Here is a 576,716-nt window from a genome sequence, read left to right as displayed (position 1 = left end):
AAAAAACTCCTTATAAATTTTAGTATTGTTTGGGATCTTTGGAAACGTTTTCTTTTAGCCATTCCATTTCAAAGTTTCTTTCCTGATGTTAAGATTTTGAAGGGAAAACAGATGCTCCCAGCTCCTTCAATAACCTGCCTATCGTTAGTACCTTTCACAGCGTGAAAGTGCATACTCATTTCTAGCCAGAACTTTTCTGGCCACAACTTTTGCCCCTTATCTCTGGTCTGATCCAGAAGACAGTGAAACCGTCAGCAGATTTCCTGTACGTAGTAATTCTCCCTGTTCATCAATAATCTCATCCTTCTTTTAATTGTTTCAGATCAAATAGTTATAAACCTCCCCTAACCTTCCCCTGTAATATGGTTTTTTCCAGCACTGGAGGTGTCAGTGCTATGATCTGTATACAGTCAATCCTCATTACTCCTGGGTTCTGTATTTGTGAATTCCCCTACTCACTAACATTTCTTTGTAACCCCAAATCTGTCTCCAAGGTGCTTCTGTGGTCATCTGCAGACATGTGTAGGGCAGTGAAAATTTTGAGTCGCCCTCCACGCACATTCCCAGATGAAATCAAGGGGACAGTCGGCCTTCTCAGCTTAGCTCTCACACTGTAAACAGGCGTCCTTTTCATAGTCTACACAGTGCCACGTTTTTCACATTTTTGCACTTCTTGTTGGTGATTTCTCTGTTTAAAATGTAAAGTGCTTTCTCATGTTCCTAATGCAAGAAGGCTGGGGTGTGCCTCAGGGAGAAAATATATGTGTTAGATAAGCTTCATTAATGCTTGAGTTGGTTGTGAGGGCAATGTTAATGACTCAATAAAATATATTAAATAAGGTGTCTTTAAACAGAAACACACTTAAGAGTGTGTATTGATCAGTTGATTAAAATGTGACTAGAGGTCACAGGAATCTAATTCTGTATTTCCTCCAGGAGCAATGGTTCAATATTCACTAATTCAGCATTCACAGGCACCTCATAGAACATAACTACCATAAATAACGAGAATTGACTGTAATTCCTATGTTCTCCGCATTCTTAAATACCACAGCTTGGAACAATACCCTAATAAGGGTATGATTAGTAGTAAACATTGCAACATGTTTTTATTTTTTAATGTTTATTTATTTTTGAAAGACAGACAGACTGCGAGAAGGGGGGGGGGGGGGCAGAGAGGGAAGGATATAGAATCTGAAGCAGCTCCAGGCTCTGAGCTATCAGCACATGGGGCTGAAACTCACAAACCACGAGATCCTGACTGGAGCCAAAGTCAGAGGCTTAACCGACTGAGCCACCCAGGCACCCTACATTGCAACATGTTTTAATCCATTACAGTCATGACTTTCTTGATGCTCAAATTGTCCCATCTTTGACCAGTGGGAACCCCCTATAAATTGCCTATATTATTTGACATGACCCCATTAATCTTAAACAGATTTCTTGTTTTCTGGCCACAATAGAATGTCCCAGGCTCATCTTGTACATTTCTTGCCCCAGACGTAGAACAATTTATTTTTTCAAGCAGCCTGGCTCCTTTCAGTCTGAAATGAAGTTGAAAGAAGTTGTAAAATGTGGAGGAGAGCTGACCACCGACTCTTGAGGACCCAGAGCTTGGCCACTGCTTCAGTGCTCAGAAGATGAAAGCTTTCTGACAATGTGTGGTGACACCCGAGGTCTCTCGCTCTGATGGCCCCTTCCATGTGCCCCATCGCTTGTGTAACTAACAATCTCCATGTGTATGTTCCCAGCCCGGGGGGTCACCTGGCCTGCACTACTCAACTCTGAGAAGAAGAAACCCTAGGTTGGCAAAAAATAAAATTACTCCCTTCCAATGTGGAATGAGAGGGAAGAAACAGAACTACAGGAAAACCCAGGCTGTGTGCAGTGAGCCCTCTGTTCCAGGGCTGAGGGCTCAGTCACTGGCTATGCAGCTTCTCCTCTCAGGGATATTACTTATCTTTCCCATAAACCCGGCTCAGGAGGTCTTCTTGTAATCTGATTTAGATGTGTCATCTTCTGTCAGACAGTTTCGAGAGAAGTGGGATCACTGGGCTAGACACAAAGAGGAAGACCTGAGGGCGTCATGCAGAGTAGTTAAGGAACCTAAATTTAGGGGTGCCTGGGTGGCTCAGTCGGTTGAGCATCCGACTTCAGCTCAGGTCATGATCTCATGGTTCATGAGTTCGAGCCTCACATCTGGCTCTCTGCTGTCAGTGTGGAGCCCGCTTCAGATCCTCTGTCCTTGTGTCTCTCTGCCCCTCCCTTGCTCATGCGCGCATGCTCTCTCTTTCAAAAATATATAAACATTAAAAAAAAAAAAAACTAAACTTAGAACCAAATAAACCTGTGTCTGGACTCTGGTTCTGCCACTAGCAAGTCACATAAATAGAATGTTTAGAAGTTTAAATTAAGAAATACCCTTAAGAGAGGGAAAAGGCAATTCGTGAGTTGGGAAAAGATATTTATAGCACATCTAACCAATAAGCAATCAATAGCCAAAGAATGCCCACAATTCAAGTTGAAAAAGACAAACTCAATAGAAAAATGAGCAAAAGACAGGTATTTCATGAACAGAGAGTAACAAAAGATCAAGAAATACATGAACATATGAAAGATGTTCTGCTTATAAAGGACATAGTGATGTTCTCATCACGTGGCTATTCTGAACTAGCAGCCTTAAAGTCCTGGTAGGTGCTCAAGGTAAGGTAGCAATTACTATGAGTGGAGGCAGCAAAGGACAGGAGCATAACACAGTGATGGGGAAAGCACATGCTTTCAAATCAGACAAACTTGATTCAAATCCCAGCTCCACCTCTTAGCGAGGTGACCTCCAGCAGGTTACTGACCATTTTTGGGTCTCAGTTTCCTCATCTGTGAAAAGAATATGAAAATTCTTACTTTCACAGAGTTTTAAGGATTAAATGAGATATTGTAAATGACATGCATTAGCATGATGAGTCAACAAATAATGATGATGGTAATTCAAAGGTAAAATGAGGTACCCAGCTGGGAGCCAGCCCTCTCTTTACTCGGCAGAGAATCACGATGGCACCATGCTGGAGTGGGGGTGGGGGAGCATGAATTCTGGGGAAAGTGACAATTCAATAAATAATTAGGACTGGCTCCTCTTATATTCCACAAGACAACAGCTCCTCCTGAGGGCCATGATGAAGACAAAGCTCTGGACATCATAGTGAAGAAGCTAAAATAGCTTAGCAATAAAATACTGAAAATGGGGGTAGAGGGGCAGAAATAGCCAAGAAATGTATGAAAAGATGCATTTCCCTGATTATGAATGAGGCAGAGCATCTTTTCACACATTCGTGTATTTCTTGATCATTTGTTATCTTGATGTCTGTGAAATACCTTGCCTTTGCTAATTTTTCAATTGAGTTGTCTTTTTCAACTTGAACTGTAGGCATTCTTTGGATACTGATTGTTTATTGGTTAGATATGCTATATATATCTTCTCCCATTTTGTAACTTGCCTTTTCACTCTCTTAAGGTGTTTTTTTAATTTAAATTCTTTAAATTCTTTTTTTTTTAATTTTTTAATGTTTATTTATTTTTGAGAAAGAGAGACAGAGTGGGAGCAGGGGAGGGGCAGAAGGAGAGGGGGACACAGAATCCGAAGCAGGCTCCATCCAGGCTCTGAGCTATCAGCACAGAGCCCTACATGGGACTCGAACTCAGGAACTCAAGGTCATGACCTGCACCAAGATCAGAAGCTTAACCCACTGAGCCACTCAGGCACCCCTATTTTTAAAATTCTGAATTAAAAGTTCTAAATTAATTTTTAATTATTATTTTTCCTTTATGGTTAGCGCTTTTCATGTTCTGTTAAAGAAGTTTTTCCTAAACCAAAGTCATTCTTCTTTATTATCATTTTTTTAAATGTTTATTTATTTTATTTAAGAAAGAGAGTGTTTGTGAATGTGAGAGTGGGGGGGGAGCAGAGAGAAAGAGAATCTCAAGCAGGCTCTGCTGCTGTTAGCACAGGGGTAGGGTTCAATCTCATGAATCATGAGATCATGACCTGAGACAAAATCAGGAGTTGGATGCTTAACTAACTGAGCCATCCAGGGCGCCCCTTTATTATCATTTAGAAACTTAATTTTTCTGCCTTTATATTTAGGTCTATAATCCATCCAGAGAAGATTTTTCTTATATAAGATAGGGATCAGATTTTGTTGTTTTTCCATATGGATAGTCAAAGCTCCCGGCAGAATTCATTGTTTTTAAAAATCCTTTCTCTGTTGTTATGTAATATCACTTTTTAAACAGATCAAATGTTTACCAATATGTGGTTCTGTCTCTGCACTCTCTACCATGTTTCACTTGTGTTTATTGGTCTATCTTTGTGCCAACTCCACACCTTGTGCCAATAAATCTTGACATTCAGTAGAGCCAGTCCTTCTAACTTTTCTTCTTCAATATTGTTTTAACTGTATCTGGCTCCTTGCCTTTCCATTTAAATTTTAGAATCAGGATGTTGAGTTCCACAGAAAATCCTGTTGGGATTTTTTTGAGATTGCATTGAATCAACCTGGAATAATGCACGTCTTGACAATACTGAGTCATCCTATCCATGGAGAAGGGATGTCTCTCCATTTAGATGGGTCTCCTTTAGTATCTTTCCATCAAGTTCTTTTATAATTTTCTCCATAAAGGTTTGAACATCCTTTGCTAGACTTCTTCCTAGGCATCTTTTGCTTTTGCTATTATTTTTATAAAGGGCATCTTTCTTAAAATTGTACTCAATTTCTCAGGCATAAACATGCATTTGACTTTCATATTATATACAATATATTTCCTAAACTCTTAGTAATTCTAACAATTTGAAAACCCCAAGTTATTTATCTACAAATTCCATTTCCATACAGATAGTTAGGTCATTTGTAAATAATGACAGGGCTGCCCACTAAATTATGCACAACTGTATTGAGCAAAAATTCCTGTTTTATTGCAGTGGCTAAACCTTCCAGCAAAAAGGAGGTAACAGAATCTGTCTGGCTCCCAATTTTATTTTTTTTTTAATTTTTTTTTTTCTACGTTTTATTTTATTTTTGGGACAGAGAGAGACAGAGCATGAACGGGGGAGGGGCAGAGAGAGAGGGAGACACAGAATCAGAAACAGGCTCCAGGCTCTGAGCCATCAGCCCAGAGCCTGACGCGGGGCTCGAACTCACGAACCGCGAGATCGTGACCTGGCTGAAGTCGGACGCTTAACCGACTGCGCCACCCAGGCGCCCCCAATTTTATTTTTTAATTTTATTATTTTTTTTGAGAGAGGATGAGCAGGGAAGAGGTACAGAGAGAGGGAGTGAGAGAATCCCAAGCTGGCTCCACGCTGTTAGGGCAGAGCCTAACGACTCATGGCTCAAACTCGCAAATTGTAAGATCATGACGTGAGCCGAAATCAAGAGTTGGACATAACTGATTGAGCCACCCAGGTGTCCCTGGGTCTTAATTTTAGAGGGAACTTAATCTTAGCTGCTTCACTGTTGAATAGACTTGCTATAGTTTTCTATGTTCTGATGTCTTGGGTGTGTTTCTTATAAACTGCTTAGAAGGCTGCTGTTGTTTTTTTAATGCAATCTGAAAACCTTTGTCTTTTAACTGAAGGTTTTAGTCCATTTACACTGATTATGAACATCGATCTCTATTGGATTTATTACTGTCATCTTAACCATAACCTTTCTGTTGGTATTACTTTTTAAATGTTGCTTTTTTCCTCTTTACACCCTTTTAAAAACGTATTAAAAGTGTTTTCTCTTTTTTTCTTTCTATTAGTTCAGATGTTATTGACTATTTCTGGTTTTTTTTCCTGTGGTTACCCTAAATACTTAATATATGTTTCATCCTGACAAAGCCTGAAGTTGATCAATAGCTTTAGTTTCCTCAAAAACAATATGAATACCATAAGGCACTTTGACTCTAAATATTCTTCTCCCAACTAATCTGTCACTGTTGCTCAGAATTGTACCTCTATATTGATTTTTCAACCTTAAAAAGTAGAAACTATACTTTTCTAAAACAGTCAATATTTTACACACGTTTACCAATTTCTTTGTTTACTGTTCTTTCTTGAGTCTTAGACTTTTCCTTCTGGAATAATTCTGCTTTTTCCTAAAGTATCTTGTTTAACAACTTCTTTGGTGAGAATCTATTTGTAGTAAGCATTCTCAACTTTTATTTGTATAAAATTAACTCTCATTCATGAAATCGTCTTCCTGGGTAATCAGTCCTAGGCTGATTCTCCTTACTATCTTCTGGCTTACATTCTTGCTGAAATCCGCAATCATTCTAATTGGTATCCCTTAATAGGCCATCTGCCTTTTCTCTTTGTGTTTAAGATCACGCTGTCTCTGGTATTCTGCCATATTGCTATGTTGTGTTTGTTTCAACATGTATTTCTGCATCTTTCCTGCTTAGTATTCCTTGGGATTCCTGAATCTGAGGATTGGAGTCACTGATTAACTGTAAAAACTTTCTTAGAATATTAATTCTTTCCATATTTTCTATTATCTTCTTCTGGAAATCCAATTAGATATATGCTGAACTTACTTTGCTCTAGCCCCCATATAGCTTAACCTTTTTTTCTTTCTTTTTTAAAAATTTCCCATCTCTTTGCTTCTCTGTGTGATATTCTAGGAGATTTCTTCTGACCTCCCTTCCAGTTCACTAATGCTCACTTCAACCTTAATTGGATTCTGGCTTTTTTTTTTTTTTTTTTTAAAGCAGCTATAAAGGACATTTGGGAAACTGAAGAAATTAGCATGTGGAGGAGCATCTGGGTGGCTCAGTTGGTTCAGTGTCTGACTTCGGCTCAGGTCATGATCTTGCGGTTCATGGGGTTGAGCCCTGCATCGGGCTCTGTGCTGGAGCCTACTTCGGATTCTGTGTCTCCCTCTCTCTCTGCCTCTCTCTCTCTCTCAAAAAATAAATAAACATTAAAAATTAAAAAAAAGAAATTAGCATATGGATTTAGATTTTAGATAATATTAGAGAATAATAGTTAATTTTCTTAGCGATAATGGCATTCAAGTCAGTAGGAAAGTGCTCTTGTACTTAGGAGATGCCTGCTGTAGCTTAAGTATACCTTGAAGTATTTAGGTGTGGAGTGTCATGACACTGTCAACATGTTTTCAAATGGTTCATCAAAAAAAATAGGATCCATATATACGTATATAGATCAGTAAAACAAAGACGGCAAAATGTTAACAATTGTTGAATCTAGACGTAAGCTATATGGGTGTCCATTCTTTAAACTTTTCTGTAAGTTTGAAGTTTTTCATAATATAAAGTAGAAAACTATGAGAGTGGAAATTTACATATTTTAATAGCAGGGCTAAAATATAAAATCAAGGAAATCTAGGATGTAGAACACAAAAATAGGAAAATACAATAAAATTAGAGGAGGTTTAACATCGGATTTTTAGAAGTTTCACGAAAAGGAAGGAAGGAGGTAGGGGGAAAGGAAGGGAGTAAGGAGGGAAGGAAGGAAGAAAGGAAGGAAGGAAATAATTGAAAGGGAGAGAAATGTCAAAGAAATAATGTAAGAATATTCCAAAACTGAGGACAAAAGTCTCTATATGGAAAGGAGTCACTGAGTGCTCAGCACGAAGAATTAAAAACAAAAACAAAAACAAAAACAAAAAACAAAAAAACCCCACCTCATACCAAGGCACATAAATTTGGCTTTTGGAATTGGGAGTGGGAGGAGTAGGAAGGGAGGGTAGAAAACCCTAAAATCTTTTAGAGGGAAAAGACAGGTCACATACAAAGGAATATTCATCAGAATTGTACCATACTTCTCACAACTCCAGATGCTAGAAGCAATGAAACCATGCATTAAAAATTCTGAAAGGAAAATGCTCTTCAATCTAAAATACCTAGCCAAATTTTCAATCATGAGACAGGTAGAAAACGTAGTTAGATGGGCAAGGACTGAGGCCACTTACCTCCTGTGCACCCTTACCTAGGAAGCTGCAAGTTGTCGGCCAATCCAATCAAGGAGTAAACCAAAGAAGCGTTAAGATCCGGGAAGTGAATGGCACCAGAAGGGCCCAGTCCATCCCAGGCCACTGCTCCAGACCTGGAGGGCGGCCAGTCCAGTCTGTATGGGAGAACGAGGCTGCAGAGGAAGGCCCTGGTGGGAGAGCAATGGAACCACTAGGTTACCTGACGAGTTTAAGTATTTGGAAAACTACTGCTGAAGAAAAGCATTGATCAATACATAGAAAATCAGAAAATTATAAAGAATAAGAGGAAAAAAATTCATACAGAAAGGAAACGTAAAACAGCATAGCACTTAGCTAAGAAGCGAACAATAGTTACCTCATCATACTCAAGTAAATACTGAATTTTAATCTTTATCAAAATTTATGACATTACTATTTTGGGAAGGTGGTGGGCAGAGCTTCATGTGAGAAGGTTAAATCTCATTGGCCAAAATAGGAACTCTGCTGATACCTTCTAAAAACAATAAATTAAAAAGTAATAATATACGATGTTTTTTAGAAATATAGAGGTAAATACCAAAAGAAATTGCTACAAGAATTGAAAGTGGCTGTCTCTGAGGAGAGGGATTTGCAGGGCAAGAGACTCCTATTCCTCTATGTATCTTTTGTACTGACTTTATTAAACTTTGTTCATGTATAAACAGAATAAAATATAATTATTTCACAAAAGACCCGACCTCAGAAATTATTTTGAGTGCCCTGTAATGCTAATGTCATGGTTTCAAACCCCGGGAGACGTAAGAATCTCCTGGGTGCTTCTTTAGAGTGAAGAGTCCCAGACCCCTACCAAGAATATTTATATCCTTAAGTCTAAGGTGAATCCTGGGAATCTGCATTTTAAACCGGCATCCCAGGGGCGCCTGTGTGGCACAGTCGGTTAAGCGTCCGACTTCAGCCGGGTCACGATCTCGCGGTCCGTGGGTTCGAGCCCCGCGTCAGGCTCTGGGCTGATGGCTCGGAGCCTGGAGCCTGTTTCCGATTCTGTGTCTCCCTCTCTCTCTGCCCCTCCCCCGTTCATGCTCTGTCTCTCTCTGTCCCAAAAATAAATAAACGTTGAAAAAAAAATAATAAAAAACAATAAAAAAAAAAATAAACCGGCATCCCAGGCAATTCTGATGCAGGTAGTCCAAAGCCCACACTTGGAAAAGCCCACAGTAGATGCAGGCTGGCAGGAGCCAGTGACTGGGTGGGGACAGCACCCTGCTAGTGGGCAGCCTGCCAGGCCCGAGTGTCCACCTGCCATCAGCTCCCAGCTCTCACATTGAGTTGCCCAGTGAAGCATGGGGAGGCTTTGAAAAAGCGGGGCTTCCTTGTGAATATAATTCTGACAAACACATTTCTCCTTCCTTCCCCACCCACATTCTCTGCCTCAAAGATTCTGAAGTTGTAACCGTGGATGTCTGTTTGTTACCATGGGGCCTACTCTACCAGGGCCAAGTTACCTACCCTTCCTAAATGGCCCTAAATGGCCAGTCAAGGTCTTTGGGGGGGATGGGGCAGGGACATCAGGAGAATGAAGGCTTCATTAACCTCAGACAATGGCTTGGAGCAGATTCCTTCTATGCATTCAGCAGCCTGTATAGGATTAGTGTATACAGCATGTTTCGAAGGCCCCATGCTATATCCCATTGGCCGCCAGTGTCAAAGGCATGAATGCCTTTTGCTGAGGCAGGGTAAGCCTCTCGGTAACTATATTTTTTCCCTTTAAAGAAGGAATCCCAGCAAGGCTGATGGAAGTACCCTAAAGGTCTACAAGCCATTGAGGCCTGTCCTGGGCTGTTCTGGCTCTCTCGCTCCCCTTGCTGGCTCCCAGACTGGCATGGTGTTGCCCCTTGACCGTGGGCTCAGGGGCCTCCAGCCAAAGCTGCTGACTCTGACCACGGCCTTTCTCTGGACTGTGTTCATTTGCATCGCGCTGCTGAGGGTGGAGGAGCTATATAGGCTCCGGCCCATTCATGGGAGGATTAGGCCTGGACTGAGGGCGCAGTGGGAGAGAGGCCGCAGTGAAGGTCCAGTTCCACTCCCTGAGCGGTCACCATGCCCTACCTGCTGCCAGGATTTTTCTGTGACCGCGTGATCCGGGAGAGGGACAGGAGAAATGGAGAGGGCACCGTCTCACAGCCCCTCAAGTATGAGGGGCAGGATTTTGTTGTTCTCAGACGACGGTGCCTTGCTCAGAAGTGCCTCTTTGAAGACCGTGTGTTCCCAGCAGGTGTTCAGGCCCTGGGCTCCCATGAGCTGAGCCAGAAAACCAAGATGAAGGCCATCACATGGAAAAGGCCAAAGGTAGGGATGGGAGTGACAGGGCTTCAGGAGACAGCCTTGGGGACAGGAGGTCAAGTGGTCCAGGGCCAGAGGCCATGGATCCACAATCTGAGCAAGTGGCTTATCAAGGTTCTCTTCCCCATGTGCCCCCAGAACACCTTTCTGGTTCCTCTTGAAATGGTAGGTGTTATTTTCTATTCCTGAACTAGAGATTGTTATAACCCTTTAGAGGTCCTGAGCCTGTAAATATTTTTAAGAGAGCTAATGCGCTGGCTTTATTCAGAGTTAAACAGTAAGGCATAATTGATTATCAAGGCTTCTTGAGAGCAGGTGTTCTGGGGATGGGAAAGTGGAGTGGCTGAGAGCACTGAGGCTCACAGTTTCAAGGAGAGTTCCATGAAAAGTGGTGAACAGTTAAGAAACAGGAGGCTGGTGGGAAGCTGGAGATGCCTTCTGAACCTTTCGCCTAAGGCTGGCTCATCAGGGACATGCCGCTTCTGTTTAAACAGAAAGGTCTGTGCTGACCAGCCAGACTTCTTACAATGCAATGTGGTGCGTCCACATTTAGGACTATGTATTTTCTCAGAGAACGGACTCCTTCCTTTATCACTGTGTGATACAACTCTTTATGTCTGATATTCTTTGTTACGAAGTCTGCTTTGTCTGAAATTAACACAATGACTCCACCTTGCTTTTGATTAACATTAGCATGGTGCATCCTTCTCTAGTTTCTTGTAGACAACATATAGTTGGGTCTCTTTTTTTATCCATGCTCACAATCTCTATCTTTTAATTGGTGTATTTAGACCATTCTCATTTAAGTGATTATGAAATAGCTGGATTCCTATCCACCATGTTTGTAACTGTTTTCTATCTGTGAGAACTGTTCTTTGTTTCTCCCCCTCCCCTTTTCTGCCTTTTCCAGTAATTTAATATTCTGTATGAGACAATTTTATGTTCTGTCTTAAGTGTATCAATTGTATTTTTTAATGTTAATGGTTATGCTACAGTTTCCAATATACACTTCCAACTAATCTAATTCTACCTTCAAATAACACTATGCTATTATATATGTAGTCTAACACCTTATAATAGAAAATGTCCAATTCCCCCCTTCCTTCCTTCATTCATTTCATCTATCCACATGCTATAATTACTCAACACATTGTAATTATTAGTACTTTAAACAAAGTTATCTTTCAATTAAGAATAAGAAAAATAAAAGTTTTATTCTACCTTCATTTATTCCTTCTCTGATGCTCTTCCTTTCTTTACGTAGGTCAAGGTTTCTGACCTATATCAGTTTCCTTCTCCCTGAAGCACTTCTTTTAACACTTCTTGCAGGGCAAGTCTATTGGCAATAAATTCTCTCTGGTTTTTTTTTTTCTGAGGAAGTCTTTATTTCTCCCTCGGTTTTGAAAGATAATTTCTTGCATATAGAATTCTAGCTTGATGGGATTTTCTTTAATCAATTTAAATATTTCTATCCAGTCTTTCTTGCTTGCATGGCTTCTGAAGTCTGCTATAATTATCTTCATTTCTCTATAGGAAATGGATTTGTCCCCTGTTGACTTCTTTCAAGATTTTTTTTTTTTTTTTTGTCTTTGGTTATCTGCAGTTTGACTATGACATGCTTAAGAGTAGTAGTTTTGTGTTGTTGTATTTTGCTAGTATTTATGCCATTTCATGTTCTTTGAGCTTCCTGGATCTGTGATTTGGTATCTGTCATTAATTTGAGAAAGTTCTTGGCCATTATTACTTCAAATGTTTCTTCTGCTCTGTTCTCTCTTTTCCTCTGATATTCCAATTATCCATAGGTATAACACATGTATAAGTTTTCCCATGGTTTTTGGATGTTTTGCTCTGGGTTTTTGTGGGTTTTTTGGTTTGGGGTTTTTTTTTTTTCATTGTTTGCTCTCTTTGCATTTCACTTTGGGAAGTTCCTATTGTCTTACCTCCGACCTCACTGATTTTTCCCTTGTCTATGTCCAGCTTGTGGATGAGCCCATCTGATACATGTTATTGTGTTTTTTCATTTACATCATTTCTTTTTTATTCTTTCTCAGACTTTCCATCTCCTTGCTTATATGACCCATCTTTTCTTGCTCATTATCTACTTTTTCTGTCATACTTCTTTACCTACTCATCATAGTTATTACTAATGATTCCTGCCTGGTAATTTCAATATCCGTGTCATATCAGAATCTAGTTCTGATGCTTGCTTTCTCTGTTCAGACTATTTTTGCTTGCCTTTTGGCACCCTTTATAATTTTTTGCTGAAAGCCAGACATGTTGTTTTGGGCAATAAGAACTGAGATAAATACGTTTTGGTGATAAGATTTATGTTAAGCTGACTAGGAGTTGTGCTGTGATTAATGCTTCCTATAGCTGCAGATGTCAGAGACTTCAAATTCCTCTAGTATTTTTGTTTTACCCCCATATTGCCCTCCTCTTGCCTTCAGGTTTCCTAAGCACTCCCCCTCAGTGTTTGCACCTTGAAGATCTTTAGCTGTAAGTCGCTGTTATTATACTGAAGCCCTGTTGATGCACTGTTAAGGTGGGGAAGGGAAACGTTCATTACTGTAATGACTACATCTCCATCTTTTAATGGGCCTAGGTCTCTGGGCTCTGGCCTTCATACACATTTCCCCATTGGCATAGCATTTTTCCCTTCTTAGGTGAGAAAGGAAGGGGGGTTTCCCAGAGGGGGCTGTATGGGGAGCAATGCCCTTCCCCCAACTTAGGTAAAACTACAGAAAAGCCTCTGTAGATCTTTCTTAGATCTTCACCATGAGAACTTGGTGGGTTTTTCAGAGGTAAAAACCATGAAAGTATATAGGAAGGGGGGAAGATTGTCCCAAGACTGTGACCTCCAGAAATTTCTCACACTCATGCTAGTCCACACTCAGCTTCTGGAAATTCATCAAAATTACCAGTTGCTTGTTCCCACCACTTTCTTTATGGCTCCAGCAGTTTCCGCTCCGGGCAAGCAGATCTTGGCTATAACTTTCTCATTTCACTTGTGCCCATATTTGAGGGTAGTGGTGAGCTGCCCTGCGACTTCAGTTCTCTGATGGGTCCCAGCAAAGTCAGTGATTTTCAGTTTGCTCAGCTTTTTCTTGTGGTAAGGACAAGAGTGAGGACTTCCAGGATCTTTACATGTTGGAACTGAACCAGAAATCCTCCATATGGATCTATTTTAGCACCACCTTTTAAGTGTATGTTTTGGTGTATTTTGTAATACACAGTATAGGTGAGGACAATCGATATACACATAGGTAATCTACAACCAATAAGATTACTTACATAGGGTTGCACATTCGAAATATTTTACTGATGGAGGTATACAATAAAAGTTTCAAATTGCTGTGTGAACCACGGTACCCAAAAACTGAGGAAATGGTCATGTGTTGCTCATTGCTGGGACTCCATCATTGACAGATCCAGTCCCCAAGCTAAATTATAGCCAAAGGAATAGCTAGCAATCTTAGGTCCCCAAGCTAAAGTGACAGAGCTGGGACCATTTACCCTTTGTACATATCAACCAACATAAACAGGTCTCAGACCCTCTAAGGGCTATTGACACAGTGTTTATAAGTAAGGAAAGAAGAAGTAGCTGGTAGAGAGGGGGTATCTAGGCAAATCAGAGCTTCTTTTATGAATCAGCCTTCAATAAGCTTGGTAACTGATCCTCACCAAAGAGATATCTCTTATGAAGACAAGTAATTAAGTGTCTCTAGGCTGTGCTTTTTGTGGAAGGCAGGCAGGGATGATTTCTCATTTTTATTGTACCCTCAATTCCCCCAGTTCTGTACGTACTTGGGGGTTCAATTAATGTTTGGTGAATTTAGCTGAGGTGGTGTTGAAGGTGGATGTGGTGTATTGGGGAATCTACTATTGCAAAAAATGTAACTCCACCCAAATACCTAGGCCTCCTAATAGATGTAAGAGAGACCAGGGTAGTCACTGCTGCCTTTCCAAGTAGTCAGCTCTGGAATTGGTGGGCAGTGGGAGGATGAATTTATAGTCCCAAGGAGAAGAAGCTACACCTGTAACAGCTAAAAAACGTAGCTAAACGTTGAGTATTTGAGTCACTATATAATACATTCAGTCTAACAGGGGCAGAAAATATAGTAGTCAAAGGTCTCAGCCGGCAAGTAACAGAGGCCCAACTCAAACTAGCTTAAACCAAAAAAAAGCTCGTATAATTCAAGTGTTCAAGAGTGATGTTGGATTTAGACACACCTGAATCCAGGCTCAGACCATGCCATCAAGACGCAGTCCCTAATGGTATCTATCTATAGATGTATCTATTTTCTGCTTATCTGTCGTCATCTCCCTCCTCTGCCCCCCATCTGCATCTGTTTCCTCTGAGTCGGCTTTAGTCTCAAGCAGACTAACTTTGCAATGGGGCAAAGATGCCCCAGACAACTTCAGGCTAACATTCTACCAGCTTTAGCAGCTCTAGCAGAAGAATGTACAGTTGACCCTTGAACAACACCAGTTTCAACTGCACAGATCCACCTACACATGGATTTTTTTTTTTATTTTGGTAAATCTAGTACAGCACTGTAAATGTATTTCTTTTCCCTTGTGATTTTCTTTTTATATATATATAATTTTTAAGTTTATTTATTTATTATTGAGAGAGAGAGAGAGAGAGAGTGCACAAGCTGGGGAGGGTCAGAGAGGGAGACACAGACTCTGAAGCAGGCTCTAGGCTCTCAGCTGTCAGCACAGAGCCCAATGCAGGGCTTGAACCCACAGACCATGAGCTCATGACCTGAGCCAAAGTCAGACACTTAACTGACTGAGCCACCCAGGCGCCCCTTCCTTATGATTTTCTTAATATTTTCTTCTTTCTGGGGTGCCTGGATGGTTCAGTTGGTTGAGTGTCTGAGTTTTGATTTTAGCTCAGGTCATGATCCCAGGGTTATGGAATCAAGCCCTGTGTCAGGCTCCACACTCAGTGAGTGTGGAGCCTGCTTAAAGATTCTCTCTTTCTCCCTCTGCTCCTCTCCCCACGGCGCACACTCTCTCTCTAAAAAAAGAACAATATTTTCTTCTTTCTAGCTTACCTTATTGTAAGAATACAATGTATAATACATATAACATACAAAATATGTGTTAATCAATAATGGGGAAACCAAAAAACATGTCCACTATGCCTTACTTCGTTTCATTTTAAGAAGGTATATTGCTATTGCTTCTAGTTTGGGAGAGTTGTTTTGGGGAGAGGGGACTGTTTGTTTTTAGTGCAGAGAGATGGGGAATACTTTCTTAGACAAAAAACATATCCTGAGTTACGTTTACATACCCAGTTCAACTCTAACATTGCACGGCTGTTACTTAAGTGGTTCAACTTTATAACTTTACATATTTTCTTTTATGCTAAAAAAAATCTTGGTTCCTAAGGACATTAATAGAAGTTCTTATTTATCATACAACATATATGACAAAGTTTTGAAATATTATTATTTCTTATGGCTCATATTTCTTTATGGTTTGGGTTTTTGACCTTAGGATATATCCCAAAAGGGATAAAGAGTCAAAATGTTATATTTTAAGTCACTTGAAAGAATTCTTTTTACGTGTGAGGTCATGCCACCGACTTGATTTGCAGTTCGGTTCCTTTGCTTCCATTTGCTTTCAGCTTTTACAGACTGTTTTCTTTGGATATAATGTTTGTCTTATTTTTGAGAAAGAGAGCACACACACATGCATGTGAGCAGGAGAGGGGCAGAGAGAGAGAGAATCCCACGCAGGTTCCACGTCCAGCATGTAGCCTGACACGGGGCTCCATTTCATGACTATGAGATCATGACCTGGGCTGAAATCAAGAGTTAGATGCTTAGCTTAACCGAATGAGCCACCCAGGCGCCCCTACAGACTGCTTTTTACAATTGTCTTTCCTTTAATTTTGGCTTTTAATTATGTAAAAATTTACTTGGTTCCTAAGTCAGAACTATTTTCAGTTATATTCAGAGTTTTACTTCCATCCTTATTCCCACCATCTTATTCTCTTATAGGTAACCTTTGTAAGAATTACGGTTTGGGGTTTATCTTTCCATTGCATTAAGAGTTTCAGACGGGAGGTGCATGTGGTGTGGTCTAAGCAAGACATTCCATCTAGTAGGAGGGAGAGATTCCCCATGTACAGGGAGCTTCAACTCACTTTGGTGTATGGAGTTGTCGTGATGGGGGCAAGAATGGGGAGAGACATGCATGCACACACACAGGAAGAGACGGGGGGGGAGTGGGGTTTTGTCACAGGGATAGCAAGACTTCTTAAGCCTCTGAAGAATGGTGTTAAAACCCAAAAACAAAGACTCTACAATTATTTCAAAATGTTCGAAGTTAAAAAACAAAGCACAAGACATGGGAAGAAAAAACAAGAGTGCCCTCTGTTGGCCTCTGTTGGGCTGCACATCATCTGTAGTACCTGAATTTGAAAACTAATGGGGCCCGGGATGCCTTATGGGGTTAGCTTGAGTAAAGCAATGAACCGTCAGCTGACCAGGACACCTACAAGGCCCACACTAAATTTACTTTCTGCTCTCCCCAGCCCTCATGTCCTTAGGACCCTGGGATATATGGTGACTAAATATCGCTGTTACCACATCTTGGGAATAAATATTTTCCCTCCTGCACCTATTTTCCTGGCATAGGAAAAAAAAAAAAAGGATCCACGCTTTCCGTTGTCCCTTGCCAAAGCTGTGACAGTAATGATACTGTCCTAACTCCTAAGGTACATCTTTACTCACGCAGTATGTCAGTGTGTGGGACCAATGTAGAACAATGGGAAAAGGAGGCATGCTTCTGGCTTCCACCACTTACTAGCTGTGTGTCCTTGGGCAAGTTTCTTAACCTCTCTGAGCCCTGGTTTCCTTATCTGAAAAATAAGAATGATACTATCCAACTCACAGGCTGTTTGGAGAGGTTTAAATGAGTGGCGTATATAATGCCCCCGATATAGGATGTTAGTACTACATAATGGGCCACTACAAACAATTGCTACTACCACTGTTATTATTTCCTTTTTTTTTTTTTTCAACAGGAAATTTGTGAGAATCCTCGATTTATCATTGGTGGAGCCAACAGAACTGACATCTGTCAAGGAGATCTAGGTAGGAAAGTACCCTCGGGTCATACCCAGCCAAACAATCAAGGGGTGATTAAAAGGTGATTAACATCTGGTTTTGCTTTTAAAGAATTTTGGGGAGGAGGTTTTTATAACACTACTTTGTGCCCATTTATCTATGTGCTGGTGATGGTTTCATTTAATTTCTGTCCCCCCCCCCCCCACGATCTCATGAGTTCACAGGGGATATGCCTCAGTCCACGGCATCCTCCTGACAGTCTGAAGGACATTTGCACACCCCACTCAGGAGGATAAAAGCCCTGCTTTTAACTGCACCTGTTTCCTTAAAAGAGAGCCCTGAAACTGTCTGAATACCAAGCATGTCCCTTGAATATATATTGAATCCATATGCACACAAAAAGTGCACTTGTAACTCAAACTCTTGTTTAAAATGCCCCAGCCAGAGTAGCTCCATATTAATGGAGTCTTTCAACAAGGATGACATTTGCCATATTGACGAGCACCCAGCGTTCTGTCCGGGTGGTCACCTTGGCTCTTCTACCAGACCTTCCTCCCTCAGGAAGTACTATCTTTGGCGTGGACTGCAGGAAAGCTCTACACTTGATCTTAGCCAAAAGGTCAAGAAGCGACTGGACTGCAGGAAACTCTATGAAGCAAAGGTGGAAAGAACATCAACAGACGTAATTTAAAATTTGAGGGAAATGTGCACTCGAGACCAAATGAAAGGAATTTGGCCCCAGAAAGAGAGGCTGAGGAGGTTTTCAATATCGGGGTTCCTGCACCCGGGAGAAAGATGTCTGCAGAGCCCTGGGAGAGCTAAAAACCTGGACTTCCTAACACTGTTTCAAAGGAGAGGCTTGCTTCTTCAGGGGTGGGGGTGGGGAGGACGGCTGCTGGGAGCTCTCAGTCTCCCCTCTACAGTCTCAAAGATGCCGTCACATCCACACAGGAAATCAAAGGCCTTGCACAACTCAACCCATCTGCTTAGAAGGAAATTCAATGACTGTCAGTGTGCCAGGCATGCCCCTTGGGCATTCTCTCTATTTCTCTCTCTCTCTCTCTCTCTCTCTCTCTCTCTCTCTCTCACACACACACACACACACACACACAGCAAAATCACTAAATATAGCATTCTGCCAGAAAGGAAGTTCAGAGAATAAGAAAATATCCCCATCTCATTCCATGGCCAGCAATGTCTCAGCGCCCTCAAAAAGTGGCTGCAGAGAAGCTGCTTTACTGGCTTTCCTTCCAGTACAAGAGGGCTTGGCCGATGGCTCTCAGATGCTCAGTCTCCACTGAGGTATGCACTCACATTGCAAAAGTCCAGGAAGCACAGATTTCATCCAGGTGTTAGGAAGAATGACACATTTGACCTACTGCTCTGCGTTCATTGAGGTCCAAAAAGGAAGTGAGCTTATATTACGGAAGGAGCCATTGCCTATACCCTTCTGGAAAACCAGTCAGAAGAGAGTAAGTCACCCTGATCGAATTGTCGAGGGACTGCCATCAAACTCCTCTGGGTCGACCTCTCTGAGGTCAGATCTGGAAGTAGGACAGTGAACACTAAGTGAACTTGTTCTTCAGAGAAGCAGAAGAATCAGCTGGGTTTGGGCCTTTTTCTTCCCCGGAGGTAACCTATGCCATGTACTTCCCCCGCAGGGGACTGCTGGTTTCTCGCAGCCATTGCTTGCCTGACCCTGAACGAGCGCCTGCTTTTCCGAGTCATACCCCATGATCAGAGTTTCACTGAAAACTATGCGGGCATCTTCCACTTCCAGGTGAGGTCATTGGAGGGTGGTTAAGAGGGCCAGCTGCTTTTCGGAAACCCACCTTTTCAGGAACACTTACCTCAAACACCACAAGCGTGTGGAGGTTTTCCCATCACCACAATGTGTTTGGAATGTACCACTTACATATGTTATTATTTGTTTTCTATAATATCAAAATTGATTTTTGAGAATTCTTATAGATCATCCATATGATTAAACTTTTATTAAATGTTTTCACAATCGTGTTTAAAAAAGAAAAAACAGTAAAGGAAGAGGGCCAGCTGCTGTCCACCCACCGCTGGTCTTCTGGCCTTGACTTTCCAGCGGCTTCAGGAAAGATTCCACCCACCCTCCCAGTCTTGGCTGTGGGCAGTGACCCCCCCTAAGGCCTCAGGCCTGTGAGGACGCAGTTGTTTATCTCTGCCCCCTCAGCAGCCCCCCTCCCAAAACCCCATCTTCCGCCATGCTCCAGAAAGGCAGGAAGACATCCTGTTTGCTGGCCTGTGGATCTATTTTTGCCTTTCCAGCTGGCTGCTGTGTTACCTGCAGCCTTTCTCAAGTAGGTTCCTAAGATATTAGCATTGGTGGTTCATAGGGCCCTTTAGTTTGCAAAGGAAACCCCCTGAATGACTATGGCTCCTTTCCCTGTTTTGCTTTAAAGGCAGGTCTATACCAAGTCTATCACTCACCTTTTCCAGGCCTTGGAAGGACAATCTGGTCAATCTGGGGACCAGGCTTCTGGCTCAGCCCAGAAAGGAGTCTTTTGGTTCCAGAATCAACTAAACCATTGGAAATTTTCTAGATCCAAAATCTAGACGCAAAATCAGAGAGCCAGATCCTGGTGCTGGCCCAAAACTGAAGTGAGCTCCACACGTGGGGATCTAGCAGATGCTGGGATTCTGAGGCATCCATCTGTTTCCAGCCCTGAAAGCCCCCCCCCACACACACACACATGTCCTGGGACTGACCGAAATCATCAGCTGACGTACCTGCTGATTTTGTACCTCAGGACTGAAGGCTTGAGAGAAGGTCTTCTTTTCAGGTTCAGGTTCAGGTCCTGCTGCCCTCTGAACACGGGTAAGGCAGCCAGGCCCTCATTTTCGTTTCTTCCCTGTGCCATCAAGCTGCTAGTTTCCCTCTGATATTTAAAGGGTCTTTTACCTAAATAGGGCCACAAATATAAAGACCACATAGATTTTTTTCCCCTCTTTTCAATAAGGGAAAACAATGTCATTAGAGGGGAAATTAAACCACATTTGGCAGTCTTCAGTTAAAATTGGTTTGTTCAAAAAAGAACATTCAGAATTGAAATTATTCAACAATGTTCCTGTTATAGCCAGAGTATATTCTGGGACACTCTCCTTTTCCCTATCAGTCTTCTTCAGCAGCCATTTCTACCTTGTTTGTCATAAAGAGATCTATAAATTAATACGTCACCTTCACCTAGGCCAGCAGTTCTCAACGCTGCTGTATATTAGAATCAGCTAAAATACCTAAAATATGATGCATAGGCCCCACTCCAGACTTACTGAGCAGGAGAATGACAATCTCAAGCCCTCAGATATTCATGGGGGACCTACCATCACTGAGGCTGGCCGGACTGTGTGCAAGAGAGAAAGCAAGATGTAGCCCACGTTCCTGCCCCCAAGGAACTCACGGTCCAGTTAGAGAAAGATACACACGCTCCAAACCCAAAAGAGTATGAACAAGGACCAAGTGCAGAGCTGAGGCAATGGGACCGCTTTGGGATCAAAGAGAGTCTGAGGAATGTGGAGGAGAGGCAGGTGGTAACCTGACGATGTGACTCTGTCCTTGGTGCCTCTGTGCAGTTCTGGCGCTACGGAGACTGGGTGGATGTGGTCATTGATGACTGCCTGCCGACTTACAACAATCAACTGGTTTTCACCAAGTCCAACCACCGCAATGAATTCTGGAGTGCTCTGCTGGAGAAGGCTTATGCTAAGTAAGGCAACACTTGAGGATGTGAGGCAGGGCTAAAGGTGGTGGGCTGCAAAATCCAGCTGAAATCTTGTCACAAGAGGCAGCGTGCGTGCACATGTGCGCATGCGTAACAGTTCAACTGGATCCCTAAGTCTGAGGGGGTCGGGTCCAGGCAGCAACGGCTATAACTAAAAAACTGTATTTAAGGGAAGGATGAAGACATGTGTAGGAAATCTTTAGCTTTAGCCTCCCATAGTGAGCACTTTAATTCTGCCTTCGTGGTGATGTTGCAAGTCTTATATTTGAGCATTAGATCTTTGAAGCTCACATTCCCAGGGTCTTGCTTGGCTCAACCTCATGATCACGTGGGATATTAATAAAGCCATGTTATCTCTCAACTTGGAAGCTCCACCCCAGCTATTTCTAAGGGCTCTATGGAGCCCTTCCTTGGGGTTCAGAGTATGGTGGAAAGAGAAGAGTCAGGAAGTGAGAATGGCTGGGTTCCCATCCCAGTGTTTCTGGTTCTCTGTGGCCTTGGGTAAGCCACTTAGCCTATAAGACTCAGTTGCTCGAATGTGAAGAAAGAGAATCATAGTAGCTACTCCATTAGCTTACAGAGTTGTTGGAGAATTAGATAAGAGAACATCACAGGACCCGAGAGTAAAATTCTGGTGGCCCAGGGCCTGGGTCATGTTTCCTGGAACCCTGTGACCTCAGATTGGTCTTCATTCTCTCTCCAAGGCTCCATGGTTCGTATGAGGCCCTGAAAGGTGGGAACACTACAGAGGCCATGGAGGACTTCACAGGAGGGGTGACAGAGTTTTTTGAGATCAAGGATGCTCCCAGAGACATGTACAAGATCATGAAGAAAGCCATCGAGAGAGGCTCCCTCATGGGCTGTTCCATTGATGTAAGCCTGGGGTGTGGTGTGCAGGGCAGGGAGCAGGCAACTATCGGGAAGCCATCCATGTGATGAAAAGCAATGTAGGGCTTTCCTCTGGGACAGGGTGGATGTTTTATTTAAGGAAGCAGGAACTGGCTCTCAACTTTGAAAATTTCTAAAGGAAGAAGAGTTCCTAGGGATTTTCACTAAAGAGACTGGGCAAAGACACTCCAAGGCCTAGACTTTAGGTAGAAATAGGTCCAGAGGTGTGTGTCAGCCCCGGCCTCTGTGGCCAGTGCTGCTCAACCCCAGCATGCCCCCAATTAAGCTGGCTGCATATCTGGTTCTGGACCTGAGCCAGCCAGTTCCCTGCGACAGCCTCTCAGTCACTGAGCTGTGATCCTGTCTCTCACTTAGGGCACGGGCCTTGTGTTGTGATCTGGGAGAAGGTCGGCCTGCAGGCGCACTCTCAGCACAACAGAGTAGTGTGATCTGACACTGGGGCTAAGGGTATGGAGACCCACAGAGTGGCCAGCCCTCCTGAGTTTCAGGAGACACACCTGCCCTGGGGGCTGCTCAGTGGATAATAGTCTTGGCTGGAGCTTTCCATCACTGAGAAAGGAGCTGAAGCTGAATTCCTGAATTTCCTTCCTCTCCTAATACTCCAAATGGGTCCAAAAGCTTGGGAAGATCAGCTAGCATTAAACACCCCTGGATGAACATTTTCTTTCTGCATCACTTTTCTCCATCTTGTCTCCATTCACACTGTTTCTCTCTCCTCTTTCCCTTTGTCCCCTCCCTTCTTTCTGTCTCCTTCCCTTTCTATCGCCCTCCTTTGTTTGATCTCTCCCTCCCTCTTCTGGACTGTCCCCGGCCTATCCCGTCGGGCCTCAGGATGGCACAAACATGACCTATGGAACCTCTCCTTCTGGGCTGAAAATGGGGGAGTTGATTGCACGGATGGTGAGGAATATGGATAACTCGCTGCTCAGGGACTCAGACCTCATCCCCAGTGACTCAGATGACAGACCAACCCGGGTGTGTACGCCTCCAATTGTCAGGAATGACCACCCCTCCCACCTGCATGACCCTGCATGAGGCCTGTCGGTGTTAGACTCCCCTCAGCAGCCAGTGCCTTACATGCAGACCTCCACATGGGCCTTCCAGGGGGCTGGGGTGGAATAACTTCCCTGCTCCAAGGCTCTTGGACAAGGTGGGGGAGACAGGATTTGGAGGAACTCTCTGTGGGAGTTCTTTCATACCCCGTGGTCCAGGCAGTTTCTCTGATAACAAATTAACAAGTAGAAATACAAGAGACTTTGTTCATTGTTAAATATTTCTTCTCTTCTAATTCAGGTATTCATTCAACGCAGATTTATTGAGCTCCTACCAGGTGCCAGACACTCTTGTAGTAAACAAACAAAAAAAATACATTTTGTTCACTAAAAGAGTCTCTCCCCTCATAGAGTTTATTTTCTAGTACTTTCAGAAGTAATGCATGCTCACTGAAAAATACTTATAGAAAAGCATGGAGGAAAACTTAACACATGTTTTCTCCCATCTAAAGGTTGCAACTCTGAGTATGTAGTATATGTCCTTCTAGGATATTTCTTTGCGTACAGTTAATCTACATTTTTATTTTTAAAATGTTGTCACACTGTATGTACCTCTTTGCATTGTGTCTTTTTTCAGTTAGCTTTATGTTCTTAATGTGCCAATATGAACTATATTGTTAATGTGTCTCCCAAAACATTCTTTAATGTTTATTTATTTTTGAGAGAGAGAGAGCACCCGAGCATGCGAGTGTGAGTGGGGGAGGGGCAGAGACACAGAGGGGAACAGAGAATCCAAAGCGGGCTCTGCACTGACAGCAATGAACCCAATGCGGGGCTCAAACTCATGAACCGTGAGATCATGACCTGGGCCGAAGTCAGTTGCTCATCCGACTGAGCCACCCAGGTGCCCCTCAAAACATTTTTTTAGTGGTTGCACAGTATGCCAACACACAGATAAGTTATAATTTATTTACCCAATACCCTGTCATTGGAAAATTAGATTGTTTTCTCTTTCTTGTGTTGGCTATTATTTTTAAATGCTATCTTGAACATCCTAATAGATATATCTCTGTGTGTGTCGTGATAATTTCTTTGGGACAGAATGCCAGGGGAGGAATTGCTAGCTGTGCAAAAGTAATGCCAATAGAGTCATTTCAAGTGGTTTCCCAGGTCTAGACTTGAAAGACGCATGGATCTGCTTCCACATCCTTTCTATTCAGCATGGTCTGGGTCACGTAAGGACTAAGATGTGGAAGAGGCCAAGATGCCAAAAGCCCTGGCTCCACCTGCATCCCTGAAGTTGAAAAGGCTCACAAATTGCACAGCATAGCATGGCTCCAGGAAGCTCTTCTTAAAGCTGTTATGTTACCAGGCAAAGGAGAGTCATAGAGATATGGTCTAGGGTTCAATGGGCATTGGAGATCCTATCCCTCTACTGAGCATCTTCTGGGGCTGAAACTTGGTAATTTCTACAAATCTAAGAGCTTCCCCTAGACCGGTAGGCCAAATCATGTCTGAATAGGACTCGACTCTGGCCTCCTCCAAATTCCTTCCCTGGGCACTGTGACTCTTGATTTCTTGAGTATTCTGTTCTTGATGGGTATGGAGGGGGGAATGGGATATACAGAGAGAAGGTTAGACCTATATGTTTCATCTAACCTCTTTTTTCAATTCCTTTCTCTTCCAGGAGTTGTCAAGTCTGGGTGGGCTCGAGGGAAGGGGCCTCCATTTGTCCCTGTTCCTCCTTTGAAAGACCCCAAGAGATCCAGAAAGGAGGGCCAGGGATCTGCTTACCTACATCGACATTGTCCCAGCCTCATACTGTTCTCCGATGGTCAGAACAGACCTTTTCAGGGCAACCAGCCTGAGGGAGACCATTTGTCTGGGCTATGTCTTCTTGACTCTCTAAAAGAGCCAGGGAGGGCCTTCTCATGGCCAGGATGTCCACATTCAGAGCACAAAGGAGTCTGTGTCCTCACAGAACCTGGAAAATGATCCAATGTGTGCAGGCCCTGATAGGCTGTCTGGTTTTTGCTCCACAGACAATTGTTCCGGTTCAGTATGAAACAAGAATGGCTTGCGGGCTAGTCAAGGGCCACGCCTACTCTGTCACTGGCTTGGAGGAGGTGAGGCTGATGGCGCGGGTGGCTGGGGAGCTATTTGGGTCAGCCTCCTGAAGTCAGGACTTAACTTACTGGGCCCCTTCACCTAGGCAGAGCTTGCCTCCTCTCAGGGGCACCACACGCGGTCTGGGCCCAGCACCTGCATGCAGTTAGAGGGGACCATTGGGACTGGTAGACGTGGATCTTGCCACAAGGTGGTGCTCAGTTCATCTTTGCTTTTAGCGCTAAAAATGGCAATTTTCCCAACAGTTCCAGGGAACAAATAGAAATCACTTTGGTTTTATGAAATTGATTTCATGGGCTCTCATGTCTCCTTTTCTTTGGGAGTTGAACAGATACAATACTTTGCTCCCCCTGACACGTTGGGTTGAAGACAGGAAATTTGTCAGGACTATTGTGCACAGCTGGGCAGGCAGGCTGTGCCCTGTTCACAGGGATGGGCAGAGACTGAAGGAAGGGGTGCCTTTTTCTTTTCTTTCTTTTTTTTTTTTTTTTTTTTTTTTTTTTGAGAGACAGAGACAGCACAAGCAGGGGAGGGCCAGAGAGAGAGGGAGACACAGAATCCAAAATAGGCTCCAGGCACTGAGCTGTCAGCACAGAGCCTGACTCAGGGCTCAAATTCACAGACTGCAAGACCACCTGAGCCAAAGTTGGACACTTGACTGACTGAGCCACCCAGGTGCCCCAAAGGGCACCTTTTTCTAATCAGTCCATCTATGGTGGCCATTTCTGTATAGTTACTCAGCCTGCAGGGTGTTTTTTCTAATTCAAACAAAGACACCTAATGTGTGAGAGTGGCCCTACAGTATATGCCCTCCCTCCTCCCCCAAAGCTCATAATGGCTGGGGAAACCACTTCTTAGAAAATGGTCAAGCCCTAACCTCTGCAGACTCAGTCCTAAGGTTCTGACCATTCACCTTGCCATTCTGCAAGAGTGCCTCTGATTAGTCTCCCCGACCAGGACCAGGCAGGACAGCCCCCTGTACAGGATTCTGTCCCCATTCCCACCCCAGCCCTCAGGGCAAGACAGAAAACCCCCTTTCCAGAAAGGCCCATAGCAAGAGTTTTTTCTCTTTGCCCAAGACCCTGTTCAAGGGTGAGAAAGTGAAGCTGGTACGGCTGCGGAATCCCTGGGGCCAGGTGGAGTGGAACGGCTCCTGGAGTGACAGGTAGGTGAGGGGGACGGTCCATGAGAAGGGGACAAAGAGCCTGGGGCAAGGCTGGGTTGCATATCAAGATATACGAGGATTACAAATGTGTGGTCTAAAATTACCCTTCAGACCCATGATCCACAGAGGGGAAGTGGGTATGTGGGCTCTAGGGAAAGGCCCACAGAGGAGCCAGGAGAGCTGGGGATCCAGAGACCTCACTGATGGCCATTGACTGGAAAGTTTCTAAAAAGCACGGGCTAGGTCCAGGTAGAAGCAAAGTGTGAATGCAGGGGTCTGGACTAGACAAGGGATTTCCCTTCTCAGAGTCTCTGTGTCCTTATCTGTAAAATGGGAACAATACTAACACTTACGTGGTGGGCTGGAGAGTGCCTAGCCAGTGCTAAGATTTCCTGTCCCTTGCTGTCCCCATGAAAAAGGTGCACAGTCCCCCTGAAAGATCTTACCATTTATCACTGAATGGAATGAACTGGGTGCAGCGAAAGTACAAACACGGGGGACATTTACAAAGAAACATTTACAAGGCTTCATAGGCTGATGGCCAATTGCCTCACTGAGTGGAGAGAAACCCCTTGAGTGCCTCTTTTATTCCCAAGAGGAGATAGCAGGACTCAGTAGCCATGTGTGCCTTCAGCCCCTGTGCTTACCTCCACCCAGGGCACCATCATTACTGGTTCATTCAGCTCTTCATTTGCTGAGTAAGTCTTATTGAGCACCTACTGAACAGCAGGCACAGGCCCAGGCACTGAGGATATTCTGTGAATAGGCAGCCTCCCTGGATGACTGAGGGGCCGACTCTAGTCCTCTTACTGCCTCTTGCAGCCATTCTCTGGTATTCCTTCACTCATCAGGGAGACAAATCCTTACTTCCTCTGTGCTGAGTGTGCGGCCAGCCCCATGCTACTAGCTGGGACCTAGAAACGAACAGACATAGGCCCTGCCCCTGCAGACTCCAGTGGGAAGGGCAAAAAAAACAAAACAAAACAAAAAAAAAAAACCACTGATGATTAAAATAAATGCTATCATAAAGGTCACAAAGAAGGAGCCCCTCACCTAGTTTGCATGGGACCGGAAGAATAGAAAAATGTGGCCTGGTGAGAGTGGCATTTGACCTGTGCTCTCTGCTCTGGGAAGGCCCTCAGTGCCCCAGCAGTTGTCCATTCTACTGGGCCAGGTCACCCACAGGGACCCTCACTGTGTCCTCCAGCCTCATTGTTTGGTGTCCACCCTTAACTCATGTCCTGGAATGCCTCGACCTCAGGGACTGCTGACAAGTGGGGCCCATCTCTGGGTCACTCAAGACCACCATCCCTGTATTGTGTCCTCCCCCCCTTTTTTTAATATTTATTTATTTTTGAGAGAGAAAGAGAGGGAGGGGCATAGAGAGTGGGAGACAGAGAATCACAAGCAGGCTCCGCACTGTCAGAGGAGAGCCCGATGTGGGGCTCGAACTCACAAACCCTGAGATCACGACCTGAGCCAAAATCAAGTCAGATGCTTAACCAGTTGAGCCAGTTGAGCCACCTGAGCCGCCTAGGGGCCCTCCCAACGCCCCCCCCCCAACTCCCCTCAACCCACGTCCCTCCTTCTGCCCTCTCAGTAATCTCCATTTCCCCTCTAGTATTCCCTGACCCCAAGCACTTCCTCAATCTTTTACCTTTCCAAGGACAACCCAGTTTAGTTTTACTCTCCTCAACAAGCCTGAAACACAGATGTGTTGTTTCCTCCCTCTTGAGGAGAGATGTGGAAAAATCATCCTGCCTTTAGAAACATGAAGCCAGGCTATTTCCTGGGGTGAGAGGAGAAAGGAAATGTTTACATACTTGGTGTTTTTCTCAGTAACTCAGTTACTTATTAGATGGCAGGCACTGGTCTAAAAGTTTTACATGTATTATTTCATTCATTGCTCATCACAGCCATGTAAGTAGATCATAATACTCATTCTTCTTTTGCAATTGAGAAAACAGAAGCTGAGAGGTTAAGTGCCATGCCCAAGGTTATGTAGCTAGGAATGGTATTATCAAATGGCATCCAGTTAATCTATTTCCAAAGGTCAACTCTTAACCTTTAAAGTGAGAAGGGATATGGGGCACCTGGGTGGGTCAGTCAGTTAAGCGGACGACTTCAGCTCAGGTCATGATCTCGAAGTCCCAGAGTTCAATCCCCGTGTTGGCCTCTTTGCCGACAGCTCACAGCCCGGAGCCTGCTTCAGATTCTGTGCTTCTGTCTCTCTGTCCCTCCCCTGTTCTCTCTCTCTCTCTCTCTCTCTCTCTCTCTCAAAAACAAACAAAAACAAAAAAACAGAAATGAAAAACATTTAAAAAAATTTAAAGTGTGAGGAGGAAACAAAAAATTGTCCAGAGAAAGGTTAAGCCCTTACAAACCCATTTAAGGCCTTACTTACTCCTGAGGATAGTAGAAGACCATTACTGGGTTTTACACTGAGGGAATCAGATCAGATTTCCATATCTGATGCTTCCTGCTTGCTGCAATTTGGAGATGGGCTACTCTTTCAACTTTTTCGTATTTCTCTTGGTACCTCCTGTCCCATCCCACGTCAGGCCTCTCCCGTTCTTCTTCCTTCCATAATTCCTCCATTTTCCCTCCAGTTGGAAGGACTGGAGCTTTGTGGACAAAGCTGAGAAGGCCCGTCTGCAGCACCAGGTCACTGAGGATGGAGAGTTCTGGTGAGTCCAGGACCCAAGAGGACCCTGAAGGGTAAGGGATCCAGTGGGGAGCTGAAATCTCAAACCTCAATCCCTGGAAAGAGGCCATGACATTGTAGCTCTCAGGAGATCTGGGCCCTGTTCTCTTCCTCCAGCCCAAAGCCCAACAGGATGGGGTTCTGAGAGGAGCCAGCCAGTCACAGAAACAACTAGAGCCTGGGACCAGGCCAGCACGAGGTGGCTCCTGCTTCGCCTATATCCCTCCGACGTGCACATGGCCCCAGCCACTTGCTCCCTGTCTCCTGGGCCAAAGCAGCTCTGCTTTGCTCACCCAATGCCACCCTCATCCTCACTCGGCTCATTTCTACTCAGCCCTTGAGTCTTAGCTTAAAGGAAACTTTTCCGGATCCCTGTGTTTTGCCCAGAACTGGGATTAATTAGTGAGACTCATCATCCTTGAAATTGCTTGCTTAGTTGTCTGTCCTTCCTCAAACTGTCTTTCTTTCCGGTGAGCCCAGCACAGCACCGGGGCCCAGGGCAGAGGCACATGGTGCCATTGGGAGAACTGAATTGCTACCGAGCTCTCCCAGCGAGCACACAGGAGTTTGAGCTATTACTGGAAGAGACAGTAGTTTGGGGTGGAGACATGAGAACTGACAGTGTTTACCCTAACGAGGAAGGGCAGGGGCGTCCCTGGGGCCATGCCCAAGTTCCTGTGAACTGTGTGATCGTGCTGCTCCGGTCCCCGAGTCTTACCTCTCCTAGCCTCCCATATGGGTCTCTCTCTTCCAACCTCTCAGGATGTCATATGACGATTTCATCTACCATTTCACAAAGCTGGAGATCTGCAACCTCACGGCGGATGCCCTGGAGTCCGACAAGATGCAGACGTGGACGGTCTCCGTGAACGAGGGCCGCTGGGTGAGGGGCTGTTCTGCCGGAGGCTGCCGCAACTTCCCAGGTGGGAGAGGCTCGGGATGGGGGAGGGTCCAAGGGCAACAAGTTCCAGGTGGAATAATACCATTCGCTGAGTCTGTATTAAGTTCCAGGTGTATCTTATCTTATTAAACCCTCCCTGTTTTACCAAGAAGGAAACCGCCTGCTGAGGAGTGTGCGGTGGGGAGCTGGTAACAACTTTTAAGCAGGACACTGTGTCGGAACAACACTACATTCATAATGCTGAGGATGGGACTGGAAAACGGAGTTAGCAGAGCCTGCCAGGGCACAAGCCAGAGATGATGAAAACCAAAGCAAGTCGGGGGCAGCAGAGATGGAGGGAAGAGGGCAGATTTAGGGAACAGAATATTGAAGAGTGACTTCAAGCTTCCCAGTTTGGGGGGCCCGAGTGGATGGTGTCAATGTCGCAATGTAAAACATACAGGAGGGGAAAATCAGCATGTTGTTTGGTTTTTTGGTGGAGTTGGTTGTGGGCTTGTGGGGAGAGGAGTTCGGTTTGGCACATGGGAAGTTGAGGCACCTGTAGAAATATCCAGGTGAAGACGTGTCCTAGAGAATTGGATACACAGATTAGAATGGTAGGTACTTGGTTGTATGATTAGAACTTGATATATATTTGTGGAATATATATAGTTCAGGCATCATGGTCATGCAGGGACAGTTAAAAAGTGGATAAAACAGGAGCGCCTGGGTGGCTCAGTCAGTTAAGTGTCCGACTTTCCATCTCAGCTCGGGTCACGATCTCAGGGGTTTGTGAGTTGGAGCCCCACATGAGGCTCACAGCTGTCAGTTCAGAGCCTGCTTTGGATTCTCTGTCTCCCTCTTTCTCTGCCCCTCCCTGCTCTCCCTCTCTCAAAAATAAACATTAAAAAAAGTTTTTTTAATGGATAAGACAGCCTAGGGAGGTAGAATAGTGGGGTGGGAGAGAGGCCTAAGGCCACATCCCAAGGACCAACAACATTCGAAGGGCAGGTGAGGAAAGGGAAACCATCAGCAGAGAATGAGAATCACAGCTCCGGGAGGAGGAAGAAGCCACACACAGCCAAGCAGTGAGGCTCCATCTCTATAAAGGTGGAGGCTACCCACAGTTCCCCCCACATAGTTTGGCAAATGCCTGCGTCATGCCTTCTGTATATATTGAGCGCCTAGATGCAGGGGATAAATAGGTTCCCTCTGTCTTATTTCCCTTCCTGACCTTTCTCTGAGAGGCAGATCTGAATGTACGTTTCCTTCCTTGGGGGCACAGACACTTTCTGGACCAACCCACAGTACCGTCTGAAGCTCCTGGAGGAGGACGATGACCCTGAAGACTCGGAGGTGATCTGCAGCTTCCTGGTGGCCCTGATGCAGAAGAACCGGAGGAAGGACCGGAAGCTGGGGGCCAACCTCTTCACCATTGGCTTTGCCATCTACGAGGTGTGCAGTTCCTGACTAGCTTTAGCCCAGGAAACACATTCCTTGGGGGTGGGGAGCCTCCCAAATACTCAGTGCCCCCCCCACCGGCCCCAAACTCCTAGAATCAGACCCTCATGTGTCAGAATCTCTTAGATATTTGTAATGAGTGGAAAAAACCAGGTTGGGGGAGATGGAGCAGGGCTGGGCTGGGGCTGGGGCTGGCCAGATAGATGAGGAGTAGATGAGGAGTCAGACATCTGCATTCACTCCACAGTTATGGGCATTCCCTTCCTGCAAGAGTTTCATCCCCATTCAGATCTGAAGTCCACAGAATCTGAGCATCTTCTTTTTCTGTTTCTCCTCAAGGTTCCCAAAGAGGTACAGAAGTGGCAGCGGCCAGCAGTTGTGTGCAGCATTACCTGGGGGTCCTGTGTCCATCAGTGGCACATGGGGAAGCTTCCTGGTGGGGTTTGAGGACAGGACTATGATAGGAGAGGGTCTCGCCTGGGTCACACAACTCCAGAGCGGGTGCCGCAGGGTACTGCATGACCCCCTGACTATCACCCTCATGAGAAGCCCTTTCTCCCTTCCCACCAGAGACTGTCACACATACGCTCTCACACATTCATACGCACTTCTCTCACACACATGCATACACTTGCTCACACTCATACACATTTGCACTCACAGTTACACACTCACGCACACAGTCACACAGACACATTCTGAGGGTGACTGCCCTCTTTGGGATGGAGGAATCGCCTCCCTCAGACCCCAGCCAAGGCCCCTCCTGCCTCCTTGGGGTCCTTCCCCAGCCTGGAGGTGATTTGGAGCTGACCAGCAGCAGTTCTGGTAAGTGGGGGGAATGATAGACTTGACCTTCACTTCTGAATCACAACAGAAAAAGAGGAAATGGGGTAGGGAGCTCCAGGGATGTTGAGCTATTTGAGGCCTTGGGAATCGGAAGTAGGTAGGTCACGACTGTGAACTGGGTAACCAGGGAGTTGGGGTAACCCCTGGACGGGGACTGTGAGCAGGACAGGACATCCTTCTGGAGGAGCTCAGGTCCCTCGGGCTCTTCTCCCCCTCAGATGCACGGGAACAAGCAGCACCTGCAGAAGGACTTCTTCCTGTACAATGCCTCCAAGGCCAGGAGCAAGACCTACATCAACATGCGGGAGGTGTCTGAGCGCTTCCGCCTACCTCCCAGCGAGTATGTCATCGTGCCCTCCACCTATGAGCCCCACCAGGAGGGAGAATTCATCCTCCGGGTGTTCTCTGAAAAAAGGAACCTCTCTGAGTGAGTCAGCCTGCTTTCCCCTCCCGTCCCTAAAAGCCCATGTGGCCCATTCCAGAGATTGGAGATGTGAGGTAGCTGGACCTGTCACCTCCAGGAATCCTGGGATATGTTAACCAGGCTGCCCTTCTTCCTCTGCTCTGAGTCACTGGCCACATCTCCTCCATTTGTTTAGTCAGTCTGTCATCCCACAGATCTCTATAGAGAACCTACTAAGTTCCAGGCACTCTTTTTCTAGGGACTAAGGATAGAACAGTGAATTAAACAGAAAGAAATCCCTGCCCTCATGGAGTTCAACATTCTAGCATGAGACAGCAATGCATAGGGGGAAAAATATGCATATATGTGTTTGAGGGAGATAAGTGATAAGGAGAAGGAAATACAGTAGGGAACAAGGATAGGAGGCATTAGGGGTGATGGAACTTTTAGGTGAGGTGACCAGGGAAGCCAGCAAGGCCACATCCTACATTTTTTGGTCACTGCAGATGATTTCATAAGCCCAACTACTCTGGACTCTGCCCTTGAAAGAAACACAAAGTCTAGGGGTAGGTGGCTGAGTCTGGGCACCTGGGCAAAGCCAACAAGAACCCATGTGTCTGCACTTGGCTGCTGGTGATGGTGCCTACATGGGGTTGGCTCCCGTGGTGGGGTATTAGTTCCTGTGGTTCCCTTGAAGTCAGCTCTGACTTGGCTCTGAGGACCTGTGTGCCCTGGGCGAATTCTCTCTATGCTTCCTGCTTGCTCCTGGGGACAGTGAGACCCCCGCTCATGTTTGTGTTTCTCCACAGGGAAGTTGAAAATACAATCTCCGTGGATCGGCCCGTGGTGAGTGCTTTAGTTCTTATGTGTGAGAAGGTCCAGAGGCTCACCCTCCCCCATCCAGGCAGGGGACATAGGGGCAGTGGAGGGGAGAGTGGGTATTGGCAGAGAAGATGGGAGTCTGGGGCCTGCAGGGCAATTCTTCCATGTTAGTGCAGTTTCTGTTTGTCCCAACTAGAGGTAACAGGCCTCACGGTACTGGGCCGTGTACTCAATCCAGGGTCTAGGAAGCACAGAAGAAGAGTCCTAGAAGGGAAAAGCAGTTTGAACAGCGAGAGGGAGGGGTCAAGGCCATAGTAAGGGACAACAAGAGCAACAGATTGGATTATGAGAGTCAGTCTCACATATGGAAAAGAATACACACCAGCTCTGGAGTCAGCATCAAAACCTGGGTCCTCCACCTAGAGCTGGGTGATTTGGACAATTTACGTAACCCCTCATTTTCCTACTCTGTAAAATGGGGACAATAATATGTGCCTTGCAAGGCTCTTATGAAGTTTGAATCAATGAGATCATGTATGTGAAGTGCCTGGCACAGCACAGATCCTTAAATGGTGGTTATAATTCATGTGCTTTATATCTCAAAAGGTACTTCCCACATGCATTACCTCACTTGATCCTTGCAAGGTTTCTGAGATGTGATAAGGTTATTATTATCCCTGGTGCTAAGGAAGTAGAGGCTCAGTGGGGTTAAATGGCTCCCGTGGTTCACAGGTCTCATTAAATGGCAGGGCTGAAACTGACATTCAGATTCTCGGAGCCCAGATTCTCCAGGTTCTCAGGCTGTTTCCCCAGTCGCCATGTGGAGACCAGTTCCCACGTGTTTGAGTCCCTGAGTTAGAAGCACAGAGTTGGTATATGTGGCTTCTCTTTGTTAAGGAGTCTTGTGACTGCCTTGGGCCTTTGGGCCTTGGTTTATAAACATCCCCTGTGCTCTGTGTGACTTGGGCCAATAAGAGGACAGCAAATGCCCCACTGAGCTATCTTCTGGGTGGTGACACTCAGGGCTCCAATCCTGACCCTATGCCAGTGCCAGATCTCCAAGTGCCTTCTGAATTATCACAGGACATTCATCTTAGGATTAAATGCATTTGGTTCTATTCTTATCTGTGAAACATTAGTAATCAGGGTAGTATATTGATCAGGAATCTCAAACTCAGGAGCTTATGGGAGCTGGCATGCCACTGAACTGGGTAGGGCAGGCACATGTGGGGCTTTTGATGTCCCTCCACAGACATGTTCGCCTGGAGTTCTCAACTGACACCTAGCTTCAGTGTTGGAGGGACAACCGGAGTGGTGGTGACTATGGCATCTGGAGGGTACAGGCAGCAGCTGCCCTCAGCTCCCCAGATCGTTGCCAGTGCAGCCTGCCAGACCTCCTAGTTTTATTTTGTTTTAAAGCCCCAAACTTAGATTCCCACATTAAGTCTCTCCCTATGTTATAAATATCTGCTAAAACAAAACGGGGGCTCCTGGCTGGCTCACTCTGTAGAGCACGCAACTCTTGATCTCGGGGTTGTGAGTTTGAGCCCCATGTTAGACATGAAGCCAACTTAAAAAGAGTTTTAAAAAATTAAAACAGGGGCGCCTGGGTGGCGCAGTCGGTTAAGCGTCCGACTTGACTTCAGCCAGGTCACGATCTCACGGTCTGTGAGTTCAAGCCCCGCGTCAGGCTCTGGGCTGATGGCTCGGAGCCTGGAGCCTGTTTCCGATTCTGTGTCTCCCTCTCTCTCTGCCCCTCCCCCGTTCATGCTCTGTCTCTCTCTGTCCCAAAAATAAATAAACGTTGAAAAAAAAAATTTTTTTTTTTAAATTAAAACAAAACAATCCCCCCAAGCTCTGGAAGTCAAGCAAAATTCATTTTCAGGCCAGTTTGGGTGACCCACTTTTTTTGGTGTTTTAGAAACTAACTTCACTTAAAAATATAAAACTTTAGCCCGAAGATTCCTTTCCTTGGCTGTGTCTAATAGGAGTGGACTATAAGAACGGCCACCAGAGTGGCCAGCAGTCTCTGAGCATGGAGAACTCTGACCTCCCTTCACCCTCCAGGCCTCTTTTGGCTCTGTGTGGCCAAATCTGTGTGGTCCAGATTTCTGGACCCCAGAGCCTCACTCCAAGCTGAGGCCCAAATCACAGGGAAGTCAAAAGCCACTGGGTTTTCTGGAAACTTGATTTTCACTTATTCTGCATTTGTTGTTTCCTTTCCTTATGCAGAAAAAGAAAAAAACCAAGGTGGGTGTAACAGGGTGAGTGGGTAGACAGCAGAGTGTGTTTGTGCATGTGTGTGTGTGACAGCATGTGTACCAGACTTGCCTCTTCCCTCACTGACGCCCACCTCGCCTTCCTGGGCCCAGGTCACAGCTAAGGGTGTGGACCAACGTTAGCTAACACTGGCCAGGTGAAGGCTACGGGCCAGGCACTCTTCCAGGTGCTTTCCATGGATATGCTCAATCTTCACAACAACCCCATGACATTGGTACTGTTATCCTCCCCACTTTCAGACAAAGAAAAGGTACAGATGGATCCCCTAAATTGTCCAAGTGTGGCAGAAGCAGCACTAAGAGCCCAGGCAGTCTGGCTCCAGAGTCTGCCCTGAACCACCATGCTCACCTTTCATATGAGGGAGGAAGAGGATGGCCAACCAGTGAAAATGGGCCTGATATGGGGGTTCTTACAAAAACCGGGAGCACCCCTTCTTTCTCAGAAGTGCTAAGCAGGGCTTGATTCTTTGGGGGGGGGGGAACAGCAACTGTTTGTGTTTCCCAGGGTACAGTGAGACAGGTGTGTGTGGGTTTCCATGGAGAGAGTCTTGAGATGCCAGGTGCTTGCTCTGGAGGCAGGACTGCTCCTTCTCCCTCCTTTCCGTTCCCTGCCTCCTCCCCACTCCTCCTGTTTCCTTAGCCTGCTCTGTAGGGGGTGACAGAGGATGCCCAGAGAGGCTAAGTCACGACCAGGGCTCTCATTCCAGGTGAAGCTTGTTCCACATCCCTTTCTAGGAAAGCAGCCTCTCCATAAGCCTGCTCCTCAAAGCCATGGAACCCAACAGACCTGTGTCCAGGTAGCAGTGGAGAAAGGGAAAGAGAACTTCACCCTCATAGCCCCAGAGTTGCTGATCAACTTGACTGGTTTAATGGGGAATGAGAGCTACTTGGACAGCTTCCCCTCTTGGGGTCTCGGGAGGTTGCTATGATCCATTGATTCACCAGGGCCTCAGTGTCCTGATTATAACCACTTTGTTATGAGGACACCATTGCTAAAGGTGACCATGTGTGGTAAGAGCATCTCAGGGACCTCAGAACAAAGCTTTCATCTGGGACCAGCGGCATTGTTTCCTTTGTGTGGTTTTGGAATTCAGAAGTACAGTTGTTTAGCACCTCAAATCCCCTCCTATATCCTAGCTCCATGTACCCCATAACCTTCCCCTTGTCCCCAGGGCCTATAGTGATGACTAACCCTTTCAGAATTTTGGTTTGACCGCTCAGAGTGCCATACAGAGATGACTGACCTTTGGGCATCCTCGGGCCCATGAGGTAGTTAGCCACAGGCCTTCGGATGAGGTTTGGCATTAGTGTTTTATGGTGGTGCCTGGAAGGATCTACCATAGAGGTCCTCTAAGCGTTGACGCTGGTGCAGACCAGAGCTGACACTGATCAAGCACCTACCATGCAGCAGGCACTGTGATAGGGGTAAAACATACATTGTTTTCAGTTACAACAGTATCTACAAGGCGAGCGCTATGACTATTCCCCTTTTATAGATACTTTACAAGTATTCAGAGAAGTGAAGAGACTTGCCAAAGAAACAACTAATGAATGGGGACACTGGAAGCCACATCGATCTGCCCCCAAACCCATGTTTCTTGCCCTCACTGATCTGGTGCAGGCCCCTTACACTCCAAGACCTGTGTTTTCCAGACCCACACTTGGGCCCAGAGATGTGTGCCTGGCAGGGGTGACTCATGGCCACACCATGGCCAAACCATGTCCAAACCATGTCCATAGGCACACATTTCCCCTCCAACTGTGACCCACAATTGCTCTAGGATCCTCACAGGCATCATTTGCTTGCACAAGACCCTTTGCTTGGAAGGTAGAGCAAGCCAGGGCTGTTGGGGCCTGCTGGGAGCCAAAGTTCTAGGAGCTGTTTCTGTAGGTCTGACCATTTGTGCAGTTCTAGATGAACCACATGGAAAGGCAGAAGGGGATTCAGAAACCGGTCCCATTGCTTTTTTGCTTAGAGAGATTCTGACTGCCGCATTGCTCTCTGCACTGCAGCCATGAGCCCCTATAACCTTGCCTTCCTCTGGCTTTCCCTGTGGGGTGATGGCACCAACGAAGGGTGGCACAGCATGGCAGCCGCTCTCTGCTCTTTTTGTGTCCTCTTCACTTGCTTGAGCATGTCTTGAAAATATCCCTTATATTTGGGTAGCATCTTCAGTGTTTTTGCAGTAGCTCTATATTCAGCCTCGCAGGCGATCCCCACCAGAGCCCCATGAGAAAGGCCGAGCAGGTTCTGTTATCCGCATTAATGGATGCGTTACGGGAGGCCAGAGAGGTTATTGCTCGTTTGTGAGGACAGGACTGGAATTTTAGCCCTGTGTTCTGACCTCTCACCCATTAATCGGAGTCCTTTTTTCAGTCTGTCCTCTGCGGTGTCGCAGAGGTTCCTTGGAGGTGCCTCCGTAGCTGCCACAGCTGATACAGGTGTGCTGAGGGAAAAGAGCTCTGCCCTCTTCATCAAGCGGAGAGGCTTGTTTTTAATGACGTGAGATACACTGGGCTTCTGGGGAAATTTAATTGGAACAGCGTTTCCATTTGAAAAAAAAAAAGCCTAAAAATAATAGAACATCATTGTAGTGGATCGCACTACTTTTAACATTCTTAGCGTTTTCACAGGTACTACCTACCTTGTCGAACCCTCCTAGCTCTACCATCAGGAGATAAGGACCTGAGGTCCAGAGAGACTTAGCATCTTACCCCAAGTCACACAGCTTGTTAGCGGCAGGGATGGAGCTTGAACTGAGGTTCAAGAGCTCCCAGCTCTGCTCTTTTCCTCTTCACTGGACGAAGCCGCTCCAGGAGGGAGGCTGCCTCCATGTGCCCGCTCAGCCTGTAATCCTTGCTTCCTTCCTGCCCCTTCCCCACTTCCCTCTTCTCTCCAGCCCATCATCTTCGTTTCGGACAGAGCAAACAGCAACAAGGAACTGGGTGTGGACCAGGAATCAGAGGAGGGCAGAGACAAAGCAAGCCCTGATAAGCCAGAGAAATCCCCACAGGTTTTTGAGCATGTGGCATGAATGGGGTGGCTAGCAAACAGTGGGGGCCTCTGGATTGGAGGGGCTGTATGGTGGGGTGTCCCTTTAATGTCTGCAGGTTTGGATTTATCCCAGTGACCTTTTCTCTCATCACGTTCTCCTAAAATTTGGGATGCTGCTTGGGCGAATGTCTTGAGGGGGTGGCAGCCACACCAAGCCAGTCCCAGGCCTGGGAAGGACAGGCTAAGCCTGCCCACTGGAGCCCCCCAGCCAGGACAGCGAAGGAAAAGGAAGGCAGAGCCTGGGACACAGCCAGCTTGAGAGAGCCCAAGACAGAACAACTCCTGTGCCCTGGTGTCCCCGAGCTCTTGACAACGAGGGGATAAAGAATAATAGCAGAAAAGGGATGGACATCCGCACTGGAGACCTGTGGAGCCCAGGGAAGGGTATTAGATTGATGTGGGGAGAGGAGGTCATATAAAGCTTTAGTGGAGATGAGGCTGAGGGACCAAAGTCCACAGATCAATCCGGGGCCACCTCCTCCATCGTGGAATGTCCATCGTGGAATGTCCTCCTCCATCGTGGCGTGTGGGCATCCTTTGAGGATTTGGCCTTGATGACAGAGGTGGCAGGAAGTACCAAAATGGTCTGGTCCCCTTTGTCCTTCTAGAGCTCATTTGGTTCGGATGGTCAAGCTCAAAACAGTGGTGGGGGTGGAGAGAGAAGACCAAGGGGGCTGTCTACATGTCGGCATGGCTTATCTAACTCCTCTGGCTGGGATGTCTGGAGTGAAGGGTCGCTGGGCCTAGAGGATTGTCACTCCGGCTCACTAGGTTCAACTGAGAAAAGCCATTTGTCCTGTACCCAGCTCCTGCTGCCACCTAGGGCTGGTTTAGGCACTCTGGCTCCCTCGACCCGAAGGAACTTTCCTCGTGGGTCTGTCTGTCTCCCTGATCACTGTGAACCACTTTTCCTTTGTGCTTCCACAGCCACGGCCTGGCAACACCGGCCAAGAGACTGAGGAGCAGCAGCAGTTCCGGAACATATTTAGGCAGATAGCAGGCGAGGTGAGTACCGCCAACCTGGACTCCTACAGAGGCTCCTCTCCTTGATTAGCTCCTCAGATGACCAGTTATTTCATTATTGTTCAGTAGGGGTCCTTCTGGCTTTTGGTGGAAACGGGGGATATGCATGTGTGCCACAGAAATCCACACACAAATCCTCAGGTCCTTGAGTTTAGACCAACATCCACTTGGGTGCCTCGGAGGCCTTTTTGCTCTGAGCTGCCCACTGTGGTCTGGACACTGAGGGTGCTGTGTCTTCCTTGGAAAAACCCCAGCCTCCCATGACAGAATAGCAATGACAGGGACTTTACCAACATGGAGAGCTGGGATTTGTTTTGCAAACCCTCTGTTCCATCAGCTACTGTCCCCTTGGACTGTCATTCTCTACTCCCTTCCTCCTCAGGATATGGAGGTCTGTGCAGATGAGCTCAAGAATATCCTTAACACGGTTGTGAACAAACGTGAGTGGCTCAGACTGTGTGTGGAGGACGGGCAGGCAATGAGTGTGTGTCCGGTTATCTGAAAGAAGCTCCTCACTCTTCTCCATACCTCCCAGATAAGGACCTGAAGACACAAGGGTTCACGCTGGAGTCCTGCCGTAGCATGATTGCTCTCATGGATGTATCCTTCCCGCCACCCTCCCCCCGCCCCATGCAGCCCCTGGGGGCCAAAGCAACAATGAGGGGTGCCCAGTGAGAAAGAGGGGCCGTTGGAGGAGGCACAGCTGGGCAAGACATTGGGTTGTAACCAGCCCCTAACCTCTGCCCTCACCTCAGGCCTGGGATTCTGCCTAAGGCCCTGCCCGAGCAAAAATGGTCCTTAGGAGACAGGCTCTTTGGGTTTTAGAGCAGACACTAACTTTGGCTGAGATGGTGTGGAGGGGAGGGTTAAACCCCAGGACAGGACAGTGGATAGGATATCTGGTGCAGAGCCTTCCTGTGAGGCGACCTTCCCTGTAGTCCCCTAGACCCCCCCCTTCCTTCCAACCCAGGGGGATTTCACTATGTGTGCCCTGTAGCCCTGACCTCCTTCCTCCAGACAGATGGCTCTGGGAGGCTGAACTTGCAAGAGTTCCATCACCTTTGGAAGAAGATTAAAGCCTGGCAGGTGAGAAGAGAACGAAGCAAGGGAGTGAAAGAGGGGGTTAATTCAGGGGGTTACTATGTGACCTCTGTCCTGAAATTTTCTATTGCCAGAAAATTTTCAAACACTATGATACAGACCAGTCTGGTACCATCAACAGCTATGAGATGCGAAATGCAGTCAATGATGCAGGTGCTGGGGAAGCAAGTGGGTGGTGGGGATGTGGACTCGGGCTGGTGGAAGCAGGAACTGGAGGGTGGGGGCAGAAGGCCGCTAGGGGCCTACTAGCCAAAGGAAGGAGAAAGTGCTTCTCATCCCCCAGGCCAGAGTGGCTGAGAGGCAGGGAAAATAGAATGCCAGGCTAATCCTCAGCCTCCTTCGTCCTCTCCCGTGCTGCCCCCTACAGGATTCCACCTCAACAGCCAGCTCTACGACATCATCACCATGCGGTATGCAGACAAGCACATGAACATCGACTTTGACAGCTTCATCTGCTGCTTCGTCAGGCTGGAGGGCATGTTCAGTAAGTGCGGGGGCTACCTTTCTGCACTCTTGTGCCCCTCCCCCCACAGTGACAGGAGCCGCAATAGGAATCTCAGCCTGATCATCTTCTAGTCTACTCCATCCAACAGGGTCTGAACAAAAGCACAGACTCTCTTTAAGCTCAGAATGGGCTGGCAAACGGAGGATGATGGTTGATACTCGGCCCAGCAGATTTTTGTGCTGAAGGACAACACTTAGTACACAGTCCTCTTAAGAAAAGTTATAATACTGGAAGGGAAGGGACCCTTTAACTGGCCTCTGGCCTGTGCATTCTTCCACACAGGAGCTTTCAATGCATTTGACAAGGATGGAGACGGTATCATCAAACTCAACGTTCTGGAGGTAAAGCCTAATAGAAGCAATACACTCACCACACGCCTTCAAATTCAGGGTGGAGGAATCAATGGAGGTGGAGGGATGGAACGGGAACGGAATGGAAAGGGAAGCTCAGCAGGGAATGTGGCTCGTAGGGAATGCGTACTGGGAGAAGGCTCCAACGGGGACTTGGATCCTAAAAGCTTTTATGCTGGAAAATATACCTCTCTAGTAGAGATCGGAGAAGCATGCCATAAACCACTGCTTCTTAGAAAAATCTTCCCAGTGTCTGGCATGCTGGGGATGTCCCTTTCCCCCTACCCTATCACACCCTTAAGGTTGGGCTCTCTTTTCTTGTTCACATTCTGATCCTGGGACTTCCTCTTTCAGTGGCTGCAGCTCACCATGTATGCCTGAACCAAGCTGGCCTCACCCAAGGCCATACAGATCACTCAGGATTTCCATTTCATCCAATATAGCTACAGCCACTTACCTCAAAGGACACAGTAGCTGCACCTACCCCCCCCACCCCCCCCCACCCCCCCCCCTCCACCCCCCGCAAGCCTCCAGGCGCCTCCTTGGTCTCCTCTACTTCACTCCCCACTCAGCCTCAGGGCATCTGTCCATCTGTCACGCCCACACTGACCCATCAGTTAAGGAACGAGGGAGAACAATTTTGTCCCTTTGCCAAATGGAGGCAAGTGTCTGTCTGCCTCAGGTAGTTGTAGCCCAGCTGAGAGGCTTGCTCAGAATCTGAGTGGCCTCAGTTCTGAAGGAAGTTCCTTAGCTTGCCCTAGGCTGTTCCCGGAAGCATTTACCAATGGCACTCAGCATTTGCTGTGCTAGAGTCCTCCATCACCTTCATGTTGTCCCACTCATGGGACAGTAACCAAACTAGTACTTGGTTCTGATTGTTTCAGGATGGGCCCGCTCCGGGATAAACTAGCTCAGTGGAAGAGGGCTGGATACTTTGGGCTGTATGACTCATAAGTTTGGCTGCATTCTGAAAAGAGTTGATCTAAATAAAGGCATGTGTATGGCTGGTTGGGTTGTGTTTTTGTTTTCTCACATTTAGATATCAGCCAGAGCAGGGTTGAGTAGCTTCAAATCTTACACCCCTCTATCATGGAGAGAGCCCTTGTTTCAGAATACAATGATGGAAGACACATACACAAACAAAACCTGGGCCCCGTGTTAACCATGCCTATTGGTATTTCTTGAACATGGGAATCACTCAGATACTTTCCAAGATCGATGAGGAAAGGAAGGGGAACAGCTGTTGGTGTACAGAATAGCAAGAATAAATGGGTCACCTTATAACTGGAGGGGCTGGTTACCTGAGTGTAACGAAACCATGATTTGGTGCAGTTTTTTGGGGAGTTATGAGTGTCAGGCATACGACACTAGAATTCGACATGCGTATACACTACAAAGTGATCACCCCAAAATCTGCTTACCATCCATTACCCTACAAGCAACCCTCTTTCATACCTATCCCCTAGTGCCCCACCCCCTAAACCCCTTCCCCTCTGGTAACCACAGGTCTGTTTCTGTATCTGAGTTTTTGTGATTCCACATATGAGCAAAATCATACAGTATTTGTCTTTCTCCTTCTGATTTATTTCACTTAGCTTAATACTCTCAAGGTCCACCTATGTTGTTGTTGTTGCCAAGAGCAAGATTTCATTTTGTTTTTTTTTTAAAGCTCAGTAGTATTCCATACATATACACCACATCTTCTTTATCCATGCATCCACTGATGGACATATAGGTTGTTTCCATATCTTGGCTATTGGAGAAAATGCTGCAGTGAACATAGGGGTGCATGTATCTTTTCCATAGTGGCTGCAACAACTTATAACCCACCGACTGTATGAGGGTTCCCTTTCCTCTACATCCTCACCAACACTTTTTGATATTATCTTTTTGATAATAGCACAGAGCTGACAGATGTGAGGTGATAACTCATGGTGGTTTTTACATTTCCCTAATAATGAATGATGTTGAGTATCTTTTCATGTGCCTGTTGACCATCTGAATGTCTTCTTTGGAGAAATGTCTATTCAGATCATCTGCCCACTTTTTAATTGGGTCTTTTGTTGTGGTTGAGTTACCTGAGCTCTTTACATATTTCAGATCTGAACCCCTTACCAGATGTATAATTTCCAATTATGTTCTCCCATTTAGTAAGTTGCTTTTTTGTTTTGATGATGTTTCCTTCACTGTGCAGAACCTTTTTAACTTGATATGGTTGCACTTATTTTTGCTTTTGTTTCTGTTGCCTTTCGAGTCTGACCACAATAACATTACTAAGAGGATGTCATGGAGCTTACCACCTATGTTTTTTTTCCAAGAATTTTATGGTTTCAGGTCTCAGATTCAAGCCTTTAATCCATTTTGAGTTAATATTTGCGTATGGTAGAAGACCATGGTCTAGTTTCATTCTTTTGCATGTGGCTGATCAGTTTTCCCACCACTATGTATTGAAGAGACTGTCATTTCTCACTGTATGTTTCCACTTCGTCAGAAATTAATTGCCCAAATAGGTGTGGGTTTATTTCTGGGCTCTCATTTCTGCTGCATCGATCTGTGTATCTGTTTTTGTGCTGGTACCATACTGTATGACTCCTATAGCTTTGTAGAATGGTTTGGAACCAGGAAGCAATGATACCTCCAGCTTGGGTCTTGTCAAGATTGCCTTGCATTTTGGGGTTCTTTTGTGGTTTCATACAAATTTGAAGATTGTTCTATTCCCTGAAATACGTCATTGGTGTTTTGGTAGGGATTCATTAAAATCTATGGATTGCTTTGGGTAACATAGGCATTGTAACCATATTAATTCCTCCAATCCAGAAGTATTGAGTATCTATTTGTGTCTCCAATTTCTTTTATTAATGTTTTGTAGTTACCAATGTGCAAGTGTTTTACCTCCTTAGTTCAATGCCTATTGCTAGGCATTTTATTCTTTTTGATGCAACTGTAAATAGGATTGTTTTCTGGATTTTTGATAGTTCATTATTACTGTTTAGCAATACAACATGTTTTTGTATATTGATTTTGTATCCTGCAACTGTACTGAATTTTTTATTCCAAGTTTTTTTGTGTCCAAGCACCCCAAGACATGATCCTTTTAATGTATTAATTCGATTTGCTAGTATTCTGTTGAGGATTTTTGAATATCTATTCATCAGGAATATTGGCTTGTAATTTTCTAGTGGCATCCTTGTCTAGTTTGGGCATTAGGGTAATAATGGCCTTGTAAAATGAGTTTGAGTGTGTTCCCTCCTCCTGTTTTTTGTTTGTTTTGAAGAATCTGAGAATTACTACCCATTCTTCTTAAAGAATGGGTATTAATTCTTCTTTGAATGTTTGGTAGAATTCACCACTGAAGCCATCTGGTCCTGGACTTTTGTTTGTTGGGAGGTTTTTGATTATTCATTTAGTTTCCTTACTAGTAACCAGTCTGTTCAGATTTTCTATCTCTTCTTGATTCAGCATCGGTAGGTGGTATGTTTCTAGGAATTGATCCATCTCTCCCAAGTCGTCAAATTTGTTGGTGTTCATAGTCTCTTAGATTTATACTTCTGTGGTATCAGTTGCAATGTCTCCTCCCTTTGTTTCTGATTGTGAGTCCTTTTTTTCTTGGTGAGTGTGGCTAAAGGTTTGTCAGTTTTATCTTGTCAATGCAGCAGCTCTTAGTCACTGACCTTTCTACTGCTTTGCAGTCTCTATTTCCTTTATTTCCACTCTGATATTTGTTTCCTCCCTCCTACTTACTTTGGGCTTTGTTTTTTCTTTTTATACGTTATTTTAACTAGAACATTAGATTGGGATTTTTATTTTTCTTGAGGTAGGCCTGCGATGCATCCCACAGAATTTGGTAGGTCTTACTTCTGTTCTCATTTGTCTCTAGGTTTATATATATATAAACCTAAGAGATATATATATCTTATATATATATATATGATATATATCACATATATATGATATATATATCATATATATGTGATATATATATGATATATATAGATATATATATCTTTGAACTCTTCAATGACCTACTGATTGTTCAGCGGCATATTGTTTAGTGTCCCTATTTTTGTGTTTTTCCAGTTTTCTAGTTTTTCCAGTTTTCTTGTATTTGATTTCTAGTTTCATACCATAGTAGTTGGAGAAGATGCCTGATAGGATTTCAATCCTGATTTCATTGAGACTTGTTTTGTTGCCTAGCTAATGATTGATCTTGGAGACTGTTCCATGTGCACTTGAGAAGGATGTGTATTCTGCTGCTTGAATGGAATGTTCTGTATGTATCTATTGAGTCCATCTGGTTGGGGCACAGCTGCTGCACAGGGAGGGTGGAACATGCCCAGCCCAGTTGCAGTGTACTCACCTGGCCCCTTTGTGGTGTGGCTGCTTGCATCGGTTCAGTGGCACACGGAGTATGCTCACCAGTGCTAGGAGGCTACAGGGTGAGCACCAAAAATGGTGCCCACCAGCTCTGTCACCAGCTGGTTAGAAGAGTGCAAAAATGGCACCAGCCAGTGCTTCCATCCCCAGAGAAAGTCACTGCAGGTTCTTGCCTGTTTGCCACTTTAGGATTAGCAAGTGGGTCTCTCCCTCTGTCAGAGTCTAGGCACTTTTCAAATTATTTTTGCACTGGATCTCAGGATGAGTGGGTGGGCATGTGAGCCCTTTAACAGTAGATTCTTTGTTCCCTACAGTTCTATAGTCTCCCTGGACATAATCCCTGTTGATTTTCAACATCAGGTGTTTTGAGAGTCTGTCTTTCTGGTGCCAGACACAAGGGTCTGGGTGCCTAAAGTGGGGCATACTCCCTTCACTCCTCAAGGGAAAGCTCTATTTTTCGGATCCCTTCCCAATAGTGGGTGGCTGTACCTCAGGTAGGATCCAGAGGGTGAATGAGTTTCTGCCTCTCCTACCTGTCTCAATGCATCTCTTGTATCTTTTCTTTTGGAGGTGCTGTTAATCTAGTCCTCAGGTCCTTTATAGAGGAAAATTATTCCCTCTATAGCTGTAAATTTGTTGTTATACTTGGGAGGAGGTGAACTCAGGGTCTTCTACACAGCCATCTCGAACCCCAGAGATGTAGTTTTAATCTTGCTCTTCCATTAACTAACTAACCTGTTTTACGACCTTGGACAAATCCATAAATGTAGCTGTTTGCCAAACTTATCTGGATCGTGGTCTGTGGCGTATCTATAACCATCTTGTGTTTCCCACCCAGTTTTCTTCTTACTGTCTATTCCAACATGGAAAAGAAAGGGTGGGCTATTAATATCCAGATAAGGTAGCAAAAGTAAACAATTAGTAAAAGTACTTTATTTTCCTCTTGTATTTGCTTTATATCTTGCTTTACAAAGTTATGAAGTTCACAGCTTTATACCAAAATGTAAGAAGGCTAAGCTATTTGCTTATAAACATTTTTGCAGTCAAATGTCATCTGATTTCATTCTTCTAATCCATATTCAATATATAAAAAAATTCAGAGACCAAGGGTACTGGAGCAGCTCTAGGGCATATATTTCTCTTAAGCAGGAGAAAGATCTTCAACAGCCTTTCCTCCTTAACTTCCTCCCCCACTGACTCAACTGGGCTATGGCCTTGAATTTAGGGCAAATCTAGGAGTCAGTTGTCATGTGACCCAGCAGGGCCACAGACTTGGGGGCTGGAGGTGAAGTTAGAGGTTACTGTCTGGTAAGCACTATGTTTGGTTTACACCAAGATTTCACATCCACTTGCATGTGGAACTCATACAACCCAAACCACCTCCATCATGGCTTCTATCATATCCATCAGACAGCTTCTCTGAAATCCTGAAAATCGTGATCATTTGGGGCAGGGATGAAATCACAATTTTACCCATGTGGCAGGCATGGCCTTTGTATGTAACAGTTTTAGGAGGTCTCCTTTTGATAGCGGAAACAAAATTTTTAAGTATGCGCATACAAATTATAGTGATTTGAGCAAACCAAGAGGATATGTGCTGTTTAAATCCCACTTCACAAGATACTTTGATCTCCCCTCCGATGAATTCTTTTCCATAAAATATACTGTACCATTCCACTAAGTGTTGTATACCTACTCCCACCGCATTGTCCACATACCTACTCACTAAAGTTGTCTACTGTACACAATATCCCAAAACAAAAACAAAAAAGCCCCCTCTGTTAGACAAACAATCACGTGAACAGCGATAATATTGCCTATAAATTACAGGAAGGTCAGGAGCTAAACACTCAACTGCTCACTTCTGAGGCAGAAAAATATTTTCCCCACAAAAGTAGGACTATAGTAGCAATGGCGTTTCCTCAGTTTCAAGTAACATCAGTTGGAGATAATTCTTTGCTCTTAGGTGCTTAACTGCTTTCTAACTGAGTAGAGGAGTGCCAAAATAAGTTTTGAACCTGATTAAAAACTCTGGGATAAAACTTGAAGTGACTGATAGCTTGTCATAACAAACTGCCATTAAAACGCTAGCATAAGCACACAAAAGGACTGATAACCACAGTTTTCTTGGCTTCTAGCCGTTAGAAGTAGGCACAGGCAATTAAAGATAACATTCTAAAAATGGCCTCCAACTCCTTACAAGAAATGAGTTGGGTTTTGTCAGGTCATGTTAACACCTTCCTTCATTAAGCACTAAATACCAAGTCAAGGCAAAATCCTGAGCCACCCCTCTTCTCTAACTGAAGACAGAGGGCTAGCACCAGTTAAGACACTGTAAAAGACAAAAAATAGTCAAAGTTCTGCATACCTTTCAAGACCCCTAAAAGTAATAACACCACCATAAGCAGCCAAGATGCTTATGGTGCCTTTATTTCTAAACAGAGGGCTCTAATAGTGCACTTAGGATAACACACTAACCTGCAATAAAAGAATTTCACACATTCTTGAAACAAAGACATTATTACCATGGCCTCAAATTGTGTGTGTGTGTGAAATGAGGAAAAGCATTACAGGCATAGGTGTCCACGCGCATACACACGTCCAAGGAACATTCACCCTGCACACACAAAGGCAGATAGACTATGCACAATTCTACCAAAATTAAACCCAAATCAGTTGTTACTGATTCTATCATACCTTCAAAGGTTCCCCACGATTGCCCAACACCTCACATATCGCCTTCCTGCTGTCCAAAGGCTCCACCACGCTCATCTTTTCAGACATGTCCTCAGGCAGGACAAAAGAGCACCTATGCGTACCAGAGTATGCAAGACTGTCTTAACACACTGACCAATCAACACAGAAATGCAGCTTCACGACAGCCCTGAATAAAATGCCAGGTGTAGTAATAATTTCTGACAGCTTTCCTGGGAAATCCCCCTTCCCAAACCCACATGACAGCCTGGCTTCCCTGCTCATCCGTACAGGAAATGAGGAGGAGAGGTAAGAAAGCTTCTTAATCGCATACAGAAACGGCACAAATACATTTTATGCAAGAGAATCTTCTCCTTTCTCTCTCAGGTATCATGCAAACATCAATAGTCTGGTCAAAAAGTCTTCCTATTCACAAGGATAGAAGTAAACAGCTTTTGGGGCCATTCGTTATTTAGTAGTAGCTCTTAGATTAGCTTTTTTTTTTTTTTTTTTTGGATCCAGTAAGAACCCCTGGAGCTCTTCCTGGAAAAAAAGAACACATACTTGCGTACGATTTCATACCCTCTTGAAACCTATCCATGAATGCTTCATGAAGTCCCCCAGCCCTAGAGCCTGAGTGAAGACATGTGAGTAGGTGTGTGTGTGCACTAAAAGGGGTGGAGATAAACCTGCACGCTACGCGATCCTAGAAAACAGCAGATGTCACATCCCGAAGCCTGGTATGTGGCACTGAGCTCTTCTCCCTTCTACCACTCTGAAGAATCTTTCAGAGTTTTGAGAATCCAGAAACAAAAGGCTAGAAAGCAACACTTCAATAGCTTCTCTCAAGAGTCCAGAGAAAATCCAGAAACAAAGCAGTCTCACTAGGCTTTGTTAATTTGTCTGCTCTCAGTGGACAAGTAGCGTCTTCACCCTCACCATGCTCCACTCTTCTTGGCCAGCTATAGGGAAGGTGAAGGCAAGACACCGGTTCAGAAATAAGTCTCTAAGAAGCCTGCTTGAGCCCCTCAAGACTGTATTCAGATGCTTTATCCTAACTCCCCCTTCTTGAGTGCTGCAGATGGGTGGAAAGCACCCCAGGGGCCCAGAGGAAGCATTTGATGGCTGCCAACAGTCTGGGCACAGCTAGATAGTGGAGGAGAAAGGGATTTGTAATGGAGCAAACTAAAAGGCTGCAAACCCACAGCAGGACTGGCGAGTCAAAAACTGGAAAAGGAGATCTACACCTCCAGTTCAAACAGCCTGACAATACCTGCAGCAGTGAGTGCCTGGGTCTAACAGCAAAATTCCAAGGTAGACGTTGGGTCTGTGCACTATCTTGAACTGAGTACTCTTATCACAACTTGAACAGAGGTTCGAAAGGAAGTGCTATCTGTGAGGACTTGTCATTATGTGATCTGCTGAGTTCCTAAAATTTCAGCAGAGCCGTTGCTCTAGCCATTAATAATCTACTGTGTGTCCCTTTGAGATTTAAAGCTAGCTCTGTCCATCTACAAAGCAAGAGGATATTGAAACACACTGCACATAATCGTTAAGAAAGGAAACCAGTTGCTTCTAATTTAAATACCCAGTTATTAGAACTAAAAAAATTAAAACTGATCCTAAAAATCTAGCATTTGAACAAACTTGTACTTAAAAAGCCGGACTATGGGTTTAAACCATCCTAAGAACGTAAACTAAAACTTGCAAACTGAAACCAAGAAACGACTACATATTAATCATATGGGTCAAACTGAGTAGCCAATTAAGATCTGTATTTTTAATAAACATCTGGAGAATACTAGTAGCATAGATGACTATATTCCATGCTGTCTCAGAGAAGTATGGTTCCCTAAAATCTGTTTAAATCGGACAAACCTCCAGTAAGAACGTAAAGTGTAACTATCATCCCATAGAGCTGCCCAGACTTATGTTAGTGGTAAGCCTGGCTGGTAACAACTTTCTCCTTCCCTGCTTCTCTGGGGAAGGGAAGATTGTGGCCTCTGTGAGGGGCCGATGTGAAATTAGTTCAATTAATAACTTCCCAACATGGGAGGCAAAAAGCTTCATGAATCAATTTTGCTGTCATCCTCAGCATGTCGTTCAATGTGTCCTGCAGCATCCTAGGAATAAAGGGAAAAGAGCCCATGAGAGAAAAGTTGATAGTAAGACAAGAGACAGTTAAAGCCAAGGAGAGCTTCATGGGCACATTCTAAGATCCACACATTAAAGGTACCTAGGATCCAGCACTTTGCTAATTTACATGAAAACATGCACTTCAAGATGAGTTCTTATCTTATACAAGAGCACTGTAACAAACCTCTAGGTTCAGTTATTGGATCTGAAACATTTGAAAACATTCTCTTTGGGCTCTTTCTCAAAAACTACCTAATTTGGGACGCCTGAGTGGCTCGGTCGGTTAAGTGTCCGACTTCGACTCAGGTCATGATCTCACAGTCCATGAGTTCGAGCCCCGTGTCGGGCTCTGTGCTGACAGCTCAGAGCCCGAAGCCTCTTTCAGATTCTGTGTCTCCCTCTCTCTATGCCCCTCCCCTGTTCATGCTCTGTCTCTGTCTCAAAATAAATAAACGTTAAAAAAAAAAATTTTTTTTTAACAAAAAAACAAAAAACTACCTAATTCATCATCTGAAACCTCATTAAGCTATTCCTCAAATCTCTGAATAATAATAATAAAAAGGAAAATCTCTCCCTATTTATTCCAATTTCAACATTCTAATAAGGCAAAAAAGGTTTGCCTGCTCTGAGCAGTCGAATAGACCTCAGGTCGGCCTCAAGTCCCATTCAGGTACCTGTTTAGACCCTTTCCTAGCGGTGAAAAAGGCATCACAGTTCTTCCAGCGACATTTCAGAGTTTGAAAGTTTGGATTCGTATGGTCAGTGAGCAAATGTTGTTTTAAATGATCCACAACGCCAAATATCAGAGAGCAACCATGCCACTGGAAAGAGAACAAAAAGGAAAGTTAAAAAGTGTACAGGAAGCATGCCACTGCGATTAGAAAGCCCCTCACTTGTATCCTATAAGTTTTGGGCGAAAAAAAAGCAATCCCCTTAGGCTTTATTCTTAGATAGAAAATGCAACAAAGCCAGAGGCACCCACATTAATTAACAATATCATGAGGAGCCTTGAAAAGCCTGGAAAGTCTTGACACTGTGTGATATTGAGAAGGCAAAGCACTAAGATAGCTGTAGCGTTAAGAGAGATAAGGAAAAGGTTAGCAAAAATTGACAGACAACTTATCATAAAATTCAGTTTACACCACACTTATTTTTTTACCTTGCCATCACAGAATGAGTTCCTTAGTCTACTTATTTAGAAAGACTAAGAGCTCTCTGTAGTACTGAAGGGGCTGTTTCTAACAATTCTAAGAACTGCTGATTTATCAACTTGAAAATAAAAATGTCTGATAAAACTACGTTGCTATGGAAGCCTGACTTTACTCAGAATCTTTATCACTTGAATCACAATCTTGTGTCTTTTTTTAAATTCTAATTTTACTATAAAATATGTGGCTCAGGGGTAAATGTGGCTCAGTCGATTAAGCATCTGACTTCGGCTCAGGTCATAATCTCTCCGTCTGTGGGTTTGAGCCCCCACTTCAGCCTCTGTGCTGACAGCTCAGAGCCTGGAGCCTGCTTCGGATTCTGTGTTTCCCTCTCTCTCTTCCCCCGCTCACAGTCTCTGTCTCTCAAAAAATGAATAAAAATGTTAAAAAAAATTTTTTTAATAATAAATAAATGTGGCTCAATTCTCAATTTCACTTGTTAGTCAGAAAGCATACAGACTCTGTCTTGGCATTTATCCTACAAGCCTGCTTATCATAAATCTTACAATTCTAATTCTAACACGTTCATTTTTTTGTTTGTTTGTTTTTATTTTTGAGAGAGACAGAGTGTGAGCAGGAGAGGGACAGAGTGAGGGAGACACAGAATATGAAGCAGGCTCCAGGCTCTGAGCTGTCAGTACAGAGCCCAATCTAAAAATGGAGGGTGTCAATTTCATTCCATCAATTCTACAAAGCATGTTAGGGTATTGGGAGGGGGGAATTTCAGCCATAAACGTTTCTTTGATCACTACTAATATTAGAACTGCTGAAACAAATTAAGGCCTATAAGGAACAATGTAAAAGTTTGGAGCTCCCATCCCAAAATAAAAACCAGGCAATTTAGCCTAGGCAATGGAAGTTTAAAACCTTCCAGAATACAAATTTTTATTGGCCTATTCCTCAAAAACCAATGTGGACACAAATCAAACTATTAATACAAGTAATCCCTGTATAAGCTAGTAAGCAGGTCACAAAAATAAACACTTGCACTTATTTCGTAAATAGTTGATCCTTAAACAACATAGGTTTGAACTGCGTGGATCCACTTATACATGAACTTTTATCAATAAATATAATATAGTACTGTAAATGTATTTTCCTTATGATTTTATCTTATTTACTTATTTAAGTAATCTCCACACCCAATGTGGGGCTCGAACTCACAACCCTGAGATCAGGAGTCACATGCCCTACCAACTGTGCCAGCCAGACACTCCTTCTTACATTTTAGTAACATTTTCTTTTTTTCTAGCTTACTATATTGTGAGAATACAGTCAGTAATACATATACTAAATATGTGTTAATTGACTGTTTATGTTGTCAGGAAGGATCAACAGTAGGCTGTAAGTACTTAAGCTTTGGGGGAGTCATAAGTTATATGCAAATTTTCAACTGTATGGGGTTTGGTGCCTCTATAACCATCTGCACTGTTCAAGGGTCAACTGTACTCTTGACATTTTTGTAAGCATGCACTGATTTTATAATAAACAAAAACCACCAAAGAAATAACCTGGGTGGATGATACATAAACAGACCTCATATCTAATCTTAAAATAGATTATTCATGAAAGAAGTATGGAAGTATTTTATGTACAGTTTTAACTTTTTTAAATCATTTTTTTCAAATGTTTCTTGAGGATGCCTGGATGGCTCAGTCAGTTAAGCATCTGACTTCGGCTCAGATCATGATCTCACAGTTTGTGAGTTCGAACCCAGCATCAAGCTCTGTGCTGACAGCTCAGAGCCTGGAGCCTGCTTTGAATTCTGTGTCTGTCTCTCTCTCTCAGTCTCTCTCTCTCTCTCTCTCTCTCTCTGCCCCTCCCCCGCTCACTCTGTCTCTCAAAAATAAACATTTAAAAAATTTAAAAAATAATAAAAATAAATGATAAAAATATTTTCTTTTTCTTTTTAATGTCTATTTTCGAGCACACACACACAGACACACACACACAGACACACAGACACACACAGACACACACACACACACACACACACACACACAGACACGAGTGGGGGAGGGGCAGAGAGTGAGGAAGACAGAGTATCTGAAGCAGTCTCTGTGCTGATAGCACAGAGCCCAATATAGAGCTCAAACTCATGAACTGTGAGATCATGACCTGAGCCAAAGTTGGACGCTTAACTGACTGAGCCACCCAGATGCCTCTATGTACAGGTTTTAAAAATAAGCTTCCTTGGCCTACAGCAGGAGGCATAAAGTAGATACTCAAATATAAAAATGCTTAATTGATGATGATGAAGATGTATAAATTAGCCTAGGGTTAAACAATTCCTAAGTCTGGTCATAAGAATAGTTTCACTCCTTACCCAACAGCGGTAATTCTGCATCAGATTCAGCCTCACAGCTTGAATACTGCCATCATAACAGCCAGTGTAAATCTGGGGGAAAGAAAGGTTTATCCTATCAGACCAAAACAACACACAAAAAACAACTACTCAATATTCCAAAAATACGTGTCAAAAGCTCCTTGTACCAGCTACAAGAAAATACAAACCTAAACCAAACCCAGCCCCAGAGTACAACAGTGGGGAAGTATCTTCTAGTATAGATACTTTGAAGCCTTGCTCCTTCCAGAACGCTGGCTGAGAGCATAAGTGGCAGGGCTCAGAGGCACCCACTTACATTGTAACTGGTCCACTCTGGCTACTGGGCATTGCATGCTACCTCGGGCATAATATATTAGCCGTCTGTGTTTCACTGGAACAAAGGGTTCTAAGGCTCAGAGTCTGAAAAACACCCATTCTGGTCCAACCACATAATTTAAAAATAAAATAAATCAAGGCTTAGCAGGGTTAAATGAGTTAGCTTCTACTTTTAGGTCTGCTTTCACTATGCCATACTGGCCTAATCTCCTGACTCTATTCCAATGTTCTGTTCGGATCATAATGTCTCTGGAAAAAGCACCACTCAATTTTTGGGGGAAACATTTTAAACTTATATTCTGTTTAATGGTGTTATCAGATTCTTATTGTAGTTATTTTAGCTATTAATAGAAAAGGGAATATTCAACAAAGTCACTGGGTTACTTCTCGATAATAGCACGCCAAAAGAAAGAAAGACATTCAATATCAGAATGCCTACCAGAAACGTGTCATTTTTGGAAGTGATAAATAGTAATATTGTTATCAGTTTGTAGTTTTTAGTAATAAGCATATTCAAAAGCAAATATGTAACATGGCTAATAACACTCACCATACTTTTATGGATGGTCATACACATAATCATGTCTTTGTGTCCTCCATAAACTTGCAATCGATCATGGGACTTAGGTGGAGGAAAAAAATAGAGAATTAAGGTTATTTATACCCTGTGGTTAATAAGCATAATCCCTGGAGGCCTCTGGCAGGTTTAGCACTAAGCTGAAGCACCAGTAGCATTTTCACAGAAACATAATCTAATGACAATCTTTCGAATAAGTCTTCAAGGGAGGAGCTGGTAACTGGAAATGAGAAAACTAACTTCTGTGCAATGTCAAAGTCTAAACCTGAAATTGCACACCAAGAGAACTAGACAGGTTTTAGAGACTAACTCTGCTCTCCAAAAACCATTTTAGTATTGACCTCTGTGAGCCAGACCATGTCTTTCAGAGCAGTGTTTCTGACAGTCCAAGGATCATCTGCTTCATAATTATCTAGAGGGCCTGTGAAAAATGCAGATTCCTGGGTCCCACCCCAGCCTTACTGTATTAAAAATAACAACAATAACAGTAACAATAATAATTCAACACCCAACCCAAACAGGCCTATTCCCCAAATCATTCAAGCAAAATACTGGATCTAAATTCTACCTGTAATTCATAGACACGAACAAATTTATCCAGGCAAGCAGTCACCATCACTTTCCCTAGGATATTCACCACAGTCACTGCATGATTGTGACCTTTATAGATCCGCACAAGCTCACCAGTCTGCATCAGAAAAGAGACAAGTCACTAGACTGACGTTCCAGATTCCTTCTGACTTTTGAGATTTATGATTCTATTATTCCAAGTCGTAATTCTGAGCCTACTTGTACACAACGTAGCTGTACTAATTTTAACAGCTCAGGTACCTGCATAAGCATTTATTACAATATACATATATAATATGCATGAAATATATCCTGATGGAGAGAACCTATTGTCACACAAAGAGAAGGGCTACAACTCTATCTGTATGTATTTTATAGGTTTTAAAGAATTTTCACTCTTATCATTTTGTTGTGTCTGGACAAGTCGCTGAGCTTGCAGTATCCCCAGGTTTATAGACCGGGCACTGAGCGTCAAAGAGCTGCCTCTATGACCTGAGCAGAATCTCTCAGCTGTTTTTATTTGTTCTATTTTAAACTACGTATCACATCCACTTTCTCAGAGCCTCAGATGCTCAATTTATCTCAGGTTTAAATGAGACAAACTAAACCTTACGTAAACTTTGAATCTGTCCCCCATTAAAAATTTTGAAGAGGCCAGAATTTCTCAAGTGCTCACTATCTTCCAAGAGCTTATGAAGGTAGGGATTATTATTAAGCTTTTCAATATAAATATTAAGCTTGCAATATAAAAGGCAAGAGGTCTGAGGAATCCTTCAAGGTTTAATCTTCATTCCATTAAAGATTTCTTTACACCAACACAACCTACATGAATGTTGTGCGCGTGGACTGACTGATCGCTGGAGCCACTGAACACAAGGTCATTCACCACCTTAAAGAAAAAAATTCATTGAGTTACATTTGGTAAGAGGTTCTGAGCCTTCTCTGTAATTTGTAATGCACACTGTTGAATTCTAATTTCCAACCCACTTTGAGATGAGCATCAACTAGATATAAAACACTAAGTTCCTCAAATTTTCTGAAATGAAACTTAGGGCCTACCACCAGGTACTCTGATGAAGTGACAATGTATTATTGGGTTTGTTACCTCGTCAGAACGATTGTGAAACTGCCTAGAAGGACTTTAAAGTGTATCTACATTCTATAATAAAATACACTGTTTCTCCATTAATATATTAATGTATTAAAATACAGTCCAACCCCAACCCCACAAAAAAAAAAAAAAAAAAAATACATCCCTTGGTCACCCAGGCCTAAAGAAAAGCACCGTAATCTCCTTGCTCTTTTCCAGATGATGTGCTGTAGATAAGGCATTAGATGACAAGACAAATGTCACTCAAATCCTTTTATTTGTGCCAACTGACTCCTGTTATCTTGCACTGTACTTGCCTTCATGCAAAGAATGGTTTTGCTGTGGCCCTCTAGGGTCCTGAGAAGGAGTCCATTCCGTGCATCACGGACACTAATGGTACAGTCATAAGATCCAACAACAAGCAGCTTTCGGGCACCTTCCTGAGCTGTGGCAAGACAGCTGACAGCCCGAGGACCATGGCATTCAAAGATTTCAAGTCGTTTATTGTTCTGAAAAATAAGCCACCATTATATGAAATAAAAGCAGCTTGGCTGGTAAATATCAAAATCAACTCACCCAAATCACTACCTTGATTCAAACTCTTAAATTCTACTACCTGTTAAGTTCTCATACCCCATGCGAATCTTTTAACTTCCCAATCTCTGCTATTCCCATTCCAACTCTCTTTGCGTCCATGACTCCCTCCTCCCCCATTCTAGTGCGGGCATGGCAAATTCTTACATTATAAACACATTTCTAACTTCAACCTATACTATCTGATCCTAGTTAGCACTTGACTCTCTTTTATGCCTTCTCTCAGTTCCCTTAGGTTAATAACGGATGATCGACTTTCTTTTTCATACGCTCATACATTTTCCTTGCCATAGACCCAGAAGCTCTTTCTCTGTATTTTGTCATCCAAACTTTATGCAAACAATTTGTCATATGTTTCCAAATTTCTCCACTGAGAATGACTTACTTACAAATAATTTCAGTACGAATCTCTCATTCTCCACCTGTTATTCCCAAGTCCTTCTGATTTCTGGTTCTATGTCATCTCTCATGACATCATTTAGTGAACTAGAGAAGCCTTTTATATCAGAGTGGCATGGTCACATCCTGAATTCCCAATCATTCCTTTACCTCAGATCTTAGACTTGCTTCCCTCAGTCCCACACCAACCTTGTCCATAAAGTCTCCCATTTCCCCAAAATCTCTAAAAAGGAACATCAGGCACATGCAAGGGGTGAAACTCACAGAAACTTCACAAAGGAGCAGCTGGTAGCCTCCAGGGCTAAGCAATGACTCCAGCCATCATAGGTGCTGGGGAGACAGCCTGATGGGAGTTTAGAGACCACTGGTGGACAGGCTCTAGTAAACAGCCCTGGCTTTCTGTTAAGACCTCAGAAGCACTGCATTCAGGTGTATGGGCAAACCAACAAGGGCTCAGTGCTCACGAGCCTTCAAAATTCCGATGTCTGCAGAGATTCTCAAATCTCTGTTTCCAAATCCACCTTCTCTGTGGCTTTTCAACCATTTACATTTCAATTTCTTGTCTTCATCCTGCCTCAAAAGTCCTGTTCCTGACTTTTGTCTACCTCTGATGACATTACTCTCACAAAAGAGAATTAGAGAATTATCAAGTTTTATCCTTTAAAATATTTTAAATTTATTCTTTCTTCTTCATTTCTTTTGCCCTAACCAAATCTAATGTAGGCTGTTAACACTTCACATCTGGAATGTAACAACCTTCACTAATTACCCTTCTGTGATCTCTTCATAACCTGGTACTTGATTACCTATGTGCTAGATTCTTCTAACTTGATTTTAAGCTTCTTTTAAAAAAAAATTTTTTTTTTAAACTTATTTATTTTTGAGAGACAAAGTGAGACAGAGCATAAGTGGGGGAGGGGCAGAGAGAGAAGGGAGACACAGAATCCAAAGCAGGCTCCAGGCTCTGAGCTGTCAGCACAGAGCCCGACACGGGGCTCTAACTCATGGACTGCGAGATCATGAATTGAGCCGAAGTCGGACACTTACCCGACTGAGCCACCCAGGCGCCCCTAAGCTTCTTAAAAGTAGAAGGCATGATGTATTTTATTGTATCCCTTAGAAGCAGTGGTTCCAGGGGCACCTAAGTGGCTCAGTCGGTTAAGCATCTGACTTCAGCTCAGGTCATGATCTCATGGTTCATGAGTTCGAGCCCCGCATCGAACTCTGGGCTGACAGCTCAGAGCCTGGAACCTGCTTCAGATTCTGTGTCTCCTTCTGTCTGCCCCTCTGCTGCTTACACTCTGTCCCTCACATTGTCTCAAAAATAAATAAACATTAAAAAAACAATTAAAAAAAGAAGTAGTGGTTCCAGCTCACATGTCGAAGGAGAGTTGGTAGGTATTCACTACACATATGAATAATATTATAATTGGGCATAACATAGCAAACATTCTAACATGCTGTTAAAAGATGACCAAATGACCTTGGGATATGGCACTGCAACTCATTAGCAACCAAACCCATCAACTCTACCTCTATTATCTTGTATCCATTCTCTTCTCTTCATCCTCAGTCTAACCTTTCATGTCACCTTCTACTACAAAGCCTCCTGAATGAGCTCCCTGTCTCTACTAGGACCAGTATTTTCCTATCTCATCAACTCCAGAGTGACTTTCTCTAAAATACAAATTCAATCATGCCTCTTATACTTTAAAGTCTACAAGACGGAAGTCCATCTATGTTAACAAAGCATATAGGGCCAGCAAGAACTGGTCTTTCCTCATTTCCTAGGCATCATCCTAAGGTCTAGAACATAACAACAGATGTTCAATATAGGTTCACTCAACAAATGAATTTCTCTTTGGGTTAGGAAAGAATGAAGCCACACGGGCTTACAGACAAACCTATGACTTAGTTCACATTACAGAACAGGCTATCCTCATGAAACTCTCAATAGGTTCCAAACCACATCAATGTCATACTCAAAAGAATTTAAGCTCGTTTTTCATGGTGTCATTCTTAAAATGAGATAGACTAGTTTAACCTATGACTCATTATTTGGCCCCAAATCATCAGGCTTGGTTTAATTTAGTAGAGTTACCTTTTGGGCCTGGCACATTTGAGCCTGAGCAGACAGAATGCAGGATCTTGTTTCACTTATACCAGAAAATAACAGTTTTTGAGCAGCAGCTAATTCTCTCATCTTCTCACACAAGACAATAGGAAAATGTCTGCCTTCTACTTCTTTCCACACATTCTCACACTACTTTCAAGTGGCATGGGAATTCAGCTTTCTCCCCTCAAACACTAACCTTTATGTTAAAGGTGACCACAGTGCCATTTGCCAGTCCTGCATAGAGGGTTCGCCATCTACTATGGAGGCAGAGGACCCGGTCTTCCAGCTGTAGCTGCTCCACACACTCTCGCGTCTAATAAAGCACACAACACCTAATCAGCAGGGGTTCACAGCAAATAAAGGGTGACAACAATCCTTTTCCAAGCAGTGTGTGACATGATTTTTATGAGGAAGGAAATGTAGCGTCCTCTGTTTTGTACAAGATTATCTTAGATTCTTTTTCCTTTGAAATATGTGGCCAAAGACCCTCAGGCTATAAACAAATCTAAATTCTAATGTTAGTCATGTTCCTAATTTGTAATGTAGAAATTCTTCAAAGGACACTAAGAAGTGGGCAAAAAGATTACAGCTTGATGAAAACTCAGATGATGGCTAGCATTTGTTTAGTAATAAAGTATTTTTATGGTTTTTTTTTTTCTTTTATTCTCTCTCTGTGGAGAAGTGAAAAAAAAAGTATTTTTAATTTAAGGTACATACTTTTTTTTTCTTTTTTAGATTTAACACCACTGCACACTTAGTAGGCTACAGTATAGCATCAACGTATCTTTCATATTCACTAGGAAATCAAACAATTCATTTGATCATTTTATTGTGATACTCTCCTTACTGCAGGGGTCTGGAACCCAGTCCGCAATCTCTGAGGCGTGCCTGTACTAAAAATGGTTTGGAAGCGTAAAACAGAGAGTGGGCAGAATGAAGCATCTGTTTCAGTGTCTCCACTCTACACAGTAAACGCAGTCAAAGCAGTTTAATATCATCACTTTTGATTTGTCTGGACCCACTTACCTTCACATTATAGCAGCGAATGGTGTGGTCACTGGAACCAGTGTAAAGGGCAGCATTCTTGCCAGAGGTTTGGGTAACCAGGAGGCAGTTCACTTTGGAGGCATGCCCCTCAAAGACCCCAATGCACTTCCGACTCTAAAGTCAAGCGCATATCAGATTATTACTTGTGGATACACAAGGATTAGGTAACACATTTCCTTAGCAATAACAAAAATGTTAAAACATATTAGTTCTCTGCTGCATCCTCAGTGCTTAGGTTAGTGCCTGTTGTTACACAAAAGGTGCTCAGTAAATATGTGTTTACTAAATGCCCAGCAGTCACACGGACTAAGTACCCACAACTCTGTTAGCTGAGCCCTACCCAAAATTCTTAAGGCAGTTTGCTGTAAGATAGATCAGAATTTTAATTAATGCCTGGAGCAAGGCTCTCCAACATAGGGGCCAAAGATCTGACAAATCCGAACTGTAGCTAATTTCCCAGATGAGTTCCTTCATTTCCTTGGTAACTTGTGAGAGAATGTTCCACAACATTCAGAGCAGGCCCCTAGTGGGGCCACCAGGGGTGGTTTCACACAGGAACATCCTAGATATTATCTTTGTGCACATATTCAGATCTACTTAAAATACACACACACACATACATTTATCTTGCAATTTAGAGTTAGAGTCAATCTCCCAAATCTTACACTCATACTTCCTGGTACCATTGCTTCCTTCCTTCAGACATCCTTCTTGCCCCTTCACATCACTAGGCTATTGGAACCTAGACACCTGTTGCCTAGGACACATTTTCATGGTCCATCATGAACCTTTGGACTTTCAAGGACTTCAGTAATTTCAAATACTTTCAGGTATTTATTCAGACAACATAGTGCTCTTAAAGTTTCTTAAAGATCATTGTTGATAAAATTAATCTGATGTATACCAAATTCAAAACTCAAGAGTTCAGGGGCGCCTGGGTGGCGCAGTCGGTTAAGCGTCCGACTTCAGCCAGGTCACGATCTCGCGGTCCGTGAGTTTGAGCCCCGCGTCAGGCTCTGGGCTGATGGCTCAGAGCCTGGAGCCTGTTTCCGATTCTGTGTCTCCCTCTCTCTCTGCCCCTCCCCCGTTCATGCTCTGTCTCTCTCTGTCCCAAAAATAAATAAACGTTGAAAAAAAAAAAATTAAAAAAAAAAAAAAAACCTCAAGAGTTCATTCTATGAAAACTGAGAGTAACGAGCATCAGATTATCAGTGATGGGTCCTAGAACACTGTTGCTCTCCTTAATCACTTGGGACAATTAATCAACTGTGAGGAAAAATGCCTCCCCAATATTTTCATTCTATCCTATTATGTCGCAGCGATCCGACTGACCTCATCACCACCTCCAGGACCAGGACCTGACTGGCCCAGCCTTCTGTTATCTCATCTCCCTTTGCCAAGTGGTTGTTCAGAGTAAAGCACAGGACCCTTTTGGTAATGGGAGAAAAAAGAAACCCCAGCGGCTTCTGACATCGGTCTATGAGCAGGAGGAGAACTAGCGTTAGGAAGAGGTGATACCAGAGAAAGCAGTGTGGACAGACAAAAAGAAGCTAAGTCTCCAGGGACCCTGCTGAGCCACTGCATCAACTTTATCTACAGTTAGTCTACACATCTCTGGACAACAAACAGATACTCCTATTGTTTAAGAGAGTGTGAATCAGAGTTCCTAAAACCTGCAAAAAACCAAAAAACATTCAAATTGATATATCAACTCACCACCAGATTATAAACTCGAACAGTTTTATCTGCTGAACAGGTGTATAGTAAGTTCCCAAATATCTGAATTGCATTCACTGCGGCTTGGTGCCCCTCAAAGCTCCCTTCTGTGGGCTCATCATCATCTCCTGGCTCTGAAGATATTTCTGGAAATCAAGAATGTGTTTCAGAGATGTATCAGCTTTTGTCTGAAAAGATACTCAAAAATTAAAACCATTACATAATATAGTGGTCCTTGGATTCTCCTTAAAACCTGTTTCCTCTAGCAAAACCCCACATTTTCCATTAATGATCTTCGTTATGAAGATTTCACAATAAGAGACTCTGGGAGAGAAAGCCTCTCACTGAGGAAAAAAGACAGATACTCATTTTTTGAGTGATACCTGGAAGTACCAAATCTCTCCCACATCCTCTCTTCTGCTGCCAGTTAATTTGTTGAACAAGGCATTATTCTTCAAGCAATTTCTTTTTCAAAGCAAAAGCCCCATGAGCCAATGAAAACTCATTAGTTGAACAGATAGGAGAGATGGGAATAAGAAAATAAAAAGGCAGGATTTACAGGACACCATAATTGCTGATCAAAAAAATATTCTTGGTGACAATCCCCCGACCCTATCCTAATCTATAGGCATACTTAATAAGATTTAAACCCTGGCTCTAATATTTATAAATATTTATTTTTAAATATTTATAAAGCTTTTTTTTCTGTGGCTAATTTAAATAAAACTGAATAACCAAATACCTGAAGAGTTCTTTGATCCTTTTATGGAGGAGATCACAGTCTGAGTTTCTGCCACACTACAAAAGAATAGCAAAAGTCTTTTTAGCGGATGTGAATAAGACAAGCAATAACTTAAATTTTCCTGACTCAAGGATTGTTCTAAACACTGGGCACACAGCAGTGACAAAAGAGATCAGTTTTTCCATTTGAAATTTCTATATGAAAGGAAATATAAGTATAGTGTATATTTACAACACAAATGAGAAAGCAGAAAATCTCCACTGCCAAGGTTTGATTTTTCTACACCCATAATCTCTACCGATTTTCTATACATTTGATTCATTTAAAAATTGATTCATAACCAAAAATTCTATTGTTTAAGAAAAGAATAATGGCGAAACTTGTTCTGACTGGACCAGCACAACATCCTTACCTTACAGGGATACCATCTTTATAACGAGTGCCAATCTCACTGGTAGAGCTAACTTCATCACAACCAGAACGAGAAGTTTCTAATGAATTTTGCTCTGTGGAGTTCCAAATATCCTTTTTAGATGGACTGTCTGGTTTCTCTTCTCCGGATTCAGAAGAATCAATGGCCACCACTTCCAACTGCGGATTAGGAATTTCTAGGACTTCCAGAGATGAGTCACTCTCTGGCTCATCTCTGACACTCTCTTGTTCTGGGCCAGTCCTGCTGTCTTCCCAGGTGGAGGTCGTTACTTTCCCCCCTTTGGTTGACTTTCCAGTCTTTACTTTCCTTACAGGTTTAGCAGTAAATACATCCTGTTCGGTGTCACTGTTCTCAGGAACATGAGCAGCCCGAAGAGTTTTCTTCTTCCTAAGTTTCTTCTTTTTCTTGTTTCCCCGAGTTTCAGCTGATGTCAGAGTAGACTCTGCCTGCTGCTCGGGCTGGTCAGCTGGAGAGTGGGGCTCTTTCTCTAAGGGGGTTTCGGAAGCAAAGGACAATCTTGGAAAAGAACTGGTACAGGCCTCAGACCCACTGTTGCCTTTGATTGGCTCATCTTCTTTATTCAGGCTTGGAAGACCAGTTGGTTGGGAAGAGGCAGTATTATCTCTGTTTCTGGTATTTCCTTGTTCCGTGGAAAACTTCAGTTCTTGGCTAGGCTCATGGAAACTTTCTGTTAGCTCTGATAAAGATAATGCTGCAGGGATGACTGGATAAACTGGATAACTGTCACTGTTCTCTCCTGAAATAAGAAGAAAAAAAATATTGCATCTTCTTCTGTATCTGCGATTTATCATCATAAACTGCCATTATTTACCACTGATCGAATCTCTCCTGAAAAACAACCTTTCGACATATGTTAACAAGACTATGGCTGTTAAAACTGTTTTCTCATCCCTTAGCTTCCCATAGCCTGCAGAAATTTCTCTTTGCCTTGAATTAAATCTCACAAATAACATGCATGTCTTATACCCTACAAAAGCTCCTTACGGGCAGGGACTCCTTCTAGCCATTTCTCTTCTTTCTTTCTTGTTTGAAATGTCCCCATGTTTTACATGATGTTTTATTCTTGATATACACTGAAATATCTACTTAGCTAAAGTGCTTTCACCTTTATGTCTTAGATGTTTTCACTATGCCACTTTACCTGCGACATCACCCAGTTTGTTTACGTAACAGTAGTTAAAAAGTCAGTTTGACTTAACAAAGTCTATTTTCTTTGACATAGTTATTTCATGTCAAGGAATTCAGATTGATGAAATAATCAAAGACATATACAATGTAGTGTTCTATGCAATATTAAAGAAAAAAGGATAAAAACTAAATACTCAAAGGAGATTGTATAAATTACTACCTGCCCAGATTTCACAATTTCTCAAGTATTATTCAAGTACTAAAATTAAAATATTTTACACAATTACTTTTATGACACAGGAAAATGATCATTATCTATTAAGTGGAAAAAAGCCAGGTTAGGGGTGCCTGGGTGGCGCAGTCGGTTAGGCGTCCGACTTCAGCCAGGTCACGATCTCGCGGTCCGTGAGTTCGAGCCCCGCGTCAGGCTCTGGGCTGATGGCTCAGAGCCTGGAGCCTGCTTCCGATTCTGTGTCTCCCTTTCTCTCTGCCCCTCCCCCATTCATGCTCTGTCTCTCTCTGTCCCAAAAATAAATAAATGTTGAAAAAAAAAATAAAAAAAAAAAAAAAAAAAGGAAAAAAGCCAGGTTATAACAGACTATGATTTTGCCTTTCTATAAACTCTATGTGCAAATACACGAACAATTATGATTGAAGAAAGACTGAAATAATATATAACAAAACAACGTATCTACATTTTAATTGCTTCCCAATTTTTTACTGTGAACATGAATTATTTTGCAGAGAAAAAAATCTAATAAAAATCAATTTTTAAAAATATTAACTTAAGGGGCACCTAGGTGGCTCAGTCGGTTGAGCATCTGACTTCGGCTCAGGTCATGGATCCCGTGGCTGGTCAGGCTTTGTGCTGACAGCTCAGAGCTTGGAGCCTGCTTCAGATTCTGTGTCTCCCTCTCTCTCTCTGCCCCTCCCCCGCTTGCTCTCTTCCTCTTTCTCAAAAATAAACATTAAAAAAAACCTTTTTTTAAATACTAGCTTAAGAAGTCACTATAATACTTCTTTACCAGTTTTTAAAAAAATACCAAATACTATTCATACAAAAGCAACAAAATTCAAGACAAAAGATAACATACATTTGAGCTAGATAGATATCTAGATTAGTACTGCAACAGGTAGCAAAATCTAGGGTAACTCTTCAGACTTTTTGTTTTTGCTCAGGTCACACGATGGCAGTTTATTTTTACTGAGTTTTCAGTGTAGCACCATCGTGGTTACACACACTTCAGATAAGGTTTAAAATAGCTTAGAAGTCCTTCTCCAATGGTAAATAAGTGAGTGTTATTTTATGCAAAGAGTAAAAACCTTGGCCATTTCTCAAAACCACTCAAGTTCCTAATGATGATCCTAAACCTGTGTCCACTGCCTTTTATCATGGCCACCTGCCTCTTAGGCTTATATTAATCCTACCTTGCACTTTAATGACAAAGAAAGGTAAGTGCTGAGAAATTCAGAGGACATATCTTATCTAGAAAATTGACTGGACAACTTCAACTCCATTTCTCTCACAAAAAAACAAACAGCATCAATCCTCATAATGGAACATTTTAGGTGCTAATACAAAGTCAATTTAGTAATCCTAGATCAGAGAAAACTGAGGACAAGTTACTGATATTTAAACAATCCTCCTAAATGGAGGAAACATTAAGAACAATTAATCGTAAAAACTTTAGTTTTAATGGGCAGGTATGACTTTACATCACTGACCTAAAACTGCCCTAGACCCTCTGCTGGGGTTGCCCTTAACCCAGAGAAAAGTTTACATACTATTAACTTGCGGTAATTCCTTGGACACATTGCCAGCAGAGCCTTGTGACACAGCGTTCACATTCTCGTCTTGCTCAGGAGACATGGGTTCTTGTTTAATCTGAACTGAGGAGTCTGGAGCAGGAACACTGCCATGGGCTTGGAAAGTAGGAGATGTGGTTACTTGGAGAGGGGCTCCGGTGGATGATGGAGACACATGGGAAGATGGAGGCTCCAGAAATACTGGGAAAAAGGGAGTAGGCAGCAGCGTGGCATCAGCAGATGTTTGAGATCTACTGTTCCTTTGTTCTCGTGAAAGGCTATAAGGAACCTGGTCAGGGCGCTCAGAAGGTTCATATGTTTCTAGAATGGGAAACATACGCACATACAAATGCAAAAATATTTTCTGAAAAGCCACTCATTTCTGAGCCAGTTTGTATTTCTAAAGATTACAGGAGAACTTTAAAGTCCCTCATTCTTTGAAATGTAGGAAATAAAATCCATACAACCAACAAGCACACGGGTAGAACAGGTGTTAGTATTCCAATTTTTCAAATTTTAAGTGATTTATCCCAAGTCACATAGTTACTAATGGAAGAGCCAAGATTTGAACCCAGGTCTTTTGATTCCTAACACAAGGCTCTTCCTGTAACATACTGCCTCTGTTGCTAAGCATTTTCAGGGAGCACAGCCTCACAGGCCTTTCTACAGAAGGATGAAAACAAGGACACAGGAGAGGAAAAATTATGACCTTTTCACGACTACTTTAATTCCCCTGCATAGATAACAAAGAAATAATAAGCTACAGAGGATCCAATCCATCAGATTCTCTCCGAATACCTTGTAATCCCTGCAGAATCTGTATTCTATGGGTCCGCAGTGCACTCATCTCCATAGTTATCTAAAAATAAAGTAATCTGTTAAGCACTGTGAAATCCAACTTTAGAGATAATCTATTCTCATTAAATGTTCCATCCGCTGTTACCTGCTGCTTGAGCATAAGTAGCCTCTGAACTTCAACATAAGCTGTCTGAAGAGCTGTACGGGCTTGCAGAAGGTTGTTATCCATGCACTGCAATGATTTGCTTAGTTCTTCCTCCCTTAAAGAAATACTCAGCAGCTGGTCAACCTGAGAACGTTCTGCCAAAAGAAACCATAAGGCTCAGTTTAATACTGCAGACTTCTGAATAATACAGCCCTCAGAAGGTGGAAATACTTCAGTTCTCTAGGATAAGCCTTTGTTTTTCCTCTCCAATAGGTCACTGCAGACTCATCAAATCTCACAAATCATGTGGTCAAGCCTGATATCAGAGCTAAACCAAAAGTGAGAATTGGTGAGATGGAGGTATGTCATAGGTTCAAGGATGCTTAGACTGGGTCCCAGATGTGAACTGCCTACACTCTCTTCCCAAAGCATATTTTTCTAGTCTCTTAGTTAACATAAAATAGTTCTCTTTATTAGAGAAATCTCCCTAAAGAAAAAACAGCTTTGAAGTGTACATTTAAGTGATTTTAAATAAAATGTCCTACCACGTGTGCGTATCTGTCATCTTTAGGTCTGTCTCTTTCCCATTCAGTTATGTCAAGACCTCTTCCTAAAACTCCAGACCCACACATCCAACTACCACCTTGATTTTACTTAGGTGTCTCTAAGATCCTTTAATTCAAGGCCCCCAAAAGGGAACTCATCATCTTCCTCTACCGTTAACCTGCTCCTCTCATGCAGTTTTCTACCTCTAATAAACGATTTCATCATCCCCAAAGATGCCTTAGCCAGAAATTGGGGTCATCCTTTACCCACTTATCCATAACATCCAACCATCCAAGGCTCATCCAATCACTTCCCATACTAGCCCTCTCATTGGAAAGGGTTCAGAATCAGTGGAAAGCAAGAATAAGAGAATCCTATCAGTGAGGGAGCCATTCCAATAACTTCTCTCAACTCAAGTAAGAGAAGCAACAAAGATGCCTCAAAAATGTAAACTGAGAAAAATGGCGATAAATAATCAAGAGACACAAAATTCTTATTAGCAAATGGCCTATATTCCTCTTCATCACTGAAAAGGCCCAAATGGGACTTTCTGACTTCATACTGAACTCAATTTGTCCAAGATATACATTAATGTTAGCTTATGGGTCTATGTGGCATCAAACGTTTCTTCTATAGCTGCAACTGGATATGGGAGAAAATCAACCTTTTCTACACCCTGAAGCAAGATAACAAAAATGTCAAAAAATAATACTAAGTGGGTGAACAGTATTTGATATCCCCAAGCTATACTTTGTCAAGTTGTGAAAAAGTTGAAATGCTATAAAAACAATTTGTTTCTGACAGAATAGTTTGCACTGTACCTTTCTTTCCTTTAATTTTCCTTCTTTTGTTTTTTCTCTCAAGACTTGGGAGTTCAGGAGAAGATCCATCCTGAGAAGATAAAGAAAACTGAGTAATATTAAATGTGGAAAAGCCATTCTCCGAAAAGGAAAAAAAGTGAATCAATTCTAAGACTGTTCTACATTATTACCATCTCTAACAAGATAGTAGGAATCTCATGCACACATTATGGACTCAAATATTAGTTGAATGTATTCGATTTAAAACAAAACAAAAACAAACAAAAAAACCCAGAACAGAATCTAAGGTCCAGTACTTTCCTAGCATCCTAGAGGTGGTGAATCCCTGGGGCTTAGGCAAAGCATTTCACTTTGGTAAAGCATGGCATAGAGGTATGGACAAAGCCAGTAATGCACATATATGATTTCACAGTGACATAGTTTCTACTTTACTAGAAAATCTTCACAACAAAATTTTTACAACAAAAAGCTAAACAGGGCTAACAGACAAGCCCCCAGATATTAGCTTTGTTATAGGACAAACTTTCATCCAAGAATATCCACTACAGTGTCGAACTCAAAGCGGCAAAGTTGGAATTTGAATTCAGGTCTACAAGCCAAGCACTTAAGTACTCTGCTATAGTGCCTCAGTATTAAAGCAAACAGTCCATTTTCTCAGAGTGCCACATTCCAGACTACATCACTGCCAGCAACTCTTTCTTTTCAGAAAGGGTTCCTGAAAGGGTTAAGCAGTGTTAGTGACATAGATGCCAGAAGAGAAGTGGTTTCAGTGGAAGATGGATTCTGAAAGGGCCAGGCTGGGTAACTGAGGTACAAAACACTGAGTAACAGAGACTAAAAATATTTGTAAGACCATGCTCACATAGATGCACTCTCATCGTATTAAAACTACCCTAGTGTTAAGCCCAATTGTCTCGGTCTAACAAGCATTCATGGCCTACAAATGCAACATTAGAATGCCTTTCTTCAGGGCCAGTACAGAATGCATCATGAAGACAGATATAGTTACAGATGAAGACGTGGCTTACTCCTCAGTCAGGTGATACAAAGAATCATTGCCTTGGAGACCAGTTTTAGAGATGACTTCATATTTTCCTAGTACTGTACATTCATATTCACTGACATCTAACTTAGTAGAATTACTCAGTGAAAGGAACCAGTAGGATAAGAATATGAAAGGAAGAGTAAAAGCCTCACAAATCTATTCCAGAGTAGGGAAAAACACAACCCAGATACCCAGAAAAAATTAAAGTTATATCTTTCTTAAAACAGTCGAGTCAGCACATGAAGGGTCCAACAATAAGCAGGGGCAATCATACTCACTCCAGTAGCTCTTCGTTTCTTTCTAACACTCTGGCCGTCGTTTTGTTCCGCACCAGAAGTACAGCTACTGTCTGTGGCTGCATCTGCCAAACTGGAGATTGCAAGGGCTGAGGATGCATTTGATGATAAAGAGTTTCCTTCTCCATTACTCTCCTGGGTATTCTGATTCTCTGAAGGTGGCGTAGAACTCTCCTGGCTGTTCAGGTCTTTTGCCAAATGCATCAAAGGTATCGAACGGTCAGAGGATAATTGCACACTATGTCGCCTTTGAGTAGCAACATTTTCAGCCCTTTCATCTGTTCTTAGGGAGAGAGCCAGAGGGGTCACTTCCTGCTTAAGGCCCATGGTTGTTGTCTGACTCTGTGCAGCCCTCAGTGCGTTACTAGGTGAAAACATCTGCTGGGGCTCATTTTCTTTGCCTGTACCTTCCTCACTGAAGAAGCTATACACAGAAGGAGCCCTGTCCATGATCACACTGCTCTCAGAAAGGCTTCGCTTCCTTGCCAACCCAGGAGAAAGGGAAACACCTTCCCAATGGAATCCTTCGAGACTAGACAGATCAGGCTCCTCATCCAAATCCAAGACCTCTTGTTCATTTTGAACTAGAGGCACCATTTCTATGCCAAACCTGAAGAAAAAAGAAAAAAAGAAAAAAAACCCATAAATCAGACATGATTAAGGAAGAGAGGGTATCACTTAAGTGCCAAACTCTGTTATGCACTGAGAGTACAAATATAAATAAGATGGTTTCTGCCCTCAAAAAGCTCACAGTCTAATAAGTGTCCCAGACATAAATAACCTTAGTGTAAGTATTGTAATATAACAAGTACTAAATTAGAGATTTGTACACAGTTATGAGAATACATTTGAAGAAGTAAAAATTGAGAGCTTTATTAGCATGGAGCTTTTCTAAAGCAACCATAATAATTTTTAACAGCACACAAACCAAACACACACAAAAATATTTACTGAGCATTCAACAAATGACAGGCACAGGGCTAAGGATAAGAACTTTATAATCTCAATACTCAAGTTATGGAAAAGAGTGCACAATAAATACGCTATTTCATCAAGGATAAAATTTAAAGCTTGAAGGGCTATATAACACAGCAGGTTGATTTTCAAGTAGCAAACCTACACTGAATGCTGCTTTACCATTCAGAAAAGTTTAGTATCTCAGCATAAGATGAACAGCCAAAACATGACACAAGTACTTAAGAGAAAGTATTCTATGATCACGAATATAGTGCCCGGAATAAATACAGAAGGGTAACTATTCGTAGATTCTGAGTAAAAGGTCGTAAGAACAATTACACTTAAAAACTGTACCAGTCATTAAGATCTAGAGATAGATACAAATCTACTGATATACTTTTTTATGCTGTTACTTTCTGGCCTCTATAACTAAAGTGATGGACTTCTGATCATTTTTTTCCACATCCCCATCTCATTTCATTTCTTAGAGGTTGATGTGCTTCCTTGCAACCTGAATTCCCTGTTAGGAAACACTTTATTGCGTTGTTAGAGAGTAGCAGTCACTCTTTAATATTTAAACCAGACATCTACAACATGTATTTTTTGCAAGCATTTAATTAAATACAACAAATAGAATTCTCTTGGCCAGGGGCAAAGGGTTAAGTTTAAAAAGAGAGAGAGAAATGGACACTAAAAAGAAGCACACACCTGGGCAAGCCTTTGCCTAGCTCTTGCTTTTTCTTGGTTACTTGCTGGATGACCTGTTCCCAGTTGACATTTCTCCGGGATGCATTTAGAATCTGCCGAAGGGTTGGCTTGAGCCCAGACTCCTTCTCCGTTTCACCCTTTCGATGACCACTGATATTGCGTATGCGGCGAGCACTATTGAGGTTTGGCTCAGGAAGGTGTACTCCAGTTTTGCTCTTTAAACTGATGTGCCTGGTTAGATCTCTCTGGAGAGAGGCAGGAAAGCCAAGCTTACTGAGGTCAGGCAGAAGAGGGCCTGAGGACGGACCGATATCGTTTTTTTGAAGCTCTGCATCCAAGCTAGCACTCTCGAAACCTTCTGTTGCGTAAGACACATGAGATTTAACAGGGTCATCAACCTGTGCATCTTCTAGAGAAGTTTTCAAGTCTAGCAGTAGGCCAGAGTGTGGACTGGCTGCAGACGTCATTTGTAGCTCAGGTTCTTTCTGATGAACTGTTGAATTACACGCGTTAGTGGATAGTTTTCTACGTGTTTTCAAGTTTTGCTCATCCCTGTCTTTCTCATCAGTGATGTGAGTGCTGCAGGATAAAATTTCTGTAGGTGCAGAACCCAGGGCTCCAATTTTTGTTCCATGCTTTTCTGTGTCAGATAGCTCCCCATCACTTTCATCTTCTAATGTGCGTACCTGGAACTCTATCTTCAAAGATCCTTTTTCAGACTCTTCTACATTCCTACTTGCTTTTGCATAGTTCCTGGTCCTTTTAGAAGTGCTAAGGAGTGGATTTTGCAGTGATTCATGACACTGTAGCACCTCTTTGGCTTTTTGTAATGTATCACTTACATTTTTATCAGGTTCCACCTGAGTGCCAAATGTACTTTTATTCCCTTTTAAAACACGAGGACATGAACTTTGCAATTTGGTCATGTAAGACCCATGACTGTCTGCCACAGTGGGTTTGTTCAAGGGATTTGAGTGTTCTCCAGGAAAAAAAGAATTTGTTTTGGTGTTTTTTGAGGGATTCTTTAAATCTGGGCTCTGGGGAACTGATTTAGTGACTGGAATTGGAAGGAGTGCAGATTTCAGTGATGGCATCTTACTTAAGTTAAGCTCTTGTTCGTGTTTCTCTGTGACGGGGCAATCTCTCACCGCCTCATAGGGAGCAGTGCAGTCAGAAGGGGCTTTGTGACTAAGCAATCCAGTATGTGTTTCTTTTTGTGTTTTCAGCGTCGGGGAGTTACTTTTTCCATCATTCTGGGGCTCTGCTGCTCCTGTGGTTGTCAAGCTAAAGCCAAAGAGAGGCTTATCTATCATTTCTGCCTTGTTTCCAGCGCCTTCTTTCATTGCGGATTGTAAATCCAGAGTCTTCTGGGAAGGGTAAGGAGTCCAGCGGCGGAGTTTTTCCCTTGCTACACTGCTGTTCTTCCCACCAGTTTTGGAAGCTATGGTATCTGTTTGTTTAGTAGTTTTGCTTTCTAGCTGCTCAAAATTGAAGTCAAGTAAGCCTTCTGAAGGAAACGTATCGCTTGTAAATCCTTCAGAAGGCCCTCTGTATGTGGCAGCCGCACCAACTTTGTCGCTTTCTTGCCGCTGCCAACTGTATCTATCCTGACTGTATTTGTTAGACTTAGATTTCTTATTCCACAGCATAGGTAAGTCTTCCATCTGACAGTTAGAGTTTCTGTTTCTGCCTGGCTGAAATTTGTCTCCGGGGCCACTGTAATTCCAACTATTTGTACTACGTACACTGGATTTCCAGTTTCCGTTACTGCTGTTCAGATGCCAACTGGAAAAGCCACCTGTTCCTTCAGAATGCCAACTGGAATTCCTTCCTGTACCACTATGATTCCAATCTACCGTTCCACTATTTGCATGCCAACCACCTCCAGAATTACTATGGTTGTGAAACCAAGTCGTGGAGCCTCCTGCAACACCCTTATGCCACCCAGAACATCCTCTTGGTCCACCATTATTCCTCAAAGAATGTGGAAAGTTGTTTTTCCTACTATTATTAAAGCCATCTTTCTCCCACTTCCAGTCTCGCTGAGGAGGTCCGCGATGATGCCATGTTGGCTGACTGTAGCTCTCTCTGTCTTGGTAAGGGATTCGGTCTTCTCGTCTCCATTGGGGTCGCCTGTCATCAGAGTTTATTTCTTGGCTGCTGTTGGAAGGTTCATCTTGTCTGGAAGAAAAACAGTTCTCCATTAGTGATTTAAAGTAATTATCATGCTTCCTTAAAAGCCCTAACCCATCAAACTTTCCTCTACCTATCTCCTCGGTTACTTAGAACATACAGTAGTCTATTTTTATTTCTAGTAGTGGCTGTTTCCCGTCTTTATTTTTTATTTTTTTTTTCAACGTTTATTTTATTTTTGGGACAGAGAGAGACAGAGCATGAACGGGGGAGGGGCAGAGAGAGAGGGAGACACAGAATGGGAAACAGGCTCCAGGCTCCGAGCCATCAGCCCAGAGCCTGACGCGGGGCTCGAGCTCACGGACCGCGAGATCGTGACCTGGCTGAAGTCGGACACTCAACCGACTGCGCCACCCAGGCGCCCCTGTTTCCCGTCTTTAAATGATATTGCTAAACTTATATTTCACAGTTTATGGATGCAGATATTAAACGATATGCCATTTCTACTATCACTCCAGAGATATTAAAAATCTGACACATTTATACTATCCTCCTTTTCCTGCTCCTGCTTTTCTTAGCATGTTCTGAGACTTTTGTCCCCATCATCCAATTATTATTTTCACATTATGTAGCTTTTTGAAAATAAGCATAATTGTATCTTGTAGCTTTGGCTAGTTATCATAGTTAATACAACCTAAGTTCCACTGCTCTTAATACTGTGGATTTTTCCAGCCATAGATTCTTTCTGAAAAACCCAGTTTCTTAACCTATTTTAAATGCTAAGATTTCACTTTGCATTATCACTTTCATCAATAAACACTTTATCCAGCACATATTCAATGACTGTTAGTTGTGGAAGAAAACTTTTAGGTATAGTTCCTGTTCCTGAAAGACTTACAACCTAGCTGAGAAAATAAGGTCACCAACAGGAGTAAAATAGCACATACCAAATAAGCAGTACCCACAATCAGTGCTATAAGGAGCTTCATGAGCTAGAGGTTTTTATAAAGCTACAGCTGTTTGAACTATTCGTGTTAGACAAGGAGCCCACAGATATGTGAACAGACTTAAGTAAACATCACAGGAATAGGTGTCAAACCACTTCCCTCTATAAACTGCCTGTGGTATGCCTGACATAGTGCTTAGCACATGTGGTAGGTGCTCAAAAAATCGAATAATTCTAGCTAAAACTTATCGAGTGCCTACTGTCAGGCATTTTAAGCACTTTATGTAGATTATCTCATTTAGTTTTCACAGCTCTGAAGCAACTATTCCTCTTATTCCTACTTTTTGGATGAAGAAACAGAGCATTAGAGAGGTAGAGTAACGTGCCTAGAGTTAGAAAGCCAGTACGTGGTACAGGAGAGATCTGTTTGGCAGACTGACTCTAGAGTCTACACTCTTAACTGCTAGCCCTTGATGAACTGAAAATCCCCAAACTAAGTTTCTGCTATTGGGCTCCCTTCTCTTAACTTGACTTAAACTCTGTAATGACTCTAACTGGTTCTAAAAACTTCTAATGTCTCTAAGATTTTGGGCACAAATTGGAATTTCTTCCTTTTTCACAAGATGGAATTCAAAGTTAATTTACTTGAAAGTTCGAACATCCACCTTCATTATGAATTACAACCATTTCTAAACAGGAGACCCTAAGTCGCCAAATGACAAGTGTTATTACATACACATGCAGGATTTTTTTTAACACCATTGACCAAATTGCTTTTATCTTTTGTTTCTAAGCACTATACACTTTTGACATCCAAGGAGATTATGGACTTGGCTACACTAATGGGATCCAGAACTGGGCAACAAATCTGTCACAGAATAGAATTCCTAGATCAGTGTGAATTGGCTAGATTGCGGGGACAATGGCATGCAGCTAAATCCATAGCCCAGAAAAAGCATTCTAAATTAAAAATCTCATGAAGGAAAAAAGAAAAAAATGTGAAGAAATAATAGATACTATAAATGCATCACCAAAGAAGCATATCAGAATATTCAAAGAATATTAACTACAATGTGAATGTCTAATTTACTGAGCTCTTTTACCTTCTGACTTCATGTTTAATCATTTACACAGATAAGCTAATAATGGCACAAGTGCGTAAGAAAAAAATAAAAGTTAGCCTCCTAGAGGCTTCAACACCCTAAAACAAGAATAAACTACAGCTATACTGAAAGTAGTAACAATGTCATTTGAAGGACTAAGCAGCAAAACGGGTTTAAGAACCAGGTGCTACTGACATTTTAAGACTAAGAAAGTCTCCTTCAAACACTTGTAGCATATACTACAAATAGTAAAGACTACTTCCTTTTTATACTAAACCACTAACTGAATACAGACTGCATACCTGGTATAACTAGTACTCAGAAAGAATCTTTAAAATTTCATATTAGAACGTATAACGTTTCTCATTATATTCTAGGACTTGAAAAATCACCCAACCTCTTAAATGGTTCTCTCTCTTACTCATATCTGAAAATTTCTGCTTGAACTCTTTAGGCCACAACTCAGTAATGTAAAAATACAAAAGCCTAATACCCGAATTATAGATGCAGGTATAAAATTATGTAGTACAGCTAGAAAACTTATATTGCTCAAATGATCCTGACATTGTCAAACTTAAGATACAAATGTATTCAGTAAATACTTACTGAAACACTAAATAATGAAGAATAAATCACATTTGGTAGAAGCACCATGTTAATTCACATGGGGCACAACATTTTTTTACTGACAGATAGAATAAGAAATACAATATATATGAAGGAAGCTTATACACTAATACCTTTCCACTAGACATTCTGGGTATCAAATAAAACCATTCACTGGTGTTCAAAAAAAACTGGAATAAAGCCAGTTTTTAACATGGTTATCAACACAGTAAAAATTTCAGATATGTAGCACCTATAGCTAACTTTTATGGAGGGATAATACTGAGTTTGTTTTTTCTGTAAGCAGATAGTACAGTAGTTCAAGAGAGGATTCCACTGACATTTCATGCATAAGACAGCAACCTCAAGCTAACCTTTGCAATTAAAATAAGTTTGAAAGTTACTAGATGAAAAGTACGGAAATGGAAAATGTATTCTCTACCACACTGTTTCAGACAGACTTTTTAAAAATCAAAATAATTACTCACCGACTTTGTTCTTTCCTTTGTTTTATTAACTGAACGAGTTCCTTGTCAAAATAATCTTCTTCCTCTTCTTCTCCCTTTCCATCATCTTCTCTCTCCTGGGCATCAACGTTATCTTTGTGCAACTGGCTAGAAATGTGCTTTGCATATGCAGAAAGACCCACTTCTGTGACCCCGCACACTCGGCACTCATGACTACTGTCCCTAGGGAAAGAGGGAGATGAGGGACGTTCAATTCTGCCCACTGGCATGGCACACTCACCAGATCTGGTATGGTTTCCTCTGAAAAACACCGCACACTTGGGCACAGTGAAAGATTAGTGCTAATCAATTTCAATGCTCCTTTCATCACTTTTAATAAGTTTGTTCATAAGTTATTTTTGAAATGAACTTAAGATTCTTTTCCAGCAATCAAGAGGCAATACACTTCAGAATAATGTAGTTTAGGAGGAGAAATCTTCTTGAATTGCTGTACTTAAAATCTTGCCAGAGGAAACATGGTGAAAGGGGAGGCAGGGCAGGGGGCTCAGAGCAAACAGAAGTTGCTCTAGAGCACACCCATGATGCCAGCTGCACTCAGAAGCCTGGTGACAGCGCTTCCATTTTATCTCAGGCTCAAGAGCTTTCTCCCAGTGAAAGTTTAGGGGTGGAGAAAAGAGCAGGCAGCCTAACCAATCCCAACGTGGTAACTAAATCGGACCTGGCTGGAGCTCTGCCTGGAATGTGCAGATTCCGGACCCCGGAGCAAATGATAGGAGGAGTCTCAGCAAACTTTTTTGGGCTGGATGATACATGTGACCTACATTCTGCTTCAGAAGGGCTTATTTAAAGGGAATGGAAAGCATTTCAGTTGTAGGAAGTTAACAGCTGTGCTAGGCAAATGGTTTTTCTCAAGTTTCAGAAAATGCAAAAGTTTACAGAGAAGCAAAACCAGTTCTTGTTCAGAAAGAAAATTGAGCAGGTTTTTTTTCCCCTTTTACTTTACACAGTTAATGGTAACTCTCATATTTGGCCAGTTTTAAGAAACCAAAATCTTGAATCGACAACCACAGCTGTAGTAGATGAGTGTTTTAACTGGTTTTTTAGCTTCCTGAAATCCCTTGATTGGTTCAGCTGTCTATGCAGTCATTGATGGGAAACATCTGAACACCACGGCCACAAGTGTAAGGAATGGACAGTAAAATCCATTCAATAATCCAGATGGGCTTACCTCTGTATCATTTGTCTTGGGTTTACACAAGTGATATTTTTGTACTTCCTATGCCAATCTCTATTACTTACTTACTTACTTATTTATTTTATAAGAAGTTTCTTAACATGTATATCCCATCTGTACATGAGAGGTACCCAGGGAAAAGTGTCCTAGGTAGGTAACCTAAGCCACCAACTGAAATACCACCTTCAGCTAAAAGCAAAAGAAAGAAAAGCAGGAAGGAGGAACAGTTATGGAGGTAATCATGAAAAGCATGGAAAACAATGGTAAGGGTAGTTATGTAGAATTAAGTTGGTGCTTTCTCCAGTGAATAAATTCTCTACCTTTGCCAATCTTAAAAAAAATAAATAGGGGCGCCTGGGTGGCGCAGTCGGTTAAGCGTCCGACTTCAGCCAGGTCACGATCTCGCGGTCCGTGAGTTCGAGCCCCGCGTCAGGCTCTGGGCTGATGGCTCAGAGCCTGGAGCCTGTTTCTGATTCTGTGTCTCCCTCTCTCTCTGCCCCTCCCCCGTTCATGCTCTGTCTCTCTCTGTCCCAAAAATAAATAAACGTTGAAAAAAAAAATTTTTTTTTTAAAATAAAAAATAAATAAATAAATAAATAAATAAAATTCAGGAGTGCCTGGGTGGCTCAGTCAGGTGAGCATTCAGCTTTGGCTCAGGTCATGATCTCACAGTTTGTGAGTTTATGAGGCCTGCACTGGGCTCGCTGCTGTCAGCATCCTCTGTCCCTCTCTCTCTCTACCTCTGCCCCTCCCCCTGCTCACAAAAATAGATAAACCTTTAAAAAACCAACACAAAAAGACATGCTGTCTTTGATAAGACAGACACACACCATGCACAACAATGCTCCATCCTCCCCTCAAGTATATCTATAAAGACATGGTGGAATTCACATCAATTAACCAGAAGAGAACCTCAAAACTGAGCACTTCATTTACCAAAAGATGGTTTCTGTTACAGACCACCTGAACATTTATTTAAAAACAAAAACAACAACAACAAGGGGCACCTGGGTGGCTCAGTCGGTTAAGCGTCCAACTTCAGCTCAGGTCACCATCTCACGGTTCGTAAGTTTGAGCCCCACATCGGGCTCTGTGCTGACAGCTCAGAGCCTGGAGCCTACTTCAGATTCTGTATCTCCCTCTCTCTCTGACCCTCCCGATCTAGTCCTCACATTCTCTCTCTCAAAAATAAATAAAAACATTCAAGAAAACAAAAGTGGATGTTAACTTGTAACAGAAATCAAGCCTTTTCTCATGGCAACACAGAAAGAAATTAAAAATATGTAAATATAAATCTACCTACCATCAGAAGAGTCTGAAAACCCCAACTAACCTAGAATATAGAATTTACACTATAATAAAAATTCGAGTCATACTTACAGAGGTCTTGCACCATTATGATGTACCCCTAAAACTAATGTAACATTGTGTGTCAACTATGCTTCTATTAAAAAAAAAATGTTTTATAATTTAAATCATGAAGTCAAAAAGAAAATTCGAACCAAGTGAATTTTCTGGTTAGAAAATCTTCTTGGCTCTAAACTCTCTAAAACTATGAAAAATGTTTTAGTCCACTTTTCTCCCTAAAAACTTACAGAATACTAAACCGTATACTGTAGTACCAGAGAGTTTTTAAAGTTTTGTTTTTTTTTAAGAGAGACAGAGACAGGGTGAGCAGGGGAGGGGCAGAGAGAGAGAGGGAGAGAGAGAATCCCAAGAGAAAAAATCCTCTGTGCACTGCCAGCACAGAGCCGGATGCAGGGCTCGAACCCACAAAACTGTGAGATCATGACTTAAGCTGAAACCAAGAGTCGGGTACTTAACTGACTGGGCCACCCAGGCACCCCCAAAAAGGTATTCTTAAATAAAATTTCTGATTATACCCTTACTTCTAAAATGGATAGAATTTTTCTCACATCCAAACCACCAAAATCCCTCTCTCTTCACAGATATTACTGGAAGACCATACTGTTTAAAATATTAAGGAATGCAGTATAGACAGTATTTAACTCTGTTAAAAATAAACATCCATAATCATAAACCCACACACTGCGATCCCCAAAGCACAGGCATATGCTGGATGTGAAACAAACACTCAAACACAGATTTTTTAAACACATGGGATTTCCTCATAAGAAAGGATAGTAACCATAGTACTAAAATTATATTTAATTTTTAAAAATTAATAAAGTCGTATTTAATAGAAAAACACCTGAAGAGATCCTGCCCAAAAGGGTACAGGCAATAAGTGCAATATAAATAAAGGTTAACACTAAAAGCAAACTATCCAAAACAAAAGTCCCTAACATTTTTCTTATAGATGAATTCTTGTTTAAAAAAGAGAGAATCTTTGCAAGAAACATCAAAATGAGAAAAAGGAGAATCCACATTTATCTTGGGAAAGAACAGGGGGTTAGGACAACCACATCTCTTAAAAATGCAAATGCGTCTGTGTCTGGAGGCAGGCATATTATCTGTTCTACATACAATATGCATTCATGCCTCCACATATGATGTTAGGGAAACCACGTATTTTAAAAAGCTCATGGCAAATTAAATAATATTTTAATGATGCTATTTCCCAATTCTCTATCAAATAACCAGTTAAAATACTTACTATTTTGTATAACTACGTAAGTAATTGTTGGGGAAAAAGTACTGCTTTACTTCTTGACTAATAAAAGCAAAAACGGTCCCAGGACATTTAAAGGAGGGCCCAAATTAACTTCATCCTGTTACCACACAATTTCCTCTCATGTGTGAAAGGCAAAGCCTTAAGATATTCTACCCATAAGCTTTTCTTTATTAAGCTTGCTCTAACTATACCACAACAGCTGGTTGATAAATAAAGTTGTGCCCTTGTAATAGCATTTATCTGTGGAAACAGGCCACGCATCTGAAAAAGCAGACTGGGGAAAAAATAGGGGAATGCTCCAGATGTCCACAATTGTGAACCAAATAAGAATGTCTTACTTCTCAATCAAGTTTGTATTCAAAACCTAAAAAGTATGCTCTTTACATTTCTTAACCAGATCACAACTAAAAATTAGAGTGATACACATATAAAGAGAAACAGATAGTCTGAACATCAGAAAGCCAGTAATCAAACATGAATTCCACAGAAAATAATCACAAACTGAGGAGAGTAAGGAAAAATAATGACTGGTAACTATTTGTCCCTATGGTGCAAATTAGGGATTAACAGTTCGTCTCTACAGTAAATGCTCCAAGTAAGTAAATGATTTTTGAAATTTTGTTTTTTATAGTTTCATCAGCTGTTTTTCCTTGTTATCTGCTTTGCCTTCTCCCTTATAGTTTATTACAGGCCAGGAAGCCATATAAAACTTGTTAGCACTGTGTCTAAAATATGAATAAATAAGTACTAAAGTATATCCCTCTAAATAAAATGAGTTTGGATGATAAGGGTGACATTTTTATTGTCAGCTTTGAGGCTTCTAAATGCTTTCTCCTTGATTATTTGACTATGCTCCAAATAATTGCAAATACACAAAATCCCCAAAGCACAGTTAAGATGATGGGCAGGAGTAGAGGAAAAAAGTTACTGAACAATAAATACATGGCATGTAGTTCAGTTACGTTAGTAAGACAAAACCATATATATCTACATATAAATATAAATCTATGCATAGATACAGAAAGAGATTTGGATAAGATATACACTAAACTGATGACTTTCTTGTAAAAAGGGAGTAGGATTGGGGCAGGGTGGGGAGTAATATATGGGTGAGAGGATTTCTACCTTTTTTACTTTTTACAATTCTGTATTGACTGAACATGAATCTTAAGTAATAAAAAAAAAAATTTTTTTTAATGTTTTAAATACCTGATTAGTGGATGTATGAACAAAACAAGGCATTAGCCTTGGGAAAAAAATGCCTTCTCTCTTAAGGACTAGATTTACTGACCTCATATGTTTTGTTTGATTTATAATATAGTCAGGTAGCAGGTAAACAGCCCAGAGAAAGGTGAATTCCAAAAGGAAGTCTGCTGGAAATGGGATGAGGTAACTAGGATAATCCACATTTAGAGAATCAAAGGTTGACTATATTTCATAGGTTTCCAATGATAATGACTTAAAGATTACATATATTCAAGGTATTATGATAAAAATGCTCCACATTAAATCTAAATGAAAGCCTCTTTTATACTGTTGTTTAGACCTAACCTTCACACAGTAGGGAACGGAGACCATGGAAAAACTCCACTAATAGGCTAAACATTAGCTGAAAGTTTACTACCATATTAATTTGCCCACACAATCTAAAACCATAGTATTTAAAACACAAGTAACTTCGAATGACTTACACGGGCATCATGATCAAAGCCTGTATCTATTATTCATGCAATAAGACACAAAGTAAAAAAAAAAAAAAAAAAAAGATAAAATTAATATTTCTCAGTTTCCCAATCTTTCTCTATTCCATACTGTTTCCAAATCTCAAATTCAAGAAAGTGAAAAACATCAAAAAAGAACCACAGATGTGGGGGGAGGGGGAGAGACATGGAATACACACATATGCTATATTTAATTTTTTAAAGGTGCTTATTAGATTTTCTTTCTTTAAACATCTCAACTTTTGCATCACAAAACAACATTTTTAAATATTCAAAGTTTGCACTCAGATTTTATTTACACTAATGAGAGACTTGCTGCCATTTAGCGTACTTTGGACTTCTCAGACTATCCCACTAACTCTAAAGGTTTATGGCAGGTAATAATTTGTAACACTGCTGAGACAATTAACATGAAATGTCTTAGTTTCAAGACTGGTGTGTCTGGATGAGAATATTTACTAATGAGGAACCAGCCCATCCCCACCCACCTTTGTTGCAACCTGCTTGTTAGAGCTGCTGTGAATTCTACACATTCTAGATACACAAAGACTTACCCTTTTTGAATGCCAAAAAAAACTACTATATTCGTCAATAATTCTAAAAGACAGTTCTATGTCATAGGACAATATTCACTTATGAAGGATTACTATGAAATAAGCTAACAGGCACCCTCAGCACTCAGCTCCCACGACATTCACAAGTTATGGAATACAGCCGTTCCCATACCTGCCCTTCAGGTTCTCAAGCTCCCTGTGATGCAACATGCTCCGCATGTGTTCGTCCATCTCCTTCAAAATTAAAGAAAGCAGATTAAACTAAGGGGGGGGGTTGTTTTGGGAAAAGAAATCCCTCTGTTTTTACTCAATCAACAACTAGGGTTCAAGTTCCTTGCCATGGTTACCCTTCTCAATTCCATAGTGAAACCAGTTCCTCATAATTCTTCAGCTATGTTTTGGGCATATTTCACTCTTACATAAAAGAACTGTTAAGAAAAAAAACCAATTAAATGGCTTTCCAAAAAGGTTAGAAAGTATACTGTCTTGGGGGGAGGGGGCAAAATATTTAAGATAAACTATGTGGGTTAAATTCTATCCCAAAAGAAAGAATTTAACTACAATTATCTAAAAAAGAAAAGAAAATCTCTGAAATCACTTAACTTCTCAGCTCTTTGGCTACTTTTCTCCAGACTTGCTTTCCCTACTCAACTGATAGTTTCTCAAGAGCAAATTCCAACTGTTACTCAAGTCTTGGCCAGGGCTTGGCATCTGGTTGTCGACATTTGCTGAATGAACAGATGGATATATCAATTCTAGGTAGAAGTTACAGATACAGAACTTCTCCATGGTTGATTATGAAGTCTTTAAAAACTGCTTTGAACACAGCAGCTCAATCATGCTTTCATTTTCACTGCCCAATCTCCCCCACTGATTTGTTTGATTCTGATGAAATGTTTGAAAATTTGCTAGGTTCTCTCCTCCCTCCATCCCATTCTTAGTGGGAAGAAAATAAAATCTGCAGGAAGAGCTTCCACTTAAAAACATATGCACACACACCTCCAAAAACTCAAAAAGCTGTAAATGTCTATCCCTTTGTCACGCGCAAGTATACATACGCAGCACGACATAATTAAAGAATGGCTGTTGACATGTATAATAAAAGGGCTACTATAATTGTTGACTATTACTATTAACTGTGCCCTGTGTTTAAGTGCCTCAAACATTTCTTCACATGAACTGCACAACACTGCTGAGGGAATATTATTAATTTCAAAAGAATACAAGGATACACAGGAGCGAACTCATTTATTCACCAAATACTTATTATCACTGCTTATTATATGCCAAGTACAGACTTAGACACTGAAGGGGTAAGTGTGAAAATATTCAGTCTTGCCCTCTCAGAGTCAGAGATAATCAAGTGGTCAAACTAGAACTCAGATCCTGACGTTTTTGACAGCAAAGCACTGTAACCATCTAGTGCATTCAGATTTCTCATTATATACAATTCATTTGTCAAAGAGTACAACTCAATAACCTATTCTTACTTTCAGTTATCTACTACAGTGTGACAAACAGGGATGTGATTCAAAATACATCCCTTAAATGACAATTTTATTGAAGATGACCATCATTTCCTTCCTATCTCTACAAATGCTTCACTTGGAGGATGGCTTTACATGTGACGTCCTTCTACCTACAACTGATTGGCCACTAATTACAATGTACACTTACATAGCTGAAAGCTGAGTCAAGTTAGTGACATAATAAACAATGAAAAAAATCCATGAACAATATACAACACCTACTCAAATCCCTATGCATCCCTTTGTTCAATTTTCCCTTATATGAGATTTACATGTGCCAAATTCCCTTTCCTTGAGCTAAATTTAAGTCCCTCTGTTTCTTGCAACCATTCTGACCAAAACACCATTCACTGAAATAGGTCATCCTCTCTGATATAAAAATTAATTCTATATTCTATTTCAGTTATAAAATGTTATCATTCAAAACTTGTTTTAACATGACTTGATTGTCTAAAACACTTCACAAATCTTTTCCTAAATTTACATCTGAAAGCCTCTCCCATCCTGCTCCAAGGAATGAATGCAAATAGTGTGACAACTGAGCTTTCAAAATAACTAGGAAAGATCCATGGGCACGGGATTAGAGTCATAGCCCCAAACGCATACTTGCTCAGTTATCAAGCTTCTATTTAGTTCTTCTATATTAACAATGTTATATTTTCTAAAGGAGAAGGAGGAAAGAAATTTTTTTTAAAAAGATTTGGCAGTTGAACAAATTTAGAAAACACTGAAAACAACAAATTTATTATTATTATTTTTTTTTTAGTATTTCTTAACTCCAGGGCTTCTCAGCCTTTCATAAATTAACGAGCATCACAATGCTCAGGGATGCAGTATACAGTTTTTCCCCATACTTAGGACATTTAGGTTCTTTTTCTTCTCCACAGTATATTTGGAGAAATTAGGGTTATGCTAGTTTGGGAGACTAGAGGAAAGCACTGCTTCAACATAAGTTATTCATAATCTATCTAAAACTATCAGAGTTATTCCTTTCAACTAACCCATTCTGCTAATTTCTTAGACCACATTAACTTTTTTTTTTTAATATTTATTTATTTTTGAGAAAGAGAGAGAGAGAAAACACATGTGAGGGGAGGGGCAGAAAGAGAGGGAGACAGAATCCTAAGCAGGTTCCGTACTGTCAGCACGGAACCCGAGGTGGGGCTTGAACCCATGAAGCTCGATATCATGACCTGAGCCTAAATCAAAAGTTGGAGGTTCAAATGACTGAGCCATCCAGGCACCACAATACCACAATAATCTTAACACTTAAATCACACATTCCCTCACTTAAAAACCTATGATTGACAGGGCACCTGGATGGCTCAGTCGGTTAGACATCCACCTTAGGCTCAGGTCAGGATCTCATAGTTCGTGAGTTCAAGCCCCACATCGGGCTCTCAACTGTCAGCTCAGAGCCCACTTCAGAAATTCTGACCTCCCTCCCCCCATCCCCTGCTCATGCTCGCTCACTCTCTCTCTCTCAAAAACAAATATTAAAAAAAAAAAGAAACCTATCATTGGCATTTCCTAAGGCAGGAGTAGGTAATCAATCACAGCTCTTAATTTAACTTCATTATGATCCATGGAAAAATATAAAGAGACAAAAACGTTTTAAACTAGAGTAGAAGAAACGTCCAAAGACTTAAAATGGCAAAATTATGAGATATCACAAGATAGGGCTCCTACACCACGAAAGTCTGAAACCATACCTGAGTGTCTGCCTATCCTTCTCACATCTTCTCTAGTTCCCATCTCCCTCCAATCTGAAAGGAGCCATAAGGAATTTCTATTTATTACAAATTAGCATAAACCTTGGTCAAAAAAATTTTAAACTAGAAGAATGGTTCTTCTACTTTTGTAAAAGATATCAGCCATATTATTAAACATGATTTCAGAATCCCAACTGGGTGCCTGGGTGACTCAGTTGGTTAAGTGTCAGACTCTTGATTTTGGCTCAGGTCACAATCTCGTGGGTTCATGAGTTCAAGCCCCATGTGGGGCTCCATGTGCTGGTGGCATGGAGCCTGCTTGGGATTCTCCCCCTCTGTCTCTGCCCCTCTCCCATTTGCATTTTCTCTAAGTAAATAAACTTTAAAAAAATATTAATGAACAAATAAATAAACTCCTAACCGATTTTTCCACCACTAACAGAAATCCCAAACAGGAAAAACAAACAAACAAAAAACATTTCTTTACCCGAGCCTACTGGATGGATCATAATCACACCCCTCAGCCTGGCATTCAACACGGTTTATAACTATCTGCATTTAAATTACAAATTACATTGCAGTCCCACTATTCCCAAAACAAAACTGTTTTAATCGGATAAGCCTTCTGATAGACTCCTAGAACTGTTATACTCCATTCTACCTCTTCACTTTTGTACATGTTGTTATTCCACCTAAAATATCTTTCTCTTTTATTTATTTAAACCATCTTTCTCCCAAACATCTTTCTAGGTTCACTCAAACTTCTCTGGCTAACTTAGCTCATGATAATCTTCCCAGTTCTCTGAATTTTCAGTGACAATCCAGGACATCTTAAAAGCTTAGAGGGGTGCCTGGGTGGCTCAGTTGGTTAAGTGTCCAACTTCACCTCCGGTCATAATCTCTCAGTTCTTGAGTTTGAGCCCTATGTCAGGCTCTGTGCTGACAGCTCAGAGCGTGAAGCTTGCTTTGGATTCTGTGTCTGCCTCTCTCTCTACCCCTCCCCTGCTCGTGCTCTGGCCTCTCTCTCTCAGAACTAAATAACATTAAAAAAATTAAAAAAAAAAAAAAAAGCTTAGAGAAAAATCTCTCAGCATTCTAGCTAGCAGCACTACTTAAAAACCAAACGAGGGGCACCTGGGTGGCTCAGTCAGTTAAGCGGCCGACTTCGGCTCAGGTCATGATCTCTCGGTCCGTGAGTTCAAGCCCCGCGTCGGGCTCTGTGCTGACAGCTCGGAGCCTGGAGCCTGTTTCAGATTCTGTGTCTCCCTTTCTCTGACCCTCCCCCATTCATGCTCAGTCTCTGTCTCAAAAATAAATAAACGTTAAAAAAATTAAAAAAAAAAAAAAACAACCAAACGACACAGTCAAGAAAAAGCAAAAAGTGAGACAAATTGCAGTCAATTTCCCTAAGGTACAAGTTCTTTTCAGTTCTGAAAGATGTGTTTTTTCTCTGAGCAACACTCCCACCTTATGGACATCTAGGGTATTGTTAACACCATTTTTGATGTGCTGCACTTTTCACAAGCATGGGCAGAAGCAGAATGCAGGTACAGACAACAAATGCTGTATCCTTAGCTCCTCAGATAATAGTATAACTTCAAATAAATTGAATTTTAAGGCATCTTCTCCGTAACTAGTTACTGACTAAATTAGTAACTATTTATTATTGATTTTTGAGTATCTTCAAATTCTGGGTAGAGATTTAATAATGCAGTTATTGGCTTCACGAGGCAGCAAAAAAGAAACCAGTGGAATGAGACTATGGTTTAGGAAACAAGACACCATTAAAAGCTTTCACCTATCTACAAATTCCACGTGATGTCTCTGGGGGAAAAAAAAATCAGTCACAAAAGGCTTGGATTCTCCCTCTTCTATTTATTACCTTTTTTGAGGTGTACACAATGTGGCACAATATGCATTTTCGTTCTCGTACCATAGTGACCAGATCTGAAGCACTCAACGTCACACCTGCAATGAGGAAGTAACAATTAGCAACCTTTTTCTCCCCAGATGTCCTCTTAGATTCACCTCAACGCAAGCTAAAAGTACAAGTCTTGCGTCTACCTCACCTCCACCCTGCTCTTCCCAGTCTTCCCACGCTGGTAAATGAAAATTCGAACTTTGGAAGTCATCCTCGATCCCTCTTTCTCACCCCATATCCACCCTCATCAGCAAATCCTGCCACTCCCATGCTGAAATGCATCCCAAACCCACCCCCGCCTCACTACTTAGCAGGTCTGTCATCTCACATGGCACTAGCCTACTGACCTGAGTCTCTAGCTCCACTCGTGTCCTCTCATAGTCTATTCTCAAAACAGGAGCCAAAGATTCTCACAACAGGATTCTTTTAAAATTTAAGTCAGATCACTTAACTACTCTGCGGAAAATCTTCCAACAGATTCCCATCTCACTCACAGGACATCCAGTCCCTTGCCATTGGCCACAATATCTGCTTCTCTCAATCTAACTCCATGCCCCACCACACTGCCCTTCTTGCTAGTCCTGGATCACACCAAGGATTCTCCTACCTTAGAGTTTCTATATGCCCTATTCTCTCTGCCTGGAATATGCTTCCTTAAGATGTCCTTATGGCTCTCATAGCTCATTCTCTCAAGTATCTAAAATGTTGCTTCATCAGGGAGGCGTTACCTGACCTATACAATCCTATATCTTTTGCTCCCCATTCCTTCTTCCTATTGATCTGCTTATTTTATTTTTTTGCTGCAAAAGCTTTATTGTTTTCATTTGGTCCATGGTTTGGGAGAGGGCTCCATGGCAGTTAAAAAGCTGCCTAGAGGCTGCAGGGAGAGGCTCAGGCAGAAGCCTGATACCAAGGGGATGCCAGAGGGCCCCTCAGAGGGCCCCAGAGGCTCTCAGTCATGCTTGAGGGTGAGCCTTTGGAAGAGATACCTGCCCAGCCCAGCTTGGGGACCAGCCAGCTTGCAGAGGTTTGTCAGGTGGTTGCCCATCTTCTTGATGGTTCCACCTGCTCATCAAGTACATGCCTCTCCAAGAAATCACAGAGATGAGGGTCTGCATGGGCAAAACCCAAGGCATGCAGATACAAAAAGGCCTGGTTCAGTTTCTTCTCCAAGACCATAGTGTCTCCCCTAGTGTCCAAGGTTTCACCCCACCCATCTTGGGACAGCTTCTGCATATTGTGTTAGAGGGTGCAGCCACCCACTAGTTTTTGCATCTTGAGGAGACAGTGGGCACCCCCACACTTCTCCTCAGTTAACTTGTAGAAGTGCCAGAGTCACAACATCATGGTTGATATATAAGCCCAGAGAGAAGTAGGTGTAGGAAACCTGCAGATACAGGTTGACCAGGAGGTTGACAGCAGCCACCACCTCAGGGGAATAATTCTGACAAATCCAGGAGCTCATGTTTGGCAATAAGGAACTAATCTTATAAACAAAACCGGGGCGCCTGGGTGGCGCAGTCGGTTAAGCGTCCGACTTCAGCCAGGTCACGATCTCGCAGTCCGTGAGTTCGAGCCCCGCGTCAGGCTCTGGGCTGATGGCTCGGAGCCTGGAGCCTGTTTCTGATTCTGTGTCTCCCTCTCTCTCTGCCCCTCCCCCGTTCATGCTCTGTCTCTCTCTGTCCCAAAAATAAATAAACGTTGAAAAAAAACAAAACAAAAACAAAAACAAAACCAAAAACCACAGTGTTAGCTGGTCTCAGAGGCAAGGGATAGCTTAGAAGATGGATCTGCAGGTTGTGACTGGAAAAGAGGTTGGAGAGTGGTAGAAGGCTGGAAGAAGGGGTATCCCTGGGTCTGATACATCCAAATACTGTTGAAGGAAGAGGCAGATCCATGGAACTACTGGGTATGCTACATGATTTTTATATTTTTAATAGCACTGTGGTAGGCTGTTTCGGTAGAGAGCCACAGCATTATCTCCCACCCTGTGTATTCTTTTGCAATTTAATCTTATCACCACCACCCATCGAAGGTGTGGTTCATTTTCCCTTCCCCAGCCACAGGCTGTGGGAAGCCCAAGCCACAAGGAGAGGACAAGGGGAAAAGAACTGAGGCCCAGCTGAGCACCCAATGACCAGCACCATCTGACAGCCATGTTGGGTGAATGAGCCATGTCAGGTAAGCTGCCAATGAGGGTCCCCAAGTAAGACGACTTAAAGAATCATGCAGACGAGCCTTTTCAACCCTCAGAATGTTAAGAGACAGTAAGATATTTCTTTTAAGCCAGGAAATTTTGGGCTAGCTTGTTAAACAGCAAAAGACATCTGAGGCAAGTATCTCTTACTACCCGAAATAGCATATATTTATTTTTAATTCTTAATTCTATTTCCAGGGACTTTGTATATTTTGTTCACTAGTATAGATCTAGCACTTAAAACCATGTTTGCCATAATGCGGGCATCCCATAAGCATTTGTAGAGCTGTTCCAAATGGAACTATCTTTGGTTACCAAATGTGAGATAGAGCTGAGTAAATACTGAGGTTTGGATTAAAACCAGAAGGTTTATTTTACAATCCTCTAGCGCTAGCATATTTTTCTCTTATGTCCCTTCAAAGATGCCTTACATGAGAATTTAATTTCACTTCCCAAGCATCACTGTTTTTCCTTCCACACATGAAACACCAGGCTCTAACAGACATATCTGCTTCCTTGCCTGGATTCACTCCTTAGGGACCTTAAAATTGTGAAGTAATGAAGTTATAAACTACCCTAATTTAATCTGTAACTCCTAGACAACATGGTGGAAGGACCAGTAAGGAAGAGACCTATAGTTTTCTACTTCTCCTGGTCACTCAGCAATTTCCTTGCTATTGCAACCCACTTTATACGATTCCTGAATGTCTGAAATAATTTCATTCAACAAGGGGCGCTTGGGTAGCTCAGTTGGTTGAGCATCTGACTCGTGATTTCAGCTTAGGCCATGATCCCAGGGTCATGGGATCGAGTCCCACACTGGGCTTCACATTGAGGGTGGAGCCTGTTTAAGATTCCTTCCCTATTCCCCCACCCCTGCCCTCTGCCCCTCTCCCCAGCTAGTGCACTCTCTCTAAACTAAAATAACTTTTTTTAAAAAAACACACCAAAACAAGATTATAAGGTAAAATTTTGGCCATTTGAGAAAGCTGAATGTCAACTACCTAATACAACAAAGAAAAAGACCTTTTTGAATAAGTACATATTATTCGTGCTTCTAATACTGCTACTACCTCTTAGATCTCAAAATTAACATAAATCACTCTGGTACTCAGTGTCAATGCATCATTATTCTTTTAATTCTCTTATATCTTAATGTTTACTTCAACTTTAATTACTATTTACATACAGTATTTTGTTTCATTCAACAAGCATTTATTGAGCACCAAGCACTGTTCTAAGAGTTGGGGAAACAATCATAAAGAAGATATGTCCAGAATTTTTTTTTAAGATTTTAAGTAATCTCGGGGTGCCTGGGTGAAGCGTCCGACTTCAGCTCAGGTCACGATCTCGCGGTCCGGGAGTTCGAGCCCCGCGTCGGGCTCTGGGCTGATGGCTCAGAGCCTGGAGCCTGTTTCAGATTCTGTGTCTCCCTCTCTCTGCCCCTCCCCCGTTCATGCTCTGTCTCTCTCTGTCTCAAAAATAAATAAAAACGTTAAAAAAAATTAAAAAAAAAAGATTTTAAGTAATCTCTACACCCAACGTGGGGCTTGAGCTCACAACTTTGACATCAAGAGTCATACGCTCAACTGAGCCAGCCCAGCTCTATCCTGTACAAAAATGTTTTTAATATTGCTTCAAGTTATTAATCATCAAAGCAAAACAGGAACAAAAAACTTAGAAGCAACAGAGTTGATGAAAAAGTTTGACTTTCTGGCACAAGCAACAACAGCTATTGTGGTGTTTTTATATATTTAGTCAAGTAAGAACTAAGCACTAACTAGCCAATTAACTCCTAGTAAATGGATACAGAAATAAAGTCATATAATAAAATATTCCTATACAACCACTCTGGAAAACAGTATGCAGGTTCCTCAAAAAATTAAAAACAGAACTACCCTATGGCCCACCAATTGCACTACTAGGTATTTCTCTAAAGGATACAAAAATGCTGATTCGAAGGGGCACATGCACCGCAATGTTTATAGCAGCATTATCAACAATGGCCAAATTATGGAAAGAGCCCAAATGTCCACTGACTGATGAATGGATAAAGAAGACGTGGTGTGTGTGTATGTGTGTGTGTGTGTGTGTGTGTGTATATGTATATATGTATATACATACGTATATATATACATACATACATATATATATAACAGAACACTACTTGGCAATGAAATGGAATGAAATCCTGGCCATTTGCAACAACGTGGATGGAGCTAGAGGGTATTACACTAAGCGAAATAAGTCAGTTGGAGAAAGATATGATATGATCTCACTCATACGTGGAATTCGAGAAAAACATGAACATAGGGGAAGGGAAGGAAAAAGAAGATAAAAACAGACAGGGAGGCAAACCATAAGAGACTCTTTACAGAGAACAAACTGAGGGTTGCTGGAGGGGAGGTGGGTGGGAGGATGGGCTAAATGGGTGATGGGCATTAAGGAGGGCACTTGTTGGGATGAGCACTGGGTGTCATATGTAAGAGATGAAGCATTAAATTCTACTCCTGAAACCAATACTACACTGTATGTTAACTAATTTGGATTTAAATAGATAAAGATAAAATATTCTCTATCAACCTGTTAACCAAAGACTCCCTCTTATGATTTATTTTTCCTTTCACAAGCTCCATGTTTCGACTCTGCATGAATTAAGTAAATTCATTTTAACGTCTGTAAAAAAATTAAAAAGTACAACTGCTAACAAAGCATTTAATCAATAAGGAAGACCTAGTATTTAAGTACTGAATTGACAGGATTCCAGCCAAAGACAAAGGAACTTTAATTTCCATATCTTTAATCTGGGTTAATATATGATTTCCATTAAGCTCTCTGAAATACTCAAATTAGCTCACAGCTTTCTAGATGGGAACCAGTGCTCTCTTTCAAGGTCTTAAGGATTAGAAGTCAAGGAAATAGAAACCGCCCAACTCTGCAATCTCAAAGTGCTTGAGAGGTTACATTACACAAGTCAAGTAAGTATATAAAAACAATTCAACTACTGCCATTCTCACTTTAACCCCCTTGAGTTTTCCTCCCATATCACTTAAAAATACCCACTATGAAATTTTTCCAATTTTCCCCAAACTGTGAGAAATATCTGTGATATTTCTTAGTCATAACAGCCTTAAAAGTCCCATAATAAATACCTTTTCTCAACATTCTAATTGCTATTCTGTCAATACAATTACCATGCCTGTGGACAAAAACCATATTACTGATTCTTTTCCTTCAGATTCCTGTATTTAGTCATACAGGAGTCCTAACAGATTTCTATTTTTCATTTTTGCTATCTATTCTTCAATGTGATGAACCCACAAGACCTTACAGGTCTATCTATCCTCCCTTCAACCAACTGCTCCACCCATTAAAGATTCCTGCCTTGGCTCCTGCCCCCCAGTATATAAAGAAGTTCTAAACCCAAGCAGTACAACAGAATCATCCACATCGCTTATTAATAAAAAGAAATACAGTTGTGTAGGCAGAGTAGAATTATTACACTGTAATTTCCAGAGACTCCATTTTGTGCCTCATTATGCTCATTATCCCCACCCTTATACAAGGGTAGTCACTCAAAAGTGATTTAAATAGGTCAGAAAGACACATTTCCCAGTAACCGCTATCTCACAACTCTGTAGTCCATCTCAAACATCAATGTTACAATATGTCTACAAATATTTATTATGTAACTCAAGGCTGAAAAACACTGTTTGGTGTCAAAGAACTTTATTTGCAACACTGTCACATTATCTCATTTTACTGTTTAAACAACCTGCAATGTAAGTAAGTACAGGCTGTTTGATGGTAGGTTATGTCTGGTCTCCCTCACCTTCCCATGAGGATGCGATCTGTTTATAAACCTCCTAAGATTCATTACAATAAACTCAGTAGTTCTTAAGATATTTGAACTCTGACCTAATTAAAGCCAACGCAGACTTCACAGGACAATAATACACTGTGAAACAGTGAAGAAAAAAAAAAGCTTAGGGGTGCCTGGCTGGCTTAGTCGAAGGAGCATGTGACTCTTGATCTTGGGGTTGTGAATTCGAGCCCCAGGTTGGGTGTACTTAAATAAATAAAAACTTAAAAAAGAAAGAAAAAGCTTGATTTTGGTTTGTTGAGGTGGGGAGAGTGGTACTCAGATTAGAATCCCTTTTCTGAATTCCAAAGGTAACTAACTGTGTGCCTCCATCTCAACCCTGAACAAAAAAGTAATGGATTTCTGATGAGCAAAACAGGGTAACAGACAGTGCTCAGTGACATAGCAAGTTTTTCCTACTACCCTTAGGTTGCCCAGAAGGTTACAGAGCAAAGATATGACGGGCACTTCTGAGAGGCACTCTGGGAGGGTCCTCACTTTGCTCAGTGGGCCTCCCTAGAAAGTTCCAAGGCTCCTACCTAAGGAAGAAGTGAGCTGGTAATAAAGGTCAGAAAGTATTTTTTATCACATCAACCTATAACCAGAACTTTCAAAGGCTTATTGTAGGTAGCTGTCATATTTGCTAGTTCTAAGTCTTGGCTGGCTCCTGATTCCCAAGGCAAGTGATTGGTGGCTTCCTGCATCCAGTATCTTTGAGCATAAGCTTATAAGCATTTTACTCGCTAGCATTCCTACTTTTTATATTATCTGCCCTACCACAACACTTAGCAAGAGTACATGTACTAACCACTCTTTATTAGTAAGCATAGGGCTAACACAAAGACCGGAAGTTAAGTCTGTGACTCAGAAAAAGGCATTAAAAGTTGTGCCCCTCTCAAGTGAAGCGTGCCCAGGCAAGGAAACAAGGAAAGGAACAAGAAACAACCAGGCAAGGAAAATGGAAAGGGTGGACAACAGATCCCTTAACTCAGAACTACCATCAGGTTCCAATTCTTTACTCAATTCTGGAACCTGGCAAGCATTATATCTTAGAATGAAAAGTAACTGAAAAAGAAACTGGGGTAACACCAACCTTAACGAGGTAATATAAAATACTAGCAAATGTTATCATCATATAACAGAGTAGATCATAAACCCAAGGATAGGTTATGTGACCACTGTTTTAAAACTATAACTGGGTAGCTTGTTGCATTTATTTAGCAATTAAAAAAATTTTTATTCCTGTATTCAATCCATCTTTTATAGATATTAAAATTTAAAATTCTGTGACATGAAATTTTAAATTCTGTGGCATGAATTACAATCCCTGCAAGCTAATGAGTGACTCTAGCTAACTGGCCCAACATTCTCCTCAAAAAGCTTCGTTGTTCTCCATGCATCTTCTTGCTAACAATATGTTCAATAATCTTCACCCACTTTATACAAGTATGATTATAATAACAATCATCTTCACTATTCTCTTTGTAAAAATTTTTAAGTTCATGGTTAACTATAGTCATGGTGTAATACAGTAAAACATTTACTTTAGCAGTTTAATTGACGTTAATAGCTTTCTAGGGGCACCTGGGTGGCTCAGTCGGTTAAGTGTCTGACTTCAGCTCATGTCATGATCTCACGGTTCATGGGTTCAAGCACAACGTCAAGCTCTGTGTGGACAGCAGGGAGCCTGGAGCCTGCTTCAGATGCCTGTCTCCCTCTCTCTCTGATCCTCCCCTGCTGGCACTCTTTCTCTCAAAAATAAATAAACATGAAAACAATTTTTTTAAAAAATAGCCTCCTAAATGCCTTCATCCTATATTTTAAAAATTGTTGAGTCTGCAAAGGTCACCATATATTTCATCAGATTTTAGGGAGGAATTTATGTGCTAAAGCAGTGGTGTCTGCAAATTTTTGAATTTGCAAAACTCCTCAACATCACTTTGTAAATGTCAAAAATCTGTTTACTAAAAGCTCACATGCATACAGTGATAGATCCAAATATCTCAGTAAGTAAGTAGTAAAAAAAAAATATGCTTAGACAAAATTTGGTACTGTTCAAAAGTTCAGCATTCCAACAGCATGGAAATTTTCCCAGAGCTCTAATTTACCTTGAAATTGTCACCTTAAAAAGAACAGCTGTATAATATCCTCCTAACAGGTCCCAGCACCCTCTCTCAAACCACTCTCAGGTATTCCTGTACTTTCCCAATTCCTTACACTGCAGCAGAAGTAATCTCTTTAAAATACAAATCTGTTCATAATATTCTCTTTTCTCCCTATACTGTGTTTTGGAAAATTTCAAACACAAAAATGCTGAAAGGTTCTCATAGTGAACATCCCACATCCAGGTTCCCATATATCCCTATATCTATTACCTAGATTCTGCCATATAACATTTTACTATATTTGCTGTATCAGAAAGATCACTCAATCGTAATGTATTATGATTTGTTAATATTTTGCTCAGAATCATACGGGGCTCTATGTACATAAGGCATGTTTCTGTAATTTTCTTTTAAATCTGTAACATCTTTATCTGGTTTTAGTTATTAGGTAATGATGCACTAGTGAAATGAGTTTGGAAGCGATTCCCTTCTGTCTATTTTCTGGAAGTTTAAGATTGATGTTATTTCTTCTTTAATTTTTTTTAATGTTTATTTTTGAGAGAGAGACAGAGTACGAGCAGAGGAGGGGCAGAGAGAGAGGGAGACACAGAATCTGAAGCAGGCTCCAGGCTCCCTGCTGTCAGCACAGAGACTGACACGGGGCTTGAACCCAAAAACTGTGAGATCATGACCTGAGCCGAAGTGGGACACTTAACCAACTGAGCCACCAAGATGCCCCTATTTCTTCTTTAAATACTTCACAGAATTCAGGGCGCCTGGATGGCTCAGTCAGTTGAGCATCACACTTGATCTCAGCTAGGATCTTGATCTCAGGATCATGAGTTCAAGCCCCGCATTGGGCTCTGCATGGTGGTGAAGCCTACTTAAAAAACAAAAACAAACAAACAAAAAGTACTTGATAGAATTCATCAGTGAAACCATTATGGCCCTGAGTTTTCTTTACGGAAGTTTTTTTTTTTTTTTTATCATTATCCCGTTTCTTTAATATGAGTTTATTCAGATTTTGTTTCAACTTGTGACAGCTTTAGTATGTTGATATTTTCAAGAAACTGCACAGTTACATTGTCAAATTTTTTGGCGTTAGGTTGTTTATAATATCCCCTTATTGTTCTACAGGATCTGTAGTGATAAATCCCTTGCATTCCTGATATTAGTAATTTGTGTTGTTTTTATTAGTGTATCTATGGGTTTATCAACATTATTAATCTTTTCAAAGAACTTCTGGCTTTGTAATTTCGCCTATTGTTTGTCTTTTTCTATTTCACTGATTGCTTCTGTTGTCGTTATCATTTCTCTCCTCCTGTCTACTTTGGATTTATCTTGCTCTTTGTTTGCTCCATAAGGTAGAACTTTAGGTCACTATCTTTAGACCTCCTTTTTCTAAAATAAGTGTTTAAAGTTATATACTTCCTTCTAAGCATGCCATTAACTGCATCCTACAAATTTTTAAAGCACTTTTTAATAAACTATGTATATCAGAATAGTTTTAGATTTACAGAGAAATTGCAAAAATAGTAAAGCACCCCTATATACCACTCCTAGTTTACTGTATTATTTATACCTTGCATTAGTATAATAGTTTGTCATAATTAATAAACCAATATTGATAATTAATTTAACTCCATATTTTATTTCCATATTTAAAAAAAAAAAAACGCTTATCTATTTATTTTTGAGAGAGAGTGCATGCAAGGGGGGTAGAAGCAGAGAGACAGAGAGAGAAAGAGAGAGGAAGAAGCCCAAGCGGGCTTCACACTGTCAGTGCAGAGCTCGATGTAGGGCTTGAACTCATGAACTATGAGATCATGACTCGAGCTGAAGTCAGACACTTAACCAACTCAGCCACCCAGGCACCCCAACGAGATTTTTTACCTAATATCCTTTTTCTCTTCCAGGATTTCAACCAGGATACCACATTACATTTGGTCATGATGCCTCCTCAGGCTCCTCTTGGCTATTACCATTATCCCACAAATTTTGATGCTGTATTTTCACCATCCAGTTCAAATCACTATCTCTCTTGTGATTTCTTCATTGATATAGGTTTAGAAGTTTAACTGAATTTTCAAATGTTTGTGGGATATTTTAGTCATCTTGATTTCTACTTTAATCCCATCATGGTCAAAGAATATATTCTGTATTATTTCAATCCTTTCAAATTTATCGAGACATGATTTACAACCTGGTATCTGGTTTATAAATACACTTGGGGAAAAGAAATGTATTCTGTAGTAGTTGGGTGCAGATCTATACTGATTTTTTTGTTTCTTTAGCCATCAGTTATTGAGAAGAATGTTAAAGTCTCTATGATTGTTACCCATTTTTTAAATTTTTTTTTAGTTTATTTTGAGGGAGAGTGAGCATGAGCAGGGGAGGGGCAGAGAGAGAGGTGAGAGAGAGAATCCCAAGCAAGCTCTGCACTGTCAGCACAAAGCCTGACATTGGGCTCAATCTTATGAACTGTGAGATCATGACCTGAGCCAAAACCAAGAGTTGGATACTTAATGAGCCACCCAGGCACCCCTTTTCTTTAATTGTATCAATTTTTGCTTGATGTATTATGAAGCTCTGGTGTTTGGCACATATGTGTTTATGATAATGTCATGAATTGACATTTTTATCATTATGAAAAGACCCCCTTAACTCTGGCAACACGCTTAATTTTTTTTTAAGCTCATTTATTTTGAAAGAGACAGCAAGCAGGGTAGAGGCAGAGAAAGATGTGGGAGAGAGAGGGAGAGAGAGGGAGAGGGAGAGAAACTCGAGCAGACTCCACACCCCCAAAACAGAACCTGATGTGGGGCCTGAACCCATGAACTGTGAGATCATAACTTGGGTCAAAATCAAGAGTCAGATGCTCACCCGAGTGAGCCACCCAGGGGTCCCAACACACTTTATCTTGAACTCTACTTTATCTGACATGAACATAGCCATTCTAGCCTTGTTATGCTTACTGACTAAAAGACACATTTTTCCATGCATTTACTTTTAGCCAATCTGTCTGTATGCACTGAATCAGAATATCTATTCCATCATACTAAATAAAATTCTTGATATGGGGCACCTGGGTGGCTATGTTAATTGAGCATCTGACTTCAGCTCAGGTCATGATCTCACAGTTCATAAGTTCGAGGGCCTGATTGGGTTCACTACTGTCAGCACAGAGCCGACTTCAGATCCTCTGTCTCCCTCTCTCTCTCTCAAAAATAAATAAACACAGGGGCTCCTTGGGTGGCTCAGTCAGTTGAGCGTCTGACTCCTGATTTCAGCCTGGGTCATGATCACATGGTTCATGGGATCACACCCTGTGTGGAGCTCTGCGCTGACAGCATGAAACCTGCTTAGGATTCTCTCTCCCTCTCTCTCTGCCCCTCCCCTGCCTCAAAATAAATTATTTAAAAATAAATATTTAAAAATTGATATGGTTGGATTAGGTCTACCGTTATTTCTGTTAGGCTGTACCTGTCTTCTTTTGGATTATTCACTTTAATTTTTCTACTAGCTTTTTAGCAGTGCTTCTTCACATTTTCTCTACCATTGAGTGCTCCAGGAACTACAAAATACACCCTATCATTTTACCCTGTACTCCGTGTTAATAATTTGCCACTTCAGGGGGCACCTGGGTGGCTCATTCAGTTAAGCGTCTGACTTCGACTCAGGTCATGATCTCACGGTTCATGAGTTCGAGGCCCACATCGGGCTCTGTGCTGGCAGCTCAGAGCCTGGGGCCTGCTTCAGATTCTGTGTCTCTCTCTCTCTCTCTGTTCATCCCTTGCTCACACTCTCTCCCTCTAAAAACAAATAAATATTTAAAAAAAATTTTTTTAGTGGGAATGCAAGTTGGTGCAGCCACTCTGGAAAACAGTATGGAGGTTCCTCAAAAAACTAAATAGAACTACCCTACGACCCAGCAATTGCACTACTAGGCATTTATCCATGGGATACAGGTGCTCTGTTTCAAAGGGACACATGCACCCCCATGTTGATAGCAGCACTATCAACAATAGCCAAAGTATGGGAAGAGCCCAAATGTCCATCGATGGATGAATGGATAAAGAAGATGTGGTATACATATACAATGGAGTATGACTTGGCAATCAAAAAGAATGAAATCTTGCCATTTGCAACTACATGGATGGAACTGGAGGGTATTATGCTAAGTGAAATTAGCCAGAGAAAGAAAAAAATCATGTGACTTCACTCATATGAGGACTTTAAGAGACAAAACAGATGAACATAAGGGAAGGGAAACAAAAATAATATAAAAACAGAGAGGGGGGCAAAACAGAAGAGATTCATAAATACGGAGAACAAACTGAGGGTTACGGGAGGGGTTGTGGGTGGGGGATGGGCTAGATGGGTAAGGGGCACTAAGGAATCTACTCCTGAAATCATTGTTGCACTATATGCTAATTTGGATGTAAATTTTAAAAAATAAAACTTAAAAAAAAAGGTTACATAAAAAAAATAATAATAATTTGCCACTTCAAGTACATTTTACAAACCTTGTAGCCATATAGGTCAATTTACCCCCAACTCCCATTCCATGCTTTATGGTATATGTTTTATATCTATATGATGTGATGATCTCCACAAGATGATGCATCTTTATTAAACAGTTGTATGTTGTTTTAAGAAATTAAAAGGACAAGATTTGTATTTATCCACTTATTTACTTTTTCTGATGTTCTTCACTCCCTGATGAAGAGTCAAGTTTCCACCTGGTATCATCTCCTTTTAGACCAAACTTTAGCATTTCTTGTAGTGCAAATCTGCTAGTAATGAATTCTCTTGGTTTTCTTTTAACTGACATTATTTTTATTTCACTTTCATTCTTGAATGCTATACTACTGAATCTATAATTCTGGATTGTCAAGTTTTTCTTTCAGCATTTTAAAGATTTTCTATTCTTTCTGGCCTTCATGATTACCCTCCTGTATATAACATGTTTTCTTTGGTTGCTTTCTGGATTTTTCCTTTTATTTTTGGCTTTCAACAGTTTGACTGTGAGGTACCTAGTCATGGTTTTCTTCATTGTTAAACTTATGGTTTGCATGGTTTTGTCTTTATCCTTCTCAGGGTGTGCTGAGCTTACAGAATCTGTCAATTTATGCCTTTCACTAACTTTGGGACGTTTTCAGCCCTTACATTTTCAAGTATTTTTTCTTCTTCCCCATTCTTTTACCTCTCCTTCTGGCACTCCAATGTAGTATGTTGGTTTTTTTATATTGCCCACAGGTCCTTGAGGATCTCTTCCTTTTTCTCTTTTATTCTTCTTCTGCTCTTCATACTGAGTAATTTCTATTGATCTTTAATTTCATGGATTCTCTCCTCAGGCGTCTCCATTCTGCTTTTAGCCCAACCAGTTTATTTCCAGTTTCCTATATTTCAACATTAGAATATCCATTTGATTATTTAATACTCATTTTTTAAAAATATTTATTTTTGGGACGCCTGGGTGGCGCAGTTGGTTAAGCGTCCGACTTCAGCCAGGTCACGATCTCGTGGTCCGTGAGTTCGAGCCCCGCGTCGGGCTCTGGGCTGATGGCTCAGAGCCTGGAGCCTGTTTCCGATTCTGTGTCTCCCTCTCTCTCTGCCCCTCCCCTGTTCATGCTCTGTCTCTCTCTGTCCCAAAAATAAATAAACGTTGAAAAAAAAAATTAAAAAAAAAATATTTATTTTTGAGAGAGAGCATGTACAAGTGGGGAAGGGCCAGAGAAAGGGGGAGACAGAGTATCTAAAGTGGGCTCTGTGCTGATAGCAGAGAGCCTGATGTGGGGCTCAAACTTAAACCGTGAGATCATGACCTGAGCTGAAGTCAGACACAACCCACTGAGCCACCCATATCCCCTAATACTCATTCTTTATGAGTATATTTTCCTGTGCATCATTTTCCTTTTCTTTACTAATACATATTTTTCAAAAGTTTCAAATCCTTTCCTGCTAATTCCAACATTTGAGTATTTTAAGATTAAGATAGTCTTTTAACTTGAGAATAGGTTACATTTCCCTGATTCTCTGTATATGAGTAATTTTGGAATATATGCTGGATGTTATAAATGTTATATTGTGGAGACTCTGAATTCCTTTATATTCCTCTGAAGAGTGCCAATTTTTTTTTTTGTTTTTTAATATTTATTTTTGAAAGTGTGTGTGTGCGCGCGCAGGAGGGGCAGAAAGAGAGGGAAACACAGAATCTGACGCAGGCTCTAGGCTCTGAGCTATCAGCACGAGCCTGACATGGGGCTCCAACTCACAAACCGTGAGTTCATGACCAGAGCCAAAATCTGATGCTTAACCGACTGAGCCACCCAGGTGCCCCAAAGAGTGATTTTTTTTTTAATTTATTTTTGTTTTAGTAGGTATGTAAATTGGTTGACTCAAACTGCAAACTCTGTTTCTTAGGTAGATGAAATCTCAATTCAGTTCTTTCACCCTTAGCTGAACTTCTTAGAGTCTGTTCTACACATGCATAGTTCCACACTCTGTCAAGATTTCAGTAGAGTTCATTCACAAGAGTTTGAGGCTTCTCTATTTTCCAGGATTCTCCTTTTACTTCCCAATAGGTGTGTTTGCATAGAGCCTTATCTTTTGGTTCTTCAGGCCAAAGACACTAGAAGTTTAACATCAGAAATTTAACCACCCTACCTGGCACAGACTGCAGCCATGAAAATGGGAAATCATGTGCATCAGTTCCTCAAGTGTTAATTCCCTTCCAGAATCTGTTTGCTCTGGGTAAATCTCCAGTGATTTTAGTTGTTTTATGTACTTCTGATTTAATAGCTGTTATCTGCAGGAAGGTCTGCCAGTAGGAGCTTACTAAGCCATGATCAGAACTAGACACATGCTTACACTTTTCAGAGCCTTCAACCTGACTGAATGGCTCCAGGCAATGTTCAAGCAGGTGAGGGAGATCAAAGAAGACATGCCCCTCAGTCTTGTGATGGAGTGGGAGGCCCTAGGTCTAGTGACAAATCTGCTAGGGTCTAGGATGATTCTTGAATGGCAGATGTCTTTCATGAAATGGCTCAGGATTCTAGTCTACTTCCATTTCGCCTCAACCTAAACATTCACTTCTATGATTCCTTCAACCATACAATGAAAAAGCCAAGACCATACACTCTAAGTTTATTTATTTACTTATTTTGAGAGAGAGAGAGAGAGAGAGAGAGAGAGAGCGAGCGCGAGCAGGGGAGGGGCAGAAAGAGAGGAAGAGAGAGAATTCCAAGCAGAGCCCCATGCAGGACTCAAACTCATGAACTGTGAGACCATGACCTGAGGCGAAGTTGAATGCTTAACCGACTGAGCCACCCAGGCGCCCCAAGACCATAAGCTCTTATGTTTTATGCCTCAGTTCCTTACTTTTAAAAGCCCCTTGGGGCGCCTGGGTGGCTCAGTTGGTTGAGCGTCCAACTTCAGCTCGTGTCATGATCTTGCGGTCCATGAGTTTAAGCCCCACGTCAGGCTCTGTGCTGACAGTTCGGAGCCTGGAGCCTGTTTCAGATTCTGTGTCTCCCTCTTTCTCTCTCCTCCCCCACTCATGCTCTGTCTCTCTCGTCTCAAAAATAAATAAACGTTAAAAAAAGTTTTTTTAATTAAAAATAAATACATAAATAAAAGCCCCTTGGCCTGGGTGGCTCAGTCAGTTAACTGTCTGTCTTTGGCCTAGGTCATGACCCTGCTCTTCCCAAGTTCGAACCCTGTGTTGGGCTCTGTGCTGACAACTTAGAGCCTGGAGCCTGTTTTGGATTCTGTGACTCCCTCTCTCTCTCTGCCCCTCCCCCACTCACATTCTCTCTCTCTCTCTCTCTCTCTCTCTCTCAAAAATAAACATTAAAAATAAATAAATAAAAAATAAAAAAGCCCTTCAGTGCATCCAAGTATTTAAGATCAAAAACCAAAATACTTAACAAAGTCCTCCAAAGAGCTGTTTCATATGCTGGTCCCTCTCCCTGGAATGTTTTTATTCCTTTCCATCTAGGTAACTATTCATCCTTCAAATCTCAGTCCAAATGTCATTTGCCTGGGGAAGCACTCCCTGATCTCTCAGATTAGGCCATACTCCCTCATATACACTTCTCTCCTAAAATCCTGTGCCTCCTTCATACCACTTATCACAACTGTGACTATTTCTGAGGCAGACAGTAGAGCAGCAGTTCTCAACCATATCAGACACAACACCCTCTTTTTTTTCCCTAAAATGTTACGGGAATTTTCATTCATCCATAAATATGAGACATGATTATAACAATCCCCAGTACAGGGCGCCTGGGTGGCTCAGTTGGTTAAGCGTCTAACTTCAGCTCAGGTCATGATCTTGCGGTTCGTGAGTTTGAGCCCCACATCGGGCTCTGTGCTGACAGCTCAGAGCCTGGAGCTGCTTCAGATTCTGTGTGTATTTCTCTCTCTGTCCCTCCTGTTCATGCTCTGCCTCTCTCTCTCAAAAATAAATAAGAAAACATAAAAAAAAAAAAAAGAGAAACAATCCCCAGTATGCTCTTCAAGCAGCTGTCTCAAAGGTCACCATGGAATTTTTCTTTCAAGGTATTTATACCTTTTTATTATAAATATTTTACAATAGCTCCTACCCTTAGTGAAATTCAGAGCGACTGTAACTTACTTACACATGTCAAATTTTAAGTATCAATATAAGGGCACCTGGGTGGCTCAGTTGATTAAGTGTCCAACTTCATCTCAGGTCATTTTCTCACAGTTCATGAGTTCCAGCTCTGGATCAGACTCTGTGCTGTCAACATGGAACCTATTTCAGATTCTCTCCCCTCCACCCCAGCCCGCCACCTCCCCTGCTGGTACGCTCTCTCTCTCAAAAATAAATAAAACATTTTTTAAAAAAAATTTAAAAAATAAAATAATATTTATTTCAACATGTAAATGCTTGGGCGTGACTATATTAGATGAAGACTATGAGTGTGAAAACTGCAAATACAGACTGATAAAAGCATGTTATATCGTTGATGAAAATACCAGGAACGTGATACGATTTTCCAAAATAGTGACCAACTCTTTGTAAACTCTGAAATAAAGAAAGTACAGGGGCGCCTGGGTGGCTAAGGCGGTTAAGCGGCCGACTTCGGCTCAGGTCATGATCTCGCGGTCCGTGAGTTCGAGCCCCGTGTCGGGCTCTGTGCTGATGGCTTAGAGACTGGAGCCTGTTTCTGATTCTGTGTCTCCCTCTCTCTGATCCTCCCCCGTTCATGCTCTGTCTCTCTCTGTCTCAAAAATAAATAAACGTTAAAAAAAAAAATTAAAAAAAAAAAAAGAAAGTACAATCTCTTGATTTACACAGTAACTGTGCTCTATGCAAAAACAAAACAGAACAAAAAATAATTCATGTGTAAAACAAATTAGATCTAAGTTCATGTGATTAGAAACAGATTTTTCACCTATATGAACATCCTCTGGGCCATTTGAAAGTGATGTAAAATGTACAACAGGTTTTTACTGTATAGGGTAGGGATGTTCTTTACATTGCAGGATGTCTAACATCTGGATCTTTATCCAGTAAAGTCAGTGTCATCCTCTCAATGATTTTGAAACTAAAAATACCCCCCAAATTTCCAAACCTCCCTAGGAGATGATCTCAAACTCATTGAAAACCACTACATCAGGGTAAAGGAAGATAGCAAGATCTCTATAACCAGACTGCTTGTGTTTGAAACCTAGCTCTATCACTTACTAGCTGTGTGTGATCTTGACCAAGTAGTTTAACCTTTTTGTGCTTCAGTTTCTACATTCATAAAACAAAAGTATTATCAGAATCAATGTCATAGAGCTGTTACGAGGAATAAATTAGAAAATCCATATTAAGTGTTTGGCACAAAGTTGGTACCAAATCTTTGCTATAGTCATTAGTATAATTATTTGCTTAATGACTGTCTCTCCCAATAGACAGTAAACTCCATTACAGCTAGCAGGAATGTCTGTTGTGTTCATTATTTTATTCCTATGACCTGGCACACCATCTGGTATAGAGTAAGTACTCAATATTGAATAAATGAATGAATAAAAGTTAGCAAAGGTGTTTGTATATAAACAATAAAAACTGGAGCATAACCTTCAACCTATTATTTTAGGTTATGTTACTAAGATACTTCTATACATAAATGTCAAAATTTACCCTAATGACATACATACATATGTAGAATTTACCTAGAGGTATACCCAAGAAACTAGTAATAGGTTTTGACTCTGGGAAAAAAACTGAGGGCATGGGGGTTGGAAATTCATTTTTCACTATAGATCCTTTTGTTCTTTTCAAAAAATTAAGCAATATACATGTATTATTAATTTTTTTTAATTTTCTTTTTACTCACATATTTTTTAATTTTTTTAATGTTTATTTATCTTTGACAGAGAGAGAGACAGAGAGACAGAGAATGAATGGAGGAGGGGCAGAGAGAGAGGGAGACACAAAATCTGAAGCAGGCTCCAGGCTCTGAGCTGTCAGCACAGAGCCTGACGCAAGGCCCAAATCCATGGACAGTGAGATCATGACCTGAGCCAAAGTCAGACGCTCAACCGACTGAGCCACCCGGGCACCCCTAACTCATATATTTTTTTAAACCTAGAAGACCTAAGGCACAAGAACTAAGACTACATAATGCTTCTTTGTACAAAACTTTTTTGAAACTCCAGAAATCTGGCACAAAAACAGACACATAGACCAATGGAATAGAATAGAAACCCCAGAACTAAACCCACAAACGTATGGCCAACTCACCTTTGACAGAGCAGGAAAGAACATCCAATGGAAAAAAGACAGTCTCTTTAACAAATGGTGCTGGGAGAACTGGACAGCGACATGCAGAAGGTTAAAACTAGACCACTTTCTCACACCATTCACAAAAATAAACTCAAAATGGATAAAGGACCTGAATGTGAGACAGGAAACCATCAAAACCCTAGAGGAGAAAGCACGAAAAGACCTCTCTGACCTCAGCCGTAGCAATCTCTTACTCGACACATCCCCAAAGGCAAGGGAATTAAAAGCAAAAGTGAATTACTGGGACCTTATGAAGATAAAAAGCTTCTGCACAGCAAAGGAAACAACCAACAAAACTAAAAGGCAACCAACGGAATGGGAAAAGATATTTGCAAATGACATATCGGACAAAGGGCTAGTATCCAAAATCTATAAAGAGCTCACCAAACTCCACACCCAAAAAACAAATAACCCAGTGAAGAAATGGGCAGAGGGGCACCTGGGTGGCGCAGTCGGTTAAGCGTCCGACTTCAGCCAGGTCACGATCTCGCGGTCCGGGAGTTCGAGCCCCGCGTCGGGCTCTGGGCTGATGGCTCAGAGCCTGGAGCCTGCTTCCGATTCTGTGTCTCCCTCTCTCTCTGCCCCTCCCCCGTTCATGCTCTGTCTCTCTCTGTCCCAAAAATAAATAAACGTTGAAAAAAAATTAAAAAAAAAAAAAAAAAGAAATGGGCAGAAAACATGAATAGACACTTCTCTAAAGAAGACATCCGGATGGCCAACAGGCACATGAAAGATGCTCAACGTCGCTCCTTATCAGGGAAATACAAATCAAAACCACACTCAGGTATCACCTCACGCCAGTCAGAGTGGCCAAAATGAACAAATCAGGAGACTATCGATGCTGGCGAGGATGTGGAGAAACGGGAACCCTCTTGCACTGTTGGTGGGAATGCAAATTGGTGCAGCTGCTCTGGAAAACGGTGTGGAGGTTCCTCAGAAAATTAAAAACAGACCTACCCTATGACCCAGCAACAGCACTGCTAGGAATTTACCCAAGGGATACAGGAGTACTGATGCATAGGGACACTTGTACCCCAATGTTTATAGCAGCACTCTCAACAATAGCCAAAATTATGGAAAGAGCCGAAATGTCCATCAACTGATGAATGGATAAAGAAATTGTGGTTTATATACACAATGGAGTACTATGTGGCAATGAGAAAGAATGAAATATGGCCCTTTGTAGCAACGTGGATGGAACTGGAGAGTGTGATGCTAAGTGAAATAAGCCATACAGAGAAAGACAGATACCATATGTTTTCACTCTTATGTGGATCCTGAGAAACTTAACAGAAACCCATGGGGGAGGGGAAGGGGAAAAAAAAAAAAGAGGTTAGAGTGGGAGAGAGCCAAAGCATAAGAGACTTAAAAACTGAGAACAAACTGAGGGTTGATGGGGGCTGGGAGGGAGGGGAGGGTGGGTGATGCGTATTGAGAAGGGCACCTTTTGGGATGAGCACTGGGTGTTGTATGGAAACCAATTTGACAATAAATTTCATATATTGAAAAAATAAAAAAAAATTAAAAAAAAAAGAAACTCCTGAAATCATTAAGAAGTTTGACTTGCACATATATTTTGAACTTTCAGAATGTTCATCACACTAAAGAGACCTATCACAGTTTACTGATACTCCAAAAAAGTCTGATATAATTAGAAACTGATTACCTATCCAAAAAGACATAAAGGGACAAGTAACATAACTACTAGGAGTAATGATAATTTTATATTTATATACCAGTTTATAGTTTACAAAATCTGGTGGAAAAGCATGACCTCTGAAGTAGACAAAAAATAGGTTTACTACCCCAAGTAAATTTTAATCTTTCTAAACTTCAAATTCCTTTTCTATAAAATGAGATACTACCACCTAGTAATCAGGGATTCAGTTTAAAAAAGAAGAAGCAATTTCTTGCTGTGAGCTTTTCTTTCTAAAGGTAATTATTTACATGTTCAATAGGTAACATGTTTCAAATTTTTAAAATAGAAATGGGCGTACAGCTGGTTTCAATGGAGAACTCCAATTTACCACCTGAACCCACTAATCAATCACTATCTATCACCCACTACTATCACTAATAGCGGAAAAACTAGAGTATAGAGCATAGCCTACGATATTGTACCCAAAGTGTTTAACCTGAAACCAATCAAGCATTTACCTTACCTTTGTTAGCAGTAAGAAGCTAAGTGATATCACTAGGAATCAATCAGTTAAATTCAGATCATTGACAGGGTCTCTTCAACAAGTTATGATGAAAAAGAAAAAAAAAAGTTAACTGTTCTAGATTTGAAAAGATTTCAAGAGACATAAAAGCCAAATGCAATGCATAAACTTTTATTGGAAATAGGATCAAAAACAGTAAAAAAGAAGAAATAAGTGGGGGGCAATTTGGGGAAATTTTTTAATTTAATTTTCTAAATCTTTTTTTTTTTTTTTTTTTTTTTTGGTAATCTCTACACCCAACGTGGGGGTCGAACTCACAGCCCTGAGATCAAGAGTTGCATGGTCTTCCCACTGAGCCAGCCAGGTGCCCCAAATTTGGGGAAATTTTAATAAAGATTAGGTTTTAGATAATATATAAGAATTAGTTGTTTCGTGTGATTATGCTATTGAGTTATGCAGGAAAATGTTCTTTTCATTAGAGACATATATTAAAGTGTGTAGGGGTGAAATGTCAGGAATAAAAGCAAATAGCAATGTAACAGCAGATTTGAAAAAGAATGATCAATTTACATGGGTTCAATATAGTATTTTCTCTACTTTTCTGGATGTTTAAAACTTTTCATAAGAAATTCTTAAAAACTTATACAGAAAATAATTCCCTTCCCACTCCTGTTTCTCAGCCACTTCAACTTCCAGTCACTGTTACCAGTTTCTTCTGAATTCTTCCAGAGATATTCTAGGTATATATATACCCAAATAACCACAGTTTAAACACACACACACACACACACACACACACACACACACACACACACGGTTGTGAAACCTCTTTTTCACTTTTTTTTTTTCACTTAATGTATCTTGGTTATTACTCAGTATTAGCACACAGAGGGCTGGCTCATTCTTACAAAGGCATACTTTACTTAACCAGTCCTCTACTGATGAACACTTAGGAACTCTAATTTCTTGATAGTCTCTTTCAGATTAGAAGAGGAAAAAAACCCAACTGACTATAAGGTTTCAATTGGAGATAGCACATTCAATGTGCTTGTCTGCCTACATGTTATTTACTGGATACACAAATTAACCCTAAACTTCCCACTATGATGTTTGAATTAGGAAATGGATAACATGTATATTTCTCACAGAGCCATTCCTGGCCCCAGAACCAATTCATCTAGCATCTACCATTATTCCTTCCTTTTCTTGTACAGAAGCCTCTTATACAGCAGACTACATGTGCTGTGCTCTAAGCTAGATAAATAATTACTATTTGCAGTTTTTCCTTTTTAGATTCTCTTTTTTATCAAAGCAACTGATTATGAACTAACTTGACCAGATTCCTTCACACCCTCTTACCACCTTCCAACCCATGCTGAAGTTCTCTTCAAAAACTACCTTGTACCTTTATTTTTCTTTAATTTTTTTAAATGTTTATTTATTTTTGAGAGAGAGAGAGAGAGAGAGAGTGTGAGCTGGGGAAGGGGCAGAGACAGGGAGACAGAATCCAAAGCCCTGGGGCTGAGCTGTCAGCACAGAGCCTGATGCGGGGTTCAAACTCAGGAGCTGAGACTATGACCTCAGTCGATGTCAGACTCTCAACCAACTGAGACACCCAGGTGCCCCCCTCTAGTACCTTTAAAAGCACATACCATTCTCTAGACTCAGGAGTTAACTCTAGAAACTGTAACTGTAATGTAGTTGCTTCCCAAAAGTGCTTAGAACATCTAACTTGGTGTAACAGGAAAAAGAGGAGACTTGGCATATGTGAATTTCACCACTTACCCTAGCTAGTTTAGCTTGAGCAAATCACGGTCAAACCCTTAGGTACCTCATCAGAAATATGCTTCAAAAATCCACTTGCCATTACAGTATCTCATCAATTTTTTGTGACACTCCGGAGTGTACAATGCAGCAGATGCTAAATAAGTCCTAACTGAATCTAAATATTTCATGGATTCATTCACAACCAAACTCGAGAACAGGGCTTAGAACACATTTTGGATTTCCCATGGCGTTTGGAATACTATTAGGCTTTTAGGAAGTGCTCACAAGTTATTTCGGCTTAGCTAAATTCGATATAAACCATTATGGTAGATAAAGCACCCATTTGCTAGGTAAGAGAAGAACTTCCCTTAACTCGGATGGTCCTAAGTTGCTAAGAGCCAAGGAAATCTCAAACTTCCCAATAAAATGGTTAGGCTGACTCTTAAAGATGATTAAATTGAGCAGACTCAAAGCATTTGAGTGCAAAGCATCTCCTCCCCATAATTATGCACCGAGATTCAGACTAAATACTAGCTTGACACGTAGTAAGCGCTCCATAAATCGTAGCTATTATTAAGACGCATCCCAAACGGAAAGAAGACGGAAGGAGGAAAAAGAACGGAGGCTGTCAGTCACAAGAGGTCGAAAGGTGTCCCTGGCCTGTGACCCGGAGGCCTTTAAGCACCTGGGTCTGCGGGATCCCTGCGGAACCGGGGACCGAAGGAGGTCAGCGGCCTCCCCTAAAGGTCAAGGTTCTTGCAGGCACGTTTCCTGCCGGGGCTGGAAGTAGAGTCGGAACGCCCCCGCGAGAATCTATATCCCGAAGCCAGAAGCACCGCCTGCCCGTAAACCGCGCGGGCTCCGGGAGAAGGGGGTTGCCCCTGTGCCGCAGCCTGCACGAGCAAAAACCCGGCCACGTCCTGCAGCCCCAAACCTTAGGCGCGGACCACCGGGACCCTCCCGTTCCGAAACGCCTCAACGCAGCCCGACCCTCGATACTCACACTCACAGCCGACCCCTCCTACTCCATCAGGCCGCCAAGATCCCGGCGAGGGGACTCCCTGAGGCCCCCCCACTCAGTTTTGGGTCCGGCGGCCCACTCCGGACCCCCTCCCCGCCGGGCACCGCCGCCGCCGCCGCCAGCGCGCAGGCGCACACCGCCACCGTCACGCTCCCCTTTTTTTTTTCCCCTTTGCTGTCCGCCTTTCTCAATAATCTAGCTTTATTTGAACACATGAGAGTGAACAACGGACACAGGGGAAAGAAGCTTTACGCAAAAAGAAAGATCAAAGGCCGGCAGGCAAGCTTGAGGAAGTTACTCTGCTGCACTGAACTCAGTTGTGACTAGCCTTCCTCGTTCCTTTTTTTTTCTCTTTGTTCTTCCCCGGCCTTCCTTTTGCTTCTACTCTCTTCCTAAATCCCCAGCATTCCCTTTATGCAGTGGCAATTGTTTAAGCTACATTTCCAACCATTCCTGCCTTGGAAAATTTACTGAAATTTAACGGATGTTGCAGGAGCTTGAGGACAGACAGATATCTGAGTTCAAATTTTGATCTAGCCGCTAGTAACTTATGACTTTGGGCAAATTACAAGTTTTGTTGGAACCTCAGTTTCTTCACAGTTAAAATTAGGATAATGCTATCTCTCAGGGTGTTGCTAGGATTAAAAGACATAATATAGGTCACATTCCTATCCATGAATGGGTGCCTGTCAAAGAGCGAACAATACATGAATACCAATGATTATATTTTTATTAATATTTAATATATTTATTTTCTTTATTAAACTTAGCCCATACACATTCCCTATTTTAGTGACTACAAATAATCAGATAAACCAAGTTACATTAGGATTAATAATGTTGTGAAGTGTTACTCCTCCCATATTATTGAGCTTCTGATAATGTCTATGTTTAACAAGACCTGCAATACCTAAAATCAAAGCAAGCACCTTCATCAATGTGTAAGTCCAGACTTGCTTAGAACCCCTTTTTTTTTATGTTTTTTTTTTGAGAAAGAGAGAGAGAGAGCACGCACACAAGCAGGGGGAGGGCAGAGAGATAGGGGGACAAAGGATCAGCCAGCTCTGCACTAACAGCAGAGAGCCTGATACGGGGCTTGACCTCACAAACTGTGAGATCATGACCTAAGCGACGTCAGACACTCAACTGACTGAGCCACCCAAGCGCCCCCAGATTTGCTTCTAAAGGATTGAGGAACTATTCTAATTGTGTGTTTGTGACATCACAATTCTTCTAAACACTCAAGGTCTGAGGTATGCTGCTCATTCTACTCTCCTTTAAAGGCATGCAATGGAAGGACTACTTTACCCATATAAGCTGAGGGCCATAGTCCAAAGAAAAGCTTGTAGAAGACCAAGGTCAGCCATTGGTGAACATCAAGGTAATCCTAGATCAGGGTTTCTTAACCTTGGCACTATTGATATTTTGGAGATGATTCTTGGGCTGTCCTGTGCATTGCAGGATACTTAGCATTCCGGGATACTAAATGCCTATAGTATCCCCTTTATATCCTCCACCCCAATCCCTGTCGTCTTGACAATCAAAAATGTCTCCAGACACTGCCAAATGTCCACTCAAGGGCAAAAATGTTCCTGATTGAGAACCATGGCATTACACCATGGATAAATACACCATAAATAAACTCAACCATACATTTTGTCCACTTCTGCCTATAAGAAGTGATTGGTGCTTAAGAAAGCCACACACCAAGATAGAAGAGGGAGAGTTCATTTTTACCAATCTTATACAGGCCCTTGACACTGACACCAGTCCTCCAGTCTTTCTCTGATCAACTTGTTCTGTCACTTTATACAACCATATTCGAAAACTTCTCCACTTTCCTTAAAACCCCCAACTCCTTTTCTATTAGCAAATGACCTCATCTCCTATTTCACAAAGAAAACAGAGGTCATCAGATGAGAACTTCTTTAACTTCCTGTTACTAAACATACACACTTACAGACACATACTTCCTCTTATTATAATTAAGGAGATATCTTTATTTCTCTTCCAACACCATTCCTCCCACCAGTACTTTGGATTGTCTCTACTCTTATTCTCTCAAGATCTTTACCTACTAACACTTCTGTTTATTCAACTATTTTTTCCCCTCAGTTGTATGTTGCCTATCATGCTCAAGTTTCTCCTGTCTTAATTCTAACAAAAATCCAAACAACAGAAACAAAAACTTTGACCCCTTGTCTGTCAAGGCCTAACTTTCCAAAAGCATTTTATAACCTCTCCCTACTTTTGCACCTCCCCTCTCTCGAAATTGCTGCAGTCTATCTTTCAACTTAATCATCCCACCACATAGCTTTCACTAAGATCACCAATGACTTCTGTGTTACAATATACAAAAGATATTTCTCAGGGTTCACTTTCCTGACCCTTAGAAGTAGATTCCTTCGAAGTGCTGTTATTATTTTTTTTAATTATTAATTTCCAGCACTGTGCTGTATTCTTAGAGGTACCCAGAAGAGTTCCTGGACCTGTTTAAAACCCTTCAATGGATTTCTGTAGCCATGGTATAAAGTCCAGGCTCACTTAAGCTTGCACACTAAAGTCCAGTATAAAGTGCAAGACCTACCAAGATCTAGCCCGTTGCCGACTATTTAAAGGTTATTCCCCACTTCACCTGGAGATACACGATGAGCTCTAAGCCTCTCAGCAGAATGAACTACAAGGAATTTACAGAAAGTGCTATGTTCCTAATGGCAAAGTCTGTTTCCGCAGGCTGGAAAACTATCACTCTCTATCCCAGACTTCTGGGAGAATTCCTACTTAGCCTTCCTGATTGAAAAGTCGCTTTCTCTGGGAACCCTTCCAGACATCCCTAAGGATAAGGCGCAGCTTTCATTATGCACCGACTTCGCCTCGGACTTCCTGATACCACTCACTAAATTCTACCCACTATTATTTGTTTACATATCGATCTCCAATCTAGATAGATCAAAAGATCCTGGAGGGCGAGGAAGGCATTCTTGTCTCCTTTTCTTCAGCAATCATCCAGCAGATGGCTTGCCCTCGACAAATGTTTGTTGCATGAATATATCCCACCTTCGGGAGGGATTCGAATTATCCGGTTAACGGGCGACTCCCCAGGCTCTCCGCCTGCGTGGCAGGGAGATTTAAACCCCTCAGACGGTGATTGGCTCCGGCTCCAGGGGTGTGTCCGCGCCCGCGCGGCCGGGGAAGTGCGCAGGCGCGCGGGCCCGGCGCGCGCAGGCGCTAGGAGGAGGCAGCTCCAAGTCCGGTCTGGGGGTGTCCGAGCCGCTGCGGCGCGAGAGGAGTGGCCGGAACTGGTTGGTGAGCTTCCAGGAGTGGGGTTGAGGGAGCTAGTCGGGTTGAAGATTGGGATCAGGTCCCAAGAAGAAGGAGTATTATTGTGTTTAAAAGTTCGTGGGATCGGGCTTAAGGGGAGGGGGGGAAGTGCTCTTGCCTCTACTGGGCAGGTCGGGCCCAGAGCAAGGACGCGAGGCGCCAGGAAACTACCGAGGGGCGGCGGAGGAAGGGTGGTGGGGTGGTGGTTCGTTGGTCCCCTCCTCAAAACCAAGCAGAGGTAAACTCCCACCCCCTCTCCTCTACAGTGTTGCTGTGGTCGTGATTAGAAGACTGTACGGTGACCACAAGTGATCAGATAACTCTGAACTAGTTATTTGAAGGTCTCTGAGGTTCGTGGCATTGGAGAGTCCAGGCTCTCTAGGAAAGTCCATTCTTACCTCGTGGCTGTACTGCAGACGCACGAAGGATCCGTAAAACGAATTTCACAGTTCCAGCCTGGAGTTGTTGTGGGTAGGGGGAGAGTACTGGAAAGTACTGTTTCATTTCAACCTTTTTTAAGTCATTAATCATTACAGTATTAGGAAAGGTACATAAGAGTAGAGAAAACCGAAAGACGTCAAAGTTGGGAAAGGAAGATGAGAAGGGAGTGTCGTTTTGCCTTTTGCTAGTCATCTTCAGGGAGTAGGTGGACGACTGGAGAGGGCTGTTTGGATACTGGTAGCTTCTGACAGCATTCCCTTGGCCATGTGAAAATAATATAGCTTCTTAGTAGCAGATAGTTCAAGAATTGAGAGGAATATTATTCCATGTGCCCTTAAGACTGGCTTTCAGATGTGCAGGTAAAATATGGTCAGGTAGAAATGGTTCTCCCACGTTCTTGCCTAGCCTGGAAAATACCACACTTTAAATGCATGGGACCTCATTAGCTAGAATACTTTGAAATCTAACCTTAAAATATTTCATAGTAAGATTTTTAAAAAATAATGTTTCTTCCATAATCACAGTTGATGCCTAAAGCATCTAATGGTTAATTGTCTTTTGTTCCTTTGGTAAGAGGTAATGATAAAGAATATATTCATATAGATATTAGAAGAAACACTTCTTCTCACAATTACCATGCTCCTTTGACAGATGATGTGAAAGTGAATGAAATGATCATGCAACAGCCTACAGCTCAAATATTTATCAGTGTTAGTAGGCTTTTTATTTTTGTTTTTGGGTTTTTGGGGGGCGGGGTGCTTGTGGTATATGGGTATACACTAGAAAATTGCTGTTATCCTAGTTCCAGCATAGCAGTGGATTATTGTGCCATTATTTTCTTAACACTCTTTCCTATAGACACTATTCTTAACAGTATAACACTCTTTCCTGTAAATAGTAGTGTTTGCTTAAACATAGTAGCAAGCTCACTTAACTAAAGGTCACACCTTTTCTAGTTATTCGGAACACAGCCTTGAACCTAGATGGAAGCAGATAAACAAAGAAACAGGCCCAAGTTGTTCATGGGACAACTGTCAGTATTTCACCCATCATGAACCATACCACCATTGTAAAATTTGCCTTTTTTTAAAAAAATTTTTTTTTCAACGTTTATTTATTTTTGGAACAGAGAGAGACAGAGAATGAACGGGGGAGGGGCAGAGAGAGAGGGAGATACAGAATCCGAAGCAGGCTCCAGGCTCTGAGCCATCAGCCCAGAGCCTGACGCGGGGCTCGAACTCACGGACTGCGAGATCGTGACCTGGCTGAAGTCGGAAGCTCAACCGACTGCGCCACCCAGGCGCCTCTGTAAAATTTGCCTTTTAGAAGATCATCTGCATTATTTCATGTTTTTAATAGATTTGTTTTCAACATTACACTTTTCCAAAGTGATAATCTGTGAAATCATGGTTTTTATGTATTTTATTCCCTTTTCTAGTATACGTTATAATATACATGTAACTTAAATACATAACTATTGCTGGGGGCATCTGGGTAGCTTAGTCGGTTATGCATCTGACTCGATTCTGGCTCAGGTCATGATCTCACAGTTCATGAGTTTGAGCCCCACATTGGGCTCTGCACCCCCTTCCCCATAAGTAAATAAACATTTAAAATAATGAAAAATAAAAACTATTTTTTTTTAATTTTTTTAAACGTTTATTTATTTTTGAGACAGAGAGAGACAGAGCATGAACGGGGGAGGGGCAGAGAGAGGGGGAGACACAGAATTGGAAGCAGGCTCCAGGCTCTGAGCCATCAGCCCAGAGCCCGACGCGGGGCTCGAACTCACGGACCGTGAGATCGTGACCTGAGCTGAAGTCGGACGCTTAACCGACTGAGCCACCCAGGTGCCCCGAAAAATAAAAACTATTTAAATACATAACTATTGCTTATATAACAGCTGAAATCATCTTGTGTTCTTACTCTGCACTCTGGAAAATACTGCTTTGGAACTAACCTACTCAGTCTATTTTTAAAATTTTTTTAGAGAGAAAGGGCACAAGTGATCAAGGAGGCAGAGAGAGAGAGAATCCCATGAAGGGCAGAGAAAGAGAGGAGAGAGACAGAAGCGGAGCTCATCTGAAGTGGGGCTCGAATTCACAAACCTTGATATCATGACCTGAACTGGTCAGATGCTTAACCCTGAGCCACCCAGGCACCCCATAACCTACCCACTTTAAAATTAAGTATTGGTTTAGGCCACTGGACCCAGTGATGGCATTCACTGTTTTGACACAATTCTAGCAAACTTAAACTTATCTGGTCTCACCAGATGAAAGTAGATTAGAATAGCAAAAGGGAAAAAAGAGGATGTTAGCTCTTTGACATTTTAGTGAAATCAGCTACTGTTTGGTTTTTTTCTTCTGAATTAAGGTGCTTTTTTTTCTTCCTTTCGTTCCTGTGTTTTAAACATTCTGGAAGAGTGTTTTTTAGTTGTGTTTATACTTAGCGTTATGTATATTTATAATATATGATGTTGCTTGCATCCAAGAGTGCTGAACTTTTTGATTCTAGTGCCATATTTTGTTTGTAGCTCTGTAGATCGAGAAAGGACTAGATGACAAGGACTGGTCTTTTCTTTGTTGTGGTGGGTAGAGACTTGACACAGATGGATCCAGTGCCTCCCAACAATTGGAGGAAGTGGATTGTAGAGCCAGGAAACAGCATGTACTGTTCTTTTTGTAAGACTGGGGGTGGAGGTGGGGTTCTATTTGCCCTCATTTAAATTCACTGACATTTTGGTTTTGATTTCAATTTAGGTTGTATTGCTACTAAAATATTTATATCACTGATGAGTGTATTTTTCTGGAATCCCCTCATCATATTGATTTTTGTGAGATCTGTAACTTGGATTTAAATTTATTTGAACAATGCTTTGATAACGGAGATTACATTTAGATGGCCTCTTAAAGCTTATAAAATAAAATTCCCAACTTCTTTGTATACAAAGCCCTTCACAACCTGTCTCCTGTGTCTCCCCACCCTACCCACTCTGTACGCACATACATACAATATATTACTGCATATGTAATATAAGGACTACTGAGTCCTTACATTGTGACACTTCTTTGATAGTGCAAAATCACAATTTTTTTAGGGTTGATCATGCTTGGATTTTGGTTCCCAAATCAAAATCACAAGAGATGTTTAACAACTATTATGAAAAATTACAGTAGCTTTGTTGAGCACTATAAACCATGCCAGCCAAGGTTTAAATGCTTTGCATGAATTAACTCAATCCTTATAATGCTCCAATAAACCTTATATTCTCATTTAATGAAAACTGAAGCACAAAGAAGTAAATTAAACAATAGGATTTAAAAACATTATGCCTCCAAGTATTGGGCATTTAACCACCACACTGTATTGCCTGTTGTATAAACAAGAATGTGTGTCACTCTTTTAACCTATTGTGAGGAGATATTTTCCAGGGACCTGAGTGCTACTGTTCTCTATCTCTGGCATATGATTCCTGTTGTCAGAATATTTGAGAAGCTAGCCAGAAAACTTCTAGGTGAACTTGGACTCAGAGCAAAAATACCTGGATGATTTGGGTAAATACTTTATTCAGGCAAGGTGAAGCTTTGTGCCTACCTCACACTTGCTGTCTCCTTAGCAGATAACATTCTTAAGTCTGCCAGATTATATGTCTTTCCAACCTGGAGAATGAATGCTGCATTCTTGAGCCTTTTTCCTAACTCCCATAGAGCATTCCTTTTCTTTCTCCATAGCCTTTCTTTTCAACAGTGTGATTCAGTTCAACAATGTGATTGTAATCACATATAGATCCCCCTCCCTAGAATTATGTTCTGGTCACTTAGAATAGAATTAGGGAAGTTCCAGGACTTGACAACTAGGTGTTGGACATCAGCAATTAAGTTATAAACTGTGCTTCTGTAAAGCTAAAGTGTAATTTTGATCTTTTGATTCCTGGCTTTCAGTGGTATTTTCTCACTCAGTATGGTTTCTATCTTGAATCATGTGCTTCAGTGCCCTTTGAAACCAAGATGTTTAATAGATATGATTTAGTGGTGTACTTCTTCTATTTACATAGTTTTTGAGCTTCATAAGAATGGTTAAAGTTGTTCCCATAGAAGGAAGTAGAAAAGAACTTTTAGAGAGGAAGTAAAAGGAGGAAACTAATCTTAACATAAGTAAAGCTCTCATCTAAATGCCTTCAGAAATAATTAAATTTCCTAATCAGAGCATGGACTCTTTTTGGTATAACCTAGAGTATTTTGAGTATTTTGAAATCCTGTACACCTGTACTTTTTGTGTGTGAGCATCCTTTCCTTCTTCCTTTTAAATGTCTCGTTAAAAATGGGGCACCTGGGTAGCTCAGTCTGTTATGCGTCCAACTTCAGTTCATGTCATAATCTCGCGGTTCGTGAGTACAAGCCCCGCATCTGGAGCCTGCTTCAGTTTCTGTATCTCTCTCCCTGCTCCTCCCCCGCTCACACTGTGTCTCTTTCTCTCTGTCTCTCAAAAATAAACAAATATTAAAAAAAAAATGTTCCCTTACTTGATAGCAAATACTTGAAAAATGTTTGTGGAATGAATGAAGAGGGATATATTCTGGGACTGGGATTTCTTTCTGCCAAGCCTCCAGACTAGGTAGGCTGCTGACTCTCCATCTACCAGCATAAGGGAATTCTCAGCTCTTCTGAGGCCGTCACCATAGCTAGATGTCACCACATTCTCTTCCAACAAACTTGGCCTTGTTTTCCTCTTCAGTTGGGCCCTGGTCTGGCATGCCCTCCTAAGACCACAGGTTTCTGCTAATAACTGCTTTCTCTTAGACTCTCCATCCACCAGTGTGAGGGAATTCTCAGCTCTTATGGGGGAGTCACCATAGCTAGATATCACCACATTCTCTTCTGACAACCTTGGCCTTGTTTTCCTCTTCAGTTGGGTCCTGGTTTGGCGTGCCCTTCTAAGACCACAGTTCTCTTCTGAGAACTATTACCTCTTCAGTTATCATCAGGTCTGTTCCAAGAAGGACCACCCCCCTCCCCTAGGAAGGATTACGTATTATGGAAAGAGCCAGAAGTATTGCATTTTATTCTCTTAGCATAAATAAGTTAGACTAGATGACCTCTGAGGTTTATTTTCAGAGACTATTCTCTGAGATAAGAATTGAACAGAAACTTTGTTCCCATATAACTGATAAATTAAGCAGAAATTTCAGTAGGTTAGTAGTTTCCAAGTCATGTTCCATGGAACCCTTGTTCCTTGGGATTAATAAAAATGTTCTTTGAAGGAAAAGTTTTGTTTTTAGGCTTTTTTTTTTCCCTTAAATATTTATTCATTTTTGAGAGGGAGAAAGGCGGGGGTGGGGGTGAGGGACAGAGGATCCGAAGCAGGCTCTGCGCTAACAGCAGCGAGCCCCATAGGGGGCTCAAACTCATGAACTGTGAGATCATGACCTGAGCTAAAGTTGGATGGTCAACCAACTGAGCCATCGAGGCACCCCTGAAGGAAAGATATTTAGGTCATTTACATTTGACTGAGATAGCCACAGTTAAACAGATTTCTTTGTTGCTTCAGGACTTCTGATTTCCAGCCAAGAATTTATTAGCCAGCCAGTTTTTAAGGGCAAATATAAAACTAGAAGATGGGGAGGTATAAGAGCTAAATATGTTCATTGTAGAAAGTTTGTGGGTGATATCCAGAATTGAAGCATATGAAGCATATGATTTAGGAATTTGGGATTAAACACTGGAACAACTAATACTGTTGAAAATTTTGCTGTTGGGGTCCTGGGAGCAGGAATTGGTTTGGGGTATGAGGGAGGGCAGAGGAATTGCTATTTATTACTGTTGTGGAACTATTTGACTTCTCAAACCATGTACATATATAGATTTGATTAAAATAAAATATAGAAGAACCCAAATCTTCAAAAATAATTTTAGATGGCTAAATAATATTCCATCATGTAGTTATACCATAATTATTCAGTCAAATCCCCTATCATTGGTTCCTTAGTGGCTTCCTTTTGTTTTGTTTTGTTTACATTATCAATAATACTGGAATTGGGATGCCTGAGTGGGTCAGTCTATTAAGCATCCGACTCTTGATTTTGGCTCAGGTCATGATCTCATGGTTCATGAGATCAGGCCCCAACCAGGGCTCTGTGTTGACAGCGCAGAGCCCACTTGGGATTCTTTCTCTCCCTCTGCCCTTCCCTTGCCCATTCTCTCCCTCCCCCCATCCCCCCGCCGAAAATAAATAAATAAATAAATAAATAAATAAATAAATAAATAAATAAATAAATAAAAAAAACTGGGGCTAATGTATCTTTGTATCTGTGATTTACTTCTACATTGTTAAGAACAGAACAAGGCCAAAGAGTAGGAAAAATTTTAAAGTTTCTTATATATATTGCATTATCTTTTGAGAGTTTTCGTTTTTAAAAATCATCATTTTATTCTAAACAGTGGTCAAGAAAACTTTAATTTTATAGATGCGGGAATTGAACTACCCACAGACATCCTGAATGCTAAAAAAAAAAAAAAAATACTATTTATATCACTGTTTCTTGTGTCATTTGGAACTTGCAACATTTTTTATCTTTTAGAGTTTTTCGCTATCAATGATTTATAGTTATTGCATAGACTTGCTGTTAATGTAGTTATAGAGTAATAGAGTATTGTGAAACCTATCTATAAAACCAGTATATGTTTACAACTTTTTGAGAAGGGGGTGAGGGATTGGGTTAAATAGGTAATGGGGATTAAGGAGTATACTTGTCGTGATGAGTACCAGGTGATGTATGGAATTATTGAATCACTATATTGTACACCTGAAACTAATATAACACTGTTAACTGGAATTAAAATAAAAACTTACAAGTAAAATAAATCCTTTTAAAGAAAATTTAGAAAAGTGGCACCTGGGTGGCTAATTGGTTAAGCGTCTGACTCTTGGTTTCAGCTCAGGTCATGATCTCAAGGTTTGTGCATTTGAGCCCCACATTGGGCTCTGCTCTGCCAGTGCGGAGCCTGCTTGGGATTCTCTCTACCCCTCCCCAACTTGCACTGTCTCTGTCTTTCTCAAAATAAATTAATTTTTAAAAAGATTCTTTAAAGAAAATTTAGAAAATGCATTATTGTGTAAGGCAAATAAAAATCATCTGTAAAATTTTTAAAATATTTTCATTCCATCTCATTTAAGCTGGGGTGGGCATTTCCATTTTTGGCCTTTATTTTATTTTATTTTATTTTTTTAATGTTTATTTATTTTTGAGAGACAGAGACAGAATGTGAGTGGGTTAGGGGCAGGGAGAGAGGGAGACACAGAATCTGAAGCAGGCTCCAGGCTCCAAGCTGTCAGCACAGAGCCTGACACAGGGCTTGAACTCACGAAGCATAAGATTGTGACCTGAGCTGAAGTTGGATGCTCAACCGACTGAGCCACCCAAGCGCCCCAATTTGGCCTTTAATATTTAAACTATACACATTTTTTAATGTGGCATTAAGATTTATTGGTAGAAAATAATGGTGCTTAACCTGTATAATGACCATTTTAAGTCTCAAAAAACAGTTCAGCGTTTTCAGATACACTAACATGTAAATAATGATTTTGATGTTGCCTTCTTTAAATTTCACTTTCTCTTGTACTAGTTATTAATAACAGCCAGAAGTGCCAATTAAAAAAAGTTTTTTTCTTGGGGCACCTGGGTGGCTCAGTTGGTTAGGTGTCTGACTTTGGCTCAGGTCATGATCTCGCGGTTTGTGAGTTCAAGCCCCATGTTCGGGTCAAAGCTGACAGCTCAGAGCCTGGAGCCTGCTTCAGATTCCGTGTCTCCCCCTCTCTCTGCCCCTCCCCTGCTCATGCTCTGTCTGTCAATAATAAATAAACGTTAAAAAAAATTTTTTTTTGAGTTTTTTTCTCTCCTTGACAGAAAAAAAACTTGGACTCTTTTTCCTTTTAAAGATGTGGAAAGGCATGTTTTCAGAATTCCAAGAAGCTGTTTTAAATTTTTTTTAAGTTTTTATTTATTTAACTAATCTCTGCACCTCATGTGGAGCTCAAACTCACAACCCCAAGATCAAGAATTGCATGCTCCTGGAGTGCCTGGGTGGCTCAGTCGGTTGAGCGTCCGACTTCGGCCCACGTTGTGATCTCGCTGTCTGTGGGTTGGAGCTCCGCATCGGGCTCTGTGCTGACAGCTCAGGGCCTGGAGCCTGCTTCCGATGCCACGTCTATCTCTCTCTCTGCCCCTCCCCTGCTCATGCGCGCACGGGCGCTCTCTCTGTCAAAAATAAACATTAAAAAAAATTTAAAAAAAAAAATTTGCATGCTCCTCCAACTGAGCCAGCCGGGCACCCCACCCAGAAGTTGCTTTAAACACAAAGATACTTATATCTGAATAAAGAAGTATGTTGGGTTTATTTCTTGATGTGGTTGTTCTATCCTCTTTTCCAGCCACCATTTTTCTTCCTGGAGAAGAAAGGAGGGGATCCATTGAACATAAAGTACAAGTTTTGTATTTCAATGGTGCCTACTCTATAGATAGCTACTATCAATTATTTTAAGTGAATCTCCATATTTTATGCTATGGCAGAAAATTGTTCAGCATAGGAAAAGCTACAAAATTAATGATTTCTTTCTTCCTTTTGATTCTCACTCATACTGTTTACTTTTACTTGACTGCTTCTTCCAAATATTCTTTCTCCATCCTGAAGTTTTTTTTTTTCAATTTTTTATAAATCGAGGTATAATTCACATAATGTTAAAGTTCACTATTTAAAGTATACAACTTAGGGGCACCTGGGTGGCTCAGATGGATAAGCGTTTGACTTCGGCCCAGGTCATGATCACGTGGTTCACGGCTCAGAGCCTGGATCCTGCTTCAGATTCTGTGTCTCCCTCTCTCTTTCTCTGCCCCTCTCCTGCTAGTACTGTCTCTCTCAAAAATAAACATTAAAAAAAGTTTTTAAAGTAATAAAGTACACAATTTAGTGGCTTTTAGTATATTAATAATGCTGTGCAGCTATCATCACTAATTCCAAAACATTTCTGTCACCTCCAAAACAAGCCCTGTACCTATCAGAAGTTAGTCCTTTCCCTTTTTCCCCCATCCTCTGGCAATCACTAATCTACTTCTTGTCTCTATGGATTTGCCTATTCTGGACATTTCACATAAGTGACATCATACTATACGGGTCTTTTGTATCTGGTTTTGTTAATTGAATGATGCTTCCAAGACTCATACATGTTGTAGCATGTAGCATTCCTTCTTATGGCTGAGTGATATTCCATTATGTGAACATTTGGGGTTTTTCTGCTTTTTGACTGTTAGCAATAATGCTGCTTTAAGCATTTAATGTACAAGTTTTCATGTGGATGTGCATTATCATTTCTCTCTAAAGTACCTAGGAATAGATTTGCTGGGTCATATGTAATTCAGTGCTTAACTTACTGAAGGCTAAGTTATTCTTGTCCTGCATTGTTAAATGATACTTTTTTTCCTCCCCTCCATTAGGTACCAGAATTATAACAGGGTAGGATATCATTGATAATACCTGACTCTACATTTTTAAAAATATCAACTTTGATCTAAAACACTGGTTTTCAGGGGCACCTGGATGGCTCAGTCAGTTAAGCATCTGACTCTTGACTCAGTTTCAGCTCAGGTCATGATCTCGCGGTTTTGTGAGTTTGAACCCCATGTTGGGTTCGGTGCTGATGGTGCAGAGCCTGCTTGGGATTCTCTCTCTTCGCCATCTCTCTCTAAATAAATAAATAAACTTAAAAAAATAATAAAAAATAGTGGTTTTCAGCCTTGACTGCACATTGGAGTCACCTGGGAAGGTTTAAAATCTACTGGCTCTCACCCCCCAGAGATTCTGATTCAAATAGTCTGGGGTGTAGCTTGGGCCTCTAGGTGATGAGTGTAGCCAAGACTGGGAACCACTGTTGTAACATGTGCGCTAATCCTGGAGTTAGACTTGCTACTTGAAAAGGGAAAAGCAGGGACTTCATATATATGCATTTCTTTGGGCAAAGCTGCTACACATTTGAATGAGTTGACAGTATATCTATTTTCCTCTTTTTAATATATGTAACAGCACATCCTCTGCATCGGTCCACCTAGATTTGAATCTGGCTCTTTGTGACCTTGCAAAAGTTGCTTAACCTCACTGTTCCTTAAGTTCCTACATCTGTAAAATGTGGAATTAAATAGTATTTGCTATGGACTAAATGTTTGTCTTCCTACCAAAATTCATAGGTTGAAATCCTAATTCCTGGTGTGATGGTATTTAAATGGGTCTTCTGGGAGGTGCTTAAGCCATGAAGGTGGATCCCTCATGAATGGGATTAGTGCCTTAGAAAAGAGGCTCTGGAGAGCTCCCTAGCCCCTTCCACCATGTAAGGCATTAGGTTTGCACCAGAAAGAGGGCACTCATGAAAATATGACCAGTGCTGGCATGTTGAGCTTAGTCAGACTTATAGCCTACAGAACTATAAGAAATAAATTTCTGTTGTTAATAAATCGAGTCTATATTGTTGTTGTTTTTTATAGCAGCCTAGATGGATTAAGAGAGTATTGTAAGGATTAAAGGAATGTGTGTGTGTATATCTATAATGCACATATGTATTTTATTTCTTAGTATAGTGTCTTGCATGTATAATGGTTTATAAGTATTAACTTGTAGTTGTTACTCTGAATCTTCTCAATCCTCTACTATCTAGATTTACAAAACGGTGAGTAAAGATTATTAAAAGTTAGCTGCCATTAAAAAAAAAAACTTCTGTATATGTTGGATACTTTCATAATAATTCATAATAAAAAGCTGATTAGCATAATGACCTTCATGTATTATTCACCCAGCTTCAACAGTCGTGGCCAATCTTGTTTCCTCTGTACTCCCAGCCATTTCCCCACCTTTGAATTATTTTAAAGCACATTCTACAGATTACCTATTAAATGGCTTCTAATTTTATACATTTTCTTTGAATCCCTGAGGATTCTCATTGTTGGTAGGAAGGTTAGAGAAGGAGAATACACTGGAGGTGAGGGGCCATGACAGGAGTTTGGCTGTATTCCAGGATGAAGTTGTAAATTCTCTGTTCCAGCTAAGTTCTCTGCCTCTTTGTGAACTCTGCGTTATCCACCTCTTAGTATTTTGCCGTGAAAGTGCTAAGAACTTATTCAGAGCTCATTAGAACCCATTTCTGCCACCTAATGTGAATGAAGTATGGTTCCCAGCCAAACTTTAGCAAGGGCCTTTCCTCTAAACATCTGTTAGCAGAATGTTTTGGACAATCGTTCTGTATCATTTCTATACCTTTGTGGTTTGGACAATCGGTCTGTATCGTTTCTATACCTCTGTATCGTTTCTATACCTTTATATCCTCTGTGAATGGATGGAAATGTTTCCACAAATACATTTACTGTGAATATGTACCAACAGAAGATTTCTCTCAAGAGAGGCTAAGAATTGATCATTATGCTTATGAAATGTGGTCTAAAATTAATTCCTTGTCTTTGTTTTCACCAGTCTTATAAGTCTGTTTTCTTGGTTGTCATAAGCTATCATATTTGTGATGAAAATAAATGAATGAAATTTAAAAGTAGTGTAACTACAATGCAGATCATTTGGTAAATTGGGAAAAAAAGAAAAATCACTCAATTTTACCACCACAGCTGTTAGTTATATTTTGATGATTTCCTGCTAGACTTTTTTATACCCATATTCTTTGTCTCAGTAGTTATAGCAAGTATTTGACTTTTTTAAGTCTTACTTTGTTCAGTTTATATAATAACCTTCAACATTTTGTGTAGTTTTGTGTTTGCTTGGCCTTAGCCAGAAAAAAAAAAAAAAAACCATTTCAGGGCAGTTTTTAATTTTTTAGACATGCAAACTATATATATATTTGTCTAGATAAGTACCTATCATCCGGAAGCTTGGTTTAATTTAAACCTGTTTAATATCTGTCTTGACATGTGCAGACTCATGACTGGCCTGAAAATAGTTCAGATACATAGCTCATACAGTATTATCAACTTCAATATTCAAATGTAGCCTCAAAGATGGAACAATTAATATTTAGTAGCTATTTTCAATTGCATTTACATTAATGTCACTTATATTTAACATTGTTTGGCTTTTCTTTTGCCTATGTCTTTCTGCTTCCCTAATAATATTAAAATAATGACACACTTGAATACCAGCCATGCATCAGGCACCAATAATAAGCACTTTGTATGGATCACCTTTTTTTAATCCTCACAAAAAGAGCCTGTTATCTCTATTTTACAAATGCAGATACCAAGTCTTAATGGATTTAGCTGACTTGCCCGAGGTTATATAACAAATACATTTTGGGGCCAGAATTTGAATTCTGGAGTTCCTATGCTAGCCTGCTATGAACAGAAATTTCCACTTGATATAAATACATTGATTATCAAACTATGCTAAAAAGAACCACAAATTTTATCATACAATAATAAACTATATGGGTGTAACTTGTAGAGCAACTTATATTGTGATTAAGAAGGAATAAGTCATGAAGCTAACTTGGTAGAATATTTTAATGCAAAATCTTTGCTTTCCAGTATAAAATGAATTATTATATAAAATCACTGGTATATTATTCTTAGCAGGACACTGAAATGGGTGGTGATTTAAAGTGTTGTGTGTGAGGTGCTTGGCTGGTTCAGTTTGAAGAGCATGCAACTCTGGATCTCAGCGTTGTGAGTTTGAGCCCCAGGTTCGGTACAGAGATTACTTAAAAATAAAATCTTTAAAAATAATAGTAATGATAAAGTGCTGTACTTCCATTACTTCCTGATTACTTCTTGATTATATTTATTATATATTATATATATATACTTCCTGATTATATTATTACTTCCTGATTTTTATTGGTGAAGACATCGAACTCCTGTTGATTCAGTTCTAAGACTTTTTTCTTTATATCCCTTATTCCCAATAGTATTATTTTCAAAGTTAATGTAATTTCATTAAAAAAATTTTTTTTAATGTTTATTTTTGAGAGAGACAGAGCACAAGTGGGGGAGGGGCAGAGAGAGTTGGAGATACAGAATCCAAAGCAGCCTCCAGGCTCTGAGCTGTCAGCACAGAGCCCCCCAACACAGGGCTCCAATTCCTGAACTGTGAGATCATGACCTGAGCTGAAGTTGCATTCTTAACCAACTGAGCCACTCAGGCGCCCCTAAATTAATATAATTTCAGATTCTTAATTATTTTAAAACAGCTGAAAACCATGATAACTTTTGTCTTTCTAGTTCTTTCTTTAATTTTGTTTTTAAGATTTTATTTTCAAGTAATCTCTACACCCAACGTGGAACTCACATTTACAACTTCAAGATCAAAATTTGCATGCTCTATTGACTGAGCCAGCCAGGCACCCCAGTTCTTCCTTTAGTTTAACTGTTTTTGAGTCTGTTGAAGAATTTTTATGGTTTTATTATATGTATATTATGTATATTATATATTTATATTAAATTTAAGAATGAGCCATCGGGTAGGGTAGTCTATTTTCTGATATTCAACAGTTCTCTTAACATCTGATGTTTGTTAAGGGAAGATGCATCCAACAGTAAGACTAGTTACCAGACCATGAACTATCTTTGGTTTCAGAGTATCCATACTTGAATAATAAGTCTGCTCAAAAAGAAAACAAAACAAGACAAAAAACAGGGCACCCAGGTGGCTCAGTGGGTTGAGCGTCTGACTCTTGATTCTGGCTCAGGTCATGACCCCCGGGTTGTGGGATTGAGCCCTGTGTTGGGCTCCTCGTTGAGTGTGGAGCCTACTTGAGATTCTCTCTCCCTCTGCCCCTTTCCCCCCTACTCCCCTCAGTCTTGCTCTCTCTCTCTCTCTCTCTCTCTCTCTCTTAAAAATAAAAATAATAAATCAGCTCTTTACTGATTCAGTCACCCTGGGCAAATTACTGGAATCTTATTTCGCCCATCTATAAGGTGGCATAATAAAGATAATGATGTATATAAGTACTTAGTAGGGTACATGATATATACTAAGGTACTCAGTGAACATTTCTTCTTCCCCACTCCAAAGTTTATAAAAAGAAATTAAGGTAAACTAGAGTCTTCTAGTAAGCCCAAATTAACCAAATTAAGGGAGATACAGTGTAAAAGTGCTAGGGAAACTCTTGCTTTTATCTTTCAAAGGGAGCATATACTACACTCACAATTAGCATAGTATATTAAGTTCCAGGAATATTGACAAAAATGACACATATTTAACCTGTTAGATTATATATAAGAAGACAAAGGTTTTTTTTTTAATAAAAAAATTTTTATGTTTTATTTTACATTTAAGAGAGAGACAGAGCACAAGCAGGGGAGAGGCAGAGAGAGAGGGAGACACAACCTGAGTAGGCTCCAGGTTCCGAGCTGTCAGCACAGAGACGTGGGGCTCACACTCACGGACCACAAGATCATGACGTAAGCCAAAGTCAGATGCTTAACTGACTGAGCCACCCAGGCACCCTGAAGACAAAGTTTAATGGGATATTTGTGTCAAGAGACATTTCATTTTCCTTCCCCTCCCCCAGCTTTAATTTAAAAAACTTTTTTGTGTGTTTTATTTTTGAGACAGAGACAGTGTGAATGGGGGAGGGGCAGAGAGAGAGAGGGAGACACAGAATCTGAAGCAGGCTTCAGGCTCTGAGTTGTCAGTACAGAGCCCAACGCAGGGCTTGAACTCAGGAACTGTGAGCTCATGACCTGAGTGGAAATTAGACGCTTAACTGACTGAGCCATTCAGTTGCCGCTCTAAGCCCCCCCCCTTTTTTTTTTAAGTTTATTTACTTATTTTGAGAGAGAGAGCAGGGAAGGGGCAGAGAGAGGGAGAGAGAATCCTAAGCAAGCTTTGCACTGTCAGCATGGACCCTGACATGGGGCTCAAATGCATGAACTGTGAGATCATGACTTGAGCTGAAAGCAAGAGTCAGTGGCTTAACTGACTGAGCCACTAGGCACTCCCTCTAATTCTCATTACTACAACATTCTGAGTAGTCTTTTCCTGACTCCATAAGGAAAAACTCCTGGAGATAATAATAAATATGAGTAAAGCTATATAACTAATTCTAGGTTGCACCCTGCCTGACGCTTCAGAGCAGTTTAGTAAAAGCTAATAAGAGCCTTGGAAGTATTGTTGCTTTGTCCTTCCCCTATAATTCTGCTTTGTCTCTCTTACTCCCTTTTACTGTATCCATGTGTTCAACACCCTCAAGAAGCCAGAGTAGAGGTCTTAGGCAGCTGTGTTCTGATATCAGCTTGTCAAACGTGGGTGAGAACTTTACATAAGTCTGTTTCTTGTCTTGTGCGCCATCTGCTCAGGGGAGGAAAAAAAGAAATACTAGGCAGAACTTTGAGTTCACCAAAGTTTGTGTCTCTCAAAATGAGTCCATTGCCATGCCAGGAGTGATTCTTCATTTCTGCCTCCCAGCTGTATCTGCCTTCGTGTGTGTGTGTGTGTGTGTGTGTGTATAATTAGAAGGAATCTTCTAGTTTGACAGAGGTCAGTTTTACATTCAAGCCTCTCCTTCAACCTACGTGTTTTGCCGATTTTCACTAGGATAGGAAGATAGCAAATAGGAGTAGAATTATGAAATTATACAGTTTGAGAGATCTGGGCATTATATGCCCAAAATACATTCCTACCCATGGGACACTGTATTGGGAAACTTGACTAAGGATGTCACTTCCAGGCACTGCTTGATTAGCATGTATTACTTTTCATATCACTTTTTTGTTCTATTGGGCATAGACAACTTTGGAGCATTCTGCCTGGTAAGAGCAGGCTTTGAAAGGTATCTTGTTGGGGCTCTGAAAGTAATGGAGAAACAAGTTACCTGGGAAGGCAGACGAGGTATTATAGAAATGAAAGGTGTACAAAAATCTGAAGGCGAGAGATTACAAAAACAACTTTTCTTTTCATAATTGCAACTATAAAAGATTGACAGAAGAGAAAACTGTAGCATGAACATATCTCTGATAAATCTAAAGGGTCAAAGTAATAAAGCATGTGGTCCTACCTATGCTTCTACCTATGAATGAACAATTCTTAATTCAAGAAAGACCTTGTATCTTGATTATATATCTTAGTACATGAACCTTTTGCCAGAACCAGAGTCCTACAGTGGCAAGCAAGATATGAAATTAAATCTGTAGCTTTTGCAGTAATACTTTTTATTACTAATAGTAATGAATAATCATTTTTTCATGAGCATTAAAGGCTTTAATAAAGGTTCAAAATCTTAATTAAACCTAAAACAGCCACGATAATAGGAGTTAATAAATAAACAGGACTCCAAATGCAGTGCCTTTCTGTACTGAGAATATAATATTGTTGTTTTTTGTTTTATGAGTGATGATTCTACTAAAAGTGATGGTTAGTTATGGATGTGACTAAAAAGATTTGTGTGTGACTAGCAAGCCATTTCAGATCATACACTTGTAATGGCAATTTTTGCTTTGTGTTTCTAGTGGATAATTGCAGGCTTAGTGCTACTGGTATATGTAGCTTTGTTTCTAAAATCTACATAAATATTTTGAGAATGCACCTTGTTTTTCTGCTTATGTGTTCATTCAGCACACATTTGCTGGAGTACCAACTGTCAGATCCAATATATTAGGTGTTAGAGATTTAAAACAAAAAAACAAAAAAACATACATATATATATATGTGTGTGTGTATATGTATGTATGTATATATATATATATATATATATATAACAAAATCACTGTCTTCCAAGGATTTAGTCTAGTATATTCCTGGTTAACTAGGTTCCCTACCGGTCATTGAATATACTCCTTGACAGGGTGCCTCTCAACTTCAGCACTTTGACATTTGGGACCAGTTAATCGTTTGTTGCAAAGGGCTGTCCCTAGGAGCATTATGGGATATTTAGCAGCATTCCTGGCCTCTACCTGTTAGATGCCAGTAACACTACCCACCCCCCTCAAACTCATGACAATCATTACCCTTGTTCCCTGAGGGTACATTCAGAACTTTATCTGTGTCACTGACACAGGGCTTTGGTAAAATTTGTTTTCAAAAATGTAATAACAGAAAAAAAATAACACAAAGCTAACAAATGTAATGAAAGGAAAGCAACCTAGAGGTGTAACACAGTAGTTACTACTCCATATGACTTTTCAAAGAGGGATACACAACAGTAGTACTGAATAACACCTAGTAACTGTTTTGTGTTTAGTTTGAATGTCTATGAATCTTCTTTTTCCGAGTTATGAGTTACTAAATTACTATGTATAGGAGAAAGAATTTTTGCATTTCTTAGGGGCTTCACTAAAACAAGAAACAATATAATTGGAAAGGGAGAATCCACTGTGAAAAATCTGTTCTGAGTTCTACATTAACATTACCCTTTTCTTGTTAAGAATGAAAATAATTCATTTTCTCTAATTAGTGGCCTGGACAACTGGCACATGTCTAGAATGTTTCCTGTGTTCTTCAGGCACATGACTTTGAATTTTGTTACTTTATTAATGGAATACTACCTAACTTAGACTCTTCACCTTATTGCTTTTTCGTATTCAAATAATGTATGAAGAACATTTTATAACCAAGAATTCATTTTAATAATCTTTTAAAGCTTGTCTCTAGTATGTGGTCCTCAAAGTAGAGAGACCACTTTCCTCTTTGAAATAGCATTTCACTAGAAGTCCTGAAACCTGAGTTTCAGCTTCTCCTCTGGTGCTAATTAGCATTTAACCAACTATTTATCCTTCCTTGGCCATAATTTCCTCACCTGTGATAGATAACTAGCTGGATAAAGATACAGATAGGTTATTCCATCCTGTTTTCCAGATAAGTATCCTGAATTCCATAAATCCATACTCTTTGCTCAAACTTTTTTATATCCTTATTATTACAGAATATCCACGTTTCAGTTTCTGTGCTTATCAAAAGTTTTAATTCATCATGGATAATCTGTCATCAGAAGAAATTCAGCTGAGAGCCCACCAGGTTACTGATGAGGTAAATATTTTACTTGGAATAAGTAATTTTCTTTTTTTTTTTTTTTTAATTTTTTAAAAATGTTTATTCATTTTTGAGAGACAGAGACAGAGCATGAGTTGGGGAAAGGAAGAGAGAGCGGGAGACACAGAATCCACAGCACAGAGCCCTATGCAGGGCTCGAACTCTAGAACCACGAGGTCATGACCTGAGCCAAAGTCGGATGCTTAACCGACTGAGCCACCTGGGCACCCCAGCAATTCTCTTTCAGTTGAGGGATGAAAGGACCTTCTTAGAAGTCCATTTTGACCTCCCCGTCACTTTATGTCCAAGAATGCATTTGCCTCAGAATGCCATTGCTGGCCCCTTAGTTTTTCAGCTCACTAAAAGCTAAATAAATGAAAGCAATTTGGGTTTTTTTGGTTTTTTTTTTTTTTTTTTTTAGATAGTCATTGTGTAACAATTACTTACAACAAAATACTCTAAATTAGAGGAATTGAAAACATTTAATTTAACAGAATTTCTGATGTCTGTGTTATATACCTTGATTTCTGCCTACATTAAACTTTTATAAATGCCTCCAAATTTTCTCTCATGGAGCACCTGGTAGGAAGAAAGTAACTAAAATTATAGTGCTCAACTTTATTTTTTTGTTTTGTTTGTTTATTTTAAAGGGAAGGTTGGGTGGGCTGGCAGTATCTAAAAATAGAATAGCATCATGAATATATGATCAGGTTTTTCTTTCTTTTTTTTGGCTACATATTTTAGAATACTAAAACCCTATATTTTTCCCTAGTCTCTGGAAAGCACAAGGAGAATGCTGGGTTTAGCCATTGAGGTAAGAAACAAACTTTAATCATTAAAGTTAAGTACAGAAATTGTATAAGAGGGATCTTGATAGCATAAGCTGGGATTTCTGTTAAGAGTCAGAAGGATATGGTATCAGTAAGCTTTATTATTTGAAACAGCAGTTGCTGAAATTGTCAAACCATACACTAATGGACCTTTTTTGTTTCTCCCATTGACAGTATTAGAATGTGATAAGGAAGATCAATTCACCATGAATTAGTGATTTAATTTTATTGGGACATGGTGAATGGTTAAAGTTGGTTTGGAATATTAGTTTTCTCTGTAGCTTTAATCCTCTGAGAACTTAGGTTTCTAAATGATTATCTCTTGCTATTAGGCCTTGTAGTCTTTGTTTCTGTTGCTTTTGTTTTTTAGTGCTATCAGCTTTTTTCCCTTCTTTTAGTCTCAGGATGCAGGAATCAAGACCATCACTATGCTGGATGAACAAGGGGGTGAGTTGCAGTCATTGGCAAAAACCCTTGATTTGACTTAGAATACCAGAAAGCCCTTTCAAATCAGCCATGTTGAAAATTAAGCCTTGGGGAGTGCCTTCTCTGTGTAAGATAAAAGTGATAGGTTTCCTTTTTTCTGAATTATGTCGTGTTAATTGCCTATTTGAGGTGGGGATGACCGTGCCCAATTGTATACCAAGTACTTGTCCAGTAGCAGGATTTATTGTGTGCATTTGTCATATGTACATTAGATACTATGATATTCTTGCATCCTTTTCAGAAATCAGGTTAAGACCTTAAACAGGTTTAGATTTGGGTGAGCTTGGAAATATTCTATTTGAGTTGCCCCTGAGCAATCTGGCCTAATTTTTTTTTTTTTTTTTCACTTTAGAGAGAGAGAAACAGGGTACAAGTGGGGAAGGGGCAGAGAGAGAGAGGGGGACACAGAATCTGAAGCAGGCTTCAGGCTCTGAGCTGTCAGCGCAGAACCTGACACAGGGCTTGAACTTGTGAACTGTGAGATCATGACCTGAGCTGAAGTCGGACACTTAACCGAATGAGCCACCCAGGTGCCCCTCTGGCCTAGTTTTTATTAGACTTACGATAGCCCTCAGGTTTTGAACTTATCCAGAGATAAAACACTAGGGACCTGGTCTGGTCAAAGTATACTTTATTTGGTTTCAGGGGTGATCTCTAAAACTCTCACATGCTCCTCTTACACAAATTTCTTTAGAACAAATCTTCCCACAGTAAGAGGCCACTGCCTCAAAATCAGTTTGTGAAAGATTGTTTTCATGTTGGACAATATGTAGTACTTTCTGGCACTGATACAGTCACTGGAATGATGGATTATTGGTGGATTCAAAATTGAGGTTTGCTATTCATAATAATAGTGTTTTCTGGTTGGTACTGGGACTGTAAAACAAAATGTAACTTCCCCACCTTATTCTTAGAACAACTAAACCGCATAGAAGAAGGCATGGACCAAATAAATAAAGACATGAGAGAGGCAGAGAAGACTTTAACAGAACTCAACAAGTGCTGTGGCCTTTGTGTCTGCCCATGTAATAGGTGAGTTGAGAAATCAAGATCTTTTTAAAATTAAAGTGAGAGCATCCCCACCCACCCCTCTGATAAGGTCAGAGGTGTGACTGGGCCTATATACGGAACTTTGTGAGATAAATTTAAGCCATTTTTCCTTCAGGCAGATCAACCTTTTCATGAAAATGGGCATGTTCACTAAAAACCATGGCCTAAATTTGGTCTTTTCTGGGATCAAGTCACAATTTCATTTTTTAATAATGTATGAAATATAATGGAGGAAATTTACATCTGGATAATGTATAGCAGGATGGAATTAGTGTCTTTTCCTCTCAAACAAAGAGTATTAACAAAATATATATTTTATGGTAGGCACATGAGGGATTGCCAAAGGAGGAAAGGATTTGGATCCTGTCTTCAAAAGACCTACCATGTGGTTAGATATATGAGGAAGAATAGCAGAGAAGTAAAAAATAAATAATACTGCTAGATCACATGTCAGCTAAAGCTAAGGGTACAGAACTGATAAAATTTGGTTTGGAGAAATCTTACAGGAGAGATCGGACTTGAGTTGGACTCTGAGTGTTAGAAGGATTTGGATGGACATGGAAGAACTAGGGGGCATTTCCTAATGTAAACAGAAATTATAGAGAAGCTTGACTTAGCTGCATGATTCATATAGAGTAGAAGTGAAAAATAAGACATAAGTAGGCAGACTGAGGGGTTGATGGATTGGAGTAGAATATATAACTGCACACTAGGGGACTAGTTAGGAACCTTTTATAATCTAGGCCTGTGAGGTGAGGCCTTGTTAATGAGATTAGAGAAAAAACTGTAAGTCAAAGGGAATTTATTTTAAAGCAATTGATTGTGTGTCAAACACAAGGAAAAATCAAAGAAGTCTGAAAATTTGAAGTCTCTAATAAACTAGGAGATGAAAAGTCTTCAAACTTTTTGTGTATGGTATATAAGATTATATTTGAAAGGGATCATTGTTTTTGGTCACTCCATTATGAATATTTAAATTCTCTACTTACTCTTTGGTAAACCAAACTCCATGGTGTTGACGAATATTCTATGTATTTCAACCAAGATGAGGTTTTACCTAAGGCATTCAACCATTATCTTCCCTTCTGTTTGTTAACGAAACAACTTTGAACTTTACCCTTAGTTGAAATGACAGCGCCTGGAAATTGAATGACCACCCTTGCTGCTGAGAGAATTCATTTTTGAAGAGTTTCATAAACATTAGTACTTCATCTAGTCTCAGCATTTTTACTTCTCAAAGGAGTTAGGAATGGGGGAACTTTTGTTATATTGTCATACTTATAGATAATTTTTCATGTGACAGCATTCTTAGCCATTTCTACCAAAGAATATAGAATCGTTTATTGGTCAACTTTAGTGTTTTGGTTGTAAGAAGTTAAGATTTGACAGTAGTTTTGTCCATTGGCTTTCTTTTTTTAAGACAAATCTGTTGACCTGTTTGGACCTTGTTTGACTCTCTGAAAGCGTTTATTTAAATAACTATGACTTGACAGTCAGGGTTTAGCAGATGGTTTAAGCAAACAAGTTAGAAATGCACTAAATGCATTAGAAATGCATTAATTTTTTTTAATGTTTATTTTCAAGAGAGAGAGACAGAGTGTAAGCTGGGGAGGGGCAGAGAGAGAGGGACACACAGATCCGAAGTAAGCTCCAGGCTTTGAGCTGTCAGCACAGAGCCCAATGTGGGGCTCGAACCCACAGACCATGAATGAGATCATGACCTGAGCCGAAGTCCGATGCTTAACCGACTAAGCCACCCAGGTGCCCCATTTTTATCTAAACTCTTAACTATGGATTGTAAACTTGTGCTTTTCTCCTGTGTTCTGTGTATCCTCTTGAAAGTCCAGAGGAGAGGGGCGCCTGGGTGGCTCAGTCGGTTGAGTGTCCGACTTGGGCTCACGTCATGATCTCACAGTTTGTGGGTTCGAGACCGTCATCAGGCTCTGTGCTGACCGCTTGCTCAGAGCCTGGAGCCTGCTTCAGATTCTGTGTCTCCTACTTTCTCTGCCCCTCCCCCGTTCACACTTTGTCTCACTCTGTTTCTCAAAAATAAATAAATGTTAAAAAAAAAAAAAAAAATTAAAAAAAAAAGTCCAGAGGAGAAAAGTCTAATGAATTTCCTTGAGATTACCTATTAGGAGAAGAGCAAGAAGAAGGAAGACCTCCCTAGAATGTAGGGCAAAATCAGCTCTGAGTCTAGGGTTGGTAAACAGAAAGAGCAGTGAATCCTAAGATGATCTGATATAATAAGAAGGGAATGGAGCTATAGAAGTATTAATTATTAGTAAGTACTATCTCACTTTGTATATTTGAACCAAGCATAGGCAGGATTTTCTGGGACACTGGTGAGAGAGAAGGTAGAGTATGGTCCTGAAGCTGTCTGCAGCCTCTCACCTCTGAGAACCCTTTCTCAGTAGGTCCAGAGAGGAAGGCACTTCTTGACAGATAAGAGTTAAGGTGCTCCTATAACAGAAGGATTTTTCCCTGAAGGGAAGAGAGTGATATTTTAGTTTAAAGATACCCGATTTTAACTGCCTTCCTTGCACCTCTCTCTTCTTATAACATTAATTCCGTGGCCTCTATGGTATCTCTTGTCCTCAGCTCTGTCTACTATTATTCCTGCCAGTGTCTTGATCTTTCTAATTTTATCTGCTAATCTGGGTTTTAGTTAGGCTTATCATATAAATAGCCATAACATGAGCTTCTCAAAGGCGGACACAGGATCGTATAAGGCTAGTGGTAATTCTGGTAGTAATAAAAACTCGATACACAATCTCTTAATCTGCCACTCAGAAATCTGAAAAACTCCGAGAACCAAGTTTTTGGTTTTTTTTTTTTTTCCTCATAATGTGGTGCCACAACCCATTAATTAGGCTATAAAATGTGATGTGAACTGAAACTGTTCGTGATCTTTATCACACTTCATGTAAGTGTTAATTTGCTTCACTACAGAAATATCCAGGTATTTACTGATTATGTGGTACTGCTCAAAATGTCTCACATCCAAGGGTTTGGATAAGATTTGTGGGCCTTTTTTATTAATTTAGGCGCTTATTATTCTGAACACTTTAAATTTAATCCTAACAGTAACCTTAATATGAGATAGATTCTCTTCTTAGCACCATTTTACATATAGGGAAACAGAGGCACAAAAAACTTACATTAGAAATGGAAGAGCTGAGTTTCAAAACCAGCTACAGCCACAGCTTTTAACTATATGCTACATTGCTTGACTTTGGCAAGAAAAGAATGAACTTGTTTGTTGTTGCCATTGTTAGATGTATTTCTATATAGAAAATGTATTGGGTAGATTTGTTCTTTGAGATTTCTTTTGTTCAGTAGTATTCACTGAAACCAGGTCAGTAAACAAAAGAGACCTGGAAATAGCTTTACTTAACAGAACCCTGTATTAGAAGGGAATTTTAATTTTAGCTAATTTAAAGGACTACCAGGATTAAACTTTAAAATCGTGAATAAGTGTCATTCTCTTAGCTTGCTACTATTTGAACTGTAGCACAGATAGCACAGATCTTTTAAAAGTTCTATTATCTTTGACAGTAACTTTGATAAGCTGTCATTCTTTTTTTTTTTTTTTTTTAAATTTATTTTTGTGGGGCGCCTGGGTGGCGCAGTCGGTTAAGCTTCCGACTTCAGCCAGGTCACGATCTCGCGGTCCGTGAGTTCGAGCCCCGCGTCAGGCTCTGGGCTGATGGCTCAGAGCCTGGAGCCTGTTTCCGATTCTGTGTCTCCCTCTCTCTCTGCCCCTCCCCCGTTCATGCTCTGTCTCTCTCTGTCCCAAAAATAAATAAACGTTGAAAAAAAAATTTTTTTTTAATAAATAAATAAATAAATCTATTTTTGAGACAGAGCCTGAGCAGGGGAGGGGCAGAGAGAGAGGGAGACACAGAATCCGAAGCAGACTCCAGGCTCTGAGCTGTCACCACAGAGCCTGATGTGGGGCTTGAACTCACAGAGTGTGAGATCATGACCTGAGCTGAAGTCAGATGCTTAACCGACTGAGCCACCCAGGCGCCCCGATAAGTTGTCATTCTAATTAATAAGAGTTTAGAAAGAAGCAGAATTGAAATGGGAAGTCTCATAATAGTAAACTCTCTCGTATCTCAGTTTAACTATTCTCAGACAAGGTACTCTTCTGTCTGAACTTGCCTCTTTTCAGTGTATGCTTATAATGTCAGACACATAGTTTGAAGATAAATTGGTAATTTTGGACCACTTATTAGAGAGCTTCAAAATTGGTACTAGAGATTTTCTACTGTTCAAGTCTTATGTCATATTGAGGTGTAAAAATTCAGCACTGATTGTTAAAATAAATGCTGACATATTTTAGTCAACTTTTGAGTGCCCCTTCCATCCTACTCACTGGTGATAAAAAGATGAGTAAGGCGTAGCTCTGGCACTGTTTTATTTGTCATTACTCTTGTTTTTTTGTGTGTGTCTGACCTGGTATCTTGGTAGGTGTTCAATAAATACTTGTTGGTTGAATGTCTTTAAGAAACTTGTTGGCTGATGGGAGAGTTAGACGTATAAAAAGATTTTTAAAAATTAAAATGCAAATAAATATATAATAGAAATAATGGGGAGAAATCTGTAATCACCAAGAAAAAAAGTTTTAGGACCTCTCCCGTTAGTTTTTGCCTTCTCTTCATACTAATTTTCATAATTTTAGGTAAGAATATCATCACCCACACATTCTTAGGAAAAATGAAGCATACTCTGGTTTAAATTATTTTCCTGTTTTTCTTTTTATCTAGATTCTCAGATGTTCATTGTTTCTATGAAACCAGGCAGGAATTTAAATGCATTATGTTTTTAGAACTCTAAACCTGTTTCTGTTCTGTTTGACTGGCACTCACTATTTTCTGCATTTCATCCTCTCAATCTCTTCCTTTCTAATCTGCTTACTAAAAATGAAGATTTAACATCAGGACCCGAGCTCAGTAACTGATCAAAGAGAACTTTAAGATGCAGTCTTGTGGCGCAGTTTGAGCTGTTAACCTGCTATCTAAAGGTGATGCTTCAAATGGCTTTTCTGTGCATGTGCATGGATTTTGTGAATTGTGGAGACTGTCTTTAAAACTGTGCTGTGATGTGTAATGTAAAGTGAGTTTGTTCTGGGTGCTGTATGCCAAAAGATGGACTTGACAAAATGATCTTAATTTATAATGCGACCCTTTGACTAATGACTCTGATAACTAAGCTTTTACTAAATAACATTTGAGATTAAAAATAAAAACACCCCTGAAGTTTCTTAAGAAGTTTTAAATAAGTTGATTTTTGTAGAGAATTGCTTCATCCTATGTTCTGATGAAAGGTAAGGGAATTCAGGCTAAATCCACCTTTCTCCATAGGGCTTCGATTTCAGCCTATCTTGTTATTTCCTTATGCCTTTCCGGTTCCAGAATCAAGATTTTTTCCTCCTAAAGAGTTGCTTCTAATGATTTGGATTCTCCATAACTTAGGCCACTACCAAATTGGAATTAATTGCCAATCTAGTCATCTTGAATACCATTTGGAACAAGATGGGATATAAACTTAAAATGTTACCATATTTGAATATTCTTTAAGTAAGGGGTTTCTCCCTTAATTTGCTCTATAGTTCCTATCATGTCATGTGTTAGCTTGCTCTGGTTTCATGTTGAATTAATACAGAGCTTAACTAATCTTAATTTTTTTTTTAATTTTTCTTAATGTTTATTTTTAAGAGACAGAGAGTAACAGAGCACAAGTGGGGGAGGGACAGAGAGAGAAGGAGACCCAGAATCTGAAGCAGGCTCCAGGCTCTGAGCTGTCAGCACAGAGCCTAATGAGGGGCTCAAACCCACAAATCGTGAAATCATGACCTGAGCTGAAGTCAAATGCTTAACCAACTGAGCCACCCAGGCGCCCCACTAATCTTAATTTTTTATGAAAGTTAACCCTGTAGTCTGCCTACTGTTTAGTATAATCTTTGACTTCTTAAGTATTGTTTTGTTTTGTTTGGCTATGGCGCTTAAGTGGGCTCCACGCCCAGCATGGGGCTTGAACTCACAACCCTGAGATCAAGAGTTGGGTGTTCTACTGACCGAGCCAGCCAGGCACCCCTGACTCCTTAATTTTGGTTCTTTATAGGAATTGTGAAGATGACGGTTAAGCATATGATTTCTGTCCATTGTTTCTTGCCTTTTTTTTCCTTCCTGTAGCCTGATCACCTAACACGCATACACACACACATACACGCAAACACACACACACACACACACACACACGCACACACTTGTACTCATTACATTTGGTATTTAGTTGGTCTCTTCTTGATATGAAAGAACTATAGCTAACATTGAGCTTTTTTTGTTGTTTTTATTCTGTTAATATTAATGTTAACAACCAAAACTGTATAAATTGTTAAAATTACTGTGATCATATCTTGAGACTTGTTTCCTGCTTTTACAACAGCTTCTTTAATTGGAAGGATATTAAGGATATCAAATCCTGTTTCCTGCTTTTACAACAGCTTCTTTAATTGGAAGGATATTAAGGATATCAAATCCTTATTTCAAACTTGCTATTTGGAAAAAAAGTGATAAAGACTATTTGACACCTCAAAACTGACAGGATAAATCTAACTTTCCAGATGGCATTATTTTTTTATTCATTAATGTATATTTATTTATTTTGAGAGAGAGCATACGCGCACATGAGCAGGGGAGGAGCAGAGAGAGAATGTCAAGCAGTCTCTTCACTGTCAGCGCAGAGCCCAACATGGGGCTTAATCCCACAAACCATGAGATCATGACATAAGCCAAAATCAAGATTACGATGCTTAACTGACTGAGCCACCCAGGCATCCCCCAGATGGCATTCTTAATTCTATCATAATTTAATTGCATTAAATTCCAATGCAATTTAATGATAAAAATGATTTTAAAAATTATAAATTTGCGTAAGCATTTTATTATGAAGTCTAATTGCTTCCCAGAAAGACCATAAATTTTAGTAAGCGAAAGAATCCGGTCACGCATCAGAATCTTTTCTTTCTTACTGTAGACCAAAACAACCTGGGCCTGATGTTTTTTTATGTAGCCATAATCTAACTATATTCAGCTACCTCAAAGCTAGGGAGTGTTAATGGGCCAGAAGAGTAAACATGCCAGTTGGTAATTGTGCCCTTAAAGGCATGGACTTTTAAGTAAGGATCAGGTTGAGGTTGAAGCCAAAGAATAAAAATATTTGACTAATGCTTTTCAAAGCAGTTTACATCCATTATCAACAGGATCTTTTCACAACCCCGTGAAGTATTAATATTAACTACAGTATGTTTATTTTATCTTAGTTTTACATATAAGAAAAAGGACACTTGCAATGGAAGTTTGCTTAAGGCTCTACAGCTCTGGAAAGACAGGTCTAGGATTGGGATTCAAGTCAGTATACCACAAATCTTATGGCTTTTTAAAAAAATAAAATCTTGGTGTATACTTTTGCTTCCTTCAGATTAATTCCTTACCGTCCCAATGTATAGAAATACTAAGGCAGACTACCAGAGTAACTAAAATACTCTTTCTATAACAGATTGGAAGTCCTTACACAGTCCCTTACCCCTGGCTGGGGAGCTAAATAAGCTTTTGAATTTCAATAAAACAATAATAACAAAAGATTTGCAGGCTCTACTCCATACATACTAAAGCAAAATTTTCAGTGTGTAACTTATGCATCTGTGTGTTCACAGGCATCCAGGTTGCACTGTGCCTAGTCAAGTTCGGGAAATAATTACCTTTAAAGCAGTTAAGATCCTTTGAAGGAAGACAAATAAGATTAAAATCATTCTTATTACTGTTGCTATTGTTGTTATTATTACATGGGCAGCTACTCAACAGTTCCTTAAAAACAGGTAACTTTCAAGGTATTCCAACTTAGTGGCACAAACTCCAGGGTAGTGGCAAGCGGCAGGATCGACTGGAAGATACTACGTAGAGTGGAGGTGCTGAAGAGACCTGGAGAGGTCAGGTAGATAAAAATACAAAATCAACATCATTTAAAAATCACCTCTTCGTAAACATTCAGGATAGTCCTAACTGCATGGAAAGAGTGCAGTTTTTTCCCCAACTCATTTGAAAGTAAACATGACAATCCCAATGCAAAGCTATAAAAAGAAAAATTCAAAGTCCACTTTTTGTACCTTTTCCCCTTGATATTTGACGAACATTTTCCAGGGTCCCATCCTCTTAAGGGGAGAAAGGTTTGATAACCAGTCTGATTTTTTGTTTATAACACAGATCATGCTTTAACTGAAACTTATTCACTATATCATGTTAAAACAGTTCATTTCCATCTTAAGCCCCTTATAGCTAATTATGGATGGAAGAATTCTCAAAGGTTAAAAGAATTTTCAAATCTTATCTTTTATGGTTGAGGAGGAGGTTAGAGCATATATATATATATATATATATATATATCCCTTGATAGACTAGGAGTCCCACAAATCCTTCCCCGGGCTATTCTTTATGTACTAAGACTAGCAAGAAATATAGTCTTTTATTCAGTGACTTGATTCCAGCCCTCACTCTTTTTAACTGTTCTACAATCTGACATCCTGATAAAAGCTGTACATATATTAATTCTATTAATATTTCTGGTTATTAACTTTCTAATAAATAATAACGCTGTCAATTTACTAGGAATTACTCTACTTTAGAATTTTGTCTGTGACTTATTAACAACACATAAATGTAAATGGGTTTCACCAAACCAACAGATAATTATATGTAAATATTCACTTTAAAAAGGTATATCCCACCTTGTTCCAAGATAGATTTAACATGGTTTAGTGATAAATTAATTAAAGAGCACAAGTTGGAAATTGATCATGAGAACTTAACGTGGAACCAAGAAAGGCACTTTGATTAGCTTTTTAGTTTTCATAGATAGATTTACCCTTTCATTATCCCTTACAAAAAAAGTAGTAGTACCTTTCTGTAGCATTAATGATAATGGTTGTAGATCTGATTCTAGGTTTGTCAAAAATGAATCCTAACGTCTATTAAGGAAGGAGCCACTGTTTCATAAAATCTCTCCTCTGCTTTTATAGTTTTGAAACTTCCTCATCAGCATATTATGTGGAATAAATCAGACACCAATATTATAGCTATATACTACTTTGTTTTTGTTTACAGAAAAGTAAAAATTAAAATTGTGTGAGTGAAGGGGCACCTGGGTGGCTCAGTTGGTTGAGTGTCGAACTCCTTACTTTGGCTCAGGAGTTCATGATCTCATGGTTTGTGGGATCAAGGCCTGCTGTCAGCCTAGAGCCTGCTTGGGATTCTCTCTCTCTCCCTTTTTCTCTGCCCTCCCCTGCTCATGCTGTCTCTCTCTCAAAATAAATAAATAGACTTAATTAAAAAAATAAAATTGTGTGAGTGACAAATATACCTAGCCAAACAATTAATAAAAAAGTTTTATTTGTGTTATTTATTTTTTTTTGTAATAGTCACTGAAAAGTCACTTTAAAGGGCTCTTTTTCTTGCCATTATTACCAATTTGAGTAGTAAATCCCATGGTAAAATTCTGGCTTTGGCGTATCAGTTACATCTAAAGTACATGCTTTTATTTAAGAGGCCTGGATATAGGAATTTTTAAAAAATGTTTATTTCCTTATTTTGAGAGAGAGAATGCATGTGAGTAAGCAGGGAAGGGTCAGAGAGTCCCAGCAGGCTCCATGCTGTCAGCACAGAGCCCAATGTAGGGCTTGATCTTACAAACTCTGAAACCAAGACCTGAGCTAAAATCAGGAGTCGGACTCTCAACCATGAGCCACCCTGGGCACTCCAGGCTTATTATTTTTTTTTAAGGAGAAAAAGGAAACTCTTAAATGGAAAAGCCCTGAATCAAAGGATTTGTAACTGCCACCAGTGTGGCCAAGATAGTTATTCATTGGCTGTACAATTTGGAAATCATTCATGCCTTTCTTCGTGATGTTTGTTTCTTTTTTAAAAGTTAATGCAAAATTCTAACTTCAAAAATCTGATCAGCTGGAACTATTCTGGTTCAAATAAAAGGGCACCAGGGTTTGAGTATTGCCCATTCAGTCTTCTTTCTCTTCCATCTCTCATCAACTTGTAAGATCCTTCCAAGGAGCCTCTTTATTATTATTATTTTAATGTTTATTTTTGGGAGAGAGAAACCACAAGCAGGGGAGGGGCAGAGAGAGCGGGGGACACAGGATCCAAAGTACGCTCCACGCTGACAGCACAGAGCCTGATGTGGGGCTCGAACTGACAAACCATGAGATTATGACCTGATCTGAAGTCAGATGCTAACTGACTGAGCCACTCAGGCGCCCCCCCAGGGAGCCTCTTAAGGCATCCGAGAACACCTGTTCTAAGGAATTTTTTTCCTCGTATCCACAATCTTCTTTTCTAAAGACTGGCAAAAGCTAGGGGAACCTGAAAAATCAAATAATTGAATTTTCCAACTTGCTAACTGCTTATGAAGATTTCATGGAAATAGTTGAACCTTCAAAAAAACTTTTTAATGTCAGCAGGCTTACACAATTCATCTTTTTTCTATGCCATATTGCAACTAAGCATAGTATAGCTAATCCAGGTCTAACTAGAGGTAGCTTTTATGCTAAGGATGCTAGGGTCATCCTCAAAGTAAAAAGCATTAATAATTCCAATTCTTCCCTTCCTGCTTTTCGGTATCTCTCTACACTCCTGACTTTTATATAGGACAAAGAACTTTGAGTCCGGTAAGGCCTACAAGGCAACATGGGGAGATGGTGGAGACAACTGTCCTAGCAATGTAGTATCTAAGCAGCCAGGTCGAGTGACAAATGGTCAGCCTCAACAAGCAACTACTGGCACAGCCAGCGGTGGATACATTAAACGGTATGCCAGCTCCTCCTGATTTTTTTACCCCTTTCCTAAATGAATGTCTTACTCCGGAGGATGGGTGTTGTTATATACAAACCCTAACTCATCAATTAGAAATAGTGTTTATGCTGTTTGAAAAATGCATTTGAAAATCTGTCTTCTGACAAAATATTGACTGGTTCACCTTCGTTGATGGATTCGTTTCTCTTTACATTTTTCGGTATTTTCAAATTACCTAAATAAGCATATTTTACTTCTATAAATAGGAAACTGTGTTTTAAATGTATCATCTAGAGCAGGGGTCAGCTAGATCCCTATAAGGATAACAGTAAAGGGTCAGATAGTAAATACTTCAGACTTTGCAGGCCAGTCTCCATTGCAACTACTCAACTCTGTTGTAGGGTGAAAGCAGCGATAAACAACATATAAGCAAATGAGCATGGTTGTATTTGAATAAATCCTTATTTAGAAAATGAGGTGGCATGCCAGTTTTGGCCTTTGGGCCAGAGTTTTGCAACCTCTGTTTTATAAATTAATTAATTATTTATTTTTAATGTTTATTTTTGAGAGCGACAGAGCACAAGTGGGGGAGGGGCAGAGAGGGAGGGAGACACAAAATCTGAAGCAGGCTCCAGGCCTGAACTGTCAGCACAGAGCCTGACATGGGCTTGAACTTAAGAACTGCAAGATCATGACCCCAGCCAAAGTTGGACACTTAACCAACTGAGCTACCTAGAACCCCTCGATTTTTTATTTTGAGAGAGAGAGAAAGAGCACGTGCGCACAAGTCGGGGAGGAGGGCAGAGGGAGAGAGAGAGAATCGTAAGCAGGCTCCACGCTCAGTGAGGAGCCCAATGAAGGGCTCAATCCCATGACCCTGGGATCATGACCTGAACTGAAATCAAGAGTCAGATGCTCAACCTACTTGAGCCATGCAGGCCCTGCAACCTCTGTTTTAGAGCAATGGTTCTTTATACTTAGTATACATCATAGTTACCTGGGAGGTTTATTAAAACACAGAATGATGGGATCCACTTCCAGTTTCTGATTCAGTAGATCTGTAGTAGAATGTGAGAATTAGTGTAAGTTCCCACGCGATGCTGTGATCATTCTTTGAGAACCATTGTTCTAGAGTTGTTACTTCTCTTACATGGGTTTTAAGACATTGTGCTTTCCTTGGGCAATGTTTTCCAAGAATGGCAACCTACATTCCCACAGGTCTAACATTTGCTGAGGTCATTTTTGGTTACTTATTTTTATGAAAATTAAATCCAATTAGTCCATTTATAATTCACCATAAAAGTACTGAATTAACTGTGTTTTTGTGATAGTATAACTAATGACGCCAGAGAAGATGAAATGGAAGAGAACCTGACCCAAGTGGGCAGTATCCTAGGAAACCTAAAAAACATGGCCCTGGACATGGGCAATGAGATTGAGGCTCAAAATCGACAAATAGACCGGATCACGGAAAAGGTAAACTCTCCTTTGTGCCTCAGAAATTTGAGATATCTGCAGTGTTTTAGTAATGGATGTCTATGCTCCATACTTTGGTAAAGAATAATAGGAGATCCTGTCCTCCTATCAAAGTCTTACAGTTTTGATGAGGTGGCAGTTCTTTTTTTTAATCGGTTTTGTTTATTTTGAGAGAGTGCACACACATGGCATGAGCACAGGAGAGGCAGAGAGAGAGTGAGAGAGAGAGGGACTCCCAAGCAGGCTCCGTGGCTATCTGTGCAGAGCCTGACACAGGGCTGGATCTCATGAACTGTGAGATCATGACCTGAGCTGAAATCAAGAGTCGGATGCTTAACTGAATGAGCCACCAGGTTGCCCCCTAAGGTGGCATTTCTAACACATTGAAAAACAATAGCCAAGTTCTCCAATCCCTTGCTCATGGCAGTTGGTTCATTTTGAAACCAAGATCTTGGAATGAAGTGGTTTTATTTAAAATTTCACATATGAAGCTTAGACTCTACTCTGACCTTTGGGAGGGCTATTTTTTTCCCCCCCTGAATGAATGAGTTAGCTTTCAGGAATTTTATTTTGTTACTAACAAATTAGTAGGTTCCTGAATCTTCATCTTATGAGTCAGTAGGTGAAAATCAGTCCTGCAGAATGGTTCTTGTGGAGTGGACACACAAAACAGTGTCCTATGAGTAAAGAAAAAGTAGAATTGCCTTTTTTTTTTTTTTTTTTTTTTAATTTCACATGATAGAAAAGATACTGGAAGTGAAATTGTGTTCAGTGTTTGGATGTGTCATGTCTAAAAGCCATTTCTTGTTACTGTTATTTTATTAAAAATCTCATTGTGCTTTAAAGATGGGGTGAATTTTTAAGCTTAGCTCTGTTGACTCAATGGTGGATTTCAGTGAAGCAAACAGTGGTTCATGAGATGCCTTCAAAGCTGTAGTGTGGGTTTAGGCTACATATCACCCATCTTTTTAATTCACATATTGATATGGATGGTAATATATCTGTTACAAAAATCTTGGGGAAAATTCTTTCAGTCTCTCTGGGTTAGAGCTAGAGTAGTCTCAGATAAGATTCTATGATTCATTGGGGCGCCTGGGTGGCTCAGTTGGTTAAGTGTTCAACTTCAGCTCAGGTAATGATCTCATAGTCCATGAGTTCATGCCATGAATCAGGCTCTGTGCTAACATCTCGGAGCCTGGGGCCTACTTCAGATTGTGTGTGTGTGTCTCTCTCTCTGCCCCTCCCCTGCTCATGCTGTGTTTCTGTCTCAAAAATAAACACTAAAAAAAGTTTTTTTAATTAAAAAAAAAAGTTTTTATGATTCAGTTCAGGGGATCCCACAAGGTCCAAATCTGTAGCAAAGAGTATTGTTAATTTCATTGCATCTAAAATGCCACATCTCAAATGCCACTGATTATAAGATGCATCCCAGTTTCAGACATATTAAACTATGAAAAAATGTTATGGAATTTATGAAATACTGGCCACTTCTTCTGTCATGTCTTTGTCATGTTTATACACCCAGTTTTCCCAAATGAATTTCATATTCTGTCTCTTTTTTAAAATTTTTTTTCATGTTTTTATTTATTTTTGAAGGAGAGAGAAAGAGCATGAGCAGGAGAGGGGCAGAGAGAGGGGGAGACACAGAATTCAAAGCAGGCTCCAGGCTCTGAGCTATTAGCACAGAGCCTGATGCGGGGCTCAAACTCACGAACTGTGAGATCATGACCTGAGCCGAAGTCAGATGCTTAACTGACTGAGCCACCCAGGCACCCCTCATATTGTCTCTTTTTGCCTACAGTGAGATTTGTAATGTGACTTCATCTGTTTCCTGAATTTTCTCAGTGTATGAGTTACTCCCAAGTATATGAAATTTAACTTTTTTAGAGCAACTTACCTTGTAACATAATGCTGTTATCTTTTTCTTTTTTTCAGGCTGACACCAACAAAGATCGTATTGACATTGCGAATGCCAGAGCAAAGAAACTCATTGACAGCTAAAGATGCTGCTGTACTTACCATTTATTCACTTCTCTAGCTCCTCCTTCAAAGTCATTACCTTTTCAAAGTTTGAAGTTTTGGTCCCATGCTCTTCTAATTACAAGATAATGTGCAAGAAGGGTTAGGAGTACAGACCCCTATTTTTTATGTTCTCTTTTCCCTTGAGGGTAGACTACTGCTCAGCCTGCCTTCTAGTATTTTTTTTCCCCTCGGTTTATAATCTTAGATTGGTTTTTGTACATCATATATAGTGTTATTTTTCATCCTTCCCATTTACTTTAGCAGGTTCTTCTGCTTTCAAGATTTGGAAGCATTGCCAAAGACAGCCATGAAAAAGGAAGCTGGAGGCAGGGAGAGGGGCAGCAAGAAGGAGAGGCAAGAGATAAGAGGTTGTTACCTCAGGAAAACCTGCAGGCCACAAAGCAAAAGTTGCAAAGCCACAGTAAAGATTTAGTTTGGTTTAGCTTTTAACTTAAGTTGCATTTATTGCCAATTTAGGCTAAGACTTGGTTTCAGAGCTTTTATGCACAAAATTTTTGTTATACACAACTTGGCAACCTCTACTCCAAAAAAACAGAATTAATTTTCTTGAAGTGAGCTTAGTTTCTGAACTTTTGGTGATTCATGTATGTACATAGATTCTGTGAACGCATTTTATATTGCACCATATAGGAACACTTTGTATAAAAGAATGGCTTTTTATTTTCACATTATTAGTACTATCATGGTCCCAGTACATGCCTATTAACCTCATAAAATTGTCATTAGTTTTTGAAGAAAAAATATGTAAATATGTATGTATAACAGGATTTCTCTCTAAAGCAGGGCTTAAATTTTTTGGAAAAGTTTGACAAAGTGTATCACGTGAATTCAGATTTACCTCAATGCCAAGAATTATGTTTAGATCGAAAAAAAAGAAACTTGTTTTGATCTCAGGTAGAAAAATAGTTGCATTGCTTTGAGTTTTTTGTAGCTTTAGACTTTACAAAAGCTAGAATTTATTCTGTTTAAAAGTGAGTTGGAAAATAATGCTTTTGGTTTAATTATTGATGATTGCACTATCACTCAACTAGCCTTGTGGATTGAATTATGTCCAGAATCACGTTTATTTAGATCCTGAACAGTGTTATAAGAATCTGATTGGTATTTGTCACCTTTATTTAAAAACTAGTGTCTGTACACTTCAGAGCTATTAATGTGGATTGGTTTGACCAATAACCACTGCTTGATCTTTACAATTAAATTTTATAACTAACTAATGGAATTGTTCTTTCAAATAGGTAATGTGTTTCTGTGACTGTTTGGTGGAGGGATGGGGAGAGGGGGATCAATAATTTCACCAGTTCTTAACAAACTGCATAAAGCAAAAGTCCATAAATTAAGAAGCACTCCAATGGAAAGCTGCCTTTAGCACCTTTCCCATCTTTTGTACTGACATGACTTTTCTTCCTAGGACTTGTCATGAGGTTCATTTTAATTTTTATTAGTCTCTCATTCGAGCTTAAATACACCAGTGATTGAAAGGATGTTTATGAGCTAGAACTATGACCACTTACTGAAGCTTATATTAACATGAGGACATTCATAGGCTAAAGAGGAAAATATGTAAAGTGATACTCAATCAGGCACCCTGCATGCCAGAGGAATAGTTTGGCTGGGAAGGTAGTAGTAAATGTGTAAAGTAAGAAGGTATAAAACACTGGGGATTGTGCTATACCTAAATGCCCTTACTTGGAACTTAAAAAAAAATTTTTTTTATTATGGCTAAAGGCAATAGTTCTGAGAACACCTAAATGCTGCCCACACAATATAATTAGTTAGAAGGCACTCAACTTTGTCTGAATTTACACTCTTGCTACTTGCTGAGACTGCAAGCCCATTTCTGTGCCTCAGTCTTCCTTGGCTATAAATGGGGATTAACAATTCTTACTCCATAGAGTTGTCACAGGAACTCATTGTGCTATTATGTAAAGTACTGAGAGCAGCACCCAGTGAACGTAAGAGCTTAATAAATTATAGTTGCTATTGTCTTTTGGGTGGAGCTCTTGGTGAATCCCTTTGTAATTTGATGAAAGACATCATAGTCTATCTCCCCAGAGAAATAGATAAACACAGATGTGAATCATGCATAAATAAGAATCTTGCATCCATGGGTCTTGAAAGCCCATCTATGGATCCCAGGTTACAAACTCTTCCAAAGCTTCTGCTGAGAAAGAAGAGGGATTGAGGCCATGGAAATTAGGTCCATAATGCATTAGAAATAGATGCTATTGACTTAAAAAGACTTCTCTGATTTTCTCATGTAACATTATCTGGAAACTTGTTTTCCAGTACTTTTGAAAGGCAGTAACTAAAAGTGGTTAACACAGCTCTAGAGTCTGACCACCTGCTTTGAAATTTCACTTTGGTCATTTACTTGTATGACCTTGAGCATAACACTAACCTACAACTAAGAAGTTCAAAAATAGTATTCTCCCCGAATATATATATTTTTTAACAGTAAGCTCCCTCTTCGAGTCTCCAATCTTAGAATAACAATTATGTTTATCCCCAATAGTTGTACCTATTTTTTCTTCGTTCACACTTCCTTCATCCTTGTTACTACACTTCAACTCTAGATCTTTTCATGTCATGCGTGAATTATGAATCTCCTAACCCAAACATTCTTAGTTTTAATTTTATTTATTTTTTTTTTAATTTTTTTTTTCAACGTTTATTTATTTTTGGAACAGAGAGAGACAGAGCATGAACGGGGGAGGGGCAGAGAGAGAGGGAGACACAGAATCAGAAACAGGCTCAGAGCCATCAGCCCAGAGCCTGACGCGGGGCTCGAACTCCCGGACCGCGAGATCGTGACCTGGCTGAAGTCGGACGCTTAACCGACTGCGCCACCCAGGTGCCCCTTAATTTTATTTTTGAGAGAGAGAGAGAGAGACAGAGCATGAGCAGGGGAGGGGCAGAGAGAGGGAGACACAGCATCTGCACAGAGCCTAACACGGGGCTCAAACCTACTAACTGTGAGATCATGACCTGAGATGAAGTCGGATGCTTAACCTCCTGAGCCACCCAGGTGCCCCAGGGGAGAAAGAGAATCTTAAACAGGCTCCACACCCAGCACAGACCCCAACGTGGGGCTTGACCTTGAGACCACAACCCCGAGCCTAAACCAGTAGTCATGCTTAGCTGAGTGAACTACCTAGGTGCCCCAAAATTCATCTCTTTACATGTTATTTTCTTTAGGTCACTCTTACTAAAATTCCAGGTTATCCAATTACATTCCTAATCAGATTTGTATTTTTCAGATTGGTATTCAAGTTCCTTATTCTCTAGTCATTTGTTTTTATCCTTTTAAATGTAGTTATTTGCTGCAAGCCTTCCATTTCTATATAACTTCACTTCTATTTTAATGCCTTACAGATGAAATAAATGGCAGCATTTATTGATTGCTTACTCTGTTGTGTGCACTCTGCTAAATGCCTTATGTATCTTTTTACCATATCCTCATACTTGAAACGTTAGGAGGTATTCCCCATATTACAGATGGGAATGAATTGCACAAATTCACAGAGGTAGTAAATGAAATACTGTGGATTCAAATCAGGATCTTTCTAACTCCAAGGCCCATGATCTTAATATACTACAATGACTTCCAACCAAGCTCTAAAAAAATGTGGGTGACTTAGGGCTGGTGGCCAAACTAGAATATGGGTCTCCAGACCACATACTAGTAAACCAACTTCATTATGTCAGCTCATAGTTAAGTCTAAATACTTGTGCACTATAAATCTGAGCATGTTACTTTACATAGCTCCTGCCCACAAGTAGCTCGTTCGAACAAGGGACAGATGAATATAGAATGTGAGAAGTGCTATCATAACAGATGGGGGATTAATTAATTTGGCTTAGACTTAAAATGGGTTTTAGAGAGGAGCATTTTAGAGAGGGCATTCCTGACTGAGCAAACAATGTAAAGGCAAATTACAGGAGAGACCCTGCACTGTGGGTTTAAGGAGAATAATCTGGTGTGACTGAGCAGGCACATGAGAGTGAAGAAGGGGTATCTGGAAATAAGGCTGGGTCCAAGTTATGAAAGCTAGCAGTCACTGATTCTCAGGAGGGACTTTTTTTTAATTCCAATTAATTAAATGGGGACATTTAAGTTATTTATAAGTTCTGATTTATTAGATGTTAAGTACTGATAAAAAAAAATTTAGAGAAACATTGTTTAGTAGATCAAAAAGGTTAAGCATTAAAGTTTATAAAAAGCCAAACTCAATTGGTAATGATAAACTGGCAGCCCATCCTTCCCCATGATGAGAAACAGAAAATAACATGGAAAATAGAGAATATCCATATCAGATTTAGGGTCAGAGAGACTTCTTCATATAGTTTAAACACTAAGCTGTTGTGATCTATTGGCTTAATGGTTAAACTAGGTTTATAAAAGAAGAACTGACAATACACGCTAAATTGCCCTGAGAAAGACAAAACCTCAGGAAATTACAGAGTGGTAGTTATCTAAATGTTCATGTCAGTAACAACATAAAATCATATACCTTTGTAAATTTTAGTTTCTCTTAATAAAAACATGGTTCCAGTACTGCAAAATGAAATGCTTATCGGTCACATGAAGGCATTTCAGTACTCCTGCGACCTTAACAAGAACATGAAATGTTTCCTAATCACTTTACTTTCAAACAAAGGACCACATACAGGTTAAATTTTCTCCTGTCTTCTTCCTTTGATGGAAGAAGGATTAACCCTTTTTCCAGTCAAAGTTCATTAAAAATTCTTTATTTAGTATATTCTCTCACCCAGAGAATAAGCTTTATAAACACAGTTATTTTAAAATATTATATAGTTTTTTGATTGGTAATTTGATTAGAATTATAAATACAAAAAGGGAAAAGGATTACCAGAAATAAGACATTATTTCTAACAAAGTTTCGGGAAAATCTTGATTATTAAAACCCTTTGTATCTTACAAGTTTTGCATATATGGTTTTAGCTCTTCAAAGCTCTCTACCAATAAGGCACCTGCAATAGTAAAAAATTTGCTACTGCAGCCTTGGGGACACATCTCTTAGTGTTGTATTGGTGCTTCTCTGACAGTACACTTTTAAACAAGACAGTCACATATTTATGTACATTCTAAATTCCAAGTATAAACACTGCAATTGAATTGATGGACTGAAATGAAATCATAAATCCTTAGATTAACCATAGTAGCCTCTCACAAATTATTTGAATTTCATAAAAATACAAAATGTTAACACAGGTGGAATGGCAGTCAACTTTATGAAAGCTTATACACTGAAACTAAACATGAAATTTCAAGCTGTGATATGGAGTGATTCTGTTACCGGGCAGCATCCCTTCACTGTATAAATAGCAACTAGCTACTGGTTTCTTAAAGGCAGACTAATGATGGTTTTGATGATCGACATTGTCTCTGCCCTATCCATGACTCAAAATGGAAGGCTCTTATTGTCTCTTGATTTCTTTTAGCTTATTTAAGACGAGTCCTGGAAAGGAAAAAGATCATTGAGCAAAATATAATCTGGAGTATCATCTCCTTACTGCAGATAATCCTTGACAACAACAGGAGCCTCTGATTCAGCCAGATTGCAACAGATTCCAAGTCAGTGTCCTATATGGTTCCCATGCTCCTGGAGAACATCATGCAAACTTCTTCTTAGTGGCCGTGAACCTCTCCATGTACTAAAAATCATGAAAGAAGAATATGTGGTATCTTGGCATAAGCGAAAATCAGCCTTTTTTTAATTAGGATTTTTAAAAATTTTTATTTATTTTGAGAAAGCGTGTGTGAGAGAGAAAGCAGGGGGAGTGGCAGAGAGAGACAGAGGGAGAGAGAATCCCAAGCAGGCTCCACACTTAGTGTGGAGCCCAATGTGGGGCTTGATCCTGTGACAGGGAGATCACAACCTGAGCTGAAATCAAGAGTCAGACTCAATCAAATGACCCACCCAGCCACCCTTAATTAGGATTTTATATGATGATTTTCACTTAGGTTTTTATTGGATATGTTCTTTTTCATTCCCTGCAAAATCAACCTATTGTAAATGCAAATAAAAACACATAGTTTGGGTTGTTTTTTTTCACATATATTTTAACAGGGACACTCATCAAAAAACAAAGATGCTTTACAATAAGCTGTCTGGAGGAAAAATGGTCTTGGCACAATACCATTTGCTTCTTAGAATCCACCTCCAAATTGGGGGACAAATCCTGTTGATGTAAACAGGATTATGCATATATCCTGTAGGTATACATTCATGGGGGTTACTTCACTGTCCTCATCTCTGGGACAGAGATGAAGTACACTAATACATACCTTATCATAGCCTTCCAGTTCTCGAAGTTTCTTTATTTCAAAAAGGTTGCCTTCCACAGCAAGCAGACAGATCTGGGAGTCACTGAGGATGCTCTGTGGAAGCATGCTGAGCTCAAGACAGTTCTCTTCCAGGCGAAGAACTTTAAGACGAGGACAGCAAGATATCTTTACTGAGATCTGAGATATCTATTGAACAACAACAAAAAAGAGTCATAGGAAAAAGCAAAAGCACTACTATGATGGTTATTTTTTTTTTTTACTAAATTAAAACAAAAACGTGACCATTTGTCCTAGTTCTTTCTTTTACCACCTCCATTTTCTCACTACCTACTCACTCCCGAAGCCTGTGTTATCCAGCTTCTGTTACTCCTCCTCCACTTTTTTGGAAAAAAGATGCTTTTTGAAGGTCACCAGTGGCTTTTTAGAAACAAAATGTTCTAATAAAAGCACTGTTCATTATAGGAAATTTGAGGATCACATAAATTTAAAGAAAAAAGTTATCCAATCTGCCATCATAAACATTTTGGTGCATTTACTGCCAAGGTTTTATTTGTACATAGATGCTGACCACTATACTACCAAAGCCAAGGTTTCACTGTACTCATTCCCCGTTGGATTTGCTACCACTTCTTTGAAACTCCCTCTTGTACCTAAGAACTAGGTTTTTCTTTTGAATTATTCCTGGTTTTTGGCTGCCCCCGCCTTGTTCCTATGGACATTTTTCAAGCAGTCGTCTCTAATATTTAATATTTGATCTTTTTCAAGTTCATCCTTAAGGATCTCTTCACATCCTTAAAGTTCATCACTTCTGTCAAGACCTGAAAGTCTGTATCTACGTTCATATCTGCTCACGTCTAGTCTACTCCTATGTGTCCAGTTTTTAAAATTTTTACGTTTTGGGGCGCCTGGGTGGCGCAGTCGGTTAAGCGTCCGACTTCAGCCAGGTCACGATCTCGCGGTCCGGGAGTTCGAGCCCCGCGTCAGGCTCTGGGCTGATGGCTCAGAGCCTGGAGCCTGTTTCCGATTCTGTGTCTCCCTCTCTCTCTGCCCCTTGCCCGTTCATGCTCTGTCTCTCTCTGTCCCAAAAATAAATAAACGTTGAAAAAAAAATTTTTTTTTTTTAAAAATAAAATTTTTACGTTTTTTAGGGGCGCCTGGGTGGCTCAGTCGGTTGAGCGTCCGACTTCGGCTCAGGTCACGATCTCACGATCTCGCGGTCCGTGGGTTCGAGCCCCACGTCAGGCTCTGGACTGATGGCTCAGAGCCTGGAGCCTGCTTCTGATTCTGTGTCTCCCTCTCTCTCTGCTCCTCCCCCGTTCATGCTCTGTCTCTCTCTCTCTCTGTCTCAAAAAATAAACGTTAAAAAAAAATTAAAAAAAAAATTTTACGTTTTTTACTTTTGAGAGAGAGACAGAGTGTGAGTGGGGGAGGGGCAGCGAGAGAGGGAGTCATAGAATCTGAAGCAGGCTCCAGGCTCTGAGCAATCAGCACAGAGCCCCATGTGGGGTTCAAACTCATGAATCATGAGATTCAGACTGAGCTGAAACCGGTCACTTAACTGACTGAGCCCCCAGGTGCCCATGTGTCCAATTTTTAGTAAAACATTTCTATTTGCATGAGTCACCATCGTAATCAACTCAGCATGTCCATTCTGCGTAGCTCTAATCTTCTTTTAGGCACTCAAGCAACTGTCTCTGATTCATTCACCTCTTTTGCCCTTTAAATGCTCCAAGTCACCAAATTATATTTACTCTGCCTGGTATCATTTCAGACCATCACATGGGAACTTGGTAGAAATGTAAACTCTAAGACCCAACCCCTGACCTACGGAATCAGAAACACTGAGGGTAGGGACCCAGTGATCTCTTCACAAGCTCTTCTGGTTAATCTGGTGCACACTAAAATCAGAACCAGTGATTACAGGGCATCAGCCTGGGTGAATGGAATGAGTGTGCAACCAGTACTTGTCGCTGAACCATGTTTTTCCAAAAGTTTTTTCAAATATAATTTTTCTCCAAAAATCTCAAGAACGTACAAGAGTAAAGGAAAAGGTGAGGCCAATCTCCACAGAGACAGACTGAATCTCATCATAATGTAAGATTACTACAATCTAGAACAGTTTTGTACAATAAGCTTCGCAATGATTGAAATGTTCTATATGCAGCCAATAAGGTAGCCACATACAGCTTTTGAGCACTTGAAATATGCTAGTGGCATCAGATGAAATTAATTTTAAAATCTAAATGAATTTTAATAGCAGCGTGTGACTGCTGGATTGGACTGTGCAAATCTAGAAGTGTAGGCACCAAAAAAAAAAAACAAAACACTAAAGGCCACCTAGTCTATGTTTAATGTTTCACTAAGACTTATGTCTAGACCAAAGATTATTTCTCCAGTCAGATGCATACTAACCAAAAAGCTTCCAAAGTAATGGAAATAAATTTCAAATACTACAATTAAAGCTGTACAATTAAACAAGGAAATGGGCTATTACCAGAAAGCCTGTTAGGGGTGATTTTTCAGTGAAAGCAGGACACACTTGACAAAGATGTCAAAAAAGAGACAAAGAATTATCTCTGTTGTCCAACTCCAAGAACTTATGAATTAAAGCCTTTTTTCTATTCTACCTGACATAGCTCCTTGCTAGATGATGAGAGGCATATTTGGAGAGGATCTGAAGAATTCAAGATTTATGAGACATTAGTTTAACTTTTGAAATTATCTCACCCCATTACCTGTCCCACTCTTTTAAAAAACACCTACACAACACACCCAGTGTCTCAACTAATTCCATGGCCCTTTGGCCTTTAAAATTAGTACAGACTATAGATGGTACCTCTCATCTAGCCTCATACCCAGCTCTACAATTACAGTTTAGAGAACAACAGATTATACAGGAGACTATAACCCACATGCTGTAGGAAAAAACTCTTAAGCTCTAGACCTGGTTCTGGTTGAGATTGAGTTCGATGACCTGCAGCTCCCCCACTGTGTCAGGTATGCTCCGAATCTGGTTCTTGGAAAGATCCACCACATCCAAGTGCCTTAGGCTACACAGTTGTGGTGGTAGGGCTCGCAGCTGGTTCCCAGAGAGGCTCAGGGTCTTGAGGGCTGACAGTTGCCCAAAGGTAGATGGTAGCTCTCTCAAGTGATTGTTGTTTAGGCTTAGCATCTCTAGTTTTTTCAGATTGCATAACTCATCAGGAAGAACAGCTGGCAATGAAAAGAAATTAAAAACCTGAATCTGATACAGCTGAAAAACACCTTTGATGAAATTTATAAAAACTATATGACCACCTGATATACCTCTTGTTAACACATATAGAACTCCTACATGTTGTGCCATTTTTAAGTATTGCATTTTTTCCAACGCAGTCTTCAGAAAGTGAGGGCGCCATCAAAATGCAGGAAAGCATTTATGCATATATTGGACTCATTGTAAAGGGACCTCTGCAAAATCCGACGGCAATTTTATGGGATTTGTAAGGCCCTCCCCTTCCCATTCCATCCCCCTTTCTAAATTAGCAGCAAAACTAACTCTGTTTACATTACATCCTAAAGATGATCTTCCCTTTGAAGTCCAAATTAAGCCAGTACCAATCGTTATACCACCAGAGGAGGCTTGTAGGTGTAATTACAAGAGATAGCTTTAAGGACTCTGACTTTCTCCTGCGTCTTGAGCTCTCAGAACGGTTTCATAACAACAACAAAAATCAGCTTGTAAGAGAAAACCACCCTTCTTAACAGCTGATCACTAGCAAAAGCTTCCCAGGCGCCAAAGCCATACTCAGTTTGTTGTTGTTCAAGGAGAGGCTCTTCAGCAGAGTGAACTTCCCTATAATCATAGGCGGTAGGCTCTCGATCTTGTTGTTGGACAAGTCGATGGTCCTTAGATTGCTGGTCAGCTTCTGCAACTCTGAGGGGAACTGGAGAAAGGGGTTCACAGCGCGGAGAATCCCTCACCGAGTAACTTCACCGCCCCCGCCGTCCCTCTCCCTTTAAATTCCCTGGTCGGTCCCCTCCCAGTCTCACCTCGGTCAGCCCACGGTCCTTAAGCTGAAAGACACCAGTTTTCTGCGCGGTTTCCACATGAGCGCGGAGGGCACTGTTTCCCATCCTAGGGCCGCGGCTCAGGTCCCTGCAGGAAGGAAGCGCAGCTGTCACCGCTCAGTTCAGACACCCAGCCACCCTATTCGCCTCTGGGCTGGGTCTCGTTCCCAAGCTGTCACCTCCTGCCGACTCCTAGATCTTGAGGGCCAACTAAAAGTGGCAAGGAAGAAAAGGGAGAACAGAGAACCCGACCACCAGGTCCAGCAGCTTTCACAGCTATTCCGAGGTTGGACGCCGCTGGAGCCTACGAATGATCGGAGAGCGCCGGACTCGCCTCCTACGCCGCAGCTCACAGTCGTCTCAGCAAAGGAAGACCCGCGGCCCGCGGTCTCCCGGGATGCGCTCCCCGGGCTTCCGCCCGGGAAGAAACGCCCTGTGACGTCATCGAGCTGCGCGGCGCGTTCGCAGTGCGTTCCACTCACTCTCCGCGCCAATCCGGGGGGTGGCTTGCAGCCATGGCTGCTGCGAACCCCTGGGACCGCGCGGGCGAGCGAAATGCTGCGGGGCTACTGCTGGACCGTTTCGTAGCTTCGGGGCTGGTCACTCAGGTGCGTGGGCGGCGATGGCGTCATTAAGGGGGTGCCGACGGTGGCAACAGAAGATGGCTGTGAGGTGGTGGTGGTGCTGGGCTGCCGAAGTGTGTGTGAGAGTGCTGGCTAGGGGCCGTACTGTAATAGATGCCGTTGGAACCCCTTCCAGGCAACAGTGGTGACAGTTCTGCAGTGGTGGTGCGAAAGCGGGGCTCCAAGAAGATGATATTTCAAGTGTCTGCGGGCGAGTTATCCTCGGTCAGTTCGTGAGACATAATAAAGACCAGTCTTCCCCGCTTTTTCTCACCATTGCTACCTCCTCTACATTGTAACGGGTGCCAGGCTTGGGGAATAGGGATAATTAGTTACACCACAAACGTTCCCAAACTACGCTTGTCGGTGTGAGGTATTGAAGCATATTTTCGCAGGGAGGCGCTGGGTACAGAAAAGCGTCAGGGGAAGCACGCATCTTTTTTTTTTTTTTTTTAATAAAGTTTTGGGGTCTTTTTCAGGTTTTTTTTTTTTTCAGTTAGCATATATTTCAATTAGTTAGCATATAGTGCAACGATGATTTCAGGAGTAGATTCCTTAGTGCCCCTGACCCATTTAGCACATCCCGCCTCCCACACCCCCTCGAGTAACCCTCTGTTTGTTCTCCATATTTATGTCTCTTATGTTTTGTCCCCCTCCCTGTTTTTATATTATTTTGGATGAAGCATGCATCTTTAAAGGCAGTACGTACACACATGCTTACATACATACATACATACATACGAAAAAGACCCGAAAAAACCTTGGAATGTGAATGGAGGAGAGGAGTAATTGTGAGAGAAGAGGCAGATTAGCCCAAGGGGTGGTAGTTTAGGTTCGGCAAGAACAGTTTATATGCCAAAGGGAAGGAGCCAATAGAGGGAGAAATTAATGATGTGAGGGAATAATGGAATACAAGTGGCAGAAGTTGACAAGGAAATGGGGAAAGTGAGATTGAGGGAAAGAAATTTTGAGATAACGAGCAAGTTGAGGATTTTGGCTAAAAAGGAAACGGAAAAGTAGAAAGGTAAAATCATCCGCAGAGATTAGCTATATGAACATAATGTAAGATTTATGGAAAATACACAACTTTGTATACTTAGAAGAATCATTAGAGAATTCTTTCATGCCCTATTTTTTTTTCAATTTTTTAAAAGTTTATTTGAGAACACACACCAGGTTTTATGCCAGTAGAAGAGAGGGGAGTCACACAGGGTGGGGGAGATTATGGGTCCAAGGCAGACAGTTTATTTATTTATTTTGAGAGAGACAAAGCGCTAGAACGGGAGGGACAGAGAGAGAATCCCAAGCAGGCTCCACGCTGACGGTGCATAGCACTTGTGGGGCTTGAACTTAGGAAACCCCGGGAATCATAACATGAGCCAACACCGAGAGTTGGATGCTCAACTGACTGAGGCATCCAGGCACCTCTACCATATACTATTTTTAAGATGAAGAAACTAAGGCCTGAGAAGACCAAGAAATTTATCCAAGGTCACTCACCTAGTGAAATAGATCACAGAGCTGCCTTTTCTGACACATTGTATCATCTCTAAGATGAACTGTGATAGATGATACTATGAAACTATCTTGAAAGAGTTTAAACTTCTGTTGAAGTCTAATAGATTACTTGAGGCTCTAGTAACCAGCCCTTATGAATTTGGGGGGAGGAAAGGCGTACAAATGAATGCATTGGAAAATAGGCAAAACCTAACTACAGCACTCCCCAGTTCTCACCTTCCTCTCTTCTCTCCTGGGTTTTCTTCCTACCGAATTGCCTAATAGTCTCACTTGTATTGTTTAGTTCTGTAACAAAGTAATTTGTTAAACTCATACTGTAAGACATTTGGGAATTATCCCTCTAGAGTGTATTGGTAGAAGAAATAAACATCTGAGAGAATTTTAGGCGTTGATAAGTAAGCTGTTTGTTGGGGTGGAAGTTGTTCTGGAGAGGATCTTCCTAGTGTCCTTCAAGTAGCACTAATTAGTTACCTGTTTTGCTTACAGGTAAGATTTGCCAACCATAGCTCTTTAAGACCATCTTACAATCATATGTGTTATAGGATCTCTTTAGTCTATCCCTTAAGTGCATATCATCCCATGTGCATTAAAAATGAAGAGTAATGTGGGGCGCCTGGGTGGCCCAGTTGGGTTAAGTGTCCAACTTTGGCTCAGGTCATGATCTCTCGGTTCCTGAGTTCGAGCCCTGCATCAGGCTCTGTGCTGACGCCTCAGAGCCTGGAGCCTTCTTCAGATTCTGTGTCTCCCTCTCTCTCTGCCCCTCCCCTGCTCACACTCTGTCTCTCTCTCTCTCTCAAAAATAAACACTAAAAAAAATTTTTTTAAGAGTAATGCTTAAAATTGCTATATGATACAACTCTTCCAGAAAACATAGTTTGTTTGCGCTTTGTTCTGTTTTGATCTATCCATTGGGGAATGATTTAGTGAAAGAAAGGTATGGTTAAGTGTAAGATAAATGGGGTATTTGCTCTGATATATGCCCTAGGATGGCTTCAGTGGCCTTATGTCCCACACGTTTTTCTGGCAAGCTTTAGTGAGTCATGGCAGCTCTATTGAATACATACACACACACACACACACACACACACACACACACACACACACACACAGAGGTATATAGATAGAACTGTATATCTGTTATTTTCTCAGTGTTACCCTCTGTAGCCCCTCCCCCATTATAAGGGCTCTGCTCTTAACTCTCTGCTATTCTGCCTCCCTTTTAATGTCCCTCAGCTAGAATTCAGTATCAAGTAGAAAGGACAGAAAAAAAAGAAGAAAGTATGCCCACAGACACAAGTTTATACATATATATATATATGTATATATATATATATATATATATATTATGTGCACAATGTTACTGGGATTCTTTTTCTTTTTTTCTTTCTTGTGGTGGGGGGGTGGGCAGGGAGAGAGAGAGAGAGAGAGAGAGAGGGAGGGAGAGGGAGGGAGGGAGGGAAAGGTAGAGGGAGAGAGGGAATGAATCTTAAGCAAGTTCCACGCTCAGCTCAGCTGGACACAGGGCTCAATCTCACAACCCTGGGATCATGACCTGAGCCAAAACCAAGAAGCAGACACTCAACCCACTGAGCCATCCAGGTGCCCCAGGATTTTTATATTGCACATAAAAGTCTTGGACTTCAGCTTCTTGTGCCTAGCAACAGAATGAACAGAAATACCCTAAACAGACTCCCGTTTTCAGGATCCTTTCATTTTCATTGTCCCTTTACCCTACTGGCATATAAAGTGTATAATATTTAATGGCAGTCATTAACAGTAAAGACTTTTCTGTATTCCCCAATCTTTGCCTTTTTTTCTTTTTTTAAAGATACAGGGTGGGGGCGCCTGGGTGGCTCAGTCGGTTAAGTGTCTGACTTCGGCTCAGGTCATGATCTCGTGGTTCACGAGTACGAGCCCCGCGTCAGGCTCAGTGCTGACAGCTCAGAGCCTGGAGCCTGCTTCCGATTCTGTGTCTCCCTCTCTCTCTGACCCTCCCCCCATTCATGCTTTGTCTCTCTCTGTCTCAAAATTAAATAAACGTTAAAAAAAAAAAATAAAGATATAGGGCTAAGTCAGAATCCTCAAATAGTTAGAATTTCTATTTGTAGAAATAGAAACAGAATTTCTATTTCTAGGAAATTTGGCTACTCTTTCTTTCCTCTCTCCTTTTGGCTCTCCCTCAAACATTTTTATTTTTCCACTGGTTTCTCTTGCATGTTTTTGGCTAAGCTCCATTACCCTGCTGTTGAACCCAACAGTTTACTAGATTGCCATGTGTGTGGTTAAGATTAGTGTATACACAGGGAGGGATGGAGAGATAAGAGAATGAGTAAGTTACAATGAGAAATGGGAGATGTTTTACTTTTATTTACCTTCCACTTACATAATGGAAATGCAGTGGATTAGATTTGTCCTCATTTCAGCCATGATATACATAGAATGAAGCTAAACTATACTGCTTTACTCCCTCAATCCTCAGTTTTGCCATCAGTAAAATATCTTGTGTTATCTTCCTCACCGAATGGCATATCTATCTGTCCAGTCACTGGAGCCAGGATCCTTGGAGTTAGCATTGACTTGACTTCATCCCTGGTACCCCATATCATCTAGGATTTATGAATTTCATCTCTCCAGGGACTCACATCTATACCTTCCTTTCCCATTTTTTTTTAAGTGTATTTATTTATTTTGAGAGAGAGCGTGAGCTTGAGTCGAGGAGGGGTAGAGAGAGGGGGAGAGAAAGAATCTCCGTGCTAACAACCGGGAGCCTAGTGTGGGACTCAAGCTTACAAACTGTGAGATCATGCATGACCAGAGCCGAAATCAAGAGTCGGCCGCTTATCCCACTGAGCCACCCAGGCACTCTCTTCCTTTCCTTTTTAACTGCTACTGACCTATTCCACATTCTCATCTTCTCACGTAGAATGCTGTAGTAGCCCCTTGTCTAAATATTTAACCTCCAGTCCCATCTCTTCCCTAGTTTTTGTTTGTTTTTACTTGTTTTATTTCGTTGGCTAGTTACCAGAATTAAGTGTTTTATTGTGGTAAAATACTCATAACATAAAATTTACCATTTTAACCATCTTAAAGTGTACACTTCAGTGGCATGATGCCATCACAGTGTTGTGAAACTTTTTTCAAAACTTTTTTTTTTATCATCCCCAATGGAAACTCCATACTCACTTAGGTAGTCATTCCCCATTCCTTCTTTCCCCCAGCCTCATCAGTTTTATATTCCATACTGTCAATATTTAAGTTTCTAAAATATGTATCATATATGATCATGTTACATCTTCACCAGAAAACCTTCAGTTGCTCTCATTTTCTGCATTTATCAAGATCTTCCATGATGACGCAGGAAACTACGTTTCTAGATTCATCTTCCCCTTCGTCTCACGTATGTGTTAGTACAAGAATACCTTTCCCTTTTCATCCATCATGAGCTTACTAAAGGACAGAGAGCTTATTTCATCCATACTTGAATCTTCCATGGCCTAACTCAATCGATGCTTATAAAATTGGTTATCATTGGTTAGCAAATTTTTGCTATTAAAGGCCAGAGGATAAGTATCTGAGGATTTTAGATCCATATGGTTGCAACTGGGCTGTGGTAGTGTGAAAGAAGCCAGAGGTAATAAGTAAATGAATGGGTACACTTGAGTTTATCCTGGATCCTGAAATTTGAATTTCATGTAGTTTTCATGTGTCACAAAATACTGTTTTTCTTTTGATTTTTCTTCCCCAACATTAAAAAATATAAAAACCGTTCTTAGCTTATGGGCTGCACAAAAACAGTCACTTTAGTTCATTTAGTTCATGGGCTTTCATTTCCCAATCCTTTGCCTGTAAGATCTCTAAAGTTTTTCCTGTGCTACCATTCTCAAAAAGGAGAAGAGGATACAGAAAATTATGGATGAAGCGAAAGGATGAACAATATTCTTATTCTGAAGTAACCTGCAATTTAAGGTGGCTATATATGCAAGCAATATTTTGCATAAAATGAAAGGATGAAGGGCGGGTAAGGTTTTTAGAAAAATAATTACACCTGAACAAAACATTCCTTTGCCTAAAAGAATGAGAATGTGAAAAGACACAGGATGAATGACTTCTAGCCGATAGAGAGGTCTTTTAATGCATCAGATAAGTGATTCCATGGTGGGGAAGCCTTTAATGTTAGACTCAGGAAGGTCAGAGACTGGGTCTTGGTGATTTGTATAGAGGTGATTCTCCAACAACCTCAGCCTCCACCTTCTTACTGTTAGCAGCCTTCTCTGGTAAGCTGTCACTAATACAAACATAATGTGCATGGTACTTTAGGAAGTAGTACAAAGTGATTAAGTCTTGTTTTTCTTATTTTTTAAATATTTGGGCAAAAGATTTGTGATAGAGATGTTAAAAACAGGAAATACACATTGCTACTGTTATACTTCAGTACTTCATTTTTCAGGGGCAATGTTGCACATGATAAATCCTCATGTTTTATTTATGTGTACATGCTGTTTCAAGGCACACAAACTTTTTGTATGACATACTGCTGCTTTCTTTGTTCATTTATCAATAGGAGATGTTAAATATATCTAAGAAATCAGCTTCTTGCTTTGTGAACTTCTCCAGACTACAGCAGATGACAAACATTCAAGCTGAAATCTACCAGGTAAATTTTGTTGGGCTTTTTGCTTTCTGCTTCTAGTACAGGAAAAAGAAAAAAATCATAATTGATTCCAGCAGTAGTTCTCTTGCGCTCAGAATAGTGTCTAGCACATAGCTGGATTCGTGTTTATTTCTGTAGTCGTAGCAGTAGCAGCAATAGGGCTTAAACACCAAAGTAAAAACCTGCAGTAAATCCCCTAGGCTCTCGTAACAAATTCTGCCTCCCATTCCCTGCAGTGTTCCTAGGTTAAAGACTATCCATTTTTGCCAAAATGTAAGCCTTCAGGCTGCATTCCACATGAGCTAAGTGTTATTTTTCTTCCTAATGTAGAAAAACCTGGAAATTGAACTTTTAAGACTAGAAAAAGATGCAGCAGATGTTATTCATCCTTCCTTTTTGGGTAAGTATTTGAGGAAATGGGCAATCATTGGAATTTCAACTTTTTCTTGGATTACCTTAAATAAACACCAGGCAGTAAAATTATGATATACCATAACTTTTCCAGGTATTGCCCCAAAGCTACTAAAGTCTTCTTTTCTGTGCTCAAATAGAAGTCCTATTGGCTTGACTAGTGCATATAGCATAATAAGTGACCAAGGTAGGAACTCCTCAAATTCAGGAAAGCTTAGAGCTGTATGGGTGGCTCGGTTGGTTAAGCATCGGACTCTTGATTTTGGCTCCAGTCATGATCTCATGGTTCCTGGGATGGAGCCCTGCATCAGGCTCCACACTGATGGTACAGAGCCTGCTTGGAATTTTCGCTTTCCCTCTCTCTGCCCCTCCCCTGTGTGTGCATGTGCTCTCTCTCTCTCAAAATAAATAAAAAAACTTAAAAGAAATTTTTCAGGAAATCTTGGAAGACAAAGGCCAAAGAACTTTCCAGATTAAAGGAAACTAGGGGTGCCTGGCTGGCTTAGTTAGTGGAGCTTGCGACTCTTGATCTAAGGATTGTAGGTTCAAGCCCCATGTTGGGCATAGAGCCAACTTAAAAATAAAAATTTTTTTTTAATCTTTAAAAAAAAATAAAGGAGACTTGGGGCGCCTGGGTGGTTCAGTTGGTTGAGCATCCGATTTCCACTCAAGTCATGATCTCACAGCTCTTGAGTTTGAGCCCCACGTCGGGCTCTGTGCTGACAGCTCGGAGCCTGGAGCCTGCTTTGGATTCTATGTCTCCCTCTCTCCCCCTAACCCACTCACATTCTGTCTCTGTCTCTCTCAAAAATAAATAAACATTTAAAAAAATTTTTTTTTAATAAAAAAAAAAATAAAGGAGAGTAAAGGAACATGATAGCCAAAGCACGGTGTGGTTATGGATTGAATACTTGGTTAGAAATTCTTTTGCTGGGGTGCCTGGGTGGCTCAGTTGGTTAAGTGTTTGACTCTTAATTTTGGCTCAGGTCATGATCTCACAATTCATGGGATCAAGCTCCACAACGGGCTCTGCACTGACAGTGTGGAGCCTGCTTGGGATTCTCTCTCTCCCTTTCTCTCTGCCCCTCCCCTGCTCATGTTCTCTCTCTCTCTCTCTCTCTCTCTCTCTCTCGAAATAGATAAACTTAAAAATTTTTTTTTGCTCTAAGGGACATTATTGAGTTACTTGGTGATGATGTGTCAATATAGACTATATTATATATTGGTGGTATTATAAAAATGTTAAATTTTCTGAATTTGACACTTGTGATTACATAAGAGAATGCTATTTGGGGAAATACATGCTCAAGTTTTAGGGGTAAAAGTTCATGATATCTACAATTTACTCTTTTTTTTTTTTTTTTTTAATCTTTATTCATTTTTGAGAGACAGAGAGTAAGTCTGGGAGGGGCAGAGAGAAAAGGAGACACAGAATCTGAGGTAGGCTCCAGGCTCCCAGCTGTCAGCACAGAGCCTGACACAGGGTTCAATCCCAGGAACTGTGAGATCATGACCTGAGCCAGTCAGGCACTTAACTGACTGAGCCACCCAGGCACCCCTATTCTTCTTTTTAAGTTTATTTATTTTGAGAAAGAGAGCAAGAGAGCAGGGGAGGGGCAGAGAGAGAGAGAGAGAGAGAGAGAGGGGGGGGGGGGGGAGATCCCCAAGCAGGTTCCATGTCTTCAGTGCAGAGCCCGACGTGGGACTCAAACTCACTAACCAAGAGATCATGACCTGAGATGAGATCAAGAGTCCAATGCTTGACTGACTGAGCCACCCAGGCATCCCTCTACAACTTACTCTTAAATGGATCAGCAAAAATACATGTATGGGTATATGGAGAAAGAAGAAATAAAAATGTAGCTAAATGTTAACAGTTGGTGAGTCTGGGTGAAATGTATGTGGGAGTTCAATGAAACTTTTCTGTAAGTTTAAAAATTTTTCAAAATAAAAATTTGAAAAAAGAGGCATTTGGCAGCCATTAACTGAATTCTGGGCAAAATACTGAAATAATCAGAAATAGCTTGTAAGAGAAATGTTTGTGTTTTAATATGAATGTACAATATCAGAGGCAGAGGGGTGCCTGGATGGCTCAGTCGGTTGAGCGTCTGACTCTTGATTTTGGTTCAGGTCATGATCCCAGGGTTGTGGAATCAAGCCCCATGGCAAGATCCAGGCTGTCAGTGCTTGGGGTTCTCTCTTAGCTTCTCTCTATGCCCCTTCCCTACTTTCACTCTCTCTCTCTCTCAAATAAATAAAATAAATAAATAAAACTTTAAAAAGATATATTAGAGGCCAAGATGAGAAAAGAGATTTTATGTGAAGAATACGGGGCAGGCTATAAAAACTAAACTAGGAGTAGAGTTAATGCAGACAAAGAATTTAGCACTGGATTTGGTTGTCAGCAAAGTAAGAGAAAATCGTTGAAAGTAAACTGGTTTGGGCATTACAGATAGCAAAGGGGAGATATTTAGGAGGGAAATGGGTTAATTTTCGACATTGGTAGAGTCAGATCAAAGCAAAGAATTAGTAGTGATTTTTAAAACTTACTTGTCATATTATATTGCTAACTATAATTAATGTTTCTGGTTTATGTAGCTCAGAAGTGTAATGCTCTGCAAAACATGAATAATCATTTGGAAGCGGTGCTAAAAGAAAAGAGGTCCCTGCGGCAAAGACTGTTGAAACCCATGTGCCAGGAAAACTTGCCTATTGAAGCTGTTTATCACAGGTTAAACTAAAAAGTAGAAATTAGGGGCACCTGGGTGACTGAGTTGGTTGAGCGTCAGACTCTGCTGACAGTGCGGTGCCTGCTTGGGATCCTCTCTCTCCCTCTCTCTCTGACCCTCCCCCACTTGCACTGTCTCTGTCTCTCTCAAAATAAATAAATAAACTCTTTTTTTAAAAAAGTAGAAATTAATAGTTACACATGTTTCCTGAGGGCATTTTATGTTGAGTAGTTGTTTCATAGATTAATTCATTAAACAATATATTAGTGATTGTATCTGTTAACATTAATTATTATTATTAACTTTAACCAGAAGAAAACCTTTTGCTTTTAAACAGTTAAGCTGTGGTGAAGAGAAAGGCATTCCTTTTGCTCACTGTGTTTTAGGAATGATGATAATGACTTTAAGAAAGAAATTAGAAAAGTCACTCTCTAATTTAAAAAAGTCTGATCTCATTTCTGCTGTTTGTAGGCTTCAAAGCCTTGTGCAAATGATTTGTTTAAGCCTCTATTTCCCAATCCATAGAATGGGCATGCTTTCTGTTGCTCTTCTCCCCATAAGAGTATTGCAAGTATAATCATAAATAACAGTAAAGAAGCAAACATATGGGGATCTGACTGATAACTTTCTCCACCTGTGCCTTATTGGATAAGCCCAAGCAAGTCAATAGTACCTCTCTTAAGTGTTAGATTTTTGGGGCACCTGGGTGGCTCAGTCGGTTAAGTGCCCGACTTCCGCCCAGGTCATGATCTCGCGGTTCATGAGTTCAAGCCCCGCGTCAGGCTCTGTGCTGATGGCTCAGAGCCTGGAGCCTGTTTCAGATTCTGTGTCTCCCTCTCTCTCTGACACTCCCCCGTTCATGCTCTGTCTCTCTCTGTCTCAAAAATAAATAAACGTTAAAAAAAAAAAAGTGTCAGATTTTTTTATCTTGTGGAAAAGAATAAATATAAAAATTCCATTCATGAGGGTATATTCAGTATCTATTCAGTACAGTAAAATACCATTAATGTGTACATTGTATATTATATCAGAAAAAGTAAGTAATGATTTTAAAGCATTTTGCAAATGCAAAGATTCAAAGTGGTTTTACGTGTAGCCTGTTTCAGTCAAGTACATTTATCCTTATTGTCTTCACCCTTCACTGAAAATGAGTAGATTGAAATGGAATGAGATTTAATCTAGGGAAATTTCTTTACTTATATGAGAAAATGATTAACATTAAGTTTTGTCTATTAGGTTGGGTACCAAATTGGATTAGTGTTGTCTCTGTTTTTCTGTTTGGATGACAAGTTAATTTCTCCTTAAAGTGAAAGAGAGTGACATTTTTATCACTGGTATTTCCATGAATGCAGAACAGTTATTATTGGCTCACTGGGTTGCTTGTAATTCTCTTTTATTAAAAATCCTAATTAAAGGGAAAGGGGGGACACAAAATAACTAAAAAGAAAATAGTTGACTTTTTTCTCCCTCTTTCAGATACATGGTACATATGCTGGAGTTGGCAGTGACTTTCATTGAAAGATTAGAAAACCATCTTGAAACAATTAGAAATATCCCTCATTTAGATGAAAATCTAAAGAAAATGGTGAGTATTAACAGTAGCATTTAAGTACCTCAACTACTTTATATTGCATTTGGCTCTTTAGTTCTTTTATAGTAGAAGCTCAAATGTGTGATCTTTGTTTAACTTTTTGATGGCTAATACTTTGAATGAATTGTTTTTTTTAATGCTTATTTATTTTTGAGATGGGGGGAGGGGCAGAGAGCAAAGGAGACACAGAATACAAAGCAGGCTCCAGGCTCTGAGCTGTCAGCACAGAGCCCGATGCAGAGCTCAAACCCACAAACCCCGAGATCATGATCTGAGCCAAAGTCGGATGTTTAACCGACTAAGCCACCCAGACACCCTTGAATGAATTATTTTTTTTAATTAAGATGCTTTCTCTCTCTCTTTTTTTTAAGCTTTTTTAGAAGTCATTTTACAGTGTTTTATTCCAAAATTCCAATATTTAATAAATATGTGTTCTTTTTATTGTGCTAGGGACTTTGCTATAGGTGTTAGGAGAGATAAACGGATATAACCAATCCCTGCTCCCAAATTCTCAAGATTTAGTGAGAAACCTGTAGGATATTTTCTACTTTAAAATACTACTTTTGTGCCATGAATACAGCAGAGAATTATAAAGAAGATGCTGTCTATTAAGCAAAGAAAAGGGAGGGATTGCTTGTACTTTAGGGAGATTGGGAGTAGAGTGGGGTAAGAATATTTTAATAAAGTTTTACATAGTAGTTAGTAGTGACCAGAAAAATCAGTGAATTTTGCATCAGAAAGAATAGTATGGGCCAAAGCAGCAGTGTGAAGAAAGATATGAAAATTAGCACTGGTAGTTTGGGGCAAGAGTGGTACTCCACTTTGGCTGATACATAAAGGTATTGAAAGGGAGATTAATTCAGGGTTAGTTTATGGAATGCTTTGAAAACCAGACTAAGAAGTTTAGACTTTACTATCTGAGTACTGGGGAACAGTCAACAGTTTAAATAGTTTTTTGTTTTGTTTTTTAGAGAAGGACACAGAGAAGTGACTTGATCAGAATTATACCTTAATAGAGAAAATATTGGATAGAATAGATGGAGTCTCACAAAGTATACGCAGACAGCATCAGCATCACCTAAAACCTTGTTAGAAATGCAGAATTGAAGGCTTCGTTCACCTTAGACCTTCAGAATCTGAATCCACGGTTTATAAGTTCCTCAGGTGTTTTCTGTGTACATTAAAGCTGTAGGTTAGAGGACTGTGCAGAGGAACCAATGACAGAGAAACTTGGAGAATAAATACAGGTATTCAGATAAAAGATTTAAAGCATAGATAAACAAAGGATTATGTAGATTTTGAGATTTGGGATGTCACATTCCTAGAATGTGTCTACTCTTTGGACAAGGGACACATCCAAGGCAATAAAGTATCTAGCCTTGGTGACTCCAGGGTGAATAGGAGCAAGAAATCAAAAAAGCTAATGAGTTTGTTTTCTGACATGCCTTGCACAGAGAGTAAACCTTTAATCATTGTTGAACTGCAGTTAAATTGCGTTCTTAAATGTACATTGAGGTGGAGATTTTCAATAAACTGAAATATAGGACTGAATTTTAGGAAGGAGATAAGTTTTACAATATAGATTGTGGGTCATCTGCTTTGAAGTGATAATTGAAGACAAAAGAGAAATGAACTCACAAAGAAAACACGTGTGCTGTAATAGATGAGGAGAGCACAATTTTAAGAAGCCTTTGTATTAAGGGGCTAGAAAATGTCCGGTGTAAACTTTTGTTATCATAACCATTTATGATATAATACTGATGTATTGATGACAGATGTAATTTCTCCTGTTTTCCCCTTCTTTCAAATGTTACAGAGCAAGGCTTTAGCACAAATGGATATTTTGGTGACTGAGACAGAAGAACTGGCAGAGAATATACTCAAGTGGCAAGAACAACAAAAGGAAGTTTCCTCTTGTATCCCCAAAATACTAGCTGAAGAAAATTATCTTCATAAACAAGATGCTATAATGCCATCTTTACCTTTTACTTCTAAAGTTCATATCCAAACTGTTAATGCCAAGTGATTGTCAATGGTTTATTTTTGCTTAATTACATGTAGTCATGCAAAGTCTGTTTCTAGCCAGTTGTATGTAATATGGGCATTCATAAGCTCTGCTGCTAGCAATACTGAAAGAGCCCTCTTTGTATTGAAAAGCACTAAGATTCCAACTTCATTAAGACCAAATTGAGTTTTCCTTTGTTTTTCATATATTTTCATTCTACTTTACAGTAAAACTCTTGAAGATCAAATACAACTATGACAATTTATTAACATGAGTGCCTTAGCTATATCTCACTCAGTGGACCCTTTTATGTCTTCTTTTTATTTTTTAAAGTTTATTTATTTATTTATTTATTAAAAAAAATTTTTTTTAAAATTTTTTTTTCAACGTTTATTTATTTTTGGGACAGAGAGAGAACATGAACGGGGGGGGGGGGGCAGAGAGAGAGGGAGACACAGAATCGGAAACAGGCTCCAGGCTCTGAGCCATCAGCCCAGAGCCTGACGCGGGGCTCGAACTCCCGGACCGCGAGATCGTGACCTGGCTGAAGTCGGACGCTTAACCGACTGCGCCACCTAGGCGCCCCTAAGTTTTTTTTTTTCAACGTTTTTATTTTTTTTATTTTTGGGACAGAGAGAGACAGAGCATGAACGGGCAAGGGGCAGAGAGAGAGGGAGACACAGAATCGGAAACAGGCTCCAGGCTCCGAGCCATCAGCCCAGAGCCTGACGCGGGGCTCGAACTCCCGGACCGCGAGATCGTGACTTGGCTGAAGTCGGACGCTTAACCAACTGCGCCACCCAGGCGCCCCTAAAGTTTATTTATTTTGAGAGAGAGCACAAGTAGAGGAGAGGCAGAGAGAGAGGGAGAGAGAGAATCCCAAGCAGACTCCGCACTGTCAGCGCAGAGCCCAACACGGATCATGACTCAAGCCAAAATCAAGAGTCGGACACGTGACTAAGCCACCCAGGTGTCCCTATTATATCTTTGTAAATGTTTGTTTCTGAATTAGAAGAGTCTTCTTGCACCTGAAAGTATGTTGATTTTTCCTGTGGGAAAGTTACTAAGTGCATACAAAAGAGCAAATGTAGCAGGCTTATGAAAGGCCTGCTTATAAAGCCTGCTTAGATGGCTTCTGGGAACTTAAGATTTCAGGAGGGTTCCTTCCATTCCCAATCTCACTAATAAGAGTTGCTCGCTATGACTGAAGTGTTTGTACAGTGTAGTTTTTGGTGGGGGTCTTATTATTTTTTTTAATGCTTTTTCTTTTGAGAGAGAGAAGGAGCACGAGGCGGGGAGGGGCAGAGAGAGAAGGAGACACAGAATCCAAGCAAGCTCCAGGCTCTGAGCTGTCAGCACAGAGTCTGAAGCAGTACTCAAACTCAAAAACTGTGAAATCATGACCTGAGCTAAAGTTAGATGCTTAACCGACTGAGCCACCCAGGTGCCCCTGTACAATGTGGTTTGTGCTGACCACCTTTCCTTCTGGGAGTCTAGAATTTTGGTACATGCTAAGCAGAAGGTACATATGGCCAGCACATGAAAATAACCCTGGGCATTGCATTTCTAATGAGCTTCCATGAAAGACAACATTTCACACATGTTCTGCCTTGGTTGCTGGGAGAATTAAGCACATCCTGTGTGACTCAACTAGCAGAGGACTCTGGAAGGTTGTACCTGATTTCCCCTGGACTTTACCCCATGCACCTTTTCCCTTTGCTGTTTTACTCTGTGTGCTTTTGTTGTAATAAATCATAGCCATGGATACAATGATATGCTGAATCCTACGAATCTTCCAAATGTATCAAACCTGAGGGGGGAGGTGTTCAAGACCCTGAGACATGAAGAAACTTCTGGTAGCCTTATGAATAGGCAAAGAAGGAAGATAGAACAAAGAATAGAAAAAGCCCTGTTATCTAAAACTTTTAGAAGTTTCCCTTACAAAATGCTCACATATTTTGCTTGAGATTATTGTACATATAAAAAGAGAGTGGTGGGGCGCCTGGGTGGCGCAGTCGGTTGAGCGTCCGACTTCAGCCAGGTCACGATCTCGCGGTCCGTGAGTTCGAGCCCCGCGTCGGGCTCTGGGCTGATGGCTCAGAGCCTGGAGCCTGTTTCTGATTCTGGGTCTCCTTCTCTCTCTGCCCCTCCCCCGTTCATGCTCTGTCTCTCTCTGTCCCCCAAAAAATAAATAAACGTTGAAAAAAATATTAAAAAAAAAATTAAAAAATAAATAAATAAAAAAGAGAGTGGCATAATAATACTTGCTAATACTAAGCCACAGGTGGTTTCTTTTGCTTTAAAAAAAGATGTAAGCATCAGTATTTTTATGCTGTTGCATTCTCTGTATCACCAGGGTTCACTGATCCTTATATTCATCATACTCCTTAACAAGAAGACCTCAACACAGTGACTGAGCAAAGTACTTGTTCATAAGGAAGCAGGATCCTTGCCAAAAAACTGCCAGAACAACCCAGGATCATGTTTTGAAGCCTACTTTGCTACTTTTGCAAATGGGATATAGAAGAGTGGTCGTAATATCTTGAACATTAACGTTTCCTAGACACTTAAACAAGGTTTTGTATTTCATCAGAAATTTGTTCAAGAGCAGCCTTGTTTTCAAAGATCTTACTATGTTTCTTCTTCATGTGATTTCCTGTGTGTGTGTGTGTGTAAACAAAAATTGATATGCCTGGTTGTTTTGTCTAGTGTGTCTTTTTCAAAATTAAAAAAAAAAATGAACCTGTAATTTCTAGCTAAAATTTTGTGGCCCTTGTCTGAATCTTGTGATAGGTTGTCTGTAGTGTCTACATTTAAAGTATAGGCATATAGGGTGCCTGGGTGGCTCAGTCGGTTAAGCATCTAACCTCAGCTCATGTCATGATCTCACAGTTCCTGAGTTCGAGTCTTGCTTTGGGTGAGCCCACTTCTCTCTCTCCCTCTCTGTCTCTGCCCCTTGTGGGATTCTCTCCTCTCTCTTTCTGCTCCTCACTCACTTGCACCCTGTCTCTCTCTCTCAAAAAAAAAAAAAAATACATAAAGTATAGGCCTATAGGTTATCTGATTCAAAAACTTGAGGTAAGAGTGAGGTCTACTTTATTTATTTACTAACGTTTATTTATTTTTGAGACAGAGACAGAGCATGAACAGGGGAGGGGCAGAGAGAGAGGGAGACACAGAATCGGAAGCAGGCTCCAGGCTCTGAGCCATCAGCCCAGAGCCCGACGAGGGGCTTGAACTCACCGACTGCGAAGCTCCTCACCCACTTCCCTATTCTTGGAATGTGGGTTCTACTTGTTTTCCCCACTCCCAGAAAGTGCCCCCAAGGACATAACCTTGAGATAATGTGGTGCTGAGAATATCTGTACGGTATACATGATTGAACCCAGTTAAGGCCTCTACATAGAACCTGAGATTTTGTGGAAGGATTTGGAGACCTACTCATCTTGTAACTTCTGAAGACAAGCCTGGTATGTAAGTTCCCTTGCTTATTAAATCTGCGACCTGCCAACCTGGAGGGGCCAGTGTCTCTTCAGTCCCATACTGCCCAACAAATACAGGGGCCAATTTTAGGCTGTACCTGGAAAACACCTGAGGAGCTTGTGAACCAGCACTAAGGTGTGTGAAATTTGTGAATTCATTTCCAGCATTATAATGATGCCATTCTGTGAAGACTATTCTGGAGAATTGAGATGCTGCTTGATTTTTCTAGCATTTCTCTTATTTACTCCTTCCTGTGATCTATGACTGTCAGACTGATAACCTGTTGTCTTCTCAAACCTTTAATAAAGTCAGGAATAAAAAAACCCAAAGGGTTCCTTGACATGCAAAATACAATGGAGTTGACATGTTAATAAAACTAATTAACGTAGCTATTCCTAAAATGTCTAAAACAAATGAATTTACATAACAAATTTATTCCACATTCAGGTAAAATCTAATATGATTGAATTTACCAAAAAAATGGTACAAGTCAAGATAAACAACACATTCTAGAAGTCTTCTAATTGTGCCTTTTTCCTTTTTCCCCCATTTCCAAGTTAAATTTTCCCTTCTCCTTTGGAAAAACAAGAAACAAAACAAAAAAAACCACAAGTGTTTGTAAGAAAAGATTTCCATTAGGATATGGTAAGAGCAGGAATCCCATGATCAGCTTATCAACTTTTCCTGGGAGGCTAATTTTTTAGACCTCTTAAGTTGCTATACCAGAATTTAAGATAATGAAATAGGACTCAAATATCTTACTCAAGACTTTGAACCACTTTATTTTCTTTTTTTAAGGTTTTTTATTTTTTATTATTTATTTATTTATTTATTTATTTATTTGAGAGTGAGCTGGAGAAGGGCAGAGAGAGGCAGGGAGAGAGAATCCCAAGCAGGCTCTGTGCTGTCAGCTCAGAGCCAAATGGGGGCTCAAACTCAAGAACTGTGAGATCATGACCTGAGCTGAAATCAAGTCTAACACTTAACCGACTGTTCCACCCAGGTGCCCAAAACCATCTTATTTTCTTAATGTGGAAGGCTAGAAAAAGTGAAAATCCATTCATTTTCTAAAAGTTGAAGTGAGATTACATTTTCAAAAAGCCCCTGCACTTAATCTGTCTGAATATGCTTTGTTTCTTCCTTTTTTTTTTTTTTTAGCTTTTTATTTAAGTAATCTTTACACCCAATGTGGGGCTTGAACTCACAAGTCTGAGATCAAGAGTCATAAGCTCCTCCAACTGAGCCAGCCAAGTACCCCCGAATACATTTTCTTAACCAGAAATTATTTTACCTAGAGATAGTAACATATACTTATTTTTTATCAGTAGTTGCTGATAAATTTTTCTGTAATGTGTATTTTCTTTTCTGAATCTTAGCTTTTGTGAGACATAAAAATTTACCTTGATCAATGAGAATGTACTTGAGGGCACCTGACTGTCTCAGTCGGAAGAGCTTGTGACTCTTAAACTCGGTGTTTTACGTTTGAGCCCCATATTGGGTGTAGAGCTTACTAAAGAAAATAAATAAACTTAAAAAAAAATTAAGGGGCATCTGGGTGGTTCAGCTGGTTAAGTGTCCAACACTTGATTTCTGCTCAGTCATGATCCCAGGGTCCTGGGATCCAGCCCCTCTTTGGGCTCCCTGCTGAGCATGGAACCCTCTTGGGATTCTATCTCTGTTTTCCTCTGCCACTCTCCCCCACACATGCTCTTTCTATTAAGATTAAATTAAATTAAATTAAATTAAATTAAATTAAATTAAGCTAAAATAATGAAATATAAAATAGGAGCACCTGGGTGGCTCAGTTAGTTGAGTGTTCTACTTTGGCTTAGGTCATGATCTCATGGTTCCTGAATTTGAGCCCCACATCAGGCTCACTACTGTCAGCATAGAGACCACTTCAGATCCTCTGTCCCCCTCTGACCCTCCCCTGCTTGCACTCTCTCAAAAATAAATAAACATTTAAAAATAAAATAAAGGGGCACTTGGGTAGCTCAGTCGGTTAAGCATCCAACTCTTGCTTTCAGCTCAAGTCATGATCTTGTAGTTCATGAGTTTGAGGCCTGCATCAGGCTCTCCACTAACAGTGTACAGCCCGTTTGGGATTCTCTCTTACTCCCTCTCTCTCTGCCCCTTCTCTGCTCTCTCTCTCTCTCTCAAAATAAATAAACTAAAAAAAATAAAAATAAAAAAATGTTTTTAAAACATTTAAAAATAATTTTAGAAAATGAGAATCTACTTGATAAACTTTGCTGTTTGGAAGGCTTTCTGTAAAATACCTGAACATAAGTGGGAATCATGGAATAGGATATCAGCAATCTGAATTGGCTTTTCTCCCCAAACTCTTATTAATCTTATATTCCTCTTTCCATCTCCACTCCCCAGTTAAGGAGACCTAGAGATGGGGCTTGTCTTTAGCTACTACATCATGGAGACTAATAGCAAAGGCTTTAGAATTAGACCTGGTTTTGAGTTGAGGTTGCACCACTAGCTGTATGTTCTTTACAACTTTTTTTTTTCAACGTTTTTTTTATTTATTTTTGGGACAGAGAGAGACAGAGCATGAACGGGGGAGGGGCAGAGAGAGAGGGAGACACAGACTCGGAAACAGGCTCCAGGCTCTGAGCCATCAGCCCAGAGCCTGACGCGGGGCTCGAACTCACGGACCGTGAGATCGTGACCTGGCTGAAGTCGGATGCTTAACCGACTGCGCCACCCAGGCGCCCCTCTTTACAACTTTTTAAAACAAGTCTCAATTTCCTTTTCTCAAAAATTGAGATAACAGTGCCTACTTCATGGATTATTGGGAAGATTAAGTAAGATGATACATGGAAAACAATCAGTTCCTAGTACATAATGATAAGTGAAAGTCCTTGGTGTTATTAGATTTAACCAAAAGTGCAGATGACTTTGGCAACTCTCATTTCCCCTTCCAGGCTATCTTTTTATTCCTTCAGACACTAAATTAAACAAACAAACAAATAAGAATTGGGTATGGAACTTACCTAAAAAGGCCCTTCTGGGTCCCCTGAAGTTTCATTCTTTTCATTCAGTTTCATTCTTTGCCATGTGGCTGTCCAGTTTTCCTACCATTTATTTAAGATATTGTCCTTTCCCCTATTGTATATTCATGGCTTCATGTAGTAAATTAATTGACTATACATGCATGCAGTTTTTTCTGGGCTCTCTGTACTGTTTCATTGATCCATGTGTCTCTTTATGCCACTACCATACTGTTCTGATTACTATAGCTTTGTAAGATAATTTTCTGGCTCCATATACATTTTAGAACTGTTTCTTCTATATCTGTGAAAAATGCCATTGGAATTTTGATAAGGATGGCATTGAATCTGCGGATTGTTTTGGGCAGTACGAACATTTTGACAATCTTCATTCTTCCAATCATGAACACTGAATATCTCTCCCTTTATTTGTCTTTTTCAATCTCTTTTATTGATGGCTTACAGTTTTCAATGTATAGGTCTTTCACCTCCTTGTTCATTTTATTCCCAGGCATTTTATTCTTTTTGATGAATTGTAAATGGAACTGCTTTCTTAATTTCTCTGTTAGTTCATTATTAGTGTATAGAAATGCAGCAGAGGGGCGCCTGGGTGGCTCAGTCGGTTAAGCGTCTGACTTCAGCTCAGGTCACCATCTCACAGTCCATGAGTTCAAGCCCCGTGTCAGGCTCTGGGCTGATGGCTCAGAGCCTGGAGCCTGTTTCCAATTCTGTGTCTCCCTCTCTCTCTGCCCCTCCCCCGTTCACGCTCTGTCTCTCTCTGTCTCAAAAATAAATAAACGTCAAAAAAAAAAAAAAAAAAGAAATGCAGCAGATTTTTATATATTGATTTTATATCCTGAAACTTTACTGAATTCTTTTATTGGTTCTAATGTTTTGTTGGTGGAATCTTTAGAGTTTTCTATGTATAATATATCGTCTGCAATTAGTGACAGTTTTACTTCTTCCTTTCCAATTTGGATGCCTTTTATTTCTTTTTCTTGCCAAGTTGCTATGGCTAGGACTTCCAATACTATGTTGAGTAAAAGTGGCGAGAGTGGACATCTTTGCCTTATTCCCTATCTTAGAGAAAAGCTTTCAGCTTTTTACTGTGGAGTATGATGTTACCTGTGGGCTTGTCATATATGTCCTTTATTATGTTGAGGTATGTTCCTTCTATATGCACTTTGTTGAGAGTTTTTATCATAAACAGATGTTGAATTTTGTCAAATGCTTTTCCTACATCTATTGAGATGATCATTTGACTTTTTTTGAGTTTATTTTGGGAGAGAGAGAGAGAGAGAGAGAATGAATGAGTGGGGGAGAGGCAGAGAAAGAGGGAAAGAGAATCCCAAGCAGACTCCACACTGTCAGTGCAGAGCTAGATGTGGGCTCAATTTCTCAAACTCTGAGATCATGACCTGAGCCAAAATCAAGAGTAGAACACTTAACCAACTGAGCCAGCTAGGTGCCCTTGATCATATGACTTTAATTTTTTAAGAAATGTTTATTTTTATTAGAGAGAGAGAATGAGTGAGTGAGTGGGGGGTGGGGGTAGAGAGAGAGAGGAGATAGAGGATCTGAAGCAAGCTCTGCACTAATAGCTCAGAGCTCAATGTGGGGCTCAAACTCACAAACTGAGAAATCATGACCTGAGCAGAAGTCAGACACTTAACCAACTGAGCCACCCAGGCGCCCCTGATTTTAACAATTTTTTTTTTAATGTTTATTTATTTTTTGAGAGATGGAGAGAGAGCACAAGCAGGGGAGGGGCAGAGAGAGAGGGAGACACAGAATCTGAAGCAGGCTCCAGGCTCTGACTTGTCAGAACAGAACCCGACACGGGGCTCAAACTCACAAACCGTGAGATCATGACTTGAGCCAAAATTGGCTGTTTGACCAAATGAGCCACCCAGGTGCCCCTAGGTGCCCCTGATTTTAATTTTCAGTTGATTTGCAGATGTTGAGCCATCCCTGAATCCCTGGAATAAATCCCATTTGATTATGGGGTGTAATCCTTTTAAGGTACTCTTGAGTTTGGTTTGCTAATATTTTGTTGAGGGTTTTTGAAAATATATTCATCAGGGATACTGGCTTGTAATTTTCTAATGGCATCCTCTAATGGTTTTGGTATTAGGGTAATGCTGACCTGGTAAAATGAGTTTGGGAGGGTTCCCTCTTCTATTTTTTGGAAGAATTTGGGAAGGATTGGTATTAATTCTTTGAATGTTTGGTAGAATTCACCAGTGAAGCTGCTGGGTCCTGAACTTTTGTTTGTTGGAAGGTTTCTTTGTTTCTTTGTTTTTAAGTTTTAATTTAGGTAATTTCTACACCCAATGCGGGGCTCAAACTCATGACCCAGAGATCAAGAGTCACATGTTCCTGCAACTGAGCCAGCCAAGTGCCCCTAAAAGGTTTTTTATTACAGATTCAATCTCCTTATTAGTAATCAGTCTGTTCAGATTTTCTATTTCTTCATGATTCATGAAGTAGTTTGTATGTTTCTAGGAATTTATTTTATTTCCTAGGTCATCAAATTTGTTAGCATAGAATTATTCATAGTAGTCTCTTATGATCCTTTGTTTTTCTCTGTTATCTGTTTTAATGTCTCTTCTTTCATTTCTGATTTTGTTTGATCTCTCTTTTTATCTTGGTGAATCTAGCGAAAAGTTTGTCAGTGTTGTTTGTCTTTTCAAAGAACCAAATCTTAGTTTCATTGATCTTTTCTTTTGTCTTTTTAGTCTCTATTTTGTTTATTTCTGCTCTGATATTTGTTACTGCCTTCCTTTTACTAACTTTGGACTTTGTCCTTTTTTTCCGGTTCATTGAGGTATAAAGCTACATTATTTATTTGATATTTTTCTTGTTTCTTGAGATAGGCATTTATTTCTATGAGTTTCCCTCTTAAAATTGCTTTGCTGCATCCCATAAATTTTAGTATGTTGTGTTTCCATTTTCATTTGTCTCATGGTATTTTTTTCCTCCTCTGATTTGTTTTTTTTTTTTTTTTTTTTTTTGAGAAAGAGAGAAGGCACAATTGAGTGAGGGGCAGAGAGAGAGAGAGAAGTGGGGTTCACCCATGGGACTCGAACTCACTCATGAACCATGAGATCATGACCTGAGTCAAAGTGAGATGCTTAACAACTGAACCACCCCGATTTTTTCTTTGACTCACTGTTTGTTCAGCAGTATGTTGCTTAATCTCCACATACTTGTGAGTTTTCTGGTTTTTATTCTTGTATTTGATTTCTAGTTTCTTTTTTTTTTTTAATTTTTATTTATTGTTTTTACAGAGAGAGAGAGAGACAGAGCACAAGCAGGGGAGGGGCAGAGAGAGAATGAGATCTGTACAGAATCCGAAGCAGGCTTCAGGCCCTGAGCTGTCAGCACAGAGCCCAATGCGGGGCTCAAACTCATGAACCTTGAGATCCTCACTGAGCTGAAGTCAGACGCTTAACCAACTGAGGCACACAAGTGCTGCTGATTTCTAGTTTCTTACTGTTATGGTTGAAAACATTGCTTGATATCCTCTTAAATGTATTACGACTTGTTTTGTGGCCTAAGATAAACTAATATAATGTTGTATGTCAATTTTACCTCAATTAAAAACTTTTTTAAATAAAAAATAAATAGGGGCACCTGGGTGGCTCAGCTGGTTAACCGTCCGACTTCAGCTCAGGTCAGGATCTCAAGGTCCCTGGTTTTGAGCCCCACATTAGGTTCTGTGCCGACAGCTTAGAGCCTGGAGCCTGCTTCAGATCCTGTGTCTCCCTTTCTCTATGCCCCTCCCCAACTCACACTCTATCTCTCTCTCTCAAAAATAAAATAAAAACATAAAAAAATAGAAATAAAAATAAAATGGTAAATAAATGAATAATAGAGGCATAAAGGAATCAGAAATTCTTAAAGAAATGGCTGACATCACATTCAGAGTGGGAAATGTTGGGGCATCTGGGTGACTCAGTCGGTTAAGCATCCAGCTTTGGCTCAGGTCATGATCTCACAGTTCGTGGGTTCAAGCCACATGTTGGGCTCTGTGCTGATAGCCCAGCACCTGGAGCCTGCTTTGGATTCTGTGTCTCCCTCTCTCTCTGCCCCTCCCCTGCTCTCACTCTGTTACTGTGTCTCTCAAAAATAAATAAACATTTAAAAAAAATTTTTTTTTAAATAGAGTGGGAAATGTTTAAAATAAACCTGGAACTTCTTGTCATATCAGAAATAAAGGAAGCGGGGCGCCTGGGTGGCGCAGTCGGTTAAGCGTCCGACTTCAGCCAGGTCACGATTTCGCGGTCCGTGAGTTCGAGCCCCGCTTCGGGCTCTGGGCTGATGGCTCAGAGCCTGGAGCCTGTTTCCGATTCTGTGTCTCCCTCTCTCTCTGCCCCTCCCCCGTTCATGCTCTGTCTCTCTCTGTCCCAAAAATAAGTAAACGTTGAAAAAAAAAAAAAAAGAAATAAAGGAAGCTATCAAAAACTACTCGAGCCGAGTCAGAAGTCAGTGAGGCTCCCACTGGCCAAAGTTGAGATGATTTGACTATCAATACTAGTAAGTACAATAGACTGAAGCAAATCAAATATGCTTAAATTCATGAATATATAAAAATAATAAAAACAAATCATTAACCACCTTGAGAAGTGCTAGGGAACCAACTTATTTTGAAAACTGGTAATTGAAACAATCAAGCATTTGTCCTGTCTTTGCTAAATAAACTGTACCTCAGGGTAACCAAATAGTTGATGAGGAAAAGTTGCTCTGTATAGAAGTATTTCAACTCATAAATGAAGAATGGTAAGGGTGCTTGGGTGGCTCAGTCAGTGAAGCATCTGACTCTTGATTTTGGCTCAGGTCATGATCCCAGGGTTGTGGGATCAAGCCCCATGTGGGTTTGTGTGCTGAGAGTGGCCCCTGCTTGGGATTCTCTCTCTGTCTCTCTCTCCCTTTGTCCCTCTCCCACACTCGTGCACTCTCTCTCTCTCTAAAAAAAAAAAAAAAGAAATGATGAAATTAGAGTATCATCACTTTGCAACCCTGTAATATTGTGACTTAACAATAAGAAATATGTATAATGGTCTTCATCCCATTTCTGTCACAGAGCTCCTAAAATCCTTGGAATTTTCTAAGTGATGTGACCTTTAAAGGTGTCACTTGTTTGGTAATGAGGTGATTTTTAAAATTAATTAATTAATTTTTTATTTTTGTAATAATTTAATGTTTATTTGTATTTGAGAGAGAGAGACAGAGTGCAAGCAGGAGATGGGCAGAGAGAGAGGGAGACAGAATCTGAAGCAGACTCCAGCTCTGACCTGTCAGCACAGAGCCCAATTCAGGGCTCGAACTCACAAACCACAAGCCAAAAACCACAAACCTGAGCCAAAGTTGGTCGCTTAACCAACTAAGCCACCCAGGCACCCCAAGTGTTTTTTTTTTTAAGTTTATTTATTTTGAGAGAGAGAGAGAGAGTGAGCATGAGTTGGGGAGGGCCAGAGAGAGAGGAAGAATCCCAAGCAGGCTCTGTTCTGTTAGTCCTGACCCGACTAACCCGAAATTTAGAGCTACTGACCTGAAATTTAGATGCTTAACTGTCTGAGTCAACCAAGTGCCCCAGGACAAATGACTTTTTTAAAAGTTTATTTATCTATTTTAAGAGAGAGACAGAGAGTTGGGGAAGACCAGAGAGAGAAGGAGAGGAAGAGAGAGAATCCCAAACAGGCTCTGCTTTATCAGCAAGGAGCCTGATGCAGGGCTCAAACTCATGAACTGTGAGATCATGACCTGAGCTGAAGTCTGATGCTTAACTGACTGAGCCATCCAGGCTCCCCTATAATGAGGTGACTTTTTGACCCCACTTAGAGATGAGGGCTGGTTGCCACGTGAACCAACCATGTGAATAGAGGGTTAGGACTTTCCTACCTCCCTCAACTCTAGGGAGGAAGGAGGGCTGGAACTAAATCAATTGCCAATAGTCAGTTATTTAATCAATCATGCCCTTGTAATGAATCTTTCATAAAACCCCAAAAGGATGGTGTTCCAAGACTTTCCAGATTGGAGAACCAGAACCCTTCCCACATGCCACCATGCTAGGTCTTGAACTCCATGAGGACAGAAGCTCCTTTGTTTGGGACCTCACCCTATGTATCCCTTCATCTGGTTGTTGACCTGTATCCTTTAATATTCTTTGTAATAAACTGATAATATAGTGAGTAAATGGGTTTCCTGAGTTTTGAGAGCTGCTCTAGCAGATTAGTTGAACCTAAGGAGGGGCTCATGTGAACTTCTGATTTATGCCCACTATGTCAGAAGTATAGGTAACAACCTGGAAGGCCAGTCTAGAAATTAATTGAATACAGGAAGGCATTGTGGGAACCTCCATTCTGTAGCCAGTGGGTCAGAAGCACATCTAGATAATAACCTGGGGCTGTGATTGGCATTGGAAGTGGAGGGCAGTCTTATGAGACTGAGCCCCTAACCCTTGGAATCTGATGCTATCTCTGGGGAGATAGTGTCAGAATTGAATTGAATTGTAAGACACCCAGCTGGTGTTGGAGAATTGCTTGGTGGGGGGAGGGAGGCACCCCCACTCCACCACACACATTGGAAATTAGGTCCAGAACATTTAAACCCCTAGTGAATTGATGACCTGAGAGCTCAAAGGATCATCATTAGCGATTACAAATACCACAAAAAGAAAAGGTGCTTGGGGCGCCTGGGTGGCTCAGTCGGTTAAGCGGCCGACTTCAGCTCAGGTCATGATTTTGTGGCCCATGAGTTCAAGCCCTGCGTCGGGCTCTGTGCTGACAGCTCAGAGCCTGGAGCCTGTTTCAGATTCTGTGTCTCCCTCTTTCTGACCCTCCCCCGTTTATGCTCTGTCTCTCTCTGTCTCAAAAATAAATAAACGTTAAAAAAAATTAAAAAAAAAAAAGACAGGTGCTGATTGATTTGACTAAGGTTCTGGATTGAACTACCAATTACAGAAATACAGAGAATGAAGACATTTGAATATCACCATAGGGATCAATTTGGAAAATCTAGTCTGTGGGAAATCTACAGAAAAATGGCCTTTTTTTTTTTTTTTTTAAACAAATTAATGCCAGGGGAGAAAGAGAACAACAAGGAAGTTACTGAATGAAAGATTAAAAGACCTATCAGCCCAGGGGTGTTTGGGTGGCTCTGTTGGTTGAGCGTCCGACTCTTGATTTTGGCTCAGGTCATGATCCCAGGGTTGTGGGATCAAGCTCTACATCAGGCTCTGTGCTGAGCATGGAGCCTGCTTGGGATTCTCTCTCTCCCTTTCTTTCTGCCCCACCCCCCTCACAACAAACAAGCAAACAAATAAATGACATATCAACCCACTGACTCAAAGATGTTTTGTTTTAATTTTTTTAATATTTATTTTTGAGAGAGAGAGAGAGAGAGGGTGAACATGAGAGGGGAGGGCCAGAGAGAGAGGGGGACAAAGGATCTAAAGTGGGTTCCATGCTGACAGCAGAGAGCCTGATGTGGGACTCAAATTCACAAATTGTGAGATCATGACCTGAGCCAAAGTTGGATGCTTAACCAATTGAGCCACCCTGGCACCTCCAGAGATTGTTTAAAAAGAATAACTTTAGGAGACAATAAGGGAAGTTTAAATTCTGAATATTTATGGTATTAAGGAACTAATGTCCCTGGTCATGATAATGATATTATGGTTATGTTAGAAAGAAGTTCTTGGGCGGCTGGGTGGCTCAGGAGGTTTGATATCTGACTCTTGATTTCAGCTCAGGTCATGATGTCATGGTTCGTGGGTTGGAGCCCCATTTTGGGCACCCATGCTGATGGCACAGAGCCTGCTTGGGATTCTCACTCTCTCTCTCTCTGCCCCCCTCCTGCTATCTATCTTTCTCTCTTAAAAATAAATAAACTTTAAAAAGTGTCCTTATCTTTTAAAAATCCAGATCGAAATATTTATGACTATACACAATTTTTTTTAATTGTTTTAATGTTTATTTTTGAGAGAGAGAGAAACATAGTGTGAGCGGGGGAGGGATAGAGAGAGAGGGAGACACAGAATCTGAAGCAGGCTCCAGGCTCTGAGCTGTCAGCACAGAGCCCGACGCGGGGCTCGAACTCACAAACCATGAGGTCATGACCTGAGCTGAAGTCAGCCACTTAACCAACTGAGCCACCCAGGCGCCCCGACTATACACAATTTTTAAAGTACAGAATATTATTAGGCCAACTTCTCCAATCTGAAAATAGAAATATATTAACAATACAATACTTTTTTCAGATTTATTGGGATACAATTCATATTTAACACTGTGTAAGTTTAAGGTGTACAACATATTTACATTGTGAAATGATTACCACAATAAGGTTGGTTAATATATCCATATATATTATCATATAATTACTATTTTTGTGTGTGGTGGTAAGAACACTTAAGATTTATTCTCAGGGTGCCTGGGTGGCTCAGTTGATTAAGCCTCTGACTCTTGGTTTCGTCTCAGGTCATGATCTCAGTTGTGAAATGGAGCCCTATGTTGGGCTCCATGCTGAGCGTGGAGCCTGCTTAAGATTCTCTCTCTTTCTCATCCTCTGCCCTTCTGCCCAACTTGTGCTCTTTCTTCCTCTCTCTCTAAAATTAAAGTAAAATAAAATTTTATTCTCTTAGCAACTTTCTTTTTTCTCTTTCTTTTCTTTCTTTCTTTCTTTCTTTCTTTCTTTCTTTCTTTCTTTCTTTCTTTCTTTCTCTTTCTTTCTTTCCTTCTTTCTAAGTAATCTCTACCCCCAACATGGGACTGGAACTCACAACCCTGAGATCAAGAGTCACATGACCCACCAACTGAGTCAGCTAGGTGCCTGTCCTAGCAACTTTCAAGTATACAATACAGTATTGTTAACTATAGTCACTATACTGTACATTAGATCCCTAGAACTTCTATCTGGAAGTTTGTACCCTTTGACCAACATATTCTCATTTTCCCACCCCCAGCCCTGGTACCACCAATCTGTTTCAATAAGTTTTGCTTTTTAAGATTCCACATGAAAGTGAGATCATACACGATTTATCTTTCTCTGAGTTATTCTGCCTAGAATAATGCCCATCCGTGTTGTCACAAATGGCAGCATTTCCTTTTTTTGTTTTGTTTTTTATTTTTTATTATTTTTTTAATAAACATTTTTATTTTACTTTTATTTTATTTTATTTCATTTTATGTTTATTCATTTTTGACAGACAGAGAGAGACAGAGCATGAGTGGGGAAGGGGCCGAGAGAGGGAGATAGGGAATCCGAAGCAGGCTCCAGGCTCTGAGCTGTCAGCACAGAGCCTGATGCGGGGCTCGAACTCACGGACTGAGAGATCATGACCTGAGTCAAAGTTGGACACTCAACCGACTGAGCCACCCAGGCACCCCAGGATTTCCTTTTTTTTAAATGGCTGATTAATTTTCCATCACACACACATACACACACACACACACATACACTGTATTTTCTTTATCCATCCATCTTTAAAAAACTTTTTTTTAATGTTTATTTATTTTTGAGAGAGACAGAGGCAGAGTGCAAGCTGGGGAGGGGCAGAGAGAGAGGGAGACACAGAATTCAAAGCAGGCTCCAGGCTGTCAGAACCAAGCCTGAAGCAGGACTTGAACTCATGAGCTGTGAGATCATGACCTGAGCTGAAGTCAGCCACTTACCCAACTGAGTCATCCAGGTGTCCCTGTCTTCTTCTTCTTCTTCTTCTTCTTCTTCTTCTTCTTCTTCTTCTTCTTCTTCTTCTTCTTCTTCTTCTTCTCTTAAAGAGAGAGAGAGAGCATGAGCAGGGGAGAGAGGCAGAGAGAGAGAGAGAGAGAGAGAGAGAATCTCTCTCAATCCCACAACTCTGGGATCATGACTGAGCCAAAACTAAGAGTCAGATGCTCAGCCTACTGAGCCATGCAGATACCCCTCTTTATCCATCTTTTCGTGCACATTTAAATTGTTTCCATGTCTTGGCTAATTGTGAATAATGCTGCAATGAACTTGCGGGTGCAGGTATATTTTCAAGATACTGATTTCATTTCATTTCCATTTTTACCCAGAAGTGGGATCTTTGGTATTTCTATTTTTAATTTTTTGAAGAACCTCAATACTGGTTTTCCTAACAGTGATTATTTTCACTGCAAAGCACAGTGAGTAGAGAACCCATTCAGAAGACTAGGGTTCTGGGTGAATATGAATTGTGTCCTAATACTCTAGGGAAGAATACTTTCAAACAGATGAGAAAGAGAAGACTGGAAAGGTAAACTGCTATTGCAAAATGCCTGACACCACCATGAAGTACTAAAAGAGCTTCCTAATTGGTCTCTGTTGGGCTTTCCTCATTCCCCATTCCTCAGCCTAGTCTCAAAACAACAGCCAGAGCAATCCTTTAAAGATATAAATCATATAATTTTGCTTTCTCCTTAAAACTTTCCAATTGTTTTCCAATTCACCCAGAATAAAATTCAAAGAGTTTATGGTGGTTTCATGTTACCTCTATGACTCTCCCTCTCTGTCACTTCATTCTATCCCCACTGAATTTCTTGTCATTCTTCTAATGTTCCAGGCTACATCCAAGTTCTGAGCCCTCACACTGGCCTGGTCCCTGTGTCTGGAATTGTCCTTCAAGATAACAGCGGGATTCTTTTCTTTCCTTCAGATTTTTCTCATGTCACTTTCTCAGCAAATACTTCCCTGGCCATATCTGAAATTTCAACACCTTCTCTACTTTCTTCTATCTCCTCTCCTGCTTTATATTTTGTCTTTATGCATATTATACATCTCTGATATACATTTTAAATTATTTTGCTTATTGGTAATTTCTCTCACCAAGCTCCATGAGGTCAGAGGTTTGCCTGTTTTCTTCACTGCTTATATCCTTCCTACTTAGAACAAAGCCCGTTATAATAGGTGCTTGCTTAGAAAATATTTATTAAATAAATGAATACTTGAATGGCCCCCTCCTTTTCTTCAAATCTAGTTAAGTGTCACCTTATCAGTGAGGCCTTTCCTTAAGATCCTGTATAATATAAGTACCTTTCCCTCTACATATCCCAAAACCATTTCCCTGCTTAAAAAAAAATTGCAGTCAGCACCATCTGACAAATTATATAATTTGTCTCTTTTCCTTTCCCTGTAGATTCTAAGTTCCACGAAAGCTGGGACTGTATCCGCAAGAACCGGAGCACCTGACTCTTGGTAGGTATTCAAGTTATTTCTTGGATGAACTAATGAACCATTTCGGACTGACAGCATTCTTTCCACGATCACAAACACTGTCAGAGTGGCCACGAAGTTCCATCACAATCTAGAGAAGCTTGCCAACTAGCACTGTAAACTTCACACTCCAGGTGCTTCTTCAAGTGCACTGTTCTTCGCTAGGAACTGCAAATGTCGCTGGGAACTGTTCGCCATTTCATTTCTGCCCCTAAAATTTAAGCACAGAATTGACAGCTCAGGGCAACGCAGCGATTACAAGTATTTAGCAAATTTCGTTGTAAACTGTCGGTGTTAACCGAAACTTAAACGTGTTTACTTGACTCTGTACAGCACTGTCCGAGAACAAAAGCTAATTCCTGGTAGGTGGGGCCTGGCCTGTATGGCTCAGGATTGGCTGAGACGCGGCAGGCCTCGCCCTCGTCGAACAGATTCGCCCTTGGGCGGGGCTGTGTTGGGCGGTGCGTGGGCGGGGCGAGGCGGGGCGGAGCCAGGCGGGCTTGGCAGGCCGGGCCGGGCGACCTCCCGCCCACCGGACTCACGATTGGCTGAGGCTCCGCAGGCTCTACCCTCGCGGGCTCACTGCGCGCGCATGGGCGGGGCCGTCCCGTGAGGCGCGTGGGGCGGGCGGGGCTGGACTTGGGGTTGGGCTGGGGATGCTGCGGCTGGGCGGACCTGCTAGGCTTGGGCTGAGGCCGAGGGATGGCGAACGTGCGGGTGGCCGTGAGGGTCCGACCTCTCAGCAAGAGGTGAGTCTGGAAGGGAGGGGGCTCCTGAGGCGTCATATGAGCTGAGAGGAGGGCGAGGTCCCCGCCTCTCGCTCAAGTGATTCTGGCGCGGAGAAGTCAGACACAAAGTGGCCCAAGGGGCCAGGGTCCGGAAACCCTAAAAGCCTGGCGGGACAAAGTTTCGGTTAGAACTTTCGGGTCTCGTCCTGGGGTATAGTGCTTACTGGATTGCGTCAGCGGTGGGCTGCGCTGTGTCCGTGTCCCTGGAGTCCTGTGAGCAGGAGTTTGGGGGACCACGGCTCAAGTCTTGATGCATGGGTTGGTTGGGCCTTTCTCACTGAGTTCGCTGAGAAGGGCTGGGAAAGTACCCGGGGAGAGGAATGGGCAGTGTCTTCTCTTCTTGGTGGCTCTGGAGTACCTGCGGGGGCTGAGGCAGAATTGTGTGTGCTCCTGAGCGCACATTGGTTTCTCTGCACAGATGAGGAGAGAGCCAGATTGTAAGGCGTGAGAGGGAAATTGAGGCCCAGGGAGAGCGCGGTTTCATCCCATGCGCGGTAGCAGAACTGGGTAGTAGAAGGAAGTTATTCTAACCCGTTTCTTCAGTGTCGTCAGTGCTTATTTCCTCATGGGCTAATCAGATCCATCATCTCTCAGCTCTTGAGGCATCCAATATCAGGCGACATAATTTCTTCCCTTTTTCATGGATTTTCCACGCCTAGGTTTGGAAAGCCAGGGAAGGGCTGGTATTTTAATTGTTTTTATTTGTTTGTTGTCGTTTTTTAATGTGGGGCTCGAGCTCACCCAGAGATCAGGAGAGCAAGAGTCTCATGCTTTACTGACTGAGCCAACCAGAAGCCCCTGAACTGAGTGTGTTTTAATTTTTTAATGTTTTATATTTTTGAGAGAGAGAGAGAGAGAGAGAGCAGGTGAGGGGCAGAGAGAGGGAGACACAGAATCTGAAGTAGGCTCCAGGCTCTGAGCTGTCAGCACAGATCCCAACATGGGGCTTGAACTCACGGACCATGAGATCATGACCTGAGCCGAGGTCAGATGCTTAGCCAACTGAGACACCCAGGGGCCCCACCCCTGTACCGTTTTTTAAAGAGCTATTAGAGTTTGCTGATAGGTATAGAAGGTGTAGAAAGAACACTGAGAGCAAAGGACTTCAGTTGTTAGAAAACCCCCTTTTGGGGAGAGGATGTGTAGAGGGAGGTGAGTGAGAGGAGACAAAGCTGGCAGAATGTAGTTTGGGACCATAAGACATATAATGGAATTATTTGGGAGGTTTAAAAATTTTCCAGGACATAAGGTGGCTTGCAAATTGGGCAGAAGGATAAACAAAAATGCATTGTCTCCCATAACAAAATTTGGTACTAGCAGGGATTATTTTTGTCCCTGGTATGGTGGTGATTGGTTTTGAAAAGTCATACAATTGACAGAATAATGAGGAGAGCAATGGGATGAGGGAAAGAAACAACAGAAAAGAAAGTAGGAAAAAGGCAAAAGAGATACAATGAAGAAAGAAGGAAAGCAGTACATGCCTGAACTGCTGTGTTTAGATTGGTAAGTGGTTTATGACATTGGGCTTCTGCATGATTGAATGTGGTGACTTATGGTTGAGGAGTTTTCATAGGTGCAGCTGCCACCTTGGAGGTAGCCTCCGGCTCATCTTCTTTTTGCAAAACTGTTCTTTTAGGGTTCTCAGGATAATTACCTTGAGCACCCCTAACAGTAGCCTCTCAACTCCTTGAGTGCTAGGAATTTATAATAGTGTGGATTAGATTAATAAAACGATGTTGTGGAGCACCTGGGTGGCTCAGTCGGTTAAGTGTTCAACTTCCACTCAGGTCATGATCTCCCGCGTTGGTGAGTTTGAGCCCCAGGTCGGGCTCTGTGCTGACAGCTCAGAGCCTGGAGCCTGCTTAGGATTCCAGGTCTCCCTCTCTCGCTGCCCCTTCCCCACTCCTGCTCTGTCTCTCGCTCTCTTCAAAAATAAACATAAAAAAACTAAGAAGATGCTTTTGAAATTGAGTTATTTGCAGCCATGGTAGAGAGTGATTTATCTCATCAAACAAAAGTGAAGGTGAAAGAAGGGCACAAAAGCTTACTTGCTTTTAGTTTAGGTTACGAGGCTTGAGCATCAAGAGGTAGAATGCCAATACTGCAGATATCCAGGTGTGAATAAATTATATGAGGCTGAAGATTCAGGAGCAAATATGGATAAACCCACTGTGACTCCCCAGCTAAGAAGTCGAGACCACTCCTGTCTTCTCAGAGAATCCTGCAGAGATGCAGCTATACCCAGGGTTTGTTAACTTCCACTATCTTTGCTGAGGTTCATCCAAATGTAGGGAATCTGCTAATTATGTGGTTTGTTCAAACTTCAAATAAGTCACTGGCACGGATTCAGCTAATAGTCATTGGATATGATGTACTTGTGAAGAAATCTTAGAGATCATCTGGTCTAAGCTTCCATTTTTTGTTTTTCCAGATAAGAAAATGGTCTTGTTTAAGGTCTAAAAGTAGCTAGAGTCAAGATTCCAGTCAGTAGACAAAGTTGTTTCTTCCTGAGACGACCGAAAAGTTGCGCTTCTTGATCAAATGCCTGTTTGCTTAATAGGACTGGGACTGACCATAAGTAAAATGATAATGTGGGAAATGGTTTTGATTCCCTCCCACTCCTCACAATTTCCCATAATTAGAAAATCTGTAGCTCATTATGTGATGCTCTTCCTTGCGTATCCAGAATCATTCATCATTGAAAGAACATGTTCTCTTCTGTCAATATTGTAGGCTCTGGAATACTCCCCACTGCCCCGTCAAAAGTTACTGTTCGTATACTATATTCCCTTTCTGTGGGTCGTAGGTTTTTTTTTTTTTAATCTGTAAAATAGGATAACTACTTCAATGTTTTTTTATGAAGATTAAATGAAAGAATACATTAAAAATACCTAGGGCTTGGCTCATTTTAAGGGTACAAAAAGGTGTTCGCTATATAATTTTTAACAATTATTTTTATTACTCCTTATACTTAGATGTCTGCTTTTTTTTTTTTAACTTTTACAAATGATTAGATAATAAGTGGTAATGGCTTGCTTATTTTCCCCTCTAGGACAGTCATTCTCAAATTACCGTTTGCATACAATCCACCTGGGGAGCTTGTTATAATGCAACTTGGTTGTTGTTCCCCGCCCCATAATGCAACTTGTTAACAGGGATTCAAATAAACCCACCAACTCCCTTAATTCTGATGAAGGTAGCCTGTGGACCACACTCTAAAAAACATTGTTGTAGGAGTAAATGTGTAACTGAGGATTTATCCCTGTGCAAAGGGAAATTCATTCTAAGAAATAAATGCCTCTTGGTAGAATTCGACCCCAAGGCAAGTGTTAGTAGCGCCATTCTGCAGCATAAGGCTCCATCTCTGCAGACTTTCGTTGAGCTCTGTGTGGCCAGCTTCCCAGTTGAGGTTGGTGCCCTTTCTTTCTGTCCAGTGTTTTTTTTCAAGTTTATTTATTTATTTTGAGAGAGAGAGAAAGCGTGAGTTGGGGAGGGGCATAGAGAATCCGAAGCAGGTTCCACACTATCAGTGTGTAGCCCGACACAGGGCTTGAACCTACGAACCATGAGTTAAATGCATAACCGCTTAACTGTTTGAGCCACCCAGGCGCCCCTGTTCTGCTCAGTTTTAATTCTCCCTCATTTTGTTTTAGAATAGCTTGGAATCCCTAGGTTACCAATGGCAGTGGTCCAGGCCTGGAAGAGTCAGCATCTTACCCTTATGATTTGTATCTTTCTTCCAAGAAGTAAAATTCAGGATGTTTCTTTTCAGGCTGCTTTATATGAGAGAGTCAAAGATGAATCCTCAAGAAAGGGTGTCCTTAGAAAAAATTAGGTAATAGATTTGGAAAAGTTATTGCATGATTTTTTTTCTTATTTTCTTTATTGTCCAAATTTACTACAATATGTGTATTGCTTTTATAGTGGGAGGAGAGATAATAAAATGTACCTTAGAATGAAGAAAGGAAAAAAAAATGTTATCATGTAAAATGTTAACAGTAAAGATGAAAGATTTTCTTTAGAATCATTGAGGGCTGATGAGTAGGGTGTGGTTTATGATCCTGGGGGACTAAGAGTATCTCAGGTGCCTTGAGTACTATCTGGTATAAAATGTGAAAGAAAGAGCATCAAGGCCTTGAGGAAATTTAGGTAACAGAAATGTTACTACGTAGGAGAGGGAAATTTCCCACCCAGGGCTTTATCCCAGACTCACTCACTGGTAAAAAAAATAATCTTAGGGGTGCTTGGGTGGCTCAGTCGGTTAAGCATCTGACTTCGGCTCAGGTCATGATCTTACAGTTTGTGAGTTTGAGCCCCACTTCGGGCTCTGTGCTGACAGCTCAGAGCCTGGAGCCTGCTTTGGATTCTGTGTCTCTCTCACTCTCTGCCCCTCCCCCACTCACGCTCTGTCTCTCTCTCTCTCAAAAGATGAATAAACGTTAAAAAATAAAATCTTAAATGTAAAGACCGTTGTCTCACTATGCCTCTCCTCCCCTCCCCAAACTCTCAAGGTCACATCCTCAGAACCATGAGGAAGGATAAAAATGAGACAGAACATATTTTCTTAACTTTCAGGTTCTAGGCTAGGAGTAATTTAGTTGATTACTTTCATTATAGTGGGGGAAATGCCAATGAATTTAATTCTCATCTGCCATTTTGGCTTTCACTTCAGCTAAAAGGATTTCATATCTAGAATGGAGTATATTCTGTTTATTTTGGGCTTCAGGTGTATGGATCACTTGAATTAAACCCCTTGAAGTAAATTTAGGGATTGGTTGGTTATGTAGTTTTACTACATAACTGCTACATGGGAAAATTCTTGGGAATCTTAGCTCTCATTCGGATTTAGGAAGACGAAAGGATTTGGAAAATGTGTTCTCAGCGTCTCAACAGAGAGGACTCCAAAACCCTTTTCATTATTATCTGTGCTCAAAATCCCAGAAAAATGAGGGGATGACTTGTGCTCTGAGCAAAGGGTACTCTGCAGAGTTTCAGGCCTGATTTCTAAGGTATGGTTAAGAGCCTAGGCTTTGTGGTCAGATAAATCTGGGTTTAAATCCCAGCTCTGCCACTACTTGATGTGTGAGCTTGGACAAGTTACATAATTTCTCTCAGCTTCAGTCTTCCATTTGAAAAAATGAAGATACGGTAGGAAGCCGTGTCAGGAGGGTGTGTTAGCAGTAAGATTGCATAAGATGAAGCATAATATGACTGTACCTAATACAGTGCCTATCACGTGGAGGGTGCTCACTAGTGGTAATTTTTAGCTCTTCTAGAGCCAATCTAATGATCTAGAGAAGCACGTCTGCCGGGGGACAGCTACTTAGGAGACAGCAGTAGGGAAACATTTTGTCCCAATAACGCTGGTCTCAACTTCCCTTTTCTTGATTTTTTTTTTTTTAAAGCAATGTTTCTTCTCATATGAGTTTGGGTCTTTTTTCTAGGGAGACCAAAGAAGGGGGAAGAATTATCATGGAAGTTGATGGCAAAGTGGCAAAAATCAGAAATTTAAAGGTAAGCCTGAAATTGTTTTCCTTTCTCTTTCCACTGAGGAGTTTGTATGATTACAGGGGCTTCTGGGATAAAGATGTGTTTAGGGTGGAGGATTGGGAGAGGGAAGAGTTATAACCTACTACAAAGCAAGTATAAAAATAAGGCAGGAAAGAAGTATAGGAATTGTGGCACGGCAGCCCAAGTTCTGTCAAATAGGGTGCAGATGTTGAGAAACTGGTTGGTAATTGTTTATGGGCACCATGGCCAGTTTAAGTCATGCTGGGTACAGCTGTGGATATACTTAATTCGCCTGACCACGAGTTAGATTTTGTCCCAAGTCCCTCATTTGATATCACTTAATTTAGAGGCATTACTATAGATTTTAATATGCATCAGATCTCAGAATGGAGTAGGTCACTATCCTGGGTCTTGTTACAGATTTTCTTTCACAGATCTAACTGACCTTTGAGTCACAATTGGACAAACGCTGGGAACTTCCTCCCCCTCCCCACACCCCCTCCCAGGGCTGATTTCCTCCATCCTATTTCTTCCTTTACCAGAACAGCGGAAGTGGAAGAGTTTCTTTCTTTCTGGGCCTTGGGGTGTGACGGAGGGAAGCTGGCCATGTGACTGCTGCTATAGACAGCTTGCAGGTAGTATTAAGCACTCCTGAGAGTGAGGAAGCTGACTTGCATGAGTGAGGGTTATCAAGAACCCAGGCCTTCCAGCCATGCCCACGCCTGTGATGTGATGTGATACGATGTTTCCCTTGACAGCAGCTCTGGGCTAAAAGAGAACAGGACCTGCCAAACTTGCAACAGGAGCTCCCCAGGGACAAAAGACCTTTTATTCTCTGCTGTCTCTTATTTATGTCTCTGTTGCTTAAACACTTCAGGGGCTTTGTTCTGAAAGGTGAGACTTTTGGTTTTTAAGAATAAATCCTGGCCAGGATCAAACTCTAATCTGCCCCCTGCACACCTCCTTAGCTGTCTACTTCCTTGAAGTCATTTATCCACTAAAAATTTCTTAGTCATTCTGACAGCCTCTTTCAACTGTAGTTTATGGTGACTAGTGCTGGGGGTTGTCTATCTCTGTTCAGAGTCTAAATATTAAATAGTAAGACATTTCTGGGAATAATAGCATTCTCCCCAGTACCTGGAAGTCAGTGTGGTTCCAAGCTCTGGCTCTACCCTCATCTACCATGAGCAGTTGGGTTGGTCCTCGCTCTTCTGTCCATTGTGCTTCCTAATTCGCTAGGGGTGGATACCAATGGACCTCTGTGAAAGCCCTCAGTTGGTAGACTGTCAGGCCCAGGCACCGAACTACACATGCACTCCTAGTATCCTTTACAGAAATGCCTGGAGAAAAAATGATAGTGATAAAAAGATGCTCCGAGAGGGAAAGACTTTCTCTCCTAAGCTGCTCTGTGCGTGGTTCATATATAGGCAGATAGGTGACAGTATGATAGGCATATTTAATTCTCCAGGGGTTTTAAATGAGGAAATGACAAAGGTTACTTTTTTTTCTTCAGGTAGATAACATAAAGATTTTCATGACCAGTTCAGGTCTCTCTAGCTATAGCAGGGAGGAATCAGGTGGCACTGGCTAGATTCTGATATTATGATAGAAAAGACTATCCTATGTTTGATTTTAGGTGGACAGTCGACCAGATGGCTTTGGTGACTCCCGGGAGAAGGTGGTGGCATTTGGCTTTGATTATTGCTACTGGTCTGTCAACCCAGAGGACCCCCAGTATGCATCTCAGGATGTGGTAATACCTAGTTCTGACTGGATAATTATTGGGAAATTAACATGGGGCCTGGCTGTTTCTTACTTTAATATTTTGGTCAGAAACTAATGATGTTCTGCTTTGAGAAATAGTAGTGAGAGGCTTTGGTTGCAGAAAGAACAAAGGAAATGGGAAAAGACTGCTTGCTCAGGTCATGAAAGTTGGCTAGTGTCCATTTAGGCTTGGGCCACAGCAAGATTCAGGTGGGTAGAAATTAGTTCAGGTAGTGTTCTACTCCTATGGCAGATAAATGGGCTCACCTAAAACTTGGCCTTTGGTATATACAGCAAAAGGACCCAGGAATCCTAGAGGCTAGTATCTTTGACACTCAGGCTTGGTCTTATGGTCCTAGGCTGAGTGTAAAAGGGCTAGATATCTAGTCTGGCAGCCTGCAAGGTATGTGAGAAGTGAATTCTATTGATCTGCTGAGGATTGAGAGGACCAGTCAAGGCCTTCCCAGCAAGACTGTCGGTCACCCTTCCTGCCTCTGGTAGTTCTACTTAGCTCTCTCACAAGCTTCTGAGGCAGCAGGTCTGGCCAGCTGAGTCTACAGGGCTTCTCTCTGTTTCTGTGAAGCAGCAGCATTGTCCTTGTTGGAGCACTGTTGAAGGTCATGCTTTCAGTCCCCGTGATGGCCTGCAAACCTTGCCCCATTGAGTTTTATGACCACAGACAATAGCCCTCACCTCAGCAGTTACCAAGATACTTTCTATGAAAGTCCATCCCTAATATTAGAAAAATCACTTATTTGGCCTTCTGTGGGTCAATATCATCATACCTACATATGAAAAAAACAGTATACGAATAAGTCCTTAGGAAATACCACTGGAAATGGGAATATTTTGGGGGGAAGTCTGGAAGAACATTGCCTATCAGTCTATATACTTTTCCTTAAATGTTTATTTATTTTTGAGAGAGTGAGTGCATGCGTGAGTGGGGGAGGGGCAGAGAGAGAGGGGGACAGAAGATCTAAAGCGGGCTCAGCACTGACAGCAGAGAGCCTGATGCAGGGCTCACAGTCACCAAACCATGAGATCATGACCTGAGCCAGAGTCGGATGCTTAACCAGCTTGGCCACCCAGGCACCCTGTCAGTCTGTATACTTTTGAATAAAAAGCTAAAGTATGGGGGCGCCTGGGTGGTGCAGTCGGTTAAGCGTCCGACTTCAGCCAGGTCACGATCTCGCGGTCCGTGAGTTCGAGCCCCGCGTCAGGCTCTGGGCTGATGGCTCGGAGCCTGGAGCCTGTTTACGATTCTGTGTCTCCCTCTCTCTCTGCCCCTCCCCCGTTCATGCTCTGTCTCTCTCTGTCCCAAAAAATAAATAAACGTTGAAAAAAAAAAAAAAAAAGCTAAAGTATGTTTTCTGCTAAGTGTTTTAGTTTTTTGTGAACCTTTTCCTGATTATGCCAAAGAAGCAATGTTATCAAGTTTGAGTGACTTAAAACATGAAAAAAAATATGGGGGGCGCCTGAGTGGCTCAGTCAGTTGAGTGTCTGACTTCAACTCAGGTCATGATCTCACGGTTTGTGAGTTCAGGCCCTGCATCGTGCTCTGCTGTCAGTGCAGAGCTGGCTATGGCTCCTCTGTCTCTCTGTCTCTCTGTCTCTGTCTCTCTCTCTCTCTCTCTCTCTCAAAAATAAACATTAAAAAAAAGAAGTTTGAGTGATTTACAGTACTGATTTTTTGCCACTGCAGACTTCTGAGATGATTGAGTAATTTTAAAACATGGGAGTGTAATTCCCCCATTCTTCTCTTCTGAGGGAAACATGTGGAAACAAGACCCTAGACTACTGTGGGATTTGTTGTCTCTGTGGGCCCCTTCTGTTGTAATATGAGCACCCTATATTTGTAGTCACAAGGCGTTTGCTGTAAAAGCTTAGCAGAAAACGTCAGTGTGGATAGTATCTGGTCCCTACCATATTTTCTGTCCTTTGGAATATGAAGGCGCTGGCATGTCCAGGCTTTTCTTTTGGACCTTGATTTTTATCCTAGCACTCAAGCATGTATGAAGTATCTGATTCCTGGTGTTTGTAACTGTTCTACTGACATCCTTCATGCAGAGGCAAGAAAGGAGCTGACTTTCAAATAAGAGGATGGGACTCCTTCAGCCTTTCACAGTTGTGGCTGCATATGTGTCATAGAAGACAGTGGTCTTTATTAGCAGAAAGTATGAGCATTCTAATGGCTGTTTCAGTCCTGCCTGGCTATAGCATACCTAGATATGGATATAAGAAAAGTTAACCATTTTGTGTAACATTTGATAGAGTAATAATCTGGGTCAGTGATGTATGTAAACAAAACAAAACTACGTATCTGTATCTATATATGTCTCAACAAACTTGGGTATAATTTAAGTGTGCATTTATATAACGTAAGTATAAGAATAATCTGGTGGGAAGCCCAGAAGTCCATAGTGGAGGGGGTCATAAATATGATTCTTCTTCTCTTGCTTGGTTTGAAGTTCAATGGAAAGATCAAATGGGATTTGGACAGGAAGCCTGTGCAGAGAGATAAAACCAGTGTCCCTTGAGGTTTATTCTGACTTGTTTATTAATGTCTAAGGCCCTCATCAGTCCCGAGGGGAGTTAAGATAGGAGATAGCAGGGAAGGAGCCTCTGTCACAAGCTAAAGTAGGGCCAAATGTCCCTGAATAATGGCAGAACTCATATGCATATAAGTTGGTCGGAGAGACTCATTGCTTTAACACAGAAATTGGAGCCCAGACTTAACCCTGAGGTCACCAGGATAGAGTGGCAGACTGTCATAAAATTATAGGACATGGGGTGGAAAGAATTTTAATGTCATCCAGTTCATCCTCTCCCAAAGTACAACATAGCATTTGTGATCATATTTTGGGGGTGGAGGTGAGAGGGGGCAATTTTATTTTTATTTAAAAAATTTTTTTAATGTTTATTTATTTTTGAAAGAGAGACAGAATGCAAGCAGGGTAGGGGCAGAGAGAGAGGGGGAAACACAGAATCCAGAGCAGGCTCCAAGCTGTCACCACAGAGTCCGACATGGGGCTCGAACTCATGAACCGTGAGATCAGGACCCGAGCTGAAGTCGGACTACTTAACCAACTGAGCCACTTAGGCGCCCGGGCAGTTTTACTGAAGTATAATTTAGATACAGTAAAATTCACCTTTTCAGTGTACAGTGTGCAGTTCTCTAAGTTTTGACAAACACGATTGTGTAGCTTATACTATATTCAGTATACAAAACAGTGCATCATTCCCCAAATCTCTTTATGTCCCTTTGCAGTCAAACTGTTCTTACCTCTAGGCCCTGGCATCTGCTAATCTGTTTTCTGTCACTACAGTTTTGTCTGTTCCCAAATATCATGTAAATGTAATCAAATAGTATGTAGCCTTTTGAGTCTGGCTTCTTTTAATTAGCATGATGTATTTGAGATTCACCTCTGCTGTTAGGTGTGTTATCTTATTCTGACCTTGAATCAGAGTTACTTAAATCATCTTGGCCAGAAGGAATCTTGTGGCTTTGGAAACACTGATTCTAACTCCAAAGAGCAAGGGACCAAGTCCCTGTAGGACTGAGCCCTCTTCATCCTTGGCTCTCTTCCTGTTGTGAGGAAGCACTGTCCTTACCCACAAAAATACAGTACTGATTTCAGAATATTCACATATTCTGAAAACATTCCCCCACTGGCTGTAGGAGGATTTTGAGCAATATCATAGCCATTGCTTGATAGATGTTGGCAAGAATGTCATCTATTAAGTGTCGGTGCTGCCTCATCACAGTCTCTTAGAATGTTAGAGCTCGAAGGGAATTTAGCAATCATCTAGGCCAGGGCTTCTCAACCTCACTACGATTGATATTTTGACCAGATAATTGTTTGCTGTGGAAGTCTGTCCTGTGCACTGTAGGGTGTTTAGCAGCACCTCTGGCCTCTACCCTCTAAATGCCAGTGGCAGTCCCAGTCAGGAAAATAAAAAATGTTTCCAAACCCTTCATGTTCCAGATACAGCTGTGTGATTTATATGGCATTATATAGGCAGTTAAGGCCCAAGTGGGACTGGACCCATGCTTCTTATGGTGGTCTTTTCATTGCACTGTACTCTTCTACATCCCTGTTTTTATATTTATTTTATGATCTGAAAAGATAGGTTCAAGATTAGCATTTCTTAGTGTTTTAGCACTTCCTAATCTTTAGTGGTGACACGCTTGATAAATAGATCAGGCATCAACAAACAAGGGCCTCTAGAGAACAAGGCACTACTGCAAGTTCTAATGAGAGGCTGCTTTATTTGTTAAATATCTGTAGTTTCTAAATGTTTATCATTCCATTTGATCATCTCCCAAATCTGTTTAGTCTATTCTATATATTCCATCTTATAGATAAGGAAACTATAGTACATAAATTTTATGAGACTTGCCCAAATCACTTAACCAGTAAGTGGTGGAGCAGGGATTCAAATCCAAGACTGTCCAATTCTAAATTGTATGTTAGCAAGTCTCATTGACCCTCAATGTTAAAGTCCCATTTAGTCTACTAGAGACCTGGTCATCTCTTCACACATATTATCTGATTTAATCCCTTCAGCAGCCTAAAAGGTAGAAGATTTTATCCTTTGATAGTTGAGGAAATTTAGGTTTAGGTTACGTGATCTGCCCAAAGGTCACACAGTAAGAAATGAGTCTTAGATTTGAACACAGGGCTATCTGAATGCAGAGTTCATATGATTTGCTACAATACAGTATAAAAAGAAAAACAAAAGGGATATAGGAAAAGGAAGAGATGGTAAATTAGGAAAGAAAAGAGATGGTGAAGAGAGAGAGAAAAGACTGTAGTGAATGGGCAGCGGTAGGGGATCATACCACCTGTCTTGTCCATTACCCTGTGACCTTGGTGTCATTAGCTTCCCGTTCTAAAGACAGGTCAGCGTTGGTCTAAATTGTGTTTTTAGTGTTTGTTGATATTTGGACTTGTAGTCAAGGCTTTTCTTCAAAATGGGCCTACATTTTATCTGGCTTGAATCTGTATTAAAGTTAATCCGGTTTCTGAAGTTAGACTTGGGTTTGAATTCAGGCATAGCCGCTGATTAGCTGGCTGGCTTTGGACAAGTTACTTAAATTTTCTGAGTTCTAGTTTCTTGAGCTTGAGTTACTGTGAGGAGGAAATGAAATAATTAAGTTCCCAGACCAGGGCTTGGCAACTGCAATTTGATAAGGGGGTTCCTGAGTACTGTGGCTTGGTTCCCTATGGTGATTACCCTATCACAGTACAAAGGAAGTGAGGCTCAGGCTGCTAAGAGCTGAACTAGACTTGAAAATCTCTTCTTTGAATCTGGTTATGATCCCTTCTGGATCAGCTTGCTGCACTTGGAAAATTAACTTCCCTTCCCTTCCTCCTGGTCAGGAATATCTGTTGGAGTGGGAGTCCTCTGCTCAAGTGTATTGTGTTTGGATAATTTTGTGTTTGTAAAAATTTCCATGAAGAGCTTTAGCTCAGCTTTACCCACAAAGGACTGTAATTGGCTGTCAAAACAAGTGCAGACTGAGTCAACAGAAAGCACGTCCAGGAACAAAAAGCTACCCAGCCCTTTGTGGAAAGCAGTTGCTCCTATTCTCCTGGGAATCTTTATTTTAAAATGGTCAGTTATTTGGCTGAAGCACTTGTATCTTTTCCAGATAAAAAATCGTGTGAGTGTGCAGGAGAGTTCCTCCTCCTAACCACTGGATCCAAAACTGAAATTATAGCAGCAATGTGATTGTGCTTTTGTTTTTATATTATTTAATCTCCACAGTGCACTGAATACCAAACAACACACATAAGTACATCCATTGCCTACCCTCAAAGAGCCCCAGAGGGGGTGCAGGGAATGTGTGTGTGTGTGTGTGTGTGTGTGTGTGTGTATGTATTCCTCAGAATTTTCTTCATGCAGAATCATGTCATCTGTGAATAAAGACAATTTGGCTTCTCTTTTTTTAATTTTTAAGTTTATTTATTTTGAGAGAGAGAGAGAGAGAGAGAGAAAATCTCAAGCAGGCTCTGAGGGAGCAGCACAGAGCTCCATGTAGGGCTTGATGTCTCAAACTGTGAGATCATGATCTGAACTGAGATCAAGAGTCAAATGTTTAACCCACTAAGCTACCCAGGCACCCATTGCTTCTTCTGGACTTTAGCTTGAGGATGTTAGAAACTTGGAGTCTTCAGAGGAAAACCTCACATGCCCCTAAAAATGATGAAAGGACTGACTACAGGAACCAACAGGAAAGCCGCTATCAGTATAGTATACCTTGTATGCATTTGCATGTGATTATTTAATGAAGAAATGTCAGTTCAGAGATGGGACGACAGAGAGGTAATAATGTTTAAGTACAGAACATGATGATTTTAACAGTTTATGAAGCATTAAAACAGTTGGTCTTCATTTCCATTAGTACAAAATAGAGGATTTCAAATTAAATTGTAGCGGATTGTATGTAATTAGGGCATGAAGAATAACTTGTGCAGAGTTTTTGAATCCTTATATGTAGTTGCTAGATATTTATACTTTAGAATTCCAGAATGTTGAGGGGCACCTGGCTGGCTTATTCAGAAGAGCATGTGACCTTTTTTTTTTTAATTAAAAAAATTTTTTTTTAATGTTTATTTATCTTTGAGAGAGAGAGTGTGAGCAGGGGAGGGGCGGAGAGAGGGGAGATACAGAATCTGAAGCAGACTCTAGGCTCTGACCTGTCAGCACAGAGCCCAACATGGGGCTTAAACTCACGAACTGCAAGATCATGACGTGAGCCGAAGTCAGACACTTAACCGACTGAGCCACCCAGGCACCCCATTTTTAAATTTTTAAAAATGTTTATTTATTTATTTGAGACAGAGCAAGTGGAGGAGTAGCCGAGAGAAGGAGAGAGAATCCCAAGCAGGCTCTGCACTGTCAACCCAGAGCCCAGTGTGAGGCTCTCACTAACCATGAGATCCTGACCTGAGGCGAAATCAAGAATCAGTCACTTAACCGACTGAGCCCTGAGCATGAGACTCTTGATCTCTGGGTCATGAGTTCAAGCTCCACTTTGGTTTCAGAGATTACTTAAATAAAAACTTTAACAAAAATACAGAATACTGATATTAGAAGAATGCTAGAGACGATTCAAGATACTTATTTTAATGATGAAAGCCTAGAGAGACAAAAATCAGTTACGGGATTTTTTTTTTTTTTTCTTTTCGGCTAGTCCAGAAATGTCCTTAATGTTTCAGGGAAGTGCCTGTTGCTTATTCTAGTGATGAGGGTCATCAACTGCAGCACAGTGGTTCCTGCATGGCAGAAAATAGGCTGCTTAGCAGAATCCCAACGAAAGCTCTTGTTCTTTAGAATGTTTCTGTTCTTGGCTCTGTACTTATTCAAGTGAGGAAATGGCACTATTGCCATCTAGTAGCACGGGGAAGTATTGAGTGCCTCCTATGGATTCTCTGATGTAACTGGGCTGTGATTAGATACTGCTGGTACAGAAGCAGTGTTTCTCTCTGGGGACCCCAACTCATTATAAGATGAAGACAGATGATCTATTACTTCCTCAGAACACAAGTAGAGTGAGGTAGAGAAGTGGACTATGACCCTCACTTCTTTTATGCCTTACTTGTTTTGTATCTTCTGAGCTTGGAGTGTGAATGAAGGCTTTGGGGGCAGAGTAGAGAAGGTGGAAGAGTTACTGAAACTGAGGAGGGACCTTAGAGGAGCAAGAAGAGGGGAAAACATGAAGAAGAAACTACAGTTAAAAGGAATTTGAGAGTTTACAGAGGGGGAGATGCTGTTAGGATTGTACTGTTCCTTACAGTAGGTATTATTATCCCCATTTCAGAATAGAAACCGGCTCAGATAGTTTGGATACCTTGGTTTAAGGTCCTACAATCAAGTCATAGATCCAGGATTCAAACCCTTGACTGTGTGACTCCAGAGTCCAAGGTTTCGAATGCCACGCCACACAGAGCTGCACAGCTCTATTTCTGTATTTCCAGTGTCACACAGTTTATTTTTTTTAAATATTTGATTTACTTAATTTTTAAAGTTTATTCATTTATTTTGAGAGAGAGAGAGAGAGCAGGGGAAGGATAGAGAGGGAGAATCTGAAGCAGGCGCTGCATTACCAGTGCGGAGCTCAGTGTAGGCTCAAACCCACAAACTGTGAGATCATGACCTGAGCTGAAGTCAAGAGTTGGATGCTTAACCCACTGGCACCCCTTAAAGATTTTATTTATTTATTTATTTATTTATTTATTTATTTATTTAAGATTTTATTTTTTATTTTTTATTTTTTTTTAAATTTTTTTTTTTCCAACGTTTATTTATTTTTGGGACAGAGAGAGACAAAGCATGAACGGGGGAGGGGCAGAGAGAGAGGGAGACACAGAATCGGAAGCAGGCTCCAGGCTCTGAGCCGTCAGCCCAGAGCCCGACGCGGGGCTCGAACTCACGGACCGCGAGATCGTGACCCGGCTGAAGTCGGACGCTTAACCGACTGCGCCACCCAGGCGCCCCTAAGATTTTATTTTTAAGTAATCGCTACACCCATTGTAGGGCTTCAACTCACAACCCTGAGATCAAGAGTCACATGCTCCAGTGACTGAACCAGCCAGGTGCCCTCAGTGCTGCACATTTGAAATGACCCATCAATGGTTATTGGATTAATTATTCAATTTATGGTTCAGTGGGTGAAAGACAAATTAGGACTCTGCCTTCTTAATCTTGCTACCTGTTTTTTTTTTTTTAATTTTTATTTTTTTCAAACGTTTATTTATTTTTGGGACAGAGAGAGACAGAGCATGAACAGGCGAGGGGCAGAGAGAGAGGGAGACACAGAATCGGAAACAGGCTCCAGGCTCTGAGCCATCAGCCCAGAGCCCGACGCGGGGCTCGAACTCACGGACCGCGAGATCGTGACCTGGCTGAAGTCGGACGCTTAACCGACTGTGCCACCCAGGCGCCCCCTTTTTTTTTTTTTTTTCAAACGTTTATTTATTTTTGGGACAGAGAGAGACAGAGCATGAACGGGCGAGGGGCAGAGAGAGAGGGAGACACAGAATCGGAAACAGAATCTTGCTACCTGTTTTGAGAAGACTTGCGGTTTACTTAAGTTAGAGAACCAAGTACTCATTTTCTCTGGGCATCCCTTTTCCCTAAAGCATGTATGTGTTAGGGGAGCTGGGGAGCATGTGGGCGTCAAAGCATTTTCTCATGAATATTTGCAGAGCTGTGTACATTCCATCACTGGTGCTATTTCTTCCCAACCAAGATGGAGCCAGAAGTAGAAGGGAGAGAAGTTTATAAGAAAAAGCCTTTTTGTGCAATAACTGGATGAGGCTGTGCAGGCACAAGTGGGGGAAGGGAGATTATCATGAGTGTTTTATTTCAGTATGTTACCCCTGCCAGCAGCACAGCTGCTCAGCTACATAAGCATCGCCATCGGCTGGATTTTAAGGCAGTAAGGTCATTCTTTTGGCTTCATCTAAAACATTTTTTCCTCTCCAGAAACTTGATTATGAATCTTTAAAGAGTAGCTTTCAGACTTATAAAAATCTGAGGAACTGGGATCTTTGAAACTTAATGTTTGCTGCTGGTGCTGGGTGCTTGTACAAAAACTAGAGAAATCTTTTAAATTGCAAAAGCTCGATGGCATTTTTTTTTCCCTCCCCTGTGAGCCAAGGGTAACAGAAATTTCTGGTACTGTCTGGGTCCTTGAGTCTAGGCCCGGAGAGAGAAGTTATCTGTAAAGGAGGCATGCCCAAAGCTCAACAGTCACTTGCAGACATGGGGCAGCCTAAGTATAAATATAAATAGGGTTCCTGAGACAGTTGTCCTTGACATTACCCAGAAGTTCTCTTGCTCCTGTGTGCAATGCTGACAAGTTGCCCCATATGTGCACTCCCTTTACATTTGAATTTGTCCTGAGTTTTAAAGGATCGTCAATTAAATCCTTGAAGAAGAAAAGTGTGATGGTGATTGATTACTTTGAGAGTTTTTTTTTTTTTTTTGTACTTTGAAAGTTTTTGGAAAAACAGATTTACAAAATCGTCTAAAGGAGGGGATATACAATAAACAGCAGCCCTTTGAACAAAAGTCTACCACAGTAGACACTCATGTACAGGCGGACTGATAATGGTAAGCCTCTCCAGAGGAGGCCACCTGGTCTGCCTTGCCAGGTGCTAAATTCTCTTGCACATACATACTTACACAGTAAGTCTGTGTCCAAGCACCCTCTCAGCACCATGTCAATGGTCCTCTGTTTGGGGGAGCCAGTCCAGCTGACCAACAAAAGGCCCCTTCTAAGTACAGTGTTCTGAAAAGGGTTCATGAAGTGTGGAGAAAGAAATGGGATTGGTTTCTCCCTAGTTTTATACTCAGCAGAAAGCAGATGACTGCATAAAAGTGTTGACAAATTGATTAGTTTATTAAAATACTTTGCTATAAAGGCAATACAAGCTAATTATAAAATGTGCAAATAGTAAAGAAGAGTATAATGTGAAAAGTAAAGAAAACCTTCCCCTTCCAGGCCTCCCCTCCTCCCCAAGTCTTACTCTAGAGGTAACCGCTGTCTACAGTTTCTTTGGTATCCTTCCAGACATTCTGTAAACATAAATAAGTATGTATTATATAGCCTTTTAAAAAGGTGGAGTTTACACTATACATACTATTTTTCAATGTGCTTTATTCTACTCAGCTTAGGTTGGTCCTAATTTATTTGCGATACATATGGTTCTACCTTGTTGTTTTAGTGCTACATAGAATTTGATTGTATAAAGGTATTACAGTTTAACTAGTTCTCTAGTAATGGACAATTGGGATATTTCCAGGTCTCTTCTGTGATACACAATACTGGAATGAGCATCTTTGCATTTTTGCGAGTATAACTGTAAGATGCATTTCTAGAAGTGCTGTTGCATGTTCAGAGAGTTTGTGCATTTCATTTATTTTTAAGTGTTTATTTTTAGAGAGGGAGAAGGAGCTTGCATACGTGAGCTGGGGAAGGGCAGAGAGAGGGAGAGAGAGAATCCCAAGCAGACCCCTCGCTGTCAGCGCAGAGCCTGACATGGGGCTTGATCTCATGACCATGAGACCACGACCTGAGCTGAAACCAAGAGTTGGATGCTCAACCAACTGAGCCACCCAGGCATCCCAGAGAATTTGTGCATTTTAAATTTCAATAGATTTTTGTCTAATTGCCTTCTAAAAAGATTGTACCAGTTTATACCCTTAACAGAATACCCTACTGTATCCCTTGTCAATACTAGGTATTACCAAACTTTCTAATCTATGCCCATCTACTACTACTACTAAAAATAGTATCTTGTTGGCTTTGCTTTTCTTTCATTATAATTGAGATTGAGCATCTTTTCAAGTTTCTTGGCCATTTTCGTCATAATGTGTTCATATATTTTCCCCGTTTTTCTGTTGTCATGTTCATCTTTTTCTTATTTGTAAGAGTAGTTAGCATATTAAGGAAATTGATCCCTCTGTTTCAGATGCTGGAAATATTTCACATTTTTACTTTTGATTCTGTTCATGGTAGTTTTTTTTTTTTTGTCTTTGTGTATATGTCTTTTTTATTTTTCATTGCCTCTTTTTTAAAAAATATAATTTATGGCCAAGTTGGCTAATGTACAATGTGTAAAGTGTGCTCCCTTGAGCCACGAGATAATGACCTGAGCCCCACACACTCAGATTATGTTTACCCAGCACATAGCATATGCCTGACATACAGTAGATAAACATTTGTTGAGTGAATGAATGCTGTTGCTGCAACCTTGTAGCCCGGGATACTCAGCCTCCTTCCCTCTGGTTAAAAATCTTCATGGCCCCAAATTATCTAAAGTGAAAGTATCTATCCTCCCTTTTCTGTTTCTGGAATGGGAGTAATGACATGGCCTCTATCTGCTGGGTATCCAGGATGTTCTTGAGGCCACTGTGCCACTACACAAAAAACAGAACAAAACAAAAAAACCCCTGTGATTAGCCTCAATATCCCTTGGAGTTTGGAGCAGCTCAGAGGTGGAATGTGGGAGTCTGGCCTCCTGGAACACTTGGAAAGATGGACATTCTAACTTCCTCTTAACTTCACCCTGGACTGGCACCACCGAATCCACTCAAACACATCTTGTACGTTTTTATTCTTGCCTTACAATCTTTGCTTAAGCCTTTCCCTCTGACTAAAATGTTTATCTACTGTATGTCAGGCATATGCTAGGTGCTGGGTAAACATAATGTGAGTGTGCAGGGCTCTCAGGTCATTATCTCACGGCTCTTGTGTTCAAGTCCTGCATCAGGCTCTGTGCTGACGGCTCAGAGCCTGGAGCCTGCTTCAGATTCTGTGTCTCCCTCTGTCTCTGCCTCTCCCCTGCTCTTGTTCTGTTTCTCTCTCAAAAATAAAAACGTTAAAAAAAGTAAAAAACAAAAAACAAAAAACCCAAACATATTGTGAGTGTGTGTATTTATAAGAGACAGAGTTTTGCGCAGTTTTTTGTTGTTTCTGTTTTGTTTTGTTTGTTTTGTTTTGTTTACCTCTGTTGATATAGCTCCTTTTCTGCAGATCAGATTTTGAGCAAATCTAATGTCTCATTCAAATCTCCTTTTCTAGAGGTTCTAATAGGCTGTAGTGCCTATATCATCTTTCTGACTTCCTCACTGTTACTTGGACACGACTGCCTTTCTTTGTTTCCAGACCCTGAGCTTGGGACCATGGTATCTCCATTTCTACTGATGTCTCAGCAGCCTGTCCATGGGGCATCATACAGATGTATCTGTTCTTGTTCCAGAATAGTAGAAGTGTTCTGATTTTATTATTTAAGGTACTTTCTTGTAGAAAAATAGCCTCCCAGGAAAACATTGCTGGTTTTTCTTTCTGGATATGCCTGTTGAGGTTTACTAAATACTGTACATATCCAGATGCCTCTGTACCATGAGAGGTAGAGGACTTGCTTTCTACTCTGGGAATACAGATGTAGAGAGTCTAGGGCTGTTCTGCCTTGCCTCTCAAACTGTATTGCCTAGAGCTTGTTAGAAATACATTTTCAGGGGCGCCTGGGTGGCGCAGTCGGTTAAGCGTCCGACTTCAGCCAGGTCACGATCTCGCGGTCCGTGAGTTCGAGCCCCGCGTCAGGCTCTGGGCTGATGGCTCGGAGCCTGGAGCCTGCTTCCAATTCTGTGTCTCCCTCTCTCTCTGCCCCTCCCCCGTTCATGCTCTGTCTCTCTCTGTCCCAAAAATAAATAAACGTTGAAAAAAAAAATTAAAAAAAAAAAAAAGAAATACATTTTCAGACCCAACCCAAAGGTGCTGAATCGAAATCTGCGTTTTAAAATGTTTAGTTTTGAGAGAGACAGAGTGCGAGCAGGGGAGGGGCAGAAAGAGAGGGAGACACAGAATCTTTTCAGATTCAGGTCTGAGCTGTCAGCGCAGAGCTGGACACAGGGCTTGAACCCACCAACTGGTGAGATCTTGACCTGAGCCGAAGTCAGATGCCCAACCTACTGAGCCATCCAGGTGCCCCTCCAAATCTGCGTTTTAAAGAGATCACCAGGTGATACATATGTCCCTGAAAGTAATTAAAATTAGAGAAGCAGATTTAGAAGGAGGAGGTGTTGAGGTAGAGCTGAAGATGCTGCTGGCCTGAGGACTACACTTTTAGTAACAAGACTGTAGAGTATGTGATACATTCTGCTTTAATTTATACAAATCTGAATAGATGACTACTTTTCCCAAGGCCTAGTTAACTGTGCTTTTGTTTGGGCTATAAAATGTAGACTTCATTCTGACTGAAATTTCTCTTACTAGTCTGTCTGGTTGACTCAAGAAAGAAGCTGTGTTAGACTCTCCCATATCCACTTACATAACTGCCATTTCAGGCAAACCTTGATGACTTTTGGTTTAGTGGAACAGATTTTATATTATGTGATTTAAATATCCTTGATGAAGTTTTGGAGAGATGGATGGGGAATTCATAGAGTCTGGAGCCAACGGCCAAGAAAGAATTCTTGAAGACATCTTTGGTGCAAAAAGGTGATTTTATTAAGGCACGGGGCCAGAACCCCATAGGCAGGAAGAGCTGCACTGTGAGTGGGGGGGTGACCAGTTTATCGAGTTGGGGGATCTAGAGGGAGTTTCCAAATGCTAAAGACTTTACTGGAGGCCTAGCTGTTGTTAAGCTACAGTTGTTTTCCCTCTAGCAAGGCATTAACATTAAGACCTTAGGGAGTTCCTGGACTTTGCCCTATTGGTAGGATTGCCTTTTTCTGGTAGAGATTCTCATCAGTTTGACCATTTTTTTTTTTGTCCTTTCTTGTTTTTTTTTGGGTGGCCAGAAGTGTCATGTATCCTACATGTCCCACCTGGGCATTGGGGGTGTGCTAGCTTGTGTTTTGCCCCCTATCCTGCCTCACACTCCCTCATCAGCCTCAGTTTCTTTACCTTTCAAGAGGGAGCGGTAATTCCCCCACCTACCAACACTATAGGAATATTGTTAGAATAAAATGAAGTATTATGCTTGACACGACTTTGGAAAAGAGTAGAAACACTAAATAAATATCACTTGTTATTATTACTAATGCATTTCATTCTCTATTGTTTTTTTTTTTTAAATATTTATTTATTTTTGGGAGAGAGAGAGAAAGAAAGAGAGAGAGAGGGAGAGGGAGGGAGGGAGGGAGAAAGAGAATGAGTAGGGGAGGAGCAGAGAGAGAGGGAGACAGAGTCCAAAGCAGGTTCTGCACTGTCAGCACAGAACCCAGAGTGAGCCTCGAACTCATGAATGAACTGTGAGATCATGACCTGAGCTGAAGTTGGACCCTTAACCAACTGAGCCACCTGGTCGCCCCTCTTTCTCTGTTGTTTATATACCAAACAAGACAGTCTCTCTGCTGAGTTCTATATGTTGCCAATGAAAGTATCTTCTGCTCTTAATTCTTTAATAAGAATATTTTTCTTCTAAAAATACTGTATTTTTAAAAATAGGTAATATATGCATATGGCAGAAAAAAAAAAAACAGTACGAAGGACATATAGTGAAAATTAAATCTCTTTTCTATCTCTAGCCAAACTCTTTCCCCTATACTGAGGCAACATTGTTATCAATTTCTCATATATATATTCCCAGAGAATTCTATACAAGTATAAGCATATAATTGTATATTTCTTTTCTTTAAAAAATTGGAGCATACACATATTATTCTGTATCTTGCCTTGTTCAGTTAATATATCTTGGAGACATTTTCATATCCATATATAATTATGTCTTTTTTTTTTTTTGATGATCACATAGTAACCTTCTGTGTGAGTATACCCTGACATATTTGCTACTGTGAACTTTTAAGCTATTTATATCTTTATAGTTACAGTGAATTTTTTTGTAGGCAGCATATGTGTTTTCCTTATCAGACCATCTCTGCACTTTAATTGGGGCTATTTAGACCATTTTCATTTAGTGTAATTACCAGTACAGGTTTGACAATTATTTTGTTTGTTTTCTGTTTGTCCCATCTGTTCTTTTTTTGTTTGTTTTGTATTTTGTATTTTGTCTTTTGTATTCTACTTTTTTTTGGATTGGTATTTTTTATGATTCCATTTTATCTTGGTCAATTTATTAGCTATAACTCTGTTTTGTTAGTGGTTGCTTTAGGGTTTATAGTATACATTTCTAACTTACTGCAGTCTACCTTCAAGTGATAATATACTACTTCCCCCCCTCCCTTAAATCAGGTACATTAGAATAGTTCTTTTTCTCCACTCTCAGTCTTTACCCTATCAAGTCATACACTTTATGCCTACATATGTTATGAACTCTATTATATATTAACATTTTTGCTTAAGCAGTAAATTATCTTTTAAAGAATGTAAATAAGAAAAAAATCTTATATATTTACCCACGTAGTTACCAGTTCTGGTGGTCTTCATTTCTTTTTTGGATCCATATTTCCAACTGGTGTCCTCTTCCTTCTGTCTTTTAATATATTCTTTAACTTTATTTTAGCTATCATATTTTGCAGAGATGGAGACTATGTTTGATTTATATCCCACAAACTATATAGCATTATGACTCGTGTCAGCAGATGATTCACATTGTTTTGTGATTTGCTCTATGGACTCTAGCAGAACAAATTTTAACTTAGCATTTGTCTCCTAAACCACAGGCAGCCAGAGCCTTTGTCAGGCATAGTCGATAGTATGCTGTGGCTTCTAGAGTATGGGCAGAAGGCTTTTCCATATATTCTAAAACCAAAAAAAATCAGAAATTGATAATTTACTCTAACAGTTTAGAGCATTTCCAGATCTTGGCTGTCCAACATCCTTGTTGTTGCTTGCTGTTCTTTCTGAACTGCATTTTTGGGGATAGGAATTTAGTCTCCTATTTTCTTTTTCAGGATCTGAAGTTAGGGGTGGTCACTGTGGTATACTGGATCTAATCTGTGATTTACATACATCTACACAAGCTCAGCTTCCAACAAAAATAGTCTTTTTGGAGTTCTGAGCTAGTGTGAGGATGAAGAGGGAACAATATGTTTATATCTTTGTTCTGTCTACCTCTACTTGGTTGGCTCCCTTTTCTGTTACCTCTCCCTTAAACTAACATTCAATTTGATGTCTTTTATTTGTGAAAGTTCATTAAGTTCATATAATATGTGATTATTTTTAACTTATTCAATAATTCATTCAATGTTTATGTGCTGAAAAATATGCCAAGAATTGTATGAGGCACTGGAAATAACCAGTAAGAACTGGACACTGTAGTTACCCATTAAAAATTCATAACTCTTTTTTTCTTTTAAGTTTATTTTGAGAGAGAGAGAGAGAGAGAGAGAGAGAATCTCAATCAGGCTCCATACCACCAGTGCAGAGCCCAGCACAGGGCTCGATCCCACCAGCTGTGAGATGATGACCTGAGCCAAGATCAAGAGTAGGATGCTTAAACGACTGAGCCACCCAGACACCCTGAAAATTCATAGTTCTTGAGAGAGACAGATACATAAAGAGTTAATTCCTTCATGGTGTGGTAAATACTATAATACATATTTTAAAAAGTTTTTTTTAAGTTTATTTATTTATTTTGAGAGAGAGAGAGGTGACAAGTGGGGGAGGGACAGAGAGAAGGAGAGACAGAAACCCAAGCAGGTTCTGCACCATCAGTGCAGAGCCTGACTCAGGGATCAAACTCCCAAACTGTGAGATTATGACCTGAGCCAAGATCAAGAGTCGGACACTTAACTGACTGTGCCACTCAGGCGCCCCACTATAATAAATATTTTAATCAAACATTTGAAAAAACTTAAAGAGGGACGTAGGGTTTTTTTGTTGGAGAGGGAAAGGGAGGTTGTCAAAAAATCTAGTTCACAACAGGATTGATATATTCTGGATTGAATAGGATCTAAACCTAGTAGTTCTCTTCCAAAGGTAGGAAGAACTTTTCCTCTTATGACTTGAAAGTGGTGCTTCACATACATAGATTTAGCTACACAGCTTGGTGAGTTTCCAAAAAGACCAGAGACTTATTCAAGTATCATGAATCATTCACTAATTTTAATTGGAGCTCCCTTTGGATTTCATTCTAGATACCATTTAGTCCTGTAATAAAATAGGTATATGAATTATTAGATTGAAGCTGGCTATTTAGCATGCTAACCTGATGTATGATTAGTATGGAGGGAGCTGGATTCAGTGAAAACCTCTCTTCTTTCTGCAGGAAAGGCAGTTGATGGTTTCTCATTTTTCAAGTGTAAGTCATAGTGGCATGAGCTATTTATAGACTTACTTCCTCCCATAGACTGAACACAATAGAAGCCTGAAATCAAATGGTGACCAGATGTGCTCAGGCACCCCTCCGTTTGTATTTAGAAGTTGGAAAAGGCAGAGCTCCTGGGGAATTGGTCTCTGGGCAAAAGCAGATGGACTCACTCATAAAACCATCCTCCATATACAAACAGCCCCTTACATCTGGTCCCCAGGAGTGGAAGAGGTAAACAGAAGAGCGTGTTAAACTCTTTTTTTTTTCTTCTCTTCCTAGAAGCGGGGGATATTCCTTTGTTAGTCCTTTCATTGCTTAGCTTTTATCTCAGTAGTTACACAGTTAGACAAAATACAAATACTTTATGGGGATATGTGTTGAATTGATGTGGGAGGAAGAATTACTACAGCTTGCATACAGTCAGTATAGATAGTGGTTCTCAGCTCAGATAAGGAGATCTGAAAGGAATGGGAACCCTTAATTACTTTTTTCCCCTTTACTATTCCTCTACCATTAAACTAACCCCATCTTGTTTGTGGTGGTGGCGGTTTGGTTTAAAGCACAGACATGTAGTGGTTTCTGATTGGTGCTGCTTTTCCTTTTCTCCCACATCAGAGATTTTAAGAAAATAGAAGCAACTCTCTCTTCAGTAAGCATCTGGAAATATTCTTATGTAGTTTAGAGATTTGGTTTCAGGGTTTGGAAAAGTTTTATTTGATTTTGGAAAATGTTTTCATGACCAACTTGCTTAAGTGCGAAATGAGAAAAAAAACACCATTTCTTGAGAACCTATTCTGTTCCAGGTACTGAACTGAGTCCCTAACTTATGATCCCATTTGCTCTTCACAACAACCCTGCAAAGTGGGTTATTATCACCTCTACTGCAGAGACATGAAAACTGAAGCTCAGAGAGGTTAGGTAACTTGACAACAGCCACACTCTTAAGAGGTGGAGCCCTGGTTGAAACCCAGATCCGCTGCCTTCAAAGCCCTTGTTCTTTTCACTACACCCTGCTTTCTGCTATGTGAGCTAATTCCTCCTATGTGCTTCCATCTTAATATTTGAAATATGATATGAATTAGCTGACGGTTAGAAAATCTTGGGCTGTTCCTGGGTGGCTCAGTCAGTTGAGTGTCTGACTCCAGCTCAGGTCATGATCTCACAGTTAGTTTGAGCCCCACATTGGGCTCCCTGCTATCAGCAGTGTGAAGCCTGCTTTGGATCTTCTGTCTCCCTCTCTCTCTGCCTCTCCCTTGCTTGCTCTCTCTCTCTCTCTCTCTCTCTCTCTCAAAAATGAATAAAACATTAAAAAAAAAAAAAAAAGAAAAGTTTGGGCTGTTTAACTTTGCATTTACCGTAGGAAAGGACTCCAAAGTCATGAATAAGAAACGTTTGTTTGCAAACCTTCCTATTGATGCCTCTCTCTGAGATATGGAGAACCCCACCTATTTTTAATTTTGTATCTGAAGCAAGTGCTTGCCTGTAGGTGCAGTCAGGGTGTTTTATTCTGAATCCTGTGAATAGCCATAAGTGACCCAATTACTTTCTGAGACACAAGAAATAGTTCACACTTCATGGCAAAGAGGTGGTTCAATTCACCTTTTCTTCTTTTTTTAAAAAAAAATTTTTAACGTTTTATTTATTTTTGAGACAGGGAGAGACAGAGCATGAACAAGGGAGGGTCAGAGAGAGGGAGACACAGAATCTGAAACAGGCTCCAGGCTCTGAGCTGTCAGCACAGAGCCCGACACGGGGCTCGAACTCACGGACCTCGAGATCACGACCTGAGCCGAAGTCGGTCGCTTAACCGACTGAGCCACCCAGGTGCCCCTCAATTCACCTTTTCTAAGTGGGGCCAGGTTTTGAAGTGGACTTCTTTATTTTATTTTTTTGAAATGGACTTTAAGTGATGAAGTGTAACCAGAAGTGCCCATGAAGGAGTCTGGGATCTGTGCACTAACCCTGTCTGGCAGTGTGGTCCTTTTTCTTCCTGGCACAGCCCAGCATTTCCTGGTACCTGGTTTGTTTGTTTGTTTGTTTGTTTGTTTGAGTAGGTCTCTTATCTGTCAGGAAACCCTCAGGTGTCCACTGTCATACTGGGGAGGGAAAGAAAGAATGCAGGACCTCTAGATTGAATCCAGGAGAAAGAATCTTTTCATTTCATTGAAATGATTTTGTTATCTAGATTTATCTTAAATTCCACCAGCTTTAATTTCCAAGTATTTATTTTTCAGCAAAGATGAACCTCATCTTAGTATTTTTCGCTTAGAAGCATTTATACACCAGAGAGGATGAATCTCTTAGGTATTTGTCAGCTCATTAGGATTAAAAAAATTTTTTTTTCATGTTTTTATTTATTTATTCTGAGAGAGAGCACGTGAGCAGGGGAGGGGCAGAGAGATAGGAGGAGAGAGAATCCCAAGCATGCTTCATGCTGCCAGCACAGAGCCCACTGTGGGCCTTGAGCTCACCAACTGTGAGATTATGACTTGAGTTGAAACCAAGAGTTGAACACTTAACTGACTGAGCCACCCAGGAGCCCCAGTTCTGTTAGGAGGTTTGTTTTTTTTTTTTAATTTTTTTTTCAACGTTTTTTATTTATTTTTGGGACAGAGAGAGACAGAGCATGAATGGGGGAGGGGCAGAGAGAGAGGGAGACACAGAATCGGAAACAGGCTCCAGGCTCTGAGCCATCAGCCCAGAGCCCGACGCGGGGCTTGAACTCACGGACTGCGAGATCGTGACCTGGCTGAAGTCGGACACTTAACCGACTGCGCCACCCAGGCGCCCCTTTTTTTTTTTTTTTTTTTAATGTTTATTTATTTTTGAGAGAGAGACAGAATGTGAGTGGGTTAGGGGCAGAGAGAGAGGGAGACACAGAATCCAAAGCAGGCTCTCAGCTCTGAGCTGTCAGCACAGAGCTGATGCGGGGCTCGAACTCATGAGCTGTGAGATCATGACCTTAGCCGAAGTCAGACGCTCAACTGACTGAGCCACCCAGGTGCCCCTGTTAGAAGTTTTTAATTTATTAACTATGCTTCATTGAAAGTCAGTCCCAGGTTTCTGAGTGACTGGTCAGGTTTGTGTCAGTGCCTCTCCTTATTGTCACCAGCAGATAATTGCTGAACTGAGTGCTATGCCATCAAATCTGTCTTCCATCATCTTTTTTGTCTTCTGCCTACACTTTGGTAAGTGGCAGTGGCAGCCCTGAGATGGTCCCAGGGCTGTTAGCTGAGGTTGGAGTCATGCTTTGTTTCGTTGGTTGAGGTAATTTAATATGAGGGGCTGAGGCTCAGCAAGTGCCCCACTACCAGTGTAGTTGAAGATCTTGTGATTATAGGGTTGGAGGAGGGAAGTGTGGTTCAAGGGAGGAGGGCCCCTAACAGTGGTAAGCATGGGACAGAGGCTGTGCACATCAACACAAAACTAACTAGGCCTTGGATTCCTGGGAATGAGATGGGCTTCAGTTGGGCTGGCTGAACCAAACTATGAAACTGGAACTGACTTAGGGGCCCAGTTCATTTGCTTCCCCAATTAAGATTGGTCTCTGGAGACCTATTCAGACTAAACAATATTAAAAGCAGGAAATTCGTTTCTAGCAGCATGGTTGCAGGAAAACTTTTTCTACTTAGGAATGAGAGTTAAAAACAGAAACTGCATCCTCCGGGCTTATTTTCTTCTTAGATGAAAGCATTAACAACTCAAACAATGTGAAGCGGCTCCATCCTACTTGACTGCCTTCAGAGTACTGCCTGATGGGACCTATTACAAAAGGTGGTAAAGAGCCCTCATGAACACATTGAGAAATATGAAAACAGTGCTACGTGGAAGTTACTGACCTGGTGATGTTCATCTTGGTTAAAGATTAAATATGCAGAATCAATGCCAGTAAGGTTTAAAGAAGACCTAGAAAACATCCATCATTCAATTTTATTCAGCACACATTTATTGCACATATTTTAGATTCAGTCCATAGATAATGTACTCATTTGTTTAGTCAGTGTCAACCGAGTGTGTATTGTGTGTTGTTCACGGGTGCCATGTCCCAGCTGCAGCTGTAGATGTGTGATGTTCTCTTCCCTCTGTAGTGCCACAGGGCCTGCTCAGGTTTGCTTGTCACAGTCAGCCCTGGGCATCCCTGGATCTAGGGACCTGACTTTGGGGACTGCTGCTCTTGTGCATGATTCACTGCTGAGGTTAGTGGGGTTGGACAGGGGATCTTTAGGGAGAGAGTGGGGACAAAGAGACAGCTAAAAGCTAGGGAGGAAATGCTCTTTTCTTCCTCCCCTGCTGTGATGTCACTCTGCCTAAATCCATTGTTGAGGAAGGCTTCCAGAGCCCTCCGTGAACATGACCTGAGCCCATTCTGTCACCCCAAACTGTGTTTACAGTTCTTACTCTGGCTCAGTAGATGTGTCATGAACGAGCATTTGCAGAAGAGACTGTGTGGTCAAAAGATTCTTCAGCAGATGCATGTCACCCCTTTCTGCTGGTAAGGGAAACAGAGCTAGTTTAAAAACTTTTGATTGAAACATATGTCGAGAACGATGCACATATTATAAGTGTACAGTTCAAATTTTCTATCCACTTGAATTTTCACAAGATGAGCATACCCATGTAACCAGCATCCAGATCATGAAAGAGAACATTACCAGCTCCTCAGAAGTCCCACTTGTGCTCTGTTAAAATACACGGTAAAGCTCTTTCCTGGGGCTTTTTTCCATGGAGTGCTTTGACGACATGTTGAGAGATGAGCTGTTTGAGGATAGGTCTTTCATCTCAGTTCAAGTGTGACATTCATCATGCTGCTTCCTAATAGACCTGGCAGAGAGTCTTGTAAAAACTAGTGAGAATAGTCTCTGCCTTTCTTCAGTCCCTGTGAATGCTACAGTGTCACAATGAGAGTTTGGTTGCAGAGGTTATTCTTACATACAGTCTTAGCATTTGCCCAGTGAGGAGAGGATGAAACACCAACAATGGGGACCCTGTGTAGAAGAGACCCAAGGGAAATCAGGATCGCTTCCTAAAAAGTGTCTAAAGGTACAAGTGGATAGGAAGTTTGGAGATAGGTATAAGTCCTCCTTCTACCACCAGCTTGCTATCTGACTCTGAGCAAGTTATTTCCCTCTGGACGTCAGTAGTGTCACTACCTAACCTGCTAATCTCTGAATCTAAGAGAGATCAGACAGCCCTGCCTTCTCAACCTTCCCTTCTTTTTCTGACTTTCAGGACTGTATGTGGGCTCCTTGAACAACCTTTTTGCTGAGACCTAAGGCCAAACACAATACGTTTGTTCCTCTCTCTCTCTCTTTTTGTTGTATTTCTCTTTATATTGTGCTTTCTTTATGTGGAGTCTTTGTGGAGTTAGACTGAGAGCTGTCAGTATCCTACTAACCTTCTTACCTTCTAGAGTTGTCAGTTCCCTACTAACCTTCTAGCCCTCGGCTGGTTTCTAGCTATAGAGGTGGACTTTTGTACTTTGTTCTTACTTTGTGTTACATTTATAAAATATACTGAAAGTCAAAAAGTGCATTTCTTAAAACAATTTTTTGAACATTTATTTATTATTGAGAGACCAAGCAAGACAGAGCATGAGCATGGGAGGGGCAGACAGAGGAGGAGACACAGAATTTGAAGCAGGCTTCAGGCTCTGAGCTGTCAGCACAGAGCCTGACACGGGGCTCGAAACCACCAACTGCGAGATCATGACCCAAACCGAAGTCGGACGCCCAACTGACTGAGCCACCCAGGTGCCCCAAAAAGTGCATTTCTTTAACAAATGTCTATGTCATGTAGAATGTCTTTAAAATTGAGGTTTTAGTATATTGGCTGTTCATCATCCCTCTTCATTTTGGTACTGTTCAGGTTGAGTACATGTAATATTTAGTAGTTGTGTTATAGCCCAACATCGTGAGTTATTGAGCACATACTGGCAATGTAACTGGCAAGCTTCTTGGGAGCCATGCCTGTGCTTTGAGGTAGAGGTATGCTTGGTCATATGGCCACACAGGAATGGTAGGGGAGCCAACAAGAAGGAAGATCATAGAGTTAGAATTTTGTAAACAGTGCAGACTTTTAAAAGAGCATCCACCATGCAGTATTGTTTATGGTTAAGACTGTAGACTGTAGAGCCAAACTTCCTGGGTCTGATTTTCACCTCTGACATTTACTAGCTATATAACTCTGGGCCATTTTCTTGACCTCCAGTTGCCTCATCATAAAATGAAGATGACAATTGTATCTACTTCATGGGTTATTGTGAGGAGTAAATTATCAATGCATGTAAAGTGCTTTGAACATCACTGGGTACATTTCAGTACTGAATAAATTGTTCTTACTACCTTAACATTGATCATGACACTAGACTGACAACCATCTGAACCTCTTTTTTTACTGAATGCAAGTCTTTATGGGATTGAGATAGAACAGAGTTTCCTCTTCAGAAATATTCTTTTTTTTAGAGTTTATTTATTTTGAGAGAGAGAGAGAGAGGGAGAGAGGGAGAGAGAGAGAATGAAGAGGGTAGGGGCAGAGAGAGAGGAGGAGAGAGAATCCCAAGCAGGTTCCACACTGGCAGCTCAGAGTTTGCTGTGGGGGCTCGATACCACAAACTGTGAGATCATGACCTGAGCTGAAATCAAGGTGCCCCCAGAAGTATTCTCTGCAGGCAACTTTACTTGCACTCGTTTATTTTGTAAGATGAGGACATCTGTACCATGGGAAAGAAAATCTCACAAGTTTTTTTTAAAGCTGTATTTGTCTCCTAAAAATTTTCCCTCTAGTAAGTAGATCGATTGTAAATTTCTATCGGTTACACTTTGCAGAGAGTGGCTGAAGTTTTTCTTATAACAGTGGGTCTTAAAGTGAGGTCTTAAGATCAGCAGCATTAATGTCACCTGGGAACTTGTTAGACATGCAAATTCTTGGACCTTCCTCCATACCCACAGATCAAACATTTTGGGGGTGGGGCCCACCGAACTCTTTAACAGCCCTCCTGGTGATTATAATGTATGCTAAAATCTGAAAACTACTGCTCAACACATTTTCTATTTGTAGGCAAGTGGGAGTATAGTCATAATTATAGGTTGGGGGAGGGACTGAAAGTTGGGAAGCAGCTGTCTTAAATGAACTAACTTCTTGATAGCATAGGCCCTAGTTTACAAAGTGCTTTCACATGTGTTGTCATAGTCACATGTATTTGTCTCAAAATTGTTGTGGTAGGTACCATTACTTCTACATTTTGGAAGGGTTGATAGAGACTGCCATAATCTAATAATTGGTAGACCTGGAACTTTGTTATTTGGAGTCTTTGGAATCTAAATCCTGGCCTCTTTGAATAGCACGACACAGCCTTTTTATCCTCAGGCTGTGGGTGGGCAGTTTCTGGGCTGGCTTCCTCTCTAACAGACTCCGAGATGAAGAATTGTGTGAAGGTGACTTATTAGGAAGTATTGCCAGGAAAGAAATGGTAGGTGTGGTGGGGAAGTGACACCAGCAAAGGAAAAGAGGCCAAGCAACTCCACGGGGGTGCTTTAAAGACTGAGTGTAGAGTTTTCCTGATCAAGAATTTCCTGATCAGTTTTCTTACACCCATCAAATATTGGTTAAGGCTGACTCCTAGGGTATCTGGCTTTCAAAACGAGTTCTAGTAACTGGAGGGCAGTCCTCCAAAAATAGATAGAGACACCAGTTATTGATTTTTGGAAGTAAAAGCATACCAGCTGCCCAGTGTGCATGAAAATGGTGAAGGAATTCGAGTGTATATGGGTGGAACATTAACAGCACCTGCTGTGTCATCAAAGTTGATCTAGAAGATAACAGTAGAGAACTTAAGGAATTGTGAAACATTTGCTAGTTCCAAAGTGGAATATGGCAATATTCCTCTGTGAATCCTGTCCCCATTGCTTCCTGCAGACCCCTGCTCTTCATGTAGTTTCTGGTTATGTCTCATGGTCAGTGAAGAGTCTCCTATGTCCTCTGCAACTACCAATGTGGGCATTAAGAATTGATACGTGAGGGGTTCCTGGGAGGCTCAGTCAGTTAGGGGTCCAACTTTGGCTCGAGTCATGATCTCATGGTTCATGAGTTTGAGCCCTGCATCGGGTGAACTCGAGCCCCACTTTGGGCTCCACACTGACAGTGTGGAGCCTGCGTGAGATTCTCTCTCTCTCTCTCTCTCTCTCTCTCTCTCTCTCTCTGTCTCTCTCTCTCTGTCCCTCACTCACTTGTGCCCTCTCTCTCTTAAACAACAACAACAACAACAACAACAACAAAGAATTGATACCTATAATGATAACCTCAGCGTCCTGTGATTTCAGAATCCTTAGACACTAAGGAAAAATACACTAAACAATTTGAAATTTTAATTTAAATGAAGTTGACAGTGGTTTTTGCCTAACCAATTATCAGAAAGGTTTTTTGTTAAGAGTCTCATTTCGTGGGGTGCCTGGGTGGCTCAGTTGGTTGAGCATCCAACTTTAGTTCAGGTCATGATCTCACAGTCTGTGAGTTCAAGCCCCACATTGGGCTTTCCACTGTCAGCGCTGAGCCTGCTTCCATTCCTCTGTCTCCCTCTCTCTCTCTGCCCCTCCCCTGCATCTGTGCTTGCTCTCTCTCAGAAATATATAAACATTAAAAAAAAATTTTAAGAATCTCATTTGGTGATCAATTAGGTAAAAGTGACTTAACTATTGCTATGTGATAGTTCTTCATGTTGCTTACTGAATATTCATGGTTCTTTATTTTCTGTGTGATAGAATTTCACTTCCTGGTTATTGTGTGAGGTGGGGCCATATGATTAGTTTTGTACAGTGTGTTATGAGCAGAAATTATGTCTGAGCTTTCACTTGGTGGGATATGACCTTCTGAAGCCCTCTTTTCTTCTGGCACCATGAAGCAACATTGGAAGTAGGTTGTTTTGTCAATTGGGTCCTAGAGAAGCTACAACCCTAAGGGTCCTCTACTGACCCACATGTAGCAAGAGCCAGAAATAAGAAAATAAAAGTCGTTTTTTAAGCTACCACGCTTTGAGAGTTGGCTACAATAACCTAACTTAGCCTGTCATGACTGATAAACTATTCAGTGTTGAGCTTATTGAATGACTCTAACTTAGGTATGGTATCAGTCATTATAAGAAAAATGGATTAGGTGGGTGGTCTCTCTCTGCCCTTCCCTCAATCTCTCTCTCTCTCAAAAATAAAAATAAAAATAAAAAGTTTAAAATGCATGTTTAAAAAAAAGAAAATGGACAAGGTGATCTGTACATGTACTTTCATTTTCTTTATTCTTTTTTTTTTTTTACATTTATTTTTGAGAGACAGAGACAGAGCATGAGTGGGGGAGGGGCAGAGAGAGAAGGAGACACAGAATCCAAAGCAGGTTCCAGGCTCTAAGCTGTCAGTACAGAGCCTGACACAGGGCTCGAACTCAAAAACTGTGAGATCATGACCTGAGCCAAAGACCGACTCGAAGTCGCTTAACTGACTGAGACACCCGAGGTGCCTCTGTACTTTCATTTTCAATGATAATGATGTTAACATATTTCTAAGGGTTAGAAGACCTTTCACATATTCAGGATTCATTTTAGTCTTGCTTTGTTCCCTTTTTCTCTTGGAACCCACAGACCAACCTGTATTTTTTTAAGAGTTGACTCTAGAAAGGACTTTTGCTCTACAGCAGGGATTGGCGAACTATGCCCTGTGGGCCAAATCTGGCCATCTCCTGTTTTAGTAAAGTTTTATTGGAATATAGCCATGCCCATTTGTTTACGTAATGTCAGTAGATGCTTTTCTACTACAAAAGCAATTCACTAGTCACGGCAGAGACCATATGGCCCACTAAGCCTAAATAATATATTTGCTCTCTGGCCATTAATAGAAAAAAATTTCTGACCCCTGCCCTATAGGAATCTTAATTATTAGGAATGGAAAGATTCTAGATGATTTGCCTCAATTGTTGCAAACACCCTAGCTCTTGGAAGTTCACCCTAATGGAATGAAGGCCTTCCTCTGGATCTCCAGTCTCCCTTTATTTTGTATACTCTCCTTGAGTCAGTACCACAGCTTACCATTCTTGGATTCTGCTTATGACTAAGCAAAGACTCCCTCAGCCCTGATAATCGAACCATCTTGCATATTGCCACCCACATTGTCTTTGTCTAGACCAACTGCTAACAGGTCCATTGATGTGACTGCTGCTTGCTCAGTGTTTCTGCTTTGTGCTTGTAGCTGTTGACAGTTTAACTTGTCATTGTGATAGGGCTTTCTCAGGCTGCATGGAAGGAGGTAATCAGATTATCTCACAGGATGGGTATGAATGTAAGATTATGTGGGGAAATAAGGAAACTGGAAACTGTCATCAGTCACACAGCCAGGCCCCAAGACCTTGGAACATTATTCATTATGGCTCAGAATTCAGCAGTAACTATAAGAGGCCAATGGCAGCTCTGTCTCCCATTCAGATCTCCCCCAAAAGTTGATAATGCCAGTTAATCTTTATCCAATTTGGCATATCCTGTTAGCATTCTGATTTGGATCATCTAATGGCTGATAGTCTCTCTTAGGTCCATGCTGAATGTTCTTGCTTTTGCTTGGGGTCCAGTTAGTTGGGGCCTGGGAAGTAGGGTCAAATGATCTAAAACATGGCAAATTATGATCAAGGAACCACTTGTTGTCTTTTTAGAAGAGGCTGTGAGAATGGCAAAAACTTTGGACTCTTCCAGTAAAGCCATCTTTTCTCACAAGACCCTGTCTAATGAATCCATCTTTTTGCAAAGAAAAGGGAAGCATTAGAGCTAGATACTCATCTGTCTATTTTAGGAATTCCTCGCTTATGTCCAGAGGGTAGGACAGCTGCATATGGGATCTACCAGATCTCACATGCCATTCAGACAGTTGTCCATGTGAGCGTTGTTTAGCAAAACAGCATTGTTAGAAACAGCAGACTCTTGTGTAAACAAAGACATGTGTTTTGGTGATCTCAAATCTCAGTTTTCCTGGTTCCTTCAGGAACCAGGGGCTTAAACTGGGAATATAAATTTATGTTTCTTCATGCATGCATGTTTATATAAATGAGTATGTGTATATAGTAGTTCTCTATAGTAGTACTGCTGCTGTGTGGAATTTTCTTTACTTTTTAATTTTATTTATTTATTTTACTTTCCAGAATAAGAAGCCCTAGGTAAGTGGACTGAGGGACTGCCTAGAGACAGGAATTTCTGTTTTTATCTTTGGGTAAAGATGAGAAAAGAATTCAGTAGTGACGGTATATTTTAGGGTCTGATACCAGAGACCTTAGACTTTCCTCTTGTCAACCCATCTCTTTCCTAGATGAAAGGTGGTGAAGTATAGTAATTAAAAATGTGGTTTATTTCCCAGATTCACAAATTACTGGCTGTGATCCTGAGCTAGTCCCTTTATCGCTCAGTGCTTCTGTTATCTGTAAAATGGGGATAATAATGGTACCTACCTCAGAGCTATTGTGAGGACTAAATGAATAAAGAAATGTAAAGGACCTAGATCAGTGCTTAGCAGATAATAAATATCTGTTGTTGTTGTCACTGAGTTCTGTGATACCTGATCAAGATCTTATCCAGCATACAATAATTTCTTGAATCCTTTTTCCATTCAAAATAATATATCCCTCTGCCCTTCCTAGTAGCATGGGTATTTTATTTAATTTTATTATTAATTAATTTTTATGTTTTTGCCTGTATATTTTAATAGGGACACTGTGACGTTACAACGTGAATTACTCTAATGGAGAGCATTTCTAGTATTTTATAGGATTGTGGGGATAATTATTTGGGGCACATTGTGCCAAGAGGTTGAAGAATCCGAAAAATCACATGTTTACAGACTATTTAGAGACTTGAATGTTTCTCAGCTTCCCTCCGTTCCCAGCCCCCAATTTTTTTAAAGTTAAGAAGCTTCCTGTGATAGCCTAAGCCAGCTCTGTCGTTTTCTTCCTTTGTCTCATAACCGTGTCCACTAATCAGAGTGCCAGTTCGCCAGCTGCCTGCCTTAACAGACTCAAGAACAAGGGGACAGATAGTATAGAAATGAGGGGGTGCCAAATTGAGGTTAGTATGGAGGTGAGAGAAGCTAAGAAGGATGACCACATGCTGAAAGGAGCAATGTCAGCTCTTTTCCTGATGATGCTATTTCTCTACTGCAAGAAAACTGCAGCAAGCAGGGCACTATAGATTGGCCTGTTGATGACATTGTCACAGGCATAAATAGCAACAGATTTGGAAAGCCAGCTCCAAGCTACTGAGGCTGCTAGGAGATGGCTTTCTAGGGAACAATAACCCCCCACTGACAACCTAATCTGGGCTGGTTTGATTCCAAACTTTGTGTCCTTGGGCAGAACTGGTGGTGGTCTCATTCAGTCTGGCTCTGGTTTAGTGCTCACAAACACTGCTTCCAGGACATTGCAACAGAGCAAGGCTGTGGCAGATGGAGTGCTATCCCAGCATTCACTTCTCTGTTGGTATCTCTCATCACATCAGTACACAGCTGTATGGACTCTAGGAAACATTGCAGGTGATGGTTCAGTTTTCCAAGACTTGGTTATCAGATATGGTGCAGTTGATCTACTGTTGGCTCTTCTTACACTTCCTGATATGTCATCTTTAATTTTTTTAACATTTATTTATTTTTGAGAGAGAGAGAGAGAGAGAGAGAGAGAGAGAGAGAGAGAGAGAGAGAATGCAAGCAGGGTAGGGGCAGAGAGAGAGAGAGGGAGACACAGAATCCAAAGCAGGTTCCAGTCTCTGAACTGTCAGCACAGAGCCCAACATGGGGCTCAAACCCATGAACCGTGAGATCATGACCTGGGCCAAAGTCAGAAGCTTAACCAACTGAGTCACCCAGACACCCTATTAATATGTCATCTTTAACATGTGGTTACTTGCATCATCTTACCTGGACTCATTGCGAACTTTGTCGCAACAAGATTCATGCACCTCCATTAGATGCTGTTGCACAAAATTTTTCCTACTTGAGTTCATCCCCTGCCTCATGATGATCCAGAAGTATTAGAAGATACCTGCTGGGCCATTTTCTCCCTTACCAATGGTCCAAATGAATGGATTGAAATGGTTGTGAAAACAGGAATTGTGCCCCAACTTGAGAAGCTTCTAGGAGCTACTGAATTGCCAATTGTGACTGATGACAGTGTCATTCTGGATGCTGTTTCATGTATCTTTTAAGCTGTTGAGAAACTCGTATGATGATTGAAGAATATGGGGGTTTGGACAAAATTGAATGTCTACAAAACTATGAGATGAGTCTGTGTACAAAGCTTCATTAAGCTTGATTGAGAAGTATTTCCCTATAGAGGAAGAAGGGGATCAAAATGTTGTGCCAGAAACTACCCTACCAAGTTAAGGATGGCACTGCTGGGATCTTTAACTTTTAGATTATACCTCTGAGGCTTAAAGTTGTGTACTATGTTTGGTGTATGTTTGTCTTACTGTTTTTCTACTAAGAACTTTTAAAAAGTGGTTTGCTATTGTAGCACTTTTTATGACCAAACTATCCTGAATAGTTCCAAACTATGCATACTGTGTGAAGCTTCTCCTCTCAGTGGATTTCTTATTTCTATGTGGAATTTTGTGTCTTGGGATATCCTATAACTAACAATTGAATCCAACCCTGGGGCGCCTGGGTGGCGCAGTCGGTTGAGTGTCCGACTTCAGCCAGGTCACGATCTCCCGGTCCGGGAGTTCGAGCCCCGCGTCAGGCTCTGGGCTGATGGCTCAGAGCCTGGAGCCTGTTTCCGATTCTGTGTCTCCCTCTCTCTCTCTGCCCCTCCCCCGTTCATGCTCTGTCTCTCTCTGTCCCAAAAATAAATAAACGTTGAAAAAAAAATTAAAAAAAAAAATAAATCCAACCCTTAAAAAAAAAAAACAATAACTATGGGATCAGCAGACAGTCGGGGGCTGGAGAGTTCAGGGGAGGGGGCCTCAGGCTTTGTTGCAATTCTAATAGAGGAAGCTGGTACAAGACTTCATACAGACATGGGGACTGTTTTGGAGTACCCAGAGGTAAAGATTGGAATGCATGGATTCTTGGAGATCTTGGTGTAAGATGAGGGGAAAGTTAGCATTGGTCAGTCATGCTCCTTGGTATTTACCCAAAGGAGTTGAAAACTTAGGGCCACACAAAAACCTGTGCTTGAAATGTTTTAGCAGCTTTATTCTTAATTACCAAAACTTGGAAGCAGCCAAAATGTCCTTCAGTAGGTAAATGGATAAACTGCAGTACATCCAACAATGGAATATTATTCAGTGCAAAGAAAGAAATGAGTTATCAAATCATGAAAAGACAGGGAAAAACCCTAAATGCATATTAATAAGTGAAAGAAACCAATCTGAAAAGACTACGTATTGTGATTCCATCTATATGGCAGGTTGGGAGAGGAAGGAAGGAATAACTAGGTAGAATATAGAAAATTGTAGGTCAGTGACATTATTCTGTATAATGCTGTAATGATAGATACATGTGATTATGCATATGTCAAAATTCATAGAACTGTATGATACAAAGAATGAACCCTAATTTGAAATATGGGACTTTTGTTAATAATACCAATATTGTCTCACCTATGGTAACAAGTGTACCACAGTAATGCAAGATGTTAATAGGGGAAACTGAGAAGGGGAGAGATGGCTGAAGGGATACCTGGGGACTCTACTTTCTGCTAAGTTTTTCTATAAACCTGTGACTCAAAAAATAAAGTCTTTTAACTTAAGAGTCAATAAATCTGGAGAAAAAAGTGTTTGCATTGCATATGGCAGATGTAGCGCTGCTGTTTCTAATATACTAAGAAGTCTTTTATATTGACAAGTAAAAGAAAAACAGCCCTGTAGAAAAATGGGCAAAGGATATAAATAGACCCTTCCCAGGGAGCAAATCCAAATGGCCAAAAAATGATTGATAAGTTCAAACTCACTGTTATTTCAATAACAATGAGATATGAATTTGTATCATTCAAACTAAGAGTGGTTAAAAAGAAAAAAAAGAAAAGAGCAGTAATACAGGGACACCTGGGTGGCTCAGTTGGTTAGGCACCCAACTCTTGATTTCTGCTCAGGTCATGATCTCCTGGCTTATGAGTTTGAGCCCCATATTGGGATCTGGGCTGACAGTGCAGAGCCTGCTTGAGATTCTTTCTCTCCCTGCCCCTCCCATATTCTCTCCCTCAAAATAAATTAAAAAACATTAAAAAGAATTTTAAAAAGTGGCAATACTGTTTGCTGATGGAAATTAGGAAAGAAAGGGTACTCATACATTGTCAATGGAAAATTTTTGAAAACAACGTGTCAGTATTTATGAAAATAAGAAATACTTTATCCTTTGACCTGGAAGTCCCATTCCTGAAACTTATTCTATAAAAATAAAACACTGGGGTCACCTGAATGGCTCAGTCATTTGGGCATCCATCTCTTGATCTCAGCTCAGGTCTTGATTTCAGGGTCGTGAGTTCAAGCCCTCCATTGGGCTCCATGCCAGGCGTGAAGCCTACTTAAAAAAATAAATAAGTAAAAATAAAAACACCAGTACCTAATGATACATGGTTAAGGATGTTTATTGAAGCATTGTTAGCAGGGATAAAATAGTAGAAACAAAGTGCCCATTCCTAGGGGGAAAGGTTGAATCAATTTTGGTGCATTTATATGATGGACTATATCGCAGATGACTTAGAAGAGTTTTTATGAGATGATATTGACTGAGAAAAACAATGTGTGTAATAACATCCCATTTTTTAAAGAAGTAACCAAAACCCATAAATGGGTGTGTGTGTGTGTGTGTGTGTGTGTATGATTATGACTGTGGGAAGAACAAGAAATGATGCCAGTTATTAACATGTTACCTGATGGTATGTGTTAATGTAGAAGGAAGGAAAGAGTAAAGGACAAGATGAAAGCAAATAAAAAAGGAAATAAAGCTGGGGTGCCTGGGTGGCTCAGTCAGTTAAGCGTCTGGCTCTTGGTTTCGGCCCAGGTCATGATCTCATGGTTTGTGAGTCTGAGCCCTGCATCAGGCTCCACACTGAGAGTACAGAGCCTGCTTGGGATTGTCTCTCTCATTCTCTCTCTCTCTCTCTCTCTCTCTCCCTCCCTCCCTCCCTTTTTGTGCCCCTCCCCTGCTCACATGCATGTGCGTGCTCTTTCTTTCTCAAAATAAATAAAACTGAAAAAAAAGAAAGGAAATAAGGTATTTCCTCCACAGCATGAATAATATCCCAGGTATTTTATTTTTTAAGTTATTTTTTATCCCAATTATTTCATGCATTCATCCATTTATTCATTTGAGAGAGAGAGAGCACGTGAGTGGGCGAAAAGGGGAAAAGGGCAGAGGGAGGGAGAGAGAGAGAGAAAATAGAACCTCAAGCAGTGAATGTGGAGCCTGACTTAGAGCTCAGTCCTATGACCTTGAGATTGTAACCTGAGCCAAAATCAAGAGTTGGTCAGTCAACTGACTGTGCCACCGGGCACCCCTACCCCAGTCATTTTAAATTGTGTTTGTATGACTGTCGCTATGGTGTGTATACATGAAAAATGAAAAATTATTATCTATGGCAAATAACCTGTATGTTCATGGTATACTATATGATAAAAAGCAAGTTACAGGTTGATGTGTATTGTATGTGTCTATTTCAGTGAAAACAAACAAAAACAACTGTATATCCTTGTATATGTGGAGGAAAGTATGGAATGACATACTTGTTGGATATATTCTTCCCTGTCTTAGTACTGAAAGCTATCTGTTGGATACTTAAATGAGCAAGCAGCATTAGGGGTAAGGAAAAGTTAGCTTTTTTTTTCATGTGTTGTATTAACTTGATACAAAAAGTGAGCATTCTTTGTAATTTGAAAAACAGCAAAGAAAAAAAATATAAGTGTGTGTCTGTAATAAGCTTCAAATTCTGGTCATTTAATAAGGGTGTGTGTGTGAAATTTTGGGATGAGATTGTAATTCTCTTTATGTGCAATGAAGAGGTTAATGGAGCAGAAAACTCCAAAAGCAATTAACATATGGCAGTAGGATTAGAATTTATTGTTTTTGGTAAATTTTATTTAAAAAAATTTTTTAATGTTTTTATTTTATTTTTGAGAGAGGGAGAGAGTGAGCAGGGGAGCAGCAGAGAGAGAGGGAGACACAGAACTTGAAGCAAGCTCCAGGCTCCGCTCAGCATAGAGCCTGAGGCAGGGCACAAACCCACTAACCGCAAGATCATTACAGAGCCAAAGTCAGACTCTTAACCAACTGAGCCACCCAGGACCCCCTAACAAGATATTATTGAAACTCCTAATACTAAATACTAAAGAGGAAATACTAAAAAGGAGACTTGGTAAAGTTTCTTCCACTGTAAAGCAAAATAACAGGAAGTAAGGAAACCATGAAGACAGTTTTAAATTGTAGGGTAATAGCTTTGTGTTTAGCAGATAAGATTTGCCTTTCCTGGTAACTCCATGAGTAGTTAATTTGTTAGCTGCAGGGTATCACGTTGGTTAAGCAAGAGCTTTGTTTAGAAGTACTTGGTACCGGGGCGCCTGGGTGGTGCAGTCGGTTAAGCGTCCGACTTCAGCCGGGTCACGATCTCGCGGTCCGTGAGTTCGAGCCCCGCGTCGGGCTCTGGGCTGATGGCTCGGAGCCTGGAGCCTGTTTCCGATTCTTGTCTCCCTCTCTCTCTGCCCCTCCCCTGTTCATGCTCTGTCTCTCTCTGTCCCAAAAATAAATAAACGTTGAAAAAAAAAAAAAAAGTACTTGGTACCTGTGGCACTTGAGTTTTCTCCTGTGAAAATTAGAGATTGATAATAATAGTAACTATCCCATAGATATATTGTGAGGAGTACTAAATCATTTAAGGTGCTAAGAAGAGCCCCTAATATGAAATAATTGCTAAGTAAGTGTTACTGGTTATAGGGATCTAAAACCCTGGCTTTGAATAAAAACACTTCTAATGAAGTACTAATGGTGCAAAACAATCCTAACAGTTATCTTTAAACAACGGGAGCAGTGCCCAGCACAGTATTTTGCCTTAGTAGGCACTCTATAAGTATTTGTTGAATAAATAAATGTAACTTCTTTCACTTGATTTTATTAGTCTCTGAGTAGTTTAACATTACTTCACACATTTCTATTTGTTTTCAGAAAATTAAAAGGAAAAGTACATCCGTAGGGTGATAATATGGGTGAATCTCAGGTAATGGGTTCAAGAATAAAAGAAACTTCTATGTACTTAAATATATACAGTTTCAATAGGGGAATATGGGGCTACTAATTTGTATTTTAAAGAATAATTATGGAGGAGAGGAGTCTGGGAAAATGACAGAGTAGGAAATGATGAAGTTTTGGGGTGATGGTGGGGTGGTCTGGAGCCAACAGCCAAGAAAGAATTCTTGAAGATGTCTTTGGTGCAAAAAGGTGATTTTATTAAAGCACGGGGACAGGACCCATGGGCAGAAAGAACTGCATTGGGGCTGTGATAGGTAACTGATTATATACCCTCAGGGTGGAAGGGGGTTAAAGATAGAATAAGTCTCTAGGTATTTTGAAAGCAAGGTTTCCGGGACCTTGAGGGGCCAGTTGCTGTTAGGAAAATGCCATTTATTACAATTTAGTAAAACTTCAGTCATGAGACCTTTCAGATGTATTCAGAGGGCCTTAAGCTTGGAGTATGATTGCTGGCATATATCTTGGGGGAGCTGAGATAAAGTTTCCAAAGGAATTTTCATAGGCTAAAGTAGACTTATAGGATATTTTAGGATATTATAGGATATTATAGGATATTATAGGATAATGTTAAGCCAAGATTCCCTTTTGCCCCTAGGGAAGTGTTATCATCAGGCAGCTGAGCTCCTAGAAGGAGGTCACTGCCACTTTCAAGGACTTGTCAATGGGCTGTAGGCAGTAAGGGAATTAAATTTTTCATTTGCCTTTGCTTCCCATATCATCATGGGAAGCACTTAAACCCCTTTCCTTTCTTCTTGGGTTGCCAGGAGTGTCCAAGGAATATCACACATATCCCAACTGGGGTGGGGGAATACTGTTAGCTTGTACTCTGCCCTCAGCTTGCCTTATGCTCCCTTATGAGGAAGCATGAAGAATCTGTTCCCCAACCTAGACAGGGATTACACTAGACAAAACTGTCTGATGTAATGGTTTTTGGAACTCTGGATTTTCTTGATGGCTTGCATTTTCCAGAGGAAGACTTGAAGGATAAGTCACAGTTAATTTCTGTCAATTTCAGCTTCTAGCACAGTAGCAGTTACCCATTTGCTATCCCCAGCCACGTGGCAGGCAGCTGTACATGGGTCCTGGAGCATCTTGTACACAGCTTGCAGGAGTCGGGTGGACAAAAAGGACCCTGTCTTCCAAATATCAGGAATCTGTGCTGATTGCCAATTCCTGCTTGGGATCACAGAATTGCAGAGTTGAGTAGTCATTGTTGTCGCATGTTTCCCATTGTTGCAAGTCCCTCCCCATACAGCTGAAGTGACTTCCAGGGGATTTGAAGTGACAACTGCCCACTCCACTCCTACTTCATTTTTCTGCTTTTCGCCATTTTGCAGTCAGACACTAAAGACCAGGGCATTGAAAAACAACTCCACACATGGGGAAAATTAGAAAGTGACCATGCGTGCCCAGGGAAAGGCTCAGAAAAGACCACTTGCTAGAACCTTAGGTTTACACCTCAGGCTGATCCTCGGCACAGAGATAGCCTACAGTAATCAGAAAAACAAAAACAATAAACAAAAAGAATAATGAGACACAGGATACCCCGGGCAAAGGAGAGAATCTGATTTCTAGAATTACTACATTATTAGATTCAGATGTTCAGTTTTCAACGTAAAAGGTCACAAAGCATACAAAGAAACCTGAAAGTGTGGCCTATTCAAAGGGGAAAAAAAAATCAACAGAAACTGTCCCTTAAAAAGCCCTAAAGGCAGATATATTAAACAAAGACTATAGACCAATTGTCTTAAAGATGCTCAGAGAACTAAAGGAAGATGTGGAGAAAGTCAAAAACCAATGTATAAACAAAATGTTACTCTTCAATCATATATTTCACTCTATTTCATTGGTATGATATGTTGTTCTTTTCATTGCTTTGTGAGTAGTTTATAATTTTAGTTTTGATTTCTTCTTTGATTTAAGGGTTATTTATAAGTGGGTTTCTTAATTTCTTTGCTGCCTTGTACTTGTCCTTGTACTGCTAATTTTTCATGGTAGAACAATAGGTTGCTTATCATATTCCTTGAGATTCTGCCATAAATAATGCAGTACACACTAAGATGAAAGAAAATAAAACCTAATCCTTAGCATTACCCCAATACTGAGGTCTTATCTCCCAATGTATCTGATTTTCCAAATTCCATCTGAATAGCCATGTATTTTCACTACTCCAAGCTTTACATGTGTTGTTTATCCAACCTAGACGATCATCCCCATCATGAAAATCCTTGTCTTTTTATTTATTTATTTTGAGAGACAGAAAGCATGCAGGCCAGCAGGGGAGGGGCAGAGAGAGAGAGGGAAAGAATCCCAAGCAGGCTTCATGCTGTCAGCTCAGAGTCTGATGTAGGGCTTGATCCCACAAACTGTGAGAGCATGTTCTGAGCTGAAATCAGGAGTCAAATGCTTAACCAACTGAACTGCCCAGGCACTTCTGAAAGTCCTTTTGTCTTGAAACTCAGTTCAGATGTTCCCTATTTCATAAAGTCTTTCCAGGTTCTTCAGCCAGCATTCCCTTTGCTTTTTAGGTTCTGTTGAATGTCTTCATTTTGCCCTTCAAGATGAACTCTTCAGAGGCGCCCGGGTGGCTCAGTCGGTTGAGCGTCCAACTTCGGCTCTGGTCACGATCTCACAGTTTGTGAGTTCGAGCACCGTGTCGGGCTCTGCGCTGACAGCTCAGAGCCTGGAGCCTGCTTCGGATTCTGTGTCTCCCTCTCTCTCTGTCCCATCCCCACTCATGCTCTGTCTCTCTCTGTCTTAAAAATAAATAAAACATTAAAAAAATTTTTTTAATTAAAAAAAAAAACATAAAAAAAATTTCCATCTTATTTTCTGCCCCAGGGTGACCTGTTGGACTAAAAAAATGGACTCTCTTAACCTCTGGCTTGAGGTTGGCATTGGACAATGGAAAGCCCTAGCAGGAAATCAGAGGGGAGATCCTTTCCATAGGGTTGTCTTGGTCAGGCCTCGTATGTTTTTGTTTTTGGCCAGGGGAGGGCCGGTGTCTTCATCATCTTTATATTTTTTGGAAGTAGAATTGTCATAAAATAGTTTATTAGTGTCAGATATATACCATAGTGATTTGACAATTATATACATTATGGAATGCTCGCCACCATTAAGTATAATTACTATCTGTCACCTTATAAAGTTATTACAGTATTACTGACTGTATTCCCTGTGCTGTAATTTTCATCCCTGTAGCTTATTTTATAACTGGAAATTTGTATCTCTTACATCTCCTCACTTATTCCAACCATCTCCTAAACCCCCTTCCTTCTGACAACTACCAGTTCTGTTTTATGAGTCTGTTTCTGTTTTTTGTTTGTTCATTTGTTTCGTTTCTTAGATTTCACATATGATTGAAATCATATGGTATTTGCCTTTTCCTGTCTGACTTAGTTCATTTAGCAAAATACCCTCCAGTTCTATTCATGACGCTGCAAATGGCAAGATTTCGTCCTTTTTTATGGCTGAGTAATATTCCATTGTATAATGTATATCATGTATTGATTGACTGATTGACAGGCGTAGGTTACGTCCATATCTTGGCTATTGTAAATAATGCTGCAGTGAACATAAATGTTTATTTATCTCTTTGAGTTTGATATTTTCATTTTTATGGGTAAGTACACAGAAGTGGAATTACAGGGTCATATGGCATTTTTCTATTTTTAATATTTTGAGAAACTCCATACCTTTTTGCACAGGGGCTCCACACTTATTCCCACCAGCAGTGCACTACACATCCTTTTTTCCACATCCTCACCAAAACTTATTATTTCTTGTCTTTTTGATACTAACCATACTGACTGGTTTGAGGTGATAATTCACTGTGGTTTTGATTTGCACTTCCTCCATGTTTAATCATGTTGAGCATCTCTGGTCATTTTTATGTTTCCTTTGGAACTATGTCTATTCAGGTCCTTGGCCTGTTTTTGATTGGATTATTTGCTTTTTTGACATTGAGTTGTATATATTTTTATGTATATAAAATATATATTTTATTTTGGGTATTAACCCCTTATCAGATACAGTATTTGGAAATATCTTCCAATATTTGGAAAGATTGCCTTTTCATTTTGCTGATATTTATTTTGCTATGCAAAAGCTTTTAAGTTTAAAGTAGTCCCAATTTTTTAGTTTTGCTTTTGTTTCCTTTGCTTGAGGAGACAGATACAGAAAACTTGCTGAGGCAAGTTTTTGAGAGAGAGAGAGAGAGAGAGCGAGCGAGGAAGTGCGTGTGTGGAGAAGGGGCAGGGAGAGAGGGGAATAGAGGATCTGAAGTGGGTTCCATGCTGACAGCAGAGAGCCTGATGCAGGGCTTGAACCCACAAACTGGGAGATCATGATCTGAGCTGAAGTCAGATGCTCAACTGACTGAGCCACCCACGTACCCCACTGCCTGTGTTTTCTTTTAGTAGTCTTAGGGTTTCAGGTCTTATATTTAGGTCTTTAACCCATTTTGAGTTTATTTTTTTGTGTATGGTGTCAGAAAGTTGTCCAGTTTCAAAAGAGGAACCCTTTTGCATTGCTGGTGGGAATGCAAACTGGTGCAGCCACTCTGGAGAGACAAGTTCTTCCAAAAATTAAAAATAGAACTACTCTATGACCCAGCAATTGCACTACTAGGTATTTACTCAAGGGATACAGATGTGCTATTTTGAAGGGGCACATGCACCCCAATGTTCATAGCAGCATTATTGACAGTAGCCAAAGTATGAAATTTATTGTCAAATTGGTTTCCATGCAACACACAGTGCTCATCCCAACAGGTAACCTCTTCAATACCCATCACCCACCCTCCCCCACCTCCTACCCTGCATCAACCCTCAGTTTGTTCTCACTTTTTAGAGTCTCTTATGGTTTGGCTCCCCCATGGTCTTCTGTTAAGTTTCTCAGGATCCACATAAGAGTGAAAACATATGGTATCTGTTTTTCTCTGTATGACTTATTTCACTTAGCATAACACCCCAAAGTATGGAAAGAGCCCAAATGTCCATCGATGGATGAATGGATAAAGATGTGGTAGCTATATACAATGGAGTATTCCTCGACAATCAGAAAGAATGAAATCTTGCCATTTATAACAACATGGATGGAACTAGAGGGTATTATGCTAAGAAATTAGAGAAAGACAAATATCATGACTTCATTCATACGTGGAATTTAAGATACAAAACAGGTGAACATAAGGGAAGGGAAGCAAAAATAATATAAAAACAGGGAGGGGGACAAACCATAAGAGACTCTTAAATAGAACAAACTGAGGGTTGCCGGAGGGGTTTTGTGTGGGGGGATGGGCTAAATGAACAAGAAGCATTAAAGAAGACAGTTGTTGGGATGAGCACTGGGTGTTATATGTAGAGGATGAATCACTGGATTCTACTCCTGAAATCATTATTGCACTGTATGCTAACTAACTTGGATTTAAATTTAAAAATTTTTTGAATTAAAAAATTATTAAAAAAAGAAAGTGGTCCAGTTTCATTCTTCTGCACGTAGCCATCCATCTGGTCTAATGTGTTATGCAAGTCCGCTGTTTTCTTACTGATTTTCTGTTTGTATGGTCTGTCCATTGATGTAAATCAGGTGTTATAATTTCCTACTATTAGCATATTACTGTCAACTTCTCCCTTTATGTCTGCTAATATTTGTGTTATATATTTAGGTGCCCCTGTGCATAGATGTTTATAAGTGTTATATCCTCTTATTTTATTGATCCCTTTATCATTATGTAATGTAGTTCTTTGTGTATTGTTACAGTCTTTGTTTTAAGTCTTTTTTTGTCTGATGTAAGTATTGCTACCCCAGCTTTTTTTTTTTTTTTAACTAGTCTTCATGCCCAGCATGGAGCCCAATGCGGGACTTGAACTCACAGCTCTGAGATCAAGACCTGAGCTGAGATCAAGAGTCAAAATCTTAACTGACTGACCCACCCAGGTGCCCCTCTTCTCTTGCTCTTAAGATTGTCTTTTTATCTTTAATTTTTTACATTAAAAAAATTTTTTTTACTGTTTATTTATTTTTGAGAGAGAGGGAGACAGAGCATGAGCAGGGGAGGGGCAGAGAGAGAGGGAGACACAGAATCCGAAGCAGTTTCCAGGCTCTGAGCTGTCAGCACAGATCCCAATGCGGGGCTCGAACTCAGACTAGGAGATCATGACCTGAGCCAAAGTCAGAGGCTCAGCCTACTGAGCCACCCAGGCGCCCCTAATTTTTTACATTTTAATTATTATGTCTCTTGGTGTGGACCTCCTTGAGTTCATCTTGTTTCAGGCTCTCTTTGCCTCTGAGACCTAGATGTCTGTTTTCTTATCCAGGTTAGGGAAGTTTTCAGCTGTTATTTCTTCAAATAAATTTTCTGTCCCTTTTTTTCTCTCTCTTCTTCTCAGCCTCATGTAATGTGAATGTTAGTATGCTTGATGTTGTTTCAGAGTTCCCTTAACCTATTCTTAGGTGCTTTTTAAAAATCTGTTTCATTGATGAGGAAACTGAGGTAAGGTTACTTGCCCAAGGAGCCAGGCTTTGAACCTAGAAAGTTCCAAAGTCTGTGTTCTTTTTTTTTTTTTTAATATAGTTTTTTAAATGTTTGGTTTTTTTTGAGAGAGAGACACAGAACATGAGCAGAGAGGGGGCAGAGAGAGAGAGGGAGACACAGAATCTGAAGCAGGCTCTAGGCTCTGAGCTGTCAGCACAGGACCCAATGTGGGGCTCGAACTCACGAACCGTGAGATTGTGACCTGAGCCAAAGTTGGATGCTCAACTGACTGAGCCACGCAGGCACCCCCCAAAGCCTGTGTTCTTAATAATTAAACTATAGGTAGCTGTTTAGAGGAAGAGAAATCATTTTAAGAACTTTCCCTAATGTTAGGCCCTACTAAAAAACATATTTTACATGAATCCTCTCTCTTTAAATAACAAGCTCCAACCCTACTTTTCTATACTACTACCACAAGTTTGGAGAGAGGATGGGTAAATAGATCCACAAATAGTATCAACCTTACCTCAACCTTTATGTGTGATAAGAACTGTAAATACAGCTCTTTTTTTTAAGTTTTTATTTTCATTCTAGTTGGTTAACATAGAGTATTATATTAGTTTCAGGGGTACAATATAGTGATTGAACAATTCCATATGTCACTACTCTGGGTTATTTTTTTTTTTATTTCTTTTTAAGTTCTATTTATTTAAGTTATTTCTACACCCAATATGGGGCTTGAACTTACAACCCTGAAGTTAGGAGTCACATGCTCTTCCAACTGAGCCAACCTGGCACCCCAGGGTTATTTTTTTAAGTTTATTTATTTATTTTGAGAGAGAGAGAGAGAGGAAGAGGGAGGGAGACTCCAAGAGAATCCCAAGTAAGCTGTGCACCATCTACGTGGAGCCTAATGCAGGGCTCAAACTTCCGAACCACGAGATCATGACCTGAGCCCAAGTTAAGAGTTGGACACTTAACTGACTGAGCCTCCCAGTCACCCCACCCCTGGGTTTTTTTAATCCAAAAATATTATAAAGTGTTTCAAGTACACATGACTATTAATTCCCTATGATTTTATAAGAATGAATTCAGTTTCAGAAAAAGTTTGCTAGGGAAAATTTATTCATTCAAATGTGTTTTAACACACTATATGTTGGGCACAAGGCTAGACATTGAAAATTTTAAAATGATATGGTTCCTCAATATGCTATGGGAAGGACTATAATGACATGCTTTTTACTTTTGTTGTTACAGGTGTTCCAAGATTTGGGAACCGAAGTACTGTCTGGAGCTGCCAAAGGCTACAACATATGCCTTTTTGCCTATGGGCAGACAGGCTCTGGGAAGACATATACCATGCTGGGGACCCCAGTGAGTGTTGGTATTGGAATATATCTCTTTCTGTTGCCACAGCAAGCCTGAATCTCAAATGTCCTTGCTACTGAGAGCTAGAATATGAATTTAATAGTCAAGGTTAATAAGATTTAATGGGCTCTCTTCTGTATTAAGATTGGGTTTCTTAGCACTTTAATTGAAAGGTGAACTTTGAATAATTAGCCCTTCCTTATTAAACCCTGAAGAACCTTAGAATTTTACCATTCCTTTTGATGAAGCAGAACTGTCAGTGCTGAATTTCTCATATCATTTCCAAGTTCGTCGCTTGAAGCTTTTTAACACCTTAGGAGTGGATGAGACAGACTGAATCTTAAGTGCTGCCTAGGGCTGTGCAGAAATGGGGCTATGTGTTCCATCTGAGTGTTGGAGAGAAGCAGGAGGACCAGCTGCTGGGATGGAACTTTCAGAAATATGAAGGACTTATGAGAACCTTACTTTGTCGTGGAAAATTGGGAGGTAGAGGTCCTTAAGCACACCTCTTTGTTTTATGTTTAGGAGTACCTTGGTTAGTGAACTGGTGGGGCAGGTGGCAAATAACACTACACATGGACATTATCTGGGACATTATTCCTTCTGAAAGATTACCCCCCAGGGGTGTCTGGGTGGCTCAGTTGGTTGAGCATCCGACTTTGGCTGAGGTTATGATCTCACAGTTCGTGAGTTTAAGCCCCATGTCGGGCTTTGCACTGACAGCACAGAACCTGCTTCAGATTCTCTGTCGCCCTCTCTCTCTGCCCCTCCCCCTCTCTCATGAGTGCGCTCTCTGAAAAATAAACATTATTTCTTATACACAAAAATAAACTCGAAATGGATAAAAGACCTAAACATAAGAGAAAGCCATCAAAATCCTTGAGGAGAAAGCAGGCAAAAACCTCTTTGACCTTGGCCACAGCAACTTCTTACTCAACACCTCTTGGAGGCAAAGGAAACAGAAGCAAAAATGAACTCTTGGGACCTCATCAAGATAAAAAAAACTTCTGCATGGGAAGGAAACAGCAAGACTAAAAGGCAACCAACAGAATGGGAAAAGATATTTGCAAGTTACATATCAGGTAAAGGGTTAGTATCTAAAATCTATAAAGAATTTATCGAACTCAACACCCCCAAAAAACAAATAATCCAATGAAGAAATGGGCAAAAGACATGACACTTTTCCAAAGAAGACATCCAGATGGCCAACAAATACATGAAAAAATGCTCAACATCACTCATCATTAGGTAAATACAGATCAAAACCACAATGAGATACCACCTCACACCAGTCAGAATGGCTGAAATTAACAACTCAGGCGACAACAGATGTTGGTGAGGATGCGGATAAAAAGGAATCCTTTTGGACTGCTGATGGGAATGTAAACTGGTGTAGCCACTCTGGAAAATAGTATGGAGGTTCGTCAAAAAAATTAAAAATAGAATTACCCTATGACCCAGCAATTGCAGTACTAGGTATTTATCCAAAGGATACATGTGTGCTGTTTCAAAGGGGCACATGCACCCCAATGTTTATGGGAGCACCATCGATAATAGTCAAAGTATGGTAAGATCCCAAATGTCATTGATAGATGAATGGATAAAGAAGATGTGTGTGTGGATATATATATACATATACACATATACACACACATACCACACACACACACAGTGGAATATTCCTTGGCAATCAAAAAGAATGAAATCTTGCCATTTGCAACAATGTGGATGGAACTAGAATGTATACTAAGCAAAATTAGAGAAAGAAATATCATATGACTTCATTCATATGTGGAATTTAAGATACAAAACAGATGAACGTAAGGGAATGGAAGCAAAAATAATATAAAAACAGGGAGGGGGACAAACCATAAGAGACTCTTAAATATAGAGAACAAACTGAGGGTTGCCAGAGGGGTTGTGCGTGGGGGGATGGGCTAAATGAACAAGAGGCATTAAAGAAGACAATTGTTGGGATGAGCACTGGGTGTTATATGTAGAGGATGAATCACTGGATTCTGCTCCTGAAATCATTATTACACTGTATGCTAACCAATTTGGATGTAAATTTTTAAAAAGAAATTAAAAGAAAAAATCCAGCTACCATTTTTTTTTTTTTGTGGAAATTGGGAAGCTGATCTTAAAATGCATATGCAAATTAAAGGGTCTCAGGACATCCAAAACAATTTTGAAAAAGAACAAATTTGGAGGTTTCATACTTCTTGACTTCATCATTTACTAGAAAGATAAACTAAGATTGTGTGGACCTCTTATAAGGATTGACATATAAATCAATGGAAGAAAATAGAAAAACAAACTTTTTTTTTTTTTTTTTTTTTTTTTATAAATTTTTTTTTTCAACGTTTATTTATTTTTGGGACAGGGAGAGACAGAGCATGAACGGGGGAGGGGCAGAGAGAGAGGGAGACACAGAATCGGAAACAGGCTCCAGGCTCTGAGCCATCAGCCCAGAGCCTGACGCGGGGCTCAAACTCACGGACCGCGAGATCGTGACCTGGCTGAAGTCGGACGCTTACCCGACTGCGCCACCCAGGCGCCCCGAAAAACAAACTTTTAAACTTTCCACAAGTGTGCCAAGACAATCCAATGGGCAAAGAATAGTATTTTCAAAAAATGTTGCTGGGACAACTAGATACACTCATGCAAATGAAAGATGCTACAACTCTACCTCATAACTACAAGTAATTCAACATCATTCATAGATTAAATTTAAGTGTTAAAATTGTAGGGTTTTTTTTGGAAAACAAAACAGAATAGAAGTAAATCAATGTGATGTTGAATTAGGCAATGACTTTAGATATACTGCACCAAAATCACAAGTGGCAAGAAAAAAAAACCAGATAAATTGGATTTCCTTAAAATTAAACATTTTTGTGCTAAAAATAATAAAGTAGAAAGACAACCTAAAAAAAAATAAACATTAAAAAAAAAAAGATTACCCCTGCTGCCTTGGGCTCAGCGCATTGCTACTATGTCTGTGTTTAGTGTGACTTTATGTATTTGAAATGAAAAGAAAATGCCGACTACACCACGGGTATAAAAGCTTTAACCTACATACATGTTAACAATGGGTCTAAAATGAAAAAGGAAGCTACTTTTCCCTAAATGTGTGCTTTATTTTATTTTATTTTTTAATTTATTTATTTTGAGAGAGAGTGTGGGAGGATGGGCAGTGAGAGAGTAAGAGAGAATTTCAAGAAGGCTCTGCACTGTCAATGAAGAACCCATCGTGGGGCTGGATCCCATGAACTGGGAGATCATTACCTGAGCCGAAATCAAGATTCAGATGCTTAGCCCATTGAGCCATCCAGACCCCCCATGTGTATTTTATTTTATTTTTTAATTTTTTTAATGTTTGTTTATTTTTGAGAGAGCTCAAGCAGGGGAGGGGCAGAGAGAGAGGGAGATAGGATTCGAAGTGGGCTTTGCACTGAAAGCAGTGAGCCCAATGTGGGGCATGAACTCACGAACTGTGAGGTCATGACCTGAGCCAAAGTTTCATTCAACCAACTGAGCCATCCAGGTGCCCCCTAAATGTATATTTTAAACACCCATGTATTCTAGTTCTCTATGTGTAGGGATAGAAGTGTTTTGGGAGGGCCCACCGTGGTAAATAGGTTTATCCAAGAAGGATGTAATCTTTATTGCATGAAAGTAGGTACCTGTGTTTGTTAGCTTCTCCACTCTTCCTTCTTACGGTGGTGATCTGCCTCTCAGCTGGTACATTCCTCCCGTGAGTGTCTCCTGAGAGCACAGGCAAATAGAATCTTTTACATACTTCCAGTGAACCTGCCTAAAACGAAGAGGTAGCACAGGGAACCCATGTGCCCATCCCCCTGCCAACCTTGGTTCCTGGTTGTTGTGGGAGAGCTTCACTGTAAGTGAACAGTAATGCTTTCCTTTCTTCTCTTCTCTAGGCCTCTGTTGGGTTGACGCCACGGATATGTGAGGTATAGATTCTATTTTGACTAGATCCTCTCAAAGTACACCTCCTTTGTACACTCCCTTCAGTGAACTCCAACCCTCTGGTTTGTGCAGGGTCTCTTCATCAGGGAGGAAGACTATGCCCCACTGCCTCCCTCTTGTAGGATAAAAGTAAGGTAAGAACCTGTCAGGCCCTAGGGCCTAAGCTATTTCCGTTTCTACTCCAAATTGTAGCATGTTCAGCTGTTCTCTCTTTGCTTCAAGAGTCATCTAGAGGAATGGAGAAAAGTCACAGCAGAAATATTTTGCAGTATAGAGCGATGAGAAACATACTTATCTTTGGGTTGTAGGAATCTTAATTCCTATCCCCAGGCTTAAACAGGTGTTTCCTGTGGACCAGCTTGCCCTGGCTATCTGGGTTCCTTTTCTTCACTTTCCTTACAGTTTAACACCAGCTGTTGGAATTCCTCTTCCAGCTCCAGTAGGTTGTTCTTTGGGTCAGTAGTTCCTAAGCTCTAGTTCCAAGACAGTGCTGATTACTCCCATATGAAATTTTAACCAGCCTGTAGCGAAAATGTTGGTGCAAGGTTTCCAATTGCCCTTAATTTTTGGTATTCTGTTTTTTTGGTGTTCAGTGTCCTTTTTAAAAAACATGAGATATAATTCATATACCATAAAATTCATGCCTCCAAAGTGTATAGTTCAATGTTTTTTTTTTATATTTATGAGGTTGTGCAGTTATCCTTACTAATTCCAGAACATTTTATCATCCCAAAAAGAATAAATGCCCTTTTTAAAAATTAAATGATAGTGAACATTATTTATACATTTTTTTAAGTTTGCAAAGTAAAATTTTTAGACATGTATATGTGTGTCTGTGAGCATGTACTTATATATTAAATGTTTTATTGGCCGTGAAATCTGGGAACCACTACTCTGAGAGACATCTGGGATTCCTGTGTCCAAATCTGGGAAGGTTAAGAAGAAACAGTTTATAAGAATGTGCATAGTGTTCAGCTCTGATCTGGAGCCTTTTTTTCTGGTCACCGGCTTCACAGGCAAACATCTGTGTTCTGATGAGGAAGACCTTTCTGTGAGAAGTTTGTTTTCTTTTTCTTTTTTTTAATTTTTTATTTATTAAAATTTACATCCAAATTATGTTTTCTTATTTAACAAAATCTTTGCTGATTTTAATTAAGAATTGTAGCTATTTTGTTATTATTTTATAGATTTTATTTTTAAATAATCTGTACATCCAGCATGAGGCTTGAACTCACAACCCCAAGATCAAGAGTTGTATGCTCCGCCAGCTGAGCCAGCCAGATGCCCAGCTCTGTTATTATTTTGAAAAGGAATGAAATGCTAGTAGATACCTATAAGATACAGCATATATTAACCAGAATTGCTGTGTATAAAACAGGTGAAATGAGAATTGTCCTACTTAAATTAGGGGTAGGGACCAGAATCTTATTCATTTAACTGTCCTCATTGCTCAACACTGGCTCTCAAGATGCCATCACAGAATAATAAGAGCTCAAAGATCATGTTTGCAAATCACTTAAGAAATAAGCCTTTAGACTTTGCGGTATGGTGGCCTGATCAAGATATAGGCTGGTGGCAGCATCCTAAAACCATGCTGAAATAGCCTCTTGAAGGCTAAATTTGAGTCAGCGCTGACATTGTAAACCCAAGACTGTCAAGTGATGACAGCTAACACTAGCAGCACAATTGTGCACATGTAGAAAGAGACTCAGTGGGGCTCCTTGGCATGGTCATGGTCTTAGAGTGTCAGAGGTAGAACTAGATCAAGAATTAGAACCTTCTGATTCTTGGCTTAGTGTTTCCCCTACTTTTTTCCAAATCTAATATGTTGCCTTTTTTCACAATGTAATTTTGAAAAGATGTCCCCATTTTTCAAAATGTAATTACGTGCCTTGTTCTACATGTCTTTAGTTTTCTGGAAATCTATAATGAACGAGTGCGGGATCTGCTGAAGCAATCTGATCAAAAAAAGTCCTACAGTCTGCGGGTCAGGGAGCACCCAGAGATGGGGCCCTATGTACAAGGTGAGCCACTGTGGTCCTGGAAGTCTGAGACCAAACTGAATTCTGAGAAGCTTTCCTAATGGTCACTGATTCATTTAACAGATGTATAGTGAATACTTACTATGTGCCACCTGCTGTACTAGATGCTGGATATATAGCAATAAACAAAAAAGACAATCCTGCCCTCAGAGGCAGGCTTATAGTCTTGTGGGGGGTGAGGCAGAAAACAAACAATTAAAGTAGTGATAAAAAGCTAATAAAAAATAAATAGATGTCATGATGGAAAAGAGCATTGGGCAGTGTAGGCAGTCCATCTGCATAGCGTGGTCAGGAAACACTTATGTGAGGAGATTCAGAAGCCAGTCACGTGAAGAATGGTGTAGCAAGGGGGAGAGTGACTCAGGTAGAAGGAGCACCGTGAGCAAAAGCCCTGAGAGAAGGGCTGGGTGATTACAAGGAGACCGATGTGTCTAAAGCATGGTGGATGAGAGGGAAAGTGGCATGGTATAAGGTTGGGTCTGTGGTGCCAGGTCCAGCAGGGCCTGGACTGACTCCTAGGTCAGGCATTCTCCTTTTCTGAGTACTTTCTCTTCCACTGGTGGTGATAGGGAAATGAGGAGATGTCACACATAGCATGGGTCAGAACTGCTTCCTCATTGAGTGCTGATACTTGGTGTTTGGTACCATTTGTCTTATTCCATTAGGCTAGATCTTAATGTTAAGTAGAAACAGTTGTGTTCTTTTGTGGAGGAAGTTTTTACCCTTTCAGGCCGCTATAAAAATAACACTCAAATTCTATGCTCCTATTCCTTCAGAGATATGCTAATTTAAATCCTGACAAAAGAGAGTTATATCAGACATCAAGAGTTGGTCTCTTCTTTGACCAGGGCATGACCAGTGGAGGTGTACCAGTCACTGATTCTGCTATCTTTGTCTTTTCCCAAATGTTCCATCATAAACAGCAGCCTAGAAACAACAAAAATGCCATTTGCTTTCCTAAGAGCCAGTGGAGTTTACTCTGTAAAACTGTGTGGATATGTATTTCTGTGTAAAACAATACTTTGAGGGCAGATCAGGCGTTGATGCAGTAGTGTCACAGTTTCTCACCTTTGTGTTTTATTTTAATGTGTGTGTGTGTGTGTGTGTGTGTGTGTGTGTGTGTGTGGTGGGGAAGTAGAGGAAACCTCAGACACAGTCCAGTTGTTCCCATTGCACAAAGGCTAAAATGAAGCTACAAGAAGCTAGAGGATATTCCCAAATCACACAGCTCACTGGGGCATGGTTGGAACTGGGAACATTGCCTAGAATAGGAGGAGATGAGTGGGACAGAATCCTGTACATCAGGGAGACCTGTGATCATAGATTTTTTGATTGGCATTGCACCTGAAACCTGGAGAAGGTAGGGACTTATGCATAGTCATTCAGCGTGGGTCATATACCCAAGGTCAGTGACAGGATCCGGACTGAAATCTCAGGGCTCTTTTGGATACCTTCATGGAGTGAACCCTCAGGGGGAGGGTGGATGGTTGGTAGGAAATAATTCTAACTCAGCAAAAAGTCTCTTAGATCCTTTGGGTTACATGTTTCTTAAAGTTGATCGGCATTTTTCTCAAATCATGACAAATAAAGGTCAACATTCCTTCCATTTCTCAATGAAGGAGCCTTGAACTTAAGTTGTACAGAACCAGCCTTGGAAGCCAAGACTCTGAATAGTCACACTGAACTATTATTCCCCTTACTACTCTCTGATGGCATTACAGCAAACTTTTTACTTTTAGTTTTTGAAACATTTGCTTTCTTCATTTATTTACATTATCTGCCTATCTGCCTGCCTATATACGTGTCTGTGTACCTCCATCTTTGGGCTCATACATTCTGTGAATGTGATTCCAAAGTGGAAAGTGGTTTCTGCTTTGAAACCAATTCTCTGGGAATTTATTGAGTACCTACTAGATGCCTATACTATTCAGGGTGCCATAGGAAATATGAAAATATAAGAACTTACACTTCTAGTTCAGAATTGTGAGCTGAAACTTGAGAGTTGTCTAAATCAAAGGAAAGGAAGGGGGTAGCCCATTACCTTCCATTAAAAAGTTTATTAATTAGATGACAGATTAAGTTCAAATCTGAAACGTACAAAGTTCTGCCCAAAGCACACATCAGAGGCTAGTGGTTATAGGGTCTGAAGTATTATCTAAGTGAGAAAAGGACAGTATTATGTTTTTGCCTTGGCCTTTATCTTAACATAAAGGGATAAGGTGCAAAGTAGAAGGTGTTGGAGGTAGGTAATTGGGTTTCTGAAAAAAAGATTTTTTAATACTCTATGTGTTCAATCTACATGTTTTTTTTTTTAATTCTTTTTTTTTTTAATTTAATTCTTAAACCTTTTTTCCTCTTGCCTTTCTGCACTTACCAGGATCTCTGGTACCATATTAAATTAAAGTGCTAGCAGTATTTAATCTTGTCCCCAGAGGAAAACTTCAACATTTTACCATTAGGTATGATATTTGCAATAGTGTTTGTTTTTAATAAATATTATTTATCACACACTTATAAAAATATAGCAAAAATATAGGACCAGGTTTAAAAAAAAATTTCCAATCTATGGCAAACCAAAACCTTGATAAAGTAAAGACGAATTAGGGGTGCCTGGCTAGCTCAGTTGGAGGAGCATGCAACTCTTGATCTTGGGGCTGTGAGTTTGAGCCCCACCTTGGGTGTAGAGATTAAAAATAAAATCTTAAAAAAAAAAGATGAATTACTAGAAAAATGAGAAAGACATCTTGATTATAAGCTCAAATTCTTTTTACGAATTCAAAAGATATAAAATCACTTGTCATATTGTTATAAAAGTTTTTAAAACTCTCATTTCTGTTTCTATCTCATTACATACCAGTAACAATTTGAGAACTGGCCTCAGTCTTTGGACCAGCTTTGAGAAACATTGCCTTAGCAGATTAAGGGAATTCTCTTTTTTTTCTAAAAGTTTTCCAAGAGTTTTTTTTATTTTTTATTTTTTGAGAGGGAGAGAGAGCATGGGCAGGGGAGGGGCAGAGGGAGAGGGAGAAAGAGAGAGAGAATCCCAAGCAGGATGTGATCTGCCAGCACAGAGCCCAATTTGGGACTTGAACCCACGAACCATAAGACCATGACCTGAGCTGAAACCGTCAGATGCTTAACTGAATGAGCCACCCAGGCACTCCTAAATTTTTTGTTTTTTAACTTTGAAACAAATTAAACTTTTTAAAAAGTTGCAAGTACAGTGTAAAGAACTTTTTTTCTTGAACTATTTGAGAGTGAATTGCGAACCTAATGACCCATCTCCCCTGATTATTTTAGGGTATTTTCCCTCCATTCCTCCAAATAGGAATGTTCTCCTGTATAATCACAGCACAACCACCGAAATCAGGAGATTAACTTTGGCATGTTACTACCATCTAATCATTAAAACCCATTTAAGTTTCCCTAACTATCCTGATAATTGCCCATTTGAGAATCACAGATTGCATTTAGTTTGTCTCTCTGGGACTCTTTAGTCTGGAAAGTTTCCTTGGTCTCTTTAACTTTCATGAACTTTGACAGCCATCAAGTAGTATACAATTTTAATGTGTCCCATTACTTATAATTTTTAAGGTGATAGATGCCAGCCTTTTTCACTCTGAAATTGCTATTTTCCTTTTGTGATCAACAAGTATTTGTGGGGCAGTCCTGTGAAATCATGTACATACCCCATCGTCATCTAACTTTCAATTTATTTATTTCAGTTTAGATTCATGGTTTCCTATTTTATCCTATGGGTTATCTTCTTTTACTGTGATTTTTTTATTTTGATGCACTCAGGAATCCTCTTTGAGTACACTTCTGTGACATTTTGACACATCACTGTTATTTTTTGAGCACCTCCTTGTTTTCTAGCACAGAGATATTTCAGGCGCATCTACTTTCTTTGCCTCAGTCTTGGAATCAGCCATTTCTCCCAGGAGTCCTGTTCCTTTTTAGTGGAGAATAATATTTAGAAGCTAGGGTCTGGGTGCTATGTATGCCCAAATGTCCCTCTGAGTGGACAGAGCTAAGTAATCTGTGTTCACACCAGTACCTTTAATTGCAGTCCAACACAACACAGTTCGTTCTGGATTTCTCCCTTTTCATATTTGTAATTCCTTTATCTAACAGGGGAGATACTTCTTTGATCTACCTTCCTACATGTGATCTGTCTCCTTGCCATTGCTGTCCTCTTTCTCATGTGGGTGTCCACCTCGTGCACATGCTGGGCTTCTTGAGTCTGTTGTTTAATGACCCTTTATCAGTTGTGGATATTTTTTAGTCATTATTTATTCTAATATTGCTTTTTTCCCACTACTTTCCTTCTATAACTCCACTTACAGGTATGTTAGACCAATTCCTTATCTGTGCTATGATTCTTACCCTCTTGTCTATATTTTTTATATTTTGTCTTTGTGTGCTTTATTTTGGGTATATGATTCTGACCTATCTTTCTACTCACTTTTTTTTTTCAGTTGTATCTAACCTGCTATTAAATTTAGATACTGAATTCTTATTTTCACTGTAGTACTTTTTATTTCCCAAATCTCCATTTGATCCTTTCATTACAATTTCCAGTTTTCTTTGAAGTTTTATAATCTTGCGTTTAGTTCCTTGAAAATAGTAAGCAGAGTTACTTTAAAGTTACCATAACCCCAAGGTCTGAATTTTTCTTGCATTTATATTGCCTATTATTATTTTTTTAAATTTTTATTTAAAAAAATTCTTTTATGCCAATACCATGCTGTCTTGATGATTACAGCTTTGTAGTAGAGGCTAAAGTCTGGGATTGTGATGCCTCCTGCTTTGGTCTTCTTCTTCAATATTAATTTGGCCATTTGGGGTCTTTTGTGGTTCTATACAAATTTTAGGATTGCTTCTTCTGCTTCGAGAAGAATGCTGGTGCTAGTTTGATTGGGATTGCATTGAATGTGTAGATACCTTTGGGTAGTAGTGACATTTTAAGAATATTTATTCTTCCAGTCCATGAGCACAGAATGTTTTTCCATTTCTTTGTATCTTCAATTTCTTTCATAAGCTTTATATAGTTTTCAGCATACAGATCTTTTACATCTTTGGTTAGGTTTATTCCTAGGCATTTTATGCTTCTTGGTGCAATTGTGAATGGGATCAGTTTATTTATTTGTCTTTCTGTTGCTTCATTATTAGTGTATAAGGATGCGGCTGATTTCTGTACATTAATTTTGTATCCTGCGACTTTGCTGAATTCATATATCAGTTCTAGCAGACTTGGTGGAGTCTATGGGGTTTTCCATGTATAGTATCATGTCATCTGCAAAAAGTGAAAGCTTGACTTGATCTTTGCCAATTTTGATGCCTTTGATTTCCTTTTGTTGTCTGATTGCTGATGTTAGAACTTCCAACACTATGTTAAACAACGACGGTGAGAGTGGACATCCCTGTCGTGTTTCCCTCAGGGGGAAAGCTCTCAGTTTTTCCCCATTGAGGATGATATTAGCTGTGGGCTTTTCATAAATGGCTTTTATGATGTTTAAGTATGTTCCTTCTATCCCGACTTTCTCGAGGGTTTTTATTAAGAAACGATGCTGAATTTTGTCAAATGCTTTTTCTGCATTGATTGACAGGATCATATGGTTCTTATCTTTTCTTGTACTAATGTGATGTATCACATTGATTGATCTGCGAATGTTGAACCAGCCCCACAGCCCAGGAATGAATCCCACTAGATCATGGTGAATAATTCTTTTATATTGCCTATTATTTTTGCTGGTTTTCATTTATTTATTGCCAGATCTACTTGGATGTTTGGTTTGTTACAATTTTGTGCCAGATAGTGTTGGCTAAATTTTTTTATAGAAATAATTTGAAGGTGTAGGACAATGGTATCTTTCTGTGCAGAAGACTTCTCTTTATTTGTCCAGGTTTCTGCATATGCTAGTGATCCAGAATCACCTCAGTCCAATTTAAGTTTTGGCAATGTTCAAAGCTGCGTTGCAAACCCTTCAAAGGCTATGTACTTCTAACTTTTATTCCTGTGTTTTAGCCCTTTGGGTTTCCAGCTCAAGTGGTGTTCTATAGGGCAACTGTGGGTGGGATCTGGACTCCAGTCTGGGTTTCTCTAGACCAGTGAGGTTGTCAAGGGAACTGCTCTGAGTCATATCCCCTCAAGATCTGGCAAATGACCTCAGAGGAAAAGTGTCCCCAGATGCTGGCCTCTTTTCTCTGGGCTTTCGTCTTCGCCCAGTATATGGCCAGAAAATTTTTAATATCTGGGTATCCCTCTGTGCCTCAAAACGTATGTCTTTAATATTACTTGTCCAGATTTTTCTAATAGTCTGTACTGGAAGGATTGATTTGTGTTATCTCACTTACCATTACCACAATTTTTAAAACTTTTTATTAGAATTTTGAACACACACAAAAATAGGCTAATATAATGAACCCCCATGTATTTATCACCCAGTTACAATAATCATTAACCCCTGGCCAGTTTTGTTCTACTTATATTCCTGTCTACTTTCCCTCATTCTGTGTTGTTTTAAGGCAAATTGTATATGTCACATCAATTCATCTATAATATTTTAGTATGTAGCCCTAAAAGATAAAGATTAAAAAAAAACATAACCATAAAACTAATTATAACATCTAAATAATAATAATTTCTTTTTTATTTATTATTTTATTTCATTAAAAAATCTTATTTTTTAAATTTTAGTTTATATCCATTATAGTTAACATACAGTGTTATATTAGTTTCACGTAATAATCCAGCAATTCCATACATCACCCAGGGCTCATCGCGATAAGGGTACTTAAAATCTCCATCACCTATTTCACCCATCTCCCCAACCACCTCCCCTCTGATAACCATCAGTTTGTTCTCTATAGTTTAAGAGTCTGGTTTTTTTTGTCTCTTTTTTTCCCCTTTGTTATTTTGTTTTGTTTCTTAAATTCCACATATGAGTGAAATCATATGGTGTTTTTCTTTCTTATTTCACTGAGCATTATACTTCTTAGCTTCATCTATGTTGTTGCAAATGGCAAGGTTTCATTCTTTAAAAAAATTCTTTTAATGTTTATTTATTTTTGAGAGAGAGAGAGAGAGAGAGAGCGAGCATGAGCAGGCAGAGAGAGAGGGAGACACAGAATCCAAAGCAGACTCCAAGCTCTGAGCAGTTAGCACAGAGCCTGACCCAGGGCTTGAACTCATGAACTGCGAGATCATGACCTGAGCTGAAGTCGGATGCTCAACCAACTGAGCCACACAGGCACCCCAAGATTTCATTCTTTTTTTTTTATGGCTGAGCAATATTCCATTGTATGTATGTATGTATATATATATATATATATATATATATATATATATATATATACACACCACAGTTTCTGTTTGTTTTTTTGAGAGAGAGAGAGAAAACAAGCAGGGGAGAGGGGCAAAGGGAGGGAGAAAGTGAATCCCAAACAGGCTGTATGCTCAGTGTGGAGCCCAACTTGGGGCTTGATCCCACAACTCCATGTTCATAACCTGAGGTGAAATCAAGAGTAGGATGTCCACTGACTGAATCACCCAGGCGCCCTTATACCACAATTCCTTTATCCATTCGTCTATCGATGGACCCTGGGCTGCTTCCATATTTTGGCTGTTGTAAATAATGCAATAAAGAGAGGTGCATATATCTTTTCAAATTAGAATTTTTGTGTTCTTGGGGCCCCTGAGTCACTCAGTCAGTTGAGTATCTGACTTCTACTCAGGTCATGATCTCACGTTTGGTGAGTTTGAGCCCCATATCGGGCTCTGTGCTGACAGCTCAGAGCCTGGAGCCTGCTTCGGATTCTGTGTCTCTCTCTCTCTCTCTCTGCCCCTCCTCTGATCATGCTCTCTCTCTCTTTCTTTCTCTCTCTCTCCCTCTCCAAATAAAGAAACATTTAAAAAAATTAAAAAAAAAAGAATTTTTGTATTCTTTGAGTAAATAGTGGAATTATTGGGCCATATGGTAGTTCTATTTTTAATTTTTTGAGGAACCTCCATACTGTTTTCCATAGCGGCCACACCAGTTTACATTCCTACCAACAGTGCACAAGGGTTCCTTCTTCTCCGTGTCCTTGCCAACACTTGTTGTTTCTTGTGTTTTTGATTTTAGCCATTCTGACACGTGTGAGGTGATATCTCATTGTGGCTTTACCAATAATTTCTTAAAATAAAGAAATCCAGGGGCGCCTGGGTGGCGCAGTCGGTTAAGCGTCCGACTTCAGCCAGGTCACGATCTTGCGGTCCGTGAGTTCGAGCCCCGCGTCAGGCTCTGGGCTGATGGCTCAGAGCCTGGAGCCTGTTTCTGATTCTGTGTCTCCCTCTCTCTCTGCCCCTCCCCCATTCATGCTCTGTCTCTCTCTGTCCCAAAAATAAATAAACGTTGAAAAAAAAAATAAAATAAAATAAAGAAATCGAGTCAGTGTTGAAATTGCTTTGCTAATTTGTAGCCTAATTGTATTCAGCAATGAGCCAATGAAGTTACTTTTTTTCCTGAATCTCTGACTCAGTTGTGAAGGCACTTTTTGATTTGGTCACTAACAACCCATAAAGACTTGCTTTCATATCCTTAAGCTCCTCTTTACCTATCTAAAGCCTACCTATTCAGTGACTAAATTCAAGTCTCACTTCCTTCATGGAGCCTGCCCTGGCCACTCCTCTGATCGCCTTAGCATTTATTATCTCTTCTACTCCTATGGCATTTGGCCATATGGTTTTGTATAGTATAACTTCTTACGATTGTAAACCGTGTTTGCATAGGGACATGTGTACTGTATGTTTTGCATGCCAAATTGAGTCTGCCATCTGGTGGGGTGCATAGCATCTGTTTACCTCAGAAATTTTGTGAGGGCCAAATGTGAGGGAATATAAAATCTTTTCTTATACTCTATGTAGCTAAATTGTAAGGAATTGCTGTTGTTTTTGTTGTTGTTAGCAGAACCACTGTATGAATTCTAGACTATATTTTCTGTGAGGGCAGAGACCTGTGGTTCCAGAGCCTATTATAATGCCTGACAATAGGCTTCCAATAAATATTTGTGGATTTAATTTATTATCTTAATTAATTTAGTCAAGGTCTCTTATTCTTGTCTATCAAATTATATAAAATAGGATAAAGTTAATGACCTACAGGAAGAAGTTAAACTTTATCAAACATTTTATTTATTTTGTTTTTTCCTCCCTCACAAATCTGATAGGTTTATCTCAACATGTAGTTACCAACTATAAGCAAGTAATTCAACTCTTGGAGGAGGGAATAGCAAACAGGTAACAGGTTTATTTGTTGCTGTCCTTCTTTCAGCCTCATTCTTCTTTCCTGTGTTCTCATCTCCCTTTTGGAGTATATGATTATACTTCTCTCTGTAGCTTCCCACATTCACCATCAGGAGACCTTTCTCAGTACAGTAATGTACCCAGCGGAAGGGGCAGTAGCTAAGATTTCATGCATTTCTCACTAGTAGATAGGCTGGAGTTTGTTCTGGATATAATAATATTAGGCAGTAAGCCCAGAGTTACTCTCTGCTTTGTCTTATAATACACAACTTTTGCTATTTTGACTAAAGAAAGATTCTTGCCTGCATTGTTCTTTCTGGAGGCTTGATAGAGATAAGAACCAGTATAGTTTAAAATGTTTCAGAAAACCATTTTTCTTCTAGTTTGATATATTTGTAAAGGATACCTAAAAAAAGACTGTTTTGAATCTGCTATGAATAAGTGCTGTAGACTCTCCTAAAAGCTATTGTAAATTGTGATAACATTCCATATCGTTGGTTACCAGGAAATACTGAGACTGTTACTAGTATATGCCTGAAAGAACAGACTTTTTTTCCTGGGAAAAATGTTGGGATTTAGTCTTCTATTTACCCTATTAATAGCATGTCCAAGTTAATTGACCATAAAAGAAGAACTTTATTTTTTAATTTTAAAATGTTTTACTCATTTTTGAGAGCATGCAAGCAGGGGAGGGGCAGAGAGAGGAGGACAGAGGATCCGAAGCAGGCTGTGTGCTCACAGCTGTGAGCACGATATGGGGCTTGAACTCAAAAACCCTGAGATCATGACTTGAGCCGAAGTCAGATGCTCACCTGACTGAGCCACTCAGGAGCCCCAAAAGAAGAACTTTAAGTTTGACATTCTACTCCTTGGGTTTCATGGAACTATCCTGCAGGCACTTGATTCTGGTCTTCAGGATACCCTGTGTTCCTTGATCTTTAAGTGTCAGGCTTCACTTTTTCCTCTTTATCCTTGAATCATGAGACCTGTCTTTGAAGTTTGACTCTTCTTCCATTCCCCAGCTCCTCTGAGAACAGAAGTCAGTAAGATGGTCTTAAACTGAAACATGATTGACTTAGATTTAGATGAAGGGAAGACTCTTCTGACTTTAAGGATTAATATTTCAATGAATTCTAAAGGAGGTTATGCATTCCACCTTGCTTAAGTATGACTTTGACATAATTCAGGATCTCATTTCAAATCCCTTTCTGACACTACAACATTAATATTTAGTGTTTAATCACGTTTTACTTTTTCTTTGAGGCGTCTCCAACAAGCTCTCTATTTCCTCTTGTTTTCTTTAAATGGGTCGATTTTGGGGATATTCTTCCAGGTTGGCGACACTCTAGTATTCCCCTTTTCAACTCTGATTTTTGCTGCTTTTGCTTAAAAATGTCCTAATGTGGTTTAATATGACGCTACACTGCCTTTTATTCTCAGATATCCATACCTAGAATGCTGCTTCTGCCATCTTTGGACCACTCTCCTAACTAAACTGGACTAAATATGGATGTTTTGTGATTCTCACCTGTGAACCTCGACACTAACACTTCTTGTGTTCCCCATGGATTCTTAAGGATCCACCGTGCATAAACAATACCTATCCTAATTGTCTTCCTTTATGTACACAGAATCACAGCAGCCACTCATGTTCATGAAGCCAGCAGCAGATCCCATGCCATCTTCACTATCTACTATACACAGGTTGGTTACCCCTTTATTTGCTTAGATTTCTTCCTTTCTCAGTCCCTTTTGACGGCTTTCTTGTCTTTTCTTACTTCTTTTCCTTTCTTCTTACCTTTCCATTTACAGGTCCTTTACTGTGATCTAATGTCACAAGGAGGACCTACATACAATCTACTAAGCTCTACACCAGAAAGGGTGGAGGCAGTTTCATAAAAACTAATCAAAATACCTTCAACTTATATTTACTTTTAACATTTCAAAACACTTTTACATCTATGTGATCAATATGAGCATTTAAAACAAGCAAGGGGCACCTAGGTGGTTCAGTTGGTTAAGTGTCCAACTCTTGATGTTGGCTTAGGTCATGATCCCATGGTTTGTGGGATCGAGCCCCATGTCGGGCTCTGCACTGGCAGCACAGAGCCTGCCTGAGATCCTCTCTCTTCCCCTCCCAACTCTCTCTTCCATGTACTCTCTCTCTCTCAAAATAAATAAATAAACATTAAAAAGATAAAACAAGGAGCGAGACTGAAATAAATATAAGCGGTAAAATGAAAAGGTTGAAGATTTACTTCTATTAGGATGGAGTAAAGAGATCAACAAATCCTATCCCTCAAAAGCAACTATAAACCTGATCAAAACTGCCAAAATAACCATTTCTCCTCTCTAAAAATAGACCAGAGTCATATAATAAACCACACATTTGTTTAAGAAAACTACCAAATTGCAGGTAAGAATAGTACAAACCTGTGGTGTGTTGCCTTAGGCTGTTACTATCCCCACCTGTCTCTGTCAGTGAGGTAGTTGAGTGAGGGAACAGAAGGCCATGAAAGCCAACACCTTTGTTGCTACCGCTGCTAGAGGAGTTCACATGATTTGGACCTTTTTCAAGTTAGGGTGGTGCTCTTGATGGCAAGGAACAGGAGATCAATAGCTCCCTTAAGAGTGAGGTTGTGAGTCTGTTTCAGGCAAGAAATGAACTGGCAAATTATATGGGGATTTAACAGGAAGTTCTGGAAGATGATGCAGCCATAGCAGACTTGATAAGATCTTCACATATCCTGTATTGAACAGAACCTAAACCTAAAACTGAACTTTTAATGCATTCCGCAGCCCACACATACATCCATTAACAGAGAATAGAGATTTTATTGGCTCAAGATGTTTGATTATAATTTATGACCTGTCTTTTGTGGAATACTTAGCTAGGTAGACACAGAATGGCCCCCAAAAGGCCAAGCTTAGAGGTAAAAACAACTAAAGGAAAAAACTGAACAGAGAATTCTTTGGCTATATATTGCTGGGGAGGCAGATTTTATAAATTTTTAGCCTAGGCAAGTTATGAGAGAAACCCAACAACCACTGCCACTTTCAAGGGGGAAAAAAATAACAGAATTCAGAGTTGTTACAGTATATTATCTAAAATGGCTAGTATTCGACCAAAAATATTAGACATGCAAAAGCAAGTAAGAAACTACAACTCATGGCCATGGGGGAAAAACAAACAAACAAACAAACAAACAAACAAACAGTAACAGTCAGTAGAAATTGATTCTAAGTGCTCCAGATGTTAAATTGTTTAATGATGCCAGTGACTCTAGAAAATTTCAATAAAATCCTAGAAATGGTTGTATAAAATGGGAGTCCCAGAATTGAGCTGTATAATAACTGAAACAAAAAAATTTACTGGTGGGACTCAAGTAGATATGAGATGGCTGAAGAATTACCAAACTTGCATACAGACAAGTAGAAATCAAACATTTTGAAGAAAAGAGAGTAAAAAGATTGAAGAGAAAAGTACAGAGCCTCACAGACCTGTTGGACCACAGCAGATGTGTTAACATAAGTGTAATGGACATCCCAGAAAGACACAAGAAAATAAGCATAAGAAAAATTTGAAAAATAGTGGCCAAAAATTCCAATATTTGTTGAAAATCATTAATGTACAGATAGAAGTATTTTGAAATCTCTGAGTAAAATAAATATAAAAAGATTCATACCTAGACACATCTTAGTCAAATTATTGAAAGACAAAAAGCAAATCTTGAATGCAGCTAGAGAAAAATGACTCAGGATATATAAGAGAACAATTATATGATTAATGGACAACTTCTCACCAGAAATATTGGACTCCAGAAAACAGAGTACTGAAAGGAAATAAAACTGTCAATCAAGAATTCTCTGTGCAGCAAAACTAACTTCCCAAAATTAAGATGAAATAAGAACATTCCTAGATAAAAAAGAAAAGAAAAAAACCCCCAGAATTTATTGCTAGCAAGCCTACCTTATAAGAAAACCAAATGAAATGTTTCATGCTGAAAGAAAGTAATATCAGTAACCTAAGTCTACAAGAAGAAATGAAAAGTGCTGAGAATAGAAAATATGTGGGCTAATATAAAAAGCTACATAAATATATTTATTTTTTCTCCTAATGTTATTAAAAATAAGATTGTAAAAACAATAATTATAATGCTGTATTATAATCACTATACATTACATACATTGTCATACATATTGACACTAATAGGACAAAGGAGTAGGAAGGAAAAGGAGATCTATTCAAACAAAGTTTCTATATTTATAGGAATTAAGTTAGTATTGTTTTGAAGTTGATTGTGATAAGTTGTGATGCATGTTGTAATCTGTAGAGCAATCACTAAGAAAGTAGCCAAAAAATGTAATTCAAAAATCAGAAATTTGGAGCTCCTGGGTGGCTTGGTCGGTTAAGCGTCCGACTTCGGCTCAGGTCATGATCTCACGGTCCGTGAGTTCGAGCCCCGCGTTGGGCTCTGTGCTGACAGCTCAGAGCCTGGAGCCTGTTTCGGATTCTGTGTCTCCCTCTCTCTCTGACCCTCCCCTGTTCATGCTCTGTCTTTCTCTGTCTCAAAAATAAACGTTAAAAAAAAAATCAGAAATTAAAATGGCATACTAAAAATAATTATTTAACACAGAAAAGGCAATGAAGAGAGAACGGAGGTGTAAAAAATATATGAGACATTTGGAAAATAAATAGAGTAGAAATAGTTTTGAACACATCAATAATTCCATTAAGTGTGATTGGATGAGAGTATAAATTGTCAGATTGGATAAAAACAGAACTCAACTATATGTATGCTGTCTACAAGAAACAGCCCTTAGATCCAAAGATACAAGTATGTTGAAAGTAAAGGGATAGAAAAATATACACCATGCAAATAGTGACCATAAGAGACTTACAGTACTATGTTAATGTCAGGCAAAAAATAAATTTTAAGACAAATACTATAGACAGAAAGGGACATTTAATAATGATAAAAGGTCTGTACATCAAAAAGATGTAACAATTAGGGGCGCCTGGGAGGCTCAGTTGGCTAAGGGTCCGACTTTGGCTCAGGTCATGAACTCATGGTTTGTGAGTTGGAGCCCTGAATTGGGCTCTGTGGAGCCTGGAGCCTGCTTTGGATTCTGTGTCTCATTCTCTCTCTGCCCCTCCCCCACTTGTGCTCTGTTTCTCTCTGCCTCTCAAAAATAAATAAATGTTAAAAAAAAAAGTTATAACAATTATACATGTATGTGCTTCCAACAGTAGAGCTCTAAAATGTAAGAAGAAATAGGAGAAATAGACAGTTCAGTTGGTTGGAGATTTCAGTAATCCACTTTCAGTAATTGGTAGAACAACTTGGCAGAAATTGGCAAGGATATAGAAGATTTGATCAACATTATTAACCAATGTGACCTGACATTTAACACTTAACATCTACAGAATACATTTTCTTTCTTTCTTTTAAAGTAAGCTCCACGCCCAAGTGGGGCTTAAACTCCCAACCCTGGGATCAAGAGTCAGATGCTCCACCGACTGAGCCAGCTAGGCGCCCCTAGAATACATTTTCAAGTGCACCTAGACCATTCTCCAGTATAAACCATATATTGAATAAAGCTAAAGTATGCAGTTGTAAGGTAAATAAGTTCTGGGGATGTAAAGTACAACTTTGTGACTAGAGTTAACAATGATAGATTATTATTTGAAAGTTGCTAAGAGATCTTAAAAATTCACATCACAAGGACAAAAAAAATGTAATCGTGTGAAGTAATGGATGTCAAAACTTATTGTGGTAATTGTTTTGCAATATATACATATATCAAATCATTATGTTATACATCTTAAACTTATGCAATGTATATCAATTATATCTCAATAAAACTGGAAAAACAAATTATGGCACATTCACATTTAATGTTCTCTACCTTACAAAAATGATACATCAACTAATCATAATATGTAGGACTTTAGTTGGATTCTGATTCAAAGAAACTAAAAAAAAATTGAATAGGAAATTTGAACAATGACTAGATATTTGATGCTCTGAGGAATTGTTGATAATGTTCTAGGTATACCAATGGTATTGTGGTTGGGTTTTTTAAGGGTTTTTTAGAGATGCATACTGTAGTATTTACAGTTGAAATTGTAGTGATGAATTGACTTCACAATAATGCAGGTGGTGAAATAGTGGGGATATAAGCAAAGTGAGCCTGGCCATACATTGACAGGTACCTGAGAACTCATTATACTGTTTTTCTACTGTCCTATATGTTTGGAACTTACCCTAACAAAAATATTTTTAAGGTAAAAATAAAAGGCTAAGACAGTGTGGCATTAACATTAAGATAGACAAATAGATCCATGGAATAGAAGGGAGTCCAAAATAAATCTATGTACAGGCAACTGCCTTTTCACAAACTTGGCAAAGACAATTCAGTGGAGAATGTATAATCTTTTCAACAAATGGTGATAGGACAATTGGATAGCCATATGTTAAAAAAAAAAAAAAACCCTACAAAACCAAAAAACAAAACAAAACCCACACCAAAACCAGAAGAAAACAACTGTAATCCATACCTTGCACTTTATCCAGAAATTAACTCCACCTAGACCATAGATATAAATGTAAAGCCTGAAACTATTAAATTTGAAGGTAACTTGGGAGAACCTTCGTGATACTGGATTAGGCAAAGGGTTTTTCGATAAATTGAACAAAAGAACAAATTGAAATTTGCAATTGGTCAAAATTTAAAACGTTTCTTTGAAAGACATTATTAAGAGAATTTTTAAAAAGCCACAGATAGGAAAAATATATCTGTGAAACATACCTGATAAAGGACTTGTATCCATAATATATATAGAACTATCTAAACTCTAAGAAAACAACTTACAACAGTGGGCAAAAATTTTAAGCCAGCACTTCACTAAAGAAAATATATAGATGGTTATCAAGCCCTTGAAAAGATGCAGACATTATTAATCATTAAGGGAGTGAAAGTTAAAATCAAATGAGATACCACTATCCACCTTTTAAAATACCTAAATTTATTTATTTTTAAATGTTTATTTATATTTGAGAGAGAGAGAGAGACAGAGTGCGAGCTGGGGAGGGGCAGAGAGATGGGGAGACACAGAATCTGAAGCAGGCTCCAGGATCCACAGAGCCCAGTGTGGGGCTTGAACTCATGAACTGTGAGATCATGATCTGAGCTGAAGTTGGATGCTTAACCGACTGAGTCACCCAGGCATCCCTAAAATACCTAAATTTAAAAGAGTGATTGTACTAAATCATGACCTGCTATGTAGGAGCTGAAGTTCTTGTCAACTATATTACCAGTTGGTGGCACAAAAACAGACACATAGACCAATGGAATAGAATAGAAACCCCAGAACTAGACCCACAAACGTATGGCCAACTCATCTTTGACAAAGCAGGAAAGAACATCCAATGGAAAAAAGACGGCCTCTTTAACAAATGGTGCTGGGAGAACTGGACAGCAACATGCAGAAGGTTGAAACTAGACCACTTTCTCACACCATTCACAAAAATAAACTCAAAATGGATAAGAGACCTAAATGTGAGACAGGAAACCATCAAAACCTTAGAGGAGAAAGCAGGAAAAGACCTCTCTGACCTCAGCCGTAGCAATCTCTTACTCGACACATCCCCAAAGGCAAGGGAATTAAAAGCAAAAGTGAATTACTGGGACCTTATGAAGATAAAAAGCTTCTGCACAGCAAAGGAAACAACCAACAAAACTAAAAGGCAACCAACGGAATGGGAAAAGATATTTGCAAATGACCTATCGGACAAAGGGCTAGTATCCAAAATCTATAAAGAGCTCACCAAACTCCACACCTGAAAAACAAATAATCCAGTGAAGAAATGGACAGAAAACATGAGTAGACACTTCTCTAAAGAAGACATCCGGATGGCCAACAGGCACATGAAAAGATGTTCAGGGTCGCTCCTTATCAGGGAAGTACAAATCAAAACCACACTCAGGTATCACCTCACGCCAGTCACAGTGGCCAAAATGAACAAATCAGGAGACTATAGATGCTGGAGAGGATGTGGAGAAACGGGAACCCTCTTGCACTGTTGGTGGGAATGCAAATTGGTGCAGCCGCTCTGGAAAGCAGTGTGGAGGTTCCTCAGAAAATTAAAAATAGACCTACCCTATGACCCAGCAATAGCACTGCTAGGAATTTATCCAAGGGATACAGGAGCACTGATGCATAGGGCCACTTGTACCCCAATGTTCATAGCAGCACTCTCAACAATAGCCAAATTATGGAAAGAGCCTAAATGTCCATCCACTGATGAATGGATAAAGAAATTGTGGTTTATATACACAATGGAATATTACGTGGCAATGAGAAAAAATGAAATATGGCCTTTTGTAGCAACGTGGATGGAACTGGAGAGTGTGATGCTAAGTGAAATAAGCCATACAGAGAAAGACAGATACCATATGGTTTCAGTGTTATGTGGATCCTGAGAAACTTAACAGGAACCCATGGGGGAGGGGAAGGAAAAAAAAAAAAAAGAGGTTAGAGTGAGAGAGAGCCAAAGCATAAGAGACTGTTAAAAACTGAGAACAAACTGAGGGTTGATGGGGGGTGGGAGGGAGGAGAGGGTGGGTGATGGGTATTGAGGAGGGCACCTTTTGGGATGAGCACTGGGTGTTGTATGGAAACCAATTTGTCAATAAATTTCATAAAAAAAAAAAACTATATTACCAGTTGGAATATAAAATGGTACAACTTTGGAAAAGAATTTAAACATGTATCTACCATGTGATCCAGCCATTCCATGCCTAGCTGTTTTTCCCAAGAGAAAAGAAATGGTATGTTTGTACAAAGACTTGGACTCAAATATTCATAGCAGCTTTACTTGTAATTGCTCAAAGCTGGACATGATCCAAATGTCAATCAAGAGGTGAAGAAGGGATAAGTTGAACCTGATATATTCATATAATGGAATATTACTCAGCAATAAAAAGGAATGAACTCTTGATACATACCTCAACACGGATGAATCTCAAAATAGTTATGCACAGTGAAAGAAGCCAGACATTGTATAATTCCATTTGTATGAAATATACTGAGAAGACAAATTTAAAAATTTTTAATGTTTATTTTTGAGAGTGTGAGCAGGGGAGGGGGAGAGAGAAAGGGAGACACAAAATCTGAAGCAGGCTCCAGGCTCTGAGCTGTCAGCACAGAGCCCTAGGAGGGGCTCAGATCCATGAACCACGTGATCATGACCTGAGCTGAAGTTGGACAGTTAACGGACTGAGCCTCCCAGGCGCCCCTGAGAAGACGAATTTATATGTAGAAAATTGATGAGTGGTTGCCTGGGGAAAGGGATAGGAATGGAGATTGATTGTGTTCTGACTTGGGGGAGCTTGGGGAGTTATTGGAAATGTTTTAAAACTGGATTTTGGGGCACCTGGGTGCCTCAGCTGTTTGAGTGTCTGACTCTTGATTTCCACTCAGGTTATGATCCCAGTATTGTGGGATCAAGCCCTGTGTCGGGCTCTATGCTGAGCGTGAAGCCTACTTAAGATTCTCTCCCTCCCCCTCTCCCCCTCTTCCCTGCTCACACATGCTCGCTCTCTCTCTCTCTAAAATGAAAAACACCCCCCACCCAAAAAAACCCTCCTGGATTTTGGTGATCGATGCACAACATTAAAATAAAACAACAAAACCCTACACTTAATTTTTTTTTTAAAGGAAAAATAGGTTTTTTCTTGAGAGCTGGATGCTCCTGAATTGAGAACATAGGTAGAGTGCTTGCCCTAGTAAGTGAACATGCTGTGACTCCAGTTGGGGGCCCTACACCTGCTGTGGACCTCTGCTGATGAGAGTCAGTCCCCAGGAGGGGAGTCAAGCATTTGCCTGCTAAATTGTACTAAAATTTCTGGTACTTCTGAAAATTGTGCTCAGAGGACCTCATGGGGATTTGCCCACTGTGGAAGTCCTGCTCTATTTTCTTTTTTTTTTTTAATTTTTTAATGTTTATTTATTTTTGAGACACACACACACACAACATAAGCAGGGGAAGGGCATAGAGAGAGGGAGACACAATCCGAAGCAGGCTCCAGGCTCTGAGCTGTCAGCACAGAGCCCAACATGGGGTTCAAACCCATGAACCGCAAAATCATGACCTGAGCTGAAGTTGGACATTCAACTGACTGAGCCACCCAGGCACCCCCCTCCTTTTTTTTTTTTTTTTTAAATTTTTGTCCTGCTCTATTTTCAATGAAGTAAGGACCCAGAGCTTACTGATTGACTTATCAAACTTTGAGAGCTCATCTGGTTCAGAGCACATTCATATACAGATTTTTTTGAGTTATTTGGCTAAAAATCCAGAATATCATCTTGTTCAGGGAGGGTGTCTAAGGGGGAAATACTACACTTTTCCAAATGACAAGCTTTAAATGTGCTTTCTCCTTAGGCAATCCTGGAGAACAACCTCCCCTCTGAAATTGCTAGCAAGATCAACCTTGTGGACCTAGCAGGCAGGTAATTAGGATTTCAGAGCCAAGGGGAATTAATCCCTTGACCTTGTTCTTGCCCATTTTACAGGGAATAAACTTGTTCCACCTTTTCCACATATCAGTCATCCTGAGAAAATTATAAAAGAAACAAATTGTTGAATGCCATGTTAAGAAATTATAGTTTTCTAGGGGCTGCAAAATCTCCGATGTCAGGGGTTCTAAATCTTAGCTGCTTATTAACATCACCTGGGGCCTTTAAAAATTCTCAGTGCCTGGGTTTCACCTCTGATCAAATAAATAGCATTATTAGTGGCACCAGAGGCAGTGCAGACGTCAGTAGTTTTTGAAGCTGCCCAGGTGATTCTAGTGTATAGTCAAGATGAAAAACCACTGCTCTAAGTGGAAGTAACCGGTTTAGTATACTTTTTTTCTTTGACTTAATATTGGTTTCATGCAGCCTATCATTACTGGAAAAAAAAAAAAAAGAAAGCAAACTTATAAAAATACCATGGCATAGAGGAGAAGATACGACCTTCTAAGTATTAGAAGAAAGCATGGATTGTAGTCACATGTATATTCAGAGAGAAGAAAGTCTTCTTTCTTCTGTGGTCACACACAAAAGTGTGAGATGAGATAAAGCAAATTTTCTTATTTTAAAACTGTTAATTTATTACTATGGTACATCATTCCCTTAAAAATGAAGTGTTGTCTCTGTCAGCTGCAACTCTGGCATTTTGGGAGAAAAAAATGAAATGCTCTCTGAAAGAAACTATATCAGGCACCTGGAAGTGTGAATCTTCAATATTTCCCATTGACTTAAAAAAGAAATTTAAAACAATTGGCAGATAACGACCCAGATACCATAAAGCCATTAATAGGTGAAATTAAAACAAAGATTGGGCAGATGTGAGTATATGAAAAATCTATGCTAATATCATTACTGTAAATGAGCATTAGTTAGCTGAAAGTGCTCTGGCAGCCAAAATAAAAATGAAATGAATTATTTGATTTCTATTGCCTGAGAAGTGGAAGAATGCCAGTTGGTTACAAGATGGTAATACTTTTTCGGGCACTGAATTCTAAAAAGAATTTATCATGTGGGCTTCTTACATAATGTACAACATAATGGATAGTGTCTTTCAGCAGTATTATAAGGACAGTGTCTTCCTGTTTGTTTTTCTTCTTCTTTTCATTGATTATTTAGTGAAAGAGCAGATCCCAGTTACTGTAAGGACCGGATTACTGAAGGAGCCAATATCAACAAGTCTCTTGTGACTCTGGGAATTGTCATCTCCACTTTAGGTATTTTGCTGATAGACTGGATCATCAGAGTGGGAGGGAGACTTTGGAAAATAACTCCTATATTTTCATCTTGTCAAGCTGGGATAGACATTTATAAGGTTCTTTTTTTATAAACTTAGCTTCTGGGTGAATATCGTAATAATTGATACTTGTCTGTGAGAACACTATGGTCATCCTCCCATCCCTCTCGTTTCAAAAAGAGAGGAGACTGAAATATCATGTGACTCAGATACTCCATGTCATGAGTCCAAAGTCTGATTCAGGGTTCAAACTTGTAGCATCCTATCATATGCAGAGAGGGATTAGGAAGTGTGATACTTAAATTTGTGTTCTCCAGCCATTGTTTTACTGCGTGTGTTTCATGATTCCTTTTTCCCTCCACTTTTATTATTTTTTTGTCTTTAAAGCCCAGAATTCTCAAGCATTCAGCAGCTGCCAGAGCCTCAACAGTGCAGCCAGTGATGGTGGTGACAGTGGGATCCCTAGCTCTCCTTCTGGGACGAGCAGTGGAGGGGGGCCCTCTCGGAGGCAGTCTTATATCCCATACCGGGACTCCGTGTTGACCTGGCTGCTGAAGGACAGCCTTGGCGGCAACTCCAAAACTATCATGGTTGCCAGTGAGTGGGATGCTGGAGCTGGTTCTGTGTTGGGACTGGTACTCTGCCTCAGAGAAGGGGCCATGACCACCTGCTTCATTAAGGGTCTCATAATACAGCATGGACGATAGCAGTAAGGCAAGTGGTTACAGGCTGGGTCGGAAGGGCTTGGTGTTGTTTTTAACTTTTTCCTTCTATCTCAGCTGTGTCTCCTGCACATACTAGCTACAGTGAGACCATGAGCACACTGAGATATGCATCTAATGCCAAACACATCGTCAACAAGCCTCGGGTAAATGAGGTGAGACCTTTATTTGAAGTCCTGGTTTGGTATTGTTTACATTAAATTCTTTTATTCTCTCACTGATTTCTTTCTCCTTACAGTCACCTCAACTTGCCTGACCTTCTCCAAATAAAGAAAGAGTGAAATTCTTTGTTTCAGAGTCATACCCTTCTCCCATATCTTTACTGACTCCATTTCAGTTGCCTTTTTGAATAGTTTATTTTAGATACTTCTCTGAGGCCATCCCTGGTGTACCACTGCCACCTTAAGGGAGATCATTTAAAAGTTTCTGTGTTTATTGCTTTTATTTTGAGTTTATGTTGATGTATGCTTCTGTTTTATATCTTTTCTTTTTCTTTTTTTTTTTTTTTAAGTTTATTTATTTTGAGAGAGACAGAGACAGTGTGAGTGGTGGAGGGGCAGATAGAGAGGGAGACAGAGAATCCCAAGCAGACTCTGTACTATCATTGTGGAGCCTGACAAGGGGACTGTCCCCATGAAACCACAAGGTTTCATAACCTGAGCTGAAACCAGGAGTTGGACGCTTGACCAACCGAGCCACCCAGGCACCCCTGTTTTCTTTCTTTTCTATGCAAACTGCAGTGATTTCTCTGTTTTGGGCTAAAAGGGGCTTGTAAGGAATTTAATAGTTTTGAAAGTTGATTATCTTTGCAGTTTCAGTGAAAAGTTTCAGGGCAGGAATCATAAACTGGTGGCTAGACCTTTATAGCCCATTTATGAACTGTTTTAGAAGGCAATGTAATTAAGTAGGTACTAAATTCAGTCACACTATAGGAAGGCCAACATCTACCACCTATTTGTGCTGCTTTTTGGGTTACCTGTCAACCTCCTGCTCAAGGACACTGATTCTCATACTTTATTAGAATCAACTCCTTGAGGGTTGGTTAAACCACAACTGGGCTCTGGCCCTCAAGAGTTTCTGATTCGGTAGGTGTTGGTGGGGGGCAGAATTTGCATTTCTAACAAGTTTTTAGGTAAAGTTGATAGGGTTCTGGGATCATACTTTGAGAAGACTGCCTCAGAAGTTACTCCAAAGGAGTAAACCACTTTTTCCGAACTAATTCTCTGTTTTATTTTAAAGCTGGTTGAGGCCTGATATCAATCAGTGGTGACCAAGTTTTTTATGTTTCAGGATGCAAATATAAAACTGATCCGAGAACTCAGGGAGGAGATCAGAAGACTAAAAGCCATGCTGTTGAGCTTCGAACTGGTATTCAGGCAATCGGAACTTTTCTGTACACAAAACCTGCTTTTCTTCTGCATGGAAGCTGAGCTCTGCTGCATTTTGTGTTTTCACTTAAGTGACACTTGTAGAACAGAGTCAGGAGCAAAGACAGGACTTAGATTACTCTGATTACCTGAGTAGTTTCGGATGGGGTGGGCATCATCAATATATCATCTTTGCTGTCCGAAGGGCAATTGCCTGAATGGCTGTTATTCTGTGTGTAGGAGGATTAAGAGAATGGGCCCCTCCAGAAGAATTTCTTTGAATTTTCCTTCTTTGTACCAAATTCATCCCCAATATTTAAGCTTCTGATTTGTTTCTGATTTTAATGATAAGGTCGTTTTTTTGTTTTTTGTTTTTTTTTATCTGCCCTTCTTTTCCTTCATAAGAGTAAGGGTGAGACCCATGAAGCACATCTTTCTCTTTGTGCAGAGAAACTTCAGTTCATTGAATGAGGAAAAGGATGAGAATCTGAAGGAGCTGGTTCTCCAAAATGAATTGAAGGTGGGTTTGTTGGGTGGACTCATTTATGGTTTATATCACCCTGGTAGTGGGTCTCATCTCCTTCCATTATTCCTCAGTCAAGACTGCTCCCTCCTAAGGACGGAGAGGTTCTATCTAGTTTAGAGACAGTTGTCTCCATTGAGCCTTGAGTGGGGAGTGTGTTTGCCTTAGGGGATGGTGACTGGCTTTCTTTGTTTTGTTCTCTTAGGGGTTCATGATAACTTCCTTTGGATACGGACAGTAGCCTAGAAAAAAAAAATATTTTCCAGTCAAAAAATTAACTAACTGACATGTATTCGTTGAGTACCAAATAGGTGCTCAGCATGATGCTTCCAGAGATACAAAGAAGTTCCTTCCCTCAAGTGGCTTGCAGTCTAGTTGGAAACACACTTAGAGAATGGTTAAATGAAATGAACTATACGAGTTATATGAAAAGAGCTTAGGGAAGGAAGAAATCAATATGGCTTGGAATTTTCAGTACACGCATCACAACGCTGGAAGCTAGAGAAGTTGAACTAGACCTTGAAAGATCAGTGGATTGAGTTAGATAGGGAGGAAGGGGTACGACATTTTGGGTGAGGGTGGGATAACATAAGAAAAGCCATGGAACCAAAAGAATGAACTGCTGTGGGAGGCCACGTGGAAGCACAGAGCGTGAGGAAGACTGAACTGGCGAGAATAGGTGCTCATGGAAGAGAGTAGTGGAGGTAATGTTAGGGCCAGTTTAGGAGGTTTGAATTTGACATACACAGGATTAATCATGGCTTCTTGAACCAGGTTGGGTGACATAATAATGGAGTCTATTGGTGACATTTAATATGACAGTTGTATGTAGGACTAATTGAAGAGAGGGAAGACTGGAAGCAGACCAACCAGGAAAGAGACTGATTTTGTGACCCTGTGAACGTGAGGACAAGACATGTGGGGAGGTTAGGTTACATGGTGATTCCTGGAGACATTTGTGAGGAAGAAGTGGCAGGCATTGTTTGGTGACAGGTTTGATTTAGATACCACAACCAAATGTCCCAATTCCTGGCATTCTGTCGCCTCATCCTTATCCATTATAAAATATCCTGGCTATGTCAATATTTTGTTACCCTGACTAAACTTTAGGACTACATCACGCATCCAGATATCTCTCAAAAATTCTGTGTTTAAATATATGTTCTGATTTTTGGTTCAGAAAATACCACCCGTGTGTATATAAGAGATGAAGTACAGAGTCAAAATCACTCCATTATACATTCTGGCAGACCTGGACTCGAATCTGCCACTTGCTGGCCTTCTGACCTTAGGCTTTGTAGGGGTAGGTGATGAAAGCCAGCCAGAAGGGGTACTTCCAGTTAGCTGAGCCAGGCTGGCTAAACTGTAAGCCACAATGCACTGCTGCTCACCTCTGCTGGGTCCTAATCCAACCCAGCTCTTCGCAGTACCTGGTAGTTTCACTCTTTGCAGACTTCAACTCAATGATTATAATGTTAAAAATGACATTTCTAGGGTACATAAAACACTTGTGCCTAAACTTGGCATACTTTGTTTTTTCTCACGTTCTCTCTTTATGAAAAGTACTTAGCTGAATCCAGGTCCTTTTCCTGGGCTTCCTCAGTTCTTCCATTCCCAGGATAACTTTTCTGCCTGGACATTAATTTCCACCAAAAGAAGAAAAAAAAGCACCTTATACTCAACATTGTTCATTCACGTTCCCCAAATGGCCTTAGCTTAAGGCCTGTAATTTGCTATATTATATATATTTAAACTCTGTTCCTGATATATAGTAAGCCCTTAGTATTTTATTGTTGTTATTACATGTTCTTTTAGACCAGTTTCTTATAGTCTTCTTTCTACCTGAGGAGATTCATCTTGATGCTTTGTGTATCTTTGAGCCTGATACAAGCTTATATTAGGATTTGAGGTTCTACACCTTGAGAAAGAAGTGTTAGGTCATAAAAGGATTCCCAGTATGGATCACATAGAAGAAGGATGGGGAAAGGGGAGTTGTAAACATACATGTATGAATAACATCTCAAATAATAAAACAAAATAACATTTACGGCATTTTTTTGAGTTATAAAAACAATACATGTTTGTTGAAGAAAACTTTAAGAATACCCTTTACTGAGGGAGTTTATAAAAGTAACTCTTGCTTATTGAAGAAATTTTGGAAACAGCTCACATAGGAGGTGCAAGGGCCTATGTGGAGCTTTGAATAGTAACAGTGAAGAAGGTGAGGAAGGAATGCCATGAGGAATCAGAGCAGGATGACTTCTGACCTTATGTCTGCTCCGTGGACCGTTGGGCGTCTAAAACTGCCTCCTGTCTCTCTGCAGATAGACCAGCTGACTAAAGACTGGACTCGGAAGTGGAATGAGTGGAAGGCCCTCCTGGAGCATTACAGAGTGGACATAAACAGGAGGCGGGCTGGAGTGGTCATTGACTCCAGTCTGCCACACCTGATGGCCTTGGAGGATGATGTACTCAGCACAGGAGTCGTGCTGTATCACCTCAAGGTGAGCAGGCTGGTGCATTGCCTCCTTCCCTGAGCCACTGGCTCCAGAGTCAAGGAGGGAGAAGCCAAATGCAGTAGCCATGCATCTACGAATTGAGTCAGATGCCACAGAGCTGTGTTCAGGTTTGCCCTCTGGAAAATGGGCTAGCCAGCCAAGGGTGATTGATTTGTTTGCTTTTGTATGATTAGAGCAAAAAACTGGGAATCAGAACAATTACTTGTTTTTCTCTGGCTGCTACTATTGCTCTTATATAACTTACTTTTGTTCTCTGTGATTTAATTTCATCATTTTAAAGTAAGAATGATGCTGCTTGTATTCCTTTTCTGGCTTCCTGAAGCACGGAGGTGCAGGCATGGAGGTAAAATCCTAACCCTGAAAAGCGGTTAGCACTCCTGAGCTCTGCACGTACAAGCTGCTCACAGACAGCTTTCAGAGGCTAAAGAGGGACTCAAGATCTGAAACAGTTTCCTTCTCATATACCTCCACTCCTCAACCTCCTGCTTCTCATTACTAGGTTTGCCAGGGAAAGAAGAGAGGCAAATGAAAGTAGATATAGATGGCTTAAAGAAAGCATGAGGGATGTGGCACCTGGGTGGCTCGGTTTGTTGAGCATGCCACTCTGGATTTCAGCTCGGGTCATGATCTTGCGGTTTGTGGGTTCAAGCTCCACAACGGGCTCTGCACTGACAGTGCAGAACCTGCTTGGGATTCTCTCTATCCCTCTCTCTCTGTCCCTCCCCAGCATGCGCTAAGTAGATTAAAAAAAAGAAAAAAAAAAGCGTGAGGAAGACCCCAGAGCGCTGGTGGGCCAGCAGGGTGGGGCAGGGCAGGGCACAACATGCAGCCATCTGGAACAGTGGAACAAACTCCTGCCTTCCAAGAAGGATCTGGATCACCTGGTTCTTTGTCACATGGAAGCAGGTCCTCATTTCTAAATGAAGCATTTTGAGATGTAGTGCCCAATGGTAGTCATTCATACCCTGTCCTCATCAAAAGTATTTGTCCTCCTATAAAAGGACATTCCCTGTGGATGACAGAACATACTGTATGTGGCCAAAATCCCTACGCTCACTGAAAATCCAGTCTTCATTCTCCTAATTGTCCCCAGCTGCCATTTGAAAGGAACAGGGTTTATGAGGGGTATGTAACACTGCTCTCATCCCTGGAGAAATCAGGCTCCTAACACTGCAGTGTATATGGTAGCGAAATGTTAGCAAAGCTCATCCTGTTTAGAAAGTCTGTGTTCTTAGGATAAGCCCTCAGGGAAGTTGTCAGAGACTGAGCCTCTCAGAAAGTTAAAGTAGCTTATTTTCCGACCCACAGAGTATAAATTAGCTCTGTGAAAATGCCTCAGGCAGAAGCTGTTACCTAAATAACAGATCTGAATACCAAAGGCTGTCTATCAATCCTTCTATTAGAACCATAGGGAGAGGTTGGAGGTCAGGGAGAGACCAGTGGATTAAAATGGTTAATATTTGAATAGAAACGATCTGATGTATTGAGTGGATGTGGAGTGAGCAGGTGAAGCTAGACGTCATGTGGTAGAGCTAAGTGTGGCAGCAGAGGGTTAAAGGACATGACTCAGATTGAATCAGAGAGGAGAGGTGAGCACAGGCCTCATCTGAATGTTGGGAGCGCTGGTTTTCAGTGTGGGGTCTGTGCACACTGAGGGTGGTGCCCCCTCCTAGATGCATTCCCAGTGAACCTGGGGGGTGAGGTTTTAGTCTAGTTGTAATCCTGGCATTTCTGCATTTTTTCCCTTTTTGTTGGTTTAGATCCTATTTTGGGTAATGGTATAGCAGTAATCACTCAAGAATCTCTGTATTTTTGTTTGCTTTCCTAACTTGGTTATAGACCTGTCACGAATCCCTAGCGTTGCTCTGGAAGCTCTTTTCCCTTGGGTCACCTTGGGAAGTACCTTGGATGGACAGAGGGAAGGGTGGGTGGAGCACAGGTTACTGGTATCCTGGACTTCATCCTCATGCTGTTCACTCTCCCTGCATAAAGAAACAGAGGGGGCAGCAAGCACAGCTATCATCTCAGTCCTTGTTAAATGAGATGCCTTTGTGTTTTTCTTGGTAGTTTCTTCCCTGTAGGTGTAGAAGTTGTGATATACTGTGAGGAATGCATTTCATCATCAGGACTGACCCTGAACCCAAGGGGTCCTGACCCCTTTTCCTCCATTTTGTTTGATGGTATTTGTGGAGGCCAGCATCCATTTGTTTGTGTGGCTGAGCAGGAAAGGCTGGGCTCCGGCTGTCTGGGGGTGGTGGGAAGCACAGTGAGGCCAGAGTCTCATTCATTGCTTCTAGGAGGCTGCCTTCTCACCAGCTATTTTTCGGGAGCTGCAGGCACATCCCCCTTCTGGCTGCTGACAGTGAAAACAGGTGGGAAACTCTCTGGTCACTTCCAGTCTCGAGGGAGGTGGTATGGTGAGGATGGACAAGCATGGGCTCAGGCCCAGAGAGACCTCAATTCTAGTCATGGCTCTCCTATTTAAATTTTTTTTTCTAATAAATTTTTTTTAAGTTTATTTATTTATTTTGAGAGAGAAACAGACAGTACAAATGGAGGAGGGGCAGAAAGAGAGCGAGACAGAGAATCCCAAGCAGGCTCTGCACAGTCAGCTTGGAGCTTGATGTGGGGCTTGAACTCATGAAACCGTGAGATCATAACGTAAGCCAAAACCAGGAGTCAGACATGCTTAACCAACTGAGCCACCCAGGTGCCTCTTAAAATATTTTTAATGTTTATTTTTGAGAGAGAGAAAGACAGAAAGACAGAGAGCAAGCACAAGTTGGGGGAGGGGGAGAGAAAGAGGGAGACGCAGAACCTGAAGCAGGCTCCAGGCTCTGATCTGTCAGCACAGAGCCTGACGCAGGGCTCAAAAGTCAGACCACAAGATCATGACCTTTAACATTTAACCAACTCAGACGTTTAACCGATTGAATCACCCAGATGCCCCAGCCATAGCTCTCCTATTTAGTGTATAGGCTCCCTGAGCAACTTTACCCATCAGCTTCAGATTCCTTATATATAAAAGGGGGATAATGAGTATATTTTAGGTTGCTCAAGGATTAAATAAGAGATGTCTGTAAAGCACTCACTGCAATGCCTGGGACATAGTGGATGGTTATTCAATACCTGATAAATATGTATCTAAACTCAGCATCCTTGTTGTCATAGTGCTGCCTTCTACAAACAGAGCTATGTGTTCTTAAAAGAATTGCTATAATCCAAGGGCCAAAAGGCCCTGTTTTCTACTAACCCAGTAATTTGTTTATGCTAACTCCTTTTTCCCCTCCTTACACTCTCTTCTAGTCCTTTTTGATTCTAGACATGCTTTTCTCCCATTTGTGCTTTACCCTTCTTAAAATCTGGTATCTCTCAAACTTCATTTGTGGACCAAGAAGTTAAAAATCTTGTGCTCCATACATCTTCGTAAAATACGTGTCTCTTGGAGACTAATGGACCAAACTTGGACCACACCAACCTTAGTGCCTAGAGAAAAGCTCTGCCTTTGTGCCCTCTTCCTCGGACTGGAGAATATCTGACCGACAGCCATGACTGTTCCCTAACATCAGGCCATGGGACAGAAAGGAGTTTGTCAACACTAGTTGACTTTGCAAAGAGCTGGTGCTGCTTTTTTCTGTATTTTTTTGCCCCTGCCTTCTCAGGAGCTTCCTGGGCTGCAGTGGGTGGGTAGAGCAGTCAAAACAACCTGGACCAAAGTTGAGAAGTGGTGTGGGAAAGGCCAGGGTGGGCATGGGAAGACAGTGAAAACACTCCACCAGGTGGGTTCTGCTTTGGGGGCAGGCTGTGTCCCTTTTTATTCTCATTTAAAGGGCTTTGTTTTTCCTTTTAGGAGGGGACAACAAAAATAGGAAGGATTGACTCAGACCAGGAACAGGACATTGGTAAGTGATAGAGCATCTGGGTCTGACACTGTGGTGGATACTCATGCCTGACTGGTCTCTTTAGAGGAACCTGATGATGCTCTGAGAGGAAGGAATCCTTGAAGATCAAGGGGCTATTACTCTTTTGTTGCTACATTGTGGTGGTTGTTGTGTGTCAGGGACATGATAGGAGGAGATCCACACCATGGGAGAATCCAGATCTGGGTGGTTTTCAGGCGGTGGCTCTTCCTCTCTTGTCATAATGTAAGGTCTTCTAGATGTGGATTCCGATCTCGCAGAAAGGGTGTTTCCCTGGGTTGTTTCCCCACCCACGTGACCCCCATCTCTTGTGTAGTTCTGCAGGGGCAGTGGATTGAGAGAGACCACTGCACTATCACGAGTGCCTGTGGGGTAGTCATTCTGCGGCCTGCCCAGGGGGCCCGCTGCACAGTCAATGGCCGGGAGGTCACTGCCTCCTGTCGTCTGACCCAAGGTAAGATTGTTTATAGCCCTGCTTATACCGGGATAAGTGATGAACTAGCTTCCTTCTCATGGGCCAAACCCACAGAACTCAGTGAAGCAGGCTTTAAACATGGGATACTCGGGGCGCCTGGGTGGCGCAGTCGGTTAAGCGTCCGACTTCAGCCAGGTCACGATCTCGCGGTCCGTGAGTTCGAGCCCCGCGTCAGGCTCTAGGCTGATGGCTCAGAGCCTGGAGCCTGTTTCCGATTCTGTGTCTCCCTGTCTCTCTGCCCCTCCCCCGTTCATGCTCTGTCTCTCTCTGTCCCAAAAATAAATAAACGTTGAAAAAAAAAAATTAAAAAAAAAAACTTAAAAAAAAAAAATAAATAAACATGGGATACTCATCCTCTGCACCCAGAGATCTGAAGACCTGAAGATTTCCTAATACCATCCTCTTCCCAAGGCCCCAGTTCCAGGTCCCAAAGTGGAGAATGACTCTCTGAAATCTCTACCTGTGTTTGCTAGCTCTGTGTCCTTGGGAAAGTCTCTGGACATCAATTTTCTCATCTGTAAAATGGCGATAAGAGAATTGTTGTGAAGACTGAATGAGTTAATTTGTGTAATGTTCTTAACAGTATTCTTGTCACCTAGTAAATACTCGTTATCACTATTACTATTACTACTATTATTAATCTGTTCAAATTCCATCTTTCCTTTGACATTGAGCTTATATTCCCCCTCTTCCATGAAGCATTCCTTAACTAGTCCACGAGGAACTCATTTTGCTTTCCTCAGAATAGCAGAACTCCTCCTGTTCATTTTGTTAGTTCAGTACATATGCTGTGGGATATCCAGTGAATACATATCTTATTGACTCACCTAAGTTATAAGCTTGTTGGGGGCAGGAGTTTGTCTCTCAGAAGGGCACCCTGCACATAATACATACAGAGAACATGAGCTGTTGGTTCATTCTCCCCTGTCTCTGCCACAGGAGCAGTCATAACGCTGGGGAAAGCACAGAAGTTCCGATTCAACCACCCAGCAGAGGCCGCTGTCCTGCGGCAGAGAAGGCAGGTTAGTGTGCTGTGTTTTCAAGGTGACTGCCAGCCGCCCTGCTCCTTTCAAAGGGACAAGTTTGAGCTTTATCTGGTTCTCTTGGGGTGGGGGTGGTGACAGCAGCCTTACCGCGCTCATTCCTCGTTCCCAGGTCGGAGAGGTTGTCGGTGGCAATGGCTCTTTGGAATGGTTGGATTTGGACGGAGATGTCACTGCCTCCCGGTTGGGTCTCTGCCCTTTGCTTTGGAAGGAGAGGTGAGAAACTTGTGCTCATTTTGCTATGGAACCTACTGTTCTTACTTCATAGTCTATTACAACATGGAGCAGGGAGGAAGTGAGTATAATAGCCAAGCTCTGAATGAGGCCTGGTCTCAACCAACTTGTGCAAGTGATGGAATGTTACTGAACTAGCTGCTTAGCTTCTAGTTGGCAGGGAAGCAGTCTTAGCCCTCATTCATTTCCTGTTTGTTATTACAACTTCCTTCATCACTGAAAGGAGTATATATCATTTGATGTTTCCTGTCGCCAGTTTCTTCTGTCAGCAAGATTTGAACATGACATGTTTGTACATAACTTTGAGACTGCTTCTGAACTTACCTGCCCATGTGCCCCTTTAAATTCTGGCTGGCCTGTGTGTGAGGTCACAAGGTGTGTCAACTTTCAGGACTGTGGCTTCCTCTGAGTTTTTAAAGATAGTGTGTGACTGAGAATCCTTTCTTTTCTCAATACCAAAGGGTCCAGAACTACACATAAGAGGGTCAGGAACTCTCAGAACAATATGAAAATATCTTGGAGTTCTGCCCTCTCATACCCACTTTGCCTGCATTGTGATCGTGAAAACATGGAATCAAAGTTTTATATGTGATTGGTGGCTATTACTTTTCTTCTTCACAGTCCTTCTTCATCTATTTCTCCACAGAATCCCCTTCCCAGATATACATGTCTCATAGGTTTGATACTGTGAACAGTGGTATCCTTCTGGTCCTGTAAGCCAAAGTAGCCTCTTACTTGGGGATGTTCTGTAGAAAATGTCAGCAGGACACCCATTGCCTGTGAGACCACTGGTGTTGGGAGGCTGCCCAGCACTGAGGCCAGGATTCCTGGGAGATTATGATGGCTAATTCCCCTGGTTCCTTCCAGGGAATCTAGCTGCTCTTTTCTTAGGCCAGGAACATTTGCTGGCAGCTGATGAAAAGTCTTGGTCTGACATTGGTGGTGAGGGGTGTTGGATGTAGGGGCAGAGTGCTGCGATGCATGAATAGCAGGCAAGTCCTCACATGTGGGCTACTGAGGATGGAAGGACGAGGCACCAGAGCCTCAGGCAGGAGGACTCCAGTGTTGCGTGACCGGGGGCTCTGTGGGGTGACAGGGAAGGTGGGAGAGGTGACACAGCTGGAACATATCAAGGCCAAGGTGGAGTAAGGAGCTGCTGGAGCTCTTGTTTCATGAGAGTACAGTGATGAGAGGAGGTCTTGTCTTAGGTAAGATTTCTACTGTGGGAAGACGCATTGGAGATCTGTCTTTCCCAGAGTTCAGAGATGTACAGAGAACAGCTCTGCAACTTAATGAGCTGTGAGGTTGAAGAGTTATCTTGGAGTTGGATAAAGCTCCTTGACATCCTGGAATTATGAAGTAAAAGCTTTGTCGCCTTAAGCAAGTTACTGAGTCTCTGAGCCTAGTCCCTCACCTCTAAGTAAGGATACTACCATTTGTCTCTGGGAGGTCTTCATGATAGGGTTTGAAAGAGCAAGTGCATGTGGAGAGCTCTGCCTTCTGCCTGGCACTCCCAGCCCCGCTGCTGAAGGCCCTTGTGCCGAGCTGCCCAGGTACATAATCTCCCTTTTGTTTTCCTGTCCTCCCATCTCATCTCAGCTGACCCATCCACCCTAGAGAACACTGGTCTTCTCCTGCCTTTTTTTTTTTTTTTTAACTTTTATTTATTATTGAGAGACAGAGAGACACAGAGCGCGAGCAGGGGAAGGGTAGAGAGAGGGGGAGACACAGAATCTGAAGTAGGCTCCAGGCTCCGAGCTGTCAGCACAGAGCCCGACGCAGGGCCCGAACCCGTGAACCATGAGATCATGACCTGAGCTGAAGTCGGACACTTAACTGACTGAGCCACCCAGCTGCCCCCTTCTCTTGCCTTTTAAAGGTCTTCTCGGGCTCTCTAGCCCCAGGGGCACTAATGTGACCTTTCAGTAACATCAAGAATGCACCCTTTCATTTGGAGAGGACAGAGAGGGATTGAAGAATCAAGGCCTCTCCCACTTGCTGCCTCCCGTCTTTAGCACCAGCTCCAGGAGTCCGTGGGCTGGGCTGGTCCTACGCAGCTACCATAGTCAGCATCTGTGTGCCAGCCCCTGGTGGAAGTGGGGTGGTATGGGCCTCAAGCCTGTGATTGGGCAGAGGGACCAGGGAGAGAACCCGTGAGAGAGAACACTGTATGTCGTCAGCTGGGCTCCCAGACTGTGTGTGTGGCTGTGTCTCCATAAGAGTCTTCTCTGCTCTGGTGGGCTTAGCTCCAGAGCCTCCCCTTGTCCTAGAATTTTCTTCTCTCATTTTTCTCTCTGGGGGAGCACTCACAGGGAGCCTGCAAAGGTGGAGCTGACTCCAGAGCCAGAGGGGATTGGTCAACCTGTCTCTTTTTATCCCTTGCAGCAGTGACCTGGACCAGAGAGGAGTTTGTCTTTGAAAACTGTTTTTTTTTTTTGTTTTTTTTTTTTTTTTTTGCATTTTCCTCTTTGGAATTTTGGGGGCTTAACCTTAAGTGCTTAGAGCCTGGGAGACCCTGTCGCTGCTGCCACTGCCACTGTTGTCTTAGTGAGTACCCGCTGCTGCATTCTGCTGTCAGAATGCTGTCAGAAGCTGTCAGGCCTCCAAGCAGCTGGGAGAGAGGGCGGGGGAGGGCGTGATGGAGTCCTGGCAGGCAGGTGACCAGGCAGCAGTGGGGAGATGCTGGAGCCACCTAAGATGAAGGGCAGTCATCTGACAGAGACAGAGGTCCTTGGCTGGCAGATAACTGAAGACTTGCCAGTAGTAATAAGCCCGGACATGTAACATAAGGTTGCTTCCCCCACTCCCCCACCCCCAACCTGCTTTCTGGGAACTTGACTGATGTGCTTAGCAGAGGAGCCATTTTTATTCTGATGGCGTGTGGCCATCTCAGGTGAATGTGCTGGGTCTATAGTGATCATCTCAGACAGCTTCCCTGTGCAGGTCTTGTTGGTGCATGAAGGAAGCTGCATTGGGTCAGCAGAAGCTAACTGGCTAGCTGCTGCTTCCCTAGGGGAAGGGTAGAGGGAACCCTCTTCTGTAGAGAAGCAAATTGTGAATCTGAGGGTTGTGAGACAGGCAGAGAAGGAAGCTGAATACTCTCTGGGGATTAAGAATAAAGGTACCTCCCCTGCTCCTTGCGTCTGATGGTCTGGACTTTAGCTGAGTTTGTCCAAGACCCTCTTATCGGCTCATGCTTGTAATTCAGCCATGTCTGTGGTCAGACAAATTTTGGAGCGGTAATCTAGCATGCATACAAACATATGTATAATCTGTTTCCCATTAGCACCTTTTCTCTTTGTGTGGTGTTAACTGGTTTTCTGTTCTAACTGCTGTCCTTAGCCTTTTGCCTCACATATGAACAGAGTGCCTTTCCTCTTTCCTGTATATTCCACTGTGTGTATTTGGCCTTTTGCCCATAGTAGTCAGAGCCAGTCTCCCCCAGGACACACGCACTCAAGTATCTGGGCCTGTCCCAGTTCTTGGGCCCATTGTAGATTGAGTCCCCTCCCAGACTCCTTCCCAGGGAGGAGATTGCCATCGTGTCACTTCGTACTCCCAACCCCCGCCCCCCCCCCCCGCCATCCTTCCTTCACTCTCCTCTTAAGGCTGCATTAAGAAATCTTAATTTCTTCTAAGACAAAAGGCAGCAAACTAGTAAAGAACTAGATAGTTGGTTTGTGTTTTGTTGTTGTTATTTTTACCAGATAGTATTTTAGGGTTTGTGGGCCATACAGTCTCTGCCGCAGCTGCACAAGCAGCCTAGATATAAACACTCATAAACGAATGAGTGTTCCAATAACACTATTCACAAAGATAGGCAACAGACCACATTTGGTTCACAGGCTATAATTTATGGACCTCTGCTTTGATATACCCTCTGTGATTTCATTCTTCTCTACAAAGTAGTATATTTAAGCTGGGTGAACCCCTCCCCCCCACCCCCCACCTCTGCCCAGAGCACTGCTCCAACTGTCTAATGTCAAGTCAGTAAATGGGCCTTGAGAGTCAGGGCATCCTTGGACTGGAATGAGTGCTAAGGACTGGCTAAGGGAGAGCAGATGCGGGCTCTTTTGTTAGCCTGTGGCAGCTCCCAAGCCCTTCTAGTCACTCCCTATTCCCTAGGGCCACCACCCTGGAATGCCCATGCAGTGGCTCTTTTAGAAATCTGAACGACAGAGGGGTGCCTGGTGGCTCAGCCGGTTGAGTGTCCAACTTTGGCTCACGTCACCATCTCACAGTTAGTAGGTTTGAGTCCCATGTTGGACTTTGCGCTGACAGCACGGTGTCTGCTTCCAAATTCTCTGTCTCCCTGTCTCTCTGCCCCTCCCTGGCTCACACATGGACTCTCCCTCTCAAAAATAAACATTAAGAAGGAAGGAAGGCAGGCAGGAGGGAGGGAGGAAAAGAGAGACAAAGGGAGGAAGGAAGGAAGGAAGGAATGAATGAACCTGAATGACGGAGATGGGGAGACCCTGCAGAAACATCATGTGAGGTCCTTGCATAGGAGGCCATGTGTGACCCTGGGAAAAGCCATGCAGGTAGAAGCTGTCAGTCTTCTGAGGAAGGCTGTGACTCATCCACGGCCACACAGGTACTTGAAGGCAGAATAAAGCATGACTGCAATCCAGAATTCTTTTTAAACTTTGTATTATGGATAATTCCAAATACACTACTAGTGATCAAGTCATGGCTAATCTTGTTTCGTTTATATCCCCACTCCCTTTCCACTTTCCCCTACTGTCCCCCACACTGGATTTGAACAAATCCCAATTTCACCAGTAAATACTTCAGTGTATATCTCCAAAGTTACGGTACAACCTGAAACTCGTGAGCCCTATTCCTGGGCTCATTCACTGAGAATAGCCCTTGAGTGGAGACCAGCCCTCCTCTGGGTCTCAGTGCATATAAATCTCTTTCCTCTAGATTGACTACCTTCTTCCTACTCCCATGTCACAGAGTGTTTCTGTTTCAGAAAACAGAGATGCATGATGAACATGTAGGGGAGTTTCTGTTCCCACAGTGGTTGTTGGAGCTTCTGCCTCTACTCTGTTTCCAGCACATTTTGAGCAGATACCTTTTATTCTTTTTTAAAGGCCAAAGCTCCTTGGTTTAGCTAAAATGTTTTTGTTTTTTAAAGCTGCTTTACTTTTCTGGTTATTTTCCTTAACTAGAATGAACTTGTGTTTCTGGTAGACTCACAGTCTAAGGATATGCTAGTCTGAGGACCATTCTCCCCTCCTTCACTGTGACATCATGAGCTGCCTGTGACAGCGTGCCTGGGACAGTGTGTGTCTCAAGTTGCTAGAAGTTCAAAGCCCTCTCTGCCCTGTTGAATTCATGGCTCTCTCAGAAAAGCTTAGACTACCACTGGTTTGCCCTGAACTGGGCTTGCATTTCCCTTGGGTAACTCCGGCCCCTCTGTGATAGGAAAGTGCTGGAAGAGCAGAGCGACCAGGACCGCCAGCCACTGGGGGCTGGAGAGGCGCCCCACAGGGCCCCGATTCAGCACCAGCACTACGTGGGGGATTTGAGGCAGCGGATCCTAGCAGGACAGATTAGAGCCAGACAGGAACTGGAGTTGGACCAGGCACACCTCAGCCGGCAAATTAAAGACAGTAGGTGCCCACTGCTCACTGTGTTTGCTTCACCTTCTCATCTCTTCATTTTCATGCTTCCGCATCCTTCTGTATTCTCTCCTTTGTTGCCTTTATGATTTGATGGAATCTTTGGTATTAGGTGTTCTCTCCCCTCTTTTAGAAACCAGGGGCTCTTATGAGGGGCTGGAAGCAAGAATAAGGAAGCGACCTTCCTTATTGCCCCTCAGAGTGATGGACCTCCTGCTCTCTCTTCACGCGCACATTTATTTGTGCTTTGGTGCCTGTCCCAGCATGTGCTAATGCCTGGGGGCTTCCTTCCCTAGCCCTGTGGTAAGGGGGCCTGGCATCCCTCATATCTTGGCCAGGGCTTTCCCTCCATTCAGGTCCAACCACAGCCAGAGTTGTGTGAGTCTACGCCACACGGGCAGGGAGAGAGGTGCTGACCTTCTCTCAGGGTGTCTTTGGTTCCCAGACCAGCAGTGGCTGCTCATAGAAGAGCCCCGGCTGGCTGGCTTGCAGCAGCAGCAACAGCAACAGCAGCAAGACCACATCGCAGAGAAAGAACTCGAGGCTTGTGTGCGACCTGGTGCTTGGCTCCAGACAGATCTTGAGACTCCGCCTCCCCCACCGGTCCGAAGCCAGAAGAGGGAGGTGCGACTGCAGCTTGGGCGCAGGAACGTGCTTCGGGCAGCACAGAGGGACATCTGGCGAAGAAAAGCCTCCTTCCAGCTAGAGAGAATCATCAAGAAGCAGAGGCTGCTGGAGGCCCAGACAGGACTGGAGCAGCCCAAGACATTGTGTGGGCTCCAGGATGACCACACCCAGAAGCCCCCATACCGGTTCCCTGGTGCTGGTGCCATGGTCCGAGGATCTCAACACAGAAGCAGACTGACAGATTGCCGTTCTTTGAGCCTCCAGAGGCTCTGCAGCCAGTATTTGCCCAGGCTACACAGGTACAGCCAGCTGTGGTCACCTGAAATCACTGGCTGAGGTTTACAGCCTTGTTGCCCAGTCAGTGTTCTTCACTTCCCAGTGCCATGGTTTCTCAGTCTGTGAAATGGAAAGATTTGCTTCCTCCTCTTTTTCCCACCACTTTTCCCCTCTTCTTTCTCTGTAGGTGACATCTTCTAAGACTTAGGCTTTTCTCTTCTCCCACCCCGAGTGGCAACTCTTGCTACTTTGGTGATATCTTCCAAGTGAGAATCTCAGCCTCATTTTTCACCTGCTCTTTAGACCCTGGTTGTGCACATACATTCCTTGTGTTTGTCCTGCCACCACCTCTCTCTCCTCTTGCCTCACACCGGACTGTGTTCCCACACGCTTCCTTCTCCTCCCTCCCTTCCACCTGTCCTGCCACCTCAAGTGAGCTTCCTCACCCTACCTTCCAACTGGTAAGCTAGTGGAACACTAGCTGATTCCTGGGTCCAATTTGGGATCTTCTTTTTTTTTTTTTTCTTTTCCCCTTCACTCCTTATATTCAGTCAAGGTGAGGGTGGAGCAGGGGACTGTGTCTACTTCTCTGTATCCTCCAGGCTTACCTCAGAGCCTTGCCCATAGTATGTGTAGACTTCACGCCTTTTGGTTCTGTTGGCTCACCTCTCTGGTCTTCAGAGTACTAGGCAGGCTTTTTTTTTTTAAAGACTTTTATTAAAAATTTTCAAACATAGACTAAGTTGAGAGAATAGTGTCCCTATCACCCACATTCAGGAGTTTCCAACATCTACCATGCTTGCTTTAATCTCCTCTCCTTCCTTTTCCTGATGAAATATTTTTATTTGTTTTGAGAGAGAGAGAGAGCACGTCCGCGCACAAGTTGGGGAGGGGCAGAGAGAGGGAGAAGAGAATCCCAAGCAGGCTCCACACCACTAGCACAGAGCCCAGTGTAGGGCTCAAGCTCACGAAACTGTGAGATCATGACCTGGGCAGAAAACAAGAGTTGATCACCTCACCAAATGAGCCACCTAGTCTCCCCTCTGATGAAGTATTTTTTTTTTTAATTTAAAAAAAAATTTTTTTTAACGTTTATTTATTTTTGAGACAGAGAGAGACAGAGCATGAACGGGGGAGGGTCAGAGAGAGAGGGAGACACAGAATCTGAAACAGGCTCCAGGCTCTGAGCAGTCAGCACAGAGCCCGACGCGGGGCTCGAACTCACGGACCGCGAGATCGTGACCTGAGCCGAAGTCGGATGCTTAACTGACTGAGCCACCCAGGTGCCCCTGATGAAGTATTTTTAAAGCAACTCTTAGATATCGTGTCATTTCAATCCTACATCAAGTATACACTTAAAAAAATAAGAGCTTTTCTTCGAACCACATTTCATTATTCACTTAACAAAATTAAGATTAATATTCAATACAATCCAAAACCTAGGCCATATCAAATTTCTCTAATTGCCTCAAAAATATGTATTTACAGTTGAAATTAAGATCCAAATAGGATTTACACACTGCATGTGGTTATGTCTTTTAAGTTCCTTTTTCTTTTATTTCATTTTTATTTCTTCATATCACTGATTTGTTAAAAGTGTATCAGTTCTGTAGAATATGATGCTTTATAGGTTTGCCTGTTTGATTCCTTGTGGTGTCATTTAGATGGTTCCTCTGTTCCTCACGCTGCCTATTAAATGGAAGTTTTCCCTAAAGGCATGATCACATGCAGATTCAGTTCAATTTTTTTATAAGATAAAGAAATTAAGGAACAGAGTGTACCTGGGCCTCTTTGAAGCCAGGGCTATAGTCCACAGTTGCTTTTTGTACCCATAGAGCTTTTCTCTGACTTCAAATGCTAGGGGACAGTGACATTGGCCTAGTTTTTAACCTCTTTTACATTAAACTAAGTGGGACTTTATATCCCTTTGTGAGCAGGCAATAGGGACCTTCTACTTTTCTGAGATGGATTTCCTTGTCTCCACAGTATTTTCCTGAGTCGAGATCCCTCCACCATGGTACCTCCTTTGCCTGATCCTACTGACCAAATGTCAGAGACAATTCCATCAGAAGAATATTTGCCCCAGGCTGCTTCTTACCCTCCAAGGACAGGGCATTTCAGCAAGAATGCCCTCTGTTCCTCAGGCAAGGGGCATCTCTGCAAAGCCAGGGGGGCCTTGGCAAGGAAAGGAGCCTCAGCCTCAGGCACCTGTCTCACTGTGAGTTCTGAGTCTGCCAGCATCCAGGAAATGGAGAGCGTGGGTAAGCAGCCCTGTTGGATGGTGTCCCAGAGCTTAGCATCTCTTGACCATTCAGCTAACAAGCTAAAGCCAAAGGATGAGCCAGAAGCACTCAGCCCTTCCACCTATACCAGGAGGGGTAGGGGACTAGCAGACTCTGACGACACACGATCAGGGTGGTGTAAAGAAGGGAATGTTGGGACCCACAAGACTGCTAAGGGAGCCAGATGCAGTTCCTCACATTCCTCTGGACCCAGACAGGCATCTGGGCATGGAAAGGCAGCCAAGACTTTCTGGGTAGAATCCAAACCACCTTCTTCAAGCAAGGCATCAAAAAGGCAGCAGAGGGTGCTGGTAGCTAGGGCCAGAGACATTGTCAGAAATTCCTCTTGTTTGCCTCATGGCAGCTCTTTGAGGAGGCAGCACAGCACAGGAGACCCAGATTCCACATCCTCACTCACCGATTGCAGCCCAAGAGTGGATCTTGTAAGAGAGAAAGATGGTGACTTATCTGATGCGGATAGCAGTTACTCAGTGGATTCTCTCTCCTATGTCTATGCCAAAGCCCAAATGGAGCCACTGAAGCCAGAGGACCTCCACGGGAAGGAACAGGATCTCCCAGAGTCCGAGAACTCCGAAAGTGATGACAGCCAAATATCTGAGGACTCGCTGGCTGAGAAAGGATATGAAAGCCCGCCAGACAGCTCAGGGAGCAGTTATCTCACCAACCACCACGGCCACCCCAGGGCCAGAGCTAAAGTCCCTGTGAGGGGCTTCACCATGTCCTCAGACAGTGAACTATTCACCCAAACTTGCAGGAGCTTTTCCCTGGATAGCCTGATTGATGCCAAGGAGGAACTGGGGGAAGATCAGCAAGAGCCTTTCTTCATTTCAGCTGATGAGATGCCCGCAGAGACATTTTGGCACCTGCAGACCTCCAGTCTGCCCATAGTGGACCAGGAGGCAATGTGCAGGCTTGGTCCCATCAACCATAGAACAGGAACCAGGCTGGATGCCATCCTGCCAATGAGCAGTTCATTTTACCTTGGCCCCCCACCCCAGCCTCACTGTGAACAACCTGAGTCGGAGGTAGAGGTGAGCTCCTCTGAACAAGCAAACACACTCCAAGGCCTGCAGCTTTCAAGAGGGAGCCCTCTGTTGTCCATGGATTCCTGGTTTTCCTGTGACTCTAAGATCAATTCCAGCAGCCCTTCAGGAATAGTGGGTTCCTTATGTCCGAGTCCTGATATCCAGGAATTTCAACCCCAGGGTCAGGAGAGGCCTGGACAATGGCAAAATATGGAAGAACTTAAGCCATCAAGGGCAGAAACACTCCTGCCTTATAACTCCAAAGTACCCCAAGGCGGCACTGAGCTGCCTTGCCATATAAGAGGTGTGTACACAATCCCTGCCTCTGATACATCCAGGCTGTCATTCTGGGGGTCATACAGCCTTCTTCAGCCACGAGTTGCTGGCATCTTTCGAGCCAGAGGTACCCCTGATACAGCCCAGCAGGGCAACTCGGAAGCATCCAACACCTCTAGCCTATCAAGTGTTTTGGCTGCCTCTGCCGCCTCATTAACTCATGTAGGCAGTGCACCTGAGAGTGACTGGGCTGCCCTTCAGCAGAAGTACCTCCTTGAACTGTCTCATCCTGTTCTGGAGGCTGTGAGAGAGCCCAGGCCAGCTTTCCCCTCCCTTGAAGAAGACTCCACTTCCTTGACCCAAGCTTCTGGCAAAGGAACAGATACTGTCTTGCCAGTTGGTTTTGGGGTATCCAGCAGTCTGCATTTCAGCACCTTTCCTCTCCATTTTTCCAAAATTAGGCATTTGAGAGCAGAGAAAGAACAGGACAGTCTGAGCACTGAGATAGAAGGTACTTCAGATTTCCTTACAACTAGAGAGAAAGAGGTGAGTCATAGTGGCACTTACTCAGCAGATGTAGAATCATTGACTTCTGGAACTATAAATGCACCAGTCTTTGTAGCCGAGAACAAGGTGGCAAATTCCATGACACAAGCACGTGAAGACAAGCAGAACAGTTTGGAAGAGTCTTCGCAGAGTAATGGGAAGCCTGGACTGATGACTTCCTCTGATGAATGTTTCTTCCTCAAGAGCCCTTGTCACAGTAATGTCACCATAGCCACTAAAGAAAACCATGGGCCCCGGGGCTGGGCTCCTCTCAGAAAGAATAGTGCAGGCCAGGAGGGGCACTTAAGTCACAGCAGCTACCTGCCCCTCCAGGAGGAGAAGGTGAACTATCAGGAGAGCTCCAGGGAAGTGGTTGGAAGGCACACTAGCGTTTCATTCGCGTCAGGTCCAGAGCCATACCCTCACTCTGCTGCCTGGAATCCATTCCTGTCTTCCTTGAAGCCACCCCCCTTGGAGACATTCTATGTGACCAAAAGCCGGGATGCCCTGACAGAAACTGCCTTAGAGATTCCGGCTTGCAGAGAATCAAGGGTGCCTTCCCCACCCCCGAGGGAAGCCTGGGGCTTTGGTCATGACCACCAGGTTCTCCACAATGTTTATGTGAAGAATAACTTGCCGGTGCTGTTACAAAACCACAATTCCAAGATTCCCTCATCTCAGCAGTTCACAGCAGGGAGGCCAGTTCATCTGAACACCAAGGAAGTTATCAGAAAAATGGGGAAATGCCCTGGAAATACTGAAGAAGAAAGCCATAATTCAGTTTATCTTTTTGTTGGTCAGAACAGACATTTTCTTTCATCTAGCACAAAAGTATGTGAATTTGAAAATCAAGTTGGAATTTTAAATGAACACAGTCTTTCAGCACTTGAGGAAAAAGAAAAGGCCACAATACAGTCCTCTTGCAATGTTTCCTCAAACCATTGTAGGTCTGGGAGGCCTCTCCTTGTTTGTGAGTCTGAGGCAGATGGGGAAGAAGAGCAGGATCACCATGTAGTCCTAAGACAGACCCAGGCGTTTGATATGAACAGACAGCTTCCTTCCGGGACCAGGTCTGATTTCATCTATAAAACCATCAATTTAGCCCTTGACAAAGACATGCTGGGGGAAACTGCTGTTTCTTTGCAGTCTAAATCAGTATGTCATAGAGTAAGAGGCCCAGAGATGATGGCCCAAGATGAGAGTCCAGCCCACAAGGGTGGGGGAAAGCAGAGGGGAAGAGTGAATCTGGGCTTCTTGGGAAATCTCTCCATTCCAAAGGCTGCTCAAAAGAGTTTAAGCTTCCACAGACAGAATCTACATATGAAAGATTCTGGTCAGTTATAAGCTCTCAGGAAAAAAACCTGAGTGAATGCAAGGGCTCTGGAAGATCACAAGAAACGTTAAACCCCAAAGAAGAACCTTCTGGAAGAAAACAGAATAAAAGAGTTAACAGTGCTGATGAGATGGCCAGGCTAATTAGGAGTGTAATGAAGCTGGAAAATGACATCTTAGAAATTGAATCCAAGCAAAATAAGCAGCTATATGCTCCTCCCACACAGGGAGTCAGTAAGGAGTCTGTGTTCCAGGACCAGAGGGACCGGGAGATGGCTGACTGTGCCCTGAGGTCAGGCAGCTCTGGAAACCACCTGTCTTTCAAGGATCAGCCATCTTCTCCAAAACAGATAGATGATATTACCTTTAGGGATAGTGAAGCTGGAGAAATGGAGGTTAACAATAGCATTGGGAAAGGTCCCCAAGTTCAAAAAATCATCTTGAGCCCCTTCAAGTTAAGGGAATGTATACAAGACATTAAGTTTATGACAGAGCACACTCCCCCAGCTGTATTAGACAGACCATCCTGGGACACTTGTGATTGCGTAGGGACATGTACAGCTGGTAGAAGGTTCGCAGACACTTGCGGTAATCCAAGAACTGAGGCATCGGCTAGTGCTCTGCCATTGCAGCCCAGATTGAAGATGTCTTCTGAGAAGGAGAGCGAGGCAGGGAATGCATCTGCATGCCCCAGAGGGCAGCCCTGTAGCTTGGGAGGTCTTGAGGAACTGGAAACTGTGAAAGATTTTCAGGAGAGCCAAGTTGCCAAACATGTAAGTAGTTCTAAGCAAAAGGGGCCAAAAGCTCAAGGCCGAGTTGAGGAAATGATTGTGCGAACGGGAGGGAGCCTACTGGAGGAAGACAAAATGGTCTCATGGACTCAGAAAGTTCCTAGCCCAAGCCCACATTGTGTGAGCACATCTTTTAGCCAGGAGACTGGCCCATTGCTGAGCCAGCCAGATTCCTCTGTGGCTCCTCACAGAGACCTGAGTGGTACCTTGCCTTTGGATTCTGCAAGGCTACCAAGAAACTATCTTCACGCATGTGATACTGTACACATTGACTATGTGCTGGATCCCACGATGTTCAAAATGACTGACAGTCCCTTGGTAACTGGAGCAGGGCGTCAAGACCAGAGTGGAGAGCCCCGAAGCTATAGCCCTCAGGGAGATGTTAGAGGGGGCTTTTCCTTGGCACACACTGCTTGGTGTGAGTCTGTGATAGCTACGGCCATGGCATCTCATGGTCAGTTCCATGTACCAGAGAGCATTTCCCTGGGGGCAGAGAGCAGGAGATCAGCAAGCACTCAAGATGAAGGAGGGGACCTCAGAAGCATCGTGATGGGCTTGAGTCCCAGGGAGAGTTTTGCTTCTGAAGCTGAGGCAGCTGTGCAAAGAGGATCAGAAAGAGCTAGTCCCCTGAAAAGGGGATTTAGCCCACTTGAAAAGACCAGCTGCCTCTTAGAAGAGGGTAACAGTCAAGGCCAGCAGGCTAAGCAGAAGGCAGAGAAGGAGGCCAAGGACCTCAGTCCTGCTGGCGGTGCTTTCTCAGCACCTGTGTCCTTGCCGAGGGTGCCTCACCCAGAGCACTGTGGTCATACATCTACGGACCTGGCTGTGTTAGAGGAGATCAGACAAGCAAAGGCCCAGGGAAAGCAGCTTCATGGCTTAGGGGCTGATGGCAATGTTCTTCCTTACTATGTGACTTTATTAGAACCTGAACATTCTTCAGGGGCCCGTGGTAGGCCTCAGTGTCCACAAAGGGACCAGTCGGTGTCAGATAGGACCAGGAATGAGGATGAAGCACAAGGATTTTATGTGACATCTCTCTCTGCTGAACCAGGACATCTGTCGACTGATGAGGCCACACCCCTCCCTGCAGACAGCTTTCAACATCTGCCCAACACTGAAACTAAAACAGGGCCATGGCATCCCTCACAAACTTCCTCCCATACAGCCCCTGTTCCAGGCAAAAGCCATTTTGCTGGAGAACGGAGACATTTTCTGGGAGCTGGTGAACAGTTTGTATGTCACTGTAGCTCTTCTGAAATCATAGAGAAAAAGAAAAAAGCAACCAGAACACCTTCCTCTGCTGATCCTGTGAGCTCAGACAGTTTTCCTTCCACACTGGTAGTGGACAGGAGGGTAAGGTCAGAGAAAGCAGTGGCTGCCTTATCTTCTTGGGCCCCTTCTGGTGATCCTGGCATGATTCTGTGTGGGGGAAGCCAGTTAGCTCAATGGGAGCCTGCAGAAGGCACACGCCCTGGTGGTCAGGAGACCAACCCAGTGCATCACGAACCTAGAATTCTAGATACCACTTGTGGTGGAGGTTCAGGTAATTTCTCAGTGGCTGCACAGGGAGGAAAAACAACCTGTTCTGAAAGTGGGCATGTGACCTGTGATGTTCAGAATTCTGTCAGCCTCTCAGGACGTACCCAAGACCATGGCCGGTGCTTTGAGGCTTCCATTGGCTTAGAGGAAGGGGGGGCAAGTCCCAAACAGGGTACCATCCTGCCTGGAGCCCCAAGAAGGGTTGATACAGAAGCTCCTTCACAGCACCATGTGAAGTGGGAGGAGAGCGATGACTGTGGGCTGGCAGAAGCCTGCAGCCCAGCAAACAGTGTCAGCAGCAAACATCCTAGACCAACTCCATTGCCAGATCAAAGACCTAGCCCTGATTCTGAAGTTCAGGAGGAGTCCCAGTGCAGACATCCACAGGAAACTTTAGACCGTGTCGTCATCTCAGGGAGCATGGAAGGCAGCAGGGCTCTTAGTCCACCTAGGGGGCAGGAAGACAGTGGAACATCACCCTGCTGGCATCTTTGCAATCCTCAACCCATGGATTCTTGTGCCTGTGCATCCCCGTCCTATACTTTATCGTGTTACAGAGACGGTGACCTGAGGAAGAGGAGTGCCAAGACTGCCCTACATACTCTCCAGCCACCCTGCATAGTATCTTCCAGAGCCTGTGGAATGGATGAGACAGCAGAAAGCGATTCCAGGGCACATGAAGTGCTCTGGACTCCTGGCCTTGAGCCCAAAGGCATTCGTGTAGTATTTGCATCAGCAGACATCAGTTCTTGGGAGCCTTCCGCTTCCGCTCCTGTCCTATCTCTGGCTCAAGAGGACAGCTCCCCTTCTGCCCCTGATGTGATGACATGTTCCTTGAGCCACTCGGTGGCTGATGGAAGCTCAAGGTCAGGAGAGGATCCTGAGAAAAAGGTTGCTGAGAAGAAAGCCAGCCTAGAGCCTGAGGCTACCTTTTCCTCTGCAGACATGTACTCTGAGCCACTGAGGGAATTTCAGGATAGCTCTGTAGGTGGCCAGAATGCACAGGACTCTCAAACCAAGCCAGAACCACCTTTAACAACTGGGAGACCATACACCCTGAATTTGAGTGAAGGGTCTATTGAGAGTGAGCTTCTGGGGGAACCTCAGCATGGATGTTTAGAAGATGCCATCCAGTGCCTTCCAGAAAAACCACAACTTTCCACTGAGTCCAGAGATCACAGTGGATTGGATCCCCAAGCCAGGTTTGTAGCAAAGTTAAAACACATTTCTAGGCACCAAGCTGACAGTCCCTGGGATGAGGAAGAGCAGCAGAGACACCAGGCTTCGGGTGGTCGGGAAGAGCCTGCCCAGGGCAGGAGCTCCCAACCTTCCCATGAAGGTGGGTTGGACAGCTGTCGAATTATAGATGCAGGCAGAGAGGAAGCATCTGTAGCCCATCTCTCTGTGCCCAAGATGCTTTCATCAGGCTTTGAAGACTCAGCCTCCATGCCTTTGGGGCAGAGTGGAGCCCCATGGCCCACACCCCAGAGCCCTGGCCTGCCTGCCCCTGGCAGGGAGCAGCCGGCTCCCCATCATGGGTGCTCACTTCCGGTGATTTCAGTCTTTTCTGGCCCCAAACACTCCAGGTCCTCCCCCAGACCACAGTTCTCTGTGGTCAGCTCTTCCCAGTCTCTTCAGGAGCTGAATTTGAGTGTGGAGCCTCCTTCCCCCACAGATGAAGATACACAGGAGCCTAACAGATGGTGGACTCCACATCCCAGGGGTCATTTCAAAGGAAAGTCAGCAGCAGGAACATCTCTGAAAGCTGAGGGCTGTAGTCAGAAAGCCTCATCTAACTGGGACATGAGCACTGCTGGTCACCAGCCCCCACAACCTGCCAACCCTCCTTACCCAAAGTCCTCAGATCTTTCTTGCATGCCAATCCCTGGCTTCATGACAGGCTGGACATCTAGTACCCTGGAAGAGTCCTGGCAGGAAAATCCAGAGAAGTGGCACTCTAGGGTAGACAAAGGAACGTTACACTTTGGCTCCAGGGACATCAAACCCTACATCCTCTCCTCACGTCCAGAGGGTCCTGTACACGTTGGCTGGAAGCAGTATGTGTTTGGCAGTGCCGCAGATGTCTCTTGTACCCAGGGCCCGATACCATCAAACATGGCCCATTGTTCAAGCATGGACGATGGCCTGGAAGACCAGAACTCTCCTCTCCACTCCCACCTCAGCACCTATGCCAATGGCCGGGACCTGGGAAGCACACAGAGCAGCATTAGAAATGCCCAAGGTTCACACGAGGCCTGGGAAGTATGGGGCTCCTCATTTGCCTTGGGGAGCCCCCACATCCTGAACACCCCTGAAGGAACAATCCCCAGTAAGGGTCCTGACAAGAGAGCCCAGACCCTGGGCACTCCTGATGAAACAGGCTGTCTGAGGAGTAGGCCCCTGTTGGCAGAAGAAAGTGCTGCAGGTCCAGTAGATGAGATTATGCTTCTGTATCCATCAGAGGCATGTGGCCCTGTGGGGCAGTCCAGGATGAACACCTTGGAGCAGGGCACACAGACCCTGGGCTGCAGTGTCTGCTGGAGCTCCACTGACATCTCTGCTCAGCCAGAAACAAGTGCAGTGCCAGGCTCTGGTCTGGTCTCCTGGACTAGCATGCACAACCTGTCTCTCCACCTCTCACAGCTGCTACACAGCACCTCGGAGCTGTTAGGGAGTTTCTCCCAGCCAAGTGTGGCTGAAAAGGAGCGGAACGTCAAGAGAGAGTCCCCAGATGAGATGACCCAGGCCCTAATGATGGACTGCTGTACTCAGACCACCATGGATGAGGGCATCCAAACTGAACTGGCCTTACCATCTCTGCACCTTCCAACCCCAGAGGCCAGCCCTCAGGAGGTCAATGTGGTCCTTGAAGTGCTGGGCTCAGATATCCCCATCATGTCCCAAAAAAAGGGACATGTCACAGGGACCCTACAGAGGAGAGAGTCAGAGGAAACTGCATGGAAAATGGCAGGGCCCTCAGAATCTCAGGAAGAAAGCCCCCACTTCAGGCCCCAGAGCTTTCCAGCACCCGCATACCACTCGAGGCTTCAGAAAGCCCACTTTGGGCAGAACCTCCCTTCTGTGATCCCTCAGGCTTCCCTTAATGCCTCCCTGCCTCCCAGCGTCCAGGCAGAGGAGCCCTCCTGCCTGGCTGTCAACAGCCCCAGCCTCAAAGGCTCCCACTCCCCAGGGCCCTGCCCCAGTCCTGCAGAGTCCATGGGGAATCCTAAGGTCCAGAAGGAGCTGGGCATCGTGGGTACCTTGTTGGTAGACAGGGCCTCCTCCCCAATACTCACGCTTAGTGCCAGCACCCAAGGATTGGGGATCTCCCTAGATTCTTTGTCTCTCACAGCCCCCTCAGCTTGTCCTCTTGAAGGCCGCCAGAATTTTGTCTCCAGTCCAGACCTTTTCCTTGATTCCCCCAGGCCTCCAGTGGATAATTATTCTCAAATTGTTAATGAGTCCGATGACTCCCAAAGAGTGGGGGCTCCATGTGGGGAAGGTGGAAGTCCCTTAGAAAGGAGTGATGGCAGTTCGCTCCTTGAGGTGAGGTCCCCGGTCAGTCCACCACAGAGCCCAAAACTCCAAGTCTGTTTCATAGAGCAGCCCCCTCAGCAGCTTCAGCCCAAGACCACCACCTTGGTCCAAAGCAGACGACCACCACCCTCACTGAGGAGCCAGAGTCCGAGTCTGGCTGATGACTTTGTGCCTGAGGACGTGGCTTCCTTGGAGTGTGGCTCGCTGAGCAGTAGGGAGCCAAGTGAATGGCGGAGCAAGACAGAAAATGAGGGTGAGCCACAACCCACTCTGGACTTTTCCTCTTCAAGAGGAGGCCTTCATCACCTCAGACCCTGCCCTGTCTCTGAGTTGACTGCTACTGCAGGGCTCCAGGGTCCCACTTTGAGCCCTACCTGCCAATCTGAGGTGCTCCTGAGCTCCAGTTCCCAGGTATGCATGGCCGCTGAGTCCCAGCATCACGGTCTGAGGGACTCCTCAGTGCATAACAAAGTCAGTCATTGGAGCGGGGTTCAGGATGGCTCTCCTGGGGGGCTAGGTGTGGAGTCACTGGGAACCAGGTGTGATCTTAGCTCTGGAAAACAGGGACAGAAGCCCCTACAATCTCCTGACAACCAGAGCCAGGATCCTGAGTGGTCCCAGAGGGAGCAGATCCCCTTGCAGATTGGGGCCCAGAACCTCTCACTCAGCACAGAGCTCACAGAAGCGAAGTTGCACCACGGCTTTGGGGAGGCCGATGCCCTGCTGCAGGTGCTGCAAAGTGGGACAGGGGAGGCACTTGCTGCTGAGGAGCCTCTGCAGTCCACCTGGGAGGAGCTCTTTGCCCGGTAAGTGCCCCCAGCCTGGCGTGAAAGGGCAAGGGGTGGGCTGAAGGAGAACCACAGAAGGCTAATAGCTGGTTGTTCCTTTCTCCCCTGCTCAGCTCTGGGATCTTCCGGGGCTCAGAGATAGATCTTAAGATGGAGAAGGGCATTCAGGGCCAGCTTGAGTGAATCAATCACATTTTGTCTCAGGCAAAAACAAACCATTGAGGCCCTCCGGAGAGAGCGAGCTGAACGACTTCAGAACTTACACCAGACACGGAACCTCAGCCCCCAGAAACAACTGAGCCTCCTGCCCAACAGGGATCTCCCCACCTGGGACCTCGGCCTACCCAGCAGGCGCCGAGAATACCTGCAGCAGCTGAGGAAGGATGTTGTGGAAACTACAAGGTATGGACCAGGACCCTGCAGAGAGCAGATTGTGTATGGAGTGGGAGGGCTGTGGGGAGCAGGGCCTGGAAAGTGGGGGCTGCAGCTTCCTTTGGACAGTAGTGATTCCATGAGTGTGTACTACATTCCTGTGGGCAGGTGGAGGCAGCTCGGGAAGAATGGGTCAAAGGGAAAAAGGAGGATGTGGGAGGGAACAGGGTGGGGGCAGAGCTCATGGGAGAGGGTGGACAGAGCAGCTGTGACCTTCTGTGTAAGACAGCAGGCCTGAACCTCAAAATGAGTGGTAAAACCAAACTGGGCAAAGAGAGGATGGGTCCTTCAAGAGGATGGTGTTGAATAGGTCTGGGGTAAGCAAGCCAGGGCCGTCACCCATGCACCCACCATGTTAGAAGGCATCTCTCCACCCTGTGGTCTTCCTTAGGAGCCCAGGGTCGGCATCACGGTCTGCTCACCCTGCCTCAGACATAGCGCTGATGCTGCAGGAATACCAGCGCGCCCGCGAGGAGGCCAAGGTGGAGATTGCCCGGGCCCGGACCCGGCTGCAGGAGCGGACCGAGCAGGAGAAGCTGAGAATTCGCCAGCAGATCATCTCCCAGCTACTGAGGGTGGGGCATGGGGCAAGCTAGTGATTCTGGGTAGGCCGGGAGCCTGGGAAAGATGCCAGACCGGGTCAGCCTTCGCCCGGGCTGCCTTGGAGTCCTGGGATAAAGCCTTTGGAGGAAGGTGTTGGACTCCTAGTGCCAGCTCAAAGCTGTGCTCGCTCTTTTTACTTGTCACCCTCCTCTGACTGGCTCCTGTCCCCAGGCCAAAATCTGGGAGGAGGCTGCTTTGGTTTAGAGTTGGGGTAGGTATGTGGGGAGGCACTGGGGAGGTGAGGAGGGGTGGTTTCAGGGGAGGAGGGGATAGAGAAGGTGTACCAGCAGCTGGTTGCCAGCCATCCGTCCTTGTAAGGAAGAAGAAAAGCTGCACACACTGGCTGCCTCCAGCTCCCTGTCTGCCAGCTCCAATGGAAGCCTCTCCTCTGGTCTTACCTCTGGCTACAACAGCAGCAACGCCTTATTGTCGGACCAGCTCCAGTCCCCAGACAGTGTGGTGAGTGGGCAGATACTAACAATGAGCCACAGGCCAGAGCCACTGAGACAGGAGTTGGAGCAGGAAGTTGTGCCTCCCGGAGGCTGTCGCTGACTTGAACCCTTCTCGTGGATGATGGATAGGCTTTGTCTCTCCCTTAGTTTTGCCTCCTTCTCCCTGTGTGTTCATTCAACATGTGTTTATTTTGTAGGTACTATTTTAGGCACTGGGGATAGAGCAGTGAGCAAAAAAGTTTTTCTTAAACCATTAGAGGGATATGCACAGATTATTGTAAGATTATTTAAGCACTGTTGCAGTAAGTTACATGAAGAAGGGGTTCTAAGCCAATATAAAATGGGATCTGATCTGGAAGGTCAGCAAAGATGCTCTGAAGAGAGTGTGTTTAAAGTGACACCAGAAGCGTGAGAGGCAGTTAACAGAGCAGAAGCTTAGTGTAGTATGTCAGGTGTCAGGAGAGATGGGGGGTTGGGTGGGGAACATAGCCTTCCAGGCAGAGGTCTTGGTAAGTGAGACCTCAGGGAGGAAAAGTTTGAGGAACTAAAAGAAAGCTAGCATGGCTGGAATATGGTAAGAAAGGAGAGTGACTTGAGGAAGGACTAGAAAAGGCCAGATCACGTAGACTCTGCTGCAAATTCAGGCCCCTTTCGGATTGATGTTACTTCCCAGAAGCTGCTCTAAAGCCTTGAAACCAGGGGAGCAGGATGATGAGGTTATAGGAGAGGGGACTGGGCAGCTGTGGGTGGACCGGCAATGACCACAGCAAAGCCTGCTGAGAGCTGCCCATTGCCAGGTGGGGGCCCTGCTAGTGACAACGAGCACAGGGGCCCAGGGGGGTGCCCTGGACAGAGCACATTCACTGGACGCAGAGGAAGGGCGAGGGTGGAGTCAGAAACAACACACAGTTTTGTTTTGGCCAGAGCAGCTGAAGGGGCAGTGATGGTGACTGTGAGGCACTGGGGGAGGACAGGTTTTGTGGGGAAGGTCATGAGTGTAGTTTGGGACTTACTGGCTTTGAAGTCTCTGTGAGAAATGCAAAGGGAGCAGTTGGAAACACAGGTTTATCACAGGTAAGATCTGGCCATGGATATAAAATTTGAAATTCGCTTTATAGTAAAACTTCACTAGTATTCAGACAGTAGCAAAGGATATACAATGCCAAGTTCGTCTTTCAGTCTCCTGTTGCCCTGCTCAGAACCAATCTTCTATCCCAGTACGGTGTGGATTTCTGGAGGTATTCTGAATATGTTGTATGTCTTTCTATAAGAATGTGCATATTAAAATTTTTTTTTCTTTTTTTTAATGTATTTTTTCTATATTTTAATTTTTAAAATTTTATTTATTTTGTTACATGCATATTTTTTTCTTTTTCCCCTTTTTTAGATTTTATTTTTAAGTAATCTGTACAACCCCAGGATCAAGTGTCGCATACTCTTCTGACTGAGCCAGCCAGGCGCCCCCATGTTTTTTCTTTTTTTTAAATCTCTCCCTCTCTCTCTCTCTCTCTCTCTCTTTTTTTTTTTTTATAATGTGTGTATCTTTCTAAAGCACATGAATGGCAGCAAAAGTGACCTGCTTTGTCACTTTTCTTCCTTAAGAATGTCTTTTGGACACCATTGCGCACCACCAAATCTGCTGCTGACTTAGTCTTTTTAACAGCTGAATACTTAGTGTTTCTTTTTTCTCTCTTATTGTATGGTTTTAAATGTGATGTTTTGCACAGGTAATCTTTTCCTATGGTAGAAAAGACAAAAAATTATGTATACCTATCTCTAAAGGTAACTAGGGAAGTACCCGCCCCTAGCAGCAGACAACCCGGTCCTTCTCCCTTGCCGCCCCCAAAGAAATAGCACTATTGTGTCGGGGGAGCCCTCCTAGAGTATCTTAATGCTCATGGAATAAAGCATATCATGCCACTTCAGGGTATCTTGGAGCTCTTTCTACATGACTGTATAGAGAACTTGCTTTGTCTCTTTTTTTTTTTTCTCACTGCTACGTAGCATTCCATTATAAAGATCCAGTGTAATTTATGTAACCAGTCCTCCAGCTGGGGTTGATTTCAGTCTTTTGATGTTGTAAACAGTGCTACAGTAAATAACTGTGTGTATGCATCATCTCCTAAACCTACAAATATATCCATGAGGTAGATACCCAGAAGAGTATGTGCATTTGAGATCTTAATATTGACAGATGTTACCTCACAGATATACACAGTTTCTCCAACAGGTTATCCAATGTTTAAATTTTTGCTGGGCCATCTGTTCCTATCCTTTGCTCATTTCTCTATGTTATTGTTACTAGTTTCTGGAGTTCTTTAGCAAGCTAGCTCTTTGCCTAATAGGAATTAATGATATTTATCCCAGTTCTTTGTTCTCTTTTGACTTTGCTTATTGTGTTTGGAGCTATTCAGAAAATTTATCACTTCTCCTCTTAAGTGTCTGTGTTCTGATCATAATTAGAAACATGTTCTTCAGGGGCGCCTGGGTGGCGCAGTCGGTTAAGCGTCCGACTTCAGCCAGGTCACGATCTCGCGGTCTGTGAGTTCGAGCCCCGCGTCGGGCTCTGGGCTGATGGCTCAGAGCCTGGAGCCTGTTTCCGACTCTGTGTCTCCCTCTCTCTCTGCCCCTCCCCCGTTCATGTTCTGTCTCTCTCTGTCCCAAAAATAAATAAACGTTGAAAAAAAAAATTTAAAAAAAATAAAAAAAAAAAAGAAACATGTTCTTCATTCCAAAGTTGTATAAAGAACTTCTGTGGTTTCTTCTGGAAATTGTATAGTTTTATTTTTCATATTTAAATCTTTTTTCATTTTTAAAATTTTTTAAAATTTTAAATATTTTTATTTCATTTTTGAGAGAGACAGAGTATGAATGGGGGAGAGGCAAAGAGAGAGGGAAACACAGAATCCGAAGCAGGCTCCAGGCCCTGAGCTGTCAGCACATAGTCCAACGGAAGGCTCGAACCCACGAACCATGAGATCATGACTTGAGTTGAAGTCATATACTCATTGATTAAGCCACCCAGGTGCCCCTAAGTCTTCTTTTAATTTAATTTTTATTTTAGAGAGAGCAAGCAAGCAGGGGAGAGAGAGGAAGAGCAAGAGAATCTTAAGCAGGCTTCATGCTCAGCTCGCCACAGAGCCCGAGGAGGGGAATTGATCCCATGACCCTGGGATCATGACCTGAGCCGAAATTGAGAGTCAGACGCTCAACTGACCGAGGCATCCAGGCTCCCCGCCCCTCCTATTTAAATCTTTGATTCATTTTGAATATATGAGGTATGGATCCAACTTTATTCTTTCCAGATGGCTGTTGAGCTGTCTCTTTAACATTTGATTGTTCCTCTAGACAGCTTGCCTGTGCTTCACCAGTTTAGGATGTCAACTTTTTTTTTTTTTAAGTTTATTTATTTATTTTGAGAGAGAGAGAGCATAAGCAGGGGAGGGGCAGAGAGAAAAGGGAGAGAGAGAATCCCATGCTGGCTCCATGCTGTCAGCACAGAGCCCGACACAGGGCTCAATCTCACTATCATGAGATCATTATCTGAGATGATATCAAGAGTTGGATGCTTAACCGACTGAGCCACATATGTGCCCCCAAAAGTTCTTTATAAAGGGGCTATTTTGAAGATTATGATCCTGACTTTGGAAGAACGACAGTGATTGGCAGTGGAAGGAATCACATGTAAAATTCTTTGCATAAAAATTTATTGATTTAAGAAAAAAAGTTTTTGTATGGGCATACATTTTCCTGTCTTTTGAGTATATACCTAGGAGTTGGGTTGATGGGTCCATAGATGGGTGAAACTGTGTTTCACCATTTGAACAATAGGCAAACTATTTTTCACAGAGGCTACGCTACTCTAAAGCCCCACCAGCAGTGTGTGAGCACTGAATTTCTCCCCATGTTGACCATCATCTTTGTTTATTATAGTTGTCCTAGTGGATGTGACATGGTACCTCACTGTGGTTTTGATTTGCATTATCCTAATGGTTTTGAGCATCTTTTCATGTGTTTACTCTAGCTATTTATATGTTTTCTTCAGATAGATGTCTTTTCAGACCTTTTGTCCATTTTATAATTGGATTATTATCTTTTTATTAAGTTTAATAATTTTTTTATGTATTGTAGTACAAGTTCTTTATCAGTTATATATCTGGTTTGTAACAATTGTGTCCCATTCTGGGTATTGTCTTTATACTTTTTTGGTGATGTCCTTTGAAGCACAAATGTTTTGATGCTGTTTGTTTTATCTATTTTTTCCTTTTATTGCTTGCACTCTTGGTTTCATATCTAAGAAATTTTTGCCTAATCCCCGGTCACAAAGATTATGCCTATATAGGCAAACATACCTCCTATTATTGTGCTTTGCTTTATTATGCTTTGCAGGTAATGCATTTTTTTACAAATTGAAGGTTTGTGCTGTGTAAGGCAAGTCTGTCCGCCATGTTTCCAACAGCATTTGCTCACTTTATGTCTCTGTGTCGCATTTTGGTAATTCTTGAAATATTTCCAACTTTTTAATTATTATTATATTTGTTATGACCTGTGATCAATGATTATGACTCAAATAATGGTTACAATATAAATCTCAAATAATGGTTAGCATTTTTTATCAATAAAGTATTTTTTTAAAGTTTATTTATTTTGAGAGAGCATGAGCAGGGGCGGAGCAGAGAGAGAGGGGCAGAGAGAGAATCCCAACCAGGTCTGGGCTGTCAGTGCAGAGCCCAACAACGGGCTCAATCTCACGACCATGAGATCATGACCTGAGCCGATATCAAGAGTTGGATGCTTAACTGAGCCACTCAGGCACTCCAGCAATAAAGTACTTTTAATTAAGTTATATGCATTGTTTTTTATTACTGTTACTATTATTATTATTATTATTATTATTATTAATTTTAGAGAGCACAGGCAGGGGAGAGGGGCAGACGGAGAGAATCTTTTTTTTTTTAACATTTTTTAAAAATGTTTATTTTTGAGAGAGAAAGAGACAGAGTGTGAGCAGGGGAGGGGCAGAGAGAGAGGGAGACAGAATCTTAAATAGGCTCCAGGCTGCACGCTGTCAGCACAAAGCCCGATATAGGGCTTGAACTCACAGACTGTGAGATTATGACCTGAGCTCAAGTTGGATGCTTAACTGACTGAGCCACCCAGGCACCCCGAGAAATGGAGAATCTTAGGCAGGCTCCACTGTCAGCATGGAGCCTGATCCATCCCACAATTCTGGGATTGTGTACCCAAGCCAAAATCAAAAGTCAGAGGCTCAACTGACTGAGCCACCCAGGTGCCCTATGTATTGGGTTTTTTTTAGATGTAATGATAGCACACACAGTAGATTATAATATAGTGTAAATATAACTTTACACTGGGAAACAAAACAATAATCTGACTCACTTTATTCCAGTGATCTGGAACCAAACCCACAGTATCTCCAAGGTGTGCCTGTATTTTCTTTTAATAGTTGTATGCTGGGGCGCCTGGGTGGCTCAGTCGGTTAAGTGGCCGACTTTGGCTCAGGTCATGGTTTCGCGGTCCGTGGGTTCGAGCCCTGTGTTGGACTCTGTGCTGACAGCTCAGAGCCTGGAGCCTGTTTCAGATTCTGTGTCTCCCTCTCTCTGACCCTCCCCCGTTCATGCTCTGTCTCAAAAATAAATAAACGTTAGGGGCGCCTGGGTGGCGCAGTCGGTTAAGCGTCTGACTTCTGCCAGGTCACGATCTCGCAGTCCGTGAGTTCGAGCCCCGCGTCAGGCTCTGGGCTGATGGCTCAGAGCCTGGAGCCTGTTTCCGATTCTGTGTCTCCCTCTCTCTCTGCCCCTCCCCCGTTCATGTTCTGTCTCTCTCTGTCCCCCCAAAAATAAATAAACGTTGAAAAAAAATTAAAAAAAAATAAACGTTAAAAAATTTTTTTTTATAAAAAATAAAAAAAAATAGTTGTATGCTTTTAGTTCCTAGGTGTAGGTCTTTGATCCATTTTGAGTTAATGTTTGTATTTAGTGAGACAAAATTAGGAGTTGAATTTTGTTCTTTTGCATGTGAATATCCACTTGTCCCACCACCATTTATTAGTAACTATTATTTCCCCCCCATTGAATTGTCTTGGTGCCCTTGTCAAAGATGAATTGACCATAGATGTATGGATTTATTTCTGGACTCTGAATTTATGCCATTGAATTATATGTCCGTCCTTATGTCAGTACCACTATTTTGATTACTGTAGCTTCGTAGTAAGTTTTGAAATCAGGAAGTGTCCAACTTTATTCTTTTGCAAGATTGTTTTGGCTATTCTGAGTCCCTTGAATTTCCATGTGAATTTAGGGATGAGCTTATCAATTTCTGCAAAGAAGTCAGGTGGGATTTGGATTTGGATTTCATTGAATGTGTCATTTTGGGGTGTATTAAACATCTTAATAGTAATGTCTTTTGATCCATGAATATGGAGTATCTTTCCATTTATTCAGGTCTTCTTTGTTTTCAACACTGTTTTGTAGTTTTCAGAGTATAAATTTTGAATTTGTTTTATTCAATTTATTATTTTATTCCTCTGATGCTATTATAAATGGAATTGTTAATTTCATTTTCAGTTTGTTAATTGCTACTCTGTTTATTTTTGTGTATTGATCTTGTTTCTTGTACCCTTGCTGAGTTGATTTTTTTTATTAGCTCTGATAGTTTTTTAGTAGCTTCCTTAGGACATTCTGTATACAAGATCATATCATCTGCCCCTGTTGTTGTTTTCTTGTTTAATTGCCCTGGGTAGAATCTCCAGTTCAATGTTAATAGAAGTGCTATGAGAGCACACATTCTTGTTACTGATCTTAGTACTAAACCACTCAGCCTTTTACCATTAAGGATGATGTTAACTTGTGGACAGTTGTTATCAAGTTGAGGAAATTTCTTTCCAGTCCTAGTTTGTTGAGTGAGTTTTTATCATAAAAGGGTATTAAATTTAGTCAAATATTTTTTTTGTAACTATTGAGATGATTGTGTGGATTTTTTCTTTTATTAATATGGTGTATTACATGATTGATTTTTGTATATTGAACTAATCTTGTGTTCCTAGGATAAATCCCAGGAATGGTGTATACTTGGTCATGATGTATATAACTCTTTCTGTGTTGCTAGATTCACCTTCCTAATATTTTGTTGGGGGTTTGTGTGTTGATATGCATAAGGGAAATTGATCTGTAGTTTACGTGTGGTTTCTTTGGTTTTATGTCAGGGACTTATAGAATGATTTATGAACTATTCTCTCCTCTTCTGTTTTTGGAAAGAATTTGTGAAGTATTGGGTGTTAATTCTTTAAATGTTTGGTAGATTTGAAGCTAGTGAAACTATCTGGTCTTGAAATTTTCTTTGTGGGAATTGTTTTGATTCCTAATTCAATATCTTGTTAAATGTTCAGATATTCTATTCTTTTTTTTTCCTTTTTTCAAATTTTTTATTAAAAAATTTTTTCTAGTGTTTATTTTTGAGTGAGAACGAGCGGGGAAGGGGCATAGAGAGATGGAGACACAGAATCTGAAGCAGGCTCCAGGCTCTGAGCTGTCAGCACAAAGCCCAACGTGGGGTTCGAACTCATGAGCCATGAGATCATGACCTGAGCCGAAGTCGGACACTCAACCGACTGAGCCACACAGGTGCCCCTCAAATTTTTATTTAAACTCTAGTTAGCTAACATATAGTGTCATATTGTTTTCAGAATCTATTTCTTCTTGAGTCAGTTTTGGTAGTTTGTGTCTTTCTAGGAATTTGTTCATCTATCTAATTTGTTGGTGTATAGGTATTACATCAACTCATTTATTTTTTATTTTTTCACTGATGTAAATATTTAAAGTTAAAATTTTCCACCTGAGAATGCAAATTGGTGCAGCCGCTCTGGAAAGCAGTGTGGAGGTTCCTCAAAAAATTAAAAATAGACCTACCCTATGACCCAGCAATAGCACTGCTAGGAATTTATCCAAGGGATACAGGAGCACTGATGCACAGGGCCACTTGTACCCCAATGTTCATAGCAGCACTCTCAACAATAGCCAAATTATGGAAAGAGCCTAAATGTCCATCAACTGATGAATGGATAAAGAAATTGTGGTTTATATACACAATGGAATATTACGTGGCAATGAGAAAAAATGAAATATGGCCTTTTGTAGCAACGTGGATGGAACTGGAGAGTGTGATGCTAAGTGAAATAAGCCATACAGAGAAAGACAGATACCATATGGTTTCACTCTTATGTGGATCCTGAGAAACTTAACAGGAACCCATGGGGGAGGGGAAGGAAAAAAAAAAAAAGAGGTTAGAATGGGAGAGAGCCAAAGCATAAGAGACTGTTAAAAACTGAGAACAAACTGAGGGTTGATGGGGGGTGGGAGGGAGGAGAGGGTGGGTGATGGGTATTGAGGAGGGCACCTTTTGGGATGAGCACTGGGTGTTGTATGGAAACCAATTTGTCAATAAATTTCATAAAAAAAAAAAATAAAAATAAATAAAATAAAATTTTCCACCTGAATGGTACTTTAGTTATATCCCATAACTTACATATTTTATCTATTTTTTATAGTAATTTTGCATTTTCAGTTTGTATTTCTTCCTTAATCCAGTTCTTATGAGTTCTTAAGAACTTTTTGGTAGAAAGCCTCCTGTGTTTCCTGATTTTATTATTAATTTTTAGTTTGCTACGTGTTGATTATGAAAGAATCCAGAGAAATATGATTTCTACTTTTTTAAGTTTATTAAGGTTTTTTTCGTTATCAGTATTCCCATGAACATCAACTTATTTATTTAATTAATTTTTTTGAGAGAGAGAGAGAGAGAGAACACACATGAGTAAGCAGGGGAAGGGCAGAGCAAGAGGGAGAGAGAGAATCCCAAACAGGCCCCACACTTAGACAGAGCCTGACATGGGGCTCAATCTCATAACCATGAGATCGTGACCTGATTTGAAATCAAGGAGTCAGATGCTCAACTGACTGAGCCACCTAGGCATACCTTCCCATGGACATCTAAAAATTTTTTGTTGTTTATCATTATGTGGTCTGTTTGTTCTCTGCTGTGAGGGTAAATATGTGTCTTTTTTGTCTGATAATCTGGAAGCCTTTAAAAAATTCTTTCCATGATCACTTTTATATCTTCAAATAGTCTTTATTACTTGATTTAGCAGTGTTGTTACCTTTATAAAACATCAGGAAATCAATGTATTCTACCCTTTTTTTTCCCTTTACTTTTTGTCAGAGTATTTCTACAATGTTTGCATTCGTAGAGTTGTTCTTAGGCTAGATTAAATGGACTCTGCTCACTTCTAGTAATTTTCCAGGCATTTTTATTCCTCCCTAGTGATTCGTCCCCTCATAATTTCTTCCAGAAAGACTCATGGGCCCTTTCTCTTTGGTCCCTGAGTTTGTATTTGAAATTGTTTATCGCTTTTATACTTAAATGACAGAACATCTCTTGGTTGCATTCCTACGAATGAGATTGGTAGGTCAAAGGATATGTACATTTTTAAATTTAAAATATGTGGTAGATGTTTCCAAAGTATACCAGTTTACACTCTTAAATAATACTTGACCACTCTGCTTAACAGAGCGTTGCCAAGGGTTTTTCCTTCAGTCTTTGGCAGTGTGATGGGCATACAATACGCATTTGCAGTTCTCCTCATGTGTCTAAGATCGAGTGTGTTTTCAGATTCTTAAAAGTTCTGTGTCCTTTTGCTCCATGACAGTGCCCTATATCCACTTCTCGAGTGGGTTGTTAGTCTTTTTGGTTTTAGAGGCCCTTTTTATATTAAGAAAATTATCCTTCTGTTTCATTTGAGATACCAGTGTTTTTTCCTAGTTGTGTGTTTTTATCTTGTTTGTTTTTTTATTACTACCTGGAAATGTTACTTTTCAAAGTTTTTTAAATTTATTTTGAGAGAGACAGAGAGAGCATGAGCAAGGGAAGGGCATAGAGAGGGGAGAGAGAATCCCAAGCAGGCTCCGTACTGTCAGAGCAGAGCCTGATGTGGGGCTCAAACTCCCCAACTGCAAGACCACGACCTGAGCTGAAATCGGGAGTTGGATGCTCAACTGACTGAGCCACCCAGGCGCTCCTGGAAAATGTTAATTTTGTGTTGCCTGGTGTTTACCAATGTTTTCCTTCATGGCTTCTGAATTTTATGCCCTGTTTAGGAAGTCATATCCCCACTATAATTTTTTTAACTTATTCTTTTCTTATAGTAATAATAAATTCTTTATTCCATGTATTTTTGAGCCACAAAGCATGAAGAGTTTATATTGGCATGATGTATGAAATGGGTCTCTGATCCATTTTTTTCACATGGTAGCTAGTTGTGTCATCAGTATTTATTGATTAAACCATGGATATTTACTTTTGGGAGTCATCAGTGTAGCAGGGGGAGCAGATGGAATCACTTAGGAGTATATAATGAGAAAAGAGGGCCTAGGCCTAAGTCCTGAAAGAATCCCAGAATATCGATTTTTGTTTGAGGAGTCTGAGCCAACACAGGAGAAGGAGCACTGCAGGGAGAGGTGCCAAGAGCCTGGGGACTCAGGAAGTGATTATCTTGAGTGAAAGGGAGAGGCTGGCTGAGTGGAAGCTCACGGAGAGGTTCAGTAAGGTGGGGACTGGAGTTGGTGATCAGCTCCAAGCACATGGATGCCACAGGGACCTGGTGACTGCTGTTGGGTGGAGTAGTGAGGCAAATGTTATGTTCAAGCAGGTTCAGAAGGGAGTGAGAGGTGGGAGATGGCAAATGGTGACCGTTGATTCAAGAAGCACGTGTGTGAAGGGTGGGAGAGCAAGGACCCATCTGAGGAAATTTTTTAAAGGTGGGAGAAATATTTACATGCTTGAGTGCTTGTAGAAAGGATCCAACGAAGAGGGTGAGGCAGAGGCAACAGTGAAGGAGGAGATGATCAGTAGTGGAAAGTTCCCAAGAAGATGGCACAAGACTTCAATCTGAGACAGAGACACCTGCTTAAAGTACAAGAGACTATATGTTGCAGCAGAGGAATGGAGACAAGGATGGCGATAGAACTGTCTGTGTTCACCTCTTCTTGTCTTTAGCCGTAGGTTAAAAACTGATGATAGAGGTGGGATGGACAGTGCCTGTCAGGTACGGTAGAGGTCAAGGTCATGTCACTGAGTTGCCAGCTGAAGTAAAGGTGGGAGGACCGTATTGCAGATCCAGAGATCATCCCGTCTGGTTCCAAATTAGGACCTTTTGCTTACTTGCTGTATGGGGTTGGGGAGGTGAGGCTTGGGGAATTTGGGGCCTAGGATCAAGCTTTTCATGGCCCGTTGCTTTTCCTCCCCCTCCCACCTTCCACTTGGGCTCCAGCCATGGCCTCATTCGTGTTGCCACATGGTAGAGCCCCCAAACCCACTGAGGCTCCATACCAGGTCCTCTGAGGCTCTGTTCATTTTGATCCCTTTTGGAGCTCTCCTACAAGCAGTCTTTGATCCTGTGGCTTGAACCATAAGGAGAGATTGTCCAGGGACTGGTTTCTATTGCTCTTGGCTTCTTGGGGACATCCAACCTCCTGTAATCCCAATGGGGAAGATTTTTTTTTTTTTTTAAAGCAGGCTTCATGCCCAGTACAGCACCCAGCACGGGGCTCGAATTTAAAACTGTGAGCTCAAGACCTGACCGAGATTGAGTTAGACACCTAGCTGTCTGAGCCACCCAGGCTCCATGGGGAAGATTTTTTTGATAGAGCCTCTACTTTGGAAACTATTGGGATAGTTCAGAGGCAGAGGAGATAATTCTACACAGGATTTCTGGTGCTCTGCTTTATCTTCCTTTGCTCTGGTCCTAAACATCTTTTCTGCAGGGGGACACACACTTGCCTGATTCCAGTGACTCCTGGATAGGGGATGTTCGGGGACATTCTGCAGTGAGGAACAGTCAACTGAGTCTGGCTGGATCCACCTGGAAGAGCTTAGCTTACAGTGAGTGGTGGGGGTGAGGGCATGCAGCTATCTGCCCGGTTTGGGGACTTTGGGGGCGGAGGTCCTCTAGATCCTTAGGGAGTCATTAGCCCGAGGTTATCAGCCCCGAGTCACTGTCCCTCAGGAGGCTGTTGCTGCTCTGAGGCCTCGATGCTCATGCTGTCTCACGACCTCTGCCTGTTCACTGCAGGCCGCAGAACCTCCCTGGGCAGCTGCTGCTGCTGTCCGTCCAGCCTGTCCAGCCTGGGGGCCTACCTGTCCTCCTCCTATCAAGATTTGGCCAAGCACATCGTGGACATCTCTGTTGCTGACGTGAGGAGCGATTCCGCTTGTCCCCGTGGTTCCTTTACCAGCCCTCCGCCGGGTGGGGAGGGGGAGGGAGGGATGAGGGCCACCTTCTTTCAGATGAGGGTTAGGGCTTCTTTGGTGGCTCTCCATCTTGACAGAAAGGGAATACTGGCCCTAGTGACTGACTAACCCAGGGGTCTGCTTTGTACCGTGCCTGCTCACTTGGGTGTGATCCCTGTCTGCAGGTAATGGCTGCTTGCTCAGGTAACCTGCACAACCTCTTCAGCTGCCAGCCAGCAGCTGGCTGGAAGTAAGTTCCTTGTAGTGTCTTGTCCTAACCTGTTGTCCTGCTTGTCCGCTTTCCTCCTTTACCTTCTCTGCCCCGGCTCCCTTGAGTCCCTCCCCTGAACTGCCCCTCTATGACCCAGGAGCCCAGTTCTCACCTCTTCTTCCTCTTCCCCACCCTCGGTGTCCCCAGCCATCAGGGTGAGGAGCAGGAGGTGCATCTTTACTACAAGATGTTTTCTTCTACTCGGCATGGCTTCCTGGGGGCAGGCGTGGTTTCCCAGCCACTGTCTCATGTGTGGGCAGCTGTGAGTGACCCCACCCTGTGGCCGCTCTACCACAGGCCCATCCAGACAGCAAGGCTGCATCAGCGGGTGACCAACAGCATCAACCTTGGTGAGCCCAGGGAGGGCTTCCCATGGGTCCGGGCCAGGGGCCAGGGGCAGCAAGGGTTGGAGGTGGTCCTCTCGGGAGGCCAGGTGCTCACATGACCTCCTCTGGGTGGCTCAGGCCAGGTCTGCCTGTCAGGTTGCAGAATGACGGGATATTGGCGGGCGCTCCTGGGCTGGGAAGGATTTAGGACTAGGTCTGTCCATGCACCTCCTGACTCTCCCCATTCCTGACCCCCCAGTGTACTTGGTGTGCAGTACTGCCCTGTGTGCCCTGAAGCAGCCGCGGGATTTCTGTTGTGTCTGCGTGGAAGCTAAAGAGGTGCCTGCCTCGCTGGTGGTAAAGATGTGGGAGGAAGTTGGGCTGGAGTGCTGTTGAGAGGCAGTCACTGTGGGCCTCAGGTCCTGCAGGGAAAGGAGGGTGCGGTGGGCAGGGATGAGGATGACATGAAGCCTGTCTGGCTGCACTGGAGCCTGTCCTGGTTTGATCGACTTCACTCCCTGTCCCCAGGGGCACCTGTCTGTCATGGCGGCTCAGTCTGTTTATGATACATCCATGCCGAGACCCAGCAGAGACATGGTCCGAGGGGAGATCCTGCCCAGTGCCTGGATCCTACAGCCTCTCACCGTGGAAGGAAGGGACATCACTAGAGTCATCTACTTGGCCCAGGTGATCCTTCCTGTGTGGCTGGCTGCACAGAACGCCTCGGTGTGACCCCACCACCCCGCGGGAGTTTTCTCTTCAGCTGCTCAACACCCTTCAGTGCCCAGGCCCATTGTCCCCAGAGCTGGAGACTCAGGCTTCCTGGGCCACAGTGCGGGGAGTCAGTGGGGAATCGAGGACGGAGGAGGGGGACAGAGTAAGTCAGTCTTCTCTGACTGAAGTTGCCGTTACCAAAGAGTTCAGTGGCCTTTCGACCCTCTGTTGCTGAGTCCTTGGGAGATAGCCATGGTGAGGGAGGAGCAGCAGCCTCAGCAGAGCAGAATCAGCAGGACCCATTCTGTTGTTGCTCCACTCCCAGTTCCCCAACGTGACCTTTGTCACCGGGAGGTGAAGCCCATGCCTAGATCTGAACAGCAGAGCCCAGGGGCCTGTAAACTCCGGGACCGCAGAGGAGCTTTTTGCATCGCAACAGCCTGGGTGACTACCTGGGGCTGACGTGTGGCCTGGCGTGTTCTTCCCGTCTGTACACACCTTTAACCCTTCCCTCTCTGCTTTATTTCAGGTAGAACTTGGTGCGCCGGGCTTCCCCCCTCAGCTCCTAAGCTCCTTCATCAAACAGCAGCCACTGGTTATAGCCAGACTGGCTTCCTTCCTTGGGAGTTAGCATCTTACTGTCAAGATGGTGCTGCAGAGACGCAGGTGCAGGATGTGCCAGTGATGCCAGGTGGCTCTTGTGATTCTCTGTACAGGATGCAAGGACAGGCGAGGCTCCTGGTTGTGGCTGACCAGGCTGACCAGCACTCAGACCTGAGTTGCCAGCAAAGTCCCGTCAGTACTTGGGTCACAGCTGGTGCCTCTGCAGAGCGAGGGGACCTGAGTTCCTGGCCCCAGGTGGCCAGCATCAGTGAAGCTCAACTCACCTTTTTGGATTCCTCAACCTCTCTTTCCTCTCCGGGACATCGTGGCAGGCCGCTTGAAGACCAGGACTGGGCGTAGCCAGCAGAGCCAGGAGAGGGCAGTACTCTGGCCCAGCCCTCAGCCAGGGAGGGAAGCAAGCAGCCATTGACCGGGACTGTTCAGAATCCGTCTCCAGCATTCAGCTCCACTGCGGACTGCAGTATTGGAAAGTGCCAAACCAGAAAAAACGGTTTAAAAAAACAACTGCACAAACCATTCGGAATCGTTTCTCCTTGCATTTTTACAAAATGCTTTATTATTAATTTTTACTTTTTCCTCTTCGTTTCCTTCACAGGAGAGGACATTTGGGTCTTTGCCTCAGTCAGGAGTATTGAGCAATGCTCAGTCTTGGAGCCGTCACTCCAGAGCTCAGGAGAATGGGAAAGACCACTGTAGAAGCAGGTTGGACAGATTTGAGGCCAAGGAGGGGAACCTAGCCCTTTGAGGAGGGATGGGGGTGGGCAGCCCAATGTTGGCTGCTGACAGGGCAAGAGGAATTTCAAAGAGCTGAAAAGTTATTTATTGAAGACTGGAGAGAAGATATGAGAACTCTTAGAGGAGGTAAGTGATTCATTAGGAGGAAACTCAGTTCTGTTCCTTCCCTCACTCAGAGCCTTGGTGCCAGCCTTCAGTGGTCCCCTGAGCGTCCGTGCTGCTGTGGTCAGACGTGCTATTCTAGGAGGGGATGGGGAATGGGCTCGGTTTTCTTGTACCTTAGCCTGCCTAAACTTGAGCTTCGAGTATTTAGTACGATTACGTGGAAGTGGTGGGGTGGGAGAGATTCCCAGCTTCCATTCTGGTGCCCACAATCTTTGGCGGAAGAGGGTGACCCTATGGGGATTGAAAAGGTCAGTTTCTGTACGGTATAGCACAGAGATTTATTGTTTCTCAAAGTGTTTGCAGGATTGTTTTTCTTTTACCTCAGATTGTTACTCATATATGATTGAAGACTTTTTAAATTGCTTTTAAATGTATTTTTCTGGCTAATTTTTTTGGTATATTTAACACCCTATTTATGTACTCCCATCTCTTTTTCATATAAATCTCAAGTCCATTGATTGAAAAAGTCAGAACACTTGCAAATTAAAGGTCCATGGTGTCCTTTCATTTAGTGAAGACTGCGGTGTCCCTTGAGCTCAGACTTTAGTCTGGAGATTACGATGGCAGCAACAGCTCACGGCCCAGTTTCAAGCTATACAGTTCACACGAATGTACTGAGTTCTTTCCATGAGCTCAGCACGACTTTGTGTGTGAACAGCCCTGTCAGTTACCCAACTACAGCCAGCTGTAGCCAGATACGAACATGAGAGAAAATTCCAGATCAGTTATTGCCACACACCAGTGACCATGATCCCCTGGAAGGAAGCTCTTTAACAACAGGTGAGTACTTCTGGGCTTCTGAAGCAGAGCTGGCAATGGGAAGCTGAACATACGGGTCCCCAGAGGTGATCGCAATCCCCTTCCTACAATAGCCACACACCAGGCCTGAGTCAGCAAGCTAAGGAATATTAATTGAGGCTGATTCTGTACTAAAGATAATCCAGGGACCCAGCTCCAAATGATCACGAGGAAGTCAAATTTTGGCTTGGATAGGTGGCTTTCTGACTTCATCAGAATCCCCTGAAGAACTTGTTACACCCCAGAGTTTGAGATGCGGTAGTCCTGGAGCGGGGCCAACGTATTTGTTGTATGTCTGGGAAGTCCTGAGGCTGCTGGTCTGGGGACCAGCCACACTTTGAAAACCAATGTTTGAGACAGTTAGTAGAGAGCAGGTATGTAGAAAGGAACCTAATGAGTTCACTGTTTCACTGTAATTCTATCTTACTGCCTAGAGAATGGGCCTTTAAGGTTCACACAGGCCACTGTGAAGTTTCCTGAGCTGGGCCCACGCTATATTGAATTGAGTGGGCATTAGCCCAGCATCCCTGGGGATTCAGGCTTGCCTCCAAGCTCCGCCTACCTGTCCCACCTACAGAGAGCTGGGTCCTCTGAAGTGGCAGCTTCTTACCTCAGGGCTCACCTTCAGAGAGCAGTGCTCTCGTTAAGCCACATGGGTGCAGAAAGATAAAACATTTCTTGGCTCCCAGGCATTCAGAACTTCCTGAATTTAGTATAAATGGATTTATAGGACACATCCTATAGATTAGTGTAAAATAGATTTAAAGGACAAAATAAAGGCCTTTGAAGATAAAAAGATTATGGAACAAAAGGTTCAGCTGCAGAAACTTGTAAAAGGAGCAGCTGGGAGGAGCTGAGGGACCTTTCTGTGCTGAGGGCTGTCAGGACTTCCCACCAGCTTTCCTCAGGTGACAGACACAGCAGGCCCTTTCGGCCTTGGGTCGGCCTCTTTGACAGCTATGTACTTTTCCCCCGGGAACTACACACGGACACACAGAATTTTGTGAGACGCTTCAGGAGGGTTCCCTGAGTACCCTCTCCTTCCTCCAACACAGCCTGAATCTGTGTGCACTGCCAATGTAGAAAAGGAATGAATTTTATAGGAGTGAACTTCATGCACGTTATCAAGGTAGCGCTTTTTAGTCCAAACTTAGAGACACACAGAATGCTTTTGTTCTGAGCCAAATGCCACACCCCCAGCCCTAACAAACCAGCACAAGGGTTGCTCTGCTCTGTCAGTGCCCACCTTCAAGCCCACCTGAGACTATGGCCTTCTCAAGGGAAGAGCCAGGTGAAAATAACTAGACATGAAGCCCTTGATAAAGAAAATGGTTTATTTTAAAAAGCTCTAATGTTCTGCCCTGTGTGTAGCCCCTGTATGGAGTTACGGTTGAGAGTTAGTACGTGCACAGGGCTGAAGGCAGAGAAGGTGCAGGGTAAAAGCTGGGCTTCTGGCAGGTCAGCCCCACCTCACGTACTGTGCATTTTTAAGGAGATGGCAGGCAGCCTAGCTCCTGGTGGTAAGAAAACGTCCACTCCCCAAGATTCATGTTTTAACTTTACTCACGAGTTAAGCAGAAGCCATTTGCCTCTGTCATGATTTCCAAACCACAGAGTTTTAAGGGATGCTGGGGTAGCAGCAAATAGGGCTCGAGTCCTGTGTCGTCAAGCCCACACACGTCATTTAATAATCCAAATAATAAATGCCAACTCTTCTGCTCCAGGACTGGAGTCTGTCTCTAGGCTTTCCCATCACAATCCTGAATCTGGTGAACCCTCCTCCTTCCTCTAGGACGCGGGCGGTGAGCCTGCAGTCAGCGTCAGTGGGATGCCGGCAGCCACACGCTTCCTTCACATGTGAGCAGGAAGCCTGACTTAGAGACTTAGCTGCTCCCGCGTCAGCAAGGGTCAGCGGTGAGCACTCCGAGGGGGGGCACGGGGCCTCCTCCTGAGGCACAGTCCGGCCGGGCTCCAGGGTTCTGGTCAGACACCTGAGGCAGGGCCACTCCCCAGCCCTAGCTCTGGGCCAGCACAGTCCCCCGGTTTGTTTGCACCAGCTCACAAGCCCTTAGCTGGGGTTCTGGCATGTGAGGCTCAGCTAGAAATGGGTTGAACAGTGTTGCTAATTCTTCAGAGAAGTCCTGGAATAAGCAGAAAGAGGACAGACAAGGCTGACACATAATTCTGGATGGTACATCCTTTCTATAAAACTCAATCCCCAATATCTAGCCCTTGCTAACCAGTGAGTAGACAACCTTATTTTTTCCCAACGGCCTTCTACACTGAAATGGACAGGACACCTTTTCCCATTAGTCCTCTGGGGATGCTCCAGTTCCAGCAGGGAGAGGGGAATCTGACAGGAGGCGCAGAATCATCTAGTGAGTACTTACCACCAACAGATTTCATCCTGAAAACCCTAGGAGGTATACACTATTCTGCCCTAGATCACGATAACATTCAGTACCAGCTGAGATTCAAATCTAGGTTATTCTGATTTAAAAAACCCATACTCACCTTGCCACGCTGCTTTCCAACTACCTGCCTTCCATCTTCCTTCCTCCGCTGGCACCCTCTTTCATACAGTAGCTACTCAAATGTGAAAAAGGCACTCCAGAACAGCCACACCATTTCAGGGTGGTCCTGAAGATACCTGATAAAGTCCACTGAGCTTTGGGAAGATCCTAAGAATGCCTGGGCCCCACCGCTGGCCCCATTTCAGGAGAAAAGGGACAGATGGATGAAGAGATGAGGACTCCTTACCTTTGGCCACTGGGCATCATGGAGGCTGCCCAGGCAGGCCTCTATCTCTGTCCGTCCCATCAGCCCTTTCTCTACCAGCTCCCGGAGCAAGAACAGCAGCAGGTCCCACTGCAACACACATGGAGAGCGTCAGCGGGGTAGGTTGACACAGCGACCCTGACTGATCCAAAGGACAGAGCTGCTGAGGAGGAGGAGATCTGCAGCCCATGTGAGCGTATTAGAGGAAATGAACACAGCGCCAGAAAAGGTGGAGTAAAGGAAACACACACACACAGCAACTGGGGTGAGGGTGGGGGGCGTCAGAACAGGAGTGCAGGGGGCTAAAGAGCCCACCTGCCCTCCTCCACCGCTCTAGCTCACCTCCCTCGGCCGAGTGTCTGCCAGAAGCCCCAGGTTTCTTGGGCTCAGCAGCAGCTGCAGTGGAACCGGCACCTGAAAGTCATCCTTCCACAGGGAAAGCAGCATGTGCAGGAGCCTGCGAGCCTGTCCTCTCTCCAGCCGGTGCTGCACCGGGGGCCCGAGGACAGGGATCTGGTCTGCCACTTTGGGCAAAGAAAAAAGTCAAGCTTTGAGAAATGGAGGTAGGGTCACCTAGCTGGCCCCTGGGAGGTAGAAGAGAACAAAGCTCCATGTTTCTAATCTAGCTTGTACCAAAATCTGAGATCTGGGGGATGTGACAGAAGGGTGATGTAATGACAGAGAGCCATACCAAGGAGGGATGCTAACTCCACCGAGCACTTTGCCAGATGCTGCTCTGCAGGCGGGCACAGGAACTGTAGAGAAGAGGCTGGACGTTAGCACTATCCTTACAGCAGCAGACTTGAGCTGATGCAGCTCTGGTGACTAGCACTGGACAAGGACACAGGTACAGCGTCGTGTTAGGTCTCACCTGGCGGCACCGCAGTGTCTGGCCCAGCTGGCCCAGGAGCTGCTCCAGATGCTCCGGAGAGACTCCCTCCTCAGGGTCCCGGGGCCCCACAGCCAGAGCGAGCACATCCTGGAGAGAGCAGGGGTGGAAGCAGAGCGAGACTTCATACCTGGCTGGGACTGAGGAGGCCACCGAGAAGCCAGTGGAAAGAGGCAGAAGGAAAAGGAAGACAGGGTCCCCGGATGAAGCGGCCGGGCCAAGGTGCCTTAGACCTGGGACTCGGGCAGGACCGCACAGCTGGGAGAAGAAGCCAACCAAGTGGACAGCAACAGAGGGAACAGATGGAGCAGGTCAGCTGAGGGACAACATGCTGCCTTGAGAGCTCAAGAGATGTCACTCGTCTTGGGACAAAGCCACACCCATCCACTTCCCAGAGAGCCTTATCCTGAAAGCATTTAAGAGAACTGTCTGGCTAGGTGTTATATTTTCTATCCCCTATGCTTCTCTGCTCATCTTCTTGGGAGAGTCCGGCTTCAGTACAGAAAACCACTTAGCCTTTTCTTCTCCCCACTATATACTCTCCATTTTTGTCATTCCTTCTTAGTCCCTAGTCCTAATCTTTGGCTCCACCAAACAGTAAATAGTTGAGGGTTTGCAGGCCTTAACATCTCTGCTGCTGTAGCACAAAAACAGCCCTAGACAATTCATCAGTGAACAAGTGTGGCTGTGTTCCAATAAAACTTGATTTATAGAAAGCAGCAACAGGCTGGATTTGGTCCATGGGCTGTTTGCTGAGCCCTACTCTATCTAGACGGTATCTAAATTTTTACAATCAAGAGCAATGGTAGTTTATTCTTACTGCCTACAACTAAATAAGCATCACATCCCACATATGAGAACATTTCTGAAATCTTGTGCCAACACAGGTGACTGCCCCCTTTGAGGCTTTCCTACTACAGCAGACATCCGCTCCCCCAGACCCCATCACCTCCCATGCAAGCAGTATGCAGTCCATCGGAAACTTTCATATCTGTTCTTTTCCCTTTTTGGGTGATTCAGGTACCGGAAGTTAGTGAAAAGCAATTAGGAAAACCGTTCAGTTCAGCTGTGCCCTACCTAATCCCGTTCAGTAACGAAGGACACCGAACTAGCTGCACAACACAGAAAGCGGCTACACAAAACACTGCAGCTGACGTGAGGAAGGAGGGAGACCAGGAAAAGAGCGGGGAGAAGGGAGAGGAGAGGGGCGCAGGGAGGAGGGGAGCTGTGTACTTTGATCTCGGAGATGAGGTGGGAGGGGAGGGGAGCGTGGTGCTCACAGGCTCGGGAGCAGCCCCTCCGCTCCCCCCGGGCAGCTGGTTCAGGACCCTGGGCTCGAAGTGTGCGACTCACTGCCGCCTTCACCTCCCTCCTGATCAGTGCTGCAGGTCAAAGGGAGAACAGAAGAGGGGTCACCACACCAACCCATGCCCATCACTGTTTCCAACTGGTTTATGTTCCTTCTCCCCTAGAGGCCTCCCACTTTCTGCCAGTCCACTTTTGAAGAACTTGGTCAGCCACTCCCCTGTCCTGGACCTTACCTGTGATGTTGGCTGACAACCAGGCACAGGCCTTCTCTGTCGCAAGCCCCACAGCAATGTTCTCTGCGCTGCTTAGAACCTGTGACCCAAAAGAACTGCAGCGTCAGGGACCAGGGGAGGCTCAGGGATGAGAATGAACAACAGCTCAGGTGTCCCCAAGGCCGGGACCAACCCTCGGACCCATCCACCACCTTCATGCACATGTGACCTGCAGTGCAACTCTCCCACCACCAAACAGCAGCCCGCGGGCTCCAGGCCTCCTCCCTACTTACAGCTGTCGGGGTCTCCTCGGGAAGCAGTGCCCGTACTGCCCCAGGGCTCTTCTTCTGACAGAACCTGAAAGGAGACAGAGTCTGTGATGGCTAGACGTTTTGGCCTGGCTCACAGAAAGAAAGGCCAAGTGCACCAATCAGCTGAGCCAGGAGGGCTCTGCCTTGGGGAGAGGTGGGCAGGGGGTTAAGAGAAGCACTGTCAGCCCTGGGCCCACCCCTGATCCCTGACGCTGGGAGGAATGGGACACCCAACCCCCCATTCTTCCAACTCAACTTTAGACTTTGGGTCCTAAAGCCTAAGATATGTACCTACATAAGAAGTGAAAGAAAAAGGGGGTTTCAGAGAGGACGTGGAATAAAAAGAGATGAGTTTGTGAAAAAGAAAAAGTCAGGAAAATAAAAGCGGAGAGTGGGGATGAGGGTCTGGCGTCTCTTACTCCCGCCCCCGGGTCAGTGCCTGGGCCCCGTGGGGGCACAGCTGGGAACACAAGATCTCCAACAGCTGGGCTGGATCACCCCCTTCCTGTCCCTGCGTCACCAGCTGCTCCTGAAGAAGCGACTCAGCCTGGCGTACCAGATCTGCCACCAGTGTGGCCCTGCAGCGGGGACAGAAAAGCTTGAAGGTGGTTGAGGGAACTGAATCAGTAAGGGGCTGCAAATGCAAGGAAATCTGGTCAGAACTAACCTCAAATAATGTTAGCAGTTTTAGCCTCCCCACCATATCCTTCCCCTCAAGCTAACTTTCCTCAGATTGGCAATACAATGTTAAGAGTTGAGGGGGTAAATGGTAAGGGAATGAGCCTGGCACCTTCCACATCTGCCTTCCCAACCCCTTCAACCCTTACTTGATGTGTTTGACACAGTTAGAGCCGATTCTTTCAGCCACAAATTCCACAGTCCTGCGCAGGGAAGGTGGCTGGTTGTGGAAAAAGGCTTGGGCCAGCTGTGCCTGTGGGGAGGAGGCAATGGCGCATGAAGAGTTTCCTCTCTCTTCCCCCCGGATGTCCCCTGCCTCTGCCCTGCCCTTACCTGCAGCCCCTGGGTGGTCCGGGGAGGCTGGGCTCCAAGACCCGTGGTGGTGGTGGGAGTGATCTTCCTCACAAAGCCTCCACTCCGCCCACTGCTGCCTGACACCCACGAAGCGAGCAGTTTTCGGAGCTCTCCTGCAACAGGGAACCCCAACTGCTTAGTTCCAGAACCACCCCTACCCTCCCAGGCATCTTGGGACTTTAAGTATTTGTGGAGTAAAGAGGCTGAGGCACCTGGGGAACGCCTAAGAAGAGAACAACATATTAAGGTGTTAGGCCCAAGGGATGCCTTTTAGGTGCTCATGAAGGGACAGGCCAGGGACTGAGGACCCTGGGTGCCTCACCAATATAGGGGCAGCAGGTGTAGAGTAGGTGCTGGTCCACCACAGGCATGCCATCCTGGGGGAGAGAACAGGCCAGAGTTAGGCAGGCAGGCTTCTCTTCCTCCCCAGTGTGCCAGAAATGGGACAGTTGGGGAAGAGTTACAGAAGAGTTCAGTCTCTAGGAACTCCCAGACTGCCTGCCTCCTTTATTCCTGCCACTCCCACAGCTTTGGCCAGACCCCAACACTTACCAACCCGTGCTCTGAAGTTACTGTATCCACCTCAAAAGTATCCAACTGACCCTCTTCCAGAAAGAACAGATCCTCAGGGACTGTGGGAATCTGACAAAAGATCAGAGCAGTGCAAACTCCAGTCAGTGCTTCAGAGATTCAACACACAGACCTTGTGGTTCCAGGGTTTGGCCACCAGATACAAAGCAACCTTGCTCTGAAACCATGGTAATTCCCATACCCCCTCTAAACCTTCATCTTCTGGCCGTGACCTTGTTCAGACTCAGACATTCTCCTACTCCCCGACTCCACCCACAGTAGATGCCTCCCTTCCCCAATCTGGATCTTTCTCCACTTGACCAACCTGGAAAAGCCAGCCCAGAACAGCAAGCAGCAGCAACTTGTTAAGGAAACACATCTCCCCCTCGCTTTCCTTTGACAAGACCAAGCTCCTAAACAGTACATTTGTATAAGAAACAGAACGGAATAAAAAAAAGCTATCACTGGGAAGGTAATTCTCAAAAGCAGATCAAAAGGGGATGGCTGTCATACAGGTGACCAGGATCTCCCCACCGCCCCTCACCAGATCTGTACTCCCTCTGAGCTCAGCCACAGGAGGAATAAAAAACAGCTAATAAAAGTGCAAAACAGTGCCCACTTTCTGCCTCTCCCCTGAGGGTAGGTTATGGCTATGGTACCGCACAGGAAGCACAGGGCCGCTCAACCCTCTTCACTGACAGCAGCTTCAGCAGTGTTCTCCCATGCCCTTGGCTTAAGCCTCACCCTTTCTGGACTCACCGATGTAGGTGGAGCAGGAGAGTGAAGATGCTGCGGTAATAGTCCAGCAGTGGCACAATGTGGTCAGCGAGGGAGAGGAACTCGACCAGCCAGGGCACCGTGAGCACGGCTCGGCGGGCCCGTAGCCCCTGCTGCAACAGCGCCCGCACATCCAGGGCCGGGGGCACCTGGTGGGGCAGGGTTGGGTCAGGGGGTGGGGGACTGGAGGTGGGGGACGCCCTCCATCTCCAGGGCTCGGCGGCCCCTCCCGGCCCTCCTTACCAGAGCCCCCATTCACCTGGCTCCTCAGGGCCAGAATGGAGTCCTGGAGCTCACGGGTGGGGGGTGGCTCAGGCCCCCGGTATGGCAGGAAAGCCACAAAGCCCAGGAATTTAGCCAGAAGCCTCAGGCTGAGCAGCACCATGGCAAACTGCCTCCGTTCACCCTGTAGGGATCAGGGAAGCAAGATGTCCTAAGCAAAGGGCTTCAAGAGCAATTCTGAATCTGTTACCCAGTTCTTGAAAAGAGCCCTTCCCTCCTAGGTCAGAACCCTGTTCTCTCCCTCATTCTGCTTTCTAACCTGCCAGTCCACATCTGACTCCCCATCTTCGTCACTGGGCTCAGGCTGTGGCAGGGCAAGGCTGTTGAGCTCCCGGATCTTTAAACTCAGACTGTCCATGAGATGCTGATTAAACTGGAAGCTAGGAAGTGAAGAAAAAAAAAAAAAAAAAAAAAGACACTGGCAGAGGCATAGACAGAATCGGAATAGAGAGAAAGTTCATGCAGAAAGCAAGGCACAGTGGGGCAGAGAGGGAAGGAGGCTGAGGTTACCAGTGTGGGTCAAAGAACAGGAAAGGAAATGGAGGCAGGAACTGTGAGCTAGAGGAGCCTGGACATCACCGGTCCCACTCTGTTACATTCCAGGCAGAAGAGAGAGAACTGTTGCCCTTCTGGAAAGACAACCCCCTCCTGGCCTCAGCCCTATTCCCTGCACTTTGCAGGGGACCCTTACCTGCTGGCGCTCAGGATGAAGTCCCTGAAGAATCCCTGACAGCCCGGGAAGGTGGGGGGCGGACAGGGCCCCCCGCTGCTCTGAGGGGCCACAAGCCTCTCCTGTAGGCGCCGCAACCGCCCCAGTTTGTCAGCTCCAAGCATACTTAACACATCCGGAGCTTCACCCAAGACCGTGCCTCCGGTGCCACTGGGACTCTGACACATCTGCGCGGCAGGAAGAGGAGAAAAAAAAAACAGTAAGTTTTTCTGGAAAGAAGGACTGAACAAAATAGGGTGGAAGTAATGAACATTTCTGGAATGCCAGCCCTGTATCAGGTGCCACAGGTTTGTTTTTCAAGGTTGGGATCACGCTGTTTTATAGGTAAAGAGACTAACCTCACAAGGTTAGATGTTTGCCTCGGTCACTAGGGCCAGGATTTAAAATCGGGCCTGAGTCCTATGACAGGGCTCGCTCTACTATGGCACAGACCAAGGACAAGGGAGTAGTGAGGGCCTAAGGCTGGCAGGGTACGCTGGGTGTGTGAGGAGGCTAGGGAGGCCGTGGGTGCAGGGCACGTGATGGAGGGCTCTGGCTCCCCTCTAGCTGTCTGCATCTCAGACACCCCCCAAGGAGAACTCCTGTTCAAACTCCAGCCCAGGACCTGCATGTCTGTCCGCTCCATCCCACCATTACCTGGCTGCCTTTAATACCTACTGCCTCCTGTAGATTCATCTCTCCTCCTGGGGCTCTTACCTGGAGAAGTTGTTTCTGGAAAAGCCGAACGAAATGGCTGTGGCTGCAGGCTGCAGAGAGCTGACCCATCATGGCTCTGAGGCATAAGAGGCAGGAACAGAATGTGACGGAAGGAAGAAGGGGGCAGAAATCTGAGAGAACAAGCCAATCCTTGGGCCTTTCAGTCCTTACCCAGGGGCGTGAGCAGACCTCAGCTAGAGTTGGCCAGTGCAAAGATGTGGGAATAGGTAAGGGACACTCTCCTTAGCACCAAGATCCCTCAAGGCTACAGACACACTGAACCCACCAAGAGATAATACCATCCCTAATCTTCAGTCTACACTGGGCTCTAGTGAGTGTCATGACTCATGTGGAAGGTAGATCACTGGACAGGATATTCTTTCTGCATCTAGCTATGCAAAGTTATTGGAGCTGCTGAACTAGACAATGAAGAAAATGTTGGAAAGGGTCTAACCAGTGACTTGGGCCAAAACTCAAGCAACCTGGAAAACGGGCTTGGTATTCATCCAAGCATTCACACTCATATAACAAGTCTGAGTCATTCTGAGTGCAAGGAGCTGGCAATACAAATCCCTCTGAGTGGAGGCAGAGTTGCCAATAACTAGAGATTAAGGAGGACACAGAAGGTAGGAGCTATGGGCTATAAGTGGAGGAAGAGCCCTCCTCCAATCAACTACCAGAGCACCACTAAGGTGACCAGTGTGGGAGCACCTACCTGATCCTGCTGCCCAAGCCCTTCTCAAAATCCCAGCCAGGCTCCTCATGCCGATCTTCCCACTCTCGAAGCACCTCAAAAAACACATCCCTGACAGACACAAGAACGCCTGATCAACTGAGGCACAGCTGATCTCACTCCCAAGAGTGCTTTCTCTAGCTCCGAACCATCGAGGACAGGACTATCCACAGCCCCATTCCTTATCCTCTCCAAAGTTCTCTACATGCCAACAACATTGAAGACCCAGCAGCAGCACACAACATGCTTCACATACTTCTGTACACAGGAAAAGCTGAGCTGGTTCTCTCTTGTTTGAGGACCCTGTGACTAACGTCATATACCTGTGAGAAGGCTGCTGAGGTCAGAGGTTCAAGTCCATGGGCAGGAAAACGGAATGAAGGTGTGTAGCCATTATGATACTTGGCAGAAAGGGTGCAGTGGTGCTAAACTACCACCTATTAGTGCCAAACTCCTAGTTTCTAGGAAAACAACATAGGCTGCCTATCCCAGAGAAATGCTGCCCCACTCCCTCCTGAAAGTTCCCTTTTCTTGTCACCTTTGTTTTTTAAAAGTATGAAAGGCTCGGTCACTGGAGAAGTTGGCACGATTGTCAGTTTCTGGCTGAAAGGAGACAGCTTGAGCAGACGGTGGCATCGCCAGAGAGACCTAAAATATGGCAGGGACATTAGGGACTGAAACTCTCACAGATCATGCTCAGAAAACCTCATCGCTGTATTCCTGCCCGGAGTTAGCCCGGTGTGTGCTGGGCTGCCTAAATTATGAGGCTGGGAAGGGTCAGGTGGAGGCTAGGAGGGGTCCCTACCTTGGCAACACTGCCCTCATAGGCAGCTCGGAGGCGGCCTTGCAGAGCTGGTGAAAAGCACAGCAGCCGCTCATTCTCAGCCAACAGTTTTAAGGTCCCTTTGTCCAAGTAGGAAAGAACCCTGCAGGGACAAAAGCACATATGACTGGGAATGGGACATGGACTGCAAACAGGAAGCTCACATCTGCATGCCACAGAGAACATTATCTGGAACATGGAGCAGGCATGTAAGGCAAAGTCATGGGCCAAGGATTTAAGATGATGGAGGCAAGGGGGAAGAAACGAAACCTTATGGAGCAGGGAAACATTAGACATAAACCCAAAGATCAGATGCCAAGACCACAGACAGCAATTTGATTGTTATAGGAGTTAAATTCATAGCTTTGACCAATAACTACAGGCTCCATGTAGGAAAACGCCCAAGGTTATTGCACCTGTGTTAAGCACAAGCATTTTACCTCAAGTGGCCAGAGACCCAAGCGAACATTGGGAATAAGGCTCAAATGCCAAAGCTGGGGAAACTCACTGAAACTGATGCTCCAAAACCTGTACTGCAAAGAAGACACAATCATGGACACTCTGGAACAGAGGGCTTTCCAGGGAATCTAGAAGGATAGTACCAAGCTGTCAGTTAAGAACTGTTCCATCTCCAGACCTCATTTCCCAAAAAGAGGCTCACTCACTGACCTAGTGCTCCCGGAATTGGTTCAAGGTCACTCTCCTTCGTGGCCACCATCCTCCGAGCAGTAAGGAGTTGAAGGACGAAGAAAAGCTCCAAGAAGAGGTTTGGTACCAGGTTCTCTGGATATAAAAGGAAGCCCCAGGGTGTCAGGCATCATTTGGAACCAAGGCTCAGTTCTGCTTGCCTTATCATTTCTCCTACACCAAAATTCCGCAGGCATCTCCACTCAAGCGCCCTTTGCTCTCAACTACCTGCGATGCATGAAGAGTAGATGAGGGCTATCAGCTCTAGGCGCTGGCGGGAAGACACTCTGGCAGGGTCAGCGGGCTCGGCTGTGAGGTTACCTGTCCGGCTGGGGAGGGGAGACCCCGATTCTGAGGTGGGACAGGCGGGAGTAGGTGACTGCTGCAGCTGCTTAGAGCTAAGGGGACAGAGAGATGTCATGAGCGGTTCCCCTGGCTTCCCCTCCACAGCCATACTCAGGTTTCTCCAGGGCAGACATCCACAGCCCAGGAAACAGACCCAGGGCTGCTCCCAGGGGCAAACCAATCTCAAGGGAAAAGGCCTGCAGATCCCCCACTGGGAGGAAGCTGACAACCCAGGGAGTGGCAAGGTCATACCGCTCCTTCCTGAGCATCTCCCGTTCCTCTTGCAGACTTCTGCACCCTGGGGGAAGGCCATGGCCCCAAGGGCTAGTGTCCGGGACTGAGGGTTGGGAACTGGGGACACAGTTGATTGGGGGTGAGGTGAAGCAGGTCTTGGGCTTGGACAGTGACCGCTCTTCGCTCACCGGAGTTGGATTGATCCTGCGCGAAGGCTTCGTCCTGCTGAGTAGCCACAGGTTTTTCTCAAATTCGTTATCTTCAAACACCTCCCCCTCCACCACAACAGCGGGGGGGGGGGGGGGGACTTCGCAAAAGGCCCCTCACCACTGTGGTTAACTCACCCCCAACCCTCGGGGCATTCCCACGCTCAACTGCGGAGCGCCCAGCCCTGATTTACTGATTCCCCTAACACAGCCTTCGTGCCACCCCAATCGTGGATGGGGCCTGATTCTCACCCTGCAGGGCCGGGGGGAACCGAGCCTACGGGAGGGAACTCCTCCAGGTTGCTGAGGTTTGGCGGATCAGAGCGCGCGAGGCTGGGGCTGCCGGGGCTGCCAGATCCCCTGGGCCTCCGGCCCCCGGCCCAAGGCGAACTCTCTCCGCTGACCCCCTCCTCCAGGCCCCCGGGGCCGCGGCCTCCCCGCTCGCGACCCGGCCCCGGGCCCCGCCTCCTGCCCCCGCGGCGGGCCGAAGGGGCCTCGGCGGCGGCGGTGCTGGAAGGCTCCGTCGGAGGGAAGAGCTGGCTGCGCGCCCCGCGGCCGCCCCGCGGCGGGCCCCCGGGCCTCCCAGGCAGAGCTGCCGAGGAGCCCGGGGCCTTGGCGGGGGTTGGGGGGCCCTGCGGGAGGACGCGGCTGCTCTGCTCCCTCAGGAAGTTCAGCAGGAATGGCACGAATTCCTTCCGCAGTGGCCGGAGGGAGCTCAGCGCGGCCGCCTCCCCGGGGTCATCCTGAGGGAGAAGCGGGAGAGGGGCGAGAGGGTCAGCTGCCAGCCCCGCGCCACGAGCAGCCCGGACCGCAGGGCGCGCTGAGGCGGGCGGCCCCGGCAGCGGCCCCTAGTTGGAGCGCATTCGGCCCGGGCTGACAGCCAGGCACCCAAGAGAAAAGGGACCGGAGGGGTGGTATCTCACGCGGAAAGCAGACTCGGGCCAGGCCTGGGGGCGTGTCGGCGCTGTTACCTCCGAACTCTGGGCGCTGCGCGCGATCCACCTCACCGCGGCTGCGACCGACACCTCCTCTCGCAGCAGCGACTCCAAAACGGCCGCCATCCCGGTCGGGGCACTTGAACGCGATTGCGCAGGCGCCGACGCGCCACGGGCGGCCTGGGAGGGGCGGGGCCGGCGCGGAGAAGCGACCGTTGGGCCGCGGGGCGGAGGGGCGGGGCTGGGGGTGGGGCCGGGGCTTCCCCAGGTTGAGGTTCGGCTAAGGCCTTCGGTCAAGGCCGCGGCTGGCTCAGCGGCTCCCGGCAGCCAACAGTTGGCCCGCAAAGTGAGGCCGCACCGCGATGGGTGAGGTCCGGTCCCGGCTGCCCTGGCCCGAGGGGCGACCTGCGGGGACCCAGGGACACGACAGGGGAGACCGAGGGGCCGGGAGAGCGGCTGGACGATAAAGGTGAACAATTCCCCGAGAGAGACACCTGCCTTATCTTCTATGATAAGCACACTCTTTTCTTTCTGGAGTTTAAGTTTTCTAGATACAACAGTCACCACCCTAACGAAGTTAGGATAAAATTAGCCTAACCTCATTTGACCTTGTCTTTCTCAAAAGTTTTCAGTCCCCCGGCCCGTGCGACGCCCGCTGTCACCATCAACTGCTCGGCCATTTAAGGCTGTAAGACACGATGATTCTTGCATGGAGGCTTTTTATAATCCTCAGCCCACAAATCTTAAAGTTCCTCAGGCCACGCTGCACACAAAAGCGCTCGTCTGTACCTTTACCTTACACCAGGTTATATTATTTGGACTACTCTGCAGTTGAAATGTTAAGAGGCACATTCAGATTAGTTTATGGCAGCTTGAGTTATTTCTTAATTTCTTTTAGAAACACGAGAGAGGCAGCTCTTTGGATGTTGCTACTCACTGAGAAAATCAAGAAAGGGAAACCAGGCAGAGAGCTAGACAGTTGGCAAGAACACTCCAGGCTGAACCACACCAGGCGGGGTGGAGCAGTGCCCATACAGGTGCCTCCTGAGAGTTCCTCTGGTTCAAAGGAAGGCCGCAGATGGAAAGGAGAGGGTGGTAGGGAGCAGGAATCACTCTAGTGATACAAAGGGCGTTTCCTGCAGAAAAGGAGAAAGTACCTCCAGCCAGAGGATGAAGGAGTGAAAAGGAGATCTTAATACACACAGTTTTGTTACTTCGCCTTCAGTTTTATTACATGGGAAACCATCTCCTCATATCCCAGAACTCTCGTTTTTATCTGCAGGGATACTGAACACCTAGCTTCTATTCAGTCCAGGACTTCTTTTTCTAGGTCACCTCTGGATGTGGTACTGCATTGATAGTAACACCTTCTGTTCCCTGTTGATCTTGTAACCTCTGGTGCATTCAATAACTTTATTAAATCAGAAAAATATTATTTCCTGCTTTTGAAAGCAAACCATCACACAAACAGAACTAGAGTTTGCATGCGGAATGAATATTTTATTACTAGATTATAAAAATAAAATACAAAATAATTTTAAAACAGAACTTAAAACACTGTACAAAGCTTTAATATGATACAAATGGGAAAATTAAATAAATAATTACACTTTTATGTACAGATGGCCTATACAAAAGCACTCCGTGTTTCTGCCAATACTCTTATGTCCTTGGTTGCCTGAGCAAAAATGCATAAAGAGGCTGCTTGGAAGGAAAAGGTCAATACAATACCTCTGGAGGTATTTCAAAGAGCAACTTCTCATCACTCTGATTTCACGAAGAGGAGGAGAAAGGGAGAAAACTGTGGGATTATTAAAGTCTTCTATTCTACCTTACTGGTCTTGCTTGACAAGAAAATTCTTCTAGTTTGTGGTTCAATCTGATATAACAGTTGCCAAGAGTTCATAATTTTCAAGAATTAAATCTAGTCAAAACTAGATGTTTCCCCCTCCCTCTTTTTTTCCCCAAACTGTTAAACTTGTAAACAAATGGCCCAATGAAATCGACACTGGCAATTTTAGGGAATGGAGTCAGGAGGGGGACCAAGAACTGTGCAGGAGGGAGGAGTGCATGGACTCCACGTGGGTTCTCTGATCTGTTCTCTTCTTTGTTCAATTCACTCAATCCAATTTCAGAGCTGCAGGTGGCACAGTGTTGTGATCTTCCTAGCTATTTCTGAATGCTTTTTACCTTAGTGAACTAACTTACCTATCTTGTGAGTCATTTAAAAAGAAAATCGTTTTGAAAAGTCCTACGGGCTTTCCTTTCCTGGGAAAGATGGCAAGAATTTTACTCCCTAAAATAAATCACATTCAAGCTCTAGTAGCCTTGTTTATCTCTTATGGGTGAGTGAAGAATACCCAGACTCCAAATATGGTGAAGTGCTATGAATGAATTTTGAAGGATTTAAAAATGTGTATTATAAGGTGGGGAGAAAGTATCATATGGCAAGGACAGTCTATATTAAAACCTTGGGTTTACTCAATGTTTTTAGCTGGGTGAGTGAACATTTTTGTACACAATATGAAACGGTATTAAACTACTGAAAAGAGGTAAAATTCCTATCTATCATTAGTGTGTAAAATGATGTCATTGGCAAATTCTATAGTCACATGGGCTCAAAGATTTGCCTATGGAATCCTATTCTGTAGGTCAAGGAACCCAGAACCACTGGCCCAGAGTATCTAAGAGACATGTCAGCATCACCAGTGATACATACTATGCCCATACTGTCACTGCCAATTGAAGAGGCAGGCTCTGTGAAAGTTTCACAGGGTAATGAAGGAAAAGGCTTCACTTGTTTTACATGTCTCCTTAAAACCAAAGATCCAGCAAAGCGTAAGAAGTATTCAAATTATTACTAAATGTTACTTGTTGGCTATTCCCTTTTTTGAAGATTGTGTATAATAACCACAAAGTGATCTTGATCTTGTCACACATTTCCATTTTCTGATCCAAATTTGCTCAAGGGGAATAATTAAACATCAAACTTACATTGTAAAAGTCAGAGCAGATAATCACAACTCAATTAGGCAATGTAGTGATGGGCCAGGACGCTAATGTCATCATTTCATGTCCAGCCAGGGATTTCTCAGGGACTGAGGTGTGCAGCATCCAAATTCTCCTTTAAATTAATAGGGATCCTTGTCCCTTGTCCTGGAGTCACTTAGAAACTACAGGAATTCCCATATACCTCCTGCAGTTCTCCGTTGCACTACTGGCAGCAGATTCTGCAGGCTCCCACGACTATCTGGGTTCACTTTCTCCTAATTCCAAAGGGATAGCCAAACTATTGAGAAATCTAATGGTGCGACATTTCCACATTCCTCCCACATCCTCGAGGTGTACACCAGAGTTCTATCGGATGAGGACAGGGAAGCAGGATGTCCTAAAAAGCACCTGGCATTTTCTGTGCACCACATCCTCCCATACAGTCTGAGGACTGCAGCTGCTGCATGTTCCCTTCTGTAAGTTAAGGTCTAAATCTGCACCTCTGGATTCAGAACTTGGGTAAATATTGACATATGACGACTACCACTGTGGTTACGTGCCTGAATCCTGTAATACTTTTTGTGTTAAAACATAGATGAGCAGCTCTTCTGCAAATAAACTGTACAGACCCAAACTCAAGAAAGTTAAACAATGCCACTGTCATCAACCATTCTATCTCCTCAGTGATACAGGTGCCAAAATATGTCTCCGTTTAGGCAACGTCCCAAAACATCTGTGGTAAATGCACATAAACAGAAATGGGCAGAATATAAAAGAGTGAATGCAAACAAGTTAATTCCAAAATACATGAACACAAGAGAAGAAATGGTTCGCTAACATATGACATGTTTGGATAGATCTAAGGGAATGAAAAAAGTTTTAAAATGTAAAAAAACTTTGATCTCCCAAGACTAAATCTAGACTTATCTACAAATAAATATATTTTCAAATAGCCTGAATAAGATGCATTTTTTTCCCTAAGTCACTAAGTTCTGAATTCCCAATCCTGTTTCTCCTTTCACCAATTCCTAATGTTAGATTCAGAATGTAGTTCCTAGAACAAAGAACCCTCTGGGGGAAAAGCATCTGTTTTTAATTCAAAACTATGGGGTATAGAAAAACTAATTATAGTTTTAACTATCTGCGTGTGGGTTTATCAAACATGCACCAATGTACACTTTTTCCTTGTAGACTGAATGCAACCATAGAAATATTTGCATAAAAATCTGTAGCCTGGAAGGAATCTCTGATGATGACCAAAGAACTTCAAGTTCCCCTAGTGGCTGGGAGCTGAAAAGAAAGAGATACTGCACAACTAGTCCACTGAATCAGGAAGCAGCTAAAATTTGCTTAGTATTTTAAAGCAAATAATACAAAGTGGATAATGACAACAGTGGTATCAATGACCATTTTGCTACTTATTTAGAACTGGACTGACTTGGCAACTTTTACAAAAAACATTCCCTTCACAACATGCAACTTAAGAAACAGTAAATATGATGGTGCCCTTGGTCAGCAAGGCCAGCTTGCATACCAAGTTGGGAATAAGGGCACCTGCCTGAGACTTACCATTCAAAGATGTTTACATGCTGTGCTTTAAGCTTACGCCTGATATGATCCAATTTTCCTTTGTTCACTATAAAGTTAAGTACCTTTATGCTGCGCAAAAGATTCTCAGGTGAAACTTTAATATTTCAAACAGTCTGTACACCCTGGAGATTTGGCAGCATAATGTAAGAAGAATGCTACCTACAGGGAATGAGCTAGTGCTAATCCATTTTCTGCTCCACACATAATTCCAGAGACTAGACATGACGGTGTAAGGGCAAGTGTGACTAGGGTTTGCCATTTTGTTGTGAGAAGAGAAACCAGGAGGCACTTGATTTTCAAAAGAGAATTTTAACTTTTGCCCCATACTATGTTTAGTATAGTTTGGCTGGACTTTTAATTAATGGCCATGTTCCTTAGGTAGAATAACCAAACTGATTTAAAATTGCTTGGTTGATCTGTGTTTGTCACTGAGATCTGAAATATGCCAACACTAAAAAAACAAAACAAAACAAAACAAAAAAAAAACAAAAAACACCAAAATAAATAAAAAAGAAGGAACTAAAACAACAACAAATAACCAACCCATTCTCCATACCATAACCTTAAAATAAAACAAAAACAAGAATCCTTGGGCCAAAAATGCTTTGCTCAGGGCTGCCAACTTCTCTTTTTAGCCTGAGACCTCTAACATTTCTAAAAGCACAAACTATGCTTTTAAAAACCATGAAGTAAATCGCTGTATCAGCTAGTCCTTTTAGGTGGACCTATTGATACTTAAGCAATAACTAGTCTGTTTTCTTTTGAAAGTATCAGAGCAGAACATCTTTGGTTAACTCTTTCCTCTACATGCAAAATAAAATATTCTTATACGCTGAGGCTATTTCTCTCTGGATCTGGAGTTCGTCAGGGCCATTTAGAAAAGGGGGCAACACAGTAGAAAAGCTGGGAGAAAATTAAGAAACCATAGAGAGAAAACATCCAATCACCATGTTGCCATCACTGTCTGTTTTGACCGCTAGAAGAGAAACACCAGTTAAAAACAACACACACCATAACTGCAGCCTCATCAGCTTTCCCAATGACTGGCACATTTCAGATGACAGGGGTCAGGATTTAAAGCTGGCTACCCTTAGCACAATTTAATACAACAGAAAAAAGATAATTCCTTAATTGTAGATAATTAAGGAATTGTAGATAATTCCTTACTCCACTCCCCCACCACCCAAAAAAATTGTGAGATGAAAAGAGGAATGAAGAATGGCAATTTTAAGACATTAAAAAAAATCAATTTATGTCAGACCCATGATTATCATTCCAGTTTATCCCCTTTAACCATAAGGACAGAATTATGTGATTAACATGACAAATGTTTGAACGAGTATTACAAGCATGTCCCGGTAATTTTTTCCCCTATTAAAATCTTTTAAAAGTGAAAATTAAATAACCTATCTTGGCTTGAAGGCTGCCAACCCTTGCATTATTACACAAAGAAGGCAAGAAGAACCTGAAATGTCCCATGCCAAGAACATATTTTCAGAAAATGAAGACAGGCAAGGCCCAAGTGTACGCGAGGCACACAATAGAAAGGAATTTCACCATCTGTGATCTTGAAATTACAAATGGAGAATGAGAAAGAATGAGTTTATATAAGCATATGGTTCTCTATATATTTATAAATATTTATATCATTTACCATGAAGACATGCAAGTAGTGTTATAGCAACTATTATACAATATAATACAGAAGGACTGGTCTTCCAATATTACAGTTGCTTTAGTTAAACAGCAAATATGTCTTATCTATTGCATTCCTCTGTAGTGCTTGAAACCGGAGAGAAATTAAGATTCCACACTATGCTACATTTCTTACGGGAGATCGTATAGGACTCAACAGTGCTTTGAGTTTCGTTTTGTTTTTTGTTTTTTGTTTTTTAAAAAAAGCTCAACACAGATAAAGAGAACGAGAGAAGTTCAGTGCAGCTTCAGGGCAGCTTTGATGCAGCATTAGAATGTATTCACTTAGTGAGGAAATACACTTCTTTCTTTCTTTTTTTTTCTTTTTTTTTTTTTTTTTTTTCCAATTCAACCATGTTAAGCTTTGGCAGCAAACACAAGGTCAAAGAGAAAGCACAGATGTTTGCTAGAAGGCAAATTTCAACAGCAAGCAGACCAATTTACCTGACCTCAATAAGGTCTTTACAACACAAAACACCTACAGAGTAGAAAAGAGCCCATTTGAAAAATCTAGCATAATTTACTTTTGCCTGATTCCTGTTACTAGAAGAGTGAAATCAGAATATGCTCCTCCTCACAGCTTTATAAATTGAGGTTACAAGGAAATCAGGTCCAAAAGCCCAAATATTCAAACTAAAGCACAAGAGAAGCAGGTAATAAAACATTAAAAGATAAATACTGAGCCTAAATTTATTTCCCCAGATACTTGTTCCTTATTGGCTAAATGTATAAAATACAAAGTTTGAGGATTATAAGCCTCAACAATGTACCTAATTTCTCTCTGTTTTTCTTTCTAAATATCTAAAAGCATAAAGTCACACTCCACAGCAGTGTATTTCCCTGGTATCATCTTGGAGGTTGATATTGGAAATAGCTGGTATCCAGAAGACCTAAGAAAGTAAGGTCTACTCTGGTCGGTCTTCCTTCCATAAGGAGGAAACAGAGGGGAAGAGGGTTCTTTTGTCTTGAATGGTATTAGCCTCACTCTGTTCCTCTCTCCCTAAAGCACTGAAGCCTGGAAAGTAGCTCTATTTAGACTTCTTCCTTTACCTAAGTTTCAGTAGTTCTTTTTCACAATAAAAATATACTAAGAACTGCCGCTCCACAGAAAAATATTAGGGGGCTAAAAAAAATAACTGGATTTGAAGTTTTCATCATGTGCTGCTGAAAGCATATTAGAATGTATCGTTAAAATTAGAGAGACTGCATCAGGTGAGATACACTAACTTTAAAAACTGTGAAATCCAGGGAGGGTAGTAGGCATGAGGCAAAGTAAAGATGTGAACTCTCAATACACTAGATAAATACACAAGCCATGTGTGTATGAGCACTGGGTCTCCAGCAAACAGACTTGTTATATATCCTAATATTAGAGCAATTCTGACTCTCCCACGTTGGGAAGTTTGAATAAAAATATTAAAACAAGAAGTTTCACTTTTGCTATATAATCTTTGAGCAATGCCTTAAAAACAAACATACCAGGCCAAACCCCTTAAAATTCCATTCCATCTCCTTCCTTTAACTCCTTTGTTTCAAAGGCAGCTAAAAAATAAGAGTTCATTTAATCTCCCCCTTGGATTTTGCTGGATTGCCCCTTCCTATGCAAAGGCATGGATTCCTGATCTGCTTGCTGCCTGCCTTAGGTAATTCCTTATCATATATTTATGTCTTCTTATAAATAATTTATGTTACTTTCTTTTGTAAGAGAAGATCAACACTGATTTTTTAAATAGACAGTACAAGGACACACATGCATCAGGTTTAGGAGGAAGACCTCACACCTTTCCCAGAGATGCAGCCCAGCTCCTATCTGCTGAGTTTAGTGGCTGACTTACTCTTCCCTGGGGGGGCTTTAGTGCCGGCCGAGTGGTGGTGGAGGCTGCTGGATCCTTTCAGGCCATTCTTGCTGGGTTTGCAATGCTCCTGTTGGCAGGACCTCCTGGAGGAGGAGGATCCTGAGTGGCTGGGAGGTGACTTGCTTCTCCCCAGATGTGGGGATGAACTCCTCTGGTCATGGTGGGGCCGTCCAGCCCTCGATGGTGAGGAACTAGATGTGCGAGGCAAGGAAGAGCTTCGAGGAGAGGCACTGGGACTTCTGCGAGGGACAACTGGACTCTTGGGTGGTGTTTTTGGATTGTGAGGGGATCCTGGACTCTTGCACTGAGTAGTGCTCCGGGGTTTCTGAGTTCCATTTTGAAGAATTTGGGCCAGGCGGGAGAAAAGGTCTGAGTCGGAATTGCTACTCCCTAGGACTTTGTATCTGCGGAGCCTTAAAGGAACAGAGAAGAATTCTTTTCATTTTAATTCATTTCAAGTGAGTCCAGAAAGTCACAATGTCCCAAATGATAATGTATCTGATGTGAGTCAAGTCAGCAAACACAGGAAACAGAGTTACTCTTTCACACACCAGTTGTATGACCCTAGACAAATTATTTAACCTCTCCTAGTTTTTTTCAAAAGTATAGTTGACATACAATGTTATATTAATTCCAGGTATAAAGCACAATGATTTCACAATTCTATACATTATACAATGCTCACCATGATAAGTTCTGTCACTGTCACTATGCAAAGTTATTACAATATCATTGACTAAATTTCCTTTGCTGTACTCCCCCCTTCACCTACTTTACCCATCTCTCCCACCCCACTCCCCTCTGACAACCACCAATTGTTCTCTGTATTTATGAGTGTCTGTTTGTTTGTTTGCTTGTTCATTTTGGGTTTTCTTAGATTTCACATATTAGTGAAATCAGATGGTATCTGTCTTTCTCTGAATCACTTCCTTTGGCATAATACCCTCTAAGTCCATCTATGCTGTAAATGCCAATCCATGGTCTTTCTTTTCTATGGCTAAGCAATATCCTATTACACACACATACACACACACTCTATATCTTTATCAATTCATCCACCAATGACACTTGGGCTGTCTGCATATCTTATAAACACAGGGGTGCATTATATCTTTTCGAATTAGTGTTTTGTTTGCTTTGGGTAAATAGCAGTGGCATTACTGGATCATATGGTAGTTCCATTTTTCATTTTTTGAGGAAATCCCATACTGTTTTCCATAGCTGCTCCATAAATCCCATCCTCAGCAGCAGTTCACGTAACCTCTCCTAGCTTTTAATAGGAATGCTATCTACCTCCCAGGATTACTGAGCAGCTGAGAACAGTGGCCCAAGTATTTAGTTGGATGTCTGCCATTCAGAAGCACTTAAATGTTGTTAGTCCCTTTCCTCCTAAGGCAGGTTTGCTCTTCAACTTGAAACATCTCTAGCATGTTAGTAAGTGAGAGAGAGAGAGTAAACCATTTTGTTTAAGGCTCCCATGACAGAAATGTGGCATGTGCATATGCAAACATTAAGCCCCACAATGTAAGTCTTCAACATGAACTATATTCACCAACAGCAGGAAATACAGATAAAAGTATTTTTCAACCTCATTTAATACTTTCCAAAAGGAAAAGAGTAGTCACTGGTTTCTTGGGGCCTCAGTTTCTGCCCTTGACAACAGTCTGAGATTCAGCAGAGCTGGGTTTGGGGGCTGACTGCCCTGTCTTACTGGCAATGGACCTGGGCCTTAGAATTCTAAATCTAGAGAATATTCATATTAATAGCAGTATCTTCTCTGCCCTAAATGTCTTTCTGTCTTGGGCTAAAAATCCATTCAGTTAAAAAAGAATTTAAACCGCAAACTGCAGACATGCCACTCCTTATAGAAGGAAGTGGGAGAATTTCCAAGGTTGTATGATCACTGGCAGGATGCAGGGACATAAACAGCCACCATCAATCACCATCATGTGTCAGCAACAAGTTACTCAATTTTCTCTCCTCCTCCTTTTCCACCATCTACTTATTCAGACATGATGAAACTCACTCTGGTTAAGCCTACCCTCACGGATCTTATGGTAAAACTTGAAGAAGGGAATAAAATACGTCTTCTGTGCCAGGACCTAAGTGGGAAAGTTGCATTTCTGAACTCCCAGATGAAGTCCAGACTGGTCAGCTCTGTAGTATCTGGCACAATGCCACATGCTTGGCTTGGTTACCAAGTGCTACATTTGAGGGACATGTAAAGTGCTAAATAATAAATGATAATCAAGATTTGTTTGTTGCAGTCCAAAGCATCTCAAGCCACAGACACATTATCTCTATTAAGTACAGAAGAAAAGCAGAAGGAAGAGGGGATGTGTGGCTACTGTTCATTGAATCACCTTTAAAATGTCTCAAATGACTGCAGTTTACACATCACCATTCTCCCCATGGAACTGTAGTCCCACTGGCACTGAAAATCCAGTGTTTAGTTACCCTTGAACATGAAACCTTAGGGCAAGTCTAAACTTACCATTACCTTGGGGGAACAAGTTCTGCTGGGTAATGATACAGACAGAACCTCACTTTAATACACTTCAGAATCCATATAACAGGTGGAGACCTACTACTGTGCTACCTATAACAGGCTCTAGTTTTCAGGTAAATGTATTCTGATTTTCACCTTGTTTTAGGTAAAAGGTCATCCTTTTTCTCTTTCTTCTCCAAGGGTTTAGACCCTTCTAGTCTGTGAAAGTGAGTAATGGCTCCAAGGAAAGCATTCTTAACTGGTTCATCACCTCCCAATATTTCCCCCCTCCCTTAAAACAGAATCACTCTTGGGGTGCCCGCATGGCTCAGTCAGTTAATAAGCATCCGACTCTTGATTTCGGCTCAGGTCATGATCTCAGGGTTCATGGGTCCGAACCCCTTGTCAGGTTCCACACTGATAGTGCGGAGCCTGTTTGGGATTCTCTCTCTCTCCTTCTCTCTCTGCCTCTCTCCGGCTTACACACACATGCAAGCCCATACATGCTCTCTCTCTCTCAAACTAAATAAACTTAAAAAAAAATTATATATATATACACACACATATATATATATATATATATACACATATAAATAAAATCACTCTGTGGTCAATTATACATAAGAATACTTCAATAAACAAGTATACCATACAGTAAATATTGAAGTAATACTTTTGTAAGGCCGTATGTATCAGGCCTAGGAAAACTGCCCACAGGGTTTTTGCAGTTGCTTAATTCATTATAATCAGATAAACAACATTGTTACCATGACCCGTTCATCAAATTATGGACACAGGAGGTGCCTGGGTGGCTTACTTGGTTGAGCGTCCGATTTTTGATTTTTTCTCAGATCATGATAACAGGGCCATCGGATTGAGCCCCACACTGGGCTCTATGCTGAGCATGGAGCCTGCTTAAGATCTCTCTCTCTCCCTCTGCCCTTTTCCCCTGCTTGCACACATTATCTCTCACTCTCTCTCTCTCTAAAATAAAATTAAAAAAATTATGGACACAGTCTTTTTCACTAGAGTTTGACATCATAATGACATCTGTTATAATGGAGTATCTAGTTAAAATGGACTAGAAGACAAGTAACCTTTGTTGCATGCTAATTAAACCCAGCACAAAGCTCCATATGTATGCAACCTTATTTTATCCTCCCCAAACCATGAGGCAAACGTAAGACCTGTTTCACAGATGAGGAAACTAAGGGTCACACTGTGAGAAAGTGGGAGAGGCAAGAATTAATGTGAATCACTATGATCCCTTTTATACACTGGGCTATAAAGGCTGGAAAAGGCAGGGAAGGAAGTAGATGATCAGAAACAGGCAACGAAGAAATGAAATGACTGATATATCATAATCAAGCAGACACAGAAATAACACTACACACTTAACACAGAACACATGGCATTACCTGGCTTCTACTCCAGGCCTCGTAGGGGGCTTTCCTGGTGGTGGCCGAGGCAAGAACTGAGATGAAGTTGCGGTACTAACTTGATCTGTGTTGACCCATGAAACTGGCCTTGGAATTTTGCTCTTTCTGGACTGGGAGATGATGGGTGACAGAAAGCTGTCTTCTGCTGATCTGCTCAGGTGCGAGTCTACAGCCAGTCTTGAAAAGGGAGTGAAGACTTCCTCCTCAGAAAAGGGAGCAGGAACAGTAGCTAGTCTCTCCTCTAGCAATTTATCAGAGGCACTTGAGAGGTCCCCAAGGAAAGACTTGAGTTGCCTTTTTTCCACAAGAAGCCTGACTAGGTCTGGCTGATAAGCTTTCTTTTGGAGGAGCTTTTCTTTTGCAGAGACTGGAGAGGATGATTCAAAAGTTGAGTCTATTTCTTGTGCTAAAACAGGGATTCGGCTGTGTCTAGTTACAAAAGATGACTTAACCACATCCTTTCGGGATGGGGGACAATGTTCACTCTCTGAAACACAATGAAATAATTCTCCATTTCTAGGGGCAATTTTCTCTCTCTTACCCTCTTGGTGCAAAAAAGTAGACACGTCTCCCTGATGACCTGGCAAGTCTTCACTCCCGATGTCATCATCCTTAGATAGCTTACTTTTTTGCATTGCTGCCACCTGACCTATCTGTCCTTCAACATGTGAGTCAATGACTCGTGGAGAAATTTCTGAAGTTCCAACTGCCAGAAGCTTCATTATCTCATGATTTTTGTCTTGATTTGGCACCACACTAAAAGTCTGTGTCTTTGTCACATCAAGAGGTTCAGTAGTAGCTGAGTGATCCCTTTCCACAGTTACCAAGTCTCCTGGAAGAGAGGCGATCTCAATATAATGCTGTCCTTTACTTAACTTCTCATCTTCATTATCTGATCCTAGAAGAATGCTTTTCTCTTCAGTTTCTCTAGGGAGACTCTCAAATTCTCTCACAGCCAGTCTGTTATGGTCAGCGAGGTCTTTTGGTTCCAGGTCTTGAGATTTGTTACTCTCTCTAATACTGGGTAACAAGTCATGACCAATATGATCTATCTGAAGCCCCAAGTCTGTTCTGCTTCCTCCACTAGGAGGTTCACCCTCTGTTACAACTAGGCCAGAGAAGTTCTCCCGTGGAGAGTAAAGTTCTACAGTGGGCTCAACAGGCTGAAGGTCTCTCCTCTCTGGCTGCTGACCATAGTGAAAGCTTCCTGAAGTTGACTGTGTGGATGCCACAGAAGGTCTAGGAATTGTAATCTGGAGACACAGAAGAAAAAAACATAATGCAATAATGTGGAATATTAATGAAGATGGATGATTTGAAATTTAATACTTAAAATTCTAATTTATTAGAGGAACATAGATGTTGACCAGGTCTGTCCAACTCATACCTAAAATGAACAATTCTCAGTCAAAGTACACGACACTTAAGCTTCCCTACTCAGGAGCTACATAAAACAGTCTCTGTCTAGGCTCATCCCTGCCTTTACTTTAGCCTGCTCTGTGCTCTGGAAGATGAATTTCTACACACTGCACTATCCAGGCTCCCTTGCCTTCTGATTTCTGGTTGGGTTTGCCCAATGGGAAGCACCAACAGAGAATCAGAGAGTTGAGGAGAGAAAGGTCTGGGTATTAATTCTCTCTGCTTCCTGCCCAAGGGACAGGAGCATTGGTGGTGACTACATTCTACCACTTCTGGCCATAGCTGCTGTTGCATGGCGCTTCTCCCAGCTTCTGCTCCCTCTTCCTTCTCTTGCAGGACTCAAGATAAAACTGACTCCCTCTACTGACGGTCCTGTTGGTTCTCTTTAGTCTATCCACACATCCGTAAAAAGTTGTTTTCATTAAATTCTAAGCCCCCTTCAGTGTGCCAGCTACTTCCTGCCAGAATCCAGATATAGGATTACAGGAAAAAATCATTGGCAAATTACTCTAAGTTTAAAAACTCTGGATTTACATGCATTTTGTTTCCCATAAATCCTAGCAATCAAACAATGTTAGGAATATTTTATCTTCTTATAAGCAAAGACTTGCAAAGATGTTTCCTAATGTTTCATTAGTTTCTTTAATTTTTTAAAGACAAGCCTATGATAAATTCTACCGTCCTTCCACTGAGGTCATTTCAATTCTATGTGAATGAGATACAGTATCTAGTAAGAATGTCCTTTCTTAAGACTCCTAAAGTTTCTACATTTTATGACATGTAAGAAAAAAAAAGTGACATGTAAGGAGACAGAAAATGTCAACCACATACACTGATAAGGAAAAAAGCCTTTCTGAGAAATCAAGTAAGTCAAATTACTTAATGAAACCAATTATGTTTTGGGGAAACTATGGAAATTGGCCTGAATTCAAAGCAAAATGAATGTGGAGCTGTCATGGGAGACTTCACTTAGATCCCATCTTAATCCAAAGACATCAAGAAATGGGTGTAGTTCCAGAGTCAGAGAAACTGTCTGGATTTTTTTCCTCTGTGTATCAGGAATACAATTTGGTTTAAGAACATGTAAAGCTTGGGGCGCCTGGGTGGCTCTCAGCTGGGTAAGTGTCCAACTCTTGATTTTGGCTCAGGTCATGTTCTCACAGCTTGTGGGTTCAGGTCCCACATCAGGCTCTGCACTGGAAGAGCAGAGCCTGCTTGGGATCTCTCTCTCTCTCTCTCTCTCTCTCTCTCTCTGCTCCTCCCCTGCTCACTCTCTCTCTTTGAAAATAAGGAAATAAACATTAGAGAGAGAGAGAGAGAAAAAAAAAAGACATGTAAAGCTTGTCGTAAGTCCAGCCCAGGTGAAAACACCTAACTAATTTCCTGAAATAGCTCCTGAATGGAACCAGTGTCCTGAGCATCTGTCTGGTTAATTGAATACAGGCTGTTTAGGTTCAGATGAGAATTCTTACAATAAGCCCAGACCTCTAATGACCTTCAGGAAAAGGGAGTCAGTTCTAGTGGTCTGTTGCCCTTCAGGAAGTCACTTTACACTTGTATCTCTTTTTCATTGTTCTAAAATATATTCATTCAGGCAGATGACAATTTGCTAGTATATTTTAAAAAATGATATTGAAACCTAGAATACATAGTTATTTACTATTTGAAATGTATTTTTTAAGACCCGGGAGTCAGGGTGATAAGAAAACCAGGTAAGAAGTTACAATAAATGTCAAATAACAAGGGAGATGACTCTACCTACATTCAAAATAAAACAATAGTCATTTCATTATTATATGTAATTTCAGAAATATCAGCCAAAATAAACTCAGCAGTGTTTACGGAAAAACATTCCAATGATCTTCTGAGATTAGAGCTAGGGAATCAATGCACTTGTGAGCTTAATTCATCTTAGATTCAGGACATAAATGGATGTGTATGTGTGGCAGGAAAAAAGGGGTGACAGTCTTCTACACATGTAAGATATAGGAACATCAGATAGGAGAATTTATTTTCTTGAAAAAGATTCTGAGCAATTATGAAAAACTGCATAAAATATGCTCATATAATATTTCTACAGCACCTAAAATTTCTAAAATGTTCCTAAAATCATTTTTATAAATTTCATTTCATAACTGCCCTGTATTTTCATTGGGTACTATTGTTGACACAAATTTCACAAGTGAGAAAAAAAACCTTGGTAAAAAAAAGTCAGGGATAGGATTTAAGGATTTTGACATCATACATAGCACAGCAAAGCATTCTGACATGCACTACACTCTCAAGTGAAGTCTGGGAAAGAGTCTGCAAAAACATTATCTGATGAGATAAAAGGAGAAAACCAAAGATCAATAGCTGAATACAGAGAAAGAAAAGGCTAATTCTAAGTGTATCTGAAAACAGATTCCTTGACCTCAGACTGTAAGACACAAAAGCATTTCCCATAATTGGAAATTAATTAACGATCTGCCAGGAAGCCATATGCATCTTTTATATCTTTAATTTCTATAATTCACAAACACTTCATTAAAGCATGAATTCAATCAGTGCCTTTCTTCTGTTCTCTAACTGGTTCTCTAAAGGTAAACACCTTTTTACAGAACTAGAAAATGACCTCAATATTTTCCGTGTCTTTCATATTAGTTTTATTAATGCCTGCTACTCAGTTTGACTAACCTCAGTCTCATTACCTTTTAGTTCAGATAAAGCAGCCTCATTATTTATAATTACCCCATGTTTACAACTGGCCACATAGCAAGAGACAGTAAACTGTAAACTATTATTTACATTTAACTTATAAATAATTATCCTTTAACTTTTATCTCATTCAAGGAGTATAATGTTATTAATAAAAACTTTGGGAAATTCAACAGGCATACCAAATAGCCTCTCTTCCAAATAAAATGTCATATATGAAATATCTATTTCTCCTTTTGGTTTTTGACAAATAATTTACGAGATATTGGTAGAATAATTTATTAGTTCCCACTATAGCCAAGAATAACTGAGTTATATGAACACATTCCTGGTCTATTAAAAAAAATTAAATTTTAAACATTCACATTTCTTTGGGCCATTCAAATTCCACTATACACTTCTTTTGCTCAAAGCATCTTTATGTGACACTTCATACAAGTGTTAAAACTTATGAATGAAACTAAAACACTATTATTGAACCATGTTTTTAATGTATCAAATGTTTATTACTAAAAAGTGAGTACACGGCAGCGATAACATTTGAGTATTAAGAGGCCTTATCAGGGGAGCACCTGGGTGGCTCAATTGGTTCAGCGTCCAACTTTGGCTCAGGTTATGATCTCGCAGTTCGTGAGTTCGAGCCCCTTGTCGGGCTCTGTGCTGACAGCTCAGAGCCTGGAGCCTGTTTCAGATTCTGTGTCTCCCTCTCTGCCTGTTCCCCACTCATGCTGTCTCCCTCTGTCTCCCAAAAATAAACATTAAAAAGAAAGAGGTCCTATCTGCTAACAGAATGTCCCACTTTCTCACTCTTTAGCCCTGTTGCTTACTCTGACCATGTTGGTTACTATTGCTGAAGATGTTGTTACACTGTGGCTTGGCTTATGAATATGAAGGATGACTAGAGGAGGAATGGAGACAGCAGCAATGTGCTACATAGGTAGGTAAAACTGAAAACCCGAAGCCTCGAGTGAAGTAAACAAAAAGTAAAAGTTGCTTTTTCCCTTCCCATTACCCATTTCTCAGAGACAGTCACTCATCATTAATAGTTAAAGTGTTTTTTAGCAGGATTTGAAACTATGAGAATTTCGTGGGGGTACCAAAAATCATAAGCAAGCCATAACCCCACACCCAAAGAATAGAAGTCACAGAAAAGACAGACGGAAGTAAAAATATTTTTGGTTGGCCTGTAATTACACATCACATACTTGACTACAAGATTTCACAGTCAGTTTTCAAGCCCCTTCATATAATACTGGAAGACACTTCAGGGATCACTCTAGTTCAACTATTCCCAACTTCCATAACCTACAGATTTCTATCAAAGCATCAATAACACTTCATTTGTTTCCCTTTACTAGCTTGAAGATGCTTGGAAGCAGTGAGGAGACTCACTGGGCTTTGAATTCTTTTGATGCCTAGTGCAGTACTTGACACACAGTAGATGCTTGATAATTGCTGAATAAAATTCCCCTCCCTCAATCTTGGCAGTTTCTTGTCCCACAACCCACACATCTCAGCGGAGCAGGCCGATGCCCTTTATCACCTTACCTTTTGCATTTTATCTTTGCCCTAAGGAAAGGGCACTTAAGACTCAAAATCACTTATTTCAATGCTCTGAACTGTGGTCTTCAAGTCTCTGTGCCTCTGCACATACTGTGTTCTTTGCCTTACAGCCCTGCATCTCCCTCCAGCAAACTAATTCATCCTTCAGAGTCCTCTTATTTTTGAAGTGCACCTTAACCTTTTCAGAAAAATATTTTTAATTGTTATTTCCTCTCTAATTATGAAAGCAATGTATTTTCAAAATTTCATTTTTCATGGTAAGAAAAATTAGAAAATAAAGAAAAGTTTAGAAAATAAAAACACCCAATACTGTACTCCTCAGTCCTGGGTAGATTGATCTGTGCCCTCCTTTGTGTACACAGCTCCACTAGAATCACTTCACGTTGTTTAAGGTAACTGTTAGACATAGGCCCTCAGTGCCAACCTGGAAGGTTGGTGCCAACTGTTTATCCCTGGGGTAAAGCATAGAGCCTGGAACTCAGGAGACACTGAATAGAACTGAAGGAATGAAAAGAACAGAATTAAGGCAATGCAATCACTGCTGATCTCAATTTTCTAGTACTGGTATTGGTACTCCTGTAAATACAGTCAGAGGAATCCTCTTTGTAGATGCTGACTACCAGATAGATCACAAAACAATTATGTGACTCCTTTCCATTTTGTCTTGCTCCCCGTGTGTGTTGTGACTCACAGCCCCTTTCTTCTTCTCAGTGTCTAAGAAACAAGTAAAAGAGGAAATTCCTTCAAATGTTGATAATCCCCTGATGTGAGGAACAGAACACAGAATGTACTCCATTAGTTATCTGCCTCTTTACAGATTATCTCCCTGTCCTATGGTTTGGTGTCATCAGTGCAAAAAAGGACAATAATTTTCCCTCTGCTTGTTCCATAGAGTCGCTGTTAGGATCAACTACAAAAGTATTCTATGAAATATGGATGTAAGATAATATGGTAGCCAGTCTCTATGATGGCCCCCAATGACCTCTGCCCCTTGGTATTCATACCCTTGTATAGGCCCTCCCACACTGTAGCAGGATTGGTCTGTGTGACTACCAGAATATGACAGAAGTGATGGCATGCCCTTCTGAGATGAGGTTATAAAAGAAATTATGGCTTCTATCATGGTGGAGGCATGTTGGCTCTACCACCCCACCCACTCCCCTATCTCTATCTCCTTCTCTCCTTACTCAGTGACAAAGTCAGCTGCCACTGTCAAGAATGGAGAGACCCAAGTGGTGAGGAACCAAAGCCTTTGGCCAACAGCTACTGAGGCCTGCCTACAGTCATGTGAGTGAGCCCGGAAGTGGATCTTCCCATCCTGGTTGAACCTTACAATGATTTCAAGCCTAGCTGACAGCTTGACAGCAACATCATGAAAGACCCTGAGCCAGAACCATTAGATTGAGCCACTCCTACATTCTTAACTCTCAGAAAAGTGTGAAATAACTTTGTTGTTTAAAGCTGCTAAATTTGAGGAGTACCTGGGTGGCTCAGTTGGTTAAGTGACTGACTTCGTTTTAGCCCAGGTCATGATCTCACGGTTCATGAGTCTGAGCCCCACAATGGCCTCTCTGCTGTCCGTGCAGAGCCTGCTTCAGATTCTCTGTCTCCCTCTCTCTCTCTGCCCCTCCCCACACTCTCTCTCTTAAAAATAAACATTAAAAAAACTTTTTTATAAAATAAATAAAGCCGTTAAATTTGGAATAATTTGTTACACGGCAACAGGTAACATATTGTTGATATTATCATTCCCCAGTCATATTTATACTACTTCCAAAGGTAATATTAAAATGAAGCACTGGTTTTCTTTCTTTTAAAAAAAAATTTTTTTTAATGTTTATTCATTTTAAGAGACAGAGAGACAGAGCGTGAGTAGGGGAGGGGCAGAGACAGAGGGAGACACAGAATCTGAAGCAGGCTCCAGGCTCTGAGCTGACAGGCTGACAGCAGTGAGCCTGATGTGGGGCTTGAACCCACAAACCGTGAGATCATGACCTGAGCTGAAGTCAGACACTTACCCAACTGAGCCACCCAAGCACCCCTGAAGCACTGGATTTCTAAAAGACCATCTAGAACCATGAGATCATGTGGTACAATCTGCCTTGATACTCGGTTTAAGAAATAACTTTTCCACTCCTGTATTAAATTTCAAATCCAACCTCCCTACTAACAGAGATCACCCAATGTCATGTGGACCAGTGGTTTAGACCTCTTTTAGAAGCAGTTCATTTTCTTTTCTTTTTCTTTTTGTATCATTTTAATGTTTATTTATTTTTAAGAGAGACAGACAGACAGACAGAGTGTGAGTGGGAGAAGGGCAGAAAGAGGAGACAGAATCAGAAGCAGGCTCCAGGCTCTAAGCTGTCAGCACAGAGCCCAAGGTTGGGCTCAAACTCACAAGCCATGAGATTATGACCTGAGCCAGATGCTTAACCAACTGAGCCACCCAGGCACCCCTTCTTTTCTTTTTCTTCTCTACCCTTATTTATGTATGCTAGCTTAATCTTGTCTCTTCATTTTTTTTTATATGTTTCTTTTTTATTTTTTGAGAGAGAGAGAGAGCACAAGAGAGACAGAGCATGTGTGGGGGAGGGGCAGTGAGAGAGGGAGACAGAATCTAAAGCAGGCTCTGGGCTCTGAGTTGTCAGCACAAAAGCCCAATAAGGGGCTTGAATTTAAAGACTGCGACATGATGACCTGAGCCAAAGTCAGATGCTTAACCAACTGAGCCACCCAGGCACCTCTCCATTTTCTAATCAAAACGTAACTTAGTATTTTTCCTGTAAGCCAAAGGTTGGTCTTATTTACTCCCTGTAAATCCATGTTTAGCAGCTTTTTAGAAACGATTGACAGTGAGCCAATTTCAATCAACACTGTTTACCCAAGGAAAAAAATTTAATTTCCAACAGTAACCCCAAACCAATTTTTTTTCAAATCTAGCAAATTTAGCCATCTTTCAAAACATATTATTTACAGGATAGAAGGAACATACTTAAAGATCATAAAAGCCATTTATGAAAAGCCCACAGCTAACATCATCCTCAACGGGGAAAAACTGAGAGCTTTTTCCCTGAGATCAGGAACACGACAGGGATGCCCACTCTCACCGCTGTTGTTTAACATAGTGCTGGAAGTTCTAGCATCAGCAATCAGACAACAAAAGGAAATCAAAGGCATCAAAATTGGCAAAGATGAAGTCAAGCTTTCGCTTTTTGCAGATGACATGATATTATACATGGAAAATCCGATAGACTCCACCAAAAGTCTGCTAGAACTGATACATGAATTCAGCAAAGTTGCAGGATACAAAATCAATGTACAGAAATCAGTTGCATTCTTATACACTAACAATGAAGCAACAGAAAGACAAATAAAGAAACTGATCCCATTCACAATTGCACCAAGAAGCATAAAATACCTAGGAATAAATCTAACCAAAGATGTAAAGGATCTGTATGCTGAAAACTATAGAAAGCTTATGAAGGTAATTGAAGAAGATTTAAAGAAATGGAAAGACATTCCCTGCTCATGGATTGGAAAAATAAATATTGTCAAAATGTCAATACTACCCAAAGCTATCTACACATTCAATGCAATCCCAATCAAAACTGCACCAGCATTCTTCTCGAAACTAGAACAAGCAATCCTAAAATTCATATGGAACCACAAAAGGCCCCGAATAGCCAAAGGAATTTTGAAGAAGAAGACCAAAGCAGGAGGCATCACAATCCCAGACTTTAGCCTCTACTACAAAGCTGTCATCATCAAGACAGCATGGTATTGGCACAAAAACAGACACACAGACCAATGGAATAGAATAGAAACTCCAGAACTAGACCCACAAACGTATGGCCAACTCATCTTTGACAAAGCAGGAAAGAACATCCAATGGAAAAAAGACAGCCTCTTTAACAAATGGTGCTGGGAGAACTGGACAGCAACATGCAGAAGGTTGAAACTAGACCACTTTCTCACACCATTCACAAAAATAAACTCAAAATGGATAAAAGACCTAAATGTGAGACAGGAAACCATCAAAACCTTAGAGGAGAAAGCAGGAAAAGACCTCTCTGACCTCAGCCATAGCAATCTCTTACTCGACACATCCCCAAAGGCAAGGGAATTAAAAGCAAAAGTGAATTACTGGGACCTTATGAAGATAAAAAGCTTCTGCACAGCAAAGGAAACAACCAACAAAACTAAAAGGCAACCAACGGAATGGGAAAAGATATTCGCAAATGACATATCGGACAAAGGGCTAGTATCCAAAATCTATAAAGAGCTCACCAAACTCCACACCCAAAAAACAAATAACCCAGTGAAGAAATGGGCAGAAAACATGAGTAGACACTTCTCTAAAGAAGACATCCAGAGGGGCGCCTGGATGGCTCAGTCGGTTGGGCGTCTGACTTTAGCTCAGGTCGCGATCTCGCGGTCCGCGAGTTCGAGCCCCGCGTCAGGCTCTCGGCTGATGGCTCGGAGCCTGGAGCCTGCTTCCGATTCTGTGTCTCCCTCTCTCTCTGCCCCTCCCCCATTCATGCTGTGTCTCTCTCTGTCTCAAAAATAAATAAACGTTAAAAAAAAATTAAAAAAAAAAAAAAAAAAAGAAGACATCCAGATGGCCAACAGGCACATGAAAAGATGTTCAGGGTCGCTCCTTATCAGGGAAATACAAATCAAAACCACACTCAGGTATCACCTCACGCCAGTCAGAGTGGCCAAAATGAACAAATCAGGAGACTATAGATGCTGGAGAGGATGTGGAGAAACAGGAACCCTCTTGCACTGTTGGTGGGAATGCAAATTGGTGCAGCCGCTCTGGAAAGCAGTGTGGAGGTTCCTCAGAAAATTAAAAATAGACCTACCCTATGACCCAGCAATAGCACTGCTAGGAATTTATCCAAGGGATACAGGAGTACTGATGCATAGGGCCACTTGTACCCCGATGTTCATAGCAGCACTCTCAACAATAGCCAAATTATGGAAAGAGCCTAAATGTCCATCCACTGATGAATGGATAAAGAAATTGTGGTTTATATACACAATGGAATATTACGTGGCAATGAGAAAAAATGAAATATGGCCTTTTGTAGCAACGTGGATGGAACTGGAGAGTGTGATGCTAAGTGAAATAAGCCATACAGAGAAAGACAGATACCATATGGTTTCACTCTTATGTGGATCCTGAGAAACTTAACAGGAACCCATGGGGGAGGGGAAGGAAAAAAAAAAAAAAAAAAGAGGTTAGAGTGAGAGAGAGCCAAAGCATAAGAGACTGTTAAAAACTGAGAACAGACTGAGGGTTGATGGGGGATGGGAGGGAGGAGAGGGTGGGTGATGGGTATTGAGGAGGACACCTTTTGGGATGAGCACTGGGTGTTGTATGGAAACCAATTTGTCAATAAATTTCATATAAAAATTAAAAAAAAAGAAAGAAAAAACAAAACAAACAGAAAAAAACATATTATTTAAAAAATTTATACATGCTATGTGATAATCAGTGGTTTCATGTTTATGGATAAGGGAATTCCTAACCAAGGCTAATAGCTCTGCACTAATAAAGTTTTCATCAGGTTAGTTTATTATGCCAACTATGCTTGTAAACAGATAAACTTTTGCTTTGCCTATTTTTATATAGTTCCTACATATTTTAAGACATCGGTATACTCTCCCTTCATATCATCATAAAAGAGAAATGAGCCTGAGTGAAAAAGATACAAACTAACAAACATTCTCATCAGGATATGTCTTAATTTAAAATATTGAGATAGCCCAGTAATATAGTTTAGCATATCATCCAAGCTATAACATATAATCAGAATTGCAAGAGATGTGGAGAAGCTAACTGGGAGCCCTCCCTATTTAATATGTCTGTAGTAAGTTAGGAAATAATACCATCTGCTTTGCAAAAGTAAACTCTGAATTTAAGCCTCAAAAACAGAATCAACATAAATATATTTTTAATCTCATCCCCCACAAGTGAAGGAAATGGTTAAGTTTAATACCTTAGACATAAGTACACAAGTGATGCAGCTGACATTTCTTTAGAGACCTTCAGTTAAGAAAAATACTTTGACACACAGATCAATGGAGCAGAATAGAGAACCTAGAAATGGACCCATAAATATATGGCCAACTAGTCTTTGACAAAGCAGGAAAGAGTATCCAATGGAAAAAGACAGTCTCTTCAGCAAATGATGCTGGGAAAACCGGACAGAGACATGCAGAAGAATGAACCTGGACCACTTTCTCACACCATACACAAAAATAAATTCAAAATGGGATGAAAGACCTAATTGTGAGACAGGAAACCATCAAAATCCTACAGGAGAAAATAGGCAGCAACCTCTTTGACCTAGGCCATAGCAACTTACTACTTGACATGTCTCCGGAGGCGAGGGAAATAAAAGCAAAAATGAACTACTGGAACCTCATCAAGATAAAAAAGCTTCTGCATAGTGAAGGAAACAATCAATAAAACTAAAAGGCAACCGACGGGATGGGAGATGTTTGCAAACGGCATATCAGATAAAGGGTTAGTATCCAAAATCTATAAAGAACTTATCAAACTCAACACTCCAAAAACAAAAAAAAGAGTGAAGAAATGGGCACAAGACACGAATAGACACGTTTCCAAAGAAGATATCTAGATAGCTAACAAACACATGAAAAGATGTTCAACATCACTCATCATCAGGGAAATGCAAATCAAAACCACAAGGAGATACCACCTCACACCTGTCAGAATGGGTAAAATTAACAACTCGGGAAACAACAGATGTTGGTGAGGGTGTGGAGAAAGGGGAACCCTCTTGCACTATTGGTGGGAATGCAAACTGGTGCAGCCACTCTGGAAAACAATATAGAGGTTCCTCAAAAAATTACAAATAGAACTACCCTATGACCCAGCAATTGCACTAGTAGGTATTCATCCAAAGGATACAAAAATGCTGATTTGAAGGGGCACGTGCACCCCAGTGTTTATCAACAATCGCCAAAGTAGGAAAGAGCCCACATGTCCACTGAGTGATGAATGGATAAAGAAAATGTAATATAGGGGCGCCTGGGTGGCTCAGTCGGTTAAGCGGCCGACTTCAGCTCAGGTCATGATCTCGCGGTCCGTGAGTTCGAGCCCCCCATCAGGCTCTGGGCTGATGGCTCAGAGCCTGGAGCCTGTTTCTGATTCTGTGTCTCCCTCTCTCTGCCCCTCCCCCGTTCATGCTCTGTCTCTCTCTGTCTCAAAAAAAATAAATAAACATTAAAAAAAATTTTTTTTAAAGAAAATGTAATATATATACGTATGTATACATACATGATGGAATACTACTTGGCGATGAAAAAGAATGAAATCTTGCCATTTTCAACAACATGGATGGAGCTAAAGTGAATTATGTTAAGTGAAATAAGTCAGAGAAAGACAAATATCATATGATTTCACTCATATGTGTAATTTGGGAAACTCAACAGATGAACACAGGGGAAGGGAAGCAAAAATAAGATAAAAAAAGAGAGGGAGGCCAATCATAGAGACTCTTAAATACAGAGAACTGAGGCTTGCTGGAGGGGAGGTGGGTGGGGATATGGGTTAAATGGGTGATGGGGCATTCAGGAGGGCACTTGTTGGGATGAGCACTGGGTGTCATATGTAAGAGATGAATCACTGGGTTCTACTCCTGAAGCCAAGACTACAATGTATGTTAACTAACTTGAATTTAAATTTTTTTTTAATGTTTATTTTTAAGAGAGAGAAAAACAGACAGTCAGACAGACTGTGAGTGGGGGAGGGGCAGGGAGAGAGGGAGACACAGAATCTGAAGCAGGATCCATACTGTGAGCTTGACAGCAGCAAGCCCAGCACGGGACTCGAACTCATAAGTAGTGAGATCATGACCTGAGACGAAGTTGTATGCGTAACAGACTGAGCCACCAAGGCGTCCCTTGAATTTAAATTAAAAAAGAAAGAAAAAAGAAAAATACTTGTATTTAAAGATATCTGAAAATAAGGCCAAAGTTATAATATCAAATAAATGAATGCAAGTCTTTCAACAACCCGACAGAGAAAATACAAACAGTGTAAGAGAAGCATGTGAACAATCCCTGTGGATAAAACAGTATTGATGGGAGAAAGCAATACTAGGAGAAATGGAGCCAAGGCTTTAGAAAACCTTTTTTTTCCCAAAAATTTTTAATGTTTATTTATTTTTGAGAGAGAGAGAGAGAGAGAGAGAGAGGTACAAAGAGCAAGCAGGGGAGGGGCAGAGAGAGATGAAGACATAGAATCTGAAGCAGGCTCCAGGCTCTGAGCTGTCAGCTGAGTCCCACATGGGGCTTGAACCCACAAACGGCAAGATCATCACCTGGGCTAGTCAGATGCTTAACCGACTGAGCCACACAGGGGCCCTTAGAAAACCTTTCTGAAGGGAAGTACACCAGAATGCTTGAGTGACGGCAAGTACATAGCATGACAGAGTCCAAGATAAGAATAAACTGAAGATGGAAAGAGAAATAAATGGAAAGAGGGAAGGTGGGTGGGAAAAAGGGATGAGGGGAAGGAGGGGGGTGGTTGGACTTGCCTCTAGCCCATAGGTCATTGTGTACAATTTGAAAAAGGATGCTTCCTTAAAGAAGAAACAGACCTACACAAAAACGCAGTTTGGTTAGCAGAGTTTGGGCTAGGTTTCAGCCCCTACTTGCTCCCTGGGCTAGGCCACTTTATTTAGTGAACAACCTGTATAACTGTACAAAGCAGTCCTGGAAAAGAAGAAAAGACTAACTCTGATGTAGAAAGAGGCAGGCATTGATTTTCCTACGGTGAAGTGCAGGTGAATTCCTATAAAGCAGGACACAAAAGCAAATTTTGTTATCTTTTCTCACTGTTTAACACCTGCATTTGGAATTGTGTTCTAACAGAAAAATGTCAGTTTGGGGAACAACGTTGTTTTTGGTGAGCTGGAAAAGACAGCTGCTAGATGATTAGGGAATTTGAAAAAACCTGGTACTTCCACCCATGTAAGGACAGAGGTACCTGTCCTCAGGCTGGTGCCAAAGATCTCTGTACACAGTTCCTTACTGCCTCCATATTTGACTTTTCTGGGGCTCCAGCTGCTCTCAGTCATCGGGGCATCACTGCTTACTGATTAACAACAGGGAAACAGGCGTCTCCAGCTGAATGCCCAAACTGAGGGTAATTCCCTTGCAAAAGACCTATATCACAACTGCTTTCAGCTACTTGGTAAAATGCAGACTCCTGGTCTCACTCTCTCCCAGACTTATCGAAGGAGAAGCTCTGGAAGTGAGGCTGGGACTCTGTATTTTACACAGTGGACATCAAAGCTGGAAGACTACTGTTTAAGAGTAATGTAAAATATGAGAAATTTCCGTGTGGAGATTACGAAAAAGAAACAGAAAAGAATCAAACCTAGCCAACTGTACACTATAAAGTACAAATTATATATGCCTTCCTCACCAGGTTTATAAGGCAGAGATTCAAAATCTTTAGAATTACAAATTTTTAAAAAGTCATATCTAAACACACAGCTCTTGTGGACTAATTAGAAATGTTATTCTGAAATTAGGTTATAATGACATTTCATGTGTTGCTACACTGAGAGGAAACCTTCACCTGTTTTGAGAAATTTCATATTGGGTGACTGATATAGAACCTACTCCAGACATCACGCCCTATCCCCAAACTTAGGCATCTGCTGAACAATCTCAGTTGATTGCTAGTTGAACTGGTTAGTTCTTTTTTAACAGCACCTTGAATGGATAGCAGAGAAACATAATAGGAACAAATTTCTTACCGCTGTGAGGGGTCCTTCTGCTTGCGCCTCCATTGGACTCGTGGGTGTCACTGCAATAAAGTGACTAGCAGCTCCAGCCTGGAGTTCTAGCCTATCTGTATACTGTTCTGGAACAGCAGTGGCAGGACACTCCCCAGAAAGTGCTAAGACCACACCTGAGGTTTCTTTCTTTAAATGATCACTTTCTGCCCAAGGACCCAGTAGGAGCTTTTCATCTTGAGGCGATTCCTCCAGGACTTGAAGTACTTCCGGCTCCTCATCAGAAGGGCTCCCAGTTGTTTTATGGCCTAAAGCCTCATTTGTCCTAAAATCCCGAAGGTCCTGCTCCTTGTCCACAATCACCCATTCTTTGGAATCAACCTCCTGCTTGCAGGAGCTTAAGTTAACTGCTATAAATCCATTGCTGGCACCGCCATCTGCCTGTTCAGGGGTGTTGGCAGAGGCAGGCTTAGAAGCATCTGGAAGATACTCTTCATCATAGTGCCAGATGTGGTCAGTACGGGACACAGCAGGAACACAAGGCTTATGAAGCAGAGCAGGGAGAATAGATTCCTTTCCTGCACTGGAATCTTTCTGCATTTTCTCCAGGCTTAAGAAAACAGAGAGAAGTTACTCAACTGTCCTAGGAAAATATTTATTGCATAACCTATAAGCTCTATACAGAACTAACATTCACACACAGGTGGGAGAAAAAAATATAAATAAAACATAAGGAAAGTTTCACAGGCTGATTAAGTTCTGCTTTACGTGTCATAATCCTGTTTGGGAAGATGGAGCCCATGGGAGGAAGATGGCTCTCCTGCTGCAGGGCAGAAGAGAAGCCTAACCAGGTTGACCCATGTGATCTATTTCAACTTTTCTTTGACAATTCAATCACACTGCCCTCTCTCTGGCAGACAGGAACAATTTAGCCTAATTTAGCTTTTGCCTCACCAGAAGCCCTACAAAAGGAAATGAAGAAGCTAGTATACATTAGGCAAATACTTGAAGTGTTTCTTCTTCAGACATATATATAAATGTACTCATTCAAGTAAATACCAAAGGCAGAACTTTTAAAAAGAAAAGCTGCTATACCTGCTCAAGCACACCCAGTCCACTACGCACATAGAGGTGCACACAGTGGTGGGGGGTCGGGAGGGGGTGGGGGAAGCTTCAAGGTATATTGTCAGTTTGGGTGGATTAAAAAGCAGATGGCACTGTATATAATCTCTCTGCCGGCTGAGGGGCAGGCAATGGTGTGACCATTGGCTGCACTTGCTTCTAAGAACTGATCTCATCTTCAGGGAAGTAGTTTAAGCAATACACTTTTTGCTTTCCAAGTCTGTAATTAGGTGCTTCAATTCCTTCAACTGTTCCCTTTTCATTCTAGCTTCTGGCTTGAGTTCATTTTCTTGGATTACTTCTCTTAACTCCACCTTATTTTTATTTCTCAGCTCTTCCCTCAACATGGACTCCCTTTGGTTTCATTCCTTTGTTAAACTAATTCTTTACCAAACTAAGCTTTTACTCCTATTGCATTTAGGTCTTTATTCCCAATCTTAGCCACAACTCAAAATGTTTAAGCACTGCCCCATCTCAAATCCATCCTTTTGATCATATCAATGTACCGACATAGCTTCTATCACATAGCTGTGAGACTAAATGACTACCATGTAAGGAAGAATACACATATATGAAGGACGATTGAAAACGGAAGCCCGATTAGACTAGGCCAGAAGTGGCTGAACTGTCTTTAAACACAGTAAACACCATGTTAGTCAATTACATGGTCCTTCTAACATTTCATTGCCAATAGCAGCCACCGGGGATGTACACTGAAGGGCATGCGACCATCACTAGTCACTTGGCTCTTAGTATTACTGCAGTCTTCTTTAATTTATATATAACAATTCTTCTGTTAGCAAAATTTACGGATAATTGGACTTCTAATCATGAACTACAGTTATTACCTATGTATAGCTCTTTAAAGTTCCACCTTTCCTTATTTCTAGGAAGAAACTTATTCATGTCTATTTTTCCTACAGTACTTACTCACAGAAGGCCTTCATTAAATTGAATTGAACTGCCTGTCCCTTGTATATAAATTACTTGTTTCCCTCCTTCACGAACTCCCCTTCTTCTTGCACAATACCTTCTTTATCTTGTGCACTCCAACTCTACATTGCATCTTCTTACTCCAATAAATGAGATCCCTTCCAAACAAGGTAAGTTCAAAATGTTTTTAACTTGTACCTAGTTTTATGAAATTACCAGTTCCCACTGCTCAACTTGCAAAGCCAAAAGCTGTGTTATAAGAACTTGTAACAATATCATAAGACAATTCACATTAAGAATCACAATGATAATAAAAACATGGAAGGAGATGAGAGCTTAATCAAATCAGTACTACAAAAATGCAAACATTTCTTATTTGAAAGACTTTACATTATAGAAATTAATAATGATGATGTTGAGGATAACTATAGCATCTTTCTTAGTAGCTTTAAAGAAAAGAAAAACTATTTCATACCAGGTCTCAAGAAACTTGTCAGTATCTGGCTTTGGCTCCAGTGTTAGACGTTTTTCCAGCTCAAAGCTGTGAATAGAACGTAACTTCCGCACCAATGGAACATCTCGGTCTGGCTGAGTAATCTCTGAGCGGACACGAATCGGTGAACCAAGGCTTGGAGCATTCAGAATACCATTTACTTGACCGTGGCTGTTCTCTTCCTCAGTAGCAGCCTAGACAAAATATAAAAGAAAATAATGAAAAACATTCAGGTGACTATGTATAGGAATCACTGACGTCTTTCAAAATAATATAAGCAAATGTTTGCGATGTGTTTTCAGGAATCAGGATATTTTGGATAGTTGACATCACTAAACACTTGTCTATTAACCCTTTATAAAATGAATATTCTTAATTTATTCTCAGTTTCAGTATTATTTTAGTTTTTTATGTTTTTGGTACAAAAATAAACAGTCTAAAAATGTTTAACCACCTTAGCTTTTTGTATGATATCTTACAAGATGCTTGCAGGTCTCCATTCCAGTAAAGTAAAAATAAAACCTGGAAAGGACATTTTCTTCGAGCCACAGGTGGTCTCACAAGAGGTAGGAGAGGCTGCCAAGCATGAATATCCCCTGTTGCTCCTTCTTTAAAAACCAAATGAAAAACCAAACAACAATAAGAAAACTTGGAGCTAGAACAATAAAGAGCTGAGTAGAGCAGCAGGTTGAATATGACACAGCTCAGAGTAGTGGGGCTGCCTAAGGACAGATGCCCACAGCAGCACACTTGCCAAGGAAATTAAGCTTGACCCCAGTAGTAGGGTAAGAGAGGTAGGTCTGGTATGTTTAAAGATGCCCAACTGGTCTGCTGGCTACCAGCAGAAGCAGAAGACAATCTTCTCCGAAGTAAGTCTTCTTCTGAAGTAAGGTCTACAGGACTGCCATCAATTATTAATCAAACACATGGGAAGGAATGCCACCACGACTAACAGAAATAATAATAATTTTTAGAAAAATATTTAAAACTCCCAAAGACATCAGATATTAAACTTGTTAAAATGCAGGATATATAGAGGGGAGAGTTAAGATGGTGGAGAAGTAGGGGACCCTGGGCTTTCTTTGTCCCTAAACACAGCTGTATTGAGGTCAGATTTTTTTGGAACACCCAGGAAATAGATCTGCAGAGCAACAGAAGGATCTCCACAGTTGGAGGGAAACAGCTTGGTAGATGTGAGGTGCATGGATGTGAATTGGGGAAGAGAAACACAGTGGAGCCACAGACAAGAGGGAACAATTTCTGTGCAGAGACAAAAGGGAGGGAAAGAGAGAAGGGTTAAGAAAGTGCAACATCAAGTTAGCACAAGAGGAAAACCTCTTTGGATCATGAACTGGGGAGCGAGAAATACTGAGCATCCCAGTTTTGTTTTGCAAATAGCTTTTGGAGCTCTCACTCCAAGGTTTTGGAAGTATGTGTCTTTCTCCTGAGTGGAGCTGTGGACACACTCCTGGGGAGAAGGGAGCTGGCCCTGGAGTGCATACTGTAGTGTAGACATCTCCAGGGTACACTGGAAGAGAACAGTCCCCTTCCTGGAGTACTTCTGGAAGAGGGTTTATTGCCTCACCAAGGACAAAAGACCCTGCAGGTGATGGCCAAACCCTTTCATCAGCAGGGTGGAAAGGCTCTACTCTGGAGGAGGGGAGTGGATCTGCACTATGCCAGGTCCTTTAAGATTTAGGGTTTTGAATCCCAACTGTGCACCAAGGAGAAGGTGCAGGATACTTGTGGCTCAGGGCAAGGTGACTGCCCTCACTATTCTGTAAGGGCTACTCAACAGTGGTGGTTGAGATCCCCAGTCTGGGGATCAAAGCCTGGGGTGATGCCATTTTTTCCCCCAACACAACACAGTGGGACTTCAGAGAGGAGCACAGTGGCCGCCAGTGGAGTTGGGACCGGCTTACACCATACTCTGCCCCTCCATGCCTGGCAACTGTTTATCTACTGGAAGCAAGATGGAATCTGAGCTAATGCAGCCAGACTTTCCTCCAGACCAGCACAGCCAAGCACCCCTCAAGCACCAAAGACAACTCATTTTTAGTTTTTTTCTCCTTTTCTCTTTTTTCTTTTGGAATCAGGCTCATAGTTTCTGGTTTACTTTTTGTCATTTCCTTTTATCTTTTTTTTTTTTTTGAATCAGGCTTTTTAATTTTCTTTTTCCTTCTTTTCTTTTTTCTTCTGCTTCCCTCCCCGCCCCCCTTTCTTTTTCTGTGCAATCAGCTTTATAGTTTTTTGTTCCCTCTCTTTTTCTCTTTTTATGGGATCAGCCTTCCCCATCCTTTTCCTTTTCCTTTTTTCCTAGGGTTACTTCAACAAAAAAATCAAAGCACACCTGGTTGAAGTTCCATACACTCCACCACTACAAGCAAGGAGGAGCTTTGTAAAGGACTGACCAGTGGGAAAGAGCAGCCAAAATGCAACAGCAGAGGGCACACAGCACACACCAGAAACACTTCCTGGAGTGACAGGCCCTGGACAGGGTATGACCCCTTTTTAATACAGTAGTATTCTCAGGTGTAGGAAATATAACAAGCTTTTAAAACATGCAAAGGACAGAAACTTAGCCAAAATGACAAGATGAAGGAATTCTCCCCAAAAGAAAGGTCAAGAAGAAATCACAGCCAGGGACCGGCTCAAAACAGATATAAGCAATATATCTGAACAAGAATTTAGAACAACAGTCATAACTACTATCTGGGCTTGAAAAGGGCACAGAAGACACCAGAGAAACCCTTGCTGCAGAGATCAAAGACCTAAGAACTAGTCAGGATGAATTAAAAAATGCTATAACTGAACTGCAAAATAAACTAGATACAGGGACAGCAAGAATTAAAGAAGCAGAGAATAGGTGAAACAGAAGAAAAAATTATGGAAAATCATGAAACTGACAAAAAGAAGGAAAGAAAATTACTAGATGACAAGGGGAGGCTTAGAAAACTAACTGATTACAAGAAACGAAACAATATTCATATCAAAGGAGTCCCAGAAAAAGAAAAGCGAGGAAAAGGGGAGAAGGTTTATTTGAACAAATTATAGCAGAGAACTTCCCTAATCTGGGGAAGGAAACAGGCATCCAAGTCCAAGAGGCACAGAGAACTAACTTCAAAGTCAACAAAAACAGGTCAACATCACAATGTATCATAGTGAAATTTGCAAAATACAAGGATAAAGAGAAAATTCTGAAAGTAGCTATGGACAAAATGTCCTAGCCTACAAGGGTAGATACATAAGGTTAGCAGGAGACCTGTCCACTGAAACTTAGCAGGCCAGAAGGGAGTGGCAGGACATATTCAATGTGCTGAACAGGAAAAATATGCAGTCAAGAATCTTTTATCCAGCAAGGCTGTCATTCAGAATAAAAGGAGAGAAAAAGACTTTCCCAGACAAACAAAAAAACTAAAGAAGCGTGTGACCACTAAACCATTTCTGCAAGAAATTTTAAGGGGGACTCTCTGAGGGGGAAAAAAAGGACCAAAGCAGCTAAGACTACAAAGGACCAGAGAATATCATCAGAAACACCAAATTGACAGATATCACAATGGCACTAAATTCATATCTTTCAATAATCATTCTGAATATAAATGAAATGCTCCAATCAAAAGACATAGGGTATCAGAATGGATTAAAAAACAAGATCCATCTATATTCTGCCTACAATAGACTCATTTTAGACCATACGACACCCACAGACTGAAAGTGAGGGGATGGAGAACATCTATCATGCTAATGGAGGTCAAAAGGAACCAGGAGTAGCCATGTATCAGACAAACTAGATTTTAAAACAAGGACTGTAACAAGAGATGAAGAAGAGCATTATGTCATAATTAGGGGTCTATACATCATGAAGATCCAACAATTGTAAATATTTAATGCCTTAATCACAAACATAAAAAAAACTCATTAATAATACCATAATACTAGGAGACTTTAATACCCCACTTGCAACAGACAGATCATCTAAGCAGAAAATCAACAAGGAAACAATGGCTTTGAATGACATACTGGACCAGATGGGCTTAATAGACATATTCAGAACATTTAATCCTAAAGTAGCAGAATACACATTCTTCTCAAGTGCACATGGAACATTTTCCAGAATAGATCACATGCTGGGTCACAAATCAGCCCTCAAGAGGTACAAAAAGGTCCATATCATACCATGCATATTTTCAGATCACAAACTATGAAACTTGAAATGAACCACAAGAAAAAATTTGGAAAGCCCTCAAATACATGGAGGTTAAAGAACATCCTACTGAAGAAAGAATGGGTTAACCAGGAAATTAAAGAAGAAATTAAAAAATACATGAAAGCAAATGAAAACACAATAGTCCAAACCCTTTCAGATGCAGCAAAGGCAGTCCTAAGAGGAAAATACATTGCAATTTAGGCCTATCTCAAGAAGTAAGAATAGTCCCAAATACACAATCTAAACTTACACCTAAAGGAGCTAGAAAATGAGCAGCAAATAAAGCCCAAAGCCAGCAGAAGAAGGGAAATAATAAAGATTAGAGCAGAAATAAACAATATAGAAACAAACAAACAAACAAAAACCCCAGTAGAACAGTGCCTACCCCTGTAAGTTAAGGTCCATTTGTCCCTAGCTGTTTTCAGAAAAACAGTAGAACACACCAAAGAATCTAAGAGCTGGTTTTTTGCAAGAATAAAAATTGATAAACCCCTAGCTAGACTTATAAAAAAAAAAAAAGAGAGAGAGAGAGAAAGAGAGAGAGAGAGAGGATCCAAATAGATAAAATCATGAAGGAAAGAGGAGAGATCATGGGACACTTGGGAGGCTCAATTGGATAAGCATCCAACTTCAGCTGAGGTCATGATCTCATGGTTCACAAGTTTGAGCCCCATCCTGGTGTCTCTGCTGTCAGCACGGAGCCCACTTTGGATCCTCTGTCCTCCTTCCATTCTGCCCCTCCCTGGCTTGTGCATGTGTGCACTCTCTCTCAAAAAAACTAAATAAACATTAAAAAAAAAAGAAAGAAAGAGATCACAACCAACACCACAGAAATATAAACAATTATAAAAGAATACTATGAAAAATTATATGCCAACAAACTGGACAATCTGGAAGAAATGTACAAATTCCTAGACACTCACACACTACCAAAACTCAAACAGGAAAAAATAGAAAATTTGAAGAGGCCCATAAGCAAAGAAATTGAATCAGTTATCAAAAATCTCCGAACAAAGTCCTGGGCCAGATGGCTTCCCAGGGAAATTCTACCAGACATTTAAAGAAGAGTTAATAATGGGGCGCCTGGGTGGCTCAGTCGGTTAAGCGGCCGACTTTGGCTCAGGTCATGTCTCGCGGTCCGTGACTTCGAGCCCCGCATCGGGCTCTGTGCTGACAGCTCAGAGCCTGGAGCCTGTTTCAGATTCTCTGTCTCCCTCTCTCTGACCCCTCCCCCGTTCATGCTTTGTCTCTCTCTGTCTCAAAAATAAATAAATGTTAAAAAAAAAATTAAAAAAAAAAAGAAGAGTTAATACCTATTCTTCTAAACTAATCGTAAATATAGAAATGGAAAGAAAGCTTCCAAACTCATTCTATGAAGCCAGCATTACCTTGATTCCAAAACCAGACAAAGACCCACTAAAAAGGAGAATTACAGGCCAATATCCCTAATGAACCTAGATGCAAAAATTCTCAATAAGATAAATGTACTAGCAAATCAAATTCAACAGTACATTAGAAGAATTATTAACCATGATTAATTGGGACTTATTCCTGGGCCGCAAGGCTGGTTCAATATGCTGTGCAACATTTACAAAACAAAGGATAAGAATCATATGATCCTTTATAGGTGCAGAAAAAGCATCTGGCAAAATCCAGCATCCTTTCTTGATAAAGACCATCAAGAAAGCAGAGATAGAAGGAACATACATCAACATCATAAAAGCCATATATGAAGCTAATACCATCCTTAATGGGGAAAAACTGAGAGCTTTACTCCTAAAGTCAGAAACACGACAGAGATGTACACTCTCACCACTGTTGTTCAACATAGTACTAGAAGTCCTAGCCTCAGCAATCAGACAACAAAAAGAAATAAACAGCATCCAAACTGGCAAAGAAGAAGTCAAAACTTTCACTCTTCGCAGATAACATGATACTCTACATGGAAAATGCCAAAGACTCTACCAAAAAATTGCTAGAACTGATACATGAATTCAGCAAAGTCACAGGATATAAAATCAATTGGTTGCATTTCTATACACCAATAATGAAGCAACAGAAAGAGAAATCAAGGAATTGATCCCATTTACAATTGCACCAAAAACCATAAAGTACCTAGGAATAAGCCTAACCAAAGAGGTAAAAGATCTGTACACTGAAAACTACACAAAGCTTATGAAAGAAACTGAAGACACAAAGAAAGGAAAAAAGATTCCATGTTCATGGATTTAAAGAACAAATATTGTTAAAATGTCTATACTACCCAAAGCAATCTAACGCTCAATGTAATTCCTATCAAAATAACACCAGCATTCTTCACAGAGCTAGAACAAACAATCCCAAAATTTGTCTGGAACCAGAGAAGACCCCAAATAGCCAGAGCAATCCTGAAAAAGAAAACCAAAGCTAGAGGCATCACAATTGCAGACTTCAAGATGTATTACAAAGCGGTAATCTAGACAGTATGGTACTGGCACAAAAACAGACACACAGATCAATGCAACAGAATACAGAACCCAGAAATTGACCCACAAATGTAAGGCCAACCTATCTTGAACAAAGGAGGAAAGAGTATCCAATGGAAAAAAGACAGTCTCTTCAGCACATGGTGCTGGGAAAACTGGACAGCGACATGCAGAAGAATGAAACTGGACCACTTTCTTATACCATACAGAAAAATAAATTCAACATGAATGAAAGACCTAACTCTGAGACAGGAAACCATCAAAATCCTACAGGAGAAAACAGGAAGCAACCTCTTTGACCTAGGCTACAGCAACTTCTTGACATGTCTCCAGGGGTGAGGGAAATAAAAGCAAAAATGAACTACTGGCACCTCATCAAGATAAAAACATTCTGTATAATGAAGGAAACAATCAATAAAACTAAAAGGCAACCAGTGGGATAGGAGGAGATGTTTGCAAATGACATATGGATAAAAAGTTAGTATCCAAAATCTATGAAGAACTTACCAAACTCAACACTCAAAAAACAAATAACCCAGTAAAGAAATGGGCAGAAGACATGCATAGACACATGTCTATTGTGTCTATTTGGACACAGATGTCCAAAGAAGACATCCAGGTGGCCAACAGACACATGAAAAGATGCTCAAAATCACTGATCATCAGGGAAATACAAATCAAAACCACAAGGAGATACCACCCCTCACACCTGTCAGAATGGCTAAAATTAACAACTCAGGCAACAACAGATGTTGACAAGGATGCAGAGAAAGGGGAACCCTCTTGCACTGTTGGTGCAAACTGGTGCAGCCACTCTGGAAAACAATATGGAGGGGTTCCTCAAAAAATTACAAATAGAACTACCCTATGACCCAGAAATTGCACTAGTAGGTATTTATCCAAAGGATACAAAAATGCTGATTTGAAGGGGCACATGCACCCCAGTGTTTACAGCAGCACTATCAACAATAGCCAAATTATGTCAAGAGTACAAACATCCACTGACTGATGAATGGATAAGAAGATGGAAAGAACCCAAATGTCCACTGAGTGATGAATGGATACAGAAGATGTGGTGTATATATACAATGAAATACTATTTGGTGCTCAAAAAGAATGAAATCCTGCAATTTTGAAGAACATGGATGAAACTAGAGTACATTATGCTAAGTAAAATAAATTAGAGAAATGATTTCACTCATATGTGTAATTTGAGAAACTTAACAGATGAACATAGGGGATGGGAAGAAAAAATGAGATAAAACAGAAAGGGAGGCAAACCATAAGAGACTCTTAAATACAAAGAACTGAGGGTTGCTGGAGGGGAGGTGGGGAGGTGGATGGGCTAAATGGGTGATGGGCATAAAAGAGGGCACTTGTCTGAATGAAAACTGGTTGTCGTATGAAAGTGATGAATCACGGGGTTCTATTCCTGAAACCAATAGCACAGTGTATGTTAATTAACTTGAATTTAAATAAATTAATTTTTAAAAAAGAAACAGTATATATAACAGTTATACCTAAAATGTTTAAATAAATAAAGGTCATTATCACAAATATCAACAAGGGATTATTTGGAATTTTAGCTGATGAATTTAATATTAAATATTCAATCAACAAGTTAAACATCAAATTAACCAGGAAAAGCCAAAGTTTTTAATCATTGAACTAGAAGACATAGCAAAAGAAATTACCTAGAATGAAGCACAACAAGATAAGGAGAAGGAAAATATGAAAAAAGATGTTAAGAGATTATGTAACAGAATAAAAAGGCATAATATATGTTTAATCGGAGTCCCAGAATGAGAGAACAGAGAGAATGAATTAGTGGCAATATTTTGCTAGGGAATGGCTGTACATCTCTTAGAAATGATACAAAATTATGAATCAAAGACTCAGGAAACAAGATATCCCAACCAGGATAAATAAAAAGAAATATAAGCCTAGATACACTGTAGTTAAAATGTACAACACCAAAGACAAAGAGAAAAGCTAAAAAGTTGCCAGGGAGCAAAGACGGGGGAGAGGGAATGGATCATGTAACAAAGAAAAAAAAATCCAGAATAACAGACTTTTGAAATTCAATACAGAAGCCAGAGGAAAAATAACTGTCGATCAAAAACTTTGAAGCTAGCATAAACTCTCTTTAAAAATTGAGGCTAGGGGTGCCTGGGCGGCTCAGTCGGTTAAGCGGCCGACTTCGGCTCAGGTCATGATCTCACGGTCCGTGAGTTTGAGCCCCGCGTCAGGCTCTGTGCTGACAGCTCAGAGCGTGGAGCCTATTTCTGATTCTGTGTCTCCCTCTCTCTCTGATCCTCCCCTGTTCATGCTCTGCCTCTCTCTGTCTCAAAAATAAATAAAACGTTAAAAAAAAATTGAGGCTAAAATAAATACATTAACAACTAAGTAAAAATTGAAAGTCTTTCCAAAAGATCTGAACTAAAGGAACTTCTAATAGAAATACTTCAGAAAGAAAGACGGTGAGTCCAGGACTTCCAAAAATGTAAGGAAATGGTAAATATCTTTGAAAAATCCACATAAACACTACTGCTATAAAAGAACAGTAACACTAATAATCTAATTTGAGTAATGTTTTTGGAAAGGAAAGAATTAAAAAATAGAAGAGAACTAAATACAGATTAAATAGTGATAATGGGTGAAAGAAATTACAGTAAGTATGTTCTATGTCAAATGCCATTTCATACTCTCATATACACAGATACCCCTGTGGGCTGGCAACTAAGAATGTCATTAGAGATTTTTATTTTATTATTATTTTTTTACCATTTCTTTATTTTTTGAGAGAGAGAGAGACAGATGGGGGATGTCCCCCAGATGTCTCTAGTCCCACAGACAGGCCAAGCTCCTCACAACTGATCATGGAAAATTCTTTTCAAGATATACTTCATAAAGCATGACTAGCCAATTTTCTATCAGTTATGTTAATAGGTATGAGCCCAAAGTCTCATTTCACACCTATACATTTAACTTCTATTCCAAATAAACCTTTATAAAAACATAAGAAGCACCAGAAACTAACTGGTTCATAATTCACTGCCCCTCCATTCCCATTAATCTTCATTTTATCTTCTATGAACTGGAAAGGACAAGGAACAGTAAAAGCAAAAAGAAATTTGGGGATAATATGCCCCAAGATTATTAAAAATTAACGATTTAATTCAGAAATCTGTATCTCTCCCCATATGTACAAGTAGTCCTGCTTACAATCCTAAGGAAGAAAAAATCATGTTGATTATTCAACATCCACTATGTCACCTCGTGATCAGTTCAATGTTTTCCATTCCCAACCCTCATTTCCCCACCTCCACTTGAGGCAATTTTCAGAATGGGTACTCCTAGTTCCCTAGGTCCACACTAAAGAAGGGGCCCAGAGTTTTGTCATATTATTTAGAAAGACTATTACTTCTTTTCTATAGATGTCTCTTCTTTTAGTCTCTGTGTCTGGTTATTTTTTAAAAATCCCTTCATCTTTTTCACAAAATACAAGATGAAGATTAATGTTTAGCATCTATACCTGAGTGCTATGGGCAAAATTAGCCAAGATGTTGCAATTACAAATATATAAATCACTAGCAATACAATGTTCTACTTCTCAAAGTTAAGAATCATGATACTTAGCTACATTAACAGAAGAAAAACATTAAGCACATAGAAAGATATTCTTCCTATACAAGAAATACTAACCTTACAAATCCCAAGCTTTATCTTGTTCCTGTTGGCATCCATTTCTTCCCAGACATCCTTCTCCTGGGGACGTGGGTGCCCCAAAGATCCAGGCAATTTATCTGGTGACACACCAACAGGGATGCCATTCTCTCCATCACTAAGCTGTTCATCTGGAAACACCTCATCTGTATTTTCTCGAAGCAAGTCTCCTGGGATGGGAGTGGCATTGGCAATTCTAAAAATGTGGAGTGAAAAAAAGGTAGAACTTAAAAACACCAGAATCAAAAGTTACTCTAAGATTATCCTACATTTTGTTTCTGGACTTAAATCATGAAGTCTATACATGAGTAAAAGAGTAATACAAAACAAAACCAAAAACCTCAGAAACTTAGGTCATGCCAATTGTACAAAATAAAACTGCTTCTGATCAGTAGAATTTTCAGGCTGATCTAAAAAAAGAAATGTTAACAATAACTCACTGATTCAATAATTATTGCTGTATTTTCTAAAAAGTCCCTGTCAGTTGTAGTATTTTCTATTCTTTACCCATTTTTTTCATTTAGGGAATAACAAAAACTATAAGCAGAAAAATATTAAGTGTCATAACGATATAAGCAGGTATGTGATCACTTGTATTTTTTAAATAGTGTAAAATGTACCTAGCCTTCTGCATTTACAGACTTTTTACTAAGTATCTACTATATGGAAGGCTCTAGGGAAATGAGAAAGGAAATTCTTGCCCTCTGGGTGAAACTAGAAATTCTTTAATTATACAGTTCTGCATGAACTGACCATGAACAAAATTTAAAAAATATTGACACCTGTCAATATATTTCTTTCTAAGTAATTTCATGTCCTATTTATATGGCTGGTCATCTCTCCCTTAGACCGCTGGCCCATGAGGGGGCTTTTCTAGTTCTTAGTTATCACTCATTAAGTGTTCAGATCCTTGTATGCTCTTATGTTCTGGAACTATGCTCTGTATACTAGTTTGTATTTTATTTTTATTTGTTTGGTTTTTTTTTTTTTTTTTTTTTTAGTAGGCTTCACACCTAGCACAGAACCCAATGTGGGTCTTGAACTCATGACCCTAAGTTCAAGACCTGAGCTGAGATCAAGAGTCAGATGCTTAACCAACTGTGCCACCCAGGTGCCCAGTTTGTTTTGTTTTTAAATATTGCCGACTGAACACAATATTTACCACACAGTGAAACCCTTTCTTAGAAGTGATCTGGAATGTCTAAAAATAGAAAAAACAGTCTTCACTAGACTATACTGACACATACAATCAATATGAGTGGCAAAATAGGCATCTTCTTAGTGAACCACTCCAAGGGTGACAACGCTCTGGCCCAGGTATTGTCAATATGAAATGCTGTGAGAACAAAGATCAGTCATTTTTCAGGGACTTGCTCTACCTAAGTTGACCTTCGCTACCACCTCTCCCTACTAGGGCCAATAGGAGAAGATGAATCTCTTTATCAATATGTTATAGGTATGTAATTAGAAAAGCACTGATAATAGCTCTCAGGAAAAAAATAGCTCTCAGGCCTGTAAGGTGGTTCTTATAGTTCTGACATTGGGAACACATTGAAAAAGGTAGTTTGGCCTAAAATAGTTCATATTAAGGGATTTATGATAAAAATAAAGTTCAAAAGTAAATAAAGTTCATAAAGCTCATAAACTGGCTACTAAAACATTTTTCAGATATAAGTTCAATATACTGATTGATGCTAGACATTACAACAGACACTAACATATATGTGCTACATGGCAATCCAAATGTTTATTAAAAGAATTCCCTGTATTCTCGAGGACAGACAATGGCAAAAGAATCAATATTTGAATTCAGGAAGGTCGGTCTACTAGCCCCACAATTTTTTCCCATTTTAAATCTCTCAGTTTTCTTCCAATCCTTTCTTCCCTATGCCTAGCTACTATTCCACAGCTTCTTTCCAACCCCCCAACTCCTTGGCATTTCCTTCTCCACTCCTGAGGAAACAAAGTACATCTCCACCTACAAACTGCTTCTAATTTTATTTTATCCCAGTTTCCCTCTTCTCTCATATGCTGCGGTCTAATTCCACACACTTCAAGGGGCTCTCACATCTTCCCCACACGGGCTCTCCTGCACATGACTTAGGTTCCTCTCTGCATTTATTCCCCATTTTTAACCCTTACATAATTCTATTTTCTTCATTCTCCTATAGCTCTGATCCAAATCCAGAGTTTGCGATACGGAAAGAAATTCCTTCCCAGAAAAATCATATTTCATTCAGGAGTTGAATGAATGCAAAAGTATATGTAATAGTATTATTAGCACATTAGCACATTGTGTGTGTTTGTGTTTGTGGACAAGGTATAAATTATAGAAACATTAAGGAAAAAAAAGTAAGGACATGTATGGAAGAATTAGACAGATGTCAAGAAAAGTACTAAGAACAGACATCCTTTTCACACTTCCTTCCCCATAATCTAAGGCAGGCATTAGCCAACTAGGGCTGTGGGCCAAATCTGGCCAGCTCACCTATTTTTGTAAGTCAAGTGTATGGCATGGGTCATGCTCATTCATTTACATATTGTCTGTGGCTACTTTAGCACTATAATGGCAGTGGTAGTGGCGACAGAGACAGCACAGCTCACAGATATTTATCTGGCCTTAATAGATAAGGTGTGCTGAAAAATCAGTATTTTAATTCAGAGGTCAGCAAATTCAGTCACTTCTTAACAGGGCAGATAAATGGTAGGCTTGTAGGCACAATACTTTTCAGGCAAGATTCACTGATGGATACTAAAACTTGTGGGAGAAAGTACAAAGAAAAACAAGTTTTGGGGTGCCTGGATGACTGGGTTGATTGAGCGTTCAACTTCAGCTCAGGTCATGATCTCACAGTTCATGAGTTTGAGCCCTACATCAGGTTCGCTGCTGTCAGTATGGAGCCCACTTCAGACCCTCTGTACTCCTCCCTCTCTGCCCTTTCCCTGCCTGCATTCTCTCTCTTAAAAAAAATTTTTTTTTAAATAAAATAAATTTTAAAAAAAGTTTATTTGAATGGTCTCAAACATCTTCCCATAAAATAATTACTTACAAAGGGAAAAATAGTAACTTCACAGTGGAAAAATCTAATATCACCCTAACCAGATTAACAACATTAATACCACCAGTAATAAGACATACTGACATCATGTACCTCCTTACTTAATACCCATAATTTCCCTCTGATCTTAGCTTTAAATGTAAAAAATGAGTAGTCTGATAGGGTTCTAAGTTTCCAGGAGGAATGGCCTTTGACATTTTTGTTTTTTGTTGGAAATTTCTGGTTCTAATGCAGTGTGATCAGGCAGTATAATATTTCTGCTTTATGGAACTATAAAGCATATAAGGTTTCTTGATGACCTAATAACTGATCAATTTTTATTAATGTTCCAGGGGCATTTGAGCAGAAGGCACGATCTCTATCTTCAGGATGTAGAGCTAAAAAAAATATGCAAGAAGATCTCCAATTACTCGTGTGTTTCTAGCTATGCCTCCCTGAATCTCTTCTAGTTGTTGCTTCCTAAAGGTGACTGCTGGGATTCTGGAGACTAAATATTATGTATTTATTATGTCCCATTTGTGAATTGCAGCATTAAGCATTAAAAAAAGCATTCCATCTTTGTAACTTTTTTTTTTTTTTTGCTTTTTTTTGCTTGAATTTTAGACTCTCTGATATCAGGATCATTATTCTCTCCTTAGGGCTCCATTTTTTGGGTTTTTCTTTGTTCATCCTTTCTGAAATATTTTTTAGGTCTCTTGTACATAGCATATGTATTTAGCTATGTAAACCAAACTGAAAATCTTTTCATAGAGGAGTTAAGCCCATGCATATTTATTGCTATGATTGATATGTTTGGCCTCAACTCTGTCACGGTATTTTATAATTATATGTGTTTTGTTATATTTCTTTCTCTACAAGATGAATCTTCTTTGTACTCTCATTTAGCCTCTTTCTTTCTTTCTTTCTTTCTTTCTTTCTTTCTTTCTTTCTTTCTTTCTTTCTTTCTTTCTTTCTTTCTGTTTTTGGGGGTATTTTAGGTTTGCCTATAAAGAAGTTTATTTATTTTGAGAGAGAGAGAGAGAGAGAGAGAGAGAGAGAGAGAGAATATGCATGCACAAGCAGGGGAGGGACAAGGGAGAGGGAGAGAGAGAATCCCAAGCAGGTCCCACATGGTCAGTGCATAGCCCATTGAGGGGCTTGATCTCATGAACTGTGATATCATGACCTGAGCCGAAATCAAGAGTTAGACTCTTGAACGACTGAGCCACTCAGGCACCCCTTGCCTTTTTGTTCTAATGGTGTACTCTGGACATACACCTTTTTAAATGCTCTTAGTCCCTTGTTTTCTCATTTTATCTTGCTATAGAGTTTCTTGGTTTTAACCAGTATTGTTTTGTTTTCCTCCATTAGGGACTCTAACTTAATCGATAATGAATGCTATTCCTCCTCTGTCAGCATTCCATTTTCACTACTCTCTCTCTAGCCATTTTAAATGATTATCTTATTTTCATTCCTTTAGGGCTTCCCTCCCCCCCCCCCGACTTTATATCAATGCCCCTTATTAAATTTTCATTTGAATCTACTCTCCTTTAGCTCTTTATAATTTTTTTCACTTTTTCATTTTTTAAGTTTATTTTATTTTGAGAGAGAGAGAGAGAGAGAGAGAGAGAGAGAGAGAGCGAGCGCCAGCACACATATGGGAGGGGCAGAGAGAGAGGGACAGAAAGAGAATCCCAAGCAGGCTCCGCACTACCAGCTTGAGCCCAATGCAGGGCTCGAATTCACAAAACATATTATCATGACCTGAGTTGAGACCAAGTGTCAGATGCTTAATCGACTGAGCCACCCAGGCACCCCTAATTTTTCACTTCTAAGACATCTTTTTTTCTTCCATTCAGTTCAGTCAACTCTCATTTCTTCCTTTCTCTCTCTTCTCCTTTTCCTTTTTCTCCCATCTTCCTCTACTTTGTGGTCTATTTCTGTTCTTAGTTTTTAAATTTCTGATTCAAGGTGATTATCCTTATCTTCAAATGCACAAGTATATTTACTTCCATTTGGGGTTTTATCTTAGAGTTTTCTTCTTCTTCGTGGTTGATTCTCTGAAAGGAAATTTCCTTAGTATGAATTAGATTTTCTCTTCTGATTTTTTTTCAGTAAGACTTAATGGACCTTGGAAATCTTTTTCTTGTTCATTTTTGCGGTAGTGAAGTAGTTCATGAGATTTGTAGTTTGTTTGGTGCCCTCTTCTGTCAATATAACAAAGTCCAAACACATTAGTGGATTTTTACTTGTTTTTATGGTCAGAGAGATACAGTATCCTGATTTTATAGTTCTCCTTTTTGTAGGTAAATTTTATTTCCCCTTTTGCCCTTCTGCAATTATTGATGTACTGCCTTCAGCTTGAAATTCATCCCTTTTGCCTGTTCTGTGAAAGTGGATCTGAGCCCTTGAAATATTTTCCTTTGCCAGCTGGCACTGGGGCTTGTGTCAGAGGGCACTGAAGAGACACTGCAAGAAGAAAGTGTTCTGTCAGAGCTCCAGTGTGCAGCTTGGCAAGTCTCTCCAGTGTGTATGGCTCTCCCCAGCACAAGGATCCTGCCACGCCTCAGCATCTTCAGCACCTGTTTCCTGCAGCACAAAGAGGTCAGCAACCCACAGCTTCCCTGAGAAATAGCAGTTTTATGGCACAGTGTCTCTGGTGAGACACACCAGCAAATAGTTTTCTCTGACACCCCAGAGAACAGATTTCCATCAAGTTCCAGAGGGCAGATTTTCAGCAAATTCTACCAGGCATCAGAGTGACTTCCTGGCCATCCAGTGAGCACCCAGTGAGCAATCCAACAAGGTCAGGAACTCAGCCCTGGAGTCAGAGCTGGTGGAGCTCTTCCTTGGATGCTTCATCCTAGCCTTAACAGTAGGAGCTACACTTTGTATTTGCTAGCACCGTATTTCTACTTCTTACTAGTCCATGCCACATTGTTCCAATTTTGTCTTATAGGTAATGACTCCTTGTATCATCCTTCCGTGTCCAAATGACTATGTAGTTTCTCTCTGCTGATTGGACCCTTCACCACTCAACTGATAAAAGGTACTTCTCCTTTCTGTTTTGTCTCTTTTCTTCTTTCTTTCTGTCTTTCTTCTCTCCCTCACTCCCCCCTCTTTCTTCCTTCTTCCTTCCTTCCTTCTTCCCTCCCTCACTCCTACTCTCTCTTTCTTTTCTCTTTTCTTTCTTTCTTTTTCTTTCTTTCTTTCTTTCTTTCTTTCTTTCTTTCTTTCTTTCTTTCTTTCTTTCTTTCTTTCAGAAGCTATGTATTTTGAATCATAGCTTTTTTTTTTTTTTTTTACCTCCTGGTAGTTCATGACCTGATCTACCTAGACACTTTCTAATAATTTCATTTGTAAGACAGGTTCAGTTTTCCTGGTGTTGGTTTAAGATCGACCTTAAGTCCCATTGCTAATCCTCCCCCCAGTTTTTAGTGATCTGCCTTTATAAAGCCTGGGGGGCAGGGTTGAGTGAAGTAGGAACATAAGAGAGTTGGTGGTTTTTTGTTTCTCTCTACTTATTTTGGAGTTTAGGCTAGGCATCCTTTGTCTTCAAATTATGTTGAGGACATGGTTTTTGTGTAGTTTTATTTTTTCTTTCTTGTTATTATGTCTTATTTTAGGAGGAAACATTGAGAGATGGGAACTTAGACTGTCTTCACTGACTTCAGCTACCATGAAGCCCTATCACCTGGATTTTTGCAAGTTTGAGACTTACCTACTTCTAACAACAATCAAAGGAGGAGGACAAAGGCACTAAAACAAGAATCAAAATTTCTAGACAGGTTCCAGCTCTGTTGCTAATATTTACCTACAGTTGGATGATTGATTCACTCAGTGTTAGGATTATTTCCTCTAATGTAAAAGGGAGTGGCTGGACTAGGGCAGTGGGTTCTAAACTCAGAGAAGCAAGAGAAACATTCTGTGCCTTGGACATTTTGATTTGGTAAGTCTGGGGTGGCTCCAACAAATGGGTACTTTAATTAAACAAACATCTGTGATGATTCTAATGTAGACTGTCAGGGTGCCCCACTTAAGAACTCTCAGACTAGCTAATCAAAGATATCATCTCCAGTTATATAAGTCCATGTAAGCTCTTCTGATTCAATAAGCTCTGGTGATCCCATCTTTCAATATAAAATCAAAAACAATGGATTAGTTTCTCACAATTAGCTCCATTTATATGATGATTTTTCCCTACTTACTTTTTTCATTGTTAACTAAATAGTTTAAAGCAACCAGAGCAGGTAAAAATGGGTCAGGAAAAAAAAAAGGACAACCCTGCCCCCCAATTTTAAAAATAACAAACAAAACCAACTGTATTTAATGCATGTAAGGGAGAAAACAAACAAAACCAAGATGATGGCAATACACCATAACCTGTTCCTAAAACACTTGGTAAATTAAATCACCTTCTTAGAGCAACAAGCTACATGTTTTGTTCACACTAAACTTAAGCATAGTATAGTTAGGTATAATTGTGGTTCATTCTTTCCAGGCTCCTATATATTCTTTAGAACTAAAATCAAACAATTCCTTCTCATTGTGAGGACTACCCATTGTAAATCTGACATCAACAAGCCATACCAGCTCAAAGCTCCCATTTCACAGTATGACCTATAAACACTTTCTAAGAAAAGTAAATCTGAACAGACATATGTAAGAGCAATATTAATTCAAAGAAATCCATAGGCTTTCTCATATGTCTTAGCATGTTGTCATCTGAAGGAACCTGGATGAAATAAAAGACATTTGTGCTAACACAGTGCACGCAAGAAAGCCACTGGTAAATAATCTGTTTAGGACATACCCAATTGCTGCAGGGGTCAAACGGGTGTGCAGTTGAGGGGTGGCAGAAGTAGTGGTGGTTGTTAGGGAACCATCAGTTCCAGTCTTCTCCCAGTCAAAAGGATCACTCTCAATTACTCCAAAGGTCTTGATGCTGTTGTCAAACACGGATGTCAGAAGCTAAACCATAAAGAAAAACACTAGAGTAAGCTAACAATAAACATCATTGCTTTATTCCTTGAGAAAGCTGCCAGACTCACAATTGGTTTTGTAGTAGGATTTAAAAAAATAAAACAAAACAAATCAAAGAACAATCGTACAAATGGGGGAATTTGAATAAGGACTATATGTTGATGATGATACTGAATTAATACTGATTTTTCTCAATTGGGTCACCAGTTTACAGTTATGCAGGAGAATGTTTTTAGAAGATACATAATGAAGTGTCTTATCTAAAACCTACTTTCAGATGGTTTGGCAAAAGAATATTTGTGTTGTATGTATATACGTGTGTATTCAGTTTCAATCATCAAGGTGATCATTTTTTTTTTCAAACGGGCATTTTTATATGGTTTGATGTAAGTGAAGAGTGTTAACAGTTGGTATATCTAGGTATACAGAAGTTGATTGTACTTCCTTACAATTTTTTTGGGGGGGCTGAAAAATTATTCAGCTGTATGTGGGTGCATATACACAAATTATCACAAAGAAATCTGCCTCTTTATTTGGTTTATATTATATATTTCAATTTTTTGTCTTCATTTGTTCAAGATCTAATTTTCTTTCTTTTTAATTTTTTTTTAATTTTTTTTTTCAACGTTTATTTATTTTTGGGACAGAGAGAGACAGAGCATGAACGGGGGAGGGGCAGAGAGAGAGGGAGACACAGAATCAGAAACAGGCTCCAGGCTCTGAGCCATCAGCCCTGAGCCTGACGCGGGGCTCGAACTCACGGACCGCGAGATCATGACCTGGCTGAAGTCAGATGCTTAACCGACTGCGCCACCCAGGCGCCCCACTTTTTAATTTTTTTTAGTAGGCTCCACACCAAACGTGGAGCTCATGGTGGGGTTTGAAATCACCATCCTGAGTTCAAGACCTGACCTGAGATCAAGAGTTGGATGCTTACCTGACTGAACCACCCAGGTGCCCCAAGATTTTATTGTTAAGTAATCTCTAAACCTAACATGGGGCTCAAACTCACAACCCCAAGATGAAGAGTTGCATGCTCTACTGACTGAGCTAGCCAGGCACCCCTCATTTTTTGGTCTTTAAATTCTAAAACTCTGATGTGACGTGGATAAAGATCTCACAAAGATCATCCTTTATGAGAGTTTGAGGATTGGGATACTGAAAGTTTCAGGGAGGAATAGGGTATATAGATACAAATTTGACAGTCAGCATATAGATATGAAAAGGTATTATTTAAAGTCACTGAACTGGATGATATCATCTAAGAAGAGTAGGTAGCAAGAGGTCAACAGGCAAAGGCCTAGGGCACTCCAACATTTGGTTGGAAAGAAGACTCAGCAAAGGAAACCAAGAAGGAGTGGTCAATGAGACAGGAGAATCAAGTGTGTGCTGATTTTGATGCCCAGTGAAGAAAACATCTCAACAAGGTGACCAAATGCTATCAATGGTATATTTATAGCTATTTCTGATTATTTGATTGGTTTCTCTCTTTCACCCAAACTGTAAGCTCCAAGAGGTTAGTGCATGTCTGATCATCACAGTATCTAACACAATACTTTATATATAACAGCAGTGTTGTGATTTATAAGTTATAAGTTTGGTCAATCACATGACCAGAATATATTTCTTATGTATATTTGGTCTTTGTCCATAGTTCCCGGCACACAGCTTCCCAAACCTTGAAATTTCCTGAAAGAAAAGAGCAATAGGAGCATCTTTTGATATAATAATATTTGATCTATAGTCCTCAGTTCCTGAAATCACTTTAGAGCCATAAACATGAAATGACTATCTTGTTATTCATAACAAGCCCCTTCCCACCACAACTGGGTTTTTGTTAATGAGGTAACTTTTGGAAAGCTCCTCTGGATAAGGGCTGGCAACAATGTGATTAGAGACTTGTAACTTTCAGTCCCATCCCCTGGCCTCCAGGAAACAAGAGAGGGGCTAGAAGATGAATCAATCAACAATGGTAAATGATTTAATCAATCATGCCTATATAATGAAGTCTCTATAAAAACTAAAAAGGATGTGGTTTGGAGAGCTCTTGGGTTGGTAAACATAATGGAGGTGCCGAGAGAGTGGTGCCCGCAGAGAGGGCATGGAGGCTCCACACCTTTTCCCCATAGCTTGCCCTATGCATGTCTTCCATCTGGCTCTTTCAAAGTTAAATCCTTTGTAACAAACCAGTAATCTAGTGAGAAAACTGGTTTCCCAAGGCCTGTGAGCCACTCTAACAAATTAACCAGGCCCAAGGAAGGGATTGTGGGAATCTTTGGTTTATAGTCATAGGCCAGTCAGAAGTACAGGTGACAACCAGGACTTGCGAATGGCATCTGAAGTGGAGGGCGGTCTTCTGGGACTGAGTCCTTAACCTGTGGAATCTGATGCCATCTATCTCTGGGTAGATAGTGTCAAAAGTGAGTTGAATTGTAGGACACCCAGCTGGTGCCAGAGAACTATCAGGCTGAGGGGGCGGGGGGTAGGGAGAGAAACCCATGTTGGAATTACAAGTCCAGAACCTTTAAATAGTTACTCTCAAAACATTTCAAGAACAAGTATTTGTGATAATATTAACTAAAAGATTCATATAACGCTACCTTTCATTTAAATCCCAAGGAAAAAATAATACATGTAGAAAAGGAAACTAAATAGATAAAAGGAACTGGAAACGGCATGGCTATAAGACCTCAGAAATTTGATTTTGGTCATATTTTTGTTGACTTAAGTTACCTATGTTATAGCTTAGACTTCCCCAAATTGTCAGAGTTAGAGGGCTACAGAAAACCCAGAAGGAAGATGGATTGAGACCCAGCATATGGGAACAGAAATGGCACACCTTGGACTACTCTCTTGACTTTGGAAATAGAGGTTCTCACAGAGCGAGCTGCATGCCTCCTGAAAATGGAGTCCCTGTCCCTGAGGCAGTACCCGCCTTGCTGTGTGAGCACTCAGACGGCCACTGCCACACTGCTACAGCCCATACCGGGCTGCCAAGGAACGATCCTAAGCAGTTTTTATGCCAGATGTCCTTTTATCATGGAATTATTTTCTTACATTTATCAGAGTATAAACATATGCAGCATATGCCTTTGGGCCTCAGATAAAAAAGTCTGTTACTAAGATGGTGACACCAGAGACCCAGCAGCAGAAGGCAGAAGGATGGAAGGTACAGCACAGAACAAATAGACCTTCCCTGACCCTCTAATTTATGGGAGGTTCCCCCTTGTTATTCTCCAGCTCAATCTCTTATTTTTTTTGCTTCCTAACAGCCCATCTAGGCCTTCTGAAAAATTTAACTCCAATGACATCAGACTCAGGGGAATCTTAAAACAGCAAGAGGCAAGCCTGCTGCATTCTGATGCAACCTCTGCTTAAACAGTCCCATTCCTAAACCTGGGAAGTATATTAACAAGATTAGTAAGAAATGTGGTCAGCTTTGGATTTCCTATCATATACTCTGATTTTAGCAATGCTGTGGCACTGTATGAACTGGCTGATATATACATTTTAGTTTTAGGTTCACCAACAGTGTGGATATTTATGGGTTTTATTGGTCTTCTCAACTTGCTAAACAATGCTTCACATCACTGGAACACTCTAATAAAAATACTTTTGTGGTCTTTTGTCAGGATCACATGATTCCATTAATTACTGACAAGAATTTCTAATAATTCTTCATATAACTCTGTAGTTCTTTCACTGCATTTTTATTAACCAGTCATGTTAGTATTTGTTTTACAGTGGCTGCTGTGTTTGTGGCCACTTCTCCAAAGAAGTCAAGATGGTAAAAAACAGGGCTTTTTGGAATGAGTAAGAAATTGGGTTCAGACACCACTTTCAGTACCACTACTGGAAACCACCAGTTTTCCCAGGCAACAGGTCTAAAGTAAGTCTCCATAAAATGGGGATAATAACCCTACCCATGTATTGCTATGGCATTGTTAGGTGTCATTACCGTGACAATAATGTGCAAAGGCACCAAGAGTTCTTTTATTTTTTAATGTAATTTTTTTTTTTTTTGAGAGAGAGTGAGTGAGTGGCGGGGAGGGGCAGAGGGAGATACAGAGAATCTTAAGCAGGCTCCATGCTCAGTGCAGAGCCTGATGTGGGGTTTGATCCCACAACCCTGGAATCATGACCTGAGCCAAAATCAAGAGTCGGACACTCAACTGACTGAGACACCCAGGCGCCCCCCACCCCAAGGGTTCTTCTTTATCCAATCTGATGCTATGTCAGTTTCCCATTAACTAGTAACTGTGTCACCTACATGTGGAGTCTTGTGGTGGAATTCAAGGTTAAGATTTTCCTATTTACTCCTCAGAGATATTTTCCTTTCTCAAAATACTGTAAAAAGGATGATTTCAATTACGTGGTGGTCACAATAGGGTTGAGTGTTTTTAATCATTATGTACATTTCTGAAAATGTTGGCCCAGCATTTTTTCTTTAATCTGAAATAATTAAAGATTAATAGTAAATTACAGTAATAGTACAGAGAAATCCCCTTCACCCAGTGTGCTCCAATAATAACACCTTAAATAGCTAGAGTGCAATATCCAAACCGGGAAAATTACATGGGTACAATCCACAGAGCTTATCAAATTTCACATTTTACATGCACTCACATGTGTGTGTGTATTTGTACATGTATAAAACTAGAGAATTTTATCATCTGAAGAGATTCATATCCCAGCATCTTTTTCTTAGAGTTGCTATCCTCTTTCAGAATTTAATTTATCCTCTTTCAGATATTCGGGGGCACCTGGGTGGCTCAGATGGTTGAGCATCAGACTCTTGCTCTCGGCTCAGATCATGATCTCACAGTTGTGAGAAAGAGCTCCCATGTGGGCTTTGGGCTGAGCATGGAGTCTGCTTGGGAGTCTGTCTGTTTCTCTCCTCTCTCTCTCCCTCTCTCTCTCTCTCTCTCTCCCTCCCTCCATGCCCTTCCCCTGCTCATGCTTTCTCTCTCTCAAAAAAAAAACCCCATAATATTCATAATATGATCTCTGTTTCAATCATGGCTATAATTCTGATAGCTTCACTTAGTTTAACAGATAGAAAACAGCATTTATAGATTTCCTTAGTAGGTGATTGTGGGCAAACTAAGATTAAATTGAATTTTCCTAACATTTGCTGAAAACTTAGGTGCCAGGCACAGTGTGAGGATAGTGCAAGACAAAAAAAGAAGACATGGTTGTACCTCCAGGACTTAAAGCCAGCTGGGAAGATACACTTATACATAAATACTAAGCACTGATAAACTTGGACGTAGTTTCCCAAAACACTATAACTCTTTCCAAAAGCAAGTGCCAGCCATTATTCTAAGACATGCATAAAAGATTCCTGGTTAAGAGCAAAACAACTCTTCTCTCTAGGTCTGGACTAGATGGCTACCGGATGAGGTGTTGGCTATGTGCAACTTGTTAAGATGGAAATGTTTTCTGGCAAGAAATTCTGACTTTTAAGGGCTTACAAAGCAGAGACATTCAAAGTGAACATGGCTTTGTAAAACAGCATCATTTAACACTCTGATTACAAAATATATTCACTCCAGTCTTGGCTCAGAACATACAAGACATAATGTTTTTTGACCTTTGATATAGCTAGGGAAGCAGTCATGCTAAATACTGGGTGTTTTTTTTTTTTTGCTTGTTTTTTGCTTGTTGATAGAAGATTTCATTATTGTTTTTAACCACAATGGTTGTCCAATGAGGAATTTAAAATTTTGAAAGAACAGTAATTAAACTCATATTCCCAAACAGATACCAAACTGTAAAATTAACCATATGGACAGCATTAGTTCACAAAGTGTTCAGATTCAAAGCAGAGTAATTTTTCTCAAAATGAAGTCCATAGGAGGACTCTGTGAGGGAAGCAAGAGACAGAAGATGCAATCAGACCTTTTTGGAACCTGATGTGACATTGATACTAGTCATGAGAACATACCAGGCACACCAAAATCTTTTCCCCAATTATCTTTCTCCTTTCCACCTGTCCTCTGCTCCCACTCACTGCTTATGAGAGATCAGAGAGCAAGAAAGAACCAAAAGAAAATATTTTGCCTGCTCTCTCTCTTCCAAAAGTAGTAAAATTATTATATTTTGTTTTGTTATTAGATGACAAAGACACAGAGAAGCTCCTAGGAGAATGTCCAAATGAAAAACATGAGAATAAGAATATGTTAATTTAAAGTAATTATAAACAGGGGTGCCTTCCTGGCTCAGCTGGTTCAGCAACCAACTTCACTTCAGGTCATGATCTCATGGTCTGTAGGTTTAAGCCTCACATCGGGCTCTGTGCTGGCAGCTTGGGGCCTGGAGCCTGCTTCGGAATCTGTGTGTGTGTGTGTGTGTGTGTGTGTGTCTCTCTCTCTCTCTCTCTCTCTCTCTCTCTCTCTCTGCCTTTCCCCCACTTGTACTCTGTCTCTCTCTCAAAAAATAAACATTAAAAAAAATTTAAAAATTAAATAAAATAATTATAAATCTAACTTTCAAACTTAAGCTAGTGAATACAATAGTTTTCTTTAGATTATAGACATAACTTAAGTGCTGAATGTGATCAAAATTATTTTCCTTGCTCAACTTTTATACTCCCATGCAAACTCTATCAATAAAAAATTATTAGCACCTAAGATGAGAAAGTTGGAACATTCTCCAGCTCCTCCTGAATCTAGTATTACAGTTAGAATTTTATTACAAGTAATATGAATTCTGTGCATTTCAGAAATACATATAAAATGTAACTATAAGAATATATTCCAAAGTGACTTGCATACAATGGATTTTCTCCATTTGTTACACAATCTATAGTTATTAATGCAAAAAGCCACACAGGAAAGAAGGTGACAAGTTGACCCACTTAACGTCTCTAAGTACTCAAGGCTATATATTGCCTCTCTGTTTTATATCTTGTTTATATGTTATACAAAAGCTGCCATTTCACACCGAAATAGCTACCACATACAAATAAGTTCACTATGCTGTTCAGAGTCTTTCAACCGGGCAAGACTGATGAATGTAAAATTTTCATTAAAAGTCCATGTATTGTCCTTTGTATATGAAAATGATAAACTGATACACCATTTTTATAGTTACACCTCAGAGACATTGCAGATTGGGTTCTAGACCACCAGAATAAAGCAAATACCACAATCAAGCAAATCAAGTGAATTTTTTGGCTTCCCAGTGCATATGAAAGTTATTTCTACTGTATTGTATACTATTAAGTGTACAATAGTATTATATCTAAAAAGAAAACAATGTACATGCCTTAATTAAAAATATTTATTGGAGGGTGCCTGGATGGCTCAGTCAGTTGAGCATCCGACTCTTGATTTTGGCTCAGGTCATGATACCAGGGTTGTGGGAATGAGCCCCATGTTGGGATCCATGCTGAATGTGGAGCCTGCTTAAAATTCTCTCTCCCTCTGCCCCTCTCCCCTGCTTGTGCATGTACTCTCTCTAAAATAAAGAATAAAATAAAATAAATTTAAAAAATTTTTTAAAAACAAAAATATTTCTATAAGATGCTAACTATCATCTGAGCTCTCAGCAAGTGAATCTTTTTGGTGGTAGAGGGTCTTGCCTTGATGTTGATAGCTGTTGACTACTCAGGGTGGTGGCTGCTGAACGTGGAGGTAGCTATAGCAATTTCTTTAAAAAAAAATTTTTTTTAATGTTTATTTATTTTTGAGACAGAGAGAGACAGAGCACGAACAGGGGAGGGTCAGAGAGAGGGAGACACAGAATCTGAAACAGGCTCCAGGCTCTGAGCTGTCAGCACAGAGCCTGACGTGGGCTCGAACTCATGGACCGCGAAATCATGACCTGAGCCGAAGTCGGCCGCTTAACCGACTGAGCCACCCAGGCGTCCCTATAGCAATTTCTTACAATAAGACAACAATGAAGTTTGCCACACTGATTGACTATTCCTTTTACAAGTGATTTCTCTGTTCCATGTGATACCTTTTTTTTAATGTTTATTATTTATTTATTTTTGAGAGAGAGAGAGAGAGAGAGAGAGAGCGAGCAAGCACGTGTGTGCACAAGTGGGGGAGGGGCAGAAAAAGAGAGGGAGACAGAATCTGAAGCAGGCTCCAGGCTCTGAGCTGTCAGCACAGAGCCTGACATGGGGCTCAAACTCACAAACTGTGAGATCATGACCTGAGCCTAAATCGGATGCCTAACCAACTGAGCCACTCAGGACTTCTTTCAAAACTGGAGTCCATCCTCTCAAACCCTGCCACAGCTTCATCAACCAAGTTTATGGAATATTCTAAATTCTTTGTTTTCATTTCAACAATCTTCATAGCATTCTTCACCAGAAGTAGCTTCCATCTCAAGAAACCACTTTTCTTTGCTCATCCATAAGAAGTCACTCATCTATTACAGTTTTATCATGAGATTACAGCCATTCAGTCATGTTTTCAGGCTCCATGTGTAATGCTAGTTCTCCTGCTATTTCCGTCACATCTCCAGTTACTTCCTCTACTGAAAGTCTTGAACGCTTCAAAGTCATCCATGAGGGTTGGAATCAACTTCTTCCAGACTCCTGTTCATGGTAACATTCTGACCTCTTCCCATGAATCATCAGTATTATTCATGGCATCCAGAATGGTAAATCCTTTCCAGAAAGTTTTCAATTTAGTTTGTCCAGATACATCAGAGGAATCATCATCTATAGCAGCTATTGCCTTATAAGACATATTTCTTAAACAGTAAGACTTGAAAGTTGAAATGACTTCTTGATTCACGGGCTGCACAATGGATATTGTATTAGCAAGCATGAAAACATTAATCTCATTGTACATCTCCAACAGAGATCTTGTCCATGTCCATTGTCCATGTCCATTGTCTGTGAGCAGTCATATTTTGAAAGGGATCTTTTTCTCTGAGTGGGAGGTCCTAACAGGGGGCTTAAAATATTCAGTAAACCATGTTTTAAACAGATATGCTGTCATCTGGGCATTGCTATTCCATTTACAGAATACAGGCAGAGTAGACTTAGCATTCTTAAGAGCCCTTAGATATTCAGAATGGTAAATGAGCACTGCTTTCAACTTCAAATCACCGGCTGCAGTAGCTTCTTCTTTTTTATTTGATTTGATTTTTTTAGAGGAGAGAGCGCGAGCCAGCACAAGTAGGGGAGAGGGGCGGAAGGGGGGAGGGGAGAGGGAGGAAGGGAGAAGGGGGGGGAGAGAGAGGGGGAGAGAGAGAGAGAGAGAGAGAGAGCGAGAGAGAGAGAGAGAGAGAGAATATCTTAAGCAGGCTTCATGGAGCCTGACACGGGACTTGATCCCACAACCTTGGGATCATGACTTGAGCCAAAATCAAGAGTCAGATGCTTGCTCAGCTGACTGAGCTACCTAGGCGCCCCTGCAAAAACTTCCAACAAGAGAGTCAACCTGCCCTTTGAACCTCTGAAGCTAGGCATTGCCTTTTCTTCTCTAGCTATGAAAGCCCTAAATGGCTCTTCTTCCAATAGAAAGCTGTTCCTTCTACATTGAAAATCTGTTGTTTAGTGTAGTAGCCACCTTCAGAAGCTAGATCTTCTGGATAACTTGCTGCAGCTTCTATATCAGCACTTGCTTCACCTTGTACTTTTATGTCATGATGAGGGCTTCTTTCCTTAAGCCTCATGAACCAAACTCTGCTAGCTTCAAACTCTTCTTTGGAAACTTCCTCACCTCTCTCAGCCTTCACAGAATTGAAAAAAGTTAGGGCCTTGCTCTGGATTAGGCATTGGCTTAAGGGAACGCTATGGCTGGCTTGATCTTCTTTTCAGACCACTAAATCTTTCTTCATATCAGTAATAAGGCTGTTTTGCTTTCTAATCAGTCATGTGTTCACTGGAGTAGCATTTCTAATTTCCTTCGAGAACTTTTCCTTTGCAATCACAACCTGGCTAACTGTTCAGCACAAAAGGTCTGGCTTTCAGCCTATCTTGGCTTTTGACATACCTTCCCCACCAAGCTGAGTCATTTCCAGCTTCTAATTTAAATTGAGATATGTGCAACTCTTCCTTTCACCTGAACACTGACAGGCCATCATAGGGTTACTAGCTGACCTAATTTCAATATTGTTGTGTCTCAGGGGATAGGGAAGCTCAAGCAGAAGGAAAGACAGGGAATAGCTGGTCGGTGGAGCAGTCAGAACACACATAACATTTATGGATTAAGTTTACTATGTTACATGGGTATGTTTCATGGCACCCCAAGACAATTACAGTTGTAACATCAAAGATCACTGATTACAGATCACTATATAACAATAACGAAAAGTATGCAATATTTCACAATTATCAAAATGTGACACAGAGACACAAAATAAGTAAATGCTGTTGGAAAATGGTGCTGATGGACTTGCTCAATGCAGGGTTGCCACAAACTTTCAATTTGTAAAAAATGCAATATCTGCAAAGTGCAATAAAGCAAAGTGGAATGAAATGACATATGCCTGGTTTAATCCATGGGTGGCTTCATTTATGTCTTCAGTGGTAGTGATTATTTTGCATTAAGCTATATTAAGTTCTCCCTGAGAGCAAAAGAATCTTCTGAAATACAGTTGGTTGGGGCCAGGGGTGCAATTTGTGGTAAACTTAGTCAATCCTTATAAGGCCTTATTAATGGAAACCCTAAGGAAATGATTCACTGAGCACAGATAAAATGGAGCCAATAATCTTCACCAACTGTTGTTCCATAGCATATTAACATACGATATTATAGCCCTAAGCCCTCAACAGATACATTACCTAGCTGGACATTTCCTTCTGGTCAACAAATTAGTTATAGGATTTACATAATTTCAACTATCAGCAGTTCTATATACCAGATGAATCACAGCAGGAACAGTAAAATCTGTTCAACCATACACAAATCTAAAACTCTAATGAAGTATGTTCTTCCAGATGGGAACACACACACACACACACACACACACACACACACACACACAGAGTCCTCATCAATCAGTCACCACATTTCTCAGGATGTATTAAAATAATATCATTCTAGGACCTTCCATACTCATATACAATACCCTCAAAGCTACAGTAAGTGAAGACAAAGACTAAATGAGAGAGAAGGATTAGCCCACAGAACTCCCAAAGATGATTACCTGGTAGTCTGGTTTTGTAAAATAATCCAAAGAAGAGATGTGGTCCAAAAAGATGCTGAATTCTGGAGGGAGATGTTTCAACATAAGCCTGTGGTCATACCTCTCCTTAATAGAGCCTACTTGCTCCTGGGAAGTAAAGAGAACAGGAACTAAAGTCAATTTCTCTTGGCAGCTACACATTAACAGCCTCTCAGTAATAGTCTCAAGGGTATGTACTAGGGAATGAGATAGTGGTAATTAAGTATAAAGCAAGAATTGAGCTCTTACTAATAGCTTAATGCACAATGCCTTAGGGGGAGAGGGGAGGATAATCAAAAGGGTAACAGAGTTCTGCATCAGTGAATTGACAGTTCGCCCAAAAAAAGAGTTATCTAGAGTTAAAGAGTTAAATCTAGTCTACTTTTCTTTACCAACACATTTGTTCACAGTTTTCAAATCAAACAATATAATGTAACAATTAAAATTTAAAAACTTACTTGACTTATAAAAATGAATATGGGAGAAGTAGTGAAAAGAGGGAAAGCTAGAAATCAAATCAGAAGTGATGATTTAATAGATACTCAAAGGAGTATCTATTCTCCATGTACACAGAAAAAAAATCCTAACATTAGATCTTTAATATCAGCTTAATTTTAATTTTTATATGTAAGTATGTTCTCATCAGTTATGCCTACTCAGGAGAAATTTTTATTCCTTCCCCTACTAAAACTGTTATTTCCATTTCCGTTTTCAAAATTACCTTGTCCTTTATTTTTCTCCAAGGCAGCTGACCAACCACAAACTCCACCAACATGTAGAATAAGGACCAAAGGTCATCATGTCTTCCCATTTCCTTCATAAGCCAAAGAGAATTCAGTCACAATACATTACCACTCCTTGTGAGTATATTACATTGTCTAAGGCCTAACCACTGTGTTTCATCTTATGAGGCTTAAAAATTTTAATGTATTTCCCATAAAATCTTCTGGTAAATATATCTACACAGCTATGTAACAATCTGCATAACAGAAATAGATATAATGAAATACTTTTTGGTATAAAGAACACCCCAAAACCTAGATATGCTGGAAATATAATTAACAGCCCATTAATTAATAAATCAGTTCATTAAGAAGGGAAGGTGAAGGGCAAATTAGCATTTAGTGGGTATGGGGTTTCAGTGTTGCAAAATGAAAAAGTTCTAGAACTTTATTGCACACTAATGTGAATATACTTAACACTGCTGAATTATCCCTTAAAAATGGTTAATATGCTACACTGGTGAGCATAGCATAACACAGAGTTGTTGAATCACTATATTGTACACCTGAAACTAATGTAACATTGTGTGTCACCTATACTCAAATTAAAAAAATGGTTAACATGGTAAATTTAATGTGATATGTTCTTTACCATAATAATAATTAAAAAAAAGAATTAAAGCAAATTCTAGGAGCGAAAATTAAAAGAAAGCTGGAAATAAGAGAAGCAAGCTGATGCTGAAACTTTGCCTTTGGGAACATCTGTTACAGGTTTTATCAACCAGGGTTTTATCAATCAGGAAGGGAACAGGTATAAAAGTACTGATACTACACAAGACGGAAGCTGTAACTGAGACACTTTCCCCTAGGCCCTCACCATATAGCTCCAACCCTCAAAGGGCTATCTTTAGTTCAATATTTGGTATGTACATTTTATAGCAATAACTTTTTTTTTTTCTGTAAAATTTAACCACTATCAAAGGGATAAAGTTAGTGGTTAAAAAAAACTACCCTGAAAATTTGTTACCATAGTCCTGCCCCTCACTCAGATTTGGGGTTTAAATTTATACCACATGTGTGGTCTGGGAAACCAAGTTCAGAAATTAACTGTTTTCTGGGTGATCCCACCCTGTAATAATGACAGATGAAAATGAAAATCCTGTCAACATTAAAGAACCCATAAATTCAGGCTTCACAGAAGTCCTATAGATAAAGTCCCATAAAATATAAGCTCATTATTCACAAGTATAAAATACATTAGAAAGCAGGCTATCATAAGCTAATGACAAGATAAATTACAGAGCAGAATTAGATATCCAAGAATTTCAGATATGGAATTATAGGATACAGAATATGAAATAAGAATGTTTAGGGGGGCCTGGGTGGCTCAGTTGGTTAAGCGTCCAATTTCAGTTCAGGTCATGATTTCATAGTTTGTGAGTTCGAGCCGTGTGTTGGGCTCTGTGCTGACAGCTCAGAGTCTGGTGCTGCTTTGGATTCTGTGTCTCCCTCTGTCTGTCTCATGCTCTGTCTCTGTCTCAAAAATAAATAAACATTAAAAAAAATTTTTTAAAGAATTTTTAGAATGTTTAAGCTTTAAAAAAAAAGGGAATAAATGTCATCAGGAAGGAACCATATCCTACCCAAAAAAATAAAAAGACCTATTAGATTTGAAAAAAGACCAAACAGAGTATCTAGAAATTAAAAACTCAAGGGACAGATTAAAAAGCTAATCAAAATCAGCAGGAAAAAAATTAATGAACTGGAAGACAGATCTGAAGAAAGTATTTAGAAATGCAAACCAGAGGCACAAAGAGTTAGGTCTGAGAGTGAACCTAAAAGACATGGAGGGCAAAACAAGAAGATCTAACAAATATATCAATTTGAGATATGAAAAAAGAGGGTACAGAAAGAAAGAGAAAGAGGCAATATGAAATGTCTGAGGTTCTTCCAAAATCGATGAAAGACATGAATGCTCAGATTTAGGAAGCACAACAAATCCCAAACAGAATAATAATTATTTTTAATGTTTGTTTATTTTTGAGAGAGCGCAAGCCAGGGGTGGGCAGAGGTGGGGGTGGGGGGCAGAGGATGCCAAGCAGGCTCTGCGCTGAGAGCAGCAAGCGCAATGTGAGGCTTGAACTCATGAACTGCAAGATCATGATCTGAGTTTAAGTCAGATGCTCAACTGACTGAGATACCCAGGCACCCTGCAAACAGAACAATTATAAAGAAATCCACATACAGGCACAAAAGAACATATCTGTAGAACAGCAAAGACAAAGAGAAGATATCCAAAATAGTCAAAGAAAAATGACAAGCTAAATAAAAAAATAACAAAAATTAAATGGACAAAGATCTTCTCAATAGCAACCACAGAATCAGAAGACAGTAAAATAATTTCTTCAAATTACTGAGATACTACAAATATTAATGGATTGAAATGTAGAACAATGTAGTGAACAGAGTTCATGTATTTTGAAAAGTTGTATATTGTCTGAGAATTATTCATGTTAAAAGTTTAAGATCAAGGTACCAAAAAAAAAAAAGAAAAAGAAATGGAGTGCATTATGCTTAGAAATTATCAAGATCACAGAATAGGGAAGAAAGAAGTATATTAGAATTATCTGAGCAGTCTTTTAAAATTAGACCAGCGCCTCTGAAAGTTCCACTAGTTGCACTCCTGCATCACCACATAAACTAACAACCACTGTGAAGCTCTGTAAAGGATTCTACATCTCAGGTGTCTTGGAAGCAGAAAAGAAGGTTAAGAACTGCTGATATATATAATCAAATTCCTTTACCAAGGTCAGATGAAAAACAAATAATATGCAGGTTAACAGAGTTAACTGTTAGAGCACTCTATACTAGAAAAGCTTTTTAAAAGAAATTTGTACAAATTAAAAAAAGTAAAAATATATAATCTCTTTCTACTAGCTTCTTTGGAAATGCATATGTAGTTATAATGATCTCTGGAAATGTTTATGCTTATCTCAGAAAGACTGTCTTATCTCAAAGATTCTAATGTTGACCAAATTTTTACACAGAATTAATTAGAAGGCCTAGTAATTCTAAAGGATTTTAAGAATATATCTTTTCAAGGCAGAATAGTTGACTAGATGCCATATTAATACAACACTGAATCAAACCAAATGAGCTGACAGGCTTGGCAGAGTGCTACATTATGCACTGATAAAAATACTTTTCCTATTTTCAGCTTATAATCATATTATAAGAAACCAAATTAAATTAACTAGAGCACAGCATATAAGACCACAGCATACTCTTCTTACTATAGTTAGCATTAGTCAAATTTTCAATAAGGCAACTTTGGCTTCACAGAACAAGAATAAAGTAATAAAAGGTCAAGAAAAGATTTTTTTTTAATGTTAATTTATTTTTGAGATAGAGAGAGACAGAGCATGAACGGGGGAGGGTCAGAGAGAGAGGGAGACACAGAATCTGAAACAGGCGCCAGGCTCTGAGCTGTCAGCATAGAGCCCGACATGGGGCCTGACCTCATGAACTGTGAAATCATGACCTGAGTCGAAGTCAGACGCTTAACCGACTGAGCCACCCAGGCGCCCCAAAAGATTTCTCTTTTATCAAGGATTCACTTGTTAAATGCCTCAGCTTCATCCAGACAAGTTCAAGGATTCCGATTCCATAAAATAAACACCTTTCCCACTCATAATTAAGATTCAGAATAAGAAAAAAAAAATCAAAAGAACAAAAGGAGCAAAGTAAAAAAGAAACTTTAAAATTTTAATTTACTAAGGTATAATTTAGGTATAATTTACTAAGGATGCAAATTTTAAAGTTATCTCTGAGAGATCTTCATGAAAAGAAAAGGTTTAATGGAGAGGATATCACAGATTAGATGCATACTGCAGGTACAATGCTGACTCCTATATTTCATTAGGTATTGATAGTATGATATTCCCAAATAACTTAAGATTAGAACACAGATAATTTATTTCTTCAAAATTCTATATTCAACTTGTTAACACTTACTTACACCTAATTAAGGACACAAGATTCCCTACACACACACACACACACACACACACACACACACACACACACAGAGCTATTATCTTTTCCAACAAATCCAATTTTATTTTTATGTAGCTGTGAGCATCTACTATCTACTATACACACCACCATACATTAGTATTACTAACACATTACCCTTTGCTTCCAAGTACCTTCCACACTTGTGTACTCTAATATAAAAAAGTCAATCTGATTCAAGCCATCAGCATGCTTATGCAGACATGACTCTAAGTTCATATACCTACCCTGTTTCGGTGAGCATTTATTGACGCATAACGAACTGTCCCTCGAAAGCCTGCCACAGCTCGAGGCTACAACAAAATGAAGTAAAGAATAATAAAATGAACTTCAAATAACAAAAGACTCACACACTTGAGCACATGAAGTAGATGGGAGAAACGCGCATTACTGTCGCAATAAAATACTACTTAAATTTCTAATTTTTTATTTTGAAATTACAGAAAATTAGAGAATATCTCTAAATCATGTTAAAAACTAACATTTTAGTGATCAGTGAGCCCAATTTTTTTCTACCTACATTTTAAAATACAGTAGCATTTATGATAAATAAATTTTGTACATTAGAAAACACTTGGGGCGCCTGGGTGGCTCAGTAGGTTAAGTGTCTGGCTCTTGATTCTGGCACAGGTCAGAATCTCATGGTTCATGAGATTAAGCCCCAAATCAGACTATGCTGACAGTGCAGAGCCTGCTTGGGATTTTCTCTCTCCCTGTCTATCTGCCCTTTCCCTGCTTGTGCTCTCTCTCTCTCTCTTCCCCCCTCCTCAAAATAAACAAACATTTTTTAAAAATAAAAAAGAAAAACACTAAATGCCTTCACATATCCAGAATCATGCTAAGCTGGTTACATTTAAGTACAGTAAGACCACAAGGAATCTCTAAGTAAAGATGCCAACCTCTTCATGTCTTGGCTATTTCATTCAAACTCAATTCAAAAATGATGGCAACTTATATCCCTCTCTAAATATATAATTCATATATTCATAAATCAAGTTATTGGGTAACTATTACATGCTAGGTACTGGGAATAAAGCCAAACATGAATAATACATGATCTCAGTTCTCAGAGAGCTCAAATTAGAATACTAAGTCCAAACTCTTATTCAGCCTACAAGATTTCCATGATTTGGCATTGGCCCCATTCCAAAATGGATTTAGTTATGGTTTATGCTACAACCAACCGTGTTTCTAGCGTCTTCTGCTACTCACTCCAGCTGGAAAGCCATCTCTTCACATGCCTCCAATGGTTAGCTCTTCTACTTCACATTAGGCTCTCTGCTGCAATGTTACCTCCTCAGAGAAGTACCCCTTAATTATCCTAATCTAAAATACTACCCCTCCCCACCTTCAATGCCACTCCACCCTTTTTTACTGTTTTATTTTTTTAACATAATACCTTTCAATACCTAAAATTAATTTTATTTATATTTTTACTTATTTGTTCACTGCCTGTCTTCTTCCACTGGAATATAAACTGTGATAGCAAGGTCTTAGTCTTGCTCATTTCACAGACATAGAAACAGGCTCTGAGAGGTTAACTAAACTTATGTGAGGACACAGAATTAGTAAGTGATAAAACCAGACATCAACCAACGTCTTTTGATTTGAAATCATACATTGTTTCCACTCTACTGCTTCACAAGGATCAAATCAATACCCTAAAGACTCATGGATGGCACCATAACTCAATATGAAAACTTGACAAACCTGAAAATGTTCACAGTCAATAATTTTCATTAGTAGACTTTTCTTTCCCAGTAACTTCAAATTATCCTCAATTGAGATGTATTACTTTTATAGCCAGAAAAAGACTATAATAAATGTTGTTTTTATTTACTTATTTATTTTTAATGTTTATTTATTTTTGAGAGAGAGACAGACAGACAGACCATGAGTAGGGTAAGGGCAGAGAGAGAGACACACACACAGAATCTGAAGCAGGCTCCAGGCTCCATGCTGCCAGCACAGAGCCCAATGTGGGGCTCAAACTCACAAACTGAGATCATGACCTGAGCCGAAGTCAGACACTCAACCGACTGAGCCACCCAGATGCCCCAATAAATGTTATTTTTAAAATCTTGTTACCAAAATCATTCTGGTCATACGCTAAAAGATAATCACTCTACACGTTCTTCCTTCATTTACTCATTTTTGTAATCTGTTCAAATAGTTTTCTGTATATTCCTTCTTTCATGAAATTCTGTCTTCCCTTTTTTAAGAGTTTCATTTTTTTTTTTTTAACGTTTATTTATTTCTGAGAGAGAAACAGAGTGTGCGTGCAGGGGAGGGGCAGAGAGAGAGGGAGACACAGAATCCGAAGCAGGCTCTGGGCTCTGAGCTGTGAGCCCAAAGCCTGACATGGGGCTCGAATGAATAGTGAGATCATGACCTGAGCTGAAGTCAGATGCTCAATTTGACTGAGCCACCCAGGTGTCCCTGACTTCATTTTTAAGTAAACTCTGTAACCAACATGGAGCTTGAACTCACAACCTCAAGATCAAGAGTCACATGCTGACTCTCTTGACCAAGCGCCCCTCTCTTCCCTTTTTAATTACTCCTTTTTGTTTTTTTCTTAAGCTGTAACTATTTTAAAAATAGTCTTTGTATTTATTTTTTTAAGTTTTTTTTTTTTTAACGTTTATTTATTTTTGAGACAGAGAGAGACAGAGCATGAATAGGGGAGGGTCAGAGTGAGAGGGAGACACAGAATCCAAAGCAGGCTCCAAGCTCTGAGCTATCAGCACAGAGCCCGACGCGGGGCTCGAACTCACGAGCTGTGAGATCACGACCTGAGCTGAAGTCGGACTCTTAACCAACTGTGCCACCCAGGCGCCCCTGTATTTACAACAATTTCGGTAATCAAAAGTTCCTGCAATATATTTAGATCTCCTTTCTTTTCTTAGCTGCCATTCATTGACAATCATAGTCGGTAGATCTCAATATTTTCCTAAGACATTCATGACTGACAGGAATATTTAATATTCTCAATTTGATAGAACTCTGAGGTCAGAGATTCCTTTTCTAAACAAAGAATGTGTAGGATTATATATGAAAGCCTACCATCAATCTTTTTCACTAAATAACATTTCACTGGCTATACTTTTATTCATTACCTGATAAGAGCCTTCACTAACAAAAATGTTTTTGTAGCACGTACTTTTGCCCAGTTATTTTAATTCCAGTAACTGTCAGGATAAAAATCCCCAGAGTTATTACCAGACTCTGCAGTCCAGTCCACAGTTAATCAGACATCTAGATGTCCCCTAACAGATTCTAGCCAAGACAAACCCAGGGGATCCTTTCCAGTTAAGAGCACCCCTGACCTTGCTTCTGCCATGAAAAAGTGAGAGCTAAAGACAGATCAGCTGTATAGAAAGATCTTGATGTGACTCATCAAAGAAATAATGCCAGGTCAATAAAAATTCAAATTTTTATATAAAGCAGAAAAGACAACTCAACCCACCTGGGGAAAACAGCCATATATACAACTAATTCTAATTTAAAGCAGATTATAATGAACATCATTAGCAAAGTACAACGAGCTATGAAAAAGCCTAAGAGTGGTAAGGATTAGTTCCATTTGGAGAAAGGGAAGAAAGAAAAGTCCCGCTGAAGAAGAAAGTCTTAAGAATAAGGCAACATTTGGGGTGCCTGGGTGGCTCAGTCGGTTGGACGTCCGACTTCAGCTCAGGTCGCGGTCTGTGAGTTCGAGCCCCGCGTCGGGCTCTGTGCTGACAGCTCAGAGCCTGGAGCCTGTTTTGGATTCTGTGTCTCCCTCTCTCTCTGACCTTCCCCCGTTCATGCTCTGTCTCAAAAATGAATAAATGTTTAAAAAAAAAATTTTTTTTTAAAAAGAATAGGCAACATTTAATGGGGCCTTAAAATAGATGATCTCTTCAAATTTCCCTAATTAACGGCAATTTGGCAATATCTATCAAAATTACAAATGCATGCATTCTCTTTGACAAAGCCATTTCACTTCTGGAAATTTATTTTATAGATATACTTGCATATGTACAAAAATAACGGATGTAAGACATTCGTTCACTACATTAATGTTTGTGATAGCAAAAGACTGCAAGCAACCCTTATGTACATAAATAGTGGACTGATTAAATAAATTACAGTACATATTTAAAATGGAATATACTTTGCAGCTGCAAAAAAAGAAGGAAGAAGTCCTATATCCTCACATGGGAATATCTCCTAGATATACTGTGGGGAAAAAAGACAAGTGTAAAATATACATCACATTACCTTTTGACTCAAAAAGAGACAAATGAGAATATATATTCATATTTATTATATATGCAAAAAGGAATTCTGGAAGAATACATTTAGGAAATAGTAACAATATAGCTACCTATATTGTTGGTTGGAAAGAGGAATAAGGGCAGTATAGAAAATGAGTACATTTGGGAGAGCAGAGGTAAAGTAGGAGATTTGTTTCATGGTTTACCTTTTAGTTTTTTTTGAGTCAGGTTTATTAAGGTATAATTTACACAGTTAAATCCAAACTTTAGGTATACACAGTTCTATGAGTTTTTAAAGATACACAGGCATGTAACTACCACTGCAGTCAAGGCATAGAGTATTTCTATCACCCCTAGAGTTCCCTTAAAGGCTGTAGTCAGTCCCTTCCCCTCCATTCCCAGTCTCTGGCAACCTCTGATTTCTGTCTCTCACAAGCATTTAGAATCATCTTTTTAGGTTAACTGCTGGGTAGTAATGTCTTACTGTGGTTTTAATGTGCATTTCTCTGATAACTAAAGATGTTCACCATTTGCTACTGTAAGTGTCTCTTCTTTGATGAAAGGTCTATACAAATCTTTTGCTCATGTTTATTCATTTATTATTGAGTTGTGAAAATTGTTTATATATTCTGGATATAAGTCCTTTGTCAGATGTGTGTTCTGAAATATTTTTTCCTACTCTGTGACATGTCTTCTCATTTGCTTAATAGTGTCTTTCAAAAAAGGGTTTAACTTTGGGGCGCTTGGGTGGTTCAATTGGTTAAGTGGCTGACTTCGGCTCAGGTCATGATCTCGCAGTTCATGAGTTTGAGCCCTGCATCAGGCTCTGTGCTGACAGCTCAGAGCCTGGAGCCTGCTTCAGATTCGGTGTCTCCCTCTCTCTCTGCCCCTCCCCTGCTTGTGCTTTCTCTCACTCTCAACGATAAATAACAAAACATTTAAAAGGGGGGGGGGGTAACTTTGATGAATTTTTACCTTATTTTTGCACCATATAAATACATTATCTCTTAAAAATTATATTTAAAAACATCCTTTTTCTGGGGCGCCTGGGTGGCGCAGTCGGTTGAGCGTCCGACTTCAGCCAGGTCATGATCTCGCGGTCCGTGAGTTCGAGCCCCGTGTCAGGCTCTGGGCTGATGGCTCGGAGCCTGGAGCCTGTTTCCGATTCTGTGTCTCCCTCTCTCTCTGCCCCTCCCCCGTTCATGCTCTGTCTCGCTCTGTCCCAAAAATAAAATAAAACGTTGAAAAAAAAATTTAAAAAAAAAAAACAAAAAAAACACAAAAAAAACATCCTTTTTCTAAAAAAAATATGTAAAGCTTCATGAATTTACAGTTATCCTTGCACAAGGGCCATGCTAATCTTCTCTGCTCCAGTTATAGTATATGTGCTGCCAAAGCGGGCATTATTTACATCTTTCAAGAAAAAAGTGAGAGTGGTTAACAACCTAAGAGCATATAACTACCTAGATATTTGGATGAAAGTGAAAATGAAAAAGAAAAAGTTGGATGTTGAAAATCTGAACACCTTACAACAGGAAGAAGGAAAAGCATTTTAAGTAAAAAGAACACTGTGAACAATGCAAAATGGGAGCAAAGTACTGTGTGTGTCAGGCAGTGTCTGATATGGATGGCACAAATGGTAAGAGAAAATAATGGAATATAGACTGGAATCAGGTTAAGGATGAACTTGAATGTCATATTAAGGTGTTTGGTTTATAACATGCAGGCCAATGGAATTCATAAAAAATTTTAAGTAGGGACGGGACATGATCAGGAAAGTTCTTGGGATGTTTACTCTGCTGGAGGTAAAAAGAACAGACTGGAAGGAGGAGGTGGGGAGACCAGCAAGGAAACTCTTTTAATAATCCAAACAAAGAAACCACAAGAGTACTACAAGCACAGAACAATGTGAATGTGAAGGAGGGAATGAACGTCAGAGACAAAATGAGCTCCGGGGAGAATAAATCTAGAAGGAGAAGGGAAGAACTGGAGAAATGAGCCCAGACCTATTGGTAACCAAAGGTAAGAGATCAGAGAGTGGGTGGAAAGCATGGAGAACTATGTAATATAGCCCCCAATGGAAGTAAGAAAATAGCTGAAATTGTGGGGTGCTAACAGAAATGGACTCTTAAAAATTTTGTTAAGTAGGTCACTATAACCCTAGGCACTAGAAGTTTCAACTGAATAGCAGAAAGGAAGCAGGAAAACAAGCCATTGCAAGAGTTGAGATACAAAGGATCAACATGAGACCCAGATGGAGTGAGGAAATTAAGGCATACTTCAAATCAGGAAGAAACAATAATGAACATGACGATTCAAATTATTAAGTAAACAAAAGTTCAACTCTGAAGCTGTATGGAACAGAATACTGTAAATGTATGCAGCTCAGGACTTCTATGTACCTCACACATCCCTATTCAATGTAACTAATACATCTCAAAGTTAAATAGTAGAGTTAAATAGTAGAGAGTCTCAAAAGCAACCATATAAACAACTCACTAGTAGTGCAACAGAGACTAAACATCATTCCTGTTGTAATGCATTCTGATCTGATGGTCCTATACTAAGGATACTATTACTAAGTATGGTAAATAATTTATATTTATGTTTTGAGGGAATTTCCTTGTGGTGATGGAATAGTTTTGTATCCTACATTGTATACGTGTATCTATGGATACAATAGATTGTATACAATAGATTACAGATATAATAGATTGTGTTCACATATTGTGTATTGTATCCATAGATTGTGGTGTTGGGTGTACAAATCTATACATGTGATAAAGTTTCACATACTCTCTTCCCTCATGTAAAAAAAGAAAAAAAATAGTGAAAGCTGACTCAGGTCAGATCTGCACTTAAGGTGATAATCGTATACCAATATCTCCTTCCTAGTTTGGACAACATACTACAATTATGTAAGATATTATCACCAGGAGAAACTAGGTGAAGGCCATATGACAACTGTACTATTTTACAATAGCTCCCTGAATCTGCTCCATACTCCAAAACAAGTACTGTCAGGTCTACAAAAGAGAGAAGATTTAATACAAATTTTAGAATGGAGGTTATGTGTAGAGCTGCAATGGCCAATAAAATAGCAACCTAAAACTAAACAAAATTTAAGGGGCACCTGGGTGGCTCAGTCCATTGAAGTCTGACTCTTGATTTCAGCTCAGGTCATGATCCCAGGGTTATGCGACGACTGGGCCCTGTGTCAAGCTCCTTGCTGAACATGGAGCCTGCTTAAGATTCTCTCTCCTCGGGGCGCCTGGGTGGCGCAGTCGGTTAAGCGTCCGACTTCAGCCAGGTCACGATCTCGCGGTCCGTGAGTTCGAGCCCCGCGTCAGGCTCTGGGCTGATGGCTCGGAGCCTGGAGCCTGTTTCCAATTCTGTGTCTCCCTCTCTCTCTGCCCCTCCCCCGTTCATGCTCTGTCTCTCTCTGTCCCAGAAATAAATAAACATTGAAAAAAAAAATTTAAAAAAAAAAAGATTCTCTCTCCTCTCTCTCTCTCTCTCTCTCTCCCCCTCCCTCTCTCTCTCCCCCTCATCCCTCTCCCCCATTCTGTCTCTCTCAAATAAAAAACAACACAGAGAGAAAATAAATAAATGAAATTTAAAATTCAGTCCCTCACTTGCTCTGGCCACATTTCAAGTGCTCAACAGCTCCATGTAGCTAGTGGCTACCCTATGAGTATAGATACAGAACATTTCCATCCTCGCAGTAACTTCAATTAGACCATACTGCTTGAGGGAAAAAAAGGGGTGGGATGTAAGGTGGTAATAAGATATTTCTTAACATAGATGGAGGCCACAGATGTTTTAATATTCTTCCTTAAAATTTTTATGTTTTTTTTTTACATTCTTCTGGAACACATATGGCAAGACAAAATCAAAATACTGATTTTTGCAGATAACATGACAGCATACCTAGAAAATCTAAGTGTTTCAACTTAAGTTTCTTAAAAGGAATGAATAAATTAAACAAAATTGTACTACATAAAACAAATCTACAAAAGCAACTTTTGATTTGATATTAATGGAACAATATGAGAAAATGATTTCAATCATAATCATGATCCAAAAAGTATGAAATTAATTTTATTTGAGATTTAAAGAAAACTATGAAAATCTTACTGAAATCTTAAAAGGAACCAGCTAGTGATATGTAAATAAAGGGAAAGTTCATTCCTCACACAGCCTGAACTACGTTCACCCACAATAATGTTCTCTCAGTTCTCTCCTCTTGCTCTTTCACAGTGCTAACCAGATCCTCACCCAGGTTAAAACCAACTCTCAGACTAACCTGTAAATCTAAACAAGCAATTAAAGGTGTGTGGAGAAAAACAAACAACTGTCCTGACAACCTCCCCTTAAATTGCCATAATACTCAAATGAGCTTTCAGCACAGGCCAGCAATCTATTTTGCTGATGCTAGCTTCCCTCTCTCCCTCTCCATGGTAACTATTATTTCACTTGTCCTCTTCTCTCCTCAAACTCCAACACCATTCTGCACTCCCAGCAAAAGGCCTTGCCTCTTTCTGCACTGAGAAAATAAAAGCAGTGAGAGAACTTCAACTTCCCACCACCAAACCTAAGTGCTTCCCTCTATGTGTCTCCACTTAATTCTGCCTTTTCTCAGTTACAATGGATAAAGTGTTCTTGCTCTTAAAGAATGGGCTAACCCCATCATTTGTGCCCAGGTTCCTTTCCTTGATGGCTATGCAAGAATGTGGCTCCTTGAATTATTCTTCCTCTGTCCTACATTATCATTTTTTTTCATGCCTCCTAGAGCATTACCATCAGTACACAAGCATGCTATAATAACTGCCATTAAAAAAAAAAAGGAATAAACTAAGGAAGGATTTTACTTCCCTTTCGGCCCCTTTCCTGTTTTACCACTCTTCTTTAAAAAAAAAAAAAAAAAAAAAAGAACCAGTTCTTCCCATAGCGGCCTAAGGTGATCTCTAACAATGGTTCACTATTCACTTGATCCAGAAAACGCTACACAATCATGCAAATCAAAAAGTACAAATCTTCGTGTCCACTTTAAGAATACACATGAAACTGCCCAGGCCATGAAGGGTATGCATATCCAAAAAGCCACCAAGTATCTCAAAGATGTCACTTTGCAGAAGCAATGTGTGCCATTCTATCACTATACTGGTGGAGTTGGTAGGTATGTCCAGGCCAAACAGTGGGGATGGACACAGGGTTGGTGGCCCAAAAAGAATGTGGAATTTTTACTGCACAGGCTTAAAAATGTGGAGAGTAATAGTGAACTTGAGGATTTAGATGTAGATCCTCTAGCCATTGAACAAATCCAGGTGAACAAAGCCACCAAGATGTGGTGTAGAACTTACAGGGCTCACGGTCAGATTAACCCATATGTGAGCTCTCTCTGTCACACTGAGATAATCCTTACTGAAAAAGAGCAAATAGTTCCTAAACCAGAAAAGTTTTCACAGAAAAAAAAGCATTTCCCAGAAGAAACTGAGGAAATAAAAACTACGGCCTGGGAGTAAATTCTACATAAAATAAATGCAAATAAAAGTAAAAACAAAAAAAATTTTTAAATCTAAAAAAATAAACTCCTCCAGAAAATTGTCTATACTCCCTTTCTCTATTTCTCCCCAATTCTCTCTTTAACCCACTCCTATTTAGTTTTCATTGTTCTACAAACCTATTCTAATGAAAGTCACAAAAAGGTTTCATCTTGCCAATCCAGGTCAGTTCTCAGTTCCCACCTTACTTGACCTATCTGTAGCATCCGGGATAGGACAGCACCAGGTGGGCGATGACCACCTACATATATGAAGCACTTTCTTCACTTAACTCCCAAGATACCACACTGATTTTCCTCCCCCCCCCCCCAACCTTTTTTTAATGTTTATTTTTGAGAGAGAGACAGACAGACAGAGCACAAATTGGGGAGGGGCAGAGAGAGAGGGAGACAAAGAATCCAAAGGAGGCTCCAGGGTCTGAGCTATGAACATAGAGCCTGATGGGGGCTTGAACTCACAATCCATGAGATCATGACCTGAGCTGAAGTCCGACACTCAATCAACTGAGCCACCCAGGCGTCCCTGATTTTCCTCCTACGTCATTGGCTGATTCTCCTTCCCACTGTTCTGGGCTAGCTCATAGTTTTCTCTTTTTTTAAGTTTGTTTATTTTGAGAGAGAGAAAAAGCAAGGGACAGCATGCACACGAGTAGGGGAGGGAGAGAGAGAGATGAAAAAGAGAATCCCAAGCAGGCTCCACACTGTCAGCACAGAGCTGGGCACAGGTCTCCATCCCACAAACCATTTGAGTTCATAACCTGGGCTAAAATCAAAAGACCCTCAACTGACTGAGCCACCTCGGTGCCCCTCACAGTTCTTTTCTACCCATCATCCAGTTGCCAAAGTAACCAGTGGCTCAGACTTTTATCTAGCTATATGGGCTCCTGAGCCATCGAATCTCATCCCACTTTCTTCTTTTATATTGATGATTATATAATATTTCTCCTTTAATCTGTTTTTTTAATATAATTTATTGTCAAGTTGGCTTACATACAACACCAAGTACTCCTCCCAACAAATGCCCTCCTCAGTGCCCATCACCCACTTTCTCCTCTCCCCCAGCCCCCATCAACCCTCAGTTTGTTCTCAGTTTTTAAGAGTCTCTCATGGTTTGCCTCCTTCCCTCTCTATTTTTTCTCCTTCCCTTCATCCGTGGTCTTGTGTTAAGTTTCTCAAGATCCACGTGTAAGTAAAATCGTATGATATCTTTCTCTGACTTATTTCATTTAGCACAATACCCTCAAGTTGCATCCACATTGCTGCAAATCGCATGATTTTATTCTATTACACTGTCAAGTAGTATTCCATTGTACATATAAACCACATCTCCTTTATCCATTCTTCAGTTGATGAACATTTAGGTTCTTTGCATAATTTGGCTATTGTTGAAAGCGCTGCTATAAACATTGGGGTACATGTGCCCCTATGCATCAGCACTCCTGTATCCCTTAGGTAAATTCCTAGCAGTGCTATTGCTGGGTCATGGAGTTCTACTTTGAATTTTTTGAGGAAACTCCACACTGTTTTCCAGAGCAGCTGCACCAGTTTGCATTCCCACCAACAGTGCAAGAGGGTTCCCATTTCTCCACATCCTTGCCAGCATCTATAGTTTCCTGATTTGTTCATTTTAGCCATTCTGACCAGTGTGAGGCGGTATCTCAGTGTGCCTTTGATTTGCATTTCCCTGATGAGTGAAGTTGAGCATCGTTTCATGTGTCTGTTGGCCATCTGGATGTCTTCTTTAGAGAGGTGTCTATTCATGTCTTCTGCCCATTTCTTCACTGGATTATTTGTTTTTTGGGTGTGGAGTTTGGTGAGTTCTTTAGAGATTTTGGATACTAGCCCTTTATCCGATTTTCATTTGCAAATATCTTTCCCCAATCTATCAGTTGCCTTTTAGTTTTGTTGACTGTTTCCTTTGCAGTACAGGAGCTTTTTATCTTGATGAGGTCCCAATAGTTCATTTTTGCTTTTAATTCCCTTGCCTTTGGAGATGTGTCAAGTAAGAAATTGCTGCAGCTGAGGTCAAAAAAGTTGTTGCCTGCTTCCTCTTCTAGGGTTTTGATGGTTTTCTGTCTCAGATTTAGGTTTTTCATCTATTTTGAGTTTATTTTTATATACAATGTAAGAAAGTGGTCTAGTTTCATTCTTCTACATGCTGCTGTCCAGTTCTCCTAGCACCATTTGTAAAGAGACTGTCTTTTTTCCAATGGATACTCTTTCCTGATTTGCCAAAGATTAGCCATATACTTGTGGGTCCAATTCTGCGTTCTCTATTCTATTCCACTGGTCTATGTGTCTGTTTTTGTGCCAATACCATATTGTCTTGATGATTACAACTTTGTATTAGAGGCTAAGGTCTGGCACTGTGACGCCTCCCGCTTTGGTTTTCTTCTTCAGTATTACTTTGGCTATTCAGGGTCTTTTGTGGTTCCAAACAAATTTTAGGTTCCAAACAAATTCTTTGAGCATAATGTGGGTGCAATTTTGATTGGGATTACACTGAATGTATAGATTGCTTTGGGTAGTATTGCCATTTTAACAATATTTATTCTTCCAATCCATGAGCATATGGGATATTTTTTTAATTTAATTTTTTATTTAAAAAATTTTCCATACAAATTAGCATATAGTGCAACAATGATTTCAGGAGTAGATTCCTTAGTGCCCCTTGCTCATTTACTCCATCCTCCCTCCCACAACCCCTCCCATAACCCTCAGTTTGTTCTCCATATTTATGAATCTCTTCTGTTTTGTCCTCCTCCCTGTTTTTATACTATTTTATTTCCCTTCCCTCATGTTCATCAGTTTTGTCTCTTAAAGTCCTCATACGAGTAAAATAATATGATTTTTGTCTTTCTCTGACTGACTGATTTCACTTAGCATAATACCCTCCAGTTCCATCCACGTAGTTGCAACTGGCAAGATTTCGTTCTTTTTGATTGCTGAGTAATACTCCATTGTATGTATATACCACTTCTTCTTTATCCATTCATCCATCGATGGATATTTGGGCTCTTTCCATACTTTGGCTATTGTTTGTAGTGCTGCTATAAACATGGCGGTGTATGTGTCCCTTTGAAACAGCACACTGTATCCCTTGGATAAATGCCTAGTAGTGCAATTGCTGGGTCGTAGGGTAGTTCTATTTTTAGTTTTTTGAGGAACCTCCATACTGTTTTCCAGAGTGGCTGCACCAGCTTGCATTCCCAAGCATAGGGAATGTTTTTCCATTTCTTTGTGTCTTCTTCAATATCCTTCATAAGCTTTCTATAGTTTTCAGCATACAGAAGTTTTACATCTTTCGTTAGGTTTATTCCTAGGTATTTTATGGTTCTTGGTGCAATTGTAAATGGGATGGGTTTCTTGATTTCTCTTTCTGTTGCTTCATTATTGGTGTATAAAAACACAACTGATTTCTGTACACTGATTTTGTACCCTGCGAATTTGCTGAATTAATGTATCAGTTCTAGAAGTTTTTTGGTGGAGTCTTTCGGGTTTTCCACGTAGAGTATCATGTCATCTGCAAAAAGTGAAAGTTTGACTTCTTCTTTGCCAATTTTGATGCCTTTCATTTCATTTTGTTGTCTGACTGCTATGCTAGGACTTCCAACACTACATTAAATAACAGCGGTGACAGTGGACATCCCTGTTGAGTTCCTGATCAGGGGAAAAGCTCTCAGTTTTTCTCCATTGAGGATGATATTAGCTGTGGGCTTTTCATATATGGCTTTTATGATGTTTAAGTATGTTCCTTCTATCCCGAATTTCAGGAGGGTTTTTATTAAGAAAGTATGTTGTATTGGGGTGCCTGGGTGGCTCAGTCAGTTAAGCGGCCAACTTCAGCTCAGGTCATGATCTCGTGGTCCATGAGTTCAAGTCCCGCGTCAGGCTCTGTGCTGACAGCTCACAGCCTGGAGCCTGTTTCAGATTCTGTGTCTCCCTCTCTCTGACCCTCCCCCATTCATGCTCTGTCTCTCTCTGTCTCAAAAATAAATAAACATTAAAAAAAATTTTTTTTAAATAAAAAAAAAAAAAAGAAAGTGTGCTGTATTTTGTCAAATGCTTTTTCTGCATCTATTGACAGGATCACATGGTTTTTACCCTCTCTTAAGGTGATGTATCACATTGATTGATTTGTGAATACCGATCCAGCCCTGCAGCCCAGGAATGAATCCCACTTGATCATGGTGAATAACTCTTTTTATATGTTGTTGAATTCAATTTGCTGATGTCTTGTTGAGAATTTTTGCATCCATGTTCATCAGGGATATTGGCCTGTAGTTCGCCTTTTTTGTGGGGTCTCTGTCTGGCTTGGGAATCAAAGTAATGCTGGCTTCATAGAATGAGTCCAGAAGTTTTCCTTCCATTTCTATTTTTTGGAACAGCTTGAGAAGGATAGGTATTAACTCTGCTTTAAATGTCTGGTAGAGGGAGTTGCGGCAAGATGGCGGCTTAGGAGGACGCTGGGCTCACCGCACGTCCTGCTGATCACTTAGATTCCATCTACACCTGCCTAAATAACCCAGAAAACCGCCAGAGGATTAGCAGAACAGAGTCGCCGGAGCCAAACGCAGACGAGAGGCCCACGGAAGAGGGTAGGAAGGGCGGCGAGGCGGTGCGCGCTCCACGGACTGGCGGGAGGGAGCCGGGGCGGAGGGGCGGCTCGCCGGCCAAGCAGAGCCCCCGAGTCGGGCTTGCAAAAGCGGAGGGGCCGGGCGGACTGTGTTCCGACAGCAAGCGCGACTTAGCGTCTGGGAGGTCAGAAATTAACAGCTCTGCTCGGAAAGCGGGAAGGCTGGAGGACAAAGGGAGGGAGAGCTGCTGAGCCCCCTGACAACAGAGCTCAGTTTGGTGGGGAACAAAGGCGCTCGCCAGCGCCATTTCCCCCGCCCATCCCCCAGCCGAAATCCCAAAGGGAACCGGTTCCTGCCAGGGAACTTGCTCGCTCCGCGCAAACACCCAACTCTGCGCTTCTGCGGAGCCAAACCTCCAGCAGCGGATCTGACTCCCTCCCGCTGCCACAGGGCCCCTCCTGAAGTGGATCACCTAAGGAGAAGCGATCTAAGCCTGCCCCTCCTGCCCCCGAGCACCTTGCCTACCCACCCCAGCTAATACGCCAGATCCCCAGCATCACAAGCCTGGCAGGGTGCAAGTAGCCCAGACGAGCCACACCACCCCACAGTGAATCCCGCCCCTAGGAGAGGGGAAGAGAAGGCACACACCAGTCTGACTGTGGCCCCAGCGGTGGGCTGGGGGCAGACATCAGGTCTGACTGCGGCCCCGCCCACCAACTCCAGGTATACACCACAGCACAGGGGAAGTGCCCTGCAGGTCCTCACCACGCCAGGGACTATCCAAAATGACCAAGCGGAAGAACTCCCCTCAGAAGAATCTCCAGGAAATAACAACAGCTAATGAGCTGATCAAAAAGGATTTAAATAATATAACAGAAAGTGAATTTAGAATAATAGTCATAAAATTAATCGCTGGGCTTGAAAACAGTATACAGGACAGCAGAGAATCTCTTGCTACAGAGATCAAGGGACTAAGGAACAGTCACGAGGAGCTGAAAAACGCTTTAAACGAAATGCATAACAAAATGGAAACCACCACAGCTCGGCTTGAAGAGGCAGAGGAGAGAATAGGTGAACTAGAAGATAAAGTTATGGAAAAAGAGGAAGCTGAGAAAAAGAGAGATAAAAAAATCCAGGAGTATGAGGGGAAAATTAGAGAATTAAGTGATACACTAAAAAGAAATAATATACGCATAATTGGTATCCCAGAGGAGGAAGAGAGAGGGAAAGGTGCTGAAGGGGTACTTGAAGAAATCATAGCTGAGAACTTCCCTGAACTGGGGAAGGAAAAAGGCATTGAAATCCAAGAGGCACAGAGAACTCCCTTCAGACGTAACTTGAATCGATCTTCTGCACGACATATCATAGTGAAACTGGCAAAATACAAGGATAAAGAGAAAATTCTGAAAGCAGCAAGGGGTAAACGTGCCCTCACATATAAAGGGAGACCTATAAGACTCGTGACTGATCTCTCTTTTGAAACTTGGCAGGCCAGAAAGAATTGGCAAGAGATTTTCAGGGTGCTAGACAGAAAAAATATGCAGCCGAGAATCCTTTATCCAGCAAGTCTGTCATTTAGAATAGAAGGAGAGATAAAGGTCTTCCCAAACAAACAAAAACTGAAGGAATTTGTCACCACTAAACCAGCCCTACAAGAGATCCTAAGGGGGACCCTGTGAGACAAAGTCCCAGAGACATCACTATAAGCATAAAACATACAGACATCACAATGACTCTAAACCCGTATCTTTCTATAATAACACTGAATGTAAATGGATTAAATGCGCCAACCAAAAGACATAGGGTATCAGAATGGATAAAAAAACAAGACCCATCTATTTGCTGTCTACAAGAGACTCATTTTAGACCTGAGGACACCTTTAGATTGAGAGTGAGGGGATGGAGAACTATTTATCATGCGACTGGAAGCCAAAAGAAAGCTGGAGTAGCCATACTTATATCAGACAAACTAGACTTTAAATTAAAGGCTGTAACAAGAGATGAAGAAGGACATTATATAATAGTTACAGGGTCTATCCATCAGGAAGAGCTAACAATTATCAATGTCTATGCACCGAATACCGGAGCCCCCAAATATATAAAACAATTACTCATAAACATAAGCAACCTTATTGATAAGAATGTGGTAATTGCAGGGGACTTTAATACACCACTTACAGAAATGGATAGATCATCTAGACACACGGTCAATAAAGAAACAAGGGCCCTGAATGAGACATTGGATGAGATGGACTTGACAGATATATTTAGAACTCTGCATCCCAAAGCAACAGAATATACTTTCTTCTCGAGTGCACATGGAACATTCTCCAAGATAGATCATATACTGGGTCACAAAACAGCCCTTCATAAGTTTACAAGAATTGAAATTATACCATGCTTACTTTCAGACCACAATGCCATGAAGCTTGAAATCAACCACAGGAAAAAGTCTGGAAAACCTCCAAAAGCATGGAGGTTAAAGAACACCCTACTAACGAATGAGTGGGTCAACCAGGCAATTAGAGAAGAAATTAAAAAATATATGGAAACAAACGAAAATGAAAATACAACAATCCAAACGCTTTGGGACGCAGCAAAGGCAGTCCTGAGAGGAAAATACATTGCAATCCAGGCCTATCTCAAGAAACAAGAAAAATCCCAAATACAAAATCTAACAGCACACCTAAAGGAACTAGAAGCAGAACAGCAAAGGCAGCCTAAGCCCAGCAGAAGAAGAGAAATAATAAAGATCAGAGCAGAAATAAACAATATAGAAACTAAAAAAACTGTAGAGCAGATCAACGAAACCAAGAGTTGGTTTTTTGAAAAAATAAACAAAATTGACAAACCTCTAGCCAGGCTTCTCAAAAAGAAAAGGGAGATGACCCAAATAGATAAAATCATGAATGAAAATGGAATTATTACAACCAATCCCTCAGAGATACAAACAATTATCAGGGAATACTATGAAAACTTATATGCCAACAAATTGGACAACCTGGAAGAAATGGACGAATTCCTGAACACCCACACGCTTCCAAAACTCAATCAGGAGGAAATAGAAAGCTTGAACAGACCCATAACCAGCGAAGAAATTGAATCGGTTATCAAAAATCTCCCAACAAATAAGAGTCCAGGACCAGATGGCTTCCCAGGGGAGTTCTACCAGACGTTTAAAGCAGAGATAATACCTATCCTTCTCAAGCTATTCCAAGAAATAGAAAGGGAAGGAAAACTTCCAGACTCATTCTATGAAGCCAGTATTACTTTGATTCCTAAACCAGACAGAGACCCAGTAAAAAAAGAGAACTACAGGCCAATATCCCTGATGAATATGGATGCAAAAATTCTCAATAAGATACTAGCAAATCGAATTCAACGGCATATAAAAAGAATTATTCACCATGATCAAGTGGGATTCATTCCTGGGATGCAGGGCTGGTTCAACATTCGCAAATCAATCAACGTGATACATCACATTAACAAAAAAAGAGAGAAGAACCATATGATCCTGTCAATCGATGCAGAAAAGGCCTTTGACAAAATCCAGCACCCTTTCTTAATAAAAACCCTTGAGAAAGTCGGGATAGAAGGAACATACTTAAAGATCATAAAAGCCATTTATGAAAAGCCCACAGCTAACATCATCCTCAACGGGGAAAAACTGAAAGCTTTTTCCCTGAGATCAGGAACACGACAAGGATGCCCACTCTCACCGCTGCTGTTTAACATAGTGCTGGAAGTTCTAGCATCAGCAATCAGACAACAAAAGGAAATCAAAGGCATCAAAATTGGCAAAGATGAAGTCAAGCTTTCGCTTTTTGCAGATGACATGATATTATACATGGAAAATCCGATAGACTCCACCAAAAGTCTGCTAGAACTGATACAGGAATTCAGCAAAGTTGCAGGATACAAAATCAATGTACAGAAATCAGTTGCATTCTTATACACTAACAATGAAGCAACAGAAAGACAAATAAAGAAACTGATCCCATTCACAATTGCACCAAGAAGCATAAAATACCTAGGAATAAATCTAACCAAAGATGTAAAGGATCTGTATGCTGAAAACTATAGAAAGCTTCTGAAGGAAATTGAAGAAGATTTAAAGAAATGGAAAGACATTCCCTGCTCATGGATTGGAAAAATAAATATTGTCAAAATGTCAATACTACCCAAAGCTATCTACACATTCAATGCAATCCCAATCAAAATTGCACCAGCATTCTTCTCGAAACTAGAACAAGCAATCCTAAAATTCATATGGAACCACAAAAGGCCCCGAATAGCCAAAGGAATTTTGAAGAAGAAGACCAAAGCAGGAGGCATCACAATCCCAGACTTTAGCCTCTACTACAAAGCTGTCATCATCAAGACAGCATGGTATTGGCACCAAAACAGACACATAGACCAATGGAATAGAATAGAAACCCCAGAACTAGACCCACAAACGTATGGCCAACTCATCTTTGACAAAGCAGGAAAGAACATCCAATGGAAAAAAGACAGCCTCTTTAACAAATGGTGCTGGGAGAACTGGACAGCAACATGCAGAAGGTTGAAACTAGACCACTTTCTCACACCATTCACAAAAATAAACTCAAAATGGATAAAGGACCTCAATGTGAGACAGGAAACCATCAAAACCTTAGAGGAGAAAGCAGGAAAAGACCTCTCTGACCTCAGCCGTAGCAATCTCTTACTCGACACATCCCCAAAGGCAAGGGAATTAAAAGCAAAAGTGAATTACTGGGACCTTATGAAGATAAAAAGCTTCTGCACAGCAAAGGAAACAACCAACAAAACTAAAAGGCAACCAACGGAATGGGAAAAGATATTCGCAAATGACATATCGGACAAAGGGCTAGTATCCAAAATCTATAAAGAGCTCACCAAACTCCACACCCGAAAAACAAATAACCCAGTGAAGAAATGGGCAGAAAACATGAATAGACACTTCTCTAAAGAAGACATCCGGATGGCCAACAGGCACATGAAAAGATGTTCAGCGTCGCTCCTTATCAGGGAAATACAAATCAAAACCACACTCAGGTATCACCTCACGCCAGTCAGAGTGGCCAAAATGAACAAATCAGGAGACTATAGATGCTGGAGAGGATGTGGAGAAACGGGAACCCTCTTGCACTGTTGGTGGGAATGCAAATTGGTGCAGCCGCTCTGGAAAGCAGTGTGGAGGTTCCTCAGAAAATTAAAAATAGACCTACCCTATGACCCAGCAATAGCACTGCTAGGAATTTATCCAAGGGATACAGGAGCACTGATGCATAGGGCCACTTGTACCCCAATGTTCATAGCAGCACTCTCAACAATAGCCAAATTATGGAAAGAGCCTAAATGTCCATCAACTGATGAATGGATAAAGAAATTGTGGTTTATATACACAATGGAATATTACATGGCAATGAGAAAAAATGAAATATGGCCTTTTGTAGCAACGTGGATGGAACTGGAGAGTGTGATGCTAAGTGAAATAAGCCATACAGAGAAAGACAGATACCATATGGTCTCACTCTTATGTGGATCCTGAGAAACTTAACAGGAACCCATGGGGGAGGGGAAGGAAAAAAAAAAAAAAAAGAGGTTAGAATGGGAGAGAGCCAAAGCATAAGAGACTGTTAAAAACTGAGAACAAACTGAGGGTTGATGGGGGGTGGGAGGGAGGAGAGGGTGGGTGATGGGTATTGAGGAGGGCACCTTTTGGGATGAGCACTGGGTGTTGTATGGAAACCAATTTGTCAATAAATTTCAGAAAATAAAATAAAATAAAATAAAATAAAACCTAAAAAAAAAATAATAATAAAACTAGCTTTTTTAATAAAAAAAAAAAAAAAAAAAAATGTCTGGTAGAATTCCTGAGGGAAGCCATCTGGTCCAGGGCTCTTATTTGTTGGGAGATTTTTGATAACTGATTCAATTTCTTTACTAGTTATAGGTCTGTTCAAATTTTCTATTTCTTCCAGTTTGAGTTTTGGTAGTGTGTGGGTGTTTAGGAATTTGTCCATTTCTTCCAGTTGTCCAGTTTGTTGGCATATAATTTTTCATAGTATTCTCTGATAAATTGCTTGTATTTCTGAGAGATTGGTTGTAATAACGCCATTTTCATTCGTGATTTTATCTACTTATGTCCTCTCTCTTTTCTTTTCGAGAAGCCTAGCTAAAGGTTTATCAATTTTATTTTTTCAAAAAACCAACTCTTAGTTTCATTGATCTGTTGTTTGTTGTCTTTTTTTTTTATTCTATATTGTTTATTTCTGCTCTGATCTTTATTATTTCTCTTCTTCTGCTGGGTTTGGGGTGCCTTTGCTGTTCTGCTTCTAGTTCCTTTAGGTGTGCTGTTAGATTTTGTATTTTGGATTTTTGTTTCTTGAGATAGGCCTGGATTGCAATGTATTTTCCTCTTAGGACTGCCTTTGCTGCATCCTAAAGGCTTTGGATTGTTGTGTTTTCATTTTAATTTGTTTCCATATATTTTTAAAATTTCTTCTTCAACTGCCTGGTTGACCCATTTGTTCTTTAGTAGGATGGTCTTTAACCTCCATGCATTTGGAGGCTTTCCAAACTTTTTCTTATGGTTCATTTCAAGTTTCATAGCACTGTGATCTCAACGTGTGCATGGTACGGTTTCAATTCTTTTATATTTATTGAGGACTGTTTTGTGACCCAGTATGTGATCTACCTTGGAGAATGTTCCATGTGCACTCGAGAAGAATGTATATTCTGCTGCTTTATGCTTTTTTTTTTTTTTTTAATCTAAATATATCTATCAAGACCATCTAGTCTAGTATATCATTCAGGGCCATTGTTTCTTTATGGATTTTCTGTCTAGATGATCTGTCCATTGCTGTAGGTGGAGTATTAAAGTCCCCTGCAATTACCACATTCTTACCAATAAGATTGCTTATGTTTGTGATTGTTTTATAGATTTGGGTGCTTCTGAATTTGGTGCATAGACATTTATAATTGTTAGCTCTTCCTGATGGATAGGCCCTGTGATTACTATATAATGCCCTTCTTCATCTCTTGTTACAACCTTTAACTTAAAGTCTAGTTTGTCTGAAATAAGTATGGCTACGCCAGCTTTGTTTTGACTTCCAGTAGCATGATAGATGGTTCTCCATCCCCTCACTTTCAATCTGAAGGTGTCCTCAGGTCTAAAATGGGTCTCATGGAGATAGCAAATAGATGGGTCTTTTTTTTTTTTAATCCATTCTGATACCCTGTGTCTTTTGATTGGAGCATTTAGTCCATTTACACTCAGTATTATTATTGAAAGACATGGGTTTAAAGTCATTGTGTTATCTATAGGTTTCATACTTGCAGTGATGTCTCTTGTCCTTTGTGATCCATGCAACATTTCACTCACAGAGTCCCCCGTAGGATCTCTTTTAGGGCTGGTTTATTGTTGATGAATTCCTTCAGTTTTGTTTGTATGGGAAAACCTTTATCTCTCCTTCTATTCTGAATGACAGGCTTGCTGGATAAAGGATTCTTGGCTGCATATTTTTCCTGTTCATCACATTGAAAATTTCTTGTCACTCCTTTCGGGCCTGCCAAGTTTCAGTAGATAGGTCTGCTACTACCCTTATGTGTCTACCCTTGTATGTTAAGGCTGGTTTATCCCTAGCTGCATTCAGAATTATCTCTTTATCTTTGTATTTTGCCAGTTTCACTATGACGTGCCGTGCATAAGATCGATTCAAGTTACGTCTGAAGGGAGTTCTTTGTGCCTCCTGGATTTCAGTGTTTGTTTCCTTCCGCAGACTGGGGAAGTTTTCAGCTATGATTTATTCAAGTATACCTTTGGCCCCTTTCTCTCTTGTTCTTCTTCTGAAACTCCTATGATACGGATATTGTTCCGTTTCATTGAATCACTTAGTTCTCTAATTCTCCCCTTGTGATCTAGAATTTTTTATCTCTTTTTCTCAGCTTCCTCTTTTTCCGTAATTTTATCTTCTAATTCATCTATTCTCCCCTCTGCTTCTTCTCTCCTCATTGTGACCACCTCTATTTCAATTTGCACCTCATTTATAGCATTTTTAAATTTATCATTACTATTTAGTTCCTTGATCTCTGCAGCAATAGATTCTCTGCTGTCTTATATGCTTTTTCAAGCCCAGAGATTAATCTTATGACTATTATTCTCAATTCTTCTTCAGTTATATTGTTTATATCTGTTTTCATCAATTCTTTAGCTGTCATTTCTTCCTGGAATTTCTTTTGAGGAGAATTCTTCCGTTTCGCCATTTTGGCTAGTTTTCTGTCCCTTATGTATTTTAAAAGCTTGTCATGTGCCCTGCTCCTGCAAGCACTACTATATTAAAGAGGGGTCATACACTGTCCAGGGTGTGGCCCTTCAGGAGATGTTTTTTGGAGAGTATTACTTGCTGTCTGTTGTTGTGACTTGGGTTACTTTGTCTCCCTACTCCCTCCCTGACCTTCCACCAGGTGTGCTTTGATTTGTTGAAGTAGCCCTGGAAAGGAAAACAAACAGACAAACAGAAAACAAAAACACACAAACACACAAACAAAAAAAGACAAACCAAAAAACAGAAACACCAGCTACAAGTAAACCACAGGGTGGAGGCAGTGCTGATGAAAGAGGCCTTATCCCATACAAAGAAATGTTGGGGGGGGGGGGGGGGAAGGGAAGAAAGAATAAAAATTCACCAGAGAAACTATATGGCTTAATCCAGAGAGAGAGAAAGGAAAATAAAGGAGGTGGGGAAAAAGAAAAAGAAAAGAAAGTTACCCAGACAGATAAACTATATGGCTTAATCCAGAGAGAGAGAAAGGAAAATTAAGAAGAAGGCAGGGAAAAATGAAAGAAGGTAAATTTGTTCAGAGAGAAACAATACAGCTTAATCCAAGACAGAGAAGGGAGAATAAAGAAGGAGGTGTGGAACAGGTATCAAGAGAATGGATTAAATATGTCTGCTGAAACAAACCAACAACCAGAGTAACCAGACTAGAGGGAAGAGATAAGAAAGAGAAAAGGAAGGAACAATGTATCTACATACATTAAACCAGGCAATGCAGCAGGGCAGGTCTGGAGGAGGGGCTGTCTGGTTCCTCAGCATCTACCCTGCCCCAGTAGATATGCAGTTACCGGCGCGGAGGGGCGTGGTTTGGTGTAGGCTGGTCTCGCCTCCACTGTGGGTCCTGCTGTCTGATCTCTGAGGCCTCACCTTGGTGGTTTAAGGAGAAAAATGGCGACCCCCCCCCCAGTCTCTCCTCCACAGACCCGGTGTCCCAAACCACTCTGTTGAGGCCATCCTCACTGTGCCACGGGTGTAAATGAAGCAGTTTGTCTCGTTTCCCCAACTCCTATGCCTGGCACTTGGCTGGGATTCAAATTCTTGCTCCCCGGGTTCCGGCACAGGGGAAGCGCCTCTCTGCGCCACCCGATATGTGGTCCCTGGCTGGCGGGAACAAGCAGGCTTTGTCCTGTCCCACAGCACTCCAGGGAGGGGATTGCTTTCTCCTACTGTGGACTGCATCCCTGACCTAGCCACTGAGCCCGGGGCTGGCTCCCCCTCTCCTCAGGTGTGCCATTCCGGCCATCCAGCCCCAGTCTGGAGCAAGCCCCACAGTTAGAGATTGGATCTTTCTCCGTCCTGGTCTGAGATTTTTCTCTTGTCGAGATACAGTCCTATGCTTCCCTAGCTGCTCTTTCTCTTCCTTTTGTCTCTCTGCAGAAGCAGATCCCTGCCCTCCATTCATTTTCTCTCTCCCAGTTCGCAATCACGCATCTATGGCCAGTCAGGTTGTTCCAGTGGATTCCTGGGAATAGGACTGTTTCTTTTCCTCCCAGACTCTTGGGATTCAAAGTCCTTTGGCTTCAACACTTCTTTGTTTGGGAGAAGAGGGAAGTTCGGATCCTCCTACTGCTCTGTGATGTTGGCCCCTCCCTCCTCATTCCACTTTTTAAAACTGCCATTTATTTTTAAATATTGGGAGGAAATGATTTTTTTTTTTTTTTTAGTCCATTGTCTTCTGGGTGTTGGCCTTATTGAAATAAATTCCTTTCTTGTTTCACCACCACTCTCTGCCTTTGGATTTTTCTCAACAGCCAGTAACTGAATCTTACCTGTTTGGGACCCCTAGAGCCAGGTGCTCTTTTAACTCTGAGCCCCAGCTACAACCCCACTCCTAATCAAATGATTCTTAAATTTATATTATCTCCAATCCTGATTTCTCCTTTAAGGTATATATTACTATATCATATCACCTTCTTGTTATTTCCATCTGAAATCCAAGAGGCATCTCAAACTTAACTTCTAGAAAACAGAATACCAAATCCACTCTTCATCCTTCTTCCCCATTATGTTATTGGTATGATCATTCATTCAGGACTAAATTTAGTAATCAACCTTGACCCTTCTTTTTCCTTGACATCCCAACATCAACAAATCCAAAATGAAGTTTTGTTAAGTCCATTTTTAAAATATATCCTATGGGCACCTGGATGACTCAGTCAGTTGAGTATGTCCAACTCTCGATTTGTGTGTCAGTCTCTTGATTTTGGGTCAGGTCATGATCTCATGGACATGGGACATGAGACAGAGCCTCTTTGGGCTCTGTGCTGGGCATGGAGCCTGCTTAAGATTTTCTTTCTCTCTCCCTCTCTCTCTGCCTCTCCCCTGCTTGCACTTTCTCTCAAAAAAAAAAAAAAAAAACACAAAAAACCTATATCCTAAATATGACCATTTCTCACCACTTTCATTATAGCACCCTAATGCCCTAGGTCCCAGTCACCATCAATGATCAGTGGACCATGGCATTAGCCTTCTAACTTACAACTTTCTGATCTCTTCTTCACAGCCAGAGTGACTTTAAAAAAAAACAAAAAAACACATGTTCTAAAAATTGAAAAATGATTATTTAGAACAGAAATGGGAGGGGTGCCTGAGTGGCTCGGTTGGTTAAGTATCTGATTCTTGATTTCAACTCAGGTCTCAATCTTGGGGTCGTGAGTTTGCGCCCCGCATAGGGCTCCACATGGGTGTGGAGCCTACTTAAAAAACAAAAAATTAGGGGTGCCTAGGTGGCTCAGTTGGTTAAGCATCCAACTTCAGCTTGGGTCATCATCTCGCAGTTCGTGGGTTCGAGCCCTGCATCTGGGTCTGTGCTGACAGCTCAGAGCCTGGAGCCTGTTTTGGATTCTGTGTCTCCCTCTATCTCTGCCCCTCCCCATTCTCACTCTGTATCTCTCTCTCAAAAATAAGTAAACATTAAAAAAAAATTTTAGGGGCGCCTGGGTGGCGCAGTCGGTTAAGCATCCGACTTCGGCCAGGTCACGATCTCGCGGTCCGTGAGTTCGAGCCCCGCGTCGGGCTCTGGCCTGATGGCTCAGAGCCTGGAGCCTGTTTCAGATTCTGTGTCTCCCTCTCTCTCTGCCCCTCCCCCGTTCATGCTCTGTCTCTCTCTGTCCCAAAAATAAATAAACGTTGAAAAAAAAAAATTTTTAATTTAAAAAAATAGAATAGGGATGGGATTCTAAAAATATATTCAAGATCAATAAACTGTATAGAACCTAAGTTCTTTCCTGCATGCATACTAATTAACACAAGAATACTGATAAAACTGAAGACAGTCTCCTTACAATTTCTAGGCATTGAAATTCTCCTATGGCTATGTTTTAAATATAATCTACCACTGAATATAATTCCACTATGTAGTTACCTTATTGACAGATCATGTACAGAGTATGCAATAACCCTGCTCAAAATTTTCCCAAGGCTTCCTATCGTGTTTGGAATAAAATCCATCTCTTTGCAAAATCATACACAATCCAGGGCCAACCAACCTCTTAAACCTCGTCTCTCTCCACTTAACCCCTCATCACGCTACACTATGTTGTGCTATAGCTCCAGTGGCCTCCCTGCTTTTCCTTGAACACACCAAACTTACTCTGCCTCAGGGCTTTTGAACTTGCTGTTCCCTTTGCCTGTAACACTCCCTTTCCAGATTATTCACAGGGCAATTCACATTGTTCTCATACTTCATTCAATTCTAAACTCAATACCTCCTCAGAAAAGTCTTTTTTCAAAAAACTATTTTTATATATACGTATTTTTAATGTTTATTTTTGAGAGAGAGAGAAAGAACATGCACATGTGCAAGTGTGAACAGGGGAAGGGCAGAGAGAGTGGAGGACAGAGGATCCAAAGCAGGATCCAAAGCAGGCTCCACGCTGACAGCAAAGAGCCCAATGAGGAGCTCAAACTCAATGAACTATGATATAATGACCTGAACGAAGTCTTACACTTAACCGACTATGCCACCCAGGTGCCCCAAGAAGTCTTTTTTAACTAATACGTCCAAAATAGTCTCCTATCCTCACTGCCCATCACTCTCTATGTCAATATACTGCTTTGTGTTTATTTATACCATATACTACTACCTAAAATTATGTATATGTTTATCTGTCTTCTCCACTAAAATATATCCTCTAGAATAAGAGCCAAATTTTGGTCTGCTTGTTCACCACTACAGTCCCAGCACCTAGATCCATGCCTCACACGCATTATGTGCTCATTAAATATCTGTTATGTGTGTGAATAAACAATAACCTGGTAATAGTTTAAAAACTAAAAAAAAAAAAAAAAAAAAAAAAGACATCTGGAAAAGAAATGGGATTACAGAAATATACTGAAATCTAGTAAGCTACACAGAACCCAAGTTCTTTACCTGCTTTGCTATCTATTAATGCAAGACCTTCATTAAACTCAAAAAGATTCTTCATAATTTCTAGGCAGGTAAATTCTCATGTGCCTATATTTTGAAATATAATTTACATTTATGTATACAATTCTAGTTGTATATACTTAGTGTAGCAAATGTATTCAAAATTAGCATTTCAACTTCTATACAACTAATTTGCTAGAAATGAAAATCACAATCAGTACCATGTTAAAACAAAACTAAAGGTAAAGAGGAGATATTAGAAGAACTGAACTGTAAGGATGACAGTATAAGGAGTTCCACTTATGATAGGAAAAGATAGGATTAGTAGGCAGAGAGGGAAAGATTAGGACCTGAAGTCCCTGGGTGGGGAAAAATGCATATTTGGAACAATTCTAGGAGTGTCTGATCACAGCAAACCCCCTCACCAGTAAGGTTCCACTTAAGAATGTAACAGACACCATCTACTCCCCCCCCAGGTTTCCCTTAGGAATTTGACAAAAGACCTAACTATGACCAATAGCCACCCCTCATACAATAGAATAGAGACAATCAGAAATGGACCACCCAGCACCTAGAACTATCAAGCCAATAAGGGTGGGACCTGAGAGGGAACAGGGGGAAGGGGAAGGCTAACCAAAACCTTATAAAACAAGGACCCTTGCCAATAGTCGGCTGGCATTCACTTTCAAATGGTCCCTTTCTGTAAAGAGAGCTTTCATACTACTCTTACTTTCTAATCTTATACTCTAATAACCTTTTGCCTGCTGGTCACTTTGTGTCCTCCTCTTCATTCTTCAAAGCGGTGAGACAACGAATCCAGGTATTGAGGTAAATAAAAAATCCTGCAACACACTGACCTGATTCCCAGTAAAACTGGTGAAAATTATTTTAAAAACAGCTAAATCTTCTGAAAATGGTCCTTAGAGCAAATAGTGAATGAAGAAACATCTATTCAAGAAAACTGAAAATTAAGTAAAAAAGGCTAGAGTCTACGGTACTTGCACCAAAACCACTCCTTCCCTCCCCTCTTCCAGAGCAGAGAGGGTGGTTCCACTCTAGACTGTTACAACCAAGGACACCAGACTCCATCCTTTCTCAGTTCCCAGCCAGAGGGCTTTCTTCCCATAGGAGCAGGACTTCAGCATTCCTCAGGTTCTTCCAGCTGTCTGTTGCTGAGGAGGCTAATCCAGGTTAAGTGTGGACAGAGAAGTACAGTTCCTTTCTTGCACCCAGCTTCCACTCATGGAATGGAGGCTCTACCTTGGGTAGGAATGTGTTGCGAATACTGGGGGCCCAACAGCCCTCTCCTGGCTCAGGAAGCAGTGCTTCCATGGCAGGAGAGACAGAGATCTCAGCCTACTGCTCCCATCTCAACCCGAGGGCTCAGCTCCTAAAAAATAACGATGTTACTCAGAAGCTCAGCATAGTCCTCACCCCCAACTCTAGAGCCCTGGCTCAGAGATTTTGCCTGGGGGCAGGAGAAAGGCATGAAAAAAATACCTCTTCCCAAAGGAACTTATTTCATTTGCAACAGTAAAGTTTAAACTGAAAACATTTCCCAAAAATACTGAAGGTTGTGGTGTAGAAAAATGGGAAGAGATTCATGGATCTAATGAAGATAGAGCCTAGGCTACAGGCTGGCCAAGTGAGAAAGAACCAGGGGAATGAGACATCTGGGAGGAGGACTCCTGGGCTCAGACACATAAAAAATTCTGACCTCAGAAACTATTCCATTTTAGGAGCCACAATTTGATTAGATTCCTTTGTGGAGGAATTTATGCCCCAAGGCACTATTGTAAACAATAGAGCAATCAGCCAGCAATTAGTGGAGCTTAAAAACTGGGTGTGGTCAGAGAAAGTATAGAAGACAGCCCTACCAATACCACTGTCATTCCAGGGTGACTGTAGGCAGAATGACCCAGAACAACAACAGACTTAATACTGAGTGTTGGGAAAAAGGGGTTGGGGGTGGCGGCAGGGAGAACAGCCTTCACTAAAACAAATCCAGTCATTCACTCAACAAATAAACAAGCAAAATAACAGTAACAAGCCTTAGAAAGGAGGACCAGTATCTGAAACTACTAGAAGATATTATCAGTTTCCAACAACAAAGAAAAAAAAACATAAGAAATCAAAGAAACAGGAAAGTATAACCCATACATGGGAAAACAGGCAATAGAAACTGCCTCTGACAGTGAGTAGATGCTGGACTTAAAAGATTTTAAAACAGCCATTATAAATATGTTCACAGAACCAAAGCAAAGTAAGGAAAGTATGACAACAACATCGTATCAAACAGAGAATATCAATAAAGACAAATTTTTTTTAAAAGAACCAAATGTAAATTCTGGATATGAAATGTACAATATCAAAAACAGAAGAACTGCGGGATATAGAAAGAGCCTCAGATTGCAAAAAAGGCCCCTGATCCTAAAGGGCCAACATGTGTTCTTACTACAAATCCACTCTAAATCTGTGTCTCATGTATTTTTTAAGTTTTTTTTTTAATTTTTAAAATGTTTTTAATGTACTTTTTTTAAAGCCACAACTTTCAGTAATAAAATTAATTACCTCTATCCTATATTTAATGATAAATTCTATACACTACTTTTTGAATGACATCCATTCTATACATAATCTGTATTTCTTTTTTTTTAAAAAAGTGGTACTATAAATAATAGGTTAATTCTTAAATATTTAATAATAATATGAAAAATCTTACTGGTCTGACGTCACCACAGGAATTGGTAAATTGTCGAGCCAAGCCAAAATCAAGCATGTAACATTTCCTACATGTACTAGGAAAGCGACCCATGGCGAAGTTTGACTAGAAAAGCAGAGAAGGAAATATATTCTTATAAAACTTATCTTTACATCTTATCCTTCCTATACTTTAACTCTTCAATTTAACCTCTATATAATATATATCTCCCAAATATACTATTCCAATCAATGATGTTTGCTGGATATTAATACACAATCTCATTGTGGATTTTATTAGTGCCCAGGATCAGGTAACTTTGAGCAACAAAGAATTTAACTGACAGTATAAAGTTACATACAACACAACACTGACTTAAGTGGAACTCTAAATTCCTTGAAATTCTAATCTAAGTCAGTGCTTTAAAGACAGTCCAATTCTTCCTTTTTAACATGGGAAGAACCAGGAGTGAGCAAATTTTAATACATGGCGAGGAATTTAAATGAATTTCCTATAAGCATCATAACGCTGAATTTCACTAAGTACAAAATTAAAATTCAATTTAAGGAAACATTTCAAAACAGACTTAAGGAAAATAAACTTTGCATTCTTTCCTTAAAAAAGTAAATGTAATGTTAAATAAGCACAGACTTGCAAAGATGGTATGCAAAAAGGGAATTTATAAAGGAAAAAGCAAAATTGCTACAGAATTGTTAGCTTTTATTTTAAAAGACTGTTCCATTTAAGGAGCATTCAGTCACCATGATTCTCAAGTAGTGACATTTAGCTTTGCACAGAAATAAGAGGAGAAGAAATCTACATTACGTTAAGTCTGACTCTACTAATGTTAATTTTAGTTGGCATTTTCATGTAAACCATTTAATTTTAGAAATCATGTAGCAACAGAAGGGTGTAATTTTCAACTGCACTAACCAACACATGGTATATTTATAGTAAATACAGTATACCAGAAATGGATCATTTCCCCTTGTGAGTAATAAAAAAAAAAAAAAAAAAAAACCAAGAAGGAAAAATAAAAGCATATTTCAGTTATGAAAGTGACAATTTCTAAGAAAAACAGAATTGAAAAAAATACTATATATTGCCACTGCAGCGCTCAGAAAAAAAATAATAATAAAGTCTTTCACAACTGATGGTTTCTTGTAAGTACAATTTGTCACTTGAGAAATAGTTCAAAGAACACAATGTCAATATCTAAAAGCAACATATGTATATATTTTTAGACAGTATCAGGAAAAAAGAAATCTAAAGACTAACTACCAATTGAGGTGTAAGGTTAAGTAACTAGGAATGTCCGCACACATAATAATAGTCAAGCATTAATAATTTTTAATTTGGCTGCAAGCAACATTTTCATTGTATGAGAAAAGCTCTTGAATGTAAGTGGTAGTTTGTAATTATAACTTTTTAAAAAAAATTAAGAGGCAAGTTACATTTTGCTTCTAGTTAAAGAAATTAAAATATTACCTTGTGTTTAATAATAGGAAGCAAACACAGAAAGCTACATTTATAATTTATTGTGTCTCATCATCAGATGAAGAGTACAAAGCAAACTCAGTCTATGATCTGACTTGAAAAGGTCCCTTACTGGTTTGATGTCTCGGTGCAAGAATCCCACGGAATGGATGCTCTCAATAGACTCCAGAATCTGTCTCCCCAGCCTAAGAGTAGTGCTAATGGTGAATGTGCCCCGGGACTGGCTACGGCGTAGATCTGCCAGATTCCGACCCTGTGAAAACCAAATCAACAATGTCAAATATGGTACTATGTTGTAAGAGAAGACTGGGGAGTTATTCCTTTACTATTAAAAATGTTTTGACAGAAAGAGCAAGGATTTTACCCAAATCGCGATCCTCTCATTCAAAAGAAGAGATTCTAATGAACACAAGGGAAGGGAAGCAAAAATAATATAAAAACAGGGAGGGGGACAAAACATAAGAGACTCTTAAATATGGAGAACAAACAGAGGGTTACTGGAGGGGTTTGGGGGGGGGGTGGGCTAAACGGGTAAGAGGCATTAAGGAATCTACTCCTGAAAACATTGTTGCACTATATGCTAATTAACTTGGATGTAAATTAAAAAAATTTTTAAAAATAAAAGAGAAGAGATTCCATTAAAATACATGAATGTTTCAGACAAATTTAAGAATAACCAGAAGTTTTTGAACATACTGTGTTTTTGAGTCATCGTTGTGTTTCCATTTGTCTTTCATGCCATAACAAAATGTAGTCTAAATATACAAAATACATGTACCAGAACAGTAATTCTTCATTACATATTCCTACACAAACATATTCCTATACAAACTACTTAATTTTTCTGTGTCACGGTTTCCTTATAAAATGAAGAGAATTAAACAAGATACATGCAAAGTGTTTAGAATACTGCCTGGCACACAGTAGGTACTCGGTAAATGCTAATTACTGTTATTATGAACAAAAATAACATGAAACAAACACTCAATAATTTATAGCAATAAATAAAAGCAGTGAATGTATCTAGCCTGTGCCAGATGTGTTACATTCCTGATTGCATTTTACAGCTACCTAAAATAGATGTAACAGATGAAGAAAATGAGGCTCAGAAAGTTTAAACAATGTTAACCTATTAAGATAAAGTTGTTTTTCAAATCTAAACCTGTTTGAATTCAAAGTTGTGGGGTTTTTTTTTTCACTTCATAGTACTGCTCCACCCAGAAAGTTCTCTGTTGCCTAGGTAACAAACCAGTAATTTGATGAAAAGAGTAGGGCTACAGTTGCTATAGTTCTACCACCCAAAGAATGGAAACTGGCTCCTTCATCACGAGGGAATTTAAACATCCCAATCTCTCTATTCTCAAAACTTTGTAGTATATGCTTGGGATTAATACCACTAATACCATCACTTCATCTAAAGACAGTTGATTCACTTTTGAAAAAGTAATAAATTCTTAAATTACTTAAGTACCATTTAAAATAAAATAGTAGGAGTGCCTGGCTGGCTCAGTCAGTAGAACATGCGACTCTAGTTCTCAGAGTCATGAGTTCAAGACCCACACTGGGGATAGAGTTTACCTAATAAAAAAAAAATTGTTTTTAATAAAAAAAAATACTAAATAGCACTTAAGTAATAAAAGAATTGAAAAATTACAGGAAAGTCAGGAGTCTTTAATACTTCATATCTTCTTTAAAAATGCAGTTTTCTCATAACATAAATTGGTAGTTATCTTTATTATTATTTTTTAAATGTTAGGTGAATTTATTGTTCTCTACATCTCAGCAAATGTAAAATGAGTGACAATCTAGAACAATGAGTTTTACAATCCATGAGAATACCTAATAAATTTTATTAGCACTCCAATAATATTTTCTCAAAAATCAGTATTTTGATCTCCAAAAATATACCTAAGAAATATTGGAACTTCATTTGTAAACAACTTGCACAGTTACAAAAGCTTTTGAAAGAAAATCAATTAATTCAGTTTATGGTATTAGCAATGATTCTAACATTTCAAATCTTTTAAAATGTAAATCTAAGGGGCACGTGGGTGGCTCAGTCAGTTGAGCATGTGACTTCAGGTTAGGTCATGATCTCCTGGTTTGAGCTCCACATCGGGCTCTTGGCTGTCAGTGCAGAGCCTGCTTCAGATTCTCTGTCCCCCTCTCTCTGCCCCTCTCCTGCTTGTGCATGCTTGTCTGCCCTCTGTCTCAAAAATAAACAATAAATAAATAAATAAATAAATAAATAAATAAATAAATAAAAACCTAAAATATCAATTAACAAAATCAAAAAAACTAAAACATAAGGCTAGCAAGAGTATGGAGGAAAGTTATTAACATGGTATATACGCAGGTTTTATCTACCAAATTATACTTCAGAGTATAAACTAAAACTGGTTATTACCTGTTTGTTTGTTTTTTTAAAGTTTATTTATTTGTTTTGACAGAGAGAACGAGCATGCACTGGCAAGAGCAGGGGAGGGGCAGAGAGAGAGGGAAAGAGGGAATCCCAAACAGGCTCCATGGTGTCAGTGCAGAGCCAGACATAGGGCTGGATCTCACCCACCATGAGATCATGACCTGAGTTGAATCAAGAGTCAGGCACTTAACCAACTAAGCCACCCAGGCACCCCGGTTATTATGTTATAGAGAAAAACTGAAAATAATCTATATGTTTATCAATAAATGAAAGGTTTAATACACTGTGGGAAATTCATCTTATTGACTGGTATGCAGCACTAAAAAACAATGAATCTTAGGTCACCTGGGTGGCTTAGTCATTAAGCATCTGACTTCAGCTCAGGTTATGATCTCACGATTCATGAGTTTAAGAATCAAGTATTCTTTTCTTCTTTTTTTTTTTATTTTTAATTTTTTTTTTCAACGTTTATTTATTTTTGGGACAGAGAGAGACAGAGCATGAACGGGGGAGGGGCAGAGAGAGAGGGAGACACAGAATCAGAAACAGGCTCCAGGCTCTGAGCCATAAGCCCAGAGCCTGACGCGGGGCTCGAACTGCGGGACCGCGAGATTGTGACCTGGCTGAAGTCGGACGCTTAACCGACTGCGCCACCCAGGCGCCCCAAGTATTCTTTTCTTCTATTTACTGCCTTTCCTGTATAAAATGTATCTCAGGTAACCTAATAATTGGTGGAGTGCTATCTATCTATCTATCTATTTATTTATTTTAAAGTAATTTCTACACCCAGTGTGGGACTCGAATTTACAACCCCGAGATCAAGAGTCACATGTTCTACCAACTGAGCCAGCCAAGCACACCTGGTGGAGTGCTTTTTGAAGAATTCCAGTTAATAAACTAAGAAAAATAGAATTAGAATAGTACATTTGCAATCTCACTAAAGTAATGGATCTAGGCAATGATTACTAATGGGTTTTTAAAACATAGGAGAAAAGCCACTGGGAACTTTAAAAAGGATGCATGAGGCTGACAGTCCCCGAATCTCACCGATCAATCCTAACGTTACTAAAAACAGACAACCCAGACATTGCCTACTGATGTGATGCAACAGGAAGCATACCACTCACCTCTCAAGTACTGTGGCCAAATAAAACAAAACTGGAATCTTATCTAATCATCAGGTTATAGAAAATACAGGGGATAGAAGAACATGTTAAATAAGGAGGGGACAATCAGCAAATTCCAGAACATGACAACTTAATAACAAATGATTCCACTTTTATCAACGACAATCAAAACAACAAAAACTGTAAGAAAAAAAGAAAGTGAATCTATAGAGTAAAAGAGGCTTAAGAATTATATCTACCAAATGCAATGTGTGGAACTCTGTCTGGAACCAGATTCAAGTAAACCAAATATAAAAATTAAAGAGATACAATCAAGGAAATCTGAAGGTTGTCTTCATATTTGACACTATTGTGAAGGAACTATTGTGTTTTATCATTAAGAGGAGAAAAAAGGAATCTCCGACTCTTAGAATACATATGTATATATTTCCACATAAAATATTCCTTCAGTTTGCTTTGAAATAATCTGGGAAGGGAGAGGAGAGGGAGAATACACCAGCAGCAAGACTGGCCATATACTGATAATTACCAAAGCTGGGTGACGAGTACATGGGTATTCATTATACTATTCTATTTTCATGTATGTTTAGTTTTTTCATAATAAAAAAATACATTTTTAAAAGTAAGGCAGTTCTGGTATCACCCAATCTAGATCTACATCTGTACTGGTTACAAAATTAAAAGTACTTTTTGGCTTTCCCTAGGTGATACGGTTTTCACAAAATATCACTCCTTGGGTATAATAAAGATGGCTCTGGAAAGCCTCAATGGTGAAAGGAAATTCTATGAGAACTGTCTCAGGTCTTGCTGGTAGAAATGAAAAAAGAAATAAGTACAACTTCTTGATCCTATAAGATTTTAAGACCCACTGTGGGGTGCCTGAGTCGCTCAGTCAGTTAAGGGTCTGACTCTTGATTTCAGCTCAGGTCACGATCTTATGGCTCGTGAGTTTGAGCCCTGTCTCAGGCTCTACACTGGTAGCACAGAGCCTGCTTGGGATTCTCGATCTCCCTCTGTCTCTGTTCCTCCCCACTCTCTCTCAAAAAATAAATAAACAGGGGCACCTGGGTGGCTCAGTCGGTTAAGCTCCGACTTTGGCTTAGGTCATGATCTCACGGTTTGTGAGTTCAAGCTCCATGTCAGGCTCTATGCTGACAGCTCGGAGCCTGGAGCCTGCTTCGGATTCTGTGTCTCCTTCTCTCTCTGCCCCTCCCCAACTTGTGCTCTGTCTCTCTATGACTCTCAAAAAATAAATAAATGTAAAAAAAAATTTTTTTTAAATAAACATTTAAAAAAAGACCCATTTTAGTGGTAATTAGCTATAATTTCTACAATAGACATAGGATTATTCCTTGAAATTTTTAAGGCAGATATTATATAATTGAATCACCAAGAGGAAAAGAGTACTTAAGAATTAATGAACTTAGGGTTTTTAGAAGAAATTAAAAGTGCCAGTGAAAAGCTGAGTATGTAAATTTTATCACAATGTACACGGGGAAACCTTGTAATTATCTTCAATGTGTCAACTAAGAGAGAATACCCTCTAGTAAGTACACCAGCGTGAGCCCAAATCAAGTCAATCAACTACGCAGAATGGGGGGGGTGGCTAATGGTAGATTAATTTTATTATGACAGGAAAAAATACAGCATGCAAGTCAAATAGAAAGGTTTTTAGGTGAGTCCAGAAGAGCTTGCCAAAGGCCACTGTTATCTGATATACAACAATCTCCTTAGTTTTCCCAGACTAAGAGCCCTCCCATTTCCAGAAAGTGAGATTTAAATGACTGCAAATAAAATAATAACAAGTAAGCTCAAGTAACATAAAAATGAGTATGTGCTAAGACTGAGACAGATTCTACAGACTGAGAAAGCTTCTATCCGTATTCTCTAGTCAGTAGTAACCTAAAAACAAAATGAGAAGTTTTCTCTAATTGTGCCAAGAATACTAGCCTCAGGCTTCCACAAAAGCCTAACACCCAACAAGTTAGTCAGTCCCCAGGGAAGTCACAGACCTCTTTGAGCTTCAGTCCCTTAACTTGCAAAATGGGGACAACCTCCTTATCCTCTCCATGGGGATACGGTGAGGATCAAATAAGATGTATAATAAATCCAGAAGAAAACTATACAATACCATACCAAAAAGTTATATTATTAATGGCCAAAGTGAGAGAAGGAGGGTCTACACTAATGACCTCAAAAGTTACAAGGATAACTGCTTCAAGAAATAAAACAATGCTGGCTCAAGAGACAGTGAATCACACGACTCAAAGACTATGGGTATAGCTTACAGAGACAAATGCTGAAGGATAGTTGAGGGAAACAGGAAAAGCATTCTGATGAGAAGAGAAAGCATTCAGGCTAGGATCTGTCTGAAATCACTGTTATACAGTTAAGTCCAAAGAAAACAAAAGAACCCAATGTCCAAAGAAAGTTTTGCAAAAGATGAAAGGAAACTCTGATAACTCTTAAGTTAGGCAGTAAGGTAAACCACAGCTTTTACACTTTGAGAGTGACTACAGTTCAGAGGTGTGTGTGTGTATGTGTGTATGTGTATGTGTTCAGGGGCAGACGCAGTTGTCAGAGAGAATGGGATGGTTTCCCTCTTCTCCCTGCTGTGGTCATTACTCCAAAATTCCCTTTCTGAATTTCTTTCCTCTCCTGCCCAGCCCAATTCCACTCTCTGTCTAAAGGATAGGGATCAGACCTATGTTAATGAATGATAAAAGAAAAAGGAATGCGTTTCTCCTCTGTATCAACTAATGCTTCAATTTTCAAGCAAAGTTACTACATGAGCACATAAATTAAAAACTAGAGTCCTAATGGTAATAAAGACAGGAAGGGGAAGGGACAGGGACAGAGCAAGACTCACATTATATCCAGCAATCCATGTAGGGATTGAAAAACTTTGCAATGATGACAATCAATGAAGATATGGATCAACTAAAACAGTTGACAAGAACAACCCTTTCATCTTTGGGAAAATCTGTATCAAATCTGTTTAAATAAAATTCCATCCAAAAAAAAAAATTCCATCTGCATAGTATAAAACATTCTGAGATGATGATACCAAGAATTTTGTTTTATCCATAACAAGTAAAATTAGGTACCTTGATCAAAACTGAAATATTTTAAGATACATTTTCAAAGTAACCTACCTGCAACTGCATGACCACATAGTTGAATCGATCATTCCTCCCACAGCCAATAAATCTACAAACATGGTCTTTCCCTGGATAAAAGAAAGAAAAGAAAAACACAAAACAGTGGAAAAGGTTATACTATGGTTTCTCTTCTAAAAAATTAATAATTTGTTTTTCTGTATAGTATTTTATAATTGAATACAATGGACCTGTCTTAAGAACCTTAATAATAGGAAATCTGTATTATTCAGATTTTCTACCTACCTCCCCTGGACTCTACACTGTTCCTTGTGTAGTCAAATAAATGTTTATTGAATGAATAAATTTACTGGATGAATAAATGAATGAATGAGGGAATAAATGAATGATAATTTATTTAGGAAGTAAAGAATTAAAGGGTCATTTCAGATCAAGTTGCCCAGACATTATACATATGAAAAGAGAGAAGAGCAATACCTAAGAACTCTGTTAGGAATATAAATCCTGAATTTTAGATATGGTCTGCCATTGACCAATATATGACTTCAGTCACTTAATCACTTAATCTTTCTGGACCTCATTAATTTGCATTAGTTCAGTAGCTTTCAACCTGAGTTCCATCTGTGAAACCCAAGGAGGTGCTGACTAGGGTATGGAGGAAAGCAAAGGTGGAGCAGGCAGAAATCTAGGGTTCTGCCCTGATCCAATAAAAGCAAACAAAGGTCTTTAAAAAAGGATCAAGACTGGTAGGCTCCAAGGCTACTGGAGTACAGTGAATGAAGGGAGAACAGCATGAGAAGACGCTTGAGAAGCAGGAGGCATGAGACCATGAAACGCCTTAGACTCCATGATAAGGAAAGTGAAAGACATTTGTAAGTCGGTGTTTACCAGCCCAGGCTGCTTATCAAAATCATCTTGGGAAGATTTTTAAAGATTCCTAAACTCTATACTGATTCATAATCGATGGAGGAAGATACAGTATAGGAGCTTTTCAAAAGTTCTCTAAATGATCCAAAAGCAGATGGGCCATGGATGGACATATAAAATCTACCGCTGGGTAAGGAGAAGCATATAAAAGATTTTAAGGGGTGGCTGGATGGTTCAGTCGGTTGAATGTCCGACTCTTGATGTGACTCAGGTCATGATCCCAGGGTCGTGGGAACAGGTCCTGTGTTGGACTCTGCGCTGATTGAACATGGCATCTGCTTGGGATTCTTTCTCTCTCTCTCTCTCCCTCAGCCCCTTTCCCTCACTCACTTGCACGCTCTAAAAATAATAAATAAATAAATAAATAAATAAATAAATAAATAAATAAATAGTAAAAATTTTTAAGATGAGGAAAAACACAAAACATTTTACTTTAGAACACTGCTATGGTGGCAATGAGGAGGATAGACTACAGAGAGGTTAATTCTAGAGGCAGAAAGGTGATTCTGGGAATAGTTACCATATCCCAAGACAGAGAATAGGGTTTGAATTATTACAGTAGAGACAGAAAAAATAAGATAAATATAAGAGATACTAAAGATAATTTTTGACTAAAAATTGGCACAACTATATGATAAATTGTACCAAAATAAGAGAATATATAGTAGGTTGTATAGACTGTAAGGGATATCAGAATATTGAGTATAAGAACAACCTGTTGAATTCAGCAGACAATTGTAATTTCAAGCCTGTTGCTGAGCTATAGAAATACACTGGGGAACCATTAGTTCATGGAAGGTAGATGGAACTACAAACATAGATGGACAGTTGACAAGTTGGAAGAATAAAGAATGATAAAATTAACCTAAGAACAGAATTTTAGAAAATGCAACATTTAGAGCATGGGCAAAAATAAAATGCATGAAGGAAATCAAGTAATAGCCACAGAGGTATGAGGAAACTATGAGAAAGGGGTATTATAGAAATAAAATGAGAAGAGCATGTTAAGGCAGAAGTGGCCAATGGCAAATGCTATAGGAAGACTGAGAAGTGGGGCGCCTGGATGGCTCAGTTGGTTAAGCGTCTGACTTCAGCTCAGATCACGATCTCACGGTTTGTGGGTTCAAACCCCGTGTCAGGCTCTGTGCTGACAGCTCAGAGTCTGGAACCTGCTTCAGATTCTGTGTCTCCCTCTCTCTGCCCCTCCCCCACTTGTGCTCTGTCTCTCTTTCTCTCTCTCTCAAAAAAATGAATAAACACTAAAAAAAAAAAAAAAGAAGAAGAAGAAGAAAGACTGAGAAATACTGGTTAATATAAAAAATTAGGAAGTCACTAGTGAGTGGAAAGGGCGGCAGCCAGCCTTTAATGGATTAAAGTGTAAGTGAAGTATGAGACAGCCAGGGCAATCTTTGAAGAAGCTTGCCTGTAAAGTAAGTCACACACCAAGAGCTATAAGGGCAAGGCTTGATAGACGGATGAGAAATAATATCTCAACATTCAAAAAAAACCTTACTACTGGCTGACTTAAAACATAAAGACAATCTAGACTTAAGTTAGTAATTCAACTTCTTTTGCTTCTGGGTTATCACACTGTTTTCTCATTATCTGTGTTTTTATTGAAAAGTAGCAAGAAATGAGTGAAACGGGAGCATTAATTCCCAATGTGTACAATGCTGACAATCACTTCACATGCATGTTACAAATGTTTGCAAAACTGTGTCACCTACTAAATTGAAGTAGGAATGAAAGGATAAAATAATGGTCAATTAGCAACTTACACTTTCCCTCCCTCAGCTTCAAAGGAACAATTAAAATATCATTTAGGTAGTATTTTCTTCTTGTTTCCCATTCTTCAAGATTCCATCTTCCTCGCATATAACACTTAAATAATGGATCTCTATTACAAAGACATTTCAACCATCTAAAACCAGAAGACCATACTATATTTAACTCTTCTTAGGATGTTCTTTCAAAAATATCCTATTGGTATGTTATATACCAAAATACTATTTATCTCTCAATAGTGAAACCATCCTACTTTTAAAAAGAAAAAAGACAGAAATCAAATAAAGTGTAGACTCTACTAGGTAACCAAAATACAAAGTCAGTAGCAAATTTTCTGGGATTCACCCATCTATCTTCATTGCTTTAGGTAAGAGCTTAATGAATTCTTACCTCATACTTTGGAAACAGTGTACTACTGCTCTTCTATTTTAGATATACACAATTAATGAAAATCCTTAATAAAGTTAGTTCAGTAAATATATACAAATTTTTAGAAGCAAGGAGAAACTAAAATTTAATTGGAATAGTAATTCTTCACCACCACTTAGAATAGTAAAATAACTACTGTGATATCTAGTACAAACTGAGATATCACTCCATGAGTAGCACAAGGACCATATCTATCTGGTCCCTAGCACATTACCTGGTAAATAGTGAAATCCCCAATCAGTATCTATAAATAAACAAATTAATAAATAATTATAAATAATAAAACATGCACAATATGCAAACATATTGTGCCAGGCATTATATTAAGTCCTTTACATGCATTTAATCCTCACAGCTTAAGTATTATTATTTTCCCTATTTTTTAGATGTGAGTTAAGCAAAATAATCTCTAAAAATGAGGGGACTAGGGTAGGTTATACTTGAAGAGAATGTTAATAATTCAAAATCATTGCTGTGGAGAAAAGGAAACATAGACAACCAGCTTGAAAAGCACAGGCTATATCAGGTAAAACCTAACACAATGCCATTTAGATAAGAGTCCTAAGTAGAATCTAGATACCAGAACTATAGCAATCTTTATTGTAAGTTAGACAGTCTACAAAGTCATATATAGTTGGTAAGCAAACAAATGAAAAAAAAAAAGAGTCCTACACTATGCACTATGAGGTCTGATCACAACTCCACATTCACAAAAATAGTTATTCAACTTCATGCACAATGAGAATAGAGGAGAGGTCCAGAAATATTACAGAAACAACTCCAAATCTCTAGGTAAACTATTCTATAAACTTTTAAGAACTCCCAGGATAAAAGACATCTAAATATTCTTTTTTTAAGATTTTATTTTTAAGTTATCTCTGCACCCAATGTGGGGCTTGAATTCAAAACTCCAAGAACAAGAGTTGCACGGTCTACCGACTGAGCCATCCATACACCCCCAAGACATCTAAATAATCTTTTTTTTTTTTTTTTTTTTTTTTTAGTTTATTTACTTGGGAGACAGAGACAGTGCAAATGGGGAAGGGGCAGAGAGAAAGAGGGAGAGAGAATCCCAAGCAGTCTCCGCGCTGCCAGTGCAGAGCCCGTTGTAGGGCTCAAACTTCATGGAACCATTAAATTATGACCTGAGCCAAAACCAAGGGTCGGACACTTAACCAACTGAGCAGACAAGGTGCCCTGACATCTATATAATCTTAATGATGCTGTAGAGCAGGACTATCTTGTGTAGGAATGATAACCAAGCCAACCCTCATTTTATTCCTACTTAATTCCCACAGATTCTCATTGCTGTACACAAAGGCACCAGAATATAATAGATATATAAACTTAATTTCAGCATCCTCAGGCTATATTATGTTCGTACTCTAGTACGCAGCTCTGCACAGGATACATACTAACTAAACAATGAATAAGTTTTTATACCTTTATTGAAACATTATTAACATACCACACAATTCATCCATTGTTCATTTCATGTAGGTTAATTTGTTGCCATGTACTATGTAGTATTCCCTTATTATAATCATTTTTATTTCCGTAAGGTCAACAGAAATGTTCCCTCTTTCATTCCTGATTTTAATAATTTGATTCTTCTCTATTTTTCCTTAGTGTTTCTAGCTAAAGGTTTGTTAATACTGTTCATTTTATTCAAAGAACCAATTTTTGGCTTTGTGGATTTCCTCCTTGTTTTTCTCATCTCCACTATAATCTTTATTATTTACTTCCTTCTGCCTGCTTTAGGTTTCTTTGTTTTGTTTTCTTTTTTAGGTAAGCTCTATGCCCAACCTGGGGCTTGAACTCATGGTCCTGAGATCAAGAGTCACACTACTGACTGAGCCAGCCAGGCTGGCTCTGCCTGCTTTAGGTTTAATTTGCTCTTCCTTCTTTAGTGTCATAAGGTGGAAGGTTAGACAATGTACTGGAGATCTTTCTGGCTTCTTAATTTAGGTGTTTACTGCTATATGTTGCCTTTTAAGCGCACTACTTAAACTGTACCCCATAACTTTTGGTATCTTGTGATGATTAAGTTTTAATTAAGGAAATCTACAGAAAATCACTTTGGAATCTTAGAAGGTAGGGTCATGAATGCCATATACCAGTGGGACAACTTATTATTTTTCTTTGTAGGAGACACAAGACAGATGGAAAGAAATAAAGCAAGCACTAGACTAGAATTAAATCTGAACTCTGCCATTAATAATTATGGAAGCTTAAGTCTCAATTTCCTCAGAACTACTGAGAAAATTAAATGATATAGTATATTTATAAAGCATCATATTGATTAACTATCCAGTGTTCATTCCCCCTTAATAACATACCCAAATTACCCTTGGGGAATGATCTTCCTTTATCATGTATCTACTGTCTCTATGGGCTTGATCTACTTCCAGGCCCAAGGTTGGACATTAATTGTTCTCAGCCAATCAGAGTAATAGACAAATTTCTCTTTTATTATAGAGATCAATTTGTTGAGGGGAAGAAAACTAAATATTCAAGACTTAAAACAATCAATGCGTGACATTACTCTGATGAGATTCTTTTTTTTTTAATTAAAAAAATTTTTTTAAACATTTATTTATTTTTGAGACAGAGAGAGAGCATGAACAGGGGAGGGTCAGAGAAAGAGGGAGACACAGAATCTGAAACAGGCTCCAGACTCTGAGCTGTCAGCACAGAGCCCGATGAGGGGCTCGAACTCACAGACCGCGAGATCATGACCTGGGCAGAAGTCGGCCGCTTAACCGACTGAGCCACCCAGGCGCCCCTGACAAGACTGTTTCAGGAATGTTCTAATCAGAGGAAAACTGAATAGTTTCATATGACACTTATGAGAAGAGATGTTATTTTTAAAGAGAAAGAATGGAGCTCCTTTCCAGTTGCTATCAGCAACTATCTCTCAACCATGAAGGAAATAAGCATGAGAATTATTTCTACAATATGGAAGAGATAATCATATACAAAAACTGTCAGCCATATGTGAAAGAATGAAAACCAGATGCTATCTCGTATCATACACAAAAATCAACTCAAGATAGATTAAAGACTTGAATGTAAAACATGAAACCATAAAACTGATAGAAGAAAACATAGAGGGTAAGCTCCTTGACACTGGTCTTGGCAATGATTTTTTAAATTTGACATCAAAAGCAAAGATGACAAAAGCAAAAATAAACAAGTGGGACCATATCAAATTATAAAGCTTCAGCACAACAAAGGAAACCATCAACAAAATGAAAAAGCAACCAGCTGGGAGAAAATATTTGCAAATCATATATCTGATAAGTAGTTAATACCCAAAATATAGAACTCATACAACTCAACAGCAAAAAAGAACAAACAATCCAACTTAAAAATGGGTAGAGGACCTGAAGAGACATTTTTCCAAAGAAAATAGTAAAATGGGCAACAGGTACATGAAAAAGTGTTCAATATCATTAATCATCAGAGAAATGCAAATCAAAACCACAAAGAAATATTATCTCACACCCATGAGAATGGCTATTATCAAAATGATAAGAAATAACAAGTGTTGGTAAGGATGTGGAGAAAAGCGAATCCTTGGGCACTACTCCTAGGAATGTACATTGGTGTGGCCACTATGGAAAATATTACAGAGATTTGGCTCAGTCAGTTAAGCATCCACCACTTGGTTTTGGCTGAAGTCGTGATTAGCAGTTCCTGAGTTCGAGCCCTGCATCAGGCTCCATGCTGACAGTGCTTGGGATTCTCTCTCTCCCTCTCTCTGCCCCTGCCCTGCTCAACACTGTCTCTGTCTCTCTCAAAATGAATAAATAAACTTTAGAAAAGAAGTTTCTTAAGAAACAAATGAACAAAGAAAAAAAAAGAGACAAACCAAAAAACAGACTCTTAAGTATAGAGAACAAACAAATGGTTACCAGAAGGGAGGTGTGTGGGAGGATGGGTGAAATAGGTGAAGGGAATTAGGAGCGGGATTGTCTTGATAAGCACTAAGTAATATATAGAACTGTTGGATCTCTGGGGCGCCTGGGTGGCGCAGTCGGTTAAGCGTCCGACTTCAGCCAGGTCACGCTCTCGCGGTCCGTGAGTTCGAGCCCCGCGTCGGGCTCTGGGCTGATGGCTCAGAGCCTGGAGCCTGTTTCCGATTCTGTGTCTCCCTCTCTCTCTGCCCCTCCCCCGTTCATGCTCTGTCTCTCTCTGTCCCAAAAATAAATAAACGTTGAAAAAAAAATTAAAAAAAAAAAACAAAAAAACTGTTGGATCTCTATATTGTACACCTGACACTAATATAGCACTGTACATTAACTACACTGGAATTAAAAAATTTTTTAAATTAAAAATAGAACTAGCATATGATCTAGCCATTCCACTTGTTGGTATATACCCAAAGAAATGAAATTACTATCGTTAAGAGACATCCCACGCCCACGTTCAATGCCACATTACCTATAATAGCCAAGACATGGAAACAAATCACGGTTCGTGAGTTCAAGCCCCTCATTTTGGCTCCACACTGATGGTGCAAAAGCCTGCTTGGGATTCTCTCTCTCTGGCTGCTCCTTCCACATGCTTTCTCAAAATAAATAAATAAACTTAAAAAAAAAAAAAACCCTCAAAGTTAAAAAAAAAAAGTTCTTATCACAAGAAAGAAAAACTGTGAGGTGATAAACTAAACTAAACTTGTGGTTATTTTGCAGTATATACATGTATCAAATCTTTATGTTGTATATAATACAAAGTTGTATGTCAATTATACATATCTCAGTAAAACTGAGAGGGGGAAAAAAAGAGAATCCGGGTCAAAATACACCTGTAGTCTATCCTACACCTCTGGATCCTTCAATATGATGTGGAAGAAAAGTTCATGTGGTCAAGATCACTGGAATTAAATACAGCTTTTTCACTTGCTAGCTTGTTACTTAATTTCTAAAAGCCACATGATGGGTAACAAAAATTCTTAACCTCAAAGAGTTATTATTACACAGGTAAATCAGGTAAGGTATGTCTAATATTAAATATACTGCCTGGCACACAGTAAATGCTCTATATATGCTTCCTATTATCGTTAGTGATTATGAACACAAATTTTAGAAAGAGACAGATCTAAGCTAAAATCCTAGCTCTTTTATTCACTACTTTTTTGACTGTGTGGACAGATTACTTAACCTCTCTTAAGCTCTATTTCCTCAACTATAAAATCAGGGGAAAGTTAAAGAAAAATTAAATCAAATAATATTTTTTTTAAAAGCATACACTTAAAAACAAGGCCTGACACAGAAAGAATGATAAATGGCTGTTAGCCTCTTCATTAAATAATAGGCACAAATAGCCTTCCACAGTGGTTGTACCAATTTATACTTCTGCTATCTGGACTTGAGTAAGTTCCCATTTCTCTGTCCTCACCAACACTTGGAGCTGTCAGACATTTTTGTTTTTGCCAATCCAATGGGTATGAAACAGTGTTTTGCTATATATTTTGAGTTTCTTTATTACTAGTAAGGTTGAGCATCTTTTCATCTCTTTATTGCTTAGGTTTTCTTTCTTGCGAATTGTCAATTCTTATCTTTTGTCCATCTGCTCTCCGTCCACTCCTGGGACTTCCTACCTTGGCCTAGGACATCACTATGTCATAGAGCCATTTATCTGGAGTCCTTTTGCGTCATGTTTCCCAAATACTTTAAAGCCCTTGTTCGTTCCCTGCCACTATATCCTTTCTCTCTATATTACTGGTGCCACTTACTTATCACCTAAAGACTCAAACCCCCCTCACTTTCTCCTCAGGCTCAGCAGGAAACATTTATGGAGCTCTAACCACAATACTCTAGATGTCATCAACCATTCACCCTTGCCGCTTCAACTTGTCCTGACCTAACTCCTTGGCTCTGACAACTGAGCTTCTCTCTGGTTTCTCTTTTGTTCCCTTCTCAATGCTCCTATGGATCTTTTTAATAAATTTTATACATTTTTTATAACTTTTCGTCTATAACATCATTATTCACCCTCTGTATCAGTCTGACTTGATTGTGAACCCCTGAGGACAAAGACCATCCCTTATTTATAACCCCAGTTCCTAGCACAATGGTTCACATTTAACAGGTGTCTAAGAAGGAAAGAAGGAAGGGAGAATGAAAATAAGCCTTTCATAAACTATCTAGCACCCTGGACTTTCTAGGCATAAGGCCATTTGCTCCTTCTTCTCTGCTCTACTGCCCCTCTCCCCACCCCTACAGGGTGGGCCAAATGTCTACCTTAGAATGACAAGCATGAGCTTGCCTTGTCCTGTGCTTCACCTATCTTTTATAAACATACTATTGGACTCCTCTGATGATGCATGCTCTAATGAATTACCACCTATTATTTACTGACAGGCTCACTTAGCAGTGTCTCTTCTAGACTCCCTCCATTCTGTCAAATCTGATTGTACTTCACTGGAGTAGGCCAAGAATGTCCCATATGTCACCGGCCACACACTATTCATAGGATAATTTCCCCAAATACTGTTTGGAATATGATGTCATTTGCCTACTTAAGAAACCATAAACAGTAATGCCTACATAAAGACCATTAAAATGGTGAAGGACTCCACCACAAAACTACTAAAACTGATAAATGAATTCAATAAGGTCTCAGGACACAAAATTAATATACAGAAATCCATTGCATTTCTATAGACAATGAAGTAGCAGAAATAAAAATTAAGAAAACAACCCCATTTACAATTGCACCAAAAATACCAAAACACCTAGGAATAAACTTAGCCAAACAAGTAAAAGATCTATACTCTGAAAACTATAAAACACTGATGATTTTTTTTTTTTAATTTTTTTTTTTTCAACGTTTATTTATTTTTGGGACAGAGAGAGACAGAGCATGAACGGGGGAGGGGCAGAGAGAGAGGGAGACACAGAATCGGAAACAGGCTCCAGGCTCTGAGCCATCAGCCCAGAGCCTGATACGGGGCTCGAACTCACGGACCGCGAGATCGTGACCTGGCTGAAGTCGGACGCTTAACCGACTGCGCCACCCAGGCGCCCCAAAACACTGATGATTTTGAAGATGACATAACAAATGGAAGATAGTCCATGCTCAGAGATTGGGAGAACAAATATTGTTAAAATGTCCAAACTACCTAGGGCAATCTACAGATTTAATGCAATCCCTGTCAAAATACCAACAGCATTTTTCACAAAACTAGAACAAATAATCCTAAAATTTGTATGGAACCAGAAAAGGCCCTGAATAGACAACACAATCTTGAAAATGTAGAACAAAACTAGAGGTATCACGATCCAGATTTCAAGATATACTACAAAGCTGAAGAAATCAAAACAGTATGGTACTAGCACAAAGACAGACATACAGATCAATGGAAAAGAAAAGAGAAACCTAGAAAAAACCCATGATTATATGGTCAATTAATCTATGACAAAGGAGGCAAGAATATGCAATGGGAAAAAGAGTCTCTTCAACAAATTGTGCTGGGAAAACTGGTCAGTTACATGTAAAAGCATGAAACTGGACCACTTTCTTACACCATACACAAAAATAAACTCAAAATGGATTAAAGACTTAAATGTGAGACCTGAAACCATAAAATTCCTAGAAGAGAATGTACAGGCAGTAACTTCTCTTAAGACAAGGATAACAAAAACAAAAATAAACTACTGGGACTACATCAAAATTAAAATCTCTGCACAGCAAAGGAAAAAATAAAACTAAGGCAACCTACTAAATGGGAGAAGATATATGCAAATGACATATCCAATAAGGAGTTATCTAAAATACGTAAAAAACATACAACTCAACACCAAAAAAACCCCAAATAATTCAATTAAAAACGGTCAGAAACATGAACAGACATTTCTCCAAGGAAGCCATATAGATAGCCCACATGAAAAGATGCTCAACATCAATAACCATTAGAGAAATGCAAATCAAAATTATAAAGAGATATCACACTGTTAGAATGGCTAAAATCAACAACACAAGAAACAACAAGTGTTGGCAAGGATGTAGAGAAAAAGGAACCTGTTGGTGGGAATGCAAACTGGTGCAGCCACTGTGGACAACGGTATGGAGGTTCCTCAAAAAATTAAAACTAGGACCACCCTACAATCCAGTAATCACACTACTGGGTATTTACCCAAAGAATACAAAAACACTGATTCGAAAAGATGTATGCACCACTATGTTTATTGCAGCATTATTTACAATAGCCAAATTATGGCAGCAACCCAAGTGTGTATCGACAGATGAATGGATGAAGAAGATATAAGATACACACACACATGCACACATGTATGCGTGCACACAATGGAATATTACCTAGCCGTAAAAAAGAATAAAATCTTGCCATTTGCAAAAACGTGGATGGATCTAGAGGATATAATGCTAAGTGAAAGAAGTCAACCGGAGACAGGTAAATACTATATGATTTCACACATATGTGGAATTAAAGAAACAAAGCAAATAAACAAAGAAAAAAAAGGAGACAAACAAACAAAAAATGAACTGTTAACTACAGAGAACAAACTGGTGGTTACCAGAGAAGAAGTGGATGGTGGGGGGGGGGGGGGGGAGGGCAGGTGAAAGAGGTGAAGGAGATTAAGAGTATACTTATTATGACGAGCACGGAGTAATGTATATAATTGTTGAATCATTATATCGTACACCTGAAACTAATATAATGCTCTATGTTATTGTACTGGGATTAAAAGTTTTTAAACATTTATTTTCTGGAAAAATAAATGCAATGCAATGCAATGAAATAAAATGGTGAACCTGAAATTCACAATTAATTCTACATTACTTACCAAACCTCAGTTCTTCAACATGTATCATACACGCTAATGAAGCCAGTTTCTTTTTTTATTCTCCTTCTCAAATGTGCTACTTTGGTTTTTGCTCACATTTTCCCCCTCAACCTCATTTCCTCAAATCAAATACAACTCTTAAATCTAAGTATCCCTGTAAGAGGTAATATCAACCAATTAAAATTCAGGATTAGATTTTCAGGTATTAGCAAATTAGTCACCTACCAAAGCCCTGAGGGGAAAAAACAAGAAAATTAAAGTAAGTTTCCCAGAGTTGAAAAAGAGCGATCAAGTCTGGTGCAGAGACGAAAGCAGAGAAAGAAGACAATCAGCAAGGTAGCGCTGATCACTAAAAGTCATAGATGGTTGACCTCAAGAAAATATAGGATGGAAGTATATAACAAATCAATTTTAACTTCGTGTTTATATGTCTCTTACGTTAAAGAAATCCTTTAAGAGAGGAAAGGAATTCTGAATATACAAACCAAATCTTTACCAACCCTTCAAAATACCACCACTAAGTCCTTCTCTTAATTTTCTAGCTCTTGACCAATATAACCCAATAAGGAATGTTTGTGGTCTGTCACCAAACTGCGCAAAATGAAATAATCCGTGATATCTCCACCCGAAAAAGACAGTAAGAAGTAGACTTAATTTAAATAGGTAGATACTATCTTTGGATATTATACGCAAGATGGAACCCTGGTAGTTAAACACCGATTTTAATTGTGATATTAAAAAGGATTTTTACTCATCTAAGGCAAGTAGTGACAAACCCTTCCTTACTGTCCAAAATATTTTTTTAAAGAAATAGATATGCTGGTACTTTAAAATAAATGCATAAAACCTAATGAATCTTCTTGTTCTTACTTCATTTTTTTAATTTTATTTTTTATTTTTTAAAATTTACATCCAAATTAGTTAGCATATAGTGAAACAATGATTTCAGGATTCCTTAATGACCCTTACCCATTTAGCCCATCCCCCCTCCCACACCCCTCCAGCAACCCTCAGTTTGTTCTCCATATTTATGAGTGTCTTCTGTTTTGTCTCCCTCCCTGTCTTTATATTATTTTTGTTTCCTTTCCCTTATGTTCATCTGTTTTGTCTCTTAAAGTCCTCATATGAGTGAAGTCATAAGATTTTTGTCTTTCTCTGACTAATTTCACTTAGCATAATACCCTCCAGTTCCATCCACGTAGTTGCAAATGGTGTTCCTACAATTTCAAATGATAATTTACTACCTTTGCTTTCAATCCAAGAGCTTAAAAAGCTATGGCAAGTGATGGTGTGGTGGTCTACATCCTAGCATTAAATATTAATGAATAATAATGTCATGCAAAAGGCAAATAACTGTATGTTATTTTTATATGATAGAAGACAGTAAAAAAATCAGAAAGAGGCATCAATCATTTTCCTTTCAAAATAAAAAAGCCATTTAGTAATAAAGTGAAGAGCTGAGTTAAAAGTATCCCAAACCCACTAATGGGGATGCTCTGTAACTTAAAGAATAAATTCCAGCTCAGTGGCAAACTAGCAAATACTGGGATTCTGCAAAGCTGGGCTACTGTACTGCCAAAGACACAAGAAAATCAGTCCTAGCTTCCTTACCCACCTATCATTTACTCCTCTTATTTACCCATTTGCACCACCACCAAACAAACCACACCCAACCTAACAAAAACAGTTCATGAAGTACTTATACCAAGACAGAAAAATAAAAGGCATAGGTCCTGTCCTCAAAGAATCTACAATTTTGTTGAAAGAAATGAACTCACTATACAATATGACAATATGAGATCAAATGACAGCTTCTAAGAACAAAGAATAAGCACTGTGAGAAATCAATAGATTCGATGGATTAGAATGCATCACAGAGCTTAGAGCTTGACTGAGTTAACCTATCGGTAAAACAAAACAAAACAAAACAAAACAAAACAAAAGTGGTGAGCCCTCTAAACCAAGTCCCCAGAAAAAAATTGAGCCAAGGAGTTTAAGGAACAAAGGCTCCTCTTAGCACTCAAGAGGCTGCCCATCAACAATTACCTAGGTTATAGTAGCTCACCAGGAGTCAAAGGCAAAAGTTTCCATCTCTTCAATCTAGATAGCCATCACAGGGAATTCTACCTTTTAAACAAAACTCTCTATTCTATCACAACTGCCAATTTAAAACTACCAGGCTTTTGTGGTTAGAATGAATAAAATAAGCACAATTTCATTACCCTACTTAAAAAATGTACTTGTCTATCACAGATATGTACAAACAAGCATATGTAAAAATAAGAGAGAAGAAACCAAGAATTAGGGAACCATTCCAAGGCCCAGTATAAGGAAAATAATAATAATAATAATAATAATAATAATAATAATAATGAAGGGGGTGGAAACCACCAACAAAATAATTCAAGAAAACTTCCCAAGAGAAACCTTCAGATCACAAGTTTAAATAAAGCACACAAACAGGCATACTAGATTAAAACACACCCATACCATGGCATATCATCATGAAATTGAAAAACCCTGGGGGAAAAAGAGAAAAAAATTAGATATTGCCAAAGTGACAAGAATCATAATAGAATTATACTTAACCACTACAGTGAGTATGAAGACAAATTTTGGAAGCAAAATTATTTTCCATACAGAATTCTAAATCCAGCCAGTTTTTCATTTGAACATCAGAGTAGGATAAAAACACTTCCAGACATGCAAGAGAGGTCCCAAACACATACCTCCCATGCATCCTTTACTCAGGGAGCTAGTAGAAGTGCTTCACTAAATGAGAATAAACACAAAAGAAAAGGGATTCAACAAGGCATACAGTATAAAAGAAGCAAAGGGAATCCCCATGGAGACACTGAGGTGTGATCCAAGGATGATACTTGTGAACAGATCAAAAATGCCTGACTGGAGCTGACTAGGAGGTCCCTGGAGAGACTCCCCTAAGAAGAGGAAATCAGGAGTTGTGAGAATTAGGAGTTCACACTTTTTTATTGCCAAACAGTATTCCACCGTATGTGGATTTACCACCCTTGATTTATCCATTCACTCTTTGAATTACACATTTTTGACAAGAATAGAGGTGATATAAATATTCTTGTATCTGCTTTTATATGAACACAAATTTTTATTGCTCAAGGGTAAATGCCTATGGGTAGGACTGATGGATCACACAGTAAATTCATATTTAACTTTTTTAAGTATCTGTTTAATTGCTTTCTAGAAGAACTGCATCATTTTGCAACTCCACCAACAATGTGAGAGTTCCAGTTGCTCCACATCCTCCTCAGTATTTAGTACAGTTAACAGTTTTAATTTAAGCCATCGTAATGGATGTGCAATGGTAACTCACCATGGCTTTAATTTGCATTCTCCTAATACCTAGTTATGCTAAACATCTTTCCATGAGCTGATCTGCCACTCTATATCCCCTCTGCCAAAGCCTATTAAACATTTTTAAATGGCTTATTTTCTTACCATTGAGTTTTCAAAGTTCTTTACATATTCCAAATAGAAGTCCTTTGCAGGTATGTGACTCGCTAGTATTTTCTTCCAGCCTATAATTTGCCTTTTCATTCCCTTAGTAGCATCTTCACAAGCAATGTTTTTCATTTGATAAACTCCAATTCATCGATTTCTTCTTTCATGAATCATGCTTTTGGTCTCATGTCCAAGAACTTCTTGTCTACACTCAGGACACAGAGATTTTCTCGTTTTCTTCTAAAAGCTATATAGCTTTATGTCTCAAATTTAAATGTGTGGTACATTTTAAGTTCATTTTTGTATAATATGTTTGGTTTAGATCAGGGTTCATTATTTTTTTATGTTGATGTCCAATTATTCCAACGCCACTTATTGAAAAGATTATTCCTTTTCCATTTTGCAACTTTATAAAAAATTATCGGCCATATTTGTGTGGGCCTATTTCTGGAATCTCTATTCTATCTCATTGAGCTACAGCTCTTTCCTTTGCCAATAAAGTCTTGATTATGATAGCATCATGCTGTTTTTAAATCATGTAGTTTCATTTTTTCCAACATTTTTCTTTTTCAAAATTGTTTTGGCTATTCTAGGTCCTTTGCCTTTCTTTAGAAATTGTAGAATCAGTTTATAACTAGGCAGAGTGCTGTTGGGATTTTTTTTTTATCAATACTGCTTTAAATCTATAGATCATTTGGGGAAAACCACCATCATTACTATCGCGATTCTTCAAATTCATGAATACAACATATTTCTCCATTTACTTAAATCTTTTCTTTTTTTTAATCAGGGTTTTATAATTCTCAGCATAGAGATCTTACACATATTTTGTCACATTTATAGCTGAGTGTTTCATTTTGGGGGAGCTACGTAAAGTTTTTTAAATTCAGTTTTTAATTGTTTATCACTAGTATATAGAAATATGATTGCTTTTTCTGAGTTGACCATGAATCACTTGCTAAACTCACTACTTTAGGAATTTTTTCATGGATTCCTTGGGATTTTCTATATAGATGATTATGCCATCTGCAAATAGGGACAGTTTTATGTCTTCTTTCCAATCTCTATGCCATTATTTCTTCAAGTATTTTTGATGGACCACACTCATTCTCTTCTCATTCTGGGTCTCTGATGATACAAATTTAAGAGTTTATCATAGTCTCGTAGGTCCCTGAGGCTGTGTATTTCTTTAACTGTTTTCCTCTGTTTTCAAATTACATCATTTCTGTTTATCTATTTTCAAATGCACTGACTCTTTCATTGTCATGTCTACTCTGCTATTGAGCTGATTTAATGAGTTTTCATTTCCATTATTGTATTTCTTAGTTCTAAATTCTCCATTTAGTTCTTCATATCTTCTATTTCTTTGCGGAGACTTTCTATCTTCTCACTCAATCCTGGAACATGGTTATAATAGCTGATTTTAAAACTATTTTTCAGATAATTTTAGCATATGTGTGATCACCATCTGTCAGGTGTCTTTTCCCATGTGAGTTCAATATTTCTGATTCTTTTTAAGCTGAGTAATTCTAGATTGTATTCTGGACACTTGGAATATTACTTTATGATACTCTGGGTCCTATTTAAGTCCCACTAAGAATGTTGGTGTTTTTGTTTTGGACAATAACTGACCAGTTGGGTTCACATTTCAAGTTCTGACCAGCCTCCTGTGGGTTCTATTTCCAATTTCAATTCAGTTTTCAAACCCTCTGGAGTCATACTGAATGTGTTTTATAACTGTCCCACGTAGTGTCTAGTTTGGGAGTTAAGGGGTGGTCTATCCCGTATTTCAGTCCTCAATGTTTCTGTATGCTGTTTAGGATCAGACTCAGGTAGGTACAGCTTGGAAGTCAACTCATGATTCCATAAGTAACTTTAAGTAGTCAGTTTCCCAAACTCCTCATTTTCTTGCAATCTCTTGGTTCCCCGGGGCTCTCCTTTTCCAGCTTTCCAGCAGAAAATTGAGGCTTCATTAACCCCACTCTGCCATGTACTCCTCAAGACTGGGCCAAGCAACAAAAAAGAGCAGAGGAGCAGAAAAGCCATGGGATTTACCTCACTCTCTTGAGACCAGAGCTCCTCCAATCTGAGAGGAAACTTCCCCTCCCTCTGAGATTTAGGCTCCTGCCTGCCCCCACTGAGGCCACTGCAGCTGCTCCCAAGGACTGCTTGAGGCCTGGGGTGCAAGAAAATGAAGAAAAGGAAAAAAAGAAGAAAAAAAGAATGATGCGGTATTGCCACATTTTCTCTGAGCATTAGGAGACCCCTTCCCGGAGCTCCTTGAGTCAGAACTAGAGGGCTTCTCCTGGTAGTTTTTCTGTCGCGTTAATAATGCTCACTTCCAAGTTTCAGGATACATTAAGTTCAGGCTGGGGCATACTGGAAGGAAAGAAATGGTAAACTCACCGCCGGTTCAGTGGTACTTTGAATTCTGGTCTTCTTCCCCAATCTGCCTCCTACTATTTATTTTTCAGAGTCCTCAAATAGCCACTCCAAGCACTCTGTCCAGGTTTTATAGCTGCATTCAGTGGGAGAGACAGGGTGAAGTGTGCTTACTCCATCTTATCTGGAACCAGAACCTGGACTACTGCTTTTCATAATAACTTTGAGGAACTAATTACTGAATCTATTTATATAACTTTGATTATACAAAATTAAAAATTAAAAATAAGCAAATCCTATATTAACCTTATTGTGAAAAAGGAAATAAGTAAGCCATTGGAATCACATTTTTTAAGCATATATTCTTTTGGATATTATATGCTTATGAAAAAAGTGAAGTTTTTAATTGTACTTTGCTTTATTTCTTTAAATCTTATTTTACTTGTGGATTTTTGTAAATGCTACGACTGTTAGAAATTTGTTAAAAGAAGAAAAAAAAAGTAGGAGTTATCCAAAGTACAAAACAGAGGAAGTAGATTGCAGAGAAGAGGTTATAAACTGTTTAAAAAACTGAAAAAAGTTGGAGGATGACCAACACTCCAAGTCTAAGCCAAGAGTTTCAAGAGGCAAGCAAAGCGGGCAGGAACCAATTCAAGGTCTTGTATGCCAGGTTAAGGTGGCTGGACTTTACCTGAGAAAAGGAAGCCCCTGAATTGTTTTAGCAAAGGTTGGGAATGCTATGATGCAATCAGTATGTTTGAACAATTATTCCTGCTGCAGAACATAAAGGTGCATAAAAAATGAGTGTTACTGCCTGAATCTTAGGGATCATGTTAAGTTGCAGAACAAATATATATACAATATGATTGCACGTATTGTGGAGGCATATGGGTAAGAGAGGGAAATTTTACATACACACACGCAAAAAGTCATGTCATATGTAATCAAAGGATTTTATAAATGATTATGATTCCATGATTTATATATAGAATATGTATCACATGATTATATATATGCATGCGTAAAGATAGATAAATAGCTGATTATAATATGTACTATTTCTGGAAAAAACAAAAGAAACTAGTAACAATGGTTAATTTTGGAGGAGAGTGAGGGGCTAAGAGAAAGCAAACTTACTTTTTACTTTATTCTTCTGTTTGATTTTTAAATCTTGTACTGTGAATACTTACACCCTTAAAAAGGGTTGTAAAAAAAAAAAAAGAGCGAGGTCTTACACACGAACTAGACAGAAGATAGTAAAACAAGATAAGTATGAATGAGCCTAGCATTCAGTACCCCAACTCCTAGCATATAGTCAGCTCTCAAACACTCTACAGATCTCTCCACAAATAAGATATTACTAACCGTTTATAAAGCAAGTTCATAACACAAAACAGTTTTTTTTATTATATCACACTACACTTCATTAATTCACCATGTATTTTCAATCATTCAGAAATGTAAACAGTAGATAAAGAGTAAGAATGGATTCCGAAGACATTTATTATCATTATACTACATTTTTACTATAAAAGAAAGATTTGCATAATTCTTTTCAATTTCTTAAGCACTGAGGGATATGAAAAGCTTTACAGTAAAAGATCCTCTCCTTTCCCGGTCCTTCCTAATGCCAATACCCAAACATAACCATTTCCAATGGCTTCTTGAGCTCTGTATGATTCCAGACTTTCACTGTGCTTATAAAGCACATATAACTATATGTGCATATGTATATACAAAGACAAACATATATACATTATATTCCCTTTCAAGAAAATGGAACTCTGCTCCTTAAATAACCTAGAACTATTCTATTTCTATATGTCCAGAGTAATGAATAGACAAATCCCCAAGCTGGCAGATAATGTTAAATCTTCCAAGTAGAGAATATTAAAATAAATGCACTGAACAGATAAAGTTCTCAGAGATCTCCTAACACATCTTTGATGGAACAAATGAACCTTAACCAGGGCAAGCAAAAATTACTTTAGGGAAAAGAAGTACCAGATGAAATAAACAAAAGAGCAGATGACAGGTTAATAAATGGGTAGATGATATAATAAAGGGTGAGGGTTTATCTCTAACCTTTTAGTCCCAGAGTTCAATTACTCTGTTCTCCCACAAAAGGAGTTATCAGAGATCTTCTAACACCCTTTGATGGTACAGATGCACCATGATGAGGGCAAGCACTTTGGAGTAACTTTCACAGACAGTCTTCTATACTGGACAGACCAGTAGTCTAATCCAAAAAAGACGTTGTCTCTCATTCTTACAACTGGGGAAAGGGAGTAGTCATACTTTGCAGCAGAAGCTAGAGACTTCAAGCAGGAGGGCAGAAGAGGTACTGCTGCTCTTCCGTACTAACAATCCTTCTTCCCAACTCTCAGCTTGTGCTCTGCAGTCTCCAAGGCAAAAATAAAATGCAAGACCAATATAACAGAGTGAAAAAATTTCCCCAGAAGTCAAAACAAAATCAATTCCTTTTTAAGGGCTATACCAAAGTAGTTTTCCTCTACATTTATGTGGGGCAAGAAAAATTAATCCCCAGCTATTTCAACTGAGAATAATAAAAATAAAAATAATAAAATTACTTGATTATCAAACAATGGCATTTACTCTACTTTTTTAAGTAGCCTCCATGCCCAATGTGGGATTTGAACTCACAACCTTGAGATCAAGAGTCATGTGCTATAACCAAATGAACTAGCCAGGCACCCCCTATTATCTTTTGATATTAATAGGATCTTTCTATACTTGCATTTAGAGAATCTAGAGGAGAAAAAACTTAGTTTATAAATTATCTTCTCATCTAAGATAAAGAGAAAAACTTCAGTTTTACTCAAGTTGGTGCATAATGAAAGAGTACAAGAGATAAGATGATGCTTTATTTCATTCACAGAACGAAGTAGAGTTAAAATGGGGCAGGAAAGCTAGACAACTTTCTAAGTCACTCATTGATTTAAGCAGTGATTTTTAAACACCATAAACTTCATTAGATTGAACACATTATGGAAGGCGCTTTCACATAAGAATTAGTGAGAAATCTGATCTGTAGGATACTTTTAAAGAAAAACTATTTTATGCTTAGATACATCGTTATATAGTAATTAGAAGCAAATAAACAAAATCTAAACTTTTAAAGATCCAAGAAAGCTTCTTTGATAAAAAGATATACTAAGTATAAAACAGTAATTTTATAATACTCTTGAATTCCCAAAACAGTAGAACCACCTATATCCAAAAATAAAAAACTTCTAAACCAAATAGAAATGATTTTCTGGAAGAGCCAAGTGACTGTTTTTTTTTTTTTTAATTTTTTTTTTTTTTCAACGTTTATTTTTGGGACAGAGAGAGACAGAGCATGAACGGGGGAGGGGCAGAGAGAGAGGGAGACACAGAATCGGAAACAGGCTCCAGGCTCCGAGCCATCAGCCCAGAGCCTGACGCGGGGCTCGAACTCACGGACCGCGAGATCGTGACCTGGCTGAAGTCGGACGCTTAACCGACTGTGCCACCCAGGCGCCCCCCAAGTGACTGTTTTTTATAACAATAAAGAGTTAAATCTCTATCCAACATGGTTTGGAGAATCTAAGCTGTGATCATCTAAACTTTTTTTTTTTTTTTTTTTACTTACCAAAAAAAAAAAAAAAAGTTTATAAAGAAAATTACCAGAAATAGAAGTTATTTTTCTTACTCTCTCATATTGCCATTTACAAATGTATGCTATCACCAAATACAAAGCTAATTGGTGCTACCATTTTGCTCCTGAACATAATATATATGTCAAGTTTAAGTATATATAATTCTTTAAATAGCTTGCAATTTAAAAGGGAACACAAATGTATTTTTATTTTATTTATTTTTTATTCATTTTTGAGAGAGAGACAGGCAGACAGAGCTCAAGTGGGGGAGAGGCAGAGAGAAAGAGAGACACAGAATCTGAAGCAGGCTCCAGGCTCTATGCTGTCAGCACAAACCATGAGATCATGACCTGAGCCTAAGTCAGACGCTTAACCAACTGAGCCACCCAGGTGACCCTATTTTTTTTAATGTTTTATTTATTTATTTTAGAGAGCGAGAGAGAGAGCGCGCGCGCACGCACACAAATGGAGGGGAGGGACACAGAGAGAGAGAGAGAGAGAGAGAGAAAGAGAGAGAGACAGAAGGCTCCAGGCTCTGAGCTATCAGCACAGAGCCCAATGTGGGGCTCGAACCCACAAACCGAGAGATAATGACCTGAGCCAAAGTCAGATGCTTAACCAACTGAGCCCCCAACACAATGTATTTTTGAAAATAAACAATTCAAGAGCACCTAGGTGGCTCAGTCAGTTAAGCATCTGACTTCATGATCTCACTGTCCATGAGTTCCAGCCCTGCATCAGGCTCTGTGCTGACAGCTCGGAGCCTGGAGCCTACTTCAGATTCTGTGTCTCCCACTCTCTCTCAAAAATAAATTAAGATTAAAAAAAATTTTTTTTATAAAAAAAAAATAAACAATTCAGATGCACCCCATGTTTACAGCAGCACTATCAACAATAGCCAAAGTATGGAAAGAGCCCAAATGTCCATCAATGGATGAATGGATAAGAAGATGTGGTGCGTATATATATATATACACACACAATGGAGTATTACTCGGCAATCAAAAAGAATGAAATCTTGCCATTTTCAACTACGTGAATGGAACTGGAGGGTATTATGCTAAGAGAAAGACAAAAATCATATGACTTCACTCACATGAGGACTTTAAGAGACAAAACAGATGAACATAAGGGAAGGGAAACAAAAATAATATAAAAACAGGGAGGGGGACAAAACAGAAGAGACTCATATTTATGGAGAACAAACTGAGGGTTACTGGAGGAGTGTGGGGAGCGGGGGGATGGGCTAAATGGGTAAGGGGCACTAAGGAATCTACTCCTGTTGTACTATATGCTAACTAATTTGGATGTAAATTTTTAAAATAAAAAAATTAAATTAAATTTAAAAAAGAGGACTGACAAGGAAGAAACTGTAAAGTCTCTTGATTCAAGAACCTTCTAAAGGATTTGCTCTCAAACTTGTGTGTGCATTAGAATGACCAAGAAAGCTGAAGAAGGCAGCTCACAGACTCTGAATCTGTTAAGTCTCTGAGTGGGAACTCCTTTTCCGTTTGACAAGATCTTCAGATGCTTTGGATACAGAGCAAATTTAAGAATCACCTTATTAAATACTCCTAGAGGCTAAAAGTGCCTATTTATCCAAGGTAAGAACCTTCTAAACTGGAAGATTTTCACTGTGTCTAAAAAAACCATTCTCTTCATTAAATTTGCATATTCTTATGCAGTCTCGGGATAAAAGCGTAACACTAAAGGTTAAATATGAACCTGGAATAATTATTTGACACAAAATTACTAACTGCCAAGAAATAACTGATATTAGAGTTTAAACATGAATGGTTCATTTAAAGTTTTCTTAAATTAGACCTACATTTTATTAAAATTTTCTATTCAGGGGCGCCTGGGTGGCGTAGTCGGTTAAGCGTCCGACTTCAGCCAGGTCACGATCTCGCGGTCCGTGAGTTCGAGCCCCGCGTCAGGCTCTGGGCTGATGGCTCGGAGCCTGGAGCCTGTTTCCGATTCTGTGTCTCCCTCTCTCTCTGCCCCTCCCCCGTTCATGCTCTGTCTCTCTCTGTCCCAAAAATAAATAAACATTGAAAAAAAAAAATTTTTTCTATTCAGATTTGTTATAAATACAAGGAAAACTTGTAAACAATTTTGGACACATTGAGAAATACTTAAATATAATTAAACAGAATTTTTAATTTGTAAAAAAAAAAATTTTTTTTATAAAAAAATTAAATAATTCAGGGGCTCCCAAGTGGCTCAGTCAGTTTAGCAGCCAACTCTTGACTTCGGCTTAGGTCATGATCTCATGGTCCTGGGATGGAGCCCTGGCATCGGGCTCCACAATGAGTATGTTGCCTGTTTGGGATTCTCTCTCTAGTTCTCTCTCTGCTCTTCCTCTGTGTGTGCACACACTATCTCTCTCAAAATAAATAAACTTTAAAAAATAAATAAATAATTCAAACACATTAAAAAGTACACATTAAGAATAAACCAGACAGAATCTAGTGGTTATTAAAACCTATTGAGAAAAATGTGTTGGCCCAATAGCAACTAGTGCCCTACTGCCATATTGTAATCTCAATTATTTCCCAATAAAAGGAAATAGGGTTTCCTGGAGAAACAGAGTTCCAGATTCCAACAATAACATGGGGGAAAGTTCAAGGAAAGCCTGAAATATGGCCTGTGCCAGAAAGGAAAGATGATATCAAAGAACAATGGAGTTAGAAAGACACAGCAACCAACTTGAAAGGGCTTCTACTAGCCAAAGACACGAAAATTTGAGCATCAAAATAACAATGACTGCAATGAGTTGAAACAAAATACATAAAAATCCTTGAGTTCATGGTGATTCTGGAAACAAAAACAAAAACAAAAAAATTCACTGGTCATATAGGGCACAAAGCTCATTATTCTGAGAACTGGAAAATAAGAAGGATCAAAAATCAAGTCTTTACCCTGCCCTTCTTTTAGCAACTATGTTTCAGGGGAAACACAGAGCTGATGAAATAAAGTTCTAACTTGATAGAATAATTCCACTTCAGAAATTTGGTAGAAATAAAAGAATCAGAAAAATCACTATTTTGTAACCCCTATGGAAACAATATATCCAGACAATGTACTCTTGCCAAAAACAACAGCAATCACAACATGAATCTCACCGAAGCTCTATGTATCTACTACCAGTTCATAGGAAACACAGAGGCTAGAGAAACATGTTAAAAGGCACCCCAAGTATGTGATTAGCCAAATCCAGAATTTGGACTATTCTATAAAATAGAACTAAGAACTTCATTTCTCCAACAAATAAATGCAGGGGCACCTGGGTGGCTCAGTCAGTTAAGCATCCGGTTAAGCATCTGACTCTTGATTTGGACTCAGGTCATGGTCTGATGGTTTGTGAATTCAGGCCCTGCGTCGGGGTCTGGGCTGATATCACGGAGCCTGCTTGGACTGGTTAGGTTCACACAGCAGTGGATGGTGGAGTTGGTCCTGATTCCTCAGATGTCACTTTTTTTGTCAACTACAACTTATGTTTTTCTATATGTTATACTTCTGCCACTTCCCACTGGTCAATGCTATAGTCAAGAGTCAAAGCATGCCTCTCAGTCCTGCTCACTCACCAGTTCCTTCCCTCCCCATCAGTGCTGACAAGGTATCAATAGGCCTCAAAGACAGAACAATAGGATATTTTTGATACAATGGGAGAAATTAAACACTGCATAGATTTTAGATGGTATTGAGGAATAACTTGTATTTGATAGGTGTTTAAAACTACTGTTTATATGGGGCGCCTGGGTGGCACAGTCGGTTAAGCGTCCGACTTCAGCCAGGTCACGATCTCGCGGTCCGTGAGTTCGAGCCCCGCGTCAGGCTCTGGGCTGATGGCTCGGAGCCTGGAGCCTGTTTCCGATTCTGTGTCTCCCTCTCTCTCTGCCCCTCCCCCGTTCATGCTCTGTCTCTCTCTGTCCCAAAAATAAAATTAAAAACGTTGAAAAAAAAATTAAAAAAAAAAATAAATAAAACTACTGTTTATGTTATATTAAAAAAGGAGCACCTTACCACAAATTATAGATCTTAGTTATAATAATGTATCAATACTGGCTCACCAATTATAACAAACATATCCCAGAAGAAGCACCAGGATGCAGAAGCAACCTAGCATTTCTTAAATATTTCTTAAATATTACTCCAGCAAGGTGGCAAAGAGTGTTGAAGGAGTAGGATATAGCTGCAACAGGACTGTCCAAGTGCTGATACATCAAAGTTGAGTACTGGGTACAAAGAATGTTCTTTATATAATTATTTCCATCTTTGTGTATATTTAAATTTTTTCATAATAAAAATTAGGGAAAATAGCAAAGTTAAGATTTGCCTGTCTTGCTGCAGGATTATAGCTATGTATCAAAATTTTATAAATGGAATAGGAATCTTTATAAAAAGCATTGATGATAGGTTTCTGAGGTCCTACAGAATTACTGGTGATCAATTTGAAGTCATGAGACAGAAGGTTTTTTCCTCTTACACCAGCAGCGCAAATAAAACTATACTTACTAAAAAGACCAAAAACAAAAAAAAATGGTATAGTGAAATACAACTCAAGAGGGCCATTAAAATGGAGAAGTGAAGATAGCTAGGATATTGCTACAAACATGTATTGAAGATGGGAGAAAAGAAAGGAAAAGGAATCTAACAGACAAGGGAGGCAATTATCCTCTTAGCTCTAAGTTTCAAAGCAATTGAATTGAAAAAGGTTCGAAAACAGTAAAGTCCAAATGGAGACAAGGAAGAAACACAAATAAATTATACACAGATATATATCACTAAAAAGAAAAGCTTATTAAGTTGTATGGTTCTATTTACTAGGATACTTTACAAAATAATAACTAAGTGTAGACGTACTATCTAGTACTAGAAGTACTGCCTACAGACATGGTTTAGTCTAGTAGCAACTAACGCATTCAAACATATTTTTATTTATTTGTTTAAGTTTATTTATTTATTTTGTGAGAGAGAGAGAGAGAGAGAGAGAGAGAGTGAGCACACAAGCAGGGAGGGGGCAGAGACAAAGGGAAAGAAAGAATCCCAAGCAGGCTCTGTGCTGTCAGTACAGAACCCAACGCAGGGCTGGAACTCATGAACCACAAGATCATGACATGAACCGAAATCAAAAGTTGGACACTTAACCAACTGAGCCACCGCCCCTCAAACACATTTTTAAAAACCAAGTACAATTCAGGAGTCAAACTTGACTCAATAGAGAATTGTAGGATACATCCAGAATGGTTCAGAAAGCTGTGAAAATAGAGTAATCTGAGACAGTAGCATAGGGAGGTGATTTAGAAGAAAAGATGGGGTAAAACGCTAAGGCCTTCACACTTCAGGGCCGGTGAGAAAGGATCATACTAGTAATGAGAGTTGTGCATGAGCTAAGGAAATACAGGGTTAGACTGAGAGAAAATTGAGAACTGAAGGAATCCAGGAAAAAAAAAAAAAAACTGTGAGAATTTTGAAAAGGGGGATTGATGTATTACAAGGAATAAAACAGGGCTCTGGCTAAATTCACCTTAAAATATCTTTTTATCTTATAAAGAAACAAATCCTTATACTACCTATCAAAAATTGAACATCAGTTAAAAACCAACCAATCCTGGGGCACCTGGTGGCACAGTGGGTTAAGCATTCGACTCTGGCTCAGTTAATGATCTCACAGTTTGTGAGTTTGAGCCCCGCATCCTTTAAAGGGTTAGCCTCTGGTTGTATATCTTCCCCTTATACACTTAGCCTTTTTATTGGGGTCAGTGAGTAAGAAGTCATTATATCAAAAGGAAGGCAAGCAAGTCAGCCCCATAAAAATGTTCTCAAAAAGGCCCAAATTCTAAAGCACTTTCAACAAAAAGAAGTTGTGAAGCATTAAATACGCAGAAGGCATAAGTGAGAAAGCCAAGGAGAGTCAAGAGCTGCCTCATTGAAATACAGACCATAGAAATGAAAACTTAAAAACAAAAGAAGAAATACAGGCGAGAAAATAAAAACCCATTTATTTTTGGAAAGTGAAGGATTCTGAGAACTAGGATGTGGTTATAAGCGGGTAGAAAAAACATGTCAGTTAATAGTATGAAAGATAAAATAGCCAGAAAGAGAAGGAGAGCCTCAGCATCTAAGGGTTTAGCATTAAAGTTGGGCACCTGGGTGGCTCAGTCGGTTAAGCGTCCGACTTCGGTTCAGGTCACAATGTCACAGTTTGTGAGTCTGAGCCCCGCGTTGGGCTCTGTGCTGACAGCTCAGAGCCTGGGGCCTGCTTCAGATTCTGTGTCTCCCTCTCTCTCTGCCCCTCCCCTGCTCACATCCTGTCTCTCCCAAAAATAAACAAACATTATTTTCTTCCCCTTCCCTTCCCCCATGTCTTCTAGGTTTCTCAAATTCCACATATGAGTGAAAACATATATGTCCTTCTCTGACTGACTTATTTCACTTAGCATTCTACCCTCCAGTTCCATCAATGTTGTTACAAATGTCAAGATTTCATTCTTTCTCATTGCCAAATACTATTCCATTGTATATATAAACCACACCTTCTTTATCCATTCATCAGTTGATGGACATTTGGGCTGTTTCCATAATGTGGCAAACAGAGAGGGAGGCAAACCATAAGAGATTATTAAATACAGAGAACAAACTGAGGGTTGATGGGGGGAGGAGAAAATGGGTGATGGGCATTGAGGACGGCACTTGTTGGGACGAGAACTGGTGCTGCACATAAGCGATGAAGCATGGGAATCTACTTCTGAAGCCAAGACCACACTGTATACACTGTATGTTAGCTAACTTGACAATAAATTATATTTTTAACAATAATAATAAATAAATAAACATTAAATTTTTTTTAAAAAGCTACTGAAGTTATCTTCAGGCTTTATCCCATAGAATCCTGGGTAAATTGCAGTCAAAGTAGGCAAGAAACCTACTGAAAGACCTATAGAGCTATATCCTGCCTCACCTGGAACCATCTTCCCAGGGCCAAGTAGGAGAAAGGTGAAATGGCACTGTGCAGGCCACACTGATGCTGACATATCCTTTATGAGCTTGTCTGAGAGTCAAAGAGATCTGCTAAGATCTGAGCAACCCAGGAATTGGTAGCTCCAGCCGCACCTATTTGTGTGGCCTCTATGTCACTGAGCTGAGAACAGCTCCAAAGAATCAGGGAGTATGGAGAAAAGGTGAAAAAAAAAGAGAGCACCATCTTTTCCCCTACTCTTCCTTCTCCAGTTATGTTTCTTCTAATAGGTATTGATTTATCCACCGCTTTCCTAATTTCTCATGTTTTGGGAAAGCTAATTTTGGACTAAAAAATAACTATTAAACAGATCTATAATTTTAGTAGCATCAGGCTCTAATCAAACAAGCCAATTGTTAGAGAAACCTGGATAATCAGAAAGCTTAGGCAAAGGGCAATGATTAAAAGAACAGACATTGCCAGAATACATAATACACACACACTTCATTAACTTAACACAAACTAGTTTACTAGAATTCCAAACATCAAGAATTCACAAAGAGAGCACATTCACCCTAGAGACTACACAGCCATGAATTTGAAGGTCCTAGGCTACACAGCATTTTGTGCTTGCTATTTCTACCAACTACAGTTATTTCTACTAATTCTAGCAACTTCCTTTGCTCTATATGTTACCACTAAATTCCTTTAGATACTAATGAATGTCCCATAACAATATCAAACCGTCTAGAGCTTAACAAGATCATTTAATGTGCTAATAACCCCATTTAATTGATTCAGACAAAACATTTAAATATGAGTAATATCAGATTACATCATTAAGCTGAAGATACAAAGATGAATATAAACTAGCAATAAATTCAGGGTATTACATGACTGGGTTAAAGTCAGAAAAAAACTTATTTATCCTTGTAGTAAGAAATAGGAACCCAAGTAGAAAACAGATCTCAAAAATGACAACATGGCAGGAAAAAGTTATCCACACAACAAATAGTATTATTTTTAATCCATCCTGCAGTATGATTTGAAGGCAGCTTCCTTAGTGATTAAAGCATATTTACACCCAATGACATGAGGAGAAACAACTCAGAGGTATTCATGTTTAGTGGTTTAAAAAAAAAAAAAGGCAAATTTTTACCAAAATAGACTTACAAAAACACTTTCTAAAGCAGAATGTTTTAGGAAATTCACTCTGTCATCCTTGTTCACCATAAAAAGGAATTCCCAAAGTCCAATTAGCCTAAGCAATCAGTATCTCCACTCCTACTAGCTAGTGATAAAATTTCCAAGAGAAAAATGCTAAGCATTGTTTATTCCTGATTATTCATTAATAGTTTGAGAATGTAACTGAGGTTTAGAAAGGTAACAACAAATTATAAATTGTTTGGTGTATCATACAAAATAGCTTACCTTGTAGTTTTTTCAGTACAGCAACCTCCATTTTCAGAACTTGTTTTGGTTGTTGAGCTGATTCTACCTTCAGTGCAACATTTTCCCTGGTAAGCATGTCCAAGGCATCGTAAATTTCTCCAAAGCCCCCACCCCCAATCTTCCTCAACTGCAGGGGAAATAAGAACATACACACATAAAATTACTAGAGCATTCTAATTGGAAACCAATTCATCTCTTGTATATAATTTTACTATCCCTATTTGAGGATAAAAGATCTCAATATCGTTAAATTAACTGCACATATGCCAAGAAAACAAATGCCTACAAATACCATCAAAACCTTTTCCCATGGTTTTGCCCACAAAGGTAATGAAATTATTTCAGCCACAATTTTAAAATTTAGTCTACAGCATCAAAAATGTCACAAAAAAGCACAGCGCCTGAAAGTTTTGCTTGCCACAAATGCCCCCCAACAACCAGATATGTTATTTTAATTCTAGGGCAACATTTGTAAACTTTTAAACCATGAAATCTTTTTGCCAATCAAAATCATATCTGGACCCCAGATGAGATGTGTATGTGCAGAGGCTGGAGGTGGGAGTGAGGCAACCAGAGCCCAGCCTTCTCAGCACCACTTATCCTCCTCTCTGAGGCACTGAGCAGACTCCACAGAAGAGACAGAAAACTCCTGTTCTAAACTATCCCAGAGTTCACCATATAACTATATGCTCAGATAAGACAAAGTCTAATCAAATAAAACACCTTCAACAAACACTTAATATCCTTCCTGATAAAATGTATTAGCTTAACTAGGGAATACCAGGATCTCTGTCTGAGTACTACAAGCAAGTTCTCAAGTGTTAGTGACAACTAAACCTGTAGAGCTATGAGCACCAAGGTGGGTAGTATACTTCAAACCAGATGTAGCACAGAATTAGCGTTCTTCCATTTCCTGAAGGTCTTCTCCTTTCCACATTATCAAACACCTAAGACGTGATGTAAAGCAGGCAGTCCTCACTGGAGGCACAAGGGTCCTAAATCCTAACCACCCCAGAGGACTCACTTTAAGCTCTACTTCTTTCAAGAACACTGCATTACTGATTACCTCCAGGCAGATTTCTCTATCTTCTGAATCTCTATAGGAATTATTTGCTTAATCATTTAATCATTTTACTAAGCTAAACACCTCAGATATCACTTGTATTAATACACTATGCTATTTTTTGACTTTCCACTGTCAATGTCCTAGCTCCCTACAGTGAAACTAAGTTTCTTCAGAAACAGCCACACCTTTCTATTTTTTTGTTTCCCTTACAGCAAGTGGCTAAGTAGTAACTACATAATTATTGCTAAATAACTATTCATTGCTTTGTATATAAGAGCCATAATCCTTTATTCCAGTTGGGTGATGGGAAGAGATAGCATGAGAAATTCCAGTATGAGAGCAGGATTAAAATAAAGTTCCAGAACTTCATTTCAGTTAAATTGTTTTTTGTTGGGCCCTGATTGATACTTACAATTCTTAATATCTATTAAACAAAGCCTAGTATAACTTTAAAAATCCATAACAATACCAAAAGGACATTTTTCTAATTATGGACAGTGGTGAGAGGTACCTTCATGTTTTACCTCACAACAACCTTACCAAATGACAGAACAGAAAATCTAGACCAAAGTAATGATTTTGCTCCTTGGTCTACTCCTATAATGTCATTTCAACAATAGTGGGAACATTAATATTTTTTACTGAGCTTGACAAAGCATTAAGACATCATCAATGTTTATAAAGCAGAAAGCTAGAGGCAGTTTAGTATGATGGGGGTATGTAGATTAGGGAAAGAATGGTGGTAAGGCCTGTGGCAGACTTTGTTTCCTAAAGATGATCATAACAATATCACCCATTCCTTTTGCTCTTCTTCAGTGTGACCTTGCCCCTCACCCAAGATACAGCATCCATTCCCCGCCCTCTTAAATATGGGTTAATCTTGTGGCTGCTTTAACCAACAGAACATGGTGAAGTAACACTGCCCCAGCCCTGAGAACAGCCCTTAACCAGCCCTGCAGTTTCTGTTTCCTGTCTCTCAAAAGCCAGCTACCATATAAAAAGTGTGACCATCTGAGAAGCCACAGACCTGTGAAGAGGTCCTAGAAAATAAGCTACCAGGGATGACAGGGGGAGGATTAGGGAACCAAGGACCTTCAAGTCACCAAACAGCCCACTTGGAAGTTGGATCCTCTAACCCACCCAACCCTGCCGAGTGCCACATGGTTAAGAGACAAACTGGGGCGCCTGGGTGGCTCAGTCGGTTGAGCGTCCGACTTCGGCTCAGGTCATGATCTCACAGTCTGTGAGTTCGAGCCCCGTGTCGGGCTCTGTGCTGACAGCTCAGAGCCTGGACCCTGTTTCAGATTCTGTGTCTCCCTCTCTCTGACCCTCCCCTGTTCATGCTCTGTCTCTCCCTGTCTCAAAAATAAATTAAAATGTTAAAAAAAAATTAAAAAAAAAAAGAGACTATCAGGCAAACTCATCTCAAATTCCTAATCCACAAAATTATACGTAAAAAAATGATTGTTTTTTAAGCCTCTAAATTTTGATGCAGTTTGTTCATAATGGTAGATAACCAAAACACCATCCATAAAAATGAGACTATTTCTTACTAAAATGCTACTATGCCTCCCAAATTTGGGGGACATGTTCGATACATATATTAGTTCTAATTATCAGGACAGAGCAACTAAGCCAGGCATAGCTTCATTTGTCACCTTTTGATATGTCTACTGGAAACAGCCAAACTTTATCACAGCACTTCATACAAAGCACTCACCAAAGAAACACTCATTTCTGACTTACATAAAAGATTACTAACTGTAATCTTCCTGCACCAATCCATGATGACAACATGATTCTTTTCTTACATTTACTCAAGTAAATTTTCAAAGCCAATTGATTTGCCTAATTGGTTAAAACACTGTATCATAGAAACAAAATTTGTATTTCTAAAGGAAGAATCTTCTTTTCCCAATCTGTTGATAAACTAAGGAAACCACTATAACAACTTTCCTACACCTGGTAATGAACAAAACTCTGATTAAAATACATATTTAAATACATCTGAAACAAAAATGCTTCCTTGAAGAGCAGAGAAGATGGCAGATTCCAAGTCCAGGACAAGGAAGATATCAAAGGACTATTAGGATCATGTTGAAAGACTCAAGAGACAACTTGAAGGGTGTCCTCCCTTAGTCAAATGAGACAATTTAGGGATCAATAAGGATAGTAATGACAACTGACTGAAACATATGAAATATGCTTAAATCCATGCATTCTTGACTACCTATTTTTAAAAATCTCATTGGTCACTTTTGGAAAATGCCAGAGAACCAATTCATTATTTTGAAAACTGGTAAATTAAGAAAAAGAATTAAGCATTTATTCTCTTTTCCTAATCAAAATGTACCTCAGGACAATCAAATAGTTGACAACAAAAAATTTCTCTTTGTAGATGTACTTTAAAAAATGAAGGAATGACAGGAGTGCCTGGGTGGCTCAGTGGGTTGAGCATCCATTTTGGCTCAGGTCATGGTATCTTGGTTGTAAGACTGAGCCCCATGTCAGGTTCTGCATTGAGTGTGGAGTCTGCTTCAGATTCTCTCTCTCTCTCTCTTCCCCACTTGCACACGTGTGCACTCTCTCTCTCTTTCTCTCTCAAGATAAATAAACAAACATTTAAAAAATGAAGGAATAACAAACACTCAATAATCTGCAATTAACAGACCTAGAAAATGATGATCAGGACTGCTAAAAGAGAATGGCCAATAGGACACACAATGTCTTGATGGGTGATAAGACATTATGTGCCTCCTATTGAAAGATCACAATACCCTTTATAAAAAAAAAAAAAAAAAAACACCAACTCAATAAACAAACCTGAACTTAGATCTAATCAAACCCCAATAAATAACAATTTGGGGATGCCTGGGTGGCTCAGTTGGTTAAGTGCCCGACTCCTGATTTCAGCTCAGGTCATGATCTCATAGTTCCTGAGATCGAGTCCCACACTGGGGGGTTGTCGGTGCAGAGCCTGCCTGGGATTCTCTCTATCTCTCTCTCTCTCTGCCCCTCCCCTGCTTTCTCTCTCTCTCTCAAAATAAATAAGCTTCTAAAAATACATAAATAAGAATTTACATAAAATACATGAGACAGAGAAACCTATTAATACCACACAGAAGAAATCAGAAAAATCCAAACTGTGAAATTCTACAGGTAAATGACCAAGTTTCTTCCATAAATAAACTGTGAGGAACAAAAGCAAGATGAAAAGAAATCTAGAAATTAAAAGATATTTAAGTGATGTCAACCAATTGCAACACCCAGGCTTTATTTGGATTTGATTCAAACCATTAAAAATAATTTACAATAGGGGAAATGTGAAAGGTGGAAGGATACTTAATGACATTAAAAAATTATTACTTTTTTAGATGTGATAATATTATGACTACATTTTTAAAAGAATTTTTAACCTTTAGAGATACATAATTGTAGTACACACAGAAGAAATACCAGGGTAAAAGATTTGCTTCAAAATATTCCGGGAGGGAGGTTAAAGAGATAAAACAAGACTGACTATAAATTAATAACTACTTAAGCTGGGGCATGAGTATATAAAGGTTAATTATATCAGTCTCACTACTTTTATGTATGCTTACAATTTTCCTTAATAAAAAGTTCTAAACTTTTTTAAAAGAGAATTTCATTGTACTGTATTTTTTTTTTTCATTTGTCTTTCTCTAAGTACACTTTTTTCTACCTTACTCAGCATTAGCTATCAGTGGTTAGGAAAACTGACTACTGTATAAAGCAAGAATTATTGTATAAACAAGACAATCACAGGAAAATAACTGGAAACTGATTCAGGCATATTAACAATATATATATTATTTCCTAAGGAAATCCTATTTTTATCAAGATACCAAAAATTACCCCACATGTTGTCTCTCTCTTGATCTAAGAGAGATACCCACCACTTTCCATCTTTCTTTGACCAAGATTCCAACACTGAGAATATCCGGCTGCTCTCCTCCTCCACTCATTGCAATTCACTGATGTGATAGAACGGTTATACAGGCATCCAGCTCCCAAGGGTGGTTTCCATTTAACCTAAAACAAAAGAAACAGCAGCAGCATATCAGGGCTAATTAATTAACACAAACATTCCAGGACCAAGTAGCACCATTAATTCTATACATTAATTAGGTTGCTTTGTTGGAAAGGGAGTAAAAACACCACAAACTCAGTTCCAAAATCTGTTTAGTGCTTATATAAAAAAAAAGTACCTTTCCATTAAAGATGCTCATGACATTACAAAGACATTATGTTACAACACAGATATAATTTCAACGTTTATTTATTTTTGGGACAGAGAGAGACAGAGCATGAACGGGGGAGGGGCAGAGAGAGAGGGAGACACAGAATCGGAAACAGGCTCCAGGCTCTGAGCCATCAGCCCAGAGCCCGACGCGGGGCTCGAACTCACGGACCGCGAGATCGTGACCTGGCTGAAGTCGGAAGGAAGCTTAACCGACTGCGCCACCCAGGCGCCCCTACAACACAGATATAATTTCAATAACTGAGATTGCTAAACTATAGAGCAAGCATGGTGTCAATGACAATTGACCTAGACAGACCACCACCCTAACTACAACATATTGCTAAAGAAAAAGACATGGTACCTAACTTACAACAGCTTATAGTTTAATAGGTTGTAAGTTAGAGCTTATCATCATCAGAGCTAATAAAATTTTAATATTACATAATGTACAAAATGCATTCAAAATGCATAGGAAATAAACATGAGCCACAGAAATGTACTGTTGATCAGTTCTAATACAATGATATTTAAAGAAAAAGAGGATAATAATATGAACAGCATACCTACAGAAAATGAAAATAAGCAGAAAAATCTGGCCTAAAGGAGATAAGGAGATGACAACATAAATCATAATTAGAAATTAGGAAGACATAAAAAGAAATCTGAGCTAACTCAGAAAAGGATCAGAAATGAAGAGGAGACACATGAGAAAACACCAAATTAAGGAAGAAAAAAAAGAAGAAAATGAAAAACATATTTAAAAGCAAAAGTGACAAATAAAAGGCAAAGTAAATACAAAATACATATTATAGAAGGCCCCCAAAAAGAAAACCCATGCTAGTAAAAAGAACAAATACTAGCCACTATAATACAAAAAATTTCTCTAAATTAAAAGAAAAAGGCTAAATTTGTATACTGAAATGGTATATCACTGGGATATTCTTGGGTATACCCAGGTATACCTGGGAAAACAACCCAGGAGATCAACATCAACACGCAGTCTAATAAAACTACTGGATTTCAAGGGGGAAAAAATCATCAGCATCTGTGCAGACAGTCCAAATTACTTAAAAGGTAAAGAAAACAGACACTGGCACTGACAATAGACATTAGCACAAACAGTTTACACCAGCAGACAATGAAATTATACATTTAAATATCTAAGCCAAAGATGTTCTACCCAGCCAAATTAACTTCCATAGCTAAAGGAAACAAACAGTTATGAAACACAGAACTCAAAGAACACTGTTCCCAGGAAATGCCCCTAAGAATCAACTATATAACAAGCATCAGACAATCAAGGAATTATGGTAGAAGATCTGGCATGAGGAATGGCCTGAAAAGGCCTAAAAGCAATGATAACCCAGTAGCAATGAGTACCTCTGCCTTCAGATTGTGGACTTTAAACATCACCTCCCACTAAAAGAAATCAGGGCTTCCTGGAGAAATGGCTTTTTCCAGGTCTGACACAGGAAATTGTACACAATGAACTTGAGATATCTTGTCAAATCAGAAAGCAACAAAATATCAACAATACTACTACAGGCAAGTCAAAGGAAATTAGAGCCAGGCAAAAGGATTCTCATTTGCCAAATTTCTCCCTTGAGCATATACAAGAATGGTGACTGCAATGATTGGAAAATATAAAAAATACAAATACCAATAGTTCATAATGACACTCAAAAAAAAGAAAAAGAGGGGCAGCTGGGTGGTTCAGGGGGTTGAGCATCTGACTATTTATTGGTTTTGGCTTAGGTCCTGACCCTAGGGTCATGGGATGGAGCCCTGTGTGGGCATGGAGCCTGCTTGGGATTCTGTCTCTCCCTCTGCCCTTCTCCCCCGCTCACATGCAGTCTCTCTCTTTCTCTCTCCAAAATAAACAACAACAAAAAAAAGTAAAAAGAAAATTCCTCTTTGGCCATCCTGTGGAGGTTGCCAGAGTACAACTTATTACTCTGAACACTGATAATGAAAGAAAGAATCATGGATTTATCGTGCCTTTCTGGTATGAACAGTATCTGGGGGAAACTAAGGAGATGAATTTATTCCTCAAAGAATAATCACAGCTAATAAATGCTAGAAGAAATGACAGAATTAGAAAATCACCATTTTCCATGGGGTGCCAGTCGGTTAAGCATCCGACTTCAGTTTAGGTCGTGATCTTGAAGTTCTTGAGTTTGAGCCACACATTAGGTTCTATGCTGACAGCTCAGAGTCTGGAGCCTACTTCGGATTCTCTCTCTCTCTCTCTCTCTCTCTCTCTCTCTCTCTCTCTCTGCCTCTTCCCTGCTTACACTCTGTCTCTCAAAAATAAACATTAAAAAAATTAAAAAAAAAAAAAAGAAAATCACCGTTTTCCAAATCCAAAGGTAGATGGGGAACTTTAATATGAAAGATTAAGTTGAACCCACCAATCAATCTTTTTTTGTTTTAAATTTAATTTATTTATTTTGGAGGGAGGGTGAGAGCCAGATCAGGATCAGAGAGAGAGGAAGAGAGAGAGAGAATCCCAAGCAGGCTCCATGCCACAAATGCAGAGCCCAACGGGGGACTCAAACTCACAAACCATGAGATCATGACCTGAGCCAAAATCAAGAGTCAGACGCTCAACCAACTGAGCCATCCAGGAACCACCCCCCCCACAACCACCAATCAAGCTTAACATCACTAAAAAGCAAGACAATGAAACATAAGTGCTTCCTGATATTCTGCAACAAAATTTTCTCAGCACCACCTATGCTACGAAGTCCCTCGCCTAAAAAAAAATTTCAAAACTAAATTTAATCAATATTCTAGATTTAATTATCATTTAAAAAAAATAAGGGGAACAAAGGCATATGTTAAATGCCAACCTGAGAATAGAGTAAGCTAAATCCATGATACTGGAGATTCTAAAGGACAAAATGACCAGTTTATCCAACAAATAAATGGTATGGAAAATAAAAGACCTTACACTATACATTACAAGAAACAATATACATCTCAAACTAAGGCAACAACTAGCAATCAGAAAAATTGAGTAGGATATAATATTAAGGAATAACTGAGAATTTTCTAGAGTGTAACAATAGTGGTATGGTTATGTTTAAAAAGTCTTTCTCAGACAGATACCATATGTTTTCACTCTTATGTGGATCCTAAGAAACTTAACAGAAACCCATGGGGGAGGGGAAGGAAAAAAAAAAAAAAAGAGGTTAGAGTGGGAGAGAGCCAAAGCATAAGAGACCCTTAAAAACTGAGAACAAACTGAGGGCTGATGGGGGGTGGGAGGGAGGGGAGGGTGGGTGATGGGTATTGAGGAGGGCATCTTTTGGGATAAGGTGTTGTATGGAAACCAATTTGACAATAAATTTCAAAAAATAGAATATAAAATAAAATAAAATAAAATAAAATAAAATAAAATAAAATAAAAAGTCTTTCTCTGTCAGAGACACATAAACTACCAATGTACGAAGTGAAAAAAGGTCTTGAATTTGCCCTAATTCACTGTAAGGGGAAAAAGAGTTACTGTGTTAGGGGTGGAGAATTAGATGAGGTAAGAATGGTAAAATTTTTATAATTTTTCTAACTGTATGATGGGTACATGGGAATTCACTATACTATCTATTTCTGTGTATGTTTGCAATATTTATATATTAAAAGTAAAAAAAAAAGTGCATAGGTTAAAAATATCTAGAGTCTTTTTTAACAAACAGTACTGTGATAACTACACATCCAGTGCAAAAGAATGAACTTGTACCTCCATCTAATATCATATACAAAAATTAACTCAAAATGTATCAAAGACATAAAAGTGAAAGCTACAATTATAAAACTCTTGGAGAAGAAAACAAAGGCATAAATCTTTATGACCTTGGACTAGGCAATGATTTCTTAAATAGGATACTGAAAGTACAACAAACCAAAAAGAAAAAAAAAAGATAAATTGAACTTCATCAAAATTTTTAAAATTTATGTTAAAAGACAACCTAGAAGAAAAAAACTGCAAACTAGATTATCTGATAAAGGTCTAATGCCCAGAATATATAAAGAACAATTCAACAACCCAAAAAAAAACAAACAACTCGATTTAAAAATGGGCAAAGGACGTAAACAAATAATTCTCCAAAGAAGACACACATATGGCTAAAAAAGCATATTAAAAGATGCTCAACATCTCTATCATTGGATAAATGCAATTCAAAACCTCATGAGAAATCACTGCATAATCACTAGGATGGCTACTATTAAAAACAAGCAATCAGTTGTTTAACATAGTGTTGGAAGTTCTAGCATCAGCAATCAGACAACAAAAGGAAATCAAAAGCATCAAAATTGGCAAAGATGAAGTCAAGCTTTCACTTTTTGCAGATGACATGATACTATACATGGAAAACCCGATAGACTCCACCAAAAATCTGACAGAACTGATACATGAATTCAGCAAAGTTGCAGGATACAAAATCAATGTACAGAAATCAGTTGCATTCTTATACATTAATAACAAAGTAACAGAAAGAGAAATAAACTGATCCCATTCACAATTGCACCAAGAAGCATAAAATACCTAGGAATAAACCTAACCAAAGATGTAAAAGATCTGTATGCTGAAAACTACAGAAAGCTTATGAAGGAAACTGAAGATACAAAGAAATGGAAAAACATTCTGTGTTCATGGATTGGAAGAATAAATACTGTTAAAATGGCAATACTACCCAAAGCAATCTACACATTCAATGCAATTCCAATCAAAATTGCACCAGCATTCTTCTCGAAGCTAGAACAAGCAATCCTAAAATTTGTATGGAACCACAAAAGACCCCGATTGGCCAAAGTAATACTGATGAAGAAAACCAAAGCGGGAGACATCACAATCCCAGACTAAATTTAGCCTCTACTACAAAGCTGTAATCATCAAGACAGCATGGTATTGGCACAAAAAGAGACACAGACAAATGGAATAGAATAGAGACCCCAGAACTGGACCCACAAATGTACGGCCAACTAATCTTTGACAAAGCAGGAAAGAGTATCCAATGGAAAAAAGACAGTCTCTAACAAATGGTGCTGGGAGAACTGGACAGCAACATGCAGAAGAATGAAACTAGACCACTTTCTTACACCATTCACAAAAATAAACTCAAAACGGATGAAGGACCTGAATGTGAGACAGGAAACCATCAAAACCCTAGAGGAGAAAGCAGGAAAAAACCTCTCTGACCTCAGCCGCAGCATTTTCATACTTGACACATCTCCAAAGGCAAGGGAATTAAAAGCAAAAATGAACTATTGGGACCTCATCAAGATAAAAAGCTTCTGCACTGCAAAGGAAACAATCAACAAAACTAAAAGGTAACCGACGGAATGGGAAAAGATATTTGCAAATGACGTATCGGATAAAGGGCTAGTATCCAAAATCTATAAAGAACTCACCAAACTCCACACCCAAAAAACAAATAACCCAGTGAAGAAATGGGCAGAAAACATGAATAGACACTTCTCTAAAGAAGACATCCAGATGACCAACAGGCACATGAAAAGATGCTCAACATCACTCCTCATCAGGGAAATACAAATCAAAACCACACTGAGATATTACCTCACGCCAGCCAGTCAGAGTGGCTAAAATGAACAAATCAGGAGACTACAGATGCTGGAGAGGATGTGGAGAAATGGGAACCAGCACTTTCAACAATAGCCAAATTATGGAAAGAGCCTAAATGTGCATCAACTGATGAATGGATAAAGAAATATTGGTTTATATACACAATGGAATACTACTTGGCAATGAGAAAGAATGAAATATGGCCTTTTGTAGCAACGTGGATGGAACTGGACAGTGTTATGCCAAGTGAAATGAGTCATACAGAGAAAGACAGATACCATATGTTTTCACTCTTATGTGGATCCTGAGAAACTTAACAGAAGACCATGGGGGAGGGGAAGGGAGAAAAAAAAAGTTACAGAGAGGGAAGGAGGAAAACCATAAGAGACTCTTAAAAACAGAGAATAAATTGAGGGTTGATGGGGGGTGGGAAGGAGGGGAAAGTGGGTGATGGGCACTGAGGAGGGCACCTGTTGGGATGAGCACTGGGTGTTGCATGGAAACCAATTTGACAATAAATTTCATATTAAAAAAATAAATACAGATAAATGTAGAAAAAGAAAAAAACAAGCAATCAAACAGAACTAATAAGTATTGAAGAGGATACAAAAAGTAAAATATAAAAGTAAAATAGTGGCAAAGTAAAATATAAAAATGTAAAAACAGCCACTATGAAACACACAGTATGGCAGTTCTTCAAAACATTAAACATACATTTCCCACATGATTCTGCAATTCCAATGCTGGGTATATATCCCCTCAGATTGAAAACAATGTCTCAAACAGATATTTGTGCACTCAAGTTCACAGCAGCATTATTCACAATAGCCAAAACATGGATACAGCCCCAATGTCCATCAACAGATGAATGGATTTAAAAAATGTGGTATAGAAAAAAAAAAAATGTGGTATATGCATACAATGGAATATTATTTAGCCTTAAAAAAAGAAGGAAATCCTGACATGCTACAACATGAATGAACCTTGAGAACATTATACTGAGTGAAATAAACCAGTCACAAAAGGACAAATACTCTTATGTATCCACTTATATGAAGGATTTAGAGTAGTCCAAATCACAGACAGAAAAAGCAGAATGGTGGTTAGTAGGAGCAGGAAGGTAGGGAAAAAGGGGAAGTGTTGTTCAGTAGGTATAGAATTTCAGTTTTGCAAGAGGTAAGAGTTACGGAAATCTGTTTTACAACAACGTGAATATATTTAACACTAATGATCTGTCCGCTTAAAAATGGTTAAGATGGTATATTTTATATTTTCTTTACCATAGTAAAAAAGCAAAGCAAAAGGAAAGGAAAGGAAAGGAAAGTGAAAGGAAAGGAGAAGAGAAGAGAAGAGAAGAGAAGCGAAGAGAAGAGAAGAGAAGAGAAGAGAAGAAAAAGAAAAGAAAGGATGGTATGGGCCAAAGGTGGGGAAACTGGTAACATTCAGCATGATAATATACATTTAAACTCTAAACCGGTAATTATACTTCAAGAAATCTATTCCAAAGGTACCACGACAAAAAATGTGAAATGACTTCTTCGCAAGACTTTTCACTGTAACACTACTTACAATCACAAGACTAGAAAAAAAAAAAAAAACCTAACAGCCCATCAATAGGGGGTTAATGGAATGATATGGTTCATCTGTGTAATGGAATACTAGTCCAGGAATAAGAGAGATGCTGATACAGTGATTTTCAGGATATATTGTTAAGTGAAAAAAAGCAAGATGCAGTAAAGTATTTACAGCATGCTACTTTTGTGTTAAAAGAAGATAAATGTTAAACTTATTAACTTATTTGCTTTTTTTAAAAAGAAAAAGAAAAAAAGATAAGCCAAAAAATGATGAAAATGATTCCCTATAGCAGAGGTCAGTGTATTGTTGGAAAAAGGCCAGATAGTAAATATTTCAGTCTTTTCAAGCCATATAATCCTTGTGATAGCTACTCAACTCTGCTGTTACAACACAAAAGAAGCTATAGATGATACGTAAACAAATGAGTATGGCTGTGACAAAACATTATTTGCAAAAAGAGCTAGGTAGCCAAATCTGGCTTACAGGCTGTTGTTTGTCAACCTTTTCTCAAACGAATGGAGAAAACAGAATAGAAGGGATAAGAATGGGAGCCAGACTTCTATGGATCTATTTTATAATGTAGGTTTGATTTTAAAATCAAAATCATTGGAGCACTAGGGTGGCTCAGGTGTTGAGCATCTGACTCTTGGTTTCAGCTCAGGTCACGATCCCAGGGTCATGAGATTAAGCCCAGCATTGGATGAGCTTGAAGCCTGCTTAACATGCACTCTCTTCCCTCTTTCTCCCTGCCCCTCTCCCTTGCTCTCCAAAATTTAAAAAAAAAAAAAAAAAAAAATTAAACCAAAATCATTGTTTTGCATGAGAAAAAACTATTATAATTAAATTCCAAGTTCAAGAAAGTAACTTTCCAAGAGTACATCAGAGCTGGCTTTAAACTCATCCTCGTCTATCAATAATAGGTATGAATAAGTGACCACACTTCAGAAAGTCTACTAATTAGGGGCTGCCTGGGTGGCTCAGTTGGTTAAGGGTCTGGGTCTGGATTTCGGCTCAGGTCATGATCTCATGGTTCACAATATCGAGCCCTGTGGTCAGCACAGAGCCTTCTTCTAGGATTCTCTCTCTCTCCCTCACTCTCTGCCCCTGCCCTGCTCGCGTGTGGGTGTGTGTGCGCGCACGCACACGCACACTCTCTCTCTCTCTCTCAAAATAAACAAACATTTTTAAAAAGTCAACCAATCAGCAGTGACACTCCATAACCACACGTGCATAACAAAAGTTCAACCACTTTCTAAACAGTCTCACTTCACTGATCCCAGAACTCTTAAGCCTCACAGCTCTCCCTTGCACAGAGAGACATGAAAAAGCATTTGGTTCAGATATTCAGTGACGGCCGCTTCCTTCAAGACAATTAAAAGATATAATTAGGGGCGCCTGGGTGGCTCAGTCAGTTAAGTCTTCGACTTCAGCTCTGGTCATGATCTTGCAATTCACAAGTTCAAGCCCTGCATCGGGATCTGTTGCTGACAGCTCAGAGCCTGGAGCCTGCTTCTGATTCTGTGTCTCCCTCTCTCTCTGCTCCTCCCCCATTTTTTCTCTGTCTCTCTCGCTTAAAAAATAAATAAAACATTACAAAAAAATTTTAAGACAAAATTAAATTTAAAAAGAAAAAAAAGAGCCAAATATCAAAAATTTTACACAACCTCTAAAAATTTAAAACAGACTGAAACCAATAACCTACTGTTTTACCAAGTTTGTGGCTCTAAAATACAGTAATTTGATTGTACATTCCCTATTCTAAAGGAATAAAAGAACCACAAAGAAATGTTAAAACAGCCTTTAGTAGCTATATTATTAGAATATCAATTACATTATTTTAAAACTATTATAGATATACTGCAGAACACAGCAAATAACTGATTACATTAAGCCACTAGGAATCAACATTTTACGCAAAAAGAGATATAAATACAGAAGTCAAAGAAGTAAAAATCCTGAAATCTTATAATGAAGAAAATATGAAAAAATATGATCTTTATTTAAATATGTACTTCACAACTAACCATGAGCAGTCCTAGAAGCAACACAGAACAGTCTCATTAAACATCCATTAGTATCCAGACTGAGGGTACCAAATACCATTTTCCTCCCCGCCACACCCAAAACAAAAAAGACTGAGGGGTGTCTGGGCAGCTCAGTTGATTAAGCATTTGACTCTAGATTTCAGCTCAGGTCATGATCTCATGGTTTGTGAGTCTGAGGCCCACATCAGGCTCTGATGACAGCGGGAAGCCTGCTTGGGATTCTCTCTCTCTCTCTCTCTCTCTCTCTCTCTCTCTCTTACTTTCTCTCTCTCTCCTCTTCCTCTCTCCCTACCCCTCCCCACTCACATTCCTTCTCTCTCACTCTCAAAATAAATTTTATTTATTTATAAACTTTGAAAACAAAATAAAAAGAATGAAAGCTCCTTGGACAAATGACTACTTCTAAAACTATGGCAGAGTATGTAAAAGATATGCCTAGAATCTCGCTATGCTTGAAAGCAGGGAATATACAGGGGTGCCTGGATGGCTCATTTGGTTAAGTGTCGGACGCTCGGTTTCAGCTCAGGTCATGATCTCACGGTTTGTGAGTCTGAGTACCACGTCAGGCTCTCTGCTGTCAGCGAGAACCCCACTTTGGATTCTCTGATTCCCCCCGCCCCATCTGCCCCTCTCCTGTTGATTCTCTCTCTCTCAAAATAAATAAACTTTTTTTAAAAGTTAAAAAATTTTTCTAATTTATAAAAAGAAAATCTACAATCTAAAAAGGCTAGTAAAATATTCCTCCCTTTTACAACTGTGTCTCTGTATGAGGCCACATTTTCTTTATATACTTCAACCAAAGCAACATATTGTAAGAGAATGAACACAGAAGTATGAGAATCCAGCTGTCTTCTATCATGCCAGATATTGAAGAGACTTAAAAAAACATAAAAGAATGCCATTCATTTCATCAACTTGCTTTTCTGTTTTGGAAAATAGTTAACATGCAACAGTTTTATTATTTTAAAATAAATAAATTTAAAATGTATTTTAATCTTAATACAGTAAATACCATTACATATAAATCTATGATTAAAAAAACAAACTCTTTAGGGTCCTCAAAAAATTTTAAGATTAGTAAGACAGACGTCCTGAAACCAGAGTTTGAGAACAGCTAAATTATGTTATAGAGATACATATTTTTCCCTATTAATAATCCAGACTTATGGTATACAAAGTTATGCGAATGAGTAAACTTTTTTTAGAGTTCCATTTTTGTTTTATAATGTTTTCTAATATGCCATTTTGTAGTTTTTTTAATCATGAGAAGTGTACTCTTTAATCCCCATTACCTATTCCTCCATCCACTTAGATAAGAGTCTGTTTCTTGGTTTGTCTTTCTTTTCCTTTGCTCATTTTTTTTTTTGTTTCTTAAATTCCACATACAACTGAGACCATATGATATCTGTCTTTCCCTGACTGACATATTTCGCTTAACATAATATTCTCTAGCTCCATCCATACTGTTGTAAATGGCAAGAATTCATTCTTTTTTATGGCTGAGTAACATTCCATTATGTGTGTGCACACAGGTGTGTATACGTATCTTCTTTACCCATTCATCTATCGACAGACACTTGGGCTGTTTCCATAGTTTAGCTATTGTAAATAATGCTACAGTAAATATAGAGGTGCATGTACCCCTCTGAATTAGTGATTTTGTATTTGGGGGATAAATACCAAGTAGTGCAATTACTGGATTGTGGGGTAGTTCTATTTGTAATTTTTTGAAGAATTTCCATAGTGTTTTCCATAGTGGCTGCACCAGTTTGCATTCCCACCAACAGTGCAAGGGGGTTCCTTTTTCTCCATATCCTCGCCATCACTTGTTGTTTCTTGTGTTTTTTTATTTTAGCCATTCTGACAGATGTGAGGTGATATCTCATTGCAGTTTTGATTTACATTTCCCTGATTATAAGTGATACTGAATAATTTTTCATATGTCTGTTGGTCATCTGTATGTCTTCTTTGGAGAAATGTCTACTCACATCTTCTGCCCATTTTTTAATAGGATTATTTGCTTTTTGGGTGTTGAATTGTATCAGTTCTTTATATATTTTGGATATTAACCTTTTATTAGATATGTCCTTGCAATTACCTTCTCCTATTTGGTAGGTTGCGTTTTAGTTTTCTTGACTGTTCCCTTCACTGTGCACAGATGTTTTATTTTGATGTAATCTGAATAGTTTGTTTTTGCTTTTATTTCTCTTGCCCGAATAAGTAAACATTTTTTAAAATTCTACAATCTTTTACTAATTCTACAAACTTTTACTAATCATCCTTTCAATAAACATTTGATGAGGACCCTGCCAAAAACTGTGGAAACACTAAGATGAGTAAGTTACAGTTCCTAGCCTGTAGGACAAGAATGGCTCCAGGAAAGAGTTCTCAAAGATGATGCTATTGATAGAATACCTAAATGAATCTGAATACATTAAGAGGAGACCTGTACAAATTGAGGAAAATTTGGGACTGAATTAGTGATTAGGAAACTAACCAACCAAACACACAAACAAAAACAACAATTATAAGCTCCAGGAAAAAAAAATAACAGTGTAGAAAAGAAAAGATACCATTATCTCTATTTATATCTGTATAGATAGCAAATTTCACCTACACGTCAAAGCATTTACAGAGTCAAAATAAAGTCTGAATATTGACCTAATCAAAATTAAGATATAACATTACTGGGGCACCTGGGTGGCGCAGTCGGTTAAGCGTCCAACTTCAGCCAGGTCACGATCTCGCGGTCCGTGAGTTCGAGCCCCGCGTCAGGCTCTGGGCTGATGGCTCAGAGCCTAGAGCCTGTTTCTGATTCTGTGTCTCCCTCTCTCTCTGCCCCTCGCCCGTTCATGCTCTGTCCCTCTCTGTCCCAAAAATAAATAAAACGTTGAAAAAAAAAAAAAAGATGTTTAAAAGACATAACATTACTGAAAAAATAGGACTTAACTGTGGTAGGAATGAGATAAGCAGTGAAAAAAATAAAATTCCCATCTTCCATAGAAAAAAGCCTATATATTATAACTAAAATTTAAAAGTTGGGGGCGCCTGGGTGGTTCAGTTGGTTGAGCGTCTGACTTCAGTTTGGGTCATGATCTCTTGGTTCATGGGTTCGACCCCTGCATTGGACTCTGTGCTGACAGCTTGACCCCTGGAGCCTGCTTCAGATTCTGTGTCTCTCTCTCTCTCTGCCCCTCCACTGCTCACACTCTGTCCCTCTCTCTCAAAAATAAACATTAAAAAAAAATTTTAATAAAAATTAATCAGCAGCAATACAAGCACATCAGTTTAAGATATAGACGTAAACAATTAAAAAATCAGGAAAAAGTGTTCAAATGAGTACTTCTGCAGAGTTGTAAACAGGGCAGACGGGGAGGAAAGAAAACTGTTCTTTTCCATAATAAAGTGCAGAGAATCATTAAACTTTACATGCATATTTAAATTAATTGAAAATAAAAAAATAAATTTAAAAAGTAACTTGTTGGGGCAGTTGGTTGGCTCATTCAGTTGAGCATCTGGCCCTTGATTGTGGCTAATGTCATGATCTCATCATTCATGGTTTCCAGCCCCCCCACAGAGCCTGCTTGGGATTCTGTTTCCCCCTCTGTCCCTCCCCCACACTCACTCTCTCCCTCTCTCTCTCTCCTCCTCTCTCTCTCCCTCTCTCAAAAATAAGTAAATGAGCATTAAAAAAAAAAAGTAACTTGTAAAATATTTAAACATGAAAAATTCCTTATGCTTCAAGTTAAAGAGTTATAAAACAGTATATATAGATATATACATATCTATCTATATATATAGATAGATAGATAGATAGATAGATATAATCCCATTTGTATTTTTAAAAGTGTATACATAAATTATGTATAGAAAAAACCTGCATTCGGGTGCCTCAGTGGCTCAGTTGGTTGAGCGTCCAACTTTAGCTCAAGTCATGATCTTACTCGTGGGTTTAAGCCCTGCTCCCCCCAAGTAGGGCTCTAAACTAACAGCTCAGAGTCTGGAGCCTGCTTCCGATTCTGTGTCCATCCCTCTCTCTCTCTCTCTCTCTCTCAAAAATAAATACACTCTTAAAAAAATAAAATAAAGAACCTGATTGATATTTACCAACTATTAACAAATTAACAAATTAACTATTAACAAATTATATAGTTCTATATAATAGGATTGTTTAAAGGAGGATTCCTCTTCTGTAAATTTACTACACCAAATACATATTTTTACAATAAGAGAAACACTATTTTTAAAAGTTAAAAATTTTAACCCTTACATATATGGTCAAATGATTTTCAACAAAGGTGTCAAAACTATTCCATGGGGAAAGGACAATCTTTTTTAAATGCTTACTTTATAATTGTATGCAAAAATTTACTGAAAATAGAGTTAAAAAAAACTATACAACTCTTAGAAGACTACATAGGGGAAAAGCTTCATAACATTGGATCTGGCAATGATATCTTGACTATAATATCAAAACAAAAGAAAAAACAGATAAATTGGATTTCATAAAAATTAAAAACTTTTGTGAATCAAAGGATGCTATCAACAGAATGAAAAGGCAATGGAATGGGAAAAAAATATCTGCAAATCACATCTGATAATGGGTTAAATATCTACAGTATATAAAGAACTACAACTCAACAACAAAACAATGTTTTTAAATAGGCAAACAACCTGAATAGATATTTTTCCAAAGAAAATATGCAAATGGCAAGTACATTAAAAGATACTCAACATCATTAATTATTAGGGAAACACAAATCCAACCACTAACCACTTTATACCCATTAGAATGACAATTATAAACACACACACACACACACACACACACACACACAACTGCTGGCAAAGATGAAGAGAAACTGGAACCCCTGTGCATTGCTGATATTAACTTAAAATGGTGCAGCCACTACAGAAAACATTATTGGAGGTCACCCTCAAAATTAAGCATAGAATTAAAAATATGATTAAATAATTCCACTTCTGAGTATATAGCCAAAAGAATTCAAAGTAAGGAGTCAAAAAGACATTTGCACACCATTGTTCATAGCAACACTATTCACAATAGCCAAGAGGTGGAAGAACCCAAGTCTCCATCCCAAGTGACAGACTAATGGATAAACAAAATGTAGTACATACATATAATGGAGTATTATTCAATCTTAAAAAGAAAGGAAATTCTCAAACACACTACAACATGAATGAACCTTGAAGACATTATGCTAAGTTAAATAAGCCCATCACAAAAGGTCATATTTATGGTTCCATTTATAATAGGTACCTAGGTAGGCAAATTCATAGAGACAGAAAAGTAGTTTCTGTCTGGTGGGTTGCTAAGGGCTACAAGGAGGGGATAGTGTTGATTTACTGTTTGGATACGGAATTTCATTTTGGGAAGATGAAAAAGTTCTGGTGGCACAACAGTGTTAAGGTATGTAATGGCACTGAATTTGTCCACTTAGAAATGGTTACAATGGTAAATCTTATGTGTATTCTACCACAGTAAAAAAAAATTTTTTTAATGATTACTAGTTACCCCTCAGATATAACTACAAAATCCAAATAATTTTCATGGTCTCACTTTAAGTTACCAATGGAAATATCATGGAACAAAATGACACCCTGTGTGGAGTCCTTCACAGAACACTGAAATAAATCTAAGAATACACCTGTTCCAATTAGGAACTGAACCCTACAGAAAACACCTAGAATCTTATAAGCTACCAAGATGTACTACTTGTACTGCTTCTAAAATGGCTCCCAATGATCTCTCATCTCATGCTTTTGATCCCTCCTTGAGTGTAGGCGAAATCTAATGAGTTGGGGTGCCTGGGTGCTTCAGTTGATTAAGCATCCGACTTTGGCTTAGGTCATGATCTCACGGTTCGTGAGTTCGAGCCCCACATTGGGGCTCCAGCTCGGAGTCTGGAGCCTGTGACTCCCTCTCTCTGCTCCTCCCCTACTCATACTCTGTCTCTCTCTGTCTCAAAAATAAATAAACATTAAAACAAATTTTTTAACAACAAAAAAAAATCTAGTGACTTGCCGCTAATGAATAGAATATAACAAAAGTGATAGGTTGCTTCCCAAATATATTGCTAAAGACGTCTACCTTGCTCACATTCTTTCTCTTTGGCCCTTCCCAATTGGTGCTCTGATGAAGCAAGCTGCCATGTTGCCTCCCAAGAAAGGCCCAACATGGCAAAGAACTGAGGATAGCCCTTGCTAGCAAAATTATATGATTCCATTTATAACTGGTACCAAGAGCTATAGCAGAGAGCTGAGGCCCTTAGTTCAACCACTCCAAAGGAACTGAATCAATGCCAACCATCGGACTAAGCAAAGAAACAGATCCTTCCCCAGCTGAGCCATGTGACAACTACAGCCTATCCTGACTGCAGCCTGTGTCTGACCCTAAAACAGAGTACCTTCCTGACTCACACCCAAAATCTTGACCTAAAGACACTGTAAAATAATAAATGTTGTTATTCCAAAACACTAAGTTTTGGGTAATCTGTTATGCAGCAATAAATAAGTGACACACCAGCCTTCAATGGTATGGGGCAATAGTTCTTTCTGATTCCACATCACTAATTATATCTAAACAGTGAATGTAATTTGGCTGCAAATAATTGGAATTCATTTTTCAGTAACACTAATAACTTAAAAATAATCAATCTTGATGCAAGAAAACTAGATACTGCAAGAGAAAAATTAAAAATTTCCTCCTTAATAATATTCATGACCTAGAATAACCTAGGTGACCTTAATGACCTAGATCCTAATAGAGTAAACAGCATACTAATGAATTCAGTCAATGAGGATAAATCTGAAGATGTTGCCCAAACAGACCCAAAGATGATGAAATATGAACAAAACATATTAAATGGATATTCAATTTGTAAAATAACATGTGGTGAAAAATCACTTGAAACGTGTTAGATAGAAAAAGACTGAGAAGAAAACAGCCAACAAATTAATAAGCAAACACTGACAATCCCCTAGATTATAAATCCCTTAAAGATGAAAACCATATCATAATCACATACCCTCTGCCATAATAAAAAAATATATAAACTTTGCAGTTAATCAATAGATATTTGAGGGGTGCCTGGGTGACTCAGTTGGCTGAATGTCCGACTCTGGCTTAGTTCATGATCTCATCATTCACGAATTCAAGCCCCACATCAGGCTGTGTGCACAGCTCAAAGCCTGGAGCCTGCTTCAATTTCTGTGTCTCCCTCTCTCTCTCTGCCCCTCACCTGCTCACACTCTTGTCTCTTTCTCTCTCTCTCAAAAATAAACATTTAAAAAAATTTTTTAACACAAAAGTGTATTTTAAAAAAATAGATATTTGATGAAATTAACAAAACGAAAATGAGGAAACAAACTATAATTTAAAAGTTATACAGATTCACATACACAAATATAACAGAAAGATGCGAAGAAAAGGAGAAATAAAAGGAAAATGAAAATAAGAATAAGAGGAACAATGGCAAATGGATAAAAAATCCTATAATAATTCTATAAAAATAAGCTAGACCAAACCACACCAAATGAAGAGAACTCCCTATAAGAGAAATTAACATAATACTTCAGTGAGTTTATTGTGTTCTAAGTCCAGAGACTTCTCAAAAAATAGACATGAAGACCAAACTACCTAGATTCAAATCCTGGTTGTGTAATCTAAGGCCCATTACTTAACTTTTCCATGCTCAATTTCCTCATCTAAAAAAAAACAGGTAACAATGGTGGCTATCTCAGGATTAAAAGTGACAATATATGATATATGTAAACTATTTATCACAATGCCTGGCATACTAAGTGTGCTCAATAAATGGCCATGATTACTTAACAAATCATTGTGTATGCTTCTTAACCAAAAGAAGAAACAGTCACATTAACAGACATACTACTGTCCAAAGCAGTCCCTGTGCTGCTTGAATGCTGATGAACAGAAATTATCATGTTTGCATAGAGGCCTTGAATTTAAACCCATTATACAACTACTACTTAGCAAATTCATACAAAAATGTTTTTGCCAGCAAGAGAAAAATATTACTCTACAACTATGATTACAAATTAAATTACAGCATTTGCATTGTTATAATCTTGCTTTTAAGGTTAAGCGAAAATTGGTTGATCAAAAAGGGAATAAAAATAAACCAATGCCACCTACTATTTCTAAATTAGAAAAAGTATAAATTAGTTCCTAAATGTGTCTTGACTTGAAGCAAATTTTGAGAACCCGCCCACATAAAGGAAGGAAGCATTATCATAGTGACTATCAAAGAAGAAATTATTTAAAAATAAAAACTTAGACTCTCATAAACCATTGGTAGGAATGTACTCTGGAAATAGTTCTAAGTAAAGCTGAAAATGTGCATACCTCGTGACCCAATAACTCTCTTCCCAGGTATATATCCTAAAAATACTCTTCTCTCATGAGCCCCAGGAAACATACACAAATATGTTCATAGCCGCACCATCCATAAACGCCAAAACAAAAAACAACTCAAATGTCCAGTAAGAGAAGAATGGATAAAGTGTAGTATATAGTCATATAGTTAAAGAAAGAAAGAAAGAAAGAAAGAAAGAAAGAAAGAAAGAAAGAAAGAAAGAATGAATTAGTTTCCTACTGCTACTGTAACAAATCACCACAAATTTATTGCCAAAACAATGCAAATTTATAATCTTACAATTGTAGAAATCAAAAGTCCAGGCTTCTAATGGGGCTAAAATCAAGGTGTCAGTAAGGCTATGCTTGTAATGGAGGTTCTAGGGGAGAATACTTTTTCCTGTCTTTTCCAGCTTCTAGAAGCTGCCGGTATGCTTTGGCTCACGGCCCCATCCTGCATCTTCCAACCTAGTTGTACAGCATCTTCAAATCTTTCTCTCTGAGCTCTGCTTCAAACATCATGTCTCTTTATATATGTCTCCCTCTTCTAAGGTCCCTTGTGATTACACTGAACCAACCTGGGTAATCAAAGATAATCTTCAAAAGTCTTAACTTAATCGCATCTGCCAAGTGCCTTCTGACATATGAGGTAACACATTCACAGGGCACCTGGGTGGCTCAGTCAGTTAGGGGTCAGACTCTTGATTCCATCTCAGATCATCATCTCACAGTTGTGGGATTGAGACCCAAGTCAGGTTCTGTGCTAGCAGTGCAGAGCCTGCTTGGGATTCTCGGTCTCCCTCTCTCTCTACCCTTCCCTTGCTCTCTCTTTCTCTCTCAAAATAAATACATAAACCTTAAGGGTAATACAGTCACAGGTTTCAGGGATTGGGGCACCAATATCTTCAAGGGACCATTTTCTACCTACCATAAAAACTATACTAAACCAAAAATAAACTACTGTGACACTGAACTACTAGAACAAGTCTCACAAACAACATTGAAAAAAAAAAAAAATCTTACAGGGCGCCTGGGTGGCGCAGTCGGTTAAGCGTCCGACTTCAGCCAGGTCACGATCTCGCGGTCGGGGAGTTCGAGCCCCGCGTCAGGCTCTGGGCTGATGGCTCAGAGCCTGGAGCCTGTTTCCGATTCTGTGTCTCCCTCTCTCTCTGCCCCTCCCCCGTTCATGCTCTGTCTCTCTCTGTCCCAAAAATAAATAAATATTGAAAAAAAAAATTTTTTTAAATAAAAAAATAAAGAAAAAAATCTTACAATATAGATCTTTTTTTAAACTTATTTATTTATTTTGAGAGAGAGAGAGAGGGAGCATGCAAGCCAGAGAGGGAGAGTGGGAAAGAGAGAATCCCAAGCAGGCTCCGTGCTGCCAGCGTGAAGCCTGATGCAGGGGCTTGATCCCATGAACTATGAGATCATGACCTGAGCTGAAATCAAGAGTCCGTTGCCTAACCAACTGAGCCACCCAGGTGCCCCCCCCAATATAAATCCTTTTATATTAAGTTCAAAAATAAGCAAAACTAAATTATGTTAAATAGGGATGCAAACATAGGTAGTAAAAGTCTATAAATAAAAGCAAGGACATGATTTTTTACAAAAGTCACGAGAATAGATTCCTTTGGGGTATAAGGGAATAAGATCAGGAAGGGGCTTCTGAGATGCAGGTAATGTTCTATTTCTTGACCATTTATAATAATATTAAATTTCACACCAATGTTTTACGTAGTCTATGATTAATATGTCTTATTAAAAAAAAAAAAAAAAAGCAGGAGGGACACCGGGGCACGCAGTTGGTTAAGTGTCCCACTTCGACTCACGTCATGATCTCATGGCTACAGAGTTCAAGCCCTACGTCTCAGAGCCTAGAGCCTGCTTCGGATTCTGTGTCTCCCTCTCTCCTCTCTCTGCCCCTCCCCCGCCTCTCAAAAATAAATGTTAAAAAAAAATAAATAAATGAAAACAGCAAAAGATAATAGTCATATAAACCAGAGGCAAGGAAGCTAGGCACAGAATAGATTAGGCAACAATCATCTAGCAGTGTGACAGACAGCAGGAGACTGTTCCATCTATGCAATAGTGAAAAGCCAGCTAACCTATGAGTTGGTTATAGGGCAGAAATCTAGGTTCAGAGTAAAGAAGCAGGCTTATAAGCACATACATAATTTACAATGCTATAAATTTCTTGAGGTCAAGAGCAGAATTCTTCTCATCTTTGTACTTAGTATGTAGCATAATACCTACCACAGAACAATCTTTCAATAAATGTTTAATTATTGGAAGAATGAATACAACTTCTTTCACATTCTATACAGCTGAGTGAAATTAAGTCATCCTCAAACAAGTAAATGAGAGATGATTTGAAAATAGTCATTCAATGAATTGTTATAAATACACAGAAGAGTAGGTAGAAGTGTAATGCATGGTTTTGCCCTTAATTAATTTACAAGCAAGGAAAGAAGAAAACATAGATAATTATTTCCAAATTATTCTTTAGAATAGAATACATAATGCAAAAACAGAAAGTAACAGTAATTCTCTGGATTTAAAAGGTAAAAAATACAAAAAGTTAATCAACATCAAACTGTAAGGGCCAAGTACACATGACAAATCAGAAATGCGAGAGGTTTACATGAGATAGGAAGATTATACAAAGTTTCTCAGAGGAGGTGGACAGGATTTATGATGATGGTTCAGTAGATTGCAAAATAACCACAAATTCCTCCCACTCCTGTATACATATCTTTTTACAATGTGACCTTGCTGCATCTCCCACAAAGAGGTAGAGTTTCTTTACCCTGGAAACTGAGGTTGGCCCTGTGACTTGCTTTGACCAACAGAACACTAGCAAACATGACCCAGAAGCTTGAAATGCATTTATGCTCTCAACTAGCCCTCTATTGCTTGTTTTGGAACCCAAATTGTGAAGAAACCCAAGCTAGCACAATGCCTCGCATACATGAGCCCAGACAAGACCAAAAAAGAATATGCAGTTGGACCCAAACGGCCAATCCACAGAATATTTAACTAACAAATTGTGTTACCCTCTGAACTTTGGGGTGGTTTGTTTGAAGGCAAAAGCTAACTGACTGAGGAGCTAAGCAAAGGCACATAAATGGAAATGAACAAAACACACAAGTGCATGGAAAAATGAATATGTACAGTTGTCTACATGGACTAAGATTAGTCTAAAAGAATTCTGATCATAGAGAAAGAATACATAGACATGAAAGGTAAACTGAGTTCAGACTATAAAAATCATGCTAGGAAGAAAATGAACTTTATTCTATTTCAGCAAAGGGGAGCCACTAAGGGACTTCGTATAAGGGGGATGGATATAAAGCAAAAGGAAACAAAGTTCAGTTATAACTATTATTATCTAGATAGACTGTATAACTAACTATATAACTATATGTGTGTGTGTGTGTGTGTGTGTGTGTGTAGCTATATATCTATAACTAGATATCCTCCTATTTGGAGGGGAAGCTAGATAATTCACAAAATAAATAACAGCATGGTTTTTATACATAGTGCCATATACAGTTTATGTTAGATTCTGTTTTTGAACAGAGTAGTAGGAAAATTATTTTTACTACAATTTTAATCCCAATGAGAAGAGTGCTAGAATTAATCATCAGAAGCTTATAATGTGTCTAAAGGGCATAGAAGATATCTTTGAAGCTATATTTGGGCATAAAGATAATACATAAATTTCTAATGACAGCATAACTGTGAAATATGACTCCTCTTTGTTTGAGATTTAAATATACTCACCAGGTGACTGCAGCTCCTGGCCACAATAAAGTGACAGGGACTAGATTTACCCTACCACAGTAAACAACTAGAAAAAAGGACAAAATATATGAAACATGGTTTTTAGACACTATTGACAATAAGCACTACAGAATAGGGATCCATGAGAAAAAGGGAAATAAAGTTAGCCTTACAAGTGCCCCCAACTCACTACCTGGAGAGAATTTCCAGGCCACAATACAGGGATGGGGAACCCAAACAAAGACCAGAAATCTCACTGAGTTAAGGAGACAAAATTCAGAGTTCTGGGGAGGTCAAGGCAAAACAAAACACTGGAGAGGAGATATCAGCACAAAGAATGAGCTGTGGATATCTAGAGAGAATTCTCCTTGAGATTCTGGCTAAGTACTTATCAATGCACCTGTGTAAGGAAGTGAAGTGATCAAAGCCAAGTTCAAACCACTGGAAAGGGGCAGGCAGAACAATCTTTGATGCTTAAATAAGGCTATGAATAGTTTGCATACTCACCAGAGTGAAAAAGACCTTCAAAAACATTCAGAGCCTTGGATGCATCAAAGTATTTTCAAATAACTGTATCCCAAAACAAACTCCCCAATATTTAAAGGAATACAAAAAAAAAAAAAAAAAAAAAAAAAATCCAGCACGTAACAATGTAAAATCATAATGTCTGGCACTCAAACAAATTACCAGGGATGAAAAAAGGAAATATCAATCAATAAAAACAAACCCAAGTCAAAGCATTCTGAAGAAAGAAGAACAAAGCTGAAGGTATCACAATCCCAGATTTCCAGATCTACTACAAAGCTGAATCATCAAAAGAGACACATAGATAAATGAAACAGAAAAGAGAACCCAGAAATAAAACCACACATTTATAGTCAATTAATCTACAACAAAGGAGGCAAGATTATACAATGGAGAAAAGATAGTCTCTTCAATAAATGGTGCTAGGAAAATTAGACAGCTACATGCAAAACAATGAAACTGGACCACTTTCTTATACCATACGCAAAAATGAACTCAAAGTGGATTAAAGACCTAACTGTGAGACCTGAAACCATAAAATCCTAGAAGAAAACATGGGCAGTAATCTCTCTGACATTAGCATTAGCAACATTTTTCTAGATAGATCTCTGCAGGAAAGCAAAAACAAACTATTAGGACTACAGCAAAATAAAAAGCTTTTGCATAGTGAAGGAAACCATCAACAAAACCGAAAACGTAACCAACTGAATGGAAGAAGCTATTTGTAAATAATATATCTGATAAGTGGTTAATATCCAAAATATATAAACAACTTACACAACTCAACAGAAAAAAAAAAAAATCCAAAGAATCCAATTTTAAAATGCGCAGAGGCCCCAAATAGGCATTTTCCCAGTAAAGACATACATACAGATGGCCAACAGACACATGAAAACATGTTCAACATCATTAATTATTAGGGACATGAAAATTAAAAGCACAATGAGATATCACCTTACACCTGTCAGTGTGCTAGCATCAAAAATATAAGAAATAACAAGTGTCAGCAAGGATGTGGAGAAAAAGGAACTCTAGTACACTATTGATGGTAAGCAAATGCGTAGAGCCACTACGGAAAACAGTATGCACGTTCCTCAAAAAACTAAAAATAGAAATACCATGTGATCCAGTAATTCTACTACTAGGTATTTATCCAATGAAAACACTAATTCAAAATGCTATATGCACTCCTGTGTTTACTGCAGCATTATGTATAATAGCCAAGATATGGAAGCAAACTAAGTGCCCATCAAGAGATGAATAAATAGGGGCATCCAGGTGGCTCAACTGGTTAAGCGTCCGACTCTTGATTTCTGCTCCAGTCATGATTTTATGCTGGGTGTGAAGCCTGCTTAAGCTTCTCTCTCTCTCCCTCTCTCCTCTCTTCCCCTCCCCCACTTGCGCACATGCTCTCTCTCTCTGGCTTTCTCAAAGAAAAAAAAAAAGAGAGAGAGAGATGAATGAATAAAAAAGAAGTTATATATTATGGAATATATATGGAATGTGGACTATTACTCAGCCGTAAAAGAATGAGATCTTGCCATTTGTCATATGGACCTAGAAGGTCTGTGAAATAAGTCAGAGAAAGACTAATACCATATGATTTCACTTATATGTGGAATCTAAAACAAATAAAAAAAATGAACAACAAAAAAAGTAAATGCACAAATACAAAGAACAAACTGGTGACTGCCACAGGGGAGGGCCGTGGTGGGATGGGCAAAATGGGTGAAGGAGATTAAGAGGTATAGACTTCTAGTTAATGGAGTGAATAAATCACGGAGATGAAAGGTTAAGCATAGGAAATACAGCCAATGGTATTGTAATAGCATTGCATGGTAACAAATGGGAGCTACACTTGTGGTGAGCACAGCATACATAACTCTAGTCTTATCTTAGCACTGTATTCTACACACCTGAAACTAACGTAACATTCATTGTGTATCAAATACACTTTAATTAAAAAAAAAAAAAAAAAGGACAGGAAGGACAGAAAGGAGGAAAGAAAAGTAAAAACAGACCCAGAAATAGAAGTGGTAGACAAGGACTTTTAGACATTAAAAGTATATATCTGAGATTAAAAAAAAAAAGGGGGGGAGGGGGGAGCGCCTGGGTGGCTCAGTCGGTTAAGTGTCTGACTTTGGCTCAGGTCATGATCTCACAGTTCATGAGTTCAAGCTCTGAGTCTGGCTGTGCACTGACAGTTCAGAGCCTGGGGCCTGCTTCAGATTCTGCTTCTCCCCTATTTGTGTTCTCTCTCTCTCTCTCAAAAATAAATAAATAAACATTAAAACAACAACACTGGATAGGATTAACACCAGATTAGCTACTGTAAAAGAAGGGATTATAAACTGGAAGATAGAGAAGAGAAAAAAAAAAAAAAAAAACTATCCAAAATGAAACATACAGAGAAAAAGGAACCCAACCAACAGATCATCAGTTAGTTATGGGATAACATCAAAAAGCCTAAAACATGTAATGTAACTGGAGTCCCAGAAGGAAAGAACAGACTGTTTACACTTTTATTTTGTTGTCAGTTACTGTAACCATACTGTCTTATATAAAGTTTCTTTCCACTTTTAGCAGATATTTTAATTTCTAGATACACTCATTGGGCCCAGAGGGATTCCATGCTAGGGGGGAAAAAAATCTAAAGAAAAAAAGGTCTTAAATTTTTTCAAATTTGATAAGAAAAAAAAAAACATTTATCAAACACCTCCTATTATTAGAGTAAAAGACCAGATGCTTTCAAAGTAATCCTGATCTATTATATAAACAGGTAGAATACATAATCTGTATTCCAAAAATAGATTAGAATATAGTATGATGCAGAGTGGCTACCTCCTATCTCAAAAGTCAAAATAATATATTTTTCACATTATAAAAAATAATCTCGGGGTGTCCAGCTCAGTCAGCTAAGCACCCAACTTCAGTTCGAGTCACGATCTCCTGGTTTGTCAGTTCGAGCCCCACATTGGGCTCTCCGCTGTCAGTGCAGAGCCCAATTCAGATCTTATGCCCCCTTCGTCTCTGCCCCGCCCCCTCAGTTTTTTTGTTGTTTAAAAATTGTATGTATTTATTTTGAGAGAGAGAGAGAGAGAGAACACAAAGGGGGGTTAGGACAGAGAGAGAGGGAGAGAGAGAATCCCAAGGAAGATTCACACTGTCAGTGCAGAGCCCAACTAAGGGTTCAAATCCACAAACTGTGAGATCATAACCTGAACCAAAATCAAGAGTCAGATGCTCAACTGACCAAGCCACCCAGGAGCCTCTCAATTATGTTTTTAAACAAGCTGAGAGAGAGATGCAAGTTTACAGAGGTACACAACAGCTAAGTTTTTCAAGACACTTAATAATATTAATGTAAAGAACAGAAATAACAGTCAAGAATAGGATAAATCTCATGGGATTTTGTTTTTGTTTTACCCCAAAGATTTTTGGCCAGAGCCTCTCTAAAGGGCTATTAAAAAGAGATAAAGATTTGTGATTAATGCTATTTGCTGATAGCAAAAGGAAAAGAATATTTAGTCACCATTCATACTTCAAATGTTCCTTTTAAACTTTCACAGGAGGTAAATTACACTTCTAGCAGCATGGAAACTCTCTGGGTTCAATAAATGTATTCAAGAAAGTAAAATACCTATTAAAGACAAACTTTACAAGTCAGTATAGTTACAATTACTGACAACAGGATAAAAGTGTAAACAATCTAGTTCTCTTCTCCCTGGCTACAACACTAACAACACATAAGCAAATCCTTTCCCTAAAGAAAGTACAGTGTAACTTACACGGCCAGATTGTAATGAAAACACTGAACAAGACCGTTCCTTCGGTAAAATCTTCTGTAGCTATATCAACCAAACAAAGCATTATAGGTCTATGATCTTCCCACTAAGACAAAGGGAAAAAAATCAATACAGAAACTTCTCTGTAATGATCTCCATTTTAATTATAAGTATATTAATTTTCCTTTTTAAAAATAGCAAAACTGAGGCAAAAAGGAGTTAAGTCAAGTACTATGATATGTTACAGTAAAGATTAGAATGCACTCAAATTGCATCCTGATGCATAATTAACAGTTTGTAGTCATTTGCTGTGTAAGCGTTTTTTTTTTTTAATGTTTATTTTTTTTAAATATATGAAATTTATTGTCAAATTGGTTTCCATACAACACCCAGTGCTCATCCCAACAGGTGCCCTCCTCAATACCCACCACCCCCTCTCCCCTCCCTCCCACTCCCCATCAGCCCTCAGTTTGCTCTCAGTTTTTAAGAGTCTCTTATGCTTTGGCTCTCTCCCACTCAAGCATTTATTAATGAAGAGGTTAATGGATCTAGTAACTTTATTTTCTAAACCAAAATTAGGTGCCAGAATATGGTAAGAGACTTTTTTTTTTCTGATTTGCAAGTGCATTACATATTTTTAAACTTACAAAGATATGCAAATTATATCCTAATTACTTGTATATTTAATAAGTCACCTATAGGGGCTCCTGGGTGGCTCAGTGGGTTAACTGTCTGACTTCTGCTCAGGTCATGATCTCATAGTCTGTGAGTTGGAGCCCCGTGTCGGGCTCTGTGCTGACAGCTCAGAGCCTGGAGCCTGCTTCAGATTCTGTGTCTCCCTCTCTCTCTGCCCCTTTCCCACTCATGCTCTGTCTCTCTCTGTCTCAAAAAAATAAATAAAAACATTAAAAAAAAATTTTTTTAATGAAAAAAAAATAAGTCACCTATAAACTGTTAGATTCTAGCCACAGAGAGACAGTTACTTACCTGGAAGACTTCTTTTTTGTAACCATACATACCCTCCTACTGGTAATGCCTAGTCCTCATTTCTGAGGTTCAAACACAGCTATGTGAAACATAACATAGGAATTCTGTCAGTACTCAAGCAACTGAAGCCTGAGAAAACCCAAAGTAGATACTCATACTGTACAGAGAGGTGGACAGACTCTGTAGAACCAAATTTTTCAAATGCTCTGGTGTTCTGAAAGCATTTGTCTGAAGCTGTTTCAAAAGCTGTGTGAACATTTAATTCTTATTAAATTTTTTTATTTAAAAAGCTTATTAAAAATAAATTATTATTTTTAATTACTTAACAGCTTATAGCTGTAATATATCTATTAACCTCTGAATCTGCTGCCATATGGAGAATAAACTGTGGATGACAAAACAGAAGACTACTTCCCTGAACCCACTCCCCAGACTGTTAGTTCTGTCTGGTAATATGTTCACCCAGTAGTCTGCATTTTCCCTTCATGATACTTGGAACACTTGGAATTCCTTATTCTATAACAGACTGCCTCCATTATATTGTTAAGCTCCAGAAGTGACATCATTTTTGTCCTTTTCACTGCCAAATCTCTAACCCCTAGCATAGTAACACAATAGATGCTGAACAAATATTTAATGAACAAATGGATGAGGCTATTACAATAATTCCAAGGAGAGATAATGAGGTTCAGAGCTGCCACATGTTTAAGGAGAGGTAATGAAGTGAAAAGAGGCTAAGTTAAGGTAGTTACAATAGAAATAAAAAAGAGAGATTCTGTGCAGGTAGAACCAGGGGAAAAAGGAAACCAAAATATATACATACATAATGAGATTTTTGAGCTTGGGCAACTGATTAAATAATAATACCTTCATTTGGAGAACTAAAGCACTTAAAAGAGGGCTGACTTTTGTCTTGGACATGTTGGATTTTCTAAGTGCTAAACAAGCACAGCAGAAATGAAGTCCTAATCTAGTTTACTATCTACCATATGAATTAGCTTCCAGATGATTTTTTCAAATCAAATTTCATGAGAGGCAAGAGTCTCTTTAGCTATTCATTTTTTCCTACTTCCTCCCCTTACCTCTGCCTCATTGGTCATTGCAAAATGTTGATAAAACCATTTCTGAACTATTTTAGAAACTAGGCCCTTAATGGATCAAAGAAAGTAAGAAAGAGGGTCTTTCCAACTTAATATATAACATGTATAAAACTAAATGTCAAATATTAACAAAATACAGTATTTAAATGAATAAGACAAGGAAAAGAATGTGAAATCACTTTTTTAAAAAGGCAATTATCTTGAAACTGCAGAAAGAAGACAAATGTAAAAAAATGATAAAAGGAAGCAACCAAGTGTCCATCCATTGATGAATGGATAAAGAAGTGGTATATATACACAATAGAATATTTCAGCCACAAAAAACAATGAGATCTTGGCATTTGTGACAACATGATGGACCTAAGGGGTATTTTGCTAAGTGAAATTAGTCAGACAGAAAAGGACAAATACCATATTATTTCACTTATATATGGAATCTAAAAAACAAAACAAATGAACAAACAAAAAGCATTAACAGACCCATAAATACAAAGAACAAACTGAGGGTTGCCAAGGGCAGGGGGCAAAATGGGTAAAAGGGAGTGGGAGGTACAGGCTTCCAGTTATGGAATGAATAAGTCATGGGAATAAACGGTACAGCATAGGAAATATAGGCAATGGTACTATAATAGCACTGTATGGTGACATATGGTAGGTACACTTGTGGTGGGCATAGTGTTACATATAAGTTGTGTACATATGAAACTAAAGTAACATTTTGTACCAACCATATACTTCTATATAAAAAAAATGGTAAAAAGCATTCTGGTAAAAATACATATAATGGCAAATAAATTTTCTATTTCAAACATTTAAAAATACCAATTCTTATTTTCATTAAGGTGCAAACTTTCTATAAAACAAAAATGCTGATTCCTAAAACACAGTTAAATCCTGAAAGCTTACCAGAGAGAGTGAAAAGCTACCACCTCCCATTCTTTTTTTTTTTTTTTTTTTTTTTTAATCTTTACTTCTTTATTTTTGAGAGAGAGGGAGAGAACTCAGGGAGGGGGAGAGAGAAGGGAGGGACAGAGAGAAGGGGAAGGACAGAGAAAAGGGAAGGGGCAGAGAGAAAGTGAGACACAGAATCTGAAGCAGGCTCCATCCACGCTCTGAGCTGTCTGTGTAAAACCCAACTTGGGGCTTGAACCCACAAACCATGAGATCATGACCTGAGCTGAAGTCGGATGCTTAACTAACTAAGCCACCCAGGCTCCCCTACCACCTCCTATTCAGAAGACACTAAGACACCTTCTTTTCAAAGAACACTTAATTTTTTGTAATGTTTATTTTTGAGAGAGAGAGAGAGAGAGAGAGAGAGCGCGCGCATGCGCGCACACATGGGGGGGGGGGGGCGGAGAGAGAGCATAGGAAGCAGGCTGACAGTAGAGAGTCTGATGCAGGACTCTAACTCACGAACCATGAGATCATGACCTGACCTGAATTTGAAGGCTTAATGAACTTAACCACCCAGGTGCCCCATAACACTTAATTTTTTACCATGGGAAGTTTAAATCTAAGTGAAAGTGAATTTCTTAATACAATAAAAAGGAACTATCAACATCCCAAAACATCGAGGATCTCATATACAAAGGTTAAAAAAAAAAAATCATGAAAAAAATTCAATACAAGTCCAACTCTTGATTTCACCTGAGGTCATGATCTCACAGTTTGTGAGCTCCATCTCTGCATAGGGCGCTGTGCTGGCAGTGCGGAGCCTGCTTGGGACTCTCTCACTCCATCTCTCTCTGCTCCTCCCCTGCTTGTGCTCTCTCTCAAAATAAATAAACATTTAAAAAAAAGCAAACAAACAGAACAGGGGCACCTAGGTGGCTCAGTCAGTTGAGCATCTGACTTCAGCTCAGGTCACTCATTATGTCACTGTTTATGGGCTAAAGCCCCATGTCCAGCTCTGTGGTGACAGCTCAGAGCACGGAGCCTGCTTCAGATTCTGTGTCTCCCTCTCTCTCTGACCCTCCCCTGCTTGTGTTCTGTCTCTTTCTCTCTTAAAAATTAACAACCATTAAAAAAAAAAAAGAACAGGGGCGCCTGGGTGGCGCAGTCGGTTAAGTGTCCGACTTCAGCCAGGTCACGATCTCGCTGTCTGTGAGTTCGAGCCCCGCGTCAGGCTCTGGGCTGATGGCTCCGAGCCTGGAGCCTGTTTCCGATTCTGTGTCTCCCTCTCTCTCTGCCCCTTCCCCGTTCATGCTCTGTCTCTCTCTGTCCCCAAAATAAAAATAAATGTTGAAAAAAAAAAATTAAAAAAAAAAAAAAAAGAACATATAAAATAACCACAAAGAGAAGAATAACTATGTTTACCATAGTCATAAAACATAAATGAAAATATACCAAGAAATCTGCTTAAAAATCACCGATTTAAAAGATGAAATTTTCTGGCAAAATTGATATTCACATTACGTAAATAATTTAATTTCAGTATGTATTTTAGAGATTTTTATTTTTTTTAAGTAATCTCTACACCCAAGGTGGGATTTGAACTCACAACCCCAAGATCAACAGTCACATGCTCTACCAGCCAGCCACCCTTCAACCTGTATTTTAAACCTACAATAAGATCACCAGATATTAAGGAAGACAGAAACTTTTTTTTTTTTGAGAAAGAGAGAGAGAGAGAGAAAGAGCGCAAGGGGCAGGGGAGAGAGGCAGAGAAGGAGAAGGAGAAAGAGAGAGAGAGGGAGAGAAAAAGAGAGAGAGGGAGAGAGAATTGCACACAGGCTCCATGACCAAGCAGAGCCTGACACCGGGCTTGATCCCACAACTTGGGATCACAACCTGAGCTGAAATCAGAGTCCAACGCTCAAAAGATTGAGCCGCCCAGGCACCCCAAGGAAGACAGTAACTTTTGAGTGGCAATACTACATGTGTTGTTCATATGCTCAAAAGTTAGCTCTAAAAAACTCAACTTTTTTATACAGACTTAAAGACTCTTGTCTCAAACATGGAAGTATGACATTTAACCTGAAAACACTGAACATTTACAAATAAAAGTTATAAAAGTATTTTCAACACAAGGATTCTATCCACTGAAGCCTCAGGTGGGGCGGGGGGAGGGGGGGGTCGGGGTTGGAATCCACCACTGCCATCGCTATTATTTACAATACACTGCATAACAACAACAAAAAAAGGACGACAAGGAAGTAAAATAGCATAAATATGTTTAATTTCAAAAATTCATACATTGAAGATATCCTGCAATATTACTAATCAAATAAACGGACACAACTCCAGCTATATGTTGAGTATTTCTCAAAAACCTCAAGAAGAGAAAAAAAAAAAAAAGGAATACATGACTAGAATCATTGTGAGTAACTTAAATTGTAAAGTTCAAATTATAAAGCCCAAATTGTAAAGTTGTTTGCCACATATCTATAAAAGAATTTTTCTACAGGAGACTTCTTTAAGAGTGGGGAAGGATGTAAGCTATATTTTCCATTAATTCTAAAAGGCTATTTTATTTCGTGAATCAATTCAACCCACACTAGTTCAATAATGGTCATTAAAATTTTTCCCTTGTTATACATTGCTTTTTGTTTTTAGGCAACAAACATTCATTAACTCACAGAGTTTCTGAGGATTAGGAATCTAAGAGTGTCTTAGTTGGGTGGTTCCAGGTCAAAGTCTCTCACAAGTTGTAATCAAGTTGTCATCTCTATATAGTACTTTTTAAGGTTATAAAATATAAAGAATTGACTGCCCCTGTCAAAGTTAGATTCCGTGATAGTGAACTAAGCTCTGTAAGATTTGTTTACATTGAAAAACCAACAATCTATCACTAATTATCACCTTTTAGCCCATTTTTTTGAGGTAAAATACTTTCAAATTTGTCTAAATTATACAAACTTCACTTCCAACTCTACATTTAAAACTATTTGAAGCCCTATTATAATTGAGTTCAATTTGCTAAAGCAAATGAGCGTGTTCTCATGGAGATTTCTTGAGGCATTAAAATAATCAGTATTTTTTTAAGTCAAAAAAAAGACACAAAATCTGAAATCATATATAGTACAATAGAGAATTTACTAAATTATGTATTAACCACAGTACAAGAGCATAAGCAAGATCTATTATTTTTAGCTCCTTACTGAAGATCAGATTTATTTCAATTTGATATTATAAATTAAATTAATGAAGCTAGGGACTTCAATTTCTTTTATGTTTCTAAAACTGAAAGAGAAAAAAACATTTCCTAACATTCTATCATAAAAGAATGAGAAACTTTCCTTTATAAGCATGCTTCAGACATCCCTTTCAGGGCCTTGATCAAGATACATCATACAGGAAAACATAACTTTCTAAATTAAAGGTTCCTTTTGGTATGTTTTCAATTTGAATGGATCACAATATGCCATGGAAATGAGTACACTTATTATTTGAAAAATTTCTAGAGTTAGTTCTTCAAGATTAGACATATTAGTAATATTTGTCAACATTACTGTTTCTTTATAAGAAATACATAACATTCAATTCCCTCGATACTTTAAAATCAATCTCCCATCTCTCCTTTCCCCCCAAAGAGAACATTATTCTACTGAGCCAAAAGAAAACAGGAAACACATCTTTCTTTGTGGTCTATTCTGGCAAATCAGTGTTTAGAAACCAATGCAACTGTTATTAATGGCTCAGAACACACATTAACAAAACACAGAGTGGATTCTCCCTGCGTGTATGTGTACATGCGCCCATTCATAATAATGTGATCCTCGTGTATTTCAGTTTTTTTGGATTTCAAAATCTCAATTTCTACTGAATACCAAAACATCTTTACATAATACATAGACTATAAGAAAACTGCTCTCTCTCATGTTTAAAGAACAATTTCTAAAGCTAAGGATGAGAAGAGTTAATACCGGGATTGCTGCCACCTATCAACTTTAATTCAAAGCAAAGTACAACTCAATGTCATTTTTACCTCCAATGCAGCCACGACTGAAACAAAATTAACTTCACTGCGCGATAAAGTATCCTGGCATCCAATGGATTATTTACTTCTCTGATTTGACAGTACAAACGTGTGGAGTCTTTTGTCCCTCCCACAGCACCCAGGGTGTCAACATCATCTTAGTCCAGGCAAATGGCAGGCAAATCCTTCAGGTCATTACTTTGCACCTTAAGTATCAGAAAGTCATGGCCTTCATTGTCGTTACTACACAGCAAACAGAATGCATAGTCCCATGCCTCCTTCTATTATATTTGGGGAGGCGGGGTGCGAAAGAAGCGCTCAGTGTATCCTGAGAACCCTCTGTGCTCAGCCCTGGTACCAGAAGCTGCATAAATACAAGCAATATATGGGTCACCTACAGAGAGAGAAACAGACGAAGCTTCGTGACCCTCCAAGTTCAGTCAAGACACCGAAAGGCTCTCGGGAAACAGGGCACAAGCCTTCGGGTAAACGGTGTAGAAGCAGACTGTCTCCGAGGTGGAGTGACTAGGTCTGGCACAAGCCCAGGGCGTGGGCAGCTACCGAGGAGACTCTCGTACCCTTCCCCTCCGCACCAGGGTCGGTCACTCCGCGAGGGGTGCGGCTGGAGGAGGGGGTCAGGACTGGGGGAGGGCGGGGCCCGGGGCACCCCAGAGGCGCCCGGGGGGTTCGGGGGGGTGTGTCCTACCTGGGCTGTGGCGGACGCAGGGATTTCGGGCGGAGGGCTCGGATCCAGCTCAGGACCAGGACCGACAGGGATCAACCCTCAGCAGGCGGGACCGCCGCCGCCTGCCCATCCCCCGCCGCCGACTGCGGCGGGAGCCGAGCGCGGCTTCGAGGGCCGGCCGGCTGGGTAGTCCCCTCGGGTGCCGTCCGCGTTTACTGGCGGCGGCGGCGGCTGCGGCTGCTGTTAATGCTGCTGCTGGCCGCCCCCAGCCGCTGCTCTTGTGCCAGCCCCTGCTCCTCCTCCTGCCGCCGCCGCCGCCGCCTCGTCCCCACCGCTCCCATCGCCGCTGCGGCGACTACTGCAGCGCCCGCTGACCCGACCCGACGTTATTCTCCCCCTTCGCAACCCGACACAGCCTAGCCCACCTGCCCTGCCAGTGCGCACGCCCACCTCTCCGCCGCAGGTGCTGATTGGAGAGCACGACCCAAACCCGCCACGTCGGTTGGCTGGTCCCATTGCCTATCACGACGGGGGCGGAGAGTCAGGCAGAGAGCGTCTCCGCCCCCCACCGGAGAATTGCCGCTATCTTCAGGTTTGCCTGAGAGGGCGAGTTACCGGGAAAGGAGCATCACAATGGCAGCGCGCGTGCGCGCTGGAATTCTGGGCCTTGTAGTTCCAGCCACAGCCGCAACTGCCTGTGGGTCCGGAGCTTTGAAGTAGAGCTCCTGAGACTAGTGGTTGGCCCACGTTGGTGTCCTCTTAGCTCAGTAGTTAACTTGCTTATAGAGGCATGATTGTGACCCCAGGTTTGGGCTTTTTGGAAGAAAATCGGAAATGCGTTGTCACGATACGAATTTCCACTGAAGGAGTCACGAAGAAGGGCCCCAAACCGTGAGGCCCTACCATGCCACCTCCTCAGAACCAGAGCTGCCAGGATCTGGCAAATTGGCGCCATCCCCAGAACCGCCTAACAGGAAGCTAATCACCGGCGGGCACTAGGAAGAGGCCTAATGGTAGAAGGAGGAAAGGAGACCGAGACCTCCAGAAAAGACTACCAGCCTGGAGCCCGAAGTGTCCTTACTGCAACCCGTGAAAAACGAAGCTTCCTTACCTTTTTCAAACACCACTAGCAAAGGATACACAGCCCTTGTGAGGGCCAGGATAGGAATCTAAGCAAGACAATTGCGGGAGTCCCTCGAAGACTTTCAAGGAAAAGCGAAGGAGAGCAGGGCAATGAGGCTGTGTGGGATAAATTTGTATTAGGTGTTAATTGTGTCAAGCTCTTTGGTGAAGAGGAAACCTTAAGATTAAGCCTCTCTCCCATCCTTACCCACCAATTTAGAGAAGAAAAATCTCAAAAGAAGTTAAGCAACTTTCCAAGGCCATAAAACTAATTAGTGGCCAAGCCAAAACTCAGGTCTCTTGTTTACTTGTTGTTTTGCAATTATTTATTTTATTTTCATTTGAGAGAGAGAGCGCGTGAGCGGGGGAGAGGGGCAGAGCAAGAGAGAGAATCTTAAGCAGGCCCCTCATTCATGGCACAGCCAGTGGCAAGGGCTGGATCCCACCATCCTGGGATCTTGACCTGACCCAAAATTAACAGTCAGATGCTCAAGACTGAGACACACAGGTGCCCCTAATTATTTATTTTAAGTAATCTTTATACCCAGCATAAGACTTGAACTCACAACCCCAAGATCAAGAGTTGCTCACTCCTCTGCTTGAGCCAGCCAGACACCTCAAAACTCAGGTCTCTTAAACTTACTCCTGTGTCCAATGCTTTTTTTTATTTAATAATCAAAATGACTCCCAGGAGTCTGCCATGGACTGAAAGGATGCAATGACTTACAAGCTTCATCTTACATTAAATATTTTTCTTCACTCAAGTGACATTATGATTGAAGCTAATGATTGAAGCTATGGAAAGGTTAATAATAAATCCTATGTTCAATCTCAGAACTGTTATAGAATCTGTTTCTTCTTATTCAGGAAATGCCACAGCCTCTCCACGTTCTTTAAAAAAAAACAACAGACACCTCTGTCATGCCTAGATCCTTGGATAAAAAGCAGGACAAAGTGTACATTATGCACATTAAAGGCAATTGATGATGACGCAGCTTATCTTGTTCTGTTCAAACTTAAAGAAGCCAAATTGCTTCCTTTCCACTGATTAAAACTACAAGTTGTTTTTCCCATTACTTTGTCCAATGGAATATAGTTCACTTCAGAATATTGGCTTGGCAAGTAATTTGAATTGGAAAGGATTAGGGTTTCTGCAAATGTTTTTCTTTAAAATTAAAGAAGTTTATAGGGGAAAAGTTCAGATTCATTGAAATTATGCCTAGCAATATTTCAAATAGCTATTCTCAGTTCAAGATAGTATTTTTCACTCAGCAAATACAGTGCGTCCTCTTCAAGCTACACAGATAAAATCTCTGCTATCATGGGTAAGAGTTTTAATTAATGTATTCACAGAACTATTATTTTGTTTATTTTAAATGAATCAGTAGGTACAGCTGGATTCTCCAAATATGGAAAGATGATTATTTTTCTGATTGTTATTTTGTAACCAACTCCATTTGCAAATCCATGAAGGGTAAGGTAATAGCAAAGTATGTGAGAAAACAATCCAGTAGCTGCGTATCGAGAACAACAAAAATTTTTTAATGCAGTGCAGAGGGAATTGCTCTAGGATGAGTATCTTAAGAATAGGGTAACAGTGTATCTCAGAGTAGGAAGTGTAAGAATTAATAGACAGTAATGAATAAATAAATAAATAAGTAAATAAATAAATGGTGAAAATGCCACAGGAGTGGGAATCCTGTGAAACCCACTGGCCAAAGAAAAGCTCACCAGGTCACCCTTTTCCTTGGTCTTTTCCATTTAAGAAGTATTGAGGCAGCTCTTTCTGCCCATGGGTCCTGTCTCTGTGCTTTAATAAAATCACCTTTTTTAAGCCAAAAAAAAAAAAAAAAAGTACTGAACTGTCCCAAAAGGTATTTTTCAGTTAGAATAAATGGCAAGGTAATATATTACTGAAGAGCTGGTACTAGAGTTAAGGAATCCCTTTTGAGGTAGGTAGATAGATAGATAGATCTCAAATATATATGTATATTTGAGTGTATCTATTTATTTTGAGAGAGAGCAAGCAGGGGAGGGGCAGAGAGAGAGGGAGAGAGAGAATCCCAAGCAGCCTCCTTGCTGTCAGCACAGAGCCCTATGCAGGGCTTGATCCCAGAAACCATGAGATCATGACCTGAGCTGAAATCAAGAGTCAGACGCTTAACCAACTGAGCCACCCAAGCACATATATATATGCATACACATTTTTTTAAATAAATATAGTGGCCAGCCTCTAAAATGGCCTCCAATGATCCCTTCTTCCTGGTATGTTCACCCTTGTGTAGTCCCTCCCATACTGAATTGGGCTAATCTGTGTAACTAATAGACTTTTTCAGAACTTATGGTATGTAAATTCCAAGACCATATTATAAAAGACTTTGCAGTTTCTGCACTGTCAACAAGAACCAAATTATTGCTTATTAGAGCCCTAATGTCCATTGCCTAATGAATGGATAAAGAAGATGTTGTATATATATACGATGGAATACTACTTGGTGATCAAAAAGAGGGAAATCTTGCCATTTGCAACAATGTGGATGGAACTAGAATTATGTTACTAGTATTAATGCTAGTATTATGCTAAGTGAAGTAAGTCAGAGAAAGACAAATACCTTGTGATTTCACCCATATGTGGAATTTAAGAAACAAAACAGGTGAACATAGGGAAAGGGAAGGAAAAATAAGATAAAAACAGAGAGGGCGGCACACCATAAGAGTCTCTTAAATACAGAGAACAAACTAAGGGCTGCTGAGGGGGGTGGGCAGTGGTACAGGCTAAATGCGTGATGGATACTAAGGAGGGCACTTGTGATGAGCACTGGGTGTTGCATGTAAGTGATGAATCACTAAATTCTACTCCTAAAACCATTATTACATTAATGTTAAGTAACTCAGATTTAAATAAAATTAAAAAAAAATAAAGACTTTGCAGCTTCTGCTTTATGCTCTCTTGGATCACTTTCTTAGAGGGAAGCCATTTGCCGTAACATCAGGATGTTTAAGCAGGTGGCCCTTAAGAGTGGCCACCTGGCCAGGAACTGAGGCATTTCAACAGTCAGCACCAGATTGCCAGCCATGTTAATGAGCCATTCTTGAAAACATATCCTCCACCCTAAGCCAAGCCTTCAGATGACTGCAGGCCCAGCTGGCATCTTGACTGCCATCTTGTGAGACACCCCAGTCCAGAACTACCCACCTAAGCCATTCCCAAAATCCAGACCCACAGAAACTGTGTGATACGACAAATGTTTACTGTCACTTTAAGCACTTAGTTTTGGAGGGCAATTTGTCATGCAGCAATTCATAACCAGTGCAATAAAATTTACAAAAATAAGAGAATGAGGAATGATTCAAGTCTAGGGATATCTGCCCTGGATAACTGAGTCTGAAAGAATGAGACTCTGGTCCTAGGATCAGTCTTAGAGCACATTCAAGGATAATGAGCAGATTTCAGATTTATGCTGATTCCCCACCTAGAACATAATAGCGCCTTTCAACACACCTTTTTTCTCCTAGCACAGAATAAATCACATATTAGAGAATGCTTTTTCTTTCTCTCTACCTCCATTTGTGGCCTCCTCTACCGATCTTTAGACACCCAATGGTTTCCTACTTTCTAACTTCCCCCTAATCCAAACAGAAAACCATCTAGATGGGTTATTTATATCATTATCAGGAGGACAGCACCACACGGAACAAACTAGGGTGCAATTCAAGGAAAAGAGACCCCTTCCCTTTTGCTTTCCACCACTCTCTTCAAAAACAAATCTCACTATACCTAGTATACCTAGTATACCTGAAACTAGTCTAATGTTATGTCAATTATACCTCAGCAACAGCAACAACAACAACAACAACAACAACAACAAATGTCAGAATTGTATACTTTAAACGGGTGGATCATATGATATATGAATTCTATCTCAATAAATCTGTTTTTAAGAACTCTGCACAATCCTTTGAAGCATGAAACAATAGTGAACTGGTGCTCAAGTATTTCCACAAACCAGGAAACAGCCCTGTTGATAAAATTTTTCATCAATCTAGTGAGCTTCTATTTAAATATTGCTTAATCCACTAAACAAAAATTTTCAGGGCCCATTAATGCCAACTACTCTGCTAGGTACTGGGAAAACAAATATGAATAAACTCAGCCCCTGTCCTTAAGGGTTTCACGATGGATCAGCAAACATGCAAATCCTATTGCAATGCATTGCAGTAACAACAATGATAAAAGTATATTCTGTATCATATATAGATGCTCTAGAACAGGAGTCAGTAAACTATAGCCCACAAGCCAGCCAAATCCTTAGGGTCCTCTGAAAGCTAGACCTCTTTAAGCCAGTGTTAGTTGCATTCTAATTTTGACAGAGATGCATTCATACCAAATACGTTAACTACGTCAAGTATTTGTGGGGTTTTGTTTTATTTTAGAGAGAGAACATGAGTGGGATCATGACCTGAGCCAAAATCAACAGTTGGACTGGGCACCTGGGTGGCTCAGTCGGCTAACTGTCTGACTCCTGCTCAGGTCATGGTCTCACGACTCATGAGTTTAGGCCCCGTGTTGGGCTCTGTGCTGACAGCTTGGAGACTGGAGCCTGCTTCAGATTCTGTGTCTCCCTCTCTCTCTGACCCTCCCCCGTTCATGCTCTGTCTTTCTCTCTCTCTCAAAAATAAAGATTAAAAAAAAAAAAGATTCTCTCTACAAAAAAGAAAAAAGAATCAGACACAACCAACTGAGCCACCCAGGCACCCCACAAGTATTTATGTTTTTGAAATCAACTTCATCTTTGGTTGTGAAAGGCTTTATAATATTTTAAATTTCAAGAAGAAATAAGCAAGAGAAACCTGGGGGTGGGAGGATATACTCAGTTTTGAGTATATGTATCTATTATCTTTTAACATATTGAATATCAGTTTGTGTTTGATAATAATTAAAATAGAGTGTAATATCAGAGAAGATGAACACTGATTAGAACTAGTAAAATTAGAAAAGAAACTAAAAGTTAGTTTGCAGTTGCATTTATAAAATACTAATTATAAGCATGTTTTCATTTTTATTTTTTGAGAGAGAAAGAGGGGAGGGGCAAAGGGAGAGGAAGAGAATCTTAAGCACACTCCACACCCAGCACAGAGCCTGACACAAGGCTCAATCTCACAACCGTGAGATCATGACCTGAGCTGAAATTAAGAGTCAGACACTTAACTTACTGAGCCACCCAGGTACCCCTTTGTTTGTTTGTTTGTTTGTTTGTTTGTTTGTTTGTTTGTTTGTTTTGAGAAAGGGAGAGAAAGTGTGAACGGGGAAGGGGCAGAGAGGGAGGGAAAGAATCAAGCAGGCTCCATGCTGTCAGCGCAGAGCCCCGCTCAGGTTCAATCAAATGGACCTTGAGATCATGACCTAAGCCAAAATCAGGAGTAGGTGGCTTAACCAACTGAGCCACCCAGGCACCCTTATAGTTAACAAATTTCAAATGACAAAGTGGTGAGGTAATGTGATTCCTGGTGTGTTCCTATGATGGCCTGGAAAAGGTTCAGTGAATTTCAGTCTGGTTCAGCAATAAACTGCTGGAAACATGGGACATCTTTCTGTGATTTTCAGGCTCTACTGCCTGGAAGACTAACTGGCTGGGGATGCTAATAGCGCACCCTAGTGATCATAGTATTCCACTGCCAGCTATATTGAAATAAAACAGAATGGTCTCTTCTATCTTATCTTACTGACGAAAGCAGATTATCCGATGGCTAGGGATTTTAAAAATTTTTAGAAACCTGATGATCACGATGACAAAGATGATCTTTAAAAATATTTTCCTGGTGGTGATATTTGGACACTGTATGTTCTGCAAAATAAAATATATTTGCAGATGCCAAATAAAATTCCCAGAAATTTATTGGGTATTTACATCAAGGTATTGTATGGTATCTTATGGAGGATTAAAAAAATATTAGATGTTGTTCCTATATAGACAATTTTGAATTATATTTTTGGTACATATATCTTATTTCTTTCTATAAGTATAGAAGAATCATTTCTTACACTATGTATTTTCCATACTTTCTTCACTTTGTATTTATTAAATACACTCGGTATTTTTAAATAAATGAATGCAAAAAATTAAATATTAATAATACAAAAATACAAGTGCCCTCATACTTTGTATTAACTTCCAAACAAGTGCTGTCACCACCTTTGGGTTTGTCTTTTTCTGCATCTTTTGTATTAAGATGATTATATATTGCTCTTTGATTTTCTTTACTTCTTACCCAGAAACATAACGAAGGATGATTATTAGAAAACAAACAGGGGCAGCACCTGGTGGCTCAATGGGTTAAGTGTCTGACTTCGGCTCAGGTCATGATCTCACAGTTTGTGAGTTCATGTCCTGCATCAGGCTCTGTGCTGACAGCTTAGAACCTGGAACCTGCTTCAGATTCTGTGACTCCCTCTCTCTCTGCTCCCTACTCCCTTTCCCCCAACTCACGCTCTGTCTCTCTCAAAAATAGACATTAAATTTTTTTTTTTAAAGAAAAAAATTCCCTGTGATTTTTTTTCTACCTGTGTGGAGGTTACAGAAGAAAAGAGAAAGAGAAAAGAGAAAAATCCTGCTAAATTTACTGTAATAACAATATAGGGCCAGAAACTGGAGTTTTTAGGTTCTGGGGCCAGTCTGTCTTTATACACAGCACTCAAATAGGGTCCTTGCCTATTCTCAGCACTGCATCCATCATTGGGTGTCCATAAGCTTGCTCTGGTTAATTCATGGTTGCAAGTAAGTGTTGGTGTCTAGATTCAGTTGAAGATGAGCTCTAGCCTACTCTCTTGCGGAAAGATGCTATCCTTATACCTCCTTTTTTTTTTTTTTTTTTTTGAAAAGTAAATTGAAGTTTTATTTTACTTGCTCACACAGATTTTTAAGGAATTCATTTCTGGAAAAATAAAATTTTGAAACCTTCAATTGTAGTTGGAATAGGGAGTTTGGAAATAGACTCAACTATGTTTAATATATGATAAAAATGGCATTTCAAAGAGTTGAGACAAAGATAGATCTTTATAGAACTTGTGTTCAGATGACCAAAAACAGCCATTTGAAAAATATAAAAATAGGGGTGCCTGGGTGGTTCAGTTGGTTAAGCGTCTGGCTCTTGGTTTCGGCTCAGATAATGTTCTCACAGTTTGTGAGTTCAAGCCCCACATTGGTCCCTGCACTGGCAGTGTGGAGCCTGCTTGAGATTCTCTCCCTCTCCCCTTTCTCTGCTCCTCCCCCACTTACGCTCCCTCTCTCTCTTTCTCAAAATAAATAAATAAACTTTAAAAAAAATTTTAAAAAGGAAAATATAAAAGTAAAATACGGCCACAGTCAAAAATAAAGTCCATATGGATCAGAGATGTAAATATCAACAATGAAACTATACAAGCACTAGAAGAAAACATGGATGGGTTTCTTCAAACCTGGGTGAGAAGAAGCTTTTAAACTATGACTCAGAATCCAAATGTAATGAAAACAAATTGAAAGACTACTACAAAACTTTAAATATCTTTCCATGACATGAATCACCATAAAGTAAAAATGACCAAAATCAAATATTTGGAATATGTTTCACAGATAAGAGATAATATCTTGAATATATTAAAAACTCTTAAAAATCCAGGCTATGGGGAAGAACAAAAAACAATGAAAAATGGACAAAACAAACATATTCACCACTTGCTAAAATTAAAAAAGACTAACAGCACCAAACATTTGAGGATAGAGCAACCAGAACTCCCATATATTGCTGGTTGAAATGTAAAATGGTCCATCCACATTGAAAAAAATATATCTGGAAGTTTCTTTAAAACTGCACATACATTTACCCTGTTTTTAGCAATCTGACTTCTAGATATCTACCCAAGAGAAAAATATGTGTTTGCAAAAATACCAACTCAAGAATGTTTGGAGCAGCTTTATTTATGATAGCCCAAAGTAGGGAAAAGCGCAGGTATCTGTCAATAAGAGAGAATAGATAACAAGCTGTGCTATATTCAAAAAGAAATACTCATCAACAATAAGAAGGAACGGGACCACACAACAACAGGGATTAATCCCAGAAGCAATAGGCTGAATGAAAGAAACCTTACACAAAAAGTTCATATGATTCTATTTATATGAAGAAGTCTTACAGAAAATAGTTTATATTCTCCCAGTTATATAAAGCTCTAGAACAGGACACACTAATCTATGGTAGAAAAACATTACAACAGTGGTTGCTATAGTGGTTGCAATCTCTGTGGAGGTGGGGAAAGGGATTAACTTCCAAGGGGAAGACAGGTGATGATAATGTTCTGTATCTTGACAGAGCTTCAAGTTACACAGGTGCTTTTTGTCAAAATTCAGTGAAAGTAAACTTAAGATTTGTACATTTCATTCCAATTTTATACCCAAAGGAAAAGACCTGTAAACAAATATTGAATTCTAGCTAATTATATGCATGCTAAAATATACAGGGGGATATGTATTGATATCTGCAATTTACTTTGAAATGCATCCAAAAAATAAGTTATATAGACGGATTAATAGAGGGACGGACAGATAGATATGTGACAAAGCAAGGATACTAAATTATTATTGGTAGAATCTAAGTGGTGGTATATAGATGATCACTGTAAATTTCTTTCAACTTTGAGGTATGTTTGAAAATATTCACAATAGAATATTTGAAAAAAAGATTTGACAAACATGTTAGTGAGCCATTTTGGAAATGGGTCCTCTGGTAGATGTCTACACAGGATCGGTGGCGGGGGGGGGGGGGGGGGGGGTGTGTGTAAATTTAGGGATTGTTCAATTCTACCCAGGGTTGAGAGGAATGGATTAGTTTTCTAGACTGATACAACAAATTACGAGAAACACAATGGCTTAACACAACACAAATTCATTATCTTAGAGTTTTGTAAGTCAGAAATCTGAAATGGGTCTCACTAGGCTAAAATCAAGATGTGAGCAGGCCTCAGTTCCTTTCTGAGACTCAAGGGGAGAATCAGATCCCTTGTTTTTTTCAGCTTCAAGAGGCTGCCCACATTCCTTGGCTTTTGGCCCCATTTTTCCATCTACAAGGTCATGGCACTGGTGGGCAAAGTCCTCATGGCACATCCCTTTGACCCACTCTTCTACCTCCCTCACTTTTAAGGACTCATGTGATTAGACTGGGTCTACCTGGATAATCCAGGATAATCTCCCCATCTCAAGGTCCACACCCTGAATCACATCTACAAAGACCCAATCACAATGTAAGGTAACATTCCTGGTTAGTACATGGACAGTTTGTAGAGAGAAGGGGACATTATTCTACCTACCACAGAGTTAAGAAAAACTTCCTGAAAAGTAACACTTGAGTTCACTCTCAAATTTTCTTGCAACGTTTAATTTTCATTAATTATATTATTCATTGATATATTCTTGCTTTTGTCATTTGTGCACCAATCATTAATTTTATGTTAGAAGTTTAGGATTCCTTCAAGAATTGGCTGCAAATCCCTATAGTTTGTGTCATGTTTGCTAAGAATTATAACCAAAAACAAAAAGTTCAAATCAGGGGTGCCTGGGAAGCTCAGTCGGTTAAGCATCAGAATGTTGCTTTTGGCTCAGGTCACGATCTCACTCTTTGTGAGATCAAGTCCCAAGCTGGTCTCTGTGCTGACAGTGCAAAACCTGCTTAGGATTCTCTCTCCTCCTCTCTCTCTCTCTCTCTCTCTCTCTGCCTCTCCCCTGTTCACATGTGTCTCTTTCTCTCACTCTCTGTCTCAAAATAAACATTAAAAAATTTCAGATCAGCCTTATTTTATACTCATCTAATTGTTGCTTTGACCTTTTGCTCTTGTATACACTGGACAATGACTGTTGGCTTTTTCCAGATTATAAAGCCCCACTCAGCAAGAGTAAACTTGTTAACTTTTACACTGTGCCTACATAGCCCAGAGTCATGTACACACAATAAGGAAAAAACGACAAGAATCCAAGAATAAACAAATATACCTTTAACTTACTGTATACCAACTCATCCAAGTGTGAGGCCCTCTCGTACACCATAAAACTGAGCTCTAAACAATATTAGCTGCTGTTCAACAAATAGTTTAATATCTCTCTCTCTTTTGTCATTTAATTCTGCCCCTAATTAGAATCAATGTTTTTCATGGATGAAATCCACAAGGAAGAGCTTACAGAGCAAAAAGGCTAGAGGGCAAGATTGGAACCTGGAGAAAAGTCAATATTTAAAAGGAAGATGGTGGGACAGTATCCAGGAGAGGCCATTGGATGGGGCAATTTGACCTGCTCAAGTCTCACCTTTCCACGGCCCTTGCTTCACAGTGTTGATACCTGCCCTAAGATTCCTCTTGAAAGGATCTTAGAAAGTTATATTCTCAGCTGCCTCTTGCCTATTCTTTCCTGACCAGAAAAATGCTCATCTGCTCTGACTAAAAATGTCAGGAGAAGGATTTGGCAGACCATCTTCTTTCCCCCTGATTTGGTTGGTTTGTGTGCTTGTTTGTTTAACAGAGAATATATTCACATGGTTCAATATTCAAAAATTGCTAAAACAGCAGGGGTGCCTGGGTGGCTCAGTCGGTTAAGTGTCTGGCTTTGGCTCAGGTCATGATCTCATGCATGACCCCCAGCCACTCAATTCACCTACTCTAATTACTGATTTCTTGTGTAGCTTTCTGCCCCATATGCAAACACAGCTACCGATTCTTTTTCTTTACACAAATAGCAAGCAGCACTTCATGCACTGACTGTTCTGCAGCTTTCTTTTCTCATTAGTATTTTCTTAGAGTTTCTTCAATATTAGTGCTTAAAGATCTGCCTCATTATTTTTGATGATTGTGTAATATTTATTTGGAAATGAGATTTGAACAAATAGGCTATTCTTTGGAATAATTTTAGATTTACAGAAAAATTGACAAGGTAGTATGTATGGAGAGTTCTCGAATATCCTCTCATCCAGTTCTCCCTGTTATTAACAGCTCACATTTGTATGGCACATTTGTGTAATTAATAAAATAATATTGATTCATTATCATTAACTAAAGTTCATAGTTTATTCAGATGTTTTTAGTTTTTACCTAATAATTTTTTCTGCTCTAGGATCCCATCTGGGTACCACATTACATTTGCATGTCATTTCTTTCAGGTTTCCTTAGTTATGACAGTTTTGATGGTTTTGAGGAGTATTGGTCAAGTATTTTGTAGGATGCTCTTTTGGATTTTGTCTGATTTTTAAAAATTGTTATACTGGGGTTAAGGGTCTTAGGGAGGAAAAGCACATAAAGCTCCATTTTATCACATCATATCCAACATACATACTATCAACATGATTTATCACTATTGATTTGGACCTTGATCACTTGACTGAGCTAGGATTTATCAGTTTTCTCCACTGGAAAGTTGTTATTTTCTTCTTCCTTTCACACTGTAGTCTTTGGAAGGAAGTCACTATCCACAGCTCATACTTAAGGAGTAGAGATGTAATGGGAACTTTTAAGTACCTGTTAAAGTTATTTTTACAAATTGGCTAAAAACCAGAGTATATCTGGTTGCACAGAAAGGGAAGAAAACTCCAAAAAACACAAAACAAAAAACCCAGAGCCATGTTTTAGAGGATCTTGAGTTTCATGAGCCACTGAAGATTTTTGGGGTGCTACTGAGGTGCCACTGTATCAGCCAGAGGTATTACCGGACCTGTGCTTTAGGAAGATTAAATTTGTGAAAATATGCACAATTAATTCAGGAAAGGAAGAAACTAGGGAAAGAAGACCAGCAAGGAGGCCGTTGCAACAGTTCTGGCAATGATGTAAGAAGGGCCTGAAATGGGGAGGTGAGAGTACAGAGCAGAGGACAGATAATCAGAAGAAACAACTGATGAGACTTGGTAACTTTGCCAAGCAACATACTGTGGAAGAGTCAAAGGTAACTTAGATGTCATGCATGACTTGGATAATGGTGGTACATTTAACAGAAGTAAAAGACAGGAAGGAGAATTGGTTTGGGGCCAAGGATGAGTTTGATGAACTTGACTCTGTGAGCTGTAAAGTCCAGCAGCACCACCAGGTAAAAAGTTGGAAATGCTGGCCTGAGGTCAGGATTGGACACATAATTTTGAAAACTTTTCACCTAGAGATGAACTCGAAGCTGGAGAAATCTCTAGGAAGCGGGGCATCCACTAGGGCAATGAGGTGAGGGGAGGGTTCAGGGCAAAAGGAAGGAAGAGCAAGAGAGCAAAGGAGGCAGAGGAGTAGAAGGAAGCTGTCCTAGGACTATTGAGGCCTTGGGTGAGTGTCACAGCTGAGTTACATTCTCCAAAAGTCATCTACTTTTGTCTTTTTGCCTAATTCACAGATTTTCTACTTTTGTCACCTTCTCTCCTATTTATGTCTTTTGTGGATGTTGCTGTTTTCCAAGTTTGTATGATCTTATTATTTTGGTATCAACCAGAGGTGGTTTACTTTTTTTCAGTTCATCTATATGGCTTATCAAGGGCCACATCAACTATTGCTACAATTTAGTTCACCAATTCTGGAAGCTGGCATAAACAGCTTGTGACTTGCCTTGATTGGGGCACATTTATAAGAAAATAAGTTTTAGTAACTGATCTTGCATTCATTGAATTGCATTATTTTCATTTTATATTTGACACTGAACCCAATAGTTCCATTTGTTTCAAGTTCTTTTTGTTAACAGCTTGAAAACATTTGTTAAAGTGTTCTTTGTAGTGGCTTCTGGAGATGAATTTCCCCTAAATTCAGTCTATCTCAGAATGGCTTGAAATATGTGCACATTTTTATTGATTGGTTTACTGAGATCACACTTGATGTGGACTAAGTGGAGCCAGACATATTTTATTTTTTAAAAATCAATTCTTCTCCATTGCAATTGCCACTTTCCTAGCTTAGGTCACCACTTCTTAGCTACATTACTTCAGGAACCTTTTAACTGGCCTTCCCTGGTATCTTTATTTTTTCCACATCATAGCCAGAGAGCTTTTTCTAAATGCAAATTTGACCACATTATTCATCTATGAAAAAAATATTAGTAATTCTTCATCGCCCTGAGCAGCACTTAGAAAACTCTTCATGATCATTTTCTACTCTTGCTATTAAGCCACCACAACTCTATATTGCAGCCTATCCAGTAAGAGATGAAAAGAAATAAGGTATAAATCCTGGAAGGGAAGAGAAAAAATATATTTATTGTCTACACAGTAAATCTCAAAAGCATCTTAAAAAAGTGTTATAATTAGTGAGAGAGTGAGCTACCATTACATACCCACCGGAATGGCTACAAGTGAAAAGACAGCAATACCAAATGTTGAGAATAGGGAGAAGAGGAATGATGGCAAAATACTTGACAATTTCTTAAAAGGTTGAACATGGATCAGTTCACACACACATGTATTTCATTATATATCTCATTATATTTCTTACTATAAATATACACACACACATATATATATACATACATACATACATACATATATATACATATACATATAAACATATATATATATATATATATACATACATACATATAGTCTTCAAGAGAAATCAATGCATGTTACATCTCTCAAACAAAACACTTGTATAAGAATGTTCTTAACAGGGGTGCCTGGGTGGCTCAGTAGGTTGAGCATCTGACTTTGAGTCAGATCATGATCTCACGGTTGACGAGTTCGAGACCCGCGTCAGGCTCTGGGCTGACAGCTCAGAGCCTGGAGCCTGCTTCGGATTCTGTGTCTCCCTCTCTCTCTCTGCCCCTCCCCTGCTCATGTTCTGTCTCTCTCTGTCTCAAAAATAAACATAAATATTAAAAAAAATTTTTTTTCAACGTTTATTTATTTTTGGTACAGAGAGAGACAGAGCATGAACGGGGAAGGGGCAGAGAGAGAGGGAGACACAGAATCGGAAACAGGCTCCAGGCTCCGAGCCGTCAGCCCAGAGCCCGATGCGGGGCTCAAACTCACAGACCACGAGATCGTGACCTGGCTGAAGTCGGACGCTTAACCGACTGCGCCACCCAGGCGCCCCATTTTTTAAAAATTTTTAAAAAATAATGTTCTTAACAGCTTTATTCATCATAGCCCCAAATTAGAAACAACCCATATATCTATCAACAGGAAAAGGGTTACATTTTTGTGTATTCATATAATGATGAATACTACTTAGCAATAAAAGAAAGGAACTACTGGTACATAAGACAACATGGATGAATCTCACAGGCAAAAGAAACTAGACACAAGGAGTACACACAGTATGATACTATGGATGGACATATGAGTATGTGTACAAAATGTGAAGATTTTTGCTTTAGATGTTAATGCCCACCAAAAGGCTTCATGGTATGTCCGTTACAGAAGACATACCAAACAAGCAAGTAATCCAAACAACTTAGACATTAGCATCCTTTGGCAACTGATACAATAGGTGTACGACTGGAGAGATGGAGGTTAAGAATGGGCCCAACAGCATGGATTCCACTTACCAAGACTGTTAGAACTACTGCCACCTTGGAATGTCCATCCTGCCAGCAATGGAGTCCATTGCTCTATTGATATGGCATTGTTCCTCAAGGAGATCAACCAGCTACTGGGTGGCAAGTTGATTTCACTGGGATGCTTCATTCTCACATGATTGGGCATCTATTCAGGGTATAAGTATGCCTTTCCTGCCCACAGAGCTTCAGGTAGCACTGCTATCTGGGGGCTTGTAGAGTACCTGCTCCATTAGCACGGAATTCCACACAATATATCATGCCATCAGGGAATACACATCACAGCTAAGGAGGTATAGGAGGGGGCCCAGACTGTGGGATATAGAGGTTGTTTTGCACACTGCATCATTAAGGAGCAGCTGGTCTGACAGAATGTTGGAATGGACTGTGGAAGATGTAGTTCAAGTATCAGCTCAGAGGCAATGCTCTGTGAGGATGGCATGCCATCTTCCACAATGCAGGGTATGCACTGAATCAGAAACCTTTATATAGTGCTGTGTTTCCAATAGGAAGTATATAACTGAGGTTCAGGGGCCAAGCAGTGGCTCCCTTCATCATTCCTAATGGCTTCCTGGAGGACTTCATGCTTCCTATCCCTACAACTCTGAGCTCTTCAGAGTTAAAGGTCTTGGTGCCTAAAAGGGGCTCGCTCTTGCCAGGGGACATGGCAAAGATCTTGCTGGACTATACACGATGGCTGCAGCTCGGGCCTTTGGACTGCGTATTACCAGGGACTAGCAAGCAGGAAGAGGAGTCACCATCTTGGCAGGGGTAAGTGGCAGGGATCAGCAAGAAAGTATAAGGGCTGTTGTTAGATAAAGAGAGGACTATGTGTGGAATTCAGATGATTTGCCTGGGCACTTCTTGGAACTCCCCAGTTGTAACTGAGTGGATTAGTGCAGCAATTTAAACTTTTGTGCTCCCCAATCTGTCTCAGTGTCTGCTTACCTTAAGACCCAACTAACACACTGATAATTTTGTTTGGGTCTATTATATCCTTACGAATGTTTTGTCTACCTTATCTAGGTTTGGGAGATGTTTGTTAAAGTCTCTTTTATTAATGTGTCTATTTATCCTGTTTTTTTTGTTTTTGTTTTTGGTTTTTGGTTTTTTTTGGCTTTATGAAAGTTGCCGCTCTGTTACAAGATGTCTTCAGCTTGGATCGTTTCCATATACAAAGTTTTCAGTTACCGTGTTTTAATGAAATTAACACCAGTTCCTCAACATGATTCAAATTTTGCTTATGATGGTATGTTAATTGTTATTGCATAAAGTGTTAACTTTGCAGCAAGCTCTTCACTTCACAAATTACTAAATAACAATGCTTGTATGGTCAGTGGCCAATTCTGTTTGCACATTGCACATCTGTGTCAAAGCATTCAGGTCAGGGACAGAGAGCAAAGCATGTCGTTGTGCTGTCTTCTTGCCTCCTAGTGATAAACCCATGTGACGTTTTACAAAAATTGATAATCAAAACAGGGAATTGGCCAACAAAGATAAAAGCGCAACAAAGACACTCAAGTGATAATGCTGGAAGTGAAATTTGGGTCAAATATAAATGTCATAAAAGTTATATAGGAGTTATAGAAGAAATAGTTAACTGCAGAATTGTTGACATTACTGTTTCTTAAGGGACTCTAGATATGCAGTCAGGGAAACTTAGTGAAGACAAACTTATTGAAATAAATACGTTTTTATGGCAAGCGCCCCAGAAAAAAATGATACGGGCACAAAACTTCACATTAAAGGAATGTCTGAAAATATTTCATAACACTGAGAACACAAAGGATACATTGTTGGAAGTAATTCAAACTTAGATGAATGACAATTTGCCAAGGTGTAGAAAAGATGCTCACTGTATCATAAATTACACAGGGAAGAAGCAAGCACCCTTCATGTTTTTTCTTGATAAGTCTTCTGAAAAGAAATAAAACACTTTAATTTTCAAAGTTTTCAATGTTATAAATCATACTAAATGTTAGTTTTACTATTTTTATTTCCCCACACATTTATAAGATTTTGTTTCTACCAGAATTTTTACTTTTTTTTAATGTTTATTTATTTTTGAGAGAGAGGGAGAGAGAGCGCGCACTCTAAGGGTAGAGAGAGAGGGAGACAGAGGATCTGAAGCAGGCTCTGTGCCAACAGCAGAGAGCCCAATGCGGGGCTCAAACTCACAAACCATGAGATCACGATCTGAGACCAAGTCAGATGCTTAACCACCCAGGTGCCCCTCCACCAAAACTTTTAAAGGCTATGGAACAATCACAATCTTTCCCATTGTTGTGCTTTCCATGGTTTGTTTGCATGGCCATATTTATAACAATTCATTACCATACAAAGTGAAGCCTGCCTGTATTTGGTTCCAATTTCTCTACATCCTTGCCAACAGATATTGTCTGTCTTGCTGATTAATAGCTATTCTAGTGGGTGTGAAGTGGTGTCTCATGGTGGTTTTGACTTGCATTTCCCTAATGACTAATGTCGTTGAGCATCTTCTCATGTACTGATTAGAAATTTGTATATCTTCTTTGGAAAAATATCCACATATTTTGCCCATTTAAAAATTATGTTCAGGGGCGCCTGGGTGGCGCAGTCGGTTAAGCGTCCGACTTCAGCCAGGTCACGATCTCGCGGTCCGTGAGTTCGAGCCCCGCGTCAGGCTCTGGGCTGATGGCTCAGAGCCTGGAGCCTGTTTCCGATTCTGTGTCTCCCTCTCTCTCTGCCCCTCCCCCGTTCGTGCTCTGTCTCTCTCTGTCCCAAAAATAAATAAACATTGAAAAAAAATTAAAAAAAAATAAAATAAAAATTATGTTCATTTCTTTATTTTTCACTGGAATCTATTGGTTAGCTCATCTGATTTTTTTTTTAATAGCGGAATTAAGCCCATTTACATTTATCCATTGGTCTCTGAATTTTGTTACAGTGTTTTACTATGTAGCCTCTTTTCTTTGCCTTTTTTCTCCTTTTTGGTATTGTATTGTAGTTCTGGTTGTAAACATTATACTAACGTCTTTATGTAATGTTCTAAGTACTCTTTCTTTTTTTTTTTTAAATGTTTTTATTTTATTTTTGAGACAGAGAGACAGAGCATGAGTGGGGGAGGGGCAGAGAGAGAGGGAGACACAGAATCCGAAGCAGGCTCCAGGCTCTGAGCTGTCAGCACAGAGCCTGACCTGGGGCTCAATCTCCTCAACCGTGAGATCATGACCTGAGCTGAAGTCGGTTGCTTAACCAACTGAGCCACCCAGGCACCTGTCTAAGTACTCTTTCTTTAAAACTGGCTGTTGTTTTGCTAATATGTAAGCAATTTTGAAATTGCTTACTGGCCTCTTCTTTCTCACTATGTAGCCACTAGTTTTATCCCTAGTGTCAATTTGTGTAAAGTTTTATTTTTGATTTGTCGGCTTTGAGTGATATCTTTTTAGCTAATACCGCTGATGCAGTCAGTTCACTTATTTAACTTCGTACCTATTCAACCCTTTCCTCCCATTTTTTGTTAATTGTATTAGTTTTACATTATCAGAGCATCTGATTTTGTCTCTCATTTTTACTCTTTCTTTACTCTCAATTCTTACAACACCCAACCCTTGGACTATATGCCAAAGCTTCTATAACCATTTTGTGATTATCCAAAAATTGTTTTCTGGTAAATTCTTCAATCAAGGCTCATGGAAAAAAATATTTTCCTGAGTATTAACTTGCTTTTAACAATTTGTGTGAACTTTATACCTGGGCAGTTTGGACATAAAAACTCTTGAAAATCCTTTTATTGAGTATATTTAAAATGTTGCTTCCAAGAAGTCTAATGCCAATGTCAATGTGACTTTATCTTACGAGTGACTTGGATTTTTTTGCCTAGATGTCCAAATGATTTTGTCTCTCTTGTTCTTAAGATCCAACAGCTTTACTGGGGCAGGTCTTGGTGTTGGACTCCTCTGGGTTGAATTTGACAGTGTTTCCTTTCAAATGTGTATTTTCAAGGGTTGTTTTTTTTTTGTTTTTTTTTTTTTTTCCGGGCAAGTTTTGTCAAATTAGTTTTCCATTTGTGTTCTGTTCCATTTCTTTGATTTTTATCAGGAACTGTAGTTAATATATATTCAATCATTCTTGCCTATCTTTTGTCTCTTTTGTTTTATCTCAAATGTTTTTTTATCTTTTATTTTTTCTATTTTTCTATTTACTATTTTTCTTTACTGTGTTTTTCATAGTTGACTTTTCAGCTTGTACTCATTCTAATTTAGTCTTTTCCAAAATTTTTTCCTAATACTACTTGAGTTTCATGTCCTCCTGTTGTCTTACTGTATCACTTTTGAGATCTTCTATTATATTTATGAGTTGTGTCCTGACAAAGCTTTGATCATTTAAAAAAAATCTTATATCTCATTTTCAATTGTTAGGTTACAGTTTCTGTCTGCTTTGGGGCCACAATTTTCTACTGTATTCTCACCAGTTGTTGCAACTTTGCTCAGTTCATTTTTGGTTTCCTTTTCCTTGTAATAACTTTGGGGCTAGTTTATTGTATTAGGCTTCTCTAGAGAAACAGAGTCAACAGAAGATACACACACACACAGACAGAGGTATATATGAGATTTATTATAGGAATTGGCTCATGTGGTTATGGAGGCCTAGAAGTCCCACCATCTGCACTCTACAAGCAGGAGAACTGGGAAAGCTAGTGGCATAATTCCATCCAAGTCCAAAGGCCTGAGAACTAGGAGCTCCGAAGCCTGAGAGCCGGAGATAGACATCCTTGTTAAAAAGAGAGAGGGAATGGGCACCCGGGTGGCTCAGTCTTTTAAGCCTGACTCTTGATATTGGCTTAGGTCATATCACAGGAACATGAGAATGAGCCCCCTCATCAAGCTCCACATCAGGCTTTGTGCTGACAATGGGGAACCTGCCTGGGATTCTCTCTCTCCCTCTCTCTTTCTGCCACTCCCCTGTTCGTTCTCTCTCTCTCAAAATGAATAAACTTAAAAGGAGAGAGAGAGAGGGAAATCATTCTTCTTCTTTTTGTTTCATTTGGACCCCTGGAGGATTGGATGATACCCCCAGAGGATGTGAGGATAGCTCTGTTCAGTCTACTGAAACAAACTCTAATCTTTTCCAGAAACACCCTCACAGATACATCCAGAAATTATGTTGCAACAGCTATCCAGGCATCCCTTAGGCCTCTCAAGTTGATATAAAAAAATTAACCATCACAGGTGGTGCCAGGGTGACTCAGTCGGTTAAGCATCTGATCTTCTTTTTTTAATCTTAATTTTTTAATGTTTTTTAAATTTATTTTTGAGACAGAGAGAGACAGAGCACGAGTGGGGGAGGGGCAAAGAGAGAGGGAGACACAGAATCCGAAGCAGGCTCCAGGCTCTGAGCTGTCAGCACAGAGCCCGACACAGGGCTCAAACCCATGAACACTGAGATCATGACCTGAGCCGAAGTTTAACGCTTAACCAACTGAGCCACCCAGGTGCCCCAAGCATCTGATTCTTGATTCTGGCTAAGGTCATGATCTCACCATTTGTGAGATAGAGCCCTGTGTACTTTCAGCACAGAGCCTGCTTGGGATTCTGTCTCTCTCCTCCTGCTGCCCCTTCCTGCTTGTTCTCTCTCAAAACAAATAAATAAATACATTTAAAAAATTAACCAGCACAATTATATTATTTAAGTAATGTGGGGCTTGAACTTACAACCCTGAGATCAAGACTGAGATGCTTACCCGACTGAGCCATCCCAATGATGCCCCAATCAGAGTTTTATATTCTTTTTTTTTTTTTTGTAGTCAAACTGACTTTTTTTTTTTAAATATTTGAAATTTGTTGTCAAACTGGTTTCCATACATCACCCAGTGCTCATCCCAACAGGTGCCCTCCTCAATACCCATCACCTACCCTCCCCTCCCTCCCACCCCCCATCAGCCCTCAGTTTGTTCTCAGTTAAGAGTCTCTTATGCTTTGGCTCTCTCCCACTCTAACCTCTTTTTTTTTTTTCCTTCCCCTCCCCCATGGCACTTGTACCCCAATGTTTATAGCAGCACTCTCAACAATAGCCAAATTATGGAAAGGGCCTAAATGTCCATCAACTGATGAATGGGTAAAGAAATTGTGGTTTATATATACAATGGAATACTACTTGGCAATGACAAAGAATGAAATATGGCCTTTTGTAGCAACGTGGATGGAACCGGAGAGTGTTATGCTAAGTGAAATAAGCCATACAGAGAAAGTTATATTCTTTTTTAAATGAGATGGATTTTCTGCAGGAGATACTTGTCATATTGGCAGAGATTGGCCAAGAAAATGTTCACAGCTTCACAGCTCAGAGTTACCTCCTCCATTTTTAATGTCAAATACTCAGATAGTACTCTCTCTAATACTTATATGTTTAAATGTAGCATTTTGCTAATAGATTACTTTGTATATCACTCACACATACAATCTGAATTCTGTCTCTTACTCACAGTATTGCTGCCATTCTCAATCTGGTTTGTTTTTAGTTTTCCATAGGGTGATTCTCTTTCTGTAATGAAGGCAGTATTTAATGGTTATTTATAAGAATACAGAGGACTTAGACTGCCACCACATTGTTGGATTCTCTCAAGACAGCAGTCTTTCACTGACCCTCAACTTAGAACATGTGAGGACTTCAGTTAACTCTGCTGGCAATTCTCAGTCCTGATTGTCCAGGATTTCTGTTGACTATGTTTCTCCCCACTTGAGGGTCATTAGCAATTTCTTAGTTCTGCAACTCTTAGTTCCCCTTTCACTTTCCACAACTTGCACTACACAGCCTTGCTGCTATTGGTGCTTTGGGTGTATCTGCCCAGACTTGGAAATTCATGGAGAGACCCTGCTGCTACCTAGTTGTGTTAAACTTTGGGGTTTTTCTTTTGTTATCCTGGTTAGTGTATATGGTTTTCAGGAAGAGTTTGGGGGAAATTCAGAAACTGTACTGTTGATGTGATTATACCACCTAACTCTGGGTATCTTTTTATTTTATTTATTTATTTGTTGTACTGAATTGAAGTTTACATTTTTTTAAATTTTTAAATGTTCATTTATTTTTGAGAGACAGAGCACAAGTAGGGGAGGTACGAGACAGAGGCAATGAAAGAGAGAGAGAGAGAGAGAGAGAGAGAGAGAGAGAGAGAGAGAGAGAGAAAGAATCCGAAGCAGGCTCTGACACAGGGCTTGATCTCCCAAACCGTGAGATCATAACCTGAGCCAAAATCAAGAGTCTGATGTTTAACCGACTTAGCCACCCAGATGGCCCTAGAAAATTTAAATTTTAATGTAAATTGTGAACAATTGTGAACAATTGTATGATTTGTTTTTCCTAGTAGTGCCCAGACAATCTAGTATAAGCATGGAGAAGATTCCTTAGTGACCTCTACCTGCCAACTGTATTTTCATAACCAAAACCCTTCCTTCATTGCCTCCAGTATTACCCTCTTAGAATATCGCACAGTCTTAAAACTAAAGCAAGGACTTTTTGTTTTAACTCCAGGCACCCTTTTCTTAAATGAAAGCACACACAGAAACTCCAACTGAAATATCACAACAATCCAAGTTTGGCACTTTCCTCCCTCTCTGATCTACTTTTCTCCCTGAGGCTCTCTGGTACTTAGACTAAAATCACTTAAGTGAAAAGAAAGAAAGCTCTAAATTTTAAGAGTAATGGTATAGAAACAGAAGGAAATCACAATGATTTTATAAAGGTTCAATCTCAGGAGATTTGGATTCAAGATCCGGGCTGAAATCCCAGAAATTTATATTTTGTTAATACTCTTTAGGTGATTCTAACACAATCAAGTTTGAGAACCATTACACTAGATTTAATGCTGTCCAATATAGTAGCCACTAGCCACACATGATGATTTAAATTTAATTAAAATCAAATAAACTTAAAAATTCTGGTGTTCAGTTGCACTAGCCACATTTTAAAAGTTCGATAGCTGCATGAGGACAGTAATTACCATAGTGGAGGGCAAATATAGAACATTCTCATCATTGCAGAGTTCTCCTGGACATTGCTGCCCTAGATGACTCTGTCCACAGTGGAGTGTGGAAATCCACTATGAAATCCATAGATTCATGTGGAAAATCTTTAAATAGAAATATTCTAGGGGCACCTGGGTGGCTCAGTTGGTTAAGCACCCAACTTTGACTCAGGTCATGATCTCAGCTGTAAGCTGTGCTTACAGCTCAGAGCCTGGAGCTGCTTTGGATTCTGTGTCTCCCTCTCTCTGACTGTCCCCTGCTAACACTTTCCCTCCCAAAAATAAATAAACATTTATGGGGCACCTGGGTGGCTCAGTCGGTTAAGTGTCCGACTTTGGCTCAGGTCATGATCTCACGGCTCGTGAGTCTAAGCTCCATGTCAGGCTCTATGCTGACAACTCAGAGCTTGAAGCCTGCTTCAGATTCTGTCTCCCTCTCCCTCTGCTCCTCCCCTGCTCATACTCTGTATGTGTGTCTCTCTCACTCTCTCTCAAAAATAAACATTGAAAAAATTTATTAAAAAATAAACATTTATAAATAAATAGAAATATAATTATTTTTCAGCTGATTTTTAAAATCTCAATTTTTGGGCAATGTTTTATAATGTATTTAATACATTAGTATAGTACTGAATATAAAAAATTCTCTCTAGGGGCACCTGGGTGGCTTAGTCAATTAAGTGTCTGACTTTGGCTCAGGTCATGATCTCACCGTTTATGAGTTCGAGCACCGTGTCGGGCTCTGTGCTGATGGCTGAGAGCCTGGAGCTTGCTTCGGATTCTGTGTCTCCCTCTCTCTCAGCCTTTCTCCTGTTCATGCTGTCTCTCTCTCTCAAAAATAGATGAACATTGAAAAAAAAATTCTCTCTATTTATCAGTTCATGCTTAAAAATTATTTACTGATGGGGCGCCTGGGTGGCGCAGTCGGTTGAGCGTCCGACTTCAGCCAGGTCACGATCTCACGGTCTGTGAGTTCGAGCCCCACGTCAGGCTCTGGGCTGATGGCTCAGAGCCTGGAGCCTGTTTCCGATTCTGTGTCTCCCTCTCTCTGCCCCTCCCCCGTTCATGCTCTGTCTCTCTCTGTCCCCCCAAAAATAAATAAACGTTGAAAAAAAAAATTAAAAAAAAAAAATTATTTACTGATGGGGGCACCTGGGTGGCTCAGTCGGTTGAGTGTCCGACTTTAGCTCAGGTCATGGTATCAGGGTTTGTGGGTATGAGCCCCATATCAGGCTCTGTGGAGCCTAGAGCCTGCCTCAGATTCTGTGTCTCGCCCCTCTCTGCTCCTCCCCAGCTCATACTGTCTCTATCTATCTCAAAAATAAATAAACATTACAATTTTTTTAAAAATTAAAAAAATATATTTACTGATGGAATGTATGGTCAAAAAGTTTGGAGACCATTACACCAAATACCTATGTCTGTTAAAGAATTTGTTTGAGTTGAGAAGAGTAACTTTTAACTAGAGCTCCTTTCTAGGTACAGATTTTTATACTTCAAACCCAAATCCCCAAACATGAGAAGTCCCTTTTTTCTTTGTAAATATACACATATAAGATATTTTATTTCAAAAAGCACAAGAACATTATACAAGTTTTAAATTTACATTTTGCAATAAAAGATATCAATATATGCATTATTTGTATAACTTCATCATGGATGGAATTTGAATCAGTGGTATAAACATGTCGCAGTCACTAAATATAGATCATCGTCACAGTGAACCAAAATGCATAGTTGTTATGAAATGACAAATGACCACTAAAGTGAACTCACAGCCCATACATCAACAAAATAAATTAATTATACAGATATACGTTTTTCTTCACTGTATCATTAAAATTCCTGTCAGCCCCTCACCAAAAACATGAGAAAAACATAGTTTTGGAGCCATCCTGTTGAACCAGTTCCTCCACATAACTACACTAATGAAAATAAAGTGACTTTTTGCTCATTTGTGAGTAAACTCGATAAGCATAATTAAATTATTTGCAATGATGAGGGCAGACCACTATCATATTTGAATATAATTAGAAATCCCTAGGGCTGGGGGCAGCACTGAGACACGTGTTCATCTACAGTGCAGGGGTCTGAATCAATCTCAAAAGTGGAACTCAATATGAAATGGGTTCTTTGGCAGTAAAGGTCTGACTGGCCATTACAGGATAGTCCCTCTGGCAGCCTCAGAGCTTAAGCCCAGGATTTATGAAATGAATATAAAAAGACTAGAAACAAAGTCAGTATATCTTTGTTAAATTGGGGCCAATCAGGGCAGAAGTCAGTACCTCCTGTTGCCTATTTTGGCTCAGACTTACCAAGTCAGACAATCCATCCAAAAAAATTATCTAAGAAATAAAGGGAGATGTTCTTATCACTTAATCATACTGGCAAATTGGACAAACTGAATACTGAATTTTCTGATCCTCATTCATCAACTGTTACAGATTGCTCACTGGAGTTGTATCTATTTCCTGATACCTTCTGAATAATAATTATTCAAGTAGAAAATCATGATTGTGATTCTGATGCCTGTTCATGCCCATCCTTTACTGCAAAACCCACTTTACATAAAAAATACCAAAAAAATCTAACCCCAAATGTGCATCATCAATCACTGTGCAAATATACTTTTATTTGCTTGCCTTGGCTGAGCAAAAAGAAGACAGGAAAACATGTACACACGTATATGACGTAGTCACCAAAGGCAATATCAGATGATCTTTGAATGCATCTTTTCAAATTCATAACATTATTCCAGAGACAACAGAAGCTAAAATGGAAGATTTCAATTTATCTTCTATCTGCTGCTCATATCACAAGTTCTTGATATAAAAAGTTAAAGCCAAAAATCAAGAAGTCTATGCACAGATTCAGGAGAGCACTATTATTTATAAACAAGATGGCTCAATCACAGCATATTATAACAGGACACAGACTACTGATCACATGGCTTTTTTGGTTGTCTGTACTAGACATAAAACCAGAGTTTATGAAAACATTGTACACAGATAACGAAGGATTTGTCTTTTACAAAGACATAGGTTACAGAATTGGCTTAAATCTGATTGTTCTAATTTACAGCTGCCATGCTCCATTCATTGGGGGAATTTTCTTATCCTCATTCTATAGACAGTTTTATATCAGAACTGCCTCAGGTTTTTAAGAGTCAAACAAGAGATAAGTGAACTCATTTTAGAAACTTGCCTTTGGAAATAGAAAGTATAATTTCAAAACTTAACAAAGCTATTTGTGGTAAAAGGAGAGGATTACAGTTTCTTTGGCCCATCAGGGATGAATAATGAATACATTATCCTAACTCTTCTTGAGGTCTACTGTGGGAAAAAAGCTTTTCCACAGTGGCAGAAATTTGTCTTACAAGTGGCAACTCTGTCCATAGAACTGTTTAATTTCTGGCTGAAACACTAAGTGGCACATTAGGGGGAATTCCTTAAAAGAAATTTACTCTTCTGAAAACTTTCTCAACTGAAGTATACTGCATGGTTTCTGCAATTCCTCTTGAGCTGCAAGGAAGACTACCACAGATTAGAATCTTGTCAGTGTTCCAATGTCAGCTAAACGAAACTTGGGTGTGTGTGGGAAATACCAAATACAGAACTGTAGAAGAGTTAACCAACATATAAAAATGTCCATGACTGCTTGATGTGACTTCATTTACCAGGTGAATGAAATGACATGAAATGGGATAGATTACGAAGGGAAATGAGTTTTCTGGAAATAGCACAGTGAGACATTTGGGGTGAAGGAGCATTTTTTTAGTGTTCTGGAACATGAAACATTAATCTATGTCGTCCTTTTACTCCTTTAAGCATATTTTCACTAACTGAAAGCAATACTCCATTAAGGAATATTTTATTAATGTATGCAAATCTGGACATGGAGCAAAAGACCCTCCAACCCTTCCCCAGCCCTCAGAAAGAAAGATCTCCATAATTTTCAATCAGTCTTCATTACTGTCTTCACTTGTGATTGTCCCAAGGCAGAGTTGAAGCTCACAATAACTGCCAGTTGAATCCAAATAACATCTGATTAGTTTCCTGGCTCCTAGCAATCTCTTCTATAATGCAGTGCTGTTGCCACACCAAATGGAGCTTCCGATACCGTTCACGAGATAAATGAAGGGGATTGCCCCTCCTTCAGGAAAACAAAAAACACCAACATGTAAGTTCGAATCAAATAACTGCCCATATCTTTATTGCCTAAATTAGTTCAAACTTTAAAAAAAAATTTTTTTTGGGGGGGGGGGGGTGGTCCTGGGTGGCTCAGTCAGTTAAGCATCCGACTTTGGCTCAGGTCATGATCACAGTTTGTAGGCTTGAGCCCTGCACTGAGCTCCGTGCTGAAAGCTCAGAGCCTGGAGTCTGCTTCAGAGTCTGTGTCTCCCTCTCCCTCTTTGCCCCTTTCCCGCTTGTGCTTTCTCTCTCTCTCTCTCTCTCTCTCTCTCTCTCTCTCTCTCTCAAAAATAAAAACATAAAAATAAATAAATGTTTTTAGAAATAAAAAAAATTTTAATGCTTATTTATTTTTGAGAGAAAGGGGGAGAGACAGATAGAGCACAAGCAGGGGAGGGGCAGAGAGAGAGGCAGACAGAATCCGAAGCAGGCTCCAGGTTCTGAGCTGTCAACATAAAGCCCATTGTGGGGCTCGAACTCACAAGCTGTGAGATCATGACCTGAGCCAAAATCAGTTGCTTAACTGATTGAGCCACCCAGGCGAGATGTTCTTAGAGCAGGGGGGTAATTACCAAGAGGGTTTCAAAAGGGATATTCTCCCTTCACTACTGATCACCATGAACTTAATAGGTTACTTAGCTGATGAAGCAGAAATTTACTCCTTGATTACTCAGAAAACAGGCAAAGTATATCATGGGCATTATTAGACCTCATTTATTTATTTATTTATTTATTTATTTATTTATTTATTTATTTTCAATATATGAAATTTATTGTCACATTGGTTTCCATACAACACCCAGTGCTCATCCCAAAAGGTGCCCTCCTCAATACCCATCACCCACCCTCCCCTCCGTCCCACTCCCCATCAACCCTCAGTTTGTTCTCAGTTTTTAACAGTCTCTTATGCTTTGGCTCTCTCCCACTCTAACCTCTTTTTTTTTTTTTTTTCCTTCCCCTCCCCCATGGGTTTCTGTTAAGTTTCTCAGGATCCACATAAGAGTGAAAACATATGGTATCTGTCTTTCTCTGTATGGCTTATTTCACGTAGCATCACACTCTCCAGTTCCATCCATGTTGCTACAAAGGGCCATATTTGGTTCTTTCTCACTGCCATGTAGTACTCTGGAAAGCAGTGTGGAGGTCCTCAGAAAATTAAAAATAGACCTACCCTATGACCCAGCAATAGCACTGCTAGGAATTTACCCAAGGGATACAGGAGTACTGATGCACAGGGGCACTTGTACCCCAATGTTTATAGCAGCACTCTCAACAATAGCCAAATTGTGGAAAGAGCCTAAATGTCCATCAACTGATGAATGGATAAAGAAATTGTGGTTTATTAGACCTCATTTAAATGGACAATGAGATTTATAACCCGAAGCAGCTTTATTCTTTTTTTGGATACTTAGTCTGATAGAGCTTTAATGGCTTTTCAGCTTCATACAGTGTATTTAGCTTTAATTTCTGGTTTTTGTATAGTAGAGATTAAGTCTGAGGTGTAGAATACTAAGCCCTCAAATTATATTCTGCTTCTCAGAAATATTTGCTTATTGTTGTCTTTATGACACACAAAAAAACTTGCTGGTGATTAGCAAATATTTAAATAAAACTACTCCCCATCAATTCTAAGGTTGTATAGTTTGTAACACTGTAGAGCAGCTAATCCAAAATGACTAAAATTTGGCCGTTGCCAGTAATGGAGAACTGTGAGATTCTCATTCTGGAGGCACTCAAGTGTCTCAGCTGATTGGGGATTTTCAAATTGCCTAATTAATTTAAAAATTCTGCTTCTTTGTACCTTTCTGGAACAACTCAGATTTCTTATTCTCAGTCATTAACTACTTTGAACCACTCAGCCTTTGTCTCCCTTAATCCAAAAACTACCTCCATACATAATTCTGTAGAAAGGTTGCTTAAAAATAACATAACATTCAAACATTAGAACAGCTGGGTGTCTTTAATTTTGGAAAAGTATTACCTTCACATTCTAAAGCAGCACAAAGCTGTTCAAAATTATGTGCTCCTCAGGATCGTATCATATTTAATATTTTTAATTTGCAACTATTTAAAAATATCTTTCAATATTTAGCATTAGTTTCTGTGTTTAAAGAACTGTTACCATCCATGTACAATAATGTGACTACAATGAAACAAACAAACAAACAAACAAACAAAAACTAATCTTACTTCAGGCCAGGGTCTGTTTCTCCATATTCATCCAAATAAGGGGCTGGATAGGCACAGCCTCTGGCTTTACCTTCAACCAGAACTACTCTGCATTCTCGGATTCTGAAGGACAAAAGAACCAAGAGGAAATATTATTAACTGCATGAGTGCAAATGATAGGCACTGCATCAAAGTTAATCTAGAGAAAAGATATGGCCAGTATCTGTCAGGAATTCAGTATAAAGACAGTAAACATAGACAAATAGACTAAACTGTGTTTTGTCTAAAAAAAGACAGTGAATATTGTTATTTTTATTGACATTATGGGAAAAATCAATGGATTTAGGGAAACGGGACCAATAATACTGACTGAATATACTGAAGAGAGGAAGGAAGCTGTCCTACTTGAACCACAGATACCATGCGAAATGATGGCCAGTGTTGTTTCTGTTCTGTTTCCTGACCCACGATCTGGAGTGGGAGGGAGCTTAACAGAAGCACAGAACAACATCTGATAACTGTGGGCCAGAAAAGAAGGTCAGCGAGGCAAGTGTTAATTAAGCCTTTTCTGGTCAGAGCCAGCCTCCAATAGTGCAAATTATAAAGAATCACTGCCACTTTGAAGGTACTTGGGACTCTTACAGTAGAGAAATGAAGACATACAAATAATGTTTGGGTATGTGTATACAGAAGGGATAGGTACTATAGAGTGACATTACAAAATAAGCAGTTGGAATAGGTAGTGGGTTTATTTGCTGTAGGTTCCCTAAAAGAAGAAAATCGGTATTTGGATGTGGCTTCCATGCATTCATTCACATTGTTCCAACAGATGCCTACAGGCAATGGGTAGGGAGACGTGGGCTTACATAAACAGAAACTACAGTACATGGGGAGATGGAAAGAAAAAGCACACGCATCCACTTTGAATTTTCTCTCTCAGGCAACTTGCACTCTCCTTTCATAACATGAAATAACTATGTACCACTCTCAGTCTTTTGCAGAGAGACCAGGGAAAACAACAGTTGCTTTGATAGAGGAAATGAAGAAAATGAAAATATTCAAAGGACAACTTAAAATAGTAATGTACAGGTACTTTTTAAATACACTTGTTTTTAGGACTCCAAGCCCTTTCATTGTACCTGAGTGTTCTGTAACACCAGAGTAATCAATGCAAAGTCTATCATGCTTAAGACATTTCACAAAAAATTAAAATGTGGACAGAATCCTATGGGTTTTTTTGTCTGTTTTGATTTCGTTTTTTTGTTTGTTTTTGTTTTTTACTTATTCTGTAATATCTTCTCTAATGCAATTTCATGTGATCATTTCCTATCAACACACTATCCTACCATAGTAGCTTCCAGATTGGATCCAGATTCCCTAAATTCATTATGAAGATTCTGAAACACTCACTACTCACTTTAGGAAAATGCAGACTCCAGCTCCACAGTGAAGTGCATGAAAAATGCAAGCTCCAACCTCTTCCCCATTCACAATTTCTTGGCAGCAAATGTTCTGAGAACACAGTATGGCTCCACAGAAAAGACAGAGGACAGGGTGCTTTCGTTCATCATCTGCAGACCGTGGGCACCTCAAAGGGAAAGAAAACAATCAGTGTGGTGGATAAACAATAAAAGCATGACATATCCAGTTAGCAATGAAATGTGTTCATCACTGGCTGCTTTGTAGCAAACAAAGATCCTAAAACACAAGAAAACATTTAATTAGGTGATTCTTCTTTAAGAAGGACGTAACAAAACAATCTCCTGATTAAGAAGATTTACTATTAAGTATATAGTGTCCTGATAATTCCATAGTTTGGCCATTAAATATGCCTCACTGACATTGTAATACATTTATAGAATCCAGTCTTCATCTGACATGACCAACTTATAGTCAGCTCCCTCCTCTGGATTGGTTTAGTCAAACCTATGTCCTCAATATCAGAGGAATATGACCGTTTTAGGTGTACAATTTTTTTTTTTTTAATCACAATGTGCAGTAAGGGTTCAGACACATTTCCTGTCCATTTAAGTATTGAGATCTTTAGGGCTGAAATGAGAGACTGTAGTCTTAAAGTTGATATACCCTCCATCTGGGAAACAAAGCAAGTCTTTAGGAAGGAAAAAGTGACAGAGTTGACTTGCTTGAACCAAGCAGTACTTTGAGATCTGCCATTTTATGTAGTAGTATGCTATAGCCTTGCTACAATGCCCCCCAAAGGAGGGGGATCATTCTCTGAATTAAAGTAATAATGGCCACCCTGGAAAAAAGGAGCTTTCCACCCCTATCTCTGCCTTACAATGGACATAACAGAAACATCCAGAATTCCTTTATTTGGGCAGTAAAAAAATAAATGCAACCACTAAGCTGAGATCCAATGAGGTCAGAATAAAGAGCACCAAAATAATCTCCAATAGGGCATTAACAGTTTATTCTCTGATCCCTTGTTTTTCAGCAAAGATAAGAAAACCACCACCACTGTCTACTAGGAGTAGAAAGACTCTGTGCATAGATATTCCACCCATCTTCTGTAGATGAGGGGACTATTTCACTTCTAGGGGAAAGAATATAATTATAGCTCTTTTTGGATAAAGCTAGTATCTTTCACCTTTAGTGAAGAATGGCTGAGTCCTAGTCTCTAGTATCCTACAGAGGAAAATAAAGGTGATACCTAAAGTATAGTAACCAAGCAGCTTACCCTCCTATGGCAGAAATAGCTCAGTCTTTTTTTTTTTTTTTTGAGAGAAGGCGCAAGTGAGTGAGGGGCAGAGAGAGAGAGAGAGGGAGGGAGAGGGTGGGGGGAGAGAGACAGAGACAGAGACAGAGACAGAGGGAGAGAGAAGAGGAGCTCACCTTACAGGGCTCGAGCTCACCAGAAGTTGAGCTCAAACTCAGGAACCACAAGATCATGCCCTGAGCCGAAGTCAGATGCTTAACCAACTGAGCCACCCATGTGACCCAGTCTTTTATTTATTTTTTAGGTTTATTTACTTATTTTCAGAGACAGTTTATGTCCTCAATATGACCTTGTTAGGTATACAATTTAAAAAAAATTTTTTTTTATGTTTACTATTGTGAGAGAGAGACAGAGAGACAGAGCACAAGTAGGGGAGGGGGCAGAGAGAGGGAGACACAGAATTCAAATCAGGCTTCAGATCTGTAGCTGTCAGCACAGAGCCTGATGTGGGGCTCAAACCCATGAACTGTGAGATCATGACCTTAGTCAAAACCAGATACTTAACTGACTGAGCCACTCAGGTGCCCCCAATTTTTTTTGTTTTATCATGATGTGCAGCAAGGGTTCAGACACATTTCCCATCCATTTTGTTGAATGTGGGTAGAGAATACAAGGGGGGGGGGTGGGAGAGTGGGAGAGAGAATCTCAATCAGGCTCCACATGGAGCCTGACACAGGGCTCAATCTCACGACAGTGAGACCATGACCAGAGCCAAAATCAAGAGTGGGACACTTAACCGACTGAGCCATCCAGGTGCCCCCAAATGGCTCAGTCTTAACAGAAACTGATGGTGACAATAAAACTGGAGGAGATCATCAGATTTACTTTCATTTTTACTTGAAACCAGTAAGTGGTAATATCATCCAGGGGGATCTTCACTGTGATTAATGACTAACACTTTTCTCACATCCTCCTAAGAGCCAACAGTGATACTCTTTAATGCCAGGAAGATAATACTTATTCACTGGGATTCTGTGGTAGCAATACAGCCCTAAGATTAGGGGAATCACTGAATTTAGAGCTGGATGCAATCTCTGACATCACCTAGCTAATTTTTTGAGCGCTGGGAGGTAAATGATGCAACCATTTCTTTAGGTGGCTGAACTTAACCTGCATGAGACAAGCAGCAAGGTAGCTAATACCAAGGTGAGTTCTATCTAGTAACAGAGACTGGAGAATGGGCTGCCCAAGGCCCTGCTGGGCCAGTTAAACTCCCTGGCTTCAGGGTTCAAAGCAGGGGTTATAACTGAATATGAAAATTTCCTCAGTCATGCTGTAGGGTAGTGATTCTCAGAGTAGGCCACCGTTGGGTTCTTCAAGCCCTAAAAATGATGATACACTGCAATCCCTATTTTTGGCCCCTTCAAATGACAGCAAGTTATTTAACTTATGACTAAGGACTATAATAGTCACTTTGCACACCAAGGCAGTTCATTAGAATTATTGATATCCTTAAAACAAAATTTAAGAATTCTTTGTGTTTTCTGAGAACTCTAATTAAAGTTTATTAAGAAGCTTGGCAGCTGTGCAATGCTTACTTAATATTACATAACTCCTAACTGAGCTTAGGAATCCCTGCAGTTTAGGAAAAAGATGCTGTGTTACTGGTACATCAGCAATGAATTCTCGAATAGGCTTTGATTTTCAGACTGCTGACATTCTTGCCTTCTAATTACAAGTTACTGCTCATTTCATGTCATCATTATTAATCTGATTTGCTATGGGTGATGGTGTGATGCCACCTGAATGTCAAGGATACATAATTGCATCAATTATGGCCTATTGGAATTTTGGCCTATTATTTCCACGACATGATGCATTGTGATTCAAATATGAAATATTCACACACCAATGGTTAAGGCAGATATCAACAGAATTTCTATAGGGACATTACATCGGTGGTACGTAGCTCATGAATTTATGCTATTTGAATAACTTACGTCATATTTAGCAAGTGTAAACTGTTACTTTTATAGGATATTATTTTATCATACAGAATAAGGTATTTAAGGTCATGCTATTTTCTTACAAAGGTAACTAATGGGTAATTCATACATGATATCAGTAATGAGTATAATGTAACTAGTGTATTTTACTTCTCACCAGTCTTTATCATCCAGATTTTTTTTTGGGAAAATAATCAGTGAAAAGGAAGAGGAAGATAAAAGAAAGTCTAAGAAACATTGTTTTATATTAGGTTTTAATCTGTTGAGGTGTGTGTGTGGCGGGGGGCATGGTGCCACACAAAGCTAAGGAGGTTTACTCCTCTCTCTAGTATCAGGCTTAAACCTGAGCCACAATGCTATTATTTGTTTTACTATAATAATGGGCTTCCATATAGGATTTTGCTTGGAAAAAAAAAGTGGGGGTTCTTCAGTGTTATTTCAGTGAGGATGTGGTCACCTCACTGTAATGCACATAAAACAGTGCTTAAAGACACACATATAAAAGATATTTCTAAGAGAACTACTTGTTTGTGAAGTTGAAAACAGGGTTATTTCAGTGGATGGATGTGTTGACCACACTTGTACGTGTAAAGATACATGAATAAATGATGATTCTTCGAGTGCTTAAAAAAACACAAAAGGCTCCTGTAGCTTTAAAAAAAAAATTGAGGAGAGATGTCATAGAAGATGGTGGAGTAAGGAGCTCCAGGAATTGGTTCCTCTACCAATACAACTGTTGATCTGGCAAAAACTGTCTGAAGCAACTATTTTGGAACTTGGAATCTAGGTGATCGTTGCAGCATCCACAGGAGTGCTTAACAAAGAAAGAGGCTGGTAAATTTTAGTAAATTTTGGCTTTTTGTGTAGTGGCTACCACCCCCTCAAAAAAATGAGGGTTGTCCTCAAAACTCAGGGTTGTTTACTTCTTCCTGGCAGTTCACTCAGGGGCTGACACACACACTGGCTATTGTTTCAACTTCTATGGGCTGAAGGGACTTCCTTGGTGGTGATGGCAGAGGGGACTTAAAGAGACAGAATATTCTTTATATTTTTTCTTATTGGATCCAGAAATTTAAGGAAATCTGTCAGTTCACTGGCTGATGGCAGCAAAAATGGAACAGAGACTTCAGTGAACACATAATAAGGAATACAGTCTCTGCAAAAACCAGTTTGGTCACTAAACAAACAGACAACTACAGCCTTCATCAAGTAACAGTGGCAATTCCAGGGGAGGGGGTAGAATCTGATTTCCAGAGCTACTACATTACAATATTCAAAACGCCCAGTTCTCACCAAAACTCACAAAGCTTACAAAGAAACAGAAATGATGGCCTATTCACAGGAAAAAAAGAAACTGACAGAAATCATCCCTGAGGAAGCCCAGACATGACACTTGTTACTAATCAAAGATTCTAAATTAACTCTTAAATGAGTTCAAAGAGCTGATGGAAACCATTGACAAAGAACTAAAGGAAATTAGGAAAACACATGAAAGAGTAGGAAATACCAGCAAAGAGAAATTATAAAAAAAAGAAACAAATAGAAAAGTACAACAGCTGAAATAAAAAACCTACTAAAGGGGTTTAACTGCATATCTGAGCTGGCAGAAGAATCAGTGAATTTTAAGACGGGAGAGTTAAAATTACTGAGGAAGAGGAGCAGAAAGAAATAAGAATGAATAAAAAGGAACAGAGGGATTTATGGGACACCATCAAGCATACCAACATACACACATAATATGAGAGTCACAGAAGGAGAAGCAAGTGAAAAAATATTTTTTTGAAGAAATAATGGCCCAAACTCCTCAAATTTGTTGAAAAACATGAATTTACATGTCAGGAGTGAAACTGAACTACAAACAGGACAAATTCAAAGAGATTCACACAGAAGACATATTATGATCAAGCCGTCAAAAGTCAGAGACAAAGAAAGAAGCTTGAAAGCAGCAAGAAAAGCAATTCATCACATACAAGGAATCCTCAATAAAATTAACAGCTGAAACCATGGAGGCTAGAAGGCAGTAGGATACATGTAATGTCCTCAAAGAAAAAAAGCTGTCAACTAAGAATTCTACATCTGCCAAAATTATCTTTTAAAAACAAAGGAGAAATGAAGACATTCCCAGACCAACAAATGCTAAGGAAGTTCATCGCTGCTAGGCTTGTCTTACAAGAAGTAATAAAGGGAGTCCTTCAAGCCAAAACAGAAAAACACCAATGGCAACTTGCAGCCATATAAAAAAAATATAGATAACTGGTAAAACTAACTACACATGTAAGTATAAAAGCTAGTATTATTATAACTTTGGAAAAATGACTCCTCTTTTTTTGTTTACTATATTATTTAAAAGACAAATGAACAAACCATCATTATAAATCTACATTAACATGCACAGAACACATAAAAATGTAATCTGTGACCTCAACGACATAAAGAAGGGAGAAAAAATTAGAAAGGAACAGTTAATTATGCAGCTGAAACTATGATGTTGTCAAGTCAAACTAAATTTAGAATGTTAAAAAAAAAATAAATTTAGGATGTTAACTGTAATCCCTATGGATACCCAGGTAAGTTGTAGGGTACACACAAAAATCAACTGTGTTTCAATACACCAGCAATGGAACAATCCAAAAAGGAAATTAAGAAAAATAATTGCAGGGGTGCCTGGGTGGCTCTGTTGGTTAAGTGTCTGACTCTTGGTTTTGGCTCACGTCATGATCTCACGGTTTCATGAGTTTGAGCCCCATGTTGGGCCCCATGCTGACAGTGCGGAGTCTGCTTGGGATTCTCTGTCTTCCTGTCCCTCTGCCACTCCCCCACTTGCATGGTCTCTCTCTCAAAATAAATAAATAAACTTAAAAAAAAAGATAAATAATTTCATTCACAATAGCATCCAAAATACTAAAATATCCAGGAATAAATTTAACCAAAGAGGGCAAGACTTGTACACTGGAAACTACAAAATACTGCAGAAAGAAATTAAAGAAGGTCTAAATATGGGAAGGTATCCATGTTCATGGACTGGAGTACTTAATGTTATTAAGATGGCAATACTCCCCAAAGTAATCTATAGGATTAATTTAATCTCTATTAAAATTCTAACTGCCTTTTTGCAGAAATGGAAAAGCCAATCCTCATGTTTGTATGTAACTGCAAGGGGCCCCAAATAATTAAAACAACACTGAAAAAGAAAAATAAAGTTGGAAGGCTCACATGTAACAATTTTAAAACTTCTTTTACAAAGCTATAGTAACTTAAAAGTGTGGTACTAGTATAAGGATTGACAGACATAGAGACCAATGGAACAGACTTTAGGATTTAGAAAGAAACCCAAACATCACTGACCAACTGATTTTCAACGTGGGTGCCAAGACTATCCAATAAGGGAAAAATAGTCTCTTAAAAAATGGTGCTGTGATAAGTGGAAACCACATGAAAAAAAAAAAAAAAAAAAAAAGAATGAAGCCAGACTTCCTGCTTTATTCCAAAAATTAACTCAAAACAGATCCACAGCTTAAATACAGAGCTAAACTATAAAACTATGAAGAATAGACTAAAAGAGAACAGAATAGGCCACCCCAAAGTATGCTGCTTTGGCATAATGATTATTTTGAATTAAAGTGACTTAAGAAACAGCAGGTGCAAAAAGGACACTCTGACACCTCTTTCGTTCTCCTGAAAGCAGGAAATAAATCTCCCATGTGAAGGTATCCTCCCTATACCAGAAGGATAGAAAATACCCTTACTGCCAAAGTTAGGGAAATCAAAGTCAAGAAGGTGCATATATAAACTCTCTTACTTCTTCATTAATTTGGTACTCTAAGTGTAAACTCCTTTGTTTTGTCAAATCTTCACAAATAATTATTTCTTTAACTATAAAGTATAAACCTAGTTTCTTCTTTGAGTCACGTATCTCTGTGATCTCCCATATACATGAAATTAAATTGGTTTTTCTCCTATTAATCTGAGAGAGAGAATCCCAAGCAGGCTCCACACTGTCAGCATGGAGCCTGATGCAGGGTTCAAACTCATAAACTGAGATTGTGACTCGAGCTGAAGTCAAATGCTTAACCAACTGAGCTGCCCAGGCATCCCTCTCATATTATTCTGTCTTATGTCAATTTAATTATTTGACTAGAGGGAAGAACAGAGAGGGAGGAACAGAGAGGGAAGAAAGGAAGAGTCTCCTTCCCCTTCAGTATAAAGAAATCTTACAACTCAACAACAAAACAGACAGTCCAATTACAAGATGGGCAAAGGGCTTGAACAGGCATTTCTCCAAAGAACATACACAAATGTCCAAAAAGCACATAAAAAGATGTTCAACATCAGTGGTCATTCAGAAAATGTGTATTAGGGCACCTGGGTGGCTCAGTTGGTTAAGCATCCAACTTGATTTCAGCTCAGGTCATGATCTCATGGTTCATGAGTTTACGCCCCATGTTGAGCTGTGCACTGACAGAGCAGAGCCTGCTTGATAGTCTCTCTCTCTCTCCCTCTCTGCCCCTCATGTGCTCTCTCTCTCTCAAAACTTACACTGCTGATGGAAATGTAAAATGGGACAGCCATTTATGGAAAACTGCTTACTGGCAACTCAAAGAGTTAAACATAGAATTACCATAATGATGCAATAATTCTACTCCTAGGAATATATATAAGAAAAATGAAAATATATGCCCACATAGAAACTTGTACATGAATGTTTACGGTAGCATTATTCATAATAATCAAAAGAGAGAAACAACCTAAGTGCTCATCAATGGATAAATGGATAAACAAACTCTGTATATGCATACAATGGAATATTTAAGATTTTATTTTTAAGTAATAGCTATACCTAACAGGGGGCTCAAATTCCACCGACTAAGCCAGCCAGGCACCCCTACAGTAGAATATTATTTAGCCAATAAAGGGCCGAATACATGCTACAACTTGGATGGACTTCAAAAACTATACTATGTGAAAGAAGCAAGACACAAAAAATCATATATGATACCTTTTATATGATATATAGAGAGTAGGCAAATTCATAGAGACAGAAAGCAGATTATTGATTACCAGGGGACTGGGAAAGAGGGAAATGGGGTGTGATTACTTAGTGGATACAAGGTGTTTCTCCGGGATGATGAAAAAGTTTTCAAACTAGAGAGAGGTGGTGGTTGCACAACATTGTGCAGACACTAAATTGTATTGAATTGTATACTTTGTCGTCATTAACTGTATGTTTTGTGGATCTCACCTCAATAATAAAAAAGAAATCAGCAATCACTGTTATAAAAGATGCTAAGTGGTCAATTTTTAAAAAGTTAGCTAGTGGTGGTGCATACCAATTACAGGCTTAAAATTTAAAAAAAAAATATTTCCTCTTACCTGAAATGAGAAGCTTGATTTAGGAGGCAGCTATAGTCATCAGGTAGCTCTATCAAACTATTTCTTTTTCTAGGGTATCTAGAAATATAATTTAAAAGACAATTTTACTTAAGAGTAAATAAACCCATGTCAAAAACCAACTAAGTAACAGAAGGAAGAATGTCTTAAAAATAACAAAAGAACCCATACTTGCACCCCATAGTAATTCCCCCTGTTGACAACATTAAATCCAAGCATCTGAGCCTAGAATTCCAAATCTTTCATCAGCTGGTTTCCTTTCCAAACTCAACCTCCACTATTCCTGAAGACTAAATTGTTCTAGCTGGATTTCCATAATGGCTAGGAAGGTAATATAAAAAAGTTGTTAAGGGTACACAGGCTTTGTAATCAGACGCAGCTACAAATCCTAAATTCTCTAGTATCTAACAAGTCACTGAACCCAAGCCTGTATTTCATGGTCTGTAAACTAGAGGATGAATATATTATACTTTCTCAGTCATAAGGCACACTATCAACTTAATAATACATTTTTGAGGTGGGGGGAAGAAATATAAAAGACTCATGCTGATTTAAGAAATGTCAAATATAAATAATAGAATCAAGGAAACTCATAGAGCTGTTAAGGACTCAATAAGATACTGAAGTGGAACATAATGTACTTAGTACTTGATACATGTCTGTAAATGTTATTCATTCTTACAATATAATACAGACATGATAAAAGCCTTGCATGAATGCCATGAAGAAGAATATCTGAATAACATGGACATTCTATCCTCAAACCACAATCGACTTAAATTCTGTAATTCCTTCTATGTTCAGCTTAAAATTATCTTCTCCAAGAGTAACCTGGCATCATTAAAAATCTTCTACTGTTTAAATTTCTATAGCATTAACAGTACATTCCATATACTATTACACTTTATGTTTTTAGTTTATGTACATAATTTGATTATAAATTACCCATGACCAAAAAGCTGTATGTGTTAGGTCTTTTAATTCTCCCAAAGTATTTTAGAACCATGCTGGGGAAATAGTAGGTGTCTAAAAGGCACATGAGGTGCGCCTGGGTGGCTCAGTCAGTTGAGCGTCGGACTTTGGCTCAGGTCATGATCTTGCAGTTCGTGAGTTCAAGCCCCACGTCGGGCTCTGTGCTGACAGCTCAGAGCCTGGAGTCTGCTTCAGATTCTGTGTCTCCCTCTTTCTCTGCCCATTCCCCGCTCATACTCTGTCTCTGTCTCTCAAAAATGAATAAATGTTAAAAAAATTTTTTAAATAAAATAAATAAAAGGCACATAATGAACTGAAATAAAGGATAAATTGTGTGAGATTAATACTCCTAAAATATGTACTCATCTTTTAAACTTTTCTCTCTACTCTTTCTTTTCTTGGTGATGTGAATACTACTCTATCTAAGTTATAAAAGCTGCTCTATAATCTCTAAACCACTAAAGTGGGGTTAAGGGGTAGGCAGCATATGCACATTTACAGTGAAGGCTAAAGAATTTGAAAGAGTGAGAAAAGATGAGAATAGAAGGTGGCATATGCACTTTGTGTCACAATGTTTGCTTTGGCCATGGAAAAATGGTACTACTGATGTTAGCATTTAAGGCTAGGGGTCAATTACTCTGCTTGTTTACTGAAGCAATTCAATTTGAATAAAAATTAGACACATATAACATAAAGCAGGCCCTGGTGGGATACAAAGAAAACAAGCATGCAATCTGGCCTTATTGAACTTACTGTTGAGTGCTTTATGGTGCTGGCAGGTACGCATGCACACACACATATGAGAGGGTGTATTAGGAGAGATTTGTGGGATGAGGTCAGATTTGAATTGGTCCTTGAGGAAGAGGTAGATTATGACTGAGCCATAACTTAAAGGACACAGGAGGGCTGAAGAAAGTTTTGTTGGGTAGTCTCTAAGTATAAAGATAGGAAGGGAAGGGGTAAAGGGAATAGTTCTGTTTATATCTTACTCTATTCTCAAAAGGAAAAAAATGTTGTACAGGAATACTGTCACTACCCTCTGATTGTAATATACCAGCAGCTCCAAGATGCCATCTCCTCCTGTGCCTTTTAATATGCATGTACACGCTTAAGAAAGAGGAGCTGGTGGAGTTAAACAATTTAAGAGGGAAAGGACAGTCCCTCCAAGAAAAAAATCAATTGCAGGAAGAATCTGAATTCTGGCAAAGACCTAAGAGAAACGCAGGAAACAATGTACTGAGTAAGAATGAAGAAGACAGACTAGAAATCATATTCAGCAAACCAACTATTTTTGGAAACACAACCTGTAGGAAAGGACTAAGAAGTAAAACCAACCTGACTATGGTGCTTTTCTGCTTCAAACAGTTTAGTAAGGCAGGATCTGCACACCACCTATACGGAGAGCCAAGAGAAAAGCAAACAGGTCATCACAACTTCAGCACAGTGTTCATGAGTGAGCCACCCTCTCCAAATCTGTCCCTTCTTTCCATGTTCCCTCCACTAGACTTCTACAATCTTGCTCCTTTGCTTTCCTTCTCTTTGTTTTTGTGTCTGCCTATTTATCTTGTCCCCTTTCTGTTATTGATTTCTTTTTTTAAGGGCTTATCAATCAAGGTCCTACTAGAAAAACAGAAACCATTCTGAAGAGGGAATTTAATACCAGGAATTGGTAATAAAGATGACAGAAGGGCTGCAAAGCCAACCAGGAGATAAAAACACAAGGTGACCCAAAGATTAGCCAGTAACAGGAAGCCACCGCCTCTCCCAGAATGGAGGAACGAAAGGAAATTGTGGCATTACTAGAAACGAGGGGCTAGGGTCACTGATGGATACTGGAACCACCAGAGACTTGGCTGATGGGAACTAGAGCCAGAGAAGAGCTACAGTCACTGGCCAGAGATACCACACAAAGCAGAGAGAGGTGGCCTGAACACTCAGGCTTCTCTCTTCCTCCTCGCTTCCAATACCCTATTACTGCCTCCCCCAGGCTGAATACAGGCAGACGCCAACTGACAAGAAAGACTAGGCAATACGGCTTGCAAGTCTCAGTCCCCTGTACTTCAGAGCAGAGGATAAGGGGAGGCTCTGCAGGAATGGTACAAAGTGCAAGGACATTCTGTTACAAAGTTTGAATTTTTGTCATTAACCTAGAAGAGTAAGGTTAAAATGTATTGACTCCAACAACATACAAGTAAAGTCAGTATAACCTACTGTGATTGTACTTAACACAAAGCATGATGCTGATTTTTAAAGATCTGTTTTAAATCATTTTTAATCACACTGGAGATTAGAACCCCTCATAAGAAATGAAGATACACAAAAAAGAACCTAACAGAAGAGATGAGAACACAGAAAATGTGGCAGGAGACAAGCAGACATTCACACAAATCCTGACATGGACACGGAGAAAGAAACACTAATGAAAGAAAAAGGAGAAAGGTAAAGGCAGAAAATTGAAAAAATAAAGGAAATCATGGGTGTGATCATGTGATTTATAATAATAAGTATGTATATTTAGTCTTCAACCCAGTTCCCAGCACAGGGAATTTCCTAAGTGATGACAGTAACAAAGGTGTGTTTTAGGATCCCTCCTAGGGATGGGGGCTGGGTACTGGGAGAACCAAACATGCGACAGAAGACTGGAACTTTCAGCTCTGCTACTTCAACCACCATGGAGGAAAGAGGGACTGGAGGTTGAATCAGTCACTAATGGCCACTGATTTAATCAACCATGCCTATGTAATATAGCCTCCAAAATCACCAACAGGACAGGATTTGGAGAACTTCCACACTGGTGAACACGTGGTGATTTGGGGAGGGTGGTGTGTTTAGGGAGTATGCAATCTTGGCTCCCTTTCCCTGTGCATCTCTTCCACCTGGCTGTTCCTGAGTAAACTGGTGATCTAGTAAGTAAAATGTTTCTCTGAGTTCTGTGAGCTGCTCTAGCAAATTAACTGAACCCAAGGAGGGGTCAGTAGAGCCTCTGTTCTACAGCCACTGGGTCAGGAGCACAGGTGACAACCTTGGACTTGCTAGTAGAAGCTGTCTGAGATGTGTTTGTATGTAGGCATGCCAGTCTATAGCAATGAGCCCTTAACCTGTGGGATCTGATGCTATCTCCAGGTAGACAGTGTAGGATTGAGGTGAATTGTAGGATACCCAGCCAGTGTCAGAGAACTGCCTGTTGGATATGTGGCCAAAACATCCTCCCCAAACACCCCAAACACTGGGTGTCAGAATCTGTAATGGAGGAAATAAAGTAAGAGTAACAGTGAGAATTAATTATTAAAACAATGCTACATGTCAATTATATCTCAAAAAAAAAAAAGATGGAAATTGTGGAAGCAAAGATAGGGAAGGACACTAGAGGTTAGGAGGGTAGACAGTGATCAGGAGGGCCAGAAATGATGAGGTAGAAAGAAAGTTTTTCTCAAAAAAAGACCCACCTCTCTCAGGGAAATTTAACTGATACATTTTGATTCACCAAATGACTTTTTTATTCCCCCCCAGGCACCCTCCTGATATGTGCGCTACCATGTGAGATATGCTACTGTTTTAGACAGAGCCCCAATTTTGTTTCTTTTGATATTTAGTTGTGAGTATGTGGCTGCTGACAACAATGACCACCTCCCCTTGCTGCCCAGGCTGCCTGATGATTTATAGGAAACGGCAGCTTTAGGGAAGAGTAGCACAAGGAACGGTAATTATGGTGGGACAAGCGGAAATTCCAGCTGCCCATGGCTGCTGGACTTGTCTCCAATTCCCTGAGTGTGTGAATTAGGAACACAACAGTATAATAACCCAACAGTCACATTTTGCCCTCATAGTACCTCTGGAGGAGGGGTCTTACAGTATCCCAATATTCCTGGAAAAGCAGGAACAAATTTGTGGGTAAAGATAGATAGCTACAGAGTGCACTGTATTCTCCTTCTGCAGGATCTGCAAGAGAATAACAATACATTTAGTAAGCACATTATTCTTACCTGGTATTACAGCACCATCTAGATAAATTAATACATGATTTTTTTTAACGCAAAAAAACAACTACGTGGGAAGTAGCACCCCATTTACAGGCATACCAGTTCAGTTCTAGACCACCACAATAAAGTGAGTATTGCAATGAAGCAAGTCAAGTGAATTTTTGGCTTCCCAGTGATTATTAAAGTTACGCTTCTACTATTTGTAGTCTATTTAGCGTGCAACAGAATTATGCCTAAAACAAAAATGTACATACCTTAATTAAAAAATATTTTATTGCTAAAAACTGCGAACCATCCTCTGGCCTTTCAGCCAGTCATAATCAATCATCAAAGATCACCCTAACAAATATAATAATAATGAAAAAGTTTGAAATATTGCAAGAATAATCAAAATGTGACACAAACATGAAGTGAGCAAATGCTGTGGGAAAAATGGCACTGGCAGACTTCCTTGATGCAGGGTTGCCACAAACCTTCAATTTGTAAAAAATGCAGTATCTGCAAAGTGCAATAAGGCAATGCGCAATATGACAAGGTATGCCTGTGTATAGAATCACAACAAACTAGATCAAATAAACCCTGCTGAACTGAGTTCAAGATACAGAAGCTGAAAGCCAATAAAGCTGACCTGTTCAGCTTAATCTCAAAGGACAAAAGCAAGCATCTCTAAACAATTTTGGGGATGCTTCCAAAATCATACAAATGTTCTGATTTTTACCCATACAAAAGAACAAGGAAGCCTTGTCTATTTTGATCTAGATTTAAGGCAAGTAAAGAAGAAAGGAAATGACTGGTACTCAAACATACATATCCTCACTTTGTTACAACAGGCCTTTCCTATCAGCATTTTACTTCTTTTGTAGTAGTCATATGTTCAAAAGTCAAATAAGGAGTATAAAATAACATTTTCCTCCTACTTAACCAAATTGTTCTCTTCCCTAAATGCAACCAATGTTCCTAATTTTTTGCATATCCTAACAGTTATGTTCTGTGTGCAGACATTTTATAAGCTCAAGTACATCAACTATACATAGATAGGAGTCCTGAGTAGGTCTTGCATATTATAAAGCTAATCTCATTTTTGGTCTCACCTTTAGCCCATACCACAGCAGGGGCACACATGTTGATAGTGAACATTGATGAAAGAGGCAGAGAACAGAAAAGTAGTTTTGCCCTCACCTTGTATTTTTGAGGTTGAAGGTAAGAAAAAATATCTATTATATCCTATTCTGAGACTTCACTTTCCTACTTACTTGTCAGCAGTTCATCAGGTGGAGTTATTCCAAGTAAATAGTGGAAAAACAAGGCAGCACAGCGAAGGTAAGGGGTGATACCATTCTTCAATGAGACCCACAGATACCAGCCAGGAATACCACACCCAATGCAGCTAGGAGGCAATAATTCCAGAAAAGAACAGAATACTGATCAGACTAAACCCCCAAACTTTAAACACATCCTCATTTAAAAACATAGCTAAGTATTTAAATAATTTTTTATCCATTTAATTTTTAAACATTTAAAACATAATATTTAACTGGCAATAGCTTCTATATTTAAATCTTCTGAAAGTTTCCTAAATAAAACCACAAATCTTGTATCTTTTACCATGCAGGTTTTTATTTTATTTAATTAAAAAATAAATCAATTATGGGGCGCCTGGGTGGCGCAGTCGGTTAAGCGTCCGACTTCAGCCAGGTCACGATCTCGCGGTCTGTGAGTTCGAGCCCGGCGTCGGGCTCTGGGATGATGGCTCAGAGCCTGGAGCCTGTTTCCGATTCTGTGTCTCCCTCTCTCTCTGCCCCTCCCCCATTCATGCTCTGTCTCTCTCTGTCCCAAAAATAAATAAAAAACGTTGAAAAAAAACTAAAAAAAATAAATCAATTATTTATATTATGATTAGCAATATGTAATAATTATTAATATTAATAATCATTAATTAATTTTTAAATGAGGGGCAGGCAAAGGTTTATTACGCCTCCCTCTTCCTCTCTCTCTTCAGTACCTAACTGAAAAACAAAACAAAACAGAAAACCTAACTAAAAATTGATGAAGAAGATGAAAGCAAAGAGGGGAGAGTTTGGCAGCATGTAGAGCTCAGTGGGGCACTCTTATTATACTTTTGATTTTAGCCTTTGCATCGCCAATATATTTCACATGTTACATAAAAGCCATAGAAAAAAATCTCTAGTTAGTTAAGCGTATCAACTGTATAGATTGCTTTAAATGGATGACCTATTTTCTATTTTGTACATTTATTTAAATTCTAAATGCTGCCATTTGTTAAAATTTTATTATCTTTGGCCTATGTTCCCAGAACAGTTTTATAAAAGTAAAGATGTATCAAAACTGTTCTTTATAATAAGAGTAAAGAACAGTTTATAAGAGTACAGATGTATCAAAACTTGTTTCAGTCTCAGAAACAAACAAATGGGTAGCTGTAATTCCAAAAGCTCTTAACTGATTTTTAAAAAACTGGAATTAAAATGGTTAAAAAGTTATTGTGCCAAACAACTGAACAAAGAGGTGGAATTATTAAAACAATACTGAAATAGGTTGAACTAATGAACTGCTACTCACCCATTTGTATATTGAGAAACTTCTGCCAAGAAAGAAGATGCAGAACGAGCCTCTTCACTCTCTTCTTGAACCTGAGCAAGGGGGAGGTCTGAAAAAGAAATTCTGAAAGATAAATCTATGAGTTTGCTATTCAATATATTAATTACACCTCAATATCATGGTGTCAGGATAATAAACAATGTCAACTCAACTGAGGCTCTTTTCCTTTTTCTCAATCTAAATAGTTGATTCTAAATATTAAAACTGTTGGGTAAGGGGTGCCTGGGTGACTCAGTCAGTTAAGGGTCCAACTTCAGCTTAGGACATGATCTCATGGTTCGTGAGTTTGAGCCCTGTGTCGGGCTCTGTACTGATAGCTCAGAGCCTGGAGCCTGCCTCAGATTCTGTGTCTCCCTCTCTCTGCCCCTCCTCCACTTGCGTGCACGTACTCACTCGCTCTCTCTCTCTCAAAAATAAACATTAAAAAAAAAAATCTCTTAGGTAAACTTTATCAATATATTAGATGAAGAAACAAATAGGGCAGAATCACATGGATGTTTAATAAATGCTTATCTCATTGTAATATGACCAGGTAAACAAATTAGTGGTCATCTATCTGCTTTGCATTCCTAGGAGTCTTAGCTAACAGGTAGAAATTCAGCTTCTAGAAAAGGAAGTAGGTTGCTGTCCTGCCTTTACTCTCAAGCAACACATTACGAAGAACCTCGTAAGGTAATTTCCTTCATTAATCTATCCTTAAGGAGGACCATCCTAAACCTTTCCACCAATTGCTAACTCACTCACTTAGGTTAAAGCTCTGGATAAGACACTTAAGTTCTCTGAACTTCAGTTTTATCATATTAAAATGGGTATAAAAATGCCAACATTGTAGTTCAATGTGATGGATGGTTACATCCTATTTGAATAGTGCTCTCTTGTTTTAAAAATACTTAAAAAATATATATACATTAATTCATCTGAAAGACAATTAAAATTACCCTGTGTCTCTTACTTTGGTTGGATATTGCTAGTTCTTCTCCTTTCAGTTAAGATCTCTTTAGGAAAAACACACTTTTTTTAAAAAAAGGAAAATATATCATGAATTCATATTGATATTTCCAATTTAAATATGTTTAATATTTGCACGACTGAAGTGAATTTTACATGCAGTGAAATACACAAACAATAAATGTACCATTTGATGAGTTTTGACAAATGCACACACCCATGTAACAAGATTTTTAAAAATGAAACTTTATTTCTTAAAGCAGTTTTAGGTTCATTACAAAATTGAGAGGAAAACACTGAGTTTCCAGATACCTGCCCTACTATCAACAGCTTGCACTAGAGTGGTACATTTGTTACAATCAATGAACCTATACTGACACATCATTATCATCCAAAGTCCACAGTTTACATTAGGGTTCATCCTGGTATTGTACATTCTGTAGGTCTTCACAAACGAAATGTAGCCACTGTTACAGTATCATACAGAGTAGTTTCACTGCCCTCAAAATCCTCTGGGCTCTCCAAATTCACCACTCTTTCCCCGCCCTCCCCCCACCCCCCCAACCTCTGGTAATCACTGATATACTGTCTCCATAGCTTTGCCTTTTCCAGAATGTCATATACAGTTGACCCTTGGACAACATGGGGGTTAAGGGTGCCAACATCCTGCATAGCCAAAAATCTACCTATACATTTTGACTCTCCAGTAACTAACAGGCTACTGTTGACTGAAAGCCTTACTGATAAGATATTGAGTCACTTAACATGCATTAAAAAAAAAAAATTTTTTTTTAAGTTTATTCATTTTTGACAGAGCACAAGTGAGGGTGGGGCAGAGAGGGAGACAGAGAATCTGAAGCAGGCTCCAGGCTCTGAGCCCAATGCAGGGCTCAAACTCACGAACCATGAGATCATGACCTGAGCTGAAGTCGAACACTTAACCAACTGAGCCACCCAGACGCCCCAACACGTATTTTGTATAACATTATATATGTATGTTACATGTTATATATTTTGTGTGTTATATACTGTATTCTTACAATAAAGTAAGTTAGAGAAAAGAACAATTATTAAGAAAATCATATGAGAAAATCAGGCAACAACAGATGTTAGCGAGGATGCAGAGAAAGAGGATCTCTTTTGCATTGTTGGTGGGAATGCAAGCTGGTGCAGCCACTCTGGAGAACAGTATGGAGGTTCCTCAAAAAATTAAAAATAGAACTACCCTACGACCCAGCAAATGCACTACTAGGTACTTATCCAAGGGATACAGATGTGCTGTTTCAAAAGGACACATGCACCCCAATGTTTAGAGCAGCACTATCAACAATAGCCAAAGTACAGAAAGAGCCCAAATGTCCATCAATGGATGAATGGATAAGAAGATGTGGTATATATATATACAATGGAGTATTACTTGGCAATCAAAAAGAATGAAATCTTGCCATTTGCAACTACGTGGATGGAACTGGAGGGTATTATGCTAAGTGAAATTAGTCAGTCAGAGAAAGACAATAATCATATGACTTCAGTCATATGAGGACTTTAAGAGACAAAACACATGAACATAAGGGAAGGGAAACAAAAATGATATTAATAACAGGGAGGGGGACAAAACAGAAGAGACTCATAATTATGGAGAACAAACTGAGGGTTACTGGAGAGGTTGTTGGAGGGGGGATGGGCTAGATGGGTAAGGGGCACTAAGGAACCTACTCCTGAAATCATTGTTGCACTATATGCTAACTAATTTGGATGTAAATTTAAAAAAATAAAAAAAACACAACATCCATAAATAAACAAATAAATGATCGTTCAACAAGAGAAATAACATAGAACTTTGAAATATGTGATATGACTAATTGCATGCATAATTAATTTTGCCAATAAACCATGGGCAAATGTTATTTATTTTATAGTTAACTGATGTGAGCTTTACCTGTGTCTATGGTAAGAAGGATCTGAAGCATGTGTGCCATGGTGATCAAATGGAAGAGATAAAGGTGGTTATACGAGGAACTAATTGATGAAGGCTGCAGATCAACAGTGTCATCCCAATACAAGGATGGAAATGCTAACACAGCACCAACCTATAAGACAAAACAGATATCAACATGAGTGACGACAAAGACCAGTGCAAGCTAATCTCATAACTCTAAGTACAGAGCATCAGATGCTCTGTGCTCGTGTGTGGGTTTTTTTTGTTCTTGTTTTTTATATATTTTATTTTTAAGGAATCTCTGCACCCAATGTGGGGCTTGAACTCATGACCCTGAGATCAAGAGTTACATGCTCTACTGACATGGCTCTACCACAGGCGCCCCTGTGTTTCTTTTTGTAACTAGCCACAACATTTTCCCTAATTATTCAATAGAATATCTTAGAATATAGTGTACCATAAATGGAGAACAAAAGTCATCACCTAACAGGTTATCCCTTTGCTGAAACTTCTTTTTCTAGGCAGTGGTCTCAATCCTGTGGTTGAGAAGATTCAATATTACAATAACATGGGGAGCTCTTAAAAGAACACCGATACACAGACTAGTCCAATCAAATTAGAATCTCAGGGTATAGAGCCTATTTACCAGCATTCCTTCCAAAGTTTCCCCAAAAGGTTCCAAAAGATGGGAGTGACAACCACTGGGCATAGTCCTGAACAATGAGGTATGGGGGACACTGAGTAATCTTGTATCCATAGATTCCATACTCCCAACCGCACCAACGATCTCTCTAGGGGACTCATTTTGAAGGAATGGAATCATAGTAGGGCTGGAAAAGCTCTGCAAGAAACTCATAAAACAGTTGCCACCTATCCATAGGTGTTTGGGAGAAGCCCAGATATGTCAATGGCCTGGTACCCATCACCAAATGATCAATGATTTTAATTTAAGACAGCTCATACTGTCATTTACTGCTTATAATGTAAACAAGTTAAGAAAAGGGGGGAGGAAGAAAGCACAATATATATTTTAAAAAGTCTGCTTGGACAGACACCAACTCAATATAATCAACTAGGACAAGAACTACAAAATAAAGAGTAAATGTGCTTTCACTTGTAAAGTGACTTTGAGGGGTGCCTGGGTGGCTCAGTCGGTTAAGCGTTTGACTTGGGCCCAGATCATAATCTCACAGATCGTGAGTTTGAGCCTTGCATCGTGCTCTGTGCTGACAGTTCAGAGCCTGGAGCCTGCTGTGGATTATGTGTCTCTCTCTCTCTGTCCCTCCCCTGCTCGTGCTCTCTCTCTCAAAAATAAATAAACATTAAAAAAAAAAAGTGGTTTTGATGGTCTCATTCAAATCTCTATTTTAAACAGAATGGAGAAGAGACTAAATTTCATAATCTGAACACCAATAATTTATAATCTTGAATAAAGAACATGAACTTGAATGAGGAAAACACATGAAATTATAAACTTGAGAGACTTTAAGAAATTTTATTGAATACTTACCAAAACATGAAATAGGTCTATAGAAAGAAGGCAAGGTGTATCTTCTGATTTTAGGTTAGGAAGAACAACTAAAAAATACCAAACAACAGTGCAATTCATTAAGATAGCAATGTGGTTATAAATATAATGCAAAACACCTAAAACAAAAATATAACAGGGATATAAAATACAGAAACTGGTAAAACGGCGTATCACACTTTTATGAATGGGGACCATAATTAAAAATAAACTACACTGAGAAAAACTTCCTAGAAAGCCTTGGATATAATTTAAGTGTTAAAAGAGAAGATCCAGGAAGAAAAGGTAAAGAGCATAAGTGAAATAGAGGTTGTTCAATAAATATTTGCTCCATGAATAAGAAAAATTACTTTTATACAATGTTCCTTAATACTTTTTTCCTAACTATACATTTCTAAGTGTTTTGTGACACATTAAATATGTGAACAATTTGGAGGGGAGCAGAGAGAGCATGCAAAGCAGTGTAAGTAAAACGAGGATGAAGAACATCCCCTTGAACCAGCAAAATTAAACCTATTGTTAAATGATCTTTCCATGTCATTGCTCCCTTTTCTTACCAGATGAGGACAAAAATATGTTAGTGGTTGTGGATGTTGATTCAATAAAGCCTCTAGGTGGGAACAAGGGACATAACTTGAAAACATTTGGAAAATACCTGAGTTTTAAAATAAGACTACAGTTATTGTACGGGCATCTATGTCTTTGTTTTTTCTTTTATAAAGCTGCTATAGTAGTGTTCAAAATTAGTTCAGTGTGTTGTTTCCGAATGATATACACTGCCAGAAATGCAAAGGAAAAAGACATATAATAATATTCAGAGAAGAGTCTACCTGATAGGAGACGAATCAGATGTTTCTGTATCAGGACCTGAGGACACGTAATCTTCTGTGCAATGGCAAACTGCATTAATGCTTTCAGACCATTATGCTAGATTGTAAGAGAGGGGAAGAGAAAAAGGGCAGATGACAGACCTAAGTCATTCACTATAAAAATCATTCCCAGTCTGCAAGTATTAGTTGTAGCCTTATTATAAACTTTACATTCTTGCAAATAAAGTATAATATTTATAATATTTTTAATACTTTCAGGAAGTTTTATGAACTTATCAAATTTTAACAGATTTTCCCATGACCAAGAGATATTAAAGCTATAATTATTTCAATTCTCATTTAGATACTCATTTTCCCCAGAGTCAATTTCTTAAATTTACTGGATTAATTTACTCTGAGGCCTGGGCAAAAAAATTTATAAAAATTCTAAAATCATGGCCAGAAAAACCCCACTAAATGCAGGGAATAGATCTGCCTTCCAAACAGGCGGCCAGGAAGTGTAGGGAAGCACATTGTATATTAAAAGTCCCCTGTGCCTTGGGAAAATAAGAGGAAAATGGCTAGGAGCAGGGGTGCTCTACGGAATCCTTGGTTGCCCACCCTGTTTTCAAGGGGCTATTTCTTGAGCTTAGGTCTGGATATGGGTATAGTCCTGTAGTGTTAAGATCTGCCCATCAAGGAGCCATGGCTTAGTTTTATTCTTGAATTCACTATGATGATTTATGTAGAGTTAAGCCAGCATTAGTACTTAATGTTACATGACGGCACAAAATTAGCGAAGAAGGAAAATGTAGGGGACACTGAATTTCTGACTTGGCAATAAGCAGAGAAGGGGAGAAAAAAGGGACAAAGTATCATCTGAAATCTATGAATTACATTTAACCACCGAGATTGAGTAAGCTCTCTAAAGTGCACAATGCTGGCCATTTTGTCTCCTGTGAGACTGAGGTAGCTTTGCAAAAAAGAAAAAAAAAATAGAATTCCGCTAATTTTTACAGAAAAAGGAGTAAATTAAAAAAATGATTTTAAAAACTAATAAATTAACTGTAGATTATACCAAAAAAGCCTACTATGAGTTACACATACCTTGCTGGAATATACATACCTGTCTATTTTGAAGTGCTCCAAACAGAGGTTTTCCTTCATCTCCCAAGAGGTTTTCTCAAAGAGTAAGAAAAACAAAAATAATAAATCCTGAATATTGCTACAATTGTTTACTTGGTTTCTATCAGATGTTCTTTAATTATATTTTTGACCAGATGATTTGCACTTTTCCCCTTCAAAGTTTCATGTTTAAGTCTACACCAAAATTTCCAAATTTTTGAGTGAGAAGATATTATAGAAGCAAACTGTCACTACACATAATAAAGTCCCTGCAGCTCTCTACAGAGAGTACCTGGGAAAAAGAAAGCAGCCTGGTTTATTTTTCGTCCTTTTAACCTCTCTTCTACGCAAAAAAAATTTCAGCAAGTAATTTTATGTACAGTCACAACGTATTTTGTTTTAAAATACATAAGGCAATGCAGGTAACTATTGCTCTTATGCATACTTTAAAAAAATAATTACATTACAGGAAAAAAAATTGAAAATTCAAAAAACCCCACGGATTCAGATACATTTTGCCTTGTTGGCTAGGGCATTTATTGCTAAATTACTCTTACTTTCATTGATCTTTGGCAGCAGATACACCTATGAGTTAGGAAGGTTTACTTCCTATTTTCTTTTTCCATCTTTGAATGGACAGTAACAAAAGACTCTGTATATTGATTCCTCAACTGTAGTTCCTAACTATGCCAACATGTCCTGTGTATGTCTTGCCACACCCACAGGGAATGAAGTAAGTCAGATGCTTATGCACTAGGAATAAAGTACAGCACTATGTTCTGGGATGGAAAAAGCACTGAAGTGAAAACAGTATAATACTGTATTAATAAAATAAAACCCAATTACTAGGTTACAGAACCATATAGGAACCACTGAACCACTGGAAGTCCTCCAGTGAACTTCTCATCACTTTTCTGACAAAAACTGTGACCTTTTTTTATGTTAACTATCTAAACTCCCGATTCCTAATGTTTGTCTTGCCAAGGATAGTAAAGTGTAAAATATCTTCACTGAAACTGTCAAGAGACTTAGTAGTAGATCATGACTCCAAAAGAATGCTTTACATTTCTTACCGATTTGTTCAGATTCTATTCTGTTTAAATCTCATTCTTCCTATTTCTCATTTTATTCAACCACAGGAAAAATAAACCTGTAATCTTTTATCCATGATTTAAGTCTGACAGGTTTGGATGTGACTCCTAAAATCTGTTCAGGAGGCTGAAGCTCGTGTGCAGGAAGGTTTTGTGGCTTCGCGCTACTTAATTCAAATCATGAAATGGTGTCTTGTTACAAAAATATATGTAAAGGAAGAAAAGATGGTAGACTCCATTGGAAGCAACTACCAAAAATGTATATTGGAAAGGGAGACTGAAACCATCTTGGATAAAGAGGACATAAAAGAATTACAGTTCTTACTCTTTTTTAGATAGTATTCTATCTCATGACTGTAATAAGCAAATATGCTGATTTTAAAAACTAAGAAATCCTTCACTACTACACTCTTCTTCCCCCCATCCCAATTTACACTGTGTAAATTTAAGGTGTACAACATTTTGATTTGATTGCTGCATTCTTCTATAAGAAGTTTAAATTTTGGCAGAGAATTTGACAGTGGGCTTCCATTATGACCTGGTGAGTTCCTGCCTGCTAGTCTGTCTCTCACAACTACCTCAGTCTTCTTTTCCCTTTTCTGATAATGTTTTAGGTGACTTTGGTTTCCCTTTCTTTTTTCTCTCAAGGTGTAAAAGAAACAAAAATTACTGAACATTTCTGGCTTGATTCTTGCTCCTTTGCCTTTTTTTCCCTTGATTTTCCTAGTGTTATAAATCTGCCAGCTTTTGAATATAGCTTGCTTCATGCTATACCTTTCAAATATTTTGAGCTTATGTTGCATATGACCAATACTGTAGTTAAAAAGGGATCAATACAAAAATTCTCAGACTAAATGGCATCAGGCTACACTAATCTACTGAGATACCAATAGTCCTCAAACAATTCAAACTATTTTAAGACATCAGGGAAAAGGAAACATTTTTGGTCAATCAATGCTAATTCTTTTTCTATGAACCCTCCGAAGTAGTCTCTCATAGGCATTACCAATTGCCTGGACAGTGAAAGCACATGTGCTCCAGGTCATCATGGGGACTCGAGGATCCGTTTCATCAGGAGGTACTTTTAGTCCAATTCTGTAAATTGTTGTAGCAAAGAGAATGACCATTTCCTTGATGCTATTAGAATATTTTATCCTAAAAGTAAAACAAGAAAATTTTATATAGTGATTTAATAAAAGGGGTTACCTACAGAGTAAGGTACAGAAACAAAAATTTAACAATTTAGGTACTGAAACAACAATTTAACTCTTTTGACAAAGTAAAATGCTCTTTGTCAAATTGGAGATTAGAGCCTCTGAAGAAAAAATGGGACTGTAGCTCTTGTAGGTAGAAAAATATCTCTTACAAAATGATAATGGCTCATATAACTTTACTTCATATAAAAGATGTAGTAAAGGATCACAGAAAGAATCCAGGTCCAAATTAAGGACAGAATGGAGAGAAGGAATAAAATTCAAAGCAAACAGATCTGACCTAACAAGTTTTAATGTGTGGAAAGGGACTAAAAGGAACTTCAGTGTTAACAGGGTGTGTGTGAGACAGAGAGAGAATGAATACACCATGTACTTGGGAGTGATAAGTTCTGATTTCCTGAACTTCCTTTTGTAACAAGTATTTTGTTTTTTTAAGTTTATTTATTTTGAGAGAGAGGGAGAGAGAGAGAGAGGGAGAGCGCACATGAGCATGTGAGCATGTGAGAGCGCGTGAGTGCGAGTGGGGGAGGGGCAGACAGAAAGGGAGAGAGAGAATCCCAAGCGGGCTCTGCACTGTTAGCAAGATCTCATGAACCATGAGATCATGACCTGAGATGAAATCAAGAGCCGGACATTAACCAACTGAGCCATCCTAGCGCCGCTGTAACAAGTATTTTCAACAGCAACAGGATTCAAAATAAAAACAAGAATCACAACTAAAAAAGTATACATCAGAAAATATTTATTAAATAATAATGATAATAATAATAATACCTGATTTGGATACATTATATTTTTCAAAGTGTTTTCACATAAGTATTTTTCCAATAACCTTATGATGTAAGATAAGAAGCTACTGTTTCAATTTTACAAACAAGAAAATGAATGGGGGTGGGGGTTGACCTGAGACTTTACAGAAATCAGAGTTAGATATGACTTTAATTGAAATCTCTTAAATTGTGCTCTTATTGTAGGTTGGACTATATAGAAATGGCATTTTTGTTGGTCAAAAATGGTTAATTACAGGCAGGATTCACTCTAATACATATTACTCTAATACCTCAAACCACTTAATTTTATTATACAAATAAAACTCCAGGGAGAAACGAGAAAAATGGGATAAAGAAACAATTTTGCAAATAAGGCAAGAAGGAAGGAAGGATTGTTCTTCACTCTTATTTTCACAGCCATTTACAAACTACTCTTAACTACTTGGATACTTACGAAGGCTGAATTCCAAAACTCAGGATAGAATGGAACTCAAAAGTGGAATCACCCATTCCTTGATCAACTAAGACTGGAATTGGTGGGTTTTCTCCTTATAAATGAAAAGGAAAGAATGAAAAATCACAAGGGTTTAGTGTGACACACACTTTTCTAGCTGTTTAAAATTATATATGACCATTTTAGAAAACTTAGAAAATGTTAATAGACAATAAACTATTGCTCAAAATTTCTCTACTCAAATAACATTTGGGTGATATTCTTCTGTTCTCCATATAAATGTTGCAAATACAGATTCTTTTTAAAAAGACAAAATCTATAGTAGTACTCTGTATCTTGTTTGTCACCAACAGACCATAAATGTCTTTCCACATCAGTAACTGTCCCTCTATATTTACATTTTTAATGGATGCATAGTATTCTATTAGTAAGGCAGCTTACAATAATGAGTAAGAGCCAAGGATCTGCAGCCAAGCTGCCTGGGTTGGTATCCTAACTCTGCTCCTATTACTAAGACCTTGAGTGAATACCAACCTCTTTTTGGCTCCATTTTCCATTTCCTTATCAAATTAGAATTGTTGTTCCCCTATGTGAAATGAGTTGTCTTTTCCTGCTTGCTCTTGAGACTTTTTTCCTTCATCTTTGGTTTTCAGCAGTTTAGGTATTATCTATATGGGTGTGATTTTCTTTTAGTTTATCTTTGAGTTTCACTGAACTTCTTAAATCTGTAAATTTATGTGTTTCACCAAATTTTGGAGGTTTTCAGTCATCAGTTCTTCAACTATTTTTTGTACCATCTTTTTTTCTTTTCAGGACTTGTATGACATAAATATTGGATTAAAAAATTGGGTCCATGTGTCTCTAAAGCTATTTTTCTTTTTTCTTCAGCACTTTCTGTCTATTCTTCAGACTGGGTAATTTCTACTGATCAGATTTCAAGTCCACTAACTCTTATCCTTCCCATCTCCATTCCACTATTGAGCCCATCCAGTTAATTTTTATTTCATATAGTATTTTTTCAATTCTATCATCTCCATTTGGTTCTTTATTTTTAATAGTTTCTACTTTTTTTCTGCTGAGAACTTGTATTTTTTCCATTCATTTCAAAAGTGTTCACCTTTACCTTATGTTTAATTATTGGTGCTTTAAATTTTTTGTCTAAAAAGTTCAATGTTAAAACATCTCAAGATTGGCATCTTATTATTATTTTTTTTTTTTCCTTGAGATTGGTCAGATTCTCCTGGTTCTCTGTATGTTGAGTAATTCTGGATTGTACCTTAGATATTTTGAATATTACATTGTGAGGTTTTGGTTCTTCTTAAAATTCTGTGGAAAAATGTACCTTTCTTTTGGTTTCAGTAGGCAATCAACACAATTAATTTCAACAATTTCTGTCCCGCTGTCTGTGTATGGTGGTTCCAATGTTAGTCTCCGAGCCTTTGCTACACTGTTTGGGTCTGCCTATCCATGTACTACTCAGGTGTTAGTCTGGGACTTAAGTGATGGTTTTAATGCAGTTTCATTCTCAAACCTGTTGCTGTTTCTCTGGGCCTGTTCTGCACATGTGCAGCTTGGAGGCAAGCCTAGGATCTGTGCTGTTCTCAAAAATAGGAGATTCCCCTTCCATAGCTCTCTTCTTTCTGGGATTTCCCCCATATTCTCTAGCTCCAAGGGACCCTTTTCCCCAGTTCCTCTGGCCATAATGACATGTTTCTCTCAGTTTTAGTCCCTTCTGTTGTCAAGTAGATTCAGGTGACTGGGGCTACCCTTGGGATAAAACTGTGAGGTAAAGACAGAAAAAAAATAATGAGGATTCACCCTGCATTCTATGGAACACAGAGGTCCCTTTTTTTCCCAGTTCCTCCAGCCAGAGAGACTGGTTTTCTCTTGGGATTTTACATATCTATGTGGCCACCACGGCATTGCAGCTCCAGCTCCCTGACTGGGGCTGGCATCAGGAGAGGGTCAGAAGAGGAAAAAACAAAACAAAACAAAACAGGAATTCCCTTTACACTTTCCAGTTCTGAGGGACTTTTTTTCCTGGTCCTCTGGCCAGAAAGAGGGCATCTCTCTTGAACTTTTTGCTATTCATGTCCATTGCAAAGCTCTGTGACTCAGGCTATGCTGAGTTCAAAGCTGGGTAATAAAGGAGGAAAAAAACCCAGGAAACTCATTGCCTCTACCATTCTTCAAATTTTGACTTCCCTCCTTCATTTGCCTACCATTGTTTACTTCTCAGAGTCTTTAGACTTTGTAGTCTTATCCCTCAATTGTAAAGAATATATAAATGAGGTAAGTTTAAAAATGTTGTTTTTTTATTATTAAGATTAATGACAACATATTAACAAAATTAGTAATAGTAATGGCTAATGCTCATACAGTATTTACTATGTACCATGCATTGTTCTACTTTACACAGGATACCTCAATTCTTAAGTCAGTGAGATAGGTGCTATTATTATTCTCACCCTGCAAATAAGAAAGTTGAGGCACAAACAGGTTAAAAAACTTGTCCAAGATCACAGAGACAGTAAGCAATGGATCTAAGATTTAACTCCAAGCAGTGTGACTCCAGATTAATCACTGTCTATATTGCTTGCCAGTATGAAAACTATTTAAGTGATTTAAGTCAAACTTAATTTTGGCTTTGAAACCTTTAGTTCCTGATAGTCGACAAATCTATATCTGCAAACCATATTTTAGAGCAGTAAGTACTTCAGAAAAATATTAAAGACTCTGACACTTAAATCTCAAACAGCAAAATATAAAATAATTTTGAGCAAACCTTTAGCGTGTTTCATATTATAACCTGATATTCTGGCCAGAACAGTCTGTATCCATTGTGCCAGCGTCAAAAGTTGAGCAAGAGCCTCTGCATTCTCACTGAAAAATGGTATTTAAAAATTATTAAGCCATTGGCACAAAGTCAAACTGAAAAGCTGAACTTGTAGAGTCTTTCTATGGATAACTGGCTGTATGAAAACATCAAACTCCTTCAGATTAACTACGTAGGTTATAGAAGCACATACGTCTAAAAATGTAGTTTCAGCATCATTTGCAACAGCCGTAATATGGAAGCAACCTAAGTGCCCACTGATAGATGAATGGATAAAGATGTAGTATCCCACACAATGGGATAGTACTCAGCCATAAAAAAGGATGAGATCTTGCCATTTGTGACAATATAGATGGGACTAGAGGGTATTATGCTAAGTGAAGAAGTCAGAGAAAGACAAATACCATGTGATTTCACTTGTATATGGAATCTAAAAAACCAAATAAATGAACACATAACGCAGAAAGAGACCCATAAATACAAAGAACAAATTGATGGTTGCCAGAAAGGGGGGTGGGGTGTGGGAATGGGCAAAAGGGGGTGAAGGAGAGAGGGAGATACAGGTTTTTAGTTATGGAATGAATAAGTTATGGGCATGGAGGTACAGCATAGGGAATATAGACAATGGTACTGTAATAATGTTGTATGTGACTGATGGGAGCTACACCTGTGGTGAGCACAGCACAGTACAGAGTTACTGAATCACTATACTGGACACCTGAAACTATGGTAACATTGTCAACTATATTTCAATAAAATAAATAAGTAAAGTAAAAATGTAGTTTTGGGTAGGAGGGGAATTTTAAAAGTACAAGGAGTAAGATACCATTCATAGGCCCATCACCTAGAAGTAACAAATATCAATAAATGGAATCACCATTCTAGTCACTCAAATAAAAAACCGGGTATCATCACTGATTTCTCAGATTCTCTCACAATCCACATTCGAAGCCAGCAGCTAGTCTTGCTGGTTTTACCTTCTAAATATATCCCAAGCTGAGCACTTTTTTCTACTTCCATTGTTACTACCCTAATCCAAATTACTTTATCCCTCACTGGAACTATTTCAATACATTAACTGTTCTTCCTGTTTCCACAACAGTGCTTCATTATCATCTATATTCAATGCAGAACAGCCAGGGGGATCTTCTAAAATGTAGATCTGATCATATCACTCCCCTGTTCAAAGTACTCCAATGGTTTCCCATCACGCATAAAATATTTCGTGTTTTTAATACTAAAAATAAAATTCTAATTTCCAATCTTATAAGCCCTTTTATGATCTTGTTCTTTGCTCCATTCCAAGCATGCTGCCTTTCTGCTGTGCCTCAAACATGCTGATGGTATTCCTATTTCAAGGGTGTTCGTTCTTTTTTAAAATTTTTTATTATTTTATTCTTGAGAGACAGAGTGAGACAGAGCATGAGTGGGGGGAGGGGCAGAGAGAAAGGGAGAGAGAATCCTAAGCAGGCTCTGTGCTGCCAGTGTCTACCCAGATGTGGGGTTCGATCCCACGAACTGTGAGATCATGACCTGAGCCAAAATCAAAAGTTGGATGCTCAACCTACTGAGCCAGCCAGGTACCCCCAGATCAGGTTTTCTAATGATAAGGAATAGTAGAGATAGAGCAACTAACTTATTGACCCTGATTGCCAAGCCTATCACCTTTGAACACTTTTGTTGTGGAAACATGTTAAGTGTTTTTATCAACGAAATTATTTTCTATAGCAAAACTTAGGTCAATCATTACAAATTCACTGAGTTTTAAGAAAATGAACAACAATGAAGAATACGGTTATTAGGTACAACAGTGACAACACAGAAATATACAATTATATGCTATAGCTATCATAAAAAATGAGTAAATTTGCTACTGAGTTCCATTCACAGATGGTCAGAATAGAAAAGTTTAAAAACTTGGTCTAAAAATTTAGAAATTATTCAAAGATATATGATTAATCTACTGTTTTTCTTTACTTTTATTGTTAACATTTTGTCCACATCTTTACAACTATGGCGAATGGCTCTTCAGGAAAAAAAAACAGAATTAGAAATAATAATACAAAGACATTTAGAGAAACCAAATTTCAAACATTAACTCTAATGGTGTAAAAAGTACTATTTGAAAGGATAAATCTTCTCAGCATCTTTTCCCTTTTTGTGAATGCTAAGGTAGAGATTCATGTTCTACTGTTTTCATGGCTGTTAGAAGATACACACACATCATACAGATTTGAGTTAATGAACATTCCAGTTATTTTAGAAACCAAAAATTGGAGCTTTTCATCATATTTTAAAGACAGAATACAACTTATGGAAAGAAAAAGTATTAATTACTTCAAACAACAAAAGAAAACTAGCGATCTAATCAAAACAGGCACAAATGAAAGGATTAAATATAGCTTTTAAAAATTCAACCCAAACATGAATTAGAACATACCTGTTTATCCTTTGAGGTTGCAAAGGAATAATGGGGATCACAGTATTGCACAGAGACTTGCAAAGTGGGCAAAGATATTCTCCACTCTCTAAGTCGAAAAGGTCAACATGAATGCGCTGCTGAGAGCTCAGTTGTACAGCTTCAAAATACCTGCAAAATTTTAAGACATGGGTCCCTTCAGAATGATACATGTATCTTCACTCTAATCCAAGTGACAGAAGTCTGGAATTTTTGCTTTAATAAATGTCTTTAGAATCTACATGCCCAAATACCAAAGTTGCAATTATACAAGAAATAGGATGCCCATTCTTTTGGGGGCAAACAAGACACATCAGGGCAGAAACAAACTTAAAATAATTTTACTGAATCATAACTTGGCTCCTAACTCAGCAGCATGGAGATAAACTGCAGACACTACTTCCTTCAGTTTCCAATGGCCAGCTGATGTTGTAAAGGCTATTCAGGAAGATTATGCACTCTAACCCAATGCCAAAAGAATGAATCCTATACAAAAGATTTCCCAGGAATTATATTTCTGAATTTTTCTCTTCCAAAGGTGGAACTAGAATTTCCTGTCTTATTCTATCTCAAAGGTACTTTTCACTCTACATTATCAGGGAAATGAGATTTTTTTTTTTTAATGTTTATTTATTCCTGAGAGAGACAGAGCATGAGTGGGGGAGAGGGAGAGAGAGGGAGACACAGAATCTGAAGCAGGCTCCAGGCTCTGAGCTGTCAGCACAGGGCCTGATGCAGGGCTTGAACCCACGAACCGTGAGATCATGACCTGAGCTAAGTCGGACACTTAACTGACTGAGCCACCCAGGCACCCCATGGGAAATGAGATTTTTTAAGAAAGATTATAGCTTTCTTTTACACAAATACTGATCAAGAGCAACCAACTAGCTCATGGAAAGGAAGTACAAAGGAGTAGTGAAAATTTTAAGTTGATAGTTTATTACATCCATTTCTTTTTTTTTTTTTTTTTTTTAACGTTTATTTATTATTAAGAGACAGAGAGACAGAGCATGAACATGGGAGGGGCAGAGAGAGAGGAGGAAACACAGAATCCGAAGCAGGCTCCAGGCTCTGAGCTGTCAGCACAGAGCCTGACACGGGGCTCGAACTCACAAATGTTGAGATTATGACCTGAGCTGAAGTCGGCCGCTTAACCGACTAAGCCACCCAGGCGCCCCTATTACATCCATTTCTGAAGGTGATAAGATAATGAATATCATGCAAACAAAATTAGTAATTAAAACTGCTTCAATTATTCAGATAAGGAAGGTAAGAAGACATGAGAAAACATGCCTTTTTGTGGCCTTTAATGAACTTCAGTATTCCTAGTTTCTTTCAAGAACATGTCAGAAGGACAACTTACTTCTGCCAGCACACCGCATGCATCACATGACCACAGCTTCCTGTGTAAGTTCCATATGCCAAGTCTGGATCCATGAAGAGCGGGTCCAGGGTTTCTGGTACAGGAAGACAAAAATAGGAGGCATGTATTCATCTCCCCCCATGGTTTTAAAATGGGGGAAAAAAAAAGAGATTATCAAGGTCTAAAATTCTAATCATGAACCTTCTTAGGAATGTCTAAGTAAAGTGTCACAGTATCATGGTAACAGGATATATATTCTTAGTAGTAAGCAAAAGAAGAAAAATATAAAGCTAGACTTCCAGGTAGGATTTAAAATTAGTGTGAATTAATGACAACTTCTATTTTTGATGTGTATTTTTTATTCTGAACATTAGGTTTAAGTTGCCTTATCTTGGTTGTTGAAGTGATTTTTCTATGATTCAAGCACAATTTGCTCTTCTAATTTTAAGAGTAATTTGAATTACTTTCTAAGGTATACTTAGGGCATTATAATATGGATAAAAGCAAAGACATAGTGGTTAAAAATCTGGTTTCATTACATATAACTTGTGGCCTTGGGTAAGTTATTTAACTTCTCCGTGCCTCAGTTCCTTCATCTGTAAATGGAGCCAATATAGGTACCAAACTCATTGGGTTGCTGTGCGGATTAAGAGAGTAAATACACATAAAGCACTTAATCAGTGCCTGGCATACAGTAAGTATTCAGTTAATGTTAGCCTTTTTCATCATTATCATTATTATTATCCCAAGGGTATTTTATAAAGCAGTAACTCTTATGTGACATAAAAAAAAAAATACATTATTTAATTAGTATTCCTGCCAAGAAAATACTTAACATGAACCTAATTCTGAGGCAATAGACAGATCCACAATGTAAGACATGTACAAAACAACTGGTCTACATTCTTCTAAGAAGTTATTACCATGGAAAAAAACCAAGTGACTATTCTAGATTAATATAGATTTAAAAGGACATAATAAAAGCAAGGCACGAAATATGTCTAGACCCTAAATGAGAAAAAAAAAAGTCTAGCTAAAAACATCTAGTTGAGGACAGTTTGGGAAAATCCAAATATGGATTCTATATTAGGTAATATTCCTGAATTATTATTCATTTTCTTGAATGTTATAAGGGTATGATAGACATATAATAGACTATCCTTAGTTTTAGAACACGCATGTGTAAATATTTAGGGATGAAATATATATGCCTGCATCCTACTTTCAAAAGGTTCAGCATAGAAAAATGGGGGTAGATAGGCAGATAGAGACAGAGACTGAGCAATGTGGCCAAGTGTAACAAAAATTAAAATTAAAAAATAAGACAAAGGAGCCAACATAGTATGTAAATGTCTAGAGACCATTTTACATATGGGTAAAATATGATCTGACTAAATAAGGCTAAATATAGTCTCACTCCCAAACTTCTTCCAATATTTTTTTCTCATTATATAAGTATGAAAAGAAATGCTCAAAAGGATATTTATTAAACAATACATACCCCCTGAGAGTTCTATGGGTTTTCCCCTGTGCTGGGTTAAGGCGGTGGATTTCTGGACACAGGCCGATAATACCATGGCATTATTTTCTATTTTCACCTCTTGTTCTTCTTGGCAGAGGATGCATGTCAGCACCTCCTTTTCAGTAACAGTCGGACCCCGTTTAGGACCCAAAGCAATTCTAGAGTAGTCACTGACTGCTGGGGCACTACCAAGAGAAACGACCAGAAATGAGGACACATGTTTTGGTCACTTGTCTTTATATTTTGGTAGATTTTAAGTAACTGTAGTGCAAGAACTTTAAGAACAAAAATAGTAAAATAAAAATGATATTCAGCAATATTAGCTTAAAATCTTCCCCCTTGATTTTTTCTGGCTCATATCAGTTAATTTGCTTATTCAAAAATACATTTTGTGTTGCTGAGTGCAAAAAAAGCAGATCACAAAGTAGAGTGTGTATTAGAATTATACTTAATTTTCATACCAGGAAGCAGGGTTATCTGGTTTTTTTTCTGATTAGAAAAGTAATACATGCTTAAGAAAATTTGGAAAATCTATAGAAGTATAAAGAAGAAAATAAAAAGCATTATACACTCACAAACTAGAGATAACCATTTGTATATTCCCGTCCAGTCCACTTTGTTTATACCATTCTTTTTACATAATTAAGATCACATATACAGATTTGCACCTGCTTTATTCACTTATATCTTATTTGTTTTCTTGTGTCATTAAAGTTTATTCAGAAACATTGTTTATAAATGGCTACACAATACTCTTTCTATACGTGCCTGTAAGAGTTTTATCCTTTCCCTCTTCTTAGGCATTTAAGTTCTATTCTATTTTGATAGACTTTAAAATACAAACTTACATCTTAATGATTTAGCAATCCTTACATGTACTCAATGTGTATACTAATAATATAATAATAGCAAATATTTGTAAAGCACTGATTGTGATGTGAGGCACTGTTTCAAATACTTTACATTAATTCATTTAATCTTTCCAACAAATCTTATGAGGTAGGTACTAAGATTACCCTCCATTGTTAAGATGAAGACACTGAGGCCTAGAGACAGTAAGAGACTTACCTAATGACTCATCACTACATAGTAGCAGAGCCTGGATCTAACCCACGTGATCTGACTTCACAGGCCATGCTCTGAACTGCTTTGCAATACTGCCTCTTTACCTGTGCAAGAAGGTCCCTGAATTGCCACAGATCATTCAACAAACTGGAAATAACTTAAATGTTCATCATCAATGTAAGTGAAATTACACCATACAGAATACTAAGCAATATTAAAAGGTGCAGTTTGAATGCTAGATGGGGTACCACCTCATAGGAGGGATTCAGCAATAGGTAAGGTTTACCGTTTGGTACCATAAGGACTACAGGACGCTACTGGAATTTAGTGAATGAGGAGCCAGAGACGTGGACTGTCCTGCAATTCATGGAGCACAAAAAAGAACTGCTGCCCAAATACCAAGACTGAGAAACACTGAGCTCATTTGGTACATAAGAACATAGAGCATAGATTTCCAAGTGAATACGACAAGTTGCAGAAGGACACATAATACCATTGATGCAAATAAAACAAAAGACTGAATGATACTATGTAATTTCTATAGTTACATATATTTACAGGTAATAGCATAGTAGAAATTCTGACAGGAGATACATAAAATTTATAACCAGAATATCTTCTGAGGAAGGGCAGAAAGGAGCCCCAGATTTAGGCCAGTGCTCAAACAGAAGTAGCTTTATCTCTGACATTTGATTTTTAAAAGGAAAATGTGTCAGTATAACTGTGTAATTAAAATGTTTTCGGGGGCATCTGGGTGACTCAGTCAGTTAAGCCTTCGACTTCAGCTCAGGTCAGGATCTTACCGTTTGTGAGTTCGAGCCCTATATTGGGCTCTCTGGGGTAAGTGTGGAGCTCACTTTGGATCCTATGTTCCCCTTTCTCTCTGCCCCTCCCTCACTAGTTCATTCTCTCTCTCTCTCTCTGTCTCTCTCTCTCTCAAACATTTTAAAGAATTTAGTGAACAATCATATGAAAAGATGCTCAACCTAGTACTAACTAGTAATAGGGAAATTCAGCCTGGCAGAGATTTATAATGTTGACTATCAAATATTTTCAAGTACTGATGATAATAATAAGCATTGATGAAAATGAAGAAAATAGGAACTCTCAAACATTGTTGGGAGTAGGAATTGGTAAAACTACATTGGGGTTTTATTGTGATAGCATCTATTAAAATTTAAAATAATGATGACCCAGTACTTTCACATATTAGATTCTACTCTTGAGAAGTACTTATACAATTGTACAAGGGAGCAAATATACAAAAATATTCTGACACATAGTTTATATTAAGGGAAATTAGAAAATAAGGGAAAATCAACTTAAATGCCCAAAATCTAACAAACAAAATAGTGTATATTCACACATAAAGAATCATGTAGAATCTAATAGACCTATATGGAATGACATTAAGAGATTTATAAAACACTGAGTAAAAAACCAAGCTGCAGAACCAAAGGTATGGTAAAATAAACTATTAAAAAACACAAACCAATACTCATTTATGCATATATGTTAATAAATGCATAGAAGAGGCCTAGAACAATAGTTATTTATTAACAATGGTTATCTGTGCAGAAAGATCAGGAATGCAGAGGATGGTCTAAGGGAACTAACTGTGTTATTTGAATTGTTTTCAACTAGAACACAATAATTTATGTGTGCAATCAGTCAATAAAAATAAATAAAAAGCATTGAGGCCATTAATTAACTCTGAGCACATTTTTGCTTCTATCCTCTTGTTTGGCTAAACATACAGTAGTCTCTTTTTCATAAAGAGCATGTTGCTAATATAAAGTATCTCCAGGGTTGGAACTTCTGTGAATTGTTTATAAAGTTTTATATTAATTTCTAGTACTATTACTATTGTCAGCTAAGGATAGCTTACCTTCATATATATATGTATATATATGTGTATATATATGTATATATTTTTTTTATCTTTAAAATATATAGTCTTTATTCTTTGTGGTCCTTGTTAACATACCCTGCTTCAAGATGACAGATAAATTATGTCTGTTTCTAATGTTATTGCAAAAGCACAATTTTTTAAAACTATCCAAAACACACATTATTTAAAGAGCAGTGAAAGCTTGTTTTTAAAAATAAGCATAGGATGGGAGAGAGGGGAAAATGGGTGATGGGCATTGAGGAGGGCACTTGTTGGGATGAACACTGGGTGTTGTGCATGAGTGATGAATCATGGGCATCTACCCCCAAAACCAAGAGCACACTGTATACACCGTATGTTAGCCAACTTGATGATAAATTATATTTTAAAAAAAAGCATAGGAGGTATTTACATTTTAAATTGGAGTGCTTTTAAAAGTATCCTTATTTTCCCTCCTTTTCACACTGTAACCATATAAGAGCTCACAAAGTGTGGCTCTCAGAAGGTTAACTGATTTCCCCAAGAGCACACCACAGTAGGACTCAGAAAATCAGATTTATTAATTCCCATTGTAATGTGCTGTCCATGACTACAATTACAGGCACTGTCTTCTTTCTCTTCAAGAAAAAAAGAAAAACAAATATAAACTACCTTTTTCAGGTGAAAGATCTTTTTTCAACCCGTAGTAACTACACTCATTTTTACCAGAAATTATAAAAACGGTGGAATATATGAATTGATATATAAATGTGTACCTAAAGGGGCCCCCATTTATACAAGATAACAGAAGCTGATTTCGATTTTTACCATTTCCATTTTCCTTTTTGTACATAAAGGCTTTTAACAAACTATTGCGCACTTGAACTGTTCATCAACATAAACTTACATTCAATAATACCTTAGAGTTCTCACTGTGCTTTTGCTAATTTAAACACAGTATAATTTCTCTTACTACAAAATATATTTTGGAAAGATTTTATTTAAAGTGAATATGTCATTTTCCCTCAAAAAAACTGAGTTGCTAATTTTTAGTTTTGCTAGGTTTTACCTCTCTTCCTCCATAATGGAGTCTTCTTTCCCAGACATTTCTGAGGTGCTGTCATACATCAGTTTGTGAGTTTCAATAAAGTTTTTCTGTAAGGCAGACATCTGAGCCATGATCTTCTGGCGGTGCAGTCTAGCAGCTTCAGCTTTTCTTTTCCGTTCTGCTTTTTCCTTATCATGAGTAATCTGGGTATTAAAAAACCACAAAAATTAGGTAGGATCCATTGTTAAAATTGACATATACTATTCAGTCAAGCAAAACCTCCTAGAGTAAGAGTCTGATAAAACTTGATTTCCCCTTAAGCCTAGATTCAATCTGATGTCTCAGAACTAGCATATAGGCTCCATCCTATCATACAACTAATTGCTCTTTTGGTTATTTCAATAATTTAATCTAAAAGCCCCAAGTACTTTAAATATCTAATAAATGGTCTTTTATACTCAATGCAGGTAGATTAAGAAAATTAAATGAAACAAAATTTTTAAGTCATATGTTAATTGTTTAATCACTGACATTTAATCAATTTTGACCAACCTGACACTATCTAACAGTTACTACTAGATGCATTGCTAAAACTGAGAACTTTAACAATATTACTGACATGTATGGTGTCTTTTTATTGTTTATTCTAACTAAGTCCAGTGTTATTCTTTTAGGAGGAATAGTTAAAAACTATAATAAAAAAATCATAAGTAATAAATAGTATTCTAATAATTTTAAGATTAGAATCATCATAACCTGAATATTACTACATTTCATTGAATCTAAGATGTACCATTTTCTTATGTTCCACTAAGAATGCTGACTAAATTATAAGAAGTCATTGATTATAGGATATATCCCAATTTCAGATATTAAAATATTTTAAAAATTAATAAAATATGGTATTTCCGACAGAGCTCCACGTACATCAATTTCTTTTGATTTTTTAAAATACATATATTATACTGGACAACTATGTGTCAAGCAGCACTAATCCCTGTGGTACAGAAACACAATAAACAAAAGAAGATGGTACATCTCACAAACTTTACAACAAACAGCTTCCTTCTAATAAAAAAGCAGCAGCTACCTTAAACCAGTAAAGTTCAAAGACCAAGAACATCACCATTAATATAATGTTATTACCTCATCATTCTTAATAGATTCTGATCCTGATGTAGTTGCTACAATTAAACAAGATTTTTCTCTTAATCGCTTCACTGTGTCAAACATCTATGAAAAACAGATGAAATGTTAAAAAAAAAGATTTGGTTAGACTGATAAGAAACAGAAAAATTCACTAATTTGATTTTGTCATCACGTCATCAAATGTCTGACTTAAACTTTACACACACACACAGTCACGCGTATAAATAGTTATATAAGTAGTTTTAAGTATATAAAAAATGACTCCTGACTGTGACAAACACCTGCCCTAGTTGATTAGCAATACAGCTAAGCAGGAGGCTGCAGGCAACAAAATTAGCTAATTCCATCTGTAGGTATTAGCATTTCTCTGCTTTTGCTAGGGAAAAAAATTTTTTTTAGATTATAAATTACTTATTTTAATGCAAAGGCATATAAAGAATACAAAATGGAAAATGAAACCCTCTCCCTGATCAAGTCCCTCTCCCCAAAATCAACTAAAGATTATTAGTATTTGTTTGCATGAAAAAATTATCAGAATACATTATTTCTTTATATTTACACATATTCTCATCAAAAGCAATCCTACCATATATATTGTTTCCTATCTTCCATTTTCACTTAATCATTTATCTGTGAAGATGTTTCCATAATAGCTTGCATACATCAGTCTCATTGTTTTTAACAAAAAACAATGTTTCAGCAATAGGATGGTACATCCGTCCACAAAATGTTTGTATTTGAAGGAGTCTCAGTCTCATGTGTAAATACCTCCCACTAGGAACTTACAACACAACTTTATATTGAACATTTGAGGAAAATTCCTAATGATTTTAACAGTGGACACTTGTACTTTTGTATATTTTGACAATAAACTTTAGTATTCTAAAAGAAAATCAATTTTCAGGCATAGATCTCTAATATATAAAACTGTGTCTGCAAGACATACATGTTGAAATAAATGACAGTTCAATTTATTTTCTTTCTTTTTTTTTTTAATTTTTTTTCAACGTTTATTTATTTTTGGGACAGAGAGAGACAGAGCATGAACGGGAGAGGGGCAGAGAGAGAGGGAGACACAGAATCGGAAACAGGCTCCAGGCTCTGAGCCATCAGCCCAGAGCCTGACGCGGGGCTCGAACTCGCGGACCGCGAGATCGTGACCTGGCTGAAGTCGGACGCTTAACCGACTGCGCCACCCAGGCGCCCCATTATTTTCTTAATAAAAGTTGAAAACTTATCTACTTTGTTTTGTTTTTGTATTTTAAAGTAATTATATTGGCAAATTTGACACAAATACTAAATTTCTTTGTGAATTCTGCTTCAAGAGAAACCTTAATAATAACATTACCTTATAGCCACAAATCTAATTATATCAAACATGTTTAATGACTTACTCTAAGGAATAAAAAAAGCCAACTTCTTGAAGTACAAATCAGTACAAAGATCTCCAATTGACATGAATATGGAAATTAATCAATCCATATTCTAGTTATCAAAACAGTATCTAGCTGATAACATCAGAATCTTTTAATAAGTCCAGTGAGGTGAAGCTCCATAACCTTGGCTTCATGTTTCCATGTGAAGGATTCCCATTAAAGTAATTATTTCCAGCTTCTCTCCCTACCCCTTCCTTCCTCACTGCTCCCCAAAGGCACTGCCATCCACCCAACAGTTCAAGCTCCAAATGCAGGAGTCATTTTTGACTCCTTGATCTCCCTCATCCACCATATCTATCAGCAAGTTCTACAGATTCTACTACCAAATTACACCTGAATCAGTCCAGCTTCTCGCCATCTGCATCCGAGCCCTGGTCATGCATATCTCTCACGAGGATTTCTGCAACAGTTTTCTAATAGTTTCCCTGCTTTTACTCTTATACCCTATAATCCACTTACCCCACAGCAGCCAGAGTGATCTTACAAAAGTACAGACAATACTATGTCACTTAAAATCCTTCAGTGGTTTCCCACTGTTCTCAAAAATAAAATCCACCTTTTTACCTTCACCTGGAAAGTTCTATATGATCTGGCCCCTGGCTGTCCCTCTGACCTTGTTGCCTACCTTTTTCTCCTTCTCTCATTGTGCTTCAGTCACACTGGCCTTCTTTCTGGCCTCCTTAGAGCTTTTGCAGTGCTGTTCTCTCTGTGTGGAATACTCTTCCAGATTTTTCTAAGACTGGCTCCATGTCATTCAGTTTCAATGTCACCTCCTAAGAAAGGCCTTTCTGGTTACCCATCTGAAGTTACCCTCTATTCATCTACTGAATTATCCTTTTCTTTCTTTTTTTTTTTTTTGAATTATCCTTTTCTTGTTTATTGCCTGTACCTGAACTAGTATATGCTCCACAACAGCAGCAAGCACCTTATCTATCTTGTTCAGTGTCTAGAAATGACCATGGCACATAAAAGGCAATCAATAGATACCGACTAAATAATGATATAAATGAACAAATTTTAAT

General features: G+C 40.3%; 10 protein-coding genes and 2 pseudogenes across 45 annotated transcripts in view; 5 read left to right on the top strand and 7 right to left on the bottom strand.

The window, feature by feature from the left end:
* The window catches only part of CAPN3 (calpain 3), a 50,851-nt gene extending 8,080 nt beyond the window's left edge, over window positions 1-42,771 (top strand). The window contains exons 1-24 of one of the 4 annotated variants that reach the window (XM_043554154.1): window positions 9,976-10,313; window positions 17,350-17,419; window positions 19,054-19,172; window positions 20,993-21,126; window positions 21,846-22,014; window positions 22,882-23,025; window positions 25,085-25,168; window positions 26,249-26,334; window positions 28,944-29,021; window positions 29,801-29,961; window positions 31,204-31,373; window positions 31,719-31,730; window positions 32,444-32,652; window positions 33,438-33,474; window positions 35,683-35,700; window positions 38,630-38,743; window positions 39,712-39,789; window positions 40,190-40,247; window positions 40,343-40,407; window positions 40,825-40,893; window positions 40,983-41,061; window positions 41,276-41,392; window positions 41,696-41,754; window positions 42,118-42,771. In XM_043554154.1, coding sequence (XP_043410089.1) covers window positions 10,065-10,313; window positions 17,350-17,419; window positions 19,054-19,172; window positions 20,993-21,126; window positions 21,846-22,014; window positions 22,882-23,025; window positions 25,085-25,168; window positions 26,249-26,334; window positions 28,944-29,021; window positions 29,801-29,961; window positions 31,204-31,373; window positions 31,719-31,730; window positions 32,444-32,652; window positions 33,438-33,474; window positions 35,683-35,700; window positions 38,630-38,743; window positions 39,712-39,789; window positions 40,190-40,247; window positions 40,343-40,407; window positions 40,825-40,893; window positions 40,983-41,061; window positions 41,276-41,392; window positions 41,696-41,754; window positions 42,118-42,144 — 2,406 coding nt within the window. In that variant the 5' untranslated portion in view covers window positions 9,976-10,064 and the 3' untranslated portion in view covers window positions 42,145-42,771. Of the gene's footprint in view, window positions 1-9,972; window positions 10,314-17,349; window positions 17,420-19,053; window positions 19,173-20,992; window positions 21,127-21,845; window positions 22,015-22,881; window positions 23,026-25,084; window positions 25,169-26,248; window positions 26,335-28,943; window positions 29,022-29,800; window positions 29,962-31,203; window positions 31,374-31,718; window positions 31,731-32,443; window positions 32,653-33,437; window positions 33,475-35,682; window positions 35,701-38,629; window positions 38,744-39,711; window positions 39,790-40,189; window positions 40,248-40,342; window positions 40,408-40,824; window positions 40,894-40,982; window positions 41,062-41,275; window positions 41,393-41,695; window positions 41,755-42,117 lie in introns of those variants that run through there. The other 3 variants (XM_043554152.1, XM_043554156.1, XM_043554155.1) reach the window with 3 other exon arrangements.
* Window positions 42,772-47,048: 4,277 nt separating this feature from the next.
* ZNF106 (zinc finger protein 106) lies at window positions 47,049-113,058 on the bottom strand. 11 transcript variants are annotated; one of them, XM_043554141.1, is made up of 22 exons: window positions 112,854-113,058; window positions 88,915-89,000; window positions 83,964-84,025; window positions 77,669-77,869; window positions 72,393-74,573; window positions 70,710-71,337; window positions 69,387-69,456; window positions 68,020-68,174; window positions 67,875-67,935; window positions 67,056-67,397; window positions 64,101-64,878; window positions 63,689-63,744; window positions 62,947-63,092; window positions 61,210-61,344; window positions 60,380-60,496; window positions 57,392-57,583; window positions 56,811-56,873; window positions 55,983-56,102; window positions 55,388-55,459; window positions 54,502-54,573; window positions 51,642-51,788; window positions 47,049-50,954 (listed from the first exon to the last, which is right to left on the bottom strand). In XM_043554141.1, exons 2-22 carry the CDS (start codon window positions 88,966-88,968, stop codon window positions 50,898-50,900), a joined length of 5,709 nt encoding a protein of 1,902 aa, XP_043410076.1. In that variant the 5' UTR covers window positions 88,969-89,000; window positions 112,854-113,058; the 3' UTR covers window positions 47,049-50,897. The 11 variants fall into 11 exon arrangements, with proteins under 11 accessions (XP_043410076.1, XP_043410078.1, XP_043410079.1 ...); XM_043554143.1 differs by having other exon boundaries at window positions 67,056-67,277; XM_043554144.1 differs by having other exon boundaries at window positions 67,056-67,193.
* Window positions 89,754-90,448, bottom strand: LOC122467656 (annotated as a pseudogene).
* A 1,068-nt stretch (window positions 113,059-114,126) lies between the features above and the next one.
* SNAP23 (synaptosome associated protein 23) lies at window positions 114,127-152,608 on the top strand. Of its 7 annotated transcripts, none has more exons than XM_043554134.1 (9): window positions 114,127-114,252; window positions 134,535-134,638; window positions 135,414-135,455; window positions 135,870-135,918; window positions 136,872-136,989; window positions 141,780-141,812; window positions 147,729-147,887; window positions 149,204-149,348; window positions 151,284-152,608. In XM_043554134.1, exons 2-9 carry the CDS (start codon window positions 134,582-134,584, stop codon window positions 151,347-151,349), a joined length of 669 nt encoding a protein of 222 aa, XP_043410069.1. In that variant the 5' UTR covers window positions 114,127-114,252; window positions 134,535-134,581; the 3' UTR covers window positions 151,350-152,608. The 7 variants fall into 7 exon arrangements, with proteins under 7 accessions (XP_043410069.1, XP_043410068.1, XP_043410067.1 ...); XM_043554133.1 differs by lacking the exon at window positions 114,127-114,252 and adding an exon at window positions 116,065-116,173; XM_043554132.1 differs by lacking the exon at window positions 114,127-114,252 and adding an exon at window positions 116,065-116,177.
* A 739-nt stretch (window positions 152,609-153,347) lies between these two features.
* On the bottom strand, window positions 153,348-162,238 carry LRRC57 (leucine rich repeat containing 57). Of its 7 annotated transcripts, none has more exons than XR_006293036.1 (7): window positions 161,934-162,119; window positions 161,737-161,842; window positions 161,492-161,630; window positions 160,649-160,917; window positions 157,705-157,890; window positions 156,930-157,070; window positions 153,348-153,555 (listed from the first exon to the last, which is right to left on the bottom strand). XR_006293036.1 is itself a non-coding variant. In XM_043554131.1 (6 exons), the coding sequence occupies exons 2-6, from the start codon at window positions 161,818-161,820 to the stop codon at window positions 157,029-157,031; spliced, it is 720 nt and encodes a 239-aa protein (XP_043410066.1). In that variant the 5' UTR covers window positions 161,821-161,842; window positions 162,007-162,238; the 3' UTR covers window positions 155,510-157,028. The 7 variants fall into 7 exon arrangements, 5 of the variants coding, with proteins under 5 accessions (XP_043410066.1, XP_043410063.1, XP_043410064.1 ...); XR_006293037.1 differs by having other exon boundaries at window positions 153,348-153,552; XM_043554131.1 differs by lacking the exon at window positions 153,348-153,555 and having other exon boundaries at window positions 155,510-157,070; window positions 162,007-162,238.
* HAUS2 (HAUS augmin like complex subunit 2) lies at window positions 162,221-178,044 on the top strand. Of its 5 annotated transcripts, none has more exons than XM_043554125.1 (7): window positions 162,262-162,362; window positions 167,784-167,913; window positions 168,457-168,549; window positions 168,877-168,946; window positions 171,556-171,688; window positions 173,163-173,271; window positions 175,094-175,553. In XM_043554125.1, exons 3-7 carry the CDS (start codon window positions 168,460-168,462, stop codon window positions 175,301-175,303), a joined length of 612 nt encoding a protein of 203 aa, XP_043410060.1. In that variant the 5' UTR covers window positions 162,262-162,362; window positions 167,784-167,913; window positions 168,457-168,459; the 3' UTR covers window positions 175,304-175,553. The 5 variants fall into 5 exon arrangements, with proteins under 5 accessions (XP_043410057.1, XP_043410060.1, XP_043410056.1 ...); XM_043554123.1 differs by lacking the exons at window positions 162,262-162,362; window positions 167,784-167,913 and adding exons at window positions 162,398-162,602; window positions 177,681-178,044 and having other exon boundaries at window positions 175,094-175,193; XM_043554122.1 differs by lacking the exon at window positions 167,784-167,913 and having other exon boundaries at window positions 162,221-162,362.
* A 15,579-nt stretch (window positions 178,045-193,623) lies between these two features.
* Window positions 193,624-318,607, top strand: STARD9 (StAR related lipid transfer domain containing 9). The gene is given in 34 exon segments (XM_043554113.1): window positions 193,624-193,733; window positions 199,217-199,286; window positions 200,920-201,036; window positions 244,763-244,879; window positions 248,812-248,844; window positions 248,933-248,994; window positions 250,772-250,884; window positions 260,113-260,182; window positions 261,820-261,892; window positions 270,637-270,704; window positions 271,884-271,981; window positions 272,389-272,598; window positions 272,781-272,878; window positions 274,014-274,091; window positions 274,539-274,610; window positions 276,938-277,117; window positions 280,983-281,034; window positions 281,369-281,506; window positions 282,467-282,549; window positions 282,683-282,786; window positions 288,235-288,422; window positions 288,877-289,357; window positions 291,321-294,699; window positions 294,702-301,489; window positions 301,676-301,873; window positions 302,295-302,478; window positions 302,825-302,965; window positions 314,796-314,913; window positions 315,104-315,225; window positions 315,447-315,511; window positions 315,680-315,882; window positions 316,118-316,197; window positions 316,387-316,545; window positions 317,102-318,607. Coding segments are annotated over 34 exon segments (14,091 nt in total). The 5' UTR covers window positions 193,624-193,686; the 3' UTR covers window positions 317,204-318,607.
* A 1,607-nt stretch (window positions 318,608-320,214) lies between these two features.
* CDAN1 (codanin 1) lies at window positions 320,215-332,601 on the bottom strand. Of its 4 annotated transcripts, none has more exons than XM_043554117.1 (28): window positions 332,479-332,601; window positions 331,760-332,250; window positions 331,320-331,526; window positions 330,951-331,120; window positions 330,705-330,818; window positions 330,544-330,622; window positions 330,018-330,138; window positions 329,751-329,860; window positions 329,195-329,284; window positions 328,480-328,555; window positions 327,745-327,950; window positions 327,313-327,433; window positions 327,031-327,177; window positions 326,754-326,920; window positions 326,320-326,407; window positions 325,977-326,066; window positions 325,747-325,801; window positions 325,404-325,537; window positions 325,220-325,323; window positions 324,812-324,970; window positions 324,375-324,438; window positions 324,103-324,181; window positions 323,795-323,943; window positions 322,544-322,651; window positions 322,364-322,427; window positions 322,015-322,196; window positions 321,655-321,762; window positions 320,215-321,035 (listed from the first exon to the last, which is right to left on the bottom strand). In XM_043554117.1, the coding sequence occupies exons 1-28, from the start codon at window positions 332,566-332,568 to the stop codon at window positions 320,910-320,912; spliced, it is 3,699 nt and encodes a 1,232-aa protein (XP_043410052.1). In that variant the 5' UTR covers window positions 332,569-332,601; the 3' UTR covers window positions 320,215-320,909. The 4 variants fall into 4 exon arrangements, with proteins under 4 accessions (XP_043410052.1, XP_043410053.1, XP_043410054.1 ...); XM_043554118.1 differs by having other exon boundaries at window positions 331,320-331,523; XM_043554119.1 differs by lacking the exon at window positions 324,812-324,970.
* Window positions 332,602-333,921: 1,320 nt separating this feature from the next.
* On the bottom strand, window positions 333,922-503,550 carry TTBK2 (tau tubulin kinase 2). 3 transcript variants are annotated; one of them, XM_043554114.1, is made up of 15 exons: window positions 503,444-503,550; window positions 469,685-469,820; window positions 464,681-464,828; window positions 434,871-434,944; window positions 428,279-428,419; window positions 426,691-426,795; window positions 397,086-397,151; window positions 392,784-392,876; window positions 392,045-392,170; window positions 380,760-380,917; window positions 372,888-373,104; window positions 362,493-362,704; window positions 359,984-360,572; window positions 344,481-345,754; window positions 333,922-340,987 (listed from the first exon to the last, which is right to left on the bottom strand). In XM_043554114.1, exons 2-15 carry the CDS (start codon window positions 469,751-469,753, stop codon window positions 340,525-340,527), a joined length of 3,735 nt encoding a protein of 1,244 aa, XP_043410049.1. In that variant the 5' UTR covers window positions 469,754-469,820; window positions 503,444-503,550; the 3' UTR covers window positions 333,922-340,524. The 3 variants fall into 3 exon arrangements, with proteins under 3 accessions (XP_043410049.1, XP_043410050.1, XP_043410051.1); XM_043554115.1 differs by lacking the exons at window positions 469,685-469,820; window positions 503,444-503,550 and adding an exon at window positions 452,672-452,783 and having other exon boundaries at window positions 464,681-464,794; XM_043554116.1 differs by lacking the exons at window positions 434,871-434,944; window positions 469,685-469,820; window positions 503,444-503,550 and having other exon boundaries at window positions 464,681-464,786.
* Window positions 402,418-402,514, bottom strand: LOC122469721 (annotated as a pseudogene).
* On the top strand, window positions 405,868-406,718 carry LOC122467652 (60S ribosomal protein L17-like). The gene has a single exon (XM_043554140.1). The coding sequence runs from the start codon at window positions 406,088-406,090 to the stop codon at window positions 406,637-406,639; it is 552 nt and encodes a 183-aa protein (XP_043410075.1). The 5' UTR covers window positions 405,868-406,087; the 3' UTR covers window positions 406,640-406,718.
* Window positions 503,551-528,616: 25,066 nt separating the features above from the next.
* The window catches only part of UBR1 (ubiquitin protein ligase E3 component n-recognin 1), a 135,462-nt gene continuing 87,362 nt past the window's right edge, over window positions 528,617-576,716 (bottom strand). Inside the window, exons 28-47 of one of the 2 annotated variants that reach the window (XM_043554111.1) lie at window positions 574,256-574,342; window positions 573,131-573,312; window positions 569,106-569,311; window positions 567,605-567,698; window positions 566,224-566,373; window positions 563,733-563,830; window positions 560,948-561,041; window positions 559,516-559,664; window positions 557,420-557,475; window positions 556,315-556,411; window positions 555,467-555,534; window positions 553,957-554,107; window positions 551,031-551,118; window positions 549,707-549,840; window positions 548,304-548,412; window positions 545,809-545,865; window positions 543,484-543,561; window positions 534,848-535,018; window positions 533,452-533,553; window positions 528,617-531,223 (exon numbers count right to left, since the gene is read on the bottom strand). In XM_043554111.1, the coding sequence (XP_043410046.1) occupies window positions 531,082-531,223; window positions 533,452-533,553; window positions 534,848-535,018; window positions 543,484-543,561; window positions 545,809-545,865; window positions 548,304-548,412; window positions 549,707-549,840; window positions 551,031-551,118; window positions 553,957-554,107; window positions 555,467-555,534; window positions 556,315-556,411; window positions 557,420-557,475; window positions 559,516-559,664; window positions 560,948-561,041; window positions 563,733-563,830; window positions 566,224-566,373; window positions 567,605-567,698; window positions 569,106-569,311; window positions 573,131-573,312; window positions 574,256-574,342 (2,313 nt within the window). In that variant the 3' untranslated portion in view covers window positions 528,617-531,081. Of the gene's footprint in view, window positions 531,224-533,451; window positions 533,554-534,847; window positions 535,019-543,483; window positions 543,562-545,808; window positions 545,866-548,303; window positions 548,413-549,706; window positions 549,841-551,030; window positions 551,133-553,956; window positions 554,108-555,466; window positions 555,535-556,314; window positions 556,412-557,419; window positions 557,476-559,515; window positions 559,665-560,947; window positions 561,042-563,732; window positions 563,831-566,223; window positions 566,374-567,604; window positions 567,699-569,105; window positions 569,312-573,130; window positions 573,313-574,255; window positions 574,343-576,716 lie in introns of those variants that run through there. The other variant, XR_006293034.1, reaches the window with a different exon arrangement.

This window comes from Prionailurus bengalensis, chromosome B3, assembly GCF_016509475.1.
Source record: "Prionailurus bengalensis isolate Pbe53 chromosome B3, Fcat_Pben_1.1_paternal_pri, whole genome shotgun sequence".
Lineage (NCBI taxonomy): Eukaryota > Metazoa > Chordata > Mammalia > Carnivora > Felidae > Prionailurus > Prionailurus bengalensis.
This window is presented reverse-complemented; position numbering and strand designations above follow the sequence as displayed.

Excerpts from the sequence above, each read along its gene's own strand:
- ZNF106 (XM_043554141.1), bottom strand. The coding sequence starts at position 88,968 with ATGGTACGAGAACGAAAATGCATATTGTGCCACATTGTGTACACCTCA. Across the intron at positions 63,745-64,100 it reads AAAGATGGTATCCCTGTAAG|TGTGGCAGAAACTCAGACTG; the intron begins GTAAGGATGTTG and ends ATTCTTTTGTAG. Across the intron at positions 51,789-54,501 it reads TGCAGAATTACCGCTGTTGG|TGGCATGGTTGCTCTCTGAT; the intron begins GTAAGGAGTGAA and ends TTCTCTTTCCAG.
- SNAP23 (XM_043554134.1), top strand. The coding sequence starts at position 134,582 with ATGGATAATCTGTCATCAGAAGAAATTCAGCTGAGAGCCCACCAGGTT. Across the intron at positions 134,639-135,413 it reads CCCACCAGGTTACTGATGAG|TCTCTGGAAAGCACAAGGAG; the intron begins GTAAATATTTTA and ends ATTTTTCCCTAG. Across the intron at positions 141,813-147,728 it reads CATTGTTTCTATGAAACCAG|GACAAAGAACTTTGAGTCCG; the intron begins GCAGGAATTTAA and ends ACTTTTATATAG.
- LRRC57 (XM_043554131.1), bottom strand. The coding sequence starts at position 161,820 with ATGGGAAACAGTGCCCTCCGCGCTCATGTGGAAACCGCGCAGAAAACT. Across the intron at positions 157,891-160,648 it reads TCAATCTCAACCAGAACCAG|ATATCTCAGATCTCAGTAAA; the intron begins GTCTAGAGCTTA and ends GTTGTTCAATAG. Across the intron at positions 157,071-157,704 it reads AACTGGAAGGCTATGATAAG|TACATGGAGAGGTTCACGGC; the intron begins GTATGTATTAGT and ends CATGATTTTTAG.
- HAUS2 (XM_043554121.1), top strand. The coding sequence starts at position 162,492 with ATGCCGTTGGAACCCCTTCCAGGCAACAGTGGTGACAGTTCTGCAGTG. Across the intron at positions 168,550-168,876 it reads TTCAAGCTGAAATCTACCAG|AAAAACCTGGAAATTGAACT; the intron begins GTAAATTTTGTT and ends TTCCTAATGTAG. Across the intron at positions 173,272-175,093 it reads ATGAAAATCTAAAGAAAATG|AGCAAGGCTTTAGCACAAAT; the intron begins GTGAGTATTAAC and ends CAAATGTTACAG.
- CDAN1 (XM_043554117.1), bottom strand. The coding sequence starts at position 332,568 with ATGGCGGCCGTTTTGGAGTCGCTGCTGCGAGAGGAGGTGTCGGTCGCA. Across the intron at positions 327,178-327,312 it reads AGTCAGATGTGGACTGGCAG|GGTGAACGGAGGCAGTTTGC; the intron begins GTTAGAAAGCAG and ends TGATCCCTACAG. Across the intron at positions 323,944-324,102 it reads GTTGTCAGCCAACATCACAG|CACTGATCAGGAGGGAGGTG; the intron begins GTAAGGTCCAGG and ends TTTGACCTGCAG.
- LOC122467652 (XM_043554140.1), top strand. The coding sequence starts at position 406,088 with ATGGTTCACTATTCACTTGATCCAGAAAACGCTACACAATCATGCAAA.
- TTBK2 (XM_043554114.1), bottom strand. The coding sequence starts at position 469,753 with ATGAGTGGAGGAGGAGAGCAGCCGGATATTCTCAGTGTTGGAATCTTG. Across the intron at positions 464,829-469,684 it reads TCAAAGAAAGATGGAAAGTG|TTGAGGAAGATTGGGGGTGG; the intron begins GTGGGTATCTCT and ends TTTCCCCTGCAG. Across the intron at positions 392,171-392,783 it reads GGAGAAAAATAAAGGACAAG|GAGCAAGTAGGCTCTATTAA; the intron begins GTAATTTTGAAA and ends TTTACTTCCCAG.